Below are 576,716 nucleotides of genomic sequence, written 5' to 3'. Positions count from 1 at the left end.
GTGTGCCTCGGTCGTATGCAGTCCTGATTGTGGCGCTCACCTGCACGGCGCCAAACACGCATACGACCATCATTTGCACCAAGGCAGAAGCGACTCTCATCGCTGAAGACGACACGTCTCCATTCGTCCCTCCATTCACGCCTGTCGCGACACCACTGGAGGCGGGCTGCACGATGTTGGGGCGTGAGCGGAAGACGGCCTAACGGTGTGCGGGACCGTAGCCCAGCTTCATGGAGACGGTTGCGAATGGTCCTCGCCGATACCCCAGGAGCAACAGTGTCCCTAATTTGCTGGGAAGTGGCGGTGCGGTCCCCTACGGCACTGCGTAGGATCCTACGGTCTTGGCGTGCATCCGTGCGTCGCTGCGGTCCGGTCCCAGGTCGACGGGCACGTGCACCTTCCGCCGACCACTGGCGACAACATCGATGTACTGTGGAGACCTCACGCCCCACGTGTTGAGCAATTCGGCGGTACGTCCACCCGGCCTCCCGCATGCCCACTATACGCCCTCGCTCAAAGTCCGTCAACTGCACATACGGTTCACGTCCACGCTGTCGCGGCATGGTACCAGTGTTAAAGACTGCGATGGAGCTCCGTATGCCACGGCAAACTGGCTGACACTGACGGCGGCGGTGCACAAATGCTGCGCAGCTAGCGCCATTCGACGGCCAACACCGCGGTTCCTGGTGTGTCCGCTGTGCCGTGCGTGTGATCATTGCTTGTACAGCCCTCTCGCAGTGTCCGGAGCAAGTATGGTGGGTCTGACACACCAGTGTCAATGTGTTCTTTTTTCCATTTCCAGGAGTGTAGATCTCGCGAAAAACGTCTTTGCTCTAATGACTTCCATCCCAATTCGCGTATCATATCTGCCACACTCTCTCCCCTATTACGTGATAATACGAAACGAGCTGCCCTTTTTTGCACCCTTTCGATGTCCTCCGTCAATCCCACCTGGTAAGGATCCCACACCGCGCAGCAATATTCTAACAGAGGACGAACGAATGTAGTGTAAGCTGTCTCTTTAGTGGTCTTGTTGCATCTTCTAAGTGTCCTGCCAATGAAACGCAACCTTTGGCTCGCCTTCCGCACAATATTATCTATGTGGTCTTTCCAACTGAAGTTGTTCGTAATTTTAACATCCAGGTACTTAGTTGAATTGACAGCCTTGAGAATTGTACTATTTATCGAGTAATCGAATTCCAACGGATTTCTTTTGGAAATCATGTGGATCACCTCACACTTTTCGTTATTTAGCGTCAACTGCCACCTGCCACACCATACAGCAATCTTTTCTAAATCGCTTTGCAACTGATACTGGTCTTCGGATGACCTCACTAGACGGTAAATTACAGCATCATCTGCGAACAACCTAAGAGAACTGCTCAGATTGTCACCTAGGTCATTTATATAGATCAGGAACAGCAGAGGTCCCAGGACGCTTCCCTGGGGAACACCTGATATCACTTCAGTTTTACTCGATGATTTGCCGTCTATTACTACGAACTGCGACCTTCCTGACAGGAAATCACGAATTCAGTCGCACAACTGAAACGATACCCCATAGGCCTGCAGCTTGATTAGAAGTCGCTTGAGAGGAACGGCGTCAAAAGCTTTCCGGAAATCTAGAAATACGGAATCAACTTGAGATCCTCTGTCGATAGCGGCCATTTCTTCGTGCGAATAAAGAGCTAGCTGCGTTGCACAAGAACGATGTTTTCTGAAACCATGCTGATTACGTATCAATAGATCGTTCCCTTCGAGGTGATTCATAATGTTTGAATACAGCATATGCTCCAAAACCCTACTGCAAACCGACGTCAATGATATAGGTCTGTAGTTAGATGCATTACTCCTACTACCCTTCTTAAACACTGGTGCGACCTGTGCAATTTTCCAATCTATAGGTACAGATCTATCGGTGAGCGAGCGGTTGTATATGAGTGCTAAGTAGGGAGCTATTGTATCAGCGTAATCTGAAAGGAACCTAATCGGTATACAATCTGGACCTGAAGACTTGCCCGTATCAAGCGATTTGAGTTGCTTCGCAACCCCTAAGGTATCTACTTCTAAGAAACTCATGCTAGCAGCTGTTCGTGTTTCAAATTCTGGAATATTCCATTCATCTTCCCTGGTGAAGGAATTTCGGAAAACTGCGTTCAATAACTCCGCCTTAGCGGCACTAATTGTGGCTCTAATTGTGGCTCTAATTGTCCAGAATGTTCTTCAAACCAATCGAGCACAATTGTGGCCCAGTGACATAACGCACTGACACCCATAAAAACTCTATCGTTGTTTGGGGATATGAAGTCCTTGAATGAGAAGATGATGTTTGGTTTGTGGGGCGCTCAACTGCGTGGTTATCAGCGCCCGTACAATTATCCAATCTTTGCTCAGTCCAATTTCGCCACTTTCCTGGATGATGATGAAATGATGAGGACAACACAAACACCCAGTCATCTCGAGGCAGGTGAAAATCCCTGACCCCGCCGGGAATCGAACCCGGGACCCCGTGATCGGGAAGCGAGAACGCTACCGCGAGACCACGAGCGGCGGACGAAGTCCTTGAATGGCTGTAAATGGTCTCCAAGTAGCCGAACATGTCACTCCCGGTCAGTGATTGGTTCAACTGGACCAGAGAACCTAATCCAATGCATGTAAATACAGCCCACACCATTATGGGACCACTACCAGCTTGCACAGTGGCTTGTTGAAAACTCGGGTCCATGTCTTTGTCGGGTCTGCACCACACTCGAACCGTCCCATTAACTCTTACCAACTGAAATCAGGACTTATGTGATCAGGTCACTGATTTTCATTCTAGGGTCAAACCGATATGGTTACGAGCCCAGGAGAGGCGCTGCAGGCGATATTACGCTGTTGGGCACTCGAGTCGATTGTCCACTGCCATAGCCAATTAACGCCAAATTTCGTCGCACAGTCCTAACGGATACGTTAGAAGTACGTTACACATTGATTTCTGAGGTTATTTCAAGCAGTGTTGGTTGCCTGTTGGCACTGACAACTCTACGCAAACGCCGCTGCTCTCGGTCGTTAAGTGAAGGCCGTCGGCCACTGTGTTGTCCGTGTCTGAGATACGGTATTGTTGGGACATTCTTGACACTGTAGATCTCGGACTATTGAATTCCCTAACGATTTCCGATCTGGAATGTCCCACGCGGCTGGCTCCAATTACCACTCCACGTTCAAAGTCTGTTAGTTCCCATCTTGCGGCCTTAATATAGTCGGAAACCTTTCCACGTGAATCATCTGAGTGTAAATGACAGCTCTGCCAATGCGTTGCCCTTTTACATCTTGTGCACACCATACTACCGCCATCTGTATATGAGCATATTGCTATCCCATGACTTTGGTCACCTCAGTGCAATCTTGTCTCGTTTCCTTTTGACTGCCCCTTATACACTACTGGCCATTAAAATTGCTACACCACGAAGATGACGTGCTACAGACGCGAAATTTAACCGACAGGAAGAAGATGCTGTGATGTGCAAATGATTAGCTTTTCAGAGCATTCACACAATGTTGGCGCCGGTGGCGACACCTACAACGTGCTGACATGAGGAAACTTTCCAACAGATTTCTCATACACAAACAGCAGTTGACCGGCGTTGCCCGGTGAAACGTTGTTGTGATGCCTCGCGTAATGAGGAGAAATGCATACCATCACGTTCCCGACTTTATAAAGGTCGGAATGTAGCCTATCGCGATTGCGGTTTATCGTATCGCGACATTGCTGCTCGCGTTGGTCGAGATCCAATGACTGTTAGCAGAATATGGAATCGGTGGGTTCAGGAGGGTAATACCGAACGCCGTGCTGGATCCCAACGGCCTCGTATAACTAGCAGTCGAGATGACAGGCATCTTATCCTCATGCCTGTAACGGATCGTACAGCTACGTTTCGATCCCTGAGTCAACAGATGGGGACGTTTGCAAGATAACAACCATCTGCACGAACAGTTCGACGACGTTTGCAGCAGCATGGACTATCAGCTCGGAGACCATGGCTGCGGTTACCCTTAACGCTGCATCACAGACAGGAGCGCGTGCGATGGTGTACTCAACGACGAACCTGGGTGCTCTAATGGCAAAACATCATTTTTTCGGATGAATCCTGGTTCTGTTTACAGCATCATGATGGTCGCATCCGTGTTTGGCGACATCGCGGTGAACGCACATTGGAAGCGTGTATTCGTCATCGCCATACTGGCGTATCACGCGGCACGATGGTATGGGGTGCCATTGGTTACACGTTTCGGTCACTTCTTGTTCGCATTGACGGCACTTTGAACAGTGGACGTTACATTTCAGATGTGTTACGACCTGTGGCTCTACCCTTCAGTCGATCCCTGCGAAACCCTACATTTCAGCAGGATAATGCACGACCGCATGTTGCAGGTCCTGTACGGGCGTCTTTGGATACAGAAAATGTTCGACTGCTGCCCTGGCCAGCACATTCTCCAGATCTCTCACCAATTGAAATCGTCTGGTCAATGGTGGACGAGCAACTGGCTCGTCACAATACGCCAGTCACTACTCTTGATGAACTGTGGTATCGTGTTGAAGCTGCATGGGCAGCTGTACCTGTACACGCCATCCAAGCTCTGTTTGACTCAATGCCCAGGCGTATCAAGGCCGTTATTACGGCCAGAGGTGGTTGTTATGGGTACTGATTTCTCAGGATCTATGCACCCAAATTGCGTGAAAATGTAATCATATGTCAGTTCTCGTATAATATATCTGTCCAATGAATACCCATTTATCATCTTCATTTCTTCTTGGTGTAGCAATTTTAACGTCCAGTAGTGTATTACAATATTCCTCGAATGTGTTGGTCCGTATCAGGCAGGAGTAATAGGGATCTGACATTACAGAGAATGTGGCGCCGGCGAGTCATTCTCGTTTGACTTACGGGATTTGTTGAAGGAACTGGATTGGGAACCCCTCGAAAACAGACACCGATTAGCACGTGAAAAGTAGTAATTGAGTTTCTAGCGCCTGTATTGAATGAGAAACGTCCTCCAGCCTACTACGAATTTGAGAGATTAAATTAATAGCAGCTTGGCGTCATCACAACTGTTGGTATGCGGCGCTCGGTATACGCTACAATGGGAAGCAGACCTACCCTCTGTTGTGTGCTTCGCTGCGATCTACATACGGACGCGCACTAATTGTGGGTACGGAACTTTTAACTAGCAGAAAGCAAAATGATAAAGGCAGTGTCTGTCAAGCTACCGTTTCAAGCGATTTTTACGATTATGAAAATGTTGGTTCTGCTACTATTGCTCCACTAATAAGCAAACGTGAGCAGACGGACTCAGTGATGACAAGTGACTTAAACAGAAACACAAAATACATTTTTTTTTGAGAACGTTAAACTGTGGACCTTTTTTTACTTGTTTGCTTCTGTTTTTAGAATCTGTTTCTTAGTGCGAAATGGTCATCAAAAGCCTTGCCATCAAAAGACACCATATAACACTAGCAAGAACAGTAACAATTAACAGTTTGCGCATCGAAGGAGAAGTTCCAGTTAGGCTCCAACAACAAATTTCAGGATTACTCTGCCATTTTTGTAACATAAAAATTCATGTACAATTCCTTGATTTAAATGTAGATTATTTGTGGTATTAAAAGGATTATATTTGTTTTTAATCGTAACTCACTATCCTTGCTCCACAGATAATACCCGACTAGTAGTACGAAATAATTTATTTAATTTTTTTTAATATTTGTGGAATGTTTTTGAGTTTTCCCAGTCCCTCGCGAGCCGCCTAAACTGCATACTGTACTTAATACAAATAATTAAAAGCTATAAAAATTCAATAACAACGATATCGATTATCATCACGATGTTCAAATGTCAATTCCTCGGCAATGATCTTCCTTCCTGCTGCGGACGCCGGACTATTAGGTACGTAGTTATTAGCTCTCTGTAAAAAATTTAAATTTTCGTAGGTAATATAGGTTTCGTTATTAAAGAAGTGTCTTTTCTAATAATGTAGCGAGACAACAACTCGAATGAAGAAAAATTTTGAATATTTCGGTCACGTTTTGAAAGAAATTTGCGAAAATTTTACGGTACAGGATCTTGCGCCTTGCGTGGTGAAATATAGAGCGCAATAGTGACTACGCAAGTGTAAATCAAATTGTGATGGTAAAAATTTCCAAAATCTCTTGTATCTTGGGTCAAAATGCAGTAAATCTAACGTCAAAACTTTGATTTTGTGATTTTTTGTGTTAACGCAATCTGTGCAGTGGTAACTGATATTCGTTCCGAGTTAATCCGGAAATTTGAAGACGATTTCTACGGTAGCAAATTTATCTATCGCAGTTAATGGTTTACAAATGTATTAGCAGAATTCGCAGAACTGTAAAAATTATACAAATCCATGCCGCACGTGACACCATCCGTATTGCGTGTTGAATGGTTTCGTGTTAAAAAAAGCGAAATATTATATTTGTATAAATGTTTCAAATGATGCAGCTTCGAAGTTTAAGTATAAAATTCATGGTGTTTCATTGCCGTATATGAGGATACGCGCTTAAATCTCATTACAAATTTAATTTTTTTAACTTGACATGCTTCCGCCATGTTGCCAGTTCCTTGAGCGTACGAAATACGTTTTCATTGGAATGATACAGTATTTTCGCTAACATTAAAACTTAATTCTGAGGTTGCTGCTAGGATTTACCATTCTTACAGTGGTGTATAAAATAAAAGAATCGGATGTGGTAGATGTACGGAGTACTGCGGTTCAAGATGGCTACACAGACTACCGTTATTCGCCATCGAAAACGTCTAATGCCGGTGTAATACGATGACGTGCTGTGGCTAAACACATAAATTAAAACGAATCAAATTCCATTCTACGCCTTTAAACATTCTTTCTCTGTGTAATTGTTTGTGAGACGGTCACAGATAATCAGTTTATTGAAGGTTTGCCATGCAACAGTGCACTACCCAATGGTAGCTTGTGATCCCATCTTGCCAATGTGTAGCCAGTTCTCCTTTTAGTCTTGTAATAGCGCTTTTCATGTAGAAAACAAGCAATTCTCCCAGTTTTGATCAACTTCGCCGTAATTTAAGATATTTTGTCAAAACAACAAAGCGTTAAGTTACGGATATCACCGCACATCTTAACAACAGGCGTAATGCACTCAACATGACCGATTAAATTGTACAGTTTCTGTCTCCAGACAACTCAACGAATATCCGAGTATAGGGTTGTACACATTTTCTCCAGAAAATGCCAAACTTTTGCAGTTGTTAACATCTTTTAGCTCCTTCTTGAACAACGAAATAAGATTACCAGTATCGTTTTTTTCACAAAAGCCTTATATGATTTGCATCTTACCTTATCAAGCGTTGCTACCCTATCTTGCTGTTGTTGCAGTTAATATTTGGTCGTAAGATTTGTGACACAGCAACAGGTACTTTCGTGTGCTATAGTAATCACAATATTTATATATCCATAGCTTAAAAGAAGGATGTTGCCACTAGCTGATATGCAAAGAAGGGTTAGAATGAGCTACACAAGTAGTAAAATAAGGACAATAGGAAACAATATCTATGCATTAGAAAGTGCTATGTTTACTTTAATTTCAGCAGTTAACATACAGTACCTCATTACTAACAACCTCTACACTATGCAAAACTTCATTCAGTATTCTTTTATTTGTTGGATAGATTAATACATAGCTAAGTTCAACTAAATTTAGCCTAACTCATTTTTCTTCAAGAAAAGTAGGTAATGTGCAATGAAGTTCAAATGTTTTTTATTGTTTATTTGTTTGTATTTGCATATGAATAACAATTAGTCAATTATTGCAAAAGTTCAGGAGATGTTTTAGTGCAAGCAGGCAGTTCCATTTTCCAGGCAGTCATTGGTCAGTGTGTGCTGCAAAAAATTCTTTTAATGCTCCAGGAATAGTGCAATACATGAGGGTATCTGAGGCGCAATACGTGAGGCACATTTCTCTCTGTAGATTTTCGTAAATACATAATCCTTAAATTGTACTGTGTTTAAGTGGCAGATTTTTTTGAAATATTTTATTGTTTTTTTCAGATTTATCATCAGTTTCCTAGGAAAAAATTGGAGATTCAAAATTCTTCTTTATTTTGTCCGGCAAACATAATCTTTTGCTGTAACTGACAATAAAAAAAAGAACAAACCAATAGACTGGACATTTACTGTAAGTTGGCTGAAACATCTACATTTTCAATGTTGTTAATGCTTTTGTTTAATTTATACTAACAGTGAAGAATTAATGTATGTCACTGATTCCAGGTTCACTGTTCATTAATACTTATTTTGAAATGTTATCTTCAGGATACTTTTTGGGTTTTAGACTAATGTTGTGGACTATGATGGTGTGAAATGAGGCAAAGTAGGCAGTTTGGACAGTATGAAAATTTGTTTTAACGGAAAGTGAACATAGACTATGAAATATATTATTTAGTGTTCTATTTGTTCTGTTTATGTGTGTATGCCATTTGAAGTTATTTTGAAATCAATCTTTATTTCCAAAGGAGATGTAAATTTGTTGGAGCTTATTATCACAGTGGTGTTGATTGCATCACCTTTTAAACAGAAATTTAGGATTTTTTTTTTTTTTGTGTTCATCAATATCTTATTCCTTTCAAAGCACCCATTTTGTTGGGCTGTAGTTTTATTTACAGATTGGGGTGTTTCTTGTAATAAGAGTGATTGTATCCCAGAGTTCAGGTGTAGGTTATTTATGTGCAGGAGGAAGAGGATTGACCCAAGAATGGCTCATTGAGGAACTCCCCTTATTTTATACATTTTTTTTTTAAATTTAGTATTTCTGCATCTGAATTATATCTCCTAGTGTTTATCTTTAGTTCATGTTTTATTTGTATCTTCTGTTTGTTTGTCATACATGATGGGAACCTTTTTAAATGCAATGACTTTAATGCTATATACTTGGAGCTTCTCTAACACTGTGCTGTAGTCCAGAACATTGAAGGCTTTACTGATGTCTAAAAAATGGAAAGTGGCATATTGTTTTCTGTCCACTGTTTCTAGGCATTTTGTCTTTTTTTCCGTAAGGCCATACCGAGTGTCAGTGAGAATTTTGTTTTTATCCAAAAATTTCACTAACCCATTACACATTACTTTTTATATGATTTTACTAAAGCCTGATAAAAAGGCAATTGGTCTGTTTCTTCTGTATTTGATTTGTCTCCTTTCTTATTATTAGGGACAACATTAGCAACTTTTAGACAGTCTGGAAATGTGTCAATTGACTATAACTGCAAGAGGCAATCAAATGTTTGTAATTTGTTGTTTTATGATGTAATCTACAATACTGTGAGTTCTTGATGACATTTTATTAGAAACTGCTTCAACATGGATGTCTTCATCTGGAGCTGTTTTGAAAATATAGACTGAAGTGGGAAAAGAGTGTAGCTTTTTCATCACTGACTATTAAATTGTTAATGATATCCCATCGTAACACCTGAAAAGATCTGTAATTTGTTGGAGATTAGAAACTGACTTGTTCTCGAGGTTCAGAGTGATATTTTCCCTTTTTGGTGACACTTTATTTGCTTGATTTCTTATTATTTTCCAAACTGCTTAGCTTTTATTTCATGACTCTATTCTGAACTTATCATTAGACATTTTTTGCTTTGACCTGGGGTATGACCCTTCTGTATATCTTAATGTAACTGTTCAAATGAGGAGGTATATTATTGTTTTTTTTTCTGTATTTGAGCAATTCTCTTTTTCTCATACTTGAGATTTTGATGCCTGTTGTTATCCATCTCTTTTCTTTGGTAGTTTTGCCTCTTATTACTTGTGTTTTGAAGGGAAACATAGTTTAAAGAAATCACAGAAATTGCTAGTAGAGAACTGAATGTATCTTTATTGTGTGTATTGAACCTACTTGCTGTTACAGTTCTTTATAGTCCTGAGTGGGCGGAATGTAGCTTGGTAGGGTCACGACTTGGGCTTCATGATCACTAAACCTTGTATTTACACATTTTACGGCGCAACTTGTGGTCACAAATATCTGATCCAGGGCAGCAGAAGTTGCTTTTGTGATTATTGTTGAGGTTTTATTGCATATTTTAAGTTGAAAGAATCAGTAAAGTTAAGAAATACCTGTTGCCTTTTGCTGGTTTTAAGGAAATCCATGTTGAACTCTCCACACACCACTATTTGTTTGTTATCTAGATGGAGTCAATTTGTGCATATTTAGGAATGAGTGAAAATTTCCACTTGGGGAGTGATGGATTCATGCTGCAATTATATTTGCATCATTGACTTCAATAAGTGTTGGCTCTAAGCCCCTTTCTGCATTTTGATGATGAAATTTATTGATAGTTTTATATTTCAACCCTTATTCAATTAAAATGGCAGTACCTCCTTTTTTTATAACTGTTTTCTAAAGAAATAATTTGCTAGTACATAGCCTGGTATAGAAAAGGAGCATTCTGGCCAATTTTTAGCCAGTGCTTTGTAATCAGTAGAACATTAGTAAAATGTAGTTTTGTATTTAGCCAAATTTCTGTGTCTAAAACTTTGTAATTAACTGAATATTTTGATGGCAAATAGAAAGACTTTCTTGCTGCAACTTATTTGACTACCAGTATTGAGTTCTACATTCACTTATAAATTTTGTATCAGCATTTTTATTATATCACTTTCCTCATTCTTGTTTGGTAACGATCTGTTCATATAAATTAATCTCTGTGACACTTCTTCATAACCCATTGAGTCCCAACAATATGAAGAGACATTTAATCATAAAATTTGTCACTAAAATAACCCTTTATTATCATAGTAAGCAACAAATACAGGAAGAACTTGGCAAAAAGAAAACAGTCAATTGTTTTAAGGAGATGGTTTCACTTTGGAACCACTAGGACATACAGTTTTCAATCATCCATCATTTCGTGTGATACATTCTTATTTTTTTAATTTATCTATTCTTCCAGTAAATCTCTACAGATTGTCGGATGTCATTTGCATGACACACACACACACACACACACACACACACACACACACACACACACACACACACACAGGTTACATAGAACTTCAACATTTATTTTAATAGTATAATAAATTAATTATATTTGTTCTTGCTTTAGCAGCAGTCGCAATTTTTGCATATTCTTGCTTCATGTATGTTGTACTTCACACAGTTTAAGAATTCTATCACTGAATAGAAGCAGTGATCGAATAAGAATGCCCTTAGGGATTTGTGAAACAGAGAAAATGAAGAAACAACTTTAATTTTATGTTGCAGCCTATTGTACATTTGTATTGCGCTATTTGTACTGAATGTTTCATAGGCTGTTGTCAATACTGACTGAAGATGGAGTTTGTATTTTTGCCTGGTATTATGTTCATGTACATCTCTTTGATGTTTTTCCTCACATATTTACAATTTTGTAGAATAAAAAGACAGAGAAGAGGGAGGATGGAAGACATTTTAAAGAGGGGCGTACATGAGTCAGTCTGTTTTGCATGGTGCATTGCTCTTACAGCTCTTTTTTCATAATGAAAGATAACTGAGCTAGCAGCTATGCTATCCCAAAATATAATCCAAACTGTAGAATACTGTGGAACTGGGCAAACTATGGAAATCTTAACAGTGTGGAAGCTTGCTTTGTGTGCAAGTAAGCGTAGGCTGTAGCATACTTTTTTCAGTGTCGTATATGTTTTTGTTATATGCCTCTGCCATTTAAAATAATTTTGAAGCCATATGCCTAAAAATTTTGTTTCCAGTGAGGGTGTAATTCCACTGGCATTTATTATCACAGAAGTGTCACAGGCCTCCCCCTTCGAACAGAAATTAAGCCCAGTTGTTTTGGAAGTGTTTATTATTAGTTTATTTGCCCCAAACCAGTCATTTAGCTGGTCTGTAGCTTATTTTCTTTCTTTCTTTCTTTTTTTTTCATCTGCAAACAAAATATTTCATTGTGATTCTGTGCTTACATCTACATCATTGATAAACAGAAGGAAAATAATAGGCCTGAGAATGGATCCTTGAGGACCTCCAGCTTTGATTATTCCTGCATCTGAAAAATATGTTCTAGTGCTATCATTTAGTTCATATGTTATTACTACTTTCTGTTTCCAATTTGTCAGGTATGAGGAGAACCTTTTTAATGTGGTGCCTCTAATGCCATACCTTTGGAGTTTTTCCAACAGGATTCTGTGCTCCAAAATGTCAAAGGCTTTGCTCAGATCGAAGAAAATATCAGCAGCATTTTGTTTATTATCCAGTTCTTCTAGAGCATTTTGTAAGAAATTGTATATGGCACTGGTTGTAGATTTATTATTCCGAAAACCATGTTGGGCATCAGTGAGGATTTTGTTCTCATCCAGAAATTCCATTAATCTGTTATACATGATTCTTTCAATGATTTTTGCAAAAACTGACAATAATGAGACAAGTCTATAGTTTTCCAAATTTGATTCGTCACCTTTTTTATGAATAGGGATCACTTTCGCAATTTTAACACATTCAGGAAAGATTCCAGTTGAGAAATATAAGTTGATTATCTCTGCAAGGGGTGTTGCAATGTTTATAATATACTACTTTACGATAAACTCTGGAATACTAACAGTTCCTGAGGATGTTTTTCTGAAGGTTTTTGCTGTGTGAATCATTTCATTTAGGGATGTGTCATAAAGATAGATTGAGTGGAGGCAAGAATTTACTATATTCTGTTGGTTAATTGGGCTTTCTTATTATTAATTATTATTGCCTGAAGAGATTTGCTATCTGCTGCAGGTCAGTAATTCTCTTGTTGTCACAATTTAGTGTGATATTTTCCATTTTACTATTTCCTTCCTGCTTTAATACATCTACATCTACATTTATACTCCGCAAGCCACCCAACGGTGTGTGGCGGAGGGCACTTTATGTGCCACTGTAATCACCTCCCTGTCCTGTTCCAGTCGCATATGGTTCGAGGGAAGAACGATTGCCGGAAAGCCTCCGTGCGCGCTCGAATCTCTCTAATTTTACATTCGTGATCTCCTTGAGAGGTATAAGTAGGGGGAAGTAATATATTCAATACCTCATCCAGAAATGCACCCTCTTGAAACCTAGACAGCAAGCTACACCACGATGCAGAGCAGCTCTCTTGCAGAGTCTGCCACTTGAGTTTGCTAAACATCTCCGTAACCCTATCACACTTACCAAATAACCCTGTGACGAAATGCGCCACTCTTCTTTGGATCCTCTCTATCTCCTCTGTCAATCCGACCTGGTACGGATTCCACACTGATGAGCAATACTCAAGTGTAGGTCGAACGAGTGTTTTGTAAGCCACTTCCTTTGTGATGGACTACATTTTCTAAGGACTCTCCCAATGAATCTCAACCTGGCACCCACCTGACCAACAATTAATTTTATATGATCATTCCATTTCAAATCATTCTGCACCCATACTCCCAGATATTTTACAGAAGTAACTGCTACCAGTGTTTGTTCTGCTACCATATAATCATACAATAAAGGATCCTTCTTTCTATGTATTTGCAATACATTATATTTGTCTGTGTTAAGGATCAGTTGCACTCCCTGCACCAAGTGCGTATCGGCTGCAGATCTTCCCGCATTTCGCTGCAATTTTCTAATGGTGCAACTTCTCTGTATACTACAGCATCATCCGCGAAAAGCCGCATAGAACTTCCTACGCTATCTACTAGTTCATTTATATATATTGTGAGAAGCAATGGTCCCTTAACACTCCCCTGTGGTGTACCAGAGGTTACTTTAACGTCTGTAGATGTCTCTCCATTGAGAACAACATGCTGTGTTCTGTTTGCTAAAAACTCTTCAATCCAGCCACACAGCTGGTCTGATATTCCGTAGGCTCTTATCAGGCGACAGTGCGTAACTGTATCGAATGCCTTCCGGAAGTCAAGGAAAATGACATCTACCTGGGAGCCTGTATCTAATATTTTCTGGGTCTCATGAACAAATAAAGCGAGTTGGGTCTCACACAATCGCTGTTTCTGGAATCCATGTTGATTCCTACGGAGTAGATTCTGGGTTTCCAGAAATGACATGATACGCGAGCAAAAAACATTTTCTAAAATTCTACAACAGATCGACATCATGAACAAATAAAGCGAGTTGGGTCTCACACGATAGCTGTTTCTGGAATCCATGTTGATTCCTACATTTAGAGCAAACTGCCATTCATCACACGACAAAGAAATTCTGTCTCAGTCGTGTTGTACCATCTTGCAGTCACTCAATGAAGACACTACATCATCAGCAAACAGCAACAGATCACTGCTGACACTACCCATCACATTATTTATGGGCGTAGAGAACAAGAGCATTCCTATCACACTTCCATGGGATGTTCTGTATAATACCCCTGTGCCATCCAAGACAGTGTTATGGGTTCTATTACTTAAGAAGTCTTGAAGCCACTCATTTATCAGGGAACCTGTTCCATTTACTCAGACCTTCATTAACCATCTGCAGTGGGGCACTGTGTCAAATTCTATCAGGAAATCTAGGAATATTGAATCTGCTTTACACCCGTCACTCATGGTTCACAGGATATGTGAAAAAAGGGAAAGATGAGTTTCACACAAACAATGCTTTCTAAATCTGTGCCGATTTGTAAACAGAAGTTTTACTGATTCAAGGAAATTTATTTATTCAAACTTGAATATGCTCAAGGATTCTGCAGCAAACTAATGTTCAATATATTGACCTGTAATTTTGTGTGTCTGTTCTTTTACCCTTGCACTTTTTTTCCAGTCACGTGATAACTAAGGGTGCAGTGCTGAAAGTTACTCTCTGTAAAATTCAATTAGGATTCCATTAAGACCTGACAACTTATTTGTTTTCAACTCTTTCAGTTGCTTCCCAGCACAAGGGATGCATATTTCTATGTCCTCCATATGGGAATCTTCATGACAGTCTAATGATGGTATGTCTGCATGATCTCGTGTGAACAAGTATTTGAATGTAAAATTTAAACATCAGATTTCCCTTGCTGCTACACCAGATTGGTTGGCAAGTGACTAGATAGAAGTGTTCAGCTCACTTAGCGATTTCTCATAGGATCAGAATTTTGTCAGGCTCTTGGTAAGGTCTTTCACAAGGGTATGAGAGTGGAAGTTGTTGCATGTTTTAACATTGAGTACTTGTACAGTTTATTGTGTCTGATGAATTTACATCGCAACTTTTATGGCAAATAACATGCACTTTGGACTGTTATAGCTTTATGTATTTTTCTTTCCACATTTGTATATTTTTAGTTAATTCAATAATCCTGTCTTTGCTGTCTATGTCAAGTTGTAGGCTTGATTTTGGTTCATATTATTTCAAACGCAGCCACATTTTTTTTCTTGGGGTCTGTTGTTGCACAGTGAATGTGGTACATTGTTTTTCATTTCACACATGTGATGCCTTGATAATTGTTTCATTTTTTGTGTCTTTCTCCATGCAGTCTACTTTTCTGGAGATGGTGTTGAGGCCTATACTTTTACACACGTTCCTCTCTTTTCTGATTCTGTCTTATGTTTTTCATTCAATTTGTTGATGATAAAAGACAAAATTCAGTTTTCATCATCATACACATTCCTAATTTCACAAAACTGGCACATTTCAAAATTATTGCTAGTAATATTTCGAGAACTAAGAACTTCACTGTTCACATTCAGATTAGATCACATTGTGATTGTGTCTCATGTATTACACACTTCTTTGTTTTTTATCATTTTCTGTACTGAGACACAGGTTTTCATCAAGTAACTCCACAGACAATAGTGATAGTTCACATTTATAGTCACAGTTTTATATTTTTACTGTTTTCATCATCTTTTAATGTGGCATTTGATGAAGTTCCGGTGTGCCAGTATGTCTGAATTTTCCTTCACTGAAGGATCAATTTATCCGCAATGAAAATGGAAAACACTCTTACATAGCATACAGATAATCCCATTCTTAACTGTTTTGTTGTGCTTTTACCATTTTTATCAATTAGAAGCAATTTGTTACAGTAATCCATCTGGAGCTGCAATTAAAGCCCTTACAGTGAATACTTATCTGGGTACCTTGAAAGGGACCTAGCCAGTTTCCTTATTCATCTTTCTCCTGACTGAGCTTGTGCTCCATCTATAATGACCTTGTCAGAGATACATAATTTTTCTTCTTTCCTCCCTTTATGTGCAAATTTTGGGAACTCGTATTCTTCCTTAAGCACACTCATGGTTCCTACAACTTCAGTGTCTTGTTCACAGTACTGAATATACTGCTTCTTTCTTGGCCTAGTCACTCACCAGACACACAATTCCATGAATATATACAAGATACATATCACTTAACAACTGACTCATATCAGTTATCCAGCTTTCAGTACCAATGAACAGGAAATTCAGATCAGAATATACTGGCATGAAAATACATTTTTGATTATGCACACTGGCTTTAACCCTTTAACTGCTCTGGACATATTAATGTGCATGCTTTGTACCTGCCCCTGTTTGCTCTGAACGTGTTGACGTGCACCACCAGTCCTTCTACCTGGTACTCTGAACGTGTCTACGCGTACTGGTGGTGCGCGTCAACACGTTCGGAGCACACAGGGAGAGTTACAAAGGTGCACGCGTTAACACGTCCACAGCAGTTAAAGGGTTAAAAAGTTTCTATTCTACATTCTGACAGCTCCACAAAATACTTATTTTATGCCAGTAATGGGGTTGTATTGATCTGGAGCTTCAGTAATTTGTGCCGTCACATCATCTTTGTTTTTAGATATAAATTACATTACAGTTCACTCACAGAGTAACCGAGTCCTCCGTAGATCATGAATATGATAACAAACAAGTCTCACACTCCAAATTTAAGAGGAACACTGTTTTTTTTTTTTTTTTTTTTTTTTTTTTTTTTTTTTTTTTTTTTTTTTTTTTTTTTTTTTTTCAAGCAGCTTTTTCCTTAATTAAAACCTGTGTTTATTCTCATAACCATAAAAAGTTATAAGAATAATGAAAACATAATTAATGAGACAACGATCCAATTCAGCTTTTCATACTGATGTGGCTTATTGTGGGTCATAGAGACAGAAATTCTTAATTGACTGATGAAAGTTTGTGTCTTATCAGATGTTATTAGTTTTTTGAGTAATATTTTGGTTAGTATCTTCCAGCAATCATCTGTATTAGTCAATGTAATAACTTCAAGTTGAACAAATAAATTTAAAGAAAGACGCAATACATGAAAGTCACAGATGAAGTAAACAGAGTAAGACGTGTGTACACTTTAACAGTCAAATCATAACTGAGTCCAAGTCTAGCGGCCGCTGGCTGACTGGCCGCTTAGGTGGTGCTGCTGCTGCTGCATGGCTGGCAGACAGCACCACATGTAGAGGACGTGCGTAACTGCGCGGCGGCACTTTGAAAGATCGGCGAGTCACAACAGTCAACCACTTATAGACCTTAGAATTTAATATTTGCTTACAGCAAAAAAGTGCATATGTTCACAGATGTCAACACTCACAAATGTTAATACTGAGTATCAAAGCTATTGAAAGGGTGATGTTCTGTTATGAAGGGTGTGTGTCTTGAAAGCAAATAGTGTTTGTACTAAATACAAAGAGCATCTGAAAAGTTTGGTGAGCAGTCAAAGAAAATGAAGGAAACAAGAGTTGCAAAGAACATACTTTTACTGACATTAGTGACAATACACTTCTGACATCAGTCATAAAACTGTCAGCAAATGCTTCTTGTGAAACTGCTAGAAGCACTGTGACATGTGTTGTTGGATATCCACAACAACTGCATGCTCAACTTTTATCTCTCAGTGTAAAGTAACTGTTCTTCAACACACTCCTCAGTCTGTGCATTTGGCACTGGCAGACTTCTTTTTGTTAACCCACCTTAAATTATCTGTGGATTCTTGTGCTTCACAGATGTTGTGTGTGACCTTAGTGCTTCGAGTGATTTCTCAAGAAGCATTTGCAACAGTTTCCAAGAGCTTTTTAACTAATGTCACAAGTGTGTTGTAGCTAATGGTGATTACTTTGAAGGACATTAAATGTATTTTGTTTGTAATTCTTCTTTCCTTTATTGTCTGAGACCATTCTACAGACTTTTCAGATCCACCTTGTATAATAATAAACACTTGGTTGTTGGATGCTGCAACATTGTGATCTGTTCTTTGGGAACAAATTACTGAGAGAGTCATGTGCAGGAACTCACTTCATCTAATTAACTGCTTAACATAAAGTCCTGAGTTAACTCATTTTTATAAGAGAAACTTTAAATTTTGGTTATACTTGGGCAACTTAAGAACATGAAAAAATAAAAGCTCCCTTGTATCTGTTTAAGTGCTGATAGATAAGTGATCAAACACTAGAAAGCATTAAATCCCACATTTGTAGCCTGGCTGTTGTCTTTTGATTGAGGTGGTTACCATTATATATCATCTTTCGTGTGTGTGTCTTTGGATATTTTGTAATGTAATACTCACTTTCAGCATCTGCCCTGTATTCCTGTTTAGGCAGTGTTTCTGGAAGTGGATAATTATAGTGATCTTGAGTCTAACATTGAATTTAGTTAGTCAGAAATTAACATGAATTTAGTTAGTCAGAAATTAACATCTGTGGTCGCGCTGTTCCAGACTGTAGCGCCTAGAACCGCTTGGCCACTCCGACCAGCAATTTAGGGTCAACTGCCAATTTTTGCACCATTCATATATCCTTTCTAATTCATTTTGCAATTTGTTTTGATCTTCGGATGCCTTTCTGAGTTGATAAATGACATCAATTTCAAATGACATAAGACGGCTGCTCAGATTGTCTCCCAAATCGTTTACATAGATAAGGAACAGTAAATGACCTATAACAATACCTTGTGTGGTACAGTGTCATAAGTCTTCCAGAAATCCATAAATGCGGAATTGATCTAAAATTGCTTGTCAATAGCACTCAACACTTCATGTGAATAAAGACCTAGTTGTGTTTCACAGGAATGATGATCTAAACCCATGTTGGCTGTGTGTCAATAGACAGTTTTCTTTGAGGTAATTCATAACGTTTGAACACAATATGTGTTCCAAAATCCTGTTGCATATTGATGTTAACAATATGGGTGTGTAATTTGGTGGATTACTCCTACTACCTTTCTTGAATATTGGTGTGACGTGTGCAAGTTTCCAGTCTTTGGGTACGGATCTTTCGTCGAGCGAACGGTTGCATACGATTGTTAAGTATGGAGCTAATGCATCAGCATACTGTGCAAGGAAGCTAATTGGTATACAGTGTGGACCAAAAGACTTGCTTTTATTAAGTGACTTAAGTTGCTTCACTACTACGAGGATATTTACATCTACGTTACTCACGTTGGCAGCTGTTCTTGATTTGTAGTCTGAAATATTTACTTCGTCTTCTTTTGTGAAGGTATTTTGGAAGGCTGTGTTTAGTAACTCTGCTTTGGCAGCACTGTCTTAGATAGTATCTCCATTGCTATCGCACAGAGAAGGCATTCCAGAATGAGATTTTCACTCTGCAGCAGAGTGTGTACTGATACTAAACTTCCTGGCAGATTAAAACTGTGTGCCAGACCTAGACTCGAACTTGGGACCTTTGCCTTTCATGGCCAAGTGCTCTGTTTAAATTTGGCATGTTTGTTTCATTGTTTCTGCAACAGTGTTCTAGCCCGTTTTGTGTACCAAGGACGATCAGCTCCATTGTTTGTTAATTTATTTAGTATAAATCTTTCAATGGCCGCTGATACTATTTCTTTGAATTCAAGCCACATCTGGTCTACACTTATATTATTAATTTGGAATGAGTGGAGATTGTCTCTCAGGAAGGTGTCAAGTGAATTTTTAACTGCTTTTTTAAATAGGTATATTTTTTGCTTATTTTTGGAGGATTTGGAGAATACAATATTCAATCTCGCTACGACAACGCTCTGTTCACTAATCCCTGAATCGGTTTTGATGCTCATTATTAGCTCAGGATTATTTGCTGCTAAGTGGTCAAGTGTGTTTTTACAACCGTTTACTATTAGCGTGGGCTCATGAACTAACTGCTCGAAATAATTTTCAGAGACTGTGTTTAGCACAATTTCCGATGATATTTTATGCGTACCCCCAGAATTAAATACGTATTTTCGCCAACATATCGAGGGTAAATTAAGGTCACCACCAACTATTATTGCATGAGTTGGGTACGTGTTTGAAATCAAACTCAAGTTTTCTTTGAACCTTTCAGCAACTGTATCATCTGAATTGGGAGGTCAGTAAAAGGATCCTATTATTATTTTATTCCAGTTGCCAACAGTGACCTCTGTCCACACTAACTCACAGGAAGTATCATGACAATTTAAACTACTTCTAACAGCAACAAACATGCCACCGCCAACCATGTTTAGCCTATCCTTTCGGAACACCGTTAGGTTCTGCGCAAAAATTTCGGTTGAGCTTATATCCGGCTTTTGCCAGCTTTCAGTGCCTATAATGATTTGAGCATCAGTGCTTTCTATTAGCACTTGGAGCACTAGTACTTTCCCAACACAGCTATGACACTTTACTACTGTTATACCAATGGTTCCTGTATCTATGTTATTCCTGTGTTTGGCCTGCACCCTTTGTGACTAAAGCCCTTCTTGTGTTTCCCGAGACCCTCTAATCTAAAAAACTGCCCAGTCCACACCACACAGCCCCTGTTACCCATGTAGCCACCTCCTGTGTATAGTGGACACCTGACATATTCAGCGGAAACCGAAACCCAACCACCCTTTGACGCAAGTCGAGGAATCTGCAGCCTACAAGGACACAGAACCGTCTGAGCTTCTGGTTCAGACCTTCCACTCGGCTGTGTACCAGAGGTCTGCAATTGGTTCTGTAGACTATGCTGCAAGGGTCATCTCTGCTTTCATCTTGCAAGCAAGACTGAACATGATACCAGGAAAAAAAGACAAACTCCATGTCCAGTCAATAAGGACAACAGCCTTTAAGCCAGCCGGAGTGGCCAAGTGGTTCTAGGTGCTACAGTCTGGAACCGCACGACCGCTACGGTCGCAGGTTCGAATCCTGCCTTGGGCATGGATGTGTGTGATGTTCTTAGGTTAGTTAGGTTTAAGTAGTTCTAAGCTCTAGGGGACTGATGACCTCAGAAGTTAAGTCCCATAGTGCTCAGAGACATTTTTGAACAGCCTTTAAAAACCCCACTACAAATAGTGTTATACAAATGTACAATGGTGTGCCACATAACATAAAAGTTATTTCTTCATTTTATATGCTTTATAAATTCCTAAAGGCATTATTATTGTAGCATTATTATTTCTAGCAGTTAGTTCATGAGCCCACACGAATAGTAAATGGTTGTGTAAACACACTTGACCTCTTAGCAACAAATAATCCTGAGTTAACAACAAGCATCAAAACCGATGCAGGGATTAGTGAACACAGGGTTGTCGTAGCAAGATTGAATATTGTAATCCCCAAATCCTCCAAAAATAAGCAAAAAATATACCTATTCAAAAAAGCAGGTAAAAATTTACTTGACGCCTTCCTGAGAGACAATCTCCACTAATTCCAAATTAATAATACAAGTGTAGACCAGATGTGGCTTGAATTCAAAGAAATAGTATCAGCAGCAATTGAAAGATTTATACTAAATAAATTAACAAACAATGGAGCTGATCGTCCTTGGTACACAAAACGGGCTAGAACACTGTTGCAGAAACAATGAAACAAAGATGCCAAATTTAAACAGACGCAAAATCCCCAAGATTGGCATTCTTTTACAGAAGCTTGAAATTTAGCACAGAGTTCAATGCAAGATGCTTATAATAGTTCCGCAATGAAACTTTGTCTCAAAACTTGGCAGAAAATACAAAGAGATTCTGGTTGTATGTGAAGTATCTTAGTGGCAAGAAACAATTAGTGCCTTCTCTAAAGAGATTAACACTCGAGCATCTGCAGTTCCATTCTTTGCTTTGTATATGTTGTGCAGCATGTGGTGTGTCTTAAGAAGTTTTCTTGATATTGATATTTTTTGTGTACTGAGGGGGATCTCTACAGAATTTTCCTTGTTGTGGTAGAAAGGCTTGGATGCTTTTCTACAACTTGATCAGATATGTTCTTGACCTTCAGCCACAGTTCTTTCTCATGTTCATTTCATGAATTAAATGACTCTATTTCTCTTTTAACAAATATGATGATATCTTCCTTATCCATGTTATTGAACATTTAGACTTACTTTTTCCATCTTTCCCACGTTTTCTCTTTTACTGAACATGTAGACTTTACTGCTTACAATTGACAGAATGGAGTTGCTAGTGAGGTCAGTTTGCTGCTTGAGGCCATCAGTAAACTCCCATGTCCAGAAACTGAACAGGTTGGCCAGCTGTAGATATAATGTGAACAGTGCTTTTGATATGTTAGTTAAGTCCAGACACCGGTGGGTACAGGGTACACTCTCCCATGCCGTGGCTAGACTGGCATGTTTCGTGATTCTTCTGGCTGCCACTGAGTCTGTGTGATGTTACTTTGCAGAAATTTGGCACCACATATTCTCTATAGTGTCTCAAAAGAAATGTAAAGGCATGGCTTGATGGTGTCACATGAGCTACAGTGAATCCCACTCAAAATAAGGCCACTGGATGTCAACATAAAATTTTAGTGTATATCAGAGAGACAACTCCCTGAAGCTCCCTACAAGGCTATCACTAAGTACCTGGATGTGGACACAGTTTCATTTCTTAAGAAAGGACACAGTTTTACACCCCCACTCCTGAATCTGCAATTACTACGGGCATCATCAGTGTAGTGGAACAGATAGCTAGACAACTTCCACCTGAAGCAGTGGGGGAAGTACTTTGTCAAACCTCTTATGCTCACTTGTGAACTAAACCTGTGAAACCAAATATCTCAAACAGGGAGAGGGTAGCCATACAGCTACTAAGAGAAGATCTAGATGTTGTGGTTTTACCAGCCAATAAAGGCAATGCAACTATGGTCCTATCCCACCAAAATTACTTGAAGAAAATGTGCTGCCTGCTAGAAGGCAATGCATACTGAAATATTGACACTGATCTCATCTTGAGGGTGGAGGGGAAGACTGTGGCACTTGTCAAAGAATCCGGCTTGCCAGACAAGGTAGTTACAGAGGGCACCAGCTGCACCAGGCCTTAATTGACTGCCGAAGGTTCACAAAAGTGAGATGCCTTTACACACAGTTGTTAGCAACATTGGCACCCCAGTATACTCACTCATTAAATATCTGAAGGATATACTTAGCCCTTATGTTGGGGATTGTTCACATCACATTCTCAACTCAGTGGACTTTTTTGAATGTCTTAACAACTTTGAGTTTAGGAATACCAACATCCTTTTGAGCTTTGACGTTGTCTATCTTCTTACCAGACTGCCTCTAGAAGAGTCCTTAATTGACCAGCAATATGACATAGAGACCATTAACCTTTTCAGGTGTATCTTCATGTCAGTGTACTTTCTTTTTGGAAAGGGAGGGAGTAGCCATGGGGAGTTTTCACCACCATGTATCCATAACATTTCTATAGGGAAGGTCTGGAAGCAACCCAATGGAAAGTTATCAGGTTTTTTAAGTACGTAGATAGCACCTACATCATATGGCCATATGGAAGAGAAAAACTGAATGACTTCTTTGTGTACCTCAGTTCCATACACAAGAACATCAGTTTTACTATGGAGATTAAAGTGGGTGAGTGCTCTTCTTGCTGGGTGTCCTGGTAAAAAGTAGAATGGACAACACATTGGGCTATAGGATGTACCAGAGGAACACACACACACCAACCTATACCCACAAGTGCAAAGGAATGGGGTGTTTAAAGCATTGGTACGTAGGGTCCGCACCCTCTCTGATAATGGAAAGCATCAACCAAACATGTTAACATCTGAGGACTCTGTTCCACAAAAATAGTAACAAGAAGTGGCAAATTTGAAGAGCTTATATCCTTCATCATCAGTACAACTGGCAGAAACAGAAGAGGAACCTCACTAGGATGGGGCCATTGCATTTATTCTTTTTGTGACACATCATCCAGAAAGAAAGGAAGAATTAACTGGAAACACCAAGTGAAGATGGTCTTCTGCCCACCGGCTAAAACACAGGCACTTTGTGGTAGTATCAAAGATGATCTTGGGCTATGGAAAGCTAGATTTCTGTCAGACAGCTTGCCAGTGTGGCAAGACATATACAGGGTGGTCCATTGATCATGATGGGGCCAAATATCTCACAAAATAAGCATCAAACAAAAAAACTACAAAGAATGTAACTTGTCTAGCTTGAAGAAGGAAACCAGATGGCGCTATGGTTGGCCCGCTAGATGGCGCTGCCATAGGTCAAACGGATATCAACTGCATTTTCTTAAATAGGAACCCACATTTTTTATCACATATTCGTGTAGTATGTAAAGAAATATGAATGTTTTAGTTGGACCACTTTTTTCGTTTTGTGATAGATGGCGCTGTAATAGTCACAAACATATGGCTCACAATTTTAGACGAACAGTTGGTAACAGGTAGGTTTTTTAAATTAAAATACAGAACGTATGTACGTTTGAACATTTTATTTCAGTTGTTCCAGTGTGATACATATACCTTTGTGAACTTATCATTTCTGAGAACGCATGCTGTTACAGCGTGATTACCTGTACATACCACATTAATGCAATAAATGCTCAAAATGATGTCCGTCAACCTCAATGCATTTGGCAATACTTGTAACAACATTCCTCTCAACAGCAAGTAGTTTGCCTTCTGTAATGTTCGCACATGCATTGACAATGCGCTGACACATGTTGTCAGGCATTGTCGGTGGATCACAATAGCAAATATCCTTCAACTTTCCCCACAGAAAGAAATCTGGGGACGTCAGATCCGATGAACATGCGGGCCATGGTATAGTGCCGCGATGACCAATCCACCTGTCATGAAATATGCTATTCAATACCGCTTCAACCGCACACGAGCTATGTGCCGGACATCCATCATGTTGTAAGTACATCGCCATTCTGTCATGTAGTGAAGCATCTTGTAGTAACACCGGTAGAACATTTGGTAGGAAATCAGCATACATTGCACCATTTAGATTGCCATCGATAAAATGGGGGCCAATTATCCTTCCTCTCATAATGCTGCACCATACATTAACCCGCCAAGGTCGCTGATGTTCCACTTGTCGCAGTCATCATGGGTTTTCTGTTGCCCAATAGTACATATTATGCTGGTTTACATTACCGCTGTTGGTGAATGACGCTTCGTCGCTAAATAGAACACGTGCAAAAAATCTGTCATCATCCCGTAATTTCTCTTGTGCCCAGTGGCAGAACTGTACACGACGTTCAAAGTCATTGCCATGCAATTCCTGGTGCATAGAAATATGGTTCGTGTGCAATCAATGTTGATGTAGCATTCTCAACACCGACGTTTTAGAGATTCCCGATTCTCATGCAGTTTGTCTGCCCACTGATGTGCAGATTAGCAGCGACAGCAGCTAAAACACCTACTTGGGCATCATCATTTGTTGCAGGTCATGGTTGACGTTTCACATGTGGCTGAACACTTCCTGTTTCCTTAAATAACGTAACTATCCGGTGAACGGTCCGGACACTTGGATGATGTCGTCCAGGATACCGAGCAGCGTACATAGCACATGCCCGTTAGGCATTTTGATCACAATAGCCATACATCAACACGATATCGCCCCTTTCCGCAATTAGTAAACGGTCCATTTTAACACGGGTAGTGTACCATGAAGCAAATACCGTCCGCACTGGTGGAATGTTATGTGATACTACGTACTTATACATTTGTGACTATTACAGCACCATCTATCACAAAGCGAAAAAATTGGTCCAACTAAAACATTCATATTTCTTTATGTACTACACGAATATGTAATAAAAATGGGTGTTACTATTTAAAAGTACACAGTTGATATCCGTTTGACCTATGGCAGCACCGTCTAGGAGGCCAACCATAGCGCCATCTGGTTTCCCCCTTCAAGCTAGACGCGTTTCATTCTTTGTAGTTTTTTCACTTGATGCTTATTTCATGAGATATTTGGCCCAGTCACTATCAATTGTCCGCCCCAGTAGCTGAGTGGTCAGCGTGACGGATTGCCGTCCTCTGGGCCCGGGTTCGATTCCCGGCTGGGTCGGAGATTTTCTCCGCTCAGGGACTGGGTGTTGTGTTGTGTTCATCATCATTTCATCCCCATCCGGCGTGCAGGTCGCCCAATGTGGCGCCGAATGTAATAAGACCTGCGATATGGCGGCCGGACCTGCCCCGCGAGGGGCCTCCCGGCCAATGACGCCAAACGCTCATTTCCATTTCCATTATCAATTGACCACCCTGTATATGTTTGACAGTAGATACTGTTGAAAGGCATTGCTGAGAACACCAGCAACACACCAGATTTCAGCAGCCCAATAAGTCACCAGTCATCGAACATTACATATTAGAATTATATGGTATGGATTACAAACATACTAAGGTTCTGATGGAGGCATCTAACTTCTGGGACTGTGTCATTAAAGAATCTACTGAGATTCGAGTAAAAGAATTGGTGATCAGCTATGATAGTGGCTACATCCTTAGTATGGTCTGGGGATCTGCAGTTAGTCTGATTAAGAAGAGCCTGGACATATCCCAAAATGAACTGGCTTGAGAGCATGCAGAGGAATAATAGATGTGTTGCCAGCATGCATACCTGGTGTGCACTGAAGATAGAGTAATTCGTTGGCAGGAGGAGATGGGGAGGAAATGATAGGCACAGATGGCGAACAGAAGCTGAGCAGAGGGAGAGGGGATTTTGTCAATGCAAAAACATTTCTTTGTAATTTTAAAGACAATCTAGCTTTCTAAAAGGCAAGAGTTTACTGGATGCCATGAAAATGTGCAATATCTTACGTAGGACACACTATTAACACAGTCAAGGAGAGATGCAAGGACCATCAGTGACACATGCAACTAAAACAACCAAGCAAATCAGCTGTCACCAAGCACTGAATTGAATATGATCATGAAATGAAACATGATAACATCAGTATTATGGCTTAAAAACCAAGGTTTTTTATTATATTGCAAACAATAAGTCTTTTGTATAGTGTAATTAAGAATTCTATTAAAATAAAGATGTCAAAAAACTGAATAAATCAGGATGCAGGTATCAATTTAAACAAAGTTTCAGGTACAGAATTCAAGTTACTAACATTCTGTTAGCCCTCTAATCAAGCAGAGCTAGAAAAAAAAAATTGTGTTTCATTGAATGACATTGCGGCTTCTGGAAAAACAAATGAGCATCAAATGGCATAGGTAGTACCAGGAGTCAAAATCAGTTTTAAATAGCAGTATGACACCAACAACACTTCAAACTCTGGTTGAAGTCCAGGTAGTGAGCGTATGTAAAAGCACAGGTTGCAACACCTGAAGAGGATGGTTGCGTCAGTCCTCAAAACATTGTGCAAACAAATGGAACCATCAACTAAGGTGGACACCCAAAAGACTGCCATTGATTTTGACTATATTTTCTCTTGTATATGAACACTTGAAAGAGCTATTCATTCTTTCACCATTCCACTTAACTGCACAGTACCAAGGGTAAATGTTAAAGAAACACAAAAACATTTCATTTTTGATGAAAATCTGTATTTCTTTTACTTCCAATAAAAACATTCCTAATGTATTAGTTGCAACACAGTTTGTGTAAAAACAGTATCATAAGATAAAACAGAAATAAAAATTTCGGGCCAAAGAAGTGTAAAAGTACAGATATGCACATTAAGATATAAACTGTTAATGAAATGTACTGTATGTGCTTAGTGACCCAAAATGTTTTGTTTTACATCAATGGTTATTTACACATTTTTATGTCACAAAATCCTTGATTGTTTTAAAAAATTCAATATTTTCCACTCTTTCATTTTCTGCTGATAATATCATGAAATCAGGTAACCATTCCTGACTCACTGTAGGATTTATGTATTGTGTCATTATTTTTAGTTTGGAAAAATAACCTCAACTTCACTGTTACTATTAGAAACATGAGCATGGCCATGTACACTGATCAGCCAGAACTTTATGACCACCTACCTAATAGCCAGTATGTACACATTTCGCACAGATAACAGTGGTGATGCATCATGGCATACAAGTAATGAGGCCCTGGTAGGTTGCTGGAGGGAGGTGGTTACACATCTGCATCTACTTCAGCATGGATACTCTGCAAATCACATTTAATTGCCTGGCAGAATTTTCATCAAACCACCTTCACAATTCTCTATTATTCCAATCTCATATAGCGCGTGGAAAGAATGAACACCTATATCTTTCTGTACGAGCTCTGATTTCCCTTATTTTATCGTGGTGATGGTTTCTCCCTATGTAGGTCAGTATCAACAAAATATTTTTGCATTCTGAGGAGAAAGTTGGTGATTGGAATTTCATGAGAAGATTCCATCACAATGAAAAACGCCTTTCTTTTAATGATTTCCAGCCCAAATTCTGTAATATTTCTGTGACACTCTCTCCCATATTTCATGATAATACAAACATGCTGCCCTTCTTTGAACTTTTTTGATGTACTCCATCAGTCTACATCTACATCTAGATCTACATAATTACTCTGCAATTCACACTTAAGTGCCTGGCAGAAGGTTCATCGAACCATTTTCATACTACTTCTCTACCATTCCACTCTTAAATGGAGCGTGAGAAAAAGAACCATCTAAATCTTTCCGATCAAGCTCTGATTTCTCTTATTTTATTATGATGGTCATTTCTCCCTACATAGGTGGGTGTCAACAAAATATTTTTGCATTCGGAAGAGAAAGTTGGTGATTGAAATTTCATAAATAGATATCACCGCAAAGAAAATCCCCTTTGTTTCAGTGACTGCCACCCCAACTTGCATATCATATCAGTGACACTCTCACCCCTATTGTGCGATAACACAGAATGAGCTGCCCTTCTTTGCACTTTTTCGATGTCCTCCGTCAATCCTACCTGGTAAGTATCCCACACCATGCAGCAATATTCCAGCAGAGGATGGACAAGTGTAATGTAGGCTGTCTCTTTAGTGGGTTTGTCGCATCTTCTAAGTGTTCTGCCAACAAAGCGCAGTCTTTGTTTCGCCTTCCCTACAGTATTATCTATGTGGTCTTTTCAATTTAAGTTGCTTGTAACTGTAATTCCTAGGTATTTACTCACATTGACAGCCCTTAGATTTGTGCGATTTATCGTATACTCAAAATTTATCGGATTTCTTTCAGTACCCATGTGGATGACCTCACAATTTTCTTTGTTTAGTGCCAACTGCCACTTCTTGCACCATGCAGAAATTCACTCTAGATCATTTTGTAATTAGAATTGATCATCTGATGATTTTACTAGATGGTAAATTACAGCATCATCTGCAAACAATCTAAGGGAGCTGCTCAGATTATCACCTAGATCATTTATGTAAATCAGGAACAGCAGAGGGCCTATGACACCACCTTGCAGAATGCCAGATATCACTTCTGTTCTACATGATGATTTACCATCTATCACTACAAACTGTGACCTCTCTGAGATGAAATCATGAATCCAGTCACACAACTGAGACAATACTCCATATGCACGAAATTTGATTAATAGTCACTTGTGAGGAATGGTATCAAAAGCCTTCTGGGAATCTAGGGATATGGAATCGATCGGAGATCCCTTGTCGACAGCACTCATTGCTTCATGGCAATAAAGAGCTAGCTGTGTTGCACAAGAATGAGGTTTTCTGAATCTGTGTTTGTTATGTATCAATAAGTCATTTTCTTCAAGGTGATTCATAATGTTTGAGTACAGTATATGCTCCAAAATCGTACCGCAAATTGAGGTCAGTGATATGGGTCTGTAATTCAATGGGTTACTCCTACTTCCTTTCTTGAATATTGGTGTGACCTTTGCTACTTTCCAGTCTTTAGGAACAGAGACTGAGCAGTTGTATATGATTGCTAAGAAAGGCACTATTGTGTCTGCATACTCTGAAAGGAACCTGATTGGTATACCATCTGGACTGGAAGACCTACCTTTCTTATGTGATTTGAGTTGTTTCACAACACCTAAGATATTTACCTTATGTCACTCATGCTAACAGCTGTTCTGGTTTCGAATTCTGGAATATTTACTTCATCTTCTTTTGTGAAGGAATTACGTAAAACTGTATTTAGTAACTCCGCTTTAGTGGCACCATCATCAGTAACATTTCCAATGCAGTGACAGTATTGACTGTTTTTTGCCACAGGTGTACTTTACATACGACCAGAGTCTCTTTGGGTTTTCTACCATATGTTGAGACAATGTTTCATTGTGTAAACAACTAAAAGCATCTCACATTGACATCCACACTAAATTTTGAGCTTCTGTGAAACTTACCCAGTCTTGGGGATTTTGCATTCTTCTGAATTTGGCATGCTTTTTTTGTTGCTTATGCAACAGTGTTCTGACGTGTTTTGTGTACCATGGTGGATCAGTCCCGTCTCTTATTAACTTATGTGGTATGAATTTATCTATTGCTGCTGATACTCTATCTTTGAATTTGAGCCATATCTGGACTACACTTACATAATTAGCTTGGAAGAAATGGAGACTCTCTCTTAGGAAGGCATCAAGTGAATTTTTATCTGCTGTTTTAAATAGATATATTTTGTGTTTATTTTTAGTGGTTTTGGTTGATATTGCTTTGAGCCTCGCTACAATGACCTTGTGTTCACTAATCCTTGTATCCATCATGATGCTCTCTGTTAGATCAGGATTATTTGTGGCTAAGAGGTCAAGTGTGTTTTCACAACCACTTACAATTTGTGTGGGCTCATGAACTAATTGTACACAGTAATTCTCAGAGAAAGCATTTAGTACAATTTCGGGAGATGTTTTCTGTCTACCACCGGCTTTGAACATGTATTTTCACCAACAAATCGAGGGTAGATTGAAGTCTCCACCAATTGTAACTGTATGAGTGGGGTACTTACTTGTAATGAGATTCAAGTTTTCTTTGAACCGTTCCGCTATTATATCATCTGAGTTGGGGGGTCGGTAGAAGGAGCCAATTATTATTTTGGTATGGCTGTTGAGTATAACCTCTATCCATAGTAATTTGCGGGAACTATATATTTCAACTTCACTACAAGTTAAACTACTACCAACAGACACAAACACACCACCACCTACTTTATTTAATCTATCCTTTCTGAACACGGTTTGCGCCTCTGTAAATTTCAGCAGCAATTATCTCTGGTTTTAGCCAGCTTTTTGTTGCTATAATGATTTCAGCTTCAGTGCTTTCCATCAGCACTTGAAGCTCTGGTACTGTTCCAACACAGCTATGACAATTTACAACTACAATACCGTCTGCTGCTTGGTTGATTCTTGTCGTTTCTTTGCCATGTACCCTTTGAGACTGGAGCCGTTTTTGATCTTTCCTGAGACTGTCTAACCTAAAAAACCGCCCAGTCGACACCACACAGCCCCTGCTACCCGTGTAGCTGCCTCCTGTGTGTAGTGGACACCTGACCTATTTAGTGGGACCTGAAACCCCACCACCCTATGGCCCAAGTCGAGGAATCTGCAGCCTACATGGTCGCAGAATCATCTGAGCCTCTGATTCTGACCCTCCACTCAACTCTGTACCAAAGGTCCGCAATCAGTCCTGTACACACAAGTCACCTAATTCACATAAATTCCGGGGATGGGGCCAATGAGCTCTGTCAACACGCTCAGTCACTACCCAGATACATTCTATCTGGTTCAGATCTGGCATGTTGGGGGGCCAGCACATCAGATGGTACTCTCTGCTTTGTCCCTTAAACCACTCCATCAATCCCCTGGCATTGTGACATGGTGCAGTATCTTGTTGAAAAATGCCACTGCCATCGGGAAACATGATCATCACAAAAGGGTTTATGTGGTCAGCAATCATTGTATGATACACCCTGGCCATCATGGTGTCTTGCATGAGCTCCATTGAACCAATGCGTGCCCGTGTGAATGTTCCCCAGAGCATAAGGGAGCTGCCATCAGCTTGTCTCTGTCCCACAGTACAGGTATCAAGGAGCTGTTCTCCTGGGAGATGATGGATTCACACCTTCCCATCAGCATGATGAGGAAGGTATTGGGATTCATCAGACCATGCAGTGCTCTATCACTACACTATGCAGTGCTGATGGTCACATACTCAGTTGTAGTTCCTGATGTTGTGGTATTAACATTGGCACATGCTTGGGTCGTCGGCTGCGGAGGCCCATTGTTAGGAGTGTTCGGTGAACCGTGTGTTAGGACACACTTGTACTCTGCTCCGCATTAAAGTCTGTTGTTAGTTCTGCCAAAGTTCAGTTTTACCAATCTGCACAGCCAGTGACATCTGACATCTGTAATGAATATTTGGTGCCCAACCGCACACCTGGACGTGGTTTCACCATGTGTTGAAGACACTCAAATGCCTGAAAAGTCATGCAGTTTTCAGAATGCTCATGCCAAGCCTCTGGGCCATCGCAATCTGTCCTCAGTCAAACTCATATAGATCTCACACCTTCCCCATTCTACATACACACAGACAGCATGCTCACTGGCACTATATGCACCATGCATGTGTCTGACTGGTAGTTATTCCTAGCAAGGTGATAGTGCTGTCACCTGGATGGATTTACATTGATAGTAGGTTGGTCATCATAGTGTTCTGGCTGATTAGTGTGTATGTCAGGGTATCTTCATATCAGTGAGCTATGTTTCCCTAAAAACACCTCTGCTAAGTCTTTTACATCAGACAGTATTGATTTTTGGATCTTAAATTAAGTTCTTATCAGTATCAGCAGTGCTTGAAATAGGGGAGAAACACGTGTAGAAAAGATTTTTATCATTGGTAGTAGATATGATCAGAGGTTTTACTACTTGCTGTGCATCTACAGCATGGACTCAGACTTCATCAACAAAATTTCACTTGTTGTTGAGAGGTATTTTCTGAGTATTCTGAAATGAATGACAGATGGTTTCCAGTGGCTCATTAAAGATTGATTATATAATTGTGTTTTATTCAGTTTGTTACCTCAGTTAACTTTTTTTCTCTGAAAATATCTTCACAACAACAAAAAAGCCTGTAACATACACTTACCAATTTGTACAATACAAAACACAGAGAAATACAACAACCTTCAGATGCAAAAGTACTGTGATGTGGTTGTGACTGCTGCAGGAACAGTTTAGCATAGTGCCCTTGTGCCTGTTTTCCATTGCTTTCACTGAATCCATACACGGGGTGCATTCATTCAACCCTTCACCAGTAAACCTGTCCATACTACTCTGTCTCACTGTTATTATATGGCCAACACTGCTTGTAAAACAAACACCAGACAAAACTGAGCAGTACCGATCATAACCCTGAGGGCAAAAATAAAGTAGGCATTACTGTTATCAGCAGCATGTACTGTGACAGTGGAACAAGCTGCATTCCAAAAAAGTTGCGCAACAGGTACCATCAAAATTAGCACTGTTGCGTGGATGTTTTCAATGCAACTGTAACAAAGACAAATGTGGTAAAAACTCACATGAAATGCAACTACTCTGTGGCAATCTATCATGGACTTAAGGTCCCATATACAAAAATTTGAAGAGACCTTACATATTTGACAGTAGAGCTATTAACTAGATGGAAGTAGTATTTGATGAAAGAGATGAATTGCATTTGTTTTCATGAAAATTTGAGGTTTACTGATTACACTGTGCCTCTACACCTATGTAGCTCTGAACTACTGTCTGGTTTTTCTCTTAGTGGAGATTTCTCTGAAAATTGCAAGGAACAATTTGAAGTGGTATATTGCCTGTTAGAGGTGTACACTTTCCAGGTCAGTGGTCAGATTTCAGAAATTTTGTGAAAGAAGTTAAAGTTTTACAGGGTTTTCATCATTAATGTTGAGTAAATAACTGTTTTAATCCCGTCTTCCAGGTAAAAGTAAGTCCACTGGTGAACTTTTACTTGCTAATCAGTGGTGCACTATGTCTTATAATTTGTCTCACATGCTGAACGTTGCTAGGAGCATGTTGATTAAAGCTGCAGACACTCCTAAGGCTTTGGTGAGCATTATGGACTCACCTATGATGAATCGAAGGAACGTTTAAATCTATGGAATCTTCACTAGGTTATCCTTTGTATTACATATCTAAATTCCTTTTAAATGTCTCAGCAGTAACAATAAGAATCAAAAATTAAGCTTTAATTTAGAAGAAAATACATTTTTAGTTGTTTTGCATGAAGGCTGCCACAGTGGTAACACTGGTTCCTGTCAGATCACCGAAGTTAAGTGCTGTCGGGCTGGGCTAGCACTTGGATGGGTGACCATCCGGTCTACCGAGCACTGTTGGCAAGCAGAGTGCACTCAGCCCTTGTGAGGCAAACTGAGGAGCTACTTGATTGAGAAGTAGCAACTCTGGTCTCAGAAACTGACATACGGCCGTGAGTGCGGTGTGCTGACCACATGCCCCTCCATATCAACATCCAGTGACGCCTATGAGCTGAGGATGACACGGCAGCCAGTCAGTACCGTTGGACCTTCCTGGTCTGTTTGGGAGCAATTTTTACCATGAAAGCTGCTATAAAGAAATAGCTGCCTTGGTACAGACCATTATGTCTTTTCTTCAGTATTTGGGAAGTGCAAGAAATGATGTACTGGAAGCCTTTATACGTTTTAACATTTTTGTTGTTACTATTGTGGTAGTTTTATCTTAGTTAACACTTTACATGGTTTTAACAAACTGGCTCTTTTGGCTGGATAACGTATCATCTGCAGCAACATCATTCTTTAGGAAGTTGGTCAGAATTAATGAAGATCATTTAAACTGTTTGTGTTATTAGAAGTTTTTTAATTTATAGAAATTGCCCAAGCATGTCTTTCACCCTCAAAAAGCCCACCATAGTATCCACCTGCGGCCACCACCTAACTCTTATCAAACAGTATCTTGTTGTTTGGTCACTACAGAGCATGTTGCACTGCAGCTGATTTCACCATTTTCTTCCCATGATTGTTGCCTTAATGCTTCTCTATTCATTTTGCCACCATTCTCATCATAGTCTATTTATTTCAAGTAAGACATCATAACATGTATGGTCTGTTCAGGATGCTTGCTAACCATTAGAAAAAGTGTGGATGTATAAAATATTATGCAGTTCTGAGCAAGAGTATGTTGCTACTGTAAAGAGAGCAATGCACATTATTTTTGCAGTTTTTCCGCTTAGCTTCTCCAAGTTGATTTTTCCGTTTTTCTGTTGGGACATTACTTGTGTCTTGGATGCTTGGGGCAGAGCCCCTGTTGCCTTAACCTAGTTACACCCCGTACATATGGTGTGGTGCCCACTTCATTTTGACTAATATTGAAAGTGGGTGGTTCCCTGTCTTTACATCAGTTACGCAGTTACAGTATAAAGATGTGATTTCCAGTTTCAGACATCTTTATTTTACTCATGTGATTCTGGGTCACGCTTTGAAACTGTTTATTGTGTGTGCTGCCATTAAACAGAGATTGGTGCGGTATGAGGTATTTTTCATGAAACTGAATGGTACACACATAGTGCACATTCACGAATGTGGTAATTTCAAAATTCACAACAAAAATACAGGGCAATTTCATCTCACAGAAGCATACAGCACCTAAGTTTTCACCACATTTCATATTTTAATAACGTTAAAATCTTTTCATTAATGCTTTGATAGAGGTCATAAGAAATATATCTATCATAAACTTTACCAGGTAGTGAACAAAAAACTTTCTCTTGATCCTAGTGCAGCAAACTAATAATGGATACATAACGAGGCCCCAGCAGGAAACAAAATGAAATTTGTAAAAAAAATCTGGAACTGGCGATGGTTTAATTCAAATACACCCTGTTAAACCATAATCATGGTTGGTTGGTGTCTCAATTATAAACCTTATAACGTTACAGCCACATATATATCAATGGCATTAATTAAGATTGAGGGAGATACCACAGTTTCTAAGATATGAAAAGTCAAAAATGTATCATATGCAGAGGATTGCAACAAAATCATTAACAATATTATCTTGAATTTATTTATGTTTTCAATTGCAACAGTATTAGTTTTGCTTTCAGGGTGGTTTTTTGCACTCAGTCTGCAGAATTTAACTAAATGTTGTTGTTGTTGTTGTTGTTGTGGCCTTCAGTCCAGAGACTGGTTTGACACAGCTCTCCATGCTACTCTATCCTGTGCAAGCTTCTTCATCTCCCAGTACCTACTGCAACCTACAGCCTTCTGAATCTGCTTAGTGTATTCATCTCTTGGTCTCCCTCTATGATTTTTACCCTCCACACTTCCCTCCAGTACTAAATTTGTGACCCCTTGATGCCTCAGAACATGTCCTACCAACCAATCCCTTCTTCTAGTCAAGGTATGTCACAAATTTCTCTTCTCCCTAATTCTATTCAATGCCTCCTCATTAGTTATGTGATCTACCCATCTAATCTTCAGCATTATTCTGTAGCACCACATTTCGAAAGCTTCTATTCTCTTCTTGTCCATACTATTTATTGTCCACATTTCACTTCCATACATGGCCACACTCCATACAAATACTTTCAGAAACGACTTCCTGACACTTAAAACTACACTCGATGTTAACAAATTTCTCACCTTCAGAAACGCTTTCCTTGCCATTGCCAGTCTACATTTTATATACTCTACTTCAACCATCATCAGTTATTTTGCTCCCAAAACAGCAAAACTCATTTCCTACTTTAAGTGTCTCACTTCCTAATCTAATACTCTGAGCATCACCCAATTTAATTCAACTACATTCCATTATCTTCATTTTGCTTTTGTTGATGTTCATTTCATATCCTCCTTTCAAGACACTGTCCATTCCGTTCAGCTACTCTTCCAGGCCCTTTGCTGTCTCTGACAGAATTACAATGTCATCGGCAAACCACAAAGTTTTTATTTCTTCTCCATGGATTTTAATTCCTACCCCGAAGTTTTCTTTTGTTTCCTTTACTGCTTGCACAACATACAGATTGAATAACATTGACGATAGACTACAACCCTGCCTCATTCCCTTCCCAACCACTGCTTCCCTTTAATGAGCCTCGACTCTTATAACTGCCTTCTGGTTTCTGTACAAATTGTAAATAGCCTTTTGCTCCCTATATTTTACCCCTACCATCTTCGGAATTTGAAAGAGAGTATTTCAGTCAGCATTGTCAAAAGCTTTCTGTAAGTCTACTAATGCTAGAAATGTAGGTTTGCCTTTCCTTAATCTATTTTCTAAGATAAGTCGTAGGGTCAGTATTGTCTCACATGTTCCAACATTTCTACGGAATCCAAACTGCTCTTCCCTGAGGTCAGCTTCTACCAGTTTTTCCATTCGTCTGTAAAGAATTTGTGTTAGTATATTGCAGCCATGGCTTATTAACTTCTTGAAGTCTGAGGGTATTTCGCCTGTCTTATACATCTTGCTCACCAGATGGTAGAGTTTTGTCAGAGCTGGCTCTCCCAAGGCTATCAGTAGTAATAATGGAATGTTGTCTACTCCCGGGGCCTTGTTTCAGCTTAGGTCTTTCAGAGCTCTGTCAAACTCTTCATGTAGTATCATATCTCCCATTTCATCTCCATCTACATCCTCTTCCATTTCCATAATATTGTCCTCAAGTACATCACCCTTGTACAGACCCTCTATATACTCCTTCCACCTTTCTGCTTTTTCTTCTTTGCTTAGAACTGGATTCCCATCTGAGCTCTTGATATTCATTCTAGTGGTTCTCTTTTCTCCAAAGGTCTCTTTAATTTTCCTGTAGGCAGTATCTATCTTACCCCTAGTGATATATGCCTAGAACATCCCTACATTTGTCCTCTAGCCATCCGTGCTTAGTCATTTTGCACTTCCTGTCGATCTCATTTTTGAGACGTTTGTGTTCCTTTTTGCCTGCTTCATTTACTGCATTTTTATATTTTCTCCTTTCATAAATTAAATTCAATATATCTTCTGTTACCCAAGGATTTCTACTAGCTCTTGTCTTTTTACCTACTAGATCCTCTGCTGCCTTCACTATTTCATCCCTCAAAGCTACCAATTCTTCTATTGTATTTCTTTCCCCCTTCCTCTCAATCATTCCCTGATGCTCTCCCCGAAACTCTCTACAACCTCTGGTTCTTTCAGTTTACCCAGATCCCATCTCCTTAAATTCACACCTTTTTGCAGTTTCTTCCATTTTAATCTACAGTTCATAACCAATAGATTGTGGTCAGAGTCCACATCTGCCCCTGCAATTTAAAACCTGGTTTCTAAATCTCTGTCTTACCATTATATAATCTATCTGAAACCTTCGAGTGTCTCCAGGCCTCTTCCATGTATAGAACCTTCTTTTATGATTCTTGAACCAAGTGTTAGCTCTGTGCAAAATTCTACCAGGCGGCTTCCTCTTTCATTTGTTACCCCCATTCCATATTCACCTACTACGTTTCCTTCTTTTCCTTTTCCTACTGTCGAATTCCAGTCATCCATGACTATTAAATTTTTGTCTCCCTTCACTATATGAGTAATTTATTTTCTCTCATCATACATTTCATCAATCTCTTTGTCATCTGAGGAGCTAGTTGGCACATAAACTTGTACTACTGTGGTAGGTGTGGGCCTCGTATCTATCTTAGCCACAATAATGCATTCACCATGCTGTTTGTAGTAGCTTATTCATATTATACCTACTCCTGCATTACCCCTATTTGATTTTGTATTTATAACCCTGTATTCACCTGACCAGAAGTCTTGTTCCTCTTGCCACCGAACTTCACTAATTGTACTAAATTCTACTAAATATTGTAAACTGTATATTAATCATTTTTATTTTGAACTTTGAGTAGTGTTGGTTTATTGCGGTGAGTATATAATAATATGCTTAATAGAAAATAGTTGTTATGTTTCAAGAGTAATTTGTAAAAATATACAGGGTGCTTCACTATTCCTATTACAGGTTTCTGGGTGTTTTGGAGGGGACATTGATATAAGGTTTCAACAAGGAAATGTCTGGAGATGTACCATTTGGATATAAAATAAGTTTGGAGATCTCTCACGGCATGTAACAGTAGAGATGCAGAAGGCATTTATCAATAACATTTGCCAGATCATCTCCATCCATAAGATACAGTTTTCACCCATCTACAACAATGACTGTGAGAAATGGGTACATTTGCAACTTGGATGGTTGACTGTGGTGTTCCAGGGTTTGTAGACCATCACAGATACACTCCGTGCAGTGGACAGCAGTACTGCCATATGGAGCAGCTCCTGTAGAACACACATCAGATCACAGTCTCTTCTGTATACTTACCATGAAGTGTGATATTTTAAAGTGATCCAATCATCAAACATTTCTGAAATGGGCTCCATATAAAAACTTTATCTACTAAGTCCCCTCTACAGTCGTAGAAGCCTGTACTACGCATTGTGAAACACCCTGCATATTAATATGCCTTAATAAAAATTGTTTGAAGACAGAGAGTAAAATTTGTTATAGAATGTATTTTTTAGACCATTCATGCAGTACTTCTTCTCAATAATTTTATGTTTTGTAGATTTCTCTGATGCTCAGAGGAAATAAAATGTTACTAACCAACAACTTGAAATATCAGTTAAACTTTATTTTCCAGGCTTTTTTGGAGTTTTTCTGAATTGCGGCAGGAAGCGTATCTCAAATTGGAAACTAATCACTAAATTACCAGTCAGTGGGTAAGTACCACATTATGTTTGCCTTGGTTCCCTTAAATCACTTGACACAAATACCAAAACAGCTCCTTAATGAAAATGCTCGCCTACTTCCTCCTTTACCCACTGTCCAGTCCAGTTTTACATTTTATCTGTAATTACTTGAACAAGACATTAAAATGTAACCTCCTTTCAAAATCTTCAGACTGATTTGTTGCCAGGAATCTAAGATATTAACTACATAAGAATGCTCTGTACCCAATAACCCACAGTAGTTCTCAGTAAAGTTATATAGTACAATATCACATTACCCTTTGAATCTGCTACTTATACCTATTGTACGATGCATCCTGTGGTCACCTGAAATTTCTCCCAGTACGATAGCATTAGTGAGAAGTTTATGTGAAATACCCTCTAAGTTTTCTTTAAAGCATTCAGCCACTTTGATATTTGATTCAGGTAGCTGACAGGAGCAATTGGTTATTATTTTTGACCCAATATTCACACATATCTTTATCCATATTATTTGGCACTCTGAATCAGAATTCATCTCATTATTCAAGCCTGAGGACAATAAAAAGTTTAGACTAGCAGAGATTAGAAGATTTTGAAATGTGGTGCTACATAAGAATACTGAAGATTAGATGGGTAGATCATGTAACTAATGAGCAGGTACCAAATAGAATTGGGGAGACACATTCTGATACATCAAGGGATCACCAATTTAGTACTGGAGGGAAGCATGGAGGGTAAAAATCATAGACAGAGACCAAGAGATGAATACACTAAGCAGATTCAGAAGGATGTAGGTTGCAGTAGTTACTCAGAGATGAAGAGGCTTGCACAGGATAGAGAAGCATCGAGAGCCATATCAAACCAGTCTCTGGACTGAAGACTACTACAACAACAACAACAACAGCTAGTGTGCTCATCCTCATCTATTAATTCTTTGCCTTATTCCCAGAAGTAATATCTGCAATTCAGTCCCTCTGAGTTTCCCTTGATGATTTTGTCATTTCTGTAATTCCTTGCATGCCATTCTACCTCCATGCAATTGTGGAAGCTGTTGTAAAATGCACTGGGTACCTAGAGCTTTTACATGTGTGCAAACCTTACGGGCATCATCTCATTGACAGACAAGAAATTGAAACAGACTAAAACTACAAGACTCTCAAAGTGCCAGAGGACAGTCACTCAGGAGGCTTTCCTTCAATTTTATGAGTATGTTTAGACAGATGGAATTATACATTTTGGTATCACCACATCTTTATATAGAATATTTTAAAATATAATTAATGTTTTTGCAAACTTCTAGGCTTTGAGAAACTACCCCAGTCTTTGTACATCACATATGTCATGGTCTATTGTGCTAGATGTTGCTGCACTTTCCTGTAAATGACACCTGGATCAGGATTATTTCCTTTCCTGTACATGGCCTTTGCCAGCACAGCTCCTAATGGTTATTCTAATAGATAAAAATATTTGCTGTATAATTTATCCTAACATCATATTGCAATGCGTGTTATCTGATATGTTGGGGATCATCATCAGGAAGAAGTTTGTGCAGGTTAGATTCCCAAGATAACCTTTATACTTTAGTAGATCTAATTTTTTTGGATTGAATGACACCATTTATTAAATAATTAAGTAACTAATTAAAAACTTGATAAAATTTATATAAAGCACTTCAAATATGGGTGCCATACTTGTAGTTAGAATATTCCCACTGTGGGTGCATAAAATGGTTTTGTGAACTTTTCTTATTTACTAACCCTCAATAATTTTATAAACTATATTACTCTTAATACTAATTGCCCATCCCAAGCAAAAAAATCTGATCTAGCCATTTTTAAATGATTATTTAATTTTCAAAAACATCAAATATCTCTACAACAGTCTTTCAATAACCCAACTCACCCACCTTTGGCACTCTGTGGCTACCATTCATACACATAACATCATGTAGCAAAGTTTGCCTCTGAAGTCATACATGTAACACCTATGTAGCAAAGCCTGTTATCTTTCATGAATGTCTTTCAATTCTTCTGTCAATAAATGCAGACTTCAAACTTGTATTGTGTCAAGAACATAGACATTTATTTATTTGTATTACTTTATCAAGTTGTGCATTGTGCTCATTGACTGTTACAAGTAAAGCAATTTTGTGATGTCATTTTACACATTCCAGTCAGGCCAGAAACTGCTGCAATCCATGAGAATTCATAAAATTTTTCAACTTCTTTGTGTGACTCCTGCTTATAAGATGAAGGAGAAAAGTACTGTCTGTTTCAGAAATACTGTCATCAATTTCAAAATTATCATCATCAATGTGAGAACTAAATTCTTCAAGTGGCCCCAAAATTTCTTCATCAGTCAAACTGTCTTCCATTTTATGACAACCTTTTGTGATCAAGAGAACTATGGAAGAACCTTGCAACAGTGAATGTGTGGCAACTGATTATGTCTTTAATGTATGTTCCAAGTAATGTACTGCTTTGGGAAACAGGAATATCCATCTAGCAGCTCTCCAATATACAAAAAGAGCAAACAACTTACTGTAATCCATCACTGTTTGTAAATAATGCATTGTGGAGTACAGTCAGAAAAGCCATGCTCAAAGATTCTTTGAGTGCTGACTGTTAGGGAAATTGAAGTGCTCCCATGTACTGTTAGTAGGTTTAGGAAACTTGTTTACCTTACCTGTGATGAACTTCTATAACTATTTACAGTTGTGTTGTATATGTTACTGGACACTTTTCGACACGTCCCACAATCATTATTCCTTAAGATCTGGGAGCAATTAAGAATGTTCCACATCAAACCCATTTGGGGCATGCTACATATCTAAGCTGGGCAAAGATCATATCCCACACGTTTGGAACCCACTAAACTCAGAACAGACAATGACACTCCAGAAAAGAGGGAACCACAAACATCTTGTTCTGTATCATATATGTGAGGGTCATTCAGATGTAAACCAGAGTATCATAACACAGCTTTATTGCTGATACATACCAAGATAAGGGTAGAACCTTACTTTTCTATGTAATTTTCATCAACACAAATGCATCTTCGCCATCAGTCAAGAAACTTTCTGAGCCTTTCATGGAAGAAAGAACGTGGCTGTCAAACTGTGCACATAGTGTTTAACTGCAATGTCATCTTCAAAATGTTCCCCTCCCAATGCCCTTTTCAGTGAACCAAACGTAAAGTAGTCACATGGGGACAAGTGCAGACTGCATTTCCTTGCAGGAGGAGGACATAGTGAATCAGTTGCCAGCATCATTTGTTGCAATTATCAGTCTTGCCACCATCCAGCAGCTTACGATAACAGGCCACATTCACCATACTTCACCAGGCAGGTAGCAATACACCTTTTGAGTCCCAAAACACAGTTGACAAAACTTTTCTGGGTGACCTGGATCAATGCCTATGTCCAACTTTCCTCCACACCTCACTCATCCTCTTGTTCTTTGGTGAATAGTGAAGAACCCATGTTCTGTCACAGGTCATAATATAGTCCAGAGAAGCCACTCCTTCTTCTTCAAAGCAATTGGGAAGACAGTGAAAGTGCCTCTCTGCAGTTTCTCTTGTGCCTTGGTGCTTGGTGAGAAGACAAAAAACAGATCTTAACAACATTTTTCATGTCCCAAGTGTCATATGCACTAAAATGCCAAAGAAACTGATATAGGCATGCCTATTCAAATACAGAGATATGTAAACAGGCAGAATACGGTGCTGCAGTTGCCAATGCCTAAATAAGACAACAAGTATCTGGTGCAGTTGTTACATCGGTTACTGCTGCTGCAATGTCAGGTTATCACAATTTAAGTGAGTTTGAACGTGGTATTATAGTCAGTGCATGAGTGATGGGACTCAGCATCTCTGAGGTAGTGATGAAGTGGGGATTTTCCCATACGACCATTTAACAAGCATACAATGACTATCGGGAATCTGGTAAGACATCAAATCTCAATCACTGCTGCAGCCGGAAAGGAATCCTGCAAGAACAAGACCAACGACGACTGAAGAGAATCATTCAACATGACAGAAGTGCAACCCATCCACAAATGGCTGCAGATTTCAGTGCAGCGCCATCAAAAAGTGTCAGCATGCAAACCATTCAACAGAACATCATCAATATGGGCTTTCTGAGCCAAAGACCCACTAGTGTACCCTTGATGACTGCACAACACAAAGCTTGGTTGCATCGACACGGACATTGGACTGTTGATGACTGGAAAATGTTGGCTGGTTGGATGAGTCTCATTTCAAGCTGTGTTGAGCAGGTAGTTGTTTATGGGTATGGAGACAACCTCATGAATCCATGGACCCTGGATGTCAGCAGGGGACTGTTCAAACTGGTGGAGGCTGTGTAATGATATGGGGAGTGTGCAGTGGGAATGATATGAGACCCCTGATATGTCTAGATATGACTCTGACAGGTGACATGTATGTAAGTTCCCTGTCTCATCACCAGCATCCATTCATATCCACTGTGCATTCTGAGGGACTTGGACAATTGCAGCATGACAATGCGACACCCCACAAGTCCAAAATTGCTAGAGAGTGACTTCAGAAACACTCTTCTGAGTTTAAACACTTCCTTTGGCCACCAAACTCCCCAGACAAGAACATTATTGAGCACATTTGGGATGCCTTGCAACATGCTATTCAGAAGAGATCTCCACCCCCTCGTACTCTTGCGGATTAATGGACAGCCCTGCAGAATTCATGGTGTCAGTTCCCTCCAGCACTACTTTAGACATTAGCTGAGTCCATGCCACATTCTGTCATGGGAGTTCTGCATGTTCGCGGGGGCCCTAGACAATATTAGGCAGGTGTATCAGTTTCTTTGGCTTTTCACTATAAAACGGTATTGACACTTCCAACACTTATCCCCCACCTGTTATGCAATCCTACTTAAGTTATGTTGCGATCACCATCCACAACCCCATGCAGGGCTTGAATACTGTTCTCATTGACACTGGTCACCAAATGTCATCCATGGCTTTGTTTTTCCCGTTTATCACAACATTTCAAAACTTCTGGGCACAATAGAACATTTGGGTTTTATTGAAAGTAGCATCATTGAACTGTGGTTGGACAATTTTCAAAATTTCGCTAGGTTTTACACCTTTGTCGGCAAGCAAATTGATAATAATAAGTAGTGCTATTCCTGTTCACTCACAGCAATACTAAAAAGGCAGACCTATGTGTATCAGCCTTGTACATGGCTATCACTCTCAATTCCTCTCACTGAGTGAGGTGGCACAGCGGTTGTTAGCACACCGGATATTTGGGAGGAGGACATTTCAAACCCATGTCCAGCCATCCAGACTTATATTTTCAATATTTTCCCTAAACTGCTCCAGGCAAATGCCTGGATGGTTCCTTTGAAAGGGGATGGCCGATTTCCTTCCCCATTCTTGACACAATCTGAGCTTGTGGTTGGTTGGTTTGTGGGATTAAAGGGACCAGACTGCGATCTGAGCTTGTGCTCCATCTCTAATGACCTTGATGTCAAAGGACATTAAACCCAATCTTCAGTCCTTCTCCTTCTTTCCTTCAATTCTCCCACAAGTGATTCCCAAGTGCCACACTGCTGATGCTACTATGCAAGCCATGTGAAAGAAGTTCTGATTTTTATTTGATTGCCCCCGGTAGTAGGGAGTGACAGAAGGGAGTTACATAAAATGATCTGGTCATTTCCCTTCTGAGATCTCTTGTCATCAATTGATAGCACTACAAATAGAATCCCCACAGGTAATTAAAGGAATTCCTTGAGACTTGTAGAACGCTTCAGAATGATGAAGGACATGAAAGAAATCAAGCGTCTCTTATTGAAAACTGTGAGGTTATTAACATAAAATGCACACTAGAAGCTCACCAGAATTTGACAAATGAAGCAGAATAATATATGAACAGCACAATCTGTATCTGTAAATAGACTACATAGTAATTTTTTGTTGATATAGGTATCTGTTACATTCTCATAACATGAAGATAATAGTATAATTGGTGGTATTTAGCAGTGGATTTACAATGCTTCTAATGATTGATCAAATGCAAATTTTATGAGTGTAACATTACCATGCTCAGTAGGCCTACTTGATTCATACTCAGTTTGCAACACAGCAGTTTGAATCATAGCTTTTACCTGGTTTGAGATGCAGTAAGTAGTTCACATGCAATATTACTAACTGGAAGATAAAGGTCATGTTAAATAGGTCATGCAGCACCCATGATAAATCTTCTGAGTGGGAATGAATTACTACTGGTGTTCCACAGCATTCAATTCTGTGGCTACTGTTCTTGTTATGCAGAGTGTTTCAGAGCCTTTGCATACAACATCTAGGATTGATAGACCACATCAAGGGAACAACTGATGTTAGAGACAAAATGTTTGCTGTCACTTCCCAGCAATGCTCAGCATTTTTTATTACTGGTTATTCCCCTGAGAGGCACCAGGGCATTGGCACTTTGCAACATTTGTATGCAATGTGTTGCCTAAAATCTAGTCATCTGCTCCATACAAAGGGAGCAGGCCTCATAAAACTAAAGATACTGAATTGCTTCTGAAATATCGTTCTCTGGTTAGGGATACTCATTCTTAAGGTTTTCTTGCTGAAAATGATTTTATCAATTTGCTTATCAAAAATGTCCACAGAATTGCAAATATTACATGTACACTTCCTGAAGTAAAGACTAAGCTGGTCATTTAGGTATTTAGCACATGAGCATCTGGAGACACCGATGTTGTTAATAATAGAATGTAAAGGCTTCCCATCTTTGTGAAGATTCAACAGTTAATAAAGTCTCAGCAGAACTGGTGCTCTCTGTTGTAGCTTCTTAACAACATCATCTGACAAGCTTGTTTCTTTGAAAAGTGCTTTGAAAAGTCTTCCTCTCCGCCATCTTGGTAAGATCTGTGTCAATCTTCCAGTATGCAATGACTTCTAGCAAGCCCCACATTCGCTCTATGTAATCTTGAATCTTGGTGGGATAGGACCACAGTTGCATTTCCTTTGTTTCCTGGTAAGACTATGGTATCTGCATCTTCTCCCAGCTCCCATATGGCTGTCCTGTCACTACTAGAGATGTTTCATAGGTTTTGTACACATGAGAGCATAGCAGTTTGCACAAAGTACTTCTTCTGCTGCTACAGGTGGAAATTGTGCAGCTGCCTGTTCCACTGCACTGATGATGTCCATGGTAATGTGCAGATTTAGGAGTGGGTGCAGTATTGGAGCCTTCCTTACAAACTGGAAATGCATCGACATCCAGTTGCTTAGCCAGCGATTAATGATAGTCTTGGGGGGAACATCAGACAGTTGTCTCTCTCATATAAGCATCAAATTTTGATGTCTGGTGTCTGGTGGCCTTTATTTGTGTGGAGTCTGCTGAGGCCCATATGACAATATCAGTGCATTCCCACATCCAGGGACTGAATTGGAAGGCCAGTTGTAAATATAATTCAAATAGCTCCACCAGTATGTTTATCAAGTCTAGGTACCAGTGAGTTAAATGTTCTCTGTCCTGTGCCATGGCTAGGTTGGCACATTTCTTGATTCTTCTGGCTGCCACTGAATCAGTTTGGTGCATTACCTTACCAAAATTCAGCACCACATGTTCTCCATGGGGTCCCATAAGCAATGCAAAAAGCATGGGGTGATGGCGTCCAAAGAGCCAGAGCTGACTCCACACAATGGAAGGATTCTGGATGTCAAACACAAAAATTTGAGTATATATCAGAGAGACAAGCTTCTGATGATCCCTGCAACACTATCATCAGTCTCATGACCTAGCAACTAGATGAGGATGTGGTTTCAGTTTTTAAGAAACCACCCATTCCTCAAATCTGCACCTGCCATGGATTTCACCAGTACACTGGAACAGGCAGCTACACAACTTCCACCTGAAGCACAGAAGAAGTACTTCACAAAAGCTGTCTTGCTCTCACATGAACAAAACCTATAAAACCACACACCTCTAGTAGGGAGAGGGAAGCCATACAGCAAATGAGAGAAGATAAAGATGCCATAGTCTTACCAGACAATCAAGGCAATGCAACTGTGTTTCTGTCTCACTAAGGTTACACTGGGAAAATGCAGGGCTTGCTAGAAGATAGTGCATACTGGAATATCGACTCCAATCTTATCAAGAAGGTGGAGAGGAAGACTATGGCACTTCTCAAAGAATCTGTCTTGCCTGACATGGTTTTTAAGAATCTGCAACACAGAGCACCAGTACCATTTAGACTATATGAACTGCTGAAGCTTCACAAAGACGGGATGCCTTTACACACCATTATTAACAAGATTGGTGCCCCATCACTTCAATTGTTAAATAATTAAATGATCTGCTTAGCCTTTTCTTCAGTAAGTGTTCACATAACATTTTCAATTATTTGGTTATATTGGACCCTTAACAACTTTACATTTAACGATAATGACACCCATGTGAGCTTCAACATTGTTTCTTTTTTTATTGGAGTGCCTTTACAGGAATCCTTAGGACATACTGACAAGAAATATGGCATATAGATGACCAATCTTTTTATATACTTCTTGACGTTGACATACTTTCTTTTTTATAAGGGTTACTACACACATCAAAAAATGTTTTGCATCACCCCGGTTCCTCAAACTCCTGAAGACAGATGTTGACTGTGGATATTGTATCACAGACACAGTCCCTTTGACTGTTCAGAGATGTCACTAAACCAGCCCAAAGATGTAAACAACCATGCATGAGCAGTGCCTATTAGATGGAGGGGGTCCGAAAGCTGATCATTCCCAGTCATTGCACCAGGAAGGAGGTACACGGTTCGTGTTGTCTGTAGTTCAACCATGCCTAGATGGTCAATACAATATTTCGATCGCATCTGCATTGTTACTTTCTGCCAGGGAGGGCTCTCAAAAAGGGAAGTGTCCAGGCGTCTTGGAGTGAATAAAAGCAATGTTGTTCGGATATGGAGGAGATACAGAGAGACAGGAACTATTGATGACATGCCTCACTCAGGCCGCCCAAGGGCTACTACTGCAGTGAATGACCGCTACCTATGGATTATTGCTTGGAGGAACCCTGACAGCAACGCCACCATGCTGAATAATGCTTTTTATGCAGCCACAGGACGTTGCATTACCACTAAAACTTGCACAATAGGCTGCATGATGTGCAACTTCACTCCCGATGTCCATGGCAAGATCAATCTTTGCAACCACGACACCGTGCAGTGTGGTACAGATGGACCCAACAACATGCCTAATGGATGTTCAGGATTGGCAACATGAGCATCGCGTATACCTTCAACCAATCATTGGAGACGTATTTGGAGGCAACCTGGTCAGGCTGAATGCCTTAGGCACACTGTCCAGCGAGTGCAGCAAGGTGGAGGTTCTCTGTTGTTTTTGGGTGGCATGATATGGGGCCGACGTATGCCGCTGGTGGTCATGGAAGTCGCCGTAATGGCTGTACAATACATGAATGCCATCCTCCAACCAATAGTGCAACTATGTCAGCAGCATATTGGCCAGGCATTCGTCTTCATAGACGAAAATTCTCACTCCCATTATGCACATCTTGTGAATGACTTCCTTCAGGATAACAACGTCTTTCGACTAGAGTGGTCAGCATGTTCTCCAGACATGAACCCTATCAAACATGCCTGGGATAGTTTGAAAATGGCGGTTTATAGATGACACGACCCTCAAAAACTCTGTGGGATCTATGCTGAAATGTGGTTGAGGATTGGGACAGTCTGGACCAACAGTGCCTTGATAAACTTGTGGATAGTATGCCACGATGAATACAGGCATGCATCAAAGCAAGAGGACATGCTACTGGGATTAGAGGTACCGGTGTGTACAGCAATCTGGACCACCACCTCTGGAGGTCTCACTGTATGGTGGTACAACATGCAATGTGTGGTTTTCATGAGCAATAAAAATGGTGGAAATGATGCTTATGTTGATCTCTATTCCAGTTTTCAGTACAGGTTCCGGGACTGTCGGAACCGAGGTGATGCAAAACTTTTTTGGTATGGGGGGGATTAGCCATGGGGAGTCACATTCACCAGTTGCACCAACATGTATATGGAACATTTCAAGGAAGAAGCCCTCAACTCAGCCCACTTTTTTCTGGTTTATAGACAACATGGTTTATAGGCCACATGGAAGAGAGAAACTGGATGACTTCTTCATACATCTCAGTTCCATACACCAGAACATCAGTTTCATCATGGAAGTTGAAGTGGATGGAGCGCTCTCCTTTCTAGGTGTCCTAGTAAAAAGAAGACCAGATGACATGTTGGGCTATGTGATGTACTAGAAGAACACACACTGCCAACCTGTACCTACACACGGACAGTTGCCACCACCCGGTGCACCTCTGCACTGGGATGCCCAGAACATTGGTGCATATGGCTCACATCCTCTCTGACAGTGACAGCCTCAATGAAGAACTCTGTTCTGGAAGGACAGCAACTAGAAGTAGCAGATTCATAGAGTCCTACAGCCACAGTACAACTAGTGGAAACAGAAGAGGAATCTCTGAAGATGTGGCCATTATTTTTAGTCCTTTGTGACACATTATCAAGAAAGATAGATTGAATTCTCCAGAAATGCCAAGTGAAGACAGGCTTTTGTCCACCAGCTAAAATACAGGCTCTGCTTGATAGTTTCAAAGATGGCCTCAGACTATGGAAATATGAGGCCTATCAGATACCCTGCCAGTGTGGCAATACATAAATAGCTCAGTTGGTTCATGCTGTTGAAGCTTGTTGCTGAGAACACTAATGGCACATGAGATAACAGCAGCATAACAAGTAAGCAGTCACAGAATATTGTCTATTGGAATTACGTGGAGTCGACTAAAACCATACCAATGTTTTGAGAGAAATGTCTTAACTTCTGGAATCCTGTTGCTGAAGAATCTGCTGAGATTTGTGTAAAGGAACTGCTGATCAGTTGTGATAGTGGCTACATCATTAATAAGGCCTGGGAACACCACAATTAGTCAGATTAAGAACAAGAAGGAGATATCCCACAATGAACTGACGTCAAGGGCAGGTGGAGAAACAGCAGAGATACCAGGGCAGCAATGTGTCTGCAGGAGGAGTGCTGGAGGAAATGATGGGCATGGATGGTGGACAGAATGGCAGTCCAGCAGGAGTTGGGTGGAGATTTGATTGCTATGTTAGCTCTGAATCGGTCAGTTCATCAGCACACCTGATGATGGCAGTGTGTTTGCTTGCCAAAATATTGTGTGTATTGGGTACTGACATCCAGTCGATCAGCCTTGAACCAGTTCGTCAAGGTGGAAAGGTTTGTTTGTAATGTTAAAAGACTGTTTAGGTCACCGGAAGCCAGATGTGTGCTGCATTCTATGAAAATGTGGAATATCTTACACGGGGTAAACTATTAAAAGAGTCAAGAAGAGGTGCAAGGACCATCAGCAACACATGAATCTAAAACAGCCAAGCAAATCAGATGTTCTAAAGCTACCAAGCAAATCAGCTGTCACCAACCACTGCCTCAAATATAATCATGAAATGAAACATGAGACCAACTTTTTGTATTATGGTGCAAACACCAAATTTCTGTATTATGGTGCAAACACCGAGTTTCTGAGACTGTGTAATTAAGGAGCCCATTATATTAAATATTTGAAAAACCTAATAAACCAGGATGGGGATTCCAATTTACACAATGTTTCAGGTGCAAAATCCAAACTAAACATTTTGTTAGCCATCTAATCAAGCAGAGCTAGGAAACATTGAAAAAAAGAAAAAGTTTGTTTAATTAAATGACACGGTGGCTTCTGAAAAACAAATATGCATCATATGGCATAGATAATACCAGGAGTTGAACATGGTTATATGAGAGTTGGAACTTAAATAGTGACAACTATTTATCCACAACTGATACAAAAGAGTTACATATTTGCACCTGTTACTGTCCTTCAAAGTAGTCACCAACATTGTGTAGAACACATTGCCACCGATATGGAAGGCATAGTATACCGTAAGCAGAGCCTGTTCTGTTGATGGTGCGAATGGAGCATTCTACTGCCTGTTGAATCTCTGGAACAGTTTTGAAGTGAATGCCATGAAGTAGATCCTTCATCTTCATAATCAAATCAAAGTCACAAGGACAGCCCGGGGAGTATGGTGGGTGGTACAGTACTTCCCAGTCCTATCAACTGAAGAGAGCAGCCACAGCTTGCGCTTTATGTGCCCGCACATTGTCATGCAAAATGATGGGTGGGTTATGCAGAGCACATATAATAAGCATATATCACAAAACCATACCCCAAAGAATTTAGTCTTTATACATAGATATCATATTCTATTTTTAGTTCATAATTTGATCCAAATTGATTCAACCACATCTACCCCCCCCCCTCCCCCCCCCCCCGCCATATTTGGGAGAGCTGCAGCTCATCTAACAAAATTGTATTACATTTACTAGTTTCATGAACTTCTTTAAAAACCAGGAGCCCCTGATACCTCTAGGTACTGCCATATTGGTACAACATTTCTACTTCAACGAGTTTGAATAACACTAGGTAGACTTACTTTTGAAGGAGTTTGAAGTGTACTATTGCTGTCCTTGTCTGATGCTCCAAATTTGCTGTCACAAATAGAGCTGACTTTATGTGATTAATTGAGACCACATCTGGCTTTGCATTTCTGTTAATCAGAAATACCTTTTTGTCATGCTGTAGGATCCTGAGAGCGCCAGAATAGTGAGGAGTAAGGGGTAGTCTGACTGTACCATTTGTCTCATGTCTATTAGAGTTTTTGGGAACCAGACTTTGTACAAGCTTTTGTATTTTGTTTAAAAAATATCCCGGATAGCAAGGGAGTAAGTTTAGATGGCAAAAAATCACCAGGCACATTTATTCATGCGTCATAAACCTGCTGCACAGGGGAACATTGTGTGTTCTTCTTAACACTAGTACGCAATCCCAGTAAAACCAAAGGCAATGGCATGACTCAAGATTCTGGACAGAATGCCAATGCTGTCTAAATGTCCAGTGCATATGCTCTATCATCCCATTACTGGAAGGATGGTAGCTTGTAGTATGGATGTGCTTGCAATCACAAATATTCAATAGTTCTGTGAATAATTGGCATTCAACTTGGTGTTACATATCTAAAGTAATGACCTGTGGGATACCAAAACAGGTGGTGTAATCTTCGCAGTTAAAAAATGACTGTTTTGTTTTTCTTAAGGTCCTAATAAATATAATTCTTATGAGTAAGAAATATAATGAATGAAGTCTACAAATATGTATTAGAAATAAATTTGAATTCTGCCACTTTGTTACACTTTTAGTAATTCAATGCAAAAGTTCTAGAAGAACTCCATGAAGCAAGTAAGGCCCTGTAGTTAGAAAGGATGGATGTTGTATCTGCATATGACCTCCTCTTAGGAATAATGCTTTCAGATACTAAAATTGAGAAATAAGTATTGTGGAAATATCCTGAACAGGAACAGTCTCTGGCCATGGAGTAAATAGGTCAATCACTGTGACCAAAAGTAGTATCTTTTGGGATGGGGGAGGGGGCCAACAGTGTCAACGTGCAAATGAGGGAATCTCCCAGAAGGGGTGGGATAATCAGCAATATGAGCAGCTGCATATCTACTAATTTTGCATGTGTGGCGTTTGACACATTCCCTCATCCAGCTACGGCATCATTTCCATGTCAGAGGCTGGACAATTTTGTCAATAATTAAATGCACAATCACTTTACCCCTGGCAAGCCAAAGAGTGAAATGAATAAAAAACAATTCAAGGCCCCTTTTCAGGGATAAATAGACAGATTTTTAGTCCTGTTTCTGGTTGCAGCTGATACTGGAGGAGGAGGTCTGTGTCCTTGTCTGTTGCCACATTTACCCAGTCAGTAAAAGTAATTGCCACACAGTTGTGAGGTAAACAATCTGCCACCACATTGTCCTTCCCAGAAATATGTTAAACATCTGTAGAAAATTGTGCTATGAAGTCAACCTGGCATACCTGTCATGGAGAATTTAGCTCCGTGACATTTTTGAAAATGGAAGTTAATGGATTGTGGTCAGTATATAAAGTAAAAGTCAGGCCTTCATGCCAAGGACAAAAATGTTTTACAGCAAGAAAAATGGCCAGTAGCTCTCTATCAACAGCACTCCAAGATTGTTGGTATTTTGACAAATTTTTAGAGAAGAAGGTGAGAAGTTGCCATGCTTGACAAGTATATTGTTGCAATATAGCACCCACAGTGACTTGATTAGTGTCAACAAAAAGAGCAGTGGGAGCATACACAATGGGGTGAGGCAGAGGAGAAGCCTTAGCAAGGTTTAATTTTAAGTCCTCAAAAGCTTTAACTTCTCTATCATTCCAAGAAAGCTTTCTGTTACCAGACATGTTCTTTCCTTTTATGAGGCTTTAGAGAGGCTCTTGTACTTCTGCCAGAATGGGAAGGCATTTGTGATAACAATTTAACATGTTTAAGAAACAGCAGTGGTCTTTGAAAGTCTCAAGGAGAGGCATGTTTTGAATATCAGAAACTGTATCAGGCATACTAGAAATGCCTTTGTTAGACACTGTGTTGCCTAAGAAAGGACCCATCTCCTGCATGAAAATACACTTATCAACATTAATCATGATAACATAGTCCTCCAAACTTCAAAGCACTGCACATAAATGTTTCAAATAGCTCTCATATGTAGCAGAGGAAATTAATATGTTGTCAGAATAGCAAAAAACGAATGGAAAACCCTGAAGAAGTTCATGGATGAACCGTTGCCATGTTAGGGCTGCATTATGCAGCCATAAAGGCATAACATTGTGTCATAGGAATCTGCACAAAAGCCTTAGCACAGTCAAGAACTTTAAAAATATGTGCACCCAACAAGTTACTGCTAAAATCAGATATATTACAGATGGGGAACCTACAGGGATTGTACGAGAGTTCAAAGCTGTGTAATCCCCACAGGTTCTCCAGTTTTCATCTTTCTCCTAACCATTTGTAAGGGGCAAGACCAAACATGCTTAGAGTGGGAAACAGAACAGTCACTAATCATCCTATCAAACTCTTGCAGCATGCAGCATTTCTGGAGGAAGGTGATGAGGTCTACTAACCATCGGCAGTCTTGGCAGAGTTTGGATGTGATTGGGACTAGAACAGCAATTCCTCTCCATTGCAAGTGTTGAGTCAGTGGGTGCTGGAAAAGCCTTCAGTACAATAACAGCTTGTTGAGGTCATTATCTGCCACCTGGTCAGTCTCAGGTGAGGGAGGGGGAGGGGGGTGACAGGTCTTCAATCTGCACTGCAGCCACTTCATGTAACTGTCATAGTTTCCAGAGTGCCTTCTCCAAATTCATATGCACCTGCTCCACCCAATCTCGCAGAGTTCCTCAGCTTAATCCCTAATTGTGAAGCACTCAATATTGAAACTTGCACTGCAACACATTTAGAGGAAAGCGGTGTCTTCTTGCAGGATGTACTGTCTCATGGGAGATGCAGTTGGTCCTGAAATCTTCACATGGTCCACACTGCAGACATTGTGGTAATCTCGACATAATGTAGTAGGGAGTTGAGCACATGAAGGTCTTTTAATAAGGCACTAATTCACCAAGTCCGGTACCAGAGAAAAATGATGCAAGAAATCGGCATCAATAGTAGGCCCAGAAATATGAGCAACAATGAAAGTCCAATCAGGCAAAAAATCATTCTGAAAGGCCTTTGTTAATGTTTGTTTATCAATGGTTTTGATAGATGAATTATTAGCTGTCGTTAAAGTAGGAATTTTTGTAACCAACCACTTGCAGTTGGAGGAATAACACTAATCTCTGATCCAGCCTCAATTAAGAACACAGCCTGTGATAACTCCTCTTTAATGAACAGTCTTTCAGAAGCAGCAACATCAGTAACAGTGGCACTTGAGGAGTATTGTAGGTGCTGTGACCGAGATTGATGAGCATGCTCATCTACTGGCATTCGTTGTTACATTTGGGTAGGAGCAGGGCTTGGTACATTGTCTTGCTGTTGTGCCAAAATGCTTATGATACAATACCACCTGTGAGTATGTTGAAACTTGTTTCTTGAATGAGCAGTAGACTCAGAATTCTGTCTCTGTAACTTGGTGTTTGGGCATGCAAATTCATTCACCAAACTCTCCTGTCACAAGCCTGCATCTATGGTGCATAGTGTTCATGAGCAGTCAAGACCGTCCTCCATAACCTCTTCAATGGCAGCAAAATTGTTTCTGTTGGCACATGCAATAGCGACTGTGTCAGCTTTCTTAGCCAGCTCATCAATAGACAGATTTGTAAAAGCCGATAGATCTGCCCTGACATTTTGTGGGAGCTGGAACATCCAAAAAGTCTTTAACAAAGTGACAGCCAGTAGTTCATTACCCGTGAGAGTGCAATGTGAGCAAAGAATTTGAGACGGGGAATCACACGTAGACAAGGTTCTGGCTTGAAAACGTTCACCCGTGAGAGTGCAATGTGAGCAAAGAATTTGAGACGGGGAATCACACGTAGACAAGGTTCTGGCTTGAAAACGTTCACTGGAGCACTGTCTTGTTAAAAATACAGAAAGGCTGCAGGCGCAGAGTATCATCAGCCTGTTCAATTGGATTAAGATCTAATCATGAAATAGCCAAGGGAAATTGGTCCGAGACTGAAATGAGGGCATGCAACTTAAAAATAGCTTCATCCTGGGTAGGTCATAATTGTGCCCTTGTATGTCAAAAAGCATGCAACTTGATGTTAAAATTTCTATTGGAGTCACTAGGAATTGATGAAACAGTGTTGTTAATGTGGCAGTCAGCAAAGGCCCTATCTTCATGGCCATGTTTGTGATGATATCCATTATGCTGCTCTGAAGGCATAAAAACTGCAGCAAACTCGATCACTATTAGGGTCATCACTTCAGTTATACTACATAATACCACTGAATAAACACTATTAAATGTAAAGAACTTCCTTAATTTTGTATATAGTTTCTTCAGAGCACAGACAACAAGCATACATCCCAAAACAGTATCCCAAAGAACTCAGTCCTTAAACATAGACATCACATTCTATTCTAAGTTCGTAACTCGATTCAAATAAATTCCACCACAATGTGAAGTACTGGAAACCTTTATAAGTTTTAAATTTTTTGTTGTTACCATTGTGATATTTTTACCTTAGGTAATAGTTTACGTGGTTTGTAACACACTGACCCTTTTGGCTGGATAGCCTGTCATCTGCAACAACACGATTCTTTAGGAGAATGGGCAAAATTAATAAAAATCATTTAAACTGTTTGTGTTTTTAGACGTTTTTAATTTATAGAAATTATACTAGGTATTATTAGCATGTCTGTTACCTCTCTGAACAACCTACAGCAGTATCCACCTGTGGTTATGACCAAGTTCTCATCAAATAGAATCTTGTTGTTTGGTCACTGCAAAGCATGTTGCACTACAGCTGATTTTGCCATTTCCTTCCCACAACTGTTCCCTTAATGCTCCTCTATTTACACATGTTACTTTTTCATTTTTTCCGTTTAACCTCCCCATGTTGATTTTCTTTTTTCTTTTGGACATTAAGGGGCCTCTTGTGTCTGGGTACCTTTGTGCAGTACCACACATGCCCTATCCTAGTTACGCCCTGTCCACATGATGTGATACCCACATCATTTTGAATAATGTAGAAAGTGGATGTTTCCTTCTCATCACATCAGTTAACACCAGCCACAGGATGAAGGTGTGATTTCCAGTTTCAGGCACCTTTATAGTACCCATATGTTAATGGTATTAATTAAGATTTAGGAACATACCACTCTTACTTAAGTATGAAAACCCATAAATATATTGTAAGTAGAGGAATGCAGCAAAATCATTAACAAATATTACCTTGCATTATGTATCTTTTCAATTGCAACAGTACTAGTTTTGATTTCGGGTTTTGATTTTGTACTTAGTATGCAGAATGCCATAAACTGCGCATTGTTTTATTATGGTTAGTGTATATTGATATGTATAAATGGAAAATAGTTGTTATGTTTTATGTGAAATCTACAAAAATATACAGGGTGTTTCACAGTTGCTATTACCAGCTTCTAGGAGTTTTAGGGGGGACTTAGTGTATAACATTTTAATAAGGCACCAAAGTTAAAATATGTATCATTTAGATATGAAATAAGTTCAAAGATCAGATCACTCTCAAATCTCTTGCTTCATGGTGTAGCAAGTAATGGTAGAGCTGCACACTACATGTATCGGAAACAATTTCTGCTTCATCTCAGTCATCACATAATATTTTCAACTAACAACTACTATGGCTGTGAGAAACGGGTATGTTTGCAACTAGCATGGTTGTCTGTGGTGCTCCAAGGATATGCACCAGGGTTTGCGAGCCATCACAGATACACCTTGTGCAATTAACAGCAGTACTACCATGCTGAGCATCTCCTGCAGAGCACACAGGTCAAAGCACATTTCTCCTCTGCGTGCATACCATGAAGTGGGAGATCTGAAAGTGATCCAATCATCAAACTGATTTTACATCCATGTGGCATGTTTCTGGAATGAATTCCTCATAAAAACTTTATTGACTAACTCAATTACTGATGAAGTCCCCTCTAAAACACTAGAAGCCTGTAATAGAAACTGTGAACACCCTGTATATTGGTATGTCATAATAAAAATTGTTTGAACACTTGTGAGTAAAATTTGCTGTAGAATATACTTTCTAGACCATTCATTCAGCACTTCTTCTCCATAATTTTGTAGATTTCTCTGATAGAGGAAATAAAACATTGTTCCTCAGCAACTTGAAATATCAGTTAAACTTTATTTTTCAGGCTTTTAACTGGAATTTTTCTGAGCTACAGTAGGGAGTCCATGTTAAATTGAAAACTGCTCATTAAACTACCAGATAGGGGTAAGTACCACATTGAGCTATCTAAAATTATGTTTCCCTTGGTTTCCTTAAATAACTTGACAGAAATACCAAAGTTGTTCCTTAATGAAAATTCTTACCCTACCCCTTCTCCGCCCTTGTCTGGTCCAGTTGTACATTATACCCCTAATTACCCAAACAGGACATTAAAATGTAACCTCCCTTCAAATGTTCTGTCTGATTTGTTGTTGGGAAATCTAAGATGTTATCTAAAAAAGAATCTTGTGTACCCAGCAACTCAGGATAGTTATCAGTAAAGAAGAGACATTTAGTACAATATCACATGACTCTTTATGAATGAAACACAAACACTGGTGCAATATTCTACAATATTGTAGACTATTACACCAGTGTTGATTGTGTTTCATTCATAATGTGTAAAATATTCTGCCAAGAATTGACAGAACAGTCAATGCAACATGACTCTTTCTATCTGTTACTTATACTTAATGTGTACTGCATCCAGTGGTAAATTGGAATCTCTCTGATAGGGTTGTGGCAACCATCCTTTAAAGAACTGGGAATATTACCTGTCCCATGGATATACATCTTAGAGACTGTTTCATTTAAAAATAAGTACCCTCATCTTTTTAAAACAAATAATGACATGCATGATTCACACACCCATGGTGACGATGACATTCACTGACAAATCTGAGACTGAGTAAATGCCATGGCAGTGTGAGGCACGTATGTAACATACTCTATAATAAATTACTTTGCCCAATCAAAAGCAATAAAAACTCTTTCAGGAAGAATGTCACAACATAATGTTCCAACATTTTTTTAAATTCTTCTGATGAATTTATATTGCCAGTAACTTTAATTCCATCCAAAATGTATTAACCATGAATGTGAAGGTGGTTAAATAATAATAATTCTCATGTTGGCTTTGTTTATTAAAATAAAGATCACTGCTTAGAAACTATTGAAATGTAAATGTATGTATGTCATGTGTATTTCGAAATCTGTGTAGCAAAAAAATTTTATGTTCCATCAGCTATATCTTGCTATAACTTGTACCCCACGTCATGAATATGATTTCATGGATAAATAAATTCACGTGAAATGTCCTCTAAACTTTCTGGAAAGCATTTAGCCACTTTGATGTTTGATACAGATGGCTCAAAGAAACAACTGGTTACTGTTTTTGACCAGTGCCATATTATTTGGCATTCTGAGTCTGAATTTATCTCATGATTCATGATTGGAGATTTTATAAAAGTGGCTACGCAACTACTATTAGCTCTCAAACTGCCTTTAAAACTTACTCTAGTGTAAAAGAAAATTGAGCACACTGAAACAACGGTTCCACATGAGTTGAAAATTATTCATATGTGGACAACAATTCTAGTGTCTTCTACAGGCACCTCTGCTACAATGCAATCTTGTAATAATGCATGGGTTGCATTATAGAAGCACTGGACCTTCTGCCCCCCACCCCATCCCACAGCCAGCAGCAGTGACCTTGTTGACTAACTTCACCCTGCATACACTCCAGTATACCACAGGATATTTATTTTAATTACTTTTGAATGCATTATGGGAACAGCAGTGATCAATGTCTTATAAATAATTACTATTAAAAACAGTCTTGACCACAATTTATTTAATAAGGTGACCGGTTTCGACCACTACTGTGGTCATCTTCAGACCATTGAGTAGGAACCTCTTTGTTGGAGAATCACTACTCCAACAAAGAGGTTCCTACTCAATGGTCTGAAGATGACCACAGTAGTGGTCGAAACCGGTCACCTTATTAAATAAATTGTGGTCAAGACTGTTTTTAATAGTAATTATTTATTTTAGCTTGATTCTAGTGCTGCCTGTGAGGGCCACCAACAGGTCACCGTATATGTAGTGTTGATACTGGTGTGCTCATCCTCATCCATTAATTTTCTATGTTGTTCCCGGAAGTGATATTCACAATTCATTCCCTCTGAGTGTCCCATTGATGATTTTCTTCATGATTTTGCAATTTTCTTGCAAGCCATTCTACCTTTGTGCAAGTACAATAGTTGTGGAAGCTGGTGTCGAATGCATTCACATTTTTGCAAACCTTGCAGGTTGCCGTAAGTTGTTGAAGATGCCTATGATGTTCATAATGTCTTTAATTGCATATTTATTTGGACTGTTAAGTACCATGTGCATCATCTGATAAACAGAAACCACTGAAATATTATAGAATAAAACTCTCAGGCTGCCAGAGGATGGCCATTCAGGAGGCTTTCCTTCAGTTTGATTGGTATGTTGAGACAGATGGAACTATTTGTTTTGGAATCAGTGAAGGACTCATGTTTTGTCACAGGTCATGTTACAGTTCTGCAAAGCAATCTGGAAGCTGTTGACACACGTCTTTCTGCAGATTCTCTTGTGCCTTGGTGAAAAGACATAGAACCTGCCTTACAAATATTTATCAATGTCTTAAGCATTTCTGATAAAACGCATGGAAAAGAAGATTCTCAGATGTGTCCCCAACAGTACAAATGTGGGACTTGCTCAAATGTTAACTCTGTCCCATTGCCAGTATCCATGATATCAGGGAGCAGTTACAACAGTTGTGAGCCACATCATCTCAGGAAAAGATACAATGGCTTCATGACACACTTTCTATCCAAATCAGTGCATGCGTCTAGGCCAAAGGGGTTGTGGCACCATAATGGTAACGGGCTCATACTGCTAAGCTCTTTCCATATGCGATTCGATTTTGCTATCACTAAAATAGAATCACTTGTGTAATTCCTGTTTAGCCTTCTCATAAATGTGTAAGCTAATGGTCTAACATGGCAGAACTTTGGCTTTGCATTAAGCTTCAAGGTTATATTCACCCTATAATTTTTTATGATACTGTATCATCAGTGTAATTTGCTGCATCCAGAATGTTTCTGATTAATTGGTCAAGGTACCTTTGTTACAATCTTGGGGCAGAATTTATTCCAAAAGGTGAAATTTTATGTTTGATGAGGCCACATAGTGTGTTGATGACTATTACCTTCTGGCTTTCCCATCGAGTGGGAGTCGCAGATATACTATGTGATCAAAAGTGTCCGGACACCCCCAAAAACTTATGTTTTTCACATTAGGTGCATTGTGCTGCCACCTACTGCCTGGTACTCCATATCAGCGACCTCAGTAGTCATTAGGCACTCCGCAGAACTCACAGACGAACATGATTAGGTGATCAGGTGTTACTTCTGTCATACATCTGTACACGAGATGTCTACACTCCTAAACATCCCTAGGTCCACTGTTTCCAATGTGACAGTGAAGTGTAAACGTGAAGGGACATATACAGCACAAAAGCGTACAGGCCGACCTCATCTGTTGATTTACAGAGACTGCCGACACTTAAAGAGGGTTGTAATGTGTAATAGGCAGACATCTATTCAGACCATCACACAGGAATTCCAAACTGCATCAGGATCCACTGCAAGTACTATGACAGTTAGGGAGGAGGTGAGAAATTGGATTTCATGGTCGAGTGGCTACTCATATGCCACACATCACACCAGTAAATGCCAAACGATGCCTCGCTTGGTGTAATAAGCATAAACATTGGCTGACTGAACAGTGGAAAAATGTGTGGAGTGACGAATCATGGTACACAACGTGGTGATCCGATGGCAGGGTGTGAGTATGGCGAATACCCAGTGAATGTCATCTCCCAGTGTGTGTAGTGCCAACAGTAAAATTCGGAGGCATTGGTGTTAATGGTGTGCTCATGTTTTTCATGGAGAGGGCACCCTTTGTTGTTTTGTGTGGCACTATCACAGCACAGGCCTACACTGATGTTTTAAGCACCTTCTTGCTTCCTATGTTGAAGAGCAATTTAAGGATGGCAATTGCATCTTTCAACATGATTGAGCACCCTTTCATAATGTACATCCTGTGGCGGAGTGGTTACATCCCTGTAATGGACTGGCCTGCACAGAGTCCTGATCTAAATCCTATAGAACAAGTTCAGGATGTTTTGGAACACTGACTTAATGCCAGGCCTCATTGACCAACATAGATATCTCTCCTCAGTGCAGCACTCCATGAAAAATGGGCTGCCATTCCCCAAGAAATATTCCAGCACTTGATTGAACATATGCCTATTAGAGTGGGAGCTATCATCAAGGCTAAGGGTTGGCTAGTGCTGTATTGTTCCAGCATTACCGATGAAGGGTGCCATGAACTTGTAAGTCATTTTCAGCCAGGTGTCCGGATACTTTTGATCACATAGTGTAACATTCTCTCAAATCAGTGTGTGAATACTGTTTTCTTTTCTCTAATTTTGCCATTATGTCTTCCCCTCTTGAAGTTGAGTACCTATAAATTAGGGACTGCACATCCACGGTTGATCTGAAGTCATTGCACAGCCATATCTCTCCATTTGTTTTTTCTACTTTTAGAAACGGTGTGACCCATGGACTGTTCATAATAGGTTCAGTTATGCCATTCCTTCTAAACAATCTATAGAGCCTTACAAAAAACAAAAAAGAAGATGAAGCACTCAGAAGACACAATCAGATGTCAGTGTAACTTTGTGCACATATCACCATTGGGTATGTACACGATTTAGTTGGTATTCTCTATGACAGACTGAACAGCCACCAGACTGCATTAGTGTTGCTCATGTTTAGTGTTGTTACCTGACCTGGTAGGGTATGTAAGGGGCTTGAACAGCATCACATAATTGAGTGATCACTGTGAAAGATATGGAGATGCTAGGTGCTCATGTGAGAGAGCATTATGGGCATCTGGCAGAGTTTGAAAGAGGTGTCATTGTGGGTTTCCATTTGTCTGGCTGCTCAAATCATGCAATATCCTGATTTGTAGGGCATTTGGATGTAATAGTGGCACAATGCTGGACTGCATGGGAATGTGAGGGTAGGCGTACTCATAGTCAAGGTTCTGGTTGACCATGTCTACAAGGGAGAATTGGCATACTGTGCGCCAAGTACATCATAATCCTTTCACATCTGCTTCTGCCAACCTGATGAATGACATCACATCATGTTCTGCATTACCGCAGATGACCATTATTGCCAAGAAAGGTGCCAACCTGGAAATATCTTCTTCTCCCAGTGTTGTGGAGAGGCACAGTGATGTTACTCTTGCCAGCATGATACAGGCATGACTTCAGGTCATGACTCGTAGTGACTGAGGGAACTCTGATGGCACAATGGTATGTCATAACTGTCTTGCATCCTAGTGTGTTACCTTTAATGAGCCAGTATCATTGTGCCATTTTGCAACAGGACAATTCTCATCCACACATTTTACGTGTCTCTATGAACTGTCTGCATGATGTTGAGGTGCTCCCATGGCCAACAAGATCCCCAGATCTTCCCCCAACAGTACATGTGTGGAACCAGCTCAGACATTAACTCTGTCCATGATATCTGGGACCAGTTACAACAGTTGTGAGCCACATAGCCTCAGGAGAGGATACAATGGATTTTTGACACCCTTCCCCTCTGAATCAGTACATGCATCTTGTGCAGAGGGGGTGTAACATCACAGTGATAAGTGTGCTCGTACTGCCAGGTTCTTTGTATATGTGACTCAATTTTGCAATCTCTAAAATAACTTCAAATACTCTCTCAATCAGTGAAGTTAAATTTAATTTCCTCCCCACCTTCTGGAAAGATTTTACTTTAATTCATTTTTATTTTTTACTTTCCAAGGCAGTGTAATTCATGTTTGACCTTTTCATGCATGTGTATGCTATTAGTCTAACCTTGCAAAACTTTGGGTTTGCATTAGGTTTCAAGATTATATACACTGATGAGTGAGTCAAAACATTATGACCACCTACTTAATAGCATGTTCATCCACTTCAGGAACGCAGTTCAGCAGTGATTAAGCATACCATGATTTTGACAAGTACTTGATAGGTTTCCAGAGGATTGTGGTACCAGATGCCAGAGCACAGATCACACATTTCCCGTAATTTATGGGCGGTTTGTTGTGGGTGCGAAGCTGGTGACCAATAGTGTCCCAGTTGGGTTTCATTGAATTCAGATAAGTCGAATTTGATAGCCAAGACATCAACATGAGCTCACTATCGTCCTTCTCAAACCACTAAAACATGATTCTGGCCTTGTGGCATTGACAGTTATCCTGCTGGAAGATGCCATTGCTTTTGGTTCAAAATGGCTCTGAGCACTATGGGACTCAACTGCTGAGGTCATTAGTCCCCTAGAACTTAGAACTAGTTAAACCTAACTAACCTAAGGACATCACAAACATCCATGCCCGAGGCAGGATTCTAACCTGCGACCGTAGCGTTCTTGTGATTCCAGACTGCAGCGCCTTTAACCGCGCGGTCACTTCGGCTGGCCATTGCTTTTGGGAAAGACATCCAGCATAAGAGTCATAGGTCCTTTGATTACTATCACAGGTTCCATGGGAGCCCAGATGATAGACTCCATAACACAATACTGCTGCCACCGGCCTGCACCCTTCAAGACAATGCATGTTTCAAGTAGCTGTTTGCCTGGATGACAGCTTATCTGGACATGACCATTGACCTGTTTTAACAATAAATGGGATTCATCCGACCTGGGGACACAATTCCATTGATCCACCGTCCAATCTTGATGACACTGGGCCCACTGTAATCATAATTGATGATGATGTTAGATGAACATGGGAACACGTATGGGTCCTCTGCTGTATAACACCATGTTCAACAATGTGTACTGAATGATGTGCACCAAAGCACTTATGCTTGCATCAGCACTGTACTATGTCATTAGATCTCCACCCATCCTGCTTTAGAGAGTGGGTAAGCCTCTGATCCGTATGTTCTGTGATGAGGTGTGGAGATCCAACTTCTTGTCACCTATCCGTGATTTTAGCATCTTTCAGCATAAATGCTCATAACAGTAGCATGAGAACAGGTGACCAGCTTCACCATTTCTGAGGTGCTCGTTCCCAGGCACTGGGCCACAACAATGTAACATTTATCAGAGTCGCTTAAGTCAGTGGATTTCCGCATTTGTGCCTCTTATCATTGCTACAATGATTTTCCATTCATCTCTGCTCTTCTCATACAATTCTCTTACTGTATCACGTTACCTCAGCACTACCAGGCACCATTAAACCTCATGGTAGACTGTGGTCATAATGTTTTGACCCATCGGTGTATGCACCTTGTAACCTTGTGCACTTCCTGACATTTCACCAAAAATTCCATTGTACTTTGTGCAAGAGTTGGATCCTCAATAGTGGCAACTACTTATTTACAACTTGTACAACAAAATAAATACATGTTTCAAAGTTTTACAGTCCTTCAGAGGTGTCACCAACATTGTGTATAATTCATTGCCAGTGATGTGAAAGTTACAGGATACCATTAGCAGTGCCAGCTGTGTTGATAATTCGAGTGGACTGGTCTACTGCCCAACAAATATCTGTAACAGTTCTGAAGCTAATGTCATGAAGTTCTTCCTTCAGTTTAGAAATCAAGTTGAAATCACAAGGGCATAAGTCTGGGGAGTGTGATGGATGGTGCAGCACTTCCTGGCCCCATCACTCGAACAAACCAGTCACTGCTTCTTTATCTAAGTGGTTCAGTTTTGGAACACAGCCTGTGACCAGCTTAGAGAAAGAAGTGGCAACACTCTCTTCAGGACCCAACCATCATTTTGCAGGACAATGCTCAGGTGCATCTAGTGCAAGTTGCAACTGATTTGTTCAATTGATGAGGCTGGTAAGTGCTGTACGACCAAACAAATTTCTCAGCCTTAAGTCCTTGTGACTTCAACTTGATTCCTAAATTGAAGGAAGCATTTCATGTCAGTTGCTTCAGAACTGTTACAGAGATTCATTGAGCAATAGGTGGCTCCACTCAAACTATCAACACAACTGGTGCTACTAAGGGTATTCTAATAATTCGACATTGCTAGCAGTGGGCTATATGAAAAGTTGGTGACAACTTTGAAGGACATTAAAACTTTGAAACATTTATCTCTGTTGTATAAGTTGTAAATAAATAGGTGCCACTATTAAAGTGCTAACCCTCGTACAGGGCTTCGCACATTCCTGTTTTTAGCCATTACTTCTATCTGATCTGCTGAATCACTGACTGTAAACCTGACTCTTCCAATGAGGTAGAATCCCATAATGTATGTAGCTGCTGGACACTGTGTCACTCGAAGTGTTGCTAGTACTACTGTACTCTTATATTGAGCATTTACAGCACACTATTCTTTTATTTTAGTAGGCTGGTCACTGTGGCTTGAAAGCATATCATTAAATTTGCTTAACTTCCATGATATGGTAAATTAGAGTTGCACAATTTTGCTATAGTTTCGGAAAATTCTGTATCTACTTTGAACTGTACTTTATTCCCATTTATTTCCACACCTACTACTACTGGTTTAGCACTACTCAATATTACTTAGTATACTTTATTTTTGAAATCTTTGTCTGCACCTTCACTTACTTCATTTTATGTAATATACCTAATTTTCTTACTTTGTTCTTGTAGGCCTACTTCTGTCTTATGCCCTTTATTACTACAGTTTAAACATTTTGTTACTTTGTAATAGCATACTTCCCTACCACGTGTAATGAAACACTTGGCACACCACTTTACTTCATTTTCTATTATTTGTATTTCTAACTGTTCTCATATTTATACCTTTTTAGGGGTGTACTTGTACTCCTGCCTACTTTTCTGCAGCCATGAAATTCTGTTTCGAAAACTTCATTTCCCATATTATGTAGCATCCTTTTTGTTCATTTTGTCTGCTCAAAAACTGGATAACACTTAAACACTCTCATAATGTTGGTTCATTTAACCTAATTAGTTCATTTCTCAAACTGGCACCAGGTGCATGTACTATTAACATGTCCATTACTGCCTTAACCCACATACATAAAATTACATTCAGGATATTAACATTTAAATTTACGATCTGTAGCTACACCCCGGAGCATAGCAATCAACCCCTTAAAAGACTGATAACATTTCTTGTATGCTTTGTAAAGCTGTGGCATGCTGTTGCTATGAGGATTTTACTTTTGAATAATGCTGATAGTTTTTCTTTAATGTTTATATAATTCACCCAGATCCCTGTCTGGAAAAAATTGTTGAAGTGTACTATAAATTTCTGCTCCAGTACTAGGTATCAAATTGGCTCTTTGCTTTACTTCACCTGATGCCCTGTCCTGTCTCCATCTGGTTGATGTAATTTAGTAATTTTTCCTTCTTTGGTCAGATGGATAGAACGCCGGTGTCATTCTCCTTACTTCCTCTTGTCCACATTATTTTTTGCTCATCTGTTTCAGCAGCCTTTGCTGTGAGTTACTGCCTGGAAAAAATTGGTTAGACAGCATACTTTTCTACCAGGCAAGACATAAATTGAGAAAATTATGTATAACTTGCTGATTGAAAATTTTCTACTCTGCTGAATTTTCTCAATGCTGCGGTGTTCTAAAGCACTGAGACTTTGAGTTCTTTTCACAGGCTTTTCTAATGATGCTAAGTCCATTGTATTTGTCCATACAATGTCATCTCCAGGGAGTGTAACTGTTGTAACTTCATTTCAGTGCCAATCAATGTGGCTACTGTGACAACTGTACGTTAACAACAGCTCACGAGGTGTTGCTGATACGTCTGCATGAACAGAGGTGCTTCTCTCAACAAACACTATCACATGTGTATACACATAAATTGCAACTACTGAATAAATACAAATGTCTATTCCCAAACTCTGATTTGTTCAGTAACACAAGTACTCAACTCTCATTTGATCATTGTACAAACAGTCTTAGTTTGTGCCAGTCCCATTCAGAGATTAGTTCCCAACCATTGAACGTTGCTATATTCTTCCCGGTGTGGGCACTGCTCTGTGGCAATGTCTTTCATTGTCAAAACACTGGTGATCCCATCTTGTACTCATCACTGGTGAGCATGGAAGTTTGTTTGGTGAACAGATCAATGCTCCTCTGCACATTAGTTGCAATGAACTGGAGCTACAACTGTAAGTGCCCATTGGAACATGGACCATGGCTTATTTCTTGTTTTTTTCTGCAATATGAAGCTGCACACTATTTGTTCCACATGATTGCTGATGTGCAACATAGTTCCTGTTGTGCTGCTGACCTCTGTAAGAGGCTGCTTGAGTTTCTAGTGGACTCGCCCAGCTTGGAAAGTATGCTGTCCTGTGCAACCTGATTTGCTGGAGGGAGTTGCGACCATAACTCTCATAGTCAAAACAATGAGCTAAATATATGAGCTTCATGCTCATTAAGTTACAAGAATCAGTATCTATTCTAACATCGTGAACACACAGCTGGCTATTAAAATTGCAGCGCCATAGAGTCAGCATACAACAAACATCAAATTGCCATGAAGTTTACTACATGTCTGGATATGCAAATGATTAGCAATTCAGCACAACCTACAAAGTAGGTAGGTGTAACGGCATCTACATTCTGCATATAATGGAAGAGAATGTGGCAATCAGATATCTCAGATAAAAAGTTCTTAGTTAACTTGCTACTTGCTGCATCCAATTCCAATAAATCCTCGAACTTTTGATGATTGCCTCCATCATCACCCCTTACAATGATGATGTATCCATTTTGAGGATAATTTAGAACCTTTATCTTTACAAAATATTCAGTCTATAAGATGCTAGCAACCAAAAAGTTAATATTTTGCCGAATACCAACTGCAGCAAATTATCAGTAAAGCTACAGAAAAATAGTGAAATGGCATTAGTGCACATTGTGGAGAAGTGGTTCATTACAAGAGAAGGATTAACTAACTTGACAACACTTTTCTACCTGGTAAATTGGTTTTGGAAATTTTATAGCCTGGACTCCACCATCACTTGATGACTTGCCCTTTGGTTTATGTTTAGATTTGAGATTTTTGTTCCATAGATTCATAGTGAGAAGAATGTCAAGGATGTAGACGATGTTACGCTAATGTTCCTTGCACATATCTTAAGTGAAATGATTCTCATGGATACTGAAATAAGTTAAAATAACTTGTAAATGTATATAAACTGTAGCACATAAAATAATCATTAGTTTAGTTAGTTAGCTTTTTTAGTTTTTATACTTGTTTCATGGACCATATTCACAACAACTCACTATGATGTAGTATCTGGGCAGTATGTTCACAAATAAGATGCATTTTCTTTGTGAAAACCTGGCAATGTGTCGGCCATTTACAAAACTGGATTTTCTGCTTTAACCTTAATGTGCAACAAAATTTGATAAAAGTAATCAATCCACATATATACTACCTGCTCATAAACTCATCTATTGGATAGAAGGAGTTGTGAAGCAGAAATTATTTCGATTTATTTTTCAGACTTTCATCCTCTGCCAGCACCTTTAATACACACAAGAGATGGTCAAATACTTTTATGGCAGCATACTTTGCTCCTTTCTGTGGAAGAGTGAGGCTAGGTTGTGCATAGTGGAGGCTATTTTTGTTCATTGTGCTGTATTTATGAGTGTTATATTTATTTGTAAACTGTGCCTGACTATTTGCAACAAACTACATAATAGAGAAAATGTAATGTGAGCTGTTGCCTGTAGGCAATTATTTTTGAACAGTCGTTGACATGAAGTTCAATAATGGACACCAGATTGTATCATTGGAGAAAACATCTACATCTACATGATTACTGTGCAATTCACAATTAAGTGCCTGGCAGAGCATTTATCAAACCACCTTCAGGCTATTTCTTTACTATTCTACTCTCAAATAGCATAGAGGAAAAACAAATTCTCAAAAATCTTTGTGCAAGCTCTTATTTCTTTTATTTTATTATGATGGTCATTTCTCCCTATGTAGGTGGGTGCCAATTCAATATTTTCACATTCAAAGGAGAAGGTTGGTGATTGAAATTTCATGAGATCTCTTGCAAAAGAAAACAACTTTGGTTTCACATGAAAAACAACTTTGGTTTAATGATTGCCACCCCAAATCATGCATAATATCTTTGGTAATCTCTCCCCTGTTTCATGATAATGCAATATGAGCTTCCCTTATTTGAACTCATCTTGGGTAATAACGAACTGCTTCAAGCGTATTTAGTTCTCCAGTTTTTAGATCACTACTCATTTCATGGCACTAAAAGTCGCTTCTTCATGTGAAAATGTAACTAAAACATTAGAGCTAAAAAGCTTGAAACTTTTGTGCCCAAAATTCATTGTCTATCAGAACAAAACACCACTAAAAGGTGGTATGTCACTGAATAAAACGGCTAAATTTCCAATCCAGTATGGTGGATGGATACACTCCTCCAGTCTACACACAGTCACGAATGGGAGGACATGGCCACATGCTGTGTCTTACTAAGTACAGCTGAAGCAGTTTATTGATACCTAAGGTGATTACTTATAACTGTGATTGCCCTACTTACAAGGTTGTCTGCTCCTTTGAACTTTTTCAGTGCACCCCATCAATCCTATCTGATGTGTATCCCACTCTATGCAGCATTACTATAGAAGAGGTCATACAAGTATAGTGTAGGCAGTCTCTTTAGTAGACCTATTGCATTTTCTGAGTGTTCTGCAAATAAATCACGGTCTTTGGTTCACTTTTCCCACAACATTATCTACATGATCATTCCAGTTATTCTTAATTATAATCCTTAAGTACTTAGTTGAATTCACAGCCTTTAGATTTGTGTGATTAACATGTAATCAAAGTTTAGCAGATTCCTTTTAGTTCTCATGTAGCTGACTTCACACTTCTCATTATTTAGAGTCAGTTGCCACTTTTTGCACCTTACAGATATCTTGCCTAAATCATTTTCCAGTTAGTTTTGATCATATAATGACTTGATGGGAAATGGCAGCATCATCTACAAACGGTCTAAGTGGGCTGCTGATTGTCTTCTAAATTGTTGATATGGACCAGGAATATCAGAGGCCCTATAACACCACCTAAGGGAACGCCAGACATTAGTTCAGATTTACTTGATAACTTTCCATCAATTACTATGAACTGTGATCTTTCTGGCAGGAAATCATGAATGCACTCACACACCAGAGGTGGTACTCCATAGACATGCAACCTTATTAAAAGTCACTTGAAAAGAATGGTGTTAAAAACTTGCTGGGAATAAAAAAATATGGAATCAATTTTACATCCTCTGACAACCACATTCATTACTTTATGAGAATAAAGAGCTAGTTATGTTCCACGAGAATGATGTTTTCTGAATATATGTTGGCTATTTGTCAATAAATCATTTCCTTTGTGGTAATTTCTAATGTTCAAACAAAGTATATATTCCAAATTCTTGCTGCAAGGATGGAGCTATTGTATCAGTATACCCTGAAAGGAACCTAACTGGTATACAATCTGGACCAGAGGCCTTGCCTTTATTTACTGGTATGCCTGTGCAATTAATACTTAGTATCTATGTGCGTAATTGCCCATGAGAGCTATGCTATATGACATCAAAGAATAGATGAATGCCAAGTAAGCTACGAATTTTGAGGAAAATATCAGCACCAGCCACAATCAGGCACTGGAATAGTTCAGTGGTGAAAGTCAAAACTTTTTGCTGGACCAGATCTTGATCTCCTGCTACCTGCTTAATGTGGGTGGTTGCCTTAACTGCCTCAGCCATCCAGACATGCTTCCTGTCCATCTCAAATTCTCAATTTATCATGCAGTAGTAACGTCTACTGTTCATTCACCTACTTGCTAGCAACAAGTCCTGTGTTCCTGCAAGAGGCTTGGACCCTGTTATAAAAGTGATGCATGAATGTGTGGCTGACTACAGTACCCATATCAGAAGACTATGCTTTTAGTATTGTGCTTCAAATGTTATCGTCCTCATGAGAATTTTCGCTTTTAAGGGAGTTCACAGTTTTTCAGATTTCATTAGAAGGAGCTGGAGTGATCTTGAGCTGACTAAAAGCTTGTAGTACTGATTGCTGCATGTATGTCAATGGCTATTGTAGAAATTCTGAACAAATAAACTTGGCATTTTGTAATATTGTTATTACATGAAGAAAAAGAAAGCCCCAAGACGGAATCTTGTAGAACATCATATGTAATTAGTTCTCTGTCGGACGATAACTCATAGCTTAATACACAACTAGTTACTATGGACACCCTTTGTTCCTTGGCTGAAGATTGAGGCTGATCGCAGAAACAGTACTGGCTGATTTATAATCTAGTTTACGAGAGGTATGTGTTGTCCTTATGTTAGGCAAAATAAGAAATGAGGGGCTGACACTCATCAAACGATGTGTTATTTTCTAAAATAAATTCGCTGAAGAGGGCAGTGGATTTTTAAGGACTTCTTTTAATTTATGTCACTCTTTTGTTTGTATCGCTATTTGAGACAGTCAAATATTTCTTCATTTTTAATAAGTTTTACAATGCTCACAGTATCTCATTAATTGTTTGTAATAAGATCCAGATTGACTTGCTTTCTTTTTGTTAGAGTTTATTGCCTTGTCAACAGAAAGATCATCAGAGTCGTAATACATGCTTAATTCTGTCAGAGATGAGAAGGGAATAGCTGATGGCATAATTGACAGAATTGTCTTGATGTCTTCTCAATATGATTTAGGAAAAACATATACACACATCCAAAAAAAAAGTTTTGCATCACCCTAGTTCCCAGAACTCCTGAAGATAGACACTGACTGTGGATATTGTATCACAGACGAAGTCCATTTGACTGTTCAGAGATGTAACTAAACTGACCCAAAGATGTAAACAACCATGCATGAGCACTGCCTATTAGACAGAGGGGGGTCCAACAGCCGATCAGTTCCAGTCAGTCCACCAGGAAGGAGGTACACGGTTCATGTTGTCTGTAGTTCAACCATGCCTAGATGGTCAATACCACAGTTCGATTGTGTCCACATTGTTACTTTGTGCCAAGAAGGGCCCTCAACAAGGGAAGTGTCCAGGTTTCTCAGAGTGTAACAAAGCGATGTTGTTCTTACATGGAGGAGATACAGAGAGACAGGAACTGTCGATGACATGCCTCACTCAGGCTGCCCACAGGCCGCTACTCCAGTGGATGGCCACTACTTATGGATTATGGCACGGAAGAACCCTGACAACAACGCCACCATGGTGAATAATGCTTTTTGTGCAGCCACAGGGTGTCATGTTATGACTCAAGCTGTGCGCAATAGGCTGCATGACGCGAAACTTCACTCCCGACGTCCATGGCAAGGTCCATCTTTGCAATCACGACACCATGCAGTGTGGTATAGATGGGCCCAACAACAAGCCGAATGGACCGCTCAGGATTGGCATCACGTTCTCTTTGCCGATGAGTGTTGCATATGCCTTCAACCACACAATCGTCGGAGACGTGTATGGAGGCAACCCAGTCAGGCTGAACGCCTAAGGCACACTGTCCAGCGAGTGCAGCAAGGTGGAGGTTCCCTGCTGTTTAGGGGTGGCATTATGTAGGGCCTCTGTGTGCTGCTGGTGGTCATGAAAGGCGCCATAATAGCTGTATGATACGTGAATGCCATCCTCCGACCGGTAGTGCAACCATATCAGCAGCATATTGGCGAGATATTCGTCTTCATGGACAGCATGAGACCATCACAGAATCGATGAAGACTGTGATTGAGTCTACGAAGAATGATGGCAGGTTTTAAGTGTTGACTAAGGGATTAGTGGACTGATATTGAGGCAAGGAGGGGGTGACTTTCTATGGGGACAAGACTTTCATCTTTTGACAGTCGACAGGAGAGGATATTGAAGCTTTTCTCATCCAAATATGCACAGTTTCATGCTACACTTATTCCCTGGGGTAATACTAAACAGGAAATGATGTGTTGGATGAGAAAGCAGAGGCTTGAGTAGTAGATGTATTTACTAGGGCATAAAACCACAGACTGGGGGAGAGATGAAGGTGGCATCTCCAATATCTCTGCAAGACTCTGTTAGTGTTTCACTGCTGAGAGATGAGGCTTGTTGTTTCATCTTATTTTTTCTCATGGCAATAATTGCCACCATGTGTTCCAACTGGAATTGTAGGCCTTGAAAGTGGTCAGGTCACACTGCCAGTACAAGTTATACTTTTTGTCATACTTATTGCTGAGAGATTGGCCACTTCTAATGGTTGCAAACAATAATAAAATAGACAGAACTGAGGTGCGGGAAAGTTTTTGAGCAGCTACACTGCTAAAAAAATATGAATGTCTCAGAGAAGAAGCTCTGTTGCATGAGGCTACACTAATCTGCATATCTTAGTGTTGGAAGCACACTTGAAACCATGTCTGGTGGAGAAGAGCAAGTTCTCTGAACGGCAACCAGCATCCAAGAGCCTACTGAAACTATCTTTCTGGATGATGCACTGCAGCTTCACATGGACAACTGGTGCTTTATCTTCTAATGAAAGCTAATCATTTGCAATGTACCAGTTGAGTTACAATATCAAAATGAACTTAATTATTGGCTGACTTAATTTGCTCCTACTTAGCAACTGGTGGTCAAGCACACAACCACTTCATGAATTTAGTGGCTCATCTGCCAACATAGGGGTCTCATTGTGTGCTGTTGAATTGTGCCCTTAAGAAAGGCTTTAATAGTAGTGAGCCAGCCTAGGTAACAGTGTGTGTGTGTGTGTGTGTGTGTGTGTGTGTGTGTGTGTGTGTGTGTGTGTGTGTGTGTGTGTGTGTGTGTAGAGGTTCACAGTTAACATGTCATATAGTCCTTGACTAAAATTTGGCCATTTCCAGTCCATTTTCAGTTGCTTGATGAAGGTCTTCTGCAACACAGGAGGCTGGACACAGTCGACACTGAAGCATTTGCTGGACAACCTGGACTACTCCACAATCACACTTGATGTTGTTTTCTATACTGTAGCCCCACCTGCCAGATTAAACCTTGATCTATCCAATCCTGATCTCAGCCTATTCAAAGATTTCCAGGTCATCCATTCCCCGCCATGTCCTGGAGGCAGAGTTTCAGAAACTCTTTTCCAACCAGAGGGAACACAAGTTTTATCCCACAAAAGTTGCACCCTGGCTTTTTCAGCAGTGGCAGGAAGCACCTTTGATGTTCTAAGGAAACTCTTCCTTGACTTCAATTGCTGCGAATGTGGATTATGCCCATACAGAGGATGGGTTTGTTCTTGTTCCATTTTCTTTTGTTCTTTATTCACTGCAATTTCTTTCGAATTTCAAATGGTGCTATTCCTGCAAGGTGGTAAATGCATTCAACAGGAGTACATTTCAGACATGTTATAATTCTGCAGGTGTCATCGAGAGCTACGTCTACCTGTTCGGCATGTGATGAATTATACCAAACGGGACATGTGGATGGTTTCAGGTTCAGGTTGACTGCTCCACTGTGATTCGATCAATTTTCTTAACAGATTGTTCCTGGTGGAAACTTTCAACTTGTAATTCATTCAATATTTCTTGAAAGTAAGAGATCTGTCCAGTGTCACTCCTAGGTATTTTGGAATCTAGCTATGTTTTAACTAAACTCCTGGCCATTCTATCATCAGTTTACGAGTAGCTTCCCTATTTCTCAAAAACCACACACTTGAGTCTTGGAGGGGTTTGGTTTAAGCTGATTTGTGCTATATTATCTTGATAGATCCTCAAGGACATTCGTGAGGGTGTTCTCAACTGATTCAAAGTCTGAGTAGCAAGAGCAAGGTCATCTGCATACAAGAAACTTCTGGTGTTAGGGGCTATAGGTTGATCATTTGTACACATATTGAATAGATTGGACCAACACACTTCCATGGGGAAGACCTTTTTGTGTAGTCTCCATCAACTGCACTGCCATCAAAAGTCAACGAAGAACTGCGGTTTTGCAGAATTGCTAAAGTTCTTGGTCATATTGTATACCTTGAGTATTAGTAGCTGGTGGTTGACAGTATCATAGGTTACTGATAAGTCATAAATACCACCTCTGTCACCTTACAAGCTTCAAACCCATCTTCTACGAACTGTGTAAGATTCAGCAGTTGTCTTATGCAGCTTTTACCAGGACAAAATGCAGCTTGTTGAGGTATTAGCAGAGGGTCAACTGCAGATAGGAGGTGATTTAAGATCATTCCGTCCAGCATAGATGACAAGAGTAATGAAACTGGTCTAAAATTCTTTGCATTGTTCCCTTGTTTATCAGGTTTCAGCATAGCAATTACTTAGTTCTTCTGCCGCATCTTTTGGATTTGACATCTGCTCAAAAAATTATTAAGAGTTGCATAATCAATTTCTTTGTTGTTATGCCAAAGTGCTTAATTTCCTCTCTTTGTACATCATCTAAGCCAGCTGATTTTCCATTCTTGCTTTGTTTTTAAGCCTTACCTAATTCTTCCATGCTGAATGATGTTGTAAGCAGATTGTTCTCCTCTGATACCTGAACTATGTTCAATTTTGAATTTATTAAAATCAAAAGAAACAAGTACCTAAAATCGTGGTCTTATAATCATGATCAAACAGATGATACTTAAATATGATATGAAATAGTATTGCAGTTAGACAAGCAGAGCATACACAGGCAATGTGTAGTTTGTGACAGTGGCATTATCCAGTGCACCCATCTGTTAATCTAAACAAATCCTCAATCTAACCAGTTCACTGAACTTTGATAAATAATTGATTCCTAATACAACTGTTCATACTATCACACCCTGAGAGACATTTCCAGAATCACAAACTGTTCCACTGAAATAACTATGTCCAACTTTCTGCACACCACATTATCATAAGTGACTCGTAAGCTACACAAAATCTTACCCACTAGTAGGACAGCAAATGAAAGACCCTCTCCCTCCGTCCTCAACTATGTCATGTGACTACTCCTGTAGTCATGTCAGTTCTTAGCTTCTAAACCATCACTGTAATTATTTACAAGATCTAAACATATTTTGTATTAAATATACACTATACAATTTGATATTTAATTTACATTCCATTAATGCACAGATAAAATTTATTTATAGTTGTGATTATTAACTATTTTACACTACAAATCAAAACTATGAGAACCTAGTTAAATCCACAACTTTCTTCTCCATAACTCCATAATATTACTCCAGTCAACTAGTGATCTTACAGACTTTATTTCTAAATTTTCTTACTTATTCACTTAAATGATAAAGTATAATCATATCAATAGTTCATTCGCAGGCTAACCTTTTAATGTAATTGTGGAGAATATCAGTTCTGGTAGTGCTTAACAGAAATAGGGAATTTTATTTACAACAAACTCCTCTTTTACTTAATAGCATGTCTCATAGAGCCATTCTTTAGCTATCTTCGTCCTCCTTTAGATGGCACATCATTTATTTATGAAATTATGTGCGACTGTAAATACTTTTACTATAAACAATTTTTGCATAAGAATATTAATAACATATATCTACATCAACATGATTACTCTGCAATTCACATTTAAGTGCTTGGCAGAGGGTTCATCGAACCACAATCATACTATCTCTCTACCATTCCACTCCCGAACAGCGCGCGGGAAAAACGAACACCTAAACCTTTCTGTTCGAGCTCCGATTTCTCTTATTTTATTTTGATCATTCCTACCTATGTAGGTTAGGCTCAACAAAATATTTTCGCATTCGGAAGAGAAAGTTGGCGACTGACATTTTGTAAATAGATCTCGCCGCGAAGATCAATGTCTTGGCTTTAATGACTTCCATCCCAACTCGCGTATCATATCTTCCACACCCTCTCCCCTATTACGTGATAATACAAAACGAGCTGCCCTTTTTTGCACCCTTTCGATGTCCTCCGTCAATCCCACCTGGTAAGGATCCCACACCGCACAGCAATATTCTAACAGAGGACGAATGAGTGTAGTGTAAGCTGTCTCTTTAGCGGACTTGTTGCATCTTCTAAGTGTCCTGCCAATGAAACGCAACCTTTGCCTCGCCTTCCCCACAATATTATCTATGTGTTCTATCCAACTGAAGTTGTTCGTAATTTTAACACCCAGGTACTTAGTTGAATTGACAGCCTTGAGAATTGTACTATTTATCGAGTAATCGAATTCCAACGGATTTCTTTTGGAACTCGTATGGATCAACTCACACTTTTCGTTATTTAGCGTCAACAGCCACCTGCCACACCATACAGCAATCTTTTCTAAATTGCTTTGCAACTGATACTGGTCTTTGGATGACCTTACTAGACAGTAAATTACAGCATCATCTGTGAACAACCTAAGAGAACTGCTCAGATTGTCACCCAGGTCATTTATATAGATCAGGAACAGCAGATGTCTTAGGACGCTTCCCTGGGGAACACCTGATATCACTTCAGTTTTACTCGATGATTTGCCATCTATTACTACGAACTGCGACCTTCCTGACAGGAAATCACGAATCCAGTCGCACAACTGAGACGATACCCCACAGGCCCGCAGCTTGATTAGAAGTTGCTTGTGAGGAACGGTGTCAAAAGCTTTCCGGAAATCTAGAAATACGGAATCAACTTGAGATCGCCTGTCGATAGCGGCCATTACTTCATATGAATAAAGAGCTAGCTGCGTTGCACAAGAACGATGTTTTCTGAAACCATGCTGATTACGTATCAATAGATCATTCCCTTCGAGGTGATTCATAATGTTGGAATACAATATATGCTCCAAAACCCTACAGCAAACCGACGTCAATGATATAGGTCTGTAGTTCGATGGATTACTCCTACTACCCTTCTTAAACACTGGTGCGACCTGCACAATTTTCCAGTCTGTAGGTACAGATCTATCGGTGAGCGAGCGGTTGTATATGATTGCTAAGTAGGGAGCTATTGTATCAGCGTAATCTGAAAGGAACCTAATCGGTAAACAATCCGGACCTGAAGACTTGCCCGTATCAAGCGATTTGAGTTGCTTCGCAACCCCTAGGGTATCTACTGTTTCAAATTCTGGAATATTCCATTCGTCTTCACTGGTGAAGGAATTTCGGAAAACTGCGTTCAATAACTCCGCTTTAGCGTCACAGTCGTAGGTAACAGTACCATTGCCACTGCGCAGCAAAGGTATTGACTGCGTCTTGTCACTTGTGTACTTTACATACGACCAGAATTTCTTCAGATTTTCTACCAAATTTCGAGACAATGTTTCGTTGTGGAACCTGTTAAAGGCATCTCGCATTGAAGTCCATGCCAAATTTCGTGCGTCTGTAAATTTTAGCCAGTCTTCGGGATTTCGCATTCTTCTGAAATTCGCATGTTTTTTCCATTGCCTCTGCAACAGCGTTCGGACCTGTTTTGTGTACCATGGGGGATCAGTTCCATCTCTTACCAATTTATGAGGAATGAATCTCTCAATTGCTGTTGCTACTATATCTTTGAATTTGAGCCACATCCCGTCTACATTTGCATAGTCAGTTCGGAAGGAATGGAGATTGTCTCTTAGGAAGGCTTCTAGTGACACTTTATCCGCTTTTTTAAATAAAATTATTTTGCATTTGTTTCTGGTGGATTTGGAAGAAACGGTATTGAGCCTAGCTACAACGACATTGTGATCACGAATCCCTGTATCAGTCATGATGCTCTCTATTAGCTCTGGATTGTTTGTGGCTAAGAGGTCAAGTGTGTTTTCGCAACCATATACAATTCGCGTGGGTTCGTAGACTAACTGCTCGAAATAATTTTCGGAGAAAATATTTAGGACAATCTCGGAAGATGTTTTCTGCCTACCACCAGTTTTGAACAAGTATTTTTGCCAACATATCGAGGGAAGGTTGAAGTCCCCACCAACTATAACTGTATGAGTGGGGTATTTACTTGTTACGAGACTCAAATTTTCTGTGAACTATTCAGCAACTATATCAGCGGAGTCTGAGGGTCGGTAGATGTAGCCAATTATTAGCTTAGTTCGGCTGTTAAGTATAACCTCCACCCATACCAATTCGCACAGAGTATCTACTTCGACTTCACTACAAGATAAACCACTACTGACAGACACAAACACTCCACCACCAATTCTGCCTGATCTATCTTTCCTGAACAATGTCTGAGACTTTGTAAAAATTTCTGCAGAACTTATTTCAGGCTTTAGCCAGCTTTCTGTACCTATAATGATGTCAGCTCCTGTGCTTTCTATTAGTGCTTGAAGCTCAGGGACTTTCCTAGCACAACTACAACAATTTACAACTACAATTCCGACTGTTCCTTGATCCAAGCACGTCCTGTATTTGCCATGCACCCTTTGAGATTGCAACCCACCCCGTACTTTCCCAAGGCCTTCTAACCTAAAAAACTGCCCAATCCACACCACACAGCCTCCGCTACCCGTGTAGCTGCCAGCAGAGTGTAGTGAACTCCTGATCTATTCAGCGGAACCCGAAACCCCACCACCCTATGGCACAAGTCAAGGAATCTGCAGCCAACACGGTCCCAAAACCGTCTGAGCCTCTGATTCAGACCCTCCACCCGGCTCTGCACCATAGGTCCGCAGTCGGTTCTGTCAACGATGCTGCAGATGGTGAGCTCTGCCTTCATCTCGTAAGCAAGACCGGCAGCCTTCACCAAATCAGATAGCCACTGGAATCCAGAGAGAATTTCCTCAGATCGAAAGCGACACACGTCATTAGTGCCGACATGTGCCACCACCTGCAGCTGGCTGCACCCTGTGCTCTTCATGGCATCCGGAAGGACCCTTTCCACATCAGGAATGACTCCACCCAGAACGCACACAGAGTGCACACTGGACTTCTTCCCCTCCTTAGCCGCCATATCCCTAAGGGGCCCCATTATGCGCCTAACATTGGAACTCCCAACTACCAATAAGCCCACCCTCTGCGATTGCCCGGACCTTGAAGGCTGAGAGTCATCCTCTGAAACAGGGCAGGCAGCTGCATCTGGCTCAGCCAGAGACAGTACCCGAAACCTGTTTGTCAGACGCATCGGGGAGGCTTTCTGATCAGCCTCCGGGGACGTCTTTCGCTGCCTGCCACGCCTTGGAATGACCTCCCAATCAACCACAGGCGAGGGCTCAGCCCCACTGCAGGCAGCAACCGGGGCAACCACAACGGCAGACCGATCTGGGGACAGATGGGACAAGGTTGACATCCCCGTGATACCCAAGTCCAGCTCCCCACAGTGGTGCCCATTGGCAACAGCCTCAAGCTGCGCGACAGAAGTCAGCGCCGCCTGCAGCTGTGAGCGAAGGGATGCCAACTCAGCCCTCATCCGAACACAGCAATCACAGTCCCTGTCCATTCTAATCGATGTTGAACAACAGTTACTGAAACATGAGTCCGTGCCTAGACAACGCAAGGAAAACACGCAAAGAACGTGTGAAGTAACCTGTACAAATGCCTAATGACTGCGCTACAATCTGCCTGAATTTACAATTACAGTAACTAAAACTCGAAATTACACCTCCTATACGAAACTCACACGCAATTTAAGTAAGAATCTATGAAGTAAACACAGAAAAGAAGCTATATACGTATCTTTCTGCGCTGTTGATGTGCACCAACTGGGAGCTCAGGCCACACTGGTCTCTGAGAGCCTACTAGACAGACAAGTGCCACTGACGTACCAAAACAAAACAAATACCTAATGACTGCGCTACAATCTGCCTGAATTTACGATTACAGTAACTAAAACTCAAAATTACACCTCCTATACAAAACTCACACGCAATTTAAGTAAGAATCTACAAAGTAAACACAGAAAAGAAGCTATATACGTATCTTTCTGCACTGTCAATGTGCACCAACTGCGAACTCAGGCCACACATAGCTAATATTGCTTCCACATGGGTGGTAAAACAGTGATGTATTCACAATTGCTGTAGCTAGTGTGGAACTAATATTACTGTTTTTTGTGAATATTTCAACTACTCACCTATTGGAGCTGACATTCTTTTGTGGTGTTGGTATAGCTTGTGAGTAGGCATGCAGACTGAATACTTAACAGCTTAGGGAATCCCATCCAAAACACAGATAGCAAAATGTGTGTTCCCATTTGTTTAGATAATTTTGCACGTGAGATGTTGAAGTTACACGTGGAACAATATTGGCCAATATACAAGTCACAACAATACCAGACACTGAACGGTGTAGGACAAAAGAAATAAAGAAACTTCATTGTCAGTTTAAGAATGTATGCAATAATCCCATCCCATCCCTTAGAATCCATTTAAAAGAGGAATTAATGTATTTATCTGAACAGATATTGGAGAAATTCACATGGCTATTTTCCAGCCACGGTTATAACACAGCATGAATAGTCCAACAAGGATTACATTGGCGATAGCTCATAAGTCTTACTGCACTCCATGTCATTTACATTCCCTGTCATTTACAATCAGTTGTGGAGGAAGAATCCAATAGCAGTTAGATGCTGGAATAATTCAGCCTTCCTTTAGCCCTTGGGCATTGCCTATGATTATTGTGCCCATAATAAGCATTGCTGGCGAAAAAACTTACTACCTTTGTGTCAAAATATGAGCAGTGAATTGAGTAACTGCCCTTGATACTACATATCAGCTGCCTTGTATTGATGAAACACTGGATCAGTTAGGAAATTGAAAATATTTTGCTACCCTGCGTATGAAATCAAGCTGTAATCAAATTCCAGTTTCACCTCAAGACAAGTCAAAGATGGCATTTTTCCTGCCTTCTGGATTATATAAGTTTCATGGAATGCCTTTTGGTTTGAGAAATGCACCCATCTTCTACTTTCCAGTGGTGTACGGATTTACTACTGTGTGGGTTGAAACCCACCATTTGCCTTATTGTGGTTGATGGAGGAACATTCTGACTGACTAATAAGTGTACTACCACATTTACAAGCTGCCAATTTAAGTTTAAAATTGGAGAAGTGTTCTTTTGCGGAGTCTGAGGTGCAATACCTGGGCCAAATTATAGGTTCTGCTGGCATAAAATCAGACTCACGCCTCACCGAGGCAGTTGATCATTTCCCTGCACCAAAAAATGTGAAAGAATTGCAATTATTTCTTGGTCTCACAAATTATTATGATACATTTGTGCAAGATTATGCCACTGTCATGAAGCCATTAACAAAATTCCTGGAAAAAGGAGCACTTTTGAACTGGACCACCAAATGTGAAATGATGATGAAACGAAAGCTCCTCCCTATTCATTCATCCAGACTTTGATAAACTATTTATCTTGCCCTTGATAAACTATTTATCTTGCCCTATGATGCTAGTGATCATTCCATGAGTTGTATTTTAAGTCAGGAGCAAGATCGTGTAGATGAACCAGTTGGCTATGCATCCTGTCAGCTCAACAAAGCAAATATCATTTATAGTACAGCTAAGAAACAGTTGTTGGCTCTGGTATTCTGCATAAACTACTTCAAGTGCTACCTTTATGATAGACATTTCACAGTAGTCACTGATCTTGTTGCCTTATTGTGGCTCTTAAATTTAAAGGAACCAAGTAGTTGACTGACAAGATGGGCTTTAAAACTGACTAAATATGACTATGAGGTTCGTTGCAAGCCTTGTAAAGTTCACCAAAGTGTAAATGCTCAAAGCAGTGAAGTTCGTGTGATTCAAGTGAATGAGGTACTTATTACTTGATTGCAGCAGACACTGGAGCAAGATGCAGAATGTCAGCAGTTTTCTGCTCTTCCTGAATTTGTACCAGAAGGTGGCATTTTATATCAGAGAACTCCACAAGGAAACCAGTTAGTAATACCAAAAGCACTCCAACACCATATTATTGCACAACATTCAAGCTTGTCATAGTGAAAAGCAGGCAACCAGCACATGAATAGTGACAAGATGTTGGGGAAAGGTTGACGACACATTGTTGAAGATTACATTTACACTTGCATTCAAAATTGTGCACAAAGAGCACAACAGATTAGATTTGAATTCTGCTGCAAACCCTATCTGAGGCCTCTAGGCCTTTTGAGACAGCACTTGATATTCTATGAACATTCCAGTAAGCAACATGAAAACACAAGTACATTTTGTCAATTTTTGATCATTTTTCACATTGTCTAACTTTGGTTCCAATTCCTCAGATGACAGTGAAAACAATGGCAAAAGCCTTTGTCAACCATGTGAATCTGCTTTTCAAAAGCCCTGATGTGATTCTCACAGATCAAGTGATATATAGGCAAATTTTGTGTTCCTTATTTGGACAAATCTGGAAACTGCTGCACATATATATAATGGTGTTGTCCTCCTATATAAATGACAAGTGTTGTGTTCATTATTTGGACAAATATATAACATCATTTCCTCCCAAGGAAAATGAGATTGTTGGGGGTTTTGACAAGAGAATCACAAAGATGCTTCCTTATTACATTATCAAAACTCACAATGATTGGGATAAATGCTTATTGTACATTTTGTCTACCTACAACAATTACGTTCATGAATCAACTGGGCTCACTCCTTATGAAATCACGTATGAATGAAAGATGAGTACCCATTTTGGATTAGAAAAGTGACCAGAAGCTATAGATTTAGGAGAAGTGGGGACTTAAAGCTTTTTGGAAAAAAGTGCAACAACATAATTCAGGAGAAATCACTGGACAAGTAAAAACAAGCAATAAAGGTGACAAATTACTGACATACTGACAGGGTGCTTGGGTTTTACTGTGGAATTCTGCAATCCAAAATGGAGAAATCAAATTTTTGTCACCTTATGAAGGCCCATATCAAATTTTGCAGCTCCTGTCGCCTGTGAACACTGAGATATGATTAACAGATCATACTACAGTTTTACATTTTGACACTCTAAAGGCACTATGATAGTCATCTGACACTAACACCAGCCATAATTACTGTGTATTGGCCACAAAACAAACACCTTCCAGGATGTTGAAAGATGGAAATGACTCCTACTTCCAGTGACCCACCGACGTGTGTTTACATTCCAAACACCCATGTGCGCTGGAGTCAAGGGACTCATTTCAATTCCCCCAATAGTTATTGCTGAAATTTTTGTGCTCTTTCATTGGTGAATGTGACACTAACCTTAGCATTGAACCTATGCCAATCCATGACCTTAGTGCTGTATGTCCTGCTTCATGAAGTCGCTAGTTTCTATAAAATTATCCTTCTCTTTCTACATGATCCTTTAGTGCATTGTGGATATACCACAAGCTGCTTTATGACCATTTCTCAGTTCAGCCATCACAAATATTGGTTTGAATCATGGAACTGAAGATACCAGTGTCCTTACTACCATTCCTAACACCTGAATTACATTTCCCATCTCCGTGTATTCCTGATCTCAACTCTCAGTGAGACATGGAAATCTAAAACAGGTGCACAGTGTTTCTGGTTTCCAAAAAGTCATTGTGAGATAAACTGGTGGTCCCATCCTTTCAAACTCAGCCCTAAAAGCCCCATCCCTAGTGTGCATTTATTCCTTGTATAGAAAACTCTCATCCACTACATAATCAGTTATGTTTTTGTTAGTGCCACATAGCTTGCCATGCACTGTGATGAACAAGATGGGATAAGTCTTCTTGGCAGCTGCATCTGGGTTGCAGCAGCAGTGCATTTTGCGGTGCTATCACCACCTGTCTCCTCACATCGGGAGTGTACCCCCCCCCCCCCTCCAACCTTCCAAGAGTAGTCATGTGTTCCCATGCCATGTTAACAATGTCCCTGCAAGGACACTACCCCTCCTCTCCCCACCTATACTTTAGGCTGGGCAGCCATCACTGCTCTGTGACATCATAAGGCCCCCATTGCCTACTGTTGATATGTTTTTAAATGACACTGGGCCGACCACACCTGCTCAGGCTTGCTGCATCTTTTCTGCATCTCATGTCAACTCTCAGAGAATACAAACAATCCCCTCCTTAAGAGTGACACTGCAGTGCTGTTATTTTATGCGTTTTATTACTACATTTCTGCACTTGTGTCATAGCATTTCAGTAAAGCTATGGTGAATGTTTGTCATTATTCTTGTAAGGATCACAACTGCCATTGTATCAGCTCCATGTGAATGGTGATTCATACTGTAATAAAGGGTGATGATGTGGAAGGAGTCTTTCTAGAGTATGCTGTAAACAGAAGTTTGCCAGAAGGCAACTTTGATTTCTAGAGTCCACAGTATATGAAAGGAATTTACATAATGTTACCAGTTTCAATTTGCAAGTCGAGTGATCGACTACTGTTGCTGTTTCACAGTTTTCCTGGGTGATAAGTGAGGCCTGAGCATTTTTGTGAAATAGCTGTAAATACTGTTAATATGGTCTGTCATAATTAGCAGGGAGCATGATTATTGTGAGAGAAAGTAAACTCATTTTCTGTAGAGAACAGTGATTCATGATGTGAATATTATACTGATCATTGATGAAACTTTGTTAATGGGTTAGATACAAGTAAAACATGAATTAACTTAGTTTTTGTGGTTCAGAATCTGTCAGTGGACAGCAGTGTTAATAGTTTGCACAGTTCCTTCAATTCACTAGTATGTAGTTATTACAGTTACTTTAGTTTAATTTAGTTAACTTAATTTATTCTGTGAATTAATTAGTTAAGACTTAATTCATAGGTATGTTTACTCCTATTCATGAAACTTACACTATTTCATGGGCACGTTTTTTACACCATTTTTGTTTTTGTATTAACATAATTCCAAGTTAAATGCTGTTTATAGGGAACACGAATCGTTCAAGATTCTTATGTCATTTTCTCATAGCTGTTAGAAAGCTAGTCATGTTTAGAAGAGTTTTGGCATATACGTTCCAGTAATATTTCTCTGATTAATACTAGCTTATTGATGCAACAATTATCAAATGTTGTTAGTGTGCACAACTCAAAGATACCTTATAACGAATGTAATTGTAGTTTTTGGAGAGGGAGAATATACTGAGAGTAAAGGGTGTAGTTCTTTGTCTTTAACAATTGTCTGAAGCTGTCCAATGGTACTCATTCAGTCTCCTTGTTGCATATGCATACAAGTGCAGTAGGATTTGTCTGCACTGTTTGTAATAAAGTGCATCCTCAGCTATTAAGAAGTTTTAATTATGTATGAAAGACGTTACCAGATTGCCAATATCTCTTTTATTTTATACTAGTGTTATATTATTGCATCATGTCAGTTGTGTATTGTATCCATTTCTGTGGATTTAAATGGCTATATTATTGCAGTCTAAATAATTAGTGTGTAAAAAATTACTGTTTGTAAGTTACTAGAACTATGCCTAAAGACACTTGTAACTTAAAAGCCCTTTGCATCCAATGTCCCACTATCATGTAACATCTCCTGAATGCTCCAGTCTGATATAAGTTGTACGAGTCTTACAGAGCAAGTGCTGGATTGTACCACCACCTCAGAATAAAGTTGTCTGTTCTGGTAAAATGCTGGTAGTCAAAGTCTCCCCACATCACACTTTTAATTCTCAAATTCCATGCACTTTTTTCATTTTTGTTTATTTTTTTATTTTAGAGGTTTAATCTCCAGTTTTAGTAACTGTTAAGTGCAGATTTGTGCAGTATGTAGCACAGTTGTTACTCCTTTTGAATGACAAGCTAGACAGCTCAGTAAGGCATCAGCCTCCGTTGCTGACACATCAAGAAGGTAGCAAGCTACATACATAGTTTGATGTGTGTGTTTTTATAGTTCAGTCCTAAGTTAGTAGATGGATAGGATGTGCAGATACAGGTGGAGCTGGCCACAAATCATGAACAGCTCGGGATACTTTTGACCACTGACAGCCATTTTCTAGCTGCTGCCTCGGGGTGTAGTGGTGGCAGAGAATCTGTTGCATCATATGGGACACCTCAGATGTCACTCGTTCTGCCTATGGGCTCTGCTACTGACGCTCTTTGCAGTGCACCTGATGTGGGGGATCTGCCTTCACAGCGGGGTGAGTGGCGGGTGGTACCAAATTTTGCGTCACTCAGTGTGGAAAGAAATCCAACATGTGCTCAGTATGTCTGCTGGGGGGGGGGGGGGCGGGGGGGGGGGGTGTCTCATTCGAGATGTGAATGAGGGCCTGTCTGCAACTATCTAGCATGCTGGGTGCAGTCTCTGCAAGTTGTGGCTCATGTCGGCACCAATTGCCATCTGTCGCTTGGGTTTTGAGGCCAATCTCAGTTCATACAGGTGCCTGGCAGGAGTGGTGAAGACTGCTTGCCTTGCACACTGAGTACAAGCAGTGCTCACAATTTGCAGCATCATTGCCGGAATTGATTAGGGTCCTTTGGTTTGGGGCCGAATGGGAGGTTCCAGCCAAAGGCTCCGTCGATTCTGTGATGGCTTTAGCTGCAGATTTGTGATCTGGGCTATGGGCTGAAAAATTGTAGGACTTCTTTTGATAGGTCAGGGGTGTTCTAGACAAAGGAAGCAGCTACTCTGGCAGCAGAATACTTAACGAAGTGCACATTGTGGTTTCTTAGGCTAGGTGATAGTTTTCCTCTGATAAATATTCATGTCAATATGCAGACCATTTATGAAGTGCCAACACTTCAACTGTCAAAATTTTACCAATAAACTGTTGAAGTATTTGTAACAAATTTCCTGAATTTACTCCCCCTTAGAAAGTTGTCACACTCAAATTATTCTTAGCTGGCTGAAACCCGGTGTAGAGGTATGGAACATATATCGATAAGACTGATAGATGCTACAGGAGGGGAGTGTTCGTCCCAGTTAACAAAAATATTGTGTGCATTGAGGTCGAAATTCGGTCTGATGTGATGTTATCTGGACACATGTAACAGGTCTAGGTGAATTTAAGTTAATTATTGGATATTTTTACTGGCCACAGAATCCTGCTGTGACAGTTTTCGAATCATTCAAAGAAAGTCTATGCACAGTAGTGCGCACATAACTAGATAATGCTATATTAGCTGGAAATGACTTTAACCTACCAAGTATAGACTGAGACATCTGTGGATTCATTGCAGACAGTACAGATCGGAAGTCTTGTAAAGTACTTATGTACACATTTTTTGGAAACTGTCTTGAGCAAATGTCGGTTTAGTGACAGGGATTAGTAATCACGATTTCATCATAGCGCTGATGATTACTAAAGTTAATAAATCTATTAAGAAGGCCAAGAGAGTATTTTTGCTAGAAAGAGCTGATAAGCAGCCATAAGCATCCCACTTAGAAAATGAATGGACATCATTTAGTTCCAGTATGATTGGCATAGAGGAATTATGGACAAAGTTGAAACTGATTGTAAATTATGCCCTGGAGAAATATGTGCCAACTAAGTGGATTAAGGATGGAAAGGGCAAGGAAGCAGGAACTGTAGCACTCTCAGTTCAAAAAAGAATGCACAAATGATGACAGGCAAAAGTTAGTAAAAACTTGAGTGTCTGTAAAAGGATTGATGGGCGAAGCATACAACAACTACAACCAACATATCTTAGGAAATGGCCTTGCTAAGAACAGAAGAAAATTCTGGTCTTGTGTAAGATAACTAAGCAGGTTGAAGGCTTTTATCAAGTCACTCATTGACCACTCTGGTGTTGCAATAGAAGACAGCAGAAGGAATGCCAAAGTTTTAAATATTGCATTTAAGAAATCATTCATATGAGAGGACTACAAAAATACCGCTGTTTGACTGTTTTACAGGCTCCTGTATGGAGGACATAGTAAAAGGCATATTTGGCATAGAGAAGCAACTGAAAGAGTTGAAAACATATAAGTTGTCAGAATCTCAATTCAGTTTTACAGAGACTACTCTATTGCATTTGCCCCTTACTTAGCTTCTACATTGACGCATCTACATCAATATGGCTATTGTGAGTCTATGACATTATATGGACGCTTGTTACAGGTCTAGGTGAACTCGAAGTTAAATATAAGATATTTTTACCAGTCACCCAATTTGTTGTGTCAGTTTTAGAGTTATTTAAAGAAAATCTATGCACAGTATGGCAGAAATAACCAGATCATGCAATATTAGTTGGAACTGACTTTAACCTACCAAGTATAGACTGAGGCATCTATGGAGTATTGCAGGTGGCACAGACAGGAAGTCTTGTAAAGTACTTATGAACACATTTTCTGAAAACCATCTTGAGCAGCTAGTTCAACAGCCCACATACAGTGAAAATATTTTAGACTTTGTAGCTTCAGGCAGGCTTGACTTTATTGACACTGTCGGTGTAGAGACAGGGATCAGTAATCGTGATGTCATGATGTCATCGTGATGACATCATGATGATTACTGAAGTTAATAAATCCATTAAGAAGGCCAAGAGAGTATTTTTGCTAGAAAGAGCTGATAAGCAGCCGTTAACATCCCACTTAAAAAATGAATGGATATCATTTAGTTCCAGTATGATTGGCATAGAGGAATTATAGACAAAGTTTAAACTCTCTGCAAATGAAGTATGTACTGACTAGTGGATCAAGGATGGAAAGGACCCACCATGGTTTAATAAAAAAAATTGGAATCTGCTGAAGAAGCAGAAATGGTTGCACTAACAGTTCAAAAAAGAATGCACAAATAGCGACTCGCAAAAGTTAAAAGACATTCAGGCATCTGTAAAAAGATTGATGTGCAAAGCAAACAATGACCACTGACATATCTTACCAAAAGACCTTGCCAAGAGCCTGAGAAATTTCTTGTTCTGTGTAAAGTCACTAAGCAGGTTGAAGGCTTCTATCCAGTCACTCATTGGCCAGTCTGGTGTTACAATAGCAGACAGCAGAAGGAAATCCAAAGTTTTAAATCTCACATTTAAGAAATCATTCATGTGAGAGGAAGACACAAACATAGCACTGTCTGACTGTTGTACAGACTCCTGTATGGAGGACATAGTAATAGGCATATTTGGCACAGAGAAGCAACTGAAATAGTTGAAAAGAAATAAGTTGCCAGAATCCCAATTCAGTTTAATAGAGAGTACTCTGCCATATTTACCTCTCACTTAGCTTGCACTTATCACGAGTCTCTCACCCAGCACTAAGTCCCAAACAACTGCAAAAGTACACTAGCCAATACCAGTGGCACAAAGGTAGTGCCACATTACAAACTATCTGGTAACAACAGAAGTATTGGTGGACAATGTACAGTAAATAATATGTAATAATCTGAGAAATTCAAAATTGGTTTGAAGAAATACGACAGTATTGGGAAAGAGAGTAACATTTTGAAAATAACAAATGACGCAAGTAGAGTTCTCAGTTATGAAAGCTCGCTTAAATTTTTTCCCCCCTCTCTCTTTTCGATTATCAAGGGGAAAATGTGATAACATAAAAGTTCAAGAAAGTTGTGTACAATGTTGGAAATGATGAAAAAGAAAATCTCACTATGCTTCCTCCTCCATGTGAAGAGTATTCCTGTAATAATAGCTAATAGCATACCAAGAACATGAGGGTGTCACAGTGGAGATTTGTTTTCTGGTACAGACACCTGATACAACTATTCCACAACAAAACGTACTTTCAGTAGGTGTGGTACCAGTGCACTCCCATAGGATAACAGAATATTATGTCCTCCAGGAATCACATTGGGTACACCACATACAGCATAAACTGTACAGCAACTACAATGCTTTGTGAGCAAGTAATAATAGTCAGTATCTTTAATTTTAACATAACTCTTGACTCCCATAATTATCTGCTTATACGTGTGCTTGTACTACAGGTTACTGGTAAAGCAAATACTAATTGAATACGTCTTCACACTTTTAATACTTAGCAGAAATTCTGAAAAAAGTAAATTGTTTTATTACTGTGTCAACTCTATGGCGAATTAAGAGGTACTGACTGGTTTCTTTGAACATTTAATAGAAGCCTTCTTTTTTACCTGCTATTGATTAAGAGCCATTCCAAGTTCTGTACAGAACAATCTCTCGCATTTTTCATGAGGTTTGTTATTCTGTACACTAATATTTCTTCTTCTAAATGGTAAATAATGCATTCAGACAGTGCTGGTATTAAAGGTAATATATTTAAGCCAGAAAATTAAAGGTTCCACATGGCACATGAAAAGTACCTTGCTACACACATGTATGTACAGATTCCAAAATGTCTGTGAATTTGAGTTACAAACTTTTTTAAATAGAAATATGAAGATCACAATAATTTGGGTCTGCAATAACTCAAACGTAAAATACTTTAGTTCCCTATGGGAAACTTTGTTCTTTATGTGACTCGTGCAACTGCTTTCACTCTTAATGGAAAACTAAATGGTTTATGTTAAAGTTAACTAGCAAAAAGTGTAACCATTGTTACATAATTTCTGTGAAGTAAGATTCCTTAATGTTATTTCCTTCCTTTGTCATCATAACTCGATAATTTCAGTTCCGTATGGGACATAAGAACTAACAAAATGAATTGCTTTTATTACTATGACCAAACAGAGTCTTTTTAACATGTAGTACACAGTTCAAATCAGCAAAAAGTGTAACTGTATAATTAAGGTAAATGTTGATGAAAATTAGGCATGTAACATGAATACTGAAATTTCCTAGATTTCCACGTGTACCTGTAATCACTGTATTCTGTACTTTGTAATGCTAGAAAGATAACTCTATATGATTATTTGCATTCTCTTCCCCCCACCCCACCCCCCCCTTTACACAGGAAAATATAATAGAAAGATATCCTAACAAAATAAGGACAAAATTCAGAAAATTAGGTTTTGCCTGACTCGGGTCCCCTTATTCTAGAATGGTTATAAAGTAATAAGAATGCTTATGATCAACTGGAACATTGTGTTCATTATAGGAAGTATTAAAACAAGAATTAACAGAGTAACAATTTTATTGCTCTTATGTTGCAGAGTATCCACAAACATTACTGTTTGAAACATAGGGCCACTGCATACTTCATTAGATCACACCCATCCTATGATTAAACTGTTTTCTTAAAGTGAAAAATTCAAGTTAACATAGTTATTGAGGGACATATTTTCTCACACTGAAAGCCATCTGTCAAATAAGTCTCAGCACATTTTTTTTCATTAATTTCACAAAAATCACCCGTTTTTAATGCAAGTGCATATTTTGTAACACCAAACATCTTAAAATAAGCTTGTATAATAAAAAATTATAATTTTGTTACAATATCTACACAGGATGTAAAGACTTAATTTTACTTCAATGTGATTCATCTTTTGAAGTTCATCATTACACAACAACAAATCTATGGACAAAATAGTTTTAAAAAATCTGTCAAAATGTCACACCCATCTGCATAGAATGTCCCATTACATAATTTTTCCAATTTGAGCACTATACAGGATTAAACAATATGAGTTTATTTAACTTCTGCCTTATACTTGATTTGTTGTTTAAAATTTTCTCAGCAGGCTTTTTTTCCACTTGTTTTTAAGCGTATGCAGGAGTATAGGGATGCAATCTTACAAACAAGTTGAGTCTGATGTAAGTCCTCAATCCTAATTTCATAACGGTAATCATGACCAAGAGCAGGAAATGGGTAATCTACAAATTTATTTTTAACACAATGCAAAATCTTGGCCTGTAGATGTTTGTCACATATCCCCAGCAGTCACAAACATCTGAAACAGTTTCTGAGTGTATTCTACAACAGAGTACACGCAGTCACTTGTTTTAACCAGTTTTCCCCGTTTAACAAAATTTACAAATGCATTTTCATTGGCCATATTGGGAAAAGCATAGAGAGAATCACATTCTAATGCAGATTTAACTACTGGTGGCTTCAGTATGTGAAGACAGTCTTTGCATGTGATCTGCCTTGAAAGGCGCAATGACACATACCCTGCAATATAATTGAATATGTTTTACTTGTGAAATGAGAACTTAATCTTATCATCAAGAAGTGCACACCACTCCTCTACTTCATTTTCTGCAGCACTTTCATCACTTTCTACTACATGCTTTCTTGCATGAAAATCATAAACAGGTGGCAAACAACACACATTAAAATTTGAGCAATTCCCATTCATTGCAATGACACTGTTACCCAAGAGCAACTTTCTCATGGCACATTTGAGCTGGTATGCATTTGGATTGTTGTTCCAACCACATCTGGAACGAATGCAGGGGAAAAAAAGCTCTATGTGGTCTTGTGACAGTTTATATGTTAGCAAATACTTCAAAGGAGATTCAACACGAAGCATACTTGTCAGAGCTACGTGCCTTACAGATTGCACATTGAAAATTATCCCAAAAGCAAAAATATTTCTTGCATGGAGCAGCAATGGAACACCAATGATTTTTAAGCTTTTGATATAATTTTCAGTGTGTCTGAAAATACCAACGTGTTGACTGGGTGTTGTGTGATGTCCTTAGGTTAGTTAAGTTTAAGTAGTTCTAAGTTTTAGGGGACTGATGACCATAATTGTTAAGTTCCATAGTGCTCAGAGCCATTTGAACCATTTTTTTTTTAATTTAATTTTTTTTTTTTTTTAATACCAAGCCAATAAGATTTGTTGTCAAGTCTCAGGGGGCTCTTATACCCTTTACCTAATGGATTTCTGGAGTTCAGAATATCAATAATCCTATCAATATTATACAAAAATTCTACTGTTGCTTCACTTCCTTTAATATTTGGATCACCAACCCTCCTCAAACACTCTATACTATCTGCCACACTAGAACTCAGTCTGTGGAGCTATTGAAACATTCATTTTTCTATTTACATAACTTATATGTTGTCCTGATAGTTTGTTGGCAAATGTCATACCTCCTTCTTGTTGTACCTTGTTCAATTGCTCAACGAAATGCCATCTAATAGTGCCCAGTTGGAGATGATGTACCTTGTTCAATTGCTCAACGAAATGCCATCTAATAATGCCAGTTGGAGACTCAATAGCAGATACTTCTGCTAGAGCATTTCTGGCAAACTTAATCATATGACATGCCCAAGATACAATAAACATTGTAGCTCTTAAAATCACCCTTGGAAAAATTTAAAGTACAGCCAAGTGTACGTAAAGTGCTTATATTTACCTTGCAGCCATCACATGTAACACACCAAACCCTAATGCCAGAACTATGCAGCCTCTCTAAAGCGGATTTTATCAGTGTGGCCTGATTATTTGCCTGTACACCGTTGATAAAGAAATATGCAATCGGGCATATAAATTTGCCTTTAGTAGAGACAAGCATGAAAACCAGAGCCTCAGATGCCTCTATTACTTCTTTTGACTGAGGCACTTCCCCACCAAACTCTAAAAAACCTGTGTATTGCTTAGTTCCTTGGTCCCAAACTACTTGCTTCCTAAGTGCCACACTGTCTACAATTAGACATGAATCGCTGAACTGGTCCCTTACAATTGGGTTCGAATCAATGTACTTAAAAACATCTTTTAAGAAGCCAGTTTCACAGTCGACACTTGCCCACCTTTTGGGAATAAATGATTTATGGGTCAGAGGCATTAATTTTTGCAGGTATTCATATGCTGCTGGTGAATAAAAGTACACAGTCATCGCAAACATTTTCACATTTGTTGTGTATCTATTACCCTTTGACGAGAGAGAGTTGTCCACTAAATTGCACACTAATTCCACTTGTGTTCCTTTCTGATGATTGAGGAAGTTATGTAACTATTCAGGAAGATGCCCCTTCTCCTTCAATGAACTTATGTCATCCATGGAAAACACTTTCTTCTCTCTTCTTCGAAGTTCTTCACGGACACACTTCAGTTTACGTTTTAATTCGTGCACAATGTCTGAGAAAAAATTGCAAGCTTCGGTCGCTTGTCTTCCATTTCTACTTTCGGCTGTATACCACAATCAATTACTTGAGAACCAACTGCACTCTGAAATAAAGAAATAATTTCGTTATATTTGATTGAAATAACAAGGCTTGATGAAAAAAATATTATAAGAAAACTTTGGGGGTGTGAAAACATCCTTATACTAACGATTTCGACACAATTCGTAGCTTCTGCATTGGATAAATGGGACATGCTTTCCACGGAAGAATTCTCATTGACAACATTCTCCACGCAATCAGTAGCTTCTGCAGAGGGCAAATCAAGCACGGATTCCAGGACAGAACGCTAAAAACAAAAATATGGAACTGTATTACAATATTGCTTAGACCTATGTAGCCCATTTGTGTCCGTACGAAATAAATTCACAAAAGTCAAAACCACACACATAGCAAGGAAATTAATTAGCTACCTCAAATGGAGAAGCATCGTTGTCACTCAAAATCCTAAAACGTCGTCGTGGCTGCTTATTTGGTGGCATCAAATGTGTCGGAAAGTCAAAAATTGATGGCACTGCTTCGGATCTGAGACGTTTTTTCCACGTTCCAGGGCTCACTACGTAATCATCTTGTGGGAAAAGGTTTCCGCAAAGAAAACTGCAAGACGTAGGTTTAAAATCTTTCCGCTTCACGGAAGTAATCCACTTCTTTAGCAGCTCTGGGTGCTTTAGAGGAAACCTGTTCAAAAACATCGAATTAGCAAACGCACTAAGTCTGTATTGTTGTCGTATTGTATCGGCAGTCTTATCACCTGTGAAATGGTAAGTCACTTTCCTTACTCCATCGCTTCGCACAATTGAAAGCGGAACAAGAAATCACCATTTCGATAATCCTTAATTCCTTATACACCGTACAGACCGAGAGAAACTTCTTGGCAAATTCAAATATGGCGGGCAATACAGACGATAGTAATCAGCTGGTAGAGCCAACTATCGGTAGGTGCGGTAGTTGAGCATCCCTCATTTCGCGCCGCGAATCGCGGAGGATGCTAAGTTCACCCAACCTGGATATGATGTGACGTTATTATGACGTATATACGCTTTAGTCGATTAACACATCTATCGACTTTTACGAACGTTCGAGATTCTAAACTGTCCTCAGCTAGTGGTTTGTTTTGACACGTGCGATTCTGATAACAGCTCAGTGTGGCAGCGTATATGTATTTCGCCAAAATAAAAGTAAAAGAGCTGGATATTAATAGAAATATTCCTGACCGCGACCTTGAAAACACCACGGACAACACGTTTCGTAAAAAAGTGAACTCTTCTTATGTCCCGACCAGATTAGATTGTGTGATTGTTGTATTGAACGCTTATGCCGAAAATAATATTTATTTATTATCAATATTTTAGTATGGTTTCATACAATTGGTCTTGTCAGTACATATTAGATTGTAGCAGCATACTCTTGCTGACTTTTTTTTCTTAATTTATATAGCTGAAAGAAAACTCGTGCAAGTTTGTTAGCTAAGTAATTTATATGTCCATCCCAAGATAGTCTTTTATCAACCATAATTCCAAGTAATTTTACACTCGGACCGCAGAGACAGGTACCTTAGTGTCCAGTAATGACTGGTGTATAGAATGATTGAATTTCGAACTTAAAAAGAAAAATATGACGCATTGTTGAAGAAAAATCGTCGACCGGAGATGAAATACGAGGGGAAGTGGACTTCTCAATGTAATCTTAACCAAAGGTTAGTGTCTTGACGCATCTAAAGATTTTGGCTGCTGAGTGCTTCTTCTCACCGAGTACGAATAACCGACGCACTTCAGCTGGGTCAGAAGTACATCAATTTCTGCTTGAGATTCACAATAACCACGCAATTGCCCGTCGTCATCGATGCTGAACTCTTTCAGCTTTTCTCTCATTAGTCTCTCGAATGCTAAACACAGTACAATACACGATTAAACGCAAGGAACGCAAAACACATTTAAACGAATGGCGCAGAGCACAGCGCTACCCTGTCACAGCTTCTCGAAAGTTCACAAAAGTCGAATAGTCGATATACGGTTTCTATCGTTTTCGATGTAGCGTGTATACGTCATAATGACGTCACATCGTATCCAAGTCCGGTGAACTTAGCATCCTCCTCATTTCGCTAGCTTTAGACGCCTGTGAACCCAAGAGCTCGGTCAAAGATTTTATTTAGTTTCTCCTTGCTCAGTGATCACTGCCTTTGCTCTATACCCTGTGAGACTCTGGATCTGGGTGTATCTGTACTTAGTATCTTTGATTACGTTAGTGTACTGAGTTAATGCTGTGACATTATGATAGAGTGGGAGTTATGGTTTTTGGAAGTGGTGTTATTGAGTTGTTTCACAAGTGCAGTAATTTGCCTTTTTGTGCTACGATGAATCAGTTAATTTTTTTTTGTTTTTGTGGTTATTTAAGTAAACAATAATTGATGCGAATAACTAAAGTTATCACTGCACGATATATAAACTGTCATATCTAGTTTCTGTTATTGATTGTCGCCAAGTCACAGAATAGGACATAATATAGAAGATGAACTGTACACGAACAGCGTCAGCGTATGTTTTTTCAGTGTCACTGTGATATTTATGAAACGAAAAACTCTTTCCTTTGGAACACACCCACGAAGGTGAAGGTAGATGCTAGCAGTTTGTTTACTTATTACGCCGCCGCACTACCTATGTGGAACAGTTTTATAGCTTTGTGTAGATGATTTCACAAAGTAACTTCACAAGCCTCAGTGTTTTATTATTGCTTTTGGAATAGTTGTGTACATTTGTTCGGCAAGGCTGCTTTAGTAGAGACGCGCAAAGTTCGGTACCATCATTTCTTAACAACATAAGGAAACCGATACTAATGGTAGACTATCATTTAGAACAGTAGCAGAAGCATGGCATTCTTTACAAAACAAAATAATGACAACTGCTGATTCACCTGTGCTTTAAGTGTATCGTTTCTGCAAAATGCTGGGATGTGGACAAACCAATGAATGTTGGTTTAGTTAAGTGCCGATTAATAAAGCAGCTCCAAATTGAGGCACGTCACGAAGCGAAAGAGCCATGTGATTAAGCAGGGTGCGAAAACTGTAAGTGTTCTTTTAGGATTGCTATGTCACAGAATTTTTCTTGTTCTCTCACGCGCTATCAATAAGGCGATTCTGCCTTGTATGTATTTGTATCGTTGTGGTAGAAATTGCTCTCCCGTTGTTTATTGTGGACAGTGCATTATGAACAAATCAGTTACCTTTGTCGTCAGAGAAATAAAAACAAAAACAGACCAACCGCTAATCCACCCCTGCCCCAGTATGATTGATAAAGTTGTCAATAATTCTGTGCTAACTTTCAGGTTGATACAGTTTGTGTGTATGACCTCTGTGTAAGTTGTCATTGACTAAACTCTCCATTAAATGTTTTAAGTGCATCTTTACACAAAAGAATTAATTTACTGTTTAAAAAGTTATAACAACTACTAATGGAAATAATTTGCGAAAGTGTGAAATGCAGGAAAAAGAAACGGGCCATCACTCAGTCTCACCTTTCTCTTTAAGGTAAGTGATGGTCCACAACCATGGTAAACTATTATTTGTTGTAGGGTTGTCTGTTCAGCAGTTGATATAGAAAAGTGTGGGACTCCTAAAAGTCATATAATAGTACTCCTAGTAGTTCCTTTATTAGTGGTGGCAGTAATCAAATATGGCCTCGCCTTTATTCATGATTCATTTGTCTGCTTCTGTGATTTCATTGCTTGTTTAGTTCTGCTTGTTAATTGCCACAGATGAGTGCTAGTGTGATGTTATGGTAGTGCAGACGTTCATGAACTGATATTCAGCGATGCAGAAAAATAATGGAACATATTTAATGAATTCAGTTTTCAAGTAGTAGTCTGTTTACATACCTTTGTCATTGTAAGCAGACAGGCACACTGCTGACAGTCATGTAGGTGTTTGCATGTGCCGAAGTTTAAGGGAGAATGTATATCAGATTTTGGGGCCTCATAACTTTGAATGTAAATCTGTAATTCAAAGGAGTTCTTAACAGCCTCATTGTTATGTTTGCGTAAGCTTTACGGTATAGACAGTGCCATGAATAAAAAGTGAAAACAGTAATCCTCTGTTCTGATATTATGAACTACTGCTGCTTACTTTACTATGAAATTGATTCCTCCCAGTTTTGTTAACAGTAGCCTATGGATAGAAAATTACTGCAGACATCCTGAAATTGTCATTGTAGTTACTTAGTTGTGGAGAGTTTCTGTTTGCTGTGGCATGCCAGTGTGTACATTATAATAATTTATATGCTATTTATATCTCATAGCAAATTTGCTTCTTTTGTCAGAGGTTCAGTGGTGAATAATCATTACACATGTTCTTTGATTGTTGTATACTCACAGAATATGCACAATAATCATAGAAACATGTAATTTAATGTATCAGGTTTTCAGTTACAGTATTAAACAAACAAGAATTTGTTCCATTTGTATGGTGGTTAAGGTTCTGATGCTTGTAGAGTACTTTGCATGTCTCTTTTTCATGACCTCATTCCACTAGTGTAGGCTAGAGTGTGCTGTTGGTGCCCCTCCCTTCTCTGAAATTTTGGTTGTGGTGACAGATTGACTATGGCTTAGCTTGGGGTCTGGGTTAGGAGGTAAGAATTTAGTTTTGAGTTGACGAAGCCAAAAAGTATGAATGCCAAATCCAGTTAGTGGTAACAGATTGAGCTATAGCATAACCCAATGTCTATGTTTATGTCATATTTAACCCATTTTTTGCTATAAAAACAAACCCTGAAAAATAGAAGCCCCCCCCCGCTATGTAATTGTTACCATTTAGTTGTATGTTATTTTAGCTGCATGTTTGTAAACTGTCATGCTATTGGATTTATTTTTTTGTGGCATAGAAGTAAGGGTGTTTTTATGTTGATGCGTGACTTGCATCATTTTGTGTCTTGTGGTGAATGTTCCTGCAGTTTAAGTACAGATCTGAAAGTGGATAAAAAGTGATAAGGTATAATGAATATTCCATAGTTGGCTGATGGAAGTCCATTTTTTCTTCTTCTTTGTGTTTTTCCTCATAGTTTTATCAACTGTATGCCTTTGAATGATATTGTGGATGGAGACTGATGAAGCATTTGGCATATCCTTTGTATGTTGTTTTTGATAGAGCAGAAAATTTTGATAGTACTGTAAGCATTGCTGTTTTATGGAAGTTTTAATACAAATGCAGTTGTAATGAGATGGATGTGTATTTGGGAACTGTTACTTGAATATGATATGGTTAAAGAGAATGTGTATTGGAAAGAGTAGAGGCATTCCAGTATCTTTGAGGAGGTGTGTGCAGTATTGTTGGATGCAAAACACCTTTTTTTTCCAAGTTCTCAAACATGTTTCAGCATCTCTGTGCCATTATCAGTGGGTTTCTGTTTTATTTAATCTGTAACGTGAACATTTTTACTAAATGATTACTAAATTATGTGGATATTTATTTCAAACAAACAATTTGTTTCTTTTTGTTAATATCTTCAAACTCGGTTTGCATGGTTTTTCAGGACTACTTGTGTGTTATTTATTAAAGATAGCTTATCATCTGCAACCAAATGATGTTGATGAGAAATTTTGTTAGGAGTTAACTATCATTGTATGCTCTAAACATAATTTAGTTTGTCGCGATATTTCACATCTATATTCGTTCTTTCTTACGTTGTTGTGTATGTAAGTAAATCTGAGATTCAGGTTTGCTGTGAAAAATGAGTCAGTATTGTACCATAAATCACTTTCTCATAATAATAATAATAATATCCTTCTTGCATGTAGCGAAACTTTAAGTTGTATATATGATTTTCAGGGCTTGCTATCTATCCAGTTCACGGTTAGCTGCATTTCTGGTGCAATAAATTACTTGATACAGGTAAGTGAGTTGAAATTAAGAAAAAAAATGAGAGCAGAGTGGTTCTACTTCATTTAATATATCTCTCACTGTAATTTCTTAAGCTAAAGCCACTACAAAATTTACTTGTGCTGGGTAGTCATGGTACCTGAGATGTTCATTGCAGAAGCATTCAAATCTTAGGTGAAACACTTGTATAGAATAAAGTAATGTCTGCTTGTGAGCTCATTCCTTTCAGCAATCTTGTTGGATGGAAGTGTTCCATTTGTGTTTATTATATAGGTAAGATTATATACCATCAAAAGTGTTTGTTTACGCTAGTAATTTGGTGACCTAATACAAAATTAACATTAGTTCATTAAATAATTTCTTGTTTTTGAAGTGCTATTCTTTTCACAGAATAGTGAAGCATTTGCCATCATTGAGTCAACTAATTTTTCTCCACTGCAATTGAAATAGTACAATTTGTATGTAGGTTTTCAAATCATTTCACTCAGTGAAATTAACTTTTACTTTTAAACAGATTTGTGGCTATAAAAAGGGTGACATAGTTGTTGAAATAAACATCACCATCAAATTTATAAGTAAAATATATTTTAGTTGCTACTGAACTTAGTAATAAAATCTGCTGGGAAGAGTTATGTAGTTGATTGTTTTTTTTTTTTTTTTTTTAAATATAAAAAAGAAACCCAGGATAAAGTACTAACAGTTATGTACTGCATAGTTCATATTGTTTGTGTGGATCATTTCAATGCGCCAAAAATGCTTGCGAGTCATTTTATATCACTGTAAACCCTTGGGTACCTAGAAGATTTCAGTATGCTGGACGTCACACTTATGTTCGACGTTACTGCACCGACATATATGTTTGAGAAGCTATTGATCATTCTTAGAACATTAACATGATTTAGTATATTGTATTTAAATACAGTTTAGACTGTGTTGTTAGCTACGGCTTATGAAGGCAAAATAGGAATTGATGAATCACTTCTTTAAGATACACCTGTCCTAAATCCAAACATCAGTTTGAACACCACAATGTTTTAATAGCTATGGCATCACTAGACTTGGTATTCCCTTGTTTTGCTCTGATCTTTGAACTGACCTACCCAGCCACTTATTACTTCATAAATAAAAGTACACAATCAGATCTGACTGAGGGACCAAACAAGGTTAAGGTATTGGTCTCACATTCAGGAGTGGCCTGGTTCAAATTCTTGTATGTCCATCAACATATAGGTTTGTTTGATTTCCCTGATTTTATTAAGGCAGTACTGGGATGGTATGCTTTAAGGACAGAACAAATTCCAACCCTATTTTTGTGCTATCAGAACTTAACTCTAATCTCTAATAACCTTATCATGGTGGTATAATAAATCCTAATCTTCCTTACTTTCTGATAGAAGTAGTAGAGTTTTCAAGAATTCAGGGAAATGTCAAGTACTGATTATATTTAAATTGTCATAAAACGTTTGTGATGGTTTTTAAACCATGAAAATATGCATCCTGTAAAAAATCTGGATAGTGTCCATACTGCACTACTAATTGTTGCAGTAGAAACTAAATATATAATGAGTCCAGCCTCAGCAGCCAGAGATAGTAGAGAGAGAGAGAGTGTGTGTGTGTGTGTGTGTGTGTGTGTGTGTGTGTGTGTGTGCGTGCGCAGCAGTCTATCATTTATTATCTGTCATTATTCTATCCTGGATTTTCCACTGTGACAGTGTAATCTTTTAGCATAACAGATTCATGGCATGAAAAGTGTTGTACTGGGATACTGTGATGATTGCTCACACGTTACGAAAACTGCTTAGGAAAGAGCGTTATTTATAACATCTTATAGATGTGTAGTTAAGCTCAAATACCAACTCCAGCAGTGTCAATGTAATTTAGCACGTTGATTAATCGTATGATTGTGTACCTCCGTTAACTTATGGGGTAGTAACCACAAAATTTACACTTGTTTATACGTAGTATGTATGCCTAGATGAGTGGGAAAGTTAATTATATACTGTTAAGAACTGTTAATAGCAAAAAATGGACAAATTACTTGGTACAGGCATGCAGAAGGTAATGATGTGAATTGTGGGAATTTGAACTTCTGAAAGTGAGCTTGTTTATGCATTTTATAATGCAGATTTGAGTTTTTTTTTTTTTTTTTAAGTCATGCTATCACATCTCTTGTGAAAAGAACATTAACTGGAGGGAGGAATTCAGTCTTCAAAGTACAGTTCTATGCTGTATGCTCCAGACAAGATCTCCAATAGCTACCAATGCTGTTTCCATCTTTCAGCCCCAAATTACAAATGGCTGCTCCAACTTCGACTGTGCCAGCACAGAGACATTGCCATAAAAACATAAACAAAATCATTTTACATTTGCAGACTTGCAAAGCGACCATTCAAAGCCCATTTAAACTACCGAGAATCTTCAGTTGTCGTATGGGTTATAGCTAGACATGTTAAAACTTGAGACTTTGAATCTTTTAGTTACTGAAATGCAGAAAGCAGGAGAAATAATTTCTACATTATCAGCCATTTCTATCATTAAATAATGTGGCCTGTATCAGTACTTCTGCATCTGGTATGACAATTAAAATCACACATGGAGAAAATTTTTTTTTATCTGAAGCTTGATTATTTTTATACCACACACCCTCTTCCATCAAGCTCAACCAACCAAGCACGATTCAATTCTGTGAATCACTGGCTGCTGTTGACAGTTCACCACTGAATGTAATTGAGAAGTTGTGTATGGTAAGCTGGGTTGCTGCAGATGGTATGGCAAAAATTTGTCACAGTGCAAGGAATATGTTGAGCAGTGTGACAGCAAGATATGCAAGCCTCAGCATTTAGGTATCTCAATAAAAAGGCAAACTGACACAACAGAAAGTTATCAGATAACTTGCCCACATTGCTCTTAAATTTAGGAATGAACTGCAAGCAGTTTATGGCTGTAGCTTCATTATTTTATATCCACATAACCTCGTCTAACAAGCTTATCTAATTTTGGTTTGCAAATAATTCTGTAGCTATTCGGTATTGATCTGAGATCATCATCCCCCCCCCCCCCCACATACATACACTGATAAGCCACAACATTATGATCTCTGCCCACTGTGATGTTGGATGCCGCTTGGTGCCGTTGAAGGCACATGGCACGGTAACAAAAGTATGTAAGGAGAGCTGACACAGACTGGGGATCACCGTAGTGAAGACATGAACTGCAAATAAGGAAATCCATTGAGGTAAGCAGCTTTGAAAAAGGGCAAATTATTATTATTATTATGCAGAGCCTGTGAATGAGTATCTCCAAAATGGAGAAACTGGTTGAATGTTCATGTGCTACTGGCGTGAGCATCTATGGAAAGAGGGAGGAGGACAGTCAAACTACCACTAGATGCTAAATGGTTGGATGTCAACGATTCTTCACAGAATGTGTGATTCGGAGACTTGTCTGTTGTATAAAGTAGGATAGATTGTGATCTGAGGCATCCCTACCAAAAGAGCACAATGTTGGTGTACACACAATTGTTTTGGAGCACGCCATTCATCATACATTGTTGGACATGGAGCTCTGCAGCAGACCACCCCTGTGTGTTCACATGTTGACCCGATGACATCGTCAATTATGTTTGCAGTGGGCACGAGACACAGGGATTGGACTGTTGATCAATGGAAACATATCAGCTCTTAAGGTGAATCACATTTTTGCTGCACTAGCTAACTGGTTGTCTCGACAAATGCCTTCATTGAGGTGAACAGTGGCTTGAAATGTACAGCGTACCACGGGTACAGACTGGTGGGAGCAGTATTATGCTATGGGAGACTTTCTCCTGCTCTTGCATTGGATCTGTGGTAGTAATTGAAGACGCACTGACAGTTGTGACCACCTGCATCCCTTCATGCAGGATGCCTTCCCCAATGGTGATGTCATCTTTCAGCAGTATACTTGTCCATGTCTCGGAGCCAGAACTGTGCTACTGTGGTTTGAGAGAATTAAGGAATTATGGTGAACTCACATTGATGTCTTGGCGACCACATTTGCCTAGCGTAATGCTACAGAACCCATCTGGGTCTATCAGGTAGCCTCACTGCATAGACAAATCAGCATCCCGTCATTTACACGAACTACACGATCAGCATGTAGACATCTAATGCCACATACTTTCACTAGCCTACCAACAAACTGTTGGGGTCCCTGATACGCAGAATCAATGATGCATTTCATTTTAGAAATGGAAAAAAAAGCTATTAAGCAGGTGGTCATAATGTTTTGGCTCATCTGTTTTGTGTGTGTGTGTGTGGGGGGGGGGGGGGGGGGGGTAATTCTCACACACTCAGTGTCACTATGCTGCGGTACTGATGTATTGATTTTGCAGTACTGCAGGTAACCAACAAAACTCTTTCTGTTTCTATAAAGCTTCTTAATCTCTGGTAATGACCACTTCAAATTTCTGATTTATGTCTCCCAAACTTCTTGTTAAATGTGTGTTATGTAACAGGAATTAATTGTTGGAATAGAGTAGGTTTAAACTAGACCAATTAGCTTCTCTTCAAACATTAAGACGTGTAGTATTAGCTCTTTTTTTTTATGAAATAATGAATATTGTTTGCTACACTTGCCCTCATCTTAATTGCAGAATGCAGCTCCCTATATCAATCAGAAAAAGAAGAAAAAGGAACCAACAGGGCATGAAAATACATAGGGTGTGCAAATCCTGTTGTTTTCATATTAAAATCTTTTGTTGTATTGTAAATGGGGTGTTGTATTGTCCAGTCAGTGACCAAGCAAGCCTAAAAATACCAGACTAGAGAGATCTGAAATTAAAATACAATGTGTGTAGTGAGTTTACTTACATCGATTGAATTGTGAACAGAAGTTTTATGTTTGGAGGTTGTTGATTTTCTTCTTAACTGTAAATCTTTTTTGCAGCTTATTTTTTTCATATTAAAAGTTGAATTTGGTAAATCATATTTTTCTTCCAGAATTGAAATAGATGACACATTACTAATTTTGTTGCAGGTTCCAAAGAAAGAAATCCAAGAAAATGGCTGCTCCAAAATCCTTAGATGACTTTAATAAACTGTTAGGTACCTCAGATACAAAAGTAAAACTAACTGTTACAAATAACTTACTAGCCTACTTATCAAACCCAGAAAACAGTTTAGAATGTGAAGACATCGGCCTTTTCATGGATGCAATGGTACCCTGGATGCAGTCAAGCAATAGTAAGGTAAGTTAAATATTTTTACAAGAGGTAGTAATAAATATTCACTAAGCATTTATACTGTTGTTACAAAAGTGATGAGTTAGATACATAAAATTGTACATTATCTTCCCTAGATAAAACATTCAGCTAGTTAATGTTTCAACTCAACATGGTGCCAAAAGATGGGCTAATATTGAACCAATTTGCTTTCATAGCTGTCCATAGACGGGAGTTTGTCAACAGAGACTGACAGTAGTTCTCAGACATATTTGGATACTTATTGGATGAAAATGTAGCTTGTTGTTTAAAATTCTTTAGAATATTTATCGTAGAATTGGTACATCCCTTACAATCCAAATTTGTACTTTATCCTGTTCCATTATGGTTTCAAAGTAATTTTTGGCAGCAACCATCATAAACTGGTTTTTTTTTTCCCCGTCAGTGAAAATCAGTAGAAACCATTGAAGATGCAAGACAATGCCTTGCACATGTGACTGCTGCTAACCTAAAAATAGGCCAGGATCCATGTATTGTGTTGCCTCATATCTGAATCCCTCCAACATTGTTGCAAAAAAATGATACCTTAATTGCTCAACTGAACTAATGCTTGGAACCACTGTGGTTCAATGGGTGATTGCACGAGAGCAGTGAAGATGCTGCATTCTGCACGTGCATCCCTGGTAAATTAATGAAAGCATAGCTTTTTTTGTTAGATGGCCAATAATAGGTGATGGCGTTGTGATTGCTTTGAACAGTTATTACCAGTTGATGCTGTGCCTGATTATAGATTAGTTTTATCCAGCAATTCGACTGCTCACAATAAATAGTAATGCTTTCACTCAACCATTTTGAAATGTGAGCCATTGAGCTGACCAAGCTTGACTCCATGAGAAATAATCATTTTGTGTGTGTACTGCTCATCTAGTTGACAGTGTGGACACCATTTAACTGACTTTCCAAACAGGATAAGGCACGGAGGAAAATGTTTCTTTGTTGATAACTGTAACATTGAAGTCACTGATAAAGGCACTGGCACTTCTTTTTGTGAATGCCAGTGAAACAGCAAAGAGACATACATTTTGACAGTATTATTAAATTAACATTGAATGTAAGGGGAAAAGGTAACACGAATTTAAGCTTGAGGAGGGAACCAACTGCCCCATTAAGTGTTAACAATAAATCTATGGCTTGTGTAGCAAACAAAGTTGTTAAGGATGAATATTGACGGTCAGTTGGTTTAGAGTTAACAAATGGAGATACTGGCACAGAGAATGCCACTGTCATGTTATACGCTTTTGGTAACAGTCAGTACCTTTTGGCGATTTTTTATTCTTATGTACACTCAATTCAGTGTTTTCTGGGAATGAAATACACAAAAAATGGATGTAATTCTGTCAGACAATAAGAAAAGGCCCAAAAATAGTAATTAGTTACTAATAAGCTCATTCTGAGGAAATATTTTTTTTAAAAAAAGGCATCTCCACTGTACCGAGTGATTTCATCGAACAGTCTGGTGCACATTTAAGGAAAAACATTAGTATATCTCACCATGTAGCGGAAATTCTGAGTTGTAGATAGGAACAACAAAAAGACAGTCACAAATACAGCTTTCGGCCAGTAAGGCCTTCAACAAAATTAGACGATAACCACACACTCACGCCAATGTGCCCCCCTCCCCTCCACACACACACACACACACACACACACACACACACACACACACACACACACACAAAACTTCAGTCTCAGGCAATTGTACATTTCATCTTGGATTTTCCATTGTTTGATTTGTTTATCAAAAAACTGAAAACAGCATTTTTATCAGGGATTAAATTGTATAATAATTTGGCCAATGAGATGAAAGTGATAAGTACAATACATTTAGTTAAAAGGCAGCACATCCCTCCTGAACGCAGCAGACAGATGGCTTCCTGAAATATTGAGTCGTGTTGATTTTTGTATCCCAAGGAGACTACCAAGAATTATCACACTTGGCAAGCCTGCACAATCACAGTATGCACTTTAAAAGATTTTATATTGTGTGGTCAACAGCATTTTCACCCTTGTTTATGTGCCTATCAGCACTTCAGCTATGTGGTTACCTTTTGTTCCTCCCATTAATTTTCATTTTATATTTTACAGGTGTCACAGAACTCAATTGATGTTTTGACAAATTTTGCTGATCGTATGGGTACAGATTTCAAACCGTATTTGCATATGGTAATATCTCCTGTGGTTGACAGACTAGGTAAGTCATCAGATTTTAAATTTGGCCCAGTGAAAATGTTACTTAGTGTTGTAGGTGTGAAAGGGATGCTGCATTTTGAGCTCCAAAATTGGAACTATTGGATATTATTTGCAAATTGTTTGTGGTGTGGTGGTAGTTCTTTGTGTAGTTTCCAGTTCTTCAGTGTGTTATAGATATCAGTTCTCTTAAATCGAGCCTTCTGAGCTGTTTGCTGCTCAGTGGTTGTGTGTATGGGGGGAGGTGTGTGCTCAGAAATGGCATCATATGTAGTTAGGTAGTTGTACTGAAACAAAACAGTGTTGATTGTAGGTACTTCTGCTGAGACATTTATGCTGCAGTTGGTCTCTAGCAGAATGAAAAATTTAATTGGTATGGTAGTGTAGAGGAAATTGATGGGTCACAATTTGGTAAGAGAAAGTTCAGCAGGAACAGCTAAAAGATGGGGAGATGGGTGTTTAGAGGTATGAAGAGTGGGCCATTACTTTTCCATATCAATTATCCCCTATAGTAAAGGGTACACTTGTGCAGATTTCACTAATTGTATTTTATTATGTAACCTCATTGCCAGATGCACTTCCTGTCGCCCCACTTGTCAGTTTAAACTATGACATGGAGTTCATGTGCGCCATTTTTATTTGAATTCTCTAGACTTTGTTTTTTGTCTTATCGTATTTTAACTGTTTGTGTCTCGTGTTCACTGAGGCAGAATTTGGGAACTATGCCTGCATTCGCCTAAATAAGCATGGGAAACCACCTAAAAACGACACTCAGGCAGATTCAATCTGGGTGTGGCTCAACTCCCTGCCTTAGAAGCTAGCATGCTGCACATTATACTATACGAACAGCACAAGCGAGTGTCCTACAAATGTTTTTTCGGAGTAATACCGCATCAGACAATAGCTGTATATCTCAGTATTACAAAAGAGCACATTTTTACAGGCACAGTTCTTATTTCAAACTGTGTCCAGTCATACTAGTGAGAGAACGACAGACAAAAATTTCATTCATGTGAGAGTGAAGCATAAAATCACTTTTAAAGACAGTGCTAAAAGTGCTTGCACTAACTGCACTTGACAACAGTAAGAGATCACTGCACTGCACAATACAGTGCAGCACATTGTTTGAATTATATTTGAAGCCAAAATGAGCCAGCCTTATTTACGTATTTTGTGAGAGCTACTGTCTTCATGTACACATTATTTATTTTCCTGTACCTTCCACACTGTTGCTAGTACAGTTGATTGCTCACTGCCATTTCTTTGAATACATTACATAGACCACAGTTTCTGTTACCACAGTTTCTGTTACATTTGGAGGTGAAATGTTCTTAATTCCCTCCTTCACAGATTCTGTATTTTTAATTACAACTATGGGATGAAGATTGTGATGACAGACTGATCTGTAGTATCACCCGAGATCTAGGTTAGGTTGGAAGATGATAGTTCAGTTGTGATTCAGTGAACCCAACACATGCAATGTTACGAGAAGCACATTGGTTACAATTACTGAACAGTGAAAGTAGTAATAAACAAAGGCAACTCATGCTGAGAGGTTACATACATACAACTCTCATTACTTTTTATTGCAATTTTTTCCACGTTTGTGTCTATTAGTTTTTGCAATGACAGATTGATCTGTAGAGTAGCCCAAAGTCTAGATTAGATTATAAGATGACAGTTTGGTTGTGTGTTGGTGAAACCAACAAATGCGAATACAAAATCTTAGATGTGGTAAAAAAATTATGTATTGTAACCTGAGGTCTGGGCTAGGTTTAAAAGTGACAGTTTGGTTGTGCATTGGCAAAGCAGTATTGAATGTTTTAGTAAACCGTAGATTAACCATGTGGGTAAGAGGTCCCCCCCCCCCCCCCCCCCCCCCCTTGTGATATTCTTTGTGACACTGCGTGTTGATTTTTGGACTCGCACCAGCACCATTTAGAAGCTGAATATTTATTGTTGATGCCTATTGTGACAGCACTAGCACACTGCTGTTCCTGTCTACAGTTCTAAGAAATAAATTCTCTTTGGAGTAGTGTGCTTGGGTGGCATTTGTTATCTACATTCCTGTACACTGATCAGCCAGAACATTATGACTACATACCTAACATCCGGTTTGTCCACCCTAAACATGGATAACAGCGGCGACACATCATGACATAGAAGCAGCGAGGTGTTGGTAGGTTGCTGGAGGGTTTTGGTACCACATCTGCACACAAAAATCAGCTAATTCTCGTAAATTTGGGGGAGGGGGGGGGCAGCAGATGAGTGCTGCCGCCACATTCAATCACATCCTAGATGTGTTCAATCAGTTTCAGGTCTGGCAAGTTGGAGGAGGAGGGGGGGGGGGGCAGCACATTGATTGGAACTTGCAACTATGTTCCTTAAACCACTCCAGCACACTCCTGAACTTGTCATTTTGCACATTAGTTTGTTGAAAAATGCCAGTGCCACCTGGAAACATGATCGTCATGAAGGGATGTACGTGGACTACAACCATTGTACGATTCTCCTTGGCCATTATGATTCCGTGCATGAGCTCCATTGGACCCATGGATGCCCACTTGAATGTTCCCCAGAGTGTAATGGAGCTGCCGCCAGCTTGTCTCAGTCCGGCAGTACAGGTGTCAAGGAGTTGTTTCCGAGGATGATGACGGATTCATGCCCTCTCAACAGCATGAAGGAGAAGGTATCAGGATTCATCAGACAATGCAACGCTCTGCCTCTGTCAATGGTCATGTGTCCATTTCAGTAGCGCTTGCCTATGTTGTGGGGTGAACATTTGCACATGCAGGGGTCATTGGCTGCAGATGCCAATCATTGATAGTGTTTGGTGCACTGTGTGTTCACACACACTTGTAATCTGCCCAGCATTAAAGTCTGGTGGTAATTCCACCACAGTTTGTCGTTTGTCCTGGTTTACCAGTTGCCCAGCCAAGGTTCAACATCTGTAATGAGGGGTGGCCACCTAACCCCACAATGTCTGGACATGGTTTCACCTTTATTTCACCACATGTTGGAGACACTCACCAAAGCATTCGTTGAACACCCGACAAGTTATGCAGTTTCCAAAATGCTCATGCCAAGCTTCCAGGCCATCTCAGTCTGCTCTTCAGCAAACTCGAATAGATCACGCGTCTTGCCCATTCTGCATATGGACAGCATGCTCACTGATACTACATGCGCCGTGTGTGTGTCTGACTAGCAGTCATTCCTCACCAGGTGATGCTGGTGTCACCTTGACCGGTTTATATCGATAGTAGGTTGGTAGTCGTAATGTTCTGGCTGATCAGTGTGTGTATAACGAGTAAAATGTCAAAACGCAAGAAGACAGAGATGACAAAATATAAGAATTGTATTATGTAGTGACTTGAGGAGGAGGACGAGGTGAAATTGATCACATATGACTACTAGTGACCACAACACTGAATCAGTACAAGAAGTGAGTGGTGGGGAAAGTAGATCCAATTTGTCTGAACAGAGTGATAAGGCTGCATCCATTTCATCTTAATTTTATTTTGGATAGGACCATGATACAAGATGTGACATTCAAGTTCGTTGACAAAATTTGTGTACGCCAACAAATAACATGTTACTTGGTGTTGAGGAGGAGGGGACAGTTGATCTTGAGAAGCCATCAGGCTCCAGAGGTGTGCCTCAGGAAGAGACAAAACTACAAGGAAGTGATGCTTGTAATTTAAGAGATGGGTGTCTGAAAAGCATGTCAAAGGTATTTGTGTAACATTCTTCAAATCAATTCAGTAGAATGCTGTGTACAATCAAAAGGAAGAGTACAGGAAAAGAACATGTTTTGTCCACTTTTTCCAGAAATGAACTATGTAGGCCATGACATGTAGGATTCTGTGTTATTTCATACTGTTGATCGACCAGTGTGATGATATGAATAGTCCATATTATATAACCTGTTTTAGATTATGCGTGCAGGGAAAGAACATGCTAATGTCTCTTACTACAGGGAATATATGTGCTTTGTCCAGTGTTGTGCATTAAGCTTTAGATTCCTTGTTGGTAGGCAAACAATGTTGAAGCAAGAAATAGAGAGCTTTATCCCGTAAATGCTGTAAGCAAGAAAATTCTTTGCAACATGTTTTGTATGCTTATTACTTTTAATCACTCATGAAACTTGCTCTAGTGGCGCCACTTAGGTTACTGTAGTCTTATGCACTCTAGTGAGGTATTTACAAACTTAGCATGCCTTTCCTATGGCAGTTAGAATTTCCAATGCCAATGCCAGAAACAAAAAATTGTGATCACCACCACCAAAATATTAATATTAAATATTCGTAGACATGGTAAAGTGTAATAGAGATATACAGAGACAGAAATTTGATAGAAAAAGTTCAACCACTTTGTTGATTCACTTGTAAGTAGCAGAATGTGAAAATCGTGTCCACGTTGGTAGGTCACCCGTAGGCTGACTGGACAGAACATTCAGTACCTCTGTAAGAACTGTAATCCACAGAAGCAAATACCCTAAACCTCTAATACATGGGGCTAACAGGCATTTGAAGGAACAGTCTTAAGATTAGCTATTACCAGTTTGAAAAACATCACTCTATATCCAACAGTTCCAAAAGTGTTGTCTGTCATTAAGTAAATTTGTGTGGAAAATATTTGAAATGTGTCCTGAGAATTTAAATTCTGTAATCTATTATTGAGACACACATTTTATATATTTTGGCCGGCTCTGCAAAAAGACTACAAGCTGCAGCTTACATTAAGTGTTATGCAGCTATAGTAGGTAGAGTTTACCAAAAAATGTAGTATGCTGTGAAATAATGACCTATCTAGCATTTGAGATGTCAATGCTTTAATACAAGTTTGTAATTGTGTATGGTTGGGAATGACTTTTGAGCTTATGATATGTATAGAAAAGTGTATGTGGTGTGGACGTTGCAAGTCTAAGTGACTTCACAATAATTATTCCAATATAATTTTAACAGTTATCATAATTAATTTTTGGTAAGAATATGTGTATTGAAAAAGTATCAGAGCTAGAAAAAATGGTCATGGCATTAGTTTCAGATTAGTAGATATGTAAGGAATTAATAATAATATCTAGTATGTTTGTATTTCAGGCGACAATAAAGAAGTCGTGAGAGAGAAAGCTCAGCTTTTCCTTCTGAAACTTTTGGAGAGAGAAATTTCATCACCATATTACTTGTTTGAGAAGTTGACATTAGCATTTACTCACAAAAATGCTAAAATCCGAGAAGAAGTGTTAATCTGTTATCAGTCCGCACTGAGGGAGTAAGTGGAAATTTTTTAAAAAGTTTCATACTTTGGATATATTAAGTGCCCTTAGTTTCTTTACAAGTACACATGTAATTATGAGAAGTAACAATACTTGTAGTAAAACCCTAAAAGAGTACAAATCCATACTTTTTTGAAAGAAAATGTATGACGGTCATTCAGTAAGTAATGCTCCCCCCCCCCCCTTTAATCCTTTAATATACCGTATTTACTTGAATCTAAGCTGCACCTGAAAAATGAGACTGTAAATCAAGGAAAAAAAAAATCCCGAATCTAAGCCACACCCGAAATTTGAGACTCAAAATTCAAGGGGAGAGAAAAGTTTTAGACCGCACCTCCAAATCGAAACAAAGCTGGTCCATTGTAACATGAGACACAATTTAGGTCGAATGGCTGAAGACACAGCTACAGTAGTTTGATTCGAGTTGTAAGCTTTGCAGTTAAGCTTTACCAGGTAACCATTGCTATGCGTTAGGTGCTCTGTCCATATTTATATGGGCACCCTCCTCTTTCATGTGCTTCGTCTGGTTTGAATTGATTGCTTATTTTGCTTTGATCTGATAAGTGCCGTTCTCTTTGTTATAGGTGTTTGTGTCACTCTAAGCTGAAAATGTGTTATTGTACTGTGTCATGCATTGTTTGTCGCATTCAGATAATGAGTGTTTACGACCTGTCGCCACTCGCGGGATGGCTTGCTTCTGTGCGCACTACTGCCACTTACAATTAAAAAAAAAAAGAGAGTAATTGTCTCATTAGTGAAAGAATGGCAAGAGAATGCTATTTGTTACTGGTGCTTTCTTTGATAATGATCAACAAGAACCAAATAATAGAGTGCGTATGATAGACGATGTTCTGAACGAGAGTTTAGGGAAAATTTTTCTCTGTTTGAAAATCTTTGCAGGTGCCTCTTTATTACATTACATTCTGAACAGAAATTAGTCATCTTAGATTTAAAAATCTAGTAAGTTGCCGTGCTTCATTTCTGACCGTATCACTATTCAACATAAGAATAATATGAATATAAACATGACATGATGTGTATATCCTTCTGCGTTTGCTGTTGTCTCACTCTAGTTTCGTAGTTTATTAGACAGACAGGATTTAAATGAGATAGCAGCAAACACGAAGGAATACAAGTAATAATGTTTACATTCATATTATTCTTATGGTGAAGAGAATACTGCATGTGATTCACGATTCATAAAAGTTCCTATTATTAACCATCTCTTGTCACAGGTAAGAAAAAATTCAGAACGTAGAGTTGACCATATTTACATACATCCCAAACAGTCTTGCCAGTCGGATTTCCATAGTACATTTTCAGTGATGACTTCAAATGCAGTGTGTGTTATTGTTGTCTTCAGTTCACAGACTGGTTTGATGCAGCTCTCCACGCTTTTCTATCCTGTGCAATGCAGAGTAGCAACACTTATAAAATAAGAATGAAAATAACTTAGAAACTAAACGCTGAAATTTAAAAGAAAATTTTATTATGTTTGTAATACATCTTATACAAAATGTTTAAAATAACAGTCATGACTCTGAAGCACTCTCTCTCAATTCTTTGTTGCTCATTTCTTCATACAGAGCATCGTCCTCTATACCATCTAGTGCTGTATACCATCTAGTGCATTGGATATCGAACATTTTTTAAATGCTTGTTGCACAGTCTGATTTGGTACACACTTCCATGCATCATAAATCCATTGGCACACTTGCGACAAACTTGCGCGTTTTACACGTCCTGTTGGTGTCAGTTGTCTATCGCTTTTCAAAAGCCAGTCTGTGTACATGCATTTAAGCTTGTCCTTAAATGGTTTATTCAGACAGGGGTCAAGTTGTTCCAGAATTGACGTCATCCTGCCTGGAATTACTGCCAAGTCCGTTTTGCTTTCCTCTAATTTTCGTTTTACTGCAGGTGTTGTATGGCCTGCGTACACATCTAATATCAACAGACTGCGTAGACCAAGCATTGCACCAGGAAGATGATTCCACACGTGCCTAATCCGTTCCAGTACCATGTCCTCCGAAAACCACCCAGTTTCGTTTGCTCGTACAATTACAGTTTTTGGAAACACTTCTGATTTCGGAAAGTCTTTTGCTTGATAACTATGAATGGGGGTAATTTATGTCCATCTGCTGTGCAAGCTAGCATGACGGACGTCTGCTGTTTTTTCACCCCTTGATGTAAGAACACTTATGTCTTTCTTTCCTTTGGCATCAACCGTATAATTTGACGGCATGTCAAAATATGTGGAAGTTTGGTCAGCAGTTATTATCTGGCCAAGAAGGTATTGCTTTTCTGTGTGCCGCCTAATTACGAAGTGCTGAAATTCCAAAAGTTTTTCTTCATAATTTTTCAGCAGCTTCTGTGCGACTGAAGTTCACCTCCGAAGTGAAAAACCCCAGCGCTTCATAAACAGATCAATCCAGCTGCGACTAGCCTTAAAATTTTCAATTTTTTGCTCTCTAGCAATTTCATGTGCCTTAATTTTTAAAATTTCGGCATTCACAGACAGGAATTTCCGACACTGTTCCTCAAAGTCATTTAAAATCACTTCTTGTGCATTATATTGGCCGCACATTGGCCCACTAAATGCTTTCGTACTGCCATCTCCTGATGTTGCTCTCATCAGTCGCAGACCTGCAGCACGATTAGAACTTTCTTCTGCAAAAGAAATATTTGAAAGGCTGCTACATTCGAAGATTTTAGACAGTTCGCCTGGTGCAAGTCTTTTGATTTGACGCCAGTTTGGTGACTTGCGCGTCGATGGGGATGAGATGATGAAGATGATGATGATTAGGACAACACAACACCCAGTACCTGAGCGGAGAAAATCTCCGACCCAGCCGGGAATCTAACCCGGGCCCTTAGGATTGACATTCTGTCACGCTGACCACTCAGCTACTGGGGGCGGACCATTCGAACATGAACAATAAGGAATTTCTATTTACTTGATGGGATAATGTACGAAAATGCAGTGGTCGAAACTGGGGACGGAGAAGAAAAGCTCATCTTATACCTTTTTTTAATTTATTTCCTGAGGCAGAGGCAAAGGTTTTGGCACCAGTATTTATCTTTGTGCCTGCAAAGCATGCCTGTGTAGCGCTAAATATATTCGACAGCAGAAGTTTGTTGTGGTGGCACCTACCAACCTTTTTCAGAACTTTTGCTTAATTTGTGCTCGATTTTAAGTTGCAGGCGTTTTTTTAAATTGGGAAAACTGGAAAAAAAGTGCAGCTTAGATTCAAGTAAATACAGTACATAGACAAATATCCTTGTTGGTGCTCCACATCTGATGTTTGTTCTATCTGCTGGTGAAGTTTCAAACCATTCTGGCAGATGGCAGAGCCATAGTACAGTGTCAAAATGCCATCTACATACAACTCACATTACAAGCTGTGTGCTGTTATTGAATTCTTGTGTGCAGAAAAAGAAACTGTGATGAACATCCATAAACGTATGTGTGCAGTGTATGGTGGTGGTGTAGTTGAAAGGAGTACAGTTAGACAATGGGTAAAGAAAGTTACAGCGTTAGGAAATGCAGAAACAGAGCCCCATGATAAGCCACACTCTGGGCGTCCTGTAACAGCCACTGCTCCAGACATGCTGAATCATGCAGATGATTCAGCATGTCTGTATGTCATCATTCGTGCTGACAGGTGCATCACAGCTCGACAGTTGGCTCTACATTTGTCGGTCAAGATTGGAAGTGCGTCTGCAATGATTGAGACTTGGATATTCAAAGAGGTCCTCACAATGGGTTCCATGAATGCGAACAGTGGGCCACAAAATTCAAAGAACGGTCATTTCATTTGAATTGTTGGAGCGTTTTGAGACCAATGGAGAAGCCTTTCTGCCACGGATCATTACAGGGGACGAAAGCTGGATGCACCACTTTGTGTCAGAAGCAGAAAGACAGCCCATGGAGTGGCATCATCCTCATTCACCACAAAAGAAGAAATTCAAGACAACAGCCTCTACCGGAAAAGTCATGGCGACAGTCTTCTGGGATTGTGATGGCGTCATTCTTGTGGATGTGATGCCAAGAGGGTCAACCATGAATTCAGAGGCATATGTGAAGACTCTGAATAAAGTCAAGAACAGGTTCTGACATGTTCGATTCGACAAGAATCCAGCCGAAATCTTGCTCCAACACAATAATGCACGGCCACGCACAAGTCTGAGAACCTGGGAACACATCGCCAAATTGGGTTGGACCTCATTGCCTCATCCACACTACAGTCCGGACATGGCATCCTCGGACTACCATCTCTTTGGGCTGCTTAAATATTCTTTACAGGGATCGTACTTTGAAGAAGTCATGCAGTGAAAACATGCCTACGCTTATAGGACAAGAGCTTTTACCATCAGGGGATACATGCTCTTCCCCAAAGTTGGCGTACGGCCATAGAACGTGATGGAGACAACGTAGAGAAATAGGACATGGACAAGGCATGTTGATGTATATTGTCACCAAATTCTGACTCTTAACAATTAATATGTTCTGAGAAAAGAAAGAAAATGTGGGGCATTACTTATTGAACAACCCTTGTACATTTGGCAGATGTGGTTAAAATATGACAACATAGTTCAGTTACCCAAGGTTATCTCATTGAGATCCAAATAATGAAAATAATTCTAGCCAGGGAGCTTTTCCCAACAGAGCAGGAAAATTCTGCCTTGGCAGAAAATTATGCTCCAAAGATCTAGGTTATATCATAAACTATTTTGAGACAACGAGAAGAAGCAAGGAATAGTACTGGATGATTGATGCATTAGATTTTGACCCTGCTGCTACAGTAATTACATTTCTTTCACTGATATTTTGCCTTTAAATCTTCTGGCCAACTTCTGAGTGAGCTGACTTGTTGGCTTACGCTAAAGATGGCTGAAAGGCATTCTGAAGTATTATTGTAAGAAATGAGTTCCTATGGCTGCTTACCAAAAATCTTGCGTGTCAGTAAATGTGCAAGGAAAACATGAAGATGCATGCTGGACTATTGAGTTGTAAGCAGCTGTACACGACTTGCTTCATAAGAATCAGAGTTAGTGATTAATAAATGTGAACGCCACAAAGGGATTAGTCCTAAAGTCTGTTCCGACTGCTGCTCCATGTTAGGAGGAGGAACACACTGTTGCCAATTCTTCCAGCTTTTATTGCCAGTAGCTGAATCCTGATGATGCTGATACTTTATCCAAGCAGCTCCTTATTTGTCTTTATGCTGCTGAGTGGACCCACTGAGTAGGGTAGCGCAGTGGTTAGCACACTGAACACTGGATTTGAATTCGTGAGGATGACAGTACAAATCTGTGTGCGGGCAGCGTGATTTTCCTAAATTGGTTGAGGAAAATGCTGGGATGATTCCTTGAAAATGGCACAGCCGCTCTCCTTCCCCATCCTTCCCTAATCCGAGCTTGTGCTCCATGTCTAATGACCTCATTGTCGACGGGACGTTAAACACTCATCTCCTCCTCCTCCTCCTCCTCCTCCTCATCATCATCATCCTCATGAGTGGACCCCATTCCAGATGTCTCTGCCCCTGGAGGGGAAAAAGAGAGAGAGAGAGAGAGAGAGAGAGAGAGAGAGAGAGAGAGAGAGAGAGAGAGATAATTGAAATCTCAGGTGGTACCGGGAATTGAACACAGGCCCTTAAGCACTGTAGGCGGCAGCCTTAATCATTCGGCTGCGGAGGCAATGTAGAAATTAATGTAATCATTTTTATTATTTGTGGAACATGCATGCCTTTTGAGATAGTATGCATTGAAATCAGTGCAAATGTGCCAGTTTTTTTTCGTTGTGTTGGTTGTTCGCATGATGTGGGAAAAGGAAGCTTCAGGCATTCCATAATCTCATATGTACTAGCTCTTACACATCATCATCAAATGTGTGACACCTATTTCTTCCTTTGAGGTATCACACCTACACTTGCTACTTGAAGCTTGATCAGGTTAATGTACAGAATGTAGTAGATATTTGAAATGAGACCACTAGTTGCTTGCATTGTTCATTAGAATGTGAATGTCCCTGTGTTGTTGCTGTAACAACAGTACACAAATACGCTACAAACTGTGACATTTCGATCTGATTGCAGGCTTCAAATGGTTTTCAAGTATATTACAGTTTGACTCTTTAAGTTATCTATACATACATCAGGCATTAGATGTTCCGTAATTACCGCATTCCCTTAATGGGAAGAGTTCTGTATCTATATCATCTACACCTACATATATACTCTGCAAACCACCATAAGGTGCATCACAGAGGGTACCCTGTACCACTTCTAGTTATTTTCTTTTTCTGCTTCATTCACAAATAGAGCGAGAGCAAAATGACTGTCTGTATGCCTTCATATGAGCCCCAATCATTCTAATCTTATCTTCATGGTCTTTAGGTGAAATGTACATATGTGGCAATAGAATTGCTCTCCTGTCAGCTTCAAACGCCAGTTTTCTAAATTTTTTCTATAGCGTTCCTTGAAAAGAACGTCTACTTCCCTCCAAGGATTTCTGTTTCAGTTCCTGAAGGATCTCTGTTAACACATGCATGTTGTTCTAACATCCTGGTAACAAATCTAGCAACCCACCTCTGAGTTGCTTTGATGACTTCCTTTAATCTGACCTGCCCTGGACCCCAAACACTCAAAATAGTACTAAAGAATGGGTCACACTAGTGCCGTGTATGATGTCTTCTTTACAGGTGAACCACACTATCGTAAAATTCTCCCGACAAACCGAAGTCGACCATTTGCCTTCCCTAATGCAGTCCTTACATGTTCACTCCATTTCATACTGCTTTGCAACGTTACACATAGATATTTAATGTACATGACTGTGTCGAGCAGCACGCTACTAATACTGTATTTGGACGTTATGGGTTTGTTTTTCATACTAATCTGCATTAACTTTCATTTTTCTACATTTATAGCTACCTACCATTCATCACACCAGCTAAAAATTTTGTGTAAGTCATCTTGTATCCTGCTATTGTCTCTCAATGACACCACCTTCCCATACACCACAGCATTGTCAGCAAACAGCCACAAACTGCTGCTTACCCTGTCCATATGATCATTTATGTATATAGAAAATAACACTTTCCGGGGCACTTCTGACAATACCCATCTCTGACGAACACTCACCAAATGAGGATAACATACTGGGTTCTGTTACTCAAGAAGTCGTTGATCCACTCACATACCTGGGAACGTATTCCATATGCTTGTACTGTTGGTAACTGTCGGCATTGTGGCACCGTGTCAAATGCTTTCCAGAAATGTAGGAATATGAGGTCTGCCTGTTGCCCTTCATCCATGGTTCACTGGATCTCATGTGAGAAAAGGGCAAGCTGAATTTCGTATGAGCGATGCTTTTTAAAACCGTGCTGATGTGTGGACAGAAACTTTTCCCTATATTCAAACTGAGAATATGTTCAGGGAGTCTGCATCAAACCAAAGTTGGGGATAATGATCCGTAATTTTGCAGGTCTGTTCTTTTACCCTTCCTGTATACAGAAGTCACTTGCACTTCTTATCAGTCGCTTGGGACTTAGCGCTGGGTGAGAGATTCACGATAAATGGAAGCTAGGTAAGGGGCCATTGCTTTAGGGTACTCTTTGTAACACCAAAATTGGGATCCCAAGCCCCAGCGACTTATTTGCTTTCAATTCTCATGTGTTTCTATACACGAGTGATGCTGGTTTCTTTGTCCTCCATATGGGACTCTGTATGTTCGTCAAACAATGGTATGTTTGTACGATTCTCCTATGTGAACAAATTCTTAAATGAGAAATTCAAAATTTGGCTTTACTTTTACTATCATCTACCATCACACCAAACTGGCCAACGAGTGACTCGCTAGAAGCCTTAGACCCACTTAGCAATTTTACATTGGGCCAGAATTTTCTTGAGTTCTCGCAGGATCTATTGCTAAGGGGTGATGGTGTAGTTGCTGTAAGCTTCACGCATAAATCTTTTTATAGGCGCATGAATTTCTTTCAACTTTTGCCTCTTGTCATTTGTGCATTTTCTTGTGAACCGAGAGTGCAACAGCATTTGCTTCCTCAGCATTTTTTGAATTTCATTGTTAAACTGTGGTCAGTCTTTTTCGTCCACTTACTCAGCACATACTTCTTCAGAGTATGCTTTTCGATCCGTTTAAACTTCGCCCATAATTTCTCTACGTCCATCGTACTGGAACAAAATTATGTCAATTCATTGTCTAAGTAGGATGCTAACAACTGTCTATCTGCTCTTTCTAGCAAAGATACTGTTGTAGTCTTCTTTATGGAGCTATTAACTTTAGTAACCCAAGTCTCCATAATGACGTTTTCACTATTCCCTGCTTCTGTACTGTCAATTAGGATAGGCCTGTTTGTAGCTACAAGATCCAAAAATATTTCCATTGCATGTGGGCTCTTGAAAAAGCTGCTCAAGATATGTTTTCAGAAAACATGTTCAAAAGAACTTCACAGGCCTGTCTGTCTGTACCCCCTGTAATCAATCCATAGACATCCTACTCTATACTTGGTACGTTAAAGTCGCCTCCAACTAATATTACATGATATGTGTATATCCTCACTACTGACCGTAGACTTTCTGTTATTGGCTCTAAAACCATCACAGCAGAATCGGGTGGCCAGTAAAAACATCCAACAATAAACTTGATTTCACCTAGACCTGTGTGTAGCAACAAGGTCTAAAATAATTCCATTGTGTGTTGGCTGTTGAAAAAACTGCTCGAGACAGTTTTAAGGAAATGTGTCCAAAAGGCTTTACAAGACTGACTCACTGTGCCCCCTTGTCATGAATCCATAGACATCCCAGTCTATGCTTGGTAGGTTAAAGTCACCTCCAACTAGTATTACTTGTATGTATTTCCTCACTACTGGTCATAGACTGTCTGCCATTGACTCTAAAACCATCACAGTGGAATTGGATGGCCTGTAAAATCATCCAAAAATTAACTTGATTTCACCTAGCCTTCTTATATACGACCACGGAACTTCAATGCCACACTGAGACAATGTTTTAGTCAATTGCAATGAACACCCCCCCCCCCCCCCCTCCTCCTCCTGGAGCATCTAATCTATCTTTTTGATACACGTTCCATGAATCACTAACTATCTCAGAGATTCATACTTGGGGTTTCAGTCATCTCTCAGTGCCGAGAATAATTTGAGCGTGAGTAGTTTCCTGGAGTGTAGTAAATTTGGAAGCTTTGTTACAAATGCTTTGAGAATTCACTAATAAAATTTTGATAGTGGAACTGTCTTCACTCTGAACACAGTCTGATTTAGCTATCCGAGTCGTCTGGTGAGTGTTAATCAGAGAACCTCGACCTTCTGCCTAGCCTAAAAAACCTCCATGTGCACCTGAGTAGCTACTTCCTTTGTGAGGACTAAACTATTTGTCTAGGGAAAGTTTCAGCTATTAAGCAGCTCTCAGAAAAAAAATTGAAGCAGTTTCTTTAGTCTAATGCGCAGATTTTTTTTTGGAAAAATTGCATCAGTGCAAAGTTTCTTTCCATTAAGTTACAGTTATTTGAAACTTTACTACCAAATATGAGTTTCACATCAATCAGTCCATTGCAGTGATTCATTTATAACTTGTAGCAGAATCTTATTGCAATAATTTGATTTATTGGAACCAAAAATGTATTATTATGCCAATACAAGACTGAAATAATCACTTTGCGTGATAGCTGTATCATGTGAAGGAATTCATCCGTCTGGTGTATAAAATCGTAATCAGCAATTTCCCTATGAAGTGAATGTTTGATTTAATGACCATTTGTCATGGTTGTGGGCTGTAGTGTCAACTGGATTAATTGACACTGACATTTCTAATGTGTAGGATATAATATGGAAGGAAAGAAGACACCACATTTGGTGTAACAGGTTAGACTTGCTGTTGGAACTAAAACTAGAGCAAAACTTATGAGATGAATTCGCAGTTGTGAATATTGACCACAATCGTATGTAGAATGGAATGATAACAATGAAAATTTGTGCAGGACCAGGACTCGAACCCAGATTTCCCACTTATTGCGAGCAGTCGCCTTACCATTTGGCTATCCATACACGACTCACAACCAGACTCAACCTGGATGTGCCAGTGCAGATCGTAGGCGCATGGTTGATGACATGTGGAAGTTTGAGTCTGGCTGTGAGTAATGTATGGATAGCCAAATTGTAAGATGACCACTCGTGATAAGCGGGAAATCCGGGTTCGAGTCCCAGTCCTGCACAAATTTTCATTGTCATAATTCCATTCTACAGCTGATGGTGGTCATTATTCACAATTATGAATTCATCTGATGTGTTTAGTAACGGCTGTCGTCGTTGCAGTGCATCATCATTGAAATAACACTGGCACTGCAAAATCATAGAGGCAAAACTCTTCACTATCCATACCAATAGATACTAAAAACTTGATATCTATGGTCGATTGGGACTCGCTTCATTTGTGGTGACTGCAATTTTTATTTTCTTCAGAATAGAAATTATGTAGATTAAGAAGATCAAAATGTTGATGCAATTTGCAATCTAGCAAGTGATTTCTCAAAATTTAAACTTGTTCATAAACTGGACAGAAATGTGTGAAACCTACAGGTAGATGAAATCAGTTAACAGATTTCACGGATGATACCAAGCTGTGAGTGAAGCAACTAATTATAGGTGCTGGCAACAACTGATGTAAACTGAATTTGATTGTTTTCAGATGCTGAATGTTAATAGAAAATCACATCCATGTATGTAATTTTTTTAATTTCCAATATCCAAATTACAGTTAGCCATCTTAACTGCGAAGTGTAACTAATTTCCATTTTTGAAGAATTTATGTTGAAGTGGAGGTTATTTACAGTTGTGTGAAATAAATATGTTGTACAATATATGATTCTTCTGGGTGATTGTTGCTTCTTGTTTCCAAGGCATGGACCTTCAAACCTTGGCTTGTCAAAACATGTTCCAAGCATTTTGAAACTTCTGCATGATCCACTTCCATCTGTGAGAGATGCAGCTTTTAATACATTGACTGAAATATATCGACATGTAGGGGAAAAATTTCGACAAGATATCCAACGTCGCTGCAGTGCCAAAGATACTAAGTAAGTTTTTATTCTGTTCACTATGTGTACATTGTTTTCAATTCCTAAATACAGCTGATTAGACGTTGAATATTCTGTACGTGTGAAGTCCAGGATAATAAATTATATTTCGGAAAAAAGTTCAAATTGTGTTGTAGTCAATGAATGTATTATTATTGTGAATCACATCAATTTGAGTTTTTTTGATGTAGTTAAAAAATACCTGCAGAATTGTTGTTTATCTATTAACACTACTACGTGTATGTTTTTTTAGGATTGCAGCCCTTTTTTCGAAGTTTGACGAAATAAAAAATGAAGGTGGATTGCTTGCCTCAGCGTGTGGAGCAGAAGGTAAGATTATAATACTTAATTTTAAGTATGTCTCACACTTACTTTTTCCAGAATTTAAACTCTTCCGGGGTTGGTGGTGGAGGGGGAGAGAACAGTCTGTTGTTTTTGGTACAGTGAATTGGTCTTGTTTTAAGTAGATGTATTAACTCCTAACGCCGGCCGCTGTGGCCGAGCGGTTCTAGGCGCTTCAGTGTGGAACCGCGCTGCTGCAACGGTCGCAGGTTCAAATCCTGCTTCAGGCATGGATGTGTGTGATGTCCTTTGGTTCGTTAGGTTTAAGTAGTTCAAAGTCTGGGGGACTGATGACCTCAGATGTTAAGTCCCATAGTGCTCAGAGCCATTTGAACCATTTTATTAACTCCTACTTTGCAAATAGCTTGTTGGGTCTCAAGGCATACTGTGTTAATCTATCATGAATTGTTTGAATAGCCTTACATATTTCCAAGATATCAAATGATTTATCCATACCCCTAATACTCTTATGGGGAAAGATAACTGGTGCTGCAAGGCATAGAGCGGTAATTAAAGTTCTTGGACAGTCTCTTGATTAGTTGTAGCATTCCCAGGTGTGGCATGGGAACTTGAAATAAATACATTTGCCTCTGTGGTGGTCCACACTTTATTTTGTAATTATACAAGAACAGCCCTTGACTGGTTGCAGAATAATGCTAATTGAAAACAGGAATTTGTTGGTAAACCAAAATTCTTGTTCATTAATGTTAAGGGTAGAACCAAGCTGACCACATCCATTGTTGAAGTTCATTGTCAAGCTAACCTTAAACATTGCCAAGCAATACCAGATAGAAGTTGAAGCACAGTACTGGCAGTGCTGCTTAGCATGTGGCTCTTTAATACACCACTCTGTGAGCACCAGTGATTTTGTTGCACGCTGGAGTTCTTGGTGCCCTTCCAACCTCTTCTGTGCCCATTTTTGTGTCTAGCTGAGGTATTAAAAATAGTATGGGTACACGCACTGTAGGCAGTTGCACACCATGTTATAAAACCAGCTCTTAAAAGTGATGTGAGGAACAACAATAAATGGTGTTGTTTGGTGTTAACATGGGTACTATATTATAAGGATTTGCTAGTCAATGTTGCCTAGGTGTATAATTTATTGGTGAATACATCATGTTGCCAATGTGTATCTGTGCATGATTATGTAACAGCACCATTCCAGTGTATTCTGAGATGGTTGATAGTTTGGAAGAGTCAATGTGGAGAGTAGTGTGAACAGTGTAATACTTAGCACAATCCCCTGTCCTGTCATCTCTGGGTGTTGTGGCTCTCTCTCTCTCTCTCTCTCTCTCTCTCTCTCTCTCTCTCTCTCACACACACACACACACACACACACACACACACACACACACACACACACACAATCATTCACTCACTATGAATGGGGGGGGGGGGGGGGCGTTATCTCATTTCCTACTCCAACACCTAAGGGACTAACCAGCTTTGTGCAGGCTCATGATGTGACCCTTCTCAATCACATCCAGGTGCTCAGACTACATACTGATATTTCACCAAGGCATTATTGCACTTTCCAAATTACTATCTTAGCAGAAGCAGGGACTGCAGAGATTCACATTAATATTTTGCTTGGAGCACACCTGCTCTGGAGGAGGCTGGTGGTAAGAGGGACGAAAGTCCAGCATTTTGACACCGAATGTTGAACTACCTCAAAAGTGATATTATTAACTTCTCAAGCACCCTGGACAAAGGTAGCTGGACAGCTGATTGTAAGCAAATTTTTCAAAAATCATAGTTCTGTAATAGTGAATGCTATATTTTTGTACAAAGTGTCAGGTGAAACGTTCAGAAATGGTCTCGTTACTCCTGGGGATATTATTGTAATATTTTATAGATAGCAGACTTAAGACTCATTTTACTATTAAGACTTTATTCAGAAAGAAAACTTGTACCAACTGCATTAAATTTTTCTCAATGTGAAATATTTTGAAACATTTGTACATACACAGAACAAAACATTTCTTTTCGATACACTCCTCCGCCTGGCTCTTAATGATGCTGACACATATTTTATAGAAGTGTCAGATGCAATTTGTTCCTGCTATGTGGTATTTTCTTGGCAAAAGTCTGCCAGTGACTTAGTGCCTGTTTTCTTGTCCTCTTATATGCTCTGAATGATACCCAACAAATAACTGAAAGGAGAATTCTTCCACCATTTGGATTGATTGCTCTTTAAAGGATAGAAAACAATCATTAGATGTGATTGGATCCACTGTGTGAATTTTATGTTCAAAACATTGTCTGCTTCTTTATGTCACTAAGTATCCTTGTGAGCACACATTTACTTCTGTTGTTGAAGCAAGGTGGCATTTTGAGAATATCAGAACATCACTTGTGTCCTTTCATTCCAGGCAGAGGAGATACTCCCTTCTCTCAGAAATGGTCCTTTTTAGAGTCTGAGCTTGACAACTGTAAATTGTGGAAGATCTTTCCTGTTAGTCATGCAAGTGCCTACTGCTTTTATCTTATATGCACATAGATAATCAAATACAGCAGGTGAAATATAATAGCAGTACATTTATGTTACTTAGTGTCTGTCATGGTACTACTATAATAATGTATTAAAAAGTGCCATACAGCTGGCTCCTCTGCCCTTTTCCCTGCGGATGCCTCCATTGTAAGTACATACCCAGTCAAAAGATCACAAGCACTAAGCATTTTTTATGCTGTACTTCTCTGTTGTGTGCTAGTCATTTACATTGAAAAATCAGTTTGACATTTTAAACCACACATACTTTCATTAACTGTCAAATATCCATAGGGAGTAAATGAAGAGGATGACATAAGAATTCAAATGACAAAAAAAGAGCAAATTTTAAAATGATTATGAGAAATAATTTGTCATTGTTATTGAGCTGCAAGTTCAGCAAAATTGCTTTGAACTAACATAGCTTATCATCATTGCAGGAAAGGGATTATGCAGTGCAGATGTTTTGACCAGTAGTTACTTATTGTTGGCTTTTTCACAAGGTACATGTGAATTAGTTACCACGAAAAATGAGTAAATAATCTCAATTTTTGTCATAATCCACTTTACCCCATACACTGTTCACTCTCAACTTGTGTTATCTTCCTTGACTATTATTGGCCCACTGTATTGATTAGTCTGTTGTTTTTTATTTTTATTCTCTGGCATAGACAATGAGAAACAATCCATTGGTGTGTAAGTCAGGTGAAAACACATGCCCACACTGGTCTTTTCTTTCACATGTTGTTTTGGGTGTTTTAAGCAGTAACCCCAGTGAAGGTGATGGCTCAAAATACTGTGCTTCTTCATTTACCTGTCATACAACCAATTTGTAGCATATTCCACATCTATAATAAAACTAAAAATTTTCTTTTAGGCTACACGATGTTGCAGACACTACTTTTTTAAAAGTAGTTGCTGACAAAGAGAATGAAATGGAATGTGAGCTATCAGTTTCTATGCTCAGCTTGACACAGACTGGCACCAACTGTCTGACCAGCTGTTGTTGCCTGAGCCCTGCTCGTGTGCTATCCACAATTGCATTACAGTAATTTGTTTTGTTTTACCTGAATATTCATTCTTTCTCAAATTCCTATGGCTGTAGTATCCAACCTAGTTGTTACACTTATTTCAATAACATTCTCTGTAGCTTATCTGTAGTGTATCACTATGGTGATCATATTGTTGCAGAAGAAGCTGAGTAGCCCCGTTGTGTAGTGGTTACGATACTAAACTATTGCATGGAGGGTCGTGAGTTCAAAACTCGCCTGCACTGTACAATTTTAATTTCTATATTCGGTTCAAGTATGTTCTAGAAGTATCTTCAAATGTCGAGTATCGTTGTACTGGAATGTTCTGTAGCTGTGTATATACTCTATGTGTTCTGGCCGAAGGCAGTTTGCTCCGCACTCTTGTATGTGCAAGTGCTGAATATACCTTCGTTAAGTGAAGTTAGTGTTCGTCATTCATCTAATTACACCTTCTTCTATATGACATTATTCTGGTGGAGACTCTGGGTATTGGAACTTGTGATAGTGCACATTATTGACTACACAGTGGCTCCCATCATGTCACGACAGAGCCACCGTTTATGTGGCGAGAAACCTGAGTTCGAGCCATATTCAACAGACCGCAATGTATCGGAGACAGAAGAAGAAGACGTTATGATGACAGCAACTGTGTGCCACCACGAGACATCCTTCCAGGTTCTCTGGTGATGATGGCCAAGATCCAAACAAGTGGCTGAAGGTTTATGAGCATATAGTCATATTTAACAAATGGGATGACACCGTGTGTTTGGCTGACATATTTTTCTACTTGGAGGGCACTGCCAAGCAATGGCATGAGAACAACGAGTAGTAGTTCACAAGCTGGGAAGTATTCCAGGTGGAACTGCGCAATTATTTCGGCAACACACAATGACAGAAGTGGAAGGCTGAAGATAAATTAAAGTGCAGGTCACAGTGTCCAGAAGAAACTACAGCATCCTGCATTCAAGACGTCCTGGAGCTGTGTAAAATGGTGGATCCTAGAACGAAGGAGGAAGATAAGGTTGCACATTTCATAAAGAGTGTTGCTGAGGACATGTATCAAGCCGTAATCCTGAAGGAGATTTCGACAGCAGACGACTTCATAAAATGGTCCCAGTATATCAAGACAATGCATCCAAAAAGAATTACACACAAAAAGTTTGAACGGCTTCCAAACATTGTATCGATGTCTGTGATGGAGGAAGCAACTGATTTCACAAGTGTTCTTCGCCAGATAGTGAGAGAGGAAGTTCAGAAGGCACTTGGATTGCATGGCGAGCAAAAAACCAAGACGCTTCAAGAGGTCATAAGGGAGGAAGTGGAACAGACATTGAACCCAATTTCTTGTCCTTCATTTCCCTTTAAAACGATAAAAAAGTCTAGATCCAGGTGGAGTTACGTTCCTACAATTCCACATGAGAAACCTGTTTGGGCACCAAGGAAGACTGACATCCAGAGGATCCAGGATAACCAACCAGTATGTTTCCACTGTGGATGTCCGGGACATGTGGTGCACTATTGTCGAGAAAGGCGGCATCGCCATTATATAGATAGAAGGTATAATTATATCTTATGAGTACAGTAGAGGGCACATTTATCAGGAGAGAAGATAAATTTTCAAGGAGATAACATAAATAGTCCTTTGCAGCAAAAATGTTCGTATAAACATATGCTGTATATTTAATGGTTCCTGAGGTAAATGCTTGAAAATTTTTATCATCATCAAACAATTTTCTTATGTTTATTACTATTTCATATCAGATACTTTCTGTTTATCAGTGAGATGCTTTGTGCGAGATAAAGTGTTAGGTTGCATCATTGTAACTACTACCCTCATAAAGGTGCATAGTGAAGCAGCGAGACGAGTGTTGTGACATGTACTGAGAGTAGAAAAGTACGCTGAAGGTGATAGTTGCTTTTTGTTCTTTTATTGTGAATTATTTAAAGTTGATTGTAAACTTTAAGCATACACACATTTGACAGGCTGTTTCCAAGACTGACAGTTTAAAATATAAATAATAAAAAAAGCTTGTAAACTGTAAATGTTAAAACAGTGCTCTTGAGTAAATTACTCAACAGAAATGTATTGGGTGGTTAAGTGAGCAATTGTTTCTCGTTCATTCCATCAAAATATCTAGTGAGAAGAATTCAAAATTTAACAAATGTCTGCGTGAACGTCTGTGCTTCAAATGGCCATTCTACCATAATATTGGCCTTTCCTTCTGAAACACTGAGCGGATGTGTTTGTTGTTCTGCATTATGGACACTGTTTAATATGAAGTAGGAGATAAACTTCACTTGATTAACCACTACATCAGAATAATTCAGATATGAGACAGATTTGCTGAAAGGGTTGCTCTAAAATAGGTGCCCAATAGGGTGAATTGGCCTATGTACAGGAGAATGACTTTTTGAACAATGTGCATGACTGGATGTGTCACGTTATGTGTGTTCAGCTGCACTGCTGAGGATTTCACACTTTGACTCAGCTTTACTGTGTGAATTGCTAAAGAATTGTTGTCAGTGGTCATATTAAGAAGTCCATATGATGAATTATCGCATGATGTGGATAAAAATTAAGGTATTTTCTCAGTTGCTTCCAATGTGAGTCCAGATGATAGGACTCCTTGCATGATAACCTCATGCTATTGGAGATGCCTCTATTCCAGGTATGCATCATCTGATAGTTGTCTTTTGCAGTCTTTAGAATGAAGATGTAAGACCATAACATTCTTGAATAGCTCCGTAAATGAATTTTCTAAGCCAATCATTGAAACAGTTGGTAGGATGTCGAAAGAAGTGGATGGAGAACACTGCACTGATTTTTATATTTTCAACTGATTAATGTGTCTATAAATGTGACTAGGCTGAGACACGGAAAGAACAACAAACATAGCATGCTTTTGTTGTCTATATCATTTGCCAGATTTCACATTGACTGTGGTTTTGGTGAGTCACCACTTTTAAGTTAGGTAACACTTTTTTTCTGGTTCAGTATTTGTAGAAGTTCTTTGTATTCCACAGTCATTGTCACTGTTGACCATTACCAACCAGCATACTTGCCTAGCTGTTCATAGGCATCAAAACCATTATGGATCTGAGCAAATATCAGTCATGCCAAACTATATGTGGCAGAAAGTAGTGTTGCACCCAAGAGTGGATCAGATCAGTTCCGTATCTACTAAAGATGACCATATCCTTTATATTTGGACAGACTAAAGGAAGTTACTTTTAAAGCCAGATTATTAAAGTTCTTACGCACAGTTGCTTTTCTTCACTTGTATACATTTACTGATCAAAGCAAGGGCCTCTGCCAGGTGCTTTTGTGTCCTTGAAGTGTGATTTCCTAATGAATTTTCTGTCTACAGTGCCGAAAATCTCCAAGAATTGGGAGGTGGTATATTTATAGCACCAGACAAGAATCTTAAGTTAATTGAGCTAGGAATTGAGTCAGCATGTGAAGCAGGATACAAGTTGTAGTTTCCATTTGGACTCATTGGCAGAACTAAGAACTTCAAATAGAACTTCAGTTCGCTGGCACATATGTACAGTGTGTAAACTTTTAGATGGCAGACCTCTCCCTGGTCCTGAATCGGTAGAAGTCGGTAAACGTCGGGAGGTTTCGGTAGGCACGCAGCTTCGACTGCTGCCAACATTACGTAGCTGACTGTGTTGTACAAGGTAGCCATTGTCGTCTGCTTCATTATTGCTTTGTACTGTTCTGCGTGTTTTTATTGTGCAGTTGTGCTAAACATTATCAAAATGAGTGAAGAGGCGGTTGCTGGCCCATCTTGGGAGTCGCCAACAACCCCTACCGGTAGGCCTACGGTTAGAAGTAAATCAGTATTACGTAGCGATGCTCACAAAATTATATTGCGTGTGATTGAATGCTGCGAAAGGGAGCAGAAAAAATTGCTTCACCCCATTTACAAATCTTCAGTGAGAGCTGCTACATACACAGGACAAAGCATGCATAGCATTGGAAGATTCAAACAGTTTTTCAAGAATCATCCTGGCATATCACCACAAACGCCTGGCAAGAAAAGTTGAGTTTCCATTTCAGATCTTTGGTTCGCGATCACTTTGAAGGAGCTCCCTAATTCGTCCGAATTACCTTATATTTCATTTTTCCTAGCTACTGTATTTCTTTGTATGGAAACACCACTGGTTATTGTATTATTTCGAAACACATTCATGTTACAGTACATTTCCAAATTCAAAAAAATACATGCAGTCCAGAAGGCATTTTCTTATAAATCTTTCTCTCTCTTTTAACTTAGGAAAAGAAGTGGAGAAATCGAAGTAATGATCGATGATTTCAACCAGCGTGTCATTCACGACACGATAGCTGAATTTTATTCAGTGCGGAAGATTGTGCCGAGCCTGCGAACACTGCTTCCAGTTTTGCACAACAAAATAGGCTGGAAGTGGAGCATTGTCTCGCTGAGAAAAGTACTTTTGTCTATGGGATTCATATGGCGTAAGGTGGAAAACAAGAGGAATGTGTTGTTAGAACGTCCAGACATTGTGCACTGGCGATCTTGTTTCATTGTTGACATGAAGAACTTCAGGGAAGCAGACAGAGAAATATTTTATCTTGATGAATCGTGGATTGATAATAATATACCGTTTAATAAATGTTGGCAGAGGAAGGGTGACTTACGTGAAGAGAGTGTCGTTGGTGTCACTACATGGGGGAGCGCATAGTATACACTCCTGGAAATTGAAATAAGAACACCGTGAATTCATTGTCCCAGGAAGGGGAAACTTTATTGACACATTCCTGGGGTCAGATACATCACATGATCACACTGACAGAACCACAGGCACATAGACACAGGCAACAGAGCATGCACAATGTCGGCACTAGTACAGTGTATATCCACCTTTCGCAGCAATGCAGGCTGCTATTCTCCCATGGAGATGATCGTAGAGATGCTGGATGTAGTCCTGTGGAACGGCTTGCCATGCCATTTCCACCTGGCGCCTCAGTTGGACCAGCGTTCGTGCTGGACGTGCAGACCGCGTGAGACGACGCTTCATCCAGTCCCAAACATGCTCAATGGGGGACAGATCCGGAGATCTTGCTGGCCAGGGTAGTTGACTTACACCTTCTAGAGCACGTTGGGTGGCACGGGATACATGCGGACGTGCATTGTCCTGTTGGAACAGCAAGTTCCCTTGCCGGTCTAGGAATGGTAGAACGATGGGTTCGATGACGGTTTGGATGTACCGTGTACTATTCAGTGTCCCCTCGACTATCACCAGTGGTGTACGGCCAGTGTAGGAGATCGCTCCCCACACCATGATGCCGGGTGTTGGCCCTGTGTGCCTCGGTCGTATGCAGTCCTGATTGTGGCGCTCACCTGCACGGCGCCAAACACGCATACGACCATCATTGGCACCAAGGCAGAAGCGACTCTCATCGCTGAAGACGACACGTCTCCATTCGTCCCTCCATTCACGCCTGTCGCGACACCACTGGAGGCGGGCTGCACGATGTTGGGGCGTGAGCGGAAGACGGCCTAACGGTGTGCGGGGCCGTAGCCCAGCTTCATGGAGACGGTTGCGAATGGTCCTCGCCGATACCCCAGGAGCAACAGTGTCCCTAATTTGCTGGGAAGTGGCGGTGCGGTCCCCTACGGCACTGCGTAGGATCCTACGGTCTTGGCGTGCATCCGTGCGTCGCTGCGGTCCGGTCCCAGGTCGACGGGCACGTGCACCTTCCGCCGACCACTGGCGACAACATCGATGTACTGTGGAGACCTCACGCCCCACCTGTTGAGCAATTCGGCTGTACGTCCACCCGGCCTCCTGCATGCCCACTATACGCCCTCGCTCAAAGTCCGTCAACTGCACATACGGTTCACATCCACGCTGTCGCGGCATGCTACCAGTGTTAAAGACTGCGATGGAGCTCCGTATGCCACGGCAAACTGGCTGACACTGACGGCGGCAGTGCACAAATGCTGCGCAGCTAGTGCCATTCGACGGCCAACACCGCGGTTCCTGGTGTGTCCGCTGTGCCGTGCGTGTGATCATTGCTTGTACAGCCCTCTCGCAGTGTCCGGAGCAAGTATGGTGGGTCTGACACACCGGTGTCAATGTGTTCTTTTTTCCATTTCCAGGAGTGTATGTACATGACAATTTCAGTTTCGTTTACGAACAACATTTAAAGCGAGTTTTACTTCCAAGCCTTTCGTCTGCTTTTGTGTAAGCATGACGTGCAATTTGTAGTGCCAGCGCTGCAACTGGTAGACGCGCCTTGTCCCCTCCCCAACGGCTCCTCTCCCCTCGCCAGTCAATGCTTGCCTCCTCCTCTCCCCGCACTCCCCTCACAACTCTGCCATCTTACAGTTAACACACTGTACCCAAGGTGTGGCATAATAATTGAAGAACATTTTAGCCACTCCATAAAAGTTTTAGGGAGATTTATAAACCTGTAATACAAAGTTCTCAGGTCTGCAGCTTGATGATATCTCAAAAAAAAAGTGTGCTGTTTACAAGAACACCACTTGCATCATCTTCTTGTATGGAGATGGCACTGTTTTGTCTCTGTGTACTTTGTGCTTGGGTGCTCTCCATTCCCTCCTAGTACTGCTGCAAGGGTATACGTGGAAGACTGATGTCATTTCCAGCATGCTCAGTTACAGATCCTACCCTCTTTGTCATCTCAGCTGCACCAAGGCACTGGTAGCAGATACGCCAATCCCTAGTACCAACTATGTAAGGATGACACAGAAGTCACCTTGACTGCCAAATGATGATGGAAGTGACAGGCACTGAAATGAGCTTCCACCTAACTGGAGTTGAGAACTTCTCACCAGGAAAGACAATGAGATAAAAAAAAAATTATATGTGACAGGTGAAGTAAAATAACATACAATGTTTTACATCATCTTTCTTAAAAAATTATCTGGAACAGATGGTTTGAACCTCTATCTGCAGTGAAAATACACTGCCTGACAAAAAAAGGTGAAGCACCTAGAGAAGGAAAAGATACAAGACTTCCCAGGTTGAGAGATTATGTGATCTTATTGTGGCAATTACAGATTACAAATTGGACTCGAATTTACAAAGAATTTGGCAGTAAGAGCCCACATACCAGCATGGCGTTGCACCTAGTGTGGTCTCAATGCATGCACTGATTTGGTAGGAACAAGCATCTGTGATGTAGAGAAACACTGGAAGAGTTGAAAACAAAAAGAAGACATCAAAGTAGTTCAGGGATGGACTGCTATGTTACTCGTAGGTTCGAACAACATGCTAGTGTTAAGTAGATGCTTCGGGAACTCAAATGGGAAATCCCCCTGCGGGTCCGGTGGTTAGAATAGTCCCGAGGTATTCCTGCCTGTCGTAAGAGGTGACTAAAAGGAGTCTCACGTTTCGGTCTTTATGTGATGCTACCCGATAGGGTTTGACTTCCATCTTCTAAATTTTCCCAAAGAGCGAGCCCATTGGGGGAAGGGCGCCTTACATGGTGCATCGTGTGCACCTTGCATTGAGATCTTTAGCCCACTTTCTCATCGTCACATTGCAGTCCCCCTCGTTCTCCATCTCTGGGGCGAGGACACCTTCCTGGGTGCATTTTCCACCATGCACTATGCACTGTCGCTTTCAGCACTGACAATGACCATGGACTTCCTTGCACCTCATATCCAGCACGGTAGCTAGTCTGTTGTGGTGGGGCCGCCATGTACCCTGTTGGTTGTAGCCCCCTGACCACACAGGGATCGCTCTGCTGATGCCTGCGCACTTAAATCCCCACGTATGTCAAAGGGTAGATGCCCATCCCCCTGGGGCATCGGGACACCCAGCAAAGGCCATCCTGCCAGGTGGCTTTTGCTGCAGCTGGGTGGAACCTGTGGGGAGGGCCCCTGGTCAGAGTGGGTGGCATCAGGGCGGATGACACGCGATGAAACGTAGTACATCGTCTTTTGCTGGTGATCAAACACCAGCAGTCTCTAAGCGTTCACAGGCTCAATTCAATGCACAGAAGTACGACCCAAAATCATTCCCCTCCCAGGCCACACCATGGGAGGAACGCCAGGCTAAGGATGGCAGCGAATCTTATTCTCCCTGGTACCTAGTATGTACGTGAGCTGATGTGGAATCCTGTGTGTCCATGAACCCTCAGTTCTTTGTAGAGCATTTAGAGGACAAGTTTGGGGAGGTGGAGGGCTTGTCCAAAATGTGGTCTGGGTCAGTCTTGATAAAAACGGCCTCCTCTGCCAAGTTACGGGCATTACTCGCTTGTGACAAACTGGGGAATGTTTCTGTTACTGTCATACCCCATAAGAGCTTAAATATGGTCCAGGGATCTTCTTTTGTGGTCCGATGACGAGCTGTGCGCCAACTTAGAGCGACGAGGTGTCCATTTCGTCCGGCGCGTCCACCGGGTCCAAGGGATAATCAGGTTACCACTGGTGCCTTCATCTTGGCTTTCGAGGGTGACACATTACCTGAGAAGGTGAAGGTGATGGTCTACCATTGTGATGTCAAGCCATATATCCCTCCCCCGATGCAGTGCTTTAAGTGCTGGACATTTGGCCATAGGTCTTCCCACTGTACTTCACCAGCCTCATATGTTGAGATTGTGGTCGTTCGTCCCATCCCGATATTCGGTGTGCCCCATCTTTCATCTGTGTCAACTGCGGAGAGCACCATTCCCCTTGCTCGCTGGGCTGTAGGATCCTAGAGAAGGAAAGGAAGATAATGGAATACAAGACCTTGGACTGACTGACCTACACTGAGGCTAAAAGGAAATTTGAAATGCTCCATTCCGTGTGTGTAACAACATTTTATGCTGCTCCTATAACTACTGTTAAAGCCCCATCTGTTGCACCAATTCCAGTCAGCTCTCAGAGCCATAAGACGACATCTGCCCCCTTGATGGTGGGGGGCATTTCCCTCGCGGTTGCTCCCGCACCACCTACTTCGGGAGCAGCACATCCACCCCCACCCACCCACCCACCCAACCGTCGGGGACATCAGTCCCCACTTCTGAGCCAGAGAATTATAAGTCTTCTTCGGCTCCTCTCTCTAGGAAGGGGTCCCTTGGGTCACTACCTTCCCAGGTTCCTACCAGTGGCAAAGTGGACACCTGCTAGTGGCTGAAGCAGCCACAGGTAGCTGGTTATAGGGCTTCATGGTCCTCCTCAGTCCCGGAGACTGAATCAAAGAAGCCCTACAAGTTCTGTGTCTGAGGATGAGGTGGAGATTATGGCATCTGCTGAGGACTTAGATCTCGCCGGACCTTCAGACACAATGGATATAGACTACTCAGGCAAAAAGTCGGTGGCAGCGGGTGACTCTGAGGCATAAAATGCCTCATTGAATGTTCCACGTCTTCCCAGTCTCACGATAACGTCATCCTCCAGTGGAATTGCGGCGAATTTTTCCACCGCCTGGCTGAGCTACGGCAGCTGTTAAGCTTTACACCTGCTTTCTGCATTGCCCTCCAGGAAAACCTGGTTCCCAGCAATGCGGACACCTGCCCTCCGTGGCTATAAGGGATATTACAGGAACCGTAGTGACTATAATCGAGTGTCAGATGGAGTTTGCGTTTATGTCCTAAACTTGGTAGTGAAACGGTGCCCCTTCAAACCCCTCTTGAAGTTGTTGCTGTTAGGATAAGGACAATGTGGGGAATAACTGTCTGCAATGTATATCTTCCTCCAGATGGTGCAGGACCCCAGAACACATTGGCTGCACTGATTGCTCAACTCCCTAAACCTTCCTACTTTTGGGAGATTTTAACTCTCATAACCCTTTGTTGGGTGGCACCATGCTTACTGGCTGAGGCAGAAATGTCAAAACTTTACTGTCTCAGTTCGACTTCTGCCTCTTAAATACTGGGACCGCCACACACTTAAGTGTGGCTCATGGCGGTTACTCGGCCATTGATTTATCATTTTCAAGCCCAGGACTTCTCCCATTTGTCCACTGGAGAGCACATGACAACCTGTGTGGTAGTGACTGCTTCCTGTCACTGCCCCGGTGTCAGGCCCATGGACACATGCCCAGATGGGCATTAAACAAGGCGGACTGGGAAACTTTCACATCTGCTGCCACTGTTGAATCTCCCCAACGTGGTAACGTCGATGTGATGGTTGAGCAGGTGACTACAACAATCGTTTCTGCGGCAGAAAGCGTGATCCCTCGCTCTTTAGGGTGCCCCCCGGGAAAGGCAGTCCCTTCGTGGTCACCGAAAGTCGCTGAAGCTATTCAGGAGTGTTGACGAGCTCTGCAGTGGGTCACCCTTCCTTGGAGCACCTCATAGCCTTTAAACGGCTCCATGCTCGCGTTTGCCAACCTGTCTGACGACAGAAGCAGGAGTATTGGGAGAGATACGTCTCGACCATTGGGTGCCATACATCACCTTCCCAAGTCTGGGCAAAGATAAAACGTGTTTTCGGGTACCACATCCCCAACAGGTGTTCCCGGTGTTAACATAAATGACATGTTCTCTACTGACGCAAACGTGATTGCCGAGCACTTTGCTGAGCACCATGCTTGAGCCTCTGCATCGGAGAATTACCCCTCAGCCTTTCACACTCTTAAGCAGCGGCTGGAAGGGAAAGTCCTCTCTTTCACTACATGCCACAGTGAATCTTATAACGCCCCATTTACAGAGTGGGAGCTCGTCAGTGACCTTGCACATTGCCCCAACACAGCTCCTGGGCCAGATCGGATCCACAGTCAGACGATTTAACATCTCTCATCTGACTACAAGCGACATCTCCTCATCATCTTCAACCGGATCTGGTGCGATGGCGTCTTTTCATCGCAATGGCGGGAGAGCACCATCATTCCAGTGCTCAAACCCAGTAAAAATCCGCTTGATGTGGATAGCCATTAGCCCATCAGCCTCACCAATGTTCTTTCCATGCTGCTGGAACGTATGGCATGTCGGTGGTTAGTCACGTGGCCTACTGGCTCCATGTCATAGCGGCTTCTGCCAGGGTCTTTCTACCACTGACAATATTGTGTCCCTCGAGTCTGCCATCTGAACAGGCTTTTCCAGATGCCAACACCTGGGTGCCGTCTCTTTTGATTTACAAAATGTGTATGACACCACCTGGCAACATCATATCCTTGCCAGATTATAGGAGTGGGGTCTCCAAGGCCCGCTCCCGATTTTTATCCAAAATTTCCTGTCGCTCCATACTTTCCGTGTCCAACTTGGTGCCTCTCATAGTTCCCCCCATATCCAGGAGAATGGAGTCTCGCAGGGCTCTGTATTGAGTATGTGTCTATTTTTAGTGGCCATTAACGGTCTAGCAGCAGCTGTAGGACCATCTGTCTCACATTCTCTCTATGCAGACGACTTCTGCATTTCGTACTGCTCCATCAGTACAGGTGTTGCTGAGTGGTGCCTACAGGGAGGCATCCACAGGGCGCAGGGATCTAGCCCATGGCTTCCAGTTTTCAGTCGTGAAGATGTGTGTCATGCATTTCTGTCAGCATCGTACCATTCATCCAGAACCAAAACTTTCCCTTAATGACGATCCACTAACTGTCATCGAGATGTATCGATTCTTAGGTCTGGTTTTTGACACTCGTTTGACTTGGTTTCCTCATTTTCGTCAGCTTAAATGGAAGTGTTGGAAGCACCTCAATGCCCTACGCTGCCTGAGCAACACCTACTGGGGTGCAGATTGCTCCATGCTGCTGCAGCTCTACAGAGCCCATGTTCAATCCTGCCTTGACTATGGGAGTGTGATTTATGGTTCGGCGACGCCCTCAGTATTGCGGTTGCTCGACCCTTTACACCATTGTGGAGTTTTTCTAGTGACAGGAGCTTTTAGGGCGAGTCTGGTGACCAGCGTACTGGTGGAAGCTGGAGTCCCTCCATTGAAGATTCGATTTGCACAACTGCTCGCCAGTTACGTTGCACACATTCATAGCTCTCCTGACCATCCTAGTTACTGTCTTGTTTTCACCACCACGACGGTTCACCTCCTGCATAGGCGGCCCAGATCAGGGCTAACGACTGCAGTTCATGTGCGATCGCTTCTGACTGAACTGGAGCCCTTGCCTTTACCACCTCTCCTCGAGGTCCATTCATGTACACCTCAATGGTGTAGCCCTAGGCTGAAGCTTCGCCTGGACCTTTAGTGTGACCATAAGGACTCCGTTAACCCTATGGCTCTCTGCTGTCACTTCCTCTCGATTCTTGAAGTGTTCTGGGGCTGTGAAGTGGTGTTCCACCAATGGCTCGATGGCTGATGGTCATGTTGGCTTCGTCTACATTCACAGTAGCCATATTGAACGGCATTCCTTACCCGATGGCTGTAGTGTATTCGCTGCACAGCTGGTGGTCCTATCTCGTGCACTTGAGCACATCTGTTCATGCTCTGGTGAGTTTTTTCTCCTCTGTACTAACTCCCTGAGGAGCTTACAACCTATCAACCAGTGCTACCCTCGCCATCGCCATCCTTTGGTAGCTACCATCCCGGAGTCCATCTATACCCTGGAATGGTCCAGTCGTTCCTTGGTGTTTGTCTGGACCCCAGAACACATCGGCATCCCAGGCAATGAACTTGCAGACAGGCTGGCCAAACAGGCTACGCGGAAACTGCTTCTGGAGATGGGCTTTGAACAAGAGGATATTTGGTGAATGGACTGGCCTTCCCCTTCCCTACTGAGCTCTGTTGGATGTGTTGGAGAGATGTATTTCAGCACTTCCATGTGCACCAACAACCATTCAGCAATTGTCAGCTGTGCTAGTGGAGGAATGGAACACTCTACTGCAAGAAGTCCTTACAAACTTTGTGGCCAGCATCGGAGCATGCTGCAGAGCAAGCATCGCTATCCGTGATGGTCACACACCGTATTAAGAACCATGTCCCACCTTTAGAATGCTCAGGGGACTGTCACGAGTTGTGGTGAATTCAGTGTAATTATTGTCTTGGAATTAGTGTTATTTCTGCTCATCTCATTTCATGTTTATTTCAGCTACCTTCTCTACTGTAGCAGTACTTGCTATGTATGGTCCAAGTTTCATGGAACTATATTACTTGACAGTGACACATCATGCAAAAGTTACTTTCACCCTTAAGTTTTCCCCACCAGTGTGCTTTCAATCAATTTGTGCCATATGAAAGTACCTTATAAATGTTGGAATCTATGCTGTATTACGCACTATATTACAAAAACCTGAAGCGTATGTAATATGTTGTATGAAGCCCCTAATAAAAACGGCATGTGAGCATGTAGGGTGTCATGAAAAGTGAGGAAGAAGCCACTTCCAGAAGAAGCAACAAGCAAAACCTCCAATGTAACAGTAGTACTTTTTCCTGTTTTATTCTCTTGTATGCAGACTGAGGTACAAATGTGGCTGAATAAGTAAGGTCAATGTGCAAAGCATGCCAATGAACAGGTCACTGCCATCCAGTTGGCAATGTATGTGGAATCGGCATATCCCATTTTGGCAGCTATGTTTCTCAAAACACAATCAGCAGATCAATCCTGCCAATGCTTCAGTTTTTTCCTAGCATCTGGTTTACAGTAAAAGGCAACAAAAGCCTTACTTTTAGATGAGTTATATACTTCAGTTGCTACATTTAATACTTAAGTTATAGTCTGTTTGACACTTTATTGCATGTGGATATTATGTAATTCACTCCTTGGTGTGGTCCCCTTATTGTGTAGCATTGCATCAGTACATTGATTTGCAAGTGAAGAGATTTTAAAAGAAAGTAAAGAAGTATTTTCATTGTGGTGGGATCCACTCAAGCACTACTTTTCCAACTCTTCACTGAATTGAATGGGATCCATTCAAGCACTGCTTTTTCAACTCTTCATTGAATTGGAAATAATTTCAGTGCCTCTTTCAGTAATATGGCAATATGAAAATCTCTGAAGAAAAAGTGTAGTCAGTAGAGTGGGTATGAAAGACAATCATATTCCATATTTAGTATGATTGGTTTGGTTTTTATTTATATTACACTTATTGATTGATGTAGTTGTTGAATATGCAGTATGTTAGTGATAAAGAAAAATATTAATTTTTATTGAGAGGTTATATTGTTGTATTCTACATAATGATTATTGATTTATTCTAGCCCTTTATGTTGAGCATGCCTTTATCAAAACCTAGTGCTGGTAGTAAATGGAAAATTCTGCCGTTATTAGGAGAAAGGAGTATGTCACGATGATGTGGAAACTGTAGTTAAATTCATCTTCATTTGGGTTAAGAAAAATAAATCACATCTTTGCTCCACATATGATAGTTCATTTGCGTAAAAGGATATAGATTACATGGTGGCAGATTAAGGCTGGGTAAAGAAGAGTTTGTAGCTCAGTCTTATTAAACCAAAACTGATAACAATGCTGCACTGTCCTGCATGCAATGTGGAGTAGCAGTTGGTGTTGCTGAGTGGTGTGCTATGCTGTGGGTCACCAGTTCAAATCTATTCACCAGCAAATATTTGTTATTTAGTATTTATGATTTCTAGAAGAGTCTCAGAATTACTTATGTGTGTAATGTTATCATGTTCCCAAATATTTTGTGTTTGTGTGAGTAGCAGCACTGTCTGTTTAGGAGGTAGCTCTGTTCTGTGTGTATGTGGTGTCCATAATAAATGTGCTTTCAATGCTAAATGTGTACTTCACTGACAACCCTGTGTTTGGATTTCGACATGATTGTGGTTACAATGTGACATTGTTTGGTGGAGACACCCGGTATTTCAAAACATCTACATCACTGTCTCCCTAACTAGGCGATGTAGAAGCCATTGCATGCATGGATAGGAATCGGAATACAAGCAGTACATTGTTCCTAAGATCTGTACACTGAATTCCAAAACAGCAGTAAGTCACCTGCACATCAAGCCTCTATCAGTGTCTTCCAGGGACGCTGGTAAGGACTTGACGAAATGGTTGAAAAGATTCGACTGAGTTACCAAATACAACAGGAGGGATGACATGATGTGTTTGCCAGATATGTACTTTTATGTGGAAGATACAGTCCAGGTGTAGTTCGAGAACAACGACGAGAAACTTGATAGCTTAGACAAATTCCAGGCTGAACTGAAGAAAACATTTGCAGTCAGTCTGCCTAGCAGAACAACAAATGAACAGAGTTCAGTGTCATGGGAAAATTATGTAGTCCTACATGTAGCATGTTTTGGACCTACATCACATTGTGAACTGGAATATGACAGAACTCCACGAAATATCGTATTTTATGAAAAGATGTGCAGAAGCTATGTACAAAGTTTTCCTGGTAAAGCATGTCGCATCAACAGAGGAATTCATCCAGTGATGCCAGCACATCAAAACAATGCTACAGAAAAGAGCTGGACGAAAAAGCTATGATGAACCCCTGAATTTAGTCCCTATGGCCATTGCAGAAGACCACCATGACCTCGGCTCACTCCTATTTTAGGTAGTGACAGAAGAGGTACAGCAGTTTATGTGCAGCCTGAACTGTCGGACTGAGTAAGCGAGAGATAGCAGCCATGAATTTCTATCCCATATGCCACAAGGTAATAAAGAACACTGAGCTAGAGGTGTATCTATCTTTAGCACCAATTTCCGCTGCCAATCAAATGTGCCAAGTGATGCCATCAAGCCTGATAACATATTCTTAAGACATTGATAGCAGTGGGTATCAGTAATTTCATTTATAAGTAAAAAAGTTCGTACAAAACTGTGTTAACTAAAATGTATTATTTTATACTGAACTGTTGAATGATTTTTGAAGCTTTTGTATTAAAATCTGTAACTCTGTGTTACCAAAATATGTTAAATTATAAACCAGGTAATCGAAACAACATCTTTGACAATGATGTAAATCATTTAAATTTCTTTGCCTCAGATGTCTTCTCTGTACTGCTACTTGTTATCATCTGGTGGGAAGAGTGCTTATATGATGGAGTGCTGGAAAGATGGTTGTATAAAGTAGCAACATTTGTTGGCAGAAAAAAGTCTCTTGTGGAACCTTTTGAAAAGCTTCTTGTGAACTAGTTTCTACGAATTTTTGAATACAGAAGATTTAGTGAAAAAACTACTTTATTTGACCTCCAACAAACCATCAACTTGACAAACCTGGGAATAGTATATTTTATTGTACAGCCAAACCTGGAGACCCAAGTTATATCCTGAAAGTAAGACGACGAGGTCAACTTTAAGATTGCCAGGTAAATAAAAAAGCTAAGTAAAGTGAACATTCCTTTCAATGACACTTCCTTCAGAATAATCATGAAAAGTCCATTCATGGAACATGACGTTGTATGGATGTTATGGAAGTGATGTGTTACTGCTATGAAGAGTGAACTCGGCAAACTCAGGCGTATGCTGCAACCATCAAACAACAACCCAGCATCCAGCCAATGCAGGTACAACAAACTCCTGACCAGTGTATTTCCACTGTGGATGCCACAGACTTGTACACTACTGCAGAGAAAAGATGATGAGTGTTCAATGACCATTGTGTCACAAGACGTCAACCATCTCAACAGTCGTATTCACACCAGTCAGCTGCAGATGATTATAGTCAACCTGTGGGATGAAGCCTTTTCATCACACCCTGGATGAGGTTGCTCCTTAACATGTCATAGCCATTCCCCATCACTGTACAGAGATGGCATCTGCTTGTCTTGCCACTGGCCTCAGAAAAACTTAAGCAAGGCAACCACTTACAGAGGTGAGGCCACCTCGGAGAAAACCCTCTGTGATTGACCGTTACCAAGATGACAGGAAATCTCATTGGTGTCATTAATGGCCAGCCTATCTGGGTACTAGTCGACTCAGGCTTATTTTTTCATAATGGTGACTGCTTATAATTGACAGCTAAAGATGATTGTATTTCTTAATACATAAGTGACTGTGCTGAGGGCCACAAATGGGAAATACATCCAACTGACAAGAACCTCTGTTGCTATAATAACTGTTAGTAATGTAATAATGGAACACAACCCTTTGAGTGTTGTTTTAATAGAATCTCCTCATAATGTTACTCTGGATCAGACTTCTTGCAGACATCACAAGCAGCCATTGACTCTGAAAGACGTAGAGCTCCAGATTGATGAAACTACAACAAAGATTGCTTGGGTGGTTGTTCGCCATCGAAGACATTGTTATCTCACCATCATTAATGGATAAATTCCAGTCGTGAATCTATATCCTCAGTTAAACAGTGAAGCTTTTGTTGATTGCAAGCAGCTGCTCAGATTCACAGAAGAAACCTATATTCCAGCGGCAGTCATAAACCTTGCCTGTGGTTAAGAACAATGTTGGTGGATCACTGATTGTCACAAGTAGTGACAACTCATCCTTAAAGGTATGTGCGAAGAAACAGCCAAACCAGTCAACGATATTCAGCTCTGCACCATTGACAAAGAATCATGCTTTGCTGCTATTAACAAACTATGCAGTGGAGGACACTGCTGTTGAACTACCAATAGGATCTGGCCTAACAGAGGAACAACGTTGACAAATGTTAGCCATTGTGTGTCAAGTTTGGATGTTTTCTGATCCAGAGTGGAGAAAAGAAATACCATATGGCACATGGCAAAATACTACATCAAGACCAGGGATCAGAAACAAATTAGCCAGTGCTTGTATAGGGTGTCGCCGGCTGAATAACTTCACACCAACACTAGCATTAATGGAATAGGAACAGTTCTAGTGTAAATGCAGTAAGGTGCTGAAAAGATGATAGACTATGCATATGGAGTACTCTCCAAGACCAAAAGGAACTGCTCTACAACTGATAAAGAGTGTTGTGCAGTTGTTTGGACCATCAGCAAGTTCCGGCCATATATATTTTACAAACAATTCATCATTGTGACGAACCAGCATTCTCTATGCTGGCTGACGAGTGTGAAGGATTTATTGGGTCAGCAGGTGAGATGGGCACTATTTCAGGAGTGTAATGTCACAGTGGTATACAAAATCAGATGCAAACACGAGTCCACCAGCTGCCTGTCAAGGAATCCTGTGAAGCAACGCAGCAGCACGGATAAATATCAGTCATCACTACTATTAAGTGATGTTGCTGTTGAACAGGGGGAAGATCCAGCTTTGCTAACTATAGAAACCTCAAAGGTAGAGGACTGTACCAAAGGAGACACAAATTAGTAAATGAAACATTGTATAAGAGGAACTGTGATCCAGTGGAGCAGAAATTGTTGCTTCTCATCCCAGTTCATATATGGACAGCTAGCTTGAAGTATTTGCATGACATGCCAACATCCATTCACCAGGGATTCGTGAAGACTCTAAACAGAATCAGATACTGATATCACTGGCCAGCTCTCTACTGATCCATTAGGCACTATGTGAGCCACTCCATGAATGCCAACATCAGAAGCAAATGCTGCAGTTACCTCCAGGGAATCTGGTATCATTTCTGTCTACAGTAGCGCCATTCAACCGGATTGGAAGCGACCTCTTAGGGAGGTTCCCCAAGTCTTTTAAGGGGAAATGACGAATAATAGTCTTGCACTGACTGCCTCACCATCTATACTGTCACGAAAGCTGTGCTGACTGCCAGATCTCATGGAATTGCAAGGTTCCTTGTAAAAGACATCATTTTAAAGCACAGATTTGATCTCTGATCATGGGCAAGTTTTCCACTCGAGACTAGTATAAGAAATAATTTCGTGTTGTAACATGAATCACAGGATGAGAACTACCTACCACTTACAGCCAAATGTCCTCAGGAAATGCTTTAATAAGACATTGGCAAATATGTTCTCAAAGAATGGAGAGCTTGAGATGAGGATACTGCTCATAACGACATTTGCACATAAAACAGCAAGGCAAGACACTACAGGCTTCACACCATTCTTTCTGCTCCATACTTGTGAAGCCTAAGTGACAAGTGATATACTGTTCTTGTTTTAACCAGTGATACTCGGGATGACTTTGTGAAATGCTTCATTACCAGGACCAAAGAAGCAAGGCAGCTTGCTCCCATACAGTCCTTGGATGCCCTGTGGAATGATGATAAGAGCTATGACACCATGCAACAGCCATGATGTATAGCCTGGGAAACTTGCTATGTACTTTTAGGCTAGTGTGGAAAGTGGGACTGTTGGAAATGTTACTAAAATGCTACTTTGTATGGTATCATATCCTTCGTCCCTTGCCAGATGTCATGTACGAAGTTCAGGGTTATGACCGTTCACCAAGAAGACAAAAGTACAGAGACATCTCCATATTTTTGTATGAAGTGCTGCTACAGTTCTGAGGCACAGATCAACAATGGTTGCTCATTGTTTAAGGAAACTGAAAGCCTACTCGAAGATCACAAAGTGACAATGGGAGAGATTACCTTCGACACTTATCGTAGTGGAGAGGATGTGACAATGTGATCTGAAACTGAGGATCCTCCAGAGCTGCCATACAGAGGACTAGTGATAAGATCTAGATCTAGGGTGCTGTTATTGGCTCCAGTGAGAACTTCTGAAACAGCAGATCACCGTTTCTCCAGCAGAGGGAGCAATGCCATGAACTGTGCTGCATCCTGTGTGGAGTAGACGTTAACATTGCCAGCTGATGTCCTGTGGGTCACTAATTCAATTCCAATCACTATCAAATATTTGTTTATCATGTCTAGTAGGTTCCTGAAAATTTTTATGTTTTTAATCCATGCATATTCTACAATATTTGATGTTCATGTAACTAAGAACATACTCCATGCTGGAGGCAGTTCTGATCTGTCTTTGTGTTGGTGTCTAATCAATGTGCTTTCAGTGTGAAGTGTTGTACTTCATTGATGATCCTGCTTTTGGATTTGGACTTGACTGTGGTTAATAAGTGGAACATTGTATGAGAGAAACTGCGGGGAGAGGGGTTGCATCAACAGTCTTGTTCTGTGGCCTCACAGAATTGATGACTAACATCACTATTTCCGGTTGGAGTATATTTGCTATGAACAAAGAAATCAAATAATCTGTTCAGTATCTAGTGATATTGTTAGTGGACCAAATCTGTGCAACATTTATAGTAGCTATGAACAGCATAACTCAAAACATAATAACCAGGAATATATGAGACAAGAAAAGAGCTGAAATCGGGACTGAGAAAAGCAACATTTAGTGTTTATGAGAATAGCAACACATCCTATTTATGAGAATAGCAACATATCGTGTTTATGAGAATATCAACATTTCGTGTTTATTAAATGACCGAGAAAAAGTGAAACAGCAGTGCATGAAACATTTTACTGAAAAGTATATAAGTACATTAATTGATACTGCAGTTTATTTGTTCAGAAAAGTGAAGGCATTTAGAAACAATCTCTTCATTGTTAAATACAGTTTTGGAATAAGTACTGATGTGGCCAACAATTTAAGCACTCATCTAGTTTAGAAGCTTTTTCCTTTTGCCTGTGATGAGTTTCTGGGCAATGGAGGTGTATCTCACTAATGGGGCATAGACCATAGGGAACAATTGCACATGTCTAAATTTGAGGAACATAAGATTTTATTAGAAATTGTTGTCAATAAATGTTAGATTGTTACATGATTATTTTGAGTTCAAAATGCCCTGCACATTGTAGATACCTAGAAAATACAAGAAACTAGGGAAAATAGTTACAATTTAGGTTTTACTTTTTTCAACCCAAACTTGATTTTTAAGAATTTAATACAAGACTTTCTTCAGATTGCAGCATGCTTTTGGACTGTACTGTCACCATGTGTGATGATTTCCTTTGCTACTACATTCTGACTTTTTTATTTGTATGTTCTTGGCATCACTACTGTCTGGATCACTTCCGGTATCTGGTATTTCTGCCACAGAAGTGTTGCAGCTTGTAGACTGAGTGTACCATGCATGAATCACGTTGCGGCAATTACATCCTGTGATGTGTTTCAGCAGGTTTATGCCTTAACTACACAAAATGTCTCCATTACACATAGCGTCAATGGAGCAGCCATCTTCACAATTCCTCTTGTGTGTATTACATTTACACCTCATACTGCCATTTGTTAGCTGTCCTATAGAATGAAAGTCCTACTGTTCCCAACTTTCAAAAATCTTATCTCCAGCTTTCCTGTTTTGGTTCATCCTTTAAAATTTTGATATAAACATCATATGAATGTACGATGGATGTGCTTGAAGGAAATGAGACAGTTAATGCAAAATACATACTTGTGCTTTTGTGTTTGTACCTTATATCCCAGTTGTGTGAGAATAGTCCACTGGTAAGAATGAGATGCAAGGCACGTAAGGCGGTAACGATACTCATCACTCTTCATCCAATCAGTTGCTTTAGGACAGCTTATGTTGTTTTTGTTGGTTATTGTATTGCTAAAAAATAACATCATGTGCCACATAGCTGTCAGAACTTTATAAAATACTGAGATTATCAGAACACAGTTTATGTGATTTAGAACGATACATGTGATGTAGAATGTGTATTGGTTTGTAAAGAAAATATTTCCATTGATTCTTGGTACTTGCTATTTACAAAACAGTTATTTCCACTTCACTACCAAATTTCAATTTGAACTGATCAGTGTTGTTTTGGGTTTTGTTTATTAATTAGTTTTAGTTGTGTATATGTAGTGATACAAGATGGATTGGTTTACATATGCAGAGCTGGCTTTTTTCAGTCTCGTGGGAGTCTTAACCATGTAAGACAGTAACTTGCTGTACAACATGTTTTGTGAACAGAATGAACCCCGAGTCAAAGGAAACATTTTGTATTTTACCAACACAATATACATTCTATTTTAAATGTGTTTGCACTGGTGTGCAGGCATTCTGCACACAGTGGTGTCACTAAGGATTTTAGGATGACAGGCGTAGCTCATTACTCTCTAACAAGGTTCCGTATATAAAAACACTCAGCAGACAACCATGGTAGAGTTTAGACTAACCCTGTGTATCACCTCATTACATATTGAATGACAAGGTTAACCATGTTACATTCTCCATATAAATCTATTCTTCTGCTGTTCCTCTTGGGATCACTGCTCCTCCTCTCAATCATACCACATCTGTGAGATGTGAATATTGATAGATGTGTTATTTGACTCTATATACCGTCTCAGACTAGGTCCCAGAAGTGAGCCACAAAAATAACTACTACATAATTGTCTCACTGTGTTTGAAGACTGTTTTGTTATAAATGAATGAAAGGACTCCAATGTTGTCTGTGCATTAATGTGAGGGAAAGACTGAGAAAGTGAGGCACATTCTTAAATCACATAGTGACCACAATATTCCTCTTTGTCAAGGTTGTTTAGAAACATTGTATAGATTCTCCCTGCTAAATCAAAGAACAAAAAATGCCTTTGTTTGATTTCTTCAACATTTCAGAAGAGAAATAAATTGGGTAAGGCCAAACTTAATTCTCAGTTTTGCAAGAAGTGCTTGTGTTTTAGCACCCTGTTGACATTCAAGTAACACTGACAATTACAGTGACTGAGAAAATAGTGAATATCCTTAATGAAAATGTACCTGAAAGCTGCTGAGGCAAGAAATACAAATGTATTAATAGTTGTACCAACAGCTGGTACATTTGAATTGTCACAGTTATACACTTTGCGTTAAACACCTTTGAGGTATACAACTAAATGTTTTCTGTTCAGGGTTATAATCTGCCTTACCAGCAGATATGGCTCAGGTGCCTAAGATGTTGTAGAAATCAACATTTTACCTATGTCCTCAAGGGACATTACAGCTTTCCCTCTGAAGCCATCATAAGATTAAATGTCTTCAAGTAGGTATGGCTATGTGAATAAAGAGAATCAGGTGCATTGCAGAGTGCCACCAAGGAACACCATTAATCTTTGCAGATATTTCTTTGGATTATGTAATTACCTATCATAATAATATTGCATGGGAGGAGAGTATATCGGAAGCTTTCCTGCACTGACACTGTATGAGTGTTTTGTCTTTGATTGAGAGAAAAAGTATATGATTTCCATAGGTTAGTCACCACCACCACCACCACCACCACCACCACCACCACCACCATCCCATATAAAGTTGGAGGTGTACATTTTACTCAGGACAACAGTTTACTCAGTGAAATAATTATTTGATTATCTATTTTGCCATCACACCATATCATATTCTTGTAGGTGAGGAGTGCTTTGGAATAAGCCTTGTTTGCTGGTGATTTTTCAACATTCTACCATACTGCTATTGCTTGTCAGTTTACCTGACTGGAGATATGACTAGGTATTATTATTTGTAATTTTCTTTAGAAGAGACTTTACATCAGTTTCAGTTTCCTTATTCTCACATATTAATGTGATGATGAAAACAGCTGACCCCTTCACTTTTGATGTTTTGCTAGTTTTTTTGGTCCCGGGTTTAGTGAGAGACCTTCTGTGCTTGCAAGGACTATGAAGACTGAGGTATGGTTCATGAGTGACTGAGTGACAGGTTGGGAATAGATTAGACAGATCATGAATATACTGCTATAATCTAAAGATGACACATGTATGTCATTAGGTTGATAGGTCCAATATTCTCAATTGAATATGAATTCATTCACTTTCCGGAGAAGTCCTGTTTGTATCTTAGCCAAGATGGTGTGAGCCATTAGCCATTAACCATGCAATAGCAATTCTTCATGACACAAAATGCTAGCTGCATTCTTTCGGCTCTATGTGTAGTATTGAATTTGTATTCTGCCCTTTAGAGTGTTTATGCACGAATATTCAAGAACAAACAATGGAAAATCCAGGATGGAATGTAATAATATTATGAAAAGGAAAGTTGCTACATGAGTAGAAACTTTCCTTTTCATAATATTGTAATATTCAAGAACAGTGAGATCTCTTGCAATTTGACCAAAGCAGTTTTGGATTTATATGCAGGTAACTCAGAATCTGAGTAACTGGTTATCGAGGAGACTGACAGCATTTACCAATTTACTGGCAAGCGGTAAATTATCAATGGCAGATGTCTTTCTTAAACTTATTTGTGTTATATACTTATTTGTGTTATGTTATACACACATCAAAGAAAGTTTTGCATCACACCAGTTCCCAGAACTCCTGAAGATAGACATTGACTGTGGATATCGTATCACAGACAAAGTCGCTTTGACTGTTCAGAGATGTCACTAAACCTGTCCAAAGATGTAAACAACCTTGCATGAGCAGTGCCTATTAGACGGAGGGGGTCAGACAGTCGATCAGTTCCAGTCAGTCCACCAGGAAGGAGGTGCACGGCTCGTGTTGTCTGCAGTTCAACCATGCCTAAACGGTCAATACTGCAGTTTGATCGTGTCCACATCGTTACTTTGTGCCAGGAAGGGCTCTCGACAAGGGAAGTGTTCAGGCATCCCGGAGTGAATAAAAGCGGTGTTGTTTGGACGTGGAGGAGATACAGAGAGACAGAAACTGTCGATGACATGCCTTTCTCAGGCCGCCCAAGGGCTACTACTGCAGTGGATGACCACTACCTACAGATGATGGCTCAGAGGAGCCCTGACAGCAACGCCGCCATGTTGAATAATGCTTTCTTGCAGCCACAGTACGTTGTGTTATGACTGAAACTGTACGCAATAGGCTGCATGATGTGCAACTTCACTCCTGACGTCCATTGTGAGGTCCATCTTTGCAACCATGACCCCATGCAGCACAGTACAGATGGGCCCAACAACATGCCGAATGGACCGATCAGGATTGGCATCACACTCTCTTCACCAATGAGTATCGCATATGCCTTCAACCAGACAATCATCAAATCATCAGAGACGTGTTTGGAGGCAACCCGGTCAGGCTGAACGCCTTAGGCACACTGTCCAGCGAGTGCAGCAAGATGGAGGTTCCCTGCTTTTTCGGGATGGCATTATGTGGGGCTGACATACGCTGCTGGTGGTCATGGAAGGCGCCATAATAGTTGTACGATGTGTGTTTGCCATCCTTCAACCGACAGTGCAACTGTATCGGCAGCATATTGGCGAGGCATTCGTCTTCATGGACGATAATTTGCGCCCCCATCATACACATCTTGTGAATGACTTCCTTCAGGATAACGACATCGCTTGACTAGAGTGGCCGGCATGTTCTCCAGACATGAACCATATCAAACATGCCTGTGATAGATTGAAAAGGGCTGTTTATGGACGACATGACCAAACAACAACTCAGAGGGATCTATGCTGAATCGCTGTTGAGGAGTGGGACAATCTGGACGAACAGTGCCTTTATGAACTAGTGGATAGTATACCATGATGAATACAGACATGCGTCAATGGAAAAGGATTTGATGCTGGGTATTACAGGTGCCAGTGTGTACAGCAATCTGGACCATCTCCTCTGAAGGTCTTCCTGTATGGTGGTACAACATGCAACGTGTGGTTCTCATGAGCACTAAAAATGGCGGAAATGATGTTTCTGTTGATCTCTATTCCAATTTTCTGTACAGGTGCTGGAACTCTCAGAACCGAGCCCATTAAAAACTCTTTTTGATGTGTGTATGTGAGCACTTTAAAATGAAAGCACTGATCATATTGAAAAGAAGCTTACTATGTCCAGTGCAGAACATAATATAATCCTGGGGACTCTGGAGTGTATTGAATTACTAGTGGTGGAATTTCTCCATTGATTCCATTAGTGTTGTGAGTGACCATTCATCAGTTGTTCCCTGGAAATAAAATGGTCCAGAGTATTATGAGGAGTCTCCATTCACAAAAGGACAAGCAAATGATTTCATTGAGATGCCTATTGGGCCATGTGTGAATGTTGAAATGTTTTATGGACACAGTATGGCATCTGTGTTAAATATGATTAGCTCATTGTTGATCTGGAAAAAAATGTTGCCAATAGGAGGATGTGACTCTTTGTGAAAGATAAAGTAGCATCAGATGAAATTCACAGTGTGCTTATATTGTAGGTACTGCTGCAAGGAAGATGCTCTGACCTGCTGATGTTAGGCTTTCTGTTCTAGGTGGGGGATTCTTATTGGTGCTTGTTTGCAACTGAACTTGTTATGCTGCTGTTTAGAGGATTGCATTTTACAATATTTGCTGTTGTAGATTCAGCTGCAGGCTGAATGAGGACTTGACTGTATCTTAGATCCTAAGCACGTGCTTGTGATAAGAAACAAAGCTATTAACAATAAAGAAATTGGGGGATAGTCTGCTGACAATTTTGCAACTGTTAGACTGATGATAAATTCATTTTTCAGATTCTGCAAGGTCCTTTGATGAACCTGATGGAGATGCTGGTGCTATCGTAAGTATAACAATTTTTTTACAAAAAGTTTCACTCCCAACTTCCAACATTTAGTAATCTAATAATGTTAACAAGGTATTTTTCCTCTCTCCTGAAATGTTCCAACTCGTGTGCTTTTTTGTCAGTGATTTACACTGAAGTTGCTCAGTTAAGGATTGAGTGGATTTAACCTGATGTTTCTATCTGCCTGCTGATAACTTTATTTGGTCATGTTTTAAAGTCTGTGTTCATTTGTATGCAAAACTATTCGATTGCCGGTTGAACTGCAAATCCCGTGGGAAAAATTATCTCATTCTAAATTTTCATTACTTGGGTACCCTGCGCCCCAACCTGTGCTGGATAACTAGTTCACTTATAAATTCCACAGCTGTTAAAGAAAAGTGTTGCTTTAGAATAATGGAACCAGTAAAAAATCATTTAATATATAGATTGTTAATGACAAGACATTTATTTTCATTACTACTTCACAAATTTTTACCAAGAGAACTGGTTGTTATTGAACCTGTTGTAGCAACAAGAAGTTTTTCATAGGGTATCATGAGATTTTAAAATATGTGTGCTCCATTGTTGTCCTGTGACTTCCAAGTTGCTATGATGTGATTCCATAGGTCATGTGTGGAGACTGATTCTGCCATATGGGGGACATCTATCAAGTGAATGTCATCAATAAGGAAGGAACGGCATCTGCTGATCAAAAAGTCTGTCTTAGACAGTTGGAGTGACATGATATCAGTTATTATTCTGCTGGAACATAATACCAGAGCACTCTAGGAGGAGGGACACTACCATTGTCAGTACAAAGGCTCTGTAATGATGAAATGGAATAGAATGCAGCATTGTAAATGGACAACAAACTGCGTAACTGGGCATTGGGTGCTGAACGCACATCTATTGGAGTTGCCAACTACAAAGCTTGGAATAAATATGTGTCTTTTATGGTTTAACAATTTGAATTAGAACTTTACTATCTAGGACAAAGGAAGCCGGAAAAATTAGGTGGCGAACAGACCAGTCTCTTCGCAGAAAAGGACACCAAGCAGTGCCTGTAACTGTATCAGTTGTTCTGACACACTTCAGTGTTCTCAGGTGGTTTGTGCTACCTATGTGACATGCCTTTAATTGTAGTATTGTGTTTTATTGTGCCATTCTCAGTGTGCACAGTCTTCAGTGATCATTGATTTAAAAATTTACACAACTCTTCTGACCAATAATCCTTTCCTTTGGTAACACTGATTAATCTGTCAGCACAATTGTTTCTTCTTCACACCACCTCAGTTGTTGGTAATATACTGAAGTGGCAAAAGTCATGGGATATCTCTTAATATCATGGCAGACCTGCTTTTGCCTGGTGTAGTGCAGAAACTTGACATGACATGGACTCAACAAAGCATTGGAAGCCCCTGCAGAAATATTGAGCAAGCTGCCCCCCATAGCTGTCCATAACTGCGAATATGTTGCCAGTATAGAATTTTGTGTACCAACCTTTTGATTATGGCCTGTAAATGTTTGATGGAATTCATGGTGGGCAATCTGTGTGGCCAAATTATTCGTTTGAATTGTCCAGAATGTTCTTCAAATCAGTTGCGAACAATAGTGGCCCGGTGACATTGTGCATTGCTGTTTCGGAACAAGGAATCCATGAATGGCTGCAAATAGTCTCCAAGTAGCCGAACATAGCATTTCCAGTGAATGATTGGTTCAGTAGGACCAGAGGGCCCAGTCTGTTCCCTGTAAACACAGCCCACACCGTTATGGAGCCAACAGTAGCTTGCACAGTGCCTTGTTGACAACATGGGTCTATGGCTTCACAGACTCTGCATCACACTCAGACGCTACCATCAACTCTTACCAACTGAAATTGGGACTCATCTGACCAGGCCATGGTTTTCAAGTCGTCTGGGGTCCAACTGATAGGTCACAAGCCCAGGAAAAGTGCTGCAGCTTGATGCGCTGCTAGCAAAGGCACACATGTCAGTCATCTGCTGCCATAGCCCATTAATGCCACATCTTGCCGCACTGTCCTAACGTACATCATACATCCCACATTGATTTCCATGGTTATTTCACACAGTGTTGCTTGTTTGTTAGCACTGACAACTGTATGCAGACGCAGCTGCTCTCGGTCATTAAGTGAATGCTGGCAGCCACTACATTGTCTATGGTGAGAGGTAATGCCTGAAATTTGATATTCTCGTTACACTCTTGACATTGTAGGTCTTGGAATATTGAACTCCCTAACCATTTCTGAGACTGAACGCCTCATGCATCGAGCTTCAACTACCATTACGTGTTCCATGTCTGTTAATTCCCTTCGTGTGGCCATAATCACATCCGAAACCTTTTCACATGAATCACCTGAGTACAAATGACAGCCCCACCAGTGCACTGCCCTTTTACATGTTGTATATGCAATGCTGCCACCGTGTGTGTGTGTGTGTGTGTGTGTGTGTGTGTGTGTGTGTGTGTGTGTGTGTGTGTGTGTGTGTGTGTGTGGGGGGGGGGGGGGGGGGGGGGGGTTCTTGTAGTTTCCCCAGTGAGTCACTGCACCTGAGCTACATATGGTATAGATGTAGCCACAAGTCACATGAATTATGTCCAGTGCTTGCTAACATGTATGTATTTTTCTTCATACTTTCTTTGTATTACACTAGTGTCCAAAAATTAAATATATTTCGGGAAAAGAATACAGTGGACAGAGAATGTTGTAGCACCTACTGTAAATGACTGAAGGTTTCCCGATAAACAACAGTTGTATTACCTATGTAGTAACAGAGTACTGGCAATTCTGAATAGCTACACAATTCAGGGATAATGAGAAACAGTGCGTTAGATTCGTATTATCTCAGTTGCACTTGCTATTCATTGTGAGAAGAGTATAATCTTTTGTGTCAAGTAATGTAATGTCACAAAGACACGATTTGGACTCTTGTTTTTCAGGGCAGAATCTTTGAACAGCTTGAAGTGGGTTAGACATGGACCACACTCTCAGTAACATTGAATTAGCCACAAAATATTGTTTCAGTGCTTCACTTTCGGAAAAGGTGTCTCATAAATTCTGTGGTGACTTTGTTCATTCAGAGGCACAGAAATGATTCCCAGAAGGGGATTATACCTTCCAAAAAGATACCACTTACACTGCTGGATATGTTCAAATTAGCCAGAGTAGCTTGGGGGTAAAATAACACGTTTTCCCTCCCCACAATTGAAAGATATGGCTGTACTCGAACTAGTTAGGGACCCAATAGCACCTCCTCTGGCATGTCACAATGATTTGTATAAAATCCCATCGGCCACCAATTTTAGATTTATTTGAATGAATCTCAAATAGGATCCATCCTTTCCTTGGATGTTGAAGATGGCACTATGCTGTATTATAGGTTGTTGTTAATTTTTTCTCAAGTCAGGGCTCTTTATTGAAATTCATTGACAATGACTTATTTTGATTCCAAGGCAAGTTAGGTAAAACAGAATGAAAATGCATTAAATGTTCTATAGATAGGATAGTAGTGGTACACAAAATGTGTTGGGGTCAAGGGGGGGAGGAACCAGTGAACTGTGGATTGCACAAAGCTCTTTTTAAATCACTGTGCTGCAGGATATGTGTAGCACATACATTACGTGGACATCTACATCATCATTTTTACACATATTGCACAAATATATTTTATTTTCTTATTCTTTCAGCAGATGGTCCGTGGGGAAAACAAACCATTGGGCATAATAAAACTGGCAATATGTTGGGCCTGTTGATGCTCACAGTTTATTAGAAGTGTGACCATGTATCGCCACTGTATAGATAAACTCAAGGCTAATTTTTGTGAATTTTTATGATGTTGTATAATGGTTGACATGTGAATAGATGGGTGAGTGAAACATTGCAAATCCAAAGGTTAGGAATGCAATCCCTGGTTGGTTTTGATACTATTACAGTAATTTAGTGTTACATTTCACCTTTATCAATGCTTTATGTATGTGCAAAACACTAAGTTGCACTCTGGTTTGGTGTCCACTTAAACTGCATGTCTCTTTATAACTAGTTGGGTAAGTCACTTCACTGGTTGGAAGAAGGCAACCAACTCCAATAGGACTATTCATAATTAAACACTGTGATGAGGAAACTAATTGTCAAATAGAGAACAGCTTCAGCCTTCATTTTGGTTTATGATATGTAGGGAATTTAATTGTAATTTGAGTGCTAGTAACAGTTATTGCAGTAGAGTTCCTGTAGTGAATTCCCACTTACTGTTGGTAGTTCTGTTGTATGATGTGAAAAGTAATGATGATGCCTTTTTGAGAGTTGCATAGCATATTTATCAGCTCTCTGGAAAGGGGAAGCCGGCCGCGGTGGCCGTGCGGTTCTAGGCACTTCAGCCCGGAACCGCGTGACTGCTACGGTCGCAGGTTTGAATCCTGCCTTGGGAATGGATGTGTGTGATGTCCTTAGGTTAGTTAGGTTTAAGTAGTTCTAAGTTCTAGGGGACTGATGACCTCAGATGTTGAGTCCCATAGTGCTCAGAGCCATTTGAACTATTTTTGGAAAGGGGAAAAATTGATTACAGGCCCATATTACAGTTCTTTATTAGATAAATTTTCTAAGAGATTGAGCCAAGTATACCCCATGTGGTGCAGAAAATGATACTCTTCCACAAGATGAATGCCTGAATTGTTTAAAATTTTTGAGCACTATGCTAAGATAGTATGGTGTTGGATAAAATGTAATAAGTTAGAAGGAAACTTTTTCCAAAGTAGAACGGATTTTAATGAGGAGAAAAGTCATTGAAAAGTCTCCGAATGTCTCAATAATTCTTCATAAATAACACAACCATTGAACAACAACTTTACTAGACCAAATGATGATCACAGAATTGTTATGCATTGTCTTATCATGCAGTTTTGACAAGCAGATATGACAGTTTTTCTGAGATCTTTAGGAACATAGTAAACATAGCTAATTACCAGAAGTGTACGGTAGTACAAACCATCTGATGTTAGGAGAATGCGAAATATTTAAAATAATATTACAGGATCGTAGAGAGTATAATTTCTATAACATGGTTCAGAATATGAGTACTTAAAGAGCCGACTTCCTTGAATGCATAACAGATAAGGGGTGTAAAGGGTAGATTTAGCAATGTGTATAGAAAATCCACACTCTCCAACCCCTACTCCACAATTTGAACTGTAATGACCTGTCACAAAGAAATGACCTGCTGTGCACTCTCATCCAGGGTACTTGCTTACAGTTATACATGGAGAGTCTTAAGTGAAGTTTTGAGGGTAGGTGATAAGCTACTGGCAGAAGTAAGGGTGTGAGGGCAGGTTCTGAGTTGTGCTCAACTGGTAGAGCAGTTGCCTGTGAAAGGCGAAGGTCCCAGTTTCAAGTTCCGGTCAGGCACAGTGAGGAAGTTTCAAATCAGCATACACACTACTGCAGAGTGAAAATTAATTCTGAAAAGAGCCTTGTCAAAACACTACAATACTTTCAAGTAATTTTCTAATGTAATGGTTATTTAGATCAACAAATCAAGTGAATGTTGCAGCCAAAATGAACTGAACCTATGAAAAAAGACTGAGAAATATGAAGAAAAAGAATGAATCTGTTATCCACTTGATGCTGTCCCCAAAAAAAAAAAAAAAAAAAAAAAAAAAGATTCTGTTGTCTTCTCTGGAAACACTGCATGCATTGTATTCAGTCCCAACCAATGAACATAAAATGACTGCTTAGTAATGTTAAATATAATTGAGGCCTCTGAAAACCGGGTGTATGCATCATTCCACACTGATGTGGGATGCTGTATCTGAAACAATCAAAGGAGTTAAGGTGGTTTACAAGAAAATCATTGACATACTTGACTGAAACTGGGAAGTAATGAAGGTGTCACTAAATGCTGCTAGTGTATCATAATGAAACAAAATAGGGCAGGACAAACATCGTGAAGCAAGCTTGAAGTTTACAGGACAGTGGAAGTAAGGAGTCTGCTGATACAAGGACATAGAAAAACACAAATGGGATTTCAGTGCAAGCAAGGCTTGGGGTTTAGCACTCATTCATCAGAGCCAGAGGACATGTAGGACATATACATTTCATGCAGTAGTGGGAGGTAATATGATAAAAAAAAGGGTGTAAAAGAGTGTAGACAGGCATTGAGGAGTCAAATTCTGCTATAAGTGTGGGGGTGGGGGGGGGGGGGGGTCACTATCAAAAACTCAGTCTATAAGATCAAATAGTGAGCACACACAAAAGCACTGATTTGTAACACTTGAAGATAAAGACTTGTCCAGAAATACTGTGTAGAAAAATGGATTTTTAACTCATGTAATAACCCAAAACATGTTATTAAAATAATAATAATAATATTGTTAATAAACTCACTAAATGTTAATCACCCTCTTAAAATGACATGTTAGAGCTCTTTGGAGTGCTGTAAATGTTGTAGAAATGGTGCCAGGCAGTTGTGTAACCATCCACCACTGACGTAATGGACAGGACTGAAGATGAGTGTCATGCATTGTCAACAATAATCTGTTTCATACACATCTGGCATTTACAATTGTAGAAATGGTTCTTGACTGGAGCACAGTGATCAGTATGAAATGTTAAAAATCGATAAAAACAGTCTCGATCACATTTTCTTATTTTTTATTTGTTGCCAACCTGTTTTGGCCCTTTCCTTGGACCATCTTCTGGCTTACACCGCCATTATGGCTGCTGGTGGCAGCAGACAGAGCAAGATCCGTAGAAGTATTGTTGTCACTGCAGTGACTGCTGCCACCAGCAGCCATAAAGGAGGTGTAAGCATGAAGGTGGTGTGAGGAAAAAGTCGAAACCACTTTCCAACAAATAAAAAATCCGAAAATGTGATCGAGACTGTTTTTATTGATTTTTAACACCTGGTATTGTCACTGTCACTAAGTGCAGGTCAATGTCAGCCATTTCCTAGCAAACATTGGGAGAGGAATAAAATGCTGTGGGCACTTGGGTATCAGACATCTCACAAAAGGCCATTGCTCACAGTAGCTCATGAAACATCACTTCTTCAGATGGCCAAACAACACAGAAACTGCATAGTATCTGGCTGAGGCACGTACTGTGGTCTGACGAGACATGATTTTTCTCTCTTCGAATCATTCAGGACATTGGGAACACCAATGGCCCATTGGTATGTTTAACTCGCAGTGTGCTGAGGCTGTAGTTCAGGCTGAAAATGGTTCAGTGATGTTTTGGTGTTACTCATACGGTGACCTGAGCCCACAAATTTGTATTACTCACTCAGGCGCCCTCTTGCACCTCAGCTGACCCATGAAATGCTGGAACCATCTGGAACATCATGTCAGACATAGCTATCAATATCTCCTGAATTTGGTTTCTCTACAGGATCTAATCAGTGAGTGGCTTCAGCTGGTTATGACATTCCTGAAGAAACTGTGGACTTTCTTCATTGCTGAATTGAGACCATTGTGAGTTTAGACATTACATTACACGGTATAAGTGTAATATCACTTGAGGGTGACTCTTTTTTCTCTGTTATACTTATGTAGTGTTATTAATTGTCATTGTCATCAGTAGAATCCACAACTTTTGGAAGCAACCCATAGAACACACCAGTACTGTTGACTGTGGGAAAAATTTACAAATTTCATGAGCATTTTGCTGATAGTAAGAGAAGAACAGTTTTAAATTGCTGAGCAATTTTTTTATCTACTTTTGAACTGTATTTCTGGACCTCCAGTTAATGGTGTTATTTTGAACATTTCATCTGACACATGAATGAAAATTGATGTTACTGTTATATAATACGTGTTTTAGTTGAATGCAATCATTTCATTGGTAATGTGTGTGATTTTCAGCCAAAATCTGGAAGACAGCGATCTGCAAGTTTTTCAAGGAAGAACTCTGGAGTAGGCAAAGCAACTTCACCAGGTAAGAAACAAATTTGTTACTAATTCATTGCTGGCATGTTCATTTCCTTCGTGTGGGGAAAAAATATTTTATCTACTATATTTTATATGATGATCTGTAATATGAGCACTGATATGTTTTGTCTGTAGACAAAAAGACTACACTGCAGGAAATGGATCTTGCCGCAACTACCTTTTCTGTCATCAATAATAAATTTATGTTCCTATATTACTCATCTTTTGCGAGGCTGTACCTGGATGACACGTTACTTGAATAGGTATTGTGAATGAGCAAACAGGTGCATGTTATTTCATGAGTAATTTATATTTAATGTTTACTGGATTTTTCTGGTTCTATATTAGATAGATGCTGAGATTTTGGCACACTCATAATTTTCAGTTTGGGCATTTTTTTAAATTTGTTGATTACAAGGACAGCATGCTATTTCTCCTTTACAGTGTGAAGCTCACAGTAATGAAAGAAATCAGTCCTTGCATTTAAATAATATATATAAAAGAAAATACTTTGAGGGAATGCAATGAATGCTTTGCCTTAGATTTGCAGGATTGATAATATTGAGAAGAAATGGACGTCATTTAATGGAGTTGAGTTCTTTGTTCTGTTGCAGATATGACATTACATTTTGGTTTGGTGTGTGTACTATTTTCCAACACTAATGTCACTGAGCTTTTAGGATCTGTACTGAATACTTTCTTCAGAGACAGTTTTCATGCTAGTGAAATTGATGAAATAACTTGAACTTTTTATAAAAAGCTGACATTTACGATTAAATGCCGTTGTCATTGCAGATATTTTCTGTTACCACGTGTAAAAACTAATGTACTGTTGTCCTGATAATTTAAACGTATTTATGTGAGTGCACTGTATGTACTGCTCACTGAATATACATGTGTCTAAAAGGTGAAGTGTGTGTGTGTGTGTGTGTGGGGGGGGGATTATCCTTGTAACACAGTCTAGCTTAATGTGTTCACATTAATACAATTTAAATATTAAAAAGAACATTAAACTGGTTTAAGATTGGATGGTGGTGAAGTTTCCAGGTAATGTATTGTTACTGGTGTGTCACAATAATTTACAAAATGGATTCTGTATCCTAAATGCTTTCTAACATATTTTTATGTGAAACTCACAGATATTTCAAATTCTGCTGTGTGTGGTTTGATGTGGATATTTTACACTCTATCATCCAGTGACATTGCTGCTTGCTTGTATATCTGTCTGCATGTTTGCTTGCTTAACCATCATCATTAGCTTTACTTATTTTCGTATGTAGGCTAATCACAATTCTGAATAAACTTTCCTTTTTGAGCTGTATAATGTATCATCTTCTGAATTATTGTCTTGCAATTGTTGATGTGACCCATACTCACTTCCTTAATATGGTGTCTGTTCTGCTTTGCATGTTAACGAAAGGGCCGGGATCTAAAACCAGGCGTTCGGCCTCCTTTAAACGTCAATTGGTTACTGCGTCATCTGCACCAGGTACGATTTTTTCACCCCCCCACCCCCCCATTGTGAACACCTTTGCCACAATGTATATAGTTCATGTAGACTCAAGTGAGTAGGCTTGATTAGTGTAGAATTAATGTTATTCAAATTTCTCATCACTGTTGTGTACTGTGTACTGTTTACTGTCTGTGGATGTATGCAAGGTGTAACAAATGTGAATAACTGTACAAGATATTAAATGTAAAGTAGTGTGCATCATTTCCATTATTTTGAAATCATACAAGTTATTTCATAGTAAAACGACAGTGATTTTACCCAGTTGCAAGTGTAGAAACATTTATGAGGCATATTAAGATTACATTTGTCATTTATGGACATTTTAGAAAAAATTACTGTGTTATTTTAAAATAAATACAGGTAACTGTGACCAGTGTCTTTTAATATATATGTTCATTTCCGTATAGTACTTGTACAACCGATACTGGTAGATTTATATGACAGCCACTGTTTGCAGTATAAAGTTAATTGTGTGGTCAGTATGTAATTAAAATGGAAACTTCCAGGTCGATATTAAGTACATCACTGCCCATACTGCCGCAAGCCAGTATCCAGCATCATGCTACGAAAATACACACACAACTTGTGCATTCCTCATTAGTCTCAAAAAGTAGTTTGAGGAAATAAATAAATATTTAAAAAGTCAATGGTCAGAGTTATCTGTATTTGTAGTCGACAAATAGGCATACTTTAAATTATGGTCTGAAATATCTATGAAAAACATTCTTATAGCTGAATTAGAACTTTTAGTGTTGTGGACTTAAAACTTTGTGGCTTATTACATCTGTTGACAACTTTATCAGAGAAAGTATATATACTTCTGTACTATTACTAATTGATGTTTTCTGAATTATGTATTTTGATTGAGCTGGAAAGGAATGGGCCCAGCCATTTTTTGTAGCTGTGAACCATTTCAGCATTGGAATGTTGTGTCAGTCTTCAATTTAGTGAAATGTTGCAAACATTGTAGAGTACAAATGAATTTTAGACAGAACAGTACTGAACCACCTTCAAAGACAAATCAAACTTAGTGTAATTAACATATATAATAATGTTTCTGAAAATTCCAACACTGTGAAGGATGATTATACTGGAATTAGTTTACCAAAAATTATGGCTATGAAAATAGAAAAATGATTGGGATTAAGTAACTGTTCATGATCTCTCGAGTTTTAGATTCTAGTTTGCTGCAGAAGCTGCGTGCACTGCATGTTGTGGCATGGAATGAAGAAGTGTCTGAATGTGTTCCTGCTGGAATCTTCTTCTATGCAATTTGTATGCAAGTACACAAAGGATCACCTTCTTATATGCACTGATTCCACACACCTACCAGTGCCGTAGCACAAATTTTCCTGTACAGGCCAAAATGACATCACAAAATCCTCTCCTAGGAACTTTTCATTCTGTCACGTTAAATCTCACATGGTGATATGTGACATTTTAATGTTCACAAGGCACTTCATTTAATATTTTCTCTACAGCTAGACGAAATTCAAAGTTGAGCGAGTCACAGTTTGTACCTAACTGTACAATTGAATGTGGAATTTCCATGAAGGAACAAGCTGTTTCATTTGTTGATTTATCAGCAGTTCTTGGTTTGAGCTCTCTAAGTAACCTTTTTCCTGCAAAACATCTACTAAAAACAGTTATGTGGAATCATTAAGTGTTCGGATTGATTTGACCATGTTGAATATACACTTAAATAGGTTTCCATTTGCGTCTGCAAATGCTACCGTGATGTTCCAGAGATACTTGCAGCAGCTATGACATGATATGTTGGTGCCACAAGCCGCGAATTATGTTGACTACATCATCCACACAGGGGCTATTTGCAAGCAACATCTCAAAAATTTACAACTATTTTGTGAACTTACAGAGATTAATTTCAGGTGCAAAAAGAGAGTGTGTAACTTTTTTCTAATGTGTCCATTATGGCTACATACTAAGCAGAGACGGTCTCTGACCTATATCAGCCCTTGTTGATTAAGTTAATGATCTCTCTACTCCTTCAAATTTTGAAGAACTCCGGTTGGTATTGGGTAAAATAAACAACTACAGCAAATTCATTCCATGGGCCACACATATTTTGTACTCTTCCTATTGGCTTAAATTTATGTAGTATACTAATCGCCTGGCAGCTTTTTCAAAATTACAGAAGTGTTTGAAGACTACTCTCATGTAAAAAAAACTTAATGCTTCTTTTTTACTGGACCAAATTACTCCTTATTACATTAATTTTGCTGTAAGGCCCAGATGCAGACATACCAACACAATAACTTAATTGATGGCCTTGGTTTAAGCAGTTACTACTGTGAGGCTCACTACAGGTGTACTTTTCTATATGCCAATACTGACAACTTATCACATTTTCCACTAGTCCTGATTATGACTTTGTTTTCAGTTTAACGAAAACATCTGAGACCCACTAGAAAAATTTCTGGCAATAGCCCAGCAAGTGCCAAATTTGACAGATCAGGACCTACTTCTAAGAAAAGTAGCTAATGATGTGTACCGTAGTTGGGTGAAGCACCTTTGTAAAGTTACGAATCTTGTACAACAGACTACTTTGTTTCCCTCACTGGATTACAAACAACCCTCATTCTGGGTTGTGGTTCAAACCAAACTCCTAATACTAAATGAGGTGCACCATGGGATATATAGGATGAAGTCATTGGAGCAGGTACAAATTGGTTTTGTGATTATTTGTTGGGGACATGCTCTTTAATTTTCCATACATTGCCTGGAATGTAATCAAAGGAAGCCATAGTTACAATTGGGGCATTGCCAACCATGTTCACTGTTGAGAGGATGACGCACAGTGTAGTATCAGATAATGACCTGCAGTTCATCTGGTAAATTATGCCCTTTTGTTAAAGTAACAGCAATACACCTCAGATCATCACTTTTCAATCAGTGTCTATCTCTAGGGTGGAGTGACTGGTCTGAATATTTACAGCCCACACTAATAAATTGATGACAACGACAGTAGCCTCCAAGGAAGCTATGACACGCTTACCTGCTTCTCATCATTACATCTCACCACACAGCCGAGATTTTACCCTGGCACAGCTGTCAGACACCTTAGTCAGCAAACATAGAGCTAATATCCATACTTATATGACTGTACTACATCACTGCACTTGGTTTGCACATTTGGCTATACACTGGATGGACCAAAGGAGTCGTTATTGGCAATAAGGGTTTCCAATGTTCAAGGTGGTGGCCTGACAGGAGCGACTTGTGCGACACTAAAATCAGTTGGAGCTATGACAAGTAAAGGATTACATACCCCTGATACGACCATGTCAGGCCCAAACGAGTAGCTACAGTAGACCAGCACTACAGCTGGCCTAAGTCTATACTACCACATTCTAGTTACATGCAATACCAACCTGGCCAAGGTATCTCAACTAATCCATTAGCTCGTCATACGTACTATCTCAGTGCCTGTGCTGTAGATCCACCTAGTTGAGGTCACAACCAGCAGTGATAAGTGATGAACCAGTGGAGGTCAATCATTTCCCCCAACAGTTGTTGCATCAGCTCTTGCCACCCATTGCCACCAAATGTTTGGCCCCAATATCCATTGTTCCTGAGTACCGGACTTCCCCTGCTGTCACCTTGAGGCAATATTAAGGGTACTCACAATCCTTTGCTACTTGTACCAGTTCTGCCACTGTGCACCAGTTTAAGGGGGAAGGATTTTGTGTACTTACTATTGAGTTTTATTGAGATATACTAGGCCAGCAAAAGTATAATACAGAATTTCTAGTTCCATCACGGATCACAAGCAAATGACCCACAGTAAGCATGTACCCTTATAACCAATAATGACTCCTTTGGTCCATCCAGTGCCATTTCGGAAATGCTTCCATCCCTAGCATGAAAGCCAATGATCATGCCCTTTCGCACATCAAATAAAGCACTCAGTTTTCACATTACAAGAAAAAGTGCACTGTTTTTTGCATCCCCAGACACACTTTATGTACCGTCCACTTCCAGTGCTGTCACCAGTTGTGTGTTAGTGTTTATGGCATTGTGATGTAGAACTCAGTCGGTGCTCACATTAATGTGACTGGACCGTATACATTGCAATTGACACGTTAGATTGCTAAAGTCTTGAGCTGGTTGGAGGGTCCTGCCTACAATGCTCCAAGGATTCTCAGTTGGGAGAGATCCGGCGGGCTTGCTGACCAAGGAAGGGTGTGTTAAACATGAAGATGAGCCATAGAAACTCTCACTGTTTGCAGGCAGGCATTATCTCCCCGAAATGTAACCCCAGAATGGCTTGTATGAGGGACAACAAAATGTGGTTGACAGGCCATGTGCAGTCGGATAGGTATCCCACTGCTGTCTGGGACATCTCCAGACACATCTTCAACCTGGAATTTCAGTGACTGGAGTAGAATTGTCTTCAGTGATGAGTCCTACCTCGAATTAGCCCCGATGATCATCAAAGACATGTCTTGGAGACACCCCTGAAAGTGGTAGGAAACTAACCTGTCACCCACTATGCAATCTGACAACCAGGAGTGATGGTCTGGAGTACAATTTCTCTTCATAGCAGGTCCCCTTCGGTTGTCATCCATGGCACCCATACACGTGGTACGTTGACTATATTCTATGCCCTGTTTATTTGCCTTTCATGGTAAGACAGGTTTACATTTTAGCAAGATAATGCCCACTCACACTTGAAGAGAGTTACTATACTGCTTGTCTTCATGCTTACCTAACCCTACCTTGGCTAGCAAGTTCACTGGATCTCTTCTCAGTTCAGAACATTGGGAGCATTATGGACAGGGCTCTTCAACCATCTTGTAGTTTTGACAATCTAATGTGCCAATTGGAGAGAATTAGGCACAATATTCCTCAGAAGGCCATCCAACAACTCTATCAATCAGTGCCAAGCTGAATAACAGCTTGCATAAGGGCCAGAAGTGGACCAACAAGCTATCAACTTGCTCAGTTTGTGTAGCTCTTTATCTTGAATAACGCTCCCAATTTTTCTGAAATTGTAATTGTTTGTGTCTGTACATGTGCATCACACCTAACGATTTCTGTCCCATTTGGATAATTGCTTCATGCTGCGTAGTTTTTGTTTTAGAGTGTGTTTCTTGGCCTCGCATTACAATATACATTTGACTCAAGTACTGACATTGTACCCTCACACTCATTGGCCAAACCAGCTGTGGAGTGGATTTAGTCTACAGTGCTCCCATAGTTGCCATTTGTCTTGATGTTACTCAGCATTTATAGTGTCAGAAGTAACACTACGTGTGAAACATTGGTTGATGTATTTTTGCAGAATTGCCTATCCTGTAAATGTCTTATCAGGTAAAGTATCAGATCCTCTCTATCAGTAGGCGTCAAATGGCTTTGCTTAAGAGCCATTATTGACATCGTAGGACTACACCTTGGGCTGCATGGGGGAAGGGGGTAAAATGGCCACGTAAAGACAATTTCAATTTTCACCAAACCATAGTTATTAATAGCTAACCATCTACCCATTTTGACTCTATGTATTATAAGGTATCGCACCAAATATTTTCAAGTGAAAAAGAAAATAATATGTTGGAACTACATCTATTACACGTGGCCAGTTTTCCATACCTAAACGGGTATCGTGGACAGTGCCATTGCAACAGAGTCCGAGGTGTTTTTCTGATTTCTTGGTGCATATTGTAGGCATCTTCATGCCCTAGTGTACGAAAGAAAACCAGTTGGGTGCAGCAGACTGCCTTCAGTCGCACTTTGTGTTAGGCCAAATACAACAGAACAGACATGTTGGCTGAGAGCTTGGTATATAAAAGGATTCAGGTTTTATCATTTGTATTATGTGTGTTTTGTTGGGAGTAACCAACTCCTATTGGGGTAGAAAACTTATCAAACTGAAATAAATAACAAGGAACTATGTTTGCAGGCAAAAAGGTGTTGTTTAAACATTGATAGTGTTAAAAATTATTACTCTCCATACAAGTGAGGTAGTGAGAATGATAAAATGAATTATGTTACCTCAGGCAACTCATAAATGAAAAAGTTTTTACTGAGAAATAATGGATCTTACTTCCTCTGCCAATCTCACTGACAACAATGGCAGTGTATTTTTGAACTAATGTGACCAGTTCTCGACAGGCAGCAGTGCTGTTCAGAGCGTAAATATCCAATGGCCACTTTTCCTGTTCTGGCCACTTTACCAAATTTTCCCCTACCAATCTTACTGTTAGTTTCTAACCTACATAAATTAGTATGTTACCTTAATTAATAACAGTAATTGCAATATGAGACACGATCGCAAATGTTTACTGAACATTTGGAATGTCATGTTTCTTTTGCCCATTACATTGTATTGAATCATCCTTAATTTGATTTCATATTACTTGCTACAATCATGTATTACATTTGAAGATGACTGCCTATATAATCCATGTTCATGAATCCGTGTTCCTTCAGTTTGGCATTTATACGATAGCTGCTGATCAGTGCTAGTTGTGCACACTTGTGAGTTGTCAGCACTTGGAGCCAAACAATGAAATATTCCCCCCTCCCTTCTACTAATCCTGCAGTGGCCACGCAACATACCATTCTGCTCTTGGTGTAAGTGGCAGACATCTTTAGCTCACGGCCAAACTCACCAGTCAATTAAAATTAAGTGCATGTTGAAATATTATTGTCGCTGTAAGTATTTCTGGTTGTTACTGAGTGAGAAAAACACACTCAAAGACACTCTTAACATTATTTGATGTTTTTGAATTCTGCTGTTGATAGAAGCAGATTACTCCTATTATGAAATAGGGGTGAGAACCGCAGACCACACAAACGCTTCAGTGACAACTCATCCTAAACATTCACCATCATTGTTACAGTTTGCACAGGGAAATTTAAAGCACAGGCTGCTCAAATGGATTTATACACCTCACTCAGCATTTTTGGGATCTATGCAGGAACACAACTAGTAGTTTAAGTGTTTTGTAAGAATTTCGTAAATATCTCTTTTTGAAACTTGAGGAAGCTCATTAGAAAAGGATGAAAATATTAATTTTCTGTTTTCTAGAACTTATGCGTCAACATTCTTTACCAAGTCTTCAGCAGCAACAGATAGTTACCCACTTTTCACCTCAACATGACCGACCATTTGTATGGCCATCTTTGAATGATTTATCCTATTTTCTTACAAGCCAACCACTCTGTAAGTTTCCTCCATAAACATTATTAATAAACTAATTCATTTTGACAACTTACCTGTCTTTCAAAGGCAGGAAAGGAATCATGGCATATATTTCCCACGTGACAGGTTTTTCAGCTAACTGAACCATTTTAAATAAGTACAAACAAATACATGCATGATCTATGTTTCCATTATGCTGTTGTGGGTAGCCAGAGGACACGGGTACTTAGTGCTGTTGTATGGATTGCTGACTGCAGTGCTGGTAAAAACTACAGCAATCAGTTGCAAATAATGTTTATTGCAAATTCAGATTTTAGTCAGTGTGTGGCCATCTTCAATGCTAAAGAACATATAAGGAACAAGTTAAAATAAGGTAATGTGCATACCTTATTATGTGTACAGTTATATAAGTGTTAAGTGCTGTTGTATGGATTGCTGACTGCAGTGCTGGTAAAAACTACAGCAATCAGTTGCAAATAATGTTTATTGCAAATTCAGATTTTAGTCAGTGTGTGGCCATCTTCAATGCTAAAGAACATATAAGGAACAACTTAAAATAAGGTAATGTGCATACCTTATTATGTGTACAGTTATATAAGTGTTAAGTGTGAGTCAGTAATAAAGTTTGTATTAGCAGATGTAAGTTAAAGTATTACGTTAGTCCCAACTGGTCCATCCATGTCAAAGGTTGAATTCACACTGAGGCCATTGGCTTCTTCTTATTTCGTTCCAGTTTACAGCGCCCACTACATGGCATTGCTAAACTATATGGACTTTATTTTCCAATCACATGTTTTGTTATTTTATTTCTTGTTTTTTTAAAAAACTCATGCACATACATAAAACAAACTGGCTGTTGTAACTAACAATAGTGTCCAATTTACGAACTTTCAGCATGCTGTAATAATTGTAGGCCAGCAACTTCTGTTAATTGGTGCAACAAAAAACCAGCCAAAGTTGCAAATCTCAATTTTTTCTAATAACTCGATAACTAGTTTCTGGCCAGAACTCACTTTCAAATCATCGTAACATAGTCAAAAATGGTACTTCCGAAAATGCAAAACTATGTCAAAAATATGCAAATGAGCAGTGTGTTTGCACATTTTTTACATAGTTTTTGCATTTATGGAAACACCATTTTTGACTATGTTATGATGATTTGAAAATGGATCCCGGCCTTAAACTAGTCATTGAGTGAATAAAAAATGTGAAATTTGCAACTTTGGGTGTTTTTTTTTTTTTTAATGACAGTGTGTAATGTTTTGCAATTATACATATATGGTGGTGGCAGTGTGTACTAACCAGTGGCATCAGTTATCATTGTACATTTTTACAATTACTTATAGTTTAAAATTACAGCAAATCTTATCCAGAAGACACACACTAATAAATTTATTTGTCAAATTTTAAGTGCAACTACAGGAATTAGATTAGACAAAAATGGTGTTATAAGCTATTGGACTAGCAGCTTTTATTTCAAACGGACCCAACATTTTTCTGTTTTATAATGTCCTTTCACACAGTTTTCACATAAAAATACATTATAATTTATGCAGTTCGGTGTTAAAACTAATAAACTTCCTGATACACCATGTATAATTGTGGGTAATATATTTGCCACCAAAACTATGTACTCATGTGCAATCTAGGATTAGTTTAATCATAAATAGTTCGTTACTGCCAGATCAATGTGTCTGTTGGAAGTCTCTCATAGTATCTGAATCCCATGATTTTTAAATAATTTCCAAAAATGGAAACGTTTTGTGGCCCCCTGCTAATTAACCATTTAACTGCACTGGTCCTTTAAACGTGCGCGCCTTTGTACCTGTCCCTGTGTGCTCTGGACGTGTGCCAGGTAGAAGGACTGGTGGCGCATGTAAACACGTTCAGAGCACACAGGGACAGGTACAAAGGTGTGCGCGTTAACACATCTAGAGCAGTTAAAGGGTTAAGCAGTGTCCCACAAGATAGTGCCTGATATTAAAAATTTCAAACTTGTGGAGAGATTAGATTTTTCTGCCACCTCTTTGGAAAAAAATGTGACATGTTTGCCAAACCTGGCTTCAAGCCGCTTATCATTTTGTCCCACATAGCAAACATCGCAGTTGGGACATCCACTTCTGTAGGTGTCTGATCTATGGAAAACATTTCTTTTTTCCATACTGTTTTTAAAATACTACCCAGTTTACTTGTGGTACAAAATTCCACATTTACTTTTCTTTTTCTAAAAACGAGGTTATCCTGTCGCTAATTTTATCATAGTATGGTAAACAAATACACTTATTATTACTGTTGTCCACTACATTGAAACTATTTTCTTTTTGCCATTTGTTCACTATGTTGTTAATGTAATTATATGGGTAAGTTATTAACACTTTGGATTTAACACTGTTTAAATAAATTTATTAATATAGATCTTTTGGATAGGACTTACTGTATTTTTAAACTGTATGTAACTAAAAATGTACAGCAGTAACTGATGCCACTTGTCACCTCACACAGTCACTATCATGTATGTGTAACTTTAAAACATTAGAGACTTTTTTTAGTTAATATATTTTGGCAATCCATCATCTATGTAGAGGACACTGTAAACTGATATGACATACATGGAAGCCAGCAGCCTCAGTGTGAACTCAGTCTTTGACATTGATAGTCCAGTTGGGACTGTGTTTATGTATAAATGGTTGTAATGTTTTAAGTGATATCTGCTGTTATGTATTTTATTATTAACTCACAAGTAAAACTTATACAACTGAACATATACTAAAGGATGCATGTCACCTTATTGTAATGGGTTTTTTGTATGTGTTTAAACACGGAAGATGGCCACACAGTGATCAAAATCTGGATTTGCAATAAACATTATTTGCGACTGATTGCTGTACTTATTACCACTTGATGTTTATCTGTACCATGTTGTTGTATCCAGATGATGCAGAGCTAAAATTGGCCAGATTCAGACAATTCTTTGGAACTATACAATCTACATTACAACATAACATACGGAAAGAAACACTAATTAAACCATACAAAGTAATAGTGTTGCCTTTGCTGCTGTATGGTAGTGAATGTTGGATCCTAACATATGATCAATTACATTGAAACGAATCATCAGACAGGAAGGTCCTTCACTTTGTAGTGGTATATTCATTGTTGGACCATAAAATAAATACCGATATTAGACAAGAACTAAACATTGAACACATGGGAAAAAAAGAAAGAAAGAAGACAGAATGACCATGTCCAACATATGTTTAATGATAGGCTAACTGAAGCTGCAATGCAGTATAACCCAACTGGCAAGAGGAACGTTAAATGTCCCCAAAGATGGTGGTATGAACAATTCTGAGACAAAATAGGCTAGAAGGCCTAACTCTTGGTGGTGCTGGTGCTGGTCTATATCACCAGTTAAATATTTGTTGGGTGCATTTAATTTGTTCTGCTTTGCGGTAGATACTTGAATCCTGCCTGATTCAGCATCATGTCCCTTATTCTGTAATTTACACATTGTTGTCTCAACTTTCATTTGTCAGCAGTTGCTTCCACCTTCCTCTATGATAACAACTACTATCTAGATTAACTATTTTAGTTATATATATAGTTGAGGTTAAGGACTGCATGTGAATGGAAGGTCCATGAACCACCACCACCACCACCACCACCACCACCACCACCTCCTCCTCCTCCTCCTCCTCCTCCTCCTCCCTTTTTTTTCCACTGATGACTTTATGCTGTTTGCCTCTAGTGCATATAAGATACATCAGTGAATAGAACAAGTCCGAAAGTCAGTCTAATTGGTCTGTTTTTATAAGACTACAATGAAGTATAGTCATCAAATCAAGAAGAAAAATGTGCACACAAACAGTGGAGTCACAGAACCAGTTGATGAATAGTTGTAATTAGAGCACTTAAAGATGGTGATTGAACGGACAGCAGTAGAAATAAAGCAGAAGAGTAGAACTGGCCGTGAGTGCTTTTGGTAAATAAACAGTTTTCAAAATAAAGTTTCTGGTTTATTCAATATTGAAAGTTCATAATATAATATTACCAGTTGCGACTTCAGTAGAGAGAAAAGCACTTTAAATGAAAAAAATTCAAAAATTGAGGGTTGCTTGACAAATAATGGAGATATGCTTTTCGGGGACTACTGGAAGAGAGAGAAAAACAAAATTTATCAGAGGCCAGACGGAAGTGAAGGATGTGATAATGACAGTAATGAAATTGAAATGGGATTGGATGGGACATGTATCCAGGCAAACATATTTAGCGAGAAAACTATTTGAAGATTTACAAGTAGTAAGAAAATGACTGACGCAATGACCAAATGGAAGGTGTGCGAATATCGTTAGAAAACATGCATGAGCATGATTATTACGTAAGACCGTAGTGTATTCAAAAGTCCAGTAGACATCATTGTCCGCCAAGTAGTTGTCACATGGCTCATACTGATGTTAGGTTTATGACTTAAGACTTTATACTGCAACAAATACACAAGCCAGGTTAGTGAGGGAAGGGAAAATGTTTGCTGCATGAGTATCACAGAAAACAGCAGTCAAAATAAATTAATGCTACAGAAGTGGGACAAGTTATTGGATAAAAAAGAAATACATGAGTTTGGCTTTAAAAAAAAAGTAGCTTAAAATTATGCAGCATAAATTTGATACTTAAACAATAAGAATGTTATGTTGCATGTTTTGACGTGTGTTGACTGCTCCAGGAAGAACTTATTTTAGTTTTTCCTGGCAGGTCAGGAATTTAAGCTGCTTACAGCTGCATAACGCAGTACAGTATTATGTAATTATATTAATTCTCATTAAGTTTATGAAATTCAGACTGCATGAAAGAATGTAAACTATGGATTTAAATTATTACAGTTTCTGTGCAATTTCATTATGCAAGGGTGGTGAGTATTTTCGCATTTTATTTTGTTGCTTGGTTTTACAATATGTGAAATTCAATTGAAGTGCTTGTGTCTGCCCATTTAATGACATTAGTGGGGTCAAACTCCTATAACTGTATTCTTAGGGTAATGCTTAATGTTTGAGTCCCCAATAGCTGGCAAATTCATCCTCTGTACCTGTCTAGAATCTTCAGAGAGAGCAGACTCAGTCCCAAGTGTTCTCTCACTAGTAAGCGAGGCTTCACATCTGTTTTTAAAGGCATAAGGAGACAACCATATTGCTACTACCCACTTTTGCCTTCTGTCCAGGAATACTCAGCCTTGCCACTATTTGCCATTCACACTTAGGTGAGTGTGAGCCAATCAGGTCAGGTGTATTGGAAGGCATTACAACATCAAAGATCCCAGGTGTTGCTAGAGGCGCCAAAGGCAACACATCTTTCTCTGCTGATGCTTCAATGCTACTGCAGTTCAGGGCAGCAGCCAAAAGTCTTTAGACTGTGACCAATGCAGTTTCCAACCATTTCCAGGTGCTGGCCAGTTCCATCAGCTTCCATGTGCAACAGCCACAGTTCTTACTATTTTTAACTGCATGCAGCTATACATAAAAAAAGAAAAATTCATCTTACCCAGCAGTCACTAAGATACTAGCTTTATACTGACATCACACATTAATATTGTAAGCTTAACCCAATCAGGTATATCTTTGCTTGGTGAAGTGCCCTTGTCACTTGTTGCTATAATATTGTCACTTGTTGCTATAATACACAAGGGTGGTTTGAAAAGTTCTCAGAATCACCACGAGAGGTCAGCGTTAGCACAACGAGTTGTTCACATGATATTCATTGGTCTGTTGCCTGTAAACACGTGCCACGTCAGTGCTCTTGGAAGAGCGCTGTGGTGGTGACGTGCCTCTGTTGTTGTTCCCGCGTAGTGATTTGCAAAGATGGAAAAAATCGAGATTCGAGCAGTGATTAAGTACTTCGTAAAGAAAGGCATGAAAGCAAAGGACATTCATGCTGATTTCCAGAATACACAGGGGGACTCGGCTCCTTCATATTCAACTGTTACCATGTGAACAAATGAATTTAAATTTGGTCGGGAGAGCTTAGATGATGATCTGTGCAGTGGTCAGCGAGATGTGTCCCTACTCCACAAGTTATTGCAAAAGTGCATAAAATGGTCATGGAGGATTGTCGATTGAAAGTGCATGATATTGTTCATGCTTTCCAGATGTCATCTGAAGGGGTATATCACATTTTAACTGAAGAATTAGAAATGAAAAAAAATTATCTGGAAGATTGGTGCCATGACTCTTGACGCTGGATCAAAAAATCATGAGAATGGACATATCGGAACAATGTTTGGCCCATTTTAGGAGAAACAAACAAGAATTTTTGTGCCAGTTTGTGATCACAGATGAAGCTTGGGTGCACTACTATACCCCAGACACAAAACAACAGTCAAAGCAGTGGAAACCTGCCGATCCTCCGCTACCAAAGAAAGCAAAGACAATTCCTTCAGCAGGAAAGAACATGGTGTCAGTGTTCGGGGATGCTAAGGGGATTCTGTTTGTAGATTATCTCCTTACTGGGCAAACAATTACTGGAGAATATTATGTTAACCTCCTGCACAAATTGCAACAAAATATATGCAAAAAAAGACCTGGTTTAGTAAGGAAGAGAGTTATCTTCCATCAAGACAAAGCGCACCTGTACATGTGTTGTCGCCATGGCAGAATTACACGAACTAAGGTATGAATTGTTGCCACACCTACCTTATTCACCTGATATCACTCCATCAGACTCCCATCTCTTCCCAAAACTGAAATTTTTTTTTGGTAGATGAAGATTAACTTCAAACAAAGAATTGATAGCCGGAGTTGACAACTATTTCGCAGGCCTGGAGGAAACTAATTTTCGTTATGGGATTAAGGCTCTGGAACATCATTGGACCAAGTGCATTAATGTACAAGGAGACTACATTCAAAAATAAAAAAAAAGTTTCAGTGATAAAAGTACTTTTTTTCTATTTTGTTCCGAGAACATTTCAAACCACCCTCGTAGCTTGCTTAAACTGCTGCCTGTCTTGAACTTTTGTCCTTATCATTCCCCTGTTAATATTAACACATTACAGTACATGAACTATTGCAACATATTTATAACATTTATGTCTCTTGAAAAGTTGGCTTTTGAGGTCTGCCTAGTAGATGTCTCAGTGCTTCACTGTTCATCTGTCCATATTACGCAGTCCAAAGGTGTGCATAATGATGATGTTTGTTATACTTCCTTTTAGAATTGAATAAGTTGTGGGGTACAAGATGTTGATGACATGAAATCTCTTTGTGTCAGCAGTTTCATCATCATATTTTATGTCAGTTTCAACATCATATTTTATATCAGTTTGAGCATCATTTTTATGTTCATTTTGACATCATGCTGCCAGGGACAGTGAGAATGCTCTCAACCCGTCGCCCTCAAGATCTCCAAGGACACGGACACACACACACACACACACACACACACACACACACACACACACACACACACACACACACACACACACACACTCTCTCTCTCTACAATTGATAGGGTAAGCAACAATCTGTGGCTGCTAATGGCATTGTAGCATATGGGAAAGGATCATTATTGAGTGGCTGTAGCGAGAGACAGAATTTCTGTTTAGTGTAATGTGTGGTAGCTTGCTTGACACATGGAAGACTGTAAACGAGTGCAGATGAGTAAGAAAAATATCCTGTAATATTAGAATACAGTATTAATGGTGTGTTGCTTGACACAGTCATGTTGTTTAAATATGTAGATGTAATGTTGCAAAGCGGCTTGAAATGGACGTATCATGTAAGGTCAGTTGTAGAGAAGGTGAATGGCTGACTTTAGTTTATTTGGAGAATTTAGGAAAGTGTAGCTTATCTGTGGAAGAGAGAGCATGCAGAACACTTGTGCAGTTCTTTCTGGAATAGTAGTCAGGTGTTTGGGAGCTGCTACCAGGTAGGATTAAAGAAAGACATTAAAGTTATTAGAGGCATGCTACTAGATAGTGTTACAGAAATACTCTGTGAATTCAAATGGTGATCACTGGAGGGAGAACAATACACTTTTTGAGAGACACTGTTGACAAAATTCAGGTAACTGGCATTTGTGGCTGACAGCAGAATGAGTGTACTGCTGACAGCATACATTTCACATAGGGACCACAAATAGAAGATGGAGAAAATAGGGCTCAAATGGGGGCATGTAGGCAGCCGTTTTTCTGTTGCTCTGTTGTGAGTGGAACAGAAAGGGAAATGCCTAGCAGTGATACAAGGTATGCTTCACCATGCACCCTGCACCATATGGTGGCTTGCAGAGTACAGATGTAGATTTAGTGGAGCCAAGATTTTGCCTTAAACATGTGCTTCAATTTTATGTACTTTGCCTTGGAAGCATGTCTCCCCAGACCATTTCAGTGCTTTCCAAAGTTTCTACAAATGTGAGATAAACCGTATAAGCCACTGAAGATAAGTGAAGCATTTGAAACTGGTTTTTCAAAGTAAAATTATCATTATCTACTGATTAGTTGCTGTCTTTACTGTGTTGTTTATTCTAGAAACTGTCACAGGTTCAATAAATATCAGTGTAATCCGTTACCACTGATTAACAGCAGCCAAAAGTGTACTCTGCTCATGCTCTGGTAAACTTAACTGAAAAATGTTGGTTTGTTAGCCCTTTTAAAAGGTATGTTCATACCTTTAGTTTTGAATATCTGTCTGTTCCAATAACAGATGAGGAAAAATATTGTTTTGTGGCAATACAGATAAAATAAGTACTTGAGGGCAGTTTATACTGCAGAATGCAAGATACTGAATATTGCTTTAACTATTTTATGTTTGCTATTTAGTTTGATCCCTGATGTTGTTTTTTTTTTAAGTCTTCAGTGGGTCATTAATTAGCTTATTAATAACAGCCTGCAAACATTGTCATCTTTCTGAAGACTAATACTCATATTTAAATGTGGTCTGCTTCTGTATTTGTTTATAATGCATTTCTGTGCATATTATAGTTATAAAAGCAGTCTTACCCTTGTAAATATAAAATATTAGTTAAATAAATCATCAGTTTATATTATTTTTTCTGCATTCATGCAGAACATGACATGTAGGCAAAAATTATTTATTTTTTTGAGTATCATGGTATGGTTTTACTGAAATCACTCTTATGCATTGGAATGTGGGTGGTGCTGACAAGTACAAAGATCCTTTGCTTAACCATAGATCCCTGCAAAAATCTTGAACACATTCATAATGGCTAGTAACAATTTAAAGGGCTATTACTTCTAATGTAATCAACCATTCTTTCCTGCCTTTAAGTCTACAGACATTATACCCTTGAAGACTACCCAACAATCCATCTGTTTCACATTGCTGATTACTCATTATTGCTTCATATATAAGGGGAAGTCAAATCAAAATGAGCATAGTGTGCACGTTGGTAGTGCAGGTAGCTGTGTGCGTTGAAGTGCCCTCCATTGGCAGTCAGGAAAGAACAGGGTGATGCTCACCTCTGTGCCATTTGTGTGTTAAACATGGTTGACATGAGGCCAATGAATTGAATGTGTGTTTGACTTTACTATGGATTCTGGGAGAGAGGAACAGCAAGGTGCAGTTTTTTACTGCAGAAGGATTGTCAGGAAGGGAAGTTCATGCCTGAATGAGTGCTGTATATGACAAACACAGCACGTCATGTGCACGTGTGATTGCATTGAATAAACACTTTTGAGGAGGTTGGGTGTCATTGAAAAATAGTAGTCCTCCAGGACTGGCTCGTCATATCATTACTGCAGTGGGTGTTCCGTCACAAATGACCAATGCCAGAGGGTGTTAGATATTTGCCTCTTGTTGGGCATCAGTCACAGTACTGCTCACACCATCATGACAGAGCATCTGAAGTTCTGGAAAATCTGTGTGCAGCTGGTTCCCCACAGCCTAACAGAGTAGCAGAAGTTGAACAGAATGTCTATATCACTGCAGCACTTGGAACAATATCACAGTGAAGAATATTGTGTCCTGTCCCAGACTGTCAGAGGTGGTGAAACGTCATTATTTTGAGTTAGAGTGTGTCAGAACCAACAGTGGAAACATGTGAATGCCCTCCTACCGTGGTAAATGGACACTTTGCAAAAACGTGAATCAGGCTATCGAGTCCAAATGCCTAAGAATGTTGATGGAGGGCATGGCTGTGTTGCAGGGTAATGTCCACCAATGTTTTGCCAAGTTTGTTTTGACTATACTGCAGAAATGTCACTGGGAAGTTCGTACACATCCTCCATACAGTCCCAACGTCTCCCCAACCAATTTCCATACTTTTGAAACCATGAAGAAGACATTCGTGGCTATCAAGTTGCTTCAGGCGTAACAGTGCAATGCCTGGGTACAAAAATTGTTCCGTGGGAAACTGCATTTTTCCACAAAAGCATTGACCATCTTGTCTGACAGTGGGATAAAAGTATTAAATGTTACAGTGATTACTTTTGAAATAATAAAGAAATTACTTACTACTTTCCATCTGTCTCATTTTCATTTGACTGCCACTTATGGATAGACCTGCCAAATAATAGAGGATATATTATCCACTTCCTATGTCTGTGTACTTGCTTGTGTGCTTGTCTCATGAATGCTTTGTACGTATCTTCAATATTTGTAAAATGACTGCACCGTAATTAATCCCTTTCACAATTTTGCATGTATGTTGTGTCCATTACTCACATCCTTAACACAGTTTTTGTTCTGCATTGCATGTTAACAAATGCTTCAAGAAATATGTCCCGATTTTCTTCATCAGGAACTCAAGGCAGTAAAAAAGGTATGTGATTTAGCTCATATTTTTCAGTAATATGTCTTACAGGTATCTCTTTATTTATTATAATACTTTTTATGTGACTCCCTCATGGCTTGGGTCATACCTTGAGCAATGACAACACAAGAGTTTGGGAATACTGTATCTGTCATTATTGGACAATACAACAGTTATTTGTGGTATTTTATGTTGACTGTGTTCCACAGCAGTGGTAAAGATGACATCATGTAACACTTCAAGTTGATTTTCAATTTTTTGATGGTGCGACCAGTTTTGATTAGAGACAGTTATCCAGCACAGATTTTTGTGAACATCAAGAGTAGCACACACACACACACACACACACACACACACACACACACACACAATGCCAAAAATATATCATCTCTAAATAATGTTTAGTCATGCAGAGAGGGATGCATGGCGGGTTAATGCTGTCATGTTATACTGAGGCTGGAGTGTTCAGCCATAGTTGAAGACAAATGAACTCTTCATGCTTAGGGATCCATGATATAACAAAATTGGCAGCTTATAAAAGAAAGCTACTTCCACAGAGTTCACATATCACATAGCATTAAACTTAAGCTTTTAGTCCAATTTAGTCATGTAGTTTGATGATGGGAGTTATATACATTACTGAAGAGAGAGCAAATGAGAAGATATTCATGCAGTTTTGTAATTATATGGCTCACAATAATTATGATAAAGAGAAAAATGAGCAGTGGTATAAGGAAAAGATAGATTGCTACTGGCCGTAAAGATGATGCATTGAGTTAGACAGGCACAATGAAAGGACACTTACGCATTAGCTTTTGGCCAAAGCCGTCATCAGAATAGGAAAAACACACACACACACACACACACACTTTCATTCACACAAGCATACATGGCCACCATTTATGGCATGCAGAGACCAGCCCGTACTGGTTATCGAGTGTGTGTGTGTGTGTGTGTGTGTGTGTGTGTGTGTGTGTGTGTTCCTTATCTGAAGAAGGCTTTAGCCAAAAGCTAATGTGTAAGGGTCTGTTTGTCGTGCCTGTGTGTAACTACTCAACATGTCATGTTTATAGTGAGTAGCACTCTATCTGTTCCTTATATTGTTAATATTCGACCCTGGATTTTCCAGTGTTTGAAATCAGCAGTGATATTTATCAGAGGGTATACCTGTGGCACAGGCCCTATTCAAAATTTAGATGGATTAGATATACTAATTAAATCTTTTTTACACAATTACAGCATCAGTGGGAGCAGTAGATGAGGAGCATTTTGTGAAAGTTTTTGAAGAAGTTCAACCAGCCACAATTTTCACTGTGCGAGAATTGGAAGAAGAGCTGACCAAAATAACTGACATCATTAATGATCCAAATAATGATTGGTCAAAACGTGTTGAGGCGGTTAGTAATGTGATGATTAGGATTATAAGTGTTAATGAAATTTATTTCTTAAAATAAGTAAAAACTTTTGTGTATTTCAGTTGAAAAAACTACGATCTGTTGTAATGGCTGGAGCTGCTAAGCATGAGGAATTTTTCAAACATTTACGTTTAATGGAGACACCATTTTTAGGAGTTTTGAAAGATCTGAGGTTAGTACTTAAACTTTGTTCTTTTTAAATTTCTCTCTGTAGTGCAAGTTTCTCTCAAGCTCTGAGATGTCTTTTTTTTTTTATAAACAAGAGAACTGTTAATGATTCTGCGTGGAATTGTGAGAGTGATATTAATAGTTTTTGGTTGCTCAGTTAATCAGTGGTTCAACAAAATTGTGTATCAGAAATCGTGTGACACACACATTTCATGAATGAAGCTGTTCATGGCTACCTTATTGCTGTGATAATTTTGTTAGTGTATTTGGGCCTTTCGGCCATATTACTGAACATGTGAATGAATTATTGAGAGGTATTGGATTGTTAATGAAATGTTGGAGTTTATTGAATAGGAAGAGTAGCTAGGGGAATGTAAAGCACAAACATTGAAACACACTGAGCCACGGGACTCGGTCCTTAAGGCATAGAACTTGCATGTGGAAAGAGCAGGATTCAAATCCCCAACCAACCATTCAGATTTAGGTTGTTCTTGGTTCCTGAATCATTTGAGTACTGGAATAATTTTATTGAAACAGCCATGGCAAATTTCCCAAAATCACTTAATGCAAATGCCAGAATGGGTCTTTTGATATGGGCACTACTAATTTCTTGAGGCACATGCCGAACTGGGTATTTTGAAATGGACACTTCTGATTTCTTTTGCTGTCTAAACCCTATCCAAAGTTGTGCACCATTTTTACTAACCTTGCCACTGATAGGATGTTGAACCCTAATCTTCTTTGGGAAACAAAGTAGACAAAGTGTATATGATGAAATAAAAATGTAGAAAAGCTTGTGATGATACACAGTAACAGTGATAATACTGCTAGTGTAAATATTGCAGTAACTAGACATACATTCAATATTAACAGTTAAGAAAGCAGAAAAATAAAGTGTGCCTTTGGCACTGAAAGAGTCTTCATGGATGTTGTGTGGTCCAGTGAGAAAGAAAAAAAAATGACTATAAAGAATGCCAGAATGAGATTTTCACTTTACAGCAGAGTGTGCGCTGATATGAAACTTCCTGGCAGGTTAAAACTGTGTGCCGGACCGAGACTCTAACTTGGGACCTTTGCCTTTCGCTGGCAAGTGCTCTGCCAACTGAGTTACCCAAGCACGACTCACGCCCCGTCCTCACAGCTTTACTTTTGCCAGTACCTCGTCTCCTACTTTCCAAACTTCACAGAAGCTCTCCTGCAAACCTTGCAGAACTAGCACTCCTGGAAGAAAGAATATTGCGGAGACATGGCTTAGCCACAGCCTGGGTGATGTTTCCAGAATGACATTTTCACTCTGCAGCGGAGTGTGCACTGATATGAAACTTCCTGGCAGGTTAAAACTGTGTGCTGGACCGGACCCCCCTCCAGGTAGATCACTTCCTTACATTGAACTGTCTACCTTACTCCAGCAACTGCCTCTGTTTCTCCTCTTTGACTTCAATGTCCACCACCCACTGTGGGTGGGGGGTGCCACTTCAATGGGTAGGGTCTCTTAATTGACCAGCTTATTATGGACCTCGATTTGTGTCCCCTCAATGACAGTTCCCCTTCAGTGCAGCTCATGGCACCTTTATTGCTATCAATCTCATCATCTCCTCCTATGCTCTCGTGGCTTCCCTACATTGGTCATCCCATGGTGACCTTTGTGACAGTGACCACTTTTTCTGGTGATTCTATTGTTCCCCTGCTGCCGTCAGGCAGACAGGCGCCCACGTTGGGCATTCTACAGGGCCAGTTGGCTTTTATATATGTCTGCTGTGCACTTCGACACCTCCCTCTTGAATTCCATTGGTGCAGTCGTGCAAGGCATCTCTGCCATTATCTTTGTGCTACTGGCACTGCTGTCACCCTGTCCACAGGTCCCCCTCGTTGTCGACCGGTACCGTGGTGGACTAAGAATGTCGCAGTCGCTGTCTAGGACCACCGACGGGCGCTGCAGCAATTATGACGACACCTTTCACAGACCGACCTTCTCACTTTTAAGTGTCTCCATGCTAAGGCTCGTTGCCTTATTAAGCAGAGTGAAAAGGAATGCTGGGAGCACTGTGTTTCCTCCTTGGGGATGTATGCCTCTTCATCACAGGTTTGGTCAAAGCTCCGTAGCCTTCAGGGCGGCTAACAACAGTCAGCTGTCCAGGGTCTTAACCTCCAAGGTGTTCTGTGCACTGATCCATTGTTCCTTGCAGAACAGCTTGCGACACACTTTGCGATGGCACCGGTGTCCTCTTCCTATCCTGCCACCTCTCTCCGGCAGAAATTCAGAGTTTTATGCCTATGTTCCATCCCGCACTACGCTGAGCCCTATAATGAACCCTTCACTGAATGGGTATTCTTGCAGGCTCTTACCTCTTCACAAGACATGGCCCCAGGGCCGGATTCCATCCACAACCAGATGATCCAACACTTGGACACTCCCCAGAGGCAACATCTCCTGAAGATCTTCAACCGCATTTGGCTCACGGGTGTTTTTCCATCACAATGACGAGACTGTACTGTTATCCCTGTCCTTAAGCCCAGGAAGAAGCCAACGTCTGACAAATGTAAATGGCTTGAGAGGGTAGTTAGCTTCAGATTATATTGGGTACTCGAATCTCAGGGCCTTTTGTTCCCATATCAGTGTGGCTTTCGTGCAGGACGATCTCCAACTGACCATTTACTCAGATTGGAAAGAACCATCCAACAGGCTTTTACTAACCCCCAGCACCTTGTCGCGGTTACTTTGGCCTATATAAGGCATACAGCATGGCTTGGTGCCATCACATTTTAGTTACCCTCCATGACTGTGGCTTCCGTGGGCCCCTTCTGATTTTTATCCGTGAATTTTTATCTCACCAGCTCTTCAGAGTTCGAGTTGGCACTTTACACAGTGCCACTCACAGTCTGGAGAATGTTATCCCACAGGGTTCTGTGCTAAGTGTCACACTCTTCCTCATAGCCATCAATGCACTTGTAATCTCTGTTGGGCCTCTGCTTGGCGTTGTACGTTGATGATTTTTGCATTTGGTGCAGCTGCCACTTGGTAGCATCTGCTGAGCGCCGGCTCTTAGGTGCCATCCGACATGTCTCCGTGTGGGCCTGAATGAAAATAATAATAATAATAATAATAATGTTGAAAAAATTGGCATTTTGGAGACAATGTTCCTAATAAGTACTAGGGAAGTGTTTTGGTTAAAGCATACTAAAATCTCTGAAGGACATCAGCATCTATTTGTTTCAAGAAAATGAAGAAATTAGAGCTAGGCCTTGGTAGTTGACACATTAGAGTGTACTCTCTCGTTTTATGCACTGCATGAAAACCAAGTGAGATGAAATAAGAACACTATTAGAAATTAGAAGAATGGATCTAAGATGTATAGTTCCTTATGCACTGAAATGGATTGTAGATGTATTATGCATGCAAAATTGACAAATAGTAGATCCGGTAAAATTAACAAATAGCATACCCGGTAAAATTGACAAATTGTATATCCTGTATGTCATGATTATACCCAGGTGCTGATGGGTGAGAAATGACAGATTTATAGTTAATCAACATGTGTTCAGCACATTCTTTCTAGTAATTTAATTTTAAATAGAAATGACTTAAATGAGTTACATGAAGACAGTTATTATTATTATTATTATTATTATTATTATTATTATTATTATTATTAAAAATTGCACATAATTGATTTATTTAAGTATTCTCTTCCTTCAATATTTTAAAATATGTTAATTACATGGCTTCCCTACTTGTGCAAATGTGCAGTAGCATTACTGGCATGATAATATGGACTGGTATTGTTTGAAACCTGTACATTGTATTTGGCCTGCTTCAGGGAATGTCAGAGAAAGAGGTCATAGTAAAAAAAGGCAGTTACAGTTTTCTAAATTTCATGAATTTTTATTAACAAGATAGGAACTGTTAAGTATCTGTACAGTCTGTGTTCGGCATAGATTCAGAAATTTTTTTGGTGTACAAGTCGCCATTTGTGTCAAGAGGAACTCAATCCTTCACATGTATTTAGGAATTATGTCACAGACTCTGCAGTCCTAGTTTGTTATACCAATGTGTTTTTGGTACAATACACAGTCTGTTATTACATGTCGGTAGAAATATATCACACATTTCAATATTTAAACATTGCTACTACAGGTTTGAGATCCTGCAAATGCTTTAATTATGTGTTAGAAATGATATCTTACTATAACATCATTCTGAATGTTACAGGTCACAGGTTGTGAGAGAAGCGTGCTGCACAATAGCTTTTATGTCTCAACACCTACGCTCGAAGTTTGACCACTTTGCAGAAATTATTCTTGGCAATCTAATTAATCTGATTCCAAATTCAGCCAAGGTATGTTGACCTCATGTGGATAACTATTTAAATATTAAGATTCTTGACAAGTATAACAAGAAAAGGATGTACAATAAGTAGAAATTTCATAAACCAACTTCTTCTTTGGAATTTCCTGTGTTTAACATTTAGCTACCTAGTATGTCCAAGTAGTTTTGATTTTGTTTGTGTGGATATTATAGCTGTCCCGAAAACCCAAAGGAGCTGATTCCCCCTCCCCGACAAATGACTTGTATGCTGAGACGGTCCTTTACTTCCTTACTAGCAGCTTCAGTTTACAAGTTAAATATCAGTGATGACAATTAGTACCCATGCCCCATACCTTTTCTGATTTTGTATTGTTGTGTACAAGTTCATACATAATGGCAAGGAGATGTGGACTACAGTGTGTTACGGCAACTGTCATCATAGGAAAGCTGGACAGGAACATAAATGATTAGCAAACAAGTTAACACAGTAATCAGAAGATTTACTTAACTTGTATTTCTCCAAGTGTACATAGACTCATTACAAATAAGGCAGCAAGAATCAAGAGGTCCATCTCATACAATAACAACTAGGATGAGGCTCACTGTACTCAAAATGATTGATGGTGTCATAACAATGAGGCTCCAAGAGCAAGTGGGTTCAGTGGCTGCTGCCACCTGTCATATTTTGTGGCAACAGAGGTCACAAGTGGTGCAGAGTTGCTGGCGGCATGATCTCTGTGGGTGCACACCATTGGCTCCACCAGATTTTGCGTGACCAGTGTCGGCGTCTAACGGAAATTTGCAATTCTGTTGCCAACTTCGCGACACCCTTGGGTGGTATCAGTATGTGATATCACATGAATCATTCTATGTGATTCACATAAGGATAATGATTTACCGTGCTCGCCTTCTGTCCATATAGTAGTTGATTTCTCACTACAAAAGGAGAAATCAGTAAGAGAAGGCCGTCAGTCACATCACTATGATTTCATAATATATTTGTTGTGTTGTTACCTTTTTTATTTGGAGGCAATGTTAAATGATGGTAAATGAAACTTTGTTTAGTGTGTATCATTTGTATTTGTAGCAGTAATGTAATGTAGTGTTGTGTAAGAATTTGTAACATTATGGATGTTGTTGTTGTTTCCAGTTGTGTGTTTTTGGAATATGCGGTTTAGAGAAGTTGCTTCGTTTTTAATCCAGTATATTAAAAAATAAATTACAGAAATAATTATGACCAGTTGTAATCTTCAAGAGATGCTGCACCTAGTCGTATTAATAGAAATACACACAATACTTTTGTGGAAAGACTATGTTTTAGCATTCTTTTAGGATGAGAGTTGAAGTAATAGTCAAATGGTTTACAGAAATGTGGAAGGGTGGGGGGAGGGGGGGGGGGTGATAAAAACTGGCCAGTCCATGTCCCAATGATGCAGTTGGTTAGTGCACGGTCCTTATAGTCTCTCTTAAACTGGATTCTTTGTGACCCATCCTTGTTTCCTATCTTTCTCAAACTCACCTTAATGTTTATCAAAGCTACTGCCTTATTGGAATTGATGTTATTTCGTAACTACTAGTTTGAAGGCTGCAACCCTGTTGTTAAGTGTTCGTGCTCATTGAAGCCAGACAAGCTTTAATCATATTACTTAGGAGACTCATCAGTCCCCCCCCCCCCCCCCCCCCTCTCTCTCTCTCTCTCTCTCTCTCTCTCTCTCTCTCTCTCTCTCTCTCTCTCTCTCTGTGTGTGTGTGTTGTGTGTGTGTGTGTGTGTGTGTGTGTGTGTGTGTGTGTGTGTGTGGGGGGGGGGGGGGGGGGGGGGGGCGGGCACGGGTGCGTGGGCATGAGCTGAACAGTACGATGGCAGCTAGTCTGGCGGCAATGTGCATGAGTGCTAAATAATGGCTAGTGGGCTTGAAACTATTGCTGTCAAAGTAAACAATGTAACTATGGAAGAGCTATTTCCAAAAAAGACATTAGTAACTCATCTTTTTAGTACAGTTACTACAAATCGAAGCATTAAAAGTACACATTGAGTAAGGGTTGAGATTTTGATAGAAGATATTAACAGCCTATAATGTTGGATAACATTAATAGGGCGGGGCTGGATACTTTATTAAAAATTAAATCTGTGCTGATAGTATGAAATTGCAAGGGGAGACAGCATGTACTCATCAGTAGAACTTACAAAGAAGTCTTCTTCTCACTAGAGTGTTCCTAAGCATCCATTTTATTATTTTCCAAGTACCTAACAATTATATTTCATTTATTCATTCACAGGTAATAGCAACTGCTGGCCTAGTAACAGTACGCTTTCTCATAAGGTACACTCACTCGCACAGACTGATACCAGCGATAATATCAAATATGGAATCAAAATCTAGGGAAATCCGACGAGCATGTTGTGAGTTTCTTGAATTAATTCTTCGTCTTTGGCCTGCTCATACACTTGAAAAACAGGTTGCAAACCTGCAACAAGCTCTGAGGAAAGGAATGTATGATGCAGACAGTGAAGCTCGGCAGTGTTCCCGTAGGTAAGTAGAATTATGGTCATTATGTGAAACATAATTCAGTTTCACTAAACTTAACTAAAAATAGAAATTTTTTTGTATGTAATGGAGGCATTTTACATGTTGTATGTTCTGGATATATACGTATTACATAGGGTACAGATACAACACCTTGGTCCATTGTGTCCAGCTTGTGCACTACTTAATGTATGGAAGTAACATGTCGTCTTCAAAACGGTGTTTAGAACATACAGTACTGTATTTACCTGAACATGAGACCCCGCCTCCCCCCAGTTTCCTCCCACTTTTTTTGTTTTATGTGGCTCTTTGAGGAAAAATTTATTTCTTAACATATTCTGTTGGTCAAAATTCCAAACTTTTATTGATATAAGGTATCTACCTAAAAAGATAACATTTCATCTGTTCTACACTTGCGCCATTAATTCATTGTCAACATTTTGATAGCACAGGGAGAAATAAAATAAACAAAAAAATTGTTTACATTAATTTATATTTTCACTACCTTTTTTACAATACTTAAGACAGTTGTGTGGTATCTGTATTTTTTATCATCATCATTATAATCATAACAAGACAGCTGTGAAAATTATATCTTTGTTGGCCCAAATATTTGGGTATATCTCCAAGAATATGTTGCAATTTCTGAGGTCATCGTTATGGCGGAACTTGAGAAAACAGTTATTTTGCTCTATACACACAGCGGATTTCTCTTCTATACTGATATGAGAATGTTACAATGTCTCTTGCTTCCAAATATATCGTCTGCCCACTGCTCTCTCATTGGCTATGTAGAACCAGCAGCTGACACACCCCGTTGTTCGCGTCATACCTCACGGTAGGCATTGACAGCATTGCTGTTGAGCATACGTTACTGTGCAACTGGCCCCAATTTAGACTTTTGTGATCTTCTGCAGAAACATATAACCATGATTAGCAGCAGAACAAAATTTACTGCCAAGCTGATGTCACTGTTCTCTCTCCAACCATTCTGTAATGCTGTACTTGAGCAGAAGTGAAACACGGACAGCAATATCTTCCAGGGTGCAGGTCATATGTAACAACAGCAACTAATATATATGAATAAAAGATTGCAGTCATGGTTCAGTCCAGTTCTCGAACTTCTACTCTTCCCGCTATCTAGTGACATCTGTTGGTGCCACCTCCACTATGACTATTTTTCCCTGTAATTTATTCTTATGATAACAATTGCAGTCAGTTTAATGTGATATATTTTATTTGTTAGACCTTTAATTCTCATTTAATTTTCATTCTTGTTTGATATTAATGTCACAATCGTGTTCTGAAGCTGATTAAAAATTGGTGATATTTTTCACCAGTATTGTAATAAGTGAACAGCAACTAAATTTCTCATTTGTAACCCATTTGGTGAATCATAACAGTTTCCCATATCCAAATAGAATTTATATTTGGGTTCAGAATCAAGTAATGTGTTTTGAAGGACAAGCTTTTTGCCTTTGAATGTAACCTTTACTTAAAAAGCACCATAAATGTTTGTGTATGGTATCCCTATATGTACAAGAACTTTTATTGCAAATCTGTTCAGATACCCCAAAAGTTTCCCAGTTGACAGAATTTAATGATATTTCCTCCTGTGTGTCACAAAATTGTCACTTTTTAAGCAGAACATTAGATTGTTGTAGTGGCTAGTTCATAGTTTCTTGCATATCCCTTGCACTAGTGCCACGCGTCAAATGTCACGTGATTGTTCGAGCAATGTCGATACTGTGTGGAGTGTTTCGGTGTATTGGGAAATCTTGAGACTATTCAAGTGAAATCAGTGGGTGCTAAGCCCCATCCTTTGGAATTCTTCAAAATAAATTTGTACAAAACATTAATAGCCAAAGCTTCATCTGTAAATGTAAGACAGCCCCTATATTAATCTGTTAAACAATGTAAAAATGTTGAACATTGCAGCAATATTTTAATCAGCGAATATAAGACAGCCACATATTTTTCAATTGACGAATTTGATTGGGGGGGGGGGGGGGGGGGGGGGGGGGGAAGAAACCCTCATAATCGGGTAAATATGGTGTACAGTATGAGACAAGCGTCTGTAATTAATGAGAGGTTTGTGTGTGCAATCAGAATTAAGAACATCCCTCAGTTGAAGGCACATTCCGTTCATCTTACATTATTCCATCAGTGACTATCATAGATTTCCCAGCATCTGAGTACCAGCCGCACTGATTTATACCTGTTGCATACTAACATGTCCATTATTTATAAACATTTTGTGTTAATTCTCAATTTTAGTTGTCTGAATGAAACCAGAAAATAAATTTGTCTTAAACAATGAGTCCCTACATCTGTATGTTAACATCTCTTGATATTCTGGAAGAAGGTGAAACTCTTCAGAGTTACACATGCTGTCTATGTTGATACAGCATAACAGTTGTCCCATTGAAATGGAATCACTTGTTTTCGGAAATTAAGTAATCTCGTCTACTGAATAAGGCATTGCACTTGATAAAGTATGAATATTTTCGGTATGTCACATATTGCAGTTCCTAAATACTGAAGAAAATTGATCTTAACAGCAAAGCTGCTGTTTATTAACTGTCTGACTTGTTCTGGGCTTTGTCTATTTTCACAAGCCACGTATTTGTATTTAGGAAATGGTTGGTGTGGACAGTTCTATTATTGATTTCCTTCTCGACAGCAAAGTGTTCCAAATACCTGTGTGTATATCCAGATTTAGGTTATCTTTGATTTCCCAAATCTCCTTGTCTCCCCTGAAATTATAATTTTCCCCATGGAATCTGTAGAGGATGTAGAGTACATCTTTGGGAAATTTGCAATATAAATAAGAAACTCCGGGGAGGGGGGGGGGGGGGGAGCTTGAACACAAAAATGTACTATTAAGTTTACTTCTTTCCCTAAAAACTAGTTCCCATGAGGTAGTTGTTGTTCTTTTGCTTAAAGTTTGAGCAGTTATGACTTTCAGTAGTATGGTGGTACCATGACTACACTTAGCCTGACACGGATGTTAGTAGTTCTAAATAGTTGTCTGAAAATTCTTACTTGGTACTCCATCTGCCCCCCCCCCCCCCCTTTCTGTTTCCCTTTTTATTTGGCAACAGCTGCAGTGAGCTGCCATTTGTGGCTGATTCAGCTACATGTTGTCTCATGTCGAGATGCCCAATTTCACTTGCCCTGATGTTTAGGCAGTACACAGGTGGCTATTAGGAGTAGTGAGACAACAGCTGTCAACTGTTATCTTGTATAAAGCTCTAGTGATTGTTGTCTGTTTTATATACTGCCACTGTGCCAGAAAACAGTTTGCAAAATCATGCAGCAGGTGTATTTACTGTGCAGTTGACACCACAGGTGACAGCGTTAATTGTTCATAAGTTCACAAAATAATAGCAGAACAAGAACATCTCTTGCAGTTTTGCATAACAATTGATGCAATTTACCTTAAGTTCAATACAAAATGGTACAGAAAATCTCCCAGGTTAAACTTGAAGAACTAAAAGTCTTTGGCCGTGTTGGTAATTGAGTGATGGGTAGTGCTCAGTGTTCCAGAACTGCATTTACATTACTGCATATATAAAATGACAAAAAATGCATGACAGCTTAGCAATGGGGCTGTTACAACTGTATGGTGTGAGTTATATAGTAGTTACTGCAAACAACTGTTACGTCAACACCACTGTGCTTCGCAACTGGGTATTCACCGCAGTGCAGACAGGTGACTGTTTTGCTAGTTCCTGTACTAATCGTGAGGTAATACTTGACGTTCACAAGATGGATACAGAAGTATGCATTGGTTGCATGTTTTATTGGCAGAGAGGTATGACTTACGGAGCATGATACTCATATCAGGTATAGTTTAGGATGAATGAATATTTGAGATTGGATAGATGACTGAATAGCACTTTGTAACCTGTAGGAAAGATTTGTATCAGAATACCAATCCCTTTAGAGGACAAAGAATTAGTCTAAATCCCAGTGGAGTATTGATTGAGCTATTAAAGTCAGTGAGATGGCACAGAATGAGGAGAAATCTTTCTTGGTTGTTGACAGTGATGTAGAAAACAGCTGGGAAATGGCAGTTCATGGTACAGGAGAATTGTTTGTATAGCAGATAGGGCAAATCCATTTTACGAGTGTAACATTTGGGAAGGCTTTCGCCATATTGGACAAGAATCACCATATCGGACAAGAACTGCATGCATAATTTGGATTGGGGGGGGGGGGGGGGGGACGGCAGCTTGCTAGTTTAGAAAATGTGATGAAGTACAGGTGTTAATTGCTGCATTTAAAGTAGACAGAGGTTCTGATCTAACCACAAGAATAGTTGGGACATAAATGTTGGCAGAAGTGTCCACTGATACGAAACTTTCTGGCAGATTAAAACTGTGTGCTGGACCAAGACTCGAATTTGGGACCTTTGCCTTTTGTGGGCAAGTGCTCTTCTAACTGAGCTATCCAAGCACAACTCACAACCCATTCTTACAGCTATACTTCAGCCAGTATCTCGTGTCTCCTACCTTCCAAACTTCACAGAAGTTTTCCTGTTGATCTGTGAATGCCTGGAAGCAGGGGGAAACTACAGCAACTCTTTTTCCTGTGGGCATGCAGCTCCGCTGTTTGGTGTAATGAAAATGACATCCTTGTAGGGAAAATACAGGGTAATTATAATTGAAATTAAACTTCCAAACACTGTAGAAATAACACCCTCTGGTCAGAATCGTATCAAATTGCAACGGAATGTTATCGGAGGAGGAGGAAAACGAATGGCAGAAGAAAAAAAAGAGTGTGAAAATTGATCAATAGATGGCACTGTATGTGTCAGAATACATAAATGGAAACACCTGTCATGCGCACGACCCATTAAAGTTGGTCTAAACATGCCGGGTACATGGCTTTTCCTCCTTGCGCATCTGCGACATGCGCCATGACTGTCTCGGTGCAGGATCACGCTCTGCTCGTAAAGCTGTATTACAAGAATGATGACTGTGCACACGTTGCTCTGCAGAAGTTACTGGCACAGAAGGGCTTGAAAAAAGTCGTTGGTCTGATGACTGCCGTGGGTCTGGAGAAAATGAATTCAAAATTTGGGTTCTTTTGGTGTGCACCTTGGTAGAGGGAGGAAATGAATTGGTTCAACATGAGTGAAAGCAGTGGCCACAGCAATGCAGGAGGAAACTAGTGGTGGTGTGCAAACGTGTAGTGCACGGAGAACTGCCCGTACATTGGAAATACCTGTGAGTACTGTGTGTAAAATCCTTCTTTGCTATCCTTTCAAAATCACCCATGCACACCTTTGCTTTAGAATTTCTTGCTCGCATTGAAGTGGACAATGATTGGCCGTGGAAGATTTTGTGGACAGACGAAGCCCACTTCCATCTGACAGGACATGTCAATACACAGAACTGTCTAATATGGGCATCGGAAAAGCCACACGCAAATCAACCAGTACCGCTTCATCCTGAAAGGTCACTGTGTGGTGCAGGTTTACGGCATCATTTATCATGGGGCCATATTTTTTCGAAGAGACAGGTGCTTCCGGTCCTGTTACCTGTACCATCACTGGTAAGTTCTATGAGTGTCTTTTGTGCAACTACATAATTCCAGCTCTCCAACAGCGTGGATGTGTGGATGGGGTCATATTTATACAAGATGGCGCACCTCCACACATTGCAAATCCAGTTAAGCAGTTGCTGAAGCACCATTTCAGAAATGCTAGAATTATCAGCTACCATTTCCCTACAGCCTGGTCGTCCTGATCACGTAATCTTAATCCATGTGACTCCTGGCTGTGAGGCTATCTGAAACATGTTGTGTTTAGTGTTCTGATTGCTGCATTGAATTCTTAGCTGCATTGAAGTCACACATTGCGCAACACATTCTGAACGTGACCCCGGAAACACTTTGATCAGTTGTGGAACACGCTGTTTCTCAATTTCAACTTGTTGCAGAAAATAGTGGATATACTGAACGTGTTTTGCACCAGTCACATGGAAATTAATAATCGAATTTGATTTTGATTAATGCTTTATGTGGTTTTTGGCCTCAGGACAATTAAAAACTGATTTTTCTAATCCAATGTGATATGACCTTGCTGTGTTGGATGGGCTTTCATAACTAACAGTATCACACCTGTGCACCCATGCACATTGAACAGTTCACTTTGTTCAATGTCAAACGTACGCCTTAGGCGTTGTTGTATGATTCATTTGTCGTTTTTAGTCGCTCATTATTAAATTATGATGCTTACAGCGCCATCTATTGCTAAATTTTGTAACTATTTATTTTTCTTCGGCCATACGTTTCCCCCCTTCTCTGATAACATTCTGTTTGCAATTTGACATCATTCTGACCAGTGGTGTTATTTCTACAGCCATTTGAAAGTTTAACTTTAATTATAATTACTCTGTAGTTCCCCTTTCTGACCTTCGGGTGGAGCCTACTCACAAAGATATTGTCATAATGTTAATATATTGTTGTTATGATGATGATGATGATAACAATAACAATATGTGCTAAATAAAACTATTAAAACCTTTTCCATTTGGGATTAGAAACAATATATTACAAAGGGAAACTATTTAGGATTTCTATAGTATTGTGAATACTGTATTTAATTATAGATACACATACTCTGGGGTAATTTTATTGTGATACTGGTTTGTTAGACTTACCAGGAAGGAGAGCATTTTGCTTTCTACAACTCCATGATGTAGGAGCAGTGTTCATGCATTATGTTCAGTCACTGGTAAATATCATTTAGTACTTCTCAGTCAGAGATTAGATGTCAGACTATTCTTTCAGTCAGAGATTAGATGTCAGACTATTCTTCTCATAGTAAAACTTTCATTTGTGCCTCATATACCAATTGTACAGCAGTGTTAAAAATTTTTCATTAATGCATTTTATATGCCGTGTTCCAAAAGGTTCTCTGATGCATTGCCGTATGCCAATTACTATAATACCAGTCATGCCAGATCAACAATTGTGTACTCAAAGAGCTCATACACTAACTTTGGAAAACACATAGCTAATGAGCTGCAACATTATTTTTAAATTAATTTATCAATGTTGTCAAGTACCAGAAATTAAGATTATTGAGAACTTGGACATATAAAAAGCAATTAAAAGCTATTGTACTTTTCATATTTGAAAATATTTCACCTGTGTTGTGTTAACAATTCTCCCACTCTTGATGGGGAAGGCATATTACAAAGTAAAAATGGAACTATATTCATTCATTTTAATGCCTTTGAAACCACCTGAAGTCAACAGGCGAATCAAAGTCATCAGGAAATGAAGCCAAAGCTTAGACTAAAATAGGACATGCATCTGTTTGTCTTTTAGTCAACAGTTCCCCAAAGTAAGGAATGTATTGAATACATTAAAACTTTCAGCAGTGTTCCTGTTTCCATATGATACATAGGTCTGAGACTGGCATAATGTGGAATTGTTATGAAGCAAAATTATAAAATGAAAGGATGGAGTATGGTCCCCCCCCCCCCCCTTTCCTCCTCATTCTTCTTCTTCCTCTTCTTTCTTTTTTTCCCCAACATTTCAAAGAGAAAAATAAATGTGTTTCGGGAAGATGTATTTATTTTTATTAGGTGTAACATACATTATTGACAACCTTCTTACAAGAAACAATGGTGAACATTATAAAGAGTATCTTTGTAGTTCAGCTGAATTAGTGGTATTTGGTCTCAGATCATGAAAATAAAGGCCAAAAAGTAAACAGTGGTACAAAAAGACAGACCCTGAATGCCTTACATCATCATCATAATCATCATCTACTCTTTCTTTTCATACATGGTTACTAGAATCTTTCCCCCGTGATCTGAACAGATTTTGCAGTAACAGGTTTCATTTACTTTTTATGGAGTATGTGTAATCTTGTAAGGAAAAGACATACAAATTATCTGTCAATATTTGGAGCACAATGGTTATGGCATGGAATTTGCATCCCAGGTGTATATTTTCCATAAATCAATTACGGATTGCGGTCTGTTTGAAAGAGATACAGCCAGTTTCCTTTCCCACTTCCCTATACTATAGCCCAAGTAATGAAGACCAAATAGTGGCAAAAATGATATAGTTGCAAATATTTTTACAGTGATTGGAGGGAGTGTCATGAACACACACTGAAAATCTTCACTGGTGCAGTATGATTGGGCAGGTGGGTGGGGGGAATAAAGGTTACTTGTTTTCATTTTTCTTGAGAACTGGTGCTTCTAGTGAAAACGTGTTCCAGTTCAAAATTAAAAAAAAAAGATCCTATACAGTTGTTTCTCTAGGGCTAATGGTTCCTACATTGGCTGGGATGGAAAAACTGCAGATTACTAAAAATAGTGTTTTAATGTTATAAAAAAATACTGTTTACTGTTAAACAAAATGGATTAAGAACAAATGTTAAAATGTGAACCATTTCTAAGTGCATTCATATCAAGAGATAAATTGCGTTCTGGGGGTGTAAGAAGGCTTAGGGGCTGAGGGTGGAGGTATTTAAAGGGAGTTGGAACACCCTACTAACTTCTGTTTTCTGTACTAGAGATGTTCCCTGACCGAGAAGAAATTCTTCTTTCGTAGTTGGTTCCTTTCTCCCAATCATGATTTAAGTACAACCAAATTATGAAGCTGTTGAGGACACTAATGTACAAAATAATGTAAAAAAATTACAATGGCTCATTTTCTTGTCATAAAGGTTGTAATGTAGGTCCTGCCTAATTTGTCCACTGTGTCTACATCTGATTTAGTTGCATTACAATCTAGGATTGTAATGGATTTCGGTGCTTCACCTTCATCTACTTCCTCTTTGAAATGCACACATTCAACAATGTCATAATCTTACCCTTTTTTTGGAAAATAGGAGATTCTCCTAGTACAAAGAGACTTGAAGCTACACTTCTTCTCCTTGCTATGACAAATTAGGCATGAACATCACCAGACTTCTTGGCACAATGCACCACCAGTGATTCATAAGGCGTGCTGTGGAGGATTGGTATAACTTTTTGAAACACCCTGCAATTGCTTCTTGTGATGATGTGGGGTAGAGGAGTGGGGAAACACCTGTTCACTCTTGAGTTTGCAGACCAGTGATGGAGGAAAGTGCATGATCTTCATCCACTTCTGCTCTCCACCCATGGCTATTCCACCTTGTTACAACATAGAACACCCTTAATATGGCTCTGCTGCGCTTGGACATGGTCTTCTTCTTCTTCTTCTTCTTCTTCTTCTTCTTCGTATCAATCTCACAGCAGTTCTCAACTGGAGACACCGAGCGAGGTGGCGCAGTGGTTAGACACTGGACTCGCATTCGGGAGGACGACGGTTCAATCCCGCGTCCAGCCATCCTGATTTAGGTTTTCCGTGATTTCCCTAAATCGCTCCAGGCAAATGCCGGGATGGTTCCTTTCAAAGGGCACGGCCGACTTCCTTCCCCGTCGTTCCCTAATCTGATGAGACCGATGACCTCGCTGTCTGGTCTGCTTCCCCCAACAAACCAACCAATCAACTGGAGACTCGTCATCGTGTACTGTTCTGAGCATCTTCCTTCAACTGTTTGTGTGTTCATCCTCTTCTGATGTCACACATTGAGCTGATTCTCTTCCAACCTCTTCCTCTCAATTCTTCCATTTTTTCTCCTCAGTAAGTCTTTGTTGCACACAATTCCTAAGCAGTACATGCTCCAGCGAAGACTTTTCTCTCTTTTTTGATCACTTCTGATAATCTTCTTCCATTCCATGTTTTCTTCATTCTTAAGTCCGTCAGTCCACTTCACTTTCAGCGTTCTTCTCCGTGGCAACATTTCAAAACTTTTTCAGTATCTTTTCTTTTTAACTGTACGTGATTCACTGCTGTATATCACTGCGATACAGACATAATATGTAGCAAATCTTTTCCTCAGCTACACTGGAATTCTTTTAGATGATGATAGTGTTTCATGTTTTAGATGTTCTCTTTCCCATAGGTATCCTCCTCCTCATTTCTTCTGTACGGCTTCCATTGCATGTAATTAAACTTCCCAGGATTTTACTTGTTCTATCTTTTTTCTGTCTAGGAATATGTTAACTGGAGCTCCCTTCTTGCTTATTGTCATCACTTTGTCTTTCCTTTGTTTATCCTCATTTCATCTTCCTTGCCACTACTAGGAATACTCTTCAACTTCTTCTGTGGCTTCTTTTCTGATTCTGCCAGTACTGCTTGATTAGACATGTATTTTATAACATTTATCATTTCTCCTCCAACTACAATGCTTTTTGCCTCCTCTGTGGACTTAACTATCAATTTTATCCATGTATGTATGTTGAATAGCATTGGTGTTAGTGAGGATCCTTGCAGTGCTTGTCTCTTCTGTCTCTGTTACTTTTTGCTTTCTATACATCTCCTTTATTAACTTTCTATCTTACCAGGGACATCATTTAAAACTCTCAGCATAATTCTCCAATTACTCTATTGAAAGCCTCTTCCCACTCGATGAGCCAAATACACACCTCCTGGTTGATTTCCATTATTCGTTCTCCAATCATTCTCAGACAGCCTATAACATCTCTTCTTCGTTTATCCTTTCTGAACCCAGTCTGATCTTCCACAATATTTTTCTCAATTTTGTTTTCAGTTCTCCTCAGTATAACTCTTTTTATAGGCTTTGTAACGTGACTGATAAAATTACTTGTCCTATAGTCCTTACTTGCATTGTTTTGCATTACACATTTTTAGATAAATGTACTAGAACGATCTTAAGTATGTCTTGATGCCAAATTCCTAAATTCTGTTTACTACCTCAGTCTATCTGGTTATTGAAGTTGGACCAAACACTTCATTTCCTCAGATGGTATTGTTCACAGCCCAATTCTTTGTTTTCTCAGACCTTCTGAATTTCTGTGTCCAATTCCAGTTTCAATATCTTAGGACCACGGTCTCCTTCATTTTGTTTCCATTCATCTTCCAAAACCAGTATTGTGTAATCAGCCTGCACGCCATGTAACTCCGCCACATAATTAATCCAAACTTCCTTATCCCCTTCTGTGCATACTGTCTTCTTCCTATGTTTGTTTAACATTCCTTGTTTGCCTTTTTTCCTTACTGATCTTCTTGGTAAGAATTTTACTGTTTTCTGCATTCCTTCCAGTTTACTTTCCTTTCTTATTCTTCTATTTCCTCTAGTGTTTCCCCATCAAGTCTTCTGTAGCCTACTCAGTTCACTTTCTTACTTCATTGTTCAGTTTTCTGTACTGCCTGCTGCCTTTCTAAATTGTCATCTTAACAGTTCTTGCACTTATCCATTATATGCAGCATACTCACTGTTATCCACTCTTTCTTAATTCTTGCTCTTTTCTCCTCTCCAGTATCTTTCTCTGTTCCTTCCAATATGTATTTCTAATGATGTTTCACTCTTCAGTGACTTCTGCAGGTTTCCTTACATGTTCCTATTTATTTTTGACGTACAGTATACTCTTTCTTAAAAGTTAACATTTTTGTTTCTCAACATTCCATTTCTTTATCTGTAGTCTTTTTTAATATGCTTTAATCTTGTCATAATATCTGCTACAAGTAAATTATGTTCCATATCAGCATCAGCACCTGGAAAGGTTTTTGCCATGTTTGTCTTTGAATCTGTGATAATGACAAAGTTTATTTTATATTTAGCAGTATCACCTGGAGCGTTTAATGTGTATAATCTTTGTTGATGTTGACATGTGGAATAATTGGGTCTACTGCTGGATGTTTGTGTCGCTCTGGCACAATATTTCGGCCACGTAACTTGTTGCCTTCTTCAGGTGCTACCTGAGACTGCTGTATTGGAGGATCTTGTCCAGTGTTTATGCCCAGAGGGCGCTGGGTGCTCTCTCTGCCATCCGCGCCCACCTGGTGCTGCCTGTAATGTGTTGTTTCTTCCCCGGTGCTCCCTTGGACGTCCGCGCCCGATTTGGTCGCCATCTGTGGCAGCTGTCTGAGTCCCGTCCTATGTCGGGTGTTCTGTTTGCGGGCCGCGCCCGCGTGGTGCTGCTCCTGAGGTTTTGGCCCTTCCCTGGTGCTCCCATGGATGTCCGCGCCCGGCTCGTCCACCATCTGTGGTCGTGGCAGCTGTCTGGGGCCGGACCCGTGTTTGGCGTTCCGTTCGAGGTCTGCGCCCGCTAGGCGCTGCTCCTGAGGTGCTGGCACTTCTCTGGTGCTGGCACTTCCCCGGTGCTCCCACAGACGTCTGCGCCCGCCTCATCCACCATCTGCAGTTGTGGTAGCTGTCTGAGGCCCATCTCCTGTCGGGCGCTCTGTTCGTGGTCCGCGCCCGCCTGGCGCTGCTTGTAAGGTGTTGTCTCTTCCCTGGTGCTCCCTCGGACGTCCCCGCCCGACTTGGTCTCCATCTGTGGCAGCTGTCTGAGGCCCGTCGTTTGTCGGGCATTCCGTTCGCGGTCCGCACCCGCCTGGCACTGCTCCTGTTGCGGTGTTACTACTTCTTGAGGAGTTTCTTGGTTCCTTTCGTTGGTTCCCTGATAAGCTCCAGAGCCGGACTCCATGCTGAGCTGAGCTGGTAACCGCTGTCTCAGTTTTTAGGTTGTCTGTGACCTTCATCTCGATGGCCTCCTTTATGACACTGTCCCAAAATCTTGGAGTCTGTGTCACAATTTTGGTGTTGTTATAGTCCATCGAGTCACCGAGCTCCAGACAGTGCTCTGCTATGGCAGATTTGGTTGCCTGTCCGAGTCTGGTGTGCCTCTGGTGTTCTTTGCACCTGACGTCCACTGTCCTGGTTGTCTGGCCAATGTATGATTTTCCACACTGGCACGGGAAGTTGTAAATGCCTGGTTTACATAGCCCCAGGTTGTCCTTCACACTCCCTAGCATTGTCCCAATTTTGGAGGGTGGGCAGCAGATACTCTTTATATCGTATTTTGAGAGAATTCTGCTGATCTTCGCAGAAATAGGTCCAGCATATGGCAGGTATGCCACCTTCTTCGCCTCCTCTGGCTCCTCTTCTGTACTCTGTGGTTGGCTGGTAGCACGAAGTGCTCTTTGGATGTCTGTGGAGGAGTATCCATTTCTGCTGAACACCAGCTGTAGATGTTCAATCTCTGTGGCCAGACTTTCCGTATCTGACAGAGCCCAAGCCCTGTGAACTAATGTTTTCAAGACTCCGTTTTTCTGTGCGGGGTAGTGGCAGCTATTGGCTTGAAGGTATAAGTCAGTGTGGGTGGGCTTACGATACACACTGTGCCCCAGAGTGCCATCTGCCTTCCTCTTGACCAGGACATCCAAGAATGGGAGCTGTCCATCCTTCTCTAGATCCATAGTAAATTTTATACTAGGGTGGCATGAATTTAGATGTTCCAAAAAGTCATCTAGCTTCTCCCTGCCATGGGGCCAAGTGACAAAAGTGTCATCGACATACCTAAGAAAGCACTTGGGTTGGTAAGTGGCTGATGCAAGTGCCTCCTCTTCGTACCTTTCCATGAAAAGGTTGGCTACCACTGGTGATAAAGGGCTGCCCATTGCCACTCCTTCCTTTTGCTCATAAAATTGACCCCCGTAAAGAAAATATGTTGAGGTCAGTACATGCTTGAACAGGTAGAGCAGGGCACCATCGAACTTCTCTCCAATGGTCTTGAGTGAATCGGTGAGTGGCACTCATGTGAAGAGCGACACCACATCGAAACTGACCATGATGTCAGAGTCCACGGTGTGTAGCTGCCTTAGCGGTTGTATGAAGTCCTCAGAGTTCCGAATGTGGTGTGCATATTGGCCCACATATGATGCCAATATCTTCTGCAGGTATTGTGCAGTGGGGTATGTCGCTGCACCGATGTTACTGACAATAGGTCGAAGAGGGACCCCCTCCTTGTGGACCTTGGGAAGTCCGTAGAGTCTGGGTGGTACAGGTGCTTTGGGATGAAGCTTCTTGATGACCTGTTCAGGTAGACCTGTCTCCTTCAGCAACTTTCGGGTCGTCTTGTCCACCTTGTCAGTGGGGTCGCCATCTAGTGGTTTGTAAGCAGTGTCTTCCAGAAGTTGTTGCATCTTCCTATCATACTCCAACTTGTTTAAGATGACCGTGGAGTTACCCTTATAAGCTGGCAGAACTACAACGCTGTCATCCTCCCATAGCTGCCTGAGGGCCACCCTCTCCTCGCTCGAGATGTTGGATTTGGGGGGCTACGTCCTGGTGAGTGCCCTGCAGGTCTCCCTGCGGATCTCTTCAGACACGTTGGAAGGTAGTGTGTGGACGACCTGCTCAACCGAACTGATGAAGGCTGCAACAGGTATGCTTCTGGGAGTCACTGCAAAGTTGAGGCCCTTGCTGAGTGCTTTTGAGGTGGCCTCATCGAGCTGTTTGTCGCTCAGGTTGACCACAGTCCATGCGTGCCCATCCTGTTGTACCTTCTTGTTAAGGCGCTCAAACTTGGCCTGTTGACATGCTGTTGATTTCCTCGTGGTGCATTCAGCCAAGGACCAAGAGGCACCATCAACCTGGTCCCAGTCTTCTCGGGTCAGGGTAGCTGCTATGGAAAGGTGGAGATACAGCAACTCCCTGGACATTACATCTAGGCAGTGGTGCATGTCACGCACTCTTTCTCTTACCAGTGCGAGGCTGGCACGGTGTTCCATTCTGTTCGCCGTTCTGGTGTTGACATGATGCTTCAACCTGGCGAAGACAGGAACTACATCCCCCTCTCGGCATCTCAGAAGGAAACAGAGAACTCAGCATCCTCCCCTTCCTCTGTCGAAGCTTATCCAGCTTCTTAATATTAAGGTACATCTCCGCCCCGTAGAGTTTTCTGATGTAACTCTTCAGGCTTTCCCGGCGAGATCTTGACATGTGGAATAATCGGGTCTACTGTCGGATGTTTGTGTCGCTCTGGCACAATATTTCGGCCATGTAACTCGTTGCCTTCTTCAGATGCTATCTGTTGATGTTACTTAAACCTATTAGGTTTCCACTCCTTTCATTGGTCTTTTCCAGTCCATTGTCTCCAACTATATTACTCATCATCTTTCCACTATACTATTCCAATCTCCCATCATTACAGTTGTTAATTGTCCTTTCCAATTTTCTTCACAGACTTCCCCAGTCTGCTCACATACTTTTTCCACTTCCTCTTCGTTTGCATTTCTTGTTGGCATGTAGACTTTAATAATCAATGTATTCACAAAGTTACTGTTTAATTTCTCTGTTAACACTCTGTCACTAATTTGAATACCCCTAACTATGTTCATGTTTAACTGTTTCTTTGATGTAACTCCAACTCCATTTGCCTTCCTTTCCGATCCTTCATAAATTGTCTTCTCAACATTCAGATTCTCCTTCCCATTGAACCTCACTAAGCCCTACAAGACTTACAAAATGTCTCTCTATTTCTCTCTTCATGTTGTCCAACTTTCTTATTCATCGTTTTCACGTTACCTGCAGCAATCCTCAATAAAAATGCTTCCCATTTTCATCCTCCTATCTTGATTTGATTGACTGTGTAGTTCTCTTGGGTAAGTGACCACCCGAAGATCTGATTGTGGGCCTTTTCAGGAACAACCATCCTGGAGATGTGGTACACACATTTTATATTTGTTGTTTTCTTACTTCATTAAACAGTAATTTTATATTAATTTGAAACAAACTGAACATGGGAAGGCAGATTTTGTAGTAGCACTGTTGTACTTTCCATCACCAGACAGTGCATGGATGATGCATTGGCATCAGGAGACTCACACATGTATGAGATGAAATGCCAATATTTGTGATGGGAGGGAGTTACATTACTTGAAGTCAATAGTTCGACTGGGCCAGACATTAGTGGCAATAGCTCTGACTCATAGACACTGCTTACACACTTAACTGTAGTCTTGAGTGACCTTCCAGCAAAGTCAAATCATGCATTGGAGCAAAGTATCCCCAGTAGAAATATAACACTGTCATGGCATTCTGCAAAATTTACCCTGAATATAGCCTTACATTTGACTTACCAGCTATTGTTTAACTCACCAATTTAATATTTCTCTTATATACCCCAACCCCTCCCCCCTATTTCCAAACGACAACACACACACAGTTTCTTCTAAAAGAATTTGTAGAGTAATGCTTAGTTTGTCAATATTTGCTAACTCCATGTCCTGTTGAGTTATAAACTTCCTCGCACTCAGGATTGTCTGTCATACATTATTGCTGTCCCTCCTGCAGGCCAAGTACACACCAAGGTCCGGCATGCAATGCCGCTCAGTAGCTGTGGTCTCTGTGTGACAAGTGCTCCTTGCACAGATACACTACCAGGTCCATAACAGGAAACTGTACTTTTCAGCAGACTATAAACCTCCTGGAGGCAGAGATATTTTTTTTTGGGTGGGGGGGGGGGGGGGGGGGAGAGGGGGGGAATTTCACAGCTTTAAACTGCGGCTTTACTAGCAGTGAATACATGATAATGTGCATTGTTACAATGCATGCCAAGACTGTAATCACTTAAAAGAGGTCTGTTATGGAAACATGGCTAATGACACAGGCACTCTCCACATTTGGTTGCTATGGCAGTGTACATTCTTTTTAAGAGGAGATGTAGTGTTTGTACCGTGTGATTGAAGAACCTCTTCACGGAGAGGCTCTCACTGATCATACGTTATAACTCTCCAGCCATTTCAAAGTTTAACAGACTTAAATAAATGTTACATGTTAAGATTTTCTGTATTCATCTACACCAAACATTGAATTGTTCAGAGCTCCTTCTTTCTCATATAGTGCTTTTCCATGTGGCTCTACCTCTCAAAGAAAACAGTGCCTAACAGAAAGTTGCCAATGTGGTTTGTCAGTGGAATAACTGGGTGCTGTTGAGCCTTTTCACTGTTTTCTGAAAACTGAGACAGTTTCCTTAACGGGTTCGATCAGGTGCCACATGCTGCTGATGCTTCACTCTCAGGCCTCATACGTTCTTGTAATGCACCATGTCCCATGTTGGTGTGAGGATTGTAAAGACTTTCAACAAATTTTTGCATCACAGCCATGTATTTATTGAGCAGCTGAAGAGAAATCACAACCCTCAAACCATGAATATGAAACCAAAGTAATACAGTGATTAAGATACGGTACTGATATTTATGGGTAGTAGGCTTCAACTCGTTTAACTGTTTTGATTTTTGTTTCCTGTTAACCTCTGGAGTTATGTATCTGGGACTGAATTTTCTAATTGCATGTGCTAAGTCGAAATAGTGTGCTGTGATGGGGCTCAAACACAAGTGCCTGTGTTTTGTGAACTATCATTTGTGCTATCTGAGCATAGCTCCTGGACGTGTTAATCCTATGAGATCATGGGAGAACCTACTCATAGTTTGGAAGAGAATGCCGAGAAGATGGTGGCAGATTAACGCTTTATGCCAGTGTGTGATGTGTGCTCAGGTAGTGCAATTGGAAACATGCTGCCCGTGAATGGCAGAGATGCGGACATGAGTCCCAGTCAGGAACACAGTGTCAACATGTCAAATACTATCAAGATTAAGTTTACCTGAAACCTGATCTTGTGAGAATAGCCTATCCTCATATACTTTGTCAACAAAAATGTTCACATTGACATTATTATCCCCATATATTTAAACATAAAGTTTTCTGTCTGCATTGTGTTAATAAAGGGTGATGTCAGTTAGTTGTGCAATCTCCCCCCCCCCCTCCCCCCCTCAATCCCCAATCTCTTGGTGTGAAATCTCATAGTTACTTGTCCTTATCCTTTGCTTATTGTTATATTTCCCTTAGGTGAAAGTGAATTATACAAGTAATGCTTCATTGCAGTTGTATTCTGTGATAGTCAGCATGCTATTATTGAGAAGTTTTTGATATACATCTCTAATGAAACTTGTATTTTTATACACATAATTTATGTATTCCAAAATAAGTCCGTCAGTCTGTAAAGCTGTTTGCTGTAAATTTTTCCTCTCGTATTGCAACATCTAAGCATTAATGAAACCCTTAAGAAATCTTTGTGTTCAATTTCCTTATAAAAAGTCCTCATGACAATTGAAATTAATGCACAATTTTGGACATAACTGATTTAAGCATTTAGATACTATGTATTGTTGCCTACATCTATGTGGTATTCTGATTGTTATCACTACAAGGGTGTGCTGAAAAGTAATGGCTCTGATTTTTTTGTGTGTTAACTCTTAAAGGTTTTTAAATAAAACAAATTTGATTAACATTCTACACATTTATTCTTCACGTCTATATATTTATGTCTTAACGTAGCCACCCTGGTGATGAACACGTTTCTCCCAACGAAAGACAAGCTTGTTGACATCACCATGAGAATGTTTGACTTTGTTGACAGAGCCACTACCTCACCTCTGCTTCATCACTATCAAAGTGAAGTTATCGAATATGTTTTGGAACCACATGAAAATGGAATGAGGCAAGTCAGGAGTGCGTGGAGGATGATTTATCATAGTGAACCCTAGGTATCGAATTGTTGCAGATGTCTCAGCACTCATCTGTGGTCTGGCATTGTCATACTGAAGGAGATGGTGCTCCATGTATGGACAAACTCTTCGAGTTCGAAACTTGATTACAGCACGTCGTTGCACATATATTGACGTACACAGTTACGTTACACAATCTTTTGTTATGCACTACAATTCAGAGCCCTCTAGCGACATACGGTTGCAGTTTTTGTCAGCGAAGCGGGAACGACTGAGTAATATACATGACATGTAATACCACATCTAGTATTGAGAGCAGAATAAAAAATTTGGAGGCATTACTTTCCAGCACACCCTTGTTAGTAAGTTAGTTCCACCCAACAGATATGTGTTTATAAGACACCCAGAAAAGTTGCTAGATACTTACTACTGTGTGTAGAGCGGGCAACCTCCTAGTTACACTGGATGTCTGAACTAACATTTCTCATCTGATTTTTATGCCCTTTCCATTAATGTTTTGTCGTGAGGCCTAAAATGGGAAATATCTCTTTGACTTAAATCACTGTGATATTACATTGTGTAGCACATATAATTTTGCCATTAGGCAGTTCACTTGAAACCGTAGCTATGCATTGACTAGTATGCCTCTTGACTCAACTATATCTCACTTTGGATGGCATGTCACAGACAAAACCAATCCAGAAAAAGGCTAGTCAATGCTAAACTGCAACTAACCACTGCAGAAGTTACTATGATAGTTAAACTCTCCTGATGAACTATATTTGTACTGTCTTAATTTATTCATCCTGCAACTGTGCACAACAACGGTAATTTAGTTATTTCATGACACACTAGGTGAAGTTATCATGCTTAAGATATGTCAGAACAGTAAGATGAGTATTAATGATTAATCTCAGATTGTATTTGGCATGCATCTAACATCATGTAACTCATTGTATACTATTTTAAATATACTAGATTGGTTCAAATATTTTTCTAAAAGAGGTAATACATAAATGAGGATAATGCTCTCACCTACTTTGTAAGTCATTTGATTGAGTCTGGTTTCATTCTGCATCATTCTTAAAAGGCTGTTTTTCTCCAATAAAATTTTTGTCACAGGAAACATAAAATAGATGGAAAAATAAAGAAAGAGAGAAACAAATTGTCATATTTGTTTTACCTTTGCGATGTTGGGGAAGGAGATGTGTTTCACAACAGCAAAGATGAACAAGTGCTCATAGATCCTCAGCTATGCATATTAGAGCCCATGTTGACTAGACAATTTTTCTTGTCTTGGTATATACTACCACCTCTGAAAGTTGCTTACCCTACAATCTTAGCAACAACAGTACTGGTACATGTATACCACAGTCAGAGGCATCAGAATAATTTTCATTTGTAACTTTCGACTAATTCATTTTTGGTACAGGGACCATTGCCTCAGATTGATGTGTTTATCCATCTCCTGTGACATCATCATGGAATCACCATGTACATACATACATTTAAAGACCCTGGCACATATAACTTAAATACTCTGTTGCTTCGTTGTATGATGATTCCGGATGCGGATTCCTATGTAAACTTGATCTACTAAGCTTCCTCTACAATCTTTAGAAGTGTATAACATGAATTATGAGCCACTCCAAATATGTTCAGCTGAATTGCACATAGTGTTACATATCTTTTGTCTTGATCTGTAGGATTTTCAGTACTTTCTATTGAATATCACTCATTTATTCACTATAGCATTGCAGCTTCAGTTTTTCATTATTAGAGAATATTATTCCGAGTTTCTGTTGTTATTTTTTGGGCAGCTTTAATTCTTTCTTTCTGCATTTTCTGTTTTTCTTTGTTGTTTTCCTTTCTTTTCTCCCTTTGTAAAGAGTAACATAAACTTCATTTATTAGTGCATGATAAAGAATGTGATGCAGACTGTGAAATGAGTGTTGTATCTGTACATGTAAGTTACGTGTACATCTATGTTCTGTATCTTCTTTTTATGTTTTGCATGTGTTGTGTACTTTGTATATAATTGTTTGCTTTTGTTGTTTGTATGTAGGGCTTTCTGGCATTTTCGGCTCCATTTTCATGAAAATGCTGAGCAGATATTAAACTCACTGGATAGTACACATAAGAAAGCTCTTAATCTTGAAATGGGAATGTCAAATTCAAACAACTTAGTAGACCAGCAAGGAGGAAGAGGAGGTAGGCTGGCAGCTGGAAGTGACTTTCCAAGAGGTCGAACTGTTGCAGGTACCATCAACTACACTATCATTAATATTTTTATAGCATGCAGAAGATATTTATTTATGGCTGTGTGTTTATCAGCTGAGTTTAGCTGTAATCTTGATGGGACCAGGTGTCCACAGAATGGAATAGTTACATAGATCAATTTTCATATTCACTATGTTTCACAGTTTCTGTTACTAGCTTCTAGTGGTTGGTGGATAAAATTTTGATTGGGAACCCATGTCCTGAAATGTAATATTTGGATATAAAATAAGTTTGAATATCACATCACTTTCAAATTTTCTTCTTCATGGTGCGCACATACACAGACTGAGAAGACAGTCCCTGTTGTAGTTATGACATCACATACCATTTTCATCTGACTACAACAATGGCTGTGAGAAACTATTATGTCACTGCTAGGAGGGTCAATTATAGTTCTCTGTGGACGTGTCGCACTCTCGACTTTGAAGAGCACGTCCTTCATTGCATAAACAAGAACCTGATGATGAGTACTGGAAACATTGCCGGTGCAGTGGGCTCTAATAGAGCACCTAGGTCAGAACCCACTGTCTCTGCAGTGTGCATACCACTAATTGGGAGATTTGAAAGTGATTCAATCTTTAATCTTATTTGACATTCAAATGGTACAGTCCAGTCATTGACGTCTTATCAGAACTTTATCTGCTAAGTTCTTTTTGCAACCTATAAAAGCCTGTAATAAGAACTGTGAAACACACTGTATTTATTTGCAGAAAAAAGCTTCGTTGAGTTACTTTTAAGTGTAATCTACAGGGTGTCCATAATTAACTTTCAGTTTCAAAATGCTGTAGGAAGAGAACCCCTGGTCAGAATGATATCAAGTTTGAACTGTGTATTACACACACACACACACACACACACACACACACACATACATACATAGTTCATGAAAATTCTACAAATGACAGATGGAATCGCAGTGTGACAGCTGTGGTTTGAGCTGCATGTTACACCATCCGTACTGTTCAAAGTGCATGACTGCATAAGTTTGGCACTCAACAAGAAACACCATATCAAAGTCGTACCACATCAGATGGAAAAAATCAGTTTTTAATTGTCATGTGGCCAAAAACTGCATCAAAAGTAAAATGACGTTGGTTTCTAATTGTTATGATACCAAAACAAGCCATGTTCAATATGCTGTCTACTGTTTTCTGCCCCAAGTTGAAATTGAGAAACAGCATGTTGCACAACAGATTGGAGTGTCTCGGGAGACATTTAGAATATGTTGCTCAGTGCATGCCTTCATTTCAACTACATTCGAGCATTGAACACAACACCTCTCAGATAATCCCACAAACAGAAACTGCACGGTTTAAGATCAGAAGATTGGGATGGTCAGACTCTAGGGAAATGATGGCTGATAATTCTAGCATTTCTGAAATTCCTCTGCAGCAGCTGCTTATCTGACTACAATGTGCAGAGGAGTACCATCTTGCATAAAAATGATCCTACCAACACATCCACACTGTTGAAGGTTTGTCTTGCTGGCAGGTTAGCAGGAAGCAACTCTTTAACATGGGTGATGATGTATGGAGAGCAATGCAGGGTGTTTTGTAGAATTTTACACACTGCTCAAAGCATGTCCAATGTTTGGGGAGCTTCCCCCATGTGCAGCATTTTTGCACAATACTGCTTGATTTGTTGTGCTGTGTTGCAATTATGTCTTTGACAGACATTGGATCAACTGCTTTCCTCCCTCTGCCACATTGCACTTCAAAAGAATCTGTCTTTTTGAATTGTGTAACCAATTTCTCCAGAACCTGAGCAGAACTCATGCACTGCTACCTGTGAAGGTAAAGGCATGTGCCATTTCCTTTTCAATTAGAGACCTTTCTTGTCAGTTGTCGCGCTTTGGTTTTAAATATTTATCTCTAAACTATATTGAACTCTTTGTTGGTTTCCAACAATTTTTCAATTTTTCCATCAGATCTCAGTTTTTCATGCTTTCGAGTGTCCGGATTCTCTGCAGGGCTACTGGTGCAGTCACCATTCTTGTGATGAAGCTTTTCAGGAGTGTGCAATCCTTCATGGAGACAGTGATGGGAGTCTCAGACACAGACTGAGGAACAAACTAATTCTTTTTTTCTAATGGCATTTTAATATGCTGTTCAAATTTGATGTCATTCTGAGCAGTGGTTTTCTTTCTAGAGCATTTTGAAACTGGAACTTCAATCATGGTAATCCTGTATTAGGCTGTACCCCAGTTGACTTTTACTCTTTTGTTACCAAATGAGGAAGTATTATGTATGTTGAGAATGGAAGACGTCTGAACTTCATCATGTCGTCTGCTTGATGATGGATGTCAGGTGCATGTGTCTTGTTAGAAATTTGCTATCCATATCTTCTTGCAGGTTTGAAATTCTGCATAAGAATTGGAAAATTTTGTATCCAATTATTACTTTATGTGGGACTGTATATGACAGCACCATTTAATCTCTCTATCCCCCCCCCCTCCCCTCTACACACACACACACACACACACACACACACACACACACACTACCTACCTCAAGGGACTGGGGGTGGAGGGCAATCATAGTTTAGAAAGATCATCAGAATGTGATGAACCCATCTATTGTGAGGATGAGGAGAGACAGTGGCCACCCTTTCTATCTCCTTGTTGTTGTATGCCAATACTGTGTTATACAGAATGATAATAGGTATCTCATTCATGGCATGTCACCAAGCTGTAGAATTTTTGCGCCACTTCATGTGCATATGAGATATGAATAATCTCTTGGCACTTGTATCATACCTGTAATCTTTGTTACCTTTGAAGATAATGGCATGCGCTATTTCCTATCAATTTAAGAGACCTTTGTTGTTGATTGTCACCCTTCGATTTTAAGTATTTATCTGTATATTGTGTTCATTTCTTTGTTGTTGGATTAAAACAATTATTCCATCTTATACTAACAAAGAGATAGAGGGGCTGGCCAGTACTTACCTCAGCTCAGTACAGCCGATAGATACACATAAAACAGAACTGAAAATATACATTCCTAGCTTTCGGAACTTTGTTCCTTCATCAGGGAGGAGAGAGGGGAAAAAAAGGGAAGAAGGGAAAGTGGATTCAGTTACTCACAACCCAGGTTATGAAGCAACAGGGAAAGGTAAACAGGGAGGGTAGCAAGGATGGAGGCATGGTTGTCAGAGGGAAGCCCTGACAACGATGCCTCCATCCTTGCTACCCTCCCTGTTTACCTTTCCCTGTTGCTTCATAACCTGGGTTGTGAGTAACTGAATCCACTTTCCCTTCTTCCCTTTTTTTCCCCTCTCTCCTCCCTGATGAAGGAACAAAGTTCCGAAAGCTAGGAATGTATATTTTCAGTTCTGTTTTATGTGTATCTATCGGCTGTACTGAGCTGAGGTAAGTACTGGCCAGCCCCTCTATCTCTTTGTTAGTATTTGTTTCACATCTTATTCCATCTTATCTCAGTTTCATTATCGAACCTTATTTTTGGTGTGTATTTCTTTATTTTGTGTATTTTAGGTTTGATTATTGTTAACTACTGTTCATTTTATAAGCACTGGTATTCCCAAACCCCATTAAATCCTGTCTCTGGACTATCTCTAGTGGACTATCTCTAGTTGCTGTCTCATGTTTATATAAACATTACAGCTCCCAGTTATGTTTTATAAGTGCAGCCAGTTGTTTTCTACCACACATGGTAAACGTATTTCGTGTGGACTCCTTTCAGACATCTCTGTGTGAACTAGCAGCATTTCATCTGACAGTGTCTGATAAGTACTCCGATGTGATATGGTACGTGGTAGAAAACATCAGTTAGCTGAATTCTTGAAATATCATTGAGTATTCGAGATCCACATGATTATGCTTTCCTAATGAGACTGTTCACACTGGCTGTCACATACATAACATTGATACTGAATTAGTCCTGTGTAGTTCATTCATTGGGTAAATAGCCTACTCCTGTTTAAAGAAATCGAAGTATGGATAATTACACTTTGCACTCCTATTGCAACTTCATTTATCAAATGAGTGATGATCCACTTTCCAGCATTTTAATCATTTCATTTTCTGTTGGTCATTAATATTATGATATTTATTACCAGATATGTATGCCAGACAAGCTGTAAATTTAGCAGTTGTATCTGAATGATAATTCTCAGAATCAAGTAGTCTTCCGAAATCTTCCTTACTTGGTGTGTACTGCAAATATGAGTGTCATTTGAGGGAGTTAAATTGTGTAACAGCTTAAGTAATTATTTTTCCTTCCTTTCACACACACAAATAGAGGTTTTCATACAATGATGACATTAAGAGTGATGAATGCTTAAATGCTAATTAACGTTGCTCTACTGTTTACCAGATGACGTTGGGCTCTTGATATGCTGCATCATTGTGTAAGAGTATAATTGCAGTAAAAATAACAAATACAATGTAACCAATCACTAAACTTCAAGTTTTTATTCATGGCTCTTTACGGCGGCTTTGCTTTCGTTTTAAGAGTATGTTCCATAGGGACTAACACTGCCTGTCAGAAGATGCAGTTGTAACAAAATCTGTATTGCAAAGTAGTTGGCAATTTTGTGCTGAAAAATGGTTACAAAGTTGAAACCATAACAGAATGATTACAACATAGCCGGTAACAAAGTGTGTGACAAAGCTAAAGAACATAAAAAAACACTCACTCCATAACACACCATTCATTGGTACTGTCTTATACTGGAAGTCAGAAATCCTGGAGAAACATAAAATCAACACCAAGAAAAGCAAGGAATAGCATTTCCACATATAGTAAATAGACAAGATAAATTTTGGAAACATGGAGAGTATAAAATATAATGTAGTTGTAGAACCTTCTATATTAAAAGGACAGGGAAAGCCTTTGACATTAGATTTTTTGAACACATGGCAGCCCTTCAACTAAAGAATTAGTTAAGCCAGTTGTCACAACCCATCTGTGTGGAATGTTGCCAAATACCAGACATGAATAAAGTGCTGACCATTTTTCATACACTAAATACCCTGGAGACGCTAGAAAGCTACAGAACACAAAAACTACAGCTGGATGTAATTCAGAATCAAAAAATTGACAGTGAACATCCAAAAGTAATAAGGAACTTCAGTGAGACACGCCTATTTTCAAAACAGTTCAAATGAAAACCCGATTAGGTTTATGCAATAAAATTATAATTCAAATGAAGTATTTTTTTTTTTTAAATTGTATGCATGACATATTTGTAAAATAAACTCAGCACATGTTCACTTATTAAATGCCTTTATACAGGGTGACCCAAAAATCTATTAACATTCGATAATTCATCATTCCATGGACTAATGTGAGTAGTGAGGTAAAAATTGACATATATGCTTGAAATGACATGGAGTTCTACTGAAAGCAAAAAAAGGTGCACAAAATGACCAACAGATGGCACTTCATATGATACAAAGCAATAAGTAGCGTAACAATTTATTTTCAGCAAAGACAATGTTAACATATGCTTGACATGTCGGCTATCATTCATCAACAATACCTGCAGTCCAGGGACAGTGTCGTGAACAGTGCTGTATATCTCAGTATGTTTGGTGAGAAATTGCCGTCAGATGTTCTCTTTTAGCACAACTAATGAGATTAGATGATTGCAGTAGACTTGCAACTTCAGGTAACCCCACAACCAATAATCAGATGGATTGAGGTCTGGTGTCCTGGGAGGCCAAGCATGACTGAAGTGGCAGCTCAGCATGCGATCCTCGCCAAACAATATGAACAAGAAATCTTTTATACATGTAGCAATATGGGGTGAAGTGCCAACTTGCATAAAAGTCATACCTTCTAGCAGGTGTTTATTAGCCAGGCTAAGGATGATGCAATTCTGTAACATATTGGCATACCTTCAATCTGTCATGCTGACAGTTTGAAAACAGCAGCTCACATTTCCTCACAGTAAAAGGGTCCAGTCACAATTAATGTGGCACATCCAAGCCACACCATGACTTTCTCGACATGCAGTTGGATTTCCATGACAGTTCTAGGATTTTTGGTAAACCAAATTTTGGAGTTGTTGGTGTTGACACACCCTTAAAGTGTAAAGTGGACTTGTCACTCCACAACACATTAGACAAACAGTTGTCATCGTCCCCCATTCTTTGAAGTGCCCACACCACAAATGCCCTCCGTGTGACAAAATCGGTGGCTAATATTCCATGACAATTGGGGATTTTGTACAGATAGCATTGGAGGCTACACCTTTGTACACTCTAATCAATAGTGCATGGAATGCCAGTGCAACATGCAACTTCATGAGCGCTGACTTAACCATGCAGAGATGAACCTGCTGATACCTCCATTTCTTCCTGAACTACCTGAGCAGAAGTAGCAATTGGAGTCTGATCATTCACTACCGGACCGATCATCTAAATAGCGTTTGGCTATGAACTTTGTGATCATTTTCTTCACAGCGACACTTGTCAGACGACCTTTAACTGTTTGAACACCCTTCTTATGCTGATAGGATCGTAAAGATGCAGTAGTGGATTCTCCATTCTGATAGCAAAGCTTTGCGAATAGTGTCATTCCTGATAAAACCAACATGCCGTGATTGCTGGTGCATCTGGCTTTCTCTCTCACTACAGCTCATTTTATACATGATTGTCATGCGATGTTACTGATGTATTGCTGTCCAGCGCCATCTTTTGGCCAGTTGCTGCACTAGTGTTTTGTTTCAGTAAAACCGCATATCATTTCAGTTTGCCCTCTCTCTAACTACATTATTTCATGAATAGTGCAATTTCAAAAGTAAGTGGGCTTCTTTATCACTCTGTAAAATATCCAGTGATATACAATGAAGTGCTAAAGAAACTGGTATAGGCATACTCATTCAAATACAGAGATAGATAAACAGGCAGAATACGACACTGACTATATAAGACAACAAATGTCTGGCACAGTTGCTACAATGGCAGGTTATCAAGATTTAAGTGAGTTATTTAGTTACTTTCATGTTATAGTTGGCACACGAGTGATGGGACACATCATCTCAGAGGTGGTTATGAAGTGGGGATTTTCCTGTACAACCATTTCACTAGTGTACCATTAATAGCTGGAATCCGGTAAAACATCAAATCTGCAACATCGCTGTGACCAGAAAAAGATCCCACAAGAACGGGACCAATGACTACTGAAGACAATCATTCAAAGTGACAGAAGTGCAACCCTTCTGCAAATTACTTCAGGTTTCAATACTGGGCCATCAACAAGTGTCAGCATGCAAACTATTCAATAAGACATCATCGGAACCGAAGGCCCACTTGTGTACCCTTGATGACTGCATGACACAAAGGCTTACGCCTCACATGGGCCCATCAACACCGACATTGGACTGTTGATGATTGGAAATATGTTGCCTGGTTTGACAAGTCTCGTTTCAGATTGTATCGAGCTGATGGACATGTGCAGGTTTGGAGACATAATCATGAATCCATGGTCCCTGCATGTCAGCAAGGGGACTGTTCAAGCTGGTGGAGGCTCTGTAATGATGTGGGGCATGTGCAGTTGGAGTGATATGGGGTCCTGATATGTCTAGATATGACTCTGACAGGTGACATGTACGTAAGCATCTTGTCTGCATCCATTCATGTCCATTGTGCATTCCGTTTGATGTAGGCAATTCTAGCAGGACAGTGCAATACCCAACATGTCCAGAACTGCTACAGAGTGGCTCCAGGATCATTCTTCTGAGTTGTAACACTTGTGCTGGCCAACAAACTCCGCAGAACATTATTGAGCATATCTGGGATGCGTTGCAACGTGCTGTTCTCCACCCCTTCGTACTCTTAATGGAATTATTGACAGCTCTGGAGGGTTCATGGTGTCAGTTCCCTCCAGCACTACTTCAGACATTAGTTGAGTCCATGGCATGTCATCTTGCAGCAATTCTGCGTGCTCATGGAGGCAGTACCTGGTATTAGGCAGGTATACCAGTTTCTTTGGCTCTCCAGTGTGTAACACTATAATAATCCTTGCACACCATAAGGTCCTTTAAAAAAAATAAAAAAAAACTTATCTCTGGTAAAGTTTGTAAACAGTGAGTGAGTAAAGCTGAAATGCAAACCCCTTGAGGAAAGTAGACAACAGATATACACAGGATCATCAAGACTTTTCGGGATAGTTCTTAGTGTTCTAAAGCGTGAGCCACCTTTCAATTTTCACCTCACTTAGTTATATAAGGTCTTTTGAGATCTCAGTGGCTTACTACATTCTCTTCATTCTTTAGTATTTACTGGTGTACCTTTGTGACCCTTAAGTTTTACAGTGTTTATTGTAGTTGAACATACAATGATAGCTGTATGTTTCCAGTACTGTGCATTCTGGTATTGTATTTTTCCTTGTTGGAGTCTCATTGTTGTGGTAAAAGGTCTGACTGTAAATTTCTTTTGTTCCAAAATCATCACCGAGGTTGCAGAGTGGTCAAGGCATTGTACTCCGTTTAGGAGGAGTGGGCTTCAAATCACTTGTCTTGTTGGTTAGAAATAAGATAATAATATTTTCAGTGGCTTTCCTAAATCATGCAAGTGAAAACCGTGATGGTACCTTTGAAGACACCATAGCCAATTTCATGACATACTCTTTCCCATGCATAGCTCAAGGGCAGTCTCCAGCAGTTTCATCACCTATGGGCTTAACCCATATCTTCCATCTTTCTCCCTTTCAAAATGTACCTAATGTGACTGCTGCTTTATTTCTGTTGTGCATAACTGAAAATCTGTACACTCATGAATTATTGTTCTGTGAGCATATGTTTTTAGTGTTTCATTCATTTTCTTATATCATCATTATTTTGTGTTGTTTTAGCTCTCTCAAGTGGGTTTTTTTTGTTTTTGTTGGGGAGGGGGAGTACAACAGATACTTAATTTCAAAACAGTGACTTTAATTAGTGAATAGTTTTCGTTTAACTAATATAACAGGTGTTGTATTGTTGAAACAAACAACAGTACGGCCAAAATGAACCATAGTTAATTCTTCTTCCGCATACAAGTGAACAACAGTTGAGAACATAAATACAAACATAGAAACAATCCAAGCACTGATATAATCACTTGCAAATGATAAGTAAGAACACAGTGGGAGAGCAAGTGTCTGCTGCACCATGCATATAAAGAGGAGGGCTCCAGTAGATGGCGTGACATGCCGTGTCATGTGCACAAGTCATATGGCCACTGCAGCGGCCTCTGGTGGCTGGTCCACGCAGATGCTGTTCTGTTGGCGGAATATTCAAAGTGTAGTGCACCAGCAGCTGGTGCTGCATTGTGTATCCAAATATCATGTACGTGGTTATAGCAGGTATCATATCATTTATGAGGTGAAGGCTCACTGTGTCCACAATATTCAATAATCTACAAGTCCTCATTGCTGTGCCAAATGATAAGTGCCTAAGGGAACTCAGCCAGTCTTTACTGAGTGTTGATTTGGTGAATCTGGGTGTTCCAGACTGGGACTGGGACTAAAACTATAAGCTGTAGACGTCATAAGAAGCCATGATGTGTCATGATAGTAAAATGTCATTCTCACAATGTGAGTTTAACTACTGAGATCATCGAACTCTATTTTAAAATATTTTTATATGTTTAAAATATATTTTAAAATAACAGTTACTCAACATGTGCTACATGTTAATGTCATGGGTGACTCTTGAGGCAAAACAAATCTCCATTAGGTAGCAGCCTCTGGGGTACCGCGGTGCCTCATATACATATATATTAGTCTTAGTCAGATATTCAGGGCTTTACCGGAGGTGACGTAGTCTTTTGTTGCTGTAAGTAAAGCCATTAATCCGTAATCCTATGTATTGTTACAAATGTCTACATTTCGGGTACCCATGTTGCCATGTAACATCATTCAGCTGCTAGCTAATGTGGCAAATCTGCACACAAAGCTGGGATAGAATGTACTTCACTCAGTTTTTGTTTTAATGATAGAGGCCACATTCAGTATGGAATATTGGAACTTTACTTGGTGAAATTGATTGATGAAATCCTCTTAGGATATCAACCGAGTGAGAGAGTTGCCTTGTAGCAGTGCTTCAATGTGTTTCCTACTTCATCTACATGATTACTCTGCAATTCACATTTAAGTGCTTGGCAGAGGGTTCATCGAACCACAATCATACTATCTCTATACCATTCCACTCCCGAACAGCGTGCGGGAAAAACGAACACCTAAACCTTTCTGTTCGAACTCTGATTTCTCTTATTTTATTTTGATAATCATTCCTACCTATGTAGGTTGGGCTCAACAAAATATTTTTGCATTCGGAAGAGAAAGTTGGTGACTGAAATTTCGCAAATAGATCTCGCCGCAACGAAAAACGTCTTTGCTTTAATGACTTCCATCCCAACTCGCGTATCATATCTGCCACACTCTCTCCCATATTATGTGATAATACAAAACGAGCTGGCCTTTTGTCTCAGTGGACTGTTACCTTGACATGCACATGCACACTCACACTACTTGGGTTATATACCTGTGAAAGGCTCAGGTGCAGAATATGTTCCATACACCCATCCAGTATATCTTATCCCAGGCCTATCATGAGCATAACTTACCCCATCAGAGACAGGGCAACTGCTCAAAGCAGTTATGCCATTTACGCAAATGAACCAAGGCAGTAGGGCCACTTGCTTAATAGCATCTTGATCCACCTGTAAACACAACATAGCAGCAATTCCTCATGGCATGAATGTGAGAAGTCATCAGTAGGTTTCCAGAGGTGTGGGGCACCAAATAACACATGCAATATCCATAATTACAGGCTGGCTATTTGGGAGTGTAGTGCTGATTCCTGATAACATCACAGATGTGTTCCGTCGGATTTGGATCAAGCAATTTAGTGGCCACGACATCTACAAGGGAGCCCTATTGTGCTCCTCAAACCACTGTATCATGTTTCTGGCATTGTGACATGGACCATTATCCTGCTGATGCCAGCACCATCTACATCTACATCTACATTTATACTCTGCAAGCCACCCAATGGTGTGTGGCAAAGGGCACTTTACGTGCCACTGTCATTACCTACCTTTCCTGTTCCAGTCGCGTATGGTTCGCGGGAAGAACGACTGCCGGAAAGCCTCTGTGCGTGCTCGAATCTATCTAATTTTACATTTGTGATCTCCTCGGGAGGTATAAGTAAGGGGAAGCAATGTATTCGATACCTCATCCAGAAACGCACCCTCTCGAAACCTGGACAGCAAGCTACACCGCGATGCAGAGCGCCTCTCTTGCAGAGTCTGCCACTGGAGTTTGCTAAACATCTCTCCATAATGCTATCACGCTTGCCAAATAACCCTGTGACGAACCGCACCGCTCTTCTTTGGATCTTCTCTATCTCCTCTGTCAATCCGACTTGATACGGATCCCACACTGATGAGCAATAGTCGAGTATAGGTCGAATGAGTGTTTTGTAAGCCACCTGCTTTGTTGATGGACTACATTTTCTAAGGACTCTCCCAATGAATCTCAACCTGGCACCCCCCTTACCAACAATTAATTTTATATGATCATTCCACTTCAAATCGTTCCGTACGCATACTCCCAGATATTTTACAGAAGTAACTGCTACTGGTGTTTGTTTCGCTATCATATAATCATACAATAAAGGATCCTTCTTTCTATGTATTCGCAATACATTACATTTGTCTATGTTAAGGGTCAGTTGCCACTCCCTGCACCAAGTGCCTATCGACTGCAGATCTTCCTGCATTTCGCTGCAATTTTCTAATGCTGCAACTTCTCTGTATACTACAGCATCATCCGTGAAAAGCTGCATGGAACTTCCGACACCATCAGGGGATCCATCAAGCATGGAGAGATGCAAGTGTTCATGTAGTCCAGTGTTCATAGTCCCTTCGATTACTACCACAGGTCCCATAGAAGCCCAGGTGAATGTCCCCCATATCACTGTACTGCCCCATGGGCCTGGGTCCTGAACACAGTGCATCTGTTGATCAGCTATTGGACAGGATGATGATGTATGTGGACTCTTAATATAGTCGTTGTGGAACAAGAAACATGATTAAGGCAGTCAGGTGACGTGCTTCCATTGATTCTCAGTCCTATCTCAATGATTTTGTGTCCAATGTAATTATTGTTGACGATGTTGTTGGGGCAACATGGGAAGGAGTAGGGGTTTTCTGCTGTGAAGTTCCACGTTCAGAAGTGTGTGTTGAACAGTGTGTTCCAAAACAGTTGTACCAGCACCAGTATTATTGTCTGCAATCAGATCTTCCACAGAACAAGAACTATTCTGCCTTACAGACTGGCCAAGCCTCCGACCTCCACATTTTGTGATGAGGTATGCCCATCCAGCCCTAATACTTTGTTGTCTTCTCATAGGTTCCCCATCCTCCAACCAGTTTCCAGTGATGGTCATAACAGTAGCACACAAACCGCTAATCAGCTTCACTGTTTTCGAGATGCTTGGTCCCAGTGCCATGCCATAACATTCAGCCCTTTGTCAAAGTTGCCTATGCCAGTGGATTTCCCCATTTACAACCTGTTTTATCACTAGAATGATACACCAGTCTTCTCTGCTTTATTTCTGGACTGCATCACATGCCTGCAGAGTCTTTTATGACGGACTGACAACCCATCAGCTGCCCACTTGAATGGATGACACTGCAAAATTGTGGCCAGCATGATATTGAACAAAACACATTTGGCTTCATGGCTGCTTCATATCCTGCACCATCTGTGTCACTCCACTCAGCCCACTACCAGCTTCTCTGAATTATGTGGGTGGGAAGTGTCCCTAGAGTGCTAAATGGAACTCGTTAAACTTCGGTTACATGATAAATCAGGCTAATCTAAAAGCCGTAAATTCAACTAAATACCTAGATATTACAATTACAAACAACTTAAATTGGAAGGAACACACAGAAAATGTTGTGGGGAAGGCTAACTAAAGACTGCGTTTTATTGGCAGGACACTTAGAAAATGTAACAGAACTACTAAGGAGACTTCCTACACTACACTTGTCCGTCCTCTTTTAGAATACTGCTGCACGGTGTGGGATCCTTACCAGATAGGACTGATGGAGTACACGTTTTGTATTATCACAAAATATGGGAGAGAGTGTCACAGAAATGATACAGGATTTGGCCTGGAAATCATTAAAAGAAAGGCGTTTTTCTTTGCGACGGAATCTTCTCACGAAATTCCAATCACCAACTTTCTCCTCCGAATGCGAAAATATTTTGTTGACACCGACCTACATAAGGAGGCACGATCACCACGATAAAATAAGGGAAATCAGAACTTGTATGAAAGATTCTTTCTGCACGCTATATGAGATTGGAATAATAGAGAATTGTGAAGGTGGTTCGATGAACCCTCTGCCAGGCACTTAAATGTGATTTGCAGAGTATCCATGTAGATGTATATGTAGATGAACATAATATTTGATCACAAAAAAGTTCAGGTCTCAATATCAGATAACACATTCCTCATAACCACGTCAACTCTGTCTCTTGGGTTTCCCTCCCAAACCCTCCTCAGTCTCTCTCCAACACTTGAATTTAGTCAGAGTCTTCTATCTCATAATCTGCTCCCACTTATTTCTCTCTGTCGTTTCCATCTTTCTCTGTTCTAGGCTCTCACCCATTACCCCTTAACCAACTCCTCCTATTTCATCATGTGTACCATATGGACTTCCCCTTTCTGCTTCAGGGTGAATTCGCTGGTGGCACATTCCTATCTTGTTCCATTGCTGCCATTCTTTCCTAGCTGTTACCTGCCCCGTTTTTCAAACCTCTTGTCCTTTTTGTTCCACTTGGTGTGAACGTCTCACCCGAGTCAGGCCACAGCACCAGGGCTGACTCTCTCTCTCTCTCTCTCTCTCTCTCTCTCTCTCTCTCTCTCTCTCTCTCTCTCTCTCTGTGTGTGTGTGTGTGTGTGTGTGTGTGTGTGTGTGTGTGTGTGTGTGTGTGTGGGGGGGGGGGGGGGGGGGGGGTCATTGGCAATTACATATATTCTATATATAGTATGTTTTGCAAATCTTTATTGCTGAGCATTATAGGCACATAGGCACAGGTACTTGTTTTGTTCACACAGCAAAGACACAACTATCAACTATAGTGTAAGGAGAGATATGCTGTGGAAAGAAATTACTGAAAATCTTTGAGACATCACAGCACAAATCAAATACATTTAAGTTCCTAAAACCAACGTATTACATACAAATAAATGCACTAACCAAACAGTATACACAGTCTGATGAAGCTACATTTTTTAAGTATTTGATTGTTCTCTCTGATGATTAACTTGCATGTATATCACTGGCAGTGATTCACTAAATGTGATACTTGCAGATGGTAACCAGGAAACATTCCATTTATCTCGAAAAGCTTTAAGTTTCAAGATACATGTACTCTAGGAAATGTCACTATTGAAAGAATGTCTTTTTGACGTAGTCACTGTTAAGTAGCAGTCAGCATGGCATTCAAAACAATGTCTCTCATCCGTAACATATTAAATGTTACAAATTTATCTTGGTTTATGCAGATGGATCACCACGTCGAGGTTCAGCTCCTGGCCCTTCAGCACTCCGGTCTAATAGTGCTATTGATCTGCAGGCAGCCCAACGTGCCAAGGCAAGAGCACAGTATGCTGCTTTAGCTCGACATAAAGTAGGATCTGGGGCGTCTCTTCGTAAGTATAGTTGCTGGTTTTATTTTAGTGTATACATTGTTTTTATAGATTTAGTTAAATTATTTGAGCTATGTGCGCATGCTCTCTCTCTCTCTCTCTCACTCACTCACTCATACACACACACACACACACACACACACACATTCCTCTTCCTTTTTACCATCCTAGTCCTACTGTATTTAGGATTAAAATTTTCATCTCACCATTCAGATTTTGGGTTTCCTAGATCACTAAATTTGAAAAGAATGCTGCCAAATTCATTCTCATTCCTTCATTGGTCCCTTCATGTGTTCGATCTCTGATGCCCTCGTCATCGACAGGTTATATAATCTGAATATTCCTCCCCTCCTCTTCTGTTGTCCTTCATTTACTCTTCCTCCACCCCTCTTCTCTCTCATTGATGCTTTGCAAAATTAGTAAGCACCTTATATTCACTTCATCGATAAATTCACATAAATGGTACTGTCACACTCCTGTTGCGGTAGACAGGATGATAGAAAGAAAAAAGGTGCACCCTGATGTCGTCCAGTGGACTTAGTTGTGTGGTCAAATGAATGAAATCAGTATCAGCAGTATGTTTTCCACTGTAATCCCACAAGTAACTGAGAAGGGCTGTATACATTGATGCAAAAGATTTTTTGTGAATCACATGACGAGCAATTGTAAATGGCTATGTTTCCAAAATTTGTGATGATTCACACAAGAACAGGAGGGAAATACCATGTGTAGTCAGCCCTTAGTTTTGGTACTCTATCCAACAAATGTTGTGGTCATCAAAATCTTTTAAGCACAAATTGAATGATCATGCCTGTAGTAAGCATACAGATAATCCATCTCTTTGATCTTATAATTAATTTTCTTCTCTGCTGTAATACTGTCTATATGAAGTTTTCTTTTTGTTTATGCTGTGAAACCAAATGTAACAATGCCATTCAGATGTGAAAGTGTTTCATTATTTGCCTTAGAGCAATATGTATCATATTAGAAAGTCCCCACCAGGGTCTAATAACAAAGTTACAAAATTACTGCAAAAGCAGAGGTTAAAGATACTGCTTCAGTTGTAAGGTTTTGTTTCCTTCCAGGCTCTGCACTCGCTGGTGGTACACTGCATCCTGTACTCATCAATCACGACACTCAAGGTCACAATACAAAGTTATCACACCTGATGATGGGCATTTAAGAGTCCAAAGTAGGTCGTGCTTTAAGAATTGAAAAATAATAAAAAACAAATAAAAAAAGTTACAACTGAATAGTGATATCTTCAACCTCTACTGCAATGCCCAGTTACAGCTGAAGCTCTGCATACAAACAAATTTTAAATGAAGCCAAAATGAGCATGGAAGAGCTACACAAGATGTGTAGATGTTTTGCAAAATACTGTCTGCTAAATTGCAAGGGGAAAAAGTGGGGATGTTTTGGTTTACTTATTGTCATGTAATAAACTCATCCTTCAACTCATTTGCTGATCGCAATGGTATGGTAATGAAGGTGATAATGAGTTTGACAAAAGACAAAGTCTGTATTCTAAAGTCACTTCATTGAAGAAGATTGCACAACTGTTGCACTTTCCCATTATTACAAAAATGATAGATACAGAGGTAGATGATTACAATATCAGTATCTCTTGAGAGAGGAAACTCCAGTGATTTACATGATTGATTAAATACTAAATCAGTTGTGCAAAAAAAGAAAGAGACTAATTTTCAAGCAGCAGTTTATTGTAGGTTTGTGTACTGTCAAATATCCTATGTGGATGGAAAAAAGGTTCCAGTTTTTGATGCAATTTTTTAAGAGATGTAAAGTATTATAGATCTCTTACATCATTTTGTTACAAAATTATGGAACATGTGTTGTGTAAACATGTGCTGATTCTTTTAGAGATTGAGCAACTCTTCAGTGAGAATCAACACTTGATTCCATAAACATTAGTGGTGTAAAATTCATCTCGGACATCTCATTCGCAGGATCCAGAATGCTGTAGGTGCCATGTGTCTTGACTTACTGAAATCTTTGATGCAGTCCTTTCATACTAGCCATTAAATAAAAAATGTCTTCATAGAATTTTGTACAGGGTACATTATTCGACAGAAAACTTGTTCACAGTGAGAACTCGTTGTATACACTATGTGATCAAAAGTATCCGGACACCTAGCTGAAAATGACTTAAAAGTTTGTGATGCCCTCCATCGGTAATGCTGGAATTCGTATTGATGTCGGTGGTCAGTGAGGCATGGCACGAAGTCGGCATTCCAAAACAACGCAAAAGAGTTCTATAGAATTCAGGTCAGGACTCTGTGCAGGCGAGTCCATCACAGGGCTGTCATTGTCGTGTAACCACTCCGACACAGGCCGTACATTATGAACAGGTGCTCGATCATGTTGAAAGATGCATTCGCCATCCCCAAATTGCTCTTCAACTGTGGGAAGCAAGAAGGTGCTTAAAACATCAATGTAGACCTGTGCAGTGATATTGCCTTGCAAAACAAGGAGTGCAGGCCTCCTCCATGAAAAACACGACCACACCATTACACCACCACCTTCGAATTTTACTCTTGGCATGACACACATTGGCAGATGACCTTCGCCGGGCATTCGCCATGCCCACATTCTGCCATTGGATGGCTACATTGTGCACTGTGATTCGTCACTCCATGCAACGTTTTTCCACTCTTCAATCGTCCAATGTTTATGCTCCTTACACCAAGCGAGGCATCGTTTGGCATTTACCGTTGTGATGTGTGGCTTATAAACAGCTGCTCGAGTATGAAATCCAAGTTGTCTCACCTCCTGCCTGTCATAGTGCTTGCAGTGACTCCTGATGCAGTTTGGAATTCCTGTGTGATGGTGTGGACAGATGTATGCCTATTAAACATTACGTCCTTCTTCAGCTATCGGCGGTCTCTTGTCAGTCAACAGATGAGGTCAGCCTGTACGTTTTTATGCTGTACGTGTCCCTTCACATTTCCACTTCACTATCACATTGGAAACAGTGGTCCTACAGATGTTTAGGAGTGTGGAAATCTCACTTATAGACCTATGACAAAAGTGACATCCAATCACCTGACCACGTTCGAAGTCCGTGGGTTCCGCGGAGCGCCCCAGTCTCCTCTCTCCCGGTCTAATGACTACTGAGGTCACTGATATGGAGTACCTGGCAGTAGGTGGCAGAACAATGAACCTGAAATTAGAAACTTATGTTTTTGGGGGTGTCTGGATACTTTTGATCGCATAGTGTATTATTCAATTGTGAAGATATTACCAGAGCATCACTGGAATCAGTCAAACTGTTAAACATCTTGGGGCTTTCATTCAGAGTGATCTATGGTAAAAAGAGCAAATAAATATACAAAGGCAATCTGGTAAGTATGGCTGTCAATAAAATACTGGATTAGTTAAAATAAATTTTGTGTCGATGGGGATGAAATGATGATGATAAAGACAACACAACACCCAGTACCTGAGTGGAGAAAATCTCCGACCCAGCCAGGAACCAATCCCGGGCCATTAGGTATGACATTCTGTCACGCTGACAACTCAGCTACCAGGGGCAGACATAGGGCAGGTGCTACCATTTGAGTTGGCACAACTAATGTGTTACGACATTTGCGATATTGGGCCATAAGTTATCATGAAGCAGCAGCACCCTTTGGCACACTATTCACAACAGTGGTTTTCAACTGACATGCTGTCCCATACAGCTCTTCATTTTCCGATTGGTCTGTTTGGTGTTTGTCCTTTGGCCAGGCAAGATAAGAATAACAGCACATTGCTCCTGTTTGGACGCATTTGGTAGTAATGTCACCGTAGTTGAAGTTTCTGCATTTACTGTATGCACGTCAAAAAAATATGAATGCCGCACTGATCCTTGCCTATATGTCGTGGCTTATCTACCACATTGGAGGCACACTACATTTCATATGCAGTAACACCCTTAAACGGAAACTTTGTGATTGCTCCTTATAGATTGTGATTGTGAGACATTTCTGTTACGAACATAGTCAGTCCCATTTTTTAATTAATTTGGTTGGTCCTGTGTCTGATCCCTATTAAGATTTTTCTCGAAAACTGTGTATTTAGTTCTAATCAGACAGTACCGCTATCTCCTCTGTCATTCTTGCTATGGAATTCAAAATTTATTACAAAAGTGTAAATTTCAAGTGTCAGGCTTAGATTTTCGTTTAGAGCACCTATTATTATTCTCAGAAGCAATTTAGTTTTGTGAAGTAGATAGAAACCAAAAAACCACTCAACTTAAAATTTTTTAACTTTGCCAGAGTTTAATGATTTTGGGGTGTAAATTCCTGTAATTTTTAATTTTTGTTATTTACAGTGCAGCAGTTGATTTCCATGCATTAGGTACAATGTCAGTCGAGTGAATAATCGTTTGAGCAGTGCATCCATCTCGTTTGCCCAGAAATTTCAACTTTCCTATGCCTCGTATTACAGTATCGGTGGGCCTACCATCGTGATAGATGACGGTAATATCTAGTTCCATTGGGGCAACAAACAGCCATTGTAGTACTTGGTGGCTTCCACAGACTTTCATTTAATACTATTAATTACTTCAGGATTTTTGGGACAAGTTGTGACATTTTATCCTTACACAACTTGTGGACATACGTAAATAAAAGTATAACAACTTGCTTACTGATTTTGAGATTTTGACCTACTGTTTTGCAATGTGGCTGCTCACTACTCAGCTTCGCATACTGGCATTTTGCATCATCAGTTAGCAGTAGCTCCTTTTCTGGTGCAGTGTATGAGGTGATACCCAAAAATCTGAGAATTTCATTATGAAAATCAGAAAACTATACTTACATCCTAATGTCCTCCATCACCTTCAGAGTAGTCATCTTGGGGTATGTATGCAATGATCCTGTTATTGTCCCCTTTTTTTGGAAGCACTCTTGGAAATCCGCAGAGTGAAACGTGTTCAGGAGCCATTGCGATTGCACCTGGATGTCTTAACTCAAGTCAAAACATCACCTTTTCAATGTAATTTTCATATTCAGGGGCAGATAGAAGTCACACAGGGGTAAGTCTGGCGAGCAGGGAGCTTGGCAAACCATGACCAGGGATTCCTTCACAACAGGCAAGGTGTGCATGGGTGCATTGTAATGGTGCACCATCCAGACTTTCTTTTTCCACAAGTCTGGCTGTTTGTGCAGAACATTGGCCCTCAGCCATCTCAAAACCTCACAGTTAAATGGCCTGTTGACAGTCTGATCAGTGGCACAAACTCCTTATGCACAGTTCTCGAATGTCGATACTTATAGGATGATCAACATTGACTTCATGTTGCTGTGAACTTGTCGAGCTTTTTTCAGCCTTGGAGGGGATGGCGTTTTCCATTGTGTTCATTGCTGCTTTGTTTCAGGTTCATAACTGTAGACAAAAAATCCATCACCTTTTATGACTCTGGATAAGACTTTTGGATACTCTCAAACCTTTTTTTTTTTTTTTTTTTTTTTTTTTTTTTTTTTTTTTTTTTTTTTTTTTTTTTCCAGCTCAGTGCATGTCTGAATCCTGACATTTCATTGGTTGATTCTGAGAAGACGAGAGACAAACTTCACTGCAATTCAGCTTGTATTAGCTCATCAGCTAGAATTCATTCACATTTACTGTAGGACAGCCCAAGTCCATTATAAACATTGTGAATTGTCTGCTTTCGGTCTTCGTGAATCACGTCATGCACTTTCATGATTATTTCCAGTAGTGTGCATGTTGACGGTCAACCAGAATGTTTGTCATCTTCCATAAATTCTGTGTTCCTTGAAGTGCTTGAACCAAACAGATGTTCTTGCTTGACTCAGTGCACTCTCACCCAATGCCTCTGTCAGCATGCATTGGGTTTCAGCTGCAGATGTCTTGCACTTGAAACAGAATTTGGTGCAAATCTGTTGCTTCTTTACATTATTCATTTGACAACATGTCCTGACATGCACCACTACAACGCACAACTGCATCTGTCAAAGATGATGCAACTTTCTTTCCACAGTAACTAAGACATGTACCAGAAGGTGAAAATACTGCTTCAGTTGTAAAGATCTTTTATTATCACACAACTGGTTTTGGGCTCTTATAAGCCCATCTTCAGGTGTTGTAACTTGTTGGTGCCCCCCCCCCCCCCCCCCCCCCTCCGAGTGCCACTGTGGACATTTACTAGGCATGGTGTGCTACATATGAACCAGTTTGCCTCCTCTTTCGCATCTGCTACTCCCTGTTCTACGCTGATAGGTAACACACTGCGCCTAGTACACGTCCATCACGGTGCTTGGGGGCCCCAGCACCAAGTTATGACATCAGAAGATGGGCTTATAAGAGCCCGAAACCGGTTGTGTGATAATAAAAGAACTTTACAACTGAAGCGGCATTTTCAACCTCTGGTATAATGCTCAGTTGCGGATGTTCATCCAACATGATTGTTTGTGAGACATGTACCTCGGGACAGCCAGCATCAGAATGCCATACTGGTTTGACTAGTACAGTGAAATTGTCGGATATTTTGTATAGCATCTCGCACAGAAACAAATGCTTTGTTCCATCCAGTTCCAATGGCATCTGTCATATTCTGCACAATTCAAACACATTGTCTTCTGCGAATAGGATGTTTAACAAATAGCTTAAGATGTTCCCGCAATGTAAACATCCAGGTCAGCAGCTCTGATCAGTAGATACCTGCTATCTGACGTAAGGGTGACAGGTAACCTCTTGTCATTGATACCCCTTAATAAGTTCTAAGTGCTTTACAATGTGAACTGGATTGACCAGATGCAGTTACAGAATATCCTTATGAGTGTTTACCATTGCTGATATTAACATACCATATTCCCACCCTAATTTGTTGAAAATACCTGTAAGCTGTAAAGTTATTCGTTAACAGTCATCAAAATTGCTCTCTGCAACCCTCTGTCAGCTCTGTTTTTGTACTTTGTTACATGTTGTCTTAACTGTTTCATTCCCTGCTGTATAGTTACTTCATTTTTTACTGTGGAGATTACGGTTCAATTAAAACCGGTTAAAGTTTCTATGACTGTCATTATTTGCTCCTTCAAAAGTCTGAGCAGCTGTTTTTGTTCCCCTTATAGTACATCTGCCTTCTCCTTAAAGTAAGTGGCATCGTCTTCATCTAACGTACCAAACAAGATTTTACATGATTTTGCCCACAAAGTTCAAGATTCTTCATTTCTTGAGATGTGATTCATGTTGTGCTAACTGTTTAATTAAACCTTGTGTTCTTTCAGTCTTTCCCACATGCCATTGTTCAGTAGTGTCAATCTTTCTTTACAGAATTCGTCTGCTTGCCTTGCAAGAACTACAGTTTGCTCAGATTACTCTTTCGGCTCTAGCAGAGTGAAATAACTTACTATTCTCCAAGTTACACTATAAATTTGTACTTTGCTCATGTTGTCATAGTACAGTCTGGGTGCCAACTGAACTTTTATTTCCATTCATTTTGTTGTCCAATTTGCTCCACTCCAACTAATATTAGAAAAACTTGTTCAGTTTGTTGGATGGATGGTAAAGAGTGTATTTCATTTTTGACGGATTACTATGTTAGGTCCCTTTGTTCATAGCACTGTGTACGGACCTCACCATTGAGTATCTGATTTATGCGATGTACCTTGTTGTGCACCCTTATCAAACTACATAATATTATCACCAAAATGGAATTGCTTTGTATTCTGTGTTTCATTGTAATACTCATTTTTCTTGATCTCGCATTGCGCATTTTGTTCTATTACACATCAGTGTCTCTCTTGTATATGCTCTTTTAGTTCTGCAACATAATCATCAAAGTTATACATCCCACTGGTCTCACCCTTTTGTAGTATCCCAGAATGTTAAACTCTCTTCCAAAAATCAGTTCATGTGGAGTATATTTAGTTGTGGTGTGCATAGTCATATTGTAATAGGAAACCATATTCAGAACCTAACTGCCCCAATCTGTTTCTGCTCTATTTACACAATGTTGCATCCTCTCTCTTAACATACAAAGCGACATTCCTAGTGCTACATTCATTTGAGACTGGTAGCTGGCAGACTGTACTTTCTCAATACGCAACAATTTGCACACACTTTTCTTTTGTGCTTGTCATATCTGATAGAGCTGCGAGCAAATCACTTTACCTTTGTGCTTCCGGTAGCAGTTTCATTTTGTACCTCCTGATATCTTAGCAAATGAAAAATGTTGCTATATGTGGTGTGTATCTTGGTAGTGGCTGCTTTTTGTTTTGCATTTAAATTACTAACTTGGATTTTCTCTTTCAGCATTATTATTCATGCTTTTAGCTGTAGCTTGTTCGTAATGCTGATGCTTCGGGTACTGCTTCCGCTATAAGCAGTGAGAATTCTGCTGATACTCTCTCATTTTTAGTGTTCACTTTACTCGTTATGCACTGCCCTGAATCCACTTTTACCAACACTTCAGGCAGATAGACACCATTGTTCATAAGTTCAGGAATGATAGCCTCTCACATTCTGCTTGCCTCCCTTCTCAGCCTGCACATATTTTCTTGAGGCCCTACTGTTAGCCTTTTTGTGACTTGCTCTTGTCTTTCGATATCACTTTTTTATTTCTCTTTGGCAATCCTTGTTGCTTGCTTCTGCGGTAGCTTGACAGTTTGCTTTCTGTCCCTCCTAGTCTTTGTATTTCTTTGCGCATTTTGCTTCATGCCCGAGCCTCTTCCGAAAGAGGTACGACTTTCCTGTTATGCTCTGCACAGAGTTCACACTCTTGCTCTGTCTTCATTTTGATCTGTTCCCTGTGGATCCACAGGTTTTTGGTGGTGTGATTAATTATGATCCCACCTTCATCAAAGAAATTTGTGCTTACCAGCCTGTCAACCAGAAGATGCACATGTTCCCCTATCATGGAAGCAATGCTTTGTGTTCGTAGTCTGAGTGCTATTGCACCCATATTAGCAGTTCCCCAGTTCCCGATAGTGTCAGTTGGGATACCCCTTCGGCTGTCGTGCAAGCTACTTCTCCGCACTAGGCTTATTTGTACCTCATTGTCCACCAGAAATCTCATGCTCCTTCTTGGCATTCCAGCTCTACAAGCAGATTTCTGTTTTTTCTATTGATTATCAATATTTTTCCAGATGAAGCGGAAGATGATTGCTTTTGTGTGCCGTTTCTTGTTTTCCTGAATTTTTCTCTCTTTCTGTGCATGGCAATCACACTCCATGCAGTTTCTTGCAAAGTTGCAATTTGTTTACATTTAGAGCATGTCAGAGGTTTTGATTGTGCACATAGACCTTTGTGCCTTGATAAGTTGCCCTGCAAGTATCTCACTGCACAAAATCTTTATGTTTCCTTGTAATTACCACAGAACAGTTTGAGACTGGAGATCAATACTGGTCATCCTCACTGCCACTTTTGTGACCATACCTCCGTTTCCTGTTACAACTGGCCCTACCTTTCCTACTCATCTCGGTCTGACAATCTTACACCATAGAGCCCGGCTTACTGCATGTGAAACAATTTGTCACTCTTTTTGTTTCACAGTGATGCACTACTGCTCTGAGTATTCATCTTCTCTCTGGCCAAGGTTATTGTACTCTCATTCGGCAAGCGACCTCCATTGTTTCTGCTAATGTTAACTGTTCTCTGTGTGCACATTCTATTGTCTTTATTGTATGATCATAAATCCCTGAATGAACATACCTTCGCTTAGCTTCCGAATGAGTGCAAAGCTGCCTTCTATCTCTGACCCTTATGTGATTGGTTGGTTGGTTCGTTGATTGATTTACACAGGGAGACAAAACAACCATTATCTTAGCCCACTGTTGCTCACTCAGAAACTGATTTTATTGTGCAGTTTCTCTCACTGCAATTCTAGTAAAGCCAGCTGGTACCTATAAAGAGTAGTAGGAGGCCGTTACTCAGTTTTTTATTAGACACATTTAAGTTGACAAATGCACAAAGATGGTCCACTTCTACAGGGTACAGACACCCCATGGCTTCCTGTTCTCAGCAATATTCCACATCCACCTCCAGCTCTAGGAAGACTAGAAGGTTTTGTGAAGTCTGGATAGCATTCAAAAGAATCCTCAGCTACCCATTCATCAAGCTATTGCACAAGAACAGCACTAACACTTGAAATCAAGGAAACTGTTGTGGAGTGCAGCAGCCAACAAGGGATCCTCTTACAGTGTCAATTACACATGGAAAATTCAGTGGTAGCAGACATTTGTAGTTAACACATATCTAGTGGAGAACCCTTCCATGTGGATACAAGGATATGATCACCTCAAATGTCATAAAGGATCGTGAACTGAATTCAGACTGGACAGGGCAGATGTGGTTATCTTCTGCACAAGTGGTGATGGACAGGTTCTGCAAATTGTGACTGTGGTGCCTTCTTACAATTAACCATCCATATCATTGCTGACTACCTTCTTTGAACTTGTAAAGGAGCAATAATGGACATTCACCACGTATCAGAGAAGCAATCAAATGGATCAGTGAGCTAGATCTGGTGATATGAGATTGTACAAGCATGTGATTGTGCACATTAGTCCACAGGTGTTGTATATATGTATTTGTTCTCATCATATGGTAGATAAATAAGTTAGACATAGTTTCTTCAAGAGTTAAGACTGAAGTATTCTATGTCTTTTGGCCTCCAGCACTTCACATTGGAAGATTAAATGTGTCACTATTTCATCCCTCTCACCATTTATTCTGCACTTATCTCTCTGTACTCATCATGCTTTGGTTTTTCTTAAATTTCCCATGACTTGTCACCAGTCCTACCATGAGTTAAATCTGTCTCTTGGAGCCGAGGGTTACAGAACTTCTCTTGAAATATGGGTTTTGTATCATTAGCTTGCCATGTGCTGTTTTTGGATATTAGTCCAATAGAAGATGTGTTCAAAAAAATAGGTATTTTGTAATTTTGCATATTGTATTAGCCCATTTCGTGTGATTTTTCATTGTTGTGTTGGTGAACATGTGTGAAACATATCTGTACACTGGTAGCAGTGTCAGAAGTATAGTTGTCAAGGAGGTTACATGTGTTTCCTTAAGAGTGACTATTATAGGTTTGGTTTAAAAAGGCCTCAGAAAATTTTGCTATAAAAACAGAATAAAATGTAACAAGGTTTTAGAAATGTTGAATATTGCTTTTGATGAGACTGCTATGAGTAAAACAAGGGGTTACGAGGGGTATAAGTATTTCCAAGATGGCTGTGAAGATGTTGAAGCTAACAAGCATTCTGGACATCCCACCACACCAACAACCAATGAAACTGTGGAAAAAGTGAAAGAAATTATTGTGAAGGATCACAAGATCACAATCAGAGGATTTGCTGATTGTTTGGCATATCAGTTGACTCATGCAGTGAAAGCTTTTTGGGTGTTTTGGGTATGAATTGTGTGACAGCAAAATTTTTGCCAAATGCACCTGCTCACACTACATTGCTTTTTCATGTATTTTTGGTAAAAAACAACACTGTGATGATACCCTAGCCTCCATATTCACCTGATATGGCCCTGGGTACCTTTTCTCTGTTTCCAGAAATAAAGATAACGTTAAAGAGTTGTTGTTTTACAGGCATAGATGAGATTAAAAGTGCATCGCTGAGAGAACTAAGTGCTTTCCCAAAGATCGAATTCTAGAAGTGTTGCAGAGGTTGGAAGAAGTGATCTCATAAATGTGTAATATCTAATGGGGCCTTCTTTGAAGGAGATAACATTAACATAGATGAATAAATAAAATTATTCCCAGAAAATTAGCATTCCTGTTACTTTTTGAACACATCTTGTATTCTGCAAGCTGCCTTCTAATCTAGCTTGTTGTTTTGTTCGTATCACATCAGAGATGGTTAAAAGATGTCCTGGTCCAACTAGTGGAGTCATTGCACCTGCCGTAGCCAGCCTATCAGCTTGTTCAGTGCCACTGACCCTTGTGTGACCAGGGACCCACAGCAGGTTTACCCTGTAACTTTCCCTTATTGTCACAAGGACTTCATGGCATTCTGTAACAATCTTTTATCTCTTTGCAGGAGCTGGTAAAAATTTCAGAGCTGTTTGACTGTCTGGATGAATGTACAGGCCGTAATCCTTGTGGCACCTATGCAGATTCTCCATAGCACATATCTCTGGCTGGAATACTGTAGCTAGATTTCCTAGAGAGATGGCTTTCTTTAGTTGGGGCTGTACCCTGTATATCCCGGCCCCAGTACCTTCATGTGTTTACAATCTCTCAGTAAACCACACTGCATCTCCTGATAGGTTTGTTCTTCCATTGCTTCCTACTTCTGACTGTTACTTTCAGATGCTAAAGATTAATGTAAACCCCCTAAGCTCTACTGTTACACATTTATTGTTCTATGACTGGTTTCGTTTGTAGAACATTGTCTGGTTGCCAGCAGTTAAACAGAACAGGAAATTAGGCTAAAGCTACAGCATTTTAACGTATAAAATAGGCAACTCACATTGATAACAGCCTTACACTAGATCCTCACCAAGTTGTGCAGAAGTCATGACACAGTTGGTATTGTTGTTGTCTGTGTCATAACTTTAGCACAACCCGGTGAGAATTTAGTGTAAGGCTGTTATCAGAGTTAGTTGGCAATTTTATTCATTGCTTTAGCCTCATTTCCTGTTTTGTTTAACTGCAGGCAATCTGAAGATGTTTTACAAACAAAACTGCTTGTAACACAATAAATGTGTAGTAGTACAGCTGAGGTAGTTTTCATTATCATTAACGTTATTGTCAGCTGTTGTTCCCAAAGTCACCTTGAAAGGGTTATTAAAGTACCTGAGAGTTGTATAGTTAGCCAGCATTTCCTGTATTTACCATATTCACTATTTTGGTATGGGAGTCTGGATTTCTTAAGGATTTCCATTTACTTCTTGTATGTTATTGTTGCTGCTACCTCTATTGTAACACAAAGGTGTGAAGGTGGCATGTCCAGAATGGTCTCCATCCCAGCGGTGAGTATGCTGCTGATTCCACGTGTTATTGCTAAGCAGGCCAATTTCTGTACCTTGCAAATCTCGTTTGAAGCCATCTGCTGTTGTACTTTCTTCCACCATACTGTAGCCCTATAACTTGATCATAGACCTTATTATATTGGTGTATATCTAGTACATACTTCTGGGTCGTGACCCCAGTTTTTACCACAGGCCCTTCTAATGCACATAAGAGCACCTTCCATCTTGGAACACACATTGTTTATCTGTGGGGTCAAATATAGTTTTGCATTCAGTATTACCCAAAGTTACTTTATTGCCTCCTCTACTAGTAGAGTTTTGTCCATGAGCTTCAGATTTCAGTACATGGTTTATATATACTTACTCGTGTAGATGACAACCCCTCCTCGCAGACACCCCTCGGTGGTGGTGTTCACCATTTTCTCATTCAACTTTGTGGCTTCTACCTTTAATTTACTCATTATAGTCTTAAACTACTTATATATGGTGGTCTTAATGCCATGGTTGTATTGCTAAAACCCCCTTTAATGTCCAGGAGGGTGCAGGTAGCAATTTCCTGAAAGCATAGTGCTTTTTCCAACTTCTCAACAAACTGGTGAAGTGCTGCTTCACATGATTTGCATAGTTGATATACTTGTTAGTTCACATGTAGAGTAACTTTAGTTAACCTCCCTTCCTTAGCATACCCATTAACCAATTTTACTAATGTCTTTAGGAAAAAGCAGGACAGGCTAATAGTAGTTGAGTCACTGAACAGCCACCTATGTAGCTCTTTTAACGCATTAGTGTCCATTGGTGACACATCAGGAAGGTAACAAGTCGCATATCTAGAATTGTGTGCTTTTATATTTACTTCTTCAGTTAGTCTTGCTAGGATGGGTATGATGTGTGCACGCTGTGTGCGGAAACAGGAAGGGCTGACCAGAGTTCACAAACAGCTACACTCCTGGAAATTGAAATAAGAACACCGTGAATTCATTGTCCCAGGCAGGGGAAACTTTATTGACACATTCCTGGGGTCAGATACATCACATGATCACACTGACAGAACCACAGGCACATAGACACAGGCAACAGAGCATGCACAATGTCGGCACTAGTACAGTGTATATCCACCTTTCGCAGCAATGCAGGCTGCTATTCTCCCATGGAGACGATCGTAGAGATGCTGGATGTAGTCCTGTGGAACGGCTTGCCATGCCATTTCCACCTGGCGCCTCAGTTGGACCAGCGTTCGTGCTGGACGTGCAGACCGCGTGAGACGACGCTTCATCCAGTCCCAAACATGCTCAATGGGGGACAGATCCGGAGATCTTGCTGGCCAGGGTAGTTGACTTACACCTTCTAGAGCACGTTGGGTGGCACGGGATACATGCGGACGTGCATTGTCCTGTTGGAACAGCAAGTTCCCTTGCCGGTCTAGGAATGGTAGAACGATGGGTTCGATGACGATTTGGATGTACCGTGCACTATTCAGTGTCCCCTCGACGATCACCAGTGGTGTACGGCCAGTGTAGGAGATCGCTCCCCACACCATGATGCCGGGTGTTGGCCCTGTGTGCCTCGGTCGTATGCAGTCCTGATTGTGGCGCTCACCTGCACGGCGCCAAACACGCATACGACCATCATTGGCACCAAGACAGAAGCGACTCTCATCGCTGAAGACGACACATCTCCATTCCTCCTTCCATTCACGCCTGTCGCGACATCACTGGAGGCGGGCTGCACGATGTTGGGGCGTGAGCGGAAGACGGCCTAACGGTGTGCGGGACCGTAGCCCAGTTTCATGGAGACGGTTGCGAATGGTCCTCGCCGATACCCCAGGAGCAACAGTGTCCCTAATTTGCTGGGAAGTGGCGGTGCGGTCCCCTACGGCACTGCGTAGGATCCTACGGTCTTGGCGTGCATCCGTGCGTCGCTGCGGTCCGGTCCCAGGTCGACGGGCACGTGCACCTTCCGCCGACCACTGGCGACAACATCGATGTACTGTGGAGACCTCACGCCCCACGTGTTGAGCAATTCGGCGGTACGTCCACCCGGCCTCCCGCATGCCCACTATACGCCCTCGCTCAAAGTCCGTCAACTGCACATACGGTTCACGTCCACACTGTCGCGGCATGCTACCAGTGTTAAAGACTGCGATGGAGCTCCGTATGCCACGGCAAACTGGCTGACACTGACGGCAGCGGTGCACAAATGCTGCGCAGCTAGCGCCATTCGACGGCCAACACCGCGGTTCCTGGTGTGTCCGCTGTGCCATGCGTGTGATCATTGCTTGTACAGCCCTCTGGCAGTGTCCGGAGCAAGTATGGTGGGTCTGACACACCGGTGTCAATGTGTTCTTTTTTCCATTTCCAGGAGTGTATATGTGCTGTTGGCTATGGTCAGTCACCTTCAGGTTGCAGCCTCAGGGTACAGCAGTGTCAGAGAATCTGGCGCGTTGCATGGGACACCTGAGGAGTCAGTTGTTTTGCCCATGGGCTCTACTTCCGAGGCACCTTTTAGCGTATATGACATGATGGATCTGCCCTCACAGCAGGCTGACTGTTGGATGGTAACATGTTCGCGTTGCTCAAGGCGGACGGCCAATGTGGAAACTGGCTGCCTGGCCTCGTCCATTCACCCTATGAGTGGACAGGTGGCTGCTGCTTCACCAGGGTCCGAGCAGCGACGTGGGGGGCAAGGGTTTACTTGTTATTGGCAGCTCCAATGTTTGGCGCATTATGGAGCCCCTAGGCAGATAGCATTCTGGGCTGGAAAGAAAGCCAATGTGCACCTGGTATGTCTGTCAGGAACCCTCATCTGAGATGTGGAGGCTGCCTTTCCGGTGGCGACTTCCCTTGATAGGTCAGGGGTGCGTAGCAGAGTACTTGTGGAGTGCACATGAGGGTTTTTTAGTTTGAGGTTCTCTAATGGACATTCGCCAGTCGATTCACAGCAAAGAAAGGCAAACAGCATTCAGAATCAAGACACTTTGACTGTCACAATTTTATCAGTAAACTGTCTAAGTATTCGTAGTAAAGTTCCCGAATTTTCTGCCCTCCCGGAAAGTTATTGCACTCAAATTATTCTTGGGACCAGAAGCTGGCTGAAACCCAAAGTGGAAATCTCTGAGATATTTAGTGAGTCATGGAATGTATATCGGAAAGACAGGTTACAGGCCATAGGAGGGGAAGTGTTCATTGCAGTTGACAAAAATATTGTCTCTATTGATGTTGAAATTGAGTGTGACAGTGAAGTCGTCTGGTCACGTATAACAGGTGTAGGTGAAACTATGTTAATTGTTGGATGTGGCCACCCGATTGCGCTGTGACAGTTCTAGAATCATTCAAAGGAAGTCTATGGTCAATAGCACTTAAATACTCAGATCATGCAATAATAGTTGGAGGTGACTTTAACCTGTTGCATATAGACTGGGATGTCTACAGATTCATTGGGGGGGGATACAGACAGACAGTCATGCGAACTACTTTTGAACACGTTTTCTGAAAATGGTATTGAGCAGCTAGCTTGGCAGCCCACTCACGATGAAAATATCTTAGACCTTGTAGCTACAAATAGGCCAGACCTTATTGACATGTCAGTATAGAAGTGGGGATTAGCGATCATGATGTCATTATAGCAACCATGATTATGAGAGTTAATAAATCAGTCAAGAAGGCTAGGAGAGTGTTCCTGCTAGACAGATCAGATAAGGAGTTCACTTACACAGTGAATTGGCATCACTTGGTACCAGTAAGATGGACGCACAGGAATTACGGGCAATGTTTAAGCAGATTGTAATTCATGGTCTAGAGAGTTATGTGCCTAGTAAATGGATTAAGGATGATCAAGACCCACCAAGGTTTAATAACGAAATTTGCAAGGTGCTGAGGAAACAGAGGCTGTTGCACTCTAGGTCAAAAAGGGACACACAAACAATGGCAAGTGAAGGTTAGTAGAGATTCGTGTGTCTGTGAAAAGATCGATGCGTGAAGCATACAACAGCTACCACCATCACACCTTAGCAAAAGATCTGACAGAGAACCTGTGAAAATTACGGTCATATGTAAAATTGCTAAGTGGCTCTAATGCTTCCATTCAGTCCCTTGTTGACCAGTTTGATGTGGCAGTTGAAGATAGCAAAACAAAAACGGAAGTCTCAGATTTCATGTTCAAGAAATTGTTTATGCAGGAGAAACATACAAACATTCCATCATTTGACCATCGGACAGACTCCTGTATGGACAACATAGAAATTCGCATACCTGGCATAGAGAAGCAACTGAAAGATTTGAAAACAAATCCCAGCTTGATTTTAGAAAGAGTACTTACTCTACGGTATTGGCCCCTTACCTAGCTTGCATTTATCATAAATCTCTCGCCCACCACAAAGTCCCAAGCGACTGGAAAAAAATTACAGGTGACTCCAGTACATAAGAAAGGTAAAAGAATGGACCTGCAAAATTGCAGACCAATATTCCTAATTTCTGTTTGCTGCAGAATCCTTGAACACATTCTCAGTTTGAATATAATAAACTATCTTTAAGCTAAGAAGTTGTGTCCATGAATCAGCATGGTTTTAGAAAGCATTGCTCGTGCGAAACTAAGCTTGCCATTTTCTCACATGATATACTGAGAACTACGGATGCAGGGCACCAGGCAGATTCCATATTTGTAGATTTCTGGAAAGCATTTGATACAGTGCCCCATTGCAGACTGTTAACAAAGGTATGACCGTATGGAATAAGTTCACAGATATGTGTTTTGAAGGCATCTTAAATAATAGAACCCAGTATGTTGTCCTCGGTGGCATGTGTTTATCAGAGGCAAAGGTACCATCAGGAGTGCCCCAGGGAAATGTGACAGGACTGCTGTTGTTCTCTATATACATAAATGATTTGGTGGGGAGGTTGGGCAGCAGTCTATGGTTGTTTGCTGATGATGCTGTGGTGTATGGTAAAGTGTCGAAGTTGAGTGACTAGGAAGATACAAGACGACTTAGACCAAATTTTCAGTTGGTGTGATGAATGGCAGCTAGCCCAAAATGTGGAAAAATGTAAGTTAATGTGCATCAGTAGGAAGAACAAACTTGTAATGTTCGGATACAGTATCACTACTGTCCAGCTTGACACAATCAAGTCGTTTAAATATCTGGGCATAACACTGCAAAGTGATATGAGGTGGAATCGGCATGTGAAAACTGTGGTAAGTAAGGCAAATGGTTGACTTTGGTTTATTGTGAGAATTTTAGAAAAGAGTGGTTCACCTGTAAACGAAACTGCATGTAGGATCTGGTACTATTTATTCTTGAGTACTGCTCGACTGTTTGGGATCTGTACCAGGTCAGACTGAAGGAAGGTATCAAAGCAATTCAGAGGAGGGCTGCTAGATTTGTTACTGGTAGATTCAAACAACACATAAGTGTTACAGAGATGCTTCAGGAACTCAAAGGGGAAACCCTGGAGGGAAGGCGGCATTCTTTTCAGGAATCACTTTTGATAAAATTTAGAAAACTGGCATTTGAAACTGACTGCTGAATGATTCTACTGCCGCCAACATACATCGGGCGTGCCACAAACATATCGTGCGTAAGGACTACGAAGATAAGACATGAGAAATTAGGGCTCATACGAAGGTGATTAGACAGTAGTTTTTCCCTCACTCTATTTGCGAGTGGAACATGAGGGGGAAATGACAAGTAGTGGTACAGGGTGCTCTCTGCTACGCACCTTATGGTGGCTTTCAGGGTATCGATGTAGATGTAGATTTCTCTCTGGCTTCAGATAGTTTTGCTTGCTTAATGACAAGGCTGTGTTTGGCAAATGCCTTAAGCTGTTTTGCCCATTTTCCTTTACTTCTTGCATTGTTTAACAGTTTTCTTACTGGCTTCCTTTGCAATTCCAGGTTGTTGTTATTTTCTAAGTACCAGGTCATAATGGCAGATGTCACTTCATCTGCCATTTCTTGAGTACTACTGGAGTCCCTACTAAAATTACAAATTCAGATATGGATGAGTTTAGGTCTTTCCTATAAGACTCTTATGTTGTGTTCCTAGGATTCCTATAGGCCATGGTCTGTTTAGCATTCATTTCAGCCTCAAACTTGTTATATGTGTGTTCTGATAAGGATGGCTCCAACACCGCATGCCATTGTTTGACGTAACTACCCGTTAAGGTGAACCCAAAGGTTATGCCCATTATTTCTTCCTTTCTTATGTTCCTGAAGGTCGATTTGATGCCCTATTCAGGATCTCCAGGCTACTCTCAATTAAATTTTCCTCTGCTGTTGGTGTCGCTGCTTCCCCTCAACAGGTTGTGGGCATTGGCATCACAACCAACCAACAGTTGTTCATTCAGCTATGAACACCTGTCTACATGGTACATTAATTTTGCAACTTCATTCACTACGTCCCTGAAACGAAAGTCCGCCGTGGGCAGGAATGAAATTCCGCACTCAACATAAATGCATATTCTGGTGTTCTTTAAATTTCTAGTATGTTACCTCTGGCATTTTGCCTCCAGCATCATCGTCCAGTTTCCCCAAGACCTGAAATGCCTCATTTATATGCATAGGGTTCCTGGATCAGAACAACGTCCAACTCTTGTCTTCCCAGAAGACGACTCGGTGTGGCAGTTGCCCCCTTACTGTGTTGCAGATTTATCTGCAACCCTTGCAGCCACTGACTCCACACCATGGTCATTTCCAATGTGTGAGATTACTCTGACGATAGCCTGCAAGAACCCTTTCTTCCCATTGCCCTCAAGGATTCCTCACTGACTTCCATCACAGGGGCTTATTTCTTACCTCGGCTATTTCTGGATCCAATTATTGTGATAAAGGGGAATATTAGACTCCTCTCCTGTTCCTTGTCTTGACTTGTCTCTTGTTCCTGTCTTGGAAGTAGAAGGGATCTGTTTTCCCCTTCACTCTGAGACCACCTTTGTAGAGGTCTTAAGTTTGGGACCTTTTGTCTTCCTTTTCGTTTTGTTGTTTGTGAAGTTTTCTCCTTTCAGCCCCAGACAATGATTTGACCTTGATACAGTCCAACTTCTCAGTGATGATTTCCTCTTCTTGGATTGGTCTATGAACTGATCCAATTCCAGAAACCGCTTCCATTAGTTCGAACCTCAATGCTTGGGTGTTTTAAGTCTCATCAAATCCCACAGTTTTTGTTTCTCCATTTTGGTACCATGAGATTTAGCCATTTATTTGGTTGATACCATGGTGCTCAGCATGGTGCTCAGCATGGTTACTTGGATCAGTTGACGAGTAGCCCTGAGACTACATTCATGACACATTTTGCTACATGCCACACACCCCTCAGCATGAATTGTAGTGGAGCTTTGTGAGGCACTCTGCTCATCTGGTTCATCCAGCATAGGAGATTCTGCCATTAGCTACACTACAGCTGTCATAGCCCTCAGCTTCATGCATACACAGAAGCCTTTCTATCTGCATGATCAGTATTTCAACTATGGGGTGGTGTCCCCAGAGAAGGGACTCTCATGATACCTTGTGATGAATGTGCCAAACCCACCTCGTAAAATCGACAAGTATGCAGGATTTATTGGAGCTGCTGTGGAATCTGTTGCATGTGAGTCAATGAAGGGTGCTGCAAACAAAGCTGTTGAAATAAATGATAGTATGACTGACATACCAGTAGCTTTCGATGGCACTTGGCAGAAGTGCGGCTACAGTTCTAAGAATTCTTTTGCTACGGTGACCAGTGTGTATACTGGAAAGAAAGGTAATAGATTTCCAGATTTTAACCAAACATTGTTGTAAGTGTAAATCAGGGAATATAGAAGGGCATGTCTGTGACAGAAATTATGAAGGCACAAGTGGTGGTAGAAGAGGACCAGGTTGAGGAAGTTGGAACAAAGTTTGCAGACAAGAAATTTTCTGATGGTAAAACCATAAGAGGCAGGCTAACAGACAAAATGATTGATGAACTACAGCAGTATTATGGGATGGCCATTAGAAATAATACTGAGGGTTTGTTGAAAATGAAGCAGGCAATAAGGGCTACCTTCTTCCACAGACTGTCAACTGATGAAAAACCAGTACACCATCTTTGCCCTCCTGGACCTGATTCATGGTGCAATTACCGCAATGCACAATACTCAAACAGTTCATGCAACCATAAACGTTCCATCCCAGCAGCAGTCATGGATATCATAAGACCTATTTACAGAGACCTGACAAACATGAATTACTGGAGAAGTGTCTGGATGGTCAGACTCAAAATCCCAATGTTTCATTCAGTAACCTTATATGGACTCGCTTACCAAAAAATGTTTTTCTTTGTATGAAGACGCTAAAGTGGGGGTTCAGTGATGCTGTTATTGTTTTTAATGATGGCAACATTGGTAGGGTGAAACTGCTACAGCATATGAGAATTAATCCTGGAGCAAACTGCATCAGAGAACTTGAATGAATGGACAAGGTTCACATTGATAAAGCAGAGTATGCAGCACAGTTGGCCACAAAGGAGTCCAGAAGGAAGAAAAGAAGAAAAAACTTGGAATAAGATCGAGATGATGATATACAGTGTGGTTCATGGTGTTTCTGAGTGACTAAAAATAAAAATATTAAGCATATATTAAATGAGTTACAGTCTTTTGGAACTTTACATTCACATTTTCTGTTTCCTTTTTCCTAAATCTTGGAAACCACTTTGAGTAAGCATTCAAATGTTCAACAAGTAATAACATACACATCCTGTGTCTACTGAACTAAAAGAAGAACATGATGTTATGTATAATTAAAATTATTTAGGATAAAGTACAAAAAAGTATACAAAATTTTAACTGCATGATTAAAAAATTGTATTTCTGAAAGCAGTGGCTGAAATGCAATTATTGTAGTTTAGTAGACTCAGAAAATACAATTTAATCTCCTGTAAAAGTTTCATGTCAATGGCTACAGTAGTTTCTGAAATACAGGGGAAGCCAAGTCACTTAATTTAACATTGTCGGAATAGGGCGTTTGAACTCCCTTAAATGCTATATCGCAGTTGTCGAAAAACCTAATTAGAATATGATGACTCTTGCGTGTCACTATCATTGCATGTACATCTTTTTTACGTGACATAGTTGCTAAGCTGTGTCCCTCACTGAGTGAAGTGTTGCTGCTGTGCACATTCCACTATGAAGTGTTGTCTGAATCCTTGTACCACCATTCGCTGTTGTTGCTTCTGCTAGACCAACACTGTGTGTTCTGTGTGTACTCACACCAGCGTCGGCTGCTGCTGCACCACTCCTGGTTGCCTTCTGGGATTGCTGCTTTAACTTCAGGCATCGTCTGTATGCAGCGGCTTGTTCCAGTTTCTTCTGTCTTCTCTTGGCATCATCTGTCTGGTGGTCTCGTTCCAGCTTCTTCTTCTTCTTCTTCTTCTTCTTCTTCTTCTTCTTCTCTGTTGCTCTTCCGTCCATGCCACTAGCCAGCATACTGATTGTTCAAGTAAAGAAAAGGACCCCCCAGAACTGTTTCATATTTTTGCTTGACATTTGGCTGAGTGGGTTCAGTTACAAAAGGGAGGGCGACCCATTCCATTAATATGTAGCATGCTGTTGCCGAATAAGAAAACAGCAAACAATCCTTCCTAATCAGTGACAAACCCTGCACCTTAAAGTAATCTATATATGTTGCGTCCAGCAAATGGTCTCTATGCTGATTGACATTATGCAGAGGTAGATCTGTTCAATTAGCAGTCTATGGCTACGGCTAATCAAATATTTTGAAAATTATGGCACTCTGTTGAGGAAATATGAACATATGGAGGCAATACTCGAGAACAATGTTTACTGTACTGACCTTTGTACAGTTTGTAAATTTCCCAAGAAGAAGCAACATGCTAAGTATGGAGGAGCGGCACCAGAACTTATTCTAAGTCCAGACCTGAGGCCTGATTTAACATGGGATCCATCTGTTATGATTGTACGCAACTGACAAACTCTCCTGGATGATGTGTGGCCTCCTTTAGCCCTTGTGGCTGTAGCCACGTCCACATGCTCAGCCGGACAGAGCAGCATGGTCACACGGGATGTCACATGTTAAATTCGGCCCCAACCAGCTGGCACCCTTGTGGTGGAATTTGCTATGTATTCTGCAAGCATAAATTGTTCAGTCTGGCTGCTGCCATTGCTTTTTAGTCAGTGTATTGTCCTCATATGCGACAGCACAGAAAAGATAACTCTAACTTAACTTGTAGCAGAAGCTATGACCAGTGTTGTTTAGGTTGCAAAATTCATTCTGCTTATTGAGTACTTTACCAGGGGTGAAACAAAATCTGGTGAATACCACAGAAATCTCACAATTGTTGGAAAAATTTGGAAAAAAAGGTGTCTGAATAAATGAAAATGGATCCAAATGAAAAAAATAAAAACAACATTCTTTGGGACAAGGCGCCTGCATACAAAGCCTCATTGATAATGGAATAAACGGAGGAACTGGTGGTACAAATTGTCTCCCTCCCTCTGTTTTTGGGGAAGGTGACTGTTACACATTACCATTATTTTTTGTATCTATTATTTTTGCAATTTTTGAAAGATCTGGTAGGTTTTTTTTTTAGATTTGTACTATATACAATGACTTTATAAAGTTGAAGCTGTCTATGACCTTTGCCATTATCGTACTATGTGATTGTAGTAAATCAGTATCAGTAATGGGTTCATGAAATTTTTCCAGTAGTTTTCTACATGTACTTCTATGACATTAGAGGGAACAGAAAAGGGCTCTGCTGTTACATTTGTCTCTCTCTCATATACACTACTTCATATCTCCACCCTCACTTCACCTTTAGTGTGTCTCACCCTTCTGTCCTCTTCCCTACCCCCATCTCAGCCCCCTGCCACTGTGTGTGTTGTGTGTGTGTGTGTGTGTGTGTGTGTGTGTGTGTGTGTGTTTCTTTCTTCCTCTCTCTCTGTCCTCGCCCCCACTATTCTTAATTTGAATCAAGGTGAAAGGAGAGATTCTGTTTTCCTCCGCTATCATTAACGCTTGCTTACGTATGTGCCTACTAGTCCTTATAATCAATCTGTGTTTCTGTTTGTTTTTTTGCTGCTTGGATATAAGATGACCATAGGCAATGTAAGTAAGCTGGTTACTATAGCTGAATTCAATTCTTTTTTAGTTTTTACTACGATGGAAGGTTTTGAGAAACTATTTGACTTCATGTTTGATCTTCAACCACATTTGCATAATCAGAGGCATCTTCTTGCTGAAAAGTTTTGTATGTTTTATATTTCTTGTACATTCTGTTTTAGCAAAGTAGTAAACTCGTGACAGATCTGTGTTACTACAGTCATAATTCGATATCATATGCTGATGTGTAAATGAAGCCTACACATATGTTTGGGAATATTTCTGTTCAATAAAAATCCTGGCTAATTAAAAATTTTCCAAGGTCTGAAATGTTATACAAGTGCCCTCTTCACATACATGCACACACACAGTAAGAAACATACAGTAGAACAATTTGAGTCTGCTGCTGTGGTCCATTTGTTCTCGCTACCTTCCTCATGATTTGATCCGTTCATATAATTTTATGCTAGTTCACTGACATTGTTGCAACTAGGCATTTGAATCCATAATGAAATATATCAATGGCCAGCTGATCATGGCAATGTACATTACACTGTTGCATGCATCATTAATATTTCATCTTAGCTAAGGTGCCCAAGGTTGTGTATCAGAGATTTAGTGTATTATTATTTTATTTTCCCTAGTTTAATTAGAATAGAATTTTATAACTTAAATTCACTAATTTTGTTTATACTGCAATAAATATTTGGACATACTCACCAAATATGAAAAAGTGTACTACCCAATCTAGCATCATTCTGTCTGCTTTTGGAACTCATTAAACATAGACTTATAAAAACAACTCTCAGCAACATGGTTCTTGTTTGAGTTGTCCTCACCTTGCCTTCCTCCTTTGCTGTTCTCTCTGGTATCTTGTACGGAATGGATAAATTTGCTCATTTACCCAAGTTGCTGTGTGCTTTGAATAGATCCATTTTTACTGTTATTAAGATGAACACTGATAGGAAGATTCTGGAGAATAATTGTTGTTCACAGCTCGGCCAGGAAAGAAAGCTGCAGACTCATCTGGCATGTCCACAAGTGTCATAACATCTCCAGAAAGATTGGGCAGAACAAGGAGTCGGATGTCAAATGTATCTCAGTCCCAACGTAAGTATCTTCAGTTCGTTCTTTCTATTAATTTTCTTCAGTTTCTCTCATTTTATTACTATTAATATATTTGTCATTTTGTGTGTGTGTGTGTGTGTGTGTGTGTGTGTGTGTGTGTGTGTGTGTGTGTGCTGTTGTTGTTGTTGTTGATGATGATGATCATGCAATTCTTGGTATGAAAGAGACCCAAAATCTCATTAAAAGTCAAGGCATATAATAAAACAAATTTTAATAGATGTTAACTGTAAAGTAGTGGGTATATATTTCTGTAACAAGTAAGGTTTTATTTTCTGAAGTTGTTGCTTATCATAGATCAAATTTTTATGGAGGAGCCAGGATGGAAGTAATTTATAGAATTTATTATTTGTTAATACTTAGCTTCAGCTGAAACAAGAATGCATATAAGGATTGTGTTCAAGTTTGTAAGTATAGTAAATGAAACAACAGAGAAAAGATAGACTTGTAAATGGTAGACAGTTGGTCAAATGAGTTTTAAGGTAACTGTGATAATTACAAGTTCGTATGAGAAAATATGAAACTGTAATGTTGCCGTTCCTGTTCTTAGTACATACCCTGTAAAAGTGTAGGTAATAAATAACGTAAATATTGCTCCAGTATACGAGTAATATGGGCAGGGGTCACTTCCTTCCAATAAAGTGAAGGCTTGTAACTGGGATTTCAGTTCTGGCTACGTAGCACAGTTCTCTGTGTACCTTAAGTGGCAGATTTTTAGGGCAGTCATTGTAGGCAACATTTTTGCATCAACGTTGTTCAGTGTTGGCAGAACAGCTGATAAAATTTGATATCAATTGTAAGATTAACACAGATCCCATTAAGAAAATGGGAAGGTGGACCTCAGCAATTACAACTCAAATTAGTGTATTAAGTATCTATGATCTCGTGCAGTGATGACTTTATAGCCACCCCAGTGTTCATGTTGTAATATTCCAGCCAAGTCAGTATGCAGCAGAGTTGATCATTGATCAAAGTAAGTGCATTGTAGGTGTAAGTGTTCACCATTTGTGCACTACTTAATTATCATTGGGAGAAAAAATTACAAACAAACTGTGTTTTGTGTATCTTTATCTTTTGCTTCTGCCTGTTGTCTGAGGTTGGGTTTGGTATGGTTAAATTAGATTAGATGTACTTTTCATTCCAATAGAGCCATAGTGAGGAGATCCACAAGGATGTAGAACAAAAATACACAGTAAATATTTACAAAGAACAACAGGTATGCTAATGTACCTTTCACAGATCCCAAGTGAAATGGTCCTCATGGATGTGGTATAAGCAAAAAAATCATGAACATGTTTTCATTTAAAATGCAATAACAAACTTGTCACTAAATTTATAAAGGAGTCAGGTAGTATGTAATACTTAACATTATTTGAGATTATTAGTAACATATACATGTCAGTTAGTTCTACTGAAAAATTCATCAGTGGAGTAGAAGAAGTTGGCTGCCAATAGATCCTTGAGGCTCATCTTAAACTGAACTTTATTCGTAATTAAACTTATTACTATCATCTGCATACTGACTTGCCATTTCGAAATGTTACTGATGAAAGGTCATTGATATCCACAAGGAAAAATAAGGGATCTAAGATGGAATTTGGTGTGACAGCACGTGTAATTAATTCCCAGTTGAATGATACCTAATAGCTTAATACAATCTCTTTCCTACTGACATCCTTTGTGTCCTGTCCGGGTAGAATTTGAACCATTTTGCAACATTTCCTTTTGACCATAATATTCTAATTTACTGAAAAGAATGTTGTGATTTACAGAGTCAAATGCCTTTGACTGATCACAAAATATGCCAGTAGCCTGTAATTTATTGTCTAATGAATTAAGTACATTCTTGCTGTGTGTGTAGATAGGCTTCTCAATATCAGAACTCGTTAGAAATCTGAACTGTGACTTTGACAAATGTTATTTGTCGTAGGATGGTTAAGAACCCAATTTTATATTACCGTTTCTAAAATTTTTACGAATCCTGGTAAAAGAGAAATAAGATGCAAATTTATCTATATTTCTTTATCTCCTTTCTGAAACAAGAGCTTAACTTCAGAATATTTCAACCATTCAGGAAATGTTCTGCTGAACAGTAACTTAACAGTTACTAAAATCAGAAGCACACTGTTTAATTAACTTTGTAAATATTTTATCATAACTGTGAGATTTTTTATTTTTAATGGTTTTATGGTGGACCTTACTTATGTAGGTGTAATAAGGATCATATTAATATTCTTCTCTTCTATCACTCCAGGGTTAGACATACGACCTGTTCCAGTCTCACCATCGTTGCCCCATGCGATTTGGGAAATGTTTTTGGTGACATATGAAGTACACGTTCTCTCCATTTTTCTGTGTATAGGATTGCATTTTGGGTTATTGGTTGAATCCTAATTCTTTCCTTATTACTTGATTTCTAAAGTTGGCTTTCCAAGTGTAGCCTTTACTGAAGTTATTTGTAAAGACTGGACTGAGATAATCCATGGTAGCGTATTCTAAACATGACAACCCTTCTTTTCAGTAACATTTATGAAATCCTTGTTAAAAAGTTGTGCAACACTGCACACATCTTGTTACCTGTGTATAATTTGCTATTAATGCTATCTGCTCCTCTTCACCTCTCATCTTAGCAGTCTCCTCCTATCTTTCTCTCATAATGCATTTTGTTTCACAGTTGTATTACTAGCTTTAATATTTTGCAGCATGTCTTGTAATGAACTATAGCATCAGCATCAGAGCTGTTTTTCCGATTGACGGGTATAGTTTCCTTTTTGTTGTACAAGGCACCTTTATTCCTTGAGTAAACCTTATGTTCTTTGTATACTTATGTTTAATCTGTACTAGTTTTCGGGGAACACAGATATCAAATAGGGTCAGGACATTATTAATAAAGTGTTGCATTTTTTAATACCTGCCTTAAGCACTGTGTATACATCACACCAGTTCATGTCTTTGAGGAGTTTCCTAAAATAATCAGTTTCTGGCTGACTGGCTACCCTGTTGAACTCAGATTTAGAGGATTTTATATCCTGTTCAGTAGTAACATTTAACAAACGGAACTGCATGTCATGGTCTGAGAGGCCTTTGACTATTGATTTTGTAACATAATTTTGTTAATTAGACCTTCGTATAAAGATGTAATCAAGGGTTATTTTGAAGCAGTAAGCTACCCTAGTTGGGAAGTTTAAAGTAAGAATTAAGTTGATTGATGTTACTGACTAATAAATTCTTACTGAAAGAGTATTTAAGAAAATCTACATTAAAGTCCCCAAAAACCACTAATGTTAGTGACTAATAAATTCTTACTAGGAGAGTTTTTAAGAAAGTCTAAGTTTAAAGCCACGAAAACCACCATTTTCTCCTCTCTCTCTCTCTCTCTCTCTCTCTCTCTCTCTCCCTCTCTCCCTCTCCCCCCCACCCCCCCCCTGCCCCCCTCCCCCCTTTCTCTCTCTGTTTCCTCCCCCCCCCTTTTGGTTAAATAGGCCAACAAAACTTCACGTTTAATAGCCCAGGAGAGCTTCATGGGGCAATTGAAACATATTTCATCATCATCTTCTTCTTCATTTGTTTACATCAAATTACCTGTTTGTAGCACAGCTTCTACAGACAGCTCAGACAAAATGACAGATGTTTTCAGACAAGTGGCATATACTTCAAGTAATCGGTTAATCAGACTGATTGGTGTAGTTCCTTTACAGATTGAAAGTGAAACAAAGATTCACTGAACTGGCCCATGAAACCCACTTACTCAATGAATTGGTGCGCAGTAGCTGTATTTTTAGTCTCACCTTTCCCACATTTCTCTGCCAGGGAGCTGGTTGGTTGTGTTGTCCTCATCATTTAATCATTCATGACTGGCTAGAGTAGACTGTGTAAAAATTCTGATTTTTTTATGGGGGCTGATGACCGCGCAGGTGAGTGCCCTGCAAAGCGATCACCACGACGACAACCACCACCACCACCACCACCACCACCACCTTTCCCACAAGAATTTTCTTGAAATGAAAACTTTTTAATTTTAACATTAATTTTGACAAAGTGAGACCTGAGAATTAGGGTTACAAATATATAGTATTGGCAATTAAAATCTTGTTCAATTTTACAAAAGAATATTCTGGAACGTGAAAGTCTTTATTATCAGCAACTATTCAAAGACATTATTTTTGGAAAAAAAATTGAGAAAAGGTGTTTTCAGTTGAGGTATGTCAAGGCTAATACGAATAACTTTCACCTGTGTAGAAATTTTAGGTAGTACATATTTTGTATGTGTCGTAACTTGGTCATATTTTGTTAAATAAACATTTTTAATAAAATTAACTAGACTGTTACATTCAGGAGAATGGTAGCTAAATACTGAATAATATAATTTATTGACAGTATGTGGAACATATTGATTAACCATTACAATTTAATACACAGTAGAAAAAAAATGTAAAGTGTTGTTTGGATTATTAGTTCCTCCTTTTATTTTTAATTACTTACTTATTGTAAAATAAATGATGTGGTGACAAACTTTTATTACTCTATGTTAAGCATAAGTGTTACACTTGACTATATCTCAGAAAGAAACACTTTTATTAGTTACAGCCCATGCTGGATGGAATAATTACTTATATGTGGTCACAATAGTTCAGATATAAACATGGGTATTGACTAAAAAAGTAATGGAAATTTACATACCCCATTTACATACATTTCTGTATGCAGAAGGAGCTGAGTTCCATTCTTCAATTGTCCTAAACCACATGAGACAAATGCTGGGATGGTTCCTTCGAAAGGATATGGCCAGTTTCATTTCCCTCCATACTCCATCTGAGCTTGTGCTTTGTCTCTAATTGTCAACCCTAATCTTCCTTCCCTACTTCCCATATCTCATTACTCTTCCACCTTACCCTTTAGAGTTCATTCCTGTTAGTAGTGCTTGCATCCTCTATGGCATGGAATGTCTCACAAAGAAATTTTTGAGCAGCTGAAGACTGTGTACTCTGTGAGTGGTTACACAGATACATACTCTTCTGCCCTACAACTTATAATGACAGTGGGAACTAGAAGAACCTGAGAAGACCACAGCTAATGTGTGTCTTTCACATGATAGTGTATTATCTGGAAAAAAATCAAGTGAGTCCTGCAGAAACACCGAATTAAGCATTTTCTACAGACTATAAAGACACGACAGTTACGTGTGACCCTTATTACACACTTCCGAGCAGCAAATACTTATTTCATCAATGATGAGTCATGCCAAAGTTTGTTGCTGTAAGACATCAGTGAATGAAAATAGGAAAAGTAAGTCAACTTTTTGACATTTTCAACCCAAAAATCTAAAAATTAATTAATTGTGACTGTGGTTTCAACTGTAACAAGGTCTGGGAACTCGCACTTTGCTGTAAAGAGCTACCGTTCAACAACAACAAAATGACTTATGATGCAGCCAGGGTTTCAATGAAATACATTAAGTATTGATAATTTTCCTGGCTGTAAACCTTGGATGGTGCAGTAACCAGCATGCTAAAAACCATGGGAGACAAGTGGAAGGGGCCATGGATATAAAAGCTATGGTTAGTCTGTCAGCAGTCATTTCATCAGCATATTTGATGATGGGGCAGCTGAGTGTGTGCTTGTGAATTATTCTTGCAAGTTTTACATTCATTGAGACTTTAGTTCAGGCACAAGTACATTTCTCTAACTGATAAAGTATAATGTAAAATTGTTCTTGTTATGTAGTCATCACTGTAGCCCACACTTTACAAGACCTATCTCTGATTGGATGACAAGCAGGCAACAGTATATGAAGTTATGAGGTGGTTGTGCAGTTTTCCAAGATAAATGGTCTACTCAATAACATTACCGATTTTCGTGCCATGTTAGATACAAGAAAGCACCTTCAGAGTGAGTTTTCATTTAGGGAATAATTGTGAAATCATTTTTACAAACATGAAAACATATATTTGATCTAATATTTCCTAAACCAAATGAAATAGACTTTCATCAACATTCGTTGATCGATAAATACAGTTTATTTTCCATACAAAACATTGTCATTTAGTTGATGTTGAGGATAACATTTTACAAGTAAACATACAGAATAGTATGTTGGACACTACAAGGCATCAAGAGTTGCAGTGTCTGGTGCACTTGCATGTAGACTTCTTTCTTATGAGACTCTACAGTAACAATCATAAAAAACCTAGATGTTTAGTGATTGAGATATCAAGCTGTTACTTTCTTATGAGACTCTACAGTAACAATCATAAAAACCTAGATGTTTAGTGATTGAGATATCAAGCTGTTAGAATGCAAGAAATTGCAAGGTTTTAGAAATTTATGATGCTTTTCATTTAAATAATTAAAAACCACAGTTTTGAGTGCCAAATGGATGTATTTGTTTAAATGAAAATGATGTTTTGTTAAATAAAACTCTGGTGCATATGTACCTTTCACATTTTATTTAGTTCTGTGATGATGCTTATATTTTTCCCATATACTGATATAGTTTATGTCTTTTATTCTGTAAATTACTTGTAACATTATTGAAAGATGATCTTTTTCTTTATTATTGTTGTTATTTTGTTCATAGCTACAAGCCGCTCAGGGTCTCCGTCTTCCAGACTAAGTTATGCTACCTTTTCAACTACAAACAGAGAAACAGGACATGATGGCAGACAACGTAGACCATCCGGCATCCCTCTCTCGACAGGACCTAGTCGTGAAGCTAGCAGAGAGACTTCGCCAAGTCGTTACTCTTTAAATCTACTTGATCGCTCATTTGGCTCAAAATTGAGGTATCATTGAATTTCTGTTATAAAAAATGTATATTGTTTTTCTGTACTTATCAATGTGTATATAAGTTAAGCAGTTATATAATTAGCATACTTGCCGTTACTCAAAATAGATTTGTAGTAACCCTTGATTTGTGTTAGCAACATGTTTTGTGCATTTGTGTGACCTCGACTGCTCATCACTTAATAGAGACAGGCTTTCAAGCAATATGAATAGAAAAAAAAGCTCCATATTGTGAAAACCAAGTCAAATAATGCAATGGTTAATACACTGTACTGTCTTTGTCCAGCCATCTAGATTTTAGTTTTCTGTGATTTCTCTAAATTGGTTCATGTGAAGCTCAGCCTACCTCTGATTTAATTCAGCAATCTAATTTGAGCTATATCCTAAATCTGAAAATTTTATGTTCCTGCCAGTGAATCGGTCATGCTCTGTCTGCTTAATTTTCAACGGTGAGGCACAGTTTTTTGTGCTTGAGACAGTTGTGGGGGGGGGGGGGGGGGGGAACTTAATTGTCTTCAGAGAAAGAAAATACTGCTGACTGCATGAGACAAATGAAAAATTAAAATTAAAATAAAAAGAAAAGAAAAGAAAAAATCTCTGAGTTCATTTAAATCTGTAGAGCAGGTTCATTTCTTTTATTCTCTTGCCTGTGATTGTTATTGTTGTGTCAGTTTCGTAATATCAAATCACTGAATACATTTGTTGAAATACCTTATACTTTTGTATGGAAGCCTGTCCTAGCCTTTTCCAAGAAAATTGTTTTTCAGCGATACATACACGTTTCTAATGTTCTCTTCCAGTGATCATCTTGCTCTGTTCTCTCTTAGAAGGTCATGACAAAGGGCACGGCCGATTTGCTTACTCATCTTTTCCTAATTGGAGCTTTGCCCCATCTCTAGTGAGCTGATTGTTGATGGCATGTTAAAACACTAATCTCCTCGTCCTCATCTCTCTTTGAATGCTACAAAGAAGTTTCTTGTACCATCCACTATTCAGTCACCTAAGTGTCTCACCCACTTCCATATCATTCCCACATTATCGCCATAATTACATATTGAACTCCAGTGTATATCCTCATACATTTGTTAGTTTTCCTGTCTCCCTTTTAATAATTCCTGTCTGCCTCCATAGCTCAATGATAAGCACTTCCAGCTGCTATATGAAGTACCTGTGGTCAATTCCCAGTACCGCAGGGATTTTTCCTTATTTGTGGAACTAGAACATAATACACTCAGCCTCATGATGCCAGTTGAGGAGCTACTTGAGTGAGAAGCAGTGGCTCCAAGGTTAAAGGCGGTTGTCTATTAGCAAGTAACTTATACAAATACTTGCTGAGGCGTTTACATTACAACAAAAACGTGCACAAGTTTGCTTTCGCAAGTCACTTGGGCAAGTTTATTTCAGGAACTTCCTGCAAGTACTTGCAGAAGTGTTTCCACATGAGTTTCATCATGAGATAGCCAAGTGGGAATTTACAGTGTCATGTTTAAAAATCAGCCCAGCCACCATCATTGTTGCATTATTATTATTATTATTATTATTATTATTATTATTGCTATTGCAGAAAAATTATCAAGAAAAACAAAAAGCAGAGAAAAGGGAAAAAAGTTTGGATACAGAGGTGTACATATTTAAATTATCAAGAAACACTATTGAATAAACAAGAATCAAAGAACTTCACTCAGATTAAAAACTATTTGAGAATTTTGTATACAAGTTTAAAAAATATCTCGTCTATTGTACAATAACATATTCGAAAACAGGACACAAGAATGCTACAACTTGTATCACCAAGGGATCACCTTTAATTAATCTTCAAATTTTATAAACAATATTTATTACTTTTATTACAAAAATAATAAATTCTAAAACAAGATACAAAAATACTGCAGGTTATACAACCAAGAGATCGCTATTAATTGCTCTTTGATTTTTGCAAGCAGTATTTATTACAAACATTTTTGTTTACTGTAGAATTTAAAGATGACACTACTGTCATTCTACTTCCCCTTTTGGTGAAACAAATTAATCTGTATATTCATTTCACATTTTCTTGGCTGACTGTGGCCAGTTATTTATGTTTAGGGGTTGCACCATTCTCGTTTTGGACACCATGATTTTTGTACCTGGATTCAACACACAAAACTTCTGCAAGTTTGAGAAAAACTTCCAGCAGCCGGCAAGTTCGACAAGTATCTGCTATAAAGTGTTTCCACTAACTTGTGGAAGCTCTACAAGTTGACAAAAGTAGCTTCTGCAAGAGACTAGCATTTAAGTTAACTTGACAGTGAACGCACAACTTAAGAACACTAACAACTGCCAGAGAGCAGTGCTGATGCTATGCACCTCCATCACGCATCTGAATGATGCCATTGGCAGAGGATGGTATGGCAGTCAGTCAGTCCCAATTGGCCTGTGTGGGTGGGAGCACAGACCTTTGCTTGTTATTATTAAACAAGCACCTCCCAATTGCTTGCTGTCCACCCTTCAGTTTTAGGGTTGTTTAGTCAATTAAAAAAAATCCATGTTTTGCTGTTATAAGTTGAAGCTACTAATACAGACAAATAGTTAATTTTTGTTTCCTCGGACACCAGATGTTTTGCTTTGAAAGTTATAGTTAGACAAAACACTACAGATTGTCTTTGCTCTTCTGCTCAGATGTTTTCTGCTCATGCAGTCCTTGTCTTGAACTGCCCTCAATTTAAAAACTTACCAACTATTTTTCAACTTCATTTGTACAGTTCCTTTTTTGGTGTGTTCTTTTACATTATTTTAGTCTCATTACACTGTTCTACAAAAAATACTTTTTTTCTATTTCTGAAAAAATACATTGTGATCCTAGTTGTACTTTGAGTGTTGAATTCAAAACTTTTTTTTTTAGGTTTTTCTGTCAGGTATAGTTTCACAATTTCATTTCTCTTTTCTGTTTCTGATATAGCGCAGCAAACATGAGGAGAAATTCGATAAACAAATTCACGTTTTATGATGATATAAGCTCATCACATTAACGGAGGGTGAGATCTAACATATAACACTGTAATCTTTGTGTATAAGCTTTGTAGCATTTATTTGACATGAGAAATTACAGAAAATTGACAAAAAAAATCCATTGTATTGTAATGCACATCAATTTTTTCTCTTGTATTGTGAATCTTTCTTCTCTCGAATGATATTCTAGCAATAATCTCCTATCATAGATGGTACCCACTTCCCTTCATAACGCCTTTCTATAGTAGAAAAGTCTTCATGGAATCTTTTGGCATGTTCATCTGATACATCACTACAACTGAAACTTCCTGGCAGATTAAATAGTGTGCTGGACCGAGACTCGAACTCGGGACCTTTGCTTTTCGTGGGCAAGTGCTCTACCATCTGAGCTACCCAAGCATGACTCGCGCCCCGTCTTCACAGCTTTACTTCTGCCAGTACCTCGTCTCCTACCTTCCAAACGTCACGGAAGCTCTCCTGCGAACCTTGCAGAACTAGCTCTCCTGGGAAAAAAGGATATTGCGGATACCTGGCTTAGCCACAGCCGGGGGGATGTTTCCAGAATGAGATTTTCACTCTGCAGTGGTGTGTGTGCTGATATGAAAGTTCCTGGCAGGTTAAAACAGTGTGCCGGACCGAGACTCGAACTCGAGACCTTTGTCTTTTCATATCAGCGCACGCTCCGCTGCAGAGTGAAAATCTCATTCTGGATAACAACTCTCTGTGAAGCAGTTTAGATGAGAGACCATCATATCTACCTTCATAGACATATTGCACCACAGATCTTAATATGTTTTGATCATGTCGTTTACCATTGCTTTGTAGTTAGTAGCTCTTCTTCTAAGGAATTTTTCTGACACCATCTCGAAACAGTCCCATGCTGTCTATTCTCTGTCAGTTAAATGTGCTTCAAAATTTGCATCTTTCTGCAGCTCCTCGATTTGTGGGGCCGCAAATACACCTTTGCAGCTGAAAAATGCTGGTAGCTAGATATTCAAACCCACTACCTGTTGGATTCGTGGCCTTTACGAGTTGTTTCATTAGGCCAAGTTTGATGTGAAGCAGTGGAAATAGTATATCTTCAGGAGCTACCAGACTTTAATGTTGTACATTCTTTTCGCTCACTTTCCATCTTCGCCTAGGCCATTTCTTTTTCAAATAGTGAGAATTTCTGCCTCGACTATCCCACTCGCAAAGAAAACAGGCATACTTTATGTAGCATTCCCAGTACCATAGCAATTACTTTGAAATCTGCATATATTTGCCATTTGTATTCATTGCATTGTAATGAATTTAGCATCCTTTGTACGAATTCGTAATTCTCTTTGGTCAAGCTCTCGTAAGCTACTTGTGTAGAAGGTATTTTATTTCCGTAATGGAACAAAACACCCTCGAAACTTGTTTCAACATATCTGTGAAAAGTCTCCACTCTTGTGAAATATAGGTGAAATTCAGCACTTTCGTTAGGCGAGCAATGTCATTGCAAAATGTCAGTGCTCCGTTTGTTGCAAAATAGGAAATAAAGGCGTGTTCTCTGTGCCTGAACACACTGATTTTAGTACTTTGGTGGAGTAGATTGTACTCTTTTAATCTTGAACCAAGCAGCTGTGCCTTTTGTTGACTTAGTCCCTAGATCACGTACTAAATCATTTAAATCTGCTTATGTTAAAAAATGTGGTGATGACTCACTTGTGCAGTGATATAAAGGATCATCTGCGATTTCTTCAGTACTACTAACTTCACTGTCACTCCGAATTTGACCTGAAGCTCTTGAAGGTACTGGAAGGCTGTCAGTGTCTCTCCGAATTTGACCTGAAGCTCTTGAAGGTACTGGAAGGCTGTCAGTGTGCTACAGTGGCATTCTTGCTGAAGGCAGATCTGGGGTAAACAATGTGCCCCTTCAATTTTTAGTTTGTAAAACCCTGAATTTTTGTTGGACAGAAATAACAATCAGTAACGCTGTCCTTGGCTCTCTCCACACCATGGGCACAGCGAACAATGCCAAATTCTCTTTACCTTTCCACCACTGAATTAGTTTGCAATAACATGTAGCACAACAGAAATGTGGTGCCCATTCTTTATCTTGGTCTCCTACCGCTATTAAAGTAATGTTTATATGCTTTCTTTATGACTGTTGAAATTTTTTCCTATTTCTGACAAAGGTGAACTTCCCTCAGATATAGCAGAAGTTATCTGGCTTATATCGACATGCGCATTTCTGAAAATTTAAAAATACCTCTTCAGCAGTACACCTGTAATACATTAATACTAGAGAAATGCTGATACGTAAAAACAGTTAGTCAGTCAGTCTACCTTCAGCACCAGGCTACATCAATTTAAACACAGGAGGTTCAACTTCACTCAGAAATATGACAGAGATGGTTACTTGGCACCCAAAACACTCACTCATTAAGACTGACACAAATTACGGCTCACACCACTGTTGTAAACTCAATGCAACTGCCTCTGGGAAGCGTGAAAGTTTACTGCCGAGGCAGCAACTGTCTGTCATCGTTCAAGTTAATGAGTATTGCAGGTGGTCTTAATTGCATAGATGTGGCGGAGGATAACCCATTGACTTCTTATTCTTCCCACCTGCTGTTGAACAAGAAATTGTCACGTTCCATCACTACTGGATGCAAAAGTATACCTGACAACAATATTTTGTTTACATATTTGAATTTCCCATGGTAAACTGGTTTAGAAGCACACACTTTAATATCAAAAATAGAACCCTTGTGAAATAGTGTTATAGATGATTTTAAGTCCTACTTTCAAAATTACTATACTACATTTTCCTACTTGCTGCGGAAGTTTATCCACACTAGAGGTAAACAGTAAATTACAAATTCCAGACATATTTTTGATAGGGGTAAGTGACTTTGATGACTGTGCACTAGGGAATGGCCCAGTGATGGTACTGAAACATGTTCGTTTGACAAAATAAAAGTTCAGCTATAGCAGTGCAACTAAAGCAGATTTTTAAAAAATCAATCAGTATGTTGTTATCAGTTAAATGGAGGTTTTCCAGATAACATTCCATTAACGTGTATTCACATCTTTGTTTTTGCATGGGGCTACTGAGAATAATGTTAGTGTCATGGAATCTGCTTTTCCAACTTCCCTTTCATTTTGAATTTCTGATTATCTTGGTAAAGTTTAATGGAGTTGTAGCATTGGCATATAACAATTATAGAACAATATGTGTGTTATATCATGCATCCAAATTACTCATTAATGTAGATAGAGCACGATAAAAGGGAAAGGAGATCAGTATTTGGAGAAGGCTAATTTGGATTTAGAGAAGGCAGAGGAACAAGGGAAGCAATTTTGGCCATGTGCATTCTATTGGAGAGAAGGATGGGTATGAATAGAACAACATTCCTTACCATGCTAAGTCCCGGTTGGAATGTCAATGGTGTTATGAAAAGTATAGATTGCTACTCACTGTGAAGGTGACATGTTGAATTGCTAACAGGCACAACAAAAAGACTGTTACACACTTAGCGGTTGGCCAAAGCCTTCTTTAGAAAAGAAAGGAAAACACACACATTCACACATAAGCCAGGTACACCTCATGCACACATTTGGCAATTCTGGCCAGACTACCTTACGTTTATTTACTTAGAAAATGCTTTTGACAATGTGAACTAGAAGCCACTCTTTACAGTTATGACAAAAATAGAACTTGACTGGAATGCTAGAAGAATAATCAACTGCATCAGAACCAAAGCACAAAAAGTAAACATCAGGAAGGTAGAGGAAGAGTTCAGGATTAGAAAAGGAATTAGACGAGTATGTCCCCTATCCCCATATTTATTTATTTATTATGTTTGTTGAAAAAGTTATTCATATCAAGAAGGAGAAGACAAAGGTGAAAGGCTACATTGGATCAGATTTGTTGAATACATCATGACAGCTGCAGACTCTGAAAAAATTTTGAATAGAATGCTACAAGTCCACTCAGGCACACTTAAACTGTGGAAATTAAAAGTGAACCAATTTAAAACAAAAGTAATGCTAGTGCAGAAAAAGTACATTAGGAACTAGAACCGATGTAAATATTGGTGACGTCAAAATTGATTAGGTGAAACAATTTTGTCGTCTTCATAGTATGATCGCAGAGGACAATAGATGATTAATGGCAGTGAAGAGAAGGATTGCATTGGCAAAGCAGCCATTTATGACTAAGAAAAACATTTGAACCAGAAAAAATATGAATGTAAATGGCAGAAAATCCATTGCAAAATTATTTTAGGGAGTACTCGGCTTTATGGAAGTGAAAGTTGGACTCTGGATAAACTGGAAAGGAAACTGCTGAAATGTGGATATGGCAGAAAAGGCTACAACAATTGGACAGAAAGGAAAACCAACCAGGAAGTCTTAAAGGAAGCAAATGAAGAGGTAAGATTACTAAAGAAAATGTAGAAAAGAAAAAGAAAATTTATTGGGTATGCCATCACACACAAAATCTTCATAATTAATATTCTTGAAGGGAAGGGGCTGGGACAAGGAAGAGAATGGCCTAGTATGAAGTACAATGAAATCCCACTTTTCAAGGGACTTCAAAAAAATTATGTAAAATACGGGAAAGTGTAAAATGTGGGAAATAATTTTTAAGCTGTAAAAGTTACATATAGGATACCCTCCCTTGAATCTTCACGCTTTATATATATCTATATAATAGTCATCAAAATGCTTCTCAGGGACTTTTTATTATCTAATAAAAATTTACTGTCCGATAAAAATGCTGATATAACCTGAACCAATAACTGTCTGGGAAGGAGAAACATTTGATTCAATTTCATCCGTCATAATAAATATTTTTGGAAAGCCTGCAGCTGTTATTTATTATTTAAATAATGAATCGCTGCTCCAGTTATGTATTTTTTTCATGTTTAGCTCAATGCATTTCGAGAAATTTTTACTTTTGTTGAGCGCAAATATTTACAGTAGTAGTTTGGGTGGTGTTTGGATATGTGTTGTCTTGCATCTCTTGCACTGTATTCATCTGTCTGAGGTTATCAGGTACTGGGCCTCCCCAGTTATGTAAAAACCCACACGCGCACGCGCGCCCACACGTACACACACACACACACACACACACACACACACACACACACACACACACACACACACACGACCACAGTCACTGGCTGCTGAGGCCAGTCCTCCTTTCTCTTCTTTTCCTGTGTTTCTCTTGGCACCTTACCAACCACACTGACTCTCTACTGTGTCAACTGTCTCCACCGCGCGCAACAGACAGCTACAAGACTGCGTCAATTGTTGGTGCAGCATCTCATGTCCCACATTACTCCCACTGATATTAATCCTATACCTTCAAATTGATCTCTCTTTCTGCATCACTTTTGCACATTTTTGAGTGTTATTTCCTGTACCGTCCTGTGCCACGTGAACTTCTATCTTATCCTACCAACCCCTCCCCACCCCCTAACGCCTTCTCCTCTCTGTTCCAGTACCAACTTCACCTAATCTATTCGCATCTTCCGTCTCCCTCCTTTACACTTATCCACCCACAGACCCGCAAGCCACACTACAGTCTCTTTGTTTATTTTTTCTTTAATCTCATTATGTCTTTGAGGCAATTTCAGTTGATTTTCACCTTTCACCGAGCCTGGCATCAGCAGACAAAGACTGTGGTGGTTGTGTATGAGATTTGCGTGTGTTTTTGTCTGTGACACATTATCTCTGCTATATGGTGAATAGCAACAACCCTTTCCATAATTCAGTTCACTGATTTTCAAAGGCTGTTTGTGCAGATTTGACTGAAACTGAGTCTAAAACTTCATCAAAATCTGTGAAGTGTATGCAGTGGTACTTTAATAATACATGAATCTAAAACAAATTTGTGCAGTTCAAAAGTATTGCCTGCGCTGTAATTTTGTTTACGACTCGCAAATGATCTACATCGCCATATCCAGCCATTTTGCTCCTTCGCTTGGTTAAAATCTATCATTTTTTCCTCTATCCTATGTGATTGGTGATAATTTTGATGAATACCTTGTACATTAAAGAAATGGGCTGATAGGTCTACAGTTATCTTTTTCTTTTGTCTTGCTTGTGAATGCGGAACAGTTGCAGCATTGTTCCAGCTAGGAGGAATTGTCTTCTTTTGCAAACACTCTGCAATTTTTGTTTTATATTAGTTTTTATCCAGCTTTAATAATTTCTTTTAAAGCACCGTAATCACCAGACACCTTTGCTTTCATCATAGTTTAAATGTCTTTTTGTACATTTTCATTATCAACTGTTTGTTTCTGATTAATCTAAAATCATAATAAAAATTAAAAACGTGCACTGTGTGATCAGGCTCTGAAGACCATGTGTGATCTCTCTCTATACAAAAATTTTAAAAGTCTTTGAATACTTTCTTCTCTGTTACTTACTTATGATCTGTCATCTTTAACTTATGAAATGTGTCTACCAAATAATAATTCCTACTTTGTTTTCTAAATTCCTATATTGTTTGCAATTGTTCAACACAAATTATACATTGTGTGACCTCACATACTCTTGAATATAAATATTTTACCTCTTGTTTAATTCGGTATGTTTTATCATGCTTCTTTCATTATTTGCTTAAAATTCTTGGTTTCTTGTTAGTAGCTGCTATGTTCTAATTGAAATTTTCTTTTCATTTCTGTTCTCCATATGTGTGACATCTGTTACTGATTGCGTAAATGTCTTCGCTAAATCATTGCCCCCTTTTGTCCATGACTGTATAACATTATTTTCCAAGGTGCCAAACTTGTTGCTTAACTGAATCTATTTTTAGAAAACAAAATTTCTCATAATCTACATTTCTGACCTGTTGGATTGGTCTGCTCTTTCTAGCTATATATCGAACTAGTTTACTACCCAGAATAATACACACTGTTGTTGCCATTTGACTAACAAACTTCTGAATCAACAAGTTAAGTGTAGCTTAGTTTGTTTCTTATCTCACATAAAGCTGTGTGTGGTGCAGCACATGCCAAGAATTGCAAGGCTAGACACTTTGACATCACTGAAGCATTACTCCACCATTTCCTCAACACTGCTCTGTTCTTTCGTAAACCTGGTTTACTGGCCATGGCACCTCATGCAACAAATTATCCTATACTTGTTTGTAAGAAGTGGACGTGCAGTCTTGTGGAGTTAATCAAGTCTCCCGCCTACGTTATTTTAAAAAGTCAGGATGATGTGTTAGAGGTAAATAGAGGTAATTTTTGTAACATAAGAATTTCTGTAAGTAGACTTATGTTTTCATGCAAATTCTGTGAATCATGATGGTGGTTTTGTTTTGAATGTGAGGAATTATTGATTTTTGACAGGACAAATGATTAACATTCAATGTTTGATTTCTCAATTGATACATTTGGATACAGAATAATTCTAATGTGTGTTTAATCCTTCAGAATTTGGAATGTTAAACGGTGACTCCAGTAGGGTTATGGTTGTCAAATGTTGTGAAGAACTGTAAACAAGTATTAAAATGTTATCAGTTAGTATAATAAGTATGTATCATTAGTAACATGAGTAGTATTGAAGGCTAATATGCTGATTTTTTAATATTCAAGGCATTGTACTATTTAGTAATTTGTGAATGACGAACCTGTAGCCATACACACCAATAGATCTCCCTCGGCATCTCTACTCCACAAGCTGCCTTATTATATGTGGCAGAGGGTATTTCTGGTTCCACTATCATTTTTCTCCCGTCCTTGTTCCATTTGTGAGTCATGATGTGAAGAACGACTGATAATAAATCTCAGTATGAGCTCTGCTTCTGCAGTTTTCTCATCACTAATATTTCAGGAGACGTCTGTTAGAGGAAGTGATATGTTGCCCTACCCTTCTTGAAATGTACGACCTTCAATTTCATTTGAAAACCTCTCTGTTATTGCCTCTCTTGTACTGTCTGCCACTGGAGCTTGTTGAGCATCTCTGTAATGATCTTCTGAATCCTAAGTGATCTTGTGATGTAACGTGGCACACTTCATTGGCTCTTTTAATCCAACCTGGTAAGGACCCTAGGTTGATGAGCAATGCTCAGGAATTGTCCTTGCAAGTGTTTTATAAACCATTTCTTTCATAGATGAATTAAATTTCCTTAATGGAGAGTCCAGGTTGGAATATCGACAGTATTATGAAAATGATAGATTGCTGTTGGCCATATAGATGATGTACTGATAGGCACAACAAAAAGACTTTTACACATTCAGCTTCTGCTCAAAGCCTTCTTAAGAAAAGAAAACATAAATACACACACACACACATTCAAACAAGCAGACACACCTCATGCACACATAACCTCTATCTCCAGCTGCTGCAGACAGAATGCACGTGTCACAGTGAATGAAAGCAATAAGTTGGAGTGGGGCGGGGAAGGGGGAGGGATAGAAAAGCTTGTGGTGGAGGAGACAATCCACTTGGTCCCGGTTTTGAAGCAGCCATTGAAATCAAACATGTTTTGTTCAGCTGCATGTCATGCCACTGGGTTGTCCACTTTGCTCTTAGCCATAGTAGGATGGTCCCCCCCCCCCCCCCCCCCCCAGTCACACACACACACACACACACACACACACACACACACACACACACACACACACACACTTTACCATTGTACAGGGTGTCGATAAAGTCTGGGAACACTTTCAATTATTTATTGCACAAGTACTAAACATTGTACAGATGCCATACATGTTGCATTTTGAACTGAAACTCTGAAAGTTTTTTTTAGAAACATTCGATATGCGAACCATGAGTGACACGGCAGACGTCAATTTGGTAATTGAATTCTTGCCATATCCATCTCAGCATGACATTGTCGACTATGGCAGTCGCTTCCCATATTCTCTCCCGGAGCTGTGCTACATCATGTGGTAGAGGCGGTACATACACCAGATCTTTAATGTGACCCACAGAAAAAAAAGCCGCACGAAGTGAGATCTGGTGATCAGGGAGGCGTACACAGAAAGCTCGCTCTGCACCTGAACTCACCATGTTCGTGACTAGCACTGACTATCAGCAAATTACCAAACTACGCTGTGGCGGTATACGTGAAGGAAAAGAAAAATAAAAGTTTCTCTTCAAAATGACGTGTATGACATCTGTACAATGTTTGGTTCTTATGCAGTAAATAATTGAAAGCGTTCCCGGACTTTATGTACACCCTGTATATTACCTGGTGCCAAGTGTGAAAGTAATTATATTTACGAAACTTTGAAGTGAACTTGTAAGTGATGAGTAGCAGATGATTTTCTTCATAAGAGAACATTCAGAATTTTGTAACTGCAATCACTTTACCGTTTGCTAGCATATAAAAGACAAATACATAACAGTTTTCATGTGTTTATGTTACAGTTTAAGTCACCGCTGCAACATAGCAACTCACATACAATGCATCAAGTTTCACACCTAAAATGTAATATAACCCACTTTACAATGGGACTTGTTTACCGAAACACATTGTGCATATGACAAATGAAATAAATCTGGTGAATAGCGCTGCAGTGTGTGAAAAGTACTGGATAAAAAATCTGAAAAGCAACATAGAAAACACTACCTGTTTATGCAATATACTATGATTGTATGCAGTTGGTTTCTAAATTTTTAATTATGTGGCATGGCAATGCACAGAAAATCATTTACTGCTATTTGATACATTTCTGGGGGGGGGGGGGGGGGGGGGGGAATGGTACCCTTATAACAAAAAATGAATATTCTATGTGTCCGTGTGTGACTTTGGTAATTCCGATGTGACATTTAAGGTTTAGTAGCAACAGTGAACAGCAGACTTGAGACAGCACTTCTATTCATCACTAAATGAGTGCAGATAAGCTGATAGTCTTTTGTGTGTGCGCACAAAAAATGCATATTCTCTAAATTAGTGCACTAAATCTGAGGTCTGCTTTGCCTTTTATTTTCAAAATTGACAAAAGTCTCAAATCTGAAATATAAATAACTTACCTGGTAAATATTTCTCACATAAAGTCCTCATGCATGGTTCATCTTCTTTCGAGAATTGGTATTTCGTGATTTTGCAGCATATCTAATGAAATATTGGCTTTTACAAAAACTTGAACATTACTTTTCCTGAAACTGTCTTTGTATTGTTTCTGTCATTAAGCACAATGTAAGCTTTCAACAATGGGTAACTGATTCCTCAAGCATAATTCATGGTGAAATAGTTCACAGGTGAACAGCCAGATGTGAATGTGCAATGGGCACAGTATTTCGACAATCAGCCACATTGCCATCGTTGGGTGTGCTGATGGTGAACTGACTGCTTAGGGACTGGTGCGGTGCTCTTCCACATCGTGTTGACACATTGCTCTAGCCACAGTTCGTGACCAGGGATGCATCCTGGTGGAATCTCTGCTGTTGCTCCACTTTCCACCAAAATCAGTTAATTGTGAGATATCTCCTTCCTCTTCTTAATCAGTGGGTTCTCAGCTCTTACTAAAGACTGGTCAGCAGTTCCCATACCCAATCTCAATAATCCTTTAATGACACAGTTCCCTAAGTTAGAAGTCTGTGTAGTATGATCATAATACATTCCATACGATTCCGATAGGCAATGTTCTGCAACTGCTGACTTGTTATGCTGCTGCAGTGTGGTGTTCTATTAGTGTTCTCATCAAGCATGTTCAGCAGTATGCATCATCTTACCTATGTACACTGATCAGCCAGAACATTATGACCGCCGACCTACTGTCGATATAAACTCATCCAGGCGATAGCAGCATCACCTGGCGCAGAATGACTGCTAGTCAGACACTTGACTTACTTGACTTAATTCCTTTGGCCCCTATGGGGGCATAGGGCATCCAGGAGAACTCGCCATCCGTCTCTGTCTTTTGCCATTTGCCTCAATTCTGCCCAGGTCTTACCGACTCTTTTTGCTTCCCCTTCCACTGTCCTCTTCCATGTGCCCCTTGGTCTTCCTCTCTTCCTTGTTCCTTGGGGATTCCATTCCAATGCTTTTTTCTCGATGGCTCCATCTGGTTTTCTCAAGGTGTGCCCCAACCAGCCCCACTTTCTCTCTCGTATCTGGTCTTCTATAGGTATCTGGTTTGTTATTCGCCAGAGCTCCTCATTGCATATTTTTTCTGGCCACCAGATATTCATGATGCGTCGAAGACATCTATTTATGAAGCTTTGTAACTGGGTTGTTATCTTTTTATCCATTTTCCAGCTTTCACTGGCGTACAGAAGGACAGCTTTCACATTTGTATTAAAAATACGGATTTTTGTTTTGTATGTGATATTTCTATTTTTCCATATTGGATACAATTGTATGAAGGCAGCATTTGCCTTTTTAATGCGGTTTTTCACGTCATCTCCAGCTCCACCATCTTCTGCCACTATACTACCCAGATACAGGAATGAGTTGACAGTCTCCACTCGCTGCTCACCTATTAACAGGGGCACCTCCATGTTCCCTGAATTTACTCTCATTTCCTTTGTTTTGTCTGTATTTATCTTGAGGCCAGCAGTCTCTGCTTCTTCTTTCAGCAAGTTTAATTTAGCTTGCATATCAGTCAGCCTTGGAGCCAATAAAACTATATCGTCTGCAAAATCCAGATCCTCCAGACGTTCGTGGATCCCCCACTGGATTCCTCGTCTCCTGCCTGCTGTGACTCTTCTCATAACAGAGTCTAGAATGAGTAGAAAAAGTGTTGGTGACAAAATGCAACCCTGCCGGACTCCAGTTGTTACTTTTATGGGCTCTGTCATATTTCCCTTGTGGAGTACGCAGCATTCGTAGCCATCATATAGATCTTTTATGATGTTTAAGATCTTCTGTGGTATGCCCTACTTCCACAACACCTGCCAGAGCACTTTATGTTTCACGGAATCGAAGGCCTTTTGAAAATCAATGAATGCCAGGTACATGGTTGCTTGGAATTCTTTGCTTTACTCTAAGATGATCCTAAGAGTGTTAATAAGATCAACACAGCTGCGTTGTGCCCTAAAACCGGCCTGTTCTTTACGCAGTCGCTTTTCAAGGGATTCTTTAATTCTGTTTAAAATAATTCTGGTGAGGACCTTACTGGGCACTGACAACAATGTAATACCACGCCAGTTATTACAGTCTGACAAATTTCCCTTTTTTGGGAGCTTTACCACCAAGCCATTTTTCCACTCCTTTGGAGATTTCTCTTCAAGCCAAATATGCTTCAGCAAAGGATGGAGCATTTTAACAGTACTTTCAATATCGGCTTTTAAGAGCTCTGGTGCTATTTTGTCTAGGCCTGGAGCCTTTGTATTTTTTAGTGTTTTCAAGGCAATCCTAATTTTGTCCATTGTGGGGCACTGCAAATTTATATCTTGATCTTCTTCAACTTCCTCTGGAACATCTCTTTCCTGTTCCTCTTGGTTATCTTCACAATTTAACAGTTCCCTGAAGTGCTCCTCCCATCTCTGTAGCTGTGCCTGTTGAGTTGTAAGCATCACACCATTCTTGTTCTTAACTGGTCCTTCATGTCTGAAGTTCTTCATTGACAACCGTTTGGTAATGTTGTAGAGCTCTTTCATATTTCCTTGTCTTGCTGCCTCTTCTGCTAATTTTGCTTGCTCATCTATCCATTTCCTTTTATCTCGACGTAGCAATGCTTTCACTTTTTTGTTCGCCTCCATGTATTCTTTATGCGCTTCGCTCTTCTGCGCTCTTGTCTTACAAAAATTTAACTTAAGTTTTAGTTCTTTCCTGTGGCTGATTTCATTCCATGCAGCATCGGAGATCCATTCCTTCCTTTGATGTGCCTTAAATCCTAAGATTTCTTCTCCCACATATAAATAACTGTTCTTGATTTTTTGCCAGCATGTTTCAATTCCCTCTTCCATAACGTTTTCTTCAGAGAGGACCTGGAATCTGTTTTGTAGTTCAAAGGCAAATGTTTCTTTGATCTGTTGGTCTTTTAATTTTGCCACCTCTATTTTCTTGCACCTATGATTGAGCTTGGTTCTGTTTGCCACTATCTTCAGTCTGAATTCCGCCAAAACTAGATGGTGGTCACTTCCAACGTCTGCCCCTCTTCTATTTCTGACATCTAACAGAGAGTGTCGGTACTTGCGGCTTATGACTATGTGGTCTATTTGATTTTCGGTAACGTGGTCTAGAGAAACCCACGTTATCTTATGGCAGTTGCGATGTGGAAACAATGTGCCTCCAATGACTAGGTCATGTTCAGCGCATGTATCTATCAAAAGTTCGCCATTTACATTCCTGATCCCCATGCCATGCACGCCCATGATATGTTCAAGCCCTTCATTTTCTGAACCAACTTTTGCGTTCAAGTCACCCATTAAAATTTTTATGTCCCTAGAATTTGTTTGTCTATGGACTCCGTTAAGCTCTGTATAAAATGCATCTTTTAATTCTCCTTTAGCTATTTCAGTAGGTGCATAGCATTGAATTACAGTGACATATCGCACATTTGTTTTAAAGCGTGCGGTTATTATCCGTTCTGAGACTGGTTTCCACTCCAGTAAGCTCTTCTTGCTTCTTTTAGATAGTAAGAGCCCTACACCATTCCTATGCATCGCGTCCTCACCTGTCTGACCTGCATACAGCAACATTCCACCATTTTGTGTTTGGAACTCCCCAGATTCTGGCCACCTTACTTCACTTTGTCCCAATATATCTAGTCGATAGTTCTCCATCTCTTTTTCAACCTGTCTTAGCCTCCCTGCCTCTCTCAACGTCCTTACATTCCAAAAACCGATACGGGTTTTCCTTTTCAGGCCAAAGGTCATATCCTTAAGATCCATCCGGCTGTTTCTCCTTTTAGTTTCTGTGATATGTGTTTTTTGGTGGTGCGGGTTATCAGCCCACAGCCCCCGAGTGTCCTGGTGGGGCTGCCACCTCATGGCCTGGACACCTGCCAAGGTTTTATTTCAGGGCCTTACCCCTTAGATAGCTTGTCTTCACCACGACTACAGAACGCTATCCATCCCTTCGCAGTAAGGCCTATGTGCATCAACGTTGTCCTGGTTTCCAAGGATCTTCCGCTGTCCACATTAGGGGACTGTGTCTGCTGCCGCACAATCACAAGCAGGAAAAGGAAAGGAAGGGAATGTATAGGATGGGACAGAACAGAATAGGATAGGACAGGACACTAGACGGGACGTTGTGAGACACACTTTGTCTGGATCCTCTATGGAGACCTGTCCGGCTTGGGAGGCCCTGCCGGTAGTTACACCACCGCCGGTATAGCCCTCCACTTCATTGGATCACACAAACCCCCTCGCCCACACGGACAGTGTTTCGCTAAGGCGGTGTCTCCTGAGGGGGAGTCAGACACTTGCACGGTACAAATATTGTCAGTGATCGTACTGTCTATGTGTAGAATGGGAATGCATGTGATCTATCCAAGTTGTATCCAGGGCAGATTGTGATGGCCTGGAGGCTTGGTAAAAGCATTTTGAAAACTGCACGACTTGTTGAATGTTCGAGGACTGCTGTGGTAAGTTTCTTAAACATGTGGCGAAACCAAGGTGAAAACACGTCCAGGCGTCATAGGGTTTGGCGGCCACCCTTTATTACAGATGTCAGACTTCTTAGGCTGGGCATACTGGTTGGTTAGTTTGGGGGTGGGACAGTAGTGCCACAGGGAAGTGTGATAGGACCGCTCTTATTTTCTATATGCATAAATGATTTGGCAGACAAGGTGAGCATCAGTCTGCTGTTTGCTGATGACACTGTGGAGTATGGGAAGATGTCATTGTTGAGTAATTGTAGGAGGATCTAAGATGATTTTGAGAAAATTTATAGTTGGTGTGATGAATGGCAGCTAGTTCAAAATGTAGGAAAATGTAAGTTAATGTAGATGAGTAAGAGAAACACTCCAGTATTGTTCAGATACAGCATTAGCACTGTGCTGCTAATGTGGTCACTTCAATTAAATATTTATCTGTAATGTTGCAAAGTGATACGAGATGGAATGCGGACATAAGGACTGCAGTAGAAGGCAATGGTCGATTATGATTTAGTAGAAGAATTTTAGAAAAGTGTGGTTCATCTGTAAAGAAGACTGCATATGGAACAGAAGTATGACCCATACTTGGGTACTACTCGAATCTTTGGGATACCCAGTAGGTCAGATTAAAGGAAGGCATCAAAGCAATTCGGACCAGGATGCTAGATTTGTTACTGGTAGGTTCGATCAGCGTGTGAATATCACAGCGTGTCCCTGGTGGGAAGACTTATGTTCTTTTCACAGAATACTATCAACAAAATGTAGAGAATCAGCATTTGGAACTGACTGCAGATTGATTCTACTGCCGCTGACGTAAATTTCGTATAAGGACCATAAAGATCAAGTAAGAGAAATTAGGGTTCTTTCAGAGGCTTATAGATAGTCGTTTTTCCCTCACCACATTTAATAGTGGAACAGCTAAGGAAATGACTAGTAGCTACTCACCGTATGGAGTAGGTATGTAGATGTACATCCATATTTGGTAACACTACAGAAGGCAGATAGAACCAACAAGATAGTAGAAGCAGAACTGAAATATATGCATGCATTCCAGGAAGACTTCTGGTTGGGTAGTTGACTGGAATAGGTGAATCGATAGAAATCGAATGATGTTGACATGCAGTGATTGCTTGCTAGTCGCTAACAATAACATTATGTTTAAGGCCTCGCTAAAAATAACATTATGTTTAAGGCCAGTAACATTATGTTTAAGGCCACTCTCTCTACAAAACCAAAGGCAAAAGGGTGAATTAATGATAGCTGAAATGTTGAGTGTAATTAAGTTTGAAATCAACTTATTTGATGATGTATTTGATACGTTTAATTGTGTTGTCTTATGGCTGAACAGTAGCAACTGCAAATTGATAGGCCATACTGGTCAACATGTTACAATTTTTATCAGTTTTCAGTTACTCCCATCCTGTTCACTTAGGTACATTTTACAAAGTAGCATTTATTAGGTAGTTTGCATTTTGAGCTGGAATTTGCACAGATATTAGCATTTATCACAAATGTGAATTTTTCAGGTCCATGGTTAAAGCATATTGATGTACCAGTTAAGACATTATTTGAGCATGTGAATGTATGTTTAATTTTCTTTCTTTATTACAGACATTATTATTTAATTTGTGTAATATATCCTATGTCTACCATAACTCGTTCTGTTTTTTTTTTTTTTTTTTAAAGTAAAACTAATGATAACCCAAAGGTTGGTATGAATATTACAGCGTTTTGCTATCCATTATGATTCATTAGAAATTGTCTCCCTATTACATTTTCTATGAACAGTACTTGGTGATATGAAAAGTACAGTTGAATTCTAGTAACAACAAACCAGACTTAGTATTGTTTTCAGGAATAAGAAGTACAGAGCTTTAAAAAAGGGAATGACTGAATGGGAAAAATAAATTTAACTGTAATATTCTTGAAATATGTGATGTGATTTAAGAGTATTTTATACGAATGTGACTTAACACTCTGTGATGTTGCATTTTTCAGTATTTATTTAAACTATACTCGTAATAGAATTTGTTGTGAACTTGGAATTTGTATTTTCTACAGAGGGAGGTCTGGACATATTGGCAATGTGAGCGATCGCCAAGGACAGTCCCGACCAGTGATGGCCCAAAAAATATTACAACAGAGTCGAGAAGCTGAGTCTGCACTAGCTGATGCCTTGGTAAGTGTCCCATTGTTATTTTGAGTGTATTGTGTCACTATTTTTTTTCTTTTTTATGTGTGCACCTGTGTAACATAAATATATGTGCTAAGTCTGACAGTAGTTCATAGACATGCAATTCTTTCTTTAGATTACATTTATAGAAATGGAGAAGGGCCAGAACACTCAGATGACTACTTGTGATCTAAATACTATGTTTACTTGTTGGTATAAAAATTCCCTTTTTGAAACATGCTGAGTAAAAATCAAAGCATAATTTTGCACTCACTTAAAAAAGGAACTGAATATTTTTTATAAGCCTTAAGGCTACATATATTTTTTTTTTGGCAACACACGTAACTACGAGGAAACTGAACATAAAGTTTTCAGCATTTTGAAAACTGGCATGGAATACACAGAAATAAAAGCAATTCATTCTCTTCAGTTTCACTCTTACTGTTCGTATTCTTGTAAGTCAAAAATTTACAAAAACATTATTTTTGAAATTGACATTTTGCAGATAAGGTAACTTAGTATTATTGTTTTACCAAATTTCTAGAATAACTAATGAAAATGTAGAGGTAACAACTCACCAAATAGTAGAAGCGTTAATTGTCTTTCATGCATTCTAAGAGTGTTACAGTAGAACCCTCATATATCTTAACTCATCACACACTGACAGTTATGTCGTTTTGCATATCTTCAGGGTGAAGGAAGGTCAAAAGTGAAAGATTGAGACATGCAGTAGTACAGAAAAATGTATATAGGAGGTGCTGGCAGATACAAAGTTTGACAGTTAGTCCTCTAAAGCAGTGAACATAGTGGTGAACCTGAGAAGTTAGAGAACATTACTAAACTGCAGAAAAGAGAGATTTTTTTTGTGTGTGTGTGTGTGTGTGTGTGTGTGTGTGTGTGGACCTCTAAAATAAATGTGACTGGAAAACACTCGGAGAATGTAATGTTGATGAGACTAAAATTATATAAATAATTTGACAGGGTCCAGAAGAATAGAGGCCAGAGCGATGTAGTGAGAATGTCATGTTGATGAGACTAAACTAAATGATTTGACAGGGTCCAGGAGAATGGAGGCTAGAGAGATGTGGTGAGAGCTGTGCAGTTGAAATGGGAAATAACAAATATAATGTTGTTCAGGTAGTTAAGTGGAAAGGAAAACCTAATTTTGAAGGGGGACTGGAATTTGACAGTAGTAAAGAGAAGGAAAAATAGAAAGAAAGAAAGAAGAAAAAAAAGATGAATATGTACTGGGAAAAGGAATGAAAGAGTAAGGCACCTGGTAAAATTTTGGACACAGCATAATTTAATCATTCTTAACACTTGGTTTAAGAATCGTAAGGTTCAAACATAGTATGTGTTCCAAAATCCTGCTGCAAATCAACATTAGTGGTATGGGTCTGTAATTCACTGGATTACTCATACTCTTACTCCAGTGTTGGTGTGACATTTGCAACTTTCCAGTCTGTAGGTTAGGATATTTTGGCAAGTGAGTGGTTGTATATGATTGTTAAGCATGGAGCTATTATATCAGCATACTCTAATTGGTATACAATCTGGACTGGAGGACTTTATTAAGTGATTTAGCTTTTTTTGCTACACTGATGATATCGACATCTAAGTTACTCATGTTGGCAGGAGCTCTTGATTTGAATTCTGGAAAACTTATGTTATCTTCTTTGGTAAAGGAATTTCAGAAAACTGTATTTTAACTCCATCTTACTGGCACTGTCATTGACAACATGACCTTCACTATCGTGCATTGAAGGTGTTGATAGTGTCTTGCCGCTGGTGTACCTCCAGTATGACCAGAGTCTCTCTGGATTTTCTACCACATGTCAAAACAGAGTTTTGTTGTGAAAACTATTAAAATCACCTTGCATTGAAGCTCACCCTAAATTTCAAGCTTCTGTAAAACATCACCAACCTTGGAGATTTTGCATTCTTTTAAATTTGGGATGCTTTTTTGTTGCTTGTGCGACAGTGTTCTGACCTGTTTTTCGTATTATTGGAGTTTATTTCCATCTGCTATTAATTTGTTTGGTATAAATCTCTCTGTTGCTTTGATACCATTCCTTCGAATATAAGCTACATGTGGTCTACACTTTTATAGTTAGTTCATCGGGAATGGAGGCTGTCCCTTAGGAAAGCGTCGGGCGAATTTTTTCTGCTTTTTAAATAGGTATATTTTGTGTTTATTCTTGTTAGGTTTGGGTGTTGCGGTATTCAGTCTCGCTACAACGACCTTGCATTCACTGTACCCCGAATTCATCACAATGCTCCCAATTTGATCAGGGTTATTTGTTGCTAAGATGTCGAGTGTGTTTTCACCTCCATTCACACTTTTAGTGGGCTCCTGAACTAATTGTTTAAAATAATTTTCGAACAAACAATTTAGTACAGTTTCGGCCAATGTTTTGTATCTGCCACTGACTTCAAATATGTTATTTTGCCAACATATTGAGGCTAGACAGAAGTCACCAACAAGTATAATTGTATGAGTGGGGTACCTGTTCGAAAGAAGACTGCTTTGAACTGTTCAGCAGCTGTATCATCTGACTTTGGAGGTCAGTAAAGGAACCAATTATTAATTTATTCTAGTTGTTGAGTATAACCTCTACATATACTAACTCACAGGAACTATCTACTTCGTTGTTGTTGTTGTGGTCTTCAGTCCTGAGACTGGTTTGACGCAGCTCTCCATGCTACTTTATCCTGTGCAAGCTTCTTCATCTCTCAGTACCTACTGCAGCCTACATCCTTCTGAATCTGCTTAGTGTATTCATCTCTTGGTCTCCCTCTATGATTTTTACCCTCCACGCTGCCCTCCATTACTAAATTGGTGATCCCTTGATGCCTCAGAACATGTCCTACCAACCGATCCCTTCTTCTGGTCAAGTTGTGCCACAAACTCCTCTTCTCCCCAATTCTATTCAATACCTCCTCATTAGTTATGTGATCTAACCATCTAATCTTCAGCATTCTTCTGTAGCACCACATTTCGAAAGCTTCTATTCTCTTCTTGTCCAAACTTCGTTAGACTACTTCTAACAGTAACCACCAACTGTATTTAAATGTATCCTCTCTGAACAACGTCAGGTCTTTTGTAATAATTTTGGCTGAATTTTTCTGTTGTTTACCTAGAATGAATTGTGCTTCAGTGCTTTCTAGCCCCTGGTTCTTTTGTTCTTTCCCAACACAACTACGACAATTTACTAATATAATACCTACGGTTCCTATGTCAACCCTTGTTCTGTGCCTGACCATCACGGTTCCAATGTCAACCCTTGTTCTGTGCCTGACCATCACTCTTCAAAATTGAAACTTATTTTGTCTGTCCCTGAGGCCCTCTAACCTAAAAAATCACCCAGTCCAATCCACACGCGTGCACCCCCCCCCCCCCCCCCTCCTCCCCACTCAACACTTTCTGTGTTCAGTGGACCTCTGACCTGCCCACCATCCTGTGGCGCAACTCGAGGCTCCTCCAGTCTACATGGTTACAGAATTGTCGGAGCCCTTGATTCAGACCCTTCACTCAGCTCTGTATCAAAGGTCTATAATTGAAGGTCAACAGTCAACCCTGTAGATGATGCTACAAATGGTGATCTCTGCCATCATCTTGCAAGCAAGACCGGCAGTCTGTACCAATTCTTCTAGCCACCTGAAACCAGAGAGAATCTCTTCTGATCCAAAGTAACATTTATTGTTGGTACGTACATGAGCCACCACCTACATCCTTTACTTTTTGTGCCATTCAGAAGGACCCGTGCCACCCCTTTGGTGACTCCGCCAGGTATGCACACAGAGTGCCCACTGGATTTCTTCCCATCCATGGTAGCCATGTCCCTAATGGGTGCCATTACGTGCCTAACATTAGAGCTTCCAACGGCTGTTGATCCTACCCTCTGCAACCTTGCAGGTTGAGAGGCTTCCTCTAGAACAGGGCAAGCAACTACGTGTGGCTCAGGATGTGTATCAGCCGTAGATAGTATCATGATCCTGTTTGCAAGACAAAGCAGAGAGGTATTTTGATCAGTCTCCCCTCTCAGCTCAGAAAGTCTTTCATTGCCTGTCACACCTTGGGATGACCTCCCATTCAGCCACTGGTGAGGGGTCAACCTCAGTGTGGGCAATAACAGGGACATCAACAGTAGTGGACCAGTCGAGGGACACATGGAATGTGCTGGACATACTATAGATCCCCACTTTCAGCCCTCCGCAGTGACGCCCATCGGCAGCAGCCTCAAGCTGAGTGACTGAAGACAGCACCGCATTGAGCTTTGAGTGAAGGTTCACCAATTCAACTTGCATTCGAATACAGCAGTCCCAGTTCGTATCCACACTGGACTACATTACATAGTCCCTATTCACACTACACTACCCAGGTATTAAAATGCTATACTGTGTATAGTAAGTACTCAAATATGCAATAAATTTAAAAATTAATCTAGTAACCACCCAGATAACTGAAAATAAATCACTCCTGTTTTAAGCTCATAAAAATAATTCATAAATGAAGGGTGTACTCGTCTGTCCTGCTGCGAGAACACAAAGACTGCCTCATTGACATCCTAACCAATACTTCAAAGAAATTCTCAATACAGTCAGAGTCAATAAATACTGTGTGTACCAAACTACTTTGGTCCTTCGCTTTCAGTATGTCATGTGCAAAATATGTTAGTTAGTTTTACATGACCAATGTTTTCAGAATGTACGCTGGTTGGCAGACGAGGTCATTCTCTTTGAAGTACCTCATTATGTTTAAGCTCAGACTGTCCTACAGGAGATGGATGTCAATGAAACTGAACAATAGTTTTGTGCATCACTTCTGCCGCTCATCTTGTCGATGTGCATGACGTGTGTTTTCTTCCAGCCACTGGGGACAGTCATCATCCCCCTTCCTGCAGATTCATGATACATTATCCTTAAAAGAGAGACTGACTCAGCCACAGAATTCTTCATAGAATTTTATAAGGGGTCTATTGGGTCCTGGAACTTCATTCAATAGTTAAGAAACATTTGGAAACAAGAGTTCTACATTTATGCTTTTGGTTTACTACCCTTTATTTCAATTCCTGTATCATCCATGAGTTCCTGGACACTAACTATGGTGCTGCTTACAACCTTTACATATGACCAGAATTGCATTGGATTTTTCAAGATTCTGTAGCGATAGTCATGGAAGTTTTCCCTCGTAGCCCCGTTGACAAGGAAATGTGCTTTATTCAGCATCCGTCTGTCTGTAGCCTAACATTCTGTTTTACATCTGCTGTTCAACAAATATAGATCTACATCTATGATCATAATCTGCATGATACTGTATGATGTACTTTCCATTCCACTCGCAAATAGAGCAAGGGAAAAACGACTATCTATGTGCCAAGTAGCATATGTTTCTTTAGGTTTACATAAATTGTATACCATGAAGGATCTCCTCCATCACATGCTGTTGTACTATTTGTTGCCATGAGATGTAATATACTTCCCTCATTGAGCGGGCTTCTGTAGTACTTGTTCCAAGTAATTTTCAGAGAAAGCAATTAGTATTGTTTCAAAGTTTTTCTGTCATGTCAACCCCTTACAAAATTGTTAATTTTGCCAACTGATTGCTGGATGATTAAAGTCTCCTGCTATGATTACAGTATGACTGGGAAATGTATGTAATACTGAGGTGAGGGGATGGTTCTGGTGGGCAACAGAGCAACTCCTAAGCTTACACTCACCCTTGAATCTGACTCTTGCCCACGCCATCTTGAATGCAGCATCAGTTTTTATCTCAGTGAAATTTCTTGCCTACTGTGATGAATACACCACCTCAATTTACTACTAACCTATCATTTCGATATACACTTTGATTTACCCTGAAACTCATACTGCTTTGCATTAACAGCTGATCACTAAGATTGTAATTGTCTTTTTCTGAGGGGGACATTTCTTCAGATCTTAGACTAAAACTTCAAGGCCTCCTATAGCTATCATTATCTTAAACTGGATCAGTAATCAAATTGAAATAATAATAATAATAATAATAATAATAATAATACTAGTAGTAGTAGTAGTAGTAGTAGTAGTTAACAATAGCTTGTGTGCACCCTGCACCCAATCAGCAACTTGTGTAGCAGCCTGTGATGTGTAGCCCACCCCTTATCAATTTAGGAAAACTCTACAGTTCTCAATCTGCTGGCCCAAGTGTTGGAAGTCTCAGCCTAACTTGTTGCATAACCATTGAAATCTCTGGTTCAAACCTAGCATTCAGCTAAGAATCAGATGGCAGCAATCAGTTCTGAGGGCAGAGCTGCATATTGTGAAAGTCATTGCAGTTCCATGAACAGGATGTGTCTTCTCACTTCTATCTGCTGGTCGCTAGAATGACCAAAGTACAACCTTGGAATTGACAAGTAATGATAGATTCAGTATTTCCTGGAAAGGAGTCAGTATCCCTGGGAGAGGATAGTGCATAAGGCACTTTGGTGAATCTTGTATGTTTCTCTCTCTGTCAAAAGCCAACCCAGAAAACCCCTTAAAGCAGCTTCCAGTCAACTGACAGCAGTTAGAACAATTTCCATATGTTTAGAAATATTAACTGGCTGAGTCTGGGCCTGTTAATAGCATTTACTATGGGGCTGCAGTGTCTCTCTTGCAATATTTTTTTTTCTGTTTAGCAAATAAATTACTTAAAATTAGGGGTGCAGCTTCACTTTTAACTTTTGGATCTGTTGCACTTCAAAAATTAGAAGTTCTGTTTAAGAACTGAAGTGTTTTCAGCCAGTATTTGATTTGTTTTATGATGATAAAGAAATTGTAATCAAATTTTCTGATTCTTTCAAGCTGTTGGAACTTTCTGTCTCAAACTTCTGTTTTGTCATAATTATGCTCACTAATCGACCCATATAACAAGGTTTGAAAAAAGCAGACCTTTATGACTGCTACAGGCAGTATGTACTGTTATTGAGAGGAAAAATGAATGGAATGCAATTTGATATTTATAGTAGTAGAAAAAAAGTATAAACATATTCAAATTATGTAAGTACCTACACTCCAAGTAAGAAACTAAATGCTTCTGATAAAATCTGTAGAATGCACAACTGTAGCTTGCAGCTATTGATATACTATGAAATATGTTGTACACCTCACTCAAACTTCTAAAATTCCTCAAAACAGGTTCTTTAATTAAAATAGATGTAAACTGAAATTATGTTTGTTCAAGTTAGGATGCTACTACCAAAGTTTATAGAATGCTTAAAGTGTAGTTTACAACCGATGAATTACATATTCTGATATAAACAGTTATAGTTAGTGTGGTTAAGGCATTAACACAATGTTCAGTTTGTACATAAAATGTTAGGCTCTTGATATTCGAAGCAAACTTACCTGCCACACGTGATCTCATCACAAAGAAAAACTGGAAGTGGTTTTAAGTATATTGAAGAAGATAAAGTGGTGACTGTAAATTTATTTACTGCAACAACCTAATGAGGTTTTGGAAAGAATCCACATAATGAGGAAAGAGAGACACCTACGTCAGACAATGTGTGTGTCTGTCATCAGGGCAACCAAACCTAAATATTTTGTGACACTCCTAAAATAAGTTGTTGTCATCTTACAGCCCTTATCTAGTCTTGTGCGATTCCTTTCTCTTTACAAAAGTAAACAAAATGTTCAGCCGACATGGTTTTGACCCTCTCAAAAGTGATGGTGTTTGCTTGGATAAAAATGTCTAGGTTAATATCTTAGGAAGGTATATTGTGATTTTGAGAGGACCAGTAAACATATGTGAAGGAGAGGACTTAATAGTTTGCTGTTAAGGTTTTGGAGAACCAGTAATTTGCGTTACTTTCTCAGAACATTCATTGTAATTGTTGTTTTAATTGTTGTACATTTAAGTGTTAAAATACTTTATACGGCTATTCTTACATCAGCAACTTTCTTACTTCCAAACAGACATTCGACTCAGTTGACGGAAATGAAGTTGGCAGCCGAGTACCACTCAGCCGCAAGGCATACAGATCGTTTGATGATCATTCAGATGACAGTGAGACATCCAGTGTGTGTTCAGAGCGATCTCTTGATTGCTACAGGAGGTCTGGTGATGTAAGTTTTATATTTTTCTGCTCGTCTTTCATAGCATTTGAAGGAAAATGTCTGTTTCAATTGTCAGCTTTAAAGAATTATTAAGAGTAACCTTTTAGTGGTACCAGTATTTACAAAATATATTCAAAATATTCTGTACTTAATTATTGTATGAGAGTTCAGTGAGAGTGGGAAAAGGGAGAACAGGATGACTAACACAGAAAAATGATGTAAAACTAGGAAGTGGAGTATCTCCATTGCTTTTCATTGTGATGATGGATAATATATGTAATGTCACAAGTGACAATAGGGATAGGAGAGAGAATAATAACAAAATTGTTTGCTGAAAATTTAATGGTTCTGGGGACCAATTAGAAGGAATTGCAGAAGCAAGTAAACCACCCATCTGCAGGAGACTGTACTTTAACTATGTAAAACGTAGAAACTTGGGCTTATAGCACTATCTACTATGATTTTTATAGTACCACTACACCCTAGAGTCAGTTGCTTCACTCTGAAAGTGGCCATTTGTCTATGGCAACCATCCTAAGTTGACTGGGGTTGCCTACACCCAAGGGTGTCAAGTTAGATCGAGTCTGTGAAATTTAAATGCATTTTATTTCAAGTATGTGCACTTTGTTTTATCATGTCTTCTCTCCTTTTTTTCTTTACAATAGATGTTCTGTTCTAATAATGAGATGGTGTGTAATTTGCAAACTCGACGTATATGTGATAGGTTACTTGAAGTGTACAAAAATCATTAATCTGTGACAGCTCTAAGCACTATGGGACTTACATTAATCTGTGATGAGTGTACATGTCAAAGCTATGCAAATTTGACTGAAATTCTTTCATTTCATTATAATGAACAGGTTTCTTCTATTTTCTAATCAAAATCACTTGAATATTGTTCTTAAACAATAAAAACTTTGCTTATTTTGATGGTAACAGGTTTTTCACTTTTTCACGATAGGCATACCTTTCATTTTTCAGAATAAATATGCTTCTTTATGTAGTTGATAGTGACTGGGCCAAACATCTCACGAAATAAGCATCAAACGAAAAAAACTACAAAGAATGAAACTCGTCTAGCTTGAAGGGGGAAACCAGATGGCGCTATGGTTGGCCCGCTAGATGGTGCTGCCATAGGTAAAACGGATATCAACTGCGTTTTTTTTCAATAGGAGCCCCCATTTTTTATTACATATTCGTGTAATACGTAAAGAAATGAGTGTTTTAGTTGAACCACTTTTTTTGCTTTGTGATAGATGGCGCTGTAATAGTCACAAACGTAAAAGTACGTGGTACCACGTAACATTCCGCCAATGCGGACGGCATTTGCTTCATGATACATTACCCGTGTTAAAATGGACTGTTTACCAATTGCGGAAAACGTCAATATTGTGTTGATGTATGGTTATTGTGATCAAAATGCCCAACGGGCGTGTGCTATGTATGCTGCTCGGTATCCTGGACAACATCATCGAAGTGTCCTGACTGTTCGCTGGATAGTTACGTTATTTAAGGAAACAGGAAGTGTTTAGCCACATGTGAAACATCAACCACGACCTGCAACAAATGATGATGCCCAAATAGGTGTTTTAGCTGCTGTCACGGCTAATCCATACATCAGTAGCAGACAAATTGCGCGAGAATCGGGAATCTCAAAAACATCGGTGTTGAGAATGCTACATCAACATTGATTGCACCCATACTATATTTCTATACACCAGGAATTGCATGGCGATGACTTTGAACGTCGTGTACAGGTCTTCCACTGGCCACAAGAGAAATTACGGGGTGATGACAGATTTTTTGCACGCGTTCTATTTAGCGACAAAGCGTTATTCACCAACAGCGGTAATGTAAACCGGCATAATATGCACTACTGAGCAACGGAAAATCCACGATGGCTACGACAAGTGGAACATCAGCGATCTTGGCAGGTTAGTGTATGGTGCGGCATTATTGGAGGAAGGATAATTGGCCCCCATTTTATCGATGGCAATCTAAATAGTGCAATGTATGCTGATTTCCTACGTAATGTTCTACCGATGTTTCTACAAGATGTTTCACTGCATGACAGATTGGCGATGTACTTCCAACATGATGGATGTCCAGCACATAGCCCATGTGCGGTTGAAGTGGTTACTGAATAGCATATTTCATGACAGGTGGATTGGTCGTCGAAGCACCATACCATGGCCCGCACGTTTACCAGATCTGACGTCCCCAGATTTCTTTCTGTGGGGAAAGTTGAAGGATATTTGCTATCGTGATCCACCGACAGTGCCTGACAACATGCGTCAGCGCATTGTCAATGCATGTGCGAACATTACGGAAGGCGTACTACTCGCTGTTGAGAGGAATGTCGTTACACGTAAGGCCAAATGCATTGAGGTTGACGGACATCATTTTGAGCATTTATTGCGTTAATGTGGTATGTACAGGTAATCACGTTGTAACAGCATGCGTTCTCAGAAATGATAAGTTCACAAAGGTACATGTATCACATTGGAACAACTGAAATAAAATGTTCAAATGTACCTATGTTCTGTATTTTAATTTCAAAAACCTACCTGTTACCAACTGTTCGTCTAAAATTGTGAGCCATATGTTTGTGACTATTACAGCACCATCTATCACAAAGCGAAAAAAGTGGTCCAACTAAAACATTCATATTTCCTTACGTACTACATGAATATGTGATAAAAAATGGGGTTTCCTATTTAAAAAAATGCAGTTTGATATCCATTTGACCTATGGCAGCGCCATCTAGCGGGCCAACCATAGCGCCATCTGGTTTCTCCATTCAGTTTTGTTCTTTGTAGTTTTTTATTTGACGCTTATTTCATGATATATTTGGCCCCGGTCATGATCAGTGGACCACCCTGTATATCTCTAACTTCAGGAAACTCAGTTAAATTTTTGGCCATTTACGTGATTTCTTTTAAAGAACCTTTAATGTTTTCAATTTTTTGTTGTTTGTTTTTTTCTTATTTTTTGATTATATAACCCATATAACTTCAAAAAGTGAGATTTTTGAGCAGCTATAAAAGTTTTCAAGTGAAGTTGTTCAGTAGATTATTTGTTATAACAGTTTTTGTCATTGGAGTGCGATCCCCCCACCCACTACCTCCATGCCCCAATGTGTCAAGCATGTTGCTCCATAAAAGCGTATCAAGTAAGGGTTACAATAATTAGATTGATTTTTTTACTTGTTCTTTTTATGATACAAGGTATATATATGAGTAGAAAACTGTAGACAGTAGGGTTTAATTGTGCTCTCTACAGAAATCTAATTTGTTTTTGTTTTTGGAGTATTTGGGTTGAAGCGAGCTTTGAGGTGTGATGTAGATCCAGTTTTTACCACCATAAACAGTTTGTTAACATTGTAGTTTTATCATCATTTTGACACTACTTTTTTTATTATTTTTTGTTTATAGTATCACCTTTTGGTACTCAGTGTCACGAGACACTTGGGTTGTATCTTTCATCATAACACACTACCACTACACCACCAGCAGTGTCACTGCCATTAATCATTACTGCTTTGAAGGTATTTGTTATGATCAGATTTATAACATTGAACACAATTGAATTAATTTAAATTTGTTGATCATCACACTTTTGAATAGTACTTGTGGAACTGTTGTCCCAAACATTTGCTGTGCTGTCATGTGAGTAGTTGACATTCCCTTTGATGGGTGTTTATGCCTGTAATATCTCTCTTCTCCCACATCAGTCTCCTCTTCTCACTGTGTAACTGTTCTTCTGCGTAATAAAGACTTTTTATATTCTCCTGCCATATATTTGCTCAGTCTTTGCACATAATCATGTACCCACAAATGTACTTTGTAAGTGGTTTCCAAAATATTATGTTTGAAATTTTTATATGTGGTGACTCTTTTCTTGTGAACAAGTGTTTTCTGTTGCCCTACAAGTTCTTTCTCATTTACTTTGATTTTGTTTATTTCTCATTTTGATTTCGTATTAAGCATCTAGTACTGTTGTTTAGCAATCATGTCCTTTGATTCCATATATTTCCTTATTTCATTGATGAGTGCCTATATTTCATCAGTAATTCGTGTTTTAGCCACCTCTGCCTTCAATGTTTCTATGCTTGCCTTACCAGTCTTTGTAATTCAACTATCTGAATACTTGGCATTGCCTGCATACTCCATCTCTCTATCCATCTCCTCCTACACCCGTCTCTGCCTATCTACTCCTTCCTCCTATCTCTGTCCATCTGCTACCCCTCTCTTCTGTCCGTCTCCTCCCCACCTCTTCTGTCCGTCTCCTCCCCACCTCTTCTGTCCGTCTCCTCCCCACCTCTTCTGTCCGTCTCCTCCCCACCTCTTCTGTCCGTCTCCTCCCCACCTCTTCTGTCCGTCTCCTCCCCACCTCTTCTGTCCGTCTCCTCCCCACCTCTTCTGTCCGTCTCCTCCCCACCTCTTCTGTCCGTCTCCTCCCCACCTCTTCTGTCCGTCTCCTCCCCACCTCTTCTGTCCGTCTCCTCCCCACCTCTGTCTGTGTGCTCCTCCCCCCTCTGTCTGTGTGCTCCTCCCCCCCTCTGTCTGTGTGCTCCTCCCCCCTCTGTCTGTGTGCTCCTCCCCCCTCTGTCTGTGTGCTCCTCCCCCCCTCTGTCTGTGTGCTCCTCCCCCCCTCTGTCTGTGTGCTCCTCCCCCCCTCTGTCTGTGTGCTCCTCCCCCCCTCTGTCTGTGTGCTCCTCCCCCCCTCTGTCTGTGTGCTCCTCCCCCCCTCTGTCTGTGTGCTCCTCCCCCCCTCTGTCTGTGTGCTCCTCCCCCCCCCTGTCTGTGTGCTCCTCCCCCCCCCTGTCTGTGTGCTCCTCCCCCCCTGTCTGTGTGCTCCTCCCCCCTGTCTGTGTGCTCCTCCCCCCTGTCTGTGTGCTCCTCCCCCCCCCTCTGTCTGTGTGCTCCTCCCCCCCTCTGTCTGTGTGCTCCTCCCCCCCTCTGTCTGTGTGCTCCTCCCCCCCTCTGTCTGTGTGCTCCTCCCCCCCTCTGTCTGTGTGCTCCTGCCCCCCTTCTGTCTGTGTGCTCCTCCCCCCTTCTGTCTGTGTGCTCCTCCCCCCCTTCTGTCTGTGTGCTCCTCCCCCCCTTCTGTCTGTGTGCTCCTCCCCCCCTTCTGTCTGTGTGCTCCTCCCCCCCTTCTGTCTGTGTGCTCCTCCCCCCCTTCTGTCTGTGTGCTCCTCCCCCCCTTCTGTCTGTGTGCTCCTCCCCCCCTTCTGTCTGTGTGCTCCTCCCCCCCCCTCTGTCTGTGTGCTCCTCCCCCCCCCCTCTGTCTGTGTGCTCCTCCCCCCCCTCTGTCTGTGTGCTCCTCCCCCCCCTCTGTCTGTGTGCTCCTCCCCCCCTCTGTCTGTGTGCTCCTCCCCCCCTCTGTCTGTGTGCTCCTCCCCCCCTCTGTCTGTGTGCTCCTCCCCCCCTCCGTCTGTGTGCTCCCCCCCTCTGTCTGTGTGCTCCTCCCCCCCCTCCGCCTGTGGGCCCTCCCCCTGTGTGCTCCCCCCCCCCTCTGTCTGTGCGCTCCTCCCCCCCTCTGTCTGTGCGCTCCTCCCCCCCTCTGTCTGTGCGCTCCTCCCCCCTCTGTCTGTGCGCTCCCCCCTCCCCGCTCTGTCTGTGCGCTCCCCCCTCCCCGCTCTGTCTGTGCGCTCCCCCCTCCCCGCTCTGTCTGTGCGCTCCCCCCTCCCCGCTCTGTCTGTGCGCTCCTCCCCTCCCCCCCCTCTGTCTGTGCGCTCCTCCCCTCCCCCCTCTGTCTGTGCGCTCCTCCCCTCCCCCCTCTGTCTGTGCGCTCCTCCCCTCCCCCCTCTGTCTGTGCGCTCCTCCCCTCCCCCCTCTGTCTGTGCGCTCCTCCCCTCCCCCCTCTGTCTGTGCGCTCCTCCCCTCCCCCCTCTGTCTGTGCGCTCCTCCCCTCCCCCTCTGTCTGTGCGCTCCTCCCCTCCCCCCTCTGTCTGTGCGCTCCTCCCCTCCCCCCAACTGTCTGTGCGCTCCTCCCCTCCCCCCAACTGTCTGTGCGCTCCTCCCCTCCCCCCAACTGTCTGTGCGCTCCTCCCCTCCCCCCCCACTGTCGGTCTGCTCCCCTCCCCCCCACTGTCGGTCTGCTCCCCCCCCTCTGTCGGTCTGCTCCCCCCCCCCCCTCTGTCGGTCTGCTCCCCCCCCTCTGTCGGTCTGCTCCCCCCCCCTCTGTCGGTCTGCTCCCCCCCCCCTCTGTCGGTCTGCTCCCCCCCCCTCTGTCGGTCTGCTCCTCCCTCCCCCCCCTCTGTCGGTCTGCTCCTCCCTCCCCCCCTCTGTCGGTCTGCTCCTCCCCCCCCACTGTCGGTCTGCTTCTCTCCCATTTAATTCCATTTCCTCTTCTTCCTGTGTTTGTCTGTCTGCGTCCCACCCCCACCCCCCCTCCCTCCCCCGTATCTCCTACTCAATATCTGTCCACCACCTCCGCTATCCTTTCCCTGTTCATCTCCTCGTCTGCCCTCTTTCTGTTCATTTCTTCTTCCTCCCCCCCCTCTCTCTTCATTTCCTCCTCCCTCTCTCTATACCTATATCTTCCTCCCTCTGTTTCTGTCCCTCTTCTCATCTTTCCTTTCTCTGTCCACCCCCCCCCCCCCCTCCGCTTTCCATTTTTTATGTTCCCTTATCTCTGTCCATCTCCTCCACTCCTCATATCCCTCCATGGTATCACCCTCTTCTCAATAGGAGGCTGGTGGATTTTACTCCCGCAGTATCTCTTTCTAGTTCGTAATTAATGTGTGTACCAAATTTGGTTGAAATTGTTCCAGGGGTTTAGGATGAGCCTTTTACCTGTAGCATTGCCCACATATGCACATATTAAATATGTTTAACATATATTTAATGTATTTTACATGTATTTATACACATATTGAGAATTTCACCCTGCAGGTCAATTTTCATGCAGTTCAATAAATAGTGTCCAAGAATTTGTCTCCGTTAACTGTCATCATCATTAATATTTTTACATTATTACCATATGTATTGTTTTACAAGTAACATTCTGAGAACATGTCTGTAGAACCATCTTCCATGGCACACAGTTTTTTTAAATCCATTGATGATGCCACAACTTTAAGTGGCACAATTTTAAAATTTGACAGAAATAATAAAAAAGACCCATTTGAGTATACTTGTGTAATTAATTGTCTCAAAATAAACATGAACTTAATGTGTTTCTCACTGGGACATGGAGACAAAATATTATAATGTGTTTTAACATGTTACAGTTGGTACACTTTTTTGTTTCTTTTTCCCTGTAGAACATATCGGACATTATAAACAACTGTGCCAGCACACACTGGAATGAGCGTAAGGATGGGCTGGTCTCATTGCAAGCATATTTCCAAAATGAAAATAGACTAAGACGCGTTGAACTCCAACGAGTAACTGAAATTTTTACCAAAATGTTCATGGACTCCCATACAAAAGTAAGTTTAGACATATTAATATTTAACTTTGTCTTTCTTTTCAACAATAAAGGTTGATTTAAGTTTTATTTTATTTAGACTTAGAATTGATGTTTTGAACAATTGTATTTTTGTTGTATCCATGTTCAATTCAAAACACTTTGTTTATACTAACTGCTTTCTTTTAAGTTGTATTTATGAACTGAGTTAGATTGCATCTTGTGTGTATAGTCAGGTGACAGGAAGAATGTCCCTTGACACTACCCACACTTGGAGCGCATCGTGTGGGGGGAGCCTAGGAATTTGTAAATATTGCCATAGGGCACTACCATAATGATCCAATCTCATCTACCATGAGGAGCCAATCTCATTAACTCTTATATAATGTACAATGCTATTTCGAGGAAGAGAGGGATAATGATGGACCATTTACACTGTCTTCAGAAGTCAAAGAATGAGTAGCAGCTGCTCTGAAAACTGAAGCGACCTCTGTAAGGTTAAAAATGAGGGAGAGAGTACTGGAGATCTGGAGGAACCAACTGCTGCTATTTTGACTCCATGGTAGTGCATGCTGCTAAAACAGTAGAACTGGATAATGTTAAGGAGGGTGCACTTCAGGGACCTGTGAGACTACTACATGCAGAAAGAATATCCTACCCAGAAGAAGCTGCTTCTCTCACTACAAGGCAGCGAGTTGAGTTGTTTTCCAGAGAAAAAACTCAGCCTTTTAGTGATACTAAAAAAGTAGTGCAGACATTAAAAAATCATTTGATTGGACAAAATGTTGGTAAGTGCTGGTCGTTCCCTACTGACTCTGTGGAATTATGACATCACATGAGGAACGATGAAAGCTCCAGTTGGAAAAGGCAGTCAGCTCAATCTTTTACATGCTGGAGCAATTGGTGGGTTTGTTCCAAATGCTTTTATTATCCTCCACAGTTGTTTACATCAAAGAAATCAGGGGGGGCGGGACTATCGCATATAAATGTCGGCAAAAAAATTTAAAGGGTGGTTCTTCCAAAAATAAGAACTTCCTGTAATATAATGCACCATACCACTTAGTGCAGTTAAGTAGAGCCCCTACATGCTGCAGCATCTGGAAGAATGACATTATGGATGGGCTAGGAAGAACTGCAAAGATTCATTTGATAGGGAAATGAAGAAGTCAGAACTGCTGTCATTCTTGAAAGAGCATAAATCACGTAATACCGTTTATGAAATTGACAAAATTACTGAATACAATGGTCATATGTTCCAACTTCCACCTTAGTACTGCCGTTTCAATGCAAATAGAACTTGTGTCACCTCAGTTGAAATCATATGTTGCAGACTAAAATAAAACTCTTAAAATTAAAAGATGTCGAATTTTCTGCGTGTGAAGTATTGGGCAGTATCACGATCATAAAGTGAAACAATACTGTCTAACGTACGTGGTACATCTGGGAAGAGGCATGACAACAAGAAGGTGCTCTGTAACAAAGAGTGGAAGAGGTTATAATAAGATTAGGGGATGATAGCAGCAGCAGTGAAGATGGGGTCAATGACATAGGAGATGTGGATAATGATGACACTCTTTGAAGACTGTGGAGAGTGCCCTTTTACATAGCTGCGGGTAAGAGGTGAATCTATGCATTCAAATACTGAAACATTGTAATCTTTACTTTTCCACAGCATATATTTCCAAACTTTCTCTTTATAACAATAAAGAGAGTATGTTTTGATCCTCTGAGGTTATTAGCATTTTTTTTTCCACACTTCACTAGTATCGTATTGTAACAAACCTACAATTATCTGGTGTGATATTCAGTCAGACGACTGACATGGTGTAACAACAAACAGCCGCATAGTAGCATTGGCAACATTGCCGTTGGCTGTCACAGATTTTCTTTCAGTGACCCAGTTATACCTCTACAGTTCCCAAGCAGTCTTACTTCAATTTATGGTGGAGAGTACTTTGGTATCACTATAATTTGCATACTTTCATGTTCCATTTGCAAATTATGCACAAATGGATGATTATTGGTAAGCCTCTGTATGAGTTTGCATTTCTCCGCCATTCCTGGCACAGTCATTTTGCAGTGTGTGTGTGTGAGTGAGAAGGCTTCTTTGGGAATAAGGAAGGGGATAGTCAGGTGGACAACAAGGACTAATTAAGGCTGAGTCCAGGGAACGAAGGAATTAGTGGTGTATATGGAGGGGGACTGCTCATCATTACAGAGAAACAAACAAATGAACGCTCTCACCCTTCCCTACTACTGGGTTCCACCCAGAACTGGAGCTAATGAATCTGTTCTCCACCAAGATTTTGCATACTACTTGTCACACTCTGAAGTAATAACCCCTACCACTGTCTGATATTCCAACATGCACACAATGGACGCGACATCCTTTTCTTCCCAACTCCACTCTTGTTCCCAATCCCTCTGTATCAGGCTTATATCCTTTCAATAAACTTGCATCCAAAACCTATTCCTTACATCCTCCTCCCACCACCTATTCCAGTCCTGTCACAGGCATCTCCTACCCCATCAGCGGCAGGGCCACTTTTGGAAGCAGCTGTACGATCTATGAACTTAGCTGGAACCACTGTGTCACATTCTATGTGGGCATGATCACCAACTAGCTGTCTGTCTAATTGAATGGCCACTGCGAAACTGTGGTCTAGAGACAGCTGGACCACCTAGTTGCTGAGCATGCTGTCCAACACAATGTGCTTGACCTCAGCAACTGCTTTGCAGTCTCTGACTTGTGGATTCTTCCCACCAACACCAGCTTTTGTGAATAGCACACGTGAGAATTCTCCGTGCAACATATCCTCCGTCGTGCTGTTGACCTTCACTAATCCCTTTCCCTGCACCTGTCTATCCTCTTCCCAGCTCCCACTCCAGCCCTGCACACACCTTACATCCTTGCAGAACGTCTGTATAGACCTTTCCCCTTCTCTGCTTCCCCCCAACCCCCCCCCCCCCTTTTCCCTCCTCAAGCACAATTTCGTGATGCGGCACCTAGTAGCCCACTATCCTGTCCCTACACGCTGCCACAGGCAGCACTAGCACCTTCCTCAATATGTAATGTGCTATCTCCCCCCCCCCTCCCCCCCGCACACACACACACACACACACACACACACACACACACACACTCTCTCTCTCTCTCTCTCTCTCTCTCTCTCTCTCTCTCTCTCTCTCCGCTCCGCACCTCTTTTGTACCCACAACTACCTACCACAACAAATATGCAATAAGGAAAACGTGGTTCCACCTTGGACAAACACAGTTTCTCTTGTCTTACTAGCCAAGTGTGTTTTGGAGAAGTTTTCCTATCTTCAGTTGGTTTTATTTATTATCTTATTATTACATATTTGTATTCACAAGTCTCTTTGGTATTTGTAGTACAGCTATGATTATTGCCTTCCGTTATGTCAGTTTTTGTAGATCTTGTGTTTTCGTGCTTCTGCAGGATGTCTAACTGAAGATGGAGAAACTTCACTGAAATGTGGTAGTAAAACAAGAAAAATTGTGTTTACTGAAGGCAGAACCAAATTTCTCTCATTATATATTAGGAAGCAAGTGCAGACAAAGAAAGAGATTCAACCACAAAATGATCACCACACACACTCCTTTGTCATTTATTTACTAGCTTATTGACTTTTTCTTATCACTCTGTTGACAGTTTTCATTTTATCAATTATTTGTTTCTGTTCTGCGTATAATCTTTTGTACTGATATTCTCAAACTGTGCTTTGAATTTTGCAGGTCTTCAGTATGTTTCTGGATACTCTAAATGAACTAATTCTAGCACATAAAGATGATTTACATGATTGGATATACATTCTGCTTACACGTCTCATGAATAAACTTGGTGGAGATTTGCTGGGTTCAATCCAAAATAAAATACACAAGTCATTATCTATTGTAAGGTAAGTGTTATATATTTTAAATTTGCAAAATGTGTTATCTGTTCTGTGTTGAAGTAGGTATTCGGATTTGAGTTTTACATTACTACACAAATTAACAAATTCTGTTGATGTAAGACAATAGTAGCTTTGATAATTTTGCGCTTTCATATTCAGAGCCAGCTGGGGAATTTTAGCAGCAGAAAACAAGAAAGAGGTGCAACTATTCATTTGAATTATGAAAGGGAGCTTTATATTGATGGTCCCCCCCCCCCCCCCTGCCCCCCACCACCCACCCGTAGCAGTACACATTTTTATTAAATGTTTTATCTGTGTTTTTAGTCATGCGTTCTCTCCCTCCCTCCCTCCCTCCATAATCCTCAACAACTATATTTAGTTTTACAATTTTCCATTATAATATTTTTAAGATGCACATGCAACTCGCCAAAGTGGTGTGAAAGTTTTAAATCTCATTTGGCTGTGTGTGCTGCTGTTTTCGAAGTTTGCTTAATATTTCTAATAATATTGTTTTTATATTTTCTTGCTTTATCCTGCAGGGAATCATTTCCACTGGAACTCCAAATGAATGCAATTATAAGGTTCCTGGTTGATCAGACTCAAACACCCAATTCTAAAGTTAAAGTAGCTGTTCTTCAATACTTGGCCCAGCTTGCATCCTATATGGATGCCTCATCCTTTAACCCAGGTGCTCGAGAAGCAGCTGCAGCTTTAGCAAAAGTAATCAGTTGGACAAATGATCAGAAATCAGCTGAAATCAGAAAAGCCGCTCAGAACGCTCTAATTGCATTATTCAACCTGAATACACCTCAGGTGACAATGATTTTGTCATCACTGTCTCCAGATTACCAGGTAAGCATACATTATCAGGAAACACTTTCACTTATACATTGTTTAATTATGTGTAGCTTGAAACTTCATGTAGATTAGCTTGTGTGGTAATTAATAGTGATAATGTTAAGATTTAGGACACTTGATGTTGAACTGATTATTACTGCAATTCTGTTCAAATTCTGCCTCTGTATGTATAGCATTATGACAAACATTTATACTTGATGCACACTATTTCTACTATGCTGTGAGCTTTGTTTGACTTTTTTTTCTCACTGAGATGACTATTTTTGTGAAAACCATCAGTGAACATTGTATTAACACATTGCCAGTATAATGATGTCATGTGACGAGGGCCTCCCGTCGGGTAGACTGTTCGCCTGGTGCAAGTCTTTCGAGTTGACGCCACTTCGGCGACTTGCGTGTCGATGCGGATGAAATAATGATGATGATTAGGACAACAGAACACCCAGTCCCTGAGCGGAGAAAACCTCCGACCCAGCCGGGAATCGAACCCGGACCCTTTGGATTGACATTCTGTCGCGCTGACCGCTCAGCTACCGGGCGCGGACATTGCCAGTTATTGTACTTTCTGTAATTTTGTGTTGTATTAAACATCTTGATTCCTGTAGTGATTCAAGCAACAATGTAGAAATCTTTTTTGCCATTACATTTATATTTGGCAAGCCACAAATCATGCATGGCAGGTTTTACTTATCACTAGTATCACTTCCAGCTGCCCCACCTTGTTCACAATCAAGTGTAATATGATGTGGGAGAAGAATGAGACCCCCACCACTTGTCTGTTACCTCCAGTAATTGTTTGTTCCTGGCTCCAGTGGCAATGTTGAAGTCAAAGATCAGTGTTCTGCTCTCCCGGCCTTTTTTGTCAGCTCTCCTGACCTTGGTGCCACTACCTCTCACTCCTGTAGCTCCTCAGTTGGTATCATGAAGCTGAGTGCTCCCCATTTCAGTCCTCATACTAAGGAAAAATCCCAGCAGTACCAGAAATTGAACCCAAGTTGTCCACATAGCAGCCAGAGCTATCGAGATAGACACCAGGGCAATATGATCAACACAGTTTATAGTAGTATGTTGTGAGAATTTTCTAGAAAAACACATTACACAAAATTATTTTGTTCTGTAGTTAAAGGGGTTCAGAAAGATGTAGAAAAGTTTTTTATAAATTGCTGAGGTGAACAAGAAAGTAACGGACAGGATAATTTTTTTTTTTTTTTTTTTTTTTTTTTTTTTTTTTTTTTTTTTTTTTTTTTTTTTTTTTTTTTTTGTGATTGGGGTGATTCAGTAGGGTAAGCTGTTAGTTGTAGTTTGTTGCTGTCGCACTCAGTCTTATTGTAGCATGGCAGCTATGAAATCTTTATATCTTTTATGGAGACAAGTTCTTCTCTAAGTTCATTACTCTTGATCAAACGCAGTCCTAAGAAATTAAACCAAAATTATGCCATCTATTACATAATGATATCACACATGTACACAATTTATACCTGAGAAGAACAGTGTTGTGTTTTATGCAAAACTTTAACATTTTTTGCTCGTCTCTCACTCTTTTGTTTCTTTTCATTTCCCCCTCCCTCTGCCAAATAATTGTATTTTTCCCCATTAAATAGTGAAATATTGCTGAAATGTTCAATCTAGTTTGTAATCAACTGTCCTTAACTGCTGTTGAATTCTATGTTCTACACTCCTGCCTGAAAATATAATACATATAAATTAAACAGTGGCCAGTATGTGCTTCAACAGTTGATCAGTTTTGTATCCTCATGTTTCTGGCCTCACACCTTAATGAGGTCTTTGAACTTTGTTCGGATTACAATACAGTGTGCAATTAAATGGTTTGCTAGTGTATCAATTGTCATGCGAGTGAGCTATGAAGTAGCAGACAGTTCATTCAAGTCCATCACATGAAATGTGTAATAGAAGTAAAACTCAATCACTAACAGTATCATCACTGTTGTTATCAGTAGTAGTAGAACTTTTAGTTGTAGTGGTGGTGGTGGTTCTGGTTGTAGTTGGAGGAGGATAAAAAGAGTTGTAGAACTAGAGAGATGAAATTTGAATCATGTGAGAAATGTTAATGTAAGTACACTTTGACAATAGCAAAATCAAATGCAGGTTTATATGAAGTCATTTAATTGTACAGGAAACAGCAGCAAGCCTTGTAAATAGCCATGTAAGGCGCAGTAGCACGGGAAGTTCGCCCCCATCACCATCACCACATGTTCAGTCTCCAGCAACTCCACAGTCTAGGCCATCTCTGGAGATGGATGAGGGAAGTCTCAATCCAGAAGAAGTGTACAGGTAACTAGAACCTCTTTTGTTGATATTTCTTTGTTCTTAGTCTATGGAGCCTTAATTATTATTTATTTATTCAAATCAGAAACAAAACCATACATGGTTATTACCATTAAAAACAAATGAAAGAATAACTGCTCTTTAATTTCACTCAGACTCACAAATAGATCTTCTTCCATGCAAGGTGCAGGCCACAGTTGGTAATCCAGTAGATGCTCCAAGTTCTGTGGTAATTGCAAAAGGTAGAAAAGAAAAAAGATGGTGCATGGCTAGCCCACCATTCGTAGCTATAAATGCCTAATTTGGACTGAAAACATTGCCGGCCGGAGTGGCCTTGCAGTTCTAGGCGCTACAGTCTGGAACCGAGCGACCGCTACGGTCGCAGGTTCGAATCCTGCCTCGGGGCATGGATGTGTGTGCTGTCATGGGGTTAGTTAGGTTTAATTAGTTCGAAGTTCTAGGCGACTGAGCAGCTTGTGTGCTTTGCATTAGAAATGAACAAGATTTTGAGAAGTACTATGAGAGAACTACAGAAAAGTACACAACCTAGTGTGGTGGTAAATGACTTAAAAACCACTAAACTTTTGGCAAGAACTTTCAACAATACTTGCTTTTGATTTATTCCTTTATTTTCTCATTCATTTCAGTACTCCCTCTTCGTCTTTACTCCTCTTCATTGAGTTTCATTTTTAATGTGTGAATAATAACCACTGGTTTTGTTTCTTCTGTGATATTCATAGTGCTTAACAGAAATAATCAAATTTTTCAATTTTACCTGTAGTCTTCAGAATATATTTTTATGATACTAGTAATAACAAATCTCTGTGGTGAGTGTCCATTGAGATGAAGCATTGTGTAAATTGAAACTGTTTTCTGGGCTAGAAATAAATTTCCACATTTCACATAATGCAGCACTACTACACAAGATGTTGCGTTTGTAATGTGCGCGTTGGGCACACAATACTCCTTAAAGCCTGTACTATGGTAAGTTGATGGGCTTCACCATATGAGAAAGAATTTTTGTATAGAAATTGACCGCTTGTACCTGAATGGAGGCAAATCAGACTTACACCCACTCTGTAATAACAATGATACGTCAAGCAAGTCCGAAATGCAACTACACGTCAGGATGGACAAGAAACAACACAGAATATGCTACCAATTTGCTAATAATACGGTCGCCAGCCTAATTAGGCATTAACTGAGTTTCTTCCCTGTACAAGTTGATGTACGTTCATACAAAACAACACGTAATAACACTGCATAATATGGTAAATTTTAGAACCAGAAAATCTACCGAACTGATAATTTCACTTTCTGTACTAATATGGATAAACCATAAATACACAACATTACACTATAATGTTTACTACAAAACTTCGTACTGTCTATTGATCTGATTAAAATCGGGCATAGGTTACCCTAGAAATAGCACTTTGGAAACACAAACACAATGTCAATTTTGATAAAGGTAAAAAAAAGATAAATTTTGGTTTTTTGATATTGACTTTAACTTTACTGATCAAATCAGTTTAGAACACTTCAGAACTCAAATGAATAAAAAGGGGGGGGGGGGGGGGACCCTGAAACTGTTATGATCTCTGTACAAAAAAAAATTAATTACTGAAATCATTGTGTGCTCAAAATTTCCACTATATGAGTTACTACATACAACCACAGCAATGGCTCGTGATGTATCGGCACTTTACTTCTTCGTAGCATCGCAATGCTTTTCCATTTAGTGCCTATGGAATTTTGCCATGCTGTATAGGCGTCGGAATGGCATATCCGAGGCTCAATGAAACTATGTCTTCCAGGAGAGCCTCCTCGATCCAGACCGGGTTGCTCAGACCAATGCCAATCTCCCACTACTACTGCTGAGCCCGTTATGCCGTGCAGCGCCCGTGTGCATTTTCCCGCGCTCGCCTGCCATCCACCTTTTACCGCTCCCTTACAAGCCGGGTATTCACCCGAGGTTTTGCATTCTACGTATCCTAATACATTGCCTACGTATGGGCCAGACGCACAATTACAACTTTAACATCTTACAATAGTTACAACATTTGTTACACTTCAATTCTATTACAATATTGCTTGAAATTTGACATAAACATTAATATTCACATCGAAAATTGTTTACAGTTTCTTTAACATAATGGCATGAAAAAAAAAGAAATGAAATCAGAACATCGATTACACTAATTTATCGAAAAATCAGAAAAAAATTATTGTATGTACAATAGTACAGCGTTGTTGTTGTTACACGTTGATATGTAAGAACTTCGGAAAGTTTGTTAAACATGTCATCCCACACTAAGACCATTGTGAAACAAGAGTGGCACATTGTCAGAACAGAATTCAGGTCCCAATTTTCCTTCAGACACAGTTGTGCTACATTACGAATAACAGATGTAACATAGTGTGTGAGGGAAATAGCACGGTAACTGGAGACGTCCTCCAAAGTTGAAGTACATGCAACAGTAAGATTGTTGCAGGCAAAACATGTACTTCCCGTAATTCCCAAAGTGATAATTCACCACTCACCCAATGTACAAAATACTCTGGCCCATTATTATGACACAGCTACTCTTAACCCTGGCCACATGTGTCATACTCTTGTGGAAAACAAAATTTCTAAATATGCACAGTGCACTGCAGCACATCATATTCAAGACCTATCACCTGTGAAAGCAGTCATGTTATTTACTGCTCCATTGTAACTTTTATGTGGACATGATTACCTACCAGTTATCTACCCGAATGAATGGCCACTGTGAAAATGTATCCAAGAGCAGAGTTAACCACCCAGTTGTGGAACACACTACTGAGCACAACATACTCGATGTCAGTGGCTGCTGAACAATCCATGTCCCCATGTCCCTCCTCCCCCAATGTCAGCTTCTCTGTACTGCATAGATGGACATTGCCCTTATACATCCTTCTATCCTTCAGTCCTCTTGGCTTATCCTGTCGTGTTGCTGCACCTTCCTCCCAGCTGTCAGCCACCCTCACCACCAATACTTCCTCCCCTTCCGCACCAACCCTTCCCCCTCTCCACCTTCTTTTTCCCTTTCCTTACTAGACCTGATACAACCCTTGCCCAAGTCTAGCTGCAGTACTGGTACATGTAGTTGGGCAGTACAGTATACACCTGCAGGTGTATGTATATGTGTATTCTGCACTAGTTAGCTCTGTAGACAGACATCGTCCAAGCTCAGCAACATTGTTAGTCTTGTTTTTGTGCCTTCAATCACTCGACACCAGCACTATATGGTGAGATGTTACCTTTACCCATTTCATTATTTATAGTGCACCAAGGAATTTCCGTTACATGTAGCACAAGTTAGATTAGAGAAGCTTGCATTAGATTTTCCTCTAAGTCACATATTGTGTGAGGTGGTGCAGTTGTGTTTAAAACATTTGAGTGGAATGTAGTTCAAACTCCTTTTTGGTTATTCTGATTTGGATTTCTCATAAATCTCTTGCGGCAGAGGATTTTAACCTAGTTAGTCCTGCTCTTTCCCACCCACACCTTGAGGGGTTTGAAATTTTGTAACCCTATTTAAAATGCAGTGCAGTATCACATGTCAGTGTAAAATACATTTAAGACTACATATTCAAAACTATTCACAAAATCAAATTTTTCATTTCCTATTTTTCTTGGAATCTGTATCTGAATGTCTTCAGAGGTGAAGATCACAGTTTATGAACATTTCAAAATAAATTTATTGCCTTTTGGCTTTCTCTGTTACTTGTCATTGGAGTTACATACAAATATTTTTAGAGTTCAGAGGTCAAGTATAAACAGTGTTACAAGCTTTTCACTTTGACATTGGTTCTTACAGGTAACCAGAATGAATTGGTGTTAACAATTTGAAATTATTGTGAAGCTAAATTCAAACTTACAGATGATCATGTCTGTTTTCAGAACAGAGCTTAACAGAGCATTATGTGATGCTTGAAATGGCTACGTGTTCCGAGTATTTTATTTTTATTCAAACACCACCCCCACCCCCCTTACAGTCATCCCAATGTTGGTAAATATAATAGTTAGTCATTATGAAAGTTCTGTTTAAAGCATTACAGTATCTTTTAAATACATTTTGTGACAACCCAAAGAAGAATTGTAATTCTGCATTGCATGAATGTCCCTGAATCATAGAACTGATACAATCCGTCCAAAAGATATTGGGAAGCAGAACTGTCATTCAGCAGTTCTGTTGATGAATTAGGCACATTTTGCAAATTTTTGTGAGCAGAGGAAAAACATTATTTTAAAAATGAAGCATTCAGCAGCTATGTTTCAGCCCAAAGTGAAAATCAAACTATAATGGTGTACTTTGAGGTGACAGAAGTCATGGGATAGCGATATGCACATATATATACATGGCAGTAGTGTCGGGTCCACAAGGTACGGAGGTATGGCAGTAGTATTGGGTCCACAGGGTAGAAAAGGGCTGTGTATTGACAGAGGTGTCTTTTGCATCCGTATGATTTATGTGGAAATGTTTCTGAATGTGACTGTGGCCTCATGATGGGCATTGACAGACTTTGAACGCCAAATGGTAGTTGGAGTTAGACGCCTGGGGCATTCCATTTTGGAAATCATTAGCAAATTCACTGTTCAAAGATCCACAGTGCCAAGGGGGTGCTGAGCAGCAGTGTTTCCGTAGAGTTGCCAGTGCTGACAGGCAAGCAACACTGCAAGAAATAACCACAGAAATCAATGCGGGACGTACGATGAACATATCCATTAAGACAGCACAACAAAATTTGGCGTTAATGGGCTAGGGCGGCAGACAACTGGTTAGAGTGCCTTTGCTAGCAGCACGTCATCACAATCATCGTGTCTCCAGTTGGGCCCTAGATTATTGGAAAACAGTGGCCTGATTAGGTGAGTCTCAATTTCAGCTGATGAGAGCCGATTGTAGGGTTTGAGTGTGGCAGAGACCCAGCAAAGCTATGGGCCTGGATTGTCAACAAGGCTCTACAAGGTTGCTTTGTAATGAGGTGGGCTATGCATACATGGAATGGACTGGGTCCTCCAGTCCAACTGAACCAATAATTGACAGGAAATGGTTGTGTTAGGAGACTATTTGCAGTCGCCCATGGGCTTGATGCTCCGAAACAACAATGAAATTTTCATGGTTGACAATGCGCCATGACACCAGGCCACAGTTGTTTGCGCTTGGTTTGAAGAACAGTCTGGAAAATTTGAGCGAATGATTCGACCAACCTGATAGCCTGACATGAATCCCATTGGACATTTATGGAACATAATCAGGAAATCAGTTCATGTGCAGAATCCTGCAGTGGCGACACTTTCGCAATTATAAATGGCTATAGAGGCAGCATGGCTCAGTATTTCTGCAGGGGATTTCCAACATCCTGCAGGTCGAGTTGCTGCACTACACCAGGCAAAAAAAAAAAATGGCCCAATACGATATTAGGAAGTATCCCATTACTTTTGTCACCTCAGTTTAATATCAAGTTCCAGAGTTTTCAACTGGGTGAGCTTGTCAAAAAAGTGCTGGAAATAGCTGTATTTTTCCCAGATGCATTTATATGTGTGATATTTACTAACTAATGTGCATTGCACAAACTGATTGTTGTGATCATATCAGTGAAAACAAGTTTATTACTCTCTTTTTGTCACTATTCAAAAGATCCAATTTTTTACCGTGTGTTATCATTAGTATGAATATTGACAACCATATATTGAAACTTATTTCCTCTGTTGTGTCTTCAGTTTTCTTACGAAGCAGACGTGTTTTACCTTCTGTGTGGGATGTTTGTTACAGTTATTTTAAGTGTAGCTTTTGAAATCCCTAGATGGTTATGCAATGTCTACAGAACATTTTTCCATAGAAATTGGAAGGTAGTACTTACATACATGCAGGAAGATAAGAGCTAAAAGTAGCAGTGTTTCACAAGTGTTGACCATTTTGTATAGATTAACTAAAAAGAGAACCAGTTTGGCACAGGTGTCACTGCTCCGTAGTGTACATGTCCATGTGGAAATTTCTGTGTTCTTCATTGACTCGAACCACTGATGTGGGTGATGGCAATAGTATCACCTAATTGACCCTGTAGGTTAGTTTCCGCTCATTTGCATCAGTTGGAAACGGCACACACTGGGGATACAATGGTTTGAAAGTACTATGTGTTGTGTTCCTACCATGACTGAAAGCAGTTTTCATGGATATGGGGTGGACACTAATACTGGCAGTTACTAGAACCAGGAAGAACAGATAAGCAGTCAATATCATCCTTTTTAGACAGTGAGGTGACATCATTTAGCTCCAGTATGATGAACGTAGAGGATTTATGGGCAAAGTTTAAACGGATTGTAAATTACACTGTGGAGAAATGTGTGCCGAGTAAATGGATTAAGCAAGCAAAAGACCCACCTTCATTTAGCAACGAAATTCAGAAAAGTCTGAGGAAGCAAAGGCTATTGCACTCTTGATTCAAAAGAGGCCGTGCAAATGATGACAGGCAAAAGTTAGTTAGAAATTTGTGCAGCTATAAAAAGATTGATGTGCGTGGCATACGAAGTCTACCACCTCCATACCTTAGCAAAAGATCTTGACGAGAACGCCAAAAATTCTGGTCCTGCATAAAATCATGTAGCAGATCTAAGGCTTCTATCTAGGCACTCATTGATAAGTCTGGTGTATTTATAGTGAATCTCTTGTTCGCACGAAGTCCCAAGTGGCTGTAATTTGTGCAAGTGACTCCTGTATATGAGAAGGGTAAAAAAACGTACTGAAAAACTTACAGACCAATATCCTTAACATCAGTGTGCTGTAGAATTCTTGAACATATTCTTATTTCAAATATAATAAATTTCCTGCAGACTGAAGAGATTTTGTCCACAAATCAGCATGGTTTTAGGAAGCATCCCTCATGAGAGCTCAGCTTGCCCTTTTCTCATGTGATATCCTGCAAACTATGGATGAAGGGCAACAAGCAGATTCCATAGTCCCAGATTTCTGAAAAGCATTTGACGCAGTGCACCACTACAGACTATTAATGAAGGTATGAGCATACTGAATAGATTTCCAAATATGTGGGTGGCATGAACACTTCTTAAATAACAGAAGCCAGTGTGTTGTCCTCGATGGCGAGTATTCATCAGAGAAAAGGTTATTGCCAGGAGTGCCCCAAGGAATTGTGCTGGACCGCTTTTATTTTCTATATACACAAATGATCTGTGGACATGGTGAGTGGAAATTTAGGACTGTTTGCTAATGACACTGTGATGTATGGGAAGGATACAAGTTGGCTTAGACAAAATTTCTAGTTGGTGTGATAATAGCAGCTTGCTCTAAATGTAGAAAAATTTAAGTTAATGCAGATGAGTAGGAGAAACAAACCCTTAATGTTCTAATATAGCATAAGTAGTGTGCTACTTGACACAGTCACATCGATTAAATGTCTAGGCGCAACGGTGCAAAGTGATGTAAAATGTAATGAGCGCATAAGGGCAGTAGTAGGAAAGGCGAGTGAGTGACTTCAATTTATTGGGAGAATTTTAGGAAAGTGTGGTTCACCTGTAAAAGAGACCACATATAGGACACAAGTGTGACTCCACAGAACAACCACAGAAATACAGAATTATAGTTTTGTTGATGGCCTCAGTTCTGTGAAAATGCTGGATAAAGAACGAGAAACTACATCACATGATTCTGGCATCAGTCAGATGTCGTGCGGTATGGAGAAATTAGAAGAACAAATGCAACTGCTTGAGTATTTGAGGTCCGCACCAGGTTGCATTAAAGGAAAACTTTGAAGCAATTCAAAGTCAAGCTGCTAGTTACCGGTAGGTTCGAACAACACTCAAGTATTATGGAGACACTTTGGGAACTCAAATGTGGGTACATGCAGGGAAGACAACATTGTTTTCAAGGAACACCATTGAGAAAATCTAGAGAACTGGTGTTGGAAGCAGACTGTAGAATGAGTTTACTGCCGCCAACATACACTGCATGCAAGGACCATGAAGAGAAGATGCAAGAAGTTAAGACTCGTGTGGAGTCATATAAATACTTGTTGTAGCACTCTGTTTGCTAGTGGAACAGAAAAGGAAATGACTATTAGTGGTACAGGGAATCCTCTGTCAAGCACTGTTTGGTGGCTTGCCGAGTGCATATGTAGAGGTAGATGTAGAAGGCAAGTAAAATTTGTAGAATAAAGACTAAGGTGGTCGGTATGCCATGTATTAGGTCTCTGTAAGAAACAAAGGAAAGTGGTTGAGGTGTTCACCTCACCTTCAGGAGTGGGCTTTGTGTTCCTATCCCACAAACTTGATTTGCATTTTTCATTGGTTTTTTAAATAATTGCAGATAAATGTCAGAATGGTTCCTTAAACAGTCCATGGCTACTTTCCTTTTCATCCTCTTCTAGCTGGTTTAGTATCCCTCTTGAATTCCAACCCTCCTACATGAGTGGTCTGCAAGTAACGATTTACACAAATAGCAGGTCAGTATGTAATTTTTTTTTTAAATCAATATACTGCAGGGTTTCTACCTTTCAAATTTATTTTCTAACTTTCTGTTAATTAGGAATCTTTGTTTTGCAGGTCACTCCACAGAACAACCACAGAAATACAGAATTATAGTTTTGATGGTGGCCTCAGTTCTGTGAAAATGCTGGATAAGGAACGAGAAACTACATCACATGATTCTGGCATCAGTCAGATGTCTTGTGGTATGGAGAAATTAGAAGAACAAATGGAACATCTTCTGTCAATTAGTAGAGAACCTACAGTAAGTATTTAATAACTAACTCAGAGTTCTGAGCTTTATTAGAGATATTGTTCGATGACTGGATGGATAAATAGAAAATTTGGTTCAGCCAGATTATTAGAACCAGTGACACACAATACACAATGGAAACAAGAAATATCCCAGTCTGTGAAGCATATTGTGTGGAATAGCATACCTTATCAGGAAACTTTAAGATACAATTCCAGTTTGGTGTGTGAAATGACTTAAGTTGCACAGTTGTAGTCACTTTACTATCAAATGGGACTTCTGTTAGTAACTCAGTGGGATCCTTTCTGGTAGTGCAGGCGCACAGCACCGGCAACTCCCAGGGAGGCAGCTATAGCTATGCAATTTTCCTGCTCTGCAAAGCAGTTCATTTGAAACAGCTGTGTGCAGTTGGAAGTACTGTCATTGCAGCTTGTCTTAGTCTGTGGCAGCTCAAAATGAATTATTCACAGCTCATTGAATTAGCATGAGAACATCCAGGATTGTTTATCTCCAAACACTGTGAATACAAACGTAGTAGTAGTAGTAGTAGTAGTAGTAGTGTTAGTGTTTGGTGTTGTTGTAGTTGTGAATATGTGAGTACAGATCATTTCACTGAATTCCTTCGTGATGCATCTTTATTAGAGTTTTTTGTGGTTCCTACTTGGAACATATCCTACAATGAATCTGAAAACCTAAATCCCTGGGTGATGAGCTATTAACAGTCAAACTAGATTAGTATAACCAGTCCTAATATGGATTTTGATCTGCACTAAGAAACACTACTGCAGCCTACATATCACAAAGGCAGAACTGAAAATATCTTTAAAAACTATGGAGGAAAGGCATCTGATGTCTCTTAAGACATACTCAGTATACACTGACGACACAAAACATTAGGATCACTGCCCACCATGAGACTGAATGACACCTGCTTGTGGTGTAGGCATGTGATACAGTAAGGAAAGTATATCAGTGGAGAGCAGAGGTGAAAGGGGAAGCATTTTAGTGACAATATTATCTGCAAATTGGGAAATCCACCAACATTAATGACTTTCACAGTGAAGTTCGTTGGCTGTTCATGTGCTGCTACCATGAGTATGTATGGAAGGTGGTTGAAGGATAGTGAAACCATGAGTAGGCGATAAGCCTCATCGCAGAACATAGAGGTTGGAGGCTTGCCCACTTTGTAAACCAGGGTAGACAGTGATACATGCAAATCTGACTACAGAGTACAATGCTTCTGTAGATATGTGTGTTTTGGAGCACACCTTTGATGACCCCATGTTGACTCAACGAGATCATCAAGTTTGGACTGTAGATCATCGCAAGTGTGTCAGCTGATTAGATGAATCACATTTCTCGTTACACCAGGTCAAAGGTTGTATTCTAGCATGCCACCGTCCAGGTGAACAGCTGCTCGAAATATGCAGTTGTCATAGTTGTATCATTTTTGTATATGAGCAGGCACGTGCGTGCGCGGCTGCTTACACACACACACACACAAACCACTTTTATAAGAAAAAACTTGCATGTATGTGTATGATACTTCCATGCCTTCTGTTTGATACCACATATCATGAGAAATAGGCCTCAATTATTATTGAATGCTAACAACCTCTCAGTTATGGTGGCCATCCTTTGCTGGCCTGATGGTATGCAAAAACAATGTTTTGACACACATTTTATGGAAAAAAGGTGTTTTTCTATTGGGAACTTCATTGGGAGTGAATCGCTTTTTAAAAAGTGGCTACCAGCAAAAGACAGAGGACCATTGTATATTTGGCAAAGAATATCATTTACAGTGCCAGGTTAGAAATACCTTATTAATGTCCATATCAATTTCATTGACACTTCTTTTCAGACTGCAGGCAAAGAATATGTAGCAATTTCTAACATGCAGAAGAAAAAGTAAGAGCTTTAACGAATTTTTCCCTCTTTCCTGCCCACAAATGAGCTGTGGTATTTGCAACATTTCTCTGATTTTGGCTCTCTAATGCTGCTAAGTGAAGGAAATTATTTCATTAAACATGTGTATAGGTAAAGCAATGTTTTGTGGTTTGACAGTGTGACCACTGATGTGAATAAAAATGTCATTAATAAAAAGAGCTTCTGCTATGACTCTTATGGTTGCAAAATAGTAATGGGATATTAGCAGTCACCTTTCAAAGATATCAATCTAAAACACTTGTAGACCTAATGTAACACTATGAAATACAACTACATAAATCAATAGTACACTTGCAGTGGCATGCTATTGATTGCTGAGAGTGCAAGTTCCTAAGGGCAAGTTCCTTTATATGCAGTGATCCAATTCAGGTGTTTTATGGACAACTAATGTCAGTGTTTTAAGATGCCAGTCAATACCCCTCCTCATTTATATTTTCATGTACGTCTCAAATTTTCCATTGTCACAAACAACATGGAAAGGACCATTACTATCTGCCAACACCACCACTGTCAATTATCTGCATCCAGTGTGTTGCGTCTACTCAATCATGCAGTGCCTTCAGTAGATATGGGTGTAACTGCCTAAACAAGTGACTACAAGATATCTACTGCTGTGCTTCAATGAGTGTAATAAGTTAAACTTCATCCCTTGAAAATGAGCTTCCATATCACTGTTGGCTGCCAATTATCAACATGACCTTCCTTGACATTACCCTTTTTTCCTGACTCTCAACAGTCGACTAGCATCTTTGAACAAATATGTTTGTTGTCACATGAAAGTTGATCTGTATCATTACATAAAATGTTAATCTTCAAGAAACAACAGTCTCAAAATATTTCCCCACCTCTGAAGAATTCCATTGCAATACTCAAAGGATTGTTATAGGTAGGAGGCTACACACATCAGGTTATAACCAACTAGTTGCACTTCCATCATGGATGTACTCCACTTAGATTTTCATATAGCCACAAAACCATTTTTGTGCAAGAATATTGTTCTTTTATACTCTAAATTATTTCTTTTAACACTGTCGCAAATATTTATAGTTCCTTCTGAAATATCCATCATTTATTACATCAGATGCAGTACTTAGATACATTTGAATATTAAAAAATACTTTTTCTGTTCTGTAAAAATATTCATATTTTTCGTAATATTTAAGAAAAACAAATTCATTATATGATATGGAAGAGGTCTTAATAGAAATTCTCCTCAATTACTTGAGTCTTTGAAAATGGTAATTGGTATTAAATAGACAGTTATGGGGACACATGAAACAAAAGTTAGGCTAAAGTAACGCTTTTTTTGGAAATAATTGTTGTATTTACAAATGATTGCTTTGTTTACTTATAAGTAGAAGGTTTTGAAGTTGACACCAGTTTTCCACATTTGCCTATGCTAGAGTATCATATTAACATTAATTTTTTCCTTACAAGGGTAGTTAATTCACATAATCACAACGAGATGTCTGTACTCTGGGTAGAAATCTGTGATGTGGCGTCTCTTTGTTGTTGTTCCCATGTAGTAAAATGTGAGTATAGAAAAAACAAAATTTTGATTTGTTATTAAGTACTTCGTAAAGGAAATTCATGCCAATTTTCAGAACACACAGGGAGACTATGCATCTTAATTTTCAACTATTGCCAAGTGAAGAAATGAGTTTAAGTTTGGTCAAGACAGCTTAGATGATGATGATCCACTGTTTCAGATGTGCCACCGTTTCAGAAGTTACAGCAATAGTGCGTAGAATGCTCATGGAGGATCATCGATTGAAAATGCAAGAAATTGCTGAAGCTTTAAGGATGTTATCTGAATGGGCACATCACATTTTAACAGTTGAATTGGATATATGAAAATGATCTGCTGGACGAGTGCCTTGGCTCGTAATGCAGGTTCAGAAATGTATTAGAATGAAAATGTCTAAATGTTGTTTGACCCTGTTCATAGCACTACTAAACCCCAGAGACGAGACAACCATCAAAGCAGTAGAGACTTGTTGATTCACCACCACTGAAGAAAGCAAAAGCAATACAGTTGGGTGGTACGGTCATGTTGTCAGTTTTCTAGGATCCAAAAGGGATTCTGCTGATAGTTTATTTTCCAACTGGTCAAACAATTATGGAACAGTATTATGCTGACCTGGACTAACTACAGCAAAATATCCATGAGAGAAGTCCAGGTTTGGCAAGGAAGAACATCATCTTTCATCAACACAAGTACCATTGAAATGGCAAAAATACACAAGCTAAAATACTAAAATACAAATTGCTGCTAAACCCACCTTATTTGCTGGATTTGGCTCCATCAGTCTTCTTCTCTTCCTCAAGCTGAAAACTTTCCTCAGTGGACAGACATTCTCTTCAAAGGACTGACAGTTGAAGTTGATGGATATTTTGCAGAGCTGAGATCAAGGCACTGACTGCTGCTGGGTCAAGTACAGTAGTGTAAACAGAGACTATATTGAAAAATAAAAAAGTGAGATAAGTCATTTCTTTCAATCCCATTCCAAGAACTTTTCAAGCTACCCTTGTATTTCAAGTTTTTGGAGTACCAGTCAAAAAATTTGTAAACCTCAGGAGACATCACACTAATGCCATGTAACATTGTCTCTAACCATCATATGAGCTGGAATCTAAAATTTTCGGGACTATTGTCACCATCTGGAAAGTAGAAGAGTAGATCTTTGCCCCACTAGGTGGCTAGAGCTGCGTATCTGATGAGTCAGTGTGCAGGGTGGCATTCAGCTGGGAGGATGTGTTGCATGTCCAAGTGATTTCCGTAATACTCTGTGTTGGGTGTGTGATGATTTTACAATGGATCCGCGAACAGAACAGTGCGTGTGTATCAAATTCTGTGCGAATCTCAGGAAAAGTGATTCGGACACCCTTGGAATGATTCAACAAGTGTTTGGGGGACAGAGCATGAGCCGTAAACACGTGTTTGAGTGGCATGCTCAGTTCAGGGCCAGCTGTACAGACGTCGAAGATGATGCTCACACTGGAAGGCCCATTAGTCGCACAATGCCAGACATTGTTGCCAAACTTCAACAACTGGTTTGTGCGGATCGATGTCGAACCATTCAAGACTTTGTGAATGAAGTGGGTATTGGTTATGGGACATGTAAACGAATGTTGACTGATGAATTGGGTATGCATCGTGTCGCCACAAAATTTGTGCCAAAGATTTTGACTGCTGATCAGAAGGCACAGTGTGCTGAAGTGTGCACGGACCTTTGTCAGACCGCATCTGTTGATCCAACCTTTTTGTCACGGGTTATCACTAGTGACAACAGCTGGATTTACAGTTACGACCCAGAGACAAAGCAACAATTGCCCCAGAGGAAGAGCCTGGGCTCTCCAAGACCCAAAAAAGCAAGACAGATTAAGAGCAAAGTGAAGAGCATGATCATCGTTTTCTTTGATACCAAGGGAACTGAACACAAAGAATTCGTCCAATCCAACCAAACAGTGAATTTCTTGTACTACTGTGATGTTTTGCGATTGCTCCGTGAAAATGTGCGGTGATAGTGGCCCGAACTTTGGTGTCAAGGGAACTGACTCCTGCATCATGACAACACACCCTGTCGTGCATCCTTGCTCACCAGGACCTTTTCGGCAAAAAACGACCTGGCGACACTGCCCTATCCACCGTACTCGCCTGATTTGGCATGACTTTGCGCGCTATTCCCAAAACTGAAACTCAAGTTGAAAGGCCGTCGGTTCGACACTCTAGAGAGGATTCAAGAAGCATCGCTGGCAGTGATAAACACCCTCAAAGAACAGAACTTCCAGAAAACGTTTGACCAGTGGCAGAATTACTGGGATTGGTGTGTACGTGCTGATGGAAACTACTTCGAGGGTGGTGGTGACCATTATTCCAAAGGTAAGGTTTTCAACAGATGGCAGCACCAGACCCAAAATTTTGGATAGCACCTCGTAATAACCTTAGTTTATCAAGGAAGACAAAGCACTAGTTTGTCAAGGAAGAGGATCTACGAACTTCTTCAGGTGTGTCTGCTAAAGCAAACTCATTGACGATTAGGTGCCATGGAGATACAAAATTGTGTAGATGTTGATTGCTACATTTTGCCTGTTGTTCAGAATAGTCCCAACATTTCTATTGGATTGCAATTAGACTAGTTGGGGTGCAGTAATATGCATGAGTGTTCATCGAACCAGGAATGTTTGCAAGCAACCCTGGGAACACAGTTGTTGTCATTTTGGAAGATGGAAGTGTTCACAGCATGACATCACGAAGACAGGGTAACACTTGGCCGCCGAGAGTATTGAAGTAAACATCCTGGTTCATGTTCGAGGTAACATGAAGGAGAGGTGAGCTGCACGGAACCAGTCTACATACTGATGATTAAAACAACAAACAACATTAAGTGCAAAAAATTAATTTTCTTACATTCGTTCATAAAAATCTATTAGTGAATACACGCTATTTTATTAATTACATACACATTGAATAGAAAATCAATATAATGAAAGTTATGATGTGCAACCCCCCCCCAACCCCACACACACACACACACACACACACACACACACACACACACACACACTGTCTCTAATTACAATGGAACATTAACAACAAAGCAATAAGCCTATTATACTTTTTAATTAGGCATGGAGTGTGGGTAGCAGAAATCCCTGTCTCTTCATCCTGATGTCAATTTCCATAGGAAGGCATGAGTCGTGCAGGTGTAGGAAAAAAGGAAATTTAGTACAACTGTGAATACAAAATTTATACTGTTCCAAGAAAACAATGTTCAGCATTTTCACTAAGCTGACCCACACTCCATGCCTAATTAAAAAGTATAATAGACTTATTGCTTTGTTGTTAATGTTCCATTGTAATTAGCGGTGTCAACCAATTCTGCAGATTTCTTCGTGAATCTGGCAATGCGATTTAGTATGGTTCACCATCACACCTTCCCAGATACTTTATTCCAACTGCTGCAGTGGCCCAAAACTTGGATACTATATGTCCGGAAACGTTTAACCATAGACACATCACTTTATATAAATGATTTGACACACAATTAGGCACGATTTTAAATTTTTATTTCTGGGCATCGAAAACACTTCCACACTCTTGGCTTCCTTCCTTCTGCTTCCTTTTCACCACTGCACTCGCCACTTGGTGCTCCAAGGTCAAGGATGAATATTTGAAAATTGACTATGAACGAAATACTGTTCTGTGTGAGTGTTACAGTCATTTACATTTTTACATAGTATCATATTCTAATTTCTATTTAATACTTATTAATAACATTTGTTTAAGTAGGTCTAAAGAAAGTAATGTTTTTTCCGTCATGACAATATCGATATTTTTCTATACACAGTTTCATCAAAAAATTTTAATTTTTCATAGTTACATTACTTTCAGTACAGTTGTTATGTTATACATGCATTTAAAGGACCGTTGACTTGGATTTCAGCATTTCTTCTCTGTATAGTTTTGAGCAGAGCTAGGAGCAATTATCAAACAGTAAGCTTTTAGGTTTCCCCACATTTACAAAAAATACGTACTCAACGTGTCTCTTCCCATTATTTTCTCATAGCATGCGCTTCTGTACTGTAACATCATTCCGGAAATTCCGACTTGCTTTTACAGCTTGTTCTTTATCAGAATGTTTCTTCCTCCTCCTAACCTCTACGTCTTCAACAGCTTTTTATCTCTGCTGAACACATATTGTCTCTTTAATTTAATTTTCTACAACATTGACTTCTGTTACTAATTTTTTTCGTGAGCTACTGTAACCTTTGCAAACATATCTTAATGTAAAGATGTTCCATCTGCACTGAATACACATTCCTCCTCTTTTTTTCCCTAGTATCTAGTTTGCTATCACTAATAGTTGGCTTCTTTATTACATTGTGGCATAACAACACTAATAATTCTTTCAGTTTGTGTGTCTTTATCTTGAAATGTTTCTCTTCTATTAAAAATCGATCTGAATTTTACACATCTTCATCATTTTGAATCCACATTGATACTGTATTGTATTTTCAGGCAAAGCTGTTTCCCTACCACTTGATATGTACTCCTCCTCACTGTCACTAATATCCACTAATTATAGGCTTCTTTATTCATATGTTGCAAAGGGATTAAAAAATTCATCATCACTACTGTTACGTCATCATTACTACTAATTGAATTGCACGTGTCATTGTGTACGTCTGCTTTTACCTACAAGTAGGCAAAATCTTTATCGGACATTTGAGGCGTAAATTATAACCTCAAAAAATAATTTGTTCGAGTGAAAAGAGTGGCGTATCCTATGCAACTGTAGTGGATCTTTTTTGTTTTGTGGCAGAAGGACATTAGCTGTCTACAAATTATTATTACTGTTTACTGGCATTTTTACGCCAGTAGACCGGTGATTCTGTTACATGAAGTGGTTTGCAAACGTGGTGTGTGTGTGTGTGTGTGTGTGTGTGTGTGTGTGTGTGTGTGTGTGTTTTTCTGCTTTCATTGATTTATGTATTCAGAGTATCTTATTCTAAACTTTGTTTGTCCTTCACATGTATGCTTAATGATAGTTATTGAAGGTTAATTGACGTATGTCTGCACAACTTCCAACAGTGTTGGTAACTTCACTTTTCAGAGTCATCACAGATCGTGTTGAATATGTACCAGAATGTTTTTCCCTTCATCTCAAATATTCGTAAAACTTGTTTGGTAATTCCAGTAACTGAGGACGAAGTGTAAAGTACTCACCACTTTCTTTTTAGTACATGTATAGCTCATTCACATGCCTTTGGCATCCTTTTAATAGCTAAAGCCACATGGTAGCACTTATCTCCAAGCACAGAGGTGGTGGTGTATCCATCCCAACCTAGGAGGTTAAAGTATAACCTACTTCATAAATAGAATAGATTCTAATCTAACCTAACCTTCTTGATCCTGTCAAAAACTGACAAAGAAGATTGGATGCACTGTGACCAAGCAGTCGGCCAACGTTATTGGGCGATCTCTTTCGATGGCCTATGATGACCGTTGTCAATACTGCTGTGAACGTACTGCTGTCAGAAATCATCCTCCCCCATTTCACCACTCGTGCTTCTCCTGTGTTGTCACTACCACATGGTGTGTGCACATTTCCCTCAATCCCCATCACACCAGAACTGTTCTGTTCATGATTAAGACCATGAGCAGGTACAAGTGCTCAGGAATATTAGACTCATTTGAGCATAAATTATGTTATCAAGAGGTAGATGAAAATTTGCTTCACTGTACTGCAGTTTTTAACCATTTTGAGTAGCTGCATATAAGGAGTAATTTATTAATATCAATCTACAACACATTGTTCAAATTTTTTGGTAAAAGAACACATATACAGTAGTTGAACATTAACTTATTATTGCTGTTTCCATTTTCTGTTGCAGAATTTGGATGGCCAAGATTCAGATCAAGATTACAAGAATATGCCATCGGCAGGTTTGTCACTTTAAAATAATTTCCATATAAAACTACATGCTAAGTAAAACGTAATTTTACAGACATAGTAAAATCTTGAATTTCTATTGTAACAAATGATATTGCATTTGTTTTACGTGGGAATTCTGTGTAAAGCTAAAAACAGTGTATGTGGCTTCATTCACAACTTCAATATTTTTACTTTTGTAATCAGTTTGGAAAGAGTTTACTTGGGTGTAATGCTGATAATTCATCCCCATCTGTTACTGTATTCTCTGATCCTATAAAGTCTGCTTACATCACAAATTCATGAACTTTAGAAGGAACCCACTCAGGTATGTAGACTGGGCATTTTAGAACTTCATACAAAAGTATTATTATTCATGCTCTGCAATGATCTAATTGTAAGTGGCACAAGTGTCCAGGTAAAGTTTCTAAGGCATTTAGAGATAAGATTGACAGTTTCATCATAGGTACTTTAATTTGAAGATCAGTCAGTCTTCATTTTGACCCCAAATGAAGGTGAGGTTTCTTGTATGCTTTATAAATGTGTATAAGAAAGTAAGGGAATTCAGAAATGCATTGCAATGGAAAGGAACCAGAATTAGCCACAAAATAATTTGCAAAACAGTTGTGATTTAGACTGGAGATTATATTGATTTGATTTGCACAGGGAACCAGAAAAACAGCTCACTACATTTTGCACCAGAAATGAGTTTATTGTGCAGTTTCTCTCCCTGCCATTCCCTTGAAGTGCAGTAGGAGACCAGTTGCCATAGCGGCTGTCACTAAAATAGACATCTCAAGGTCATCTCACCGTCCTACAGCATTGCCAGTTAGTGATAATTTCAAAACCTTTTTTAAAAATTAGACATCTCTATTTTTAGTCTAGGATATAATGGAGTTCTTCACAAAATAAAATTCTTCCCAGCTGCTACGAAAGAAAATAAATAATTAAAAACTGATGTTAAAATAAGTTTTGAACAAAAGTATTTCTTTCCTTCAAGCTGCGGAAGAAAACAGAATCACTGACATGTGTGAACAGAAAATAATGTATGAACATTCTCAAACTTTACAGATGCACGTGGTACATATTTTATCTTGAAAATGTGAAAGTATTCAGAGATTAAAATAGAACACTGTAACAGGTGTGAAACTGTTCAGCCCATGTAACGAAAAATGTCGTCGGTGATGAATTTGTGTTCTGTTAGACCTAGTAGAAACTTACAGTCAGAAAGTTGTTAAGAAAACTGTGAAATTAATTTTGGTAACATCTGTGACATTATTATTGTATTGTGTCACATAAGAATGCATTTTATTATGAGACACTCCATACGCGACAGCACGCAAGTACACGTACACCATCAACAGGATTTTAGTTCCGAAAGGTCACCTTAATACAACCGAAAACATTCCCTACCTCCAAAAAAATTTGTATTTGCAGATTGTACTTCTTCTTTACTGCACCCATCACCTAAATTGCCGATATATGCTGTACAAAAATAATTGTAGATACTTTCAGGCCAATATTTCCATTGAAAACGAGCAAAATATATTTTTGCGTATGATTTTGTGAGACCCAAATTTTACTGCAGTATACTACAAGACTATTACCCTCAGCACACAGTAAGTGTATTTTACACAAAATTTTGCTTTTGCTGCTGCAATGTCTCTACATTCAATTAAAAATTTTTGGCCATCATTGTACTTTCTGAACCAAAAACAGAGAGAGAGGAGGCGACAAAGAACAGAGGTCTCTGAGGCAGAATAATTTAATTTTTTCAGAAAGACCACTCTGTATTTTTCTAGCTGTCAGATTCTCTCCTCTGTTGTAGTATTAAAGTACAGTTCTACGCACTTAACATTTTGTCAAAATTGTGAAATTGTGTAGTTTCCATTTTCATTTACATGCTCATATCTAGAGATTCTGCAATCTTTACTACACTGTTAATATGGTATACTGTCAATTTGGAATTATCACAAGGTTTTGTTGTCATTTTATGAACTTGCACAAAATTTATATTATTCCTGGCTACTTCACTATTGGCCAGCCCAATGAAAAACCTTCAGTACGTTTGATATGACAACCTTGTCCTTCACGCACATTGACTTGTGTAGCCCGTTGCTACTGTATTACACTTAGCGATAAAACATGAGTGACTACACCGTTGTATGGAAGACAAAAAAAACAGTGGAATAAAATTTCTTAAGTGTAAGAGAGAGGACAATGCAATAAGATGAAATACAAATGTGAACAAATTCGATACATGTTTTGTGAAAAACTGTCATTGTTAATGAATGCAATACTGAGAATCTTATTTTTAATAGCGAGTAAGCTAATTGTGACCACTTTTTACAGATTTATCGCATATCTAAGAGAGAAATTCATTCACAATCGCCTGCTATAACGAAAATTAATTGCGGAAAAAATTTAAATCAAGTAAGCTCTTTATGTAGCCTACAGTTACCTAAATTGAAGCATCTTTTGATTCTGTATCTTCAAATTCACTGTCGCTTGTTTCTGCCAGGCGTTTATCTTCATAGGTTCCCCTATGCTGACTCTTAACCCATGGCTCACAAAATCAGCTTCTTGCACTGCTTCCGGATGTTTTCTGTACCTCACCCAGTCATGCTGAGTTACTTTGTAGAGAGCGTCATGTGTTAGATGGTGGACAGCAGCAAGTATGACAGTAGTGTGTGTGTGTGTGTGTGTGTGTGTGTGTGTGTGTGTGTCCAACCACTTCTTGTTTAACCTGGAACTATATCAGCTCAATAGGGTTATATTGGCAGTGATAGTGGCAAGCATACCATTTGGTGTCCCATTTCATTTACCAGTTGATCAAATTCAAATGTCTTTCTTGGACCTAGGATTTCTTTTACAGCCAGGAGTTCATCCTTCATTTCATTGATTGAAATGAAACATTCTTTCTCTTTGACCACTCCATAATGTCTGCCTTGCGCCTATTTGGATGTGGCAGCTTTTGTGTTTGAATAGAATGATAACTGTCATTATCCATCACGCTATCTGAGTCTTCTTCCAGTGGAACAGTAGTTTGATGTTACCGCCAAGTGTGAATTGCGCGCAGTTATTCGGTTTTTGAACGCAAAGGGCACTGCGCTGATTGAAATCCTACGCCAATTGACAGAAGTATATGGTAAGTTGTGCATGGATGTCAAAAAATGTTTGGTGTGGAGAGTTTGCAACTGGTCAGATTGAAATTCACGATGAACAAAGAAGCGGGAAACTGTGAGTTTCTGAGGAGACAGTGTTGAAGGTTGAGCAAAGCATGCGTGAAGATCGGCGGATCACCCTGGATGATCTCTGCACGTAGGTCCCTGAGGTTTCTCGAAGCAACACTCACAGAATTTTAACGGAAACATTGAACACCGGAATGTGTGCGCAAGATGGGTACAGTACCATGCATGCTGACTGAGCACCACATGCGGCAACGAGTTGAAGCTCCCCGCGCATTTCTTCACTGCCTTGCAGCTGAACAGGACAACATTCTGGACTCAATTGTCATGGGTTATGAAACCTGGGCATACCACTTTACACCTGAGACCAAGCAACAATCGTGCCAGTGGCGGCATCCTTCTTCACCAAAGCTGCAGAAAATCAAACAAACACAGTGTGCTGGTCATGACAACTGTTTTTTGGGATTGGAAAGGGGTATTGTTTGTCAACTTTATGCCCACTGGGACCACAGTTAGCGCTGACAGGTACTGCGAGACTCTGAAAAAACTCAAACGGGCAATTCAGAACCGGAGAAGATGAATGTTGAGCAATGGCATACACATTCTCCATGACAACGCTAACCCACACATCGCTCGGCAAACCGTTGCTCTCCTGCATCAGTTTCAGTGGAACATAATCACCCACTCACCCTATAGTCCTGGCTTGGCGCCCAGTGACTATCACCTGTTCCCTAAGTTAAAAGAACATTTTGCCGGAAAGCAATTCAGCTCCGACTACAAGGTGAAAGAAGAGGTTCATAACTTTCTGAACAGCATGGCGGCGAGCTGGTATGACATGGGCATACAAAAACTGCCACAGTGTCTACAAAAATGCATTGAGAGAAATGGTGATTATGTTGAAAAATAGCTAAATGTTCAAGCTGTAAACTGATGTATACCATTGTAGAAATAAACAAGTCTATGTACTTACAAAAAATAGGAGACCTTACTTTTGGGACTACTCTCATAATTTGGCCTCTGGCATGAAGCCTGCAATCAGTGAACCACGATGTGTGATGATTAATCTGACACCTCTACCGGTAGGCACTTTCAAACCACCGTTAACTTGGGAGTCATGCCATATACACTTATTGGTGTGGTTCTGTCAAACGCAAGTTTTATCTAAGTACACTACAGGTCTATTGTCCTTAGCATGCGGTAAATGCTTTGTACGTAAAAACTTCGCTCTTGCTGTTTCATTTTCTTTGCAGCCTATCAAAAATGTTTGTCCATCATTTTGTTTTCTGAATCAGAAACCAAGGGACCAGAGAATACAAAGGAAGGAGGTCTATGAGCCAGAATAATTGATTTTTTCATGGGGATCACTCTGTATTGTTTTACTGTTGGATACCCTCCTCTGTTGTAATAACCGAGAACAGTTCCACATGCAACCTCCTTGTTGAAATCGTCAGATTCTGTAGATTTCTGTTCTCATTGCTATCCCTTTCTAGGAGAATCGATACAATTTTTCACATCTAGAGATTCTGCTGAGCTAAGACGGCCTATAGAAGATTTGGGAATAGCACACTCTTTTCCTGTCAGTTTATGAGGTTACACAAAATTTATGGCTTTTTCATTGTTGACCTGATCAGTAAAAATTTCAGTACATTTGACATAATGATCTTAGATTGTTTTTGATTGTCTTTTCACCCTTTATGCGCACCGACCTGAGTAGCACTATGTGCAGGCCTTTGCTCTTGCATTTCGCTCACTACCAAACACAGGTCAATGCACCGTTCCATGGGAGACTGAAACCACAAGTGAACACACGATATCGCATGGAAACACTGAACATTCAGCCGGTGCTCACCTAAGAAATTTTTAAGACTTTACATGTGGCAGCAAAGCTATGAGGTGAGCGAATTGCAACGCTATGTGCCAGCAGACTTCAGGGAGCAGGTGTGTCCTTGAGGTGCCTAGTTTCATGGTGGCTGCTCTAGTTCTTTATTATACACAATTTGTTTAGGAATTAATGACCTGAATATACTGTGTCTTTTGGCCTCAAACAATTTGCATTGGAAAATTGAATGTGGTGCAGTTTTATTGCCCTCCATATCCTTTCTGTGCAAGTGTTGATTGAAGTTCCCATGGCCATTTATTGTTCCTAAAATGAGTTTCATCTATCATTCAAATTATAGGACGTATGTTTAATAATGGGTTTGGCATCATTAGCTTGCAATTTTTTGTTTTTGGATCTTAGTCCAATATTCTGCATGCTGCTTACTAATGCAGCTATGTGGTTGTGATTTTTCCATCACCTCGGTGGTGATTATGACAGTTTTCAGCCCAATAAATAGAGTAGTCACTCCTGTCATGGCCTTTTCAGCGTTGTTCATTGCTGTTAATTCCTGGGTGAACAGGGACCACAGCAGGTTCACCCTGTGACAATCCCTGAGCCTCACAAGGTCTTTATGGCATTCTGTGACGATCTTTGATCTCGTTTCTGGGGCTGGTAGAGATTTCAGAGCTGCTCGGTTGTCTGAGTGAATGCAACTGCCACAATCCTTGTAGCACCTAGGCAGATTCTCCTCCACACACACTCTCTAATAGCAAAGACTTCCTTCAGTAATATTGTTGCCAGCTTCCCTACTGAGATTGCTTTCTCATGTCTAGGCTGTAACCTGTCGCCAGCACTTTTGTCTGTTTTCAGTCCACCAGTAAGCCAGACTGTCTCTCATGAATGGTATTGTGGTTCATTCTTCCACTGCCCCTGACTGCCATTTGTTGTCTTGAAATGTTTATTGAAGCAGCTGGAGGCTATTGTCTAGTTAGCTGGCATTTCCCTGACCATTCCTATACTTACTAGATTTACTAAATTGGTGTGGGATTCTGGATATCCTATAGGTTTCCAAGTTTTAACCTGTATGCCCTTCTGCTGCCTGCGTTGTAACCCAGGGATGTAATGGAGGATTGTCCAGTATACTCTCCATCCCAGCAGTTGGTGTGCTGCTAATTCCGCCTGTTATAGCTAAGGAGACCAGTCTCTGCAGTGTGTCAAGCACCTTCTGTTCTACTTTATTCTACTGTACAGTAGCCCCATAGATTATCATAGGTTTTATTACAGAAGTGTATATCCAGTACGTGCTCCTGGGACTTACACACCAGTTTTTACCACAGGCCCTTTTAGTACACATAATAGCACCTTTTCTTTTGGGACAAATATTCTTAATGTGAGAGGTCAAAGATAGTTTCCCATCAAGGCTTATGTATAGATACTTCATTATCAACTCTGATGGTAGAACTTCCTTGAAGAGCATGTGATTTCGGTACGTGTGCTGTATATGCTTCCTCATGAACATTTAAAGTACAGTTTTCACTGTGTTTAGCACACTGGACTCGCATTCGGGATGACAGCAGTTCAAACCCACATCCGGCCATCCACATTTAAGTTTTCCATGATTTCCCTAAATCAGTCCAAGCAAATGTCAGCGTGCTTCCTTTGAAAGGGTGTGGCCCATTTCCTTCCCCATCCATCCCTTATTCAAGCTTGTGCTCTGTCTCTAATAACCTTGATGTTGACAGGACATTAAACATTAATCTGTTCCTCGTCATCCTCCTCCTACAATGTTTTCCTGGGACACAATCTTAGATTCTATTTCCTGCTGCATTGTTGCACAATGTTCAGAGTGAATTGTGCTATTGTTGTGACATGATTAATTCATCTGTGTATTCTTGGCAAAGTATCCTCCAGTATTTAACTCTTTGACAAGTTCATTCACATCTAGGTTCCACAGCTGTGGGGACAAAAGAGATCAACATTTTCTCATTCCTCATGGTTCTTCTACCTATCGTCAACTCAGCGTGGTCTTCAATCCACCTGGCATATCGTAATCTTAATGCTATGCTCTTCTTGAAACTCTATAATCATAAATTGTATTGCTAAAAGCTCCCTCAATATCTAGGAAGATGCAGGGAGCTGTTTTCTGAACGTATAAAGAATTTTTCCACCTTCCCAACAAGTTCATGATGTGCTGTTTTGCATGATTTGCCAAGTTAATATGCATGTTTGTTTTCACGTAGAGGAACCTAAGTTAACTTCCTTTCCCCAACATTCACATTAACCATATTTTATAATATCCTTAGGAGAAAGGAGGATAGACTGATTGGTCTCAATTCCTCAGCCTTGGAACGTTCAGTGTTCCCTGGTTTGGAATGAAAACAACCTTTACTGTCCTCCAAGCATTAGGCTCCTGCTACCAGGCTGACTCTTAGTAGTCAGCACACGAGTCTGATAAGCCCTCTCTTGTTTGTTGCAGTAGAGCCAGAAAGATTCTGTCTCAGCTTGGTGACTTGAATGGTTGAAACATTCGGACCACCCATGTGATGTTTTTGAAATCAACACATTGTCTGACAGATTCTCAGTTCTCCTTTTGGTTACTTGTAAATCATTACCTTCCAGGAACTGAAACCTGGTCTGTGTTACCAGCTAGAGTGCATTGACGGAAATGAGTTTTGGGAGCAAATCCAGGATCTTTTGTGCTATCCTTGTATACCTGCCATCCTCCTTCCTTAGAGTGTCTCCTGGGTTGGTTGGTATTCTTGTGGGGATTTTATGAAGTCTGGCTCTAGTAGCTGTACCTTTCACCTCACAGAATATCTCCGAGAGTGATAGTTCCCCTTGCTTAATGGCAGGATTGTATTTGGCAAGGGCATCCCAATATTTTGCCCATTGTATTTTCCTTCTCGCAAAGTTGAACGTTCTTCTTACCTGCTTCCATTGCAGTTCCAAATGATCATTCCATCCAGGTACGCTCCTGTTTGTGCACGTCTTGGTGACTGGACAATTTTCTAAGTATAAGGTCATAATACCAGACATCACTTCATCTGCCATTTCCTCAAGATCTACCGGATTTCTTATCGAAGTTTTGACTTCAGATAAGTTTTAGTTTAAGTCTCTCCTATGTCTGTTTTCCTATGATTCCTATAGGCCATAGTCTGTTTAACACCCATTTGAACCCCAAACATATTATATATGTGATCAGATAAGGATGGTGCCCACATGGCGTCTGTCTTTAGACGGACCCAGAAGTATGTTAGTTACTTTTTCCCTTTTTCTACTCCTGAGACTAGATTCCTTAGCCCTATTCAAGATCTCTGAATTGCTGTACAGTAGGTGTTCACGTATCTACTCGCCACACTAGGTTGTGAACATTGACATCATAAACAGCCAACAGTTTATCATTCAGCTGCGAGCAGCTGCCTACCGGTCTCTTCACTTCCTGGGAAGGTTGGTGGTACCTATAGTCAGAAGGTCTGTTTGTTCCCAATTGTAGTTTACAGTCACAAATATTTCTCTTTGATTGCATTTAAAGCTAACAACCTGTTTACCCTACCATAGCACCTGGCCACTCATAAATGAATATATGTAAATAACATACTGAAATCTGTAACTTGCAAATTCAGTGTACAATCTTCCCACAGATAGTGTGTATTTATAAAATGCATTAATTATTTTATTTGTTTGTTTATTTTAATTGCAGCTCTAGTAGAAGAAAACTGTCAAATTGTGCAGAATGTGATTGACACTTTAAAAGTTGATGATGAAGGAAATGCAAAAGTATCTGAGCAAGACAGTAAGAAAGCACTTTCTCAGTTAAAACACCTAATAAAATCTGGAGCTGTTGGTATCATAGTCTATAATTTCAAGTAAGTTTCAGAAAATTTGTTCTGCAATTTCTGTTGCATAGTTTCAGAAGATATTACAGTACCATCATTGTTTGTGTTGTCCAAATATAATTTTGTTATTTCTACATCATTCATGTGTAACTGAGTAGCTTGATTTTCTTTTCATTTATTTAACTGATCAGTATTGCATGTAATACAGGTAGTGGTTCCACATTTCCTGTTTAACTAAAACTGTCGTAGGTGTTCAGATGATTACCGTGGCACACTACGCCCAGATTGTATTATTCTGTATTATTTGTTGACTTGCCTTTATATTGTAAGGCACAGGTCTATAACCATAGGAAGTGATGTGTTGTAAAGCAGCTTGTGATACAGTCATGAAAAAGCCAAAGTAAAAATGAGCCTGGTCTCAAGACATTCAAATTTGTCTGTCTGTAACATAAAGTGGGAAAACTGGAATGAGAGAATGTGGTAAATGCTACAGAAGAAATACACACTTTTTAGAAGCCAAATGATAAAATGAGTCATTTAAACAGTTAAAAAAAATCACTAAGCATCATAAGATAGTCAGCAAGAGAAAGTAGTGTAACTGAAAATGATATGAACAAACACAGAAAAGGGTGAGAGTATTTTAATAAGTGAATACGATGACTTTTAGTGTGTTTGGTGCTCTTTAGTAAACTTGTGTGGAAGGCTGCTACAGGACTGCAGGATTTTATTTAAATGGCCCTAGCACAGAAATTGTTTGTTGAAAATTAATGAAAGATCTGGAAATTTTTAATAACACACCTTTATTACTTTAAAACATATATGATCACTTAAATAACCTGACATTTATGTCTGTGGCTTCTTTTATCTTTTCAATAGCTTGATAAACAACAAATGTGTTATCTGCTGAAATATTAGCAACCTTTTAAATATATTAATATATGGGTACCATTTTACACTTTTTTTTCTTTCAGTGAGGATAGTTTTTAGTTCCTCATTTCTTTCAACTTGCTCACTTCCCAATAAAGATCATAAAGGTGTGTCAACACTAAAATCTGTGTACATAGCTGATGAAGTAGTGTTGCCTATTGTCAACGAGATAGCAGCTGGCGAATGCATTATTGGATCACCAACAGTGTGGAGGCTCAAGTGCTATGAGTATGTGCTAATAGTTCTTTGCTTTTGGGGTTAATCTGTTACCATTCATTCTGTGCAGTTGTCAGGAACAGCAACTTCCATCTCCTCACAGCCTCTGAAATTCTCTCTGCATTTAATGTTTTTTAATATTCTATTATCCAAAACCTCTAGCTCCTCATATAAAGTCATTCAGATGGCAAAAAGACATTCTGTGTTGACCATGATTGTATAGTGCTTTGTTTTGGTGTTTTAAGAGATGGACTTGTTATTGTAGTATTGTCTCCCCCCTCCACTCCCCCCGAACCCATACACACTGTCAGTTTTTAAGATGCAATATTCAAATGTTGCTTTCTATAACCCGTTCCCCTGCATAGTCCACCAGTGTACAACTTCTTGACTCTCTTGCATCATCCTGTTTGTGTTGTGAGGAGTTTTGGTCCATATCTGTCACATTTTCTTCTGTTGGTCATGTCTGAATTCTGTAAATTATTAATTACATATAAAACAATCTGCAACAATTTGGGCAGTGATTTTAAACTTCCACCACTATACTATGGACACTAAGCAGCTGTCTTTCCAACATTACCTGCAGCTGTTGAGATAGTGTTAGTGTTCTTTCATGGAGATAGTGAGCTTCATAATGGAAGTATTCATGTTGCCTCTTACATTTATTATTTAGATTTTGTTTTTCATCCAACTGCACACACAAAATTCTAATGAAAGCTATCAGTAGATCATGATGACAGTTGGAATCATTTAAAAATGTTGCATTTAGAAGAGGGGTCACTTCAGGGCTAGCTGAGTAGGTAGAGCGTGCAAGTTAGTACAATAGATACAGCACTGGGCTTGAACTCAGTAGGATTGGGGCTCAAATCCCTACCCAGCCTCTATGTTTTCCATGGTTTATGTAAATCACTTATGGCCACTGGTGGGATGCTTCCTTGGAAATGGACATGGGCCATTTTCTTTGTTATTCTTGTCTGATTCGAGTTTTGGCTCATTTCTAATTACCTTCTGATTGATGGGGTGTTCAACTCCAGTTGTCCTTCCTTCGATCCTTCATGCATGATCAAGGTCACCATAATGCCAAAAGAGCAGATCAGCTTCTTCTGTTAAAAATGACTTCCTGCAATGCTAGAGAAAGCTCACATCCCCGAAAGGTTACAGACGTGACCCCCTGTAAGATGGTTTATTAATCCAGGAAATGAAATTGGCTGACTGATGGCCATGTGGAACATATATAATCAGAGAGTTGATGTTGAAAGTGACTCAAAAATTTTGTGTGTATTTTCTACTGATTGCCCATGTGAGTTGCAAATTTTATTGTTGGCATAGTGACTGAAAGTAACCCTTAAGTGATCAGAGTTAATCGAATTATTTGACAAAAACCTTTAGTCATTCACAATATCAGAGTAACATAACATCTCTTAATTAAACATGTTTTGATGATTATCATGCCGTGTGTGTGTGTGTGTGTGTGTGTGTGTGTGTGAGATAGGTAGATAGATAGAGAGAAGAGAGGTGGGGGAGGGAGGGGGGAGATAACAACATGAACAGATAGTTTTCGTGTGCTCATCGTATGTATTGGCCATATTCGTGGCACGAATATTTCACAGTATTAATTGTTTGGAAACTATCAGATAGAAGTTCATTTTTCCCTTTATCACATGCACATAGAGTGATTGCCATGTCAGTGCACATGTCATGATAGACTATAGCCATCACCTTTCTAATTCCATACTTGTTGCTAATAAATTGTAATTAACATCTTAAGCAGTGGCATTGCTGTTATCATCATAATTATTTTTGTTATTAATAATATTCCATGCATTTAATTCAGATTCACATAATGTAAAAACATGCTTTGACTGTGGGTGGCATTTTAAATATTGACAATGAACATTGTACTCATCTAGGGCAAAAGCTAAATTCCTGATATTACTGATACAGTGCACGTATGATTTTGACTTACGTATGCCATTACTTTATTTTTATAGGGTTCTATTAAGGGTTCTGGTATCACAATTGGCAGTACCTCACTCTCCAGTGAAGACGTACATTTTAAATGTGCTACACGATATGATCAAAGACCCAACTGTGAGACATTGTTTTAATATGTACGTAGAGTTAATTGTGCTGCGAACGCTAACAGCGTACAGTGACCCGTGCAAAGAGGTTTGTGTAATATTTATTTACTGGCATTTAAAATATGCGCATTCTTTTGTACATGATTTATATTGTAGCTACTGTCTCTGTGGCATGCAATAAAATACTATACTTCAAGTATAAAATAAGGTAGTGATAAACAGGATTTCTTACAAACCAATTTCTACTTTCATTGTTCTCTGATGTTTCATAATGGGATTAAGTATATTGTTCCTCTTTTAAAGAATATGAGAATCTCTGCAAAAAGTCTCCAGTTGAAATGGTTGTTTCCCATAATACAGTCACTTAAATGGTGGCTAATTCCTTCTTTATTAGATAATTCATAATAATGGAAACATTAAAACATGCTTTTTTAAATACCATTGAAGCTTCACAACTGCACTTGACACACATTTGTTTTCATTTTAAATAGTGTATATTTTTACACAGAGTTATACGCATAACACACTTTCTCAGGTATTTGTAAATTAACAAATTTGATGTGCATATCACTTTAAATTCCCATATTGCATGTGGTGTCTTCACGTGACAGCACAGGGTGCACAAGTACTCCATTACAGCAGAACAGGGCATGTAGTGTGACTGGTGGTAACATCTCTCATTACTGGAGAGGTGCCTTACACAAGTCAGCAGTGGCCTATAGCATACTACACCGTGTGTATACAACCATATTTAATTTCTTGGACAAAGTGGCCACACTAAAAGAATGATGTTCAGCTGGTGATGGCATATGACCACCAGGCCAGTCCAGTGTAATGGGGCATACTCATTCATCTGATGGATCCCAGCTTTGTAAACTTAATTAAAAATGCGTGCATAATTTTGCACGTTGCTGTTTGTGTAGACAGCAGGTATCACAATATCCCTAGAAACTCGTTGTGGTGGTGTACAGGCTCTTAACGTGATATTGACCCAATTGACAAAGCTGGCAGTGTATTAATTATTTTCCTAAATACTGGCAATATTGTAACATTTCAGAGGGACTTACTAGATGAACAAATGGTGAGAATCCTTCTCTAGACTAAACTTCAACTCATCTGTGAACAGCACCCATGTTTTTATGAGACTAATTCCTCTGATGAGCTGTAAAGCATACATTGCAGCCTCTATAAACCAACAATACTCAGTCTGATGGGAAATGTGTGCTGTAGAGGCTACCATGTGGTTGCAATACTTTGCCATAAAATTGTTTGCCGTGCCATCTAATACTCATGGGGGACTGGAATGCAGTTATAAGGGAAGGAGTAGAAGAAAAGGTTACAGGAGAATATGGGCTTTGGACAAGGAACGAGAGAGGAGAAAGACTAATTGAGTTTTGTAACAAGTTTCAGCTAGTAATAGCGAATACCTTGTTCAAGAATCAAAATAGGAGGAGGTTTACTTGGAAAAGGCCAGGTGATACGGGAAGATTTCAGTTAGATTACATTGTGGTCAGACAGAGATTCCGAAACCAGATATTGGATTGTAAGGTGTACCCAGGAGCAGATATAGACTCAGATCACAACATAGTAGTGATGAAGGGTAGGCTGAAGTTTAAGACATTAGTCAGGAAGAATCAATACACAAAGAATTGGGACACGGAAGTGTTAATGAATGACGAGATACATTTCGAAGTTCTCTAAGGCTATAGATACAGCAGTAAGGAATAGCTCAGTAGCAGTGCAGTTGAAGAGGAATGGACATCTCTAAAAGGGGCCATCACAGAAGTTGGGGAGGAAAACATAGGTACAAAGAAGGTAACTGTGAAGAAACCATGGGTAACAGAAGAAATACTTCAGTTGGTTGAGGAAAGGAGGAAGTACAAAAATGTTCTGGAAAACTCAGGAATACAGTAATAGGAAGTGCAGGGAAGCTGAGACGAAATGGCTGCTGGAAAAATATGAAGACATCGAAAAAGGCACGATTGTCGGAAGGACAGACCCAGCATGCAGGAAAGTCAAAACAGCCTTCGGTGACATTAAAAGCAAGGATGGTAACATTAAGAGTGCAACAGGACTTCCACTATTAAATGCAGAGGAGAGAGCGGATAGGTGGAAAGAATAAATTTGAAAACCTCTACGAGGGGGAAGATTTGTCTGACGTGATGGAAGAAGAAACAGGAGTCAATTTAGAAGAGAGAGGGGATCCAGTATTAGAATCAGAATTTAAAAGAGCTTCCAGGGATTTGAGGTCAAATAAGGCAGAAGGGATAGATAACATTCCGTCAGAATTTCTAAAATCATTGGAGGAAGTGGCAATAAAACAACTGCTCACGTTGGTGTGTAGAATGTATGAGTCGGGCGACATACGATCTGACTTTTGGAAAAGCGTCATCCACACATTTCCGAAGTCAGCAAGAGCTGACAAGTGCGAGAGTTATCGCACAATTGGCTTAACAGCTCATGCATCCAGGTTGCTTACAAGATTAATATACATAAGAATTGGGAAGAAAATTGAGGATATGCTAGATAACGATCAGTTTGGCTTTAGGAAAAGTAAAGGCACAAGAGAGGCAATTCTGACTTGGCGGTTAATAATGGAAGCAAGATTAAAGAAAAATCAAGACACATTCATAGGATTTGTTGACCTGGAAAAAGCGTTCAACAATGTATAATGGTGCAAGATGTTCGAAATTCTGAAAAACGGGGTAAGCTATAGGGAGAGACGTGTCGTATACAATATGTACAACAGCCAAGAGGGAATAATAAGAGTTTACGACCAAGAACAGAGTGCTCGTATTAAAAAGGGTGTAAGAGAAGGATTAGATTTTCACCCCTACTGTTCAATCTGTACATCGAGAAAGCAATGACGGAAATAAAAGAAAGGTCCAGGAGTGGAATTAAAATCCAATGTGAAAGGATATCAGTGATGCAGTTCACTGATGACATTGCTATCCTGAGTGAAAGTGAAGAAGAATTACATGATCTACTGAATGGAATGAACAGTCTAATGAGTACATAGTATGGATTGAGAGTAAATCGAAGAAAGGCGAAGGTAATGAGAAGTAGCAGAAATGAGAACAGTGAGAAACTTAACATCGGGATTAATGGTCATGAAGTAGATGAAGTTAAGGAATTCTACTACCTAGGCAGTAAAATAACCAATGACAGATGGAGCAAGGAGGACATCAAAAGCATATTAGATATGGCAAAAAAGGCATTCTTGGCCAAGAGAAGTCTACTAATATCAAATATCAGCCTTAATTTGAGGAGGAAATTTCTAAGACTGTACGTCTGGAGTACAGCATTGTATGGTAGTGAAACATGGACTGTGGGGAAAAACAGGAACAGAAGAGAATCAAAGCATTTGAGATGTGGTGCTATAGACAAATGTTGAAAATTGGATGGACTGATAAGTTAACGAATGAGGAGGTTTTGCGCAGAATTGGAGAGGAAAGCAATATGTGGAAAACACTTATAAGGAGAAGGGACACGATGATAGGACATCTGTTAAGACATGAGGGAATGACTTCCATGGTACTAGAGGGAGCTGTAGAGGGCAAAAACTGCAGAGGAAGACAGAGATTGGAATACATCCAGCAGATAATTGAGGAAGTAGGTTGCAAGTGCTACTCAGAGATGAAGAGGTTAGTTCAGGAGAGGAATTTATGCTGGGCTGCATCAAACCAGTCAGAAGACTGATAAAAATGCCGTCCTGCTTCCTTAGACCTCGAGTACTGTGTGGCAGGTCCACTATACCCAAGATCTGCATGCAAGGCCCATTGTAGGACCAAAAAGTCTTACACTGGCATTCCATGTAGGTCTGGCCTTTCTATATTGTTCCACCACATTTTATCCTGTGCAATTTCACCATGAAGCATTAGTTTTCACAGTTCTAATTGATTACTAAAAGTATAGGCATGAGAGTGTGCTAGAGCAAAAATGTGTAACTGATTTTGATCAAATCAACGTAATGCATCAATGTTTTTCTTTGGAATTAGCAGTATATTGCGGAGCTATAAATTTCAGTTTTGACTGGAAATACAGGGTGTGTCTTCTTTTTTATTATAAAACTATTTATTCTGCACGTTGCATACCATGCTCGGCAACTTCAGCTTATTTTATTTAGTAAATGTTCTCTTTAGCAAGGAAAGGCATTTATGTGGAATATTTTTCAGGTGTCGAAAGCAGCTGAGCACTGCATTTCAGCTATTGGAAAATCACTGCCTCCTGAACAACTCATTAATGTAGTTTGTCCATTGATAAAAACAGGAGATCTTCCAATGAATTTGGGAGCTATAAAAATATTAACTCGTGTCATTGAACACACTACACAAGATATTTTAGAACCACATCTGAAAGAAGTAATGGAAAGTCTCATCAAAGTGAGTGAATTATTTCAGTAATTAAGAACAAACTTAAACTATAATTACTATTTAACTTTTGTCACCTCTAACAGATTTCATTGTCAGATAATAGTCTTTCGATATTTGGCTGTATGAGGTCTTTTCATGTGAGTTCAACAAAAGGGGGAAAAATAAAAAAAGAAAAAAATGCCCATCCAGCTCCGGTGCCCATGTGTCGCATGCCTAGCCCATGCAGCTGCCAATCATCCCTTCTGTATTCATATCCAGCACATCTACTGCCTTCCTCCAAGCAGCTCTATACCCATGCCCAACCCCACCCACTTTCCACCTGTTTCTCCCGCTCTTTCATTTTATTTGAAATTTATTACATTTTTAATACCACGATAGTGCAGAATGATACTTCATAATATTTTGAAAATAAATTTAAGGTTCCTTTTTTCATTTACCATCCAGTTTATGGGAAATTTGCTGATTAAGTACTCTGAAGAACACATTGTATAACACACAAAGGTAATGGAAGGCTACCCAAAATAATCCTGAAAGCATTAGCATCTCAATTTAAAGTAATTTCATAGACATTTAGCGGCAAAGTAAAAAATTGAAGAAGAAAATCACTAGGGTGTTTTGTCTTGTGTGCTATGTTAAAAATTTTAGGTCAATTTTTATGAGTTTGTCTTACAGTATCTGTTGTTTCAAACATATGTACAAAAAATTATTAAGAAATATATGTGTTCAGTGTTACTGTTCTTAATAGTGAATAATATTTTGTTTAAAAACAAAGGGAGGAGTGGTAACTTAAGTCATATAGTGGTAGGGTTCTATCTTTTGTTATTATGTCACTTAATGAAGGCAGTAAAAAGGGATATACAGAAGTTAAAACTTTGAAAATTATGAGAAAATGTAAGAAAGAAAATAAGAATTGCATTAGATGCTGAAGTGCCAGAAAATTCTGTTCATATGGACTTGCTGCTTGATATGCAGGAACAGTTTTCACAAAGTTAAAAACTGCAATAACTGGCTGCATCAGCATGTACCTTGGTAAAACATTTGAAATACTCTTGCAGCTCCCGACTATTAGCTGTACCAAAAACTGAATATTTTAAAGAATAAGGTTTCTGAACAGAAACTAGCCTGAAAAAGAGATGTGAAGCTTAAACCTTAGGTAATTGATTTAGTAAATAGATTTTATGAACAGGGAAACAGCTGATTTTTATAAAAGTTGTGTGAAATGCATTCCAATTTTAAAAGTGAATATGCTGGGGGGGGGGGGGGGGGGGCAGTTTATTTTATTCTGGTCAGTCTGCCCCAAAGCTTGTATTTCAGCCAGTGCTAAAAGTACCACCACTCAGTATGTTTCTGCACCATTCATTAGAACATGCATTGAATTTAATCAGTGGGTTTCAATAGAAACAAGACAGATGATGACACATTCTGCAGACAACAGAATTTATAATGAACCTTTCATGTAAATTGGAAAAACTTGTTCCACGCTCTTATTTTGCAAAGTTTCAGTCAAAATATAACAACGTGCTTAGGGTCAATTGCATAAAGCAGTTCGTCTTAGATTAGCACAAAAAATGAACTCAGATCAAGATGGAGTAAGAAATCAGCATTTTTATAAACGTTCATCTCAAATTATATCACCCTGAACTGATATCATCCATGATTAACACACTTTTGTGGATCAAATCAATTTCAACTACAGCTGTAAGTTTACACCCTTGTGACGGTACACACAACAACAGGTTCTGTTGTGCTAATACAAGTTGAAAATAATAATAAAGAAATTGTTGTTAACACAAGATGTGTCAAGTAAATATGTGAATATGACTCCCTCACTGCTGAAGTTCAAATAATATTTTCAATCTGTGAGGCTGTGTTAAGTAAGTTACCAATGATTTATGTAATGGATGCAGATAATAAGTGATCTCATAATAACTCTTGGAGATAACTCATAATTAATGTGTTAATTTAAAGGCATTTCATACACACTTAAGTGGCGGAGTAAAAAATGGAATTTAGAACTATTTGCAGACACCAGACAGTAACGACTGAACATTTACTACAAAAATGCTGTCTAGACATGAATAGCAGTAACTAAACAAGTGAAATTAAATTTTAACTGCTGAACAGATGCTTAAACTGCTGGCAACTGCATGTATATTGATGAACAGAAAAAGTAAACATAAGTAAGTCAGTTCATATCGATAACAGCTCTACTTAAACAGACAGTGCAAGTGTACAGTTCTGCCACTGTCTGCACGAATAGTTTCTTTAGTATTGAATAAAAATAACTTTAAAGCTTGTGAACTATTGGAGCTTTCATTCACACAGAAAAACATCGAAATCCATTGCCAACAGTCTGCATTATGTACGTTTTTATCATGTTTAGCAAACTCCTGAAAACCTAATGCAAAGCAACAGTTGTTTACAGTTTGTCTCTGCAGTCAAATCAGCTGTGCCCTCTAACAGCCAAACCTGAGTGGCTTTAAATTATCAGCTGTCGAGTAGTGTATTTTGTGCAATAATGGTTAAAAAATAATTATGACAGCTCTGTGTTTTGAAGCCACACCACCTAGCATTCTAGGCAGATGTGATGGACAATGTTCTATGTAGAAGAACATTAGGCACTGAGAATTATGTTGTTTCTTTTCTTTTACTTGGGGGATGTCTTGACTATTTTAATCTTTTCTGGCTATGGGGAAGTTTGTTATGCTTATTGTCCACTGTCTTTACAACACAAACCTTTCAACAATAAATACTTTGTGTATATGATGTACAATTTATTCCTGCAGTCAAAGCATGATAATAGATGATTTAGCAGTGTTGCCAAGCATGTCTCAGGGTAATTCAGATCAACACAGAACCTCATTAAGTTGATCCAAGTTCAGTGTAATAAGGCACAGCGAAATTGTGAAATGGGTTCATTTTCTGAATTACGATCAAAATTGACCTCCAATCAATGATTTTTATACAGTCAACCCTTAAAGGGTCATCTGATGTACACGTTGCCACAGTATCAGTGGAATTTCATGAAAATTACTGCTTTACTACCCAGGAAGAAACCCAAGGTTACAGTTGGACATTTGACTCTTGCACTATACACCTATTGCAGTTAACCTCAGAAATACTGAGGATGAAAGATCATTTAAATGTCAGACCAGATGACACGCAACATGATACTTGTATGTTCTACAGAATTCAAATACTATGCCAGATTTTATCAAAGAAATGTATTATAAGTACAAGCTGTCATTATTTTAGTGATAATGTGCAAGCCAATACAAAAATGAATATAATTTGATCTACTATCTCTCCCATCAAAATAGTTTTGAGATCAGTAATGGCTGAACAGTTATTCTTTGCAACACATGAAAAAAGTGGTTTTTAGGGTGTAGAGAGGACAATTAAAATGTTATCTCAAAAGGAATGTATACAAAGACCTTTACAAAATCAAGCATTATGTGAATCAGGCCAGTTTCAGTTTTGTAATATTACAATCACCAAAGCTATTGTACCTGGGAATAGTCTGTATATCAGTCACCTTCAGAAGTTAAAATACTTTCAGGAACCAGAAGTATCCATAACTTTAAGCCACTGGATTTATTAGGAAAATTGGAAGCAAGTAGGATCTGTAATGATGTGAAACCCCTCAGGAAATATAATTTAAAGAATAAATTGAAATCCCTTTTGTGAGAAGAAAATTTGATCCTATCTTGTAATGTAGCTTGCAAATACACTCCTGGAAATTGAAATAAGAACACCGTGAATTCATTGTCCCAGGAAGGGGAAACTTTATTGACACATTCCTGGGGTCAGATACATCACATGATCACACTGACAGAACCACAGGCACATAGACATAGGCAACAGAGCATGCACAATGTCGGCACTAGTACAGTGTATATCCACCTTTCGCAGCAATGCAGGCTGCTATTCTCCCATGGAGACGATCGTAGAGATGCTGGATGTAGTCCTGTGGAACGGCTTGCCATGCCATTTCCACCTGGCGCCTCAGTTGGACCAGCGTTCGTGCTGGACGTGCAGACCGCGTGAGACGACACTTCATCCAGTCCCAAACATGCTCAATGGGGGACAGATCCAGAGATCTTGCTGGCCAGGGTAGTTGACTTACACCTTCTAGAGCACGTTGGGTGGCACGGGATACATGCGGACGTGCATTGTCCTGTTGGAACAGCAAGTTCCCTTGCCGGTCTAGGAATGGTAGAACGATGGGTTCGATGACGGTTTGGGTGTACCGTGCACTATTCAGTGTCCCCTCGACGATCACCAGTGGTGTACGGCCAGTGTAGGAGATCGCTCCCCACACCATGATGCCGGGTGTTGGCCCTGTGTGCCTCGGTCGTATGCAGTCCTGATTGTGGCGCTCACCTGCACGGCGCCAAACACGCATACGACCATCATTGGCACCAAGGCAGAAGCGACTCTCATCGCTGAAGACGACACGTCTCCATTCGTCCCTCCATTCATGCCTGTCGCGACACCACTGGAGGCGGGCTGCACGATGTTGGGGCGTGAGCGGAAGACGGCCTAACGGTGTGCGGGACCGTAGCCCAGCTTCATGGAGACGGTTGCGAATGGTCCTCGCCGATACCCCAGGAGCAACAGTGTCCCTAATTTGCTGGGAAGTGGCGGTGCGGTCCCCTACGGCACTGCGTAGGATCCTACGGTCTTGGCGTGCATCCGTGCATCGCTGCGGTCCGGTCACAGGTCAACGGGCACGTGCACCTTCCGCCGACCACTGGCGACAACATCGATGTACTGTGGAGACCTCACGCCCCACGTGTTGAGCAATTCGGCGGTACGTCCACCCGGCCTCCCGCATGCCCACTATACGCCCTCAATCAAAGTCCGTCAACTGCACATGCGGTTCACGTCCACGCTGTCGCGGCATGCTACCAGTGTTAGACTGCGATGGAGCTCCGTATGCCACGGCAAACTGTCTGACACTGACGGCGGGGGTGCACAAATGCTGCGCAGCTACCGCCATTCGACGGCCAACACCGCGGTTCCTGGTGTGTCCGCTGTGCCGTGCGTGTGATCATTGCTTGTACAGCCCTCTCGCAGTGTCCGGAGCAAGTATGGTGGGTCTGACACACCGGTGTCAATGTGTTCTTTTTTCCATTTCCAGGAGTGTATTACAATTTGTGGTGTGTGGGATTATCACTGAAATAAATAAAATAGAAAAGATGTTACTGTTCAATTCACAAACCCTTCAGAATCATCACTAACATTCCATTGGCTCAGAGTCCATCCTCTATTCAAGTAAAAATGTTGCTGTTTTAAATTGTATCATTTTTACATTGTGGTTAAAAACGGTATAAATCAGGAAGTTTTTTATTTTTTATTTTTAACTTAATTTTTTAAAACTGCTCTTGGTTGAGCCAGTTTGTTTTATAGCTTTGATTAATTAAGATTTCTCACTTGCACAGTTATGGACTACACTTGTTGCCATTGTTTCCTTGGTGTTGAAATATTATTTATTAAAAAACATAACACTGAAAAGATTTTTAAAAAATACAAATGTTTGCGCAGAAACAAATTTTGTAGAAAATGAAAAGTGACTTGAAGGTTACAATATAGCAGAAAAAATACCATGTAGAAACAGAGACCCCTATTTATTTTTATTTTATTTATTTCTTTTATGTAATATAATGCTGAAAACCAAAATGTAAATGTGGATGTTATGCTGCCTTGGTGAATTTGCTAAAAGGTATTACGTAACTACCACTACAAATACAATGTTAAATGAAAAATATAATTTAGATTCATAATTTTAGCAAGCATCATTTTGCACCATTGTGGTGTTAAAATAGTAAAAACTGGCAAACTTTGAAATGCTACAGTATGAAAACAGAAACAGATTTGGTGCATCTCCCCCCTCTCTTTTTCCTTCGTTGTGTACATGGTGAGTTAGGAGGAAAGGTATACACATTGAGGAGTGATTGTATTAGTGGGTGTGAACAACAACAAAAAAGACTTCATATAGACACATTCCCTATATTGAACACTACTGCTGTCTATTTCTCTTGAATAACTCAAAACCTGCTCCTTCCCATGTAAACATTTTTTCAGTGCAAAATTAAACTATATTAAATTTCCTTCAAAAAAGGTACTATTTATTTTCTCTCTAGGGCTAATAGTCTGTGCTCGTGAAGAGAACATGGGAATATTGAAAATCTCACGCAATGTGCACGCATCATAGCTTAGGTAGCTTTTGTATGACAATTTGAGGTAGTTTCCTGCCTTAATAGACCACAAGTGCCCCTATCAAGTTACTCGTCACAACTTCCTGTACACTGCTGTATTATGTTGTCAGCAATGACAATGTTTGAATTATACGAAAAAACAAATTACAGTGTACATTGAATGTGATCTATGTCGGAAACCATTCGGAATATGGCGTATGTCCATATTAAGTTTCTTGTTCAGAATCACCTATTATCACCCCTAGAAGTATGTACCCTTTCTCCTGACTGACCCTGTATACAGAAACACAAATGGCCGAATGCTGTTTATCTCAAGCACTTAATCCGTTGGGGTGATAAATAGGCACCTTTGTTGTTGTGATATTGTAATTCCATATTACAACAATAAGAAGCATGATTGTGTGGACAGTTGTTGAATATCATTGGCAGTAACATGGTGGTGAAAAGTCTTGAAACTTAGTTTGTTAAGATTTTGCTAATGACATGTATTGAATTATGGGGCCCCCTTGATGCACTCTAGTATCTTCTACTTGACTCTACTGAAATTGTGTGTTCTTCAAAGTGTAAAGCCTTACGAGACATTTGAACTGATGTTCTGCACTACTGTCCAAACCTATCGCCTTTGCATGGTTTTTGACATTATGTTGTATGAAAGACAGAATTTTCTGGTTTCCATATTATTTCAAACCTGGCATTTCTTTGTTCTATTTGTAAAACTTTTCCAATGTTATTCTGAAGTTATAATAAGCTTCTAGTAGAAGAACTGATTATTTTTTAGCTCTGTGTTGTCCAATACAGAATTAAACAAAGTTTGTGTGATGTCTGTATGTAATAATTGTGGTATCGCTTTTGAACATCTGCAATCCTTGTTGTTGCTGCCATTAATATTATATATAATATATTGTGAATGTAAGTAGTGAATTAGAAATATTGTGATACATTGTGTACATTTTTGTTATATGATGTGAACTGCTATGTGATAGATGTCAGTTGTAACACAAACATTCAACTATTAGGAAAATCATTAATGAGAAATTGGTATTTGTAAATAACTCTGCATCACAGGGACATAATCTTTTTTGCATTCATAAGTAAATGTCATATAATTGATTAACAGACCAGCAGGAATACAGGAAATGGGGGTTTGAAAAGTATCATTTACAACAGAGTGTATTCAGAGTTATGTTAAAAATGAAAATGAAATTAAAGACTTGCCTAGTTAACATCACCCAACTTAAATATTATTCAGTTATATCATTAATTTGGGAAACCTTCACATGTAACAAGCAAAAAAGTGCTATGGTGTGAAAGAAAGAGTACAGCCTGAAATAAAAACAAAATATCACCCCATACCATAAAAACAAAACCTATAATATTTTGATCATTTCCAGATGTTTACATTATTTTAGATAAATTTTAAGTGTTAACATTTCTAGGACTAATTAGCTACTTTATCTCATTTTTATTTCAATAAATAATTTGTTTTGTTTACAGGCATATGATAATGAAGAAAGTTCTGTGAGGAAATCTGCTGTATTTTGTATGGTTGAATTACACGGTATTGTTGGAGAGGCAGTTTTGCAACCGCATTTAGCTAGCTTAAACAACAGTAAGCTGAAACTACTTCACCTGTATATCAAACGATCGCACCATGGTGGTTCGAGTGGCATCACTTCACCAAAAACCACAACGTCGTGAAACTTTTAATACTCGTTAATTTTGGCTTTAATGTATTCTATCATTCCAGTGCTTGTCAATTTTTTTAACAAAACAGTTTTCCAGTTATTAAAGCCCAAAAATAAACAGTATATTGCATGTATTTATTTTTCACCCATTAATTCCCATATATATTTCATTGCGTTGTTTTATAGCTACAGAAATTATTGTAGCACATATTTAGTTCAGTGTAATACATGTGTGTGAATGAACAGTGAACAGGAAGTAAGTAACATTTTCTGCCAACTGCAGTGTGCATGGATGTATAGATGTGATACTGTTAATTATGTAAGCTCATCCACCACGGCAAGGTCATATCACATCAGATGGGAAAAATCGGTTTTTAATTGTGCTGAGCCCAAAAACCGCATAAAAAGCATCACTCACATCAGTTTTTAATTGTCCTGAGGCCAAAGACCACATAGAAAGCATCAATCACATCAGTTTTCAATTGTCCTGAGGCTAAAATCCGCATGAAAAATCATCAGTCAAAATCAAATCGGATTATTAATTTCCATTTTCTGCAACAAGTTGAAATTGAGAAACAGCATGTTCCACAACTAATCGAAATGTTTCTGGGGTCATATTCAGAATGTGTTGTGCCTTTAATGCAGCTATGTTCGCAATCAGCACACTGAATGTAACATCTTTCATAGCCCTCAGCCAAAAGTCACTTGGATTAAGATCAGGTGATCGGGACAACCAGGCTGTAGGGAAATGGTGGCTGATAATTCTAGCATTTCCAAAATGGTGCTTCAGCAGCTGATTAACTGGATTTTCAATGTGTTTAGGTGTGCCATCTTGCATAAAAATGATCCCATCCAAGTTGTTGCCGAGCTGGAATGACGTATTTGCGCAAAAGACACTCATAGTGCTTACCAGTGACGGTACAGGTGTACAAGTAACAGGACCGGAAGCACCTGTCTCTTCGAAAAAATATGGCCCTATGATAAATGATGCCGTAAACCTGCACCACACAGTGACCTTTTCAGGATGAAGTAGTACTGATTGATTTGCATGTGGATTTCCCATTGCTCATATTCGATAATTCTGTGTACTGACATATCCTGTCAGATGGAAGTGGGCTTCGTCTGTCTACAAAATCTTCCATGGCCAATCATTGTCCTCTTCAGTGCGAGCAAGAAATTTTAAAGCAAAGGTCTCTCTTACTGGCAGGTCAACAGGAAGCAACTCGTGCACATGGGTAATTTTGAATGGATAGCAAAGAGGGATGTTTCGTAGGATTTTATACACCATGCTCACAGGTGTGTCCAATGTTCGAGCAATTCTCCGTACACTACACATTTGCACAACACCACCACCTGTCCCCTCCTGCATTGCTGTGGCCACTGCTTCCACGGACGTTGAGTCAATTCTTTTCCTCCCTTTACCACGTTGCACACCAAAAGAACCCATCTTTTCAAATTTCTGAAACATTTTCTCCAGACCCACAGCAGTCATTAGACCAATGCCTTTTTTCAAACCCTTCAGTGTCCGGAACTTCTGCAAATAGTGATGTGTACACAGTCATCATTCTTGTAATACAGCTTTACAAGAAGAGCACGATCCTGCATTGAGATAGTCATGGCGTACGTCGCAGACGCAAAAGGAAGAAAAGCCGTGTACCCAGCATGTGTATACCAACATCTATGGGTTGTGCGCATGTCAGGTGTTTTCATTTACGTATCCTGACACATACAGTCCCATCTATTGATAAATTTTCACACTATTTTTCTTCTTCCGCCATACGTTTTCCCCCTTTTCTCATAACATTCCATTGCAGTTTGATGTATGTATTGAGGAAACTTATAATTCTTTACATAATATCACGATTTATTTTGGGTGTTTACTCAATAGACATTTGCAGTAAGACATATCTGAAATTATCTTATTTCATAGTTATTCTGGGGTTGACACATCTTCTGCCCATACCTTATTCCATTTGGCTGTATTGTCAGTAACGTATTTTTTTGACAGATTTAAAGGGTTAAAATTGAGTGAACATAATTACTTCATTTGCAAAATGTGTGGATCATTGGTCTCCATAATAATCTTTCTCTACTTATCTCAAGGAACAGTAAATTTAAACACAAGTAATGTTGGAAGTAGTTGTTGTTTCTCAGTATCTCCAACAAGAAATGATAGAATAATAGATGTTGCAGATAATTACATAAGGAAACAGGTATAGAAATGCATATTTTTAGAGTGAGTGGACCTTTTTTTATATTTGATAGAGCATGTTGAAATTTTGCAGTGGCACAAAACATTTGCATAGTCATCATTCAGTAAAACCACTTTTTCATATTAATTGCCTAAAAAATACACTTAGCTCATACTAAGGTAATCTGATAAACAGATTGGCTGCATATTGTTGCATCATTGCCAAATTTCACTACTAGAGATTGAGATACCTGAAGTTAGTGGCCACTCTACAAACACCAGATATTGAAACTTTGCTATGGAAACTTGCCCATAGCAAACAACTGTCACTACTGAGATACATTGTTGTTGCCTTTCATGATGAATCGATAAACAGCTGCTGTTGACGCCAAACATACATGCCCTCATCTGAGAAGTTAAAACAATGACTTGTCAGATGTTTCTCCAGTTGTTAATAACCCTTTTTTTGTTGCATAATACATACTGATTTGATCAATGATCACCTGTGAAGCAAGTTTGGGTGGTTGTGGGGTTTCTAATATGTTTGAGGCCATAGCACATGATCATGATTGAAATCTTGCCAGATTGATGGATGTAGAATTGCAGGGTGTCATGCTTCATACTGCTACATTTGTTGCCATATATTATGTACCAAACCAAGCATTCACTATGGTCTTTGTAATATTATGTAGTCATGTTTATAGCCTTTAATGTGTCTACATTCATGCCAATTGTGACACATTTTAACTATTGCAGCTCCGTAACATCTCACAAATGTAGCAATTTGTTACACAAAGGCACTAGTCTTCTCCAGAGAAGAGAGAACTGGGAGGGTGTGGTGTGGGTCAAAGGTAGACACATGCTAGCGGTGCCACAAAGTATTTTCAGTCCCCCACTGCGTCTCCTCCTCTTTCCAGAACACATTTACCTTTTTACTTTCACACTACTTAAACAACTTTATATTTACTCATTACATTTGTTCCTTGCTTTCCTATCCCTATTATTTAAGTAAGAAAGCTGCTATTCTACATTAGTTTCAAAATAGATTAAAAAGAAAAATAGGACTCAGCTCCCATTTTGACAAATGTTTTGAGACTTCTTCAGCAACATTTCTTACAGTCGTGGCACTTTATCAAATTTTGTCTCTATCAGGATGTGTAGTCTTAAATTTTAACAAATTTGCAGTTAAATCTGCTGAGAGAGTAGATGTTGTCAGTATTTTAGGCCAGCTGTGACCCCAAACTTTATGGCAACAAGATGACAGCCAGTGTGAAAATTTATCACTAAGAACATTATTTTTTCTGTTAAAAAGAAAATGTGTGCGAATTGTAATGATGAAATTGCAAAGCTGAATGAACAAGTGTGAGGTTAACAATTCAGAAACAATGTGCTGAAAATGGACATCTCAAAACTTCATGTAGGAAAAAGTGTTCTAAATACACTAGAAGTTTCACAAAATATCTCTTCTGTTTCTGAAAAATGATCAAAAGTTGCATACGAAAACAGCATGCTGAAAGTACATTATCATGTAAGTAGTGAAACATAATGTAAAATTTGTGCACAAAAATGTCTTTCAGGTAATTTCAATTATGAACTGTGGGAGTGCAACTAGTAATCTCGAATCACGTCGAAAGAAAATAAGCAGTGTAAGCAAAGCACAGATATGGGTACAACCACAGAAGAATTATATATCAATCACCAATTTGATCATTGTCAATGAAGCTACCTTAAGAGTTTCTCGTTATGCGTTATCAGCTACCATGGACAAAAAAGACATAACAAACAGTCTTGTCACACATCAAAAAATAGACTTAAAATCTGTAACCGTCAACTGGTAAGAACAGGTAAATTTATTCTTCATGCAGATTGTCTAGGGCAAAACTTAGCTGCAAAATTTTTTGTGTAAATAAAGATATGAAAAATGGTAATAAAGGAATTCAAAATGTGTGCATGAGTTTTAAAAATATAATATTTGACAACATAAGCAATATAGAAAGAAGGTTCTGCATAATGCAGTCACCATCACTTTATAATAACAAGGAGCCTAGGAACAGTAAATAATAAGTTGGATTTGCTCATTTATTCATTCCACCCAAGCACAAAAATTAAGATTTTGGGAGAATCAGTCATGAACTTCCGTACCAGTGAAGTAATACATCTGCAAGACAAGTGTACAAGTTCACCACTAGCCAGCTATACTAGATAATGGCAGTGTATGTATCCACACAGAATTTCACATGAGAATACTGTGTCTTTTTGCATTATAATGAATATAGCTTAGATAATAAAACAGATGGCTTTGAAGCAGTTGTTATGGAGTTGGTACCACTTGCAGTCATCATGGAACACCAGCAATGTGTAGATAACAGTCATTGTTTTGAAATACATGATTATACCGTAGCAACACTTGACTACAGAGCACGTAATACTCCCTGTGTACAAAGTTTGCACTAGGAGCTCCTTTGGTAGCACTCTGAGCTTGACACCTCAAGAGAGCACTTGTATCATTTCAGCCTCAAACCATCTCTATGAATAAATAGACTGATTCTATTACCACAACACCAGACAAATCATCTGGCCGTGGATATTTAGTGTTACCTAGTGGATTGTTAGGAGGTGTGTATGTGGGTGGGGTGCAAAGATCTGCTTGGACTAGTTCCCTGTAGAATACTTCACACATGCTTGGTTAATACATCAATGCCATGACAAATTAGGATCAAATTGTCTCAACAGATTCTATAAATTATCACCTCTCAGATTATTCAGGCCAAACTTTATTACTAAAATTCAGACTAAGAAACACATGAGTGCAATCTACACAGGCTGACTCCTAGTGGTATAAAGAACTCCACAAGCAGTGTAAACATTAATTTCACTAAGTAGTAAGAAGATTAACACTTTGGAGGCTGGCAACATAGAAGGATATCGGGCTTATGAAACCGGCCATTTATGCTATTATTTAAAGCATTACTAGAACATGTGTAATTGATATGTCTTGAAGGGTAATACATACTAAATAACTGCCAAACTTCAAGAGTTATTGTTCGTATTTACTTTAGTTCTTTGATGCTTACAGATTTTAAAATAATGGTGACAGAAAGTATAATTATCCTCCCAAGAAAAAAGTTTGTGGTGAGTTATCGAGCAATTTATTTCTCATGAGTTTCCAAAATTTCTTGCTCACTTAATAAACGTGACATATTTGTATCATACTTACAGCAGACTGCAAAACCTAAAGATTACATTCACAGAATTACGTCAGTGCAATCATATTATCTCAACCATTTGCGACAGTAAAATAACTAGAAATTCACAACAGAAGGCAGCTCCATTCAGTTTCCAGTTAGCGAGACATCTGTACATTGTTCTCAACTGAAATGAGTCCCGTTTTTGAGCAATAGATTGCTCATATGGCAAGAAAATTGCAGCCCAATCTATACTGAGGCACAGCCTCTTTAACACAAAGTTGTGGTCTGTGCTATGCTTGGGCTTGGTCTCCAGAGTGTTAAAAGCAATAAGTATTAGCCAACAGATACAAAGCTGATATAATGTTTCAAAGTCTTGCTGGTGAGTTGTAGTAAAATCAGAAACAATGCAACAGAAGCAAAAATTAATACTCTAGAATTAATGGAGTAAGTTACTGCAGCTCTGAACTCTTCTAGTCTTTAATATTTCTAATGATTACTTTATAGATACTGTTGAAAGTGATGTCGGTGTGAAACAGGATGCACAGCATACATATAAAACAACTAATTTAGGCTAGCTTCCATAAAATTACATACTTAGTTGATTCTGATCTCCACAGCTATGATGCTTCGTCGGGCAGTAACCATTGTTCTACTTGGGTTTTGGAAGATCGTTGATATATTTACCTTACGACTAGTTTCAGACAGCTAATTTCAAGCAGTGTGTAAGATGTATGCATGTAATTTGAACTGCTTGAAATTAGCTAACAACTCAAAGTCATTGGTATGAGTACAGTATTTTGTAGCTGAGGAGATACAAAGGGTATTTCTTTTCCATATATCATAAAATTATATTCTGTAACTGAGAAATGAAGTGTGCTCCATATTTCAAAGTTTCTTTGAAGTCTACACATAAACTGTGAATGTCCAGTCACCAGGGCGAAATCTGAACACATTGCAAGGCACAGGAAAGTACACTAAATCCTTGCTAATCTGGTCCTCAGTAATACGGCCTGGCCCACATCCAGCCTCCAGTTGCTCAAGCAGAAATGACACATATGGTAATGAATTCTTCCTTACAATAATTAATGTTAGTTAATTACAGTGTTACACAATGCTATATATCCTTAAAATTGTGGCTATCTTTACAGTTCAGTAGAATGCCTTCCAAAGGAAACACGTTATGCTGGACCTCAAGCAGAAACTCGAAATCAGAAATAAGTTGAACTCAGGTTCTTCACAGAAACCCGTTGCTCCTGTGTAGAATGTTAAATGAGCAACTTTTAATGACCAATCTTTAACAGATGAAAAGAGAATCAAATAGCTTAAAGGAAAGTTATGATAATAAGCTGGCCTTTCCACTAGTCTGACATCCATGTGTGCAAGGAATGACCATGTTAGCAATAGTCTAGTGTATGTTACATGGTTGCAACTCAATTTATCTCATTCACTTATTAGATGCTCACTAAACAAGGCACAAAGAGCTTACAAAGCCTCCTCTTGAGAATCGCTATTAAAGATTGAAAATATGTAATAAAATAATATTCCAATGTTCGTGCCATTGCATCTTATACATAGCAAACACACAGCTCCGTGGCCGGAAACTTAGCAATGCAGTAATGCCAGTTGAAATATGCTAATCATCTCAAGGACTGTCATAAACAGTTTCTAGGATACAGGGTCACTCTGCTTGACTCCTCTTCCAATAGAAAATTTTCTTTCATTTTCCTACGCTGACAGAATCCATCTATGATACCTCGATGACTTCTGTCAGCATAGAAAAAAACACGAGGGAATATTGCATTGAAAGAGCCATAGAGCAGAGTATTGCTGTATTCCAAAACTGTCTATAGCACTCCTTGAGATGGCTATGCCCAAAATTATTTGGAAGGAAAGAGGAACTAGAATAAATGGAGAGAGAGTCTCTAACTTGAGATTTGCAGACAATATAGTAGTCCTAGCCAACGATATGATAAAATTGTAATCCTCTGTAAAAAATTTATCTGAGAGTTGCGAGAAAGTGGGCCTTAAGATATAGCTCCCCAAAACAGATACTAGCACAGATGGATAAGTGAAAGACAAATAATTTTGAACAATGACTGCCTAAAAATGTTAACAAATATGTTTATTTGGGACAGTTAATTGATATCCTAGGAGACTTACAACCTGAAATTGTTCACTGAATCTAGCTAGGGTGTATGGCTTATGGAAGAAATACACCTATTTTTGAATCTAATATGCCAACAAACTTTAAAAAAAAGTTTGTTTTTGAAAAGTGTGTTTCTTCTGTTCTAACTAATAGCTGTGAAACTTGCATTTTAAAAGAGTGTTTCAAATGAAAATTACAAACAGCTGAGGGAGCTATGGAAAGTTCACTACTAGGTCTCTATAAGACAGTTCAGAAAAGAAGTGAAGACTTACGAGCAATAATAGGCATTCAGATTGTTGTGAAAAGAGCTGTAAAATGGAAACGGGTAGGACATATCGCACAAAGAAATGATTGAAGATGGACAAAGGCAGTACCAGAGTATAGCAGAGAAGATGAAGACACGAGGAAGACTTTCTGACCATGAAGAATTGAAGAACGTTGCAGGCTTCAACTGGTAGGGATGAGAGAGAAAGAGAGGCATGGAAACAACTACTAAAATTGTGTTTGCTAGCTTTGAATTAAGGGAGGTTACACCTTGCAAATGTTGAATTAGTTGAACAATAAATAGAGAAAATATCTATAACCAGTCACTTTTTAAGATTTCACAGGCCTACGTAAACTTAATGTAAAGTTTGCGTTTCAGGACAATAGCCGAGCGATCTGAGGCACCTTGCTACAATTAGCACGGTTTCCCCGTCGGAAGTTCGAGTCCTCCCTCAGGCGTGTGTGTGTGTTGTCCTTAGCATGAGTCAGTTTACGTTGATTAAGTAGTGTGTAAGCCTAGGGACCGACGACTCAGCAGTTTGGTCACATAGGAACTTACCACAAATTTCCAAATTTTCAGGACAATAACAGATAATGGGACAGTGCTGTAATTAACAAAAAAGAGAACAGCGAATATCTGAAGAACTATAGATCCAGTAATTGTTTGTTAGTGGTATATAACAGTTTTATTAAAATTATTACTAATTGTCTAGAATAAATCTACTCTTCATCCAGCGGGGAAAAAGCTAACCGTGCAAGAGAATCTAATTTAGTGGACTATGTATCAACTAAGTTGCAGAAAGAAGTAATGAATATCACGTACCACTTTATGCTGGTTTTGTAGGCTATGAGAAAAGTGTTCATCTCTGTCATTATAAAATCTGTGTGTGCAGCTCTTGGAAAACAAGGAATAAAATCTATCTACATTAGTATGTTAAATAATTGATAGAACAAGGCTACAGTTTCCATTCAATTACACCAAGAGAACGTGGAAAGTTTTGAATTGCAAAATGAAACAGCCAAGAAGACATTCTGTCATCAAAACTTTTTTATGCAATTGTGGAAGATGTCTTGAAATCATCATAAATGAATAAACAGATCTTACCTGACCCTCATTTTATGTGGGATTATGCATTTTGGGTGTTTGAAAGTACAGAAAAAAGAGCAGATGGATAAGAGAAAGGGCAAGAATTAGAGGACATTGTCTGTCGTATTCCTTATGATTGGATTAGGTTTAGAGGACACCTTAATTAAAGATGGATTGACAAACAGAATACATAATCAACATCTCATATGCACCCAAATCACTAAAGCATTATTTTTCCAAAATTAGTGATCTTCCAAACTTTAAATACCTCAGAGAAACAATTCAAGAAACAGAATCCCTAAAAGTTGTATAAAATGTCAGACTGCAAAATTGAAGATGACAAACCAGCTGTCCAAGGACACCCGCAATAAAAAGTCAGTACAGACAAGTAGAAAAATTAGGCATGTGCTACATAGTTGAATGAAGAGTTACATTCACAATAGGGGAAATAAGGCAAATGGAGAAAAAAGAAAAATTCTTAGAACTAAAACAGTGGAAATGATAGTTGCAGATTAAGAAACAGTAAAGAAGTCCACACAAATCTCCCAAAGCTCTGAGACTCAATCCAGGAAAGCCCTGCTGTGTATTTTGAACATAAGAAAGGAATGGAAGGCGCCAAAATTTCCAATATTTCAATAACAAAAAGAAAGAAATATTAATGGCTCAGTGAAATTTAATAAGTCCTAGATGAGGTAACTGTATCAAATGACGACATTAAAAAAACAGAACATTTCAAAACAATAATTAAACACTTTCAGCATTTTTAATATAATACATAAATTTGAATGCAGGAAAACTTTAACTGAGAAACAGAAGACATCAAAGTGAAATAATGAAACAATACAAGAAAGAAAACAAGTCTAACAGCAGATAGAATAAATAATGAGCAGTTGTTTATGATGTGCAGATTCGGTCAACTTCTCATATAGTTTAAGTCAATACTTCATTTATAACATAACCATTTGAAATAGATATGAATTCAAAGAGTTTTCTAGAAACTGCAAAACAATGAAAACACAAATTACTCGTCTGAGTGATGTAGATTCATATTCAGGATTAAGGTTCGCATTTGTATTCAACCATCCTGATTCAGGGGTTCCATGGTTCCTTTAAATCACTGCAGGCGAATGGTGGTATTGTCCTTAAAACAGGAAATGGCTACTTCTTCCCTTATCATTGTTCTGTTGATTCATTAATCTGTCTCTAGCAACTTCACCAGCAGTGAGATGTTAAGTTCTTCATGTTCAGAGTACTTTCTTGGGGTGAACAGTATCAAATGTAACTATCACTTCCCAATTATTGGCTACACAGTTAATTATTTAGTTAGTTAGTTATGTATTCCATGTGTGATGTTCATGGTAAATGTTATGATGTGGAAAGTGTCAACTAAACAAACATAGAACATGTATTGTAAACACTGAAAACCTTTGTATGGGTGTATGCTGACCATTTACAGGCCTTTTTCTGCATAAGAATCCCTGCATACAAGAATTTCTGTACAAGAGTTCCTCTATTTATTTTTATTTATTTATATACTTGTTCCATAGATCTGTACATGTGAGCAAGTCACTCAGATGTGGAACGTGTCAATGTAATAATAAAATACATAGAATAAAGACATTGTTATAGTATTAATAACAGTGCACAAAAGTCACTTATTAGCTTAAAAACTAGTCAACATAAATGTGAAGATAGCAGTTTCATATTTAGGGCATAATTGCATCTATTTTAACCTTGAACAGTAATCAAAACTCCCCACTTTGGGTTTAAAAGTGACCCAAAAATGGAAATGAGAAAAACAGGAATTTTTACATTAGGGCATTATTACATTAGTTTAACAGTAAACAGTGTCAAAAAATTTAAAAACATCTTTCCAATCTGGGTTTTACTTATTTCTCTGAAAGAATTCCTCTAGTGAATAAAGTGAGGTCTCAAGTAAATAATTTCTCAAGCTACGTTTAAATACTGATGTACTACTCCTTATACTTTTGATGCTGTTGGGTAGGGAATTGAAAATTTTCGTTCCAGCGTACTTCACCCCTTTCTGAATAAGTGTCAAGTTCTTTAACTCACAGTGGAAATCCTCTTTTCTTCTGGTGTTATGTTCATGATGTAGGCAATTCGTTTCATACAGAGTGGGGTTATTTATTATGAAGCACATCAGTGAATATATGTACTGAGATGTTGCTGCCAGTATTTCAAGTCGTTTAAAAAGATTTCGACATGAGGTTCGTGGGGGTACACCACAAATGATTCTTATTGCTCTTTTTTGTGCTGTGAGGATTTTCTTTGCGGCAGGTGTATTGCCCCAGAAGATGATGCCATAACACATGACTGAATGAAAATAGCCAAAGTAAGCTGACTTTGAGATGGTAATGTCATTGAAGCGTGACAAAATTCGTAAAGCAAATGTTGCCGACGTCAGCCGTTTTAGTGTTTGTAGAACGTGATGTTCCCGATTCAGCCTACTGTCCACGTATACGCCTAGGAATTTTGATAAGTACACTTGCTTTATCATCTGATCATTCTGTGTGATAACTATTTCTTTTGGGTTTTTGTGGGTTGTCTGGAACTGGATAAAATTGGTTTTTTCAGGTTTATTGAAAGGGAGTTAATACTAAACCAACCCAGAACTTCTTTAAGGTTATCATTGACCTCGGATTCTAAGTCAGTAGCTGACACATTATCCACCACAATGCTTGTATCATCAGCGAACATTGTAAATTTACACTTCTTATTGATGGATAAAGGCAGGTCATTAACATATATGAGGAACAGCAAGGGCCCAAGCACTGATCCCTGTGGCACTCCATGCTGCACAATTCCCCACTCACAGTCCACTGTATATTGTAATACACTATCTGAAACATCTAGAATAATCTTCTGTTTCCTATTTTCGAGGTACGATTTTAACCAGTTCCCTACAGGTCCTGTAATTCCATAATGACAGGCCTTCTTGAAGAGTATCTGGTGATCTACACAGTCGAACGCCTTTGATAGGTCGCATAAGACACCAATTGGCAGCCTCTTGCTGTTTATAGACTCTAGAACATCATTTTTGAATGAGAAAATTGCGTTATCTATTGAAACTCCCTTTTGAAAACCAAACTGCTGACTGTTAATGATGTTCAGGTCACCAAGGTGTGCCACAATCCTGTTGTACAGAGCTTTTTCTAGGACTTTTGAAAATGTTGTTAATAGAGAGATAGGGCGATAGTTTGACACATTTGTAGCATCCCCTGCTTTGTACAGGGGCCTGACAACAGAGTATTTCATTCTATCTGGAAACACTCCTTGTTGCATGGATGTGTTGCAGATGTGAAACAAAACTTCTGTCACTTCACTACAGCAAGCCTTCAACAGCTTGCTTGAAATATCGTCGATACCAGCAGAACGTTTATTTTTCAAAGACTGTATGTTTTTTTTTGATTTCATTGGCAGTAATGGGAAGCACACTTATTTGACTGAAAGGTTCTGGAAAATTATTTTTCATTATATGGGCAGCTTTATCTACAGAACCATGGCAACCTATCTGTGTTGGGACAGTTAAAAAATGTTCGTTAAAGATTTCAGCAATTTCCTCACTATTAGTTATCTCTGAGTTGTCAGCAGTTAAAACAATATTTTTGTCTTTGGCGTAGTTTACAGTCCCTGTTTCTCTCTTTATCACATTCCAGATTGTTTTAATTTTATTTTCAGAGTTAGTAATCTCAGATGCTATACACATACTTTTAGAATTTTTAATTACTTTGGCAAGAATTTTACAGTAGAGTTTATAATGTTTTAGCTGAGCAGGGTTGTTAGAAGTCTTTGATGCTATGTAGAGTTGCCTTTTTCTCTAACAGGAAGCTATGATGCCCTTAGTGAGCCATGGTTTTTTTGCAGCCCTTGCAGGTTGGACTCTGTATGACTTTTTTGGAAATACACTTTCAAAGATACCTGCTATCTCATTTGTGAATAAATTGTATTTTGAATTAGCAGTTTCTGCTAGATAAACAGGTGTCCAGTCAGTATGCTTAAGACATGATCTGAACGTTTGAATAGCTTCCTCACTTATTTTCCTTACTGTTTTCCATCTAAGTGAGGTGTCACTCAGAGGAATTCCCAAGCTGTTGAAAGTAACTCGTTGTCCGTCATGGTCAGACAGACCATTTATAACCATTTCAATATTAATATGGTTGACTTTACTCTGATCAACAAAAACGTTATCAATGAGAGTACTGGAAGAGGTTGTGGTTCTGGTGGGCGAGCTAACCACGGGAACAAGGTTGTACGTGCACATGAGATTTTCAAACTCCACCTTGCAGGGAGAATTAACCAAGAAATCTATGTTAAAATCCCCAACAACTACCATGCCCCTATTTTTTCTACTTAAGTACAACAAAAGAGTATCTAATTGTTTAACAAACACTTTAAAATTTCCAGATGGTGCCCTGTAAACTGCCACAACTGTTAATCTGGAGACTGTGTCTGGCACCTCTATAGCACATACTTCAAAATGTAGCTCAAAGCAGAATCTTTGTACATCTATTGCCGTGAACAAGACATTGTTTTTTACATATACAGCTACTCCTCCTTTGTCAATATAGTTCCTGCAATAAGACGTTGCCAAAACATAGTTAGGAATAGGGACCACTTCAATACCAGCAGTGATGTGGTGTTCTGTTAGACACAGAATGTGGGCACTGTTTATACCTTTTGTGTCTTCTATATTTGCTGTGAACTGATCCAGCTTGCAGTATAGGCCTCTTATGTTCTGATGAAACACTGTTAACTTTTGTTTGTCTTTAATTGTATTGCTGTTTGAGTGAACTTTCGTTTGTGTATTAATTACTTGTTGCAGATTTTTGTTACTGGACCAAATCCTGCTAGAGTTGGCCCAGCTCACTAGTTTCCCTCGTTAGTTAGGGCTACGACAGATCTGCTTTCATGATCGTTATTGTTTAGGCCTATTATTTCATGAACAGCTTTTCCAATGTCTGCTGCTAGTTTATTTTTGCCAAACTGATGTCTCTCATACCTGTCTGTATGCAGTAGTGTCACATTCGTAAACTTAGTGCAAAAGTGTTTCAGTTTACTATTCGTTAGGCGAATTTCTCTGTTCACACAAGACCAGTCTGCCAGGTCATATCTCGTGGGCACAGTTGTTAGTATTATGTTTGTATGCTGTAATAACTGCAGCAATACGAGTAGCTTTTTAATGAAAGTGCTGGCCTCGTTGCAATAAACATCGTTTGCTCCTGCGATTATCGCAACACAGTCTTTTTCCGTGAATTTAGCACATTCTGTGTGTATGTCTTCTACCACATTCACGAATTTTGCACCTGGTTTAACAATTGCTGATATACATGAACCATCTTGAGCAGAGTTCGACATGCATGTCGAAATATTGCGAGCATGACTGTCTCCAAATATTTTTACGTTATTTTTCCGTTGTGTTTGTTTACGTACGCGATCGGAACTTTTTCTTACGCAACCACTCGTGTTTTGTGTACACGTGTTGCCGTCTACTACAATTTTAGATGCACTGTTTTTGTTATTTGAATTATCACTGTTTATCAAGCACTGAACTTTGTCCACTGTTGAGGCTTCTTTATTCACTTGTGGGTTTCCTTTCTTGTATATAAATGTGGCGTCGTCGACGGTTACGTTTTCACGACGTACAACACTGATCTACACGCACTGTCGAAGCACTACCGTTTTGTAGAGCTGTATATCGGTCTTGGACGGCAGCGTATTTCACTTCTAGCACTTCAATATCGGTTTGTAGCATTCTGATTATTTCGTCCTTATTTTTGATAATGTTTGAAAATTTACTTTCACACGCGGCTGCTAAGCACGGCTCACAGGTCCACAAATAGTCATCAGTTACGAGTTTTAAGTTGATCTTGCAGCAATTTTCATGAAACCAGTACTTGCAGGTTCTACACTGAATTCCTTTACGAACTTTTCTGATACACAATTTACAATTACTATTACTTTTATCTTCATAACTGGGAGCTGAACCTACACGTACTTTCTCTATCGGCGCCATCTAAGGCAGGTGTGGGCAAATAGCAGTCCACAGGCCGCATGCAGCTCAGTAATGGTTTTTTTCTGACCTTCCAAGACAGTCAGAATTTTTATGTAACAATTTATACCTTTTCTGTAATGCAGAGTTAACTAATGCATGCAACCATTTTGAAAGGTGCGGGCCTCAGCTAAGTTGTGCTTCCACAAAGTAGTCCCCAAGCCAAAACTATTCTCACCTTGCTCTGCCATGCAGAGGGATTTTTTTAAGGAGAAAGATGTTTAATCTAAAACAAATTTTTCACTCGGTGCTGACATGAAACTTTCTGGCAGATGAAATCTGTGGGCTGGACTGAGACTTCAACTCAGGACCTTTGCTTTTGGTGGGCAAGTGCTCTATTAACTGAGCTACCCAAGCGTGACTCACAACCCACCCTCATAGCTTTACTTTCACAAGTACATTATCTCCTGCCTTCCAAACTTCACAGAAGCTCTCCTCTGAAACTTGCGAGACTAGCACTTCTGGAAGAAAGGACATTGCAGAGATATGGTTTAGCCACAGCCTTGGGGAATGTGTCATGAGTTTCACATGTGTAGCTTAGTCAGTAGAGTGTTTGCCAATGAAAGGCAAAGGTCCAAAGTTAGAGTCTCAGTCCAGCACATAATTTTAACCTTTCAGGAAGTTTTGTTTTGGTGCACAATCCACTGCAGAGTGAAAAATTCATTCTTTAAACATTCCCCAGGCTGTGTCTAAGCCTTCTCTCTGCAGTATCTTTTCTTACAGGATTGCCGGTCTTGCAAGTTTCGCAGGAGAGCTTCTGTGAAGTTTGGAAGGTAGGAGATGAGGTAAAGTTGTGAGGACAGGTCACAAGTCATGATTGGGGAACTCAGTTGGTAGGACAGTTGCCTACGAAAGACAAAGCTCCAAAGTTTGAGTCTCGGTCCGGAACACAGTTTCAACCTGTCAGGAAGTTTCATGTTTAATCCACATTTGAAAACATGTCTGCTACCTCTCAGTCATTTTATTTCTGTGCGAAGATAGTCAAAGTGTTTTATAGATATATATTTCACCCCTTTTGTCACAAAGTTGGATTGATAAAAGGGTAATGCAGATTATTTTTCCTCCTAGTTTTGTACTTTTCAGTATCTCTATTACTCTCAAACTTAGATGAATTGTTGATAACAAATTTCATAAGTGAAATGAACATTCTGTAATTACAATGGAAAATGATCTAGAAGAAAAAGAAACAAAAACAAACAAACAAAAAAAAAAAAGAAACGGAGACTATTACCATTGGGAACATTTTGATACACTCATACAAAAATTAACATGATATGAAATAATAAATGCAGTGGGTTAATGATTTGTATCTTGTCCACATGACAGAAAGCAGAGTGAATCAGGTTGATGTGAATCATGGAGCAAAAAGCATTCAAATTTTAAACAATCAGACATGGTATTATACAAAGGCCTGTTGCCAAGAACCTGATAAAATTCTGGTCCTATGCAAAATCACTAATTGGGTCTAAGGCTTCTATCCAGTCATTAATTGATCAGTAGAAGATAGTAAAAGTAAAGCTGGAGTTTGAAATTTCACATTTAAGAAATCAATTACGCAGGAGAATTGTACTACCATACCATCATTTGATCATCACACAGACTCCTCAATGGAGGACATTGTAATAAGCGTTACTGGTGTAGAGAAACAACTGAAAGAATTGAAAGCAAACAAGCTTTGGCCCTTACTTACTTGTAGTTTTCATGAATCTCTCACCCAGCACAAAGTCTCAAGCAACTGGAAAAAAAGTGCAGGTGACTCCTTTATATAAGAAGGGTAAAAGAATGGACACACAAAATTACAGACAAATATCCTTAATATCAGTTTTGCTGCAGAATTCTTGAACATATTCTTAGTTTAAATATAATAAATGTCCTTGAGACAGAAGAGCTTTTGCCCACAAAGCAGCATCGTTTTAGAAAGTGTCACTCATGCAAAATTCAACTTGTCCTTTTCTCATACAGTATCCTCTGAATTATGGATGAAGGGCAATGGACAGATTAAATATTCCTAGATTTATGAAAATCATTTGACACAGTGCCCCTCTGCAGACAGCTAATGAAGGTATGAGCATACAGAACAGGTCCCCAGATATGTGAGTGGCTTGAAGACTTCTTAAGTTACATAACTTACTATGTTATCCTTGACAGCGAGAGTTCATCAGAGACAAGGGTATTGTGAAGAGTGCCCCAGAGAAGTGTGATGGCATTGCTGTTATTTTCTGTATATATAAATGATTTGGTGGACATAGTGAGAAGCAGTTTATAGCTGTTTGTTGATGATACTGTGGTGTATGGGAAGATGGCATTGCTGACTGTCTGTAGGAGGATACTAGTTGACTTAGACAAAATTTCTAATTGGTGTGATGAATGGCAGCTTGCTCAAAATTTAGAAAAATGTGAGTTAATGCAGGTAAACAGGAAAAACAAACCCATAATATTTGACTATGCCATAAGCATTGTGCTACTTGACAGTCACATTGATTAAATATCTAGATGCAATGTTGCAAATTGATATGTAACACTGGCAATAGGGAAGGGGAATGATTAACTTCAGTTTACTGGAAAAAATTTAGGAAAGTGTGGTTCATCTGTAATGCAGACAGCATACACGACACTAGTGTGACCCATTCTTGAGTACTGCACCCCGTCAGATAAAAGGAAAACGTTGAAGCAATTCAGAGGCAAGCTGCTAATTACCAGAAGGTTCGAACAACACACAAATATTACAGATATGCTTTGGGAAGTCAAATGAGGATCACTGGAGGGAAGGCAATGTTCTTTTTGAGGGTCACTGTTGAGAAAATTTAGAGAACCAGCATTTGAAGTGAACCTCTTAACAATTCTATTGCAGCCAACGTGCATTTTGTATAAGTATTATGAAGATGCGATTTGAGAGATTAAGGCTTGTATAGAGGAATATAGTCTATTATTTTTCCCTTGCTCTATTTGTGATTGGAATAAGACAGGAAATGACTAGAAGTGATACAGGGTACCCTCTGACACACACTGTACAGTGACATGTGGAGCATGTATGTAGATGTAGGTGTTTAAGGTCCATTGTTGTTTCTATTTTACAATGATCTACCACTAAGATTGAAAGAAGATAAAAATTTTGCCCTTTTTACAGATTATAGAAGCTTAGGAATAAATAGTAGTACTGTACATGTCAGGATGAATTAAAGAGCATAAGTGGGCATCGAGGACTGATCCTATTCACTCTAGAGTTGCTAAAAAAATGGAGATTTATTCTCCTCCTCCTATTCTATGGGATACATTTGGTCTGCCATCTGCTATGACCATGGGGGGAACCACGCATCATGGTGGAGAGCATTTTGTCCTCAATGGGAGGGGCAGGCAGACACATCTGTAGAGTATGAGAGCTGATAGGCAAAAGAGCAATCCACTGCTGTGGCCACTGTCTCACTGGTCAACCAACACTCGCCACGTGGCCGATATCTTCTCTCCCATTGGTTGGCTTTGAACCTTACAAAAGTGTAACCTGCTCATGAGCCCTGTGGATAGCATCCCTAGATCAGCAGAACCAAGCATGGGATGCATCCCCATTACACAGTGCCACTGATGCACAGTGGAAGTCATAAGAAAAATACTGCAAAATCTGAAAAAGAAAATAATGCTCTTTTTTAGCCTTAACACCACTTTGGGCTGCACAATTCCCTCCCCCTCCTGTGAGAGCCAGTTACGGGTCATTAATTGATTTGCATAAAGTTTGATAATAATCAAGTAATGTGTAACTGTCTAAACAGCTTTCTGGAGGTTGGTTGACATTTAGTGTTTTAAGAAAAGGGGACTTATCCTAATGGAGAGTGTAAATGAAATGTTGAAAAAATACTAGGGGCAAGCAGGGTGCACAAAGTTTCAGTATTGCAATAAATCATGTTCAAAAGTATTAGTTCTTGAAGCTTCTTGCTTGTTTAAAATGTTACTTCTCAAATGTGCGACATTGTTGGAGTTGGTGCAGTGGATGGTTGTCAACCATGCATGGCTCTGAGCGTAGTAGCGGCAGGCAGCTGCCCTGTAGTTGAGCCAGTGCATGGTTACATGGGCACCGTGATAAGGTCCCTGTGTCACGGCCGACATGCAGCAAGTGGGTTGACTACTGATGACTGCAACACTCACAGACGGGAGTCGCATCAGTGGGGGTTTGAGTAGTTTACATTTCATAGAAAGGAACAGAAGAGTAATAATGACTGTCATTAGAAATACAACAGTTTGCCATTAAAGACATGATTACAAAAGAAATGAATTACAAAAACTTTACATAACTCATAATAGTTAGTAAACACCTGATATTTAAAGTTAACAAATAAATGTAGGTTTTCACTTTGCTTATCTGGTCTGATTGGAACTGCAGCAGAAATGGACTAATTACTAGAAATAGAATTCATATCTTAACCTAAAGGAGTGCCATGCCTTTGAAGTGACCTTTTCACCCCTGATATTTACTAACTGGTTTGGAATCTAGGATAGCCTGTGGTGCTTGCTCATGTTAGAGCTAAAGGCTCAGACATAACACTCAGAATGACCACTCAACTGGAATAATTTTGAGTGTCATTCGGCAGGGTGTGCAGTAGCATGATCAAGAGAAATTTGCCCATGCTTCTGGGCTAGGTGTTTATTGATGGATTCTAAGAGGTGAGTCCAAGATGCACTGGATAATGTCAGACAACTATTTAGTTGTGGCAAGGGGACTGGCACTTCAGGTAAGTACAGCAGGAAAGGCCTAAGGCTATTGTTATAGTTATAAACTAAATGTGCAGAGAGCTTAATAGTAGGGGCAGTTATATTGCATGAAGACATACTGAACAAAAGACATCATCCACTAAAGTGACCTGAAAAGTTGGGGACATGGCAATGGGTTGAATACAAATCAAAAATACTGTAATGGGCTGGTGTATGGAATACAATAAGCTGTTGCCAACAGGGACGAACCAAGGTTTTTACTCTGTCAGAAAATTATGAGGGCAAGGAGAAGTAGACGTTTTTGTTAGGAATAATGCAAGTTCACAGTTCCTCACCCCAGTGTTGAGTGATACTGTAGGACACATGTACTAATTGGTATGTATAGAGAATTGAAATTCATTAAAATGCATAGTGACGTGTGTTTGATAGTATGTAAGTAGAACATCATGTACGGGCAGAACTGTAGGCAGCAGTGTTCTATCGCAGGCTGTATTTGTGTTTACATTAGATGATGTTGCCAGTTTGCCATTGAAAGAAGCTGGTGAAATATTAGGAGAGTTGTTGAGTAGAATTGAGAGCATGGCTATGGGAAAAAAATGTGAAAGCTGGACAAATAGATTTTAATTTACAGATTAACCCTCTAATGCACTTTTGGCATGAAAACAAAACAGATAAGTGTCTTGATCTTCTAAGGCCTAAGGAAACATTTTTTATTCCAAGCTATGTGCCTATAACACATGTGGTTGGCAACCACACTGAGCTATCTGCATGCACATTAAGTTACAATGGAACCATAATTTATTACTACTTGTTGATCCATTTTGTCTGAATACAAACCTGAAGCTGTTAGGTAACTAATGTATGCTTCAGTGTTTCGTGAGTGAAATTACAGACTAGAAGTAAGTTGTCAGAAAGTGACACTTGTCAGAAAACAGTAGCAAATGAACAAAGAAGTTTAGGGATATCAACAAGGCATAAATATGTGTCCACACTAGAAGTGCAATCGGGTGCTTCTGTGCCAGGACATCGCATGCAGAGTGCACCTAGTCACTAGTGTTATCAGCATAATGTTGGAGTAGGGGGCATTCATTGGCTTCTCTAATCCAATGTTGTTTGCTAAAATAGGCATGAATTATCATGTTTATCTTCCTTTAAGTGGAGTTTGTGTGCCTGACTAGTTGGAGTGGTGGCTGATATCTCATGATTAGGTCTGATTAAAATAATATGGATACTGCAACAGGAGAGGAGTGATACCTCAATATTAAATGGCTGGGAAAGAATATGATAGTGCTGGTACTGCCAGGGGATTTAGTCATGATTAATCCAGCTAGTTCCTCAACAACTGAAGAAAGAAATATAGAATAGAGCTGACAACATGGTAATAGGCTAAGTGATGAAAGCGGGAGGGTCAAAAAATTAACTGCAGCAACAATGCAGCAGTGGGCACCCACTGGTCAATCCCAGCAGAATCGATGCACCTATTCCATGTCCCACCAGTAGCATGAAGGAACTGTATTATCTGAATTGTTCCACACTATAGCCTATCTTGAACTGATTAACAGAACTATGCAGTACAAAGTTCCCATTTGCTTAGGGGCATGGTAGTGATGCTATTTGTATGTGATATTTAGTATTCCTTAATTCAGGTGCAAGCTAGAGCTTGTGGTATTGGCAAGGTGAACAAAAGTTCCAGAGCTGTGTTACACAAATAATTATGGTAGTTCTTATGGGAATAATCCATTGTAATCTGTAAGATGGAGATTATTACCATAAGCCAAATATAAATTAAGTGCATCTGAATGAGCATATTGTGCCTCAGGTCAGGCACAAAAAATGTCTATAATTCGAAAAATGCTTTACAATATTAAGAGCAAAAAGAGAAATGTTCTCAAAGCTAGGGTATTTCCCATAGATATCACTTACAAATAAACAAAATTGTTATCCAGTGGACTAATTACATTTGCTAATTCCCAAAGGCTTGTGCTTAGCAATATCTAACTGCATTGAAATATTCACACCTATTCATAAAATTAAAACACATCTTCAAATGGTGGTCAAGCTCAGAGAGAAGAGGTGGACTGTCAAGTGAAATACATGAACATGTTACATGAAATGCAATGCTTTAAGGTGGAGCTCCAAACATTAAATTAGCAAAATATATCTATTCTTAAATAACACATATAAATAGCAGCAGAGCAGGAGCAGATGAGATAATAGTTTAATTATTATCTTCAGTATTACATATTTCTGATCTTGGTCAGTATAACTTACATGAAAGTGCTGAGTAGTACGTGTCTAACAGCTTGTCTCATGGTCTGTTATGCTCGTATACTTCAATATTATTCTCGTGGTGTAGAAGCAAGGAATGATCTCTTGTATGTATTGCTGACAATTTCAAGCTCTCTCAAATGTGTTAATAATTGTGTGGTTATCCATCGAGGTTTGGTATCTGTGCGTGTTTTTATTCCTGATATCTATGTTCTTCATTATCAAGTTTTTGCTGCCAAGTTATCCTTGATTGCTAACTCCTCAGTGGTGTTTGTGGAGGTTTTTTGACTTATCTCCGGCATCCAATCAGTTATTGAGGTGATTCAAAGGTTCTTGTAGACAGCGGCTGCGGATTCTCCAGCGATGAACTTACATTGATGCACGTAGACTGTTTGTCTGTGCAGTATATCATAAATAAATTGCTTAAAGTATAAGGTATTTGTTTCAGAACATTGTGTTTAGCATCTGATAGATGAAATAAAATTAATTCAAATTAAATTGGTTGTTGTATCAAATGTATGATTCACATGTGCATAGACAGGTATGCACAATTATGTTATTGTGATTTGCAAATATAGAGAGATGAAATAACATTTTTCTCCAAAGTTTTTAAGTACATTACATACACTGTTGAGGATTGCAGCAAATGTATGTTTGGTGTGGCTGGTCTGCTGCTAAGTGCTTATCAGCAATGCTACATGAGACTCAGCAGGTCAAGTGTCTTTCCTGTGTCTTGAGCATTTCTTCTGTAGTGCAGGCAGCTAGCACCGAACATCACGCAAGAAAAATACATTCAGTGGTCTTTTATTTGTTTATGCAGCAGCAAAATCAGTTTTGATCTATGGTACACACTGGTTTCTTTTAGTTCTGTATGCAAAGCACATGTAATTACCTTTACATAAGTTCCTCAAGGGATACTAAATGCAAGTAAAAATGACAGTTTAATAGACTGGCTATGCATGGTTGCTCAAGAGGTTCAGTACAGTTGTTAACAAATGACAAATTTTGTCTCACCTAGGTGAAATGTTACCGCATATCGTCAATAATAAGTCTCTATCACATTGTGCTATAAAGTAATATTTCACAATTTTGCATTTCCATTAGAAATCACTGCTTGGACTAAAGTCTGTGTTAGACATTGATTTGCCTGGCAAGAGCTGTCTATGCTGTAGTATATTGTATTGCCTCTCTCTCACATAGTGAGAACTTTTGCAAAAGTGCTTGCTGTATTGGCACCTGCTAAAACATGAATCTCCATCAATTGCCTCATCTACTGCAACAGGTAGGATGGCCCAATCTGCTGACAATCAGTGACTGTACAGGGTTGGAATAACTCTTTTTATTCAGAATTGTTGGCATTAATATCCTGAGTTTCCCATCATGTGATGCAGTTAAGTTGCATTAGAGGTCGTCAATATGCCTATTTTTTCCTCCAAGAGGAACTCAAATACTTCTTTGGTATGCAAGGATTGTACCAAATTACCCATATGAGTACTGTATCTTCAAAAACTGGTTTTATTCAAGTCATTAGGCAGATGCCTAACTATTCAGATGATTATTGGGTTTAATTTTCACTTTCTTGTTATAAAATTTCATTGTTCAAGTATGATACAACATACAAACTTGGTGAGAAGAATTCATTTTTCGATATTTGGAAAGTTAGCTTGCGGTGTGGGTGTGTGTCCTTGCACAGGCACCTCACCAACATGTGGAGCACAGTGTGGAGCTGGTGGCTAAAGGCTCTGTGATGTCACAATGCAGCCATTTTTCTGTTTCGATCTCACAGAGCCATGTGCTTGTAGAATGGTGCTGTTTGCGACGTAATGCATAATGGCAATGGACCATTTCGACTAATGTATTCTCTCCCATATTCCTTATGGAGAAGGGTTGAAAAGCATCTAATGATTAACCTGCATGTGATGCTATGGTTTGATGATATGTAGTGACAAATTTGTTGTTCTGCTGTTTCCAGGCTGGCAGAAGTAAACTTAGCTTGACAGACTTCTTGTTCTTCTAGTTGTTTTTGTAAGCAGGCACAGGAGTGATAAAGGCATTAATGTGATGAAGAACTTCAGCAGTTCTTATGAATTATTTGAGTTCTGTATCTGAATGAATGTATAATCAGCAGTTATAAGTGTTGAGCTTGGCTGTGTTATGTCATATACAAGAATCCTTAAAAAGCTTGCTCATGTCAATCACTTACTGAAAATATTTGTAGTAGACTCTATCCAATAGAACTGAGGTGTACATAAACAAAGTGTAAAATACTGGTGTAATGATTTACAGATGTTTTACTTAAGTGTGTGACTCTTGGCTCATTCATAATATTGAGATACAATGAAGTATTCGTTTACACTTGTAAGCGTGATTACAGTATAATGGCAGTATTTCTAAACCCAGGCAGCTTCAACATTTTGTTACATAGCAATTAAACGAGAATGAAAGTTAGACTGAAATGTAGCATATTATAAAATATGTAAGATCGATGTCTGGTCTCCTGTAGAAAGGCTGACGCAATAAAATTCAGCAGTTATTCTCCAAAAGTATAGCATAAGAAGTAGTTTATGAACTAGTTTCTGACAAATCCTCTAACAGAGTGTAATCAGTAGTCTTTGAATATATTTAATGTTCAGATGCGACTTGTGAGTATTTCTGAATGAAAGTTGTTGGTAAGCATTTGAGAGGCCTTTTATGATGGCTTACATCTGTTTCTAGTGGCAATAATATTCTGTAAACTAAATACATCGTATATGCCTCACAGAGGTCTTTTGTCGTACATGACTTCCAAATTCAATGACCTTGTAACTGCTTAGTCTTTTCTACGTGAAGTGTCCTCATCCACAACCAGGAACATCTGGTTGCAAATACTAGTCTGTGTAACTTAGATATTTCTATTTCAAAAGCCCAGTTGTAGCTTCATGTGTTTCTGCAATTTGCATGATATTGCCATGACTGCAAAAACAGTTACTATGACTCTCATTTAACATTTATCCTCATGTCCTATTGTATCCTCATGTCCTATTGTTAATTGCAAAATTATTTCTCTCTGCTCTGGTTGCTAATTCTCAAAACTATGCTTTATATTTATAACATGACTTTTATATAAACACATATGATCATAAACATAAAAAGCACTAGCAAATTCTTACTGTGTATAGGGACAGCAATGGATCTCCTTGGCAATTGTCTTCATCCTCCCAATCTGTTGCATAAATAAAACTTCTATTAAACTTTATTCAGCAATAACATTGATGTTTTTGCTCACTTATGGAACATATTTAGTCCCAAGAGCAAAGGGCATAAGGGTGCTTATTCCTTAAGACATATTGGGGATGGGCTAGCACCAGTAGGTCCTTTTTCTTCGGCTTCCCTGTTGTGGCATTTTTACGTGTCATAGTTGCTTTAGAAGGAGAGGCAGGCAGAGCTACTTGAAGCAGTGCAGTCGATTCATGATACAGCTTTAGCCAGTCAAAATATACTCTCTGTGTGATAGTATGATCAGATAACTGTATTTCAGCTTTCCCTGGAGAAGTTATCCTTAAGAGAGGGTAAGGGCATCATAAGGAGGAGTGAACTCCTTGATTCATCCTTTTTTCACCACAGGATTTTGAATGAATGATAAATCACCAGGCTTGTACTGAGTAAGTGTAGCACCTTTGTTGCTATGTTCCAACTGTTTTTGTGTGTCTTTCGAATTACTGTGCTTAACCTATTTGCAAATGGCTTTGAGATGGCAGGCTAGCCTTTTCACTTTGCCTACACTAATACCAGGGGGCAGTTTGACAGTTTCAGAAGGTTGATTCATGGGTCTCCCATAAACAGCTTCACATGGGGAGAATCCCGTTGCCTTATAGACATAACTGTTTTATGCAGAAGCAATGAATCCTACATATCTGTTCCAATCTAAGTGTGCTTTTGATACATAATATGATAACATCTGCACAATAGTTTTTTTGTGCACATGCTCCAGGCACCTGCTGGCTTTAAGGTGAATGGGTGTAGTTTGGCTTTTTCAGTTCATAATATTTTGCAAGTGATTGATGAAGGTACAAGGAACAGTTTCAGCAGTCATATCCGTAAGTGGTATCAAAATTAAGTACCTTGAAAAGTGATCAGTAATTGACAATACGTATTTAATATTCTTGGTGCTTTGTGGAAATGGGCCTCAGATATTCAAGGCCACAATCTGAAATGATTTTGATGCTTCTGGTAATGTTTGTAAAGGAACTTTAGTCCTCTGTGGAGGTGCTCTTTGAGCACAAGGCAGACAGTTTTGAATATACTTCCAGTGTTGGTTTGTTGAACTCTCCACAAGTAATTTGAAGCTATTCTCACATTTGTGGCCCATTACCCATTATGGCAGGGCTGTAAACTGTCATGACACTGTGCTATTATATGTTGTTGCAGTTCATTAGGTATTACCACTCTGTCACCCAACTGGGTTTTGCAATGTAGCATACTGTCTTCTATAACAAAATCAGAGAGTGATGCATACTGATGGCATTCTGCATATCTCATGTGATTTTTTCAATTCTTCTATGGAAAGATCGCCTGTCTGCACAACTCTAATTTTTCTGCTAAACATGTCAGCATTTCTGTGCAAATGGCTGGGTTTATGCCAAAATGTATAATCATACTCAGATAGTTTAATGCCCACCTACTCAAATGACTGCTGGGGTCCTTTAAACTCTAGCATCCATACCAGTGCAGTGTGGTCTATAACCACAATGAATTGGCATCCATGCAAGTATCATTTAAAGTAATTTTTGCCGAAATGAGGGCTAACAAATCTTTCTCAGTAGTGCTGTAGATAATTTCTGCAGAATTCATTTGCCTAGAGGCATAATCTATTGGTCTTTCCTCACCATCAATTTCATGGCTCAGAATGGCCCAAACCATGTAATCTGATGCATCCATCAAAAGGATGAATGGTTTTTCAAAATCTGGGTGTACTAACAGGGGTGAACTAGTCAATATGTTTCTAAATTTTCCCATCAATGCCTCACTCTTCTCTGTCCATTCAAACATTGTGCCTTTATTTAGTAGATTTCTCAATGATTCTACTATAGTAGCATAATCTTGTACAAATTGATGATAATAACTGGCTAAGCCTAGAAAAGATTGTAACTCTTTAACATTTTTGGTACTGGGAAACTATCCACTGCCTCAGTTAGCCTAGGATCTGGCTTATCTCCTTCTTAACTAAAGACATGTTCCAGGTACTGAACCTGTGACTCTGCAAAAGAACATTTTTCTAAATTTAAACTTAAATTTGCATTTTAGAGTCAAGATAATACATTTCTTAATCTGTCAGCATGCTCTTAAATTGTTTTTGCAAAAAATATGATGCCATCAAGATACTTGAGACACAAAGTAGATTTCAACCTCTTATTAACAAGTTGGCAAATATTTGAAAAGTGGCAGGTGCATTTCTTAGAACAAAAGCATGCGTAAGAATTCATAGAGTCCAGGTGGAACCACAAAAGCAGTTTCTCATCTGTCTTTTAGTGCAATCAGAATTTGGTGATATCCAGAACACATGTTCAGGGTAGTAAAGTATTTGCAGTTTCATAATCTGTGAAAGGTCTCATCAATATGTGGCAGGGCTAGTTATCAGGTATGGGAACCTTGCTTACTGCCTCACATATCAACACACAGACAATAGGCTTTTTCCCTGTTGATTAATTTTTTGGGCACAACAATCATAGGACTTGACTATGGACTTGCAGATGGTTGAATCATCGCCACAGCCAGCTGCTGCTGAATAGTACCTTCAAAAACAGACTTTAGGAGGTATGGTATTTGATATCCTTTCTGTGCGATTGGTCTTGTGTCTCCTCTGTGAATTTCATGATGTATGAGGCCAGTAGCCGGCAAATACTGCCATTCCTCAAACAACCACATGTATTCCTCTAAAACTGGGTCCAACAGATTTTGCTCTGGCCCTGGCAAATGTGACAACTTCTTCTTTAACTGATCCCTTAATGAAGGAGTGATCATGAAAGTCTACCTTACTGATAAATGCTTCTTTTTCTTTCTTTTAAACTGTTTTGGCTTTGCCACTTCAGTTTCTATAACTGCCTCACCACTGGCCAAAATTGTACCATGTGGTATTTCTATATCCTGTTGACAAAAATTGTCAACACACACAGGTATTTGAAACCTGTTCCCCTTAATCTCTGGTTTGCTCAAACCTCTCTTAACATGTGCTTGCAACTTATTGAAAAAGTCATTCTGGGTGAGTGGATAAACCAGAAAGTCTGATCTGTGCCCATATATGTGGCTTGGTTAGAACTTGTGAGGTGGGCTGCCCTTCACAAGTTCCTTGCGATTGTGACGCACGCTCACTGCTAAAACAATGTATGGAATCACTGAACTGAAGAGAGTGCATTTTTTTATCTATCGCAGCCTGATAATATGTTAGGAAAATGTCCCCTAAGATAACATCAAAGTCCTGTGTGTGATTCCTATCTACTTCCATATCAGGGACATACATTTTCCTTTCAGTGTGCAGGTCTATTGTGCAGGTGCCCCTGAAAGAATGATTATCTCATCTTCAAGTCCTCTTACATTGTAGTGTGGTGGTTTTAGCACACACTTGTCATTATTAGACACTTAAAGAACACTAATCTGAGCTCTGATATCCACAAGAATTTAGACGGTCTTCCCTATGAACTTGCATTCTAAAACTGAATTTGCCACCTCAGTGGGGTCTCCCCTTTTTATAGGTTTCACATATTCCATTGGGGGTGAGAGTGGGTGGCAGAACCAACCCCATGCTCATTTCCCTGTGTGTGTACTTCTGTTTGGCTGATCGATTTTTTTTTCTTTTTTTCTTTATTTTTGCCTACTAGAATGTTTCTCTTGAGGGAATTTGGCCACTTATTTTGTGGGCAACAATCTTGTTTGTGACTGATGGGATGGCATTTCTTACAACAGGAATCCCAGCAGTGTTCAGCTGTACAGTTCGGCTTCCCTCATATAGTGCTTCACTGGCATGTGTGGGGACAGATACAAATCTTCCAGCTTCCTCCCATAATAGAGCAAGTCTGACTACTTTGTGCAAGGGGTTGGGGAAGGCTACCTTTACTTCACTCCTAATTTGTGGATAGATTCCACACATGAATACATCATTGGCTCTTGCTTCAGCTTCTTCAATTAACACTTCATTTCATGTATTGTCTCTCCCTAGGGCATATGTGTGACAAGATACTGCCCTAATTCTGTCTGCCAATTCTTCAAAGTCCTCCCTGCTTTTCTGTCTAAGGTCAGACAACCAATCACGATAATAGTTAACCCCAAACTTGTTGGAATAGCGGTTTGCTATCCCCTTTGCCAAGAATTCGACAGTTGGTACTTCCCATAGTGCATCTAATGATTCAACATAAGTTTGTTAATCACCAGAAAGCTTCAGCTTGGTGACATTTAACAAAAAATGGTCTGGCCATGCTCATGTACATCTCATGTTCCTGATATTTTGCAAAATAATGTTACATTTTCGCCTGGATTTCCAGCAAAAGGAAGTACAAAAGTTACAGCTGGAAGCCTACTGGCTATATCTGTTACTATTTTTCAGTTTCAACCTTAGGGGTTCTTGATGAACCTGGAATTGCCACATCTTTCACAGCTCTTGCTTTACATTTGTGAGTTATCACATTAAGCCATTCCTGTAGCTCTATTTTTTTAAGTGCCAGCTTATCTGCTGTTGCAAAAAAATGATGTGATCATGCTCATCAATGGCTGAAGTTGCAGCATCAGGAGCCGATTCAGTCCTCTGTGCTGGTTGGCCAGGATGTAAATCAGGCATGGTTATAAAACTGGGTTGAGACCAAACTGATGCACACAAAAAGAAGTCTCACCCCCAGCGGAAGTTTGCTGGATTTTTTAACTGGCAGAATGCATTGCAGTGACTGTTACATCATGTGGAGACGGTGATGGTGTCAGTGTCAGCATTGGGGGTGATGGAGGCAGCAGCGGCAGCCTCAGCAGCAACACGGTGGCCTCAGCAGTGGCACTGTCAGTGGTGGCGGCAAGGGTGACAATAGCATTGGAGGTGACTTGGGGCACCGTCCTGCATCCATCAAAGTAATGTGGCCTGTGGCATTCCAGCAATTGCAAGCAACTCGCCTCTGCTTGGTTAGGGTGGTGGTGGCACACAGCTGATAATGCACTCAGCAGTGTTACTTAGCCATTCCAGCTGACTGCCATGGCAGGAGCACTTAGCAAGCAAACTTATGTGCATGCATCTGGTGCAGGCAGACATGTAACCGACAACAAAGTACCACTGGGCACATGTGTGTCTACCAGTTCATGTTAGTGGATAGGTAAAGGTCAGTGATGATCCCACTTCAGGACACTACTTGTACATGTCAGGGTGGGTTAAGGAGCATAAGTGGTTGTCCAGAACTGATACTGTTCACTCTAACATATGAAATGATAACTGAGTTGCCAAAACATGGACATCTGTTCTCCTTCTCCTATTCTACAGGGTACATTTGGTCTATCATATTCTATGACTGTGGAGGGAACCTTGTGTAGTGGTGGAGAGCATTTTGCCCTCAATGGGAGGAGCAGGCAGACACATCTATAGAGTAGGAGGCCCGGTAGAGAAGAGAGCGATCTGCTGCTGTGGCCACTATCTCTTTATTTAACCAGCACACGTGACTGATCTCTGCTCCCCATTGGTTGGCTCTGAATCTTCTGAAAGCATTACCTGCTCATCAGCCTCATGCAAAGAATCCCTAGTTCAGCAGAACTTAATGTGGCAGCCATCCCTGATGTTGCAGTGCTGCTTATGTAACCTACATCACTCCACTGAGGCACAGTGGTAGTTGCAAGAAAAATGTTGCAAAATTTGAAAAATATAAAAATGCTCTGTTTTACCCTTAGCACTACTCTGGGCTGCACAATACAAGTCCTCTAGCTGAGAAGGCAGCTAAAATAATATTTGAAAACAGCAGATGGTTAAGCCTAAATGGATAATCATTAAATTTTGAGAAGACACAGTACATACAATTCATCACTTACCATAACACATTGTAAGCAATAAAAATAGTCTACTCAAACAACAAAACATAAGAACTAGATAGTGTTGATATTTTGAGACTACAGGTAGATCATAACTTTCATTGGGAAACACATTCCATAAAATTAATGAGACACCACTATTTGCTAATAAGTTTGCAATCCATTTTTGGAGGAAACTTAACTTACAGGAACAGTATTTTAAAAATACCGAAGCATAGTATAAGAATATCTGGTGTTTGTTCCCGAATATCCTTCAGAGAGCTCTTCAAAGGTATGGTATTTTGATAAGTATTCCACAGTATGTGTATTTATTAATGTCCTTTGTCATTACTAATATTCCTCTTTTCTCAAGAAATAGTGAAAAGCATTAATAGAATACTAGGACCCAAAACAATCTCTACAAAGATTTTGTGGGCTTAGTAGCAGTAGGAGAAAGGAGTCAGGTACATGCATACACACATACTCAAAATCCTCTAGAGCATTTTACAGTAAGTGACTTATGAGTAATGTTGTAGAGTTTAAGACTGAATCAAAGAAATTTCTGTTGGGCAACTTCTTCTACTCATTGAAAAGTGTGTACACAGAAAATCTCAGAAACATTGTTTTACATTGTGTCATACATAATTTTAGCAGTATAACAAAAAAATGTTTTCTTGAATAGTAAGTCATTTAATTGCATTGTACTTGATTAAAATTTGTATCTGTAAGTCCTTTCCACATCCCAGAGACCCTTCTCTGCAAGACGTATAGAAATGACTAATGTAATGTACTGTAATGTAACATACTGGCTGGCAATCTCTTATAGCTTCTGCATATGGTGAGTGTTTTCCAAGTTTAATAACAATGAACTGACTATAAACCATTTGTCTGCATTCAAGATAATTATTTAACAATATTTTCTAAAACTGTACTTCATTCCTTAGTTATTGCACGATTATATTCTATGTCAACAAAGAATATAACTAATGAGAGTTAATGTACACAAGAAAAAGCAACAGCACTAACATGGAACCTCATGAAACACAAAGTCTGCCATCTCAGTCAGACAATGACTAATAACTTAAAACAGGGTGATTGTAATTAAAGTTAAACTTTCACAACACTGTAGAAATAACAGCGCAGGTCAGGATGAAGTCAAATTGCAACAGAGTATTATCGGAGAATGGGGAAACCATATGGCAGGAGAAAAAAAAAGTGTGAAGTTTGATCAATAGATGGCGCTGTATGTGTTAGAAAATGTAAATAAAAACACCTGTCCTGTGCATGACTGATTTAAGTTGGTAAAAACATGTTGGGTACATGGCTAATCCTCCTTTTGCATCTGCGATGTTCACGATGACTGTCTCAATGCAGGATTGCGCTCTGCTTGCATAGCTGTATTACAAGAATGATGACTGTGTACACATCACTATTTGCAGAAGTTCCAGACACTGAAGGGTTTGAAAAAAGGCATTGGTCTGATGACTGCTGTGGGTCTGGAGAAAATGATTCAGAAATTTAAAAAGATGGGTTCTTTTAGTGTGCAACGTGGTAGAGGGAGGAAACGAATTGATTCAACATCAGTGGAAATAGTAGTCACACCAATGCAGGAGAAGATGAGTGGTGGTGCACAAATGTGTAGTGCACAGACAATTGCCCAAACATTGGACATACCCATGAGCACTGTGCGTAAAATCCTACGAAATATCCTTCTTTGCTATCCATTCAAAATTACCCATGTGCATGAGTTGCTTCCTGTTGACCTGCCAGCAAAAGAGACCTTTGCTTTAAAATTTCTTGCTCGCACTGAAGAGGACAATAATTGGCCATGGAAGATTTTGTAGACAGACGAAGCCCACTTCCATCTGACAGGATATGTCAGTAACAGAATTATCGAATATGAACAATGGAAAATCCACACGCAAATCAATCAGTACCGTTTCATCCTGAAAAGGTCACTGTGTGGTGCAGCTTTATGGCATCATTTATCATAGGGCCATATTTTTTCGAAGAGACAGGTGCTTCCGGTCCTGTTACTTGTACACCTGTACCGTCACTGGTAAGCACTATGAGTGTCTTTTGCACAAATATGTCATTCCAGCTCAGCAACAACTTGGATGGGATCATTTTTATGCAAGATGGCACACCTATACACATTGCAAATCCAGTTAAGCAGCTGCTGAAGCGCCATTTCGGAAATGCAATAATTATCAGCTGCCATTTCCCTACAGCCAGGCTCTCCTGATCACCTGATATCAATCTGTGTGACTTCTGGCTGTGGGGCTATCTGAAAGATGTTGTGTTCAATTTTCCAATTGTAAATTCAGCTTGATGGAAGGCACACATTGTGCACCACATACTGTGCATGACCCTGGAAACACTTCGATCAATTGCGGAACATGCTGTTTCTCGATTTCAACTTGTTGCATATTGAACACGTTTTTTTCTCCAGTCACGCAGAAATTAATAATCTGATTTGATTTTGACAGATGCTTTTTATGTGGTTTTTGACCCCAGGACAATTAAAACCAATGTGAGAGATGCTTTTTATACCGTTTTTGGCCTCAGGACTATTAAAAACCGATTTTTCCATTCAATGTAATATGTCCTTGCCGTGGTGGATGGGCTTATGTAACTAACACTTGTACACCTATGCACACTGAGCAGTACAGTTTGTTTAACATCAAATGTACACCTTGGGCATTGTTGTATGATTCAACAGTCAATCACTATTAAATTATAATGCTTACACTGCCATCTATTGCTACATTTTGTAACTATTTATTTTTCTTCTGCCATACTTTTTCCCCCTTCTCCGATAATATTCTGTTGCAATTTGACATCATTCTGACCAGTGGTGTTATTTCTACAGCAGTTTGAAAGTTTAACTTTAATTATAATCACCCTGTACATCAGACTTTCATATAAACGACCTTTGATTCCCATGATAAAAATATGGATCAACCTTTTTTTAGCATTTCCTTTGAGGTCATATACTCTATTGTACTTAAAAATACCATGTGATCTACAAAGTCATCTTTGACAAGTTCCAAAAATACCATTAATCACACAATTCATACTTGTAAGCACCATTCTGGCATCAGAACCCTTGAGAAATCCAAACTGTGATTCAGTCAATATATTACTTGTGATCAGTTTTTAGGAAGTTTCTTGTACATATTTTTCCTGAGATTTTAAGGAAAGCTTTCAAAAGTAAAACTGCACAGAAATTTGATTGCATTTCTTTAGCCTTATACATATTCCTGTTAAGATTTTGCTAAGCTTGCAATATTCCTTTCTAATTGTTTTCATTTAAAAATTTATCATAAATGTTAAAATATTTTTATTTTCTTCTGGTGAAGTCACTGTTACATTAATTTCACTTCAGTTTTTATAAATACTGATCTCAGATATACTCTTAACTTATCAGTAACAAATAAATGTAGCAGCTAAATAAATTTATCATGCTACACCCATCTGTTATAAATGTATCATTTACCCTTCAATTTAACCTTTCTTTGTCTTTTTCTGATTCTGTCAATGTGCTACACTATATACCAGTTACACAAAGAAGTCAGGAGATTAAAAGCAGAAAGAATTAGCCAACAGATATGAAACTCAGATAATGTTTAAAATCTTGCTGATCTATTGTGAATCAAATTAGAAAGAATGCAACAGAAACTAAAATTAATGAAGTAGGGTTAACTGTGAATAATGATGACATTTCTGATACCCGTATAGTTATCAATATTTTTTAATAATGGCTTTATAGATGCAACTGAAGAGGATGTCTGCATGAAAGGGGCTGCTTGCTGACCACTACCAAACAGAACTACAGTAGTCTGTGACAACATTCTGAAACTTATAGATAGCATAAAAAAGACCAGAATCACATGGAATTTACCCATGTCTACTGATGAAGTGTAAACATGTGTTATTGAATGCATTAGTTAGTCTAATAAACAGTTTTCTTGAAGAAGGAGTTTTCCCTGGCAAGTTGAAAGTGGCTATTGTCCAATCCTCAAGAGGAAAAGGCATGTTCTAAATTGCAGACCTATTGCCATGATCTCAAATTTCAACAAACTGATTAAGAAATTAATGTTAAAGAGCATCTTGGAACATTAAAATAATGCTGACACATCAGGTAATTTCCACAATGGTCTCAGAAACTGTCAGTAGCAGATTATGTACTTTAAAAAAGTAGCAGTGTTCTTAGAGATCTCTAAAGGTTTCAGCAGAGTACATCATTATGTACCTTAACAAAAATCGCAATGGGCAGCATCACTGGAAAACTTATGCAAGTACTAGAAATATATTTGAAAGAGAGACAGTAGTGTATACAAATGATATAAGATAACAGAGAATTACTAGAAAGTAGATCATAAAAAATGAGAAATATAAATTTTGGTCTCCATCAGTGCTCCATCTAAGGTCCATTACTGTATATTTGCTACGCAAATGATTTTCCAAGTTCATATACTGATGTTATGGCTGTCCTCTGTTGGCCAGACAGTGAACCCAAAATTGATAAAATATTATGAATGATTAAATTCTGTGAAAGATCTGTTTGGTATGTAAATTTTTTGGTTTATAATAGAAGTAGCAGGTTCATCTACATCTACATACACACTCCACAAACCACCATATGGTGCATGCCAGAGGGTACCACTGTACCACTACCAGTCTTTTGTTCTCTGTTCCACTCACAAATAGAGTGAGGGGAAAATGACTGTTTGTATGCCTCTGTACAAGCTGTACAAGCCCTACTCTCTCTAATCTTATCCTCATCGTCCTTATACGAAATGTACATTGGTGGCAGCAGAATCATTCTGCAGTCAGCCTCAAATGTTAGTACTCTAAATTTTCTCAATAGTGCTCCTTAAAAAGAACATTGCCTTCCCTCCAGTAATTCCCATTTGAGTTCTGCACACCATCTCTGTAATACTTATGTGTTGATCGAACCTACTGCTATCAAATCTAGCAGCCCACTTCCGAATTGCTTTGATGTTTTCCTTTAATCCAGCTTGGTGTGGATCCCAATCATTCAAACAGTACTCAACAATGGATCACACTGATGTCCTATATGTGGCCTCCTTTACAGGTGTACCACACTGTCTTAAAATTGTCCCAATAAACCAAAGTTGACCATTCACCTTCTCTACTACAATCAGTACATGCTCATTCCATTTCATACAGCTTTGCAGCATTATGCCTAGGTATTTAATAGACATGGCTGTGTCAAGCAGCACACTACTAATACCATATTTGAACATTATGGGTTTGTTTTTCGTGCTCACCTGCATTAACTTGATGTGCGGGGTGGCTGCATGGTTTGAGGTGCCATGTCATGGACTGTGTGGCCACTCCCACCGGAGGTTCGAGTCCTCCCTTGGGCATGGGTGTGTGTGTTGTTCTCAGCATAAGTTACTTTAAGTTATTTTAAATACTGTGTAAGTCTTTTTCTACATTTAGAGATAGCTGCCATTTATCCTACCATTCAGATGTTTTGTCTAAGTCATAATGTATCCTCCTACAATCCCTCAACAATGACACCTTTCTATACCCCACAGTATCACCAGCAAACACCTGCAACTGCTGCTAACCCTTTCTGCCAGATCATTTATGTATATAAAAAATAACAGCAATCCTATCACACTTCCGTGGGGTACTCCTAATGATACCCTTGTCCCTGATGAACATCTACATCTACATCTACATCCATACTCTGCAAGCCACCTGACGGTGTGTGGCGGAGGGTACCCTGAGTACCTCTATTGGTTCTCCCTTCTATTCCAGTCTCGTATTGTTCGTGAAAAGAAGGATTCTCAGTATGCTTCTGTGTGGGCTCTAATCTCTCTGATTTTATCCTCATGGTCTCTTCGTGAGATATACGTAGGAGGGAGCAATATACTGCTTGACTCTTTGGTGAAGGTATGTTCTCGAAACTTTAACAAAAGCCCGTACCGACTACTGAGCATCTCTCCTGCAGAGTCTTCCACTGGAGTTTATCTATCATCTCCGTAATGCTTTCGCGATTACTAAATGATCCTATAATGAAGTGCGCTGCTCTCCATTGGATCTTCTCTATCTCTTCTATCAACCCTATCTGGTACGGATCCCACACTGCTGAGCAGTATTCAAGCAGTGGGCGAACAAGCGTACTGTAACCTACTTCCTTTGTTTTCGGATTGCATTTCCTTAGGATTCTTCCAATGAATCTCAGTCTGACATCTGCTTTACCGACGATCAACTTTACATGATCATTCCATTTTAAATCACTCCTAATGCGTACTCCCAGATAATTTATGGAATTAACTGCTTCCAGTTGCTGACCTGCTATATTGTAGCTAAATGATAAAGGATCTTTCTTTCTGTGTATTCGCAGCACATTACACTTGTCTGCATTGAGATTCAATTGCCATTCCCTGCACCATGTGTCAATTTGTTGCAGATACTGCTGCATTTCAGTACAATTTTCCATTGTTACAACCTCTTGATACACCACAGCATCATCCACAAAAAGCCTCAGTGAACTTCCGATGTTATCCACAAGGTCATTTATGTATATTGTGAATAGCAACAGTCCTATGACTCTCCCCTGCAGCACACCTGAAATCACTCATACTTTGGAAGACTTCTCTCCATTGAGAATGACATGCTGCGTTTTGTTATCTAGGAACTCTTCAATCCAATCACACAATTGGTCTGATAGTCCGTATGCTCTTACTTTGTTCATTAAACGACTGTGGGGAGCTGTATCGAACGCCTTGCGGAAGTCAAGAAACACAGCATCTACCTGGGAACCCATGTCTATGGCCCTATGAGTCTCGTGGCTGAATAGCGCGAGCTGGGTTTGACACAACCATCTTTTTTGAAACACATGCTGATTCCTACACAGCAGATTTCTGGTCTCCAGAAAAGTCATTATACTTGAACATAATACGTGTTCCAAAATTCTACAACTGATCGACGTTAGAGATATAGGTCTATAGTTCTGCACATCTGTTTGACGTCCCTTCTTGAAAACGGGGATGACCTGTGCCCTTTTCCAATCCTTTGGAATGCTACACTCTTCTAGAGACCTACGGTACACTGCTGCAAGAATGGGGTAAGTTCCTTCATGTACTCTGTGTAAAATCGAACTGGTATCCCATCAGGTTCAGCGGTCTTTCCTCTTTTGAGCGATTTCATTTGTTTCTCTATCCCTCTGTCGTCTATTTCGATATCTACCTTTTTGTCATCTGTACAACAATCTAGAGAAGGAACTACAGTGCAGTCTTCCTCTGTGAAAAAGCTTTGGAAAAAAGACATTTAGTATTTTGGCCTTTCGTCTGTCATCCTCTGTTTCAGTACCATTTTGGTCACAGAGTGTCTGGACATTTTGTTTTGATCCACCTACCGCTTTGACATAAGACCAAAATTTCTTAGGATTTTCTGTCAAGTCAGTACTTAGAACATTACTTTCGAATTCATTGAATGCCTCTCGCATAGCCCTCCTCACACTACATTTCTCTTCGCGTAATTTTTGTTTGTCTGCAAGGCTTTGGCTATGTTTATGTTTGCTGTGAAGCTCCCTTTGCTTCTGCAGCAGTTTTCTAACTCGGTTGTTGTACCACGGTGGCACTTTTCCATCTCTTATGATCTTGCTTGGCACATACTCGTCTAACGCATATTGTACGATGGTTTTGAACTTTGTCCACTGATCCTCAACACTATCTGTACTTGAGACAAAACTTATGTGTTGAGCCGTCAGGTACTCTGTAATCTACTTTTAGTCACTTTTGCTAAACAGAAAAATCTTCCTACCTTTTTTAATATTTCTATTTATGGCTGAAATCATCGATGCCGTAACCGCTTTATGATGGCTGATTCCCTGTTCGGCGTTATCTGTTTCAAATAGTTCGGGTCTCTTTGTCACCAGAAGGTCTAATATGTTATCACCATGAGGCGGTTCTCTGTTTAACTGCTGAAGGTAGTTTTCAGAAAAGCACTTAAAAAAATTTCACTGGATTCCTTGTCCCTGCCACCGGTTATGAACGTTTGAATCTCCCAGTCTATATCCGGCAAATTAAAATCTCCACCCAGAACCATAACATGGTGGGGAAATCTACTCAAACTATTTTCCAAATTATCCTTCAGGTGCTCAGCCACAACAGGTGCTGAGCCAGGGGGCCTATAGAGACATCCAATTACCATGTTTGAGCCTGCTTTAACCGTGACCTTCACCCAAATCATTTCACGTTTCGGATCCCCGTCAATTTCCTTCGATACTATTGCACTTCTTATCGCTATAAACATGCCTCCCCCTTCACTGTCCAGCCTGTCTCTGCGGTATACATTCCAATCTGAATTTAGGATTTCATTACTGTTTACATCTGGTTTCAGCCAACTTTCTGTCCCTAGTACTACAGCATTATGTTACTTAAGAAGTCTTCAAGCCTCTCACATACTTGGCCAACTATTCCATATGCTTGTAACTTTGATAACAGTCAGCAATGTGGCACCATGTCAAATGCTTCACAGAAATGTAGGGATATGGAAACCACCTGTTGCCCTTCTTCCATTGTTCATAGAATCTCATGTGAGTAAAGGGCAAGCTGAGTTTCACATGAGTGAAACTGTACTGATTTGTGGACATAAGCTTTTCCCTCTCAGGGATATTTATTATATAGAAACTGAGAATATGTCCAAGTATTCTGCAGCAAACTGGTGTTAAAAATATTGGTCTGTAATTTTGTGGGTCTGTTCTTTTATCAGCCACACATATGAGGCATCTTGCCACGGTTCGCATGGCTCCCCATGTCGGAGGTTTGAGTCCTCCCTCGGGCATGGGTGTGTGTGTGTGTTGTCCTTAACGTAAGTTAGGTTAAGTTAGATTAGGTAGTGCGTAAGCTTAGGGACTGATGACCTTGGTAGTTTGGTCCCATAAGGCCTTACCACAAATTTCCAATTTTGTTCTTTTACCCTTCTTACTTACAGGAGTCACCTGCAGTTTTTTCCAGTTGCTTGGGACTTTTGTCTAGATGAGAGGTTCGTGATAAATGCAAGTAAGTAAGGCACCAATGCTTATTTGCTTTCAGTTCTCTAGAGTAGTTATGCTTATTATAATGTCCTCCATACAGGAGTCTGTGCAATGGACAAACAATGGTAGGTTTGTGTAATTCTCCTATGTGAACATTTTCTCAGATGCAAAAGTTAAAGCTTCTGCTTTACTTTTCCTGTTTCATCTGCAAAAAAATAACATACAGTCTATATGTTATAGTCATACCATCATTCTGGTAGCCTAAGAACAGTGTATTTTGGATTATTACATGTTTTTTTTGTCATATGGTATAACGATGTTGGGTAGGCCCTGACAACTAAGATGAAAAGGGTTTTCATTCAAAAGTGACACTACGAACATTGTGTAAAAGCTTAGATACTATTTTTTTTATATTCTTCTATGTGTATGTTATACATCATAAAGTTAGTGAAAGAACACATAATGTGGCAAATAGGAGCATGCAAATTTGTAACTTTGATACTAGCCTTACAACACAATTTCATAACGTCAACAGAATATTACCATTAACAGAAAAAAGTCTGTAGAGGTATGTCAAATGAGCTGTTTTTCTCAATTTGTCACCAAATGATCTTAAGATGTGCATTGGAGACATATTTAGAAAGCTGCTTAAGCAGTAGTAAATGCATATAATTTTGAACTAACATGAATAATAATGTAATCAACTATGCTGTCTTAGCAAGAAATGTAGTACTAAATTACATGTAAAGCCAACTGTTCACTATGGATGGAATTATTGTCCTACCATAGGAATTAACTAATTGTAGAATAGTGTAAAAAGTTCTCTGTGTGCACAAAAAGTTCTGTAATTGTAGTTTGTTGTCATTGCCCACGAATCCAGAGTTGGAATATCAGCAACACAGCAGTAAGATGGAACCACAGCAGTGTTGGTGGCCTGATTGATTCACATCTGAGCCATGGTTTTGTTGTGGCTTATGTGATAGAAACTGATTCTGTAACAAAACAAGAATGGGCCACACCTGTATAAATGATCATCATTTTCAGTCAAAGGTATATCAGTCCACCAGACACTAGTCTTGAAGGGGATTTATGGTCTTTGAGTCTAAATGGCTCAACCAGTCACCCCCTCTGGATTTTTGCTGCTACTAGCTATGACCCATTTGATGACAACAAGTCTGATACTGTGGACTTAGTGGCTCTGACTGGCAGGTTACCTGGTGGCCTACTTCAGCTGTGTTGACCTCCTATGCCGCAGGTCTACAGGTTGAGCTCAGGGCTGTGTAGCCGTTCAACCACCATCACTTATGCAGGCAACCTCCCTGCTGCCTGCTTCTGTTCATGTTGGCAGCCACTGCTGATGCTGTGAAGCAATCTCATTCATCCTGAGCCCAAAGAATGATTCTGTGCACATCTGCACACTACATTCTGGACTGCTGGACAGTCTTTAGTCTTCATTACAAGTCACTGTTCACTGCTGCAGTTGGTATCCTTGCTGAACCTCTGCTATCATCACCAATGGCCATTCAATATTGTGGGCTCTGAGGCCACCTGCTGACAGTCATGCAGCCTCATGGGCCATAGACAGCTTATGTCTTTGGGACATTGACTTCTCTGAGTATCATCAAAATTGTTGTAGCTGAAGAACACTGAAGTCATATTTTTACAATGATATTTTTGTGAGAACACAATGAGCAATTACCAGGCATCCCCTCAATGCTACACTGGTACCCACCCAGATGGTGGACTATGTTGCCTTTCTGACCACTGCCAAGCCATCTCCATCACAATCAGAGGCCTTCCACTGTGGCCTTCACAATTTTATTAACAAATATTTGATAATATTTGTGTGTTTCATGAACATGGAAAACATCTCTCCAGCACAATCTCATAAAATACACAGTTAATGATGTATTAACTAGCCTCTGATACACAGATGTAATAGGTTTGATATGCAAGTAAGTATTAATGCTCAACATTGGGAACTTTACAGCACAGTCTGGAAGGCCACTGAATATTGGTTTTGTGATACAATTTTGTTCATTAGACATGTCTATATAAATGTCATCATGGATGGCCTTAGGTACCCTAATTATCATGTTTGCTGTAGGGGTTGCTGGAAGAAATTTAAAGAGAAACCATATCACAAACATCAGTCACTTGTGTTTTGATTAATAAATACACCAACATAGCACCAAGACAAATTATAAACTGGTTAAAATTTGGTAGAGGTGCTTAATATACTGTCACTATTATAAACAGTCTGTTGGGAATCACACTTTTATTGTATGTGCTTCAAGATGCTCCACTAAGCAAAACTTACTAATGTCAGTATTCTTTAATTTATACACCTGCCACTACTGGCATTTTACAACCTGTGAGACAGTGACACACCCTATCCAAATCCACATGCACGCATGACATAGGAGTTCATCACAGACGCTATACACAATAACATATCTTGATGCACATCAAAAAGTGGCACACATTTTGTATGGAAGGATTCATAAATACTGAGCATCTAATCAAGGGGGTGAAGCCAAATTTATGAGTGCAATACATTTGTTAGTGCACCCTGGTGGTAATACTGTTATGTTTGGAGAGAAAACTGAAAGTGTATAGATCTGTGTGTAGATTATTTTACAAGATTGACTCAATCTGGGACCAATGTGCCTCAGAATGTCCCAGAAGTGGACATTTTAATATGCTCATCTATCCCAGTATGTATGGAAATACGTGCTTGTCAAAAATGTTAAGTTGAGCCATCCATAATTCATTCAACTTTAGAAGTCCTTGTAACTAGTGGGGTTATTCCTTGGATTAAAAAATACTAAGAGCATATCACTTGCTATAAGGTCAGGCCTAATGAATCTGTGAGGTGCCCATCCTTATCTTGACATACATGACTGCTCTATTTACATGTACTGCACAAGGTTTCAGGTGAAGATGATACAAATGTCCAAACTGATAGTTCACTTTCTGCATGGCATCTGACTCAGACTGCCCCATTGCTGGGTTGTATAATAGATTCTGGCGTGACCTCATCAGAGGGCAGTCCAGCTGACAAATGCTCTTTGACTAGTGGTGCCATGGCTGTTGACAGTAATGTTGTACCAGCTATTCAGTTCCCCAAGTGACATTTGGTGGTGTTACTACATCCCCTACCCATCCAAGAAGCAAGTGACTACCAGGGTGGAAGAAGCAGGTGTTGGGTAGTCTCTAGGAGCTGCCACTGGGGAAGATGGCAGGTTGTTGCTGGGGGAGTTACTGTGGAAGTCTGAAGTAGGACGAGGCTTGATGGATGATGTGTGAGTCACTATGGGACCAGAGGGCCACCTGAGGCCAGGAAGTAGTTGGCTGTCGACCGGAATGGAAAAGATGAAGTTGATTTCAACCCACCACAGAAACCTGTGAGTGGAGGCCATGGTATACATCAAGGACCTGTGGCAAATGGAAATAGTCCCTCAGATCCGGGTTGGTTGGTGCCTAAACTGATGGATCTCTACTGGGGTATCCTCTCAAAAGAGAGAGGCTGCAGCAATAATGTGCACTGTAGAGTGGGTGCAGCATATCCAAGAGAGTGCTATGAGCATAGCCTTGCAGCCATCCATCAGGCTGCAGCTCCTTCAACACAGAGGCCCTGTAAGTTGGCAGAAAATTACAGAGGGCTTTAATTTCAGTGTTAGATGTCACTTCCTTGTAGAACTGGGTTTTGAAGGTGTAGATAAAGCATTCCATACAACTGAACTGTCGCATGCAAGGTGAAAAGATGCAGCGGAAAGGTGTTACAAGCAAAAAGCCATTCAAAGTCACAGGAAGTAAATAACATTCCATTATCAGAAGCCAAGCACACAGGGTGCCTTAGAGGGCAAAGTTTTTTTTTCAACTGTAGAACTGCTGGAGAAGTGCAACTTGATGTGTGCGACAGGTGGGACATTGGTGGGCGAGGCCCACAATTTCAGAGTGAACTGCTGCCCAGAGTATCTGTTGTCTGATGGAAATTTTTATCTGGGAAATGCCTCAATTGACAATGTTCAGGAGGTGTATCACTCATGGCCAAAGAAAGGGAGGCACTAGGATGCAGCTGTGGTTATTGTCCAAGACCACAATAGAACCTGTTTGTTTAGGTATGGTTGCTGCTACCATGACCAATAAGGACAAAATTCAGATCCAAGAGTTCTGTCTGATCACCCATACTTACAAAGTGAACAAGGCAGTGTCACATTGCAGCCTTGTGGGTAGTGGCTGTAGAAACACACAATTTCATGGTGATCACATGGGGAATTGGTGGAGCACATCCGCATTTGCATGAAGTGTTGCTGCTGGATAATGGATAGAATAATGAAAATTTGACAACTACTGAAGTTGATGGGCAGTCTAGTCTGGTAAGTGATGTTTAGGGTCAGGGATGGTGAGTGACAAATGATGATTTATGGCAGGAAGAACATTCTGTCCATAAAGAAATTATTTAAATTTCTGGATTGCATAAATGATAGCAAGGACCTCCCATTCTACTTGACAGTAGCATTGCTAAGAATCAGATAAGGTCTTAGAAGCATAGAAAACAGGGCACTCATTGCCATCAGGGTATTTATGGGATAGGGCTGTGCTGATACAATGGGGAGAGACATCAGTTCCTACTGCCAGAGACAGACCAGGAATGTATGCTGTTAAAAATGGTGCCTGCTTAAGGCAACTATTTCAAGCCTGGAAAGCTTGTTGAAAATGGCTGCTTGGCATCATAGCTTGTTCATTGGACATGAGAATACTACTAGATTTGAAATGAATCTGACATATCAATTTATCTTTTCCAGAAACACTTGTAAGTTCCTGGCAGATTAGTACTGTGTGCCAGACTGGGACTCAAAACTGGGACCTTTGCCTTTCATGGGAAAATGCTCTAGCAACTGAGCTATCCAAGTGTGACTCACAGTCTGCCATCACAGGTCTACTTTTAGCAGTACTTCATCTTCTTCCAAATTTCACAGAAGTTCTTCTGCATATCCTGTGGGACTAGCACTCCTGGAAGAAAGGATGTCAAGGTGAATGGCTTAGCCACAGCCTGGGGGATTGCTTACAGAATGAATTTTCACTCTGAAGCAGAGTGTGCACTGCTTTGAAACTTCCTGTAAGATTAAAGTAAGCTTAAAATTGTGTGCTGGACCAGGATTCAAACCTGGGACTTTTACTTTTCTTGGGCAAGTACTCTACCAACCGAGTTATCCAAGCACATTTCACAACTCACCTCCACAGTTTTTCTTGCAACAGTACCTCACCTCCTACTTTCAAAACATCACAGAGGTTCTCCTGCATATGTTGCAGGTCTAGCTCTCCTGAAGAAAGTATATTGCAGAGAGAGATGGCTTAGCCACAGCACTTGCCTTTGAAAGGCAAAGGCCTTAGGTTTGAGTTCCAGTCTGACACACAGTTTTAATTTGCCAGGAAGTTTCAAACATGTGTACACTCTGCTGGAGAGTAAGAATTCATTCTGTAAACACTTGTAAGTCTTTTATATTCATGGCTGCTGCATTTGATTAATTGCCATAACATAATCCCTGACTTCCCAAGAGATTCAGTTCTAAATATATGAAGGAAGGTTGTGTGAAAGAACATTTGTGCAGGTTTCATTTAAGCACTTTCCTTCCAGTCTTTGGAACAAAAGCTCAAAGTCGTGAATGTGATCTGCATGAATTGCACCTGTGACCACAATATCACCCAGGTGTGTGGCACGATTGGGATTATGTTGTAGTAGCTGATCCATAAAATGCTGAAATGTGGCAGGGTAAAGGCCATAACGGTGTACTTAGTACTAGGTAAACTTGTGATACTGTATCAAAGGGGATCTGAAAATATGCTTCTGTGAAGTCAATTTCACTGAATGAAGTACCATGACCTAATTTTGCAAAGAGATTATCTGTGGTCTGTAGAGAATAAGTTTACACTCCAGCTTGTACATTTATCTTACTTTAAAACCACAACAAAGCTTGAAGGTGTTGTTAAATTTGTGTACAGTCACCATGTGAGTGGCCCATTGGCTATGGTGAATAGGCGTTAACACAGCTTCAAGACGGAGTCTCACCAGCTTTGTTTTCAGGGCACTGAGCAAAGCTTTGAAAAATATGGAGTAACTGTCACTTTAAGAGCGTGTGAGTCTTGAAATTAGTTGCTGGCCCTAATCCAAGAGAGAAGATTTAATTGTATCTATCTCAGAGAATCTTTATGGTAGCACAATGCCCTTTTGGTAGCATATGCACCGCTTCATAAATGGTATGTCTGAAAGTGTGGAAATTGCCTATCCCAAAAACAATATCTACTTTCGCAGAAAATCTATATGGCAGATGACTTAGTTGTAAGTGACTAAAACTGTAAACTGCCATAGCAAAGGCACATGATGCTGTCCATAGACCCCAAGATTTGTTTCAGTCACCTAAACAGTGGCAACCTTAAATTTAAATAAATAGATTGGTTTAGCAAGGACACAGAAGTGCCAATGACCAAGAATAACTTCACAGGAGGCCAATGAATGCCGTTAAGTACATTTTATGGGCCAAGTTCTGGAAAGTCTGCACTTTGGTAGATTTATCACTCACTTGGTTCACTTCTACAGGCTGAAGCATATCTGCAGCAGATCTACTAAAACAGACCCCTTGCAAGTGTGCAGGTTTTTGATTTCATCAGTAAATGGTCTCTCACTCCCAAGCCATAAATTTGAGAAGCCAAAACAGTAAACTTCACTCATTAGCAGTAAGCATTCCACTCTTCATGCTGTTTAGTAAGTGGTGGAAAAGCCACAAACACAGGTGGTGCAAGAGACATTCCAGCTACATTTGCTAACGCTTGCACAACTGCCATAAGCTCCTGATAACCCTGTGTGGTTTGTGTTAGTAGTTCTTGCAAGTGTTCCATGGTTGAAAACCTGCAAACTTGCTTAATTACAAAAATGTTCATTGTCTGATTTGCACTCATCACTGATCTTGAGACATAACCACTTTTGTGAAAGATGTTCTACACGCACTACCAATGACATCAGTGTATAAAAAACATGTGCTGTTTATTGCAGATATCAGCATATACTCTTTAAATAATAGCAATAATTATTTGAATTACATTGACTTACTTCAGTGTTATAACTATTATCACATAAACTCAGAACCTACATGAACTATTGCAGAAAAACAGACATGCATTGACCACATTCTCACAAACATAACAAAGGAGAACATAAACATAACCACTGTAGAAAACAACATATCTGACACCAGAACCCTTACTATGGAAACTTATGTAGGAATTGTAGATATAAATAAAAAAAATTTAATTATAATAAACTTAAGAGGGCACTAGGCAATGAAAAATAGAAACCAATTTACAGTTCAACAAATGCAAATGATAAATGGGAAAGTTTCTATAAACTATTCAAGAAAACTTTTAATTAAACAAGTCCTTTAATAACACAAGTAGACAAAGCTATTAATCACAAAGCTGAGAATTTCCCTCCATAAATCACTGAACTTGGAGAGAACATGAAAGACTGTTACATACTCTTTAGAGATACAAAATTACAATACTATTTAACAAAATACACAATGCTCAGAAAAAGATACAGAGATTCCTTGACTAACCTTAAAGCTCAGAAATCTGCTTCTCAAATATGCAACTCAATCTGTGTTAGTAAAACAGCCTGGAAAATATTGCATAAAGAATATGGGGAACAGAAATCTCATGAACACATCCATATAACTTTAAAAGAAGATGGCAATATAACAAATGACCCAAAAGACGTGTGTTAGAAATTTATACAAATGTTTAATAAATTGGCACGAAATAAACACAAAACATGCACACAATTAAAATTTTACTAAAAGTAGCCAATCTTTTTTCATCCATGGCATTACTAAGAGGGAACTCCTAACCATCATTTCAAAACTTCAAGCTAACATGTCTTGTGGCTGGGATAATGTTTCACCTAAGCTGCTAAAGGAATGCAGAGGAGAATTAGTGAAACCTCTGACACATCTAATAAATACACTACTGGCCATTAAAATTGCTATACCAAGAAGAAACGCAAATGATAAACGGGTATTCATTGGTCAAATATACTGTACTAGAGCTGACATGTGGTTACATTTTCACGCAATTTGGCTGCATAGATCCTGAGAAATCAGTACCCAGAACAACCACCTCTGGCCGTAATAACGGCCTTGATATGCCTGGGCATTGAGTCAAACAGAGCTTGGATGGCATGTACAGGTACAGCTGCCCATGCAGCCTCAACAGGATACCACAGTTCATCAAGAGCAGTAGCAGTGACTGGCGTATTGTGATGAGCCAGTTGCTCTGCCACCATTGATCAGACATTTTCAATTGGTGAGGGATCTGGAGAATGTGCTGGCGAGGGCAGCAGTTGAACACCCAGGTTCATTGTTGAGTACACCATCGCAGGTGCGGCCGGCCGAAGTGGCCGTGCGGTTAAAGGCGCTGCAGTCTGGAACCGCAAGACCGCTACGGTCGCAGGTTCGAATCCTGCCTCGGGCATGGATGTTTGTGATGTCCTTAGGTTAGTTAGGTTTAACTAGTTCTAAGTTCTAGGGGACTAATGACCTCAGCAGTTGAGTCCCATAGTGCTCAGAGCCATTTTCCATCGCAGGGTAAACACAGCCATGGTCTCCGAGCTGATAGTCCATTGTTGTTGTTGTTGTTGTTGTTGTGGTCTTCAGTCCTGAGACAGGTTTGATGCAGCTCTCCATGCTAATCTATCCTGTGCAAGCTTCTTCATCTCTCAGTACCTACTGCAACCTACATCCTTCTGAATCTGCTTAGTGTATTCATCTCTTGGTCTCCCTCTACAATTTTTACCCTCCACACTGCCCTCCAATGCTAAATTTGTGATCCTTTGATGCCTCAGGACATGTCCTACCAACTGATCCCTTCTTCTAGTCAAGTTGTGCCACAAACTTCTCTTCTCCCCAATCCTATTCAATACCTCCTCATTAGTTACGTGATCTACCCACCTAATCTTCAACATTCTTCTGTAGCACCACATTTCGAAAGCTTCTATTCTCTTCTTGTCCAAACTATTTATTGTCCATGTTTCACTTCCATACATGGCTACACTCCATATAAATACTTTCAGAAACGACTTCCTGACACTTAAATCTATACTCGATGTTAACAAATTTCTCTTCTTCAGAAACACTTTCCTTGCCATTGCCAGTCTACATTTTATACCCTCTCTACTTCGACCATAATCAGTTATTTTTCTCCCCAAATAGCAAAACTACTTTACTACTTTAAGTGTCTCATTTCCTAATCTAATTCCCTCTGCATCACCCGACTTAATTTGACTACATTCCATTATCCTCGTTTTACTTTTGTTGATGTTCATCTTATATCCTCCTTTCAAGACACTGTCCATTTCGTTCAACTGCTCTTCCAAGTCCTATGCTGTCTCTGACAGAATTACAATGTCATCAGCGAACCTCAAAGTTTTTATTTCTTCTCCCTGGATATTAATACCTACTCCGAATTTTTCTTTTGTTTCCTTTACTGCTTGCTCAATATACAGATTGAATAACATCGGGGAGAGGCTACAACCCTGTCTCACTCCCTTCCCAACCACTGCTTCCCTTTCATGCCCCTCAACTCTTATAACTGCCATCTGGTTTCTGTACAAATAGTTTCTGATAGTCCATGCTGCTGCAAATTTCATCGAACTGTTCGTGCAGATGGTTGTTGTCTTGCAAACGTCCCCATCTCTTGACTCAGGGATCGAGACATGGCTACATGATCATTACAGCCATGTGGATAAGATGCCTGTCATCTTGACTGCTAGTGATACGAGGCTGTTGGGATCCAGCATGGAGTTCCGTGTTACCCTCCTGAACCAACTGATTCCATGTTCTGCTAACAGTCATTGGATCTCGACCAACGTGAGCAGCAATGTCGTGATATGATAAACCGCAAGATAAGGCTGGTGATATAATGTATTCCATGCCATTAAATCATCTCTTCATTTATTTTCATTTTGCCTTAAAAAATGAATCTTCTCATATATTCTTTCTGTGAAGATTATGATTAACATTACTTCAATGAACCCCTGTTCCTCACATTGCTCTCAAATTAAGTAATAGGACGATTTCTGAAAGGAAGATGAGCTTCCAATTCTTATACAACAAGGCTGAGTGTTTCTGGCTTACATCTGCTAGAAGAATAATCTAGTCTATGTTCATAGAAACTTCTTGTGGTTTTACAGGTTTTATTATATTTATTAGCAGCTCCTTTCATACCTCACATAACCATCATGTGCCATAAATTTATTTTGAGTTTTTAGATTGACTGGACAATGTCTATCTATCAACACCATTTAAAGGATAAAGAATATATTCATAACTGTCACATATGTTGCATTATAGAAACAGAAGTGCATTGTTCTCATATTTTTGACTTCCTGAAAGTTTTCAGAGTAGTTTTCCACAGCTACACAGTAAATAGAATTAACACTTACAGAATGATAAAGGTCAGACTAAAGACTTTTTTCTAAACAGAACTCAGGAGATTGTTGTCAGTTGGGAGACATCAATGGAAGCAAAAGTATTTCCTGACAAATTGAACTGTAGATCTGGCAGTAATGGGAATAAACTTGGTTGTATGACGAGGTAAAGCCACATTCCAGTTCAAAGAGAGTGTGTTGGTGCCTCACAGTGCACAAGCGTGGAGAGTGAGCATGGAAACTGTCTTTGTGGGCAGCCTCAATGATTTGCTAAATTTTTTGATGTTAAATAGCAAAAAGGAACAATAGAGCTCACAGAAAAGGTGACAGAACATGCAAGCAAAATTACAGTTGAATGAAATAGGATTCGTGTATCTAGAGGAAAAGTGCAGTCAATAAGAATCCCATTGGTATATGGATAAATGTATTACTAGGCAGCAATTTCTGCAATATTACCAACAAAAAATAAAAATAAAAACTTTTGAAAAACTTCACAGGTTTTGTTACACACTTATATATGACACCATAACTTCCACAGAGAGGTTACATGAGATCATTCATCTTGTAATGCAAAATGAAAGAATATCGGTTAGTTATCTAAGGTTGTTGTCAGGTGACACAGATGTATTCAGAGGCACAAAAACATTGAAGAACTGTTGCAAAATTTGATAAAACCTGCAGATGATTAACACAGGGTGAAAGATTGTCAACTTTCTCTGAAGACAAATAAATGTAGCACATGCATGTAAATATATGAAAAGTGCCAATATTGTTCGATCACAGTATGACTATGGGACCACTTGAATTATTCACAACTGCCAAGTACCTAAGTTTCTCCACCTGCAATGATTTAAGATGGTAGCCATCTATAAGAAATACACCTATTAGATTGGGATTCATTATAAGAAACTGAAGGACATGGAATTCATCCCTGAAAAAGATTGATTGGTTGATTGATTTGGAGGAGGAGACCAAACAGGAAGGTCACCAGTCCAATTGGGTTAGGGAAGGATGGGGAAGGAAGTTACCATGGCATTTTGAAGGAACCATCCTGGCATTTGCCTGAAGAAATTTAGGGAAATCACAGAAAACCTAATTCAGAATGGCCAGAGGCAGGTTTGATCCATCATCCTCCTGAATGTGAGTCCAATGTGCTAACCACTGCACCACCTCACTTGGTGAAAGAAATTGTTTTCAAAGCTATTGCCCAACTGACTGTAGAGGAGATGTTGAATCATAAGCTGATTTTCCAAAATCTTTATTACCAATTTCAAACATACGATAGGTACGATAGGCAATTACATCTCTATCATTAAAACTTTCAAGACCAGGTACACTGGGGACTCCACTACTACCTCTTACTGTGGCAACAGTGAACCATCCATTTCCATGTGAGAAAGTGTCGTTTATATCCAAGCTAAAATTAAGAGAACATCCAAGAAATACACAAGGTCCACCGACGAGGGCATGGGCTGCAACACTCTTCACTGGAATGCGATTCTTCTTGTTTGCTGATGTTGTTGTAAGTTCAATGTTTCCTATGATTTTGTAGACTGTTGTGCGGGTACGGCGAAACCTCCTGTAGGGCATTGAACTTACACCAACATCAGCAGACAAGAAGAATCGCATTCCAGTGAAGAGTGTTGCAGCCCACGCCCTCGTCGATGGACCTTGTGTATTTCTTGGATGTTCTCTTAATTTTAGCTTCGATATAAATGACACTTTCTCACATGGAAATGGATGGTTCACTGTTGCCATAGTAAGAGGTGGTAGCAGAGTCCCCAGTGTACCTGGTCTTGAAAGTTTTAATGATAGAGATGTAATTACCTATCGTACCTATCATATGTTTGAAATTGGGAAATTGGTACATCATTGTATCATTCTAATGAAGTTCAGTTACCATAGAAAATATGTATCATTCAAAAATGAGCTCTGTTATTTTGCTTGGTTTTGTTTAGTCAACATGAGGGCATTACAGAGATATTCAACAGTCCCCTGTGGGCAAGTCAACAGTAAGGACAGGTAACATATAATGATTTGCTCCTAAAATTTTGAGAGTGCAGAGTATAGGATGTCAAGAAACAACTTATTTCTTCCCACATCATATTGCACAATGGCTATGACAATGAAACCAGAAAACAATGAGATTACACAAGCAGGAGGGAGGAGAGTAGTGTTTATCATGTTGTTGCCAATGAGGTCATTAGAGATGGAGCACAAGCTTGGATTAGGGAAGGATGGAGAAGGAAATTGGCTGTGCCCCTTCAAAGGAGCCATCCTGGGATTTGCCTTAAGTGATTTAGGGAAAACCTAAATCTGGATGGCCAGGCAAGGGTTTGGACTGTTTTCCTTTCAAGTGCTAACCACTGTGCTACCTAACTTGGTGGGATTACGCAAAGGCGTGAGACAACAAATTTAATATCCTATACTAAAGTGGACTAGGAAGGATCTAAAATTGTATCTTGTTTATTTTATACCACATCCACAATAGCTTGTGGATCACAGATATGTATGCACAAAGCACATTACATAGCACATATTCAATTTCAGATAACTTGAGTGTTACACACTAAGACAAAAAGAAAAAAGAAAATGGTGCATCATGAAGGAATTATCCAAATGAGATGGAAATCAGTAGATGGGATGTACATGTACAGACAAACAAATAATTACAATTTCCAAGAAAATGGATGATTTATTCAAGAGAAAGAGCTTCACAAATTAAGGAAGTCAATAAAGCATTGGACCACCTCTGATCCTTATGCAAGCAGTTATTCAGCTTGGCATCAATTGATAGAGTTGTAGGATGTCCTCATGAGGGATATCATTCCAATTTCTGTCCAACTGGTGTGTTAGATCATCAAAATCCTGAGCTAGTTGTGTGGCATTGTCCGTAATGCTCGAGGCATTCTCATCTGGCAAGAGCTCCAGCGACCTTGCTGGCCAAGGTAGGGTTTGTCAAGTATGAAGACAAGCAGTAGAAACTATCTTGCTGAAATGTAAACACAGGATGGCTTGCCATGAAGGGCAACAAAACGGGACATAGAATATTGCTGAAATTCCTCTGTGCTGTAAGAAGTCCATGGATAACAACCAAATGGCTCCTGCAATGAAAAGAAATGGCAGTCTAAACCATTGCTCCTGGTTGTCAAACTTTATTCAGGTCATTTACAGTCAAGTCTTTGGCCTGGAATCTCATTGACTAAAGTAAAATTGTCTTCATCAATGAGTCCCACTTTGGGGTTGGGTTGGGTTGTTTGGGGGAGGAGACCAGACAGCGAGGTCATCAGTCTCATTGGTTTAGGGAAGGACGGGGAAGGAACTCGGCCGTGCCCTTTGAAAGGAACCATCCCGACATTTGCCTGGAGCTATTTAGGGAAATCAAGGAAAACCTAAATCAGGATGGCCGGACGCGGGATTGAACCGTCGTCCTCCCGAATGCAAGTCCAGTGTCTAACCACTGCGCCACCTCGCTCGGTAGTCCCACTTTGAACTGAACACCAATGACCAGTGAAGATGCATCTCAGGATGCCCCAGACAGTGGTTGGATATGAACCTGACTGTTGCCTGCCACACAGCCTGATAGCCAGGTGTGATAGTCTGGGATGTCATTTATTTTCATAGCAGGACATCTTTGGTTATCATCTGTGGCACATTGAGAGCACAGTGGCATATCTTTGATACTCTTGCCCCATTTTGTTCCCCTTCATGGCAAGCCATCCTGGGCTTACCTTTCAGTAGGGTAATGCCCACCAGCACACAGGAAGAATTTCTACTGCTTGTCTATGTGCTTGAAAAACCATGCCTTGGCCAGCAAGGTTGCCAGATCACTCCCCAACTGAGAGAGTTTGGAGCATTATGGGCAAGGTCCTCTAACCGGTTCAGAATTTTAATGATTTAATGCACCAATTGGGCAAATTTTGACACAGTGTCACTCAGGTGGATATTCAACAACTCGTCAATCTGTGCAAAGCCAAATAATTACTTGCATATGGGCTAGAGTTGGACCAACATATTATTGCCTTGCTCCATTTGTGAAAATTTTTCTCTTGAATACTCTTGAATAAACACTCCAATTTTTCAGAAATTTTAATTATTTGTGTGTCTGTACATGTACATCACATCTACCAATATTTATCACCTTCAGATAATTCCTTCATGGTGCATCATTTTTTTGTCTTAGATTTATATTGTTCCACATATGAGTATTTTAATTTTTTGTGATTTCTGAACTATATGTTTGCTTATTTATAACCTATTTGTGTCACTGAGATAGTCTGAACCATTCTTATGAACTCTTGTAGCTTGTATCAAATGAAAAAAAAAACAGTTCAGAATATATGGAAGGTAATATAGAGTTAAGGATGTCACACACATAATTACAGACAGAGAAAGCTAATTGAAGGATGAAAGAATAGAGTTTGCCGGCCGGGGTGGCCGAGCAGTTCTAGGCACTACAGCCTGGAACTGCATGACCGCTACAGTTGCAGGTTTGAATCCTGCCTCAGGTATGGATGTGTGTGATGTCCTTAGGTTAGTTAGGTTTAAGCAGTTCTAAGTTCTAGGGAACTGATAACCTTAGAAGTTAAGTCCCATAGTGCTCAGAGCCATTTGAACCATTCTTGAAAGAATAGAGTTTAATGATCCAATGTTAAAGAGGGCATTATGGATGGAGCAAAATCTCAGATTTAAGAAGATTGAGGAAAGAAACGGATTATGTCCTTTTCTAAGGAATCATCCTGGCATCTGCCTTAACTGATTTAAGGAAATCAGGGAACCTAAATCAGGATAGCTGGACTGGGATTTGATCTGTCATCCTCCCAGATCTGAGCCAAGTTTCCTGGCCATTTTACAACCTTGGATGGTTGGAGAGAACTCTCTAAACTGGAAAATGACAGAAGAAAAATTTATCTGTGGCTTATTTAAGAAATGATTTAGGAAACAACAGAATGTCTGATCCAAGCTGGCTTGACAGAACTTTAAGTCCTTACTCAGGATGACACCAAGGCCTGTAAGGACAGAGTTTAGTTTTTTTAGGTTTAATCCAGCCTATTGCTTTAGTACAATAACATGTTCTGTGCAGAAAATACAACCATTTACCAATTTATGCATATAATATAACAATTCTTATTTGAAATCCCATCTCCTCTCCTCTATATCCATACTTCATCATGGTATATAAAGTAATTTCATCTATTTTCAGTACAATCACAAATATTCTTCAAGCAAAGTCCCAAAGATATGCACTCTCCCTTAATCTCAGACATGATATATTAAATACAGCATCCAAAATTTGTGGGGAAACCTGGATAAAAGAAAAGCATCTATAAGTGGCAGTCACATGAAAACAATAAAGACAGAAAAAAGTAAGTAAACTATTTATTATTTCAAAAATAACTGTCATAACTCTTAGGACATTTATCCCACTGTGAGACAAGATCTGTTTTGTGGGCCCCTACTGTTGTGACAGTGCCACGACATTCAAAAGTGCCGCTACGTTAGTACGCGAACACGGCGATAGAGGCACTCCGCAGCTCGGCCGAGCGCAGGAGCGCCACCTGGCTAGAACGGCGCCGGCCGTGTGTCACGGCACGGCAGTCGAATGACAGATACGGAGTTAGTAACATGTAACCCGCTAGTGTTTCTACTTTTGTATATCCACGCAATTTATTAGTGATTAAAGGTTATGACACTTTTTGGCGATGAGGTCAGATATATTTTTTCCTGCGTTTTGGAATTGTGTGTTCGTGTCGGGGCAGACATGGAACAGCTTATGCAAGCGCTTATTGAACAACAAACACAGCTGACGGCTGCTATTCAGGCGTTGTCGACGTCGCTTACTCATCATCTGTCTTCCTCTTCTCCGCCTCCGTTCCCTCCTTACGACGAGGCTGCTGAAGACTGGGAGGATTATGAGAAGCGTTTGCGGCAACACTTCTTAGCTTTCGGCGTTGTCGACGCTCCTATGTGTAAGTCGTTAATTCTATCTTGGATTTCCCCGTGGATCTATCAGCTGCTATCTCAGTTAGCCCCTCTGCGGGAACCTGCCTCTCTGTCCTTCCAAGAAATGTGTGACTTATTGTCTAACTATTACCGAAAAAACACCCATGTTGTTGCCACCCGCGTGGCGTTCTACCGGTGTCGTAAACAGCCCCATCAATCTTACCGGGCTTGGGCGGCGGAACTACACGGTCTGAGGCGGAAATGTCAGTTTGTCACGGACACTCATCATGAGTCTTACGCTGATTCAATGGTTAGGGACACTATTCTACGGCTTGCTCCTGATAAAGAGGTTTGGCAACGTGCCTTACAATTGCCAAACCCGTTGTTGTCGGAAGTTCTCAGCATCGCTCAATCGTTTGAAGTGTCTCACGCTGCTGGTGCGCAAATCGACGCGTGGTGTGATGTAGGCGCTGTACAAACCACTTTCGACGCGGACAATTTGCCTGTTTCACAGGGAAATGACGATGTGGTGGCGGTGCACTCGCGTCAACAACGTCACATTGGGCCGCCACGCTCGCAGCGAAAACAGCAACCACAGAAGCAGGTTCGTTCCGCCCTTCCTTCTTGTCCACGTTGTTTCGTACAGCATGACAGGGCCGCGTGTCCAAAACGTTGGGCCACGTGTAATTCATGTAGGAAAAAAGGCCACATTGCTTCTGTGTGTCAGTCCCCTAAAGTTCCTGTCGACGAGGACGAGGCATCGGACATGGATGTTAACTGTGTGCTTTCTCAAACAAATAAGTTGTTTGTTACTGTTCGTGTTCTGGATAAAGACATTCGCATGCAAGTGGACACTGGCTCTGCAGTAACTCTCATTAATTCTCGCACGTATTTGGAGTTGGGCTCCCCTCCCTTGTCTCCAGTTACGCGAAATCTATGAACTTATAATAAGCAGAAAATTCCTATCATTGGCCAGTTTGAAGCTTCCACTGCCTACAAGTCTGTTGTTAGGCCCCTCACGTTTTATGTGGTGGATCATGCGGGCACTGAAAACCTGTTCGGTTATGATGCTTTCCAGTTGTTCGGGTTCTCCATTGATGATGATGTGCACCTCATATCTGAGGACATTCCGTATCAACAGCTGGATGGCTTGTGTTCTGAATTCTCGTCCGTGTTCTCTGCTGGTCTGGGTCGTGCCAAGGATTTTGAAGCCCACATTACTCTTAAACCTACGGCTTGCCCTAAGTTTCTCCGGGCACGCCCTATTCCGATGGCGTTGCGTGCACCTGTCAAAGCTGAGATAGACAGGTTAACAGCTTCGGGGATTCTCCTTCCTGTTACCTCCAGCGAATGGGCATCGCCCATCGTGGTGGTTTCTAAACCAAACGGGAGTCTGCGATTGTGTGGTGATTTTAAAGCCACTGTCAACGCTCAAAGCCTCATTGACACTTATCCTCTTCCCCGTCCTGAGGAGTTATTTACCAAGCTCACTGGGGGCCAGTTCTTTTCCAAACTTGACTTATCGGAGGCGTACAATCAGTTGAATGCTTCTTCCAAGGAATTTCTCGTCATCAACACTCCTTATGGGTTGTATCAGTACCAGCGGTTACCATTTGGCGTCGCCCGCGCGCCGGCCATTTTTCAGCGGTTTTTGGAACAGCTCACGGCTTCCATTCCCGGTTGCATCAACTACCTGGATGACATTGTTGTCACGGGGGCCTCCACTGAGGAGCACCTTCGCAATTTGCGTTCACTGTTTCGGGTTCTGCATTCAGCTGGGTTGAAGTGCAATCTGGACAAGTCACAGTTCTTCCAACCCTCCATTGTGTATCTTGGTTTCCACTTGTCCCATGAGGGTATACGTCCTCTACGACAGCACGTTGCGGCCATTACCGCTCTACCCCGGCCGTCTACGGTCAAAGAACTTCAGGCGTTTCTAGGCAAGGTTGCTTATTATCACAAATTCATTCCCTCCACGGCAGCGGTGGCTCATCCTCTGCATCAGCTGTTATGCAAAAACGTTCCTTTCTGTTGGTCCGCCGAGTGTGAGCAGGCTTTTGTCCGCCTGAAGGCTCATTTGCAGTCGGCGCCTTGTGTTGCCACATTCCGTCCGGGTCAGCACTTGGTTCTGGCGACTGACGCGTCACAGTATGGCCTAGGGGCTGTTCTCGCCCATCGGTATGAGGATGGGTCGGAACAACCCATCGCCTACGCTTCCAAGACCCTCAACGATGCCCAACGGCGTTACTCTCAAATAGAAAAGGACCACAAGCCGCTGGTCTCTCTGTTCAGCCCCTCGGCGTCGCTTCTGGATAAGGCAGCTCACCACCTGCAACGTTGGGCCTTATACTTGTCTCGTTTTCACTATGAGATTCACTATCGCCCCATGGCCCAGCACGCCAACGCTGACGCGTTGTCGCGTTTGCCGATGGGCCCCGACCCGGTTTTTGATCGAGATGAACTACTCTGTTTCCACATTGATGAGGAAGAACGTCGTGCGGTCGAGGGTTTTCCACTTACAGGTTCGCAGGTCGCGTCGGCTACTGCGCGGGACCCGGTCCTGCGTCAGGTGATCGGTTTTGTTCAGCGGGGTTGGCCGGACAGGACCAAGGGCCGGGCATCGGATCCCCTTCGCAACTACCATGCCTTGTGCCTTCGTCTGTCTGTTCGTGAGGGTGTTGTTCTTCTGGCCACGGATGGCGCATCTCCACGGGTTGTGGTGCCCGCCTCTCTTCGCAACGATGTTCTCAAACTATTGCATGGGGGCCATTGGGGGATTTCTCGGACTAAGTCCCTGGCCCGCAGGCACGTTTATTGGCCCGGTATTGATTCGGACATCGCCCACATGGTCGCTGCGTGTGATCAGTGTGTTCAACAACTGGCTGCGCCTCGTACTCTGCCCTCTCCGTGGCCTGATCCGGCGCAGCTGAGGGAACGGGTGCACGCTGACTTTGCCGGCTCCTTCCTCGGCACTTATTGGCTACTGTTGATTGACGCCTTCTCGAAGTTTCCGTTTGTTGTTCGATGTCCGTCGCCCACCACTGCGGCGATGATGCTGGCTTTGTCCAAAATCTTTGCGCTAGAAGGTCTTCCATCCACGATTGTCACGGACAATGGCCCTCAGTTCTCTTAGCAGGCCTTCCGTGATTTTTGTACTGGACAAGGGATTCATCATGTTACAGCACCACCCTTCCATCCACAATCGAATGGGGGGGGTCGAGCGCCTTGTCTGCACTTTCAAAAGCCAAATGAAAAAATTCCTTAGTGATTTTTCCACAGATTCCATCTGTTGCAATTTCTGAGTTCTTATCGCTTCACGCCTCTGGGTGATCGCAGCCCTGCTGAACTCTTGCATGGCCGCCAACCGTGCACTCTACTGCACCTGCTTCACCCTGTCAGGCCTTGTACTGTGTCCCCTAGTGCGGGAAAATACCCGGTGGGCGCCGACGTGTGGGCACGGGGGTATGGATTTCGCCCTAAATGGATTCCAGGGGTGGTCCAGGCTCTTCGCGGCCGCCGGCTTTGTGAAATACGTACGGACGACGGCATGGTTGTTCGCCATTACGACCAGATGCGCCCACGAGTGGTGGCCATGCCGGTACCACCGCCCCTTCTTTCGTCTCCACCAGCCCGAGAAGCCAGTCCTGTCACTGCTGCCGATCTTCCGGGCGTGTTGCTGCCGCCGCCGTCGCTACCGCTGCCGAGTACGCCGGAACCGGCCCCAGTCACGACGCAGCCTTCTCCGGGACCCATCTCGCTGGAGCACACCCCCAGGTCCACGACACCTATGGATGCTGCTCCGGAGTTTTAACCCATCATCTCGTCCAGGAGGCACGTTCCACGCGCAAGCTTCCGTCCTGGACATTTTCGACCATACTCTCGTGTTTCTCCGCGGGATCTTCTCGGGGCCTCCCAAGAGGCCATAGATGTCTCCGCACTGTCCGTGTCTCCGAGGAAGTGAGTTTTTTTTTCAAGGGGGGAAAAGTGTTGTGACAGTGCCACGACATTCAAAAGTGCTGCTACGTTAGTACGCGAACACGGTGATAGAGGCGCTCTGCAGCTAGGCCGAGCATGGGAGCGCCACCTGGCTATGAACGGCGCGGGCCGCATGTCACGGCACGGCAGTCGAATGACAGATACGGAGTTAGTAACATGTAACCCGCTAGTGTTTCTACTTTTGTATATCCACGCAGGTTATTAGTGATTAAAGGTTATAACACCTACCACCATGGCACAGCGCATCCCCAGGCTGTGCATAGGGGATACAGCCTTCAGATAGGAAGGGTAGCTGCGAATACAAAAAATAAGCAGTCGCGGACAGCCGGTGGGGAGCAGGCAATGGCGTGATGGACCATCCCTGTTTCTTCTTCTCTTCCTAGCAAATCTATGCATCAAGAATCAGCAACATTAATGGGCATGGGTCCCTTTGAAGTAAAATATTCTGGAGGTAAACTAGGTTCCCATTCGGATCTCCGGGTGGAACCTACTTCAAAGAGATTCAGGCCGAAAGGAACTTTCAGGTTGGGAACATGGAATGTTAAAAGTTTGAACAGGCCAGGAACGTTCCAGACATTATTAAATGAATTAGATAGATATGATGTAGACATTACAGCTATTCAAGAAACTCGGTGGCAGGGGGAGGGTAGCATAAAGAGGGGTAACTATATATTTTTCTATGGAGGTGCGGAAGCTCACAGTTTCGGAACAGGTTTCGCAGTACAAAGAAAAGTGCTTCACGCAATCAGAGATATAAGGTTCATTAGTGACTGACTATCAGTTATAGTGTTGTCCGACAGGTGGAATAGACTAGTAGTAATTAATGTACACGCACCAATTGAGGACACTGAAGAGGTTGTTAAAGACGGCTTTTATGAATAACTAGATCAACTGTGGGATGAGTTCTCCTCGTATGATACAAAATTAATCATAGGTGATTTTAATGCGAAGATAGGGAAGGAGGAAGCATTCCGGCCTACAATTGGGAAAGAAAGTTTGCATAACACTTCGAATGATAATGGCACAAGGGTGGTTAATTTTGCTGTTTCAAAAGACATGATTGTTGAGAGCACATATTTCAAAAGGAAGGAAATTCATAAAGCAACTTGGGTCTCTCCAGATGGACACACCCGAAACCAAATTGATCATGTTTTTTTAGATTGGAGATGGCACACTAGTATAGAAAATGTTAGGACTTTCAGGGGAGCAGACCGTGATTCTTATCATTTTCTTGTAGTTGTCAAAGTTCACCAATGGCTATCTACAGCAATATCAAGGTGTCACAATGCACAACTTGTTAGGTTCAATACTGACAAGCTATATGATGAAAAATTTAGGAGAAGGTACATGATAGAAATTTCAAATAGGTTTGATGCTCTCAGGACACACGAAGATCAAGACGAGGATATAAATAAACAGTGAATCACTGTGAGGAATAATATCAAAGAGGCAGCAAAGGTCACAATAGGTACAATTAAGAAGAACAGGAGGAAACCGTGATTTGATGAGGAATGCAAGAAATTGGTAGAGGAAAGGAGAAAAGCGCGATTAGATTGACATAGAATGGGAGACAGAAAATGAGAGGAGTTCTTGAACTTGAGAAGGGAAGTTGGTTGTAGGCTATGGGCAAACAAGAGGGATTATCAAATTACAAAAATGGAAACAAACAGTAAAACAAAAAACATTAGGGAACTTCACCTAGACATAAATGGGTATAGGAAGGGCTTCAAGGCTAGGACAAATGCACTTCGAGGGGATGCTGGGGAAATACTGACAGACCCCAGTGCTATATTAAGTAAATGGAGAGCGTATTTTGAGCATCTATTAAATGTACACCAGGAAGCAGGAAATGATCAGGCATACAAAATACATACAGCAGAACCCCAGATACCTGAGTCAATGCTAAAGGAAGTAAGAGATGCAATCAACAAATTGAAAAACCATAAAGCGCCAGGATCAGATTGCATAACTGCAGAATTAGTTAAAAATGGAGGACAGAAATTGGTGGAAGTAGTTCACAAAGTGATAACTAAAGTATGGAACTCAGAGATGATACCTGAAGAGTGGCAGGAGTCGATTCTGATCCCAATTTTTAAGAAAGGTGGCAAAATAGATTGTAGTAATTATAGAGGGATATCGCTATTACCAGTATGTTCCAAAATTTTCTTGAATATTCTGCTAAGCAGGCTTACACCATATGCAGATGAAATTGTGGGGGATTACCAAGCCGGCTTTCGGAGGAACAGATCAACTATAGACCAAATATTCACCCTGCGTCAAATTTTGGAAAAGAAATGGGAATGCAATAAACCAGTTCATAATCTTTTCATAGATTTTACAAAAGCATATGATTCACAGTATTGCAATCAAAATTGTACAGAATTCTTTTGGAACTTGGAATACCAAAGAAGTATGTTAGACTTACAGAAGTGAGTTTGATAAACACAAAAGGTAGAGTACACACGGGGAAATTGGAGTCAGAAGAATTTGTAATAAAGAACGGACTTAAGCAGGGAGATGCCCTGTCTCTGCTACTTTTTAATTTAGTCCTAGAATATATTGTGCGATAGGCAGCAGATAATTCAGAGGGTGTGGAGTTAAATGGAAATATTAAGATATTAGGGTATGCAGATGGTCTAAACATCATTAGCAATAGGAAAGAATCTGTAACAACAAATGTGAATGCGTTAATCGAGGCTAGTGAAGATGTAGGTCTAAGGATAAGTGAAGACAAAACTAAATACCTGGTTACTACTAGAATGCCAACAGCAGTAGATCAGGAAATGTTAAGAGACATGCAGTTTGAAAAAGTGAACACATTTAAGTATCTAGGCGTGGACATCACTTTGAGAAATAAGATTGATTCCGAACTGAAGAAGACATTACAGGCGGGAAATGCGTGCTACTTCTCACTGAATAGATTACTTTCATCACGGATATTGTCTAGGAATTTAAAGATTAGAATGTACATAACTATTATTCTACCAGTTATGCTGTATGGGTGTGAGACTTGGTCTCTCACTGTGCAAAATGAAAAGCCGTTTTGAGTATTTGAAAACAAAATTTTGAGGAAAATTTTCGGAGCAAAAAGGGATGACATTAGCAGAGAGTGGCGAAAAATGCATAACAAAGAGGTTCATGAACTCTATTCAAGCCCTGACATCATCAATATTATTAAATCACATAGGCTGCAATGGGCGGGTCACGTAGCTCGAATGGATGAGGGCAGGGCAGCGCGCAGAGTACTGGTAGGGCACCTAGAGGGATTTCATAGGATGAACGTTCGTAACCTCTTGGTTCATCCCTATTAAATCCCCAAACCACCTTCCCTACCCTCTGGCTCCTACCCTTGCAACTGCCCCCGGTATAAAACCTGTCCCATGCACTCTCCCACCACCACCTACTCCAGTCCTGTAACCCAGAAAGGCAAAGCCACGTGTGAAAGCACCCATGTGATTTACCAACTGACTTGCCTACACTGTGAAGCTTTCTATGTGGGAATGACCAGCAACAAACTGTCCATTCACATGAATGGACACAGGCAGACAGTGTTTGTTGGTAATGAGTATCACCCTGTGGCTAAACATGCCTTGGTGCACGGCCAGCACATCTTGGCACAGTGTTACACCGTCCGGGTTATCTGGATACTTCCCACTAACACCAACCTGTCAGAACTCTGGAGATGGGAACTTGCCCTTCAGTATATCCTCTCTTCTCGTTACCCACCAGGCCTCAACCTCCGCTAATTTCAAGTTGCTGCCACTCATACCTCACCTGTCATTCAACAACATCTTTGCCTCTGTACTTCTGCCTCGACTGACATCTCTGCCCAAACTCTTTGCCTTTACCAATGTCTGCTTGTGTCTGTGTATGTGCGGATGGATATGTGTGTGTGTGCGAATGTATACCTGTCCTTTTTTCCCCCTAAGGTAAGTCTTTCCGCTCCCGGGATTGGAATGACTCCTTACCCTCTCCCTTAAAACCCACATCCTTTCGTCTTTCCCTCTCCTTCCCTCTTTCCTGACGAAGCAACCGTTGGTTGCGAAGGCTTGAATTTTGTGTGTATGTTTGTGTTTGTCTGTGTGTCTATCGACATACCAGCGATTTCGTTTGGTAAGTCACATACATCATCTTTGTTTTTTTATATATATATATATATATATATATAGGGTACATATTTTAAATATACGTGACATATAAATATAATATGTAATAGGGAAACATGGTTACCAAAAATCTCATAAAGTTCTTGACCAATTTATTTCAAATTCTTACTCATTACCCTAATAAACATTCAGTCAGTCATAGGCCATATATTTTTTTAAAGATCATCATACCGGTTTTCTGTTAAAATGGACTGTGAGAAAGAAAATGTTTGCCATGTTCTCCTGTGAAAAGGTACAATTTTGTTTTCTTTTTCCCAGTCCGTTTCAACTATAATAGAGGGCACTTGAACTGTTAGACAAATTGTTTCTTCATTACATGTTCTTTCTCATTACATAAATTTCTGAACACAGTAATGTGCTGTTTTGTTTTATGCCTCACAGTTGGTCTTACAGTAAACAAGAATGATGTGTTTATTTATCGCTTATGGTTTGAACACTACTATGAAATCTGAATTTGTAGTAACAAACAAAACTCGAGGTCAGAGAGAAAGGTGGAGAGGATATAGACAAGGTGAGGGGGGGGGGGGGAGGGGGGGGGGGAGAGGGGAGCAGAGAGGAGGTGCACAGAGAGGAGGGGGCGGGGAAGGAGATTAGGATCCATACCCAATTCCCACACGTATTTAGCAATTATGAAGCATTGCCAGGTTCACTGGTACATAATATAATAATTTAATTTATTTCTAACAAAACTCTGAGAACATCAGTTTTATTTTTGAAGGACTGAGATTTATCTGTACAAATAATGAGTCATCCCCACAGAGAGTAGCTCTGGTTTGTTCTATAGCAGCACATCAGTATACTAACTTTGTACATTCTTCTTTCACTAGCAGATTGTATGCTTACATCTGTGGCTAGTTTCTTGATCACACTGGACTTATATGGTGGTGACAAAGCAATTTCCCCAGAGCCTGCCATTAAAAACCACTGCTGCTCTTTGGAACTTTACTTGTCCTAAAATACAAATGTACAGTATCTTATTTGCTTTGACACATGTACTGGGTACTTGAAAAATTTTTTTTTCTCACTTTCACAGCTCGATTATTTACACACGACGACTGACCACTTACTTTTAGTGTCTTAGCTTGACTGTTTTTACACTGTCTGGTCACTTGCTTTTAACAGATCCACAAGGTCTGGATATGTCAACTTGCCGTTTATATGGATAGTTGGAAATGTTCAGTTTTCTTCCTGCAGTCTACTGGCAGCCTGTTATAATCTTTTGCACCTGAATACAAAACCCCATTTTGAACCAGGAGGGAGAAATTATTTCTACTTGTAGTACTGTAGCTGTGAACTGCTGGGTTGACCCTACACTTATTATTATCGACAAATACCATTTGGGAATATATGTATTGGCATTAAGTGTAAGAATCCCAACATCTCTGAAGAGGCTTCAGTCACATATTCAGTTATCAGCTTTACTCATGATGAAATTGACAGCAAGTAAATGTTTATCAGTGGATCAAAATAAATAAACACCTTGTCTCCACTGAGCATTTGAATTTTGTGGACAAATGATGGAGGAAGTGTGTTGGTTCCAGTCTTGCATGAGACTTGGAGTAAAATTACTATACAGACAGAAGAATGTTTACAGTACTTGGCAATGTTAACACAGCAGTAGGGCTACTACTCAAAAACTTCTACAACTGTGGTGAATTGGACCTATCTCCATAGACGAGGTTGGTAACACACACCTGTGTGATGCCTCTTGACTTGGATGTAAGTCATTCTCATGGTGGAAAATTTTCACTACCAGTATTTGGCTGGCAATGCGAAGAAAGGTGATGGTTGGCTGGTTGAATGGGGTTGAAGGGACAAACAGCAAGGTCATCAGTCCCTTGTTCCAAATGTGGTCCATTCAGACAGTTTGACATCTCAGAAAAATCAGAATGATAAAAGGTAAAAGACTAAAAAGCATAAAAGTACAGTCATGTTGTCAATGGTAAAAAGAAAATGAGGGAAGTTAGCAAGAGAGCAACCCCAAGGCTATGCTAGAGGAAGGAAATATCCCACCTCTGATGCAGTAGAGGGAAGACCACCTGCTATTTAAAAGCATTCAACCGCTAGAATGTAGAAGTGCGTATTGTAAAAGGAGACTAACCAATTCTAAAAAGTGATAAAAACAGAGTAAAAGGAAGAGAAAAGAGGATCTTGGCCAGGGAGGGGAGTCGGGAATCTCTAAACACAGCTTCCAGCGGGAGACAATCCAATCTTCACTGCCCTGCCCCAACACCAGAGTGATACTAAAAACCTTAAAACTGAAAATAAAAACCACTTTCATGGAGGAAACTGAGAACCAGTTTGACCATCCGGGATACGTCAGCCAACATTAAAGGTAAAGTGAGGGGAAGTCTGTACTTAGTACGCAGAGCCAAAAGAAGTGGGCATTCCACCAAAATGTGGGCTACTGACTGGAAGGCTCCACAACCACAAAGTGGGGGTGGCTCATTACGCAAAAGAAAACCATGAGTCAGCCTGGTATGGCCAATGCGGAGATGACACAGGGTGGTTGAGGCCTTTCGGGAGAGGCGGAAGGAAGAACACCACGGGACAGGTGTCACCTTAATCGCAAGAAGTTTATTAGACAGGGAGGTAGCCTCCCAAAAGTTGGCCCATGATTGTGCAAAGTGAGATTTGATGTGAAGCCGTAAATCCGCTGCAGGAGGGGTTACAGCACGGGGGTGGGGGGTGGTGTGGGGGGGTGGATTGGAGGGGGGGGGGGGGGGTAAGTGACTGCTGCCCCAGCAAGCTCATTACCTGGGATACCCACATGGCCAGGGACCCAAAGGATGTCAATGGAACAAGCATCACGGTGAAGATCAGCGAGATGGTCATGGATGGCCGAGACCAAGGGATGGCAGGAAAAACACCAGTCAATAGCCAGAAGGCCACTCATTGAGTCCATACATAACAAAACGCTGTTGAGTTGGGACTCTTTAATAAAGGTAAGGGCCAGGGAAATTTTCATCAGTTCTGCAGTATACACCCCACATGTAGGTGGCAGGAGATGATTTTCCATGCCAGCAGAGAATGTGAAGGCATATCCCACATGATCAGCAGATTTAGAGCCATCGGTGTAAAAAACAACAGCATCCCAAAGCTCCCACAAAATTCGGCAGAAAAAACAACGGAACACCATGGTGGGAATGGGATCTTTTGGACCTCAGCGGAGATCCATCCAAATTTGGGGCCAAAGAACTAATCAAGAGAGGGGGAGGGGTGTTGGGGAGGGAAGGTGGGAGACAGGACAAAGAAGGAAGCTGAAAATCACGGCGAAGAGACGCAAGGCGGAGCCCAACTGGTGGCGTCCATGGTACGGGAACAGGATAGAATAGGAAGAATGGAAGAATGAGTGGAAGAGGAACGGACAGCAATTGCATAAGAAACCAGAAGCTGGGGCTGCCGAACAGAAAAGGGGGGGTGGGGGGATCCCAGCTTCAACCAGGAGACTATCAACAGGGCTAGTAGGGAAGGCACCGGTGGCCAAACGGATACCATGATGGTGGACCGCATCCAGGAGATGCAGTGTGGAAGGAGCAGCCAAACCATAAACTTGACAACCATAGTCCAAGAGAGACAGCACTAAAGCCCGATAATGGTGGAGAAGGATGGAGCGGTCCGCACCCCAAGAGGTGTGGGCAAGGAAGCGAAGGACATTGAGTTTACGGAAACGTCCTACCTTCAGAAGTCTGATATGAGGCAGCCAGGCGAGCTTGTTGTCGAAAAGAAGACCCAGAAAACGAAACTATGGGACCACAGGTAATAGTTGTGCATCGAGATAGAGCTCCGGATCAGGGTGGATCATAGTACGGTGACTGAAGTGGACCACCTACGATTTTAAAGGAGAGAATTGAAACCCATGTGAGAAGGTCCATGCAGAGGCACACCAACAGCTCCCTGGAGCTGCCGCTCTGCAGAGGCCATAGAAGAGGAACTAACCCAAATGCAGAAATCATCCACATACAGAGCAGGGGTGACCAAAGGACCGACAGAGGCCAGGAAAAGAAGTACACTCAATACAGAACCCTGTGGGATGCCATTCTCCTAGGTACATGGAGAACTAAAAACAGTACCAACCCGAACCCTGAACGACTGATGGAACGGGAACTGATGGATAAAAATTTGGAGTGGGCCCCGAAGACCCCACTGATCAAGTGTAAGATGTGATAGCACCAAGCCGTGTCATAGGCCTTGCGAAGGTCGAAAAATACTGCAACCAAATGGCGGCGCTGGGAAAAAGCCTGCCAAACTGCGGATTCCAGGTGAAGTAAATGATTGATCGGAGACCATCCCTCTTGGAAGCCACACTGGTAAGGGGACAATATACCTCGAGATTCGAGAACCCAATTGAGCCGAAGAGCTACCATCCGTTCAAGTAACTTGCAAACAACATTTGTCAGACTAATTGGCTGATAGCTTTCGACAAACAGGGGGTTCTTACCAGGCTTAAGGACAGGAACCACGATGCTATCCCTCCACTGAGAAGGGAAGTCACCCTGGAGCCAAATATGGCTAAACACCCCGAGAAGATGTTGCCGTTGTGGAGCACTGAGATGTTGAAGTAGTTGGTTATGAATGGAGTCCGGGCCAGGGGCCATATCATGAGAAGAAGAAAGTGCGGAAAGAAGTTCCCATTCAGTAAAGATTCTGACTGACAAGGGGTAAAACATATGACGGAAGCTTCGGCCCACTGTTTCTGGTGAAGGAAAGTAGCCGGATAGGAGGCTGATGTTGATGCTGTTGCAAAATGGGTCGCAAGATGTTCCGCGAGAAACAAAGGATCCGTGCAAAGGCCATCTGGGAGGTGAAGGCCCGGGAGGGTAGACTGTCGATGGCAACCTTGGAGAGAGCGAAGTGTAGCCCATACCTGTGACATAGGGACAATAGAACCGAGGGAAGAAACAAAGCTTTCCCAACACATCCGTTTGCTCTGTTTGATAACGGGCTTTAGCATGAAGGCGTTTAAAGGCAATAAGGTTGGCAACGGATGGGTGCCTCTTAAGGTGTTGCAAAGCTCAATGGCAATCATGGATGGCAATGGCAATGGCCGTACTCCACCATGGGACTTGTCGGTGGCGAAATGGTCCAGATGAGCACGGTACTCCAAGGCTAGCAGCATGAACAATCGTGTCAGACGCGTCACATAGGACATCATTAATACAACCCCACAAAGAGAGAGAAAAAACAACCTGTGCAGTATATAGAGGCCAATCGGCATGTTGGAAAGACCAATGAGGTAACCTGTCCATCGGGGAGCGGGAAGGGAGTGAGAGAATCAATGGGAAGTGGTCACAGGACAGCTTGTGGCGACCAGTGTAATGAAAGGAGGAGGGAGGGAGAAGAAAGAGAAAGATCAATGGCAGAAAAGGTACCATGACTGGCACTGAAATGAGTAGGGGAGCCGTCATTAAGAAGGCACAAGTCGTGGTCTGCAAGAAACTGGTCTATGAGAAGCTCCCAATTAGATGGAAATCCACTGCCCCACAAGGGATGATGAGCATTAAAATCCCCAAGAAGGAGGAAGAGGGGAGGAAGTTGCTGAAGAAGGGCAGTTAAGGAAGTAGGTGAAAGAGTCCTGTCAGGAGGGAGATAAAGATTGCAAACCATGACCTCAGAGTCCGGGTGGACCCTAACAGCAACCGCTTCCAATGTAGTTTGAAGAGGAATCCACGTGCTAGCAACGTCCATACGGACCAACGTACAAATGCCACCAGAGGCCTGCAGGGGGCTGACCCGATTTTGAAAGAAAACACGGAACCCACAGAGGGTTGTTGAGTGATCATCAGTAAAATGAGATTCCTGCAGAACCACACAAGCTGCAGAGTAAGACAAAATAAGGGATTTCAACTCCGGAAGGTGACGGTAATATCCATTACAATTCCATTGGATAACCAGTCATGCTGCCGGGTCACTACCCGCCACCGGCAAGGAGGGGGCGACATCCGTGAACAACAGGTCAGAATCAGGTTACGAAGGTGGGGATGGGACCTCTGGGGACACCAGAGGCTCCTTGTCCCGGGACTTATGTTTCTTCTTCTTTTCCATTTCAGATCGAGGAGGGCTATGCGGCATAAGGGAGATGCTGCAGCAAGATCAGGAACAGAAAGATTGGGTGACCTCGGGGCCCACAGACCGTGGTTCTCACAGTCGTCGTATGCTAGAGGACCTTTGGCATGGAAGGTGCCGGGAAGGAGTATCCTGGGAGGGGCGCCCTTGACCGGCAGATGCTGAAGAAGTGGGACACTTCTCCGGCTAGGAAGGGGGAACAGTGCCTGGAGTGGAGGGTGTGGGAGCCGCAGGGGAGGGGGGAGGAGAGGGGTTTGGGACTAGGGTAAGAGGGGAGGAAGAGGTGAAGATGTAACTAAAGCATAGCTAGATGCCATGGACACAGAGTGAAGACGTGCATACTTCTTACTAGCCTCAGTGTAGGTTACACGGTCAAGGGACTTATACTCCTGTATCTCCTTTTCCTTCTTATAAACTGGGCAATCTGGTGAACACGGGGAATGATTGCCATGACAATTAACACACACAGGAGGGGGAACACAGGAACTCCTCTCATGGAGTGAACGTCCACAGTCACCACAGAGAGGGGCCTGCGAACAGCGGGAAGACATGTGTCCAAAACGCAAACACTTGAAACATCTCATAGGTGGTGGGATGTATGGCTTCACGTCACATTGATAAATCATAACCTTTACTTTCTCAGGAAGGGTATCCCCTTCAAAGGCCAGGATAAAGGCACCAGTATCAATGTGATTGTCTTTCGGACCCTTCTGAACACGCTGAACAAAGTGAACGCCCCGGCATCCGAAATTGTCTCGCAGTTCATCATCAGTTTGAAGGATGAGGTCCCTGTGAAGAATCACACTTTGAACCATATTCAGAGAGTGGTGGGGGGTTATGGACACAGGGATTGTGCCAAGATGCTTACAGGTACAAAGGGCTGCAGACTGGGCAGCTGAAGCAGTTTTAATCAACAACGAACCTGACCGCATCTTGCTCAGAGAGTCCACTTTGCCAAACTTGTCTTCAATGTGTTCCACAAAAAATAAAGGTTTGATATTGGTGAAAGTATCCCCATCAGTTCTGGTGCAAACCAGATAGCGGGGTAAAGGTTTCGCCCCTAGCCGACGAGCCTGACCCTCCTCCCAGGGGTAGCCATGGATGGGAAGGCAAAAGGGGCAGAAGAAGCAGCCCTAAAAAAATCTGTTCCATGCAGAGAGATGGCCGCAGAAGAACGGCCAGAGTTCTGGACTTATATGCATTTCATTTGCATAGCGTCTGCCCTGATACCACCCACTCTGATCAGGGGCTCTCCCCAAGTGTGCCGCCCAGCCACAGCAAGAGCTGTCTGGCATGGCGGCTATTGCCGGGAGTTCTGATGCTTCAGGACAACAAGCAACCACTCCTAGGCTTACATGAGGAGGACACAGCTCAGGTATCAGAAGTGTGATCCCTGTGTTTTCAGGGTGCTCAACCAAAAGGGGGACACAGCGACCCCACAACATGGGCTGGCTACCGTGCTGGCTATGCACTCTAGCATCAGACAACAACGTGAAGGTGAACTAGGAGGGCACACGTCGGAGACACTAGGTAAGGTGCTCTTTCCCAAATGGCTCACACTATGGAATATAAATTTAGTAATGAAGGTCAAACCCCAGAGGTGGACTAGGGAATGCCAAAAGCATGAGGTGATTATGCAACAAAACCAAATTGCACGGCCAACATAACCAGGAGGATAGCAGGGCCAAATCAAACAAGGACACCAAGAGAGGGAGAGGAGAGGGTGAAGGGGAAGAAGCAAGGAGAGGAGAGGAAATGAGGGGAAGGGCAAGGAAATACAGCCCTGGAAAGAAGGAAGGGTGCAATAGCTCAGGGCCCAGTGCTCGCCATGCATGTACTCACGAAAGGACCGTGAGCCCCCTGTGGGGAAAGGTGATGGTGCAAAGTTCCTGACCATCAGTCTTTATGCCAATCTCCTGGATTAGATTCCATAGCTTCTCACTGTGTCTCATGATCTGAGGGCACATGACACTGTCTGTTTGTTGGATGGGGAGTGAAGCTCAGTGGCTCCCTCGGTGCTATCTGGGAGGAGTAGGCTGTGAGGTGCCCACACCAGGTTTCACCCTCTCGCTTTTCTTCATCCTTAAAAACATAAACCCAGCACTACACTGTACATGTTATAGTCAAAGTCATTCACACAACACTGATACATACTTGACACTTTGTTACAGGTCAGAGGAAGACAAAAGCAGACCATCTCCATTACAACCTCACCAAGAACAGCAACACAGGAATCCTACATCTGCTCCCCTGTGCTCAGTTCCTGAGTATGGGACTACTTTCACTTTGATGGTGAAATGGAGTGAAGCAACAAACACAAGATTATCATCTCAAATGTATACATTGCTCTATTACTGCAGCAGTTTAGTGAGCTAATCTTTCCTGCAAGGAGTTTTGCTCAAGCTTATTTACCTGGCAGTTGCAGTTAAATTTATTGCAATAAAGTATTTCCAAGAAAGATATTTTCTTCAATATTAAAACCAATTGTTCATCTAAACTTTTTATATGTTTTCTTAATTACTATGCCTGCACTTCACCGTACATAATACACAAATTTTCAACTTTTTAACTGGAAGATCTGTAATTCCCACTCTCTTCACTTCCATATAATCAACCTCAACACATCTACATATACATCTACTTGGATGTAATCAGTCTTATTGCATCTACATATGCAACCACACATGAAGAAGTCATTACCAATAACTACAAGGCATAAGATTTTGCGTGATGGTATGTGTTGCACAAGACAAACAGAATTTTCATTATCCAGAACAAATGACCCACAACATGTTACATAATTATTTATCACCTCTCTCAGATCAAATGACAACTGGAGTTCAAATACTCACAATCACATTGAATACTTATGCTTCAAGCTATAGCAATTTTAAACAGAGCAGGCCTACTCCAGGCACTGCCTACAATCTACATCTACAGGATTTTCTCTTCCAGATGATGTAGATACATAGATGCGGAGGGCAGCCAGGCACCTGAGTGGGAATTGCATCTTGAAAATCACAATGATTATTATAGCTTTCCTCTGTTATTGTTAATATCAATGTTCATTTTAGTTTAAGGCCGTGATTTTTTCCACCAATAAAAGGAGTTGAGAGGACAGTTATTCCATAACACTTGCAATCCTCAGTAAGCTCACTCGTAAACTAGAAAACAAACTTTTCTTCAGACATGTATGGTATAAGAGACTAATTTACTACAGTTTTGATATCAGTGACTCACTGAATTCTTTCTGTGCCATGTTACTTAAAATGTAGTTGAGGCACCTGTAAACATAGAAAAGAGACTGGAAATCATATTCCAAAGACAAACTCACACAGTCATAATGAACTTTGTGGTAGTTTATGATTCTCATCACCACCTAAAATATCAGTTTTACACTTTTCCCATTAGACCTACTATAAATTTAAAGCACAAGAGAAGAATTCTAATTAACAGTGTCAATGGACTGTTTCATTGAGATGAAAATTTCTCTGTGAACCAAACATGTCAATATTTTCTCAATTTGGAACCGATCATATTAACAAACAACTAAGTTCTTTTACTTGACACATTTTCTCTCTCACATACCTATTGGTAACAGTTTGTGAAACTATCTTAGTATGCATTTGTCACCAAGTGCAAAAAATGTAATCTACCATACAATACAATAGTAACTATGGTATAAATAGCTGATTTTTTTATGACTGACAGCCTGCAGGTGCATGATTTTCCCAACTGACTGACATCACAGTAGTAATTACAAAAAAACTCAGGATATACCAACAGCAGTATTACCCTCCAAATGACTTTCACTTTAATGATTAGAATTTCTATACTACCACCAACAAAATGGTACCATCTATTCCATGCCTAGCTACTATGTCATCAGGAGAAGTGGGCGAAGCCTGTAGGCCTACTTGTTATCTAAAATTTGTCAAAACTGTAGGCATATTTCATGAAATTTGCATTATTAACCATTGACTTCCTTTAAAATGGTCCTACATCTTAAATGAAGAGTAAATGCTTCAACACAAAAGCACATACATCAACAGTAAAAGAGAAGGACCACGGGTAGGAAATGGGGATAAAAGCAGTTAACTGAAAACAAAAACTAATTACTAGATTATTACTATTATTATTTAAGCAAACAGCAGAATTTCTCTCTGAACTGTCAAACAGCTTTAAACTTTATCTTCAATTTCTCCTAAACCACATTCATTCTTTTATTACAGATGGTGTGTTTCCAATCTCTGACATATTTGTAAATCAAAATTGCCCACTAAAAATGCATATGACTGACTGGACTTTAGTTAAAAAGAACACCAGGCTGTCACTTCCATACAATAATTGTGTGTTTAAGGTATCAGATTCCCTTAAACTTGTAAGTAAATGATCCTCTGTGGGTGTTGGAGAAAACAAATGTTTTACAGTCATTACAGTTGATCTCAGGTTTTCCACCAATGTTTCACAGGCTGTAACCAGCTACAAATGTCAATGCTTGTCTGTCATTACCTACATCAGCTTCCCCACCATCACTGTCACCATTGCCAGCTGCATTACCAGCAAGGACACTGATAAATCATTGTTGTCAATCATGCAATTATCTTTTCTGGAGTCAAGAAAGCTGTCATTATGAGATCTGTGTAATTGCCTTAAATTTCTTAATGGCATACAACTATCATCCTCATAATTACCTAATGTACTTATAGATAGGGATATGTTATTGATTATAATTTTTTCAGTGCTGCTACAGACTGAAAGCAGGCTGGGTTGGTGTTGGAAACACCATGTTGCTTCACATGGTAAAAAACATTCTCCAGTAGGCCTTCATTGAAGGCCCTCATGCTTAAAAAATTGAAGTCTTTTTTTTTTAAAAAAAAAAATCTGTCCCATTCACATCAATGATATTATTGTAGTTTGCCACCCACTTATGAAATTAGACATTTTTGTCTTATCTCCCCTTGTTCCTAGTTGCAACTCTTTCCAGTTTTCAATTTCCTTTAATGTACTGTACCACATTTCAGTATGTGGTGACCCTGGAGAGAGGGCACACTTACAAGATTTACCATCTTGTGGATGATGACGAGTGCTGTTTTGTGAATCTAAGAGGTAATCTGTCTTCTCAACAAATTCTGCAAAGTATATTGACTCTGCAGGTAAAATCAACTGTATGACTAAGCTGGGCTGCATCTACCATAACTTTCATTTTAATAAAAGAATCCTTAAAGTCAAAACGACTCCTCTGTAATTTTTGCGAGTCGTAAACATCTTCTGCTGATGCAGAAGAAAAGTCCTCATTCAAATTCAAGACTGGCCCTTTTTTTTTTAAGCCCAAACTGCATTTTGTTTCTAGTCAATTATTTATAGCATTCTTTAATAGGTGTGGGAGGTCACAAATCACAGCAATACATAAAAAATTAAATTGGACTGGATTCACTGGATTTCTCACTAGGTAGGCCCTTCAGTGCTCTCTGATTGGTTGTACCCTGCTAACAAGCTGTAAAACCTATCTTCAGCTCTGAAAATTCCTGGCAGATTAAAACTGTGTGCTGGACCGACAACTGAACTCAAGACCTTTGCCTTTCGCTGGCAAGCGCTCTACCATCTGAGCTACCCAAGCACGACTCATGCCCCATCCTCAAAGCTTCACTTCTGTCAGTACCTCATCTCCTACCTTCCCAACTTTACAGAAGCTCTCCTGCGAACCTTGCAGAACTAGCACTCCTGAAAGAAACGATATTGCAGAGACATGGCTTAGCCACGGCCTGGGGGATGTTTCCAGAATGAGATTTTCACTCTGCAGCAGAGTGTATGCCGATATGAAACTTCCTGGCAGATTAAAACTGTGTGCCAGACTGAGACTCGAACTCTCATTCTGGAAACATCCCCCAGGCTGTGGCTAAGCCATGTCCCCACAATATCCTTTCTACCAGTAGAGCTAGTTCTGCAAAGTTCGCAGGAGAGCTTCTGTAAAGTTAGGAAGGTAAGAGACGTGGTACTGGCAGAAGTAAAGCTGTGAGGATGGGGCGTGAGTTGTGCTTGGGTAGCTCAGATGGTGGAGCACTTGCCTACGAAAGGCAAAGGTCCCAAGTTTGAGTCTCGGTCCAGCACACAGTTTTAATCTGCCAGGAAGTTTCATATCAGTGCACACTCCGCTGCAGAGTGAAAATCTCATTCTGCTATCTTCAGCCCTATTTTTTGCAATTGCCTTATAATATATGTAAATATGTAATAAGAACTTTAAAGCAGTATTTGAAACTGAGTTCTGAGTGAAGTAATATGCAACAACCAGCTTCCAAATTTTATGTATGCCTCTGACCAGGATATCGATGCATCATGGTCTGCATATACATTTGACCTTCCTAAAGCCAGAAACACTGTGATTTGTCACTTGTTTACATCACAATTCAAATTTCTCTCCACAGACATTTCATGAAACAAAAAATCAAAATATTTATCACTGCTGCACATTGCCTCACCTTCTGCTTTTATTACATTCATCACTGCAGGATTCACTCCTGGCTCGAAAAGGTGTGGCAGACAGAGAGATTTCAGATGCCTCACAGAAGGAAGGGAAAAATGAACTGACAGATACTTGTATAGGCAAGGGGTTGCTTATATAAGGAGAGAGCAAATGCCTTGTCTTCAGATGTCCATTGCCTAGTATTTGCTGGTTGATGGCAGTTCCTTAATTGGCTGTTAATGAAATCTCTGGCAACAGAATTTAAATTGTTTTCTGTGAAAAAAGAAACATTGCTATCATACAAATCTTTGACTGTTTTAGTTCATTTTTCCCATGATGTGGCTTTGCTTCTGGTAGCCTTGTTAAGGCATTCCTAAGAATCTTAGACATTTTAGATCTTCTGGGACTTAAGTCTGCTTTTGAAACTCCACTACACACAACTCCACTTTCCTCATTAAAAGATGTGTCAGCTAAGCATGTATACCCATTATCTGTGGATTAATTTTGAGAGGAAACAAAATTTATGAAGTGTACCACTCAAAGAATTACACAGATCAGCGCAACTAGTGCTTGGTAATTCACTAATAATATTTTCACTTCTTGTATTAACAGCTGTAGAATAAACACTTGCCACAGCATAGCTAATGCTTGGTAACTCACTTAACACCTGTTTCACATGATCCACTTCTGATATTTGCAACTACATAATGAACACTTGGCAGGTGTTTTGGGAACACGTGTTGAACCTACGTAATATCGAAATGAACAGCTTGGGAATTTATAGGAGTATTTCAAGGTCAATTTTTTTGTATGGAATATTCTGAAAAAAACAAAATTATTTACTGCATTCACAAGAAACAACTGTTAATAACTCATCAATCTTATTCAAATAAACAAACGGAAACCACACAGCTTAATTCATGATTTCCATATAGCTTTCACTGCTGTAGGGTGGAGTAGTTGCTTTATTTGCAAATGCTTCCAACATGCTGCTAAGTTAAAGATGTGTAAGATACTAGAATGTAAACGATCTTCTTATTACAACTATGGTACCAAACTTTAGAGGTTGCTTCTTCTCTAATTATAGGGTCTATAATTTAAAACAGCTACCAGCCACACGTATTGTTTGAAAAAGATAATTTAAAGCAAATCATTACTGTTTTCAGTTTTTTAAAAATCCACATTCTGATGTCTCTAAAGGATTTTATTCCTTTCCTGCTACATCTCGTTTTATAGTCATTACTTTTTTGTTTTAAATTAGTAAACTTACGAGAGATGCTTTTTTTTTTTTTAACCGTAATAGAAACATACAAGACCACCGTAAAGTAAATAAGACATGAAATTTGTCGAAATCTTACCTGGTTTACACAAGTTTTTGGCACATTTGATGCTTCACTTAACTTAATATCACTGCACTTGTTTATATGAAGGTTGAAAAAAAAATCTCTGCCCAGTTAACGAAATTTTAAACAGAAAACTTGTAATCTTAGTTCACAAAATTACAAGTTTTCTGTTTAAAATTCGGTTAACTGGGCAGAGATTTTTTTTTTTTTTATTAGTTCACAAAAAGGGGTGTAAGGCTAGTTCACGTCCGTAGTAGAATACTACACGTGCACCCTGGGTAACGCTAAATGAACTAGCACTAAAGGCAACCAGATAATCCAGATAATCCTGTGCTGGATCTCCTGGTAAACACATCATGAATGATACCGACCAAATGAACGATGAAGAATTGACTAGAGCACTCGGACCGTGCCTCCGAGTCTGCCACCTAAACATTGAAGGCATAAGTAGGAGCAAATGTGAATTTCTCCAGAGAGTTCTCACTCAGAACAAAATCGACGTAGTCGCGATACAAGAGACTCATGCGGAAAACATAGATCAGCTGGCCTCTAGAGGAAAAATCCCTGGATTCGAGATACTGGGAGCCACCTATCACCACAATTACGGCGTGGCAACCTACATACGAAATAAGATAGAAAATGCTTCCCTGTGTAAGATATCTACAGACAACAACATACGTGAAGTTGCTGTCAAAATTGGCGAGACCACTATAGTTAACATCTATAAGCCTCCCGGCTGTCCATGGCCTCCAGAAGTACTCCAAGAATATCCCCACCCTGCTATCTACGTAGGAGACTTTAATAGTCACCATGAGAACTGGAAGCACGCACGAAACGACCAGAACGGTGAATCCCTGATGAGCTGGAGTGAGGAGACCAACACCCACCTGATTTTTGACGCCAAGGACCGCGGAACATTTCGATCAGCAGCATGGAGACGAGATTATAACCCTGATTTATGTTTTGTCACTAAAAACAAAAACAACCAACCGCTAGCCGCAACTCGTGAAGTCCTGTCTGATTTCCCACATAGCCAGCATCGCCCTGTTATCTTAAAAGTCGGAATTAACATCCCAATCATAAAATCCTTTCCTCGCCAACGATGGAATTTCCAGAAGGCAGACTGGGCCTCCTTTGCAGAAAACCTTGACAAGTGTCTAGGTTGGATACCCCCGACTAGGGACAACTATGACAGATTTGTGGGAGCAGTCATCGCCACGGCTAAGAGGAATCTACCCAGAGGCTACCGGAAAGAGTACATCCCTGGCTGGAATGAGGGATGCGAAGACCTGTACCAGGAATTTACAGAAACCAACAACCAAGAAATTGCGGACGAACTGTTGCACAGCTTAGACGCAGCTCGACGGGAAAAATGGATGGACACCGTGGAGAATCTAGATTTCACTAAATCCAGTAGGCAAGCATGGACCCTACTCCGTAACCTGGGAGGCAGTAAACGTAATATAAAAGACACCCACCCGATAACCCCTAACAATGTGGCTGCACACATAGTTAGAACCTCAAGAGCACCAAGGGACAGAACACACACCACGACCGTCAAACGTGAATTAAGATTCTTAAAACAAAGGGCATCGCCTACCTCCGAATTTTCCCAGCCTATCACAGCGGAAGAAGTTGCAGCAGCCTTGTCAAAAATCAAAAGTGGCAAGGCTCCCGGCTTCGATGGCATCCACCTGGAATTCCTACTTCACTGTGGAAAATATACTAGAACATGGCTCGCAAACTTCTTAACAGATATTTTAGAATTGGGTAATATCCCGCACCAGCTTAAACGAGCAAAGATTATAGCGATACTAAAGCCAGGCAAACCTAATGACATGCCCCAAAACTACCGCCCTATCGCTCTGCTGAACTGGGTCTATAAGCTGTTGGAACGTATCATCTACAATAGAATAGGCGGAAAAATTCTTGAAGTGGTACCGATTGAACAGGCAGGTTTTCGACCCAACCACAGTTGCACCGACCAGATCCTCTCCCTAGCAACTCATATAGAGGCGAGCTTTCAGAAAAAACTCAAAACATCAGTAGCCTTTATTGACTTATCAGCCGCTTATGATACTGTTTGGCAACAAGGCCTGATATTTAAGTTGCTGCGGGTCATACCATGTAATAAGCTGGCCAACCTCATTGATAACATGCTCACAGATAGAAGTTTCAGAGTCATAATGGGTGACTTAAAAAGTGACCAAATGAAGCTCAACAATGGTTTACCACAAGGCTCCGTTCTGGCGCCATTGATGTTTAACCTCTACATATCTGACTTACCTGAAACCACTTCTCAAAAATTCGGATATGCCGACGACTGGGCAATAGCTGCAAGAAGCAGATCAATGGAGGCAACGGAAAACACATTAACTGCGGATCTAACAAAGCTGAGAGATTACTTCCGAAGGTGGAGATTACGGCCAAACGCGACAAAAATGGAGATGACATGCTTTCATCTCGACAATGCCCAAGCAAAAAGAAAGCTCAACGTTCATTTCGAAAACAGGCAGCTAAACCATAATAATTACCCCAGATATCTAGGCGTCACCTTTGACAGAACCCTAACATTCAAGGAACACCTACGTAATACAGCCGCAAAACTTAAAACTCGAAATAATATCATACAGAAGCTATGTGGGACCACGTGGGGCTCTTCCGCGGCTGTACTGAGATCTTCGGCTCTGGGACTTGTCTACACAACAGCAGAATATGCCGCACCGGTATGGCTTAACAGTAAACACACAGGCTTGATCGATGCTCAACTAAACTACACAATGAGGATGATATCAGGAACAATAAAGCCAACGCCTTTACACTGGCTACCTATACTGAGCAACATTCCCCCACCGGACCTGCGCAGAGAGAACGCTCTCTTACGCGAGTATGGAAAAGTGCTGAACAACGAGAAACTGCCAATCCATAAGGATGTTCCTGCCCTGGAGATGAACAGATTGCGCTCAAGACACCCGTCTTTAAAAAAGGCAAAAAATGCGCATCCTCTCAACCCAGATTATGGCAACCTCTGGAAAATGCAGTGGAGAGAATCTGTGCCACAAAACCTGCAGAATATGCCATGCATCAATGTCCAACCACCAGGATTCAATTTGCCAAGGAAAACTTGGACGACCCTGAATCGAATTCGGACAAATAACAGCAGATGTGCAGACAGCCTCCACAGGTGGGGTAAAATCACCACCCAGAGATGTGACTGCGGTGCGGACCGGCAGACGATTCGTCACATCGTGGAAGACAGCCCTCTGAGACGTTTTGCAGGAGACCCCAATGAGTTTCTGACCGCGACTGAAAGTGCAATAGACTATGTCACAAATCTGGATGTTTGTTTGTGAACTTTTGTTTGTTATATACACTACTTTTAAACACTTTTATATCTACAACAATATGTTACACACTGTGACTACTCTTTATTTCTGTGTCTTATGATTTTTATGTCTTTTCTATATGATGTGTTATATGCCATAAGCTAAATAAATAAATAAATAAAATAAGTTCACAAAATCTATGGCTACGAAACGAAGCCTTAGCGGGAAAATAACAAAATCTGTAGGTGCCATCTAAGATGGATTTGTAATAAATCTGAAACCGGTGATGGTTGATTTAAATAAACTTTTTTGAACCATACTTCCAGCTAGTCGCTGTTTTAAATTCTAAATTTTATAACTGTACTGCAGCCAAGCTTCCTGCAATAGCTCCTTCTAACTTTCCCTAACAAAAACAGTCTCGAAGTAATTTGTATCCACCATTTTACGGCCTCCTTAAGTGGCCAACTCTCCTCCTTTATCCGGGCTTGGGACCGCCAACAGCATCTGCAGAGGTACTCAACTCACTCTACTGAAGCTGCAGGTGCAGTTAAAGGTGTTACCACCCAGAAACGATTAATTCACACTTTAATTTACAGTGTACTAAGAACAAAATCAGAGAGGAAGTTTTGATTTATGTTGCAATCATCACTTCGGACTCAAACCAGAATGTAATTTATACGTTGAGAGAATGTCAGTACGTACGAGCGTGGAACCACTACAGTGAAATATATCAGTCTTTTGTTTCTGTGAGTGCACCAATAGCATATTTTGAATCAGATTTTTTATTTTATGTCTCAGTTTTGTAGATAAATAATGTGGCACACCAATGGTTTAATAAACTAGTACAAGTACAGGCACCTACAACAGCTTACCAATCAGCCGATACGTAGTGTTTCTTAACTTCTAAACGAGATGGCACCACATCTATTCTATATCTCTGATGTAAACGATGGCATGCACGTGACACACGTGGCTCAACTCTCTGCGGCTCACTTCATTACCGTCGCTCATGCACGCCAATGCCACTAGCCAACGCCATGCCGAGGAGTAGGAATGGAGGAAGAGGCAAGATTGCTGCTGCTGTTGAGCTCCTGCTAAATGCAGTCAGGAGCAACGGTTGTGGCAACAAGAAGAAGAAGTGGAAGCCTGTGGCACAATTACAGTGCTATAAGTGCCAAAAGCTGGGACATATAGCCAGGGAATGCGACGGCATGGTTGCGTGTGTTAAGTGCAGGCAACCGCACGACACACGGAACTGCACCAAACCAAGAGGTACTGCAGTGGTGTGCATAAATTGCGGGGGCTCGCACGCCGCAAACGCGAGCAGCTGCAGCTATCTGAAGATGTGGAAGCAGCGGAAGTTGGCCACCACATACGTAGAGGTGGCCCAACATGAAGAAAAGGTGGACACCCCGCCCTCCGACCTTAGTAGGGAAAGCGGGCTGCGCCACCAAGATGACGTGGACGCCTTCCGCCAAGTGCTGCGGGAAGCCAACGAGGACACAATCACCATGCTCAAATCTGCCATGGCAGAGGAGAGAGCGGCCCTGAGAGCAGAACTAGAAGAGATGCGTCAGGAGGTGACTCAACTAAGGGTCGCCTTGTATCTCGCGTCCCGCATGACGCCGGACGCGGCACCAACCCCACCAGTACAAGGCTAGACACAGCAACACAAACGACCACCTCCCTGGTCGACACGGCAACGCAGGTTGCTAGGGAGGTGGTCATGCAGTCGGGGAAAACCACCAACAACAAGGAGACGGCCCCCACGGAAGCAGTCATCACTCCTGTCTCTGCGGAAACGAGTGCCGATGGAGACCAAGGGAAAAAAAGAAAACGAGCTGTTTGAGTGCCTCCCCCTCATCAACAAGAACTGTGTGAGGGAGGTGCTCACCAAGATCACAGATTCCCTGCGCGACGGTAGTTACCCCCATCATGATCATCCTTACCCTTTCACGGTAGATAACATCCCTCCCCTTCCTCATAAACCTTATCCGTTCCACTGGGGGTGCAAACCCTTGAACCAGAAGCTGAACGGGAGGGAACTCGTCAGGCGTGGAGATCTGGAGCTAATAAACAAACACCTGATCTTCACTGATGAGGACTGGCTGTACATGACTGAGCAAGCAGTCTTGTACATCCAGCAACAGACGCCGCCAGTGGACTTCTCCTGCCTGAAGAAAATAGAATTCGGGCAGCCAGGAAGCAGTAAGAAGAAGAAGAAGAAGAACAAGAACAAGAAGCCGCTGGAATCAGCCAGCAGATAAATTCCTGCATCCACAGAAACCAGAGGCCAATCCAACACATGAAGAAAAAACATTCCCAACAGAGAGGACTTCAGGAGGAACAGCTCAACCAGCTTAAACTCCTTACCTCTGGCCAAGGCAGGCCCGTCAGTATAGCGAGTGTGTGAGTGAGTGAGTGAGTGAGTGGCAACCTCAAGGTTAAGTGCCATGGAGGTATACCTGTAAGCAGCTCAATTGACATAAGTGATGTCATTACCTGTTGGCCACAGCATTTATACAGACCTGCTCTCAGCTGTTATTTTGACCGTCAAGTCAATACAGATTGCTTGAATGAAGCCTCCATTATGAGAATTAAATGTACAAACAAGGCTCGAATGTGAATAATCTCGATTATGGTGACATATTAATCCGTAGCGTTGTCATAGTTACACAGATAAGGGTCTTACGTGATGGACTTACACCAATTGATTAAGAATTATTAGTTGAATGGCAGAGTGATTTATAGTATAACATATATTATGCCTTCAGAACAATGTCTCTAAATGCTTTTTAACATATTAAGTGCAGCTTATTAATGTACTACCACTCAGATGTTGGCAGTACAAATTTGTTTTTGCACCCATACCAGTAGTAACAAATGCGGAAAAACGGATCAGAGATGGTAAAAGATACGTAGTGGAATGCCCCTTGCATTTTTCCAGTTTGTGTACGGTATCCGTCCGTAATATGCATGTGTATGGTGCATGGTGGAGAGTACCTTGTATATAAATCATTTCCTTTCCTGTCCCCCTCGCAAATAGAGTAAGATAAGAAAGACTATCAATATGTCCCCATAAGAGCTCTGATTTCTTATATCTTCTAAATTTTCTCATTAGTGTACTACAAAAAGAACATCGTCTTTCCTCCAGGTATTCTCATATGAGTTTGCCAAACTTATTCATAATACTTGCACATTGTTTGAACCTACTGGTAACCTATCTAGCAATCCACCTCTCAGTCACTTGAACGTATTGGCTTAATCTGACCTGGTGAGGATCTCAAACGCTGAAGCAGTACTCATGAATGAGTCACCCAAGTGTTCTACACGAGTGGTCTAAGTGATGTCTCCCTCACTCCCAATCTTGCAAACCATATCCATCTTCCCAGAGGATGGAATGAATGGTCCTGAAAGCTAAAAATAGTTTTTTGTTCACGTTCTGTTTTTATCATATGCTTTATACAAAGCATTTCATAATTGTACAAAGAGTACTGTCAGCCTTACATATAACACTAACATTAAAATTCTATTTAAATCGAACCTTAGTGTTAAACAGCATATACATCCTTGAGTCAAAACATTATGCTTGTTATAATTAATTATAGAAGGAGAAGCTAATAAGATAATTTTTTACATTGTATTTCTTTAATATCTTAGGATTTCCAGTTTTCTGCCTGATGTCTAGCAGCAACCTGTTACAGACTTTTGTATCAGAATGTGAAATTCCATTATGAATCATAGGCAGAGATGCACAGTCAACATGGACATTATTTTTACTTCCAGTATTTTGCAAGTTCATTTCACTGAACATAGTAAATTTACCCCTATTGTTAACAACAAGTATTATTAGGGAGTAAATATATTGACATGTAAGTCTAAGACTTCCAAGGTCTCTGAAGAGTTTTTGTAAGATGCTGAGCTATTAGTTTTACACAATAACTTTACTCACATGGCCAAAAAGTTCTGTTAACTTGTCACATCAAATTTGTATAAAATCCAAAGCTTTTCATAACAGCCTCCATCACCATACGGCATATGCTAAGGTGACGTTCTCTGCATTCGTAGGCTATATTTGTGTTGCTGTCCAACATAGCTTGCAGCACTATCACTCATATCAGATGATGAATATCATACAGAATAGGTATGCAGATATATGAGTGGTTTGAAGACTTCTTAAGTAACAGAACCCAGTACATTGTCAACGATGGCGAGTATTCATCAGAGACAGGGGTGTCATCAGGAGTGCCCCATGGAAGTGTGATAGGACTGCTATTATTCTCTGTGTATGTAAATGATCTGACAGACAAGGTGAACAGCAATTTGCAGCTGTTTATTGATGATGCTGTGGTGTATGGGAAGGTGTCTTTGTTGAGTGACCTTAGGAGGATACAAGACAAATTAGACAAAGTTTCTAGTTGGTGTGATGAATGGCAGCTAGCTCTAATGTAGAAAAACATATGTAATGCAGGTGAGTTGGAAAAACAATTGTGTTATGTTCAAAATATAGCATTACAGTTATAGTGTTTAAATATCTCGGCATAATGTAGCAAAGCAATATGAAATGGAACGGGGATGTAAGGGTAGTAGTACATAAGGTATTAACGGTTGACTTTGGTTTATTGGGAGAGTTTTGGAAAAGTGTAGTTCATCAGTAAAGGACTCTGCACATAGGACACTAGTGCAACACATACTTGAGTACTGCTAGAGTGTTTGGGATCCCCACCAGGATTAAAGGAAAACGCTGAAACAATTCAGAGGTGGGCTGCTAGATTTGTTACTGGTAGTTTTTAACAGTGTGCAAGTGCTATGGAGATGCTTTGGGAACTCAAATGGGAATCCCTGGAGGGAGAGCAATGTTTGTTTTGAGGAACACTGTTGGGAAAATTTAGAGAATTGGCATTTGAAGCTGACTGCAGAACGATTTTACTGCCACTAATGTACATTTAATGTAAGGTCCACATGGATAAGGTGAGAGAAATTAGGGCTCATATGGAGGCATTTAGACAGTCATTTTCCCCTCTCTCTATGTGTGACTGGAACAGGAAAGGAAATGAATAATATCTTGGTTTTCAAGCCATGTCAATTTGAAAACTCCAAGAAAACAAAATGACTAGTAGTGGTCCAATATACCCTCTGCCACACTCCACATGGTGGCTTGCAGAGTATGTGTGTAGATATAGAAATATATAAAGTTTTCCTCTGCAATATTTCTTTCTCAAGTGAATTGCTTTAGTTATACTACCTAATTTGAATTTTTTTTTAAATATGTTTATATTCATATATATTAAATTATGTGTGGCATTTGATCTGTTCTTGTATCTAGCTAAGCCTCAAAAAGACAGTAAACAAATAAATAAATTGCTAAGTGCTTTACCAGTGTCTCTTGAAGTTGCAGCCATACAGTCTAATTTCTACTGCTTCCCTAATTGCAGACACCCAACAGTTGGAATAATGTGCCTGAATCCTTGTCTGTACAGACAGTCTTCTGTTTCTTCATTAGACTGTTCTTGGGAACTGCTGTTTTTAGTGTTCCTGTATTTAAGGTGGCAATGTTCAACACAGCAATTATCAACAGTCTGTATAGACTCCCCTACATAACAGATGCTGCACTTGCAAAGAATGTTATAAATCTCCAGTACTCTGAGACTGAGAGTATTTTTGACAGATCATGTTTCTTTAATTTTCCTGGTTGGCTAGAAGAGCGGTCTGATTCCTTGGCCAGTTTAGACTCTACTCATCTTACTCATTGTTACACCACAGAATGAAAGTTGTTCAATGTGCTAGACCACATGGGTTGGTTGAATCGTATCAGGTCTTGGTTTCCTTGGCAGATTTGACCTAATCACACAGTGCATTAGGGTGGGGGTGGGGATGCGTTGGATTTTGCATGAGTAATGAAAAGGTGAGCAGGCATGGGCAAGGGAAGAACTAAGCTAAATAGGAAATAAAGGGGTGAGGGTGAGGGCTTGGGGTGATGAGGTGTTCAAAGCCATAGGAGATAATATCACAATATTATGATAAGACTGCGGACCACATGTCCTAATGCATAACTGCAATTTTTATAGCAGTGTACTTTATGAATTAATAGCAAGCCTGCTTTCATCTGGTAATTTGTTAGATAGCCAATATATATATTACATATTATCTCAAAGAATTCAAACATTACAAACAATCTCATGCTTGGCTGAATATGCAAACACATACAACATTTCATTGATACTCCATGAAGATAAAAAAATAAGTCATTAATTATACACAACAGTAAACAATATCCAAATACAGGGAGCAAACAGAAAGCCTTCACCTGACTGCAAAACCACAGGGCAGACTGGTTTCAAAAAGACCATATTACTGCGGCCAGCACCTAATGACTATCAATACCAGTCATTATAAGATGGCATCTACATTTACTTGTTAGTGTTGGCATTCGCAGTCACCAGTACCAGGAACAGTAAAATGGTGTCTGTCTGGCCTGTGGTTCCACGATCAAATGAAGGTACCATTCCCTTCTGCCCCTGTTTCATGTGCCTCCCTGCCCTAAGTCCCCCTCTCCCCTTTCCTCCCATAGCTTAAGTTTAATTTATTGTCAATTTATGTCTTCCTTTGATCATGCATGGTCACTTTTCATTTAATCATGCACAATCAACTCCACCTTTTTTCCTTCCTCCCCCCCCCCCCCTCCTCCCCCCTGTGCATCCCGCAAGTAATCATTGTAATAATAAACTGACATGGTGTTCTTTAACCACTGACAGAATAGATGATTTCTTAGTAAATATGAAAAACAGTACTATAATTTTATTGCTATTCATGGCGTATTCAAATGCATGTCATTTTCCTACATTTAATGGTGCTGTACATGATCTCTTCTAAGGCCTGGTGAACACTATTGGTGCTCTTCATTGCATTTTTGGTGTTTGTAAATTTTAAGATATTTTATTGTACTATGATTTTGTTAGTGCAGTTGCATTATAAGTCAATAAAGATAAATTTTCTGAGTGCCCTATGCTTCTCCACAATCCTCCTACCCATTCCAGTGTGTATCCACCCATGCTTTTTCAAATTCCGACTTACTCATCGATTGTAAATAATATTACCGAGCGAGGTGGCACAGTGGTTAGCACACTCGACTTGCATTTGGGAGGATGATGGTTCAAACTCACGTCTGACCATCCTGATTTAGGTTTTCTTTGATTTCCCTAAATCGCTTCAGGCAAATGCCGGGATGGTTTCCGTGAAAGGGCACAGCCGATTTCCTGGCCCATCCTTCTCTAATCTGAGCTTGTGCTCCGTCTCTAATGACCTCATTGTCAATGAGACGTTAAACACTAATCTCCTCCCTGTAATTAATATTATATGGAATACATTACCTGCTCACATATATACAGCTGCAATAATTTAATAACGTGTTTATGCACTATAAAGAAATTTCACTTTTCCCTTATTATGTGTTTTTGCAACATCTAATATACTTACAGTTGGTCTCCCTTCCATATTTTAAGTTTGCCAATGCCTGCTGACATTTATATAACCTGCAATTATTTTATACTCATCCCACTCTGTCTCTCTTGTCCTCCTTTCCTTGCCTTCACTTCCCTTCCCACCCCAATCATCCCTTGCTCATACTACATGTATTAGTTGATGAATGTTTGTTTGAATGTGATCTTTCGCACTTTTATGATTCTTAGTTTTCATAAAGGAAAAAAAAACATTTGCCATGGTTTACAGTTATTTTATGGTTTTATAGTTGATTTTGCTAACAACTGTCCATCAAAATTTGACATAATGTCCCAGCACCCCTACAATATAACTAGCTAGTGGTATATTATGATAGCTAATTTTGTAATGGCATAGCACTTCAATTGAGCACCATATTACAGTACATAATATTTGACATGATATTCTGAAGTAAGGTTTTTCTGTGGTATGTAGACTTGTTTGTTGATGAACCTGTATGTGTCATACATAATTTGCACTGGTATGGCAGCTGTGATGTTTTCCGACAGATACTCTGAAGATGGGCATTGCCTGAAATGCATTAATAAGAAAGTTTCAATAACAATTGTTTCAATTTTTACTTTTTTAAATTGAATAATTTTATAATTTTTTGCTATCTTTAGTGTACTTAAAAATACGTAGCAGATGATTCATACAAGCCATTGAAATATTAACAAGAGTTTAGTCACAGCGCTCCCAGAAATTCTATGGAATGAGTTAATACTGTGGTTACGATCACTTTACAGAGAACTCTCAAAACAAACATGTTTTACATATATGAGCTATTGCATGTATGTGTCCACATAGCATGAAACTGGTTAAAGTTGTGACACGCCCATCACTAACATTATAATTTGAAATTGCTGAAAGACTGAAACTGGCCAGTAATGCAATAAAGGCATCTTCCATGATAAAACAGACAACCTACAGTGATTTTTCAAAATGCTTTCATCATTTAGAAATGTGACAGTGGATAACGGGTTCCCTTCAATAACAATTATAATTATAATAATGACAAGAACTTTAGTCAGCTTCATACGATACAAGGATTATTCTGCTGAATTTGTCAGTTCATAATAAAAGGCTACACATATGTGCATTTCTTAAAACAAACTGTGAGACAGTAGGGCACAGGTCTACAAGTAATTTAGTTATAGATCAGGCTTTATTTGAAGGGAGAGAGCATTTCCCCTTAGCAGCTAAGATCTGTATCAACAATATAAGGAGAAGATAGATTACTAGTCACTGTATATGTCATGTTCTGTTGCAGAGAGGTCAGGCATAATGAAACGACACTTTAAACCAAAGCCTTTAAAAAAAAAAAAAAAAAAAAAAAAAAAAAAATATTGTGTGTGTGTGTGTGTGTGTGTGTGTGTGTGTGTGTGTGGTATGTAGAGGCTTTGGCAGGAAGATAATGTTCATTTATTGTGTCTGTCTGCAACTCAATGTATTACCTTTATGGTGAGCAGCAATCTATCTTTTCCTTATATTGTTGATATTCCAACCTGGAGTTTTCATGTTTGATTTCAACTAAGATCTATTTTAGATTAGTTAGTTAAGAAATAATTTGAAACTGGATGATAAAGCATTTATGTTAAATGATGCTAAACATACATAATGAAGCCTATAAGAAATTGTCTTTATTCTGTGCAAAACAGAAATACTCATCTAGTGGTTAATGTGGGCTAGCAATAAATATTATTTTTGGTTTGGCTTTAAATTTTGGAGTGGGGAGTGATTTACTGAAGTCTCTAATGAATTGACAAGTGCCAATCCTGCATATAGTACATTTCTCTGATAAAGTGCAGTTCAGTGGCTTATTGGATGAAACTGATCTATGTTTCTGCTATTCTGTTTGTTCAGGTCAGAGTTTACATTTAGATTAAGTGCTTGGGCAACATAATCAGTTTAAAAATATACATTGATCAACCAGAACATTATGATCACCGACCTACTACCAATATAAACCCATCCAGGCAATAGAAGCGTCACCTGGTGAGGAATGACTGCTATTCAGACACACTCATGGTGCATTGTAGTATCAGTGTATGTAGGATGGAGAAGGTGCATAATCTGAATGAGTTTGACCAATTCAGATAGTGATGGCCCGGAGGCTCGAGTTGAGCATTTCAGAAACTACACGACTTGTTGGGTGTTCAAGGAGTGCTGTGGTGAGTGTCTTCAACATGTGGCGAAACCAAGTCTAGACATCATAGGGTTGGGCAGCCACCCCCAGTAGTACAGATGTCGAACATTGTAGTCTGGGTAGACTGGTAAAACAGGACAGGTGGCAAACTGGCAGAACAAACATCAGACTTTAATTCTGGGCAGAGTGTGAGTTTCTCTGAACACACAGTGCACCAAACACATTTAATGATGGGCCACCGCAGCTGATCACCCATGCATGTGGCGATGCTGACACCATGACATTATCAACTGCAACTCAAATGGGCATGTGACCATTGGCACCGAAAATTAGTGCACTGGCAGAACATTGCATGGTCTGATGAATTCTGACACATTCATCATGTTGATGGGAGGGCGCAAATCTGTCATCCTCCAGGGGAACAGCTCCTTGATACCTGTACTGTGGGATGCAGACAAGCTGGCAGCAGCTCCATTATGCTCTGTAGAACATCCACATGGGCATCCATAGGTCCAGTGGAGCTCGTGCAAGGCACCCTGATGGCCAAGGAGTATCGTACACTGGTTGCACACATGCACCCCTTCATGACAATCATGTTTCCCAATGGTAGAGGCACTTTTCAACAAGATAATGCATCATGTCACAACACTGGGAGTGTGATGGAGTGTTTCAAGGAACACAGTGATGAGTGCCAATTGTTGTGCTGGCCCCCTAACTAGCCAAATCTGAACCTGACTGAGTATATATGGGATGTGGTTAAATGAGGTATCAGAGCTCATAGAACCCCCCCACCCCCTGGGAATTGGGTGACTTGTGGGTGTGCATATGTGGTGGCAACTCCCTCCAGTGACCCACCAATGGCTCATTGCTTCCATGTCATGATGCGTTGCACCTGTTACATGTGCCAAAGGCGACCATACGGGGTGTTAGGTAGGTGGTCATAATGTTCTGGCTGATCAGTGTACATATTTATAAAGTTAATATACCAACTTCAGGGAAGGACACAATATGAGTCTCTTGGTTTTGCACCACAAATTATTCTTACAGCCTTTTTCTGTAACTTTAAAAGCTTATGAAGATTTGCTTGTGTTGTGGCATTGAATACTTCTATTCTGTAGTTTATACTAGAACACATTGACATATGATAAGCAGACTGTAGTACATGGGTATTTGTTTAAATATTTGAGTGAAAATATATTTTAAGCCAGTTTGCTTGCCAAAGAGTGAACATGCGTATCCCACCATTGTTATTCCCAGAATTTTTATGTACCAGGTGGCTATAATTAAACTTTCCCTATTTAACTTGTTATAACACAGAAAATAATTACTGTATGAGTACCAAACTTGGTAGCATTAATGTCCAAAGTATGGGGCGCATTACTTCCATGAGTCACAGCGCCACAGTCTGGTTTCAACTATGGCCACCAGGTGCCATGATCAGTCATCATGATTCATAGTCTCACACATGTGACCAATCACAGTGTATCAACATGAGCTTGGACAAAAGGAGCAGGGCATTATTGGTGAAGCTCTATTATCAAAACAACAGTAATGCTGTAGCTGTACTTTGAGAATATACCTGGCTGAAAGGATTACAGAAGGGTCCTCTTTCTCCACCTGCTGCACGGAGCATGATGAAGAAGTTCGAATCAACTGGAGAAATGGGTGTCACTCCCTGCACGGAGCATGATGAAGAAGTTTGAATCAACTGGAGAAATGGGTGTCACTCCAGGAAGAGGCTGATGACCAGTTGCAACACAGGTGGTTGATGAAATTACTGTTGCTATGGCAGACAATGCTGTACACAATTCTCGATCATCAGGCAGTGCACGTGCTGTGTCATGACAGGTGAACATCCCATGATACACCGTATGGAAGGTACTTCGAATCATTCTCACATGGGAGCCATACAAGATACATATCACATAGCAACTTGCACCACAGGATGCACAATAACATGTTAACATTGCTCTCCACTTTCTCGCAAGAACTGTCCATCATATGGACAGATGAAGCTCATTTTTCTCTGACAGGTGAGGTGAACACACAGAATTGCCAAGTGTGGGGATCTTCACCTCCAGCCTCTGTGCAGGAAGTTCCTCTGTATGGTGAATGTGTCACCGTGTGGTGTGGCATTACGGTTACATTCACCACTGGCCCATTCTTTTTTGAACAGATTGATGCTCAAGGACCAAAGATGTGCCAACATTACTGGGATGTGCCTCACCAACATGTCATACCCACCCTACAGGAGAGAGACACATTTACTCAACAGTTTTCATTCAAGTTAGGCTCCCACCACACATAGCTCGTGAAGTTCACCTGCCTCTCCGAAACACAATTTGAAACGATCAAATTATCAGCCAATCATTTCCAAATGCTTGGCTAGCATGATCACCTGATCTCACTCCTTGTGATTTCTGGTTGTGGGGTTACCTGAAGGACAAGGTTTACCAGGGAACATCTACACATTTGCTGATGTGAAGTGCAGCAGCATATCAAGAGAGGTAGCCAGCATAAATACTTTCAATTGAATTAATTCTGCATTACTTCTCTTCCCCATGTCCTTGAAATTAATGCTACCAAGTTTGGTTCTCATACAGTAATTAGTTGCCATGTTATAATGTGTTAAATATAGAAAGTTTAATTATAACCACCCGGCCCCCCTGTGGGTTCGGGTGTTAGAATAGGCCCACAGTATTCCTGCCCGTCGTAAGAGGTGACTAAAAGGAGTCTCAATCGTTTCGACCTTATGTGATGGTCCCCTGTTGGGTTTGACCCCCATATCTCAAAATTTTTCCGAAGAGCGAGCCAACTGGGGAAGGGCGCCTTACTTGGTGCATTGTGTCCATCTTGCATTGAGAACTTTCGCCAGCTTATTCGTCATTGCATTGCAGTCCTGCCTGCTCTCCATCTCTTGGGCATGGATACGTTCCTGCGTGCACTTTCTGCTATGCACTGTGCAGTGCCACTTTCTGCAGTGACAGCGACCATGGCCTACATGTCACCTAAAATCCAGCATGGTAGCCAGTCCATTGTGGTGGGGCCACCATTTACCCTGTTGGTTGTAGCCCCCTGACAACACAGGGATCGCTCTACTGATGCCTGCGCCATTAACTCCCCACGTATGGCAAGGAGTAGATGCCCATCTCCCTGGGGCATCTGGACTCGCAGCAATGGCCATCCTGCCAGGTGGCCTTTGCCATGGCTGGGTGGCAACCGTGGGGAGGGCCCTTGGTCGGAGTAGGTGGCATCAGGGTGGATGACACGCAATGAAGCATGGCACATCTTCTCTTACTGGTGGCCAGCCACCAGCAGTCTCTAAGCATTCAAAAGCTCACTTTAAGGCTAATGTGTATGACCCCAAATTGTTCCCCTCCCTGGCCACACCATGGGAGGAACGAAAGGCTATGAATGACAGCGAAACGTATTCGCCCTGGCATCTCATCTGTACCAGAGCTGAGGGGGAATCCTTTGTGTCCGTGAAGCCTCAGTTCTTTGTAGAATATTTAGAGGACAAGTTCGGGGAGGTGGAGGGCTTGTCCAAAATGCGGTCAGGGTCAGTCTTAATAAAAACAGCATCCTCTGCCCAGTCATGAGCCTTGGTTGCTTGTTCGAAGCTGGGGGATGTTTCTGTTACTATCACCCCACATAATAGCTTAAATATGGTCCAGGCCATTATTTTCCACAGAGATCTTCTTTTACAGTCTGAGAGCGACGAGGTGTCCATTTCGTCCAGCACGTCCACCGGGAACTGAGGGATCACCAAGTTGCCACTGATGCCTTCATCTTGGCCTTCGAGGGTGATACATTACCTGAGAAGGTCAAGGTGATGGTGTACTGTTGTGATGCCAAGTCATACATCCCTCCCCCGATGCGGTGCTTCAAGTGTTGGAAGTCCGGCCATATGTCTTCTCGCTGTGCTTCCAGCCTCATATGTCACAATTGTGGTCGACCATCCCATCCTGATACTCCATGTGCCCCGCCTCACATCTGTGTCAACTGCGGAGAGCACCATTCCCCTTGCTTGCCGGACTGTAAGATACTACAGAAGGAACAGAAAATAATGGAATACAAGACCCTGGATAGACTGACCTACACTGAGGCTTCATCCCGTGCGCATGATATCATCTTATGCTGCCACTGTCACTCCTGCTCCAGCTCCATCAGCTGCACCACATACAGTCAGCTCTCAGAGTCAGAGGACCTCACCTGCCTCCTTGACGATGGGGGCCACTTCTCTTGCTGTTGCTCCCACACCACCTACCTTGGGAGCAGCACCCCCTCAACCACCAGGAACACCAGTCCCCACTTCTAAGCCGGAGAAGCGTAAGTCTTCTTCGGCTTCTCTCGCTCGGAAGGGATCCCTTGGGTCACTCCCTTCCCAGGTTCCTACCAGCGGCACAGTAGACACCCACCAGTGGCTGAAGAAGCCACAGGCCGCTGGTCGTCGAGCTTCGCGATCATCTTTGGTCCCGGAGACTGACTCCAATAAGCCCTCCCAGCAACGGCAACCAAAGGAACAGCGAGAGAAAATGACATTGAAGACCCGTAAGACCAAGGCACCTGCGGTTGCACCTACTCCACCGCTACCTAAAAGCTCTGTGTCTGAGGATGAGGTGGAGATCCTTGCATCCACTGAGGACCTCAATCTCCCCGGTCCCTCAGACGCAATGGGTAGCACTTGAACAGGTGCTCCATCAGAGGCAGCAGGTGACCCAGCGGCGTAATCTGCCTCCCCAGTCCCTTCACGCCTTTCTCAGCCATTGACAATATCATCCTACAGTGGAACTGTGGCGGCTTCTTCCACCATCTTCCTGAGCTCCGACAACTTCTCAGCCTTCACCCTTTCTTCTGCATTGCTCTTCAAGAAACTTGGTTTCTGGAAATGCAAACCCCCACCCTCCGTGGCTATCGGGGTTATTATAAGAACTGGGCAGCTTATGAAAGGGTGTCTGGTGGCGTCTGCATCTATGACCTTCACTCTCTTCACAGCGAGTCTGTTCCTCTACAAACACCTTTAGAGGCTGTCGCTGTTCGGGTGTGGACGCCACAGGCTGTTACCGTCTGCAGTCTCTATCTTCCACCGGATGATGATGTCTCGCAGCATGTCCTGGTGGCGCCGATAGCCCAATCGCCGCCACCTTTCCTGTTACTGGGCGACTTTAACGCCCATAACCCTCTGTGGGGTTGGTCAGTGGCAACAGGTCGAGGTGCCACCATTGAGAACGAATTGGCACAGCTCGACCTCTCCCTTTTAAACGATGGTGCCTTCACACATTTCATTGTGGCACATGGCACGTACTCCGCCATCAACCTTTCGATCTGCAGCCCTAGCCTCTTACCATCTGTCCAATGGAGGGTGCTCCAGCGTCACAAGCGGCATCCATCTTTAGAAAATCTCGTCGCCTTTAAACGGCTCCGTGCGCGGGCCAGCCGCATCATTCGCCAACACAAGCAGGAGTGCTGGGACTGGTATATTTCCACCATTGGCCTCCATCTCTCTCCATCACAGGTCTGGGCAAAGATAAGACGCCTCTGTGGCTATCGGACCCCTGTCAGCGTCCCTGCGCTGTCACTGAATGGGGAAATTTGTACTGACTCCGACATATTTGCCAACCGTTTAGCAGACCAGTTTGCTCTCAGTTTCGCATCTGTGAATTACCCACTGGCTTTCCGCTCCATTAAAGAACAGTTGGAACATTGGAGCCTTTCATTTCACACCCACCATCCTGAATCCTACAATGTCCCATTCACTGAGTGGGAATTCCACAATGCCCTAGCCGCTTGCCCTGATACAGCTCCTGGGTCAGATTGCATCCACTGTCAGATGCTGAAACACCTCTCAGTGGACTGCCAGCGACGCCTCCTCGATCTTTACAACCGAATGTGGGTCGAGGGTGAGTTTCCATTGCAATGGCGGGAAAGCATTGTTATCCCCATTTTGAAACCTGGCAAGAACCCATTGGAGGTGGACAGCTACCGCCCCATTAGCCTCACCAACATTCTGTGCAAGTTGCTCGAACGCATGGTGAGCCGGCGGTTAAGTTGGGTGCTCGAGTCTCGGGACCTTCTGGCTCCATCTCAGGGTGGTTCCGTAAAGGTCGCTCTGCCGCCGACAATTTGGTGAGCCTGGAGTCAGCCATCCGTATGGCCTTTACCCGCTGTCAGCTCCTCGTCGCTGTCTTTTTCGACATGTGGAAGACGTATGATACGACATGGCGCCATCACATCCTCTCTACGCTTCATGGTTGGAGTCTTCAGGGTCCACTGCCGATTTTCTTCCGAAATTTTCTGTCGCACCAAACCTTCCACGTGCAAGTCACGGCCTCCCATAGTTCCTCCCGAGTTCAGGAGAACAGGGTACCACAGGGATCTGTTTTAAGTGTCTGCCTGTTTTTAATTGCAATTAATGGGCCCGCTGCGGCGGTGGGAACGTCTGTCTCAGCGTCTTTGTATGCTGACGACTTCTGCCTCTACTATAGCTCCATTGTCATTGCAGCTGCTGAACGTCAGCTGCAGGGCGCTATCCGTAAGCTGCAGTCTTGGGCTGTAGTGCATGGCTTCCAGTTTTCGGCTGCCAAGACTTGCGTTATGCATTTCTGCCGGCGACGAACAGTTCACCCGGAGCCGCAGCTTTATCTTGCCGGCAAACTTCTTGCTGTGGTGGAGGCACATCGCTTTTTCAGCAGCTTAAGCAGATGTGTTGGTGGCATCTTAATGCTCTGCGATGCTTGAGCCATACCAGCTTGGGCACTGACCGCTCTACCCTCTTACCAGGCATTAATCCAGTCCCGTCTGGATTATGGGAGCCTGGCTTATGGTTCAGCATCCCCATCTGCATTGCGGGTGCTGGACCCAATCCTCCACAGCGGAATCTGACTTACCACCAGTGCTTTCCAGACTAGCCCTGTGGACAGCATACTTGTGGAGGCAGGGGTCCCTCCATTGTGGTTACGGCGCCAATGTTTACTGGCCACTTATGCTACACATGTTTGTAGTTTGCCTGAGCATCCTAATTATCATCTCCTGTTCCCGTAGTCGGTCGTCCATCTCCCAGAACGTCGGGCCCGGTCAGGTTGTACGATCGCGGTCTGCATCAGAGAGCTTCTCTCTGGGCTTTGGGTTTTCCCTCTTCCACCTCCTTTCCGGGCCCCTCTGCATACACCCCCATGGTGTATGCCCCGCCCTTGCCTTCAGCTCGAATTGGCACAGGGCCCGAAGGACTCAGTCAATCCGGAGGCCTTCCGCCGCCGCTTTCTTTCCATCCTCGCCACGTATCAGGGCTCTGGTGTTGTTGACACTCATGATTCGATGGTTGCTGGTCGTGTCGATTATGCTCTGTCTCTAGGAGACCATTACGAACAATATTCATTGCCGACTGGCTGCAGCATTTTCACTGCTGAGCTGGTTGCCATCTTTCGTGCCCTAGAGTATGTCCGCTCCTGCTCAGGTGAGTCCTTCGTTATCTGTAGTGACTCCCTGAGCAGTTTACAAGCTATCGACCAGTGCTTCCCTCGCTCTCGTCTGGTGAGGGTTGTCCAGCAGTCCCTCCATATTCTTGCCCGCTGCGGTCGCTCTGTGGTCTTTGTGTGGACCCCGGGCAATGTTGGGATACCCGGCAATGAACATGTTGACAGCCTGGCCAAACAGGCCACCAGTAAACCATCTCTGGACATTGGCCTCCCGGAGACTGATTTGCGAGTGATCTTACGCCGCAAAGTTTTTGAACTTTGGGACGCTGAATGGCGCGATCTGCCCACACCCAATAAACTCCATGGTATCAAGGAGACGATGACTGGGTGGTGGTCATCCATGTGAGCCACTTGCAGAGACTCAGTTGTCCTTTGTCGGCTCCGCATTGGCCACATCTGGCTGACACATAGTTATTTACTGCATCGTGAGGACCCGCCTCTTTGTCGCTGTGGGGCGGCCTTGACGTTGGTCCACATTTTGTTGGCCTGTACACTTTTATCTGTGGTCAGGCAGACATTTGCGCTGCCTGATACGCTCCCTGCCCCTTTAACAGATGACACTGCCATGACAGGCTTAGTTTTGCATTTTATTCAGGCAGGGGGCTTTTATCATTTAATCTAAGTGCTTGTCCTTTTATGAGTTGAGTCTGGCCTTTCACCTACAATTTTAGACTGAGTTTTTAATGTGTCTCTCGGTGGTTGGCCTTTCCCTTTTTGTCGGCCAACCACTGTCACACTCTGTGTGATTTTAATTTCTTTTGTCTGGTCTCTGTCTAAGTCTTCCTTGACCTGTGTCATCTGTCATCTTTTCCATTGTTCATTTTTTTTTATTCTGTGTGTGTGTTTGAAAGTTTGGAACAAGGGACCAATGACCATAGCAGTCTGGTCCCTTTAAATCCCCCCAAACCAACCAAACAACTTATAACCACCCAGTAGTTTTTTTTTTTTTTTTTTTATGGCAATATCAGTTCCAGTGCACAACTGAATTTCAAAATCTGTCTTGTGGGGTTAAAATCCATTACTGCGGTTATCTTAGTGCTGATAATGAGATGACTTTCATTGAAGTTCAGCATTATTTCATTTGTAATACAGTTTCTTAGTATTTGTAGTTGCTCACAATCTCTATGCTTGTGCACTGTAGATGTAGCACCAGCACACGGAACTATTTTTGAATTTGGGATGCAGTATTTTAAGTCATTTACATAAATCAAGAAAAGAAGGCATTCCAGAACAGAGCCCTGGGTACCCTGTATTACGTATCAGCAATGTTAGATGTGTGTGTGCCACTCACCATTTTACCAGTAAAAATTGATTCCTGTTAGATAAGATTAGACCATGAACAATTATCAGCATATTTACCCAGCCATTTTCCTAGAGTATTTACTATCTCTGTACACGCAATTGATAGAGATTAGCTAAAAAAAAATATCTATACTCACAGATGGAGGTCTGTCTATATCCAAAATTATGTTTTCTTTCCCATATATAGTTTATTGCATAAAGTTCAGTGACACCTTCAACACTTAAAGAACTTACATCTTTGGGGCACTAATTATTACCACTTTTCGCAAATATTGAAACATTCCCCATAAGGCTTTATCTCCCTACTGAAAGATAAGCAGATATTCTTTGTTAATGGGTGCATAATAAGCTTATTCTTTGGTATACCAGTGCTCAGTAATAACTGAAACATCTGGTTTATCAATACAGGGTTATTACAAATGATTGAAACGATTTCACAGCTCTACAATAACTTTATTATTTGAGATATTTTCACAATGCTTTGCACACACATACATAAACTCAAAAAGTTTTTTTAGGCATTCACAAATGTTCGATATGTGCCCCTTTAGTGATTCGGCAGACATCAAGCCGATAATCAAGTTCCCTCCACACTCGGCGCAGCATGTCCCCATCAATGAGTTCGAAAGCATCGTTGATGCGAGCTCGCAGTTCTGGCACGTTTCTTGGTAGAGGAGGTTTAAACACTGAATCTTTCACATAACCCCACAGAAAGAAATCGCATGGGGTTAAGTTGGGAGAGCGTGGAGGCCATGACATGAATTGTTGATCATGATCTCCACCACGACCGATCAATCGGTTTTCCAATCTCCTTTTCTTCTGCTTTAGCCTTTTCCGTAAGATTTTCCAAACCGTCGGCTGTGGTACGTTTAGCTCCCTGCTTGCTTTATTTGTCAACTTCCGCGGCTACGCGTGAAACTTGCCCGCACGCGTTCAACCGTTTCTTCGCTCACTGCAGGCCGACCCGTTGATTTCCCCTTACAGAGGCATCCAGAAGCTTTAAACTGCGCAAACCATTGCCGAATGGAGTTAGCAGTTGGTGGATCTTTGTTGAACTTCGTCCTGAAGTGTCATTGCACTGTTATGACTGACTGATGTGAGTGCATTTCAAGCACGACATACGCTTTCTCGGCTCCTGTCGCCATTTTGTCTCACTGCGCTTTCGAGCGCTCTGGCGGCAGAAACCTGAAGTGCGGCTTCAGCCGAACAAAACTTTATGAGTTTTTCTACGTATCTGTAGTGTGTCGTGACCATATGTCAATGAATGGAGCTACAGTGAATTTATGAAATCGCTTCAATCATTTGTAATAGCCCTGTACATGCCATGATGTCCAAATCATTGTACTTATTTCCTAGGATTGTAAAGTTTGGTGGATAATCTTGAAACTGTATTTGGATTGGTGGATCATATCTACAGATTTAATTCCAACCTGTGTATTAACTAAGTTTGCAGGTTGCATTGTCACCACATTTTTTTTTCTTTTTTTGTTTGAAGCCATAAATATCCTCATCTCATTAAGTAAAGCAGATGTACTTGTCAAACTAGTAAGAGGACACAAAAAGGCCATGCATGCAAAAAATAAAATAAAATAAATTAAAAGGACAGATTCCAAATGTGTTCCTGGCATCTGAATGTAAAACTTATTTGTTTTTGGAGATATTACTTATTTATCTCTTTCAACCAAAAACATATGAAGTCTGTTAGTTTAGTGTCTTTAATGCATAATGCTGCTTCATTGTGCATGGCAACAACCAAGCCTGAGATAACAGAGTACTGTGATACTACCTAAGAAGAAATTGATGCACTGGATGTGAAGTGCACAATTTACTCTACCAACAGGTGTTCCAGAAGATAGCCTCACACTGTTCTGTACCATCATGAATATTTCTGTGGTGAATACATTAGTAATATATTCAACACTGACAGAAAATTGAAGAGTCACGTTTTTGCTTCAAGTCTGCACAATGGTAGTTGATGAGACCATATCTGAAGAGACAGCTATCAACCCACACTTTCCACAGGAGGTAGGACTACCAATTATCAGAATTCTGAAATGTGGATCTTGTAAACCTAGAGTTAATCTAGCAAAATGAGTAAAATGTGATGTGACCCAGATCAAATACCAGAAAACAAAAGGTTACTGTATTAGTTATTGCACACAAATATAAAGTGACTAAGAAGCGTGTGCAATGACTGTATTCAAAGCTATATAGATTTGTTTAATTCCTGGTTTAAGTAATTTACATTATTTCATTGCTGTGGTTCCTACTGTTATCCATTAATATCAGAATATCAACAACTACTTTGTTACTTTAAAATCTTCAACATGTTCACTGTGGCTGACACTTATACATGTCAACATGAGCCACTAAAGCTGTTCTTTTAAGAGTCAGCCACAGTGAATGTGCAAAACAAGTAAATTTTTGCAATTTATTTGAAAGTCCTAATTCAGCTTCCTTTTTCAGGCATGTTCATTTTGAAATCTGCAACAAAAAGTGCACCATACACATGACAGGATCAATGTAATATCTCCTCTACCACAAATTTGCATCTCAGATGTGTTGGACTCACAGGAAACTGCACCAAATACAGTTTGTTTTCCATATATCTGGACAAAACCAGTTTTTGCCTGCCCAAGTTTACCTTAACTATAGCCCACTGTGTAGCCGAGCAGTCAGGGGCGTGTTGTCACGGTTCGTGCAGCTGCCCCCATCGGAGGTTTGAGTCCTCCCTCAGGTATGGGTGTGTGTGTTGTCCTTAGTGTAAGTTAGTGTGAGGTAGATTAAGTAGTGCATAAGCCTAGGGACTGATGACCTCAGCAGTTTGGCCCCATAGTCCTTACCACAATTTCCAAATTTCCTCATCTATGCACTGCATCTTTCCCTTAACTTTAGTGTGCTTTACAATACAATTTATATGGAAGGTTTTCTGACTAAATTACCTACTCTATACCTACAGCTAATGCTTATGTAACTCAGTATGCCATTCAGATGGGTTTACTTGTGTGTCATAACAATTGTTAGGTGATTCTGGAGGGTTTCTTGAAATACATTCCCACATCAATTTTTATGTATCTATTTGTAGTTGCAAAATATATTATGCACTGTCAGTGGAATTTCAGTGTAAACATTTTAAATCATGGATGGGAATATACTGATAACACAGTTCCAGCATATCCCAGAAATTTAATTTTAGTAGCTTCAACCAAAGAGAACTAGGGGCCAAGTCTTGCACTGCCCTCTTTTGTGTATTAACCCATTGGCTGGAATGAAGGTGCTGGTGGTCATACCACATAGCTCTGCTGTGGCCAGCAGTGGTCTCATGATAACAACCAGATATCAGCATTTTTACACTTTAATCTTACTGAGCAAAAATATTTATTAAGTGTACCATATGCCATAAAATTGTGTTAAATGGATTAAGAATTTGCGCGTTCAATCATAAGTGGTGCCATACCCATTGTTTCTCACGATCGGAAGTTCTAAATAGGTGCGGGTGCGGTATAGAATGCAACGGGCGGGACAAAGCCAGTGAAATGCACAGGGCAGGTTTGCAAGTGAATGTAGAGAACGAACTTAGGAAAGAACTCGATTTTATTATAAAATATGCAAAAACACTTGAAAACTTGGTAATAAGTGTGAGAAATTCCTCAAAACCTAGCCTACAAGAGTTCTCAAATACCAGTCAAATAAGCAGCACATGACCAAAAACAAAAACAGCGGAACTTACTTTAAAACTAAGTAATAGGTTTAGTGTGCTTGAAAATAGCACAGAGGAGAAAGAACAATCAAATTGTACCATCATCCACATGGACAGTTCAGTGATCAACGCTAAATTGCGCTCACAAAGCAAAACAAATAGGCCTGCTATTTGTAAACAAAACAAAAAACACACGTTGGAAAATAGACATGAAATCCTTATTCTAGCAGACAGCCATGGAAGAGGTGTAGCTGAAATTATGAGTTCTAAGAAAACAGGATTCAAGGTAACTGGCGTAATCAAACCAGGAGCCCCACTATGTGAAGTTTTAAATAGCTGTAATCAATCTATGACGAATGGCAGCACATGTGTGATAATTGGAGGCACCATCGATGTATACCACAATGAAACTAGATGTGCTACAACAGTTTTAAAGCAAGTAATTTGTAAAATTCCTGAAGCGAAATTTTTTGTTATCAGTATCCCTCATAGGTATGATCTCATGGAAAACTCTTGCGTGAATACTGAGATTATTACCGCCAACAGACTTTTCGCTAAGATATGTCGAGGTTATCCTAATGCTACATATGTTGGGATAAATAGTGATTGCAGAGAGCATTTTACAGAGCATGGACTTCACAGAAACATGAAAGGGAAAGAAGCCATGAGTGCTGAAATATCGAATGCTATTAAAGACTCTAAAGTAGAACGAAACACTTTTACACTGTCTGAAAACGGCCTTATTAAAGTATAAACATTAGCGGAAATAGGAAGAGCTGATGTCCCACAATCATTGGTAGCAACAGAAGATTCTTTGACGTTAGAAGAAGTAAAAAAATCTGAAGTGTCGTCCAGTACAGCAACCACATCAGCCAAATTGTCAGTAGTGTCGAAATCATCAAAAACAGCTGAACCATTATCATCAGCAGCAGATGTACCACCCTCCCCAGCAGGTTCAAAATCAAGTCCAGAATCTGTGACTAGTCCATCAATCAGAAGAACAGAGGCAAAAACAGTGGTACAAAATGCCACTCAGATATCATCAACAGAAGAAAAATCAACACCATCGGAGCTTCATTTATCAGCTTCATACGCAGCTTCAATGTCCACAGTAACGTCAGTGCCAACTGTAGTTCAAGATTTAAACAAAAATACAGTTTCAGCAAAAGTTCCAGTATCAATTGGAACATCACTTACAAAACCAGACTCAGCATCAAAACTGGCAGCATCTCCAACATCCACTGAATCATCAGCTTCAGAAACACCTCCAGCATCCACTGAAACAGCAGCTACAACTACAGATACAACAAGTATGGTGGCACGTCCAGGGGTAAGAAATACAAGGAGCAGGAAATGTGTAATTCTTAAGGATTTTTGGTACCCAGCCTCAGCAAGGAACAGCCGGTAACACTGGGAAACATGAGTACAAACTCCTCTCAACGTAATTTCAATAATTTAAAAATAATGAGCCTTAACATACAATGCATTAAAAATAAAATATTAGAACTTGAGATTGCAGCCAGTGAAGCTAGTATAGATTGTATTTGCATTCAAGAACATTGGTGCATGAGTTATGAACTAGAAAAATTTGCATTTTCCCATACAAATTAGTAAGCCATTTTTGCAGGAAGGAAACAAGACATGGTGGTGGCTGCATTTATGTAAAACCTGGAGTAAAGGTTAAAAATATGACTGTAACTGAATACTTGAATGAAGAAAAACATTTTGAGGCTGCAGCAATACAGTTGAATAAGCAAAAGAGTAAATTAATAATAATGTCAGTGTACAGACCACCATGTGGTGATCCTGAAATTTTTAGAAATAAGTTAGAGGCATTGCTCAAAATATTACATCATAAAAAATCAACAATAATTATAAGTGGAGATTTTAATGTCAACTTATTGACTGAAGGTGCATCAAAAGATCAGTTCCTGAATGTTTTACGTAGCTTCAATTTGTATCCACATATAACGAACCCTACAAGAATAACAAAGTCTTCAAAAAGTCTCATAGATAATATCTTCACAAATATAGATGCCATAGATTTAGATGTAATAAATGTTGACCTAGAAATATCTGATCACAATGCACTTATCCTTAAATTTCCCATAGCCCCTGTGACCAAAAATAGTTCATACCAAATGTACAAAAGAACCTTCTCCACAAATAGTTGCAGTCACTTCATAAATACACTGACTAACCAATCATGGGCAGAAGTACTGTTACAAACTAGCACAAACACTGCATATAATGTTTTTTCTTCCCTGTTTATGTTGAATTTTGAAATGTGCTTTCCTAAGAAACTTGTCAAAACAAACACATATGGGCATACACATGCTAACTCCTGGATCACAACAGGTATTAGAAATTCCTCCAGGACCATGAAAATGCTTAACTATAGACTGAAAAGTTGGACTGACCCCAAGTTTAAAGAATATGTAACAAATTACAAAAAAATATATAGAAAAGTAATTACAAAAGCAAAATTACTAAGTAATGATAAATTAATAAGAAAATCAGGCAATAAATCAAAAACTATTTGGGAAATTGTGAAAAGGGAAACAGGTAAGGGCCTCAAGGATCAGGAAATAGTACTCAAAAATAGTGAAAATATTGAATTAAAAGATCAAACTCTGGCAAATTACATTAATAATTACTTTTTAAGTGTACCAGTGTGATTAAGTAAAAATTTTACTAAACATGGGAAATTAACAGCCCCAAAAGTAGACAGTAGTATGTTGTTAATTCCCACAAATGATAATGAAATATTAAAGGTGATAAAGAGTCTAAAATCAAAAATGTCTGCAGGTGTGGATGAAGTGCCTGTGTCAATAATAAAAAAAGTTGCCCAACAAATTATAAAGCCCCTGGTACATATTGCCAATTTGTCTTTCAGCGAAGGTGTGTTTCCCGAGAGGTTGAAAATCTCTAAGGTTAGACCTCTGTTTAAAAAAGGAGATCCACACAACGTAGAAAATTATAGACCAATATCCCTTCTCCAATCATTTTCAAAAATTCTAGAGAAATTAATGAAAACCAGACTCATAAATTACTTAGATGCTCACAAACTTCTAAACTGCAATCAACATGGCTTTCGCTCGGGCCACAGCACAGAATCAGCTATCCATGCCTTTACCAAAGAGATTGTCAGGAGTCTCGACACTAAAAAATGTGTAGTGGGAATTAACTTAGATTTATCTAAAGCTTTTGATACAGTAAATCACAAAATTCTGTTAAACAAGATGGAGGCAATAGGTGTAAGGGGAGTTGTGAAGCAGTAGTTTGAATCTTACCTTCAAGATTGAACTCAGGTGGTAGAAATCATCGCAGAACATAAAAATCAGAAAATCAAGTGGGTCTCAGATGCAAAGAAATTGGAAATAGGTGTCCCACAGGGCAGTGTTCTTGGTCCCTTATTATTCTTGCTTTATATAAATGACATAAAAAATCCTAATATTTCTACCAAAATAATGTTGTTCGCAGATGACACTAGCATAATTATAAGTGATGATAAAAAATCATTAACCACCACAACTTATATAGTCCTGAAATATATTCAACATTGGTTTAATGCTAATGAGTTAACACTTAATCTAAGTAAAACAAATTATATACAGTATGGCAAAGCAACTCAAGATATGGACCTCCAGTTAAAACTAATGGATAAGAAGATAGAGAGTGTACAATCCACAAAGTTTATGGGCATGCACATTGATGAAAACTTAAGCTGGAAAGACCATCTCAAGTACTTATCCCACAGGCTCAATTCAGCATGTTTTGCATTGAGGATATTATCTAGAGTATGCAGCACAGACTGTACTAGACTAGTGTATTTTGCTTACTTTCAGTCCATCGTGTCTTACGGCATAGTGTTCTGGGGTAAAACTAAATCAAGCTTAACAGATATCTTCAAATTTCAGAAAAGAGCTATACGAATCATAACACATAACTCTCCAAGAACTCATTGTAGGCCCCTTTTCAAAGAACTGCAAATACTTACAATACCATCACTGTATATTTTTAAAAGCATTCTGTGTACAAGAGCACATACAAAAAATCTATGTACAAATGAGGACTGCCATAATTATAATACTAGAACTCGTAAGAATTTGTATGTAGAAATGGTAAGGACAACACAAACCCAAAAGCATGTAAGTTATTTTGGAATAAAACTCTACAATGCTCTGCCAGTGTACATGAAGGCAATAATATATGAAGTAAAATTAAAGACTGAGCTTAAAAATTACCTTTTAAGCAAAATTTTCTATGACGTAGATGAGTACTTTGATTGTGTGTAAATTTATTGCCAAAAATTTTAATTTATATGTCTAAATTTGTACTTTTAAAAAATGCCTTGAAAGTGATCTTCCATTATTATGTCTGTAGTACTTGTACTAGTATGATAACTTTGTTGTGACAATTCCTACATCATGTAAATGATATACAGGAAGATAATAAAATGAAATGAAATGAAATGAAATGAAAAATCTTATATTCCTTACCATTTCCAAACGATTTTTGGGTTTGCAGTATTGTTATTTGGGTTTGCAGTATTTTTATTTCAATATCTTAAAAAACTAAGTGATTAAATGAATAGAAAGTTGTTCATGAATTACATTTTAGATACATATTTAACATAAGATAATTAACTGTGTAAAGGATAATCACTAAAACAGTAATTAGCATTCTAGCTCTTTAGCCAAGGCTATTGTAGATGCACATACGTAATGCTCAAGGTTCCTGAGAGCCTGCTTAACACACTGATTGCCATGCTGCTACCACAGGCGACAGCAGAGCAGCATGCTTAATGCTGTATGCCTGACCTGGTGGCGAAATATCTGTCACAAACTATGTCAGTAAATTTGTTAAGCTTAGAAAAACTATGCCCAAGAAAGCCAGTGAGATAAACTCTCAGGGAATACTATAATCTAAAAATGTAAAGTTATGACTAAAAAGGCAATTTCCAATTACATCTACCAAGTGAATTATGCTTTGAGTCAGTGATTTCTTTAGCCACAACTGACTAGTAAACATGCATATGGGAGGACTGGTGAATATTCACACTTTACCTGTGAAAAACTATGCACATAGTCCAATTTATGTTGAAATTATCAACTAGGTATTTCACTTAAATTTCATCAACTATAGGCAACATGACAAAGGAATCAAAATTAACAGGCAAACAACGAATAAATTTCTTTATTAACAATGCTCCTATTTCCACATCACCATAGAGGTACCAAACTTGATGCATTACTCGTTTTTTTACATGGTGAGTTTCCCCATTAGGCCTATAAACCATGAAACACATAAAAAGCTACTTCTTGCTGTCTTCTCGTCTTTGGATTTCCACTTCAGACACTCTGAAACATCCATTACAAAAACAGATTACACTACTCACAAATCTGGGTTCTATCACTGAAGTTCATAGCTATTATACTGTAAAAAAATAGTGACTATGGTCACTGATGTAATCTTGAAAATTCAAAAGTTTTCATGTGTGCAGGAGCATATTACTGAAAGCAAATATTTGAGCTGTACTAAAGATAGAATACAGTTACTACACAATTTCTGACCAGCAAAAAGTTACGATGATTGCAACTTAAATACCAAAGCCACTTCTTATGAGAATATGCTGTTACCACAAATAATCCACATAGATGCAGTGAAAGGAACTTTAAAGTGTAACATTGCATCAAAATACTTTAGGCACAAAGAACAAAATTCTATAGATTTACCAGACACTTTACTTGTCTTTCACATCATAAAATTATTATACAAAGTTACTTACTGTCCATTGTCTGGAATATAAACTTTCCTTTCTACGTTGCAACCATGCACTTTTACTGCATTTTGTTGTTTTGGTCTTCAGTTCAGAGACTGGTTTGGTGCAGCTCTTCATACTACTCTACCCTGTGCAAGCTTCTTCATTTCTGAGTAACTACTGCAGCCTACATCCTTCTGAATCTGTTTAGTATATTCATGCCTAGGTCTCCCTCTAAGATTTTTACGCTCTGCACTTCCCTCCAATACTCAATTGATGATCCCTTGATGCCCCAGAACATGTCCCAGCAACTGATCCCTTCTTTTAGTCAAATTATGCCACAAATTCCTCTTCTCCCCAATTCTATTCAGTACTCCCTCATAGTTACATGATCTGCCCATCTAATCTTCAGCATTTCAAAAGCTTCTATTCTCTTCTTGTCTAAACTATTTGTCATCCATGTTTCACTTCCATACATGGCTACACTCCATACAAATACTTTCAGAAAAGACTATCGAGATGGTTGTATATACAAGGTTACTGGAGCAATTAAATTCACATAATTTGCTGTCAAATGTACAGTTTGGTTTTAGAAATGGCTTAACAAGTGAAAATGCTATAGTCTCTTTTCTCTGTGACGTTTTGGATGGATTAAATAAAAGGTTGTGAATGTTAGGTGTTTTCTTTGATTTAACGAAGGCTTTTGACTGTGTTGACCACAAAATATTACTGCAGAAGTTGGACCATTATGGAGTAAGGGGAGTAGTTTACAAATGGTTCGCCTCTTACTTTAAGAACAGAAAGCAGAAGGTAATTCTCCGCAATATTGAGAGTGGTAGTGATTTTCAGTCCCAATGGGGCACTGTTAAATGGGGCGTTACCCAAGGGTCGGTGCTGGGGCCACTGCTGTTTCTTATTTATATAAATGATATGCCTTCTAGTATTACAGGTGATTCGAAAATATTTCTGTTTGCTGATGACACCAGCTTGGTAGTGAAGGATCTTGTGTGTAATATTGAAACATTATCGAATAATGTAGTGCAGGAAATAAGTTCGTGGCTTGTGGAAAATAATTTGATGCTAAATCACAGTAAGACTCAGTTTTTACAGTTTCTATCTCACAATTCAACAAGAACTGATATTTTAATCAGACAGAATGGGCATATTATAAGCGAGATGGAACAGTTCAAGTTCCTAGGCGTTCGGATAGATAGTAAGCTGTTGTGGAAAGCCCATGTTCAGGAACTTGTTCAGAAACTAAATGCCGTTTTATTTACCATTAGAACAGTATCTGAAATAAGTGACATTTCAACACGAAAAGTAGATTACTTCGCATATTTTCATACGCTTATGTCATATGGTATTATTTTTTGGGGTAATTCTTCTGATTCAAAAAGGGTATTTTTGGTTCAAAAACAGGCTGTTTGAGCTATGTGTGGTGTAAGTTCGAAAACCTCTTGTCGACCCCTATTCAATAGTCTGGGAATTTTGACATTGCCCTCACAGTATATATTTTCTTTAATGCCGTTTGTTGTTAGCAATATTAGCTTATTCCCAAAAGTTAGCTGCTTTCACTCAGTTAATACTAGGCAGAAATCAAATCTGCATTTGGAATGCGCTTCCTTGACTCTTGTGCAGAAAGGAGTGCAGTATTCTGCTGCATCCATTTTCCATAAGCTACCACAAGAACTCAAAAATCTTAGCAGTAGCCCAAACACTTTTAAGTCTAAACTGAAGAGTTTCCTCATGGCTCACTCCTTCTATTCTGTCGAGGAGCTCCTGGAAGAGCTAAAAAATTAAGCAAATTCCAGTGTTACATTCTTGATTTTCTTTATTTAAACTAACGACTTGTCACCTGAATATGTTTCTTATATTTCATTTTATCTGTTTCTACAATCTACAACTGAGTATGTTTCTTATATTTCATTTTTTTCTGTTTCTACAATCATGTTATAATTTCATGTATTGACTTGTTCCATGACCATGGAGACTTCTGCTTAATGTGGTCCCATGGAACAATAAATAAATAAAAAATAAACTTAAATCTACACTCAATGTTAACAAATTTCTCTTCCTCAGAAATGCTTTCCTTGCCATTGCCTGTCTACATTTTATATCCTCTCTACTTCAACCATCATCAGTTATTTTGCTCCCCAAATAGCAAAACTCATCTACTAGTTTAAGTGTCTCATTTCCTAATCTAATTCCCTCATCACCTGACTTAATTTGATTACATTTCATTATCCTCATTTTGCTTTTGTTGAGGTTCATCTTCTATCATCCTTTCAAGACACTGTCCATTCCGTTCAACTGCTCTTCCAGGTCCTTTGATGTCTCTGACAGAATTACAATGCTGTCAGCAAACCTCAAAAGTTTTTATTTCTTCTCAATGGCTTTTAATTCCTACGCCAAATTTTTCTTTTGTTTCCTTTACTGCTTGCTCAATATACAGATTGAATAACACCGGAGATAGGCTACAACCCTGTCTCACTCCCTTCGCAACCAGTGCTTCCCTTCCATGCCTCTCGATTCTTATAATTGCCATCTGGTTTCTGTACAAATTGTAAATGGCCTTTTGCTCCCTGTATTTGACCCCTGCCACCTTCCGAATTTGAAAGAGAATAATCCAGACAACATTGTCAAAGGCTTTCTCTAAGTCCACAAATGCTAGAAACACAGGTTTGCCTTTCCTTAATCTATCTTCTAAGATAAGTCATAGGGTCAGTATTGCCTCACATGTTACAGCATTTCTACGGAATCCAAACTGATATTCCCCAAGGTCAGTTTCTACCAGTTTTTCCATTTATCTGTAAGGAATTCATGTTAGTATTTTGCAGCTGTGACTTATTAAACTGATAGTTCAGTAATTTTCACACCTGTCAACACTTGCTTTCTTTGGGATTGGAATTATTATACAGGGCTTTTGAAAAAGAAATCCCTAGTTTTAAGTATAAATTTAATGGGGAAATTAATGAGAAATTACATCAATGAGTACATATCATGGAAGAGAATTCCTTCAAGTTTTGTTTAATGTTAGTAGACTTCAATGTGAGATCCATTCGCTGCCCTGCACACATCAAGACAATATTTCACTTCTCACCACATATTCACCAACATTTCAGGTGTAACTGTCCCAACCACCAAGATGATTCTTTGCCAGAAATGATTGATGTCTCTGATCTTTTCACTGTACATAACATTTTTTATGTGGCCGCAAAAGGAAAAGTCCAGTGGGGTTAAGTGGTGGCTGAGGTATTGGGACAGCCCTGCCTATCCACCTTCCTGGAAAGCAAGTGTCAAGAGCTGCACACACATGGTTACTGTAATGAGGTGGGCCATCTTGTTGGAAAAACACAAGCCCCTTTTCCACCTCAGTATCGTCCATTTGGGGAAAGACGTATTCTGTCAATGTGTCACAGTAAACGCCCCTGTTTTAAAACACTATTGGTTTCCTTGAAAGACTTTATCCAACAATGGATAGTTTTTGCAGTAGGCAGTTCACCACCATGTGTCTAAAATTACGTTGCACTGTTATAACTGACTCACTTTTCACAAGCCAAATAACACACTGGACTTTCTGTTGCCGCACGCCTGCACTGAACTGAGGGAACAGAGGAAAAAACAGCACTGGTGCCATCTCAAGGTCAAGCAGACCTGCCAACTGCAGGGGAGCCAAATTTGGAGACTTGTTGAATCAAATACCACAAACTAGATTAGTGTATGTCACTTTGTACAGATTCTAGGACACATTAAAACTAGGGAGTTCTTTTTCAAACTTCCTGTATTCTTCTTGAAGTCTGAGGGTATTTTGCCTGTCTCATAAATCTTGCTCACCAGATGGTAGAGTTTTGTTAGGGCTGGCTCTCCCAAGGCCATTAGTAGTTCCAATGGAATGTTATCTACTCCCAGTGCCTTGTTTCGACTTAGGCCATTCAGTGCTCTGTCAAATTCTTCATGTAGTATCATATCTCCCATTTCATCTTCATCTACCTCCTCTTCCATTTCCATAATATTGTCTTCGAGTACATCACCCTTGTATAGACCATCTATATACTCCATCCACCCTTCTGCCTTCCCTTTTTTGGTTAGAACTGGTTTTCCATCTTAGCTCTTGATATTCATACAATTGGTTTTCTCTTCTCCAAAGATCTCTTTAATTTTCCTGTTGGCAGTATCTATCCTACTCCTAGTGACATATGCCTCTACATCCTAACATTTGTCCTGTAGCGATTCCTGCTTAGTCATTTTGCATTTCCTGTTATTCTCATTTTTGAGACATTTGTATTCCTTTTTGCCTGCTTCATTTATTGCATTTTTATATTTTCTCCTTTCATTCATTAAATTCAATATCTCTTCTGTTACCCAAGGATCTTGTCTTTTTACCTACTTGATTTCATCTCTCAAAGCTACCCATTCTTCTTCTATTGTATTTCGTTCCCCCATTCTTGTCAATCGTTCCCTAATGCTCTCTCTGAAACTCTCTACAACCTCTGGTTCTTTCAGTTTACCCAGGTACCATCCCCTTATATTTCCACCTTTTTGCAGTTTCTTCAGTTTTAATCTACAGTTCATAACCAATACATTATGGTCAGAGTCCACATCTGCCCCTGAAAATGCCTTACAATTTAAAACCTGGTTCCTACATCTCTGTCTTACCATAATATAATCTATCTGAACCCTTCCAGTGTCTCCAGGCCTCTTCCATGTATACAACCATCTTCCATGGCTCTTAAACCAAGCAATGATTAAGTTATGCTCTGTGCAAAATTCTACCAGGTGTCTTCCTCTTTAATTCCTTACCCCCATTCCATATTCACCTACTACTTTTCCCTCTCTTCCTTTTCCTACTTTCGAGTTCCAGTCCCCCATGACTATTAAATCTGAATAATTTCCTTTATCTCATCATAAACTTCTTCAATCTCTTCGTCATCTGTGGAGCTAGTTGGCATATAAACTTGTACTACTGTGGTAGTTGTGGACTTCATGTCTATATTTGCTACAATATTGTGTTCACTATGCTGTTCATAGTAGCTTACCAGCACTCCTATTTTTTAATTCATTATTAAACCTGCTCCTGCATTACCCCTATTTGATTTTATATTTATAACCCTGTATTCACCTGACCAGAAGTCTTGTTCCTCCTGCCACTGAGCTTCACTAATTCCCATTATATCTAGCTTTAACCTATCCAATTCCCTTTTTAAATTTTCTAAGCTACCTGCCCAATTAAGGGATCTGATATTCTACACTCCGATCCATAGAGTGCCAGTTTTCTTTCTCCTGATAATGATGTCCTCCTGAATAGTCCCCATCAGGAGATCCAAATGGGGGACTATTTTACTTCCAGAATATTTTACCCAAGAGGATGCTATCATCATTTAACCATACAGTAAAGCTCCGTGCCCTCAGGAAAAATTAGGGCTTGCTTTTGGCCAATCACAGTACCAACACAGTAAGGCCGTTTTGGTTAATATTACAAGGCCATATCAGTCAATCATCCAGACCGTTGCCCCTGCAACTACTGGAAAGGCTGCATAAGTGCTCTCAAATTAGCCAAGATGTTGAAAGAAAAACTGCAGTCATCCTGCAGGCACTTCATCATACCTTCCGTATTTGGCTCTATATGCACACACCAGGAAAAGTGCATGATACAAAGTTTTCTGTAACTGAAATGCTTTATCTCACATAAAACACAAAATCCGCCATTATACATACACCCACAACACACAAGCCATCACCACAGAAATGCTTGGCTCAAAGAATAGCCATGGTTCGACAACTACCAGAGATATTGGCTAGTGTGAGACGACGTCATGATATGATATGACATCATGATTCCTCGGGGTCCGAGAGCCACATCACCTCAAGGTAGTTATTCCAACCTCCTTGGTGCAACTATATTTTTTCCATAGACCATTTGTTATCTATGATTTTCATGGTGCTTATTGGATTTTGGTATTTTTATCACATCTCTTAATAAATGTATGCTGAGATAAAATGAAAATCAAGACATACTGCACATGTCAAGCAAGTTTTCGACTTTCCGCTTTATTTACTTATTTATTTATTGATGAGAATAAACCTTTTGTTGGGTATGATAAATCAGCATTGGATTTACTTCTTTGTGTTTAATTTTTGTCACTTTCAGAGTTCTTTTATTCTCCAAGAGTGTCATTCCTTCTCTCCCACGGTCCACTTTCTTCCTTTTTCAGACCTCTTTCTTTCCTGAATGTCTGCCTTTTGTGTTGCTTCTCTAAAAAGTATTCTTTTATCTATTAAACATGCTCTTATTTCAGCCTTTTTTATGTCTTTGTCATTTTCGGTGAATCACGTGGGTTCAGATTTGTAACTGTTCAGTAAGTTGAAGCCCGGCGTGCTTAGTCTGTCACTACCCATTCGGCATATGTGCCCATTGAACTAGTCTTCTTTTCCTCATTACGGGTTTCTGTTTTCTAATAGAACTCTGTGTTTTATCTTAATTTGTATTTTACATAACTATTACTTCTAGGTCCCAATATATTCCTTAGAATTCCTCTTTCAACTATTTCCAGTTTTTCTATCTCCCCAAGCCTTGTTAGTTTAAATGTGTTTTTTTTTTTTTTTTTTTTTTTGCTATAATGTTTTTTGTCATTTGAAATGCCCTTTCCATTTTATGCATTTTATGTAAGGTACTCTGCTTTCTATGGCTATCTTTCCTGTTTCATTGCTTGTTATCCATTTTCCTTGGTACTGGTATTTAAAAGAGTTTGTTTTAGATATTGTGTTGTTATTAATTTTAAGATCTGGAGGGGCGTCATTGGTATTTCTCATGAAGTGTGTTTTTCCAAATGATATTTTTAACCTTGTTTTGCCTGCTTGTTTCTGTAGTTATGTGATTTGTTCTTTGCTGCTATCCAGTGAGTCAGTAACTAATGCCATATCAGCTACAAAAGCCAGACAATCTATAGTGATTTTACTCAGGTTTCTCCATCATTTATCTACAATAATACTAGAGGCAAACTTATATGACATCACATACACTGATAATGTATACTTGGTACCGGTAATAACTGGTTGTAGTGTGTTACTTGTTTAACATACGATAGGTGTCCATTTGTTATGTTCATTTTTGCAGAATATACCATGGAATATCTACCACCACTTTCCAGCACTTCACATCCATACTTGCAGAGAATACTGTACATAGCAAAGGAGTACTGTGGTATAAGCATAAGTTACAGATAGATGACAGCAACTATTTCTCAATCCTTGCAAACCACAATATATGTATTCCAAGTTCATCACAAGATTATGACATCACTTCTGGTTATGAATGCTACAATTATAATATGTAACATTACTACTTTTAAATCCACATTACATGATTGGGGAATATCATGTTGTCACTCATGATTCACCTAGAGGATTAACATTTTTGAACACTTTGCAGAATATGTTATGACATCTTAGGTATTTATATATTCCAGAATGGAAGTGTGGGTTTTTACAAGCAGTGCCATGCTTTGTAATGAATATGTTGTAGTCTTGTGCCTTACTTACTAGCAACTCAACCACATACTGTAATGTTAAAGTATCTTATGTCAATATTTATCATCATTTTGCAGAATATACTAACTGCAAATATCAGTCTTCCAGTTGTGCTTAGGTAGTCACCAATGAACACTGTGTGGTTATCAAGTGGCCAACAGAAAACAAGATCAACAGCTGTACGTTATCAGTGTTTGTGGATCATGAAAGCAGTGAGGATATAGTCAAGGCTGTTACAGATCTAAAAACAAGATGTGGTTCCCAGCAGGAGTTGCTAGCATACCCACCAGAATCTTACACCCCATCATTCATTATGTAACTGCTCATTAGAGATGGGCATCTTTACTAATTAGCAAAAAGCATCTAAAGTTATTCCAATATTCAAAACTGGTGGCAAAGTTGAAGTGATTAACTGTCGCTCCATTACATTACCATCCTGTTTTTCAAAAGTATTGGAAAAAATTATGTATAAAAAGTTAATAAACTATATAAACAAAACTGGTTCTCAACATGGTTTCCAAAGTAAGAAATCAACGAAGACAGTAATCCATGAATCCATAACCACTGTTTTATTTTGATGAAAAACAGAAAACAACAGGTATATTTTTAGACTTAAATAAAGCTGTCAACATGTTAAGCCACAGAACTCTTCTAAATAAGCTTGAGTACTATGGCATTACAGGATTATGAAATGGGTATATTTGTTCATTTCTCAGTAACCCCAAGAAAAAAGTGAGCATTAGACATGTAGATGAAAAAGGAAGAATACCTGTCAGAGGAAGATCCAGCCACCTGTGTGGTACCTCAAGTGTTAGTAATGGGAACTGTTCTTTACCTGAAATATATTGTTGTTCTGAATGTCCATGTTGAATCAGACAAAATAATTCAATTTGCTGATGACACAATTATATTAGTAAAAACAGCAGCAATGATGATATTCAACATGAAGTAAACTCTGTTACAAATCAAGAAAGTAAATGGTAAACAATGAACCAGCTTATAACAAACAACAGGAAAACATTAGCATTAAATTTCCAATACTCTCAAAACACCACCCTGCATTATCCAGATATCATCATCAATTAATAAATGAATGAAATAAATAAAGAAGTAACAAAATTTCTTGGCATTTGAAATCAAAGTGACTTAAAATTGGACAAACATACTGAACACATTAATGCCAAGCAGAGTACAGGCTGCCATCTTTTAAGGTCTCTGAAAGAATACATAAATGAACAGGCTCCAATATCTGCATATTATACGAGGGCGGTTCAGAAAGTAACCTCCGATTGGTCACAGTGCGGGTTATGGGGGGAGTAGCGACGCCATCTGTGCGTTCACGCACTCAACAGGTCAGTCGGCATCAAGCCGTGGTCGAGTGAACGTCGTACCTGCGCTAGTTCAGTTTTTGTGGCAGTTTGAAATGTGTGCTGCAATAGAAAACCCCGCCAAATGTGAAGTGCGTGCTGTCATAAGGTTTTTTACAGCCAAAGGATATTCTGCAGCAGCTATTCATCGTGAGCTTTGTGCCGTGTACAGACCAAGAGTTATGAGTGAAGGAGTTGCCCGTGAATGGGTACGCTTATTTAAAAGTGGACGAGAAAACGTTCATGATGAAGAGAGGAGTGGTAGACCATCATTGGTGACTGACGAACTCGTTCAGACAGTTGATGCAAAAGTTCGTGAAAATCGACGTTTCTCAATGTCGGAGTTGTCTACTGGTTTTCCACAGATTTCTAAGACTCTCTTGTACGAGATAGTGACAGCAAGATTGGGTTACCGTAAGTTCTGTGCACGATGGGTGCCCAAAATTCTTACCGACCACCACAAAACTCAAAGAATGGCCTCTGCATTAGACTTTCTGTCACGTTATGAGGACGAATGAGAACCATTGTTAAACAGAATCGTGACCGGTGACGAAACCTGGATTAAGTACGTGAACCCTGAGACAAAAGAACAATCAAAGAAGTGGGCACATTCAAATTCACCTACCAAACCAAGAAAAGCCTCGCAAGATTTTTCTGCCAGAAAACTGATGGCAACGGTGTTTTGGGATGCCAAAGGGGCGTTGTTGGTTGAATTCATGGAACGTGGTACGACCATTAATCAAGACGTGTACTGTGAAACAATAAAAAAGTTACGACGAGCTATACAGAACAAACGCCGTCGTATGCTGACTTCCGGTATCGTTTTTTTGCACGATAACGCCCGTCCTCACTCTGCTCGCAGAACAACGGCCCTTCTTGAGTCCTTCAAGTGGGACGTTATCAACCATCCACCTTACAGCCCAGACCTGGCGCCAAGTGATTATCACCTCTTCATGCATTTGAAGAAATGGCTCGGGTCACAGCGGTTTGATGACGACGAAGAGCTCAAAGATGCGGTCACAGGCTGGCTCCAGGCACAAGCGGGTGATTTTTATGCAGGAGGAATTTCAAAGCTTGTGAAGAGATACGATAAGTGCCTCAATCGCTATGGAGACTATGTAGAAAAATAGTGCAAAGATGTAGTTGTAAGATGTATATATTAAAATATTTTTATTTAACTTGGTGTATTTTTTTAAATCAACCGGAGGTTACTTTCTGAACGGCCCTCGTACATATTTTAATGCACATCTAAAATATGGACTCATATTCTGAAGGAATTGACCAGCAGTTTTGGGGACGATCAGACTCCCCCCTCCAAAAGAGAGAGTGTGAGAGAGAGAGAGACAGAGAGAGAGAGAGAGAGAGAGAGAGAGAGAGAGAGAGAGAGAGAGATGTAAACTGATATTTAAAACACTGAAAGTGCTACCACTACCAATCATGTTTATTCTTGACACACTAATTTATATTAATAAATTTAATTGGAAATAATATCTGTCCTAGAAAATAATGTGATTTTCATAATAACAACACCAGATTAAAAGGTAGCTTGCATTTATATAAAGCCCATACAAGTTTGTATCAGAAGGTTACATGCTACATGGGAATAAAACTATTCAATAAGTTGCCAAATGATATACAGAGTGTTTGACTTAAAAGGGGCCCCATCTTTCATTAGTTTATATTGAATGAATATTGTTTTTGAAATGCATATATTGGAGATGGGTGAAATAGTGTTCATATTGTTGGTATGATTGAAGCTAGAGCAGAAGGGTAATTTTTTGCTTGCACGCTTAAGTTGAAAAAGTGATTGTTGAGGACTAGCTTTTGAACAAGGTTGTGTAATCATGTATGATGTTTCTTAAACTGCACTTAACTGTCAAGGAATGTGTACTTGTGATTGAAACTTCTTCTGTGATGAAATCTTGTTATGTGAGATTTGTAGTTAATAGAATATTATTGTTATTGCCTAGATAAATTTTGTAAAAATATTGTAAACAACCATGAATGAGAAGTGTTTGAGCTGCCATAGGAAAGTCATTTCTGGGGTTCTGTGCAGCTGTTGCAGCAGATGGTTACATTGGGGTGAATGTAGTGGCATGGGAATCGGTGAAGTAAATGGGTCTCTTCCATGGTACTACAGATTATGTTCAAGGGATAGGAAAATATTGGAACAGAAAGGGAAGATTAGAGCCCTTCAGGCTGAACTGGATAGTGCTAGGGAGGAACTAATGAGGTTAAGGGGGAAGAATGGTGAAGACAGATGGGAAATGGTAGCAAGGAACAGAAGCCACAGAAAGAGAACAGTATATGACAGTTTCATCATTGGCACAAACAATATATTTGCCTTCCTACCTCAGTCAACTAAGGAAGAGGCTCAAGTATGTAGATGTAAGTGTATTCAGCACTCAAGAGACTTTCACTAGGACACCAACTGTTGCAAAAAAGTAGAAAGTAGGAGGAAAGTTCTGTTGTTAGGTAGTAGCCATGGAAGAAGTGTGGGCTGGATCTTGCAGGAAAAATTAGGTGACAGGTACCAGGACACAAGTATTTTCAAGTCCAGTGCATGTCTTAGCCAAGTGACAGAGGATGCAGGATCATTGTGCAAGGGTTTTACAAAGCTGGATCATGTTGTGATAGTGGGTGGAGCGGGAAACAGTATTGATAGGGATCAGGGCTACAATATTGAGCATGACCTTGTAAAAATAGCATCTGCAATGAACCATACAAATGTTGGCTTGGTTCCTGCTTTCATGCGGTATGATCGGCCCCAATTGAACAGCTCTGTCAGGAGGGTCAATATGGAGCTAGATCAGCTGCTTAGGGCGGCTACTTTGTCAGGCATAGGTTTGGTTCCTGTTGATGGTATTGATAGGTTGGACTTCACAAGACATGGCCTGCATCTCAATAGGAAAGGTAAGGTTAAACTGGATGGGATGATAGCAAAATCTTTAAGGGGGAGGGGGGCACTGAAACTAAGATCAGTGTCCAATCATCATACATTGATTGAAATTAAGCTTAATGAGAACTTCAGAGGGGCAGGTACTAGAGATGTTAAAATATCGCAAGATTCTCATAACAGTACAGTGAAAAATAATGTTAGTATGTCACAAGATTAACATAAAAGCACAGTGAAAAATAATGTTAGTATATTGCATCAGAATATCAGGGGGATTAAAAAACAAAGTAGATGAGCTTCTTGTTTGTTTAGAAGATTTAGAAACTAAGGGTGGCATAGGTCTACTATGCCTGTCCAAACATCATATAGTCACGGGTATGGAAATGGTAAATGTAGGTGGATATAAGCTTTCAGCACATGTAAGTGGAGACACTATGGAGAGAGGAGGAATTACATATGTTAAAATCTGTCATAGTGTGAGAAATTTGGAAACTCAAAAATTTTGCATAGAGCAACATATAGAAGCATGTGCATGTGTCCTTAAACTAAATAATGGCAATTTTAGCTGTGTATAGGTCCCCATTGGGAAATTTTGAACTATTTTTGAAAAACTCAGATTCTTTGTTGTGCTATCTGTCAGACTGAAGAAAGCAAATTATTGTTTGTGTGGATTTCTATGTAGATTTTCTGAAAGAGTCTGATGGAAAGCTTGACTTTGAAGTATTACTTGGTTCTTTCAATTTGACATCAGTTATTGATTTTCCTACTTGGGTGGTAATGGAAAGCAGCACACTGATAGATAAAGCTTTCATAGACCAAGATAAATTTAATCAACTTAAAACTTTTCCTGTTAAGAATGGTCTGTCTGATCATGATGCACAACTAGTTACAGTATGAGATATAGCTCCATACATTAATGCAAAACAATCCTCCAAAATAGTGCATTCAATTAACGATTTAACAATTCAAAATTTTACGGAAAGCTTGCAACAGTTAGACTGGGATAAAGTGTACAGGGGACATGATGCTAATTTAAAATTTAACCTATATCATGATACCTTTGTGAGTAAATTTGAAAACAGTTTCCCTAAGAAAACAGTGAAATATAATTGTAAGAAATCATGTAAAAAGCCATGGCTTACTAAAGGGATAATAATATCTTGGAAACAGAAAAGGGAAATGTATCTTTTAGCTAGGAGGAGTAATGACTCCAAAATAGTGAAACATTATAAAAACTGCTGCACTGTATTAAGAAAAGTTATTAAAAAGTCCAGAAGTATGTGCATTATGTCTGAGATTAGCACATCTGATAATAAAATTAAGACAATTTGGAAAATTAATAAAAGGGAAACAGGACAACCGAGAGCACAGGAAGACTGTATTTCTATCAAAAACAATGAAAAGTTTGTTAACAAGAAGTCAGAAGTAGAAAACATTTTAATAACCATTTTAAATGTTGTAGAGAAAATAGGATCCAGCTATTCATTAGAAAATGCAAGGCAGTATACGGAAGAGGCAGTTTCTATGCAATTTGATAAAATTGAAATTCAACCCACCTCTCCTACTGAAATTAGGAAAATAATAAATTCACTCAAAAGTAAAAGCTAACATGGAATTGATGGCATTTCCAACAGAGTGCTAAAAGCTTGTTCTCAACAACTCAGCCACAAAAGTAGTAGCTCACTGAAACAGAGAATTTTTCCAGATAGACTGAAATACGCTATTGTTAAACCATTGGATAAAAAAGGAGATAGGTCAGATGCTAACAGTTACTGCCCAATCTTACTTCTGACAGCTTTATCCAAAATTCTTGAAAAAGTAATGTATTAAAGAGTAGCATCACATATTTGTAAAAATGAAGTACTAACAAAATGTCAATTTGGTTTTCAGATGGACTTTTCAACAGAAAATGCTATACATGCTTTCACTGATCATATATTAAATGCATTGAATAACTGAACATCACCCATTGGGATATTTTGAGATCCCTCAAAAGCTTTTGATTGTGTGAATAACGAAATTCTTCTAGATAAGCTTAAGACTTGTAGTATGAGTGGGACAGTGCACATATTGTTTGATTCATACTTAACTGGAAAAATGCAGAAGGTTGAAATTAACAGTACAGATAGTCTGCAAAAATCAGCAGAGTCCTCTAACTGGGGAAGTATCAAGAATGGTGTCACACAGGGTTAAGTCTTGGGTCCCTTATTGTTCTTATTATGTATTAACGACTTGCCACTCTATTTTCATTAAGATGCAAAACTAGTTCTTTTTACTGATGATACAAGTATAGTAATCACACCCAACAAGGAAGAATCACCTGAGCAAATTGAAATAATGTCTTTCAGAAAATTATTAAGTGGTTCTCTGCAAATGGACTCTCATTAAATTTTGAGAAAACACACTACATACAATTCTGTACAGTAAATGGCATAACACCACTGATAAATCTAGGCTACAAACAGAAGTGTGTTGATAATGCAGAATACCCAAAATTTCTGGGCGTGTGCACTGATGAGAAATTGATTTGGAAGAAATACATTGATGATCTGCTGAAATGGTTAGGTTCAGCTATTTATGCTATTAGGGTTATTGCAAATTTTGGTGATATACATATCAGTAAATTAGCCAACTGTACCTATTTTCATTCACTGCTTTCATATGGCATCATTTTGGGGTGATTCATCATTAAGAGAGAAATTACTCATTGCACAAAAGCGTGTAATCAGAATAATAGCTGGAGCCTACCCAAGATCACCTTCCAGACATTTATTTAAGGAACTCGGGATATTTACAGTACCTTCGCAATACGTATATTCACTTATGAAATTTGTCATTAATAACCCATCCCAATTCAAAAATAACAGCAAAGTGCATAGCTACAACACTATAAGAAAGGATGATCTTCACTATTCTGGATTAAATCACACTTTGGCACAGAAAGGAGTGAATTATGCTGCCACAAAAATCTTTGGTCATTTACCAAATAGTATTAAAAGTCTGACAGATAGCCAACAAACATTTAAAAGCAAATTAAAATAATTTCTGAATTACATCTCCTTCTACTCAATAGATGAATTCGTAAATATAATGTAGTAACTGCAAAAAATAAAAAATAAAAATAAAAAAAGAAAAAAGAAAAAAAAATTGTTAATTATTTTGTGTAAAGAAAACTTATGTTAAAGTGGCATATTCCACATCATTACAAAATGTCACATTCATGATCTATGGAACAAAGATTAATGTGTGTGTGTGTGTGTGTGTGTGTGTGTGTGTGTGTGTGTGTGTGTGTGTGTGTGTCAGTGAAATTTTATGGAGAAATCTGAAAAGGAAGCACCAGTGGAAAGTGTTATTTAGAAATTTCGTGAAACAAGTTCAGTGTTCAACAAGAAAGGTGTTAGACAAAGGTCTGTTTTCATGATCCAGGTCATTCAGGATATTAAAGCAGCAGTTACAACATTTCCCTGTATATCTTTGTGTAAAGTAAGCCAGGGAAAGAATATTTCAATTGGTTCAGCCCACATTGCAGTGAGAAGAATACTGAAATGTTATGCATTCCACATGGAGGTTTTCCATGAGCTTAATAATGCTGATTATGTCAGAATTGTTCACTGCTGTCAATGGTTCAGGACCCTTATTAGAGGGAACATCGTCATTTTAGAACAAGAGTTTTTAACAAACAAAGCTTTGTTTCGTCTTGTTGGGTATTTTAATAGCCAGAACTACCAAACCTGGGGTACTGCCACCCCCTACACTTTCACTGAGTCTCCCCTACACCCACAAAAATTGGTGTCTGAAGTGTTATTTCAATGTGATGAACAACAGGAATTTTTTAAAACATCTGTGGATGCTGCCATCCATAAAGACATTATCCAACAATTCATATCCTTAGTGCAAGAGGATAAGTGTGACTGCTGCTGCAACTTGTCAACACTACATGCCATGGAGCTTGCTCTACTAAGGAGATAATACAGAATTTTTTTGGTGAAAGAATCATTTCAACACGATTGTGCCCACCATGATCTTAGTAGTCCAGATTTCTTTCTGATGGGCTACTTAAAAGATATTGTTTACAGGAGCAATCCACATACCCTGCAGGAATTAAAGACAAATATCACAAAAGCCATCAACAAAATTGACATTGTAAGGCTAACAAGAGTAGCCAGGAGCATAGTCAACTGTGTCAACAAGTGCATAGAAATGGATGGACAACATTTCAAACACATGCTGCAATTTATACTAACTTAATATGTAAGTCTGCCAATAAAAATATTTCTTATAGAATAAAATAAGTCACGTAACCTCTTTTAAGCTGAACACACTGTAAAATATACAGGGTGGTCCATTGATAGTTACCAGGCCAAATATCTCATAAAATAAGCATCAAATGAAAAAACTACAAGAACGAAACTCATCTAGCTTGAAGGGGGAAACCAGATGGCGCTATGGTTGGCTCGCTAGATGGCGCTGCCATAGGTCAAACAGATATTAACTGCATTTTTTAAAATAGGAACTCCCATTTTTTATTACATATTCGTGTAGTACATAAAGAAATATGAATGTTTTAGTTGGACCACTTTTTTCGATTTGTGATAGATGGTGCTGTAATAGTCACAAATGTATGAGTATGTGGTATCATGTAACATTCCACTAGTGCGGACAGTATTTGCTTTGTGATACATTACCCGTGTTAAAATGGACTGTTTACCAATTGTGAAAAAGGTCGATATTGTGTTGATGTATGGCTATTGTGATCAAAATGCCCAATGGGCATGTGCTATGTATGTATGCTGCTCGGTATCCTAGATGACATCATCCAAGTGTCCAGACCGTTCACCGGATAGTTACATTATTGTAGGAAACAGGAAGTGTTCAGCCACATGTGAAATGTCAACCGTGGCCTGCAACAAATGATGATACCAAAGTAGGTGTTTTAGCTGCTGTCACAGCTAATCTGCACATCAGTAGCAGACGAAGTGCTCGAGAATAGGGAATCTCAAAAACATCGGTGTTGAGAATGCTACATCAACATCGATTGCACCCGTGCCATATTTCTATGCACCAGGAATTGCATGGCGACAACTTCAAACGTCGTGTACAGTTCTGCTACTGGGCACAAGAGAAATTACGGGATGTTCGATTTAGCAACAAAGCATCATTCACCAACAGTGGTAATGTAAACCGACATAATATGCACTATTAGGCAATGGAAAATCCATGATGGCTGCGACAAGTGGAACATCAGCGACCTTGGCGGGTTAATGTATGGTGCGGCATTATGGAAGGAAGGATAATTGGCCCCCATTTTATCGATGGCAATCTAAATGGTGCAATGTATGCTGATTTCATATGTAATGTTCTACCGATGTTACTACAAGATGTTTCACTGCATGATAGAATGATGATGTACTTCCAACATGATGGATGTCCGGCAAAAAGCTCACGTGCGGTTGAAGTGGTATTGAATAGCATATTTCATGACAGGTGGATTGGTCGTCGAAGCACTATACGTTCACCGGATCTGACGTCCTTGGATTTCTTTCTGTGGGGAAAGTTAAAGGATATTTGCTATCGTGAACCACTGACAACCCCTGACAACATGCATCAATGCATTGTCAATGCATGTGTGAACATTATGGAAGGCGAACTACTCGCTGTTGAGAGGAATGCCATTAGATGTATTGCTAAATGCATTGAGGTTGATGGACATCATTTTGAGTATTTATTGCATTAATGTGGTATTTACAGGTAATCACGCTGTAACAGGATGAATTCTCAGAAATGATAAGTTCACAAAGTTACATGTATCACATGGCACAACCAAAATAAAATGTTCAAACGTATCTACTTTCTGTATTTTAATTTAAAAAACCTTCCTGTTACCAACTGTTCATCTAAAATTGTGAGCCATATGTTTGTGGCTATTACAGCGCCATCTATCACAAAGCAAAAAAAGTGGTCCAACTAAATCATTCATATTTCTTTACGTACTACATGAATATGTAATAAAAAATAGGGGTTCCTATTTTTAAAAAAACGCAGTTTATATCCGTTTGACCTATGGCAGCACCATCTAGCGGGCCAACCATAGTGCCATCTGGTTTTCCCCTTCAAGCTAGACAATTTTCGTTCTTTGTAGTTTTTCATTTGACACTTATTTCATGAGATATTTGGCCCAGTCATGATCAATGGACCACCCTGTATACTAGAAGTTAATGCTTTTGAAAGATCTGTTTGAGAATATGTACAGCCCAATTGCTTCTTTTCAGTAATTGAATACTTGAACTGCAATAACTGTATAGATCTGCAACTTTCATAATGTATAACATGTGGAACTATATATAATCTTGAAAACTGTTATCTGTAATGACTAGACGTAAGTCCAATATGATCTTGCACATCATACTACATATGATCAAAGGACTAAATAAATAAACACAGAAGACATTTGACTGTTGCACATTGCACATATATATTTGATAAATACTGAGATAATATACATCATTTATAGTGTGAAAGCATTGCATTCAGACTGTTGTATTGAGGATCTTCAATTCTTTTCTGCTGTGTTGAAGCCATAATCTGAGGATAAACATACAACCATATGCATTTAGATTTTATGTTATACAGAATAACCTCACCTTAATAGTCAAGATATGCCATTGTAGAGGTTTCAAATGTGATGCTGACATTGATGACAACAGCAGCTCAGTATTCAGAAACAACAGCTTTATACCAGGTAGACCATCACTTTGCTGTAGTGTAGCTATTCACCAACTGCATTTTGTGATTTGGTAGTTAAGGTATGTTCTGTAGGCTGTTATCTGTTATTCATAGTAATAGTTTTAAGTCCTGCAGCATGCTTGTTGTCGAGCCTTGTTTTTTTGTGCATGTGACTTTGGAATAGTATGGAGAAAACAAATAGGTAAAATATTGTAAATATCAATGTGTACTATGTGAAAATACTCCAGTTTGCCATTGTTTATTATACTAAGGCAATGTTATAGTGACACCACACTAATAAAGTGAGGATAATATGGACATGATACACATTTCTTGCTAAATGATGCATAGCAGCATTTCCTAAACATTCAAGTATCTTATTTTATGTATGTGTTTTGGAATACTGGGCTGTGGTCATGATTTGTAATGCTTACAGAAAATTACATGACATCATTAGACATCATTAGATTCTGATATAAGTTATTGCTATGTGAGAGGCATCAGCGACCATGTAGGCAAGGTTCTGTATCACGCAAGAATGAGACCTACATATCAGAGTGGTCGCAAGATTTGTTGACGCCCACTAAGGATCCTGTGAATGCTCTCCTCATTGCACATGTGTATGAACTTTGGTGTGAATGCCATAAAATCTATGTTGGTGAAACCAGAAGACCCATTAACACTCCCATTTTCTAGCATGAAAGTTACATATGACTGGGACATATTAACAAGTCAGCTGAAGTGGAACATCATTAGCAATGCGGCCATCCTACCAAGTTTCAAGAACCTTGCGTGCTTCCTCACCAGCTGTGTTTGCAGCACTGGAAAATAAGAGAGGCTACTGAAATAATTAAACACGCTAACAACATGAACAGGGAGTATGGTTACAAGTTACCTGGGGTCTGGCTGCCAGCAATTCCAGCCCAGTGGATCATGTGTGTTCACTGGCCAGCGGCACCATTTGGCTGGGGTTTGGCAGTGTAGACAGCAACCGTGAGAGAACTGCCATGCAGCCATAAAACCTCACTGCAGGAAAACACCATTCCCTGGAAACAAGCTGCCGATTTGCTATTGCATTCCAACCACCAACAAGGGTTGCTGACCAATCATTACCAGAGTGGCACAGGTAACAGAAAACTGATACAGTCATCTCTACTAGAGTTGCCTTCCAGCATAGGCAATAGTGTACCATACAACCACTGCCATAACAATCTCTTTAAATTGTCCAATGACATCACAGATATGAGACATTGGTAGCCACTAGATAACTGAAAATAACAGTATGTAAAGAAAGACATTCACCAGTATACAGCAGTGAACCACCCGAAGAGGACTGCCACAAGTCATTTGAAATATCAGCAAGTTAGCTGTTTCAGTAGTTACAATGTTGTGGCCCAATACCCAAAATTATTTTATCCAAAACAGAGTAATTCCGTTGATAGGACAACATGCTTGGTTTTACACACACTAGTAATGTAGCGGTGATGCAGATGTGACATGTAGCAGGAGTTTATTTGTTTAAATATTGTATTGTGGTAGGTTAATTGTACTTAAGGATCTTTTTAAGTCTGCCAGAGAGCACTGGCTGACATACTCTTCACTTACTGGTTTACACACACCAGTAAACATATCTCATATTAATGTTTGGACACTTGGATCACATACAGTTTAGATTTGCATCTTGCTAAAATGGAAGCATATTGTTGAATAACTACACTGCTGCACAGTGTGAAAAAGAAAACTGCAGTAGTCACCAAGAGACCAGCTGAGACTTTCATAATCTTATCTGGGGAGCAGGCACACTGCTGACGCATGTGTGTGCGGTACTTCAGTAGCGAGCCGAGGACGCATTATGCTGTGGCGTCGATCCATGGATCGATAGGCCAGAACATCATTTGTGTACTATGTCTTCGAGTTGAGCTTTGTTTTGTATACTTCTGGGACCTCAGTTCCAACCTAGTCTTTGACCTGTACGTTTGTTGTGTAATAAAAGTATTGATGATTAGAAGAGAGAACCGTGGTCATTACCTTACCACTTTGATATCTCCTTCAGTGGTGACCCCGAAGTTCGAATAATCCGACAAACCGAGTACAAAGTGACTACCACACCGGCTTCTACGTTCCGCATGGACCTTTGTCCACTACACAATGGCCTTCTACAACACGCCGCTGCCGCCCAGTTTTCACCAGCAACAGCAACTAAATTCAAGCGCACCAGCTGTAGTCAGTGCCCAACGTGAATTTCCGCAGTCCTATAGCCTTGAGAACCCAGGGACCTCGTCAGGTGCAGTGGTTTTGAACATGACGCCAGCGGTCTCCAACCCCACCTTTGTTAGCCCTGAAGTGCTTCAGTTTTCGCCGCACAGCAGTACAAGAAACCACTACACACTGATACCGAACTTTAATGCAAGTACTGTAAATAGTGGGGAGCATAGTTTTCATATTGTGCCACAACAGGACACCTTTTTGAATGTGCAAGCTCCACGTGTGTATCACTCGGTGCCAGTTGCACACTATGTGAATGACATTCGCCAGCCTGTTACTCCGAGTGTTCATCAGTGCAGTAATCTGAGCGCATCACGTTCCACCAAGCTCATCAGTGATTCCGTGAGGGACAATTTCGCTGCAGATGTGGAGCGCCAGTTGCATAATAACCTGTCAAGCAACTGCCGTGACCACTTTGACCTTCCGTCGCAACAACCGGTCCTGCTCCAGCTACCATGAAAACAGCCGGCACGTCTGCTTCCTCTGTACCGGCTTACGATGCAGAGTTAACTTTGACTTGCCCACTCCGGCGTCTGTGAGCAGCAGCCCGCATTCTTCGAGCACCAGTTCGTCGAATCTACCAAAACTTCTGGCATTCGAACCTGCTCACCCGGAATTCTGGTTCAACCTGGTCGAGCAAACTTTCAGTGTCTGTGCACTTGATGACAATGCCCGTTTCACATGCCTCACGAACCACCTCCACGACCGTGTCGACTTAATTTATGACCTGGTTAAGTCACCTCCTCCGAACGAGAAGTATGCTACAGCTAAACAAGAAATACTGGAACGTGTCTCCAAGACAAGAAGAGAAAACGTTCGACAGCTTGTCTATGAAGAACGCCTCAGCGACAGATCTCTGTCCCAGCTGTGGCGATGCCTTCGACTTCTCACCGATGAATGTGACATGCCAGACGCCATGCTCACTGAGATTTGGATGGAAAAGCTGCATCTGTCTGTTCAAATGGCCATCTCTGCCTATAAAGATAGATCAAATAGTGAATGCTTGCACGCCACCAGCTGAGCTTACTCCGCTCTACTACGTGAACGCTTTGCCCAGCAGTCCGGCAGCTACGTCAGTTTTCAACCACAACCAGGGCCCCAACGTGGACATCCCACTAAAACTAAGTCTGTCAACAACAGCACATCTGACTCTGTGGAAGATTCTGGGCTGCCTCCATCTGACCACTCGCAGGAGCAGACACCCGCCCATAAATACTGTTTCTTCCATGCAAAATTAGGGGAACAAGCACGAAATTGTAAACCGCCGTGCTCCTACCCAAACTTAAACCGCAGGTAGGCAGCGGTGCCACCTCCTGCGACGTAAACAACAGGCGCCGTATCACGCTCCATTCTGTGTCCAACACTAATGCTTCGAATGGACGAGTCTACATCCGCAACTTCAACTCTGGCATAAACTTTCTCATCGACAAGGGTGCAGATGTTTCCCTACTTCCATCTCGAATTGCTGTCAAAAAGATCATACTACACAAAACTGTATTACGTGCTGTAAACTCATCTAGTTTGTCGTGCTTAGGTTCTACTTCATATGCAGTGTCCCTCTCGCCTGAGTGCAACCTGAAGTGGTCCTTCCTGGTGGCTGACATCAACGATCTCATTTTGGGCATCGACTTTCTACGACACCACAAACTGTGGCCTGACCTCATCAAGAATACAGTGTTCTACCACCCTACGCAGGAACACATCCCGTGTGCTTCGTCGAGTGTCAATAGTACTGCTAAACAGGTCTACTTGGCTAGGAAGTGTAATAACCCCTCCTCCGAGCTCTTGTCATGGACCAATAACTGGCTCACGGAGCGTGTCGATACTACACACCTGCGCTTGGAACAACGTGAGCTACGCCGTCGCCCCAACAACTTAAGTAACAAGTTATCTTCGGCACAGCAGCAACTTGCAGCAGACGACGCCTCGGCAATACACAAGGTTAGTCGGTGCCACTACAGAGTTCTCGCGCCCGAGTGCATTTGTGACTTTGTGCCACATAAACTGTACAGTGTCTGCACTCCCGCCAGCTCTAACTGTGTTAATTCGAGCGCACATTCATCCCCCTCCTCGCTTGGGCAGCTAACTTCCCAGGCGCAGGTTAATGTTTTTGATTTACCACCATCAGCTGTTTATTCGCTCACCGCCCTCACCGAGCTACGGTTTCCCCACCCCACCGGCTCAGCATACCTCTCCATTAGCAGGCGCCACTTACAAGCTGTCTACCCACATTCATCCTAATGACATTTGTGGTTTATCTGTCGTCGTTAGTGGTGATACCACATTAGTGCTGCTTGCGTGTGACGATTCGTGTAACTCGTTAGGTGGTATGTCACAACGTGTAGTGCAATGTTTCAAAATCTCTCAATGTGCTACGTGTGGCAACCTACATGCTTACATTAGGCCAAGTGGAAAGGTGATCATTAGGTTCCCTGCCGATGACACCGTTCCACACCAGCACTCCCGCATCGGCCAACGGCTACGACTGCCATCGTCGCTTCAAGACTTCAGCATCAGCATTCCAGGATTTGCTGCACACTCTCCTCCCACACAGACGCGGAGGAACTCACTGTAACCCACTTAAACTCTTGCCAACCCCCCCCCCCCTCGTCTTTGGATACATACTCCATACTGCAGGGGGGAGCTATGTGGTGTTGATCGATAGGCACTCACAAAGAATATTCCTAGCCCAGAAAAAGACTCTTATCTGAGGTATCAATTTGTAAACTGGGTGTAACGAAAAATGGTATAACTATGTTAATGTACACAAACTGACAACATCCATACACTTTAATATGTTTACAGATGACTAAAGAAATAAATAGATAAATAAATAAAAAGCTATTGTTCTGGTGTCTCAGAATTCTAACTCTGGTGTCCATGTACATGTATTCCATCATGAGACTTGTCGTTGCTAATAGTGACTCATTCAGAAAACATTGCAACATTCATTCAGTGAATGCTAGACAGAAAAATTATATGCACTTGAATAACACATCCTCAAGCAATGGACAGAAAGATCTGCACCATTTAGCAGGTTTCATGTTCAATAGGCTTCTCTCTACAATACTAAACACCAGGAATTTACGAGGTGCATTCAAGTTCTAAGGCCTCCGATTTTTTTTTCTAATTAACTACTCACCCGAAATTGATGAAACTGGCATTACTTCTCCACGTAATCGCCCTGCAGACGTACCCATTTTTCACAACACTGATGCCATGATTCCATGGCAGCGGCGAAGGCTTCTTTAGGAGTCTGTTTTGACCACCGGAAAATCGCTGAGGCAATAGCAGCACGGCTGGTGAATGTGTGGCCACAGAGAGTGTCTTTCATTGTTGGAAAAAGCCAAAAGTCGCTAGGAGCCAGGTCAGGTGCGTAGGGAGCATGAGGAATCACTTCAAAGTTGTTATCACAAAGTAACTGTTGCGTAACGTTAGTTCGATGTGCGGGTGCATTGTCTTGGTGAAAAAGCACACGCGCAGCCCTTCCCGGACGTTTTTGTTGCAGTGCAGGAAGGAATTTGTTCTTCAAAACATGTTACCGTAGTGCCCTTTGGAATGCAATGGGTAAGGATTACACCCTCGCTGTCCCACAACATGGACACCTTCATTTTTTCAGCACTGGCGGTTACCCGAAATTTTTTGGTGGTGGTGAATCTGTGTGCTTCCATTGAGCTGACTGGCGCTTTGTTTCTGGATTGAAAAATGGCATCCACATCTCATCCATTGTCACAACTGATGAAAAGAAAGTCCCATTCATGCTGTCGTTGCGTGTCAACATTGCTTGGCAACATGCCACACGGGCAGCCATGTGGTCGTCCGTCAGCATTCGTGGCATGCACCTGGATGACACTTTTCGCATTTTCAGGTCGTCATGCAGGATTGTGTGCACAGAACCCATAGAAATGCCAACTCTGGAGGCGATCTGTTCAACAGTCATTTGGCGATCCCCTAAAAAAATTCTCTCCACTTTCTCGATCATGTCGTCAAACCGGCTTGTGCGAGCCCGAGGTTGTTTTGGTTTGTTGTCACACGATGTTCTGCCTTCATTAAACTGTTGCACTCACGAATGCACTTTCAACACATCCATAACTCCATCACCACAAGTCTGCTTCAACTGTCGATGAATTTCAATTGGTTTCACACCACGCAATTTCAGAAAACGAATGATTGCATGCTGTTCAAGTAAGGAAAACTTCGCCATTTTAAGTATTTAAAACAGTTCTCATTCTCGCCGCTGGCAGTAAAATTCCATCTGCCGTACGGTGCTGCCATCTCTGGGACATATTGACAATGAATGCGGCCTCATTTTAAAACAATGCGTATGTTTCTATCTCTTTCCAGTCCGGAGAAAAAAAATCAGAGGCCTTAGAACTTGAATGCATCTCATAACATGAGGTGGGATTTGCAAATACCTGACACTACAAAGAGTCACCTGCTGGATTTATCTTCTTCAGGGTTACTCCTCATTCATAATAATGACAAATAGAAAATTTTGCAACAAGTTCTGACACTGATTTCAATTGTCAGCTCAGTCACCACAATTAAATAAATGGAAGAAAGTATTAGAATCTTACCTGAAATGCAACAAATTCTACTAATTTGAAGAATTCTTAGGAATTAATTAATTAATAATGTTTTATGCTCATCAGTATAATCTCCTTTCAAATGTTATTTCCACATTTTACTTACTGTGTTCATGGATATATATGATTCAATTACAAAATTCAATTTAGGTAATTGTTTGGAAAACACTGGAAGATCAATAAATATTTTGCTTCTGCAATGTCATGCAACGTGAAAATTATTTAGCATGTGTGACCAGTTTTAGAGAAGAAAATATGGTGGTGAGAAAGGAAACATGAGAACTACCCACAGTAAAATTATAATTTAGTAAAAGAAGAATATGATATTTGTTTCAAGCTCATCAGTATGGCCATAATTAAACTAATGTGTACGGAATTTGACTGATGACTGACCTGTTGAGGATTGTGTGGTATTCATCTCATAGCATTCATTTTATAGATAATCTGATTGTACTGTACAGGACACATGTCAATTTTTGTCTTACGATATTGATAGTTACTTAATTCTCTACCATGGTTTTACAAGCAAAGTTTTGTATGTAACACAATAATATTATTAAATAGTTTCTCTTATGATGTACCAGTACTTGGCATCTAAATTTGCCACACATTAATTTATAAATACAATATTAAACACTACACTATGATATTAAACAGGCAGTGTTCAGATTATCATCTTATCATTCATAAATCCCTCCACTGAGTAGTAGCATTTTTGACCAGAGGATCATGTATTTTTCTCTTCAGTGAACCTATCTCCATACTCAGATGTCCCCTTGTAGATTTTCAACCATGTATTGTTGTTCCTGTTGGTAGAGTTTTAAGAGGTGTTTTGAAAGCATGAAATTTTATTTTTGCCTAGTGTTGTACATTTGTTTGAAATGATTTTCTTCATTTAGTTTAGGATTACTGTGCAAAAAGATAATAATTTGAAGTATGTACAATGTAGAGATAGGGAAGATTTTAGGTACTTGAATAATGGGCAACAGGACACTCTTGGATGGGCACCACACATTTTCTAATGAGTTGTTTTTGAAATAGCAATATTCATGACATTGAATTCCCCTCAAAAATTAAACCATATCTAATCATGGATTCAAAGTAATGGTGACACACCACATTCCTGCTCTTTATGAATGTTACCACAGGTAGTATGTCCACTGCAAAACCAAGGCTGTTTAATTTAGTAGCCACACAATCTATTTGTATGTGTGCTCGCCAGCTTAGATTTTTGTCTAAGTTTAATCCAAGAATTTGATGTACTGAGCTTCTTTCATAACTTGATTTTTATGTATTGTATTGATTTTTGACTGTTTTGTTTTAAACTGTGAGAACAGTGTCTTAGAAATGTGAATGCTAAGACCATGTTGTTGGAACCATGATTTCAGGTTGTTTATTGTGTTCATGACACTATCCATGATTTATCTTGCATTTTCTTTTTCAATAAGTACTGAAGTATCATTGGTAACCATGACTAACTGAGCACTGATACTGAGACGTAAATCATTTTTGTAAAAGGTAAAAGAGATGGCCCTAAGACTGAGGCTTGAGGGACTCCTTGCAAAATTACGTTCCATTGAGATGCATGATCTATAGCATTATATTTTTGATTATCGTTCGCTTCCTGTTTGTCAGGTAAGACTGGTGCCACTGCAGATCACTTTGTCTGATACCGTATCAGTCTAGTTTATGAAGCAGCATGGGGTGATTCACCCAGTCAAATACTTGTGTAAGGTCACTGAACATACCTGCCATTTCATTGTTTTGTGATAAAATTTATTATCTGTTTTGCAGCTATTTTTCTCAAATACTTTGGATATGACTGGGAGGACAGGGATAGTATGGTAATTTCTCAGATCCTCTTTTCATTGAATTTCTGGTGCTGTTGATGGGTTACTAAGCTGGTTCCATGTCTGCTAGGTGGTTGCCCTCATCATGTACAAACCGATACATACATCGTTAACCAATGCACACACTGTTAAGTTCCAAAATTGTTCTCTCCCATTCTTTTTACAAGTGCAAGGAGGCTATGAAAGATTTATTTTTATTAACTCTGGTAGGAGAGCATAGGTGATGTGTTTCAACCTGATTTTAGGCAATAGTAAGGTGGGTACCTAAAAATCAGTAGAGGGTTTTAGTTGAGCATTGCCAGGTAAAGAAGGTGAGTGCCTTTTGTAGAGTCCATTGCTGATAGGCTCCAGCAACAGCAGATAAAGTCTAGCAGGTACAATCAACCACCAAACAGTGGTTGGAGTAAAACTGTAACATAACATGCATTGTACAACACAATATTCTTCTTGACCTATACTCACATTCCATCAAAGTAATCTCAATTAACTTTTTTGTGTGTAGTGCAGAACAATAGCATACTTACTTTTGTTATTAAAATGATTTTTTTACTGTTCTATAAACTTGTTTGTAAAACTTAAGCATACAGCCATATTTAATTACTAATCATGTTAAACAGCCTGTAAACTGACTTTTACACTTCATATGACATATTATACTAATTATCCACACAAAACTACACAAACTAAACTGAACTAAGACAAACATAACACTGCAAATGTTGTTCTCAGGAAATGGACAAGTTAATTTTTGTTTGTGAGCAGCTGTGAATTGCCCTAATTGCTGTCAACTGACTGAAACCTGCAGCAAATGAGTGTCTTGGGCAGGCTACTGAGAGGTGTATACAAGAGATACTAAAGGTACCTCAAGTAATATCTTCTCCCATGGGTACTGTCTGCTCTCCATGAAATACAGGATGTATCACCACTTGTCAACTTGAGCGTGACTGGCAAGTCAGTGGTAGATTTGCAGGCCCTATTCATAAGAGACAGTGACCTGGTGGAACTCGGGGTACAACACGTAGTCACTTAACCAACAAGTCTTAGGTGCTGTGCCCCACAAAAACTGCTTCAGATCTCATACTATAAGCCGCTGTCATATTATTCAGCTTGAACTGGTGACCATTAAATAGCTTTCAGTAAGGTAATCTCAGATCCCATGTTATCAACAATAGACACAGTGACTCCCTCAACAGATGCATCTAAGTCTTTGCACTGTTGCTAATATACTTTTTACATATGAACAACCTACACTTGCACTTCATTCCCCTATGTCTTTTTGTCCTGGAAAGATCTAAGTTCATATACTGAAATGGATACAGATTGTAGCCACTGCAGTATTGTAATGAAGGAGTAGGCTCATTTTCATGAACAGCTAGAAACCATGTTGGCCACTCTTGACCTGCTTCATACTGTGACATCGTAACCACAATCAAGTCCAAATCCAACAGCACAGTCGTCAATGAAGTACAACACTTAGCACTGAAAGCATATAATATAGACACAACAGAACTGCCTCGTGAATGCAGGGCTCTGGTATATATAAGAATCTGAAATATTCCAGAAAATACAAACATTAAAAACATAAGAAATTTTGAAAACTTTCTAGGAATGATAAATGCTAAATAACAAATACCTGCTGGTGATCAGATTTTAAAAGGTGAGTTGTTGCATGACTCCACTGTGCATGCAGCACAGCTCATAGCAAAATTACTGCAGCAAATTGTGACAGTTATGGAGTGACGGGGCTGGCTCCTGTTGCAAACAAGCCACAGAGTTTGCAAGTCACTTTTTTTCCTGACATGGTCAGCATAAAACCATAGTCTGACACCATGCAGTCATCTGATGGTGACTGGGAGGACATGCCACAGTCTGTAGATAAATTGTGAGAATGGTTGTACATGTCAGGGCTGGCAGGTTGGAGTTGTTTTTTGAGAAAATTTGTACATGTCTAGTGACCAAAAGGCTAGCACCTGTATCTCTAATGAGTGGGTTTGAGGCAGTGCAATCTCTTCAACAGTGTCACTGATGAGAGAGGGATCAGTGACCATTATATGACTACAGCACCATGGGAGTTGGAACAATTATTTTGGACTGTGCCCACATGCTTACGTCAAGCATTCTGATGTCATCAAAGATGTCACAGATTCCAAACTTAGAACCATTCGTGTTGGTACCTGTAGGGTGACATCATATCATTACTCAGCTCAGTGGTTTACTCTCTTAGAATGTCTCATGTGAGTAACATGATAAATTTTCATAGCGGAGACTTCTACTGAAGTGGTCTGATAAATCTGAAGTAAATTGAGATGACGTTTGGCCTTTGATGAATTTATCTGAAGTAGGTAACTGAGCAGTGGAGGCTGCACAACACTTCATGCCATATATGTTACATCAAAATGCAGCATATCAAAATATCTTCAAACTGTACCAAAATATCCAAAAACACACCCCAACTGTAGCAAAATACTTCCCAAACTACAGCTTTCATGATCGCCGTCAACACTCTCAGTACCACACAGGCATTCCATAGTGTACAGTGCTAGTTACTTGCTATTGTATCTCTTTATAGATCACCAGATGGAACTCCATTAATATTTTTAGAAAAACCTGAGACTTTACTAAATTTCTTTCTTAGTCCTCAGTGGAAGAAATATAGTATAGTGATTAGTGTGACATCAATGCCACTTTTGATGTAAACAAAGACATGCACACTGTAAAAGAATTTAAAAACCTGTTACAACAATTTAGCTTCATTTTATGAACTGCAAACCCAAAAGACAGTATGCCTGTCTCGACAACATAATTACAAATGTAAATAGAGAGTTACTGTCTTCAGATGTGGTTGTCTTCGATTTCTCGGACCATGACTCAGTATGGGTAAAAATAGGTAATATGGACTATAAGGAGTTTAAAGAGCCTAAAATAGTCATCACAAGACCAATAACACAAGAAAAATTGTCTAATTTGATGGTCTCAATCAGTAATTATGACTGGTCACATATGTTTAACAATAATGCTCAGGGCTCTGCCAATACATTGTTCAATAGATTTTTTCATTCTTTCTTAAATATATTGGAGACCAACTGCCCTCAATGCAAATGTAAAGTTAACCTTAAAAGAAACAGTAGTAGGCACAGGGATAAGAATCCATGGTATAATGTTCAACTGGCCAATATGAAAAGGAGGTTGTTGTTGTATAGAGATTCTTACAGATTTCAGAAAACTGATATGGCTAAACAAAGGTACTCAAGAGCACAAAAGGAACATAAGTATGCTTTAAATGAGGCCAAAAAATGACATAACATAGTCAGCATTGAGTCATCAAAAAATAAATGCAAAAAAGCATGGACTATAATAAATTCAGTGGCCAAAAGCAAGCAGAAAGCTGGGGTAGAAATTACAGTAGAGGAATTTAATAACTACTGTATAAAATCTGTTAACCAAATTAGGGAAAGCATTGGGAGGCCTCAAGAAACTGTAGCTGATCTAATTAAATATCATAATGTAGACTACAACCTGAAAGATAAATTCTTCTTAACAGAGGTCACACCAGATGTTGTTTTAACTATTGTAAATAATTTTAGGCCCTCTGATAGTGAAGATATATATGGTATTTCTTGTAGTTGGTTGTTGGGTTGTTTGGGAGAAGAGACCAAACAGCGACGTCATCGGTCTCATCGGATTATGGAAGGACGGGGGAGGAAGTCGGCTGTGCCGTATCAAAGGAACCATCCCAGCATTTGCCTGGAGTGATTTAGGGAAATCACGGAAAACCTAAATCAGGATGGCCGGATGCGGGATTGAACCGTCATCCTCCCGTATTTCTTGTAATATGTTAAGAAAGATAATTGGGCACATAGTATATCCTCTTACTAAATGTATAAACAGATGTTCAGTTGAAGGAGTATTCCCAGATGTATTAAAATTATCCAGGGTGGTGCCCATTTACAAAAAGGAGACAAAAATTGCCCATCTAGCTATCGCCCAATATCTGTGACACCTACTTTATCTAAAGTTTTGGAATCCATCATCAACTCCCAGTTGTTTGATTATCTGACATGTAATAACATTATTACTGTGGTACAATTTGGCTTTAGGAAAGGAAAATCCACAGTCCATGCCATTGACTCCCTGATTTAAAAAGTGCTTAATGCTTATGAACGAAAAAATTTTGCTCTGGCTACATTTTGTGATCTAAGCAAATCCTTCGATTGTGTGGAGCATATTTCACTCCTCAACAAACTAGTTTATTACAGAATCACAAACAGTGAAGTTGACATCATTTTCAAATCTTTCCTCAGCAAATGCAAAGAAATTGTTTGTATTGGTAAACAGAGATCACAGCTAGCTGAAGTTAAGTGCGATGTGCCACAAGACTCAGTATTAGGACCTCTGCTATTTATCCTAATGACAAATGATCTACCATCTTACATAAATACTCACTCCATTCTCTATGCAGATGATACCACTTTTTTCAATATCAGCTCAGACAAATGTGGCAAATGACACAATATCACAGGCATCAGTCTGGTTTCGAGCCAGTTGGTTCCTGCTTAATGAGAGTAAAACTCAAAATACTGTATTTAGTTTAAGAGTTCTGCCAGTAGAAGACTTCATGGATAGTGTTAAGTTCTTAGGTATTGTCATAATAGTAAATTGACTTGGGAGCCACATATTAAATACATTAGTGCAAGGCTGTCTAGAGTGGTGAATTTGTTAAGGAATTTAAAAAAACCATGTACCTGCGGCCTATGTAAGATCAGCCTATTTTGCTTTTTTTCAAAGCATTATATCTTATGGGCTTTTAATATGGGGCAATAGCTCACACCTTCAGGACAGTTTGGTACTTCAGAGGAAAGTAATTCGAATTATCACAAACAGTGATAAACAGGCCCACTGCAAACTACTCTTTATCAACTTAAAAATATTAACTGTTATAAATGCAGACACTCAACACATCCTTGTAATTCACTCTCAAATGATTGTCATCTAATGTATAACTATAATGGCTCTTTTGCTGCAATAAATCGTTTATTAAAATATTAAATGTTATAAACATGTATATTTACACTGCTCTACTGCATATAAAGAGCAACTTATCAGAGTACCATCATAGAAGAGATGTACACTCTCACGGAACCAGAAATAGTAGCCATCTCGACATACCTTACTACAGATTATCCAAGTCACTGAACAGCTACGAAGTGGTGGGTATGAAGATGTTTAACAAACTGCCACTAGAATGTGGTAGAAGCTTAATTTGATTTATTTAAAAACAAATTATTCAGTTGATTAGGTGCAAATCCTTGCTACTCACTTCAGGAATTTTATTGCTGTAAAATATCATAGTGGTACCAGTTTGGAGAGTGCAGCATAATTTCTTTAACTGAGTGATTCATGATGCAATGTTTTCATATTATTTCATTTTAAATATTGTATTTTCTGGAAAACCAATAGTGACATATTGATCTTGAACACTTGTATATATGCTGTATAACTTGTATATGTGTAACTTAACTTTGTCAATTGCTGTAATAGCTAAACAACAATAAAATTTCATTCATTCATTCATAACAGTCTGCGAGTTCCACCAGTGCAATTGAGTCTTATATCTAGGTGGTCAAGTTGGCCAATATATTCTTGACAGTTAGTAGGGCTGGACGCTATGGCTGAGTGATGGAGATAAATCTGCCGGAAATGTTAAATGTACTATTTACAATGTAAAACACTTATAATTCATGTGAGGAACCACTTAAAAATATAGTTGTTGTTTAACATTTTGTTTCCACCAATATCAAATTTACATTGCCATCCTATGATGAAAATCAGTGTTACTTAAAAATAATAATGTCAACCATCGAGATAGTGAGAGTCGCTGTGGTGCAGCTGGCTGAGAATCCTTCTGAATTTACCACTACACTTAGTTGTGAGCCTATTGCAATGCATAGTATGAATCTATCATACCGATTTGCCATGGGGTATACTGTTCGAATCTGTTGAATGATCTACTACTACTACTCTACAGCCACTAGTGTGGTGCTATACCAACTGAGTCAAAGCAACACATATGTCTGTATGAACTATTACAGCACATTTTCCTGTACAAGCACCATTACAATTCACCACAAAGGAGAGGTGTGATGTGCAGTTTCTGATGCATGGTGTTAAATAATTTGATGTTGTTTCTGCTAATCCCTAAACCTTAAAGTAACAACAATGAATACTCTGCATGCCTGCATATAAGACATTGTGGAGAATGTCTTACATCACTGCTAAGTTGGCCCCTTTTGTAATTCCACTTGCATAAGGAGCAATGGGAGAACAGATGTGGACCACTTTCAAGTAACTTTAAGCATTCAAGTGTGTTGAACCTGTGTGACTTGAACTCTTGAGATATGGGTCCCTATGGAGATTCTCAGTATGAGAGGGATGTTTCTTAACCTGCTTTGTGATTACATTGTCAACTATCTGATGGGAAATAAGATTAGTGTTCCCGACTTCTGCTCAGCATTAAATCCAGGGTGTGCTGTGGACTAGTGTCGCACACTGGTGCCTGTTTTTGATGTTGAAATGTTGTGTTGCAATGTCTTACTCTTGTAAGATATCACCGTGTCGTCACATACATTTACCATTGCTGACTGTCATTTTATAGGAATAATGTGAATGTACCATAATTTTCGAGTCATAATTGGATGTGGATTTCTACATCTACAACTACATCTACATTTAAGTGCCTGGCAAAGGGTTCATCGAACCACCTTCACAATTCTCTATTATTCCAATCTCGTATAGTGTGCGAAAAGAATGAACACCTGTATCTTTCTGTAAAAGCTCTAATTTCCCTTACTTTATGGTGGTGATCATTTCTCCCTATGTAGGTCAGTGTCAGCAAAATATTTTTACATTAGGAGGAGAAAGTTGGTGATTGGAATTTCGTGAGAAGATTCCATCACAACATAAAAACGCCTTTCTTTTAATGATGTCCTGCCCAAATCCTGTATCATTTCAGTGACACTCTCTCCCATAGTTCACGGTAATACAAAATGTGCTGTCATTCTTTTAACTTTTTCGATGTACTCTGTCAATCTTATCTGGTAAGGATCCCGCACCGTGCAGCAGTAGTCTAAAACAGGACAGACAAGCTTAGTGTAGGCAATCTCGTTAGTAGATCTGTTACATTTTCTAAGTGTCCTGCCAACAAAACACAGTCTTTGGTTAGCCTTCCCCACAACATTTTCTATGTGTGCCTTCCAATTTAAGTTGTTCATAATGGTAATTCCTAAATATTTAGTTGAATTTACGACCTTTAGATTTGACTGATTTATGGTGTAACTGAAGTTTATTGAGTTCCTTTTGCCACTCATGTGGATGAACTCTCACTTTTCGTTATTTAGAGTCAACTGCCAATTTTCACACCATTCAGATATCTTTTCTAAATCATTTTGCAATTTGTTTTGATCTTCTGATGACTTTATTAGTCGATAAACAACAGCATCATCTGCAAACCGACTTTCTGTTAATTACTACAAACTGTGACCTCTCTGACAGGAAATCACAAATCCAGTCACATAACTGAGATGATATTCCATAAGCACGCAATTTTACTACAAGTTGCTTGTGTGGTACATTGTCAAAAGCCTACAGGAAATGTTCATAATGTTTGAACACAATATATGTTCCAGGATCCTGCTGCATATCAATGTTAATGATATGTGCCTGTAATTTAGGGGATTATTCCAACTACCTTTCTTGAATATTAGTGTGACCTGTGAAAATTTCCAGTCTTTGGATTTGGATCTTTCGTCAAGCAAACAGTTGTATATGATTGTTAAATATGAAGCTAATGCATCAGCACACTCTAAAAGGAACCTAATTGGTATACAGTCTGGACCAGAAGACTTGCTTTTATTAAGTGATTTAAGTTGTTTCACTGCTCCGAGGATATTTACTTCTGCGTTACTCATGTTGGCAGCTGTTCTTGATTCGAATTCTGGAATATTTACTTCATCTTCTCTTGTGAATGCATTTCGGAAGGCTGTGTTTAGTAACTCTGCTATGGAAGCACTATCTTCGATAGTATCTCCATTGCTATCGTGCAGAGAAGGCATTGATTGTGTCTTGCTGCTAACATACTTCACATGGGACCAGAATCTCTTTGGATTTTCTGCCAGGTTTTGAGGCAAAGTTTCATTGTGAAAACTGTTATAAGCATCTTGCATTTGAGCTTCTGTAGGTCGCCAATGTTGGGGATTTTGCGTCTGTTTAAATTAGGCATGTTTGTTTTGTTGTTTCTGCAACAGTGTTCCGACCCATTTTGTGTACCAAGGAGGATCAGCTCCATCGTTTGTTAATTTATTTGGTATAAATCTCTCAATTGCTGCTGATACTATTTCTTTGAATTCAAGCCACACCTGGTCTACACGTATATTGTTAATTTGGAATGAGTGGACATTGTCTCTCAGGAAGGTGTCAAGTGAATTTTTATCTGCTTTTTTAAATAGGTTTATTTTTGGGGGATTTGGGGGTTACAATATTCAATCTTGCTATGACAACCCTATGTTCACTAATCCCTGTATCCATTTTGGTGCTCATTATTAACCCACGATTATTTGTTGCTAAGAGGTCAAGTGTGTTTTCACAAACATTTACTATTCGTGTGGGCTCATGAACTAACTACTCAAAATAATTTTCAGAAAATGCATTTAGCACAATTTCGGATGATGTTTTGTGTGTACCTCTGGAATGAAACATGTATTTTCGCCAACATATCGAGGGTAAATTAAAGTCACCATCGACTATAATCGTATGAGTTGGGTACATGTTTGAAATCAAACTCAAGTTTTCCTTGAACCTTTCAGCAACTGTATCATGTGAATTGGGAGGTCAGTATAAGGATCCAATTATTATTTTATTCTGGTTGCCAAGAACGACCTCTGTCCGTACTAACTTACAGGAACTATCTACTTCAATTCTGCAACAAGATAAACTACTTCTAACAGCAACAAACATACCACCGCCAACTGTGTGTAGCCTATCCTTACGAAACACCTTTAGGTTCTCCGCAAAAATTTCGGCTGAGCTTATCTCTGACTTTAGCCAGCTTTCAGTGCCTATAATTATTTAAGCATCAGTGCTTTCTATTAGCACTTAGAGCTCTGGTACTTTCCCAGCACAGCTATGACTAGTTACAACTGTTATGCCAATGGTTCCTGTATCTATATTCTTCCTGTGTTCGGCCTGCACCCTTTGTGACTGAAGCCCATGTGTTTTCCCAAGACCCTCTAACCTAAAAAACTGCCCAGTCCATGTTACACAGCCCCTGCTAGCCATCTAGCTGCCTCCTGCGTATAGTGGATACCTGACCTATTCAGCAAAACCTGAAACCCAACCACCCTTTGGCGCAAGTCGAGGAATCCACAGCCTACACAGTCGCAGAACCGTCTGAGCCTCTGATTCAGACCCTCCACTTGGCTCTGTACCAGAGGTCTGCAATCGTTCCTGTTGACTATGCTGCAAATGGTCAGCTCTGCTTTCATCTTGCAAGCAAGTCTGGCAGCCTTTACCACTTCTGTTAGTCATTTGAAACCAGAGAAAGTCTCTTCTGATCCGAAGTGACACACATCGTTGGTACCGATGTGAGCAACCACCTGCAGTTGGGTGCACCCTGTGCTCTTGATGGCATCTGGGAGGACCCGTTCCACATCTGGAATGACACCATCTGGTATGCACACAGAGTGCACATTGGTTTTATTTCCCTTCTTGGCAGCCATGTCCCTAAGGTTCCCCATGACACGCCTAACATTGGAGCTCCCAATTATCAATAATCTCACCCTCTGTGATTGTGTGGATCTTTCAGGCTGAGAGATTTCCTCTGAAACAGGGCAGGCAATAGCATCTGGCTCAGTGACAGTGTCAGCCACAGACAGCACATGGAACTTGTTTGTCAGACAAATCGGGGAGGCCTTATGTGCAGCCACCTGGGAAGTCTTTCACTGCCTGGTACGCCGCAGGGCGACCTTCCACTCGACCACAGGTAAAGGGTCAACCTCAGTGCGAGTAGTAACTGGGCTGGCCACCAGTAAGAACTGATTGGAGGAGTCAGATGTGCTGGACATCCGTTGGATCCCCACGGCCGGCCCACAACAGTTGTACCCATCCACTGCAGCCTCAAGCTGTGTAACCAAAGCCATCACAGCCTGAAGCAGAGAGAGAAATGTCATTAACTTGGCTCGCATCAGCACTCAACAATCGCAGTCCCTGTCCATATTAAAGATCATGGAAAACTGAACCATGCAGATAAACAGACTATCGGCATGTGCTGTGCAACTCTACTGCAGACCCTGACGAAAACACAGGAATTGTGCCTAATAAATTAGATTTAATAAGTTACAGCTGCAAAATACTAACAGCTGCAAAATACTAATGTGAATTCTCTACAGACAAATGGAAAAACTGGTAGAAGCCGACCTCGGGGAAGATCAGTTTGGATTCCGTAGAAATGTTGCAACACGTGAGACAATACTGACCTTACGATTTATCTTAGAAGAAAGATTAAGGAAAGGCAAACCTACATTTCTAGCATTTGTAGACTTAGAGAAAGCTTTTGACAATGTTGACTGGAATACTCTCTTTCAAATTCTAAAGGTGGCAGGCGTAAAATACAGGGCGCGAAAGGCTATTTACAATTTGTACAGAAACCAGATGGCAGTTAAAAGAGTCGAGGGGCATGAAAGGGAAGCAGTGGTTGGGAAGAGAGAGAGACAGGGTTGTAGCCTCTCCCCGATGTTATTCAATCTGTATATTGAGCAAGCAGTAAAGGAAACAAAAGAGAAATTCGGAATAGGTATTAAAATCCATGGAGAAGAAATATAAACTTTGTCGTTCGCCGATGACATTGTAATTCTGTCAGAGACAGCAAAGGACTTGGAAGAGCAGTTGAACGGAATGGACAGTGTCTTGAAATGAGAATATAAGATGAACATCAACAAAAGCAAAATGAGGATAATTGAATGTAGTCGAATTAAGTCAGGTGATACTGAGTGAATTAGATTAGGAAATGAGACACTTAAAGTAGTAAAGGAGTTCTGCTATTTGGGGAGCAAAATAACTGATGATGGTCAAAGTAGAGACGATATAAAATATAGACTGGCAATGGCAACAAAAGCATTTCCGAATAACAGAAATTTGTTAACATCGAGTATAAATTTAAGTGTCAGGAAGTCATTTCTGAAAGTATTTGTATGGAGTGTAGCCATGTATGGAACTAAAACATGGATGATAAATAGTTTGGACAAGAAGAGAATAGAAGCTTTTGAAATGTGGTGCTACAGAAGAATGCTGAAGATTAGATGGGTAGATCACATAAGTAATGAGGAGGTATTGAAAAGAATTGGGGAGAAGAGGAGTTTGTGGCACAACTTGACAAGAAGAAGGGACCGGTTGGTAGGGCATGTTCTGAGGCGTCAATGGATCACAAATTTAGCATTGGAAGGCAGCGTGGAGGGTAAAAATCATAGAGGGAGACCAAGAGATGAATACACTAAGCAGATTCAGAAGGATGTAGGTTGCAGTAAGTACTGGGAGATGAAGAAGCTTCCACAGGATAGAGTAGCATGGAGAACTGCATCAAACCAGTCTCAGGACTGAAGACCACAACAACAACAACAACAAATTAGATTAATATGCAGAGATTCAAAAACCTAACTACTGAAGCACTCAGGTGCAGTCTTTGACCATAGTGCGTGAAACATGCTAGCTGAATGTATGTTTAAGGAGTTTTAGGTAGCAATAAATCATCATCAATACATTTACACTGTGTATGTCTTGTGATCTCACCTTGTGTGCATACATCTGATTCAGTAGGAAGTGTTTTCATCTGAATATATTTCAGTCTAGAAAGAGGAAAAATAGTCTACCAGTTCAAAAATTATACTGCTGACCATATATTTGTACGGAATGTCCAGCTTCCAAGATGTGGTGGATTAGAGGCTGCAGTAGAAATGAGGAACCCTAAACATGATAATTCAATGGATAGTACTAAGACATGTGAGAACTACACCTGTTCTGTGAGTTCCAAGTTACAGCATAAATGTAAAATGTTCTGTGTGAAGTACCACCAAATTCATACATACAAACAAAGGTCGAAATCGCTATTGCTAATCAGATGTTCAGTTTTGGAAAATGTCTTATACTCATTCTGGAGACTGATTAACAACCCAAAGGGCAGTGTACACACCAATGCCGTACTTCTCTATTGATTTTACTTTAACATATGGATCCCGAGGACTGTTGGATGACAATAAATTATCATCAGCATATTCACACCTAGAAGACTGTACAATAAGAAAGCTGCTGCATATGTGGGATGTCCTATGTACAATTTGAAACACTTGTGGTTTTGGTGAGGTCCCATCTTAATTTGATTTATTTAATTTAATTGATATTGGCTCTGAGTTGTGTATACATAGCCCATCACTCTCATTATTGATTATTCTATTTGAATTATTTTAAGGTAGCTTCAATTTAATGAGATAAGTTGTAACATAGCTGCTGTATGCATGTGCTGTCAACTGCTTGCTTAGTCCGGCCCCGGTAGCTGAGTGGTCAGCGTGACGGAATGTCAAGCCTAAGGTCCCGGGTTCGATTCCCGGCTGGGTCGGAGATTTTCTCCGCTCAGGGACTGGGTGTTGTGTTGTCCTAATCATCATCATTTCATCCCCATCAACACGCAGGTCGCCGAAGTGGCGTCAAATCAAAAGACCCGCACCAGGCGAACGGTCTACCCGACGGGGGGCCTTAGCCACACGACATTTCATTTTTCATTTCATTTCGCTTGACAGCTTTGTTTGTGTGTTAAACTCATGTACCAGAGAGATGTAGTATCGGTAAGCATGTGAAATTGCGTGAACCATATCAAACTGTTACGATTATGATCATCACAGTTAGAGTTGTGGCATTCTTTGGCTTTGTAAGTTACAGGAGAAGCAGGTGGAACATTTAAAGCTGTTATAACACTAGCACCAGTATTCATCACAAATGTGTGTAGAACACTGTTTCCTAGTTGTTGTGGTTTTGGATCTGGATCTGGCTCCAGATCTGTAGCAGAAATGGGAGTGGTGGACATACCTTGAGGAACACCACTGTAATTAATTCCGTATCAGATGAAGGCTGATTGCTTACTCGACAGGTACTTTGCAATGGCGCCCTTTGTTTCCTGTTAGCTAAGTAAGTCTCGAACCATTTTGCAGCACTGCCAGTGACACCATAGTACACGGTGCCCATAAAGTCTCTTTACAACTTCAAAATTTTATTGCAACAGCAGCTGTTGAAATATTTTAACAAAATTTCTTTTATTGTAATCACTGTTTACTAAAGTTTTTATATATACTAAAATTTTGTGTTTCAGGTACTCTGTTGATGGAAGGAACTGAACCTCTACAAAATGGCAACTCTTCAAGGCAAGGCACAATGTGTGTCCTGGTTAACTGAGACTCAATGAAATTTCAGAACGAAGTATGGAAGAGATCCACCACTGCGCCCTTCAATCTGTGCATGGCACAAAAAATTTATAGAGACAGGTACAGTGTTAGATAAAGGGAGGAGCGGGTGACCAAGAACATCCGAGAAAAACATCGATCACGTTTTAAACACTTTCACTCGTTCACCTACGAAGTCTATCTGCACTGCTGCTAGACAGCTGCAACTACCACGTTCAACAATGCATAAGGTCCTCCACAAGAACTTATGGTTGTACACTTACAAAGAGCAACTGTTACAACACTTGAGCCAAATGAGAGCCAAAATGGACAGAGTTTTCACTCAACATGCTGGAACGCCTTTCAGAGGATGAAGCATTCCTCAAGCAAGTTAGTTTCAGTGATGAGGCAACTTTTCATGTTTCTGGGACATTAAACAGACACTATGTGAAAATCTGGGGATCTGAACACCCCTATGTGACTAGGGAGCTTCACTGGGATAGTCCAAAAGTGAATGTGTGGTGTGGAATCATGTGCAACCGAATAATTGGTCCATTTTTCTTCAATAAGTCAACAATTACTGCAGATATTTACCTTGACCTTCTGACCGAATATGAAGCACCACAACTGACTGATTTAAAACCAACTACCATTTTCCAGCAAGATGGTGCACCACCATATTGGGGACTGCATGTTTGTCAGTTCCTCAATGAAACATTTCCAGGCAAATGGATTGGGAGGGATGGGCCAATTCCTTGGCCACTGCACTCACCAGATATCACTCCCTTGGACTTTTTATTATGGGGGTATGCAAAAGATATCATGTATCAAACATGGATACGGGACATTGCTGACTTGAAGCACATGATTCGTAATGCCATTTCCACCATTCATGACACTATGCTACAGCAAACATGGCAAGAAATCGAGTACTGTCTTGATGTGCTTTGTGCAACTAAAGGTGCCCATATAGAGGGCTATTAAACACTGTGAATAAAACTTTTATAAACACTGATTACAATAAAAGGAATGTTGTTAAAATATTTCTACAACTGCCGTTGTAATAAAATTTTGAATTTGTAAAGAAACTTAATGGGCACCCTATATTCTAATTTACTTAAGGGAATGCTATGATTCATACAGTAAAAGGCTTTTGACAGGTTGCAGAAAATGCCAGCTGACTCTGAATTTTTATCTAATGAATTAAGTACATTCTCACTGTATGTGTAAATAGCCTTCTCTGTATTGGAACCCATAAGGAACTCAGACTGTGATGGGGATATATTATTTACTGTCAGTATATTAAGAAGATGCTTGCACACATCCTTTTCAAATATTTTTGAAAAAGCTGGCAAAAGTGAAAGTGATCAATAGTTTGCCCATATCTCTTTATCCCTCATCTTGTAAAGAAGCTTAACTTCAGTGTATTTTAGCCAGTCTCGTAATTTTCAACTGATAAGAGACTGAGTACACAAATAACATAAGACAGCACTCAACTCAGATGAACACTCTTTGATTAACTTCATTGATATGTTATCATAACGACTAGAGTACTTTGATTTTAACGATTTTATTATAGCTGTTACTTCTTCAGGAGAAGTGAGTGTCATTTCCATTTTAGTGAAGTTATTTGCAATGACTGGCCTCAGATATTCCATTGCACTGTTTACTGAACCTGATAACCCCAAGTTGTCAGTAACATAAACAAAGTACTTGCTTAAGAGGTTAGCAACACTACATCCATATTCAGAAGCCTACTGTACTTCATTTCATTGGAGTCAGACGTTTTAGTTTTTAATTGTAACTGAATACCTGTATGGTATGATAAAATGTGTATTGAATAACCCTATTTCATACTGATTTGTCTCAACATTAGTAATTACATTATGAAGGCAACCATTTGGCCTCTATAGTTATCATTAATATGGAACAGGGCATGTGACCTTAGCATACTGAGAAGGTTAAGTTGTTTAAGTGTCATTAGCCTTACATCAGTATTTACATCATCAAAAATTTAAGTCCTTTATTTAGGACATTTCTCAGGTGTGTAATCATTTTCTGCAAAGCTTCCACAAATACTTCAATATCACAATCTGTTGTGCAGTATACAGACACAATTATGAGTTTGCAACTAACATGCGTTCATGTACTGTTCTGTTTATTTACATGTATATTCATTATTTCTTACAGGGAAAGGAGGAGGATGAATCTGATTACCAGGAAGTCATGATGCAGGTTTAGTTTACTTTACTTGTCCATAAGGTGACTCTGTTGTATCATACTTACATTGTCCCTTGAGAGAACGTGCTGTGAATCAACAACAGACTCATTCATTTCTCAGTGCTATACAGAGATGTACAGTACAATACGATGGAGCAGTACTGGTACAGTATATCCTGGTCACTGGATTGGAAAGGAAGGTACTGTTCTGTGGCCTGCAAGAGCACTTGACCTGAATCCCATTGATCATTTCCTATGGGGATATCTAAAGTCACTTATGTATGAGACCCCAGTCAATACAGAGATGGAATTAGTTTCCAGAATTGTAACTGCTTGTGATGTGATTCGAAACACACCGGAGATACTTGTCAGTGTGTGTCACAATCTTGTCATGCTTGCATTGAGGTTCATGGCCATCAGTTTTAGCACATTTTCTAAGATACATTACAAATGGTACATTCATTGTGTCAATGATGGCTTCTGCAGTTAACAAATGTAAGTAAAAACGTACACAGTAATGTAATTTTGTTCCTATTACCTCCTTCAGCTGGCTCTTCTGACCCCAGGTTCCCTACCTCAAATTGTTCACTGGAGCATCTTCTATTTCCTGCTAAATTTTTGCATGCTCTTATGGGAACACGCTGTATAAAGACAAGTCATCATTTAACATTGCTCCCAAAAATCTGGAAATGTACTTGACCAATTTACTTTGAATATTTGCACAACACTCTAATAAACACTTAGATGGAAAGAGGTTACAAACTTTTTTAATACATGTCATCAGGGGAAACAATGTTAGTAGAAATCTCAAAATGTTCTTCACTGATTTCCTTCAGACTTTTACATAGTACTGTAATAAACATTTTCATGTATGTAGGCTAAATATTTTTAATATATATATGACATACAAATATAATAGGGAAACATTGTTACCAAAAATCTCATGAAGTTCTTTTGTTTAGTTTATTTCAAATTCTTACATGGTACCCTAGTAAACATTTAGACAGTCATAGGCCATATATTCTTTTAAAGATCAACATACTAGTTTTCTGTTAAAATGGACTGTGAGAAAGAAAATGTTTGCTGTGTTCTGCTGTGAAAATGTACAGTTTTGTTTTCTTTCTCACTGTTAGATGAATTGTTTCTTCCTTATACCGTGTTTCTCATTATATTCATTTTTAAACACAAATTGTATACACAGCAAAGTACTGTTTTGTTCCTTGCAGTCGGTTTTCACAGGAAACAAGAATGTTGTATTCATGGCTTCTAGGCTTATGAATAGAATACTACTATTCAATCTGAATTTTTAGTAACAAACAAAACTTGAGGTCAGAGAGAAATGGGGAGAGGAGATAGATATGGTGGGGTGGGGTCAGTAGGGAGAATATGAACAGAGAGGAGGGGGCGGGGGAAGGAGATTAGGATCCATATCCAATTCCCATACATGTTTAGGAATTATAAAACATTGCCAGGTTCACTAGTACATAATTTAGTTTATTCCTAACAAAACCCTCAGGTCATCAGTTTTATTTTTCAAGGGCTGATACTTATCTGTACAAATAATGAGTCATCCTCAAAGAGGAGTAGGTCTCGTTTGTTCTATAACAGAACATCAGTTTACTAACTTTGTTTGTACATTCTTCTTTCACTAGCAGATTACATGCTTACATCTGTGTCTAGCTTCTTGATCATACTGGACAGATATGGTAGTGACAAAGTGATTTCCCCAGTGCCTGCCATAAAAAAATCACTGCTGCTCCTTGGAACTTTACTTGTTCTAAAATACAAATATACAGTAGCTTATTTGCTTTGACACATGTACTGGGTACTTGTAATTTTTTCTTTCACTTTCACTGTTTGATTATTTTCACATACTGACTGGCCACTTACTTTTAGTGCCTTATCTCAACTATTTTTACACACTGACTGGTCACTTGCTTTTAAAAGCTCTACGTGGTCTGGATATGTCAACTTTCCATTTATATGGATACATGGGAATGTTCAGTTTTCTTCTTGCAGTCCACTGGCATCCTGTTGCAATCTTTTGCACTTGAATACAAATCTCCATTTCGAACCAAGAGGGAGAAATCATTTCCACTTGTAGTACTGTGGCCGTGAACTGCTAAATTCATCCTAAACCTATTATTATCCACAAACACCATTTGGGAATATATGTATTGACTTTTTTTGTTTATTTTTTGTCTTTTTTTTGCATGTAGTCACCAACTGGTGACTTTTGCAAATGTCATAGCATTTTTATACAATTTTTGTACAAACAGTAGGAATTTGCAATTCACATGTACAAGAAGCCTTTTATGGGTGATGCACTTGGCAATATATGGTACAGTACTTCATAATGCAACTTACAGTTGTTACATAGTATAGGTATTTGAATTTACAGAATGTTGTTACAAAAATAATATATATTACAATCACCTCAGAATAGTACATTGTATAAATGAAGAGTTAGGCCTACATTTAAGAGTAGCTGCATTTTAATATCAGTATTCATTCTATGAGTACAAACATTTGAGAGTTAAGAATTATTTTAATTCCCTTTTAAATACTTTACCTCTGTGGCATCTTATAGCACTTGGCAGTTTGTCAAACCATATCTGGCCATTAATCCAAGGACTATGACCTGTTGTCTTTAGTTTAGTTCTGTTTCTGAAGAAGCAATCTTTTTGTCTTGTGTTATGGGTATGCACATCAGAGCACTTAGTTTCATTATTTTTATGGTCCACAAAGAATGTTATTAATTTGTACAGATACAAGGAATATATTGTTAAGATATTAATGTAGTACAAAGGTTTCCCTACATGACTCTCTGTTTCCGAGTCAATGCATGGTCCTGATTGCTCTTTTCTGCAGTGTTAGGACTCTGTTCATGTGTCTATCAGCAGCACATCCCCATACCTCTATTCCATAGTTAATATATGAAAATATTGTCCCATAATAAGCAGTTTTAATGTTTGTTCAGAGGCAAATTTTGATAATTTGCTAATTAAGTGCAGTGAACTGCTGATTTTATTGCATACAAAATCGATATAGTCTACCCATCTAAGATTTTTGTCTAGGTATATCCCCAAAAATTTACATTTGTCATTGTCTACTTTTTTGATGCCATTTATATTATCAATACAGGTTTGGTATGAATTACCAAGTTTAAATGGTAATAGCTGGGATTTGCTAATATTGACTTTTAGACCTTGATCATGGAAGTAAGTAGTTATTCGACTTAAGCCATCACTTGCAGCTAATGTCAAGTCATTCATTTGTTTGCAAAAGAACAAAAGTGAGGTATCATCTGCATAACTTACTAAACAGGGGTACAGAGGTGCACCTAAATCATTAATGTAGACCAGGAAAAGGAAAGGGCCCATTACTGAGCCCTGAGGTACACTTTGTTTTACTGTTTCATAGCTGGATTGGAAATGTTTAATCTGATCATTAATTTGATAACTCAGCTTTGTACACTGCTTATGATTGGTTAGATAAGTGATCAGTAGTTGTATGGATGTGGCATTTATATTGTAAGTTTCCAGTTTGCTTAGTAGTAGCTCATGGTTCACTGAATCAAATGCTTTAGTAAGTTCTAGAAATATCCCTGCTGTCTGCATTTCCTCATCCACGGCATCATACACCTTGTGGAGAAAGTCGGTAATTGCCGTAATGGTACTGTGATGCTTTCTGAAGCCATGCTGTGTTTCTGCTAGTAAATTATTCCTTGTGATATAATCAGTAAGATGTGTCAACAAAACAATTTCAAATATTTTACCAAAAGTTGGTATTAGTGATATGGGCCTGAAGTTTGATAGCTCTTCTATCGATCCTTTTTTATGCACAGGTTGAACTGCACTTTTCTTCAATATATTTGGAAATGTGTGCTCCCTGATACTACTGTTGATCATGCAGGTAATTATTCCGACTAATTCCTTATTGCATTTTTTAATTATAATACTACTCAGTCCATCCCAGCCAGATGAGGTCTTATTCTTTAAGTTATTTATTATTTTTTCTATTTCCTCCATACTCACTTCCTTAAATTCAAAAGCAGTAGCCAGCCTAGGGTAAGGCTTTACCATCCAAGACAGACCTGTGTTGTTAACTGGATTCACAGCTGAAGATATAAAATATTCATTAAATATATTGCAGATTTTATCTGGATCATTAATAGGGTTTCCTTCATGTTGGATTCTGACAATTTGAGCCTCTAACTTGGGGGTGGCTTTGCAATATCTATTTATTATATTCCATGAAGTCTTCCATATATTTGTTGACTGAGCTATTTCCTTACCTAGGATCTGTTTTCTTAAATTTGAGAGTTGTTGCTGAAATTGTTTTTTAACTTGATTGTACTTATCCTTAAATATTTGCAATTTAGTTGATTTATGTAGCACACTTAGATCCTCAATATTTTGCCTGAGTTTAATAATGTAAGCTGGAAGAGTCAGTCGTGTTTTTTACATTTTGGTTGTGAGTTACTATTTTCTTAATTTAAGTGTAATAATCCGCACATCACTGAAGAGGCTTCAATCACATGTTCAGTTGTCAGCTTTACTCCTGATGAAATTGACAGCAAGTAAATGTTTATCAGTGGATGAAAATAAATAAACACCTTATCTCCACTGAGCATTTCAATTTTGTGGATAAATGATGTAGAAAGTATGTTTGATTCCACCATTACATGACATTTGGGGAAGAATTACTATACTGACAGGAGAATGTTTACAGGAATTGGCAATATTAACACTGCAGTAGGCATACCATGTAGAAATTTCTAGAACTGTGGTGAAATGACCCCATCTCCATACCCAAGGTTGCTAACACACTTCTGTGTGGTCAATTTTTACTTGGATGTGAGTCATTCCGGTGATGGAAAATTTTGACTGCCAGTATTCGGCTGGAAAAGGAATGATAGGTGGTGGCATAAAGTTCCTGATCACATTTTGTGCCAGTGTCCTGGATTAAATTCCATACCTTCTCACAGTGTCTATCAATGTGACGGCACGTGACACTGTCTGTTCATCAGATGGGGGTTTAAGCTCAGCAGCTCCCTCAGTGCAATTTTGGAGGAGTTGGCTCTGTGCCCGCATCAGGTTTCACCCTCTTGCTTCCCTTTGTCCATAAAAACACAAACTCAGCAGTACACTGTACATGTACTCATCAAAGTCATTCACACAACACAGATACATACTTGACACTTTGTTATAGGTCAAAGGAAGACAAAAGCAGACCATGACCAGTACAACCTCACCAAGTGAAGCAATGTAGGATTGCTGCATCTGCTCCCCTGTGCTCAGTTCCTGAGTATGGGACTACTTTCACTTTGATGTCGAAATGGAATGAAGCAACAAACACAAGATCATCATGTTGAATGTATACATTGCTCTTTCTACAGCAGTTCAGAGAGCTAATCTTACCTGCAAGATGTTTTACCCAAACTTATTTACCTGGCAGTGCTTCACAATTGCTAAATATGTACAGGGATTCTATCACCCCCTGCCCCTCTGTCATCCACCAATGTATGTTAGTAGTGGCATAGACTTGCATTACTGTGAGTGATAACTGTATAGAAAATTTACTGGAAACAGTGGCATTGTCCTGCCCATGTAAAAACTCATAATTGTACCTATATAACTGCACAACAGATAGTGATATTTAAGTATCTGTGCAGGTTTTACAGAAAGTGATTGTACACTTTGAGAAATGGCATAAATATAGGATTTTAATTTTTGGTGACTCAAGTATTGATATAAGACTAATGATACAAACAAATTAACCTACACAGTATGCTACGAGCATGTGACCTGTTCTGTATTAATGATCACTTAACAAGACAAACTACTTGCCTTGACAATGTATTTACTAATGTTGAGACAAATCAGTTATCAAGTGGTGTTGTTCAATACACATTTTATCATCAGGTTACCTTCCATTCAGAAAGTGGGTTCACTCAGTGACTGTTATGTGGTTTATAAATTATACAGTGCAGCAATCAGTCATCCTAATTTTTGCAGGTTTTATTATGCAAAACCAGATTTTGGCTAGTGCCTAGCCATTATCAATGAACTATTTTCTAATCTCGATGCATGTTAGTTCCCTGTTGTTTGGGCATCAGTCACAGTTCATTGAATACTACCAATTCAAAGAACTGCGACTGACGCCCAAACAACGGGGAACTACCATGCACCGAGATCAGAAATTAGTGCATTAATAATGGCTAGGCACTAGCCAAAATCTGATTTTGCATAATAAAAGCTGCAAAAAAAGGACAACTGATTGCTGTGCTCTATAATTTATAAATCACATTTTATCAGTCCATAAAGGTGTTTCGTTAAATTAAATACTAAAAATCTGATTACAGTGAAATTAAGTGTAGAACATGGCTAAAGATGACAAACTTGAATGACATTCAGCTTGAAAGTAGGCCTACTCACATTGAAAATGCATTTACATTAATTGTCAGTGCACTGTCAGATACATTTAAAACTAATTGCCCTAAAGTAGTGAGAAAAAATACGGGAACTGCCAGGATACATGGTCTCACATCTGTGCATTGCCGGTTCACACACTATCTACAAGAGCTTTTAAGTCTGTTAATAATTTCCTATGGTAAATCAAGGGGTAGTGAAGAAGAAAGAGCAAACCACATATGATTAAAGAAGAAATATAAGGCAGAAATCAGTCAGATTAAGCAAGTGCAATGTTAATGACGTTTATATTAATAAGTTGCAAAATAAATGTAAAGTAGCCTGGACTGTTGTCAGGACTCATCTGGGAAGAAGTAAAGATATTAGCAAAAATAATTCCTGTGATGCTGGTATCACACCAGATGATTTCAACACATACTTTGTTCATGCTGGCAGTATGAATAACACTGCTGCAGCTGAACACAATCGTAAATATCACAACATCCATGACTCAAAACATGAAAACTCTTTTCCTCCAAAACTTTGAAGATCTAGTCCCTGTCTCTAAATGATAAGAGGTAAAAGTAACCAATAATAAAAGTGCAATAGCAATACTAACTTACTCAAAATCAGAAGACATTTATTGTCTATTTTTGAGAGAAAAAAACTGAGGATATAATAGCACATCCATTATGTCCTCTTATAAACTGAATGTTTGTTAGTGGTTGTTTCCCTGCATCCTTAAAAAATAACAGCCTTTACTTCTCTGCCCAAAAATGTAATGTGTTTTGTTCTAATAATTATCACCCAGCCTGTGTTGTCCCCATCCTTTTTTTCTTACTGCATTACTGTGTGTGTAAGCGTACTAATTACCAGATTTGCAGAAAACTATGACTTTTTAAACCTTGTGTGTGTGAAACATAGTAAGAAGGTGAAATGTGATGTCAAGTTATGTCTGTGGTTACAACAATGGATCTATTGCTAATGTTTAAATACATTAGAAGAGAGAAATGTAATTTGTGATTGTGGAAATGTGCACTGCAATTTTCATGATATTCTATGTTTACAAAAGGAATACCAAGAGGACTGTGTGACTGCCGTATTAAAAGAAGATCTTATGTTAGCTAAACTGTATGTATAGAAACCTGAAAAAGTCATCGAAGACTATTCAGTGTGTAGTGAAACTGTCATAACCGAACAAAATGATAACTTCATTAGGCCTAAAAAGTTCCATCATGCTAATAGTAAAGAGAACACCACTAGTCTCCCAGTAGCAAATAATTTTGGACTTTTAACGTGTGGTGAGTCAAAAAATGTGAAAATACTAGAACAAATGAAGTACTCCCACAAATGTATCGGCTAAAAATCACTCACTTATGAAACGCTGTCATAACAAGCAAGGAAATAATAGATAATGCTGGGAACACGCAAACATAACAATTATCAGTAAGAACAAAGAAGATATTTACATACTTTCAGGCAATCATGGAAAAGGTTTAGCTGACACCATGTCTAACATACAAGCTACACTCAAAGTTGGTGGAGTAATGAAACCAGGTATCCCTTACGGGTAGTTCTGTGAAAATTTTCTGACTCCTGGAATCAACTGTGTAATAATAGGAGGTGCTAATGATGTTAATAGAAATGAAGATACACTTATCATAAGAGTGCTAAGAAGTACATTACAGAAAATTACAAACGTTAACTTCTTCCTTGGTAGTACAGTGGAACCTTGAGTAGCGAGCATAATTTGTTCCAGGGCAGTATATGTACTTTATTATCCACTAAACATAACTAATTCTTTTTTACTAGGAAGCTACCTATAGTCATTCGTTTCTGCTAATGCTTCAACACTTGGAGAAATTGCGATACAGCATTATCGTCAAATAAATTTCTAGTGCACGTAGCCACTACTTTAATAGTGTGTTGATTTTCAGTGTACAATGCAACCGATTCCCATGCTTTCAGCATTTCTCTTATTGCATCAGAAGACTGCTTCTTTGCTGTTACTGCCTCCTCCTCCTCCTCCTCCTCCTCTGAAGAAGAACTCCTCTCCACAACATCCTGCTGTGAAACATGCTGCAACTCCATAAGCTCTTCAGTGGTCATTTCTTGGCTGTGATTTTCACAAGCTCATCAGTATCATTACTATCCACTTCTAGTACAATGCTTTTGGCCAAAGCCACAATCTCGTTGAATGCAGGCTTCACAGGTACTGCCTCAAATGCCTGTCACATTCAACAATACACTGCAGCCAAAGCTTCTTCCAAGCAGAAGTGAGAGTTCGCTTGGTAACCCCTTCCCACAACTTTTAGATCATCTTGACACAGGCAATGATGTTGAAGTGATATTACCAAAACTCACTGGAGTGAGATTGATAGCTTCAGTCAGCCCAAAGCAATTTCCAAGAGTGCTTTGGTGCACAGCTCCTTAAAGTTGGAAATAATCTGCAGGTCCATAGACTGGAGTAACAGAGTGGTGTTGGGAGGCAGAAATTGGATCTTGATGAATTCAAATTCTTCAAGGAGTTGGACTCGTAGGCCTTGAGAATGGGCACGAGCATTGTCCATAACATGCAAGAATTGGGAATGGCAGATTCATCTCAAGCAAATATGTTTTCACCGAAGGACCAGATACTTCATTGATCCAATCACAAAAAAGATCACATGACACCCAAAACTTGTAGTTGTTTGATCTCCACATCACATTTAACCTCTTCTGGATTTTGCTCTTCTTGAAGGCTCATGGAGTTTCTGAATGGTAAACAAGCAGTGGTTTACATTTCAAATCGCCTCTTTCATTGGTACAGAATAGCAGAGAGAGCAAAAACCCATACTGCAATATGTAGTACTCCCGGCAGTGGCATATGAACAATGAGGCTAGAGCAATGCAAGTGAATGGAAAAAAAGAGAAAAATAATGGTCATGTCAGTGTACTGAACACCATAGTGACGAATTTTTTTTATTAATAAGCTTGAGGCACTGCTGAGCATCTCACATGATGCGAAATCATCAAGATTTATATGTGGGGACTTTAATGACAATGTGCCAATGGCCTTATCACAGTGGTAACATCGGTTCCCGTCAGATCATCGAAGTTAAGTGCTGTCGGGCTGGGCTAGCACTTGGATCGGTGACCATCCGGTCTGCCGAGCACTGTTGGCAAGTGGAGGTGCACTCAGCCCTTGTGAGGCAAACTGAGGAGCTATTTGATTGACAAGTAGCAGCTCCGGTCTCAGAAACTGACCTATGGCCAGGAGAGCGGTGTGCTGCCCACATGCCCCTTCATATCCCTGTCCAGTGACGCCTACGAGCTGAGAATTACACGGCGGCCAGTCAGTACTGTTGGGCCTTCATAGCCTGTTCAGGAGGGTCCTTTTTTTTTTTTTGGTCAATGTGTTGGTAAAAAGTCCAATTAAAATTCAATTCCACAATACACAATGTTTTACACAGTTTGAATTTGTATTCAAATTTAAATAACCTTAAAAGGCTAACAAATGCTTCAAAATGTCTCATAGCAAATTTATTTTGAAATATAGAAACCTCAGATAGAGAAGTTTTGAATATTGACCTAGGCATATCTGATCACAATGCACTCATTAAAGTTTTCACAGTTCAGATAAATACAAAAACAGTACATCATATGTACAAACCAATTTTCTCCACTGAAAACTGTAGCCAGTTTGCTATCACACTGTCTAACCAATCCTGAGGTGCAGTATTGCTTCATACAATGTTTTCCCTTATCTTTTCATGACAGATTTTGAAATGTTCTTTCCAAAAAGATTAGTCAAAATCAACTCACATAGGCATAGACACAGAAATTCATGGATCACATCTGATATAAAAAATTCTTCCAAGACTCTGAAATGAAAGGTTGTACTGATTCTAATTAAAAAAAGTAACAAACTACAAAAAGTGTATAGAAGGATAATTAATCTAGCAAAAATACTAAATAATGCTAGATTAATAAGGAAGTCGGCCAATAAATCAAGAACTCCATGAGAAATTGTTCAAAGAGAAATGAAAGAGACAGTAAGCAACAGGATATTGTACTTAAATCTAAAGATAACATAACAATAAAGATGGAAGCCTTGTCTGTCTTTATTTATTTACATCCCAGATCTTTTATGTACATATATTTTACCCTAGATGTTGGACAAAATTTCATTAATTTCAATACTGTTATATCGAGTATTATTTGGTAGGGTCATTTTTATGATGTTTGTCTGAGCATAATTTGCAACAGAAAATTCTTTACTTAGGCATTTTACGTAATTTTCTTTAGTTAAGTGGGATATCTTTCACATATAATGCAATTTGGCACCTTGGCACTCTCATTTTTACAATACTTGTATGTACATATTTTTCAGGAGAGAGCTTCCTGGCATCAGATGTACAGTATATTTACAAATTCAGTTTTTAAGATACTGTGATACTGAGTAAAAACAGTTTTCCATAAGATATAAAGTTACACTAATAATTACTTTCCAAGTGTACCTGAGAAACTAAGCAAGAACTTTATCAAACAAGAGAAAATAACAACAATGAAGTAGTCAGCAGTTTGAGAGTAAGTCCCATAGATGAACATGAAATGTTGAAAGTAAGTAATAGTCTGAAATCAAAAATGTCTGCAGGAATGGATGAAGTGCCAGTGTCACAAAAAAAAGTTGCCTCACAGAGTTTAAAACCACTGATAGGTATTGCCAGTTTCTCATTCAGTGAAGGTGTGTTCCCCTAGAGGCTGAAAATCTTTCAGGTTAAACGACTATTCAAACATGGAGATGCATGTAAGGTTAAGGTAGGAAACTACAGACCTATATCCTTCCTTCAATCTTTTTCAAAAATATTTGAAAAACTGATAAAAATCCAACTTATAAGATACCTTGACACCTTCAGTATTCTGAATTATTGCCAGCATATCTTTCAAACAGGTTACAACACAGAAACAGCTATGCAAGCCTATACAGAAGAGTATGTTATGAATTAACACAATAGCAAAAGTGTGGTGAGAATCAACCTAGAGCTTTCCAAGGCCTTTGATACAGTAAACCATCAAATTATACTTGACAAACTGGAGGCAATAGGCATTGGAGGAATTGGGAGGAAATTGTTTGAATCCTGTCTCCAAGATAGAACTTAAGTTGTGGAACTCACCTTAAAATAAGTAAAAATAAAGCATCACATGCTAAGAAAGTGGAAGCAGGTGTCCTGCAGGTTAGAGTTCTTGGCCCACTATTTTTCTTGATCTATATAATGACATTAAAATCCCAAACAGTTCATCCAAAATTATGTTATTTGGAGATGACACAAACAAAATTATAAGTGATGACAGAAAATATTTATTCACTACAGCTGAAAAAGTTCTGAATCATGTGCAACAGTGGTTTAATGCTAATAAGTTAGCACTTAATTTAAACAAAACAAATTGCATGCCAGTATAGTAAAGTAAATGAAAAGGATGACCATTTATTATTGGGTGACCAGGAACACAGAAAGTACAGTCTACAAAAATTTTGGGCATGTATATTGATCATGACTTGAGCTGGAAAGAGCATGTCATATGCATATCCTCAAAACTCAGTTCTGCTCGTTTCGCACTAAGAATAATTCCTCTTGTAGCACATATTTTGCAAGATAGTGCATTTTTCTTATATCTGCTCTATTGTATCTTACGGAATAATGTTCTGGGGTGTAAAAAAATCTCATTTGAGAAACATTTTTAAATTACAGAAAAGAGCCATTAGAATTATTACACACAGCTCTCCACAAACACACTGCAGGCCCTCATTCATGCAGTTAAAAACACATACAGCACCATATTTGTATGTATTCAAAAGAGTACTATGCACAAGAACACACTTGAGTAGTTTACATATAAATTCAGATTTCCAAAATGATGATATATGTGTCAGTAAGAATCTGCAGTAGAAACAGCAAGAAAAACAAAAAACTGAAAAACATTTGAGTTTTTATGGAATAAAGCTGTATAATGCTCTGCCAATTTGCATCAAGGGAATCGTAGAGGAGGGACAATTTAAGTCTGAAATTAGAAAGTTAACTGTTAAATAAATGTCTTTATAACATGTAGGGATATTTTGTATCCCTAAATCACCAACAAACACTTATATTTTCTTCATTATCAGTACAATCATGCTGTTCTCATTGTAAATTTTATATTTCGTTTGTTTACTCTTTTGACTGTAAATGATATGATAAATGTGTGTTCTTGAAGTGTACTATATGTATGACAAATCCTTATTTACTTGTTCAGAGAGGATGTTTAACTCCACTGCATTAGTTCATTGTGTCATTTTTAAAACATTGTAAAATAACAATTTTATATTTTGTTGTATTAATTTGAAGAATTGTGACAGTTCCCATATCACACAAGTGATGCAAAGTATGCTAATAAACTAAACTGAAAACTAAAAAAATTACATAAAGCTCCAAATCGGTCAAAGCTGTCTGTAAAAAATATTCTAAGTGACTCACAATATGGCTCCAAGTCCAGCCTGTCAACAGTAGAAGCAGTTGACAGTATTGTTTCATTTACACTACCGTCATTAGAATCTAGAGAATTTTTTAATGCTATGCTTGCGGATCTCAGTAAGGCATTTGACTCTATCAGTCATAGAATTCCATTAGAAACACTACTGTTACATTTTTAGACGCTCAGAACTCCCTGATCAGATCCTTCCTGGGTGACAGTAAACAAATTGTGCAGTTCAATAATTTGAAGTTAAATGTCTTGAATATAAAGCAGGGAGTGCCACAAGGTACTGTGTTTGGACATTTACTCTTCATAATACATGTAAATCACTTGCCTTGTATTATGTTGTGTAAATCCATACCCTAGCACTTTTGTTACAGCTCGAAAAGACTTGGAGGCCAAAAAGATCAGATTGATATCAGTCGCTAGATTTAAGAAAGCTCAGGATAATTACAGACACATGGGGGTTAAAATATTTAACTTGTTGCAGGCACATACTGTGTCACTGAGAATGTTTAGAAACACCACACTGAAATGGCTTAGAGAAAAAGCATTTTGTACAATCAAAGGGCTCAAAATATGCCCTAAAGATGATCTTAAGTACTAATTATAATTTCACTTACAATAAAAGAGATATAATTTCACTTAGACTAAACTTATATATTATGTTGAGTATATCATGCGTAGTATGATGGACAATTTTGTATCTTGACAGACAATAAGGATCTAAAATATCTGTTACACCACATATGTTACTTATGTAGGTGTGTGCGTGTGTACACAAAAGACATTTTTTTTACTGCTTAAAAATGCATAATAAATAAAAAAGTATTAGTTAGTAATTTACATACCCTGTAGATAATTTAAAATCTTGTATCAAATGGCGTGAAATGAGTGAGTTTATGGGATACTTATACATGATTATTGTTAACATTAATCAACACATTGTTTTTTAGTCCTACTCATGCAACTACACTTTGAAAGAAGGCTTTTTTCAGGCTGTCAGTTTTTACATCTACATGTACATGATTACTCATCAATTCAAAATCAAGTGCCTAACACTTAACACATCTATACCAGTGGTCATATAATGTCCAGAGAGGTAGATTTTGTCAGCTGGGCTTGATGACTGTGACTCATGAATGGAGATAATTAGTACATTAATTTTACTATTTAGTGCTCGAATATTTTGATGCTGTAAAGATAGCTGATATTCCCCACTGACTGAGTTGAAATTGGGTGGTAATAAAATTTCTGTTGACTGCTAAAAGTTTTGAAACAACAGCTGTTTGTGCTGATGCAATATGCCAGAATTACACTGATCAGCCAGTACATTATGACCATTGACCTACCATCGACATGAACCCATCCAGGTGAAGGCAGCATCACCTGATGAATGAATGCTAGTCAGAAATATGCACGGTGCATGTAGTATCCGTGATTGTGCTGTCTATGTGTAGAATGGGGAAGGTGTGCGATCTTCCTGAGATTGTCCGAGGGCAGATTGTTTTGGGCCAGAGGCTTGGCATGAGCATTTCAAAAACTGAAGGACTTGTCAGGTGTTTGAGGAGTGCTGTGGTGAGTGTCTTCAATGTGTGGTGAAACCACATCCAGACTTGTGGGTTTGGGTAACTACTCCTCATTACAGATGTCAGAAGTCATAGGCTGGGTAGACTGGTCAAACAGGACAGGCAGTGAATTGTGGCAGCATTAACATCATACTTTAATGCTGTGCAGAGTACAAGTGTGTTTGAACACACAGTGCACCAAACACTCCTAATGATGGGCCTCTGCAGCCAATGACCCATGCATGTGCCATTGTTAATCACAACATTCGTAACTATGACTGCAATGGGCACATGACCATTGGTACTAAACATTGGAATAGTGACAGATTGTTGCATGGTCAGATGAATCCCAATACCTACTTCATCATGCTGATGGGAGGGTGTGAATTTGTAAACTTTTAGGGGAATAGCTCCTTGACACCTATACTATGGGACAGAGACAATCTGACGGCAGCTCCAGTGTGCTCTGGGGAACAATCATGTGGGCATCCATGGGTCTAGCGGAGCTTGTACAAGGCACCATGATGCCCAAGGAGTATCACACACTGGTTGCAGCCCATGTAGACCCCTTCATGACAGCCATGTTTCCCAACAGTAGTGGCATTTTTTGACACAATAACGTGCCATTTCACAAGGCCAGGAATGTGATGTAGTGGTTCAAGGAACACAGGGACGAGTTCCAGTTAATGTGCTGCCTCCCAGCTCACCAGATCTGGACCCAGTCAAACACATCTGGGATGTGATTGAACGTAGCATCAGAGCTCATTGCCCCCCCCCCCCCCTCCAGGAATTTGCAGGATTTAGGTGACTTGTGCCTGCAGATGTGGTGCCAGCTCCTTCCAGCGATCTATGAAGCCCTCACTGCTTCCATACCATGACATGTTGCTGCTGTTATACATACCAAAAGTGGACCTACCAGATTTTTGTTAGGTGGTCATAATGTTCTGACTGATCAGTGTATGTTGTTTGGTTTCTTTCTCAATCTGAAGCTTTGTTTCAATCTTAACCTCTCTTAAAATTTGGTTTCTTGCTGTCCTCCCTACCCTTAAAATGCTGCTTTTTTTTTTTTAAAAAAAACCCTGTAGCCACTGACATTTTATCACTCATTTAGTATACCAAGAAGAATTAATGAAAAGGGTAGACAGTTAGGTGTACATATTGATGGAAACATAAAGTGGGAAAACCACATAGTACACCAGCTGAAATGTTTAGTTCAGCTACCTTTGCCATAAAAATAATTGCAAAATTTGGTGATACACAAGTTATTAAGTTAACATATTTTTATTCAATGGTGTCTTATGGGGTAATATTCTGGGGTAGCCCCTCACTTAGGCAAAAAGTGTTCATTGCACACAAGACATTAATTAGAATTATGTATAGGGTTTACAAACATACATCTTCCAGGTGTCTGTTCCAGCAGGTAGGAATATTACCCACAGCCTCCCAGCATATTTATTCACCTACAAAATTTTTTATCAACGGTCCATCTGTGTTTGAGAGTAACAAGATATCCACAAGTGCAACCTTAAAAGGAAAATGATCTGCATTACCCTTTAAGGAATATAACTGTGGTGAAGAAGGAGGTGAAATATGCAGCTTAAAAAATCCTCAGCAATCTACCAATAGCAATAAAATGTATGGTGTAGGAGATTTTTTTTCATGCAAATGCAGATTAAAGATGTTTCTCATATTTCTTGAATAGAAATAATCAGTCATTTATACAGAAAAAACATGTCAATTGCCAGCATACAGTGACATCTATAATTTTTCATGTTTTTCTAAATGTGTGAGTAGCAGGGCAGTGATGATTCAGGCAAGAAAATTGAGGACATTGTGGGAGTAGTTGATTCCATTTCAAATATGTAAATTTTTTGTAAGTGATTAACATTTTATATACATATTAAATACATTCTGCATAGGGCAAAATACCTTGTCAGCACAACTAAATGTGATATATTACCACAGGAGAAATTTTATTTTAATATTTGCATTCAACCTTGGTAGGCTCTGTCTATCAAGGTCACCACATCAGCTGCTTTTGGAAAGCTGTGGCTCTTGTGGTCCTGCATCACATCACAAATTTGACCAGCACAGTTCAACTCCCTAACCTGAAAGGAATTAGAAAAACCAGGAGCTCCTCTAACCAGAAGGTATCTACAGTTTACCTACATGTTAGACTGTGCGAATACTACCTCGTTTCCTGAAGAATCTGGAATAGGCATGCATAATCTCACATGTGATGTGTCATGTAGTAAATTTTGTCACTGAGTTACAGTTCTGATGGGTCGCTCACTGCTGTAGACCGATTGTCTTGTGTGTAAGCAGGCTTGAGATGCTCATCAGATACAGTATCCCATTTACCACGCTTATCAATCACAAATGTTTTATCACTGTGGTCTATTACCTTAAAGGAGCCAGTATATTGTGATATTGTGGAGAGAGTAGTGATTTAACAGTGTCATCTCTCAGTCACACAAAATCATACCTGACTAAACCTCAATGGAAGAAAATGTGTCTGTCACAATGTCAGCCTGGATTCTTTGACAAGAGCTGTTGCATTTGCTAGAGCAGTTTATGCAAGAATGCATTGGACTGCCCAATCAATAGCTCATGGTCAGGTGTGGAGGAGAAAATTCACTTAGGACTAATAACTGCTCGCCATAGATTTGCTGAACAGCCAAGCAACTGAATTCCCCTTTCAGGAAAATATGTAGCCCTAATAGTACTAAAGGCAGTACGTCCAATGAGACTTCCATACAGCAAGCCAATACCACCTCCAATGTGCAGTACATACGCTCTGCTATCCTGTTACTGGCAGGATGACAGCTTGTGGTTTGAATATATTTGCAACTGCACATTCTCAGAGCTCTCTGAACAGTAGGCTCTCAAATTGCTACTCCTGTCTGTGGTAATGGCCTGGGTGAAAGAGACTGACACCTTTTGTACCTCTCTGCCATAGTCAGCAAAATTGAAATCCATTGGTCTGGGTGGTGCGACCTTACCCATCTCGTCGTGTTCTGTGACCTTCTATAAACTATTCTGCACGCACCCATTGCACTGCCTAAACACTTGGTCCTATATGAGCAGCAATTTCCCAGATGGATGCATCACATTCTCTCATGCCAATAATGCGCCCTCGCCCTCTTTCAAACACACTGATTTGGTGGTACAGTTCGTGCATACATCTGTGAGGCATCCTGTACATCTGCTCAAGTCACATTGATCCATTACCTTTGGTTTATAATTACAAAGAGATGCGCAAGCACATTCTACCAGTGGATGGTGTTGCGCCATGATATCGGTGTTGGCCTTGAACCCACGGACCAATGTGTTTCAAATGGTAATCATTTCTGCAGAACATACTAATGTACAGGTCTTGTGAATATGTATGTCCTACCTCGTTCAAGGTGTACTGTTTTTTTCTGACCATGAATATACCTCAGCAAAATGTAACAAGTGTCACCTATAATAGTTCAAAATTCCAAGAAATCATCTATGGCCTTTAAATGTTGGAGTCAAGAGGCATCTGCACATTATTGTTGACCTTCTCAGGAAGAGGTGAAATGCCCATGAGAAAGGCTGCACAGTCTAGAAACTGTACCTCCTCCCAAGCAAAGAGGATTGTCACTGCAGTTTTATGCTCATCGTTTTCAGGCATGGGGATTTGTGAGAAAGCCCTTGCACAATCTGTTATGCTAAAAAAGCACAAGTGTCCGCCACACTGTTGTTACATTTGGCAACATGGGAACCAGGTATCTGCCTGGAATGGTGCAAGCATTTAAGCCCCTATAATTGCCACACATTCTTCTTGAGCTATCCTTATTCTGTACCATCTGTGAGATTGTGTCACATATCCATTATAAATCACCTTCTCGAACTCAAATTGTGCAGCAAGTAACTTATTGGGATTAACCACCGAGGTCTGGCAGTGTCCAGTTGCCCTGGTGCTGTTAAGATATGGTGATGAGTTGTATGGCTTCTTTTGCTCTTCGCTAATAACTGGGTCCATTAGCACTGGGAAATCTTGCAGCAGCTGTTGGCTAAGGTCATCGACCACATTTGCCATGATGTTGGGGGCAGTAGTATGGGTAGCCACATGGTTCCGGTCTCCTGAAGAAACAGTGAAGTGTAAGTGTCGTAACAGCTCAAGTGTTATGTTCAACTCATGCTTAGACACTTCCCTCTTCAGTTCAGAACTGCTATCTTGTAATATGTTATGATGAATTATTCCTCAGCACATAATACATTAACTTCACATATCTTTGCATTAAGTACCTTCCAGGTCTCTCAGCTCTGAAGCTTCCATGAGTTCACACAATGTAGAATGTGCAATCTTCTCACATAAAGCTGATGTGTGTTTTCTACATTTAGGCAATTGCAACACCGAGACTTCTACACCCGGCATGGAAGACACAGACAGCTCAAAAGTTTTCACAAGATGCTCACCAGCACTATCGTGCAATGCATGGCCTAATGTGGTAGAGAAGAGAGGAGAGGAGAGAGACACATTTTGATCAAGCAACCATTTAATAGGCCCAGCATCAAAGAAATTTAAACTAGAACAGTGTATTAATCCCTGATTTATCCAGTGTTAAAGGTTATAAGTGTTGAGCTTGTAACTATACAATCAGTAGATGGGGAATTTATTGACTGAATACCTATGTATTTTGTGGCTCCTGCAGGCCTGAATATGATTCAAGCTGAATTTGAGGCATATAGAAAGTAATTATTGACTAAATGTTTCAGAATAAAGATGATGTGACTTACCAAACGCGCTGGCAGGTCGATAGACACACAAACAAACACAAACATACACACAAAATTCAAGCTTTCGCAACCAGTGTATGTGCAGTTGGATATGGGTGTGTGTGCGAGTGTATACCTGTCCTTTTTTCCTCCTAAGGTAAGTCTTTCCACTCCCGGGATTGGAATGACTCCTTACCCTCTCCCTTAAAACCCACATCCTTTTGTCTTTCCCTCTCCTTCCCTCTTTCCTGATGAGGCAACAGTTTGTTGTGAAAGCTTGAATTTCATGTGTATGTTTGTGTGTCTATCGACCTGCCAGCGCTTTCGTTTGGTAAGTCACATCATCTTTGTTTTTAGATATATTTTTCCCACGTGGAATGTTTCCCTCTACAAAAATTGTCCTTTTTTTGCAACCATATGAAAGTCCTATCAATAAAATGTTGTTTGGTCTATGCTCTGTAGTGAGAAGGTGAACCACAGAGTTATCCAGCCATAATTTATTGTTTAAAATACCCTTGAGGTACCACAAAGTTGACTGGGTGTTCTTCTGACAGGTATTCTTACTTTTCCATCTACATTTCTAATGCACACTTTTTTTTCTAGTCTCTGAGAAATGAATGAATGAATTGAATTGCTAATCCCATACTACCATAGTACTCAAAGCTTATTTATAAGTGTTCTGTGGTTTACCATGTCAACAGTTTTAGATAAATCTAAAAATACACCTGCTCTTTGTTGTTTTTCATCAATGGCTTTTAAAACAGTGGTTATATGTTCGTCGATTACCATCTTACTTGATTTCTTACTTTGCAAACCATACTGAGGACTGGCTAATAATCCATTTTTGTTTATAAACTGTATTAACTTAATGTACATTATTTTCCTAATACTTTTGAAAAACAGGCTGTTAATGTAATGGGGCGACAGTTTATCACTTTATGTTTGCCAGTAACTTTGAGAATTGGAATCACTTTGGATGTTGTTAGCTGATCAGGAAAGATGCCTGTCTGTAATGAGGAGTTGCATAATAAGTGACGGGGTCAGTAATATTTGGCAGGAAGAACCGCAAGTTTCTGCTGGGTATGCCATCAACTCCTGCTAGCTTGACTGTATCTTCCCTGCTTACATTATCCACAAACACTGATAATTTACAGCTGTTGATCTTGTTTTCTGTTGGCCACTCGATAACCACACAGTATGTGTTAGTAACTACCTGAGCACGATGGAATACTGACGAGTGCAATTAGCATATTCAACAAAATGGTGAAATATATTAACATAAGCTACTTTGACATTAAAGTGTGTGGCTGAATTGCTAGTAAGTAAGGCAGAAGACTTCAATATATTCAATATAAGGCATGGCACTGCTTGTAAATACACACACTTCCATTCTGAGATGTATAAGTAAATACGATATCGTAAAATATTCTGAAAAAAGTGGTGATAAATATTGTGTGGTATATCCCCATATCCCACATTAATCAAATAACAGACTAAAACCAATATATAGGTACTAAGTACACATTATTGGTGTGTGTGATGTCTTATAAGATTGACCACGGTATCTCCGTAAATAAACGATGGAGAAACCCAAATAAAATAACCACAGACTTTCTAACTTTTGCAGATCACATGGCATTAATTACTGACTCACTAGATAGTGCCAAAGAACAAATCACAGAACTACAGACAGAAGCAGGCAAAATAGGGCTAAAGTATCATATGAAAAAACACACGTCATGAAAAACATCAATGATACCCTTCCACATCTTAATTCATCACAACACAACATCTAAAACAAACTTCTTTAAATACCAGTACCTAGGAGAACTGATAACAAGCAGTACAAAAGGAAAGATACCATGGAAAGCAGAGTATCGTATATAAAATAGTAAGGGCATTCCAAATGACAAAAAATATATAGAACTATAAATAGCTCTATTTGAAAGTGGAAATGCTAATTGATGTGATGAGAAAAAGAAGATTACAATTTTATGGGCACATATACTGAATGGATACTAAGAGACCAACGAAGCAGGCCTTCAACTTACTAACCAGCTACAAATCCAAACCTACACTGTTCACTGAAATTGACAATGATATGAAATACACTGGACTTAGAATGAATGTAATAGATAACAGAATACTTCTTAGGGAAGCAATAATAGATAACAGAATACTTCTTAGGGAAGCAACCCAAAAGGCAGAATTTCATGGGAAAAAAGATGAGGTCTGCAATCGGAAGAAAGTGGACTCAGGAATAAATGGAATAACAATCTGGAAGGATGAAGGAAGTCTGGAAGTAACGAAAATTAACACAAAGAAGCTGTCGACATTGATTTCCTTGAAGAATCTGCTTGAAAGTCCCAATTAGTAAATTTAATGATGTCATTCAACTTAAATATGAAAATTATATGTCCTACGAGATTAAACAGCTGTCTTGATCAGGTTGCTACTAACACTGATTGCACAGTAAAAATTATAAATGTTGGTTTTTCAGATCACAGTGCACTAAAAATATATTTTAATCCACCATTCAATGTACTCCCATCAGGAGAAACAGTTATTAAATGTAGAAGTTATAGTGATAGCAACATAAACAACTTTGTACTTAGCTTAGAGAAAGAAGACTGGCAAAGTGTATTTACTTCCTCAACAACAAATGAAAAATATGACAATTTTCTGCAGCTATTTGAATATTACTTTAATTGCCATTTCCCAGAGAAAACAAAGACTATCACTAACAAAAAACAGAATGTTTAGGTCACAAAAGGTATTAAAACTTTATCAGAAAAGATGAGGCTGCTGCAGAGACTTAGCAAACTCGACAGTGGCAAATCCAAAGAGTTCAAGGTATACTATAAAAATTACAAAAACACATACAGGAGATTTATAAAATGCGCTAAAAAAGCTCATAATGATAAAACAATTAGGTGCTCTTCCAATAAATGCATTTCTAGAAAAGTGCTCAAGTTTCGTTGACCATAAACAACCTGCTGTCTGTATATTTCTTGATCAGTCCAAGGCCTTTGACATGGTCGACCACAAGCTGCTGCTTATGAAACTCCATAAGACCATATGTATGGGATTAGAGGTGTAGTCCACAATTGGCTCCATAGCTACCTTAGTCAAAGAAAGCAATATGTAGAAATAAGAAAATCAGAGACATTCAGGCACTGCAGGTCAGATATACTACATACAACAAATGGCGTCTCTCAGGCATCTGTCCTTGCCCTGTTCTTTTCATATTGTTCATAAGTGATCTCCCAGAACACATACCAAATGCCAGTTCCTTTCTGTATGCGGACGACACAAATATCCTGATAACCAGTAGAGGTGACACATTGCAAGATGCAGTTAATGAAACTACTTGTCATTTACAATCGTGGTTTGAAGCAAATAGACTACTCATAAATACTCAAAAAACTGTAAGTACGAACTTCCATACTAGACAAAATAAAACCCCCTTCAATGCAGTTATAGTTATCGGCAAAGATGACATTATGAACACACAGGACACCAAATTTCTTGGACTTACCATCAGTAACACACTAAATTGGAAACCACATATTGAGGCATTGTCACAAAAGCTTAGTAAAACTTGCTATCTATTATGATCATTAAAAGACACAGCCATTGTAGATACCTTGAAGCTGGTGTACCATGCCCTGTATGAGTCTGTCTTGATCTATGGCCTAATCTTCTGGGGAAAGAGCTCTGAGTCTCTCACAGTTTTCAAGTTACAAAAACAAGTAGTAAGAATAATGAAATGTAAAAAAAGAACTGAACACTGTAAACCACTATCTCAACACCTAAAAATCCTGCCACTGCCATGCCCTTATATATTGGAACTAGCTTGTTTTACAGTACAGCACTTGGATGCCCTCGACAGAAATGCAGACCGTTACACGCATGACATCAGAAACAAAACACAGTTACAAATTATAGCCCACAACACAAAATTATATGCGAATGGGGTTAAATGTATGGGCATTAAAATATACAACCACCTCCCAACAGACATAAAAACAAGCAAAAACCCAGAAATAATGAGAATTAAATTAAGGAAATTGCTACTAAATCAGTTTCTATTCCGTACATGAATTTCTTGAAACAAAATTTTAATTATTTGCAATAAGCTGTTTATTCAGTTGTAGATGTTTCTACGTAGTAAGATAATTTAATTATTGTATCTTATCTATATTCTGTCTGTATCTCATATATGTATTCTGCTATGTGAACTATGTACCACAATATTTTAATTACCGGTACTTGTAATAAGCTGTATATTCACTTGTAGATATTTCTACTTAGTAAGATAATTTAATTATTGTTTGTCACTCATATTCTGTCTGTATCTCTTATATGTATTCTGCTATGTGAAGTATGCACCACCTTTTTTATATTTTGTCTATATATCCTATATGTATTCTACTATGTGAGTTACGTACCACTACTGTCATCTCTCGTCGTATACCTTCTTAACATAATTTTTCAAATTGAATTGTCCTATATCAAGCTGTGCTTTGTTGTACAAATTGTATGACCTACAGGACCAATAATAAATCAATCAAATCAAATCACTCCATTTATCGTATCCTCAAGGGGGGCTATTCGTGCATATAAATAAATAATAAAAAGGCAAATAGAAAAATTTGCTGGACGTGTCCAGTGGTTCTTGTATTTGCGTTTCATCTGGACGAACATTTTTTTTAAAAGATGTGGTAAATATCCTGAAATCCGATGAGCTCCGCGAAAATATAGTTCTACCACAGATGTACATTACGTCTGCTACTCAGTGATCTCTATACTATGGAGATCATTGCTGCTAGTTGTCAGAGATAGAGGATACTCGTGCTGCCATCTCGTGCAGACGTTACGAAACACGTAGTAACGAGTGCTTGCTGAGCTGTCATTGTAAAATTTTATTAAACTACTGAAGTACCACACTATTTCTGTAGAAAACTTACGACAAAAAATAAATTATTTATGCCAGGAACTGCTACCGTTACGCCCACAGGAATAAAAGAGCTATAAATTTCATTGCATTGGTTCCACACTCGTTTGTCTCTGCATTCTTTCTCCTTTAAATATCCGACTGTATCTCACGCTCTCTGAGAGAGGAATATAATTAGAATTCAAACATGTAGTATTTTAGTTGTTATGCGTATAGATATATTGTCGTTAACAGTTTAACACCTTTAACTCCGCCTGCAGCTTCTGTACAGTGAATTAACTGCGGAAGCTGTTGCCGGTCCCAAGCCCGGATAAAGGAGGAGGGTTGGCCATTAAAGAAAGCTGTAAAAGGGATGACTCAAGTTGTTTAGGGACTGATTTTGCGAGGGGAAGGTTTTAAGCAGTCATTGCCGCATCCATGGCTGCAATATAGTTATAAAATTTAGAATTTAATAAGCAGCCAGCCACAATTATGGTTCCAAAAAGTTTATTGAAATCAAACCATCACCGATTTCGGATTTATTACAAATCCGTGTAAGATGGCGCCTACAGATTTTCTTACTTTCCTGCTAGGGCCTCGTTTCGCAGTGTACATTTCCTGCCATAAAATTAAAAGTTCTTCATTCGAAATCCGATTAACTGGGAAGAGATTTTTTTTTTCATTTTAAGCTACATATAAACAAATGGAATGATATTAAGTTAAATAAAGCATGCAGTGTGCCGAAAACTTACGCACACCAAGTATGTTTACGACATATTTCATGTTTTATTTTACTTTACGGTCATGTCTTGTGTGTTCCTATTACGGTTAAAAAGAAAAAAATCTGTTGAAAGTTCACAAATACAAAACGTTTTGTTTATAGTGGTGCGCAATAACGATTGCAGAACGAAGCGATAGCACAAATTCGTGTAAGATGGCGCCTACAGATTTTTTTACTTTCCTGCTAGGGCCTCGTTTCGCAGTGTACATTTTCTGCCCTAAAATTAAAAGTTCTTCATTCGAAATCCTATTAACTGGGAAGAGAATTTTTTCATTTTAAGCTACATATAAACAAATGGAATGATTTTAAGTTAAATAAAGCATGCAGTGTGCCGAAAACTTACGCACACCAAGTATGTTTTCGATATATTTCATGTTTTATTTTACTTTACGGTCATGTCTTGTGTGTTCCTATTACGGTTAAAAAGAAAAAAAATCTGTTGAAAGCTCACAAATACAAAACGTTTTGTTTATAATGGTGCGCAATAACGATTGCAGAACGAAGCGATAGCAGAAAAGTAATAAAATCTTTCACAAACATCGTAATATGGAATTGTGACAAATCCAAACCGGCATTGATGTGCTTTAAATAACATTCTTTAAATTATGCGTGTGGCTGGTATCTGTTTTAAATAATAAACCGTATAATTAACAGAGGCATCCTCTAAGACTCGGTACCATAATGAGATCGTTTACATTTGATTATGCCACCCATCTTCAACTTAGGAGCATGGTGGAAACCTTCGCAAATAAAGCATCTACACAGCCCCACAGCGGTGATAGCTATATGGAAATCGCGAATCAACTTGTGTGTTTCCTTTTGTTTCTTTAAATACGACTGATATGTCATCAACAGTTGTTTCTAGTGAATGTAGTAAGGAATTTTGCGTCTTTCAGAGTAATCCACTCAAGAAATTGACGTTGAATACTACTATAAATTCCGGGGTTTTTCATCTGCATGTTACGTAGGTTAAATGGGGAAAGTTAACAATAAGTATTTCTACAGATTTCCAAGACAAACTAAAGAGTTGCATCTGATGTGGAGTAGTCCTTGTAAGCTGTGAAGGCAGAGGGAGTTTTGGCTAGTGGAGTTTCAAAAGCAGACTTAAGACTCAGATAATCGAAAAAGTCCAAGATTCATAGGAATGCTTTAACAGGGCTACCAGAACTTAAAACAAAGCTACATCATTTTTGCCTTCCTTCTGTGACTCATATGAAACCTCTGTTGTGTGTTGCACCTTCCAAGCCAGGATTGAGTCCTGCAGTGATGAATGTAATAAAAGCAGAAGCCAAGGCAGTGCACAACAATGTTAAATATTTTGCTTTGTTCCTTGATGAAGTGTCTTTCGAGACAATTTTTTATTATGATGTGAATAAGCAGCAAATCAGTGGGTTTCACGATATACGAAGGGCAAATATATGTGCAGACCATGATGTGTTGGTAGTCTGGTCAGAGGCATATGCAAAATTTGGAGGCAGGTAGCCGCATCTCTCTTCACTCAGAGCTCAGTTTCAGGTACTACTTTAAAAGTTCTTATTATCTATGTTATAAGCAACTGCAAATAGAGCTGATGGCAGTTCATACAATTTGTCATCAGAGCGGAGCCAACCGGGGAGCACTGAAGGGACTCTGCAGTCAGTAAACAAGTGAATCCAGTCCATTTCATTTTTTACCTATTGCAGTCATTTATGATGTCCCACACCTATTAAAGTATACTAGAAATACCCAACTAGAAATAAAATTCAGTTTGGGTTTAAAAAGGAGGCCAGTTTTGAATTTATTCAGAGGACTTTTCTTCTGCATCAGGATAAAATGTTTAAGACTTGCCAAAATTGCAGAGGAGTCATTTTGACTTTAAGGATTCTTTTACTAAAATGGAAGTTACGACACATGCAACCCAGCTTAGAATTGCTGCTGTTATTGAGACCTATGTAGCATTTAATATTTTACCTGCAGATGTTAATATACACTGCACAATTTGTTGAAAAGATAGATTGCCTGTTCAATTCACTAGACAGCTCCCATTATTATCCACAAAGTATTAAATTTTGTAAGCGTGCCCTCTCTCCAGGGGCACCACATACTGAAATGTGGTACAGTGTATTAAAGGAATTGGATAAATAGAAAGTGTTGCAGTTAGGAACAGGGAGAGGCAAGACAAAATGTCCAGTTTCATAAGTGGGTGGCAAACTACAATAATCACTGATGTTCATTTAGTGCAGATTTTTTTTTTAATGGCTTCAATTTTTTAAGCATGAGGACCTTTAATCAAGACCCACTGGAGAATGTTTTCTGTAGTATGAGGCAACACAATGTTTCAAACACCAACCCAACCTGCCTTCAGTCCGTAGCAACACTGAAAACAGTTACAAACAATTACTTATCCTTACCTATAAATTCATTACATAATTGTGAATATGTTAGTTGTATGCCATTATGCAATTTAAGGCAATTACATGACAGCTTTCTTGACTCCACAAAAGATGTTTTCATAACTGATAAAAATGTTTTATATAGTGTCCTTGCTGATAATGCAGCAGTGGTGTCAGTGATGGTGAAGAGGCTGATGTAAGCAATGACAGACAAGCATTAACGTATGTAGCTGATTACATTTTGCAAAACATGGGAGGAATACCTGAAATCAACTGTGATGACTGTAAAACAACTGTTTTCATCAACAATCACAGAGGATCACGTATTTAAAGTTTCTGGGCATCTGATACCTTAAACATAAAATTATTGTATGGAAGTGGCAGCCCGATATCCTTTTTAACAGATGTCCACAGTCACTTGTATGCATTTTTAGTGGACAACCAGAAAAATTGGAATACAAATTCTATTCACTGTCTTGATTTCCAGAAGGGATAACAATTTGTAAAGCCCACTTTTCTGAACAGTATATATTAAGTAAATTTGCACCAATTTTGATTTACATGTATCTCAAAAATTGAAAACAGACTATCTGTACTGAAAGAATAAATGTGGTTAAGGAGAAATTGAAGAACAAGTTTAAAGCTGTTTGACAGTTCAGAGATCAATTTTGCTGTGTACTTCGAAAACAAAAAATGTAGAAGTCAATGTTTGTCTTTATTAATTGCTGTTATCCCCATTTACTATCTGTGATACTTCTCTCTCAATCTTGATGTTGTATCTGCTATTGTGTTGAAGCATTTACTCTCCTTTTATGTAGGAACATTTTAGAGGAAGTCAGTGATTAAATAATGCAAGTTACCTGAAATAGGCCTACAGTTGTGAAAAATATTTGATAACACGTAGGTCTATATGCTTTGCCCACTTCTACTGGAAAGCTATAATAATCCTTGTGATTTTCCAGATGCAGTTCCCTCCGTGTCTAAGTATCTACATTACCTGGGAGAGAACATCCTGCAGACATAGATTGTAGGGAATGCCTGAGTAGGCATACTCTGTTTAAAACAGCGATAACTTGAAGCATAAGTATTCAAAGTGATTGTCAGTATCTGAACTCGAGTTGCCAGTGTGATCTGAGAGGGATTATAGATAATGTTTTGCGTTACTTGTTCTGGTAATGAAAATTCTATTTGTCTTGTGAAACACATACAATCCCACAAAATCTTATGCCTTGTAGTAATTAGTAATGATTTCGTTATATGTGGTTGTAGATGTAGTAGATGCATTAAGACTGATTAGATGTATATCTAGATGTGTTGAGGTTGATTAGGTGCAAGGAAGAGAGTGGGATTTACAGATATTCCAGTTAAAAATTTGACAATTTGTATATTATGTTAGCTGAAGTGTAGGCCTAATACTTGAGGATATACTATTTAAAAAGTTTAGCTGTACAACTGGTTGTAATATTGAAGAAAATATCTTTCTTGGAAGTACTTTAGTGCAATAAATTTCATTGCAACTGCAGGTAAATAAGTTTGTGTAAAACTTCTTGCAGGTAAGACTGGCGCACTGAACTGCTGCAGAAACAAAGCGATGTATAGATGTCAGATGATAATCTTGTGTTCATCATCAAAATGAAAGTTGTAACACACTCAGGAAATGAGCACAGAAGAGCAGATGTAGGAATCAAGTGTCACTGCACTCGGTGAGGTTGTAATGGAGTTGGTTTGCGGTAGGATGAAACCCAGTGCTGGTCCATGGGCCTACTGTTCTCAAAAAGTACGTTGCGGCTGCTGAGCTTAACTCTAAATCTGAAGAACAGAAAGTGTCACATGCCTTCACATCATGAGACAGTGAAAGAAGGTACAAATGTAATCCAGGACATTAGCGCAAAATGTGATCACGAACTTTACGCCATCACCTCTCATCCCTTTGTCACCCAAATACTGGCATTGAAAATTTTCCACCACCAGGATGACTTGCATCCAAGTTGAGAGCCACCACACAGAACTTTGTTAGCAACCTTGGTTATGGAGATGGGGCCATCTCACCACAATCGTAGAAATTTCAAAGCAATAGGCCTACTGCTGTGTTAACATTGCCAAGTTCTGTAAACATTCTCCTGTTTGTTTTTACCCCAAATGTCATATAAGAGTGGGATCCAACACACTCTCTACATCATTTGTCCACTAAATTCAAATGGTCGGTGGAGGAAAGATGTTTGTTTATGTTCATCCATAAATAAACATTTATTTGCACTCAATGTCATCAAGATTAAAGCTGATAACTGAAGATCTAGCTGAAGCCTCTTCAGGCTTCTTATACTTAAATGCCAATACATATATTCCCTAACGGTATTTGTGGACAACAGAAACTTTAATGAACTCGGCAATTCACAACCACAGTACTACAGGTAGAAATAATTTACTTCTCCTGGTTTAAAAGGGAGTTTTATATTCTGGTGCAAAAGATTGTAACAGGTGGACTGTAGAAAAGAAACTAAACATTCCCACCCATCCATATAAACGGCAAGTTGACATATCCTGAGCATGTGAATTTGTTGAAAACAAGTGACCAGTCAGTGTGTAAAAAAGAGTCGAGCTAAGACACTAAAAGTAAGTTGTCAGTCAGTGTGTGAAAATAATCAAGCTGTATACGGAAAAAAAGAGGAAGTATCCAGTCAACGTGTGAAAGCAAACAAGCTACTGCATGTTTGTTTTGCTTCACAATTGCTAAATATGTATGGGAATTGGACATGCATCCTAATCTCCTTCTCCCTTACATCTCTGTTTCCTCCTGTCGCCTACCATCTCCTTCCCCCTCTCTCTGTCCATCTCCTCCTCTGCCCTCTCTATATCCATTTCTTCCCTCCCTGCCAATGGCCACCTCTTCTCTCCCCCTTCTCTCTCTGAGCTTGAGCCTTGCTTGTTATTACAATTTTAGTTTCCATAGTAGTATTCTAATCATAAACCATAAATACAATGTTCCTGTTTCCTGTGAAAACAGATTGCAAGGGATAAAACAAACAGTATAGTTTTGTGTTTACAGTTTGCATTTAAAATATATATAATGAGGTAGAACATATATGGAAGAAATAATTTGTCTAGCAGTTTAAGTGCCCAGCTATCATAATTGAAACTGATTGTGAGAAAGAAAACAAAACTATACATGTTCACAGCAGAGCATGGCAAACATTTTCGTTGGCACAGTCAGTTTTAACAGAAAACTGGTAGTTGGTCTTTAAAAGAATATATGGCCTGTGTCTCTCTGAATGTTTATAAGGGTATCATGTAAAAATTTGAAATAAATTGGTCAAGACCTTTTTGAGATTTCTGCCAACAATGTTTCCCATTACTATATACAATTAAAAAAATGTAGCCTATATCCATCTAAGCATTTATTAGAGTATTGTGCAAACATTTCAAGTAAATCAGTCAAGTACATTTCCAGATTTGTCTTTTTACAGTAATACAGATTAATGAACACTGGGCAAGCGAATATCAATTGCAGTTATAATTATGTACAACCAGTGTTTGACTTAATAATAGTTTACTGTAGATGGATACAAAACTGTGAAAAAGGGGGGGGGGGGGGGGAGTGCTCAATGTATGTTAGTAGTGGCATAGACTTGCAGTGCCCTTGCTGTGTATGATTACTGTACAGAAAATTTACTGGAAACAGTAGTGTTGTTCTGTCAATGTAAAATCTTACAATTGTACGTGTGTATAACTGCACAACAGATAGTGATATTGGTATATCTGTGCAGGTTACAGAAACTGATTGTACACTTTGAGAAATGGCCTAAATATACGATTTTAATTTTTGGTGGCTTGAGTACTAATACAAGACCAAGGACACATACACATTAACCTACTCAGTATGCTATGATCACATGACCTGTTCTGTATTAACGATCACTTGACAAGACAAACTGCTTGCCTTGACAATGTAATTACTAATGTTGATACAAATCAGTTATCAAGTAGGGTTGTTCAATACACATTATATCAGTGCATAAAGGTGTTCAGTTAAATTAAATACTAAAAAGTCTATATCTGATTCCAGTGAAATTAAGTCCAGAACCTGGCTAAAGACAACAAACTGGAATGGCATTCTGCTTGGAAGCAGGCCTACTCACATTGAAAATGCATTTACATTAACTGTCAGTGCACTGTCAGATACATTTAAAACTAATTGCCCTAAAGTAGTGAGAAAAAATACGGGAACTGCCAGGATACATGGTCTCACATCTGTGCATTGCCGGTTCACACACTATCTACGAAAGCTATTAACTTTGTTAAAATTTCCTATGACAAATCAAGGGATAGCGGAGCAAAAAGAGCAAGCCACATATAGTTAAAGAACAAATATAAGGCAGAAATCAGTCAGATTAAGCAAGTGCAATGTTAATGACGTTTATATTAATAAGTTGCAAAATAAATGTAAAGTAGCCTGAATTGTTGTCAGGACTTATGTGGACAGAAGTAAAGATATTAGCAAAAATAATTCCTGTGATGCTGGTATCACACCAGATGATTTCAACACGTTCTTTGTTCATGCTGGCAGTATGAATAACACTGCTGCAGCTGAACACAATCGTAAATATGACAACATCCATGACTCAAAACATGAAAACTCTTTTCCTACAAAATATTGAAGATTTACTTCCTGGCACTAAAAGATAAGAGGTAAAAGTAACCAATAATAAAAGTGCAATAGCAAAACTAAGTTACTCAAAATCAGAAGACATTTATGGACTCTCTATTTTCGAGAGAAAAAAACTGAGGATATAATAGCACATTCATTAAATTCTCTTATAAACTGGATGTTTGTTAGTGGTTGTTTCCCTATATCCTTAAAAATAACAGTCATTACTTTTCTGCTAAAAAATTTATCGTGTTTTGTTCTAATACTTACCGCCCAACCTGTGTTGCACCCATCCTTTTTTCCTTACTGCATGACCGTGTGTGTAAGCGTACTAATTACCAGATTTGCAGAAAACTATGACTTTTAATTTAAACCTTGTGTGTGTGTGAAACATTGTAATAAGATGAAATGTGATGTCAAGTTATGTTTGTGGTCCCAAAAATGGATCTATTGCAAATGTTTAAATACCTTAGAAGAGAGAAACATAATCCGTGACTGTGGAAATGTGCACTGCAATTTTCATGATATTCTATGTTTGCAACAGGAATACCGAGAGGAAAGTGTGACTGCCTTATTAAAATATGGTATATTAGTTATGCTGTAGTCTCATAAAGTAACAGAAGACTATTCAAAGTGTAGTGAAATTGTCATAACCGAACAAAATGATAACTTCATTAGGCCCAAAAAGTTCCATCATGCTAATCGTAATGATAACAACACTAGTCTGCCAATAGCAAATAATTTTGCACTTTTAACGTGTTATGAATCAAAAGATGTGAAAATAGTCATATCAACTAAGTACTCTCGCCATACTTGCACTGTACATTCTTGAGCACTGTCCTGCAAAATGATGGTCAGGTCCTGCAGAAAGTGTCAATACTTCTGTCTGTAAGCTGGTCAAAGGTTGTGTTCCAAAAACGAACAGCACAGAGACAGAAGTGATGACACTTGATGCAGGACCTGACCATCATTTTGCAGGACAATGCTCAAGCACATACAGTTCAAGCTGTTACTGATTTCTTTGACTGATGGGGCTGCTAAGTGCTATACCACCTACTGCCCTCATAAGTTCAACTCAATTTCTAAACTGAAAACACTTCACAGCATTTGCTTCAGAACTGCTACAAATTCGTTGGGCAATAGACCGTGCCACTCGAACGGTCAACACAACTGGCACTGCTAAGAGTATCCTACAACTTCCACATCATTGGCAATGGGTTATGCACAACGCTGTTGACGACTTTGAAGGCCAGTAAAACTTTGAAACACGTATCTATTTTGTACGAGCTGTAAATAAATAGTTGCCAGCATTAAAGTTCCAACCCTTGTATGTAGTTCTATAATGGAAAACGTTATAAGCCCATTCAACAATCTCTTGTGGCTTCTGATGTTTACCTGCTTAAGAGCTCTCGAAATCCCTAAATATATTTAAAACAGTTACTATACAGGACAAGATACCGAGCAGAAAGCTGGGCAGTTATAGGTGAGCTGGTGCATTACCAAACTCTTCCCTCTTGGGACTGAACTGTATCCCCCTGTTGACACTGCTGGACAGGAATTGTAATGTAGACACAATTGCCACATATGAAGACACATACTGGATGTGGACACAGGAAACACAAGAGAAAAGCTGGAGGCAAAAACAACAAATGTTATTTTGCTGATTAATGCAGATTCTTAGGTATTCTTGTGGATAATGAACTGAAATGGAAAAAAAACATATTAATAATGTCTGTAAGAAACTGAGCTCTGTCATATTCTTAATGATGCTGCTATCACAGTATTCAGACAAGAACCTTCTGTGTACAGTGTATCATGGACTTTTCGAACCATACTTACAGTATGGAGTGACTGTGTGGGGAAACTCAAACAAACAAGAGACAAAGCGAGTGTTCACATTACAAAAAAAAGCAATTAGGACCATTTTAAGAAGAAAGACCTCTGAAACATGCAGAAACTGTTCCAAGAATTTAGGTATCTTAACTTTTTCATCGTTGTATATATACAAAACAATAATGTACATCACAAAAGGTAGTGAGGACTGGATTACAAATGCTAGTGTACACACCCACAATACAAGAAGGAAGAATGACGTACGGAGCATACCCCACCGACTGGCAATGCTAGAAAAAGGACCCCAGTACTCTGGTATCAGACTACTAAGAAGTCTGCCCAAAGACCTGCAAGATAGTGTACTTCATAATGACTGTCCAAAAAAATTTAAAGGCTATCTCATTGAAAAAGAGTTTTACAGTGTTGCAGAATACTTATGCCATTAAATTTGTATATATTGTTACTCATTATCAGTGATGTAAAAATGTAAGCTAAAGGTGTAGAAAAATAAGTGATAAAGAATGTTAATACTTTGACATGTCCTATACTACACGTACATTTACTGTACACAATGTAATCTTACAGGATCAAATAAAATTCAATTCAATTCAACAGAAGCTGTGCACAATATAACCTACTTACTACTGCTGGAGAGCTAGTCCCAAACAATAAATCCTACCACTAAAGTAGGAGGAATTTCTATTTGCTGGTGCCATGTGTGTTAATATTTTGGTCTTTACTTTAACAAGAAAATTATTGTTTTATTATTCAAGTAAAGTAACTAAGAAAGCTTGCAAAACTGTGTATGAGGTAGCTCAGACTGAAATTGACATGAACTATCAATTCCAGTGAAAAGATTATATAGTAGCGCCATTGCTGTATTTGCAGCAAACATGCGGGCCAAACAGTTGCACAGTGATCATGCAAAAGGACACCTTGGACATATGCAGAGAGATGTGCTTCTAAAACTAACTGTAGCATTGGAACTACATCAGCAAAAGCATTATTAGTAACTTATTGTTGTTTTCTTTATATGATAACTTTAGACAACAGAAATATACTACATTACTGGAACATCAAATATGAGGAAATTGAAGAGGTGGCATTTCACATGGACATCGTACTTTAATTCTATCAAATTCCACAAAAACAATGCATCATACAGATGATAAAACAAAAAAGAAAAGCAAGTTATGAACCACAAAGTATGTGCCAAGACTGTAGTTTTTCTGAGGCCAGCATAAAACCACAGGACACTAGTATTCAAGTTCATAGATGATGAAGGCTTGTACAAGGTGATTAGAAACAGTCTGAAAAGCTTGTAATGGTGTTTTAGTGCAGGTTGTGCTGAAAAATAATTGTTAAGAAAAAAATTCAATATGTTGTGCCACTTCAAAGTTAAATAGCACTGAGGTTAGCCAATCAAGGCATCATGCATGAAAATTCAAGCAGTCCACCAGTTACAATTAGTGTCAGTTGTTCCCAGAGTGCAGCTGATAGTGAATGTGACTGCTCAGCCTTTGGTTTGGGTTCGATCCTTACTACCATCCCATTTCCAATTTTTGTAAAGCTCTCTAGTTTGGTTTGGGGAAACCAAATGAAGAACATATTTTGTGACACCATCTCTGGTGGGCCACTTGAATTTGCACATGCAACAGCCTGATTGGCTAACTTCAATACTAATTAACTAGGAAGCAGTGCAACACACTGAATTTTTTCATTAATAATTATTTCTCAGCACAACCTATCCTGGGACACCCTGCAAGCTTTTCAGACTGTTTCTGACAATCCTCTGTATATTATATTTGAACGTGTTTTTGTATTTTTAGAAATGTATTTACATTTTTATACTTTTATATTATGCTGAAAAAATTAGAAAAATTGTCAATGTAATATGGCGACTGTTATACAGAGTGATTATAATTAAACTTCCAAGTACAAAAAGTTGTAGAAAAAAAGGACCAGTGCTTGGAAAGATGTCAAATTTGAACAGAATATTATTAAAGGAGGATGAAATGTTACGGAAAAAAAATCTCAACGAAAATTTTACCACTATGTGTCACAGTAAACAGCAGAATATGCAAAATAAAAGATGGGAGGTATACAGCTGTTCCCCAGTTCGTATCTGAGATGCTCTGCATGACTCTCAATGCAGGATCGTTTGCTGCTGGTAAAGCTCTTTTGTGACTGACCATACACCAGTAGTTCTGCAGAACCTTCAGGCACTCAAGGGTATGAAAAAAAGGTGCAGGTCCAATGTCTGCCAAGGATGTGGAGAATATGATTGCCAGATTCATAAAGATAGGTTTGCTTGAACTGCAGTTTGTAACAGGGAGGAAAACAATTGATCCAACATCAGTAGAAGGTGTGGCCACAACATTGCAGGAGGGGTCGAGAAGTGGTGTGAAAATATGCAGTGCACAGGGAATTGCCCAAACTCTGGACATGCCTTTGAGCATGGTGCATGAAATTCTTCGATACTTCCTGCATTGCTATACAAAATTACTCATGTTCAGGAGTTGTTTCATACTGACCTGGCAGTAAGACAAATGTTTGTTCTAGAATTTCTTACTTGCATGGAAGTGGACAATGAATGACTATGGAACATTCTGTGGACAGATGAAGCCCATTTCCGCTTCTAAGGACGTGTCAGTACACAGAACTGCAGAATATGGTCAGTGGAAAATCTGCTCCCACATCAGCTGTCATCTCTTTATTCTGCAAAGTGAACAGTATGGTGCAGGTTGACAGCATTGTTTACATAGGACTGTATTTTTCTGAGGAGATGGGTTGTGGAGGTCCTGTTACCTCTACCATCACTGGCAAATTTCATTATGTCTCTAAGTTTGTCATCAAATATGTGAAGTCCAGGAATCCTACTCAGTTCACTAGAAAAACAATTCAAACAAATCATATTAATGAGTTTTATTACAAAAAATTAAAAGACAATACTTAAATCTGACAATTACACAGATGTGTCACAAGCAAAGAGTGACTTACAAAATAAGCAATTTCTTCAGTATAACAGTTCCCATGTCTGTGTTACATAGAGTGTACAAGCAAAGTAATGAGCACTGACGCTTTTATCCAGCCGCTGGTCGTGAAGTGGCTATCCAACTGGAGCATCACCAGTCAGTCATGGCACTTATGTCCTCTTGACATAGGGGCTGCTGTTGTCGTGTAGTCATCCTGGAGAGGGGTCAGTCAGCGTGCGACTGGCTGACATCTTCTCACAGCCACCTCTTTTCTGTCATTCCCAAATAGCATGCTGATGCTTGACTTTATGCCGTTACATTGCTCCCCACCAAGGTGATGGACTGTCATTGTATATGGAGCACGAAAACAGTGGGGGAGGCAGCAGGGTGGACACACTAATGGACTGGAAGCTGTGGCTGCAGGGGACGTGAGACTTCCAGTCATACCCCACTATCTGGCCTGTGCACTGGTGGAAATGTCCCCCGGAAGACATCCAGAAGGGTACGTGTCCACCTCCTGAGGCCCATACCACAATGTAGAAGGCGTTGGTTACTGCGGCATTTGTGGGTCCAGCTCCATTGGTAGGACGAGAGCAGGCAGAGGAGGCAAAGGCTCCATCTGGATGGGGTTTTCCTGTGGTGTTGTGATGACACCCTCTGGCAGCTGCTGTCGCCACACTGTCCTCGGGATCTGTGAATCTGGGGGAAGAGATACAGAAGGATAACCATGCACATGGCAGTGGTGAATTTTATTGTAATGTCGGTGCTGCAATCCGTCTGGGCCTGAAATGAGATACATGCATAGGCCAATTCGACAAAGGATCTTGCCTTGCACCCACCATCTGCTGCTGCTAAAAACCCCATAAAACACAAAATCATGCAGTTCGAAGCGATACTTCCAGCCTTCTTTTGATTCTGATAAAATGTTCCACTTAACAGTTCGACTGTGGATGGAATGGTGCACTAGTTAGGTGCTGTATGCCATTGTGTTCACAGAATGATTCAAATTCATTTGATGTGAACTGAGAACCATTGTCCAACACTATGAGTTTAGGCAAATCTTCAAAGGAAACAATTGAGGACAACACCTAAAAAGTGCTATGTGACGTTGTTGAGTTCACTGGCACAGCAAAAGGAAACTTGCTATAAAAGTCTACCCAATCAACCAACATTTGTGGGTCCAGCTCCATTGGTAGGACGAGAGCAGGCAGAGGAGGCAAAGGCTCCATCTGGATGGGGTTTTCCTGTGGTGTTGTGATGACACCCTCTGGCAGCTGCTGTGGCCACACTGTCCTCGGGATCTGTGAATCTGGGGGAAGAGATACAGAAGGATAACCATGCACATGGCAGTGGTGAATTTTATTGTAATGTCGGTGCTGCAATCCGTCTGGGCCTGAAATGAGATACATGCATAGGCCAATTCGACAAAGGATCTTGCCTTGCACCCACCATCTGCTGCTGCTAAAAACCCCATAAAACACAAAATCATGCAGTTCGAAGCGATACTTCCAGCCTTCTTTTGATTCTGATAAAATGTTCCACTTAACAGTTCGACTGTGGATGGAATGGTGCACTAGTTAGGTGCTGTATGCCATTGTGTTCACAGAATGATTCAAATTCATTTGATGTGAACTGAGAACCATTGTCCAACACTATGAGTTTAGGCAAATCTTCAAAGGAAACAATTGAGGACAACACCTAAAAAGTGCTATGTGACGTTGTTGAGTTCACTGGCACAGCAAAAGGAAACTTGCTATAAAAGTCTACCCAATCAACCAACGAGTGTTCGAAAAAGATCCCGCAAAGTCTATGTGCACACATTGCCATGATGATTGTGACTTAGGCCAAGCAGAAAACATTTGTGGCTGAGCAAACTGATTTTCCAGACATGCATGGCACTGTGACATAATCTGTTCTATTTGGGTGTCCATACCCAGCCAAGTGCAGTGTTGACATACTAACTGTTTCATACAAACAATCCCCCAGTGTCCTTGGTGAAGTAATTGCAATACTTCTTTTTGCAAAGCTTTGGGGATCAGCACATGTGACTATCCACTGTCATTTTGAACAAGAATCACTCCTTTCTGTATAGCGAGGCTATGCTGACATGCAAAGTATCAGCGCGCTACTGCAATGAGTCAGGCAAAGATGTGCAAATATATTTTAGCAAAATGTTCAAATTTGAATGAGCTTCCATGGCCTGAGGAATTTTCCTATAATTCAGAGGAAAGGACTGAAGCAATTCAGAATTGTGAGCATTGATGTGACAACAAGATGCAGCAGAAGCATCAAAGTCTGTATCAGCGTCAATCGGAAGACGTGAAATTGCATTTGCATTACCATGTCGAGCTGTTGGACGATACACTCTCTCATATTGTTATTGAGACAACAACAAAGGCCATCTTTACAATTTTTGGACAGTTTGTACAGGAACCAGCTTCATAGAATAAAACGAGGACTGCAGTGGCTTGTGATCCATTTACTAAGTAGAATTTTCTGCCATACAAATAGTGGTGGAATTTGGTGACACCATACACAATAGCCAATCTTTCTCTATTTGTGAATAGTTACACTGAGATCTGGACAGCACTTTTGATGCAAAAGCAATATGCCTGTCTTTATCACCAAATCTGTGCAAAAGCACTGCACCGTTTCCATAGCACTGCACCATTTCCATAAGCGGAAGTGTCAACTTGCAACACAACAGGTAGGTCAAGATAAAAGTGTACCAAGCAGTGATCACTGAGAAATACATCTTTATATTTTTTTAAAGTTTCTTGGCGCTCATCTATCCAAACAAAGGGGATGTTCTTACGATGAAATTGATGCAATGGAGCTGCGATTTGCGTAGCATTTGATATGGACTGAACATAATAGTTCATTTTCCCTAAGACTGACTGCAATTCTGTGACATTGTGAGGAACTGGCAGGTCCTGTATGGCTAACAAATGTGACTAAAGAGGATGTACACCTTGACTGTTTATGACATGACCAAGATACTGCAACTCAGGTTTAAAACTGTCACACTTGTCCAGTGTACACTCTAGTCCTGCATCAGATAACACACGAAACAAACTACACAAATTTTCAGTGTGTTCTTCAGGTGTATGACCTGCTACAACAGTATCATCCAAATAGTTTGAACAGTTTGGTACTTGAGCAGTCGGCTGTTCCAAATACTGTTGGAAAATGGTGGGTGCAGAAGCACTGCCAAAAGGCAAATGCAAATATTTAAACAAGCCCAAATGAATGTTCACGACACATGTTTTGAGATGCTTCGTCTACTAGTATTTGAAGATAGGCATCGCGCAAATCAATTTTTGAAAAGTAATGACCAGTGCCTAATCCATTCGTGAGATCCTCTGGGGTGGCAATGGATAATTATCAATCACAGTTTGTAGGATGACTGTAGATTTAAAGTCAACACAGAGGCGAATGTGAGCTGAAGGTTTGGGGAGCAAAACCAGTGGACTTGCCCATTGACTAGCTCGTACGGACGCAATAGCTCCACTATCTTGCAATTCTTTAAGTTCAGTGGACACTTTGTCCCATAATGCAATGGGAACAGTTCTGCCCAGCAAAATTTCGGCTGAGCATTGTCTTTCATAGTAATATGTGCAATAAAATAACAAAATTGTTAGCCTTGAATAAAGCTTCAGAAAAAGTTCAGGGAATTTTTTCAGCAAGCTACCTACACTGTCTTTGGCACTGAATGCAGTCATTGACAACAGTGTTTCCTGAATGTTAACACCAAAAAAATAAAATAAATCAAGGCCAAATATGTTCTCACAATCACATGATTGTAGCACATGAAAGTCATAGTTCGCGTACACAAGTGATACATGGCGGGCAAAGTACATTTTCTGAGAACAGGGATGTCTTGTCTATTATAAGCTGTGAGGTGTGTGCTACTTTTAGAAAGGTGTGGGGAGCCTAACAGTTCATATGTGTCACGATTCAGCAATGTAACAGAGGCACTCATGTCCAACTGAAATTTCACGTGCTTCCCACTTATATGCAATTGAACAAAAAGTTTGTTGGACTGGCACAGCACTGAAGAAAGTGTTTGCTTGCTAGTTTTGCTAATGACTGCAGCAGGCTTTGAATACACTGCATTGATTACGTGAGTGGGCAGAATTCTTTTGTTTGTTCCATTGCAAACATACGGATTGTACGTGACCTTTCTCGCTCCAAGTGCAACACTGTGCTTGTCTGGGTGGGCAGTCTTGGCATTTGTGCCACGAATAGCACCGAAGGTATGACTTAATTCTATTTGCCAGGTTGATTGGTTAGTTTAAAAGAGAGGGGAAGGACGAAACTGCTAGGTCATTGATCCCTTGTTCCAAATAAAACAATGCCACAGGAATGAGAATAAAACAAGCGAGACTGACAACACAAAACGAAGAGAAAGGAAAAACCACAAGGATGAACAAAGGGCGACAAACACTTAAATGGACAAAAGGGGACAAGAAAACCACAGAAACACAATAAATAGGTAGAAGATATTAAAACGACAAAGCAGATTATGAGATGCCAGCCACTCTGCAGCACATTAAAACCTCCACCCTAAGAGCACTAGGGTGGAGGACACGGAGGGACAAAGGACATGCGCTAAAACTTAGATCAAATGATAAAACCCACGCCCAGGTATAAAAAGTATAATTAAATCACCCGATAAGGCACTGTCAGATAAAATAAGTGGCAACGAGTCCAGTAACCGAAGATTTCGTCACAGGGCAGTCAAAGTGGAACAGTGCACCAGAATATGGGCCACTGTCAACCGGGTGCCGCACTGACACTGAGGCAGATCTTCACGGTGCAGGAGGTAGTTGTGCCCAAGCATGGCCCATGTGGAGCCAGCATAGAACCACAGAGTTCCTGTGAGAGGCCCGCATGGAGGACTGCCACACATTCGTAGTCTCCTTAATGACACACAGTTTGATGTGGTTACTAAGACTATGCCATTCCGTCTCCCAAAGCCGGAAAACCTGGTGGCACAAAAACAAACGCAGGTCAGTAATTGGAATGCCAATCTCCATAAATGGTTTCCGTGTAGCCTGTTTGGCCAGCCTGTTAGCAAGTTCATTGCCTGCGATTCCGACATGTCCTGGGGTCCACACAAACACCACTGAATGACCGGACTGTTCCAGGGCATAGATGGACTCCTGCATGGTTGCTGCCAGAGGATGATGAGGTTAGCACTGGTCGATAGCTTGTAGGCTGCTCAAGGGGTCAGTACACAGAAGAAATGACTCCCCAGGGCCTGAACAGATGTGCTCAGGAACACGAGATATAGCCATCAGCTCTGTAGTGAAAACACTGTAGCCATTGGGCAAGGAATGCTGTTGAATATGTCCTCCATGGACATATGCAAAGCCGACGTGACCATCAGCCATCAAGCCATCGGTGTAAACCCCTTCATGGCCTCGGTACATGTCAAGAATCGAGAGGAAGTGACAGCGGAGATATGCGGGGTGAACTGAGTCCTATGGGCCATGCGATAGGTCCAGGCAAAGCTGCGGCCTGGGTGTAAACCATGGAGATGTATGTGAATGGACCTTGGGTATAGGTGGTAAAGGCAAGGACTCCAGTTCAGACAGAAGGGATTGGACGCCAACTGCAATTGTAAGCCCTAACCTGGGCTGCCGATGTGGGAGATGAACCACCATTTGTGGGAAAAGGAGATGGTAATTTGGTTGAGCAGGAGAACTACAAACGTGTGCAACGTAACTGGCGAGCAGTTGCGCATGCCTGACCTGCAATAGAGGGACACCAGCCTCTGCCAGGACGCTGGTCACCAGACTCGTCCTAAAAGCTCCCACCACTAGTCGAACGCCACAGTGGTGCACTGGCTCGAGTATACACAATGCTGAGGGTGCCGCCAAACCATAAACCAGACTCCCATAGTCAAGGCAGAATTGAACAAGGGCTCTCAGAGCTGCAGCAGCATACAGTGATCTGCACCCCAGTTGGTGTTCCTCAGGCAGCGGAGGTGCTGCCAGCACTTCCGCTTAAGCTGGCGAAGGAGAGGAATCCAAGTTAATTAGGCGTCGAAAACCAGTCCTAAAAATTGATATGTCTCCACTACAGTGAGGGAATCATCAGTAAGGTAGAGTTCTGGTTCCGGATGAAAGGTACAACGCCGACAGAAGTGCATAAAACATGACTTTGTGGCTGAAAACTGGAAGCCATGGGCTAGAGTCCATGACTGTGCCTTGTAGATGGGTCCCTGTAGGCGCCTCTCAGCAACACCAGTACCGGATGGAGCAGTACGAAATGCAGAAGTCGTCTGCATACAGAGAGGGTGAGACGGACAGCCCTACAGCTGCTGCTAGACTGTTAATGGCCACTAAAAATAGAGATATACTCAATATAGAGACCTGCAGGACACCATTCTCCAGGATATGGGGGTAACTATGGGAGGCGCCAACTTGGACACGGGAAGTACGAAGCGACAGGAAATTCTGGATAAAAAACGGAAGCAGGCACCGGAGACACCACTCGCATAATGTGGCAAGGATATGATGTTGCCAGGTGGTGTCATATGCTTTTCGTAAATCAAAAAAGACGGTAACAAGGTACTGGCGTCTGGGGAAGGCTGTTCGGATGGCGGACTTGAGAGACACAAGATTATCAGTGGTACAGCGACCCAGGCGGAAACAGCCCTGGCACGAAGCCAGTAGGCCACGTGACTCCAGGATCCAAACCAAACATCGACACACCATACATTCCAACAGCTTACAAAGAACATTGGTGAGGCTGATGGGCTGATAGCAGTCCAAATCAAGCAGGTTTTGGCCGGGTTCGGGGACTGGTATTATGGTGCTCTCCCGTCAGTGCAAGGGAAAGATGCCATCGCACCAGATCCAGTTGAAGATCACAAGATGTCGCTTGTAGTCAGATGAGAGATGTTTAATCATCTGACTGTGGATCTGATCTGGCCCAGGAACTGTGTCGGGGGAATGTGCAAGGGCACTGAGGAGCTCCCACTCTGTAAATGGGGCATTATTGGGTTCACTGTGGCGTGTAGTGAACAAGAGGACTTTCCCTTCCATCCATAGTTTGAGAGTGCAAAAGGCTGGGGAGGGGGGAGGGTGTCATTCTCCAACACAGAGGCACGAGCACAGCGCTCAGCAAAGTGCTCAGCAATCGCGTTTATGTTGGTAGATAACACGCCATTTATGTTGACACCGGGAACACCTGTTTGGGTCTGGTACCCAAAAACTCGTTTGATCTTTTCCCAGACTTGGGAAGGTGACACTCCTGTTTCCGTCTTTTGATAAGCTGGCAAATGTGGGAACGAAGCCGTTTAAAGTCTATGATGTGCTCCAGGGAATGGTGTCGCTTATGCCTCTGTAGAGCTCTCTGATGCTCCTTAATTGCCTCCGCGACTTCCGGTGACCACCAATGGACTGTCTTTCGCCGGGGGGCACCCTGAAGAACGAGGGATCACGTTTTCCGCCGCAGAAATGATCATTGTAGTTACCTGCTCAACCACCACATTGATGTTACCATGTGGGGGAGATTCAGCGGTGACAGCACAGGTGAAAGCATCCCAGTCTGCCTTGCTTAAAGGTCAGCTGTGCAGGCATCTGTGGGCCTGACGTTGGAGCAGTGACAGGAAGATGGGGAAGTGGTCACTACAACACAGCTCGTCATGTGCTCTCCAGTGGATAGATGGGAGAAGGCCAGGACTGCAAACTGAGAGATCAATGGCCGAATATGTGCCATGTGCCACACTGAAATGTGTGGGGGCACCTGTATTTAAAAGGCAGAGGTCGAGTTGTGACAGTAAATTTTCGACATCTCTGCCTTGACCAGCAAGCACGGTGCCACCACACAAGGGGTTATGAGTGTTAAAATCTCCCAAAAGTAGGAAAGGCTTAGGGACTTGATGAATCAGTGCAGCCAATGCATTCAGGGGTACTGCACCATGTGGAGGAAGATATACGTCTCAGACAGTCATTTCCTGCGTCATCCTTATCCTGACAGCCACAGCTTCAGGAGGGATTTGAAGTGGCACAGGTTCACTGCATACTGAGTTCAGGACATAGACACAAACTCCACCTGACACTCTGTTATAGTCGCTATGGTTCTTGTAATGCTGGGGACCAGATTTCCTGGGGGGCATTGCAGAAAGCAGATGTAAAGCTTAAGAGTTGCTGTAGCTCAGCCAGGTGGTGGAAGAAACCGCTGCAATTCCAATGAAAGATGATTTTATAGTCAGGCTGGGAAGGCATGAAGAGCGCAAGGAGGCAGGTTATGTCTCAGGGTCACCTACTGCCACCAATTGTGTATTTGTAGCCATTGTGATGGTGGATGAGGCGCCAGTGAGATCCAGGTCCACAGGGGATGGTAAGATCTCCACTGCATCCTCAGATGCAGAATTGGTAGGGAGTGGTGGTGCTGCGGCCACCAGTGAGTCCTGTTTCTTAGCAAACTTCTTCTTAGTTTGCTTGCTGTCTCGCTTCCCTTTAAGAGTTTGCTGGAAAGCTGTCTCCAAAGCAGCTTTAGGCACGGAGGAAGACCATGAAGCTCTTCATTCAGCAGCTTTTGGCTCCTTGAGCCACTGGCGAGTGTCCGTCATGGCACTATTGGAGACCTTGGGAGAGAGGGCCCCAAGGGACCCGTTCTGCACAACACAACAGGAGCCGAAGGAGGCTGTCGCTTCTCTGGCAGGGGGGAAGAGACCGATATCCCCTGCATTCAGGGGGGTCTTGATCCCAAAGTAGGTGCTTTGGGAGCAATGGAGGAAGATTTGCCTCCTACCACAAAGGGGGCAGATGTATTCTGGTGGCTTAGCGGGCCCACTGTTCGTGGCACAGAGTGAGGAACCACTGGCACTTTGGATAGCAATGGTGATGCAGCTGCAGCATATGTTGACATCAGCTGAATGGGGTGTAATCTTTCAAATTTACGTTAAGCCTCTGTGTAAGTCAACCGGTCCAGGGTCTTGTACTCCATAATTTTCCAGCCCTCTTGCAGTACTGATCAGTCTGGCGAGCAGGGAGAGTGGTGCTCTCCACAGTTGATGAAAGTGGGAGGAGGCGCACATGGAGTACGTGGGTGCAGTGGACATCCGCAGTCTCGACATGTGGCACTGGAAGTGCAGCGGGAAGACATGTGCCTGAACTTCCAGCACTTAAAGCACTGCACAGGGGGAGGGGCATATGGCTTAACATCACAGCAGTAAACCATCAACTTGACCTTTTCAGGCAATGAATCACCCTCAAAGGCCAAGATGAAGGCACCGGTAGCAACCCTGTTGTCTTTGGGTCCCCTGTAAATGCGCCAGGTGAAATGAACACCCCACCACTCTAAATTGATGTGGACTCATTGTCAGACTGCAAGAGGAGATCGCAATGGAAAATGATCCCGTGGACCATGTTGAGGCTTTTATGGGAAGTGATGGAAACAGGAATATCACCCAGCATGTCACAGGCGAGTAATACTCGGGATTGGGGTGGGGATGCTGTCTGATTCACAACTGCACTATTTTGAACCTTGGACAGTGCTATCACTTCTCAAAACTTATCCTCAAGGTGTTCAATGAAAAATTGAGGCTTCATAGGTAGAAAGAAGTCCCCATCAGTTCTGCTCCAGACTAAAAACTGAGGCGAATATGGCTCTGTCCGTTCTGTAGCCCTACGTTCTTCCCATGATATAGTGAGGGAGGGAAACGGTTTAGGGTGAGACCTGTTGGCATTGTACTTGATCCTGCCCTTCTCAGAGACTGCTAGGGCCATAAGGTCACCAGCAAGAAATGACTTAGTCCACTTCACTGGGGGTCATCCACCCTGATGCCACCCACTCTGATCAGGGGCTCTCCACACAGGCACCACCCAGCCACAGCAAAGGCCAACTGGCATGATGGCCATTGCCGGGAGTCCTGATGCCCCAGGAAGGCAGGCATCTACTCCTCAGCATACATAGGGAGTTTACAGCTCAGGCATCAGCAGTGTGATCCCTCTGTTGTCAGAAGGCTACCACCAAATGGGTAAATGACAGCCCCACCACAATGGACTGGCTACCATGCTGGATATTGGGTGCAGAGAAATCCAATATTGTTACAGGGTGAAAGAGGACAGGAGACAATGGAAGAAGGTGACATACTCCGGAAAGTGTCCACACCCAAATAGTTGAATCGCTGGTGGAGATGCAAAGCCATGACAAGAGATTCAGGAGATCGAATCTAAGGGCACTATGGATAACTCATGCACCACATAAGGCATCATTCCCCATATGGCCTGCACTTCTGTAGAATTTTGAAAGTGGCTGGTCAAACTATAGAAAGGGACCTCAACTCGTAGGGCCGAAAAGTGTGAGACTCCTTTTAGTCACTTCTTACGACAGGTAGAAATACCTTGGGCCTATTCTAACCCCCACACCCACAGGGGATCTATTAACCTGTTTAGAGAGCTGTTTACATGGCATGGTGCACATGAACTGTTTCTGCCTAAAGAGCCAGTCACGAGCAAGGGACGACTCAACCTGGCTGCTCAAATTTATCGGCGAACACTGTACCTGAATCATACTCATCTTGTATTTGCATGTGTTGAAAGGATGGATATGACTGTTTCAAAATCTGTTCTCTAAGTCTGACATCAGTTACATTGTACACGATCGCATCACATAACATAACATCAGAAAAATAAAGCACCACAAGCACATTTGAATTTGCATTTCTTCGTCATACCCATCAAATCTGTTACACACTGACGATACGTTTTTTCTGACCTTTCCCTGTAATGAAAGAATGGTACCTAGCTGCCACTACATTGACTTGTTGGTCATAATAGTTAGAGAATCTACAACCTGATCATAGGAAAGTTTACTCAGAGTGGCATTAGGGAACAATTTCTGAATGAAGCAAAAAACTGCGCTTCCTACTGTTGGTAAAAAGTATTGTAGTTTCACAGTAACTGGTACTTTCGTCTCTGTGGCAATTTCAAAGCCACTGTAAATGCTCAATGCCTTATCGACACTTACCCTATGCCTCGACCTGAAGAATTGTTCACTAAACTTGCTGGAGGCCAGTATTTTTCTAAACTTGACCTGTCAGAAGCTTATCATCAACTTCCTCTCGACGCTGCTTCCCGGCAGTTTCTGGTCCTTAACACGCCTTTCGGCCTCTATCAATACCAATGATTGCCATTCGGGGTTGCCAGCGCCCCTGCTTTCTTTCAGCGATTCTTGGAACAATTATTGCTCACTGTCCTTGGGTGTATAAATTACCAGGACGACATTGTTGTCACTGGCTCCACCACTGACGAACATCTTCAAAATCTCCGCACACTTTTTCATGTCTTACAGACAGCCGGTCTTAAGTGTAATCTTCAGAAATCTAAATTTTTTCAGGCATCTATCACGTACTTGGGGTTTCAACTCTCTCGGGATGGTATTCATCCGCTTCAGCAAACTGTCGCTGCGATCAATGCCCTTCCTCACCCTACATCTGTTAAGGAACTGCAGGCCTTCTTGGGGAAAATAGCATACTATCACAGGTTTTCACCGTCTGCTGCTTCGGTGGCTCAGCCGTTGCATTGCCTGTTGCATAAAAACATGCCTTTTCACTGGTCCTCGTCATGCGATGCGGCTTTCCAGAAATTGAAGACTATGCTGAAACAGGCCTCGTGCCTGGCTACTTATCGACCTGGCCAATGTCTTGTTCTTGCCACGGACGCCTCTCAATACAGGGTTGGTGCAGTCCTTGCGCACTGTTTTTCTGACGGTTCTGAACAACCCATGGCTTATGCCTCCAAAATGCTCACGGATGCCCAACAAAAGTATTCTCAAATTGAAAAAGAAGCTTTGGCCATTATTTATGTTCTTCATAAGTTTGGTGTTTTTCTCTATGGATCCAAATTTCATCTTGTTACGGATCACAAACCACTTGTTTCCTTGTTTCATCCATCAACATCACTTCCCGACAAGGCTGCACACCGCCTCCAGCGTTAGGCTCTTTACTTGTCTCGTTGTAATTATGAGATTCATTTCCGGTCGACGGCTCAACATGCGAATGCTGATGCACTGTCTCGCCTTCCCATGGGTCCTGATCTGGCATTTGATAGGGACGAACTTTTGTGTTTCCACCTGGATGTTGCCAAGCAGCGGGTTGTGGACGGATTCCCCATCACTGGGGACCGGCTGGCGGCTGCTACGGGTTCTGACCTTACCCTCTCCCGGGTTTTACGCTGTATTCAGAAGGGTTGGCCAGATCGTCCATCCGCTAAGACTTCTGATCTTGCGGAACTACTACACTTTGCGTTACCGCCTCACGGCTAGGGATGGTGTTATCCTCTTTTCCACCGAAAATGCTTCTCCGTGTGTTGTGGTACCTGCGTCTTTGCATGCTTCGGTCTTGCGCCTCCTTCACCAAGGGCACTGGGGTGTCTCTCACAGAAAATTTCTGGCGTGCCGTCATGTGTACTGGCCCAGCATCGACTCTGAAATTGCACACATCGTCGCTGCCTGTGGCCCTTGTGAGTCACACGCCGCCACCCTGAAGTCATCTTTGTCACTGTGGCCTTCGCCTGAGAAGCCCTGGGAGCGTATTCATGCTGACTTCACGGGACCTTTTTTAGGTACACCTACTCTAACTTTCCTTTCATTGTCCGTTGCACGTCGCCTACCACCGCAGCAACCGCCAATGCCCTAGCTCGCATTTTCTCTTTGGAAGGCCTTCCCTCTACTCTTGTCACTGATAATGGTCCACAATTTGCCTCTTCCGATTTTTCGGATTTTTGTGCCCGTCATGGCGTCATGCATGTCACGGCCCCTCCGTTCCATCCACAGTCAAACAGTGAGGCTGAACGACTGTTCGCATATTTAAAGCTCAGATGAGGAAACTCCTGACTTCTTCTGCTGCTGACGATGCCCTTCTCCAATTTCTGGCTTCTTACCGTTTCACCCCCATGGGCGACCACAGCCTGGCTGAGCTCTTACACGGCTGACAGCCCTGCACGCTACTTCATCTTCTGCAGTCTTCCACTTCACGTCCGCAGGTGCCTTTGCTTGACCGGTTCACCGCCAGCTACCTTGTATGGGTACGAGGATATGGCAGGCGGCCAAAATGGTGTCCTGGCCGCATCTTACGACACCGTGGCCGACGCCTGTATGAAATCCAGACAGACACGGGTGTTGCAGTGCGTCATTCGGACCAGCTTCAGCCTCGTGTGCCGACGACACCTGTTCCGGATGCCACTACACCACCTTCGGCTCTACCTGACGCTCGGGATCCTGGAATCTCTCATTGCTCACAACGCAGTCCTCTCACCATCATATCGGTGCCAGCACAAGAACTGACGCCAACAGGAGACATGCCCATGCAGGAACCAGATGACCATCATCTGTCGGAGCAACGCTACTCACCTCCTCCTTCCACAGACGCGGACACATCACCCATGTCTCCTGTTATAACAACCGAACTTGCCGCAATGGGCAGATTGGTACACAGCGCCCCAGCAGATTCGACCCCCACGTCTCCTGTCATCTCGACCCGTTATCATCGGGGACACTTCCGTCCGTACGGGAAGCCTCCTCCTCAAGAATTTACGGCCGGTCAAACAACACCTATGTATGTTAGCAATCTACAGGCCACCTCCATCAAGACCTGTGCAAAAACTTCAAAGGGGGGGAAAGTGTTGTGACTCGCCGATCTTTCAAAGTGCCACCGTGCAGTTACGCGCCTCCTCTACACACGGTGCTGTCTGCCAGCCATGCAGCAGCAGTGCCACCTAAGCGGCCAGCCAGCCAGCGGCCACCTCGGACTCAGTTAATGATTTGACTGTTAAAGTGACACACGTCTTACTCTGTTTACTTGATCTGTGACTTTCATGTATTGTGTCGTCCTTGAAATATATTTGTTCAACTTGAAGTTATAACACGACCCCTCACATGGTTCCATTGCTAGCAGTTATCTTTGCAGACATGTACAGCTGTGCCTGCTGTAATGAAAGAAGTGATGATTGACATAGATCAGCATATGAATCCTCTTCTGCTAATCACTCCTTATTCACAGTGTCTTCATCTAAACTTGTGTCATGTACATAATCATCATCTTCGTCAGTGAAGTCAATTTCCAATTCAACTTCATAATTTTCTTTGTTTTCCACTTACTGTGTCTAATGTTTGCTGTAATCTGTCATTCTAACCACATATGTGTAATGCAAACATGGAATATTACTTTAGTATGATTGACTGCTTTAATACTACCTATGTACATATTGTTTACTGACACACTCTATACCCTCATGAGTTTGTCACAGTTGGATCAATGAAGTAAGAAATAAATAAATAAGAGATGTAACACTTTTTCATCAGAAAGTCTACGCTGATGACACATGTTCGAAAACGTGCTTTGTGGACAAAAAAGATATAAACTATGGTTGACTGGAATTTCCATGTGCCAAATTGCAACACTGAGAAGCAAATGCGCTGCATGACTGCTGACTGTTGCCACTCCATTGTTGGATGATCTACATACATTAAAAAAGGAAATTACAGTGGGTTCGAATTGACCCCTTCCGCCATTCTAGGTATATTGAATGAAATGTTGAAAAAATATAAGTATTCTGCAAATCCTAATACATGACTGCAAAGAGGAGAAAAAAATTAGGAAAATTCATTTGATTTTGTTAATGAAGTAAATAAATCAGATACGACAATGAAGGAAAAAATATGACAGATGTCTTTTGACCACTTCCACTGTTTTACTGTCAAATGTCACACTTGAGCAGTGATACACATTGCACAGTACAGTTCGTTTAATGTGGAATCACACCATAGCTTTCATATTGCAATTCTTCTGTAATTTGTAGCTGAATCCATTTATGTTATGACATTTTCAGCACCATATAGTGGGAAAATTTTCATAAATTTTTATTGTTTCCATCACATTTCTGTAATAACTTCAAGTTGAACAAATATATTTCAAGGAAGACGCAATACATGAAAGTCACAGATCAAGTAAACAGAGTAAGACGTGCGTACACTTTAACAGTCAAATCATAACTGAGTCCAAATCTAGCGGTCGCTGGCTGGTTGGCCGCTTAGGTGGTGCTGCTGCTGCATGGCTGGCAGACAGCGCCGCATGTAGAGGATGTGCGTAACTGCACGGCCGCACTTTGAAAGATGCAACAGGTGATGCAACGGCTGAGCCACCGAAGCAGCAGATGGTGAAAACCTGTGATAGTATGCTATTTTCCCCAAGAAGGCCTGCAGTTCCTTAACAGGTGTAGGGCAAGGAAGAGCATCGATCGCATTGACAGTTTGCTGAAGCGGATGAATACCATCCCGAGAGAGTTGAAACCCCAAGTACGTGATAGATGCCCGAAAAAATTTAGATTTCTGAAGATTACACTTAAGACCGGCTGTCTGTAAGACATGAAAAAGTGTGCGGAGATTTTGAAGATGTTCGTCAGTGGTGGAGCCAGTGACAACAATGTCGTCCTGGTAATTTATACACCCAAGGACAGTGAGCAATAATTGTTCCAAGAATAGCTGAAAGAAAGCAGGGGCGCTGGCAACCCCGAATGGCAATCATTGGTATTGATAGAGGCCGAAAGGCGTGTTAAGGACCAGAAACTGCCGGGAAGCAGCGTCGAGAGGAAGTTGATGATAAGCTTCTGACAGGTCAAGTTTAGAAAAATACTGGCCTCCAGCAAGTTTAGTGAACAATTCTTCAGGTCGAGGCATAGGGTAAGTGTCGATAAGGCATTGAGCATTTACAGTGGCTTTGAAATCGCCACAGAGACGAATATCACCATTTGGCTTAGCAACGAAAATGACAGGAGAGGACCACTCACTGGAAGTGACAGGAAGCAAGACCCCTGAAGCAGTGAGACAATCCAGCTCCCGTTTGACCTGATCACAAAGGGCCACAGGAATGGGTCAAGCCCGAAAAAACTTAGGCCGAGCAGTGGGTTTGAGCGTGATATGAGCTTCAAAGTCGTTTGCATGGCCTAACCCAGGACAAAAAAGGGACGACAATGTCGTCAACAAGGTATCCAGTTGAGAATAAGGAATAGCATCAGAGACGATATTGACAGAGTCATCTATGGTGAACCCAAAAACACGAAAGGCATCGAAACCAAAAAGATTCTCTGCGTTACTATGGTCGACCACAAATATGGGAACAGTGTGAACGACAGATTTGTAAGATACCTCAGCATCAAATTGTCTCAAGAGAGAAATCTTCTGTTTATTGTAAGTCCGTAATTGCCTAGTGACAGGTGACAGGATTGGAGAACCCAACAGAAGATACGTCTGAGAATTGATGATAGTGGCAGCAGAACCAGTATCCACCTGCATGCGAACATCTTGACCAAGTATTTGGACAGTGAGGAATAACTTCCCTGAAAGGGAAGAAGTACAATTGACAGACAACACAGAATCAGAATCAGTGTCATGTTCATGAACATCATATATGCGGTCGGATTTGCAAACGGATGACACATGACCGTTTTTTTTGCATTTGTGACACACGGCCCAACGTTGTGGACAATCTTCTCGTGAATGTTTTGTAAAACACCACGAACATGAAGGAAGTTGCCGTGGGTTTTGCTGTAGTTTCTTAGAGGTTTGTTTACGGTTAGGCCGAGGCTGCGCTTGGGAGTGTACTGCGGCCACGTCGGCCGGCGGGGACACGCCACACGCTTCGTCAACAGTGCACAGAGGTTGTATTCCCCCGACGTCACCCCAGGCCTCTATTTGCGCTCCAGCAATGCGAGGAATTTCAAAAGACTGAGCGATGGATAGGACTTCATCTAGAGTTGGATTTGCCAACTGAAGGCACGTTGCCAAACTTCTATGTCGGGCGCCGATCGGATAATAGCATCCCGTACCATGGAATCGGCGTAGGACTCTTTGTGAACTTCAGTAACAAATTGACACTTTCTACTGAGGCCGTGAAGTTCAGCAACCCAAGCGCGATAGGATTGATTTGGTTGTTTTTGACAACGATAAAAGGCAACACGAGAGGCTACCACATGCGTATGCTTTTGAAAATAGGCGGACAGAAGTGAGCACATTTCAGCAAAGGACAAAGACGCAGGATCTTTCCAAGGAGCCGATTGCGACAACAACCGATACGTTTGAGGTGAAATCCATTAAAGGAACAGAGACTTACAAGTTTGTTCGTCCACGACATGAAATGCCAAGAAGTGCTGTCAAAGACGTTTTTCGTAATCAGACCAGTCTGCCGCCGTCTCGTCATAAGGAGGAAAAGTAGGTAGAGACAACGGCGAGAGACGCCCCGCATTTGATGCCGCGACGAAATCACGAATCGCATTTGTGAGAAGCGTTTGCTGTTCTATAAGACCTTGCAATAGTTGCTCTAAAGTAGCCAAGGAAACATGTGGATCAACGATGGAAAAGAAAAATCACTACCTCATCACCAATTGTAATAACTTCAAGTTGAACAAATATATTTCAAGGAAGACGCATTACATGAAAGTCACAGATCAAGTAAACAGAGTAAGACGTGTGTAAACTTTAACAGTCAAATCATAACTGAGTCCAAATCTAGCGGTCGCTGGCTGGTTGGCCGCTTAGGTGGCGCTGCTGCTGCATGGCTGGCAGACAGCACCGCATGTAAAGGACGCGCGTAACTGCGTGGTGGCACTTTGAAAGATCAGTGAGTCACAACAATTTCCCATTTCTTTGATAATATTCCATTCAAATTTGACATCGGTCTGAGTAGCTATTCTTTTTTTATGGCATTTTGAACCTGGAACTTTAATTATAATCACCCTGTCGTATGAAAATAAACATAAGTCTGATATGACCTGCTGATGACAAAAAGGGAAGAGGACATATACTTTCATAGGGCCAATCCACAGAACAACTTACAGGAAGCTGCAGTGAGCATACTGTTACCTTCTCATAAACATATATAATGAGTGAAATTGTTTGCAAATCTGTGATGAGGAGAACAAGTAAGACATGATGTTCATCACTTTATTAATAAAGGTATTACCTAACCAGGTAGCTGAGCATATTAAAGCAGCCCTTCTGAGATGTGAGGTGGTGAGCTTGATCCAGATTTAATCTGACTTGTGGATTAATGATGAGGGCTGCTGAGTTGGCCAGACAGGATGTGGTTTTTAGACTGTTTCCCACATCCAACGAGGTAAATGCTGGTCTGGTATGCACATTCTGCCTCAGCTACATGCTATGCAAACTTTTAGCAAACATTCTTACACTTGAACATAAATCTAGATGCAGGTGGTAGGTGGGGTACACCAATTCTATCTTGGGGGGGGGGGGGGGGGGGGGGGCATTTGGAAGGGCATCTGGCCAACACTTACCACTAACATTGCTCAAACACTTATAAATACTGACCCTGTAGAAGAAATGGGAAAAGGGAAAAGAAGAAGAACAAGAAAAGTAAAGCTATTAACCCTTTAACAGCTCTCTTGTAAGTAAGTTAATCCTTTTTTGTGGATGGTGTAAACACTCTCCACAGGAGTGTTGCAATACATCTCTTTGAGACAAATGCAAGGAGATTTTACCTGCATTTGTATCCTCGCTCCTTCCATATGGATCTCGATCCTGTTCGTGTTCAACGGTAACACTGGAACAATCTTATTAATGTAGTCTAGGTATCACTCTCCCCTTTACTTTGTGCTTAGGAACCTGTTGCAGTTGGGGGAGGAATTTGCAGAACTCTTAAGAGATTTCTGGGAAACCTCTAAAGCCATTCAACTTGTATTTATTGAACTGTGTTCAGCATATGGTAAAACCTCAATTCTGCAATTGGACAATTTATGCCCTGGTCTCTTTGAAGTACCTTTCTACAATTTTAAGCTCTTTCATAGTTGACTGTTTATTTCTAGATGGGAACACACTGTTTTATATCATTCATGTGATAGTGGAGGAATTTGCACAGTTTTACTTTGCTCAACATTTTATTGGAGAAGATACAGTTCTTTCAATGGATACATTTTTTGTTAGTACATGTACATATTTTACTACTCAATCCAGAATACTCTGTATTGCTGAATTCAATGTGGAAGACTGTACCTTATAATTCCTTTTCATGTGCACTTTATATTTGATGGGTAAGTTTTACCTCTTTTATCTTCTGCCTTACAATATAAAACAACTATCCAATTAAAACCACTATCTCTACTTTACACTGTTAATTACTTGGACAGTTAAAACAAGTAAGCTACGTTCTCTTCTATATTTATGTAGGAATATACTATATTTACTTGACGCTGCATGTCAAGACAATATGGTCATTGAGCTAGAACAGTTTGTCGTAATACAAGCACAGAAGAAACAGGCACAAACAGATGACACACAAAATTAATATGAAGGGAAAAAGTGCAAGTACTAAGACTGGTTGCTTACAGGCAGAATAGAATAAAATGCAAAAGAATGAATGGGAGATCGAAATAGAAGTAATTGTTCCCTGTCACTCAAGGAGAAGGAAGGCTAATGCAAAACAAGGAGATGATATAAATAAGAAAAAAGAAATGAAGATTAGGTTTTAACATCCCATTGATGACCATAAAGAAGGATAATGTCTGGGAAGAAACAGAAAGTATGAAGACGAAATTATAAGAAAGAATTCTGTAAAAATTCAGATGGCAGTAATCACATCAACAAAGAGTCTAAAACACATTATGCATCTGCAAAACATTTTAAAAATATAGGAAACCTCAAGTACGCAGCTGGGATGTTCAACAGAAAGTAAGCAATTCAGTAGACATGAGAGGAGGTCTGAAGGAAGAAGCGCAGATGGAAATATGGAAGCATCCGATCCCGCCCGTCTGCTTTGACCCATGACGTCACAAATATGGCGGAAACGACCATAAACCATGATTCCAATATGGCGCATATAAAGTAGTTACATACACATTATGTGGACGAAAATACATCAAAAAGCAAACATACACACGTTCCACAAAAAGTCTGACACTAACGGGACAGGCGCGGGAAATAGGGGGTTTTTGGGTGGGGACAAACTAAATATAAACAAATTTAGACACCCACCCCCATACAAAACCACGCAAAATGAGGAAAAAAACCAACATCACAAAACTCCCCAAATACCACTAAACACAATATTATCTGGAATTGGACATTTCCCTTGACCTATATAGCTCAACAGCAGCTCCCGATCTCATAAATTAGGACCTAACACTTCCCTTGACCTATCTAGCTCAAAAACATCTCCCGATACCAAAACCAACATTCCCAGCCACACATTGGGATCGAACACTTCCCTTGGCCTGTTATCCTTACATCACCTCCACATACAGCCGTCCCTAGTCCGAGACGCCGGAACTTTAAGTAAGCCTCATTTCTTCACAGCATACCGAACACTTCACGACTTCATCCAAAAATCCGAATAGTTGAAGAAATTTTATTAGAGACAACGCACTGTCCCCCATCATAGCTGACAACCAAAAACTGTTGACCCTGTCAGTCATATCCATACCTACCAAAGACATAAAAAAGCAATTTACCAAAATTCACACGACGCCACACTCCCAAACTAAACCAAAAACATCACCTAACACACCACCAGAGAGACCACCGATCGCATCAAAACGACACCTACAAACACGCCACTCTCACTAACTAAATTCCGTGCCATCATGACGTCATACACAACAACAGCCTTACGTCACAGGTCAAAGCCGATGGGTGGGATCGGACGCTTCGGTCGACTCGCGCAGACTGGTAAATCATGATTCATGGAGTTACAAATTTCTTGATAGTAATTAAAGCACCGATTGTATGAGACAGCATGGCACATTAGTAAGAATGCATCACTTGCTGACAAGATAGAAGAGGACAAACCATTCCATACAGCTAAATGTCAAAAAACTAATTGAGACTCTTGCTGTCTCAGAGTAATGCTTGTAGTATGTGTGACTACATACTGGTGTGACTGTGCTATAAAGAGTAGTTTACAAACAAAAGTGAAATTTTATAAAGTTTATTTATTTGTGTAGTCAGACCACATTGGACTACTGCAGCATTGGAAGACCTAGTGACAGGAACAACCAAATGAAAAAACAATTGATTCAGTTGGTTACTGGAAAACAGTCATCTAATTTGGTTGTAGTTTCACGTGTCAGCAGAATTATTCATTCATTATTTTGAGCAAAACTACTCTATGTGAGCAAACAAATGAAAACAATTTAATCAGTCGGTTGTAGCTATACGAACTGATTGGACTAAACATTCAGTCTTTTGAGTGAAACCAGTATGTGGGAGCAACCAAATGAAAACCGTCAATGCAGACCAGCATATTCAGTTCTGAGCAGACACATTCAATCAATTTGCCATTGTTAAAGCATTATTGTTGTGTTGTACCCTGATGGAGGTTGCAACATACATACATGAATCCCTCAGTTAGATAGCAAGTGGTGTGGGATTTTTCAGATCCACCAATGCTTTGGCACACTAGAGGCTTCATGCAAAGGAATAAGTTGACAACAGGGTTCAGGGTTTAGCTGAGGTTTATCAGGTCTCTATGGTTGGAGACAGCATACAAACTCGGGTATAAGGCTAGGGAGGTACAAATGAAGAAATGAGGTTCTGGTTTGGTACCTTGGTCTGATTTTATTGCTTCTTCCTGAGCTTACGTGAACATGCTGAAGAGCACAGTCACTGGGTCACAATTTTAATGAGTGGAGAACAGAGATGAGGCTTCTAGACACTCAAATTACTAGAATAAATAGCCTGCCTGCCCTATCACTTAGACTAGAATCATGAAAGGGAGCCAGTTTCTTATTGCTCAAATTGAACCCTCAGGTCCTGTATACATCACACTTTAAATGACAATAGTCATAGCTACAAGTAAGCCATGATAGACGAACTACCCACAGGTATGTACAGGCAAGAATGCAAGTCTTTCTTAGGGGACAAGCTTAATTGAATACGCATATTTCCCTTGCATAATTCTCTGCTGCCAGTTGATGGTCACCCAAGACTCATCTGCTGTCAGGAACTCTTGAATCAACTCCGTCCTGCTCATCAACTGGTGGCATCTTTATACTGTGTTGTGGTTGTTTGCTTATAGATGGTACGTGATCATGTCACATTTTTACCCACAATTTGCAACCAGCCAGCTTGAAATTATTGGTTTCTTAATGCTCGTCACCTCATACTGATATCGCTAAAGTTTCAAACACTGTACATCTCTGCCTAGGTTTCCAGACTGTAATTGTTAAAATTGTTACCAAGATGACTTTTTTGCTGGCAATCCTTTCATGATTTAGTCATTACTCATTTCTTAATGCTTGTGACCTCATATTTGTCTGGTGAAAGCATTAAGCCCGATACATCTCCATCTAGGTTTCCAGGCTTTCCTTGTTAAAATTCTTACCCAGACGACTTATTATATTTTTGTTGATCATCCCTCTATGAGTCGGTTATTACAGTTGACTGAACTCTGTTATTGCCTCACACACACACACACACACACACACACACACACACACACACACACACACACACAGGATTTAACTTTTACAAGCTTTCGGGGCCAGTGGCTCCATTTTCTGGCAGAAGAGTTGAAGAGGAAGGAAGAGAGGTGAAGGAAAAGGACTGCAGAGATTTAGGGAAACGGGTATAGTTCAGAAAAGTCACCCAGAACCTCGGGTCAGGGTAGACTTACAGGACGTGATGAGAAAGAAAGACTGATTGTTGGGGACTGTAACGGGCAAGATTTGAAAATCTGGGAGCTTAAAGATGGAAGACAGGGTAATACACAAGACAGAGGTTACTACTAAAACATCATGCATGCCTTAACAAAAGTGAAAAGCTAAGTGCATTGTATGTAACAGGGGTGGCAGGCAGGACAGCAAATAATAAACAAGCCAGAAAACGGAACATGTAGAAAACTAAAATGGAGTGAAGAAAGGACAAGTTACAGGAAAGAAATGCTGAGATGGAAGGAATTAATGTAAATTAAGGCCAGGTGGATTGCGAGAACCAAGGACATGTACTGCTAGTTCCCACCTGTGGAGTTCTGAGAAACTGGTACCTGTGTGGTGCAACAGGCGCAGAGATCACGACTGTCATGATGTACAGCACACTCTGCAACAGGATATTGTTTGTTGCCTGTATACACCCTCTGCCTGTGTCTATTCATCCTGACTGATAACTGGGTAGTAGTCATGCCACTGTATAAGGCTGAAGAGTGTTTAAACAACATCTGGTATATGACATGTGTTGTTTCACAGGTGGCTCGCCCTGTGATAGTATATTTTTGCCAGTTACATGGTGGGAATAGGTGGTGGTAGGAGGGTGCATAGGGAAAATCCTGCAGCGGGGACAGTCACAGGAGTAGGAGCCCCAGGGTAGGGAGATGGGTGCAGAAGGAGCATAGGGTCTGACAAGGATATTGCGGAGACCAGGTGACGAAAAGCTATTCTAGGTGTGGCTGCCAAAACCTCACACAGAATGGATCACACTTCAGTCCATGATTTTAGGAAGTCATGGCCTTGGCGAAGAAGCTGATTGATACATTCAAGACCAGGATAATACTGGGTGACAAGTGGAGTGTTCCAAAGTGTGACATACAGTATTTGCAAGGATGATTCATATTATGAAACTATATTAACTAAAAAAATTCAAAGAAAATTAATTAATGATGACACATTTTTCTTGCTAAGAAAATACTTCCAATAAGCTACAGTATATGGTTTAAAAGCAAGTGAGTAAATCACTAAACAATTAAAAAAATGTATCTTATATGCTTTGTCCTCATGTCACCTCAGCATTACCAAAATAGAATTATCGGTGGTGGGTGTAAACCAACAGGAAAAGGAGAAGAGCTTCAATAAATTTAAACAGAAAAGTAATTGTTAAATTATTTAAACATAGATTTATAATGTAGTACCAATTACTAAGCTCTTTTAAAAAGTCCCAATTGATTGAAAGTAGAATGAAAAAGTCATATCCATGTTTGGTTTGCAGCTCCTTGTATTGGCCGTGTTTGCAGTTAACATTTTTGGGATTTGAGGTCCGCCTGATACGCAAAGCACCGTTTTTCTCAGTACCCAAACATGTTTCGGCACCACTGTGCCATCATCTGTGGGTTTTCGTTTTTATTTATTCTGCAATGTGAACATTTTTGTTACATGATTATAAAATTAAGTGCATTTTTAGTTCAAACAACAGATCGTTTCTTTTTGTAAATACCTTTACATTTGGTGAGCATGAATTTACTGGACCACTCTTGTGTTAATTATTACAGGTAGCTTGTCATCTGCAACCAAACGATGTTGATGAGAAAGTTTTTTGCTGAGAGTTAACCTATATTCTAGAGTGTAATTTAGTTTTTCGCGCCTATTTTCGTATTTACTTACGTTTTCGTGTGACAAGCACTTCCAATCTCCGCATCATGCTGAGATGTTGTGATGCATACGTAACTATAGCAAGTATTTCCCACAAATTACGTAGTAAAACGCTTTTCACTACACCAGAACACAGTGTGATCGTGATTTGTTGTGTGTCCCAGCCCAGTCAGTGTTCATTTGTTTACCAGAGAGTTTGGCGCCAAATTTGAATTTTATTTGCATTTTATATTTGTGTGTGTTTCTTAGCTGTGCTTCTTGTCTTTTATATGGTATTCCTATTTGTGTGCAAATGGTGCGTCTTTTTAGTATATTTATTTTTCGTGTGTGTGTGTGTGTGTGTGTGTGTGTGTGTGTGTGTGTGTGTGTGTGTGTAGGCTTTATTGTAAAGTTCCTTTTAATGTGTTAAATAGTTTTAGTATATTTATTTTTCGTGTGTGTGTGTGTGTGTGTGTGTGTGTGTGTGTGTGTGTGTAGGCTTTATTGTAAAGTTCCTTTTAATGTGTTAAATAGTGTGCCCTTGCAGAGTGTAGTGTATTCGTTTAAGACCTGTTTTCCTTCCACTATTGCCTTCTTTATATGGAAATTTTCCTCAATGGTCAGTTTGCTGTATAGGCTGTGGCTGGGTTTTAGTATTCTAAGTCTGCTTCTATTGTGGTTGGGTGGTGGTTGTTGGCTATAAGGTGGTCAGCAAATGTGCTATGGGAGCTGTTGCTTTTTAAAGCTCTGAGATGTTCTGAATATCTTGTTTTGAAGTTTCTGCATGTTTGTCCTATGTATACTGACTGGCAAGTGTTGCATGTGAGTTCATATATTCCTGACCTGTTAAATTTATCCAGGGGTGTTTCTTGTGTTCTGGTCTTTTTCTGTCTTGTGTTCTCCATCCTGTATCCTATTTGGAGTCCCTGTTTCTTTAATATGTTGCCTATTCTGTGAACAATCTTGTTATTGTGGGTGAGTATGTGCCATTTTGTTTTGTGTGTGTGTTGTTGCTCTTTTGTGGCTTGTGTGTGGTCATTGTTTGTGTTTTGTGTTGTTCTGTGCTGGGTAAGGATTTGTGTGTGTGTGTGTGTGGTGGGTTCATTTTTGTACTGTTTGCATGTTTTTGGTTTAACTTGCCTACCATATGGGTAGTGTAATCATTTTCCACTGCTATTTGTTTTTTTGTGTTTAGTTCTTGTGTTCATGCAGGCGATGGCGTGATGAACCATCCCTGTTTCTTCTTCTCTTCCTAGCAAATCTATTCATCAAGAATCAGCAACATTAATGGCCATGGGTCCCTTTGAAGTAAAATATTCCGGAGGTAAACTAGGTTCCCATTCGGATCTCCGGGCAGAACCTACTTCGAAGAGATTCAGGCCGAAAGGAACTTTCAGGTTGGGAACATGGAACGTTAAAAGTTTGAATAGGCCAGGAAGATTCCAGACATTATTAGACGAATTAGATAGATATGATGTAGACATTACAGCTATTCAAGAAACTCGGTGGCAGGGAGAGGGTAGCATAAAGAGGGGTAACTATACATTTTTCTATAGAGGTGCGGAAGCTCACAGTTTTGCAACAGGTTTCGCAATACAGGGAAAAGTGCTTCACGCAATCAGAGATGTAAGGTTCATTAGTGACCAACTATCAGTTATAGTGTTGTCTGGCAGGTGGAATAGACTAGTAGTAATTAATGTACACGCACCAACGGAGGACACTGAAGAGGTTGTTAAAGACAGCTTTTATGAAGAACTAGATCAACTGTGGGATGAGTTCTCCTCGTATGATACAAAATTAATCATAGGTGATTTTAATGCGAAGATAAGGAAGGAGGAAGCATTCCGGCCTACAATTGGGAAAGAAAGTTTGCATAACATTTCGAATGATAATGGCACAAGGGTGGTTAATTTTGCTGTTTCAAAAGACATGATTGTTGAGAGCACATATTTCAAGAGGAAGGACATTCATAAAGCAACTTGGGTCTCTCCTGATGGACACACCCGAAACCAAATTGATCATGTTCTTGTAGATCGGAGATGGCACACTAGTATAGAAAATGTTAGGACTTTCAGGGGAGCAGACTGCGATTCTGATCATTTTCTTGTAGTTGCCAAAGTTCACCAACGGCTATCTACAGTAACATCAAGGTGTCACAATGCAGAACTTGTTAGGTTCGACACTGACAAGCTAAATGATGAAAACTTTAGAAGAAGGTACATGATAGAAATTACAAATAGGTTTGATGCTCTCAGGACACACGAAGATCTAGACGAGGATGTAAATAAACAGTGGATCACTGTGAGGAATAATATCAAAGAGGCAGCGTAGGTCACAATAGGTACAATTAAGAAGAGCAGGAGGAAACCATGGTTTGATGAGGAATGCAAGAAATTGGTAGAGGAAAGGAGAAAAGCGAGATTAGATTGGGATAGAATGGGAGACAGAAAACGAGAGGAGTTCTTGAACTTGAGAAGGGAAGTTGGTCATAGGCTACGGGCAAAGAAGAGGGGTTATTTGAACAATCAAGTTACAAAAATGGAAACAAACAGTAAAACAAAAAACATTACGGAACTTTACCTGGACATAAATGGGTATAGGAAGGGCTTCAAGGCTAGGACAAATGCACTTCGAGGAGATGCTGGGGGAACACCGACAGACCCCAGTGCTATATTCAGTAAATGGAGGGCGTATTTTGAGCATCTATTAAATGTACACCAGGAAGCAGGAAATGAGCAGGCATACGAAATACATACAGCAGAACCCCAGATACCTGAGCCAACGTTAAAGGAAGTAAGAGATGCAATCAACAAATTGAAAAACCATAAAGCACCAGGATCAGATTGCATAACTGCAGAACTAGTTAAAAATGGGGGACAGAAATTGGTGGAAATAGTTCACAAAGTGCTAACTAAAGTATGGAACTCAGAGATGATACCTGAAGAGTGGCTGGAGTCGATTCTGATCCCAATTTTTAAGAAAGGTGGCAAAATGGATTGTAGTAATTATAGAGGGATATCGCTATTTCCAGTATGTTCCAAAATTTTCTCGAATATTCTACTAAGCAGCCTTACACCATATGCAGATGAAATTGAGGGGGATTACCAAGCCGGCTTTCGGAGGAACAGATCAACTATAGACCAAATATTCACCCTGCGTCAAATTTTGGAAAAGAAATGGGAATACAATAAACCAGTTCATAATCTTTTCATAGATTTTACAAAAGCATATGATTCAGTATTTCAGTCAAAATTGTACCAAATTCTTTTGTAACTTGGAATACCAAAGAAGTATGTTAGACTTATAGAAGTGAGCTTGAAAAACACAAAAGGTAGAGTACATGTGGGGAAATTGGAGTCAGAAGAATTTGTAATAAAGAACGGACTTAAGCAGGGAGATGCCCTGTCTCCGCTACTTTTTAATTTAGTCCTAGAATATATTGTACAAATGGCAGCAGATAATTCAGAGGGTGTGGAGTTAAATGGAAATATTAAGATATTAGGGTATGCAGATGATCTAAACATCATTAGCGATAGGAAAGAATCTGTAACAGCAAATGCGAATGCGTTAAACAAGGCTAGTGAAGATGTAGGTCTAAGGATAAGTAAAGACAAAACTAAATACCTGGTTACTACTAGAATGCCAACAGCAGTAGATCAGGAAATGTTAAGAGTTGGAGACATGCAGTTTGAAAAAGTGAACATATTTAAGTATCTAGGCGTGGACATCACTTCGAGAAATGAGATTGAATCCGAACTGAAGAAGAGATTACGGGCGGGAAATGCGTGCTACTTCTCACTGAATAGATCACTTTCATCACGGATATTGTCTAGGAATTTAAAGATTAGAATATACAAAACTATTATTCTACCAGTTATGCTGTATGGGTGTGAGACTTGGTCTCTCACTGTGCAAAATGAAAAGCCGTTTCGAGTATTTGAAAACAAAATTTTGAGGAAAATTTTTGGAGCAAAAAGGGATGACATTAGCGGAGAGTGGCGAAAACTGCATAACGAAGAGGTTCACGAACTCTATTCAAGCCCTAACATAATCAGTATTATTAAATCACATAGGCTGTGATGGGCGGGTCACGTAGCTCGAATGGATGAGGGCAGGGCAGCGCGCAGAGTACTGGTAGGGCAGCTAGAAGGAAAACGTCCTGTGGGGAGACCGAGGCGTAGATGGGAGGACAATGTGAAGGCTGATTTGAGGAGCCTAGGTATTGAAGGTGAATGGAAGGAAATAGCCCAAGACAGGGACAGATGGCGAAAATACGTTGCTGTGGTAATGGACTCTCGAGTCCGGTATGACCAGTGAGTAAGTAAGTAAGTAAGTAAGTAAGTAAGTAAGTAAGTAAGTTCTTGTGTGTAGTTCTGTTTGTTCATGGGTGTTCTGTTTAATCTGTGGAGCATGAATCTGAAGTTTGCATGCTTATGTGTCAATGGGTGGTTGTGAATGGTGGTGCTTGTGGTTGTCGGTTTCCTGAATATTGTGAAGTTGTGTGTGTTGTTTGTTTTTTGTATGGTGAGATCTAGAAAGTGTAGTGTGTTAGTTTCTGTTTCTAATGTGAAGTTAAAAAGTCATATTTAAGTAAATACACAAATTTTGAAAATACTTCATTTTTAGAAATATACTTTTTATTCACCTCTCCACAAAATAAAATATGTTATCTGTCTCTAAAAAAAAAGTCAGCAACATGTCATGGTTCATGTATAACTGAAAAAATTGTGTAATGATATCACTCAAACTTGAAGACTGAGTCAAAATATTCATACAACTAACGTAGCTGTCAGAGAGTTGTGTCAGTTGGCTGTCTGACACTAAGTGAAACCACTCAAACCCAGAAAGAGAGTGAAAACATTCATACAGCTTACATGGTCACAGAGGTTAGTTTCATTTGGTTGTTTGATTTGACTGAAAAAACTGACTGAATGGGGAAAAAAAAAACATTTGGCGAAACAGTTGCTAAAACAGTCTGTTGTCCCATCACTAGGTGGACCACTACTCAGTGAGCAAACCAAATAGATAGGCAAACATTGATTTCCCAGGAGCATAATATTATCTGTGTTTGTTTTGTTTTGTTAGGTATTTTACACCAAGAACCATGAAGATCTACAAGGGACACCTAGAGCATCTGTGCTTGATTATTTACTCAGAACTGCACAGCCCCACTGAACTCATGTCACCATCAGCAACAATGACAGCTGTGACATTGGCCATCTGTCTTCTCAATGACATGAGCAACTGGGCACATATAAGGGCATTTTTCTTTAGATGTGAGCTGGCATCAGAGTTTATTTTCATGCTGTTTCTTAAAATATGTCCTGATTGTTCTATATGAGGTCAAAAGCAGAAAAATAATATAGTTGTGCTGTAAAAGTAAAAAAATCCATGTTTATATTATTTATACCATCAGATATAAATAACCATGTGATTCTAATCTGATCATATAAAATGTGCTTATTTGCTTCCGATTTTGCCTTTTTGTACGTTTTCAATAACTGCTATTGCTTCTTGTGTTTTGGTAGATGATAAATAACAAAATGAAAGAATTGACTGAGACTTAAGGTTATATGCTTGATGTTCTCTATTTAACGGTAGTATTTGGTTAATGCAACTCCTTGATCATTGTGTTGTTTTAAACTATTGTTAATTACATTGCAATTGTGATCAAATTGTTCCAGTCTCCAGTTATATAAGTGACATCAAAGTAATCATACACTACGTTGCTGCAGTTCACAGAGCACAATCTGGTGTAGACACATTTACATAAACTGCTGGTATATCTGAGACTGAGAATTATATTGGGGCACAGAGTCAAATGAATGTTAAGCCTGATAGTAAAAGACAGAAGGTTTCATTTGGATGCTAATTTAAATGTGCCTTTAAATTGGCATCTCACAGTATTGAAACATGTACAGCAATTTCTGAGTGATCGACAGAAAATTCAACAAGTTACACCAGGATGTGTGAAGAGTAGAGGTCACAAGAAAGATTCACTTGAATGATCAAAAATGATGTACAACAATTTAAAGTTACTACAAAAGCTGAAAAATTTAAATCCTGATAGCCACTGTGTTACATACGCATTTTAAATACCATTTGAAGGCTATTGAAATGTTTATTAACACACTGCAAAATGATCATGCTACAAGTGAAAAATCTGGATTTAATACTGAAATGGGAAATCATACATTTCTTTGATAAAAATCCATCTTCTCATTGACAGTCTCATGAACAGACACAAAATCTGCCCACTGAGCTCTGCTTGGGACCTATTACTGGCTATAAAATGTTGCAAGTGCCTCTAGCAGAGGCACATCCACATGTCATGCAAGGAGGAGCCAAACTGACCACAGTGGGACTCCAGAATAATCCCTCCCTTCCCCACCCCCACCCCTCAATTCAGTCATAGCCATCCTGTGGCCTTGGGAGGGACAGATTGTCCCCTGGCAATTTCAATATAAAGACGACCCTGACACTTGTACAAATGGAATTACAGAACTTTAGAGACATTACTGGTCTCATACAGATACGATTTCATGTGTACAGACTGAACTGGTGAGTGAAAATTTGTACCAAGGCTGGGAATCGTACATGGGTCTCCTGTGTACTAGGCAGGTCACTAAACCACCTTGGCACAGCAGTTCCCTCAACTGCAAAGATTACCCTGGCATGCCTCCCTCCTCAATCCAGATTCTCAGTCCTGCTCCAGTATACTTTAAATTCCCCATTACACATGAACAGAATTGCCGAGGCTCTCCATGTTCTGGAGGTGCTATTCCAGAACATGCAGAGCCTCAGCAATACTGTTCGTGTGTAAGGCACAATTTAAAGTATAGTGGGGTGACAATGAGAATTTAGATTGAGGAGGGGGGTGTGCCAGGGTAATCCGTGCAGTTGGGTGAACTGCTGTGCCAAAGTGGCTTAGTACCTGCCTATTAAACAAGAGACCCGGGTTTGATTCCTGGTCACACCGTTTCAACACTTCCCCAGAAGATAATGGGATTGACACACATCAAAATATCATGTCATTTCAGTGATATCACCACACTGGAAATCCAATAGCTTTAAACTGGTATCAAAGAATATTGTGCACAAGTTTCCTGATTACGTTTTGGTAGTATGGGGAGATTTCAACTTGTTAGCTACTGACCAACAGTCACCTAGCTCAAGTTTCAGAGACAAGGATTCATGTGAGATTGTTCCAAGTATCATTTCTGAAAATTCCTTTCAGCAGACTAGAGAACTGACTCATGAAGGGCACACATCTCAAATCTCCTGGTAACTAAACACGCTAATAAAAAGGAATCTGCTCATAAATTTCTTCTTCTTCTTCTTCTTTCTTCAAGTGTCAGGTATTTGTTATATCCTCTTGTTCAGTGCCTTCTTCATCTGTGGTTAGTTTTATTTGAACTCTCCAGCTATTTCTTGGTCTAACTATTGATATTTTCCCTGTTGGGCAATAATTTACTATGATTTTACACATTCTGTTTTCATTCATTCTTGAGACATGTTTCTTCCACTTTTTATACTCTTTGACTTGTTTATATAAATTCTTGTCCAACTGTTGTATTCCTTACCATATCAGACACACTATAGCCAGCTGCCCTACTTAAACCTCATTACTGCAGTTTGTATCCTTTGTTCATTTCCAGCTGTTATTGCCCATGTCTGATTGCCATTAAGCAGGTGTGGGCAAATAGTGACCCGCAGGCCGCCCACTAATAGTTTTTTTTTTTTTTTTTTGCCCACCAAGACAGTCAGAATATTTATGTAACAATTTATACCATGTTTGAAGTGCAAATTTAACGAATTCATGTAATCATTTTAAAAGGTGCAGTCTTCTGCTTACCTCTGTTCATACAAAGTGGCCCCTGAGTCAAAACTATTTCACACCTCTGCCATAAAGTACAGATGATATTGCCATGAATTCATAGAACTTTATTAGAGCTTCTTTCCTCTCCTTTTTGTTCAGTAATCTGCATATGTTCCCAATAATATAACTGTGAAGGAGATGGTATTTCCTAAGTAGCTGAATTCCTTCCGCTGCTGGTCATTTACTACAATTTTTCTTGGGACCGGGTATCAGCAATCAGAAGCTATGACTTTTGGTATTTGGGGAGAGATTGTTGAGTTATAGCTCTTGTCAATTATATTTAATTAAAACATCACTTTTTGAATTTGCTTATCAACATGGAGTGTTGTCACTAAATAATCAGGTGTTACAACTTGTTCCTTTAAGTTTCCATTTGCTTCACTCTCTTTCTAAAGCTTCTTACAGTAATCTAACAATTGTAATTTACTTATCATTTTGATGTCCATATTTTGTATCCTAATGTAAGTGCTTCATTATTTTACAGGCAAAAGCTGTTACAGCATCTACTACACACGTTAGAAGGAACAGAAATACGATTGTAAATTATTTGACCAGTCAACATTAAACATTCAGCTCTGAAGATAAAGAATTGGAGTGTTAATGGATAAAATTCTAGAATATTCCACATTATGTTATAAACATAAATGTGCCTATACTGAGCATAATTGTGAGGGATGGGAAAGACCTGCCATTTGTCAGTAGCTCATTGAAAAAGCAAAGATTTGTTACAGGTTAAAATGAAATCAAAGCCTCATTGACAAAAAATCAGAACAAATCCAAAATAAATTTAATAGAAGAAAGGTGAGAAGCAGTCAATGAATTTGAAAGTAAAACCCTAGGATGTACTGATCCACTAAAAGGATCAAACTCATTTATAGCCACTCAGTGACCATCATGTCACTGAACTGCAAGACGACCGAGAGAAGACCTAAATAGTGAATCCAAAACTTTTTTGTTGTGAAAGATCATAATACAACCCTTCTACTACTCATACCGTAGATACCAAAATGACACATATCAAGAAGTGATTTTGTATTAGAAAATATCTCAAGTGGGCCTGATGAGATACCTGTATGATGCTATATAGATTATGTGAAGGAACTTGTTCCTCTTCTAGGAGGAATTTATTTAAGGTTGCTGGAAAAAGTTGCAAATCATTCCAGTCTCCAAGAAAGAACATTAGACAGTTGTCTATAATAATAGATGTATTTCACTAATGTTTATCTGTAATACAATCATAAAATGTATTATACTCATGCATTATCACATCTTCGGAGACCCAAATCCACTCAGTTAAAAAAAAAAAAAAAAAAAAAAAAAAAAAAAAAAAAAAAAAAAAAAAAAAAAAAAAAAAAAAAAAAAAAAATGGATTCCTCCAATAGAGATATTGAGAAATGCAGCTCACTTTGTACATGAGATCTGGACAACAGTAGATAATGGCACCCAGGTTAATGCTATGTACCTCAACTTTAGGAAGGCCTGCCCGAACTAGGTTAATAATTGGCTCCTTTTACCGACCTCCCGACTCAGCAGCATTAGTGGCAGAACAACTGAGAGAAAATTTGCAATACATTTCACATAAATTTTCTCAGCATGTTATAGTCTTAGGTGGAGATTTCAATTTACCAGATATAGACTGGGACACTCAGATGTTTAGGACGGGTGGTAGGGACAGAGCATCGAGTGACATTATACTGAGTGCACTATCTGAAAATTACCTCGAGCAATTAAACAGAGAACCGACTCGTGGAGATAACATCTTGGACCTACTGATAACAAACAGACCCGAACTTTTCGACTCTGTATGTACAGAACAGGGAATCAGTGATCATAAGGCCGTTGCAGCATCCCTGAATATGGAAGTTAATAGGAATATAAAAAAAGGGAGGAAGGTTTATCTGTTTAGCAAGAGTAATAGAAGGCAGATTTCAGACTACCTAACAGATCAAAACGAAAATTTCTGTTCTGACACTGACAATGTTGAGTGTTTATGGAAAAAGTTCAAGGCAATCGTAAAATGCGTTTTAGACAGGTACGTGCCGAGTCAAACTGTGAGGGACGGGAAAAACCCACCGTGGTAAAACAACAAAGTTAGGAAACTACTGCGAAAGCAAAGAGAGCTCCACTCCAAGTTTAAACGCAGCCAAAACCTCTCAGACAAACAGAAGCTAAACGATGTCAAAGTTAGCGTAAGGAGGGCTATGCGTGAAGCGTTCAGTGAATTCGAAAGTAAAATTCTATGTACCGACTTGACAGAAAATCCTAGGAAGTTCTGGTCTTACGTTAAATCAGTAAGTGGCTCGAAACAGCATATCCAGACACTACGGGATGATGATGGCATTGAAACAGAGGATGACACATGTAAAGCTGAAATACTAAACACCTTTTTCCAAAGCTGTTTCACAGAGGAAGACCGCACTGCAGTTCCTTCTCTAAATCCTCGCACCAACGAAAAAATGGCTGACATCGAAATAAGTGTCCAAGGAATAGAAAAGCAACTGGAATCACTCAACAGAGGAAAGTCCACTGGACCTGACGGGATACCAATTCGATTCTACACAGAGTACGCGAAAGAACTTGCCCCCCTTCTAACAGCCGTGTACCGCAAGTCTCTAGAGGAACGGAGGGTTCCAAATGATTGGAAAAGAGCACAGATAGTCCCAGTCTTCAAGAAGGGTCGTCGAGCAGATGCGCAAAACTATAGACCTATATCTCTGACGTCGATCTGTTGTAGAATTTTAGAACATGTTTTTTGCTCGAGTATCATGTCGTTTTTGGAAACCCAGAATCTACTATGTAGGAATCAACATGGATTCCAGAAACAGCCATTGTGTGAGACCCAACTCGCTTTATTTGTTCATGAGACCCAGAAAATATTAGATACAGGCTCCCAGGTAGATGCTATTTTTCTTGACTTCCGGAAGGCGTCCGATACAGTTCCGCACTGTCGCCTGATAAACAAAGTAAGAGCCTACAGAATATCAGACCAGCTGTGTGGCTGGATTGAAGAGTTTTTAGCAAACAGAACACAGCATGTTGTTATCAATGGAGAGACGTCTACAGACGTTAAAGTAACCTCTGGCGTGCCACAGGGGAGTGTTATGAGACCATTACTTTTCACAATATATATAAATGACCTAGTAGATAGTGTCGGAAGTTCCATGCGGCTTTTCGCGGATGATGCTGTAGTATACAGAGAAGTTGCAGCATTAGAAAATTGTAGCGAAATGCAGGAAGATCTGCAGCGGATAGGCACTTGGTGCAGGGAGTGGCAACTGACCCTTAACATAGACAAATGTAATGTATTGCGAATACATAGAAAGAAGGATCCTTTATTGTATGATAGTATGACAGCGGAACAAACACTGGTAGCAGTTACTTCTGTAAAATATCTGGGAGTATGCGTGCGGAACGATTTGAAGTGGAATGATCATATAAAATTAATTGTTGGTAAGGCGGGTACCAGGTTGAGATTCATTGGGAGAGTCCTTAGAAAATGTAGTCCATCAACAAAGGAGGTGGCTTACAAAACACTCGTTTGGCCTATACTTGAGTATTGCTCATCAGTGTGGGATCCGTACCAGATCGGGTTGACGGAGGAGATAGAGAAGATCCAAAGAAGATCGGCGCCTTTCGTCACAGGGTTATTTGGTAACCGTGATAGCATTACGGAGATGTTTAACAAACTCAAGTGGCAGACTCTGCAAGAGAGGCGCTCTGCATCGCGGTGTAGCTTGCTCGCCAGGTTTCGAGAGGGTGCGTTTCTGGATGAGGTATCGAATATATTGCTTCCCCCTACTTATACCTCCCGAGGAGATCACAAATGTAAAATTAGTGAGATTAGAGCGCGCACGGAGGCTTTCAGACAGTCGTTCTTCCCGCGAACCATACGCGACTGGAACAGGAAAGGGAGGTAATGACAGTGGCACGTAAAGTGCCCTCCGCCACACACCGTTGGGTGGCTTGAGGAGTATAAATGTAGATGTAGATTTAGAACATCTCTCTCTTAATGGGGCGAAATTATCAGGCACAAACGTTGAAATGACAGATATTGAGATAAGTGATTGTGGATCAGAAAATCAACTGAAATCACTCAACAGAGGGACCTGATGGGACACGTGTTTTTGGGGCCACTATAGTTCACGACATATATAAGCATTTGGTGGAAGTTCTGTGAGGCTGTTTGCACATGATGATGATTTATACAAGAAAGTTGCTATGTCAGAGAACTGTAGAAAAATGTAGGAAAAGCTGCTGAAGATCAATGCTCATCGCACAGACCGGTAGTCGACCTTCGACACATGTTGAGTGTAATGTAGCACACACAAACAGGTGGAAAGACCCATTACTGTTTGATTGCAAGACTTGTGAGGCATAAATAGAAACAGAAACAGTTGTAAAATACCTAGGAGTAAGCATTCAAAATGTTCTGTACTGAACACAAAACCCAGTTGTAGGAAAGGTAGATACCATGAAAGGTGCAGTTTATGAAACCCTTGTTTGATTGATTCTTGAGTATTGCTTATCTGCCTACACCCCTTCAATGAGAGATTTAATAGCAGAGAGAGAGAGAGAGAGAGAGTGCAAAGCATAGCACCACATTTAGTCATGGGTTTGATTTTTAAGCTCATCAGTTTCCAATGGCACGCACTATTAGAGAGGAACTATGCATCACAGAGATGTTTCCAGGAAAATTCTGAGCAGATACATTCTGAGAAGAGACTGACAACATATTACTTCCACATACATGCATTTCACAAAATGATCATGACAACAAAAAAATAAAAGAAGTCTGAACACATACAGAGGCCTAGTGGCAGTCATTCTTACAATACAGTATTTTTCCTATTTGTGAAAACCGTCAATGTTCATTGTCCAGAACTGTTGGAATTCAAGGGATGAGAAAATCACTACATTATATTATCAAAAGATAGGAATAATAACTCTATAAATGATTAAATTTAAAATGAAATGTTTTTATGATAAAAATTCATGGTCCCTCTTTGTCTGAAGTTCTGTTGAGTCTTGGAGGGATGGAAGAGACAAGGGCGTTACAAAAATTATGGTATCACCCACCTAAAGCTCTTGAACATGACTAGAATATGGATTATGAAGGTTCATGTACATGCCTGTTTCAATTTCTAGTTACCATCACACACCGTACAGTGGTGTACAGGTTATAGATTTAGATATACAGTAATGATCAAATGTAGCTTTTGGTGTCAGCTAGCTAAAATTGCAACTGTGGACCACCCTTCTCCCTGCTCAAATTTCTCTCATTACTTCCAATATTGGAGTGAGAAAATTCCTTAAGTATTACATATGAGTTGCATCAAAGCAACATAAAAATGAAGAAATGAGTAATAGGGAGCAATACCTTTCAAATCATGCCTTACTTGACTGAGGTAACTAGGGGCTGCATTGTAAGTACATGATACTGCGGTCACCTGATTGCCCATACTGTGAAAGCAATTGGTATCTCAGAGGTAACAGCAAAAATGTGGGTGGGAAGATGTTGAGAGGAGGGCGAAGAAGGTGATTGTACTTTGTAAAGTGTATGGAGGCCAAAAACAACTAGGGACTTACAGAGTGGCACCTGAGTGGGAACTGCATCTTGAAAATCACAATGATTATTATAGCTTTCCTCTGTTATTGTTAATATCAATGTTCATTTTAGTTTAAGGCCGTGATTTTTTCCACCAATAAAAGGAGTTGAGAGGACAGTTATTCCATAACACTTGCAATCCTCAGTAAGCTCACTCGTAAACTAGAAAACAAACTTTTCTTCAGACATGTATGGTATAAGAGACTAATTTACTACAGTTTTGATATCAGTGACTCACTGAATTCTTTCTGTGCCATGTTACTTAAAATGTAGTTGAGGCACCTGTAAACATAGAAAAGAGACTGGAAATCATATTCCAAAGACAAACTCACACAGTCATAATGAACTTTGTGGTAGTTTATGATTCTCATCACCACTTAAAATATCAGTTTTACACTTTTCCCATTAGACCTACTATAAATTTAAAGCACAAGAGAAGAATTCTAATTAACAGTGTCAATGGACTGTTTCATTGAGATGAAAATTTCTCTGTGAACCAAACATGTCAATATTTTCTCAATTTGGAACCGATCATATTAACAAACAACTAAGTTCTTTTACTTGACACATTTTCTCTCTCACATACCTATTGGTAACAGTTTGTGAAACTATCTTAGTATGCATTTGTCACCAAGTGCAAAAAATGTAATCTACCATACAATACAATAGTAACTATGGTATAAATAGCTGATTTTTTTATGACTGACAGCCTGCAGGTGCATGATTTTCCCAACTGACTGACATCACAGTAGTAATTACAAAAAAACTCAGGATATACCAACAGCAGTATTACCCTCCAAATGACTTTCACTTTAATGATTAGAATTTCTATACTACCACCAACAAAATGGTACCATCTATTCCATGCCTAGCTACTATGTCATCAGGAGAAGTGGGCGAAGCCTGTAGGCCTACTTGTTATCTAAAATTTGTCAAAACTGTAGGCATATTTCATGAAATTTGCATTATTAACCATTGACTTCCTTTAAAATGGTCCTACATCTTAAATGAAGAGTAAATGCTTCAACACAAAAGCACATACATCAACAGTAAAAGAGAAGGACCACGGGTAGGAAATGGGGATAAAAGCAGTTAACTGAAAACAAAAACTAATTACTAGATTATTACTATTATTATTTAAGCAAACAGCAGAATTTCTCTCTGAACTGTCAAACAGCTTTAAACTTTATCTTCAATTTCTCCTAAACCACATTCATTCTTTTATTACAGATGGTGTGTTTCCAATCTCTGACATATTTGTAAATCAAAATTGCCCACTAAAAATGCATATGACTGACTGGACTTTAGTTAAAAAGAACACCAGGCTGTCACTTCCATACAATAATTGTGTGTTTAAGGTATCAGATTCCCTTAAACTTGTAAGTAAATGATCCTCTGTGGGTGTTGGAGAAAACAAATGTTTTACAGTCATTACAGTTGATCTCAGGTTTTCCACCAATGTTTCACAGGCTGTAACCAGCTACAAATGTCAATGCTTGTCTGTCATTACCTACATCAGCTTCCCCACCATCACTGTCACCATTGCCAGCTGCATTACCAGCAATTATCTTTTCTGGAGTCAAGAAAGCTGTCATTATGAGATCTGTGTAATTGCCTTAAATTTCTTAATGGCATACAACTATCATCCTCATAATTACCTAATGTACTTATAGATAGGGATATGTTATTGATTATAATTTTTTCAGTGCTGCTACAGACTGAAAGCAGGCTGGGTTGGTGTTGGAAACACCATGTTGCTTCACATGGTAAAAAACATTCTCCAGTAGGCCTTCATTGAAGGCCCTCATGCTTAAAAAATTGAAGTCTTTTTTTTTTTTTTTAAAAATCTGTCCCATTCACATCAATGATATTATTGTAGTTTGCCACCCACTTATGAAATTAGACATTTTTGTCTTATCTCCCCTTGTTCCTAGTTGCAACTCTTTCCAGTTTTCAATTTCCTTTAATGTACTGTACCACATTTCAGTATGTGGTGACCCTGGAGAGAGGGCACACTTACAAGATTTACCATCTTGTGGATGATGACGAGTGCTGTTTTGTGAATCTAAGAGGTAATCTGTCTTCTCAACAAATTCTGCAAAGTATATTGACTCTGCAGGTAAAATCAACTGTATGACTAAGCTGGGCTGCATCTACCATAACTTTCATTTTAATAAAAGAATCCTTAAAGTCAAAACGACTCCTCTGTAATTTTTGCGAGTCGTAAACATCTTCTGCTGATGCAGAAGAAAAGTCCTCATTCAAATTCAAGACTGGCCCTTTTTTTTTTAAGCCCAAACTGCATTTTGTTTCTAGTCAATTATTTATAGCATTCTTTAATAGGTGTGGGAGGTCACAAATCACAGCAATACATAAAAAATTAAATTGGACTGGATTCACTGGATTTCTCACTAGGTAGTCCCTTCAGTGCTCTCTGATTGGTTGTACCCTGCTAACAAGCTGTAAAACCTATCTTCAGCTCTGAAAATTCCTGGCAGATTAAAACTGTGTGCTGGACCGACAACTGAACTCAAGACCTTTGCCTTTCGCTGGCAAGCGCTCTACCATCTGAGCTACCCAAGCACGACTCATGCCCCATCCTCAAAGCTTCACTTCTGTCAGTACCTCATCTCCTACCTTCCCAACTTTACAGAAGCTCTCCTGCGAACCTTGCAGAACTAGCACTCCTGAAAGAAACGATATTGCAGAGACATGGCTTAGCCACGGCCTGGGGGATGTTTCCAGAATGAGATTTTCACTCTGCAGCAGAGTGTATGCCGATATGAAACTTCCTGGCAGATTAAAACTGTGTGCCAGACTGAGACTCGAACTCTCATTCTGGAAACATCCCCCAGGCTGTGGCTAAGCCATGTCCCCACAATATCCTTTCTACCAGTAGAGCTAGTTCTGCAAAGTTCGCAGGAGAGCTTCTGTAAAGTTAGGAAGGTAAGAGACGTGGTACTGGCAGAAGTAAAGCTGTGAGGATGGGGCGTGAGTTGTGCTTGGGTAGCTCAGATGGTGGAGCACTTGCCTACGAAAGGCAAAGGTCCCAAGTTTGAGTCTCGGTCCAGCACACAGTTTTAATCTGCCAGGAAGTTTCATATCAGTGCACACTCCGCTGCAGAGTGAAAATCTCATTCTGCTATCTTCAGCCCTATTTTTTGCAATTGCCTTATAATATATGTAAATATGTAATAAGAACTTTAAAGCAGTATTTGAAACTGAGTTCTGAGTGAAGTAATATGCAACAACCAGCTTCCAAATTTTATGTATGCCTCTGACCAGGATATCGATGCATCATGGTCTGCATATACATTTGACCTTCCTAAAGCCAGAAACACTGTGATTTGTCACTTGTTTACATCACAATTCAAATTTCTCTCCACAGACATTTCATGAAACAAAAAATCAAAATATTTATCACTGCTGCACATTGCCTCACCTTCTGCTTTTATTACATTCATCACTGCAGGATTCACTCCTGGCTCGAAAAGGTGTGGCAGACAGAGAGATTTCAGATGCCTCACAGAAGGAAGGGAAAAATGAACTGACAGATACTTGTATAGGCAAGGGGTTGCTTATATAAGGAGAGAGCAAATGCCTTGTCTTCAGATGTCCATTGCCTAGTATTTGCTGGTTGATGGCAGTTCCTTAATTGGCTGTTAATGAAATCTCTGGCAACAGAATTTAAATTGTTTTCTGTGAAAAAAGAAACATTGCTATCATACAAATCTTTGACTGTTTTAGTTCATTTTTCCCATGATGTGGCTTTGCTTCTGGTAGCCTTGTTAAGGCATTCCTAAGAATCTTAGACATTTTAGATCTTCTGGGACTTAAGTCTGCTTTTGAAACTCCACTACACACAACTCCACTTTCCTCATTAAAAGATGTGTCAGCTAAGCATGTATACCCATTATCTGTGGATTAATTTTGAGAGGAAACAAAATTTATGAAGTGTACCACTCAAAGAATTACACAGATCAGCGCAACTAGTGCTTGGTAATTCACTAATAATATTTTCACTTCTTGTATTAACAGCTGTAGAATAAACACTTGCCACAGCATAGCTAATGCTTGGTAACTCACTTAACACCTGTTTCACATGATCCACTTCTGATATTTGCAACTACATAATGAACACTTGGCAGGTGTTTTGGGAACACGTGTTGAACCTACGTAATATCGAAATGAACAGCTTGGGAATTTATAGGAGTATTTCAAGGTCAATTTTTTTGTATGGAATATTCTGAAAAAAACAAAACTATTTACTGCATTCACAAGAAACAACTGTTAATAACTCATCAATCTTATTCAAATAAACAAACGGAAACCACACAGCTTAATTCATGATTTCCATATAGCTTTCACTGCTGTAGGGTGGAGTAGTTGCTTTATTTGCAAATGCTTCCAACATGCTGCTAAGTTAAAGATGTGTAAGATACTAGAATGTAAACGATCTTCTTATTACAACTATGGTACCAAACTTTAGAGGTTGCTTCTTCTCTAATTATAGGGTCTATAATTTAAAACAGCTACCAGCCACACGTATTGTTTGAAAAAGATAATTTAAAGCAAATCATTACTGTTTTCAGTTTTTTAAAAATCCACATTCTGATGTCTCTAAAGGATTTTATTCCTTTCCTGCTACATCTCGTTTTATAGTCATTACTTTTTTGTTTTAAATTAGTAAACTTACGAGAGATGCTTTTTTTTTTTTTAACCGTAATAGAAACATACAAGACCACCGTAAAGTAAATAAGACATGAAATTTGTCGAAATCTTACCTGGTTTACACAAGTTTTTGGCACATTTGATGCTTCACTTAACTTAATATCACTGCACTTGTTTATATGAAGGTTGAAAAAAAAATCTCTGCCCAGTTAACGAAATTTTAAACAGAAAACTTGTAATCTTAGTTCACAAAATTACAAGTTTTCTGTTTAAAATTCGGTTAACTGGGCAGAGATTTTTTTTTTTTTTATTAGTTCACAAAAAGGGGTGTAAGGCTAGTTCATGTCCGTAGTAGAATACTACACGTGCACCCTGGGTAACGCTAAATGAACTAGCACTAAAGGCAACCAGATAATCCAGATAATCCTGTGCTGGATCTCCTGGTAAACACATCATGAATGATACCGACCAAATGAACGATGAAGAATTGACTAGAGCACTCGGACCGTGCCTCCGAGTCTGCCACCTAAACATTGAAGGCATAAGTAGGAGCAAATGTGAATTTCTCCAGAGAGTTCTCACTCAGAACAAAATCGACGTAGTCGCGATACAAGAGACTCATGCGGAAAACATAGATCAGCTGGCCTCTAGAGGAAAAATCCCTGGATTCGAGATACTGGGAGCCACCTATCACCACAATTACGGCGTGGCAACCTACATACGAAATAAGATAGAAAATGCTTCCCTGTGTAAGATATCTACAGACAACAACATACGTGAAGTTGCTGTCAAAATTGGCGAGACCACTATAGTTAACATCTATAAGCCTCCCGGCTGTCCATGGCCTCCAGAAGTACTCCAAGAATATCCCCACCCTGCTATCTACGTAGGAGACTTTAATAGTCACCATGAGAACTGGAAGCACGCACGAAACGACCAGAACGGTGAATCCCTGATGAGCTGGAGTGAGGAGACCAACACCCACCTGATTTTTGACGCCAAGGACCGCGGAACATTTCGATCAGCAGCATGGAGACGAGATTATAACCCTGATTTATGTTTTGTCACTAAAAACAAAAACAACCAACCGCTAGCCGCAACTCGTGAAGTCCTGTCTGATTTCCCACATAGCCAGCATCGCCCTGTTATCTTAAAAGTCGGAATTAACATCCCAATCATAAAATCCTTTCCTCGCCAACGATGGAATTTCCAGAAGGCAGACTGGGCCTCCTTTGCAGAAAACCTTGACAAGTGTCTAGGTTGGATACCCCCGACTAGGGACAACTATGACAGATTTGTGGGAGCAGTCATCGCC

At 39.8% G+C, this 576,716-nt stretch overlaps 2 protein-coding genes and 2 long non-coding RNA genes across 11 annotated transcripts; 3 read left to right on the top strand and 1 right to left on the bottom strand.

The window, feature by feature from the left end:
* Nucleotides 1-98,484: 98,484 nt before the first annotated feature.
* LOC124721246 (CLIP-associating protein 1-A) lies at nucleotides 98,485-343,781 on the top strand. 7 transcript variants are annotated; one of them, XM_047246106.1, is made up of 33 exons: nucleotides 98,485-99,313; nucleotides 99,574-99,775; nucleotides 102,068-102,130; nucleotides 107,132-107,342; nucleotides 109,461-109,566; nucleotides 114,662-114,833; nucleotides 125,770-125,946; nucleotides 126,200-126,276; nucleotides 155,923-155,969; nucleotides 163,818-163,890; nucleotides 165,304-165,372; nucleotides 183,302-183,322; nucleotides 184,553-184,710; nucleotides 184,791-184,900; nucleotides 189,107-189,233; nucleotides 191,480-191,733; nucleotides 212,168-212,361; nucleotides 226,909-227,055; nucleotides 251,059-251,073; nucleotides 252,064-252,177; nucleotides 258,770-258,974; nucleotides 278,511-278,628; nucleotides 286,561-286,710; nucleotides 293,972-294,139; nucleotides 297,872-298,035; nucleotides 298,569-298,881; nucleotides 301,022-301,179; nucleotides 309,758-309,944; nucleotides 319,278-319,329; nucleotides 328,023-328,188; nucleotides 331,290-331,467; nucleotides 335,555-335,761; nucleotides 343,468-343,781. In XM_047246106.1, exons 4-33 carry the CDS (start codon nucleotides 107,157-107,159, stop codon nucleotides 343,669-343,671), a joined length of 4,317 nt encoding a protein of 1,438 aa, XP_047102062.1. In that variant the 5' UTR covers nucleotides 98,485-99,313; nucleotides 99,574-99,775; nucleotides 102,068-102,130; nucleotides 107,132-107,156; the 3' UTR covers nucleotides 343,672-343,781. The 7 variants fall into 7 exon arrangements, with proteins under 7 accessions (XP_047102062.1, XP_047102063.1, XP_047102061.1 ...); XM_047246107.1 differs by lacking the exon at nucleotides 99,574-99,775 and having other exon boundaries at nucleotides 98,485-98,863; XM_047246105.1 differs by having other exon boundaries at nucleotides 98,485-99,775.
* Nucleotides 343,782-426,427: 82,646 nt separating this feature from the next.
* On the top strand, nucleotides 426,428-427,051 carry LOC124722291. The gene has a single exon (XM_047247476.1). It carries the CDS (start codon nucleotides 426,428-426,430, stop codon nucleotides 427,049-427,051), a length of 624 nt encoding a protein of 207 aa, XP_047103432.1.
* A 95,446-nt stretch (nucleotides 427,052-522,497) lies between these two features.
* Nucleotides 522,498-526,503, top strand: LOC124722077. Its single transcript, XR_007006438.1, has 2 exons — nucleotides 522,498-522,634; nucleotides 524,454-526,503. It is a non-coding gene; the product is annotated as an uncharacterized LOC124722077 (long non-coding RNA).
* A 6,376-nt stretch (nucleotides 526,504-532,879) lies between these two features.
* On the bottom strand, nucleotides 532,880-557,425 carry LOC124722075. Of its 2 annotated transcripts, XR_007006436.1 has the most exons (3): nucleotides 557,280-557,425; nucleotides 557,113-557,179; nucleotides 532,880-534,253 (listed from the first exon to the last, which is right to left on the bottom strand). It is a non-coding gene; the product is annotated as an uncharacterized LOC124722075 (long non-coding RNA). The 2 variants fall into 2 exon arrangements; XR_007006437.1 differs by lacking the exon at nucleotides 557,113-557,179.
* Between the last annotated feature and the right edge of the window lie 19,291 nt (nucleotides 557,426-576,716).

Source organism: Schistocerca piceifrons, chromosome X (assembly GCF_021461385.2).
Source record: "Schistocerca piceifrons isolate TAMUIC-IGC-003096 chromosome X, iqSchPice1.1, whole genome shotgun sequence".
In the NCBI taxonomy this organism is placed as follows: domain Eukaryota; kingdom Metazoa; phylum Arthropoda; class Insecta; order Orthoptera; family Acrididae; genus Schistocerca; species Schistocerca piceifrons.
Note: the sequence above shows the minus strand (reverse complement) of the source record. Positions and strands in the feature narration are given on the sequence as shown.

What these genes read in the sequence shown, in the direction of transcription:
- LOC124722291 (XM_047247476.1), top strand. Translation starts at nt 426,428, where the DNA reads ATGCCGAGGAGTAGGAATGGAGGAAGAGGCAAGATTGCTGCTGCTGTT.
- LOC124721246 (XM_047246107.1), top strand. Translation starts at nt 107,157, where the DNA reads ATGGCTGCTCCAAAATCCTTAGATGACTTTAATAAACTGTTAGGTACC. An exon ending in TGCAGTGCCAAAGATACTAA is followed by an intron (nt 125,947 to 126,199) that starts GTAAGTTTTTAT and finishes ATGTTTTTTTAG; the next exon opens with GATTGCAGCCCTTTTTTCGA. An exon ending in CTGCACTAGCTGATGCCTTG is followed by an intron (nt 278,629 to 286,560) that starts GTAAGTGTCCCA and finishes ACTTCCAAACAG; the next exon opens with ACATTCGACTCAGTTGACGG.